The following is a 487,587-nucleotide window of genomic DNA, read 5'->3' as shown; positions in this document are numbered from 1 at the left end:
AAGTCACTCATTATTTTCTTACGTAGCCTGTGACTAGCATAGCAGGAAGAATTGATGTGGTCTCCTATGTAATGTCAGCGACCCATCATATGAAGGCTTATGAGCTCGAATGTACAGGCATGCAGAGTGTCCCAGGCTCATTTGAAACAAACAACTTCATATGGACACACGTCCCATTCCTAATGGTTCCCGAGATGAAATACATTTAGTATACATTTATTTTTTGGCTAGTGGCGAGCACCCTACCGTAATCACTGGATCGGTCGTGGTAGCACAGTTGTATGGACACCAAGATCGCCAGACCTTACTCCATTACTTCTATGTTTATGAGGTCGGATGAAGTCTGAGGTGTACAAATGTTTTGTGAAATACTTGGCTGCATCATGCACGCTGCTGCCATGATTAGGGAACATGGAGAGGCACTCAAATAAGCAATATGACATGAACTTCCAAGAGTGCAAATGCATTGAAGTTTACGCTGCGATATTCGAACATTTATTTGCGAACTGCTAATGCAGAGAGGTGAATGCGTTAGAAATACGTATTTTTCATTTGATACGTTGTAAAACGCATGTTGTGATGATTACTGACTGCTGTGTAAACCTGACAACGTATCGAGTAATGTTTACTAACTGCTGTGAAAACCTGACAAAGTATCGAATAATACAGAAAATAAATAGTAGTATACACAAATATTTTCTGTTCCGGTAGCCATTAGGAATAGGGCATATGCCCATGTGAAGTTTTTTTCCTTCAAATGATCGTTCTGTCACATTCCTAAATATCGACCATTCCTCCTTGGACGGCATCGTGAGTCTTAAATCCATTTCAGCATTCCTTAGATTGTGACGTCGTGACTCAATATAGTATTCTTGATTATCTACGTCTTTTCAGAAATAACTCTGTGGATTTAGAAGAGATGAACTGTTAGTCTAGCAAGAATGCTGCAATCACTGTCGCTTTTCTGAAACGGTTCTCACACCATAAAAAGTGATCACGTGACGCGTTGCACCGTTATTAGATAACAGTACGTACCTTCTTAGGGAAAATAAACGTCATGGTCGGATATACTTCATTTACACAGACCTACGAAAAACTGACGTTCGCATTTTAGTTTTTGTCGCGCGGGATTGGCCGAGCGGTCTCAGGCGCTGCAGTCGTGGACTGTGCGGCTGGTCCAGGCGGAGGTTAGAGTCCTCCCTAGGGCATAGATGTGTGTGTCTCATAGGATTTCACACACATTTGAACATTTGCATTTTAGTTGCTGGATGTCACTGGTCCTAGATTACGCCAAATATTACCTCTCAGCCAATAAAATTCACCAATAGCAATTATTTAGTTCATAATTGTTCGTCGGAGGCTATTTCGGGTATCTGGGACTTATCTATGTGCTTTTGTCGGTCCTTCGTAGCACGAAACGAGGGTCACTGCGGAGAGCAGTTTTCCCATTTCCCGTTCCCATATTGCAATATTTTCGTACAAATTGAAGACCATGGTCAACACTGTCGTGTAGGAGTATCTTGTCTGTTTCGAGCGTTGTGAAACCTCGCCCAAATATTTAGGGTTATTTAGGGATCAAAAATCAAATTGGGTGACAAACGTAAACAGAGCTGCTGAGAAAGCCGAAAATAGACTCAACGTACTGGAGAAATTAGTTGGTTGCGAAGGATATCGTGAAATAAATTACGTTAATATGTTCCCTAAACCTTTCGCAATTTAATAGTTTTCGATACGGTTCTAGAGCTTGCCATCGGATTTTATTATTGTATCTTCACAATATATCGCTGAAAAATTGTGTAGGTAGGTGTTGTTGCAATTCTTTTTAAAATTTCAAAAAATGCGCTCAAGAGTAAACATTGGTATCACACTGTTACGAAATAGTCTATAAACTCACCAAGTCACTGAGCTCCGCGCAAGCGTCGCCTACATCCCATTCGCGTATACCATATTTAAAGATATCAATAATACTCAAAAAGGTTAGCAAAACTACTCAATTTTAAAAAAGGAGGAGAAGATTGTTTTAAAAATTTGTTGACACGGTTTGTGTTCACTGATGTAAAAAAAGAAGTTCCTCTCCCCTCTGCCACCTTTTAGGGATCGATTTTTTCTTTTTTTCTTTCTAAAGTAGTCTATGTTTTTCCTCAGTGTTTAAGCTATCTCCATACCAAATTTCATCAAAATATTTTCAGCGATTTAGTAATGAAGACGTAGTGTTCCTTTCGCATTCAAGTTATTAACATGGTCTACCTTACTTACTAACCATCACTCATCATAACAAAAGTACTGACATCCGAGAACAGCTGCTGCTAACAGACGTTATTTCATAAGTGACTGGTCGTAGGAATCTGTAATTTCTATTCAATTAATATACGGTCACTGTGTCAACAATATCCATAACTGATAAGTTTAACGAAAACTTTAAATCATAAGTTGGCCTGGGAAGAATTAGTTCGTGTTCAATACGAAATTCTTGTATAATAGCTGGAAAACACGCTAAATAGGGCAGACGGAAAGCAAGGAAAAGACACGGAGAAACAAGGTAATGCGTCCAGTCCGGTTAGAGACACTTTCTTCAAACAACAAGGCCAGCAATCATAAGTGGGGACGTAAATGGTAGCTGGGAAACGGTCAGGAGTGCGTGCACGACGGTGGTCGAGTTAGCGGAGCAGGAAATGAGGGGTGCCGAGGCGGCAGATGCAGGCCAGACGGTAGGTCAGCGGGAGCCGTCTGACGGGTCCGGCTCGACGTGACCCTGGCCTCAGCTGCGCGCAGCCACGCTCGCTACAGTCGCCCGTCACACGCCGCAGCGTCCTAGTCGACGGCCTTCTCCTCAGCGGCTATCCAGGTCTCAGCTGTTTGGAAGTCTCTAAGGTTGCGCCGGTGTGCAGAGGGTGAGTTTGTGAAATACTATTTTGCTCTTATTTATGTATGTAATTATTTTTCCTTAGTTGGGCAGTCTATGGATCTTCTTTATTTCCTCTATCCATCCGTTGTGGTACCTATATCTCTAACGTCTATCAGTTATAGAATTTTGGAACACGTATTATGTTCGAGTATAATGACTTTTCTGGAGACTAGAAATATACTCTGTAGGAATCAGCATGGCTTTCGAAAAAGACGGTCGTGTGAAACCCAGCTCGCGCTATTCGTCCACGAGACTAAGAGGGCCATAGACACGGGCTCCCAGGTAGATGCCGTGTTTCTCGACTTCCGCAAGGCGTTCGATACAGTTCCCCCCAGTCGTTTAATGGACAAAGTAAGAGCATATGGACTATCAGACCAATTGTGTGATTGGATTGGAGAGTTCCTAGATAACAGAACGCAGCATGTCATAGTGAATGGAGAGAAGTCTTACGAAGTAAGAATGATTCCAGGTGTGCCGCAGGGGAGTGTCGTAGGACCGTTGCTATTCACAATATACATAAATGACCTTGTGGATGACATCGGAAGTTCACTGAGGCTTTTTGCAGACGATGCTGTGGTATATCAAGAGGTTGTAACAATGGAAAATTGTACTGAAATGCAGGAGGATCTGCAGCGAATTTACGCATGGTGCAGGGAATGGCAACTGAATCTCAATGTAGACAAGTGTAATGTGCTGCGAATACATAGAAAGAAAGATCCCTTATTATTTAGCTACAATATAGCAGGTCAGCAACTGGAAGCAGTTAATTCCATAAATTATCTGGGAGTAAGCATTAGGAGTGATTTAAAATGGAATGATCATATAAAGTTGATCGTCGGTAAAGCAGATGCCAGACTGAGATTCATTGGAAGAATCCTAAGGAAATGCAATCCGAAAACAAAGGAAGTGGGTTGCAGTACGCTTGTTCGCCCAATGCTTGAATACTGCTCAGCAGTGTGGGATCCGTACCAGATAGGGTTGATAGAAGAGATGGAGAAGATCCAACGGAGAGCAGCGCGCTCCGTTACAGGATCATTTAATAACCACGAAAGCGTTACGGAGATGATAGATAAACTCCAGTGGAAGACTCTACAGGAGAGACCCTCAGTAGCTTGGTACGGGCTTTTGTTGAAGTTTCGAGAACATACCTTCACCGAGGAGTCAAGCAGTATATTGCTCCCTCCTACGTATATCTCGCGAAGAGACCATGAGGATAAAATCAGAGAGATTAGAGCCCACACAGAGGCATACCGAAAATCCTTGTTTCCACGAACAATATGAGACTGGAATAGAAGCGAGAACCGATAGAGGTGCTCAAGGTACCCTCCACCACACACCGTCACGTGGCTTGCGGAGTATGGATATAGATGTAGATGTAGACGTGAAATATTCGAGTATTGGTCGAAGGAATTCGTCAGCTACCTCCATAGTGAGCAGATTAGACTTCATGAGGGTTCATCCAGTGAATCTCGGTCTGGCATCTGTCTTCCCTGCGATTGGTTTTATGTGATCGTTCCGCTATAAATCGCTTCGTAAGCATACTGCCAGGAATTTAATGGGTGTGACTGTTTCCAAGTTTCCAATGCTTTTTTGGTCATCGTGTAATGATAGAATTATGGGTCTTTCCGTTTATCTACATTTACATCAACATCCATACTCCGCAAGCCACCTGACGGTGTGTGGCGGAGGGTACCCTGAGTACCTCTACCGGTTCTCCCTTCTATTCCAGTCTTGTATTATTCGTGGAAAGAAGGATTGTCGGTATGCTTCAGTGTGGGCTCTAATCTCTCTGATTTTATCCTCATGGTCTCTTCGTGAGACATATGTAGAAGGGAGCAATATACTGCTTGACTCCTCGGTGAAGGTATGTTCTCGAAACTATAACAAAAGCCCATACCGAGCTACTGAGCGTCTCTCCTGTAGAGTCTTCCACTGGAGTTTGTCTATCATCTCCGTAACGCTTTCGCGATACTAAATGATCCTGTAACGAAGCGCGCTGCTCTCCGCTGGATCTTCTCTATCTCTTCTATCAACCCTATCTGGTACGGATCCCACACTGCTGAGCAGTATTCAAGCAGTGGGCGAACAAGCGTACTGTAACCTACTTCCTTTGTTTTCGGATTGCATTTCCTTAGGATTCTTCCAATGAATCTCAGTCTGGCATCTGCTTTACCGACGATCAACTTTATAAGATCATTCCATTTTAAGTCACTCCTAATGCGTACTCCCCGATAATTTATGGAATTAACTGCTTCCAGTTGCTGACCTGCTATTTTGTAGCTAAATAATAAGGGATCTTTCTTTCTATGTATTCGCAGCACATTACACTTGTCTACATTGAGATTCAGTTGCCATTCCCTGCACCATGCGTCAATTCGCTGCAGATCCTCCTGCATTTCAGTACAACTTTCCATTGTTACAACCTCTCGATACACTACAGCATCATCTGCAAAAAGCCTCAGTGAACTTCCGATGTCATCCACAAGGTCACTTATGTATATTGTGAATAGCAACGGTCCTATGACACTCCCCTGCGGCACACCTGAAATCACTCTTACTTCGGAAGACTTATCTCCATTGAGAATGACATGCTGCGTTCTGTTATCTAGGAACTCTTCAATCCAATCACACAATTGGTCTGATAGTCCATATGCTCTTACTTTGTTCATGAAACGACTATAGGAAACTGTATCGAACGCCTTGTGGAAGTCAAGAAACACGGCATCTACTTGTGAACCCGTGCCTATGGCCCTCTGAGTCTCGTGGACGAATAGCGCGAGCTGGGTTTCACACGACCGTCTTTTTCGAAACCCATGCTGATTCCTATAGAGTAGATTTCTAGTCTCCAGAAAAGTCATTATACTGGAACATAATGTGTGTTCCAAAATTCTATAACTGATCGACGTTAGAGATATAGGTCTTTAGTTCTGCACATCTGTTCGACGTCCCTTCCTGAAAACGGGGATGACCTGTGCCCTTTTCCAATCCTTTGGAACGCTACGCTCTTCTAGAGACCTACGGTACACCGCTGCTAGAAGGGGGCACGTTCCTTCGCGTACTCTGTGTAAAATCGAACTGGTATCCCGTCAGGTCCAGCGGCCTTTCCTCATTTGAGCGATTTTAATTGTTTCTCTATCCCTCTGTCGTCTATTTCGATATCTACCATTTTGTCATCTGTACGACAATCTAGAGAAAGAACTACAGTGCAGTCTCCCTCTGTGAAACAGCTTTGGAAAAAGACATTTAGTATTCCGGCCTTTAGTCTGTCATCCTCTGTTTCAGTACCATTTTGGTCACAGAGTGTCTGAACATTTTGTTTTTATCCACCTACCGCTTTGACATAAGACCAAAATTTCTTACGATTTTCTGCCAAGTCAGTACATAGAACTTTACTTTCGAATTCATTGAACGCCTCTCGCATAGCCCTCCTCACACTACATTTCGCTTCGCGTAATTTTTGTTTGTCTGCAAGGCTTTGGCTATGTTTATGTTTGCTGTGAAGTTCCCTTTGCTTCCGCAGCAGTTTTCTAGCTCGGTGGTTGTACCACGGTGGCTCTTTTCCATCTCTTACGATCTTGCTTGGCACATACTCATCTAATGCATACTCTACGATGGTTTTGAATTTTGTCCACTGATCCTCAACACTATCTGTACTTGGGACAAATCTTTTGTGTTGAGCCGTCAGGTACTCTGTAATCTGCTTTTTGTCACTTTTGCTAAACAGAAAAATCTTCCTACTTTTTTAAATATTTCTGGTTACGGCTGAAATCATCGATGCCGTAACAGCTTTATGATCGCTGATTCCCTGTTCTGCGTTAACTGTTTCAAGTAGTTCATGTCTGTTTGTCACCAGAAGGTCTAAGATGTTATCGCCACGAGTCAGTTCTCTGTTTAACTGCTCAAGGTAGTTTTCAGATAAAGCACTTTAAAAAATTTCACTGGATTCTTTGTCCCTGCCACCCATTATGAACGTTTGAGTCTCCCAGTCTATATCCGGCAAATTAAAATCTCCACCCAGAACTATAACATGGTGGGGAAATCTACTTGAAATATTTTCCAAATTACCCTTCAGGTGCTCAGCCACAACAGCTGCTGAGCCAGGGGGCCTATAGGGACATCCAATTGCCATGTCTGAGCCTGCTTTAACCGTGACCTTCACCCAAATCATTTCACATTTCGGATCTCCGTCAATTTCCTTTGATACTATTGCACTTCGTATCGCTATAAACACGCCTCCCCCTTCACTGTCCAGCCTGTCTCTGCGGTATACATTCCAATCTGAGTTTAGGATTTCATTACTGTTTACGTCTGGCTTCAGCCAACTTTCTGTCCCTTGTACTATATGGGCGTTGCAACACATTGTATTTGCTTATGCTGAGTGACAACTGCCAGCCTCTGCACCAAGCTCGATCCTCTGCAGGTCTTCCTGCATTTCGTTACATTTTTCTACCGTTGCGACTTCTCTGTATGGAACAGCTCCATCTACGAGCACACACGAAGCTTGGTAGTCGTGACGAACAGCTTCCAGAAGTCAAGGAACACGGCACCAACCTGGGCGACGGTATCTCGTCTTCTGGGTCCAACGGATGAATAGAGTGAGCTGGGCTTACACGGCCATTGTATGTGAAATTAAAATTGATTCCTACAGAGGATAACTTGGCCTGGTATTGAAATTCTGTGAGCGCATTTTTGTAGAAGATTCGACCAATATGCTGATTCCTCCTTTGTATATCTCGCGAAAGGACGTTGAATTGGAGAGACTCGGACTCATACTGTGGCTCGCCAACAATCCACCGTCCTGAGCACCAACCCCGACTGGAACAGGAAACTGACGAAGTAACAGTGGTACACAAAGTATCCTCCGCTACACACCATAAGGTGATTTGCGGAATATAGAATGTAGAATAATAATGATTATAATAAACATATAGTGTAAATACCTACCTCAATTTATTTATTTATTTTTATTTATCGTTTGGCGTAGACACTTGGATACGTATGGCGCAATTGACATTTAAATTACTCCAGATGAGGAGCTAAGAAACAAATACAAGTTTTATGTACATTAGTTATAAAATAGACGTAAAATATGCTGTAAAATGAACAGCACAATGTGTGACGAAATGGACTGTAGAATGCCTAGCAAAAATGGCCAATAAAGGGAACAATAAATTGTACATTAATATAACCAGTTGAATGGATATTAAAGTCAGCAATAAAAAGAATATTAAAATGAACAGTACGATACGTAATGAAAAGAACAATGAAAGGAACTATAAGTCTTCACTAATGAAGCTGACTGGATTAAAAGACATAGGCGGCAGGCGTAGTCCTTATATATTAACGTCTAAGCTATCCAACCAAGAAACTGCAGCGTCCTTCTGTTCATATAGATCTGCTTTTGGTCCTGGGTACGCTACCACTTTCGGTATGGTCAACTGCCTGTCGCAGAGCACCTTAGTCACACTGAGGGCTTATGGATTGGCTCCATTTGTACAGAAAGTCGTGGCAGACCACTTATGGATTTTCATGGCTTTCAAATACTTATGCTGATCGGTATCTCATTTCATAAATTTTAAAAATGTGGAAGGAGAGGATGAGGTGTTGGCTATGCCCTAATAGTAGCAACCATTCCAGCACTCACCTTGGATAATTTAGGAAACCGCAAAACAATATGACTACATCAGATAAACTATTCTGGACTCTCTTTACAGGAACAGCTTTGGTTATTCCCAGTCAATGATAGAGACTAGCAATTGTAATCGCACAACCACATACACCTCATATATGAACTATACTCTCAACTATTATGTTCATTTTAGTGAATAACATGCCTGTAACACAATTAACCGGACTGAGATATTCCTGCAAATGATGTAAGTTTGAGAGGTCAAACACCTTACACTGTAGTGGAAGCTTGTTAAATACATATGCCACTTAGAACACCGCCAACTTTTTTCAGCTATAGCTAAGGATGTGCAAGTACCGCCAGTGGTTTTCAGCAATAGCTAAGGATGTGCTCACAACATAAAACTCGCTCCTCTACTTTGAGATAATTGGCTCAATGCATCTCTTCCGTTTAAAAGTTCAAGTTTTCAGCCACAAGTCTCGTAAACAAGAAAATGGACTACAATGTATGTCTGTGAATCAACACCCTGTGTTTTCTGGATGGCATGATTTTCAGATAAAGACATTCTTCCTGTCTCATCTGAGTCTTCAGAAAATCTTATCCCGTATGACATCAACAAATGAAAGTGGCAAAGTGTGCCCATAGGCTCTTGTGTAAACACTAATGGACTAGTGGAACACAAATACGTTTCCGATTAACTTTATGTCACAATTAGGCATTTCACTTGATATAACCTTGCTTTTGCTGTAAAATGAACTTGACCTTGCTGATGGTTCTTTTATTTTTTAGCTCACCCAGCAGCAATGTTAAACGCATTGCTTAGCAAAATCAAAGTTGTCTAGTTAAATGCCTAATTGTGACATACACTTCTTTGCAAACATGTACTGTGTACAGCCAGCGCTTATACAGGATCCAATGGGCACACGAAAGGAATAGGAAGCAAAAAAACCACTGGTCATGCCTAATACAAGTAGGTGAAATATGTATCATTGATAATACGAAGAAATATTGTTTGCAAAATACGGATAATATATATTCTTAAGTAGACGATAAACATGAAAGTATATTTGACAGCATATTTATCAACGAAATTGTGCCTTCTTTATTCTCTAATAGCCTGCATTATGAAAGACAAATAAACTTTTGCTCTCACAAGATTAGTTTTTGTTCAGTCTTCGATGGGGAAGTTGCCTTAACGTTGTTTCTTCTACAACCGTTATAGTGTACATCTATGTGTCTAAAGCTACTGCACGGCTCTGAAGTTCTCGCGCTGACTAAACAAAAGCACGAATGCCCTTTAGTGAATTTCAGTACTGGAGACATAACAAATTTCATTTCATAAATGATGTAAGCATTCATACAATGTACATGTGGAAGTACCATTCCTCCGAAATTGTTCCACACAAGTACCAAGTTCGATGATGCAGTGGTTTCGACGCTGGACTTGCATCCGGAAGCAGCGAGGTCCTAGTTACTGTACACTACTGGCCATTAACATTGCTACACCAAGAAGAAATGCAGATGATACACGTGTATGCATTGGACAAATATATTATACTACAATAGACATGTGATTACATTTTCACGCAATTTGGGTGCATATATCCTGAGAAATCAGTACCCAGAACAACCAGCTCTGGCCGTAATAACGGCCTTGATACGCCTGGGCATTGAGTCAAACAGAGCTTGGATGGCGTGTACAGGTACAGCTGCCTATACAGCTTCAACATGATACCACAGTTAACCAAGACTAGTGACTGGCGTATTGTGACGAGCGAGTTGCTCGGCCACCATTGACCAGACGTTTTTAATTGGTGAGAGATCTGGAGAATGTGCTGACCAGGGCAGCAGTCGAACATTTTCTGTATCCAGAAAGGCCCGTACAGGACCTGCAACTCGCGGTCGTGCATTATCCTGCTGAAATGTAGGGTATCGCAGGGATCGAATGAAGGGTAGAGCCACGGGTTGTAACACATCTGAAATGTAACGTCCACTGTTCAAAGTGCCGTCAATGCGAACAAGAGGTGGCCGAGACGTGTAACCAATGGCACCCCATACCATCACGCAGGGTGATACGCCAGTATGGCGATGACGAACACATGCTTCCAATGTGCGTTCACCGCGATGTCGCCAAACATGGATGCGACCATCATGATGCTGTAAACAGAACCTGGATTAATCCGATAAAATGACGTTTTGCCATTCGTGCACCCAGGTTCGTCGTTGAGTACACCATCGCAGGCGCTCCTGTCTGTGATTCAGCGTCAAGGGTAACCGCAGCCATGGTCTCCGAGCTGATAGTCCATTCTGGTGCAAACATCGTCGATCTGTTCGTGCAGATGGCTATTGTCTTGCAAACGTCCCCATCTGTTGACTCAGGGATCGAGACGTGGCTGCACGATCCGTTACAGCCATGCGGATAAGATACCTGTCATCTCGACTGCTAGTAATAAGAGGCCGTTGGGATCCAGCACGGCGTTCCGTATTACCCTCCTGACCCCACCGATTCCATATTCTGCTAACAGTCACTGGATCTCGACCAACGCGAGCGGCAATGTCGCGATACAATAAACCGCAATCGCGATAGGCTACAATCCGACCTTTATCGGAAACGTGATGGTACGCATTTCTCCTCCTTACACGAGGCATCGCAACAACGTTTCACCAGGCAACGCCGGTCAACTGCTGTTTGTGTATGAGAAATCGGTTGGAAACTTTCCTCGTGTCAGCACACTGTAGGTGTCGCCACCGGCGCCAACCTTGTGTGAATGCTCTGAAAAGCTAATCATTTGCATATCACAGCATCTTCTTCCTGTCGGTTAAATTTCGCGTCTGTAGCACGTCATCTTCATGGTGTAGCAATTTTAATTGTCAGTGGTGTAATTCAGGTTTTCCGTTGCTTCTCGACATAAGACACTGCTGATATTTTTCACTGTTCTTGTCCACCCACGATAGTGTTCTCGTTCCAGCAACTTCGATGTCGATCGAACATTAAACTCTAGAATTCATTTCTTCTGCAAATTTTGTTCGTGATCATTTTATTGAATTAGAGAGGACCAGAACATGTGTCTTGGTCAAGTGAGTCATGGGAATGGTCTTTTACTGTCATATTCGACGGATCACATAAGATTATGACTCCTGGTTGTCAAGAAGGCATACTGCACAAGACGTTTTCTACAAACACGTGGTGTATCTTGTTCTGGTCACTCCCCATTTAAGGGACAATTGCTTAACTATAATTCAGTTTCTTAACTATAATTAAGTTCCTTTCTTTTACATCATTAATTTGTTCCTGGCTAGAAGCATCGCCGATGAGTGGTTCAATTACACCTATCGAGTAGAGCATTTAGGTCGGTCGGGGCCCTTGGTGCAACAAAAACTAAAGGACCTCCACAAAGCGCATGGAAAATAAGAGGACATGTTAACCGTATTTTGAAATAAAAAAAGTTGCGTTATATTAATGTGCTATCTCCAATAAAGTCTAAACATGGTACCATAATTCCTTTTCCTTTTAAACGCCTGTCGCACTTTCGAGCAGTACCCTCTTGTTTACACCAATAGCTCCGACATTACCCGAACTTAAGTGTCTTGAGCAAAGGACATGTTATTCTGTAGTGTATAAAACCAGCCTTCCATTAGTGAATATAAATAATGATAGCATAGTAATAATTACAGGGTTTAAAGCGATTGCTGAACATAAAAGCACAGGGTTGTACAATCAGTTAAATTCACTTTTTTCTTAAACTTGAATTCTGAACGTACATGTTTATTTTATGTGCAACAAAGAACTATTCCTATGCACACTTTATCCCCACGCCGATATAATACAAAGTCAGATGAGGTTTCCAAAACTCGCCTAATCCTAAATCACTGTTTCCAAAACGATAATTATAGAATATTGTGTTATTGCAGCTGTAACATTTGTCAAACAATACTTTTGAAAATAATGTTCACACAATGTTTTTGACGTTCGGAGTTTGCTGTATATTTTTGGCGTTTTTGAAACTATAGTAACAGTCTAGCGGTAGCGAGCTGCCTCGGGCATGGATGTTTGTGATGTCCTTAGGTTAGTTAGGTTTAACTAGTTCTAAGTTCTAGGGGACTGGTGACCTCAGCAGTTGAGTCCCATAGTGCTCAGAGCCATTTGAACCATTTTTGGTAGCGAGCAGACACTAGCAACATCTGTACGAAGTTTCTGTTCAGCGTTTAGTTTATTCATTTTCTAACGTTCTCCTGTGAATAATAGCCGTCTGTCTGTAATGAGAAATATTTATTAATTTTGCCAAGGTGCTCGCGTGTTTTTCGAGCGGTAGTGTCGCATGAGCTGACTTCGTAGCGTAATACTCTAGTCCTTGGCGTGAGCAGCAGCAGCAGTAGCAGCAGTAATTAGTCTGCACAGAGAGCCTGGGCTAATCGTTTTATTGTATGTTTCTGCTTTGAATCTTTTTATTTATTGTTGTGTTGTGCTGTTAAAGTCTAATCGTTGCGAATTATCTGTCTTTGCAATGCTATGTCAAGCTGCCAAAACGCCCCACTACCGACTCAATTTGAACTAGCTGCAAAAAGTCAGCAGTCCTCCAGTTGTTGACACGTGATTGATAACCAGCACCAGTAGTCAAATTGTATCGTGCGATTGTTTCGGTTAGGTGATTATCTTTCGTTGTACCGTTGAACGCAGATAAAGATGGATAGGGACAGTTTCTGTTGTGTCTCGATTAAGGGGGGAACTGGCCACTCCCTGGAAACAGCTGGAACCTGCGTTGACCACGGTGGACAGGTCTGGGGCTGCTCCCCTGGACTGCGGAGGCATTGAAGCGACCGAGACGAAACCCGTGGATCCTCTGATCCCCGCACAGCCACTTGGGATCACCGATTTCGCGAATCTCTGATGGAAAGCGAAAGTACTTACTGGCCGCACGGTTATCCCCTCACGTCTTAAAACAGATTTAAGGTCTGCCTATTGCTGATAGTAGATTTGAGCCAGCACAGGACGCCTTGTCTGTTGTGATTGCGGCCAGTCTTCTGGCAAGGTCTGCACAAGAGAATAAGTTGGGTGTGTCATCGAGACTTCCAAAGCTGGGAAAGTAAGGCAATTGAGTCTATCGGGAAAACACCATCGTTACGTCTGCCTGGAGCTCTCATTAGAGACATAGAGGGCGCTTTTCCAGTAACTATTAAGTGCGCTGCTTGCAGCCAACTGCAAATCTTGGCTCATGTCGGCACGAATGGTGCCTGCCATCTGGATTCAGAGGCCATAATCGTTTTCTAAAGACGGCTGACTGAACTTGTGAAGATACCTACCTCCGAAGGTGGGTTAGAAACTAATCTTGCGTTTCCCAGCTTTGTTTTGGAGCCGAGTGGAGCGATTAATCCAGTGGCTTGAACGTTTCTGTGACGATCTTGGATGAAGATGTCTGGACTTTCGCTGTCAGCTAAAGAATTTAGGACCCTCCGACCCCTTTAAAAAGTCTGGCTTGCACTACACACAGGAAGCGTTTAGTAGGTCAGCAAATAAAGTGTAAACTGACGTTGGTATTCTAGGTTACGGAAACCTCAGTAATGGCTCGATAAAAATTACGTATTAATTTCGGAGGGCGTAGAATATCAGCCCCATTAGTAACTGAAGGTAGCATTCGTTATTGCAGATCAGACAAAGAAATTGTTAATGTAGAAGTAGTTTCAAAAACAAAAACATCATCTCGACACAATTGGTGACCAACAAGAGAGCGAGCGAGGTAGCTGCGCTGGAGAGACCTCTACCGGCAATCAGGTGCGATACTAGAAGTCGGTCAAGGGGCGGAGGGGGGCTAACGGGGGTGGGGGGGGGGGGGGAGGGGTTTGGGGGAATGGAATATGGCTTAACAAAAGGAGAGTTGGGGTTCTCTACCGACAAATCGGTAAAATTTGGTGTTGCTTAAAGTAGCTTTTGTTTTGGAGTTCAAGGTAAAAAATGTGAATTAATAAATAATAAGACGCCTATTTTAAGTTAGATGATATTTATTGGTTTAGGTAGTAAGCTATTTTTCGCTCTTATTCTTTTGTTAAAATGTGTTTGGAATACATTGCAACCTATATGCTACATAATAATTAAAAATATGATTGAATCTGTTGGAGTAATATATTCGCTGATTTTTGAAGTCATTCTATCCAGTGTAATATGATACTCGATGGTGGAGGGGGGGGGGGGGGAATATAGCCCCCATAGCCTCACCCCTTGCTACCGCCCCTGCCGGCAATCACATGAACCACCAACTTATAACAGGCGCTAACCTAAGCTTTTTGTTTTGATGCAATATTTATCCCAAAGTTCACGTACAATATACAGAATTATGAAACCGGATGAACCTTTTTCAAACGTCGTAGTATTAGTTGATTGCAGAAGCGCCCGTGAAATGGTCTCAGAACTAGCACGACATTTAAACGTAATAAAGCTCACATAAGTCTAGAAGTAGAAAGTTAGGCGATACCAGAAAAGAATCCTAATGGAAGTTTAAATTGTGATAGGGATGCATATTGCAGAGGTGACAGTCGGTGATGGAGGCGTTTTCGTAGTCGTTAATATTGCAATAATACCTAGTGAGGTTAGTGCAGATTTCAGATGCAAAATAATTAGGTTTAGATAAGTGTTAAACGTGAATGATAATCGCGTATTTTTATAGCCCCCCTCCCCCTGCGTCATGAGCCACAGTGGCGGACGTCTCAGGGAAAACTTGGAGAAGGGCGCGACCTTCCTGCTAATGTTATTGTATTAAGGGAAACTTTCATATTACCAGCTGCAGACTGAGGACTCAAAAGTATTAAGGTGGTTTATAGGGACAGAGATTTGTGTGATATGCGTTATCCGAAAATTACCTTCAGTAGTTAAACTAAGTACTAACTCGTGAGGGTTCCGTCGTAGATCTCCTTGTTATAATCAGGCCAGAATTTTTCGATTCAAGTGTCGCCGAACAAGGGATCAGTGATTATGAGATTGTCATAGCATTGATGAACAACAGTTGTCAATAGAAACGTAGGAAGATATTTCTGATTAGTAAGTGAGATAAGAAACATACCGGGTGATCAAAAAGTCAGTATAAATTTGAAAACTGAATAATGTAGAACTGAATAATGTAGATAGAGAGGTACAAATTGACACACATGCTTTGATTGACATGGGGTTTTATTAGAACCAAAAAATTCCAAAAGTTCAAAAAATGTCCGACAGATGGCGCTTCATCTGATCAGAATAGCAATAATTAGCATAAGAAGGTAAGACAAGGCAAAGATGATGTTCTTTACAGGAAATGCTCAATATGTCCTCCATCATTCCTCAACGATAGCTGTAGTCGAGGAATAATGTTGTGAACAGCGCTGTAAAGCATGTCCGGAGTTATGGTGAGGCATTGGCGTCGGATATTGTCTTTCAGCGTCCCTAGAGAGGTCGGTCGATCACGATACACTTGCGACTTCAGGTAACCCCAAAGCCAATAATCGCACGGACTGAGGTCTGGGGACCTGGGAGGCCAAGCATGACGAAAGTGGTGGCTGAGCACACGATCATCACCAAACGACGCGCGCAAGAGATCTTTCAGCAATATGGGGTGGAGCGCCATCCTGCATAGACATCGTACGAAAAATGGTTCAAATGGCTCTGAGCACTATGGGACTTAACATCTATGGTCATCAGTCCCCTAGAACTTAGAACTACTTAAACCTAACTAACCTAAGGACAGCACACAACACCCAACCATCACGAGGCAGAGAAAATCCCTGACCCCGCCGGGAATCGAACCCGGGAACCCGGGCGTGGGAAGCGAGAACGCTACCGCACGACCACGAGATGCGGGCAGACATCGTACGTTCCAGCAGGTGTTTATCAGCCAGGCTGGGGATGATGCGATTCTGTAACATATCGGCGTACCTCTCACCCGTCACGGTAGCAATTACGAAACCAGAATCACGCATTTCCTCGAAGAAAAAAGGCTCGATAACGATAGATGTGGTAAATGCAACCCATACCGTGATTTTCTCGTCATGCAATGGAGTTTCCACCACAGTTCTAGGATATTCGGTAGCCAAAATTCTGCAGTTGTTGGCGTTGACAGATCCTCGGAGCGTGAAATGAGCGTCGTCGGTCCACAACACGTTACTCAACCAATCGTCATCTTCCGCCATCTTTTGAAACGCCCACACCGCAAATGCCCTCCGCTTCACTAAATCGCCAGGTAACAGTTCATGATACCGATGGATTTTGTACGGATAGCATCGGAGGGTACGCCTCAGTGCCAACCAAACAGTAGTGTATGGAATGCCGATGCGACGTGCGACTGCACGAGCGCTGACTTCCCCGTGCATAGACGAACCCGCTACAGTCTCCATCTCTTCCTGAACCGTCTCAGCAGCATTACGCCTTCTGCTCGGTCGGCGACTACGGGGTCTATCGTCTAAACAACCCGTGGCTTCGAACTTCGAAATCATTCTCGCCACAGCTGCATTTGTCAACGGACCTTTAGCCATTCGAATCCCCTTCCTATGGCGATAGGATCGCAACGCTGAACTAGCACATTCCCCATTCTGATAATACAGCTTCACTAAAAGCGGCATTTCAAGTAACGTCAACATGCTACGACTGCTGGCGCATCTGACTCTCTCTCTCTCTCTTTTTTTTCTTTATTGTACTTCAATTCCCCATCAGGGCGGGCTGGCAGCAGCATATGCGCTGCTCTTCAGCCGAAAGACATAGAACAAACTATAGAAGACATTTAAAAATAACAAAGGAGAGAATATGGTGAACATAGATATAGAAAAAGGGGGAACATCATGGAAGGCAATAGACAAAAAACGGGGGTGACTGTAAAAATGGAGATAAAAAACTGTTTAAAAGTAGCACACACAAAAAACCACACACTGCGACAATTAAAAGAACGAAAGGCACAGTATGACTGGAGCATAAAAGGTATCGACGGATGGCGTAGCACATAACAAACACTGATGGCAAACCTCAAGGCAGTACACAATTAAAATCACACCTCTTGACGCACAGGAGAAACAGCACTAAACACAACACTGATGTGGCACACTGACGATGATCAAAACAGAGGATCTGCCAGGCGCAAGGAGATCAGGGAGACCGGAAGAAGGGAGGGAGGGGAAGAGATGGGGGAGAAGAGCGGGGGGCACGCTTAAGAGGGCCAGGTAGGGAGGGATGTGGGAAGGAAAGAGGCAAGTATGGGGTGCAGGGTCTCAGGAGAGGGGGGGGGGGGAAAGGAGGAAAATCCGCTCTGGGAGAAGGAGGGAAGAGGAAAATGGGGTGCCCTGGGGAGGGGGGGGGGGGAACAAGGCCAGGTTATAGTTGGAAGGAAGGGTAGATGTCACAGCGAAGTTCGTCATCCGGGAGGGGGAGGAGTTGGAAATTGCCCTGATGAAGGAGATGGAGGGTGTGGAGGTGGAGAGAGGGAGGGATACAGCGATAGAGGTGTGGCAATGGGCGGGGGGTGAAGAGGAAGGAGGAAACCAGAGGGTGGGGGGGGATCAAGCCTGCAGACAATGTAAAGGATGCGGAGATGTTGGAGGAACAGGAGGAGGTGGGGGAAGGGGATCAGTTCATACAGGAGCCGTGTGGGGGAAGGAAGGCGGATACGGAAGGCAAGGCAGAGCGCATGGCGTTCAAGGATTTGGAGGGCCTTGTAAAAGCGGGTGGGGGCGGAGATCCAGGCAACGCTGGCATAGCAGAGGATAGGACGGATGAGGGATTTGTAGGTGTGGAGGATGGTAGAAGGATGCAATCCCCATGTCCAGCCAGACAGGAGTTTCAGCAGGCAGAGGCGGGAATGGGCTTTCTGCTGGACGTTCTGGGGATGAGGGGTCCAGGTGAGGTGTCAGTCGAGGGTGAGGCCAAGGTATTTCAGGGTGGGGGTGAGCTGGATGGGACGACCATAGAGGATGAGGTAGAAATCATGGAGGCGAAAGGAGCGAGTGGTGCGGCCTATGATGATTGCCTGGGTTTTGGAGGGGTTGAGACGGAGGAACCACTGATTACACCAAGTGGTGAACTGGTTAAGGTGGGTTTGGAGGGTACGTTGAGACCGTTGAAGGGTAGGATAGAGAGCCAGGAAGGCGGTGTCATCAGCATACTGGAGAAGGTGGACTGGTGGGGGTGGCTTGGGCATATCAGCTGTATACAAGAGATAAAGGAGAGAGGAGAGGACAGAACCCTGGGGAACACCAGCCGTGGGATAAAAGATATGGGAGTTGGTGTTGTGAAGGGTGACACAGGAAGGACGGTGCGAGAGGGAGGAAGCGACCAGACGGACAAAATTGATAGGCAGGGCGTAGGTTTGGAGTTTAAAGAGGAGACCGGGATGCCATACACGGTCAGATTCTCTCTCTCATTACAGCTCCTTTTATACACGATTGTCATGGGCAGTCACTGACGTTTTGCTGTCCAGCGCCATCTGTCGGACATTTTGTGAACTTTTTTTTTTGTTCTAATAAAACCCCATGTCATTCCAAGCATGTGTGTCAATTTTTACCTCTCTTTCTACATTATTCCGTGGTTTATTAAGTTTTCAAATTTATACTGACTTTTTGATCACCTGGGGAATTACCTCAACAGTCGACATCAAACATTTTTCTCTGAGATTGAAACTATGGCCTACAAATTGATAGAAGTTAAGATCTGTCTATTGTACAGTATGCCATAGACACGTATTTGCCGAGCTAAGTATTGGTCGGGAAGACTTCCTGTGGTTGGACAGCCGTGTTAGAAAATTACTTCGTAAGCAAAGAGATATTCACTACATACTGAACTGTAGCCAAAACGTAGCTGACAAAAAAACTGAAGTATGTAAAACGAGAGCAAGCAGAGCCATGCGTGAAGCGTTCAACAGGTTTGAAAATAAATCGGCTTCTACTGATATGACGAGAAATGCTAAGAAGTTTTCATCTTACATTAAGTCGGTAAATGGGTCAAAACTAGCTGCAAAGTTGCTCAGTTACCATACTGGCAACGAAATGGAGGATGACAGAGAAAAGGTCGAAATACTAAACTCCGTTTTCGAAAATGGTTTCACTGACGAACATGGTACTGAGTTTCCTCTTTGCAGTGGTAACACGAACACTAAAAAGACAGATTTTGACATGCATACCTATACGGTTCTCCATAGAGTATGCGAACGAAATTATTCCTCTTCTAGTGGTAGTCTGCCGTAGGTCTCTGGAATAACAAAGCATTCCAAGTGATTAGAAAAACGCGCAGGCCATTTCCGCTATAGAGAAGGATTGTCGAACAAATGCATACAACTATAATCCTATATCACTTACGTCAATTTATTGATGAATTTTGAAACAAATTTAATACTCACTCATTTTATCTTTGTGAAGACCGAAAACGCGCTCAAGAGGAATAAACATGGATTCTCTAAGCAACTTCTTCTGAAGCCTACATTCCTCTGTTCGTTCACGAAACAAGAAGGCAGCAGATACCGGCATCCAGGTTGACGCCGTGTTTCTTGACTTCCGGAAGGCATTGTATATAGTTCCGTACTGTGCCTAACGAACAAAATAAGAACGTACGAAAATCAGACCAGCTTCGCGATTGGATTGAAAAGTTCCTAGCAACTACAGCACAGTATGTTTGTCTTAATGGAGAGAAATTTTCAGACATACAAGTGGCTTCGGGCGTACCCCAAAGGAGTGTTATAAAATCATCACTCTTCACAGTACACAGGGTAATCAGCTACGTTTTCACCTCAGATATTTTCGGCATAGTTTAAATTGTCGTAAATTGTCGTAATTCTGTTTTCATCAAGGTGAAATGTAGGACAGTTCTCCCACAGGACGTTTTTTCATATAGATCTGTAGTAACTTCTGCATTCGTAGCTATAAACGAGACCAATTCAACAGCATTTCACTCATCAAAATCCGATTACTAGTTTCGGACTGATTAAATTATTTAGAACTTAGGATTTATCTGTACTCAACATGAAACTCATTGTTGTCTCATGCAGAAGTACGTAACTGCGTATCCAAAATAAGAAAAATGTCATATCGTATAAGGAGGAAACATAGTGTTGGACCTCTGCGATGTTACTAATAAATTGCACGATAGACTTGTATCTTTCGTTTTGTCTGTGTCGTTCACGTATGTCGATTGCTGATTATTTTGAAAACTGAATACCTTCATAAACCTTTCTCATCTGAAAAAGTGTGGTTGATAGCGACATCTCTGTAATTAATATAGCTGTGAAAAAAGACTACACGTCATTTAGTGACAACTTTTACACAACTCATTTGTATGAAAACCGAATTACGTTATCTTAAACAGTTCCGAAAATAACTGAAGTGAGCGTCAGAGCTGAATCAGCTTGAATATAAATGAACTAATGAAACTAGTGAATAACACCAGAAGCTCCATACGGCTATTGGTGAATGATGCTACGAGAAACAGTCACTTCTACTGAACAGCGGGAGTGTGTGTACAGAGCGACTTAAAGTGGAAAGACCACATAAAATTAATAGTGCGAAAGACATGACAGACTGAGATCCACTGGAAAAATCATCAGGAAGTTAAGTCAACGTGCGAAGAAGGTAGCTTATAATACCTTCGTTGGACCCGTATGTGAGTATTACTCCTCATCCTGGGACCTTACCAGGTGGTACTGACAGAGAATATCCTGTGAGCAGCAGCGGGTTTCGTCACGATTTGGTTTAGTTAGCGCAGATGTGCCACGAAGATGTTCATCTAACTGCAGTGGTAGACGCTACAAGAGACGCATTGTACTCCGCTGTAGGATTTACTGTGAAAGTTCTGACAGCATATGGTTCTAGAAGGGTCAAACTATACATCAGTTCCTGCTACATACATCTCGCGTAAGCTCCATGGAAGTAATATTTGAGAGATTCGAGCTTGTACTCAACGTTACCGAACAGTTGAAACTTGCTGACAGATTAAAACTGTGTACCGAACCGAAACTCGAACTCGGGACCTTTCCCTTTCGCGGCCAAATGCATTTCTGTGAAGTTTGAAAGGTAGGAGATGATTCACTGGAGGAAGCAGAGCTGTCAATACTGGTCGTGAGTCGTGCATGGGGAACTCAGTCTGCACTTTCCCGCGAAAGGCAAAGGTCCAGAGTTCGAGTCTCAGTCCGGCACACATTGTATCTAACCTTACCTCAGGCCGTAGCAGTCTGCGTCATCCAGGATCAATTGTTTATGTTATTTACAGTGAGTGCCAAAATGAAACAATAGCGCCGGCCAGTGTGGCCGAGCGGTTGTAGGCGCTTCAGTCTGGAACCGCGCGACCGCTACGGTCGCAGGTTGGAATCCTGCCTCGGGCATGGATGTGTTTACTGTCCTTAGGTTAGTTAGGTTTAAGTAGTTCTAAGTTCTAGGGGACTGATGACCTCAGATGTTAAGTCCCATAGTGCTCAGAGCCATTTGAACTATTTTTTTGAAACAATAGCGTTTCCCAGTACTTTACTATACTAAAACTCCTTTCAAAGTGAAGTAATTTATATTCAGCATATATACTGGCTTTATAAAGAATCTTTGTGTGTATTTAGATAAGGACAAATATTCATTTTAATTTGATATCTTAAATGGATGTTTTATTGTAATTACATTTAAAGGGAGTCAGGAGATGGAGCGTGTGCATTCAGATGATACCTAGACAAGCCATCTAGATGCCACGCTTCAATATTGTAACTAAAAAATTTAGAAAGAATGTCTCTGCGAGATAGTCATTTTTAAAACCTAAATGCTTAATGAAGCTGCTTGGAACACCAGGAGTCGTCCTTGTTCTATGTTGGTGTTTGTTGAGAGTGAAGTTAGTGCAATGTCTTAGCATCATAGGTAACAGTAAAATGAAATATGGTAAACCACTGATAATACAGAAGTTTATCAGTCACGGAATGAGGTAGAAAATGTTACTGGAACGTCCCAAAGTGTAATGTCACACGTGTAATTTCACGATTGTGGGCTATTTTTCGAACAACGTGAAGTATCTGAGCATCAACGAGGCCACTGACAACCAGCTGCAGCTCTTTGCAAGCAGCAGCACACTCCAATAAAACTGCTGAAAGCCCTGCAAACAGCAATTTGTCTCAGAATACCAATCTAAACAATTTATAATTCCCTTATTAAGGTGACCTCTTGTTCTTTAAGCTCATTGTTTCACAGGAAGCAGCATTAGCAGACATGCTTGTCATTCAAAAGTATTTTATAATGTCTGGATGGTGCAAAATAATATTTACACCAGACCGTTTATTATAAGGATCTAGTAAACAAAAAAGTAAACGAACATGTACACACACATACGCATACACACAGGAGAGGGCAGGGAGAGAGAGAGGAGAAAACCTGACCTGAAGCTACAGAATAAAAGAAACAGTAGTGGTCACTTTGTTGCGTGATCACACGACTGTCCACACGCTGCGTTTATATGGAAAGGCTGAATAACTGATTATTAATAATCTCGTCACAATGGTCCAGAAGATTACGAAAGATAAATTTCATATATTTTTTTAACCTGACTCTAAGTAAAAAAAGTATTCATGTTTCACTTCTTGTTTTGGTTGTTAATGTGAGCAACATCGTGGAAAAGTGAAACTGGTACCTCAGTCAACAGTTTTAATAAATAGAGGATAATTATGTTTCGTGAATGCTGAATAACCAGGTGCATGAGTAAAATATGTGGAGCGTAAGGGAGTCTTGCCTCGAATCCCGCCTAACGCCCAGCACTGATGGAAGAAAGACAGTGGAGAGGGAAGACATGGAATCCCTAAAGTAACGCACGATTAGCGCATTGAGGAGATGTTGATAATCCTCCATTCTGAATAACTTTCTGTGGAAGACTGGTGATAGCATGTCATTAAATTCCTTCCATTGTGTTTCATAAGTACAGTATAGGGGTACACGTTCTGAAAGTTGCTAAGAGATGCTGAGTACAATAAAGTGGCATTGTGCAACTATTAAGAAGAAAGCCTTTGTTTGCCATTCCATTCTGATCGCATATCTCAACTAACGAGTCCAGGGACGGAGTTAGAGTGCTCTGGAATGACGTTTCACGCCGCTCGTAGTACATGTTGACAAACTGAGCCTGTTGTCTCTGCCGCCTCTGGAGGGGCCTATACGTTAGTCGGAAGTCATTATGAGCTGTCGTTCTGTGGCACTGGTCAGTAACAAGTCCGGTCCTCTGTAGCTGCGCCACGCAGTTGCCTCGTTGCACCGCGACCACCAGCTCTCTCGTTTGCGGTTGTCTAACAGTACTACATCCTGCAGACGAAAACGCTTTAACGTGAACAGCTTCGTAATCATTTCGCAGAATACCAGGTGTAGAAGTATGAAACCGGAATTTCGTTGCAACAATTACACGTCTTTTGTTTGAAACTGATAAACAGTATTTTATTCAATATAATTTCCATTGCTAGTTATATATTTCAACCACCTCTCCGGCAGGCTATGAATGCCACGCCAAAAAAACAGTTCTTCTTTTGAAGCGAACCAGTCAGCGAGCCATTTTCGTACATTTCCATACGAATTAAAGCGTTGTTCATCGAGAGCGTGTCCCAGTGATGGAAATAGATACCAGTCGGATGGAGCCAGGTCTCGAGAATAAGCCGCATGCCCTAGTATTTTACAACTGAACGCCACGATCGTTTCCCTGACGCGTTTTGCTGTGTGTGATGGGGCGTTATCACGGAGCAATGTGACTTTGTGTTGTCTTTTTCCATATTCGGGTCGTTTTTCACGTAATGCTCGATTTAAATCCATCATTTGCTGTTGGTAGCGATCAGTGTTAACGGTTTCACCAGGTTTTAGCAGCTCATAATAGGTGATTTGGTCTTGCAGTGGATATCGATGGTTTGCCTGGATTCACCCAAGATTTACGACGCTTAGGATTCTCAAAATATATCCATTTTTCATCACCTGTCACTATTCGATGGAGAAACGACTTTCTTTTGTATCTGGCGAGTAGCATTTAAGAGGGGGTCTTTCGATTTACTTACTATCTTTCATTCAGTTCATGCGGAACCCATTTTCCTACTTACTGCACCTTTCCCATAACCTTCAACCGAAGAGAAACGGCTTTCTGCGACACATTCAATTGTTCCGCGAGTTACTGTTGAGTTTCAGTATCAACTTCATCCAATACGGCCTGCAATTTGTTGTCTTCGAACTTTTTCAGTGGTCTCTCGCCCTCGTTTCTCACGTCAAAATCAGCAATTTTGAATTTTTTGAACCACTCGAAACACTCTGTTTTTCCAGGAGCATGTTCGCCGAAAACTTCTACAAGCATTCGATACGATTCTGCAGCAGTTTTCTTCAAATAATAATAGAAAACCAATGCTGTCCGCAAATTGTAGTTCGTATGGAACTTGGGTTACTGTGTGTTAACATTCTTCGTCAGCCGTTACAGGAAGCAGATGGCGCTGCAGACGCTGTCTCACGGGCCCTACCTCAAACTGAGGGGTAAGGCAAGGAAAAATAGTAGCGTGAGACTCTTGATTTCAAGACTTTGCGTCCTGTGACCTGGGTTAAATCTCAAACCTATCCGCACTGTAGCCGGCCGAAGTGGCCGTGCGGTTCTAGGCGCTGCAGTCTGGAACCGCGAGACCGCTACGGTCGCAGGTTCGAATCCTGCCTCGGGCATGGATGTGTGTGCTGCCCTTAGGTTAGTTAGGTTTAACTAGTTCTATGTTCTAGGGGACTAATGACCTCAAGAAGTTGAGTCCCATGGTGCTCAGAGCCATTTGAACCATTTTTTTTATCCGCACTGCGTATAGTATGAAATTCATGAACACGACATTATACACTACTATGTATTCATCGTAGTCACTTAAACGCTTACACATGGTACATAACACTCCGCAGGGATGGAATAATGTGCACAGAATAAGAAAAAACTTTCTAGAACAGCTCCTCGGATCTCGCAGCCAACTAAAATACACATATTTACTTAACATTAAATGCAACTCTGGCACCTAAGCTCATCTGTCTGCGAATCGTGTTAAATGAGTCATTTGTGCTTCCATTGTGTGTCTGATTAAGAGCAGAGAACCAGCCAAATGATGATTATAAGTAAGTACCTGGAAACCACACACGGACACCTAAGCAAGCTATGTGTTGATTTAAATGACAGTGTGACTGTATAATTTTCGGCATGAACCTCTGATCTTTGTGAAGAATGGTATTGTTATAGAAGGATAGTGTTAGTGTGATCCTAACGATTATATAAGTTAGTGGGAGGAATCAGAAATCAGGCTACCCTTTAATGATTTAACTTATCGCTGGGTCTTCCATTATATACAGACGCGCTAAAGCTTCCCTAATAGCGTGTTGGTTAATCTTTGGAACTTTATTTGACAGGGATTGTGCGCGATATTCGACAGTTTCTTCGTAGGTTTCCATAGGTATGTGGCACCAGATGTCTGCACAAAGATCACGCAAATCACATAAATTACGAGCCGGTGGTTTGCGTGTGCAGAGCTGGCACCTTATAGCGTACCAGATGTGTTCAATCGGGTCCAGATCAGGCGAATCTGGTGGTCAAGACCCCAAAGTGTGTTCACTATCATGCTCCACAAATCACTGTAAATCGATTCTGGCCTTGTGGCACGGACAGTTAGTCTGCTGTAAGATGCCATCGAAAAGACACAAATGGTCCGCAGTAATGTACACATGGTTCACAGCCGTCATGGTGCATTTTATTAATACCACAGGTCCCACGAAAGCCCTAATGAATGTCCCCTATCCAATCTCCATGACACCGCGCCCACTGCTGTCGTAACTGAAGACGTTTTTGGGTTCATATGGGAACGCATAAGGCTCGTCTACTGCAGAGCCTCATGTTCAACAATGTGAGTTGAACAGTGTGCTCCGTGGCACATGTGCCTGCTTCATCATTGTACGAGTAGTTTGCTGTCAGATCTGCCACAGATCACTGCCTTTCCTGCTTTATAGAGTGGGCATGCCTCCGAACTTCACGTTCTGTTTTGAGGTGTGGACGTCCAACGCCTTGTCATGTACTCGTTGTTTCACTATGCATCAATCACTTTCCGTATTTACTCACGACGGTAGCACACGAACAGCCGGCCGGCTTCATCTATTCATATGTGTTCGTTCCCATACGCCTGACGATAGAATACAATGCTTGTGCAGGCACAAGTATTTTGGAGCATTAGGACCACAATGTTGAGTCCATGCTGTTGAACATGAGACTCTGCAACAGACAACCCCTACGCGCTTTCGTGCTAACCCAACGCGGCTGCACATTGCAGTGGGAACACGATCATCAAGACTGGACCATAGATCAATGGAAACGTATCGCCTGTTTGGGTACTTTGTTGATTGAGAGGGGGGCGGGGGGGGGGGGGGTGGATCAAACAGCGAGGACATCAATCCCACAATGCAAGGTGGCAGAAACTAAGAGAAGAACACCACCAACAGCACAGTCCAGTAGATGGGAAAGGAAAAAAGGCAAACGTAGTGGCAGAAAACACATCGGGGCGGCGGGCAGAGTAAAGAACAGGAGGGGGCTGGGGCGAGAGCAGGGGGCCACGCCAGAGACGCTATGCGAGACTGGGCGACCGCCGTTGGCCCATCCCGATCCCCACACCATACTGTACCACACAATGATCGTGACACAGTGAGGACAACACCATGGGAAGAAATCGAGTGAGGTGGCGCAGTGGCTAGCACACTGGACTCGCATTCAAGAGTTCAAACCTGTGTCTGGCCATCCATCCAGATTTAGGTTTTCTGTGATTTCACTAAATCGCTCCAGGCAAATGCCAAGATGGTTCCTTTGAAAGGGTATAGCCGATTTTCTTCCCCATCCTTGGCACAATCCGCGTTTGTGCTCCCTCTCTAATGATCTCGATGCCGATGGCACGTTCAACCCAATCTTCCTTCCTTCTTTTCTTACCATCAAACAAAACACAAGAAAATGGAAAAAAGGCACAAAAGACCAGACACAACGACGGGAAAAGGATGGGGAAACGTGAGCGATGTGGAGAAAAGGCCGAAGGCCTCTCAAACAGATGCAAACGCTAAATGAGGAACTCCAGTTCCAGAAGGAAATTCATGTACTTGAATCTGGGAGGATAAACCTCTTTCACGAAGAAAAAAAAAGGACAGACATAACCATTTGGTCGTCTGCTAACAACCAAGGCAAGGAGAGCGGGAGAGTGCAAAGGGCCAAAAAGTGGGGGCTGTCCAATGAAATATGAATCGTTTGGGCGAGGAGTGCAACTACAAAAGGGGGGAGGGGGGGGGCTCATTACAGAGTATAAAGCCATGGATCAACTTGGTATGGCGAATGCAAAAATGGCGGCGAATGGAGGATTCTCTTCTGAAGAGGTGGAGAGAATAACGCCAAGTGTTAGGAGCCCCCTTAACAGTACAAAGTCTGTTAGGCACGGCTAGCTTACAAAAGAGAGGAAAGAAATTTGGTGTGAAGCCATAAATCCATCCCCGGAAGGGTCATGGAGAATGGGGAGTAGGTGGTTATCGTTCCCAGCCAGACGATCAGCAAGCTCATAGCCCAGGATGGCTTGGAACCGAAAGGAAATCAACCAAGAAGCAGCATAGTCAAGCTTGGCGAGAAGGTTTTGGATGCCAGAGACCAAGGAGTGTCGGGAAAAACATCAGGCAACAGCCTGAAGGCCATTCATCAAGTTCGTATGTAACAAAACTCGGGTAATGGAGGACCATTTAATATGGCAGAGGGCACAATAAGTGGCCATCAGTTCTGTGGTAGATCTCCCATACATGGCACTCAAAAGATTGTGTTCCGTACCAGCAGAAGACGTGACTGGGGGATTTACAGATATTGTTGTAAAAAAAAAAAAAAAAAAAAAAAAAAAGAAAGAAAACTATCAGAGCGATGGAGGCTTTCACACCCCAGAAGACATCCATATGCATACAGTGTCAAGGAACTAACCAAGGAGAGTATTCAGGAGAGAATGTAAGTAACAGGACAAAGAGATAAGATGGAAATCACGATGGAGAGAAGTGAGACAGAGCCGAACCGGAAACTCCGACGGCATGCAGTAGGCGGGCGATGTCCCGTAGCTGCGAAAAGAGTAGGTTAGAATAGGAGGTGTGGGGCGGCGGGCAAATTAAATAATAATCTTCGCCATTTACAAGAGCCTGAGAACTATTTTTGTGGTCAGCCAGAATGCGATGGAGAACATATGGCTCTGAGCACTATGGGACTTAACATCTGTGGTCATCAGTCCCCTAGAACTTAGAACTACTTAAACTTAACTAACCTAAGGACATCACACACATCCATGCCCGAGGCAGGATTCGAACCTGCAACCGTAGCAGTCACGCGGTTCCAGACTGAAGCGCCTAGAACCGCACGGCCACACCGGCCGGCTGGAGAACATACTGACCATAATTTCCTGTCTGCAAGTCCACATCACTCTTTGTATTCACTGAAAGAATATGTTCCTACTTGCTGTTTACTCTGCAGGATCAGGAAACTATCACTATAAATAAAAGTTTAGAGTTTTAACTGATTGATATACTCAGTAAAAGTTCACACACACAAAAGATATTAATATTCCCAATAATAGGCGGATGAGAAATTTTTAACTCCCAACGGCTGAGAGAGCGGAGGAACCAAAAATCTATAACTGCAAGCGTCTGTACCCAGATTGGGCGGCTTGTGGGCAGCGTCTGTTCCTCATGTTAGAGGCGGCTGTTTCAAGAAAACCTTCTAACGCTAACAACGTTAGTCGTATTCCTGGTAGGTTACGCAAGTAATCTCCCCAACTTTGAAGAATTTCAACAGTTACAATCTTAACGCATGATGGAAATGTCTTTCAATAACGAAACTACCCCAGGTGGCCAATCCACCGTCGGCAACGACGCAAGCAGACCCATGGATTCTGGGGAGTCTGCAACACCATGCAAATCCAACAAGATTAATCCCAGAAAAATCTTCAACATAGCAACTCTCAACATAAACTCCCTTCTCAAAGTGGGAAAACTTAAGCACCTTACAGACCAGTTACATACGGAAGACATACAAATTGTGGCGCTACAAGAAACTCGCTTCACTGATGAAAACACATTTGAATCAAACAAATTCAGAATATTTAAAGGAAAACCTGGAAAAATTGTAATGAAGAAATGCCCTCAGCTTGGCACAGCTTTTGCTGTAAATACAAAAATTCTGAACTCTGTCGAACATTTTTGGTCAACATCTTTCCTCACTTTTCGATGTGCAAATAAAAAATACACATTAATCAATGTTCACGCTCCCACAAATGACAAAAATAATGCTAAAAATAGGGAAGAAACAGATGAATTCTGGGAAAACCTTAAGGATCATATATCAGAAATCCCAGAAAACAATGCAAAAATACTTCTAGGAGATTTTAACGCTCAGATTGGAAAAGAAAAGAAATTCCGCGATATTGTCGGCAACTTTCCCGCACACAAACGAACCAACAAAAATGGAGAAAGGTTAATTATGCTCTGTAAGTAGTTTAAACTCAAGCTAATGTCAACACGTTTTAAACATCTTCCCAGAAAACAAAAAACCTGGGTATCTCCGATAAAGAGTATCGGAGAATTTCAAATAGATCACGTTGCCATCTCCTCCAAATGTGAAAAAGAAATATTGAACACACGTGTCCGAAAATCTCTAAACCTCGACTCCGATCACTATCTCACGAAAATAAAAACTCAACTGATCCCACAAAACAACAGAAATAAAATAAATTTTGATCTTACAACCCTGAGAAATTACAACCTTAAGTCCAACTCTAACCTCAAGGATTTTCAGAAAAAACTAAAGAGATTCTCCCCTTCACAAAACCTCCAAGAATTTCAGAACAACTTGATTGAGGCAACAGAAACAACCTTTCCAAAAAAGAGCAAACCGAGACACCCGTGGTGGGACAGCAACTGTAATGAAGTTCTGCATGAAAGACTTAAAGCCTGGAAAAAGTGGAACTCACGTAAAACTGAAAACAACTTTGATGAATTTAAGCAAGCCAGAAAGAATGCCTCGAAAACTATTCGCAACACCAAGAGACAATATGAAAAACAACAACTGGACTCAATCGAAGAGAATTTCAAGAAATGCAACACGGCAGCTTAGTACAAAACATTCAACCAGAAACTCCGAGGATACCAGTCCCCTTGCCTAAACCTTATGAGAAATAATAAGACTCTCGTCACCAACAATACTGAAAACTGTGAAATCCTGGCTGAATATTTTGAGACACTCCTAAACTGCCAAACAGCCATCCAGACTCTCAGTTTTACGCAACCAGAAACATTACCAACACATTCAACACCTCCGACACGAGAGGAAATCACAAACATAATCAAAAATCTCAAAAACAGGAAAGCATGTGGAGAAGACACAATTACAGCAGAAATGCTCAAGCTTGGGGGAGAAACATCAGTAGAAGCACTACACAAAGAACTTGAACAAGTATGGGAAACCAAGAAAATTCCAAGTCACTGGAAAACTGCCCTAATTCACCCTTTGTTTAAAAAAGGTGACAAAAGGGATGTTAACAACTATCGTGGAATATCGCTTCTCCCAGTCCCATACAAAATTCTATCAAAAGCCCTGCTCAATCGTGTATCACCAATTACGGAGGGAAAACTTGGAGAATATCAAGCTGGCTTCAGACCAGGAAGATCCTGCGCCGAACAAATTTTTAACCTCAAAACAACAATGAACTATTTATCTACAAGGAGCAAGAAATATTTCATAACATTCATTGATTTCAAAAAAGCTTATGACTCAATCGATAGGGACACACTCATCAAAACACTTCGAGAATATGAAATAGATGAAACAACAATCACCATAATCAAAGAAACATTAACAAATACAACATCAAAAGTAAAATTCCAAGGAGAAATTTCACGGCATTTCGAGGTCATAACCAGCGTCAGACAAGGAGATGCGCTGTCCCCGGTACTCTTCAACTGTGTTCTGCATAAAGTCATAGCAGAATGGAGAAAACTCACGCAAAAACATGGAGTTGAGAAAGTCCAAATTGGAGGGAAGTGCTACAAAGCCATTGAAACCAACTGTTTTGCCTTCGCTGACGATCTCGCCTGTTTAGCTTACACACAAAAAGACACAATAAAACAAATAGAATTACTTAAAGAAACTGCTGAAAAAGCAGGCTTGCAAATTTCATTTGAAAAGACAGAAATCATTACAAATATCAAAAATCCACCAAAGAAAATAACTACGAAATACGGGAAAATACAGGTATCTAAACATTTTAAATATCTTGGTGAACTAATTCAGCCTGTGGCAAAAGGTCATCCAGCCTGCAGGGCTAGAATACAAAAACTAGAGACAGCAACTCACTACTGCAGACAAATGTATTCAAAAAATGTATATCCAAAAACATTAAACTCAGACACTACCAGACTGTCATTAGACCGCAGATACTATATGCATCGGAAACACTGGCAAATTTTACATACGCAGAACAGATAGAAAATCGTGAAAGAAGAATTGTGAGGACAATTCTTGGACACAGGAAAATAACAGATGATCAAGGCAAGCCTGTATACAGACTAAAAAGCAACAAAGAAGTGTATACGAAGTGCAGCAAAATGACAGACGAAATTAGAAAAAGAAGATACTCCTTTTATGCTCACATCATGAGGATGAACCCGAATAGGCTTACAAAACAAATATTTTCGTACATCGCAAATCTAAAAAATAAAAATTTATGGTTTATCAACATAGAAAGAGATCTAAAAGAAATGGACATAGATCAGGAAACAATATTTAACAGAAACCTTTTTAGAAAAAAACTGAATTCATTCACGGGTTTCGGTGTGAAAATTAAGAAGACTTGTGGAACTAAATGGTCTGAAGAGAGAAAAGCCGCCTTCAGCGCAAGAATGAAAGAAGTGTGGACTGAGAGAAAGAAGACTTCCCAGAAGCGCAAGAAATAACTGTTTTCACGGTCTTTAACGGCCAAATTTGTATAATAATAATAATAAATAATGTCCCTATCGGGAACAGCACTATTAACAGATCAGAGGTGACCTCTATGGGAAGTTCCAAGTGAAAATGGTATATCACCCCGATTTTTGATCATTAAAGTTAGTTGCTCACCTTAAAAATGGAAAATAACCTTGCCACTTGCCACACGGTATTGTCAACATTACGGGTAGCACACATTCAGTTAGTTCCATAAAAGCTAAGCGTTTCAGACGGTGTACAGTTCTCGCAAATCCACTTCGTACTTTTACCGAAAACGCGTTTGGTAGCTTCCTGTCCGTGACATCATCCGAGACACAGTGTACACAGGCGTTTTACTGACGCGAACAGGTTGATATCTGATAAAGGTAATGCCACGGTTATTCTCTCACGTGAGGATTACATCGCCAAAATGGATGTTTTGTTAGAGGAATCAGCCTATCGGAAAATCAAAAATTATCCCACGAATTGTATAAAACGGAAGACTCTCTCACTTGTAAAGAAGAGCTCCTTACCTAGTGATGTCATCAAGAAACTTCATCCTGGTGCGGTGGTTCCTCCGAGATTGTATGGTTTACCCAAGATTCATAAGAGTGGTATTCCTCTGCGTCCCATTGTCAGCAAATTTGGCGCCCCTACCTATATTTAGCCAAATATTTAGCTTCAGTTCTCAGGCCATATGTGGGAAAATGTGAACATCACATATCAAATTCGTCCGACTTTATTCGACGATTAAAATCGTTGTACTGTGGTCCTTCTGACTTGCTCGTCAGCTTTGATGTAATTTCTCTCTTTACTCGGGTTTCTCTTGAAGAGTCCCTGTTACTAATAAGTGAGAAATTAGATGAAGAAACCACCAAGTTATGTCGTCATGTGTTGACTTCAACGTATTTTCTTTTTAATAATGAATATATTGAGCAAACTGACGAAGTAGCTATGGGGAGTCCATTCTCCCCCATAGTCCCCAACCTTTTTATGGAAGACTTTGAGGACATGGCACTCAAAACTTCGTTTCTTAAACCAAAGTGTTTTTTGAGATACGTTGATGACATTTTTATGGTTTGGCCACATGGAATTGATGCTTTGAATCGCTTTTTAGATCATTTTAATTGTCTACATCCGAGTATTCAATTTACTATGGAAATTGAAAGTGATGGTAAACTTCCATTTCTTAATGTTTCAATTCAAGGAAAGGACGATGGGACTTGCGCGGTTCCAGACTGAAGCGCCTAGAACCGCTCCGTCACACCGACCGGCACACTGGTGCATTGCCTTACCTAGCAATACTGTGAATACTATAAAAAAAGTAAAAGAAATTGCAGCACTTTACTTCATTTTATACTGAATAAACACTTCACATTAGACTTAGGTATCAAAAGCCATAGGATACCTGCTAATATCGTGTCGGACCCAGTTTTCCTGGCGTCGTGCAGCAACTCGATGTGGCATGGACTCGACAAGTCGTTCGAAGTTCCCTGAAGAAATATTGATCCATATTGCCGCTATATGCGTCCATAATTGCGAAAGTGTTGTTTCTGTAGGATTTTGTGCTCGAACTGACCTCTCGATTATGTCCCATAAATGTTCGATGGCATTCGTATCGAGCGATCTGGGTGGCCAAATCAATCGCTCTAATTGTCCAGAATGTTATTCATACCAGTCACGAACAACTGTGGCCCGATGACATGACATCGTTGTTTCGGAACATGAAGTCCATGAATGACTGCAGATGATCTCCAGCTAGCCGAACATAACCATTTCCAGTCAGCGATCGGTTCTGTTGGACCAGAGGACCCAGTCCATTCTATGTAAACACAGACCACGCCATTATATAGCCATCATTAGCCTGCACAGTGCCTTTTTAACAACTTGGGTCGATGACTTCGTGGGATCTGCCCTACACTACACATCAGCTCTTAATAACTGAAATCGGAACTCATCCGAGCAAGCCGCGGTGTTCCAGTCGTCTAGGGTCCAAACGATACTGTTACAAGCCCAGGAGAGGCGCTGCAGGCGACGTTATGCTGTTAGCAAAGACACTCGCGTAGGTCGTCTGTTGCCATTGCCCATTAACGACGAATTTGGCCGCAGTGCCCTAACTGATACATTCACCGTACATACAACACTGATTTCTACGGTTATCTCACGCAGTGTTGCTCGTCTGTTAGCGCTGACAACTCTGCACAACGCTGTTGCTCTCGGTTGTTAAGTGAAGGTTGTCCGTCGTGAGAAGTAATCCCTGAAATTTGGTGTTCTCACAAGGGAACCTCCCCATCGTAGCCCCCTCAGATTTAGTTATAAGTTGGCACAGTCGATAGGCCTTGAAAACTGAACACAGATCAATCGAGAAAACAGGAAGAAGTTGTGTGGAACTATGAAAAAAACAAGCAAAATATACAAACTGAGCAGTCCATGCGAAAGATAGGCAACATCAAGGATAGCCTCAGCTCAGGAGCGCCGTGGTCCCGTGGTTAGCGTGAGCAGCTGTGGAACGAGAGGTCATTGGTTCAAGTCTTCCCTCGAGTGAAAAGTTTACTTTCTTTATTTTCGTAAAGTTATGATCTGTCCGTTCGTTCATTGACGTCTCTGTTCGCTGTAATTAGTTTAGTGTCTGTGTTTTGCGACCGCACTGCAAAACCGCGCGATTAGTAGACGAAAGGACATGCCTCTCCAATGGGAACCGAAAACATTTGATCACAAGGTCATAGGTCAATCGACTCCTCCACAGGAAAACACGTCTGATATATTATATACGACACTGGTGACGGCATGTGCGTCACATGACAGGAATATCTTGTCGACCCACCTAAAATGTACGCTTGGCGAATGGGTAAAAAGATTCTTTTACCTTGGCAGATTTATGTTTTCTTGTGGATGTGATAATCGCTCCCAAAAAAGTGATGAAAACATAAGAGTTTGTCACATAAACTGCAACAGATGAATGCAACTGCCAGCCAGGGAGCCTCGTTAGCAGGAATACTCTCTCTTCCGTGCGTTGTAGTCGACTGACGTCGTGTGTTTCCATGTTTGTTTAGGTGTAGCGTTCCCATACTACGGCTCAGTTACCTCACATCGGACGGACGGACAGATAATAATTGTCTGAAAATAAAAAAATTAACTTTTCACTCGAGGGAAGACTTGAACCAAGGACTACTCGTTCCGCAGCTGCTCACGCTAACCACGGGACTATTTTTTTTATTTTTTTTTTTTTTTTGTTCGATATAGCTCGTTGCGTTTGGTCTGGGCGGACGTCACAAGATATCCCTTCAAGTTGATCGTTGATTCCTTGACTCAGGTTTTTTATTACAGAGAGCACGCAGCCCTCTGACCGAACACGCTGAGCTACCGTGCCTGCGTCTACGGCGCTCCTGCGTTCACACTAGCCTTGATGTTGCCTATCTTGCACATGGACTACTCCGTTTGTATATTTTGCTTTTTTTAATAGTTCCACACAACTTCTTCCTATTTTCTCGATTGATCTGTGTTCAGTTTTCAAGGCCTACCCACTGTGCCAACTTATAACTAAATCTGAGGCGGGTGCGATGGGGAGGTTCCCTTATCAGCACACTCTTTACACTGTGGATCTCGAAATAATGAATTCCCGTCTGGCTCCAACTACCATTCCGCGTTCAAAGTCTGTTGATTTCCCTCGTGAAGCCATAATGACAATGGACACCTTTTCACATGAATCTCCTGAGTAGAATTCAACTGTTGTGAACTATTGTGCTCAACAGTTTTTAGGAAACAATGAGATGATGACACCTTATCTTTTAAATATCACCACAGAAAGAAATCCGGCGACGTCAAATCCAGCGATCTAGCTGGCCAATTGCTGACAATCCACCGACCAGTGTAAACGCGGTCTAATACGTCCCGTGCTTCAGTTGCGTAATGCGCTGGGGAACCGTCGTGCTGAAACCACATACGTTGCCGAACGCCCAGCCAACGTCCTGCAGTAGTTCCGGTGGTTCCTGTTTCAAAAACGTTCGATACTTGCGTCCATTCAATGTGTAGTGACTTGGCAAGACAGCCAAGCCACTCGGAGGTAGCAGAAAAGCACGCGTTTAAGCTCACGCAGGCTGGCGTGAGGTCTGGAACAGGTCAGAGAAATAAGACTAGCAAAACGGGAGGTAACTGGTAGAATACTTAACTTTAATCCACAATTGGTGTACATCGCTCTTGACGGTACATGTTATAACCTCAATATAAACTGGTAATGGCGCCTTGCTAGGTCGTAGCAAATGACGTAGCTGAAGGCTATGCTAACTATCGTCTCGGCAAATGAGAGCGTATTTGTCAGTGAACCTTTCCTAGCAAAGTCGGCTGTACAACTGGGGCGAGTGATAGGAAGTCTCTCTAGACCCGCCGTGTGGTGGCGCTCGGTCTGCAATCACTGACAGTGGCGACACGCGGGTCGATAAAATGCGCATCAATCAATTTGTTCTTCATGATGCCACACCATATGTTGACCGACCAAGGACGCTGACAGTCAACTTGCCATAACCAGTGGGGAACATTTACACTCCACTAATGCATGTCATGCCGGTTAACGCTATCATGATTTGTGAATGTAGACTCCTCATAAAAAGTACCGCATATATTTTCTCATGGTGGTGGTGGAATAAACAAGGCTACAACCACTTTGTATGCATGTTTTTCGTCTGAAGTGTTGTCCATAGCATCGAAATTTTATTAGACATCACTCTTCGTCTAATGCAGCATATTAGTATAGTATACACTGCATTACCTAATTTTCGTTTTACGCACTTCACAGTTTGAAACACCCCCGATCAAAATTCCTTATTATTGGATTTTGTGTAAATTATCGAAGACGCCAAACAGTTAGTGATTATGATAATATGACCGCGTGCTTAATGGAAGAAAGGCTATCGGTGTTTCTGACGTGGTTTCGGGAGTATTTCAACCGAGTGCGGCTGTTCTGAGACTGAATAGTGGAATGATTGAAGGTTTGTCTATTATTAAGGACCATAAAGGTTGCGATGTACATACTGATATATATTTCCTGCTAACACACAAATTCTGAGGCAGTTGCTACCTTCGCCTTACACGTTTAATTACGGCTATATCTTTTTATTGATTGCTGATTTGAATTACTTCGTCACAGGTAATGATGATGGTTGACATTCACAACAATCCTTACTGCAATCCATGGTTGTTGCTGGCCGACGCGGTTGACGCGAAACACGTAATTCGGCACTTGTCACTTTCTGTTTGATATCACTCGCGAATCGGTATTAGTGAGGGTCAACCCCACGACGATCAGGGGGACGTGCTCACTCGTCATTCTCCGGTGAATTTTACCGCTTACAACTCACTCGACCACCATTATTGCCTGTCTCTCCAACACTACTTGTCACTCGACACTCTCCCGTACTACTCTCACTCGACGCTAGTCTCACTGCCTCCTGCAGCGCTTGACAATCGACTCCTGTCTACTATCGACCTGGGCGTCGGATGCTAGCATCTATGTTCGTGGAATCACGGATCCCTTACAAGTTACACAGAACACAACATTGTTAGTCACCATCTGATCCCAAAAATCGGTCATTTCAACCTGTCGATGCTACTGTGCATCTGCAAGATTGTTCACTCAGCTTCCGTACAAAGTCACGACTCTCCTTCCACTCCTGTTCCCTTCAGCAAGAGAGAACGAGTCGATAAGCAGCAAGCGACCGCAGCGCCTCCGTCCTCAGACTTAATAGACTTGAAAGTGGCATGGATGGAAGCGGGTATAGCATCGATGTGACACTGGCGCCTTGATTTGCAACCCTCAACATTCGACTCGTACTCACTCCATTTGTGATCTCTGATACGTACATGATTAAAGTTGCAATTCTCTATGACAGATAGAAGGGACGCCAAGCTGAATTAGCGTTGTTAATGTTTAGTCTTGTTATCACAGCTGGGGGAAGGGGGAGGGTATACAATGGGCACCAACAGAATCATATGTTGAATGATCAATGTGAAGGACATGGAGATGATGAGTAATCAGGTGAGATAGTATCAGCACCTTACAGAGTTTGAAACGGGTCTCATTGTTGGTCTCCATTTGGTCAGTTGGTAGAATTGTGCAATATCGAGATTTGCAAAGCATTTGGATGTACAGTGGTCAGTTGTTGGACTGCATATGTGCGCGAGGACAGGGATATTCATCGCGAAGATTCCAGTCGACCACGTCAGACCACCACAAAAGGAAATCGCCATATTGTGCGCAAACCACATCATAACCCCTTCACATCTGCGCCTACCACACAAGAAGAACAAGTAACGGACTCCCTGCAACGTTCTGTGGCGTCTTGCACCACTCATTGGAGACCAGTAGCACCCAGACTAGGGAATTACCGTCCCATGTACGGGAGACCATTTACATCATACTAACGGCTCTAAATGTAGTGGTGTCGTCACCAGGAAGCGTGGGATGCATTGTTTCTAGTTCTGTATTACCCCGGATGGCCATTGGAGTCGAACAAAAATGGTTCAAATGGCTCTGAGCACTATGAGACTTAACAGCTATGGTCATCAGTCCCCTAGAACTTAGAACTACTTAAACCTAACTAACCTAAGGACATCACACACATCCATGCCCGAGGCAGGATTCGAACCTGCGACCGTAGCAGTCGCGCGGTTCCGGACTGAGCGCCTAGAACCGCGAGACCACCGCGGCCGGCGGAGTCGAACACTGTGACGAGCTGAGGAGAGGGCTCACTCTTCCACTGCTTTGGAGAGGCTCGGCGGAGTTACTCCTAGGTTCATGGCATGGAAATCCATCAGGTGTGACTAAGGATTGTGGCTGGTAGTGACCGGGGTATTCTGAAAGCACAATGGTACGTCACATGTATGCTGTGTCGTTGTGTATTACCTCTCAAGTGACAGTGTCATGCTGCCACTATTCAACAGGATAATGCTCGTCTGCACGTGGCACATTTGTCTGTGAACTCCATGCATAATCTTGAGGTAATGGTAGCCCTAGATCTGTCGCCAGTAGAACATTTGTGTGACCATCGTGAACATCATCTCAGTCCAGTATATCAAGGACCAGTCACAATAGTTATGGGCCAGCTTACCCTCAACATTTGGGTGCTTGTTTTTTTTTTTTTTTTTTTTTTTTGTGAGGCTGTGCATTTCCAGCAAGATCAAGTCTCCAGTATACGTGTCAGCGATGGTGCAGCAATGGCTAGCATAACTAAACGAGGTTTCTCTTCTCGATTGCCGTCCTTATGCTCTAGATATAAATTCCTTCGAAAGTTTTATGCAGAAACGGAACGGAGGATGCGAAAAAACCGGTCTGATTTCGCGATAACAACCCGAGATAACATTTGGAACTCAACTCCAGCTGCTTGGGAGGAGCTAGTAGAAAATGAGAGTTATTGGCACACTTCATACAGTCCCTTTTGCGTGTGATCGAAATCGAAGGTCTTTGAAGGAGTTAGTTAACGCTGAGGAAACCATATACTCTTCCCTTTTCAAGGCCAGCAAATCTCAATAAGAACTATAGCCTCTTCTCTGGTTTATTTCACATTATCTACAGATACAGCACAACAACGCAAAAACAGAAACACCGAAGCGGAACTCGATTCACGCATACAACACGCGGCCGCTTTCCATTCTCTTCGCGAATACACTTTACGTCAGGTTTTTTTCATTTTTAAGGCTTCCGTCTTCCTGTTATAGTCTTTCTTGCAGTCTCCATCTTCGTCTTCTTCGATCCGGTTTTTCTTACCGTGAGGTCACTTTTTTCCTTGTTTTGATGCTGTTTCTAAAAATTACAACAAAACAAATAGCATAGGAAACTTTTCCAATCCGCATAATTTTTTGTCTTCTGATAATTTGCCTCGTGTTACTTGGAATTATAATAAGAATGATGCAAAAAAATAGGAAAGAGACGAATCAATTGCGCAAACAACGTGCTGAACCAGGGTAAAAATTGCGACCATTGTCTTTTACGAGTAAAGTTCTTACCGATTGATTGCGGTAACTTCACGGGAAGCTCAAATTTAGACTGCGGCCAGATTGTGTACTGCAAAGTGAAAAAAGATGCTGAAAGCTATATTTATGGAAAATGAGATAATGCTCCACAAATATGACAAAGAGCATTGTATATGGAATCAGGTATGTCCAGTGGGGTATTAAAGTGTTATTAGGACGACTATCAAATATCTATGAAGCCACGTCCCGTAGCTTTCTCGTCGGAACATAAAACTCTAATCTTCCTTCCTTCCGTAGCTCTGACATGAGAAAGGTGTAATGAATCTTTCACATGTTTGTTAGTTTTCTAGCGTGAAAAGGCTATTAAAGGAATTGGTCTATTCCTGGGTCCACTCTGTGTCGTGTTCTTAAAAATTGTCAGTGGCTTCAGCTTTTTTCCTTGTGAAGGTGGTTTCGCCTTGACTTTTGTTTATCATTGGCTTTTGACTTTCAGGCCACACGGCCATTGACAGACTTAAGGAAAGCAGTCACGAAAGCGTTTGTAGCGAACAGCATATGTAAAATAGTGTCAGAGACTGAAGTTGCTCAGACACTTAAAGTCATTCATGTGAAATCCCAAAGTATCTTCCATATTCAACCTGACGAAATCGTATGTACACCATTTTCGAACATTTAAAAATCTATATGCATCAGTTTTGGATCACCAGATTTACTTAGTGCGATAGTAAGATGCCCATCACAAAATCTTCAAAATAAGAAAAAAAACTAGGGGATAAAATATAAAAAATATTAATTATCAATATGCTTCTGAGTTTAGCAACATGTTAAGTTACCTGTGTAACCAGTCAGTTATCAATATAACAGTTCCAGAACGGTTGAAATCTGCTGAAGTTAAGCCTTACTTCAAGGAAGGAGATACAGAAATCCCGTCGAATTTCCGTTGGATTTCTCTTTGGCCAGCATTCTCGAAAGTTTTAGAAAGATTAATAGACTATTGCTTCTTAATCATCTGACACCAAATAATATATTGTCAAAGTCATAGTTCGGATTTCCAGAGGGATTTGATGTTGAGAAGGCTATCACCACATACAGTGAGAATGTACTTATTTCATTAGACAATACATTACAGGCTCCTCGTTCATTTAGTGATGTGTCAAAGGCATTTGGCTGTGTATATCACAATATTCTTTTAAGCAAATAAAAACATTACGGTGTAACAGGAAATTCTGCAGAATGCTTCAAACGCTAATCCCTGGCAGGAGACAAAGGTCGTCATTAGGAAAGAGACATGTATTAAACTAGCAGCCATCATTCAAGTGGGAACTGATTGCATGTGGTATCCCACAAGGTTCCAACTTAGGGCCCTTACTTTTTCTTGTGTATATCAATGACCAAATGCCATGTTTGTTTTGTTTGCGGATGATGCAAAAAGTGAAATACATAACAGATCAAGCTTAGTCTTAGAAAGATTGGTTTTTGAAAATTTCATAGACATTAAATGAATGGTTCGTAGCCAATTCTTTGTTACTATTTACTAAACTTTGAAAAACACACTGTATGGCGTTTAGAATTTATAAGAGGTTTCCCACCAGTATAGCCTAAAACATGACGACAAATAGATCTCTATTTGCAATGCGAATGTTGCCAGACCTAATTGAGATAAAAATGAAAAACCTAGCATATTGTGGTTGCTTTCATTACATAGTGATCATACGTTATTATTTTTTGATGTAGCTCATCAAGCCAAGCTAACGTTTTCCGGATACAAAAACGTGTATTAAGAATTACTTGTGGTGTGAAATCAAGAACATCCTACAGAAGCTTGTATAGGGAATTAGTGATAATAACTACTGCTTCTCAACATATTTATTCCTGCATGAAATTTGTCATTAAAACTATATATTTTCAAACCAGCAGTTCAGTTCATGAAATCAGTACTAGAAACGAGGATAATCTTCGCAAAGATTTAACGTCACTTACATCGCTACATTTAACCTAGTTTCTTGCGTAGACGCCATTTTGATGGTACAGTAGACTATTACTCTGTTATCTGTCGTAACTCTTCGAAACTACGCACGCATGCAGGAGACACATCAGATCTGAAGCACCTAAAAGGACGTTATCCTATACGGAGTGAGTGAAGAGGACTGTCACGTGACAGTATTAGCGATTATGAACAGAAAACTTCATTTGGACATACGTCCTATTTCGAATGGTTTCCGAGATAAAATACATTTAATGTACATTGTTTCTTATTTTCTGTATTACTTAAACTTCATCATTGTTTACAGCATACCACAATTCCGTAGAGGAAGTGAGACAAATAACATGATACGGGACACTTGTGGTCTATGAAGTCGGGAAACTACCTCAAATGGGCTTACAAAAACAACTTAAGATAAAATACATGAGCGCCGCGCGAGATTTTTAATATTCTCACAGAGAAAAAAATAGCACTTCGTCTGTAGGAAATTTAATGTAGTTTAATTTTGTATAGCGACACATTTTCGCTGCAGGGTGCGGTTTTCGAGTTATTCAAGAAAAAGTACGAAAGTTTTATTAAATGTATCCTACCTCGAAACTATTCGGAATAGGTCATAATGTCCATACGAAGTTTTTTTGTTCAGATTCACTAATATTACTACCCCTCAAAGCGTGTACGTTTTCTCCTGACTCACCCGGTATATAATAACGGCTCTAAACAGAAAACAGTGGCGTCATTTATTGCACGACCCTCGTATCATGTGTATATACACTTAGGTGCAGAGATGCATGCTATTGACGTGAAACAGAGACCTTGAAAAGGTGAGCATACCATGAGTAAAGTTCCAAAGAAATAGTACGTGCAAAGAGAATGGGACGGTAATGACATTTGCCGTCACCTTTACAAACTGGTCCCAAGCATTCATGGAAGAATGAAACTGCATTATATTAATCGAAGTAGAGGCATGATCCATTTCAAAACGGGACATGCCCGTCCATGACCATATCCCCTCTATCTGTATCAAACCTGAATAAGACAAATCGGTGATAACGGCGCTAAGGGCAAAAGTGCTGTACCTGTGGACCTGCGTTTTTAATCACCGAGAATAAATAACATTGCCATTCGAATAGCCAGACTTCAGGATTGCAATAAAACTTTATTCGTTATGTGGTCCCTAATGATTTGCCTCACCTTCTCAACGTCTCCTTTCCACGCCAATAGCATGTAACTCTGTACCTGACATTATTAGTGTGATATTCATTCACAGGATCATTAACAATGCTTTCATCAAATCTGCTAAGGTTCAGTAACCGATGGGACGCTAATAACTCAAGCTTCAAGCACTTCTCAGGTTACATTAGTTATATCTTCCTCAGCGTTCAAATTTCTTACGTCGCTTCGTTAGTATCAAATAGCATTATTATTACCAAATATAATTGAACTCCTTTATTTAACAATTGTTTCAATTATCCTTTTATTTCTTGCAAAGCTTTTAGTAAACGGAATTGAGATTATAGTTAGTGTGTCTATAGCAAGACTGTCAGTGGGGAATAAGTTTTGTGTAGACTATAGTTCATTCACTCTGGGTACTGAAAAACTTGCAACCCGTATGGGACATAACGTCTCGAGTTCTACTGAGTCACCACAAAACCAGTGGGCTTCATTCAAAAAGTAGAATAAACCAAAAAGTAGTGGGAAATCCAGAGGGTGCGTTGTGACTATAGTTCTCTAGAGGCTAGCGCGGTACTGCTACGTTTCACTGAAATGTGTGTCTAAGGCACAGCAACGTAAAAAGATGTAGAATTCACCAGAGAGCAGGGGAACGTCATTTTAAATATAAAAACAACACAAAAGCACCTGGCTGGCAAATAAGTACAGCTCAGGACAAGTCAATTACACCAATGATGACATGGTGTAATAGTTGAGAGCGGTGGCTGATTTGTATTAGCACACACACAATGTAGAAAAGAAACAATAAAAGACAAAACCCACTGACGGTGCCGCACCTGTGATGAAATAGGTTTGGGTATCAAAGAAAACTAAAACTGTGTTCTAACAAAACGGCAAAACCTCTTTTATTTGTTATCCTCTTGAGTTATTGAGAGTCATCACGGAAGAATTGAAAGCAGATGAAAAGACTGAGATTTGGGCCATATTTTAGTGTAAAACTTACTGTAAAAAGGGAGTGTAATGACGTGTCACTGTCGTTAACAGGTGCAACCCTACAGCGATATTATTGCACTTGACCTCTCATGGCCGTTATCGGAAACACGCACTGACCTTACAGTAAACAAGTACAGTGGTGACTAAGGGAAATGCATCACATTGTGAATGATTTCAAGACAGATGTGCATATTCCATCAAGTGTTTCATCGTGTTCTCGTAAAATGCCGCGATAAAAACTCACGGTAAGTCGAGCGAAGAAGCGCCCTCACTCCCAGGTGCAATAATACTGTGCTAAACTAATGTCTTTGTAAGTGCGAAGATATAGCAAGTGTCCCAAACAAACGTGGGTGACCCGCCTTCTCTCAGGAGCGCGTGCGCTACTTCCGGTCCGGTCTGTGTGGCAGACCACATTTCCGCTTAGGTGGGGCGAGGAAGCAGACCGGAGCAGCTATTGCGCCACTGTCTGGTAGCATAATTTGGCGCCTAACGGTAAATTCTACGTCCGGCTGCGGGACTGGAGAACGCGACCAGGGCACGGATTTCCAGTGTCACGGTCACGAGAAAGCTCCCGGCCTTAGCTGACCAAAATAAATAAGAAGAGAATGTCTCAATGCGTTACAGATCCGTGGAAGAATCCACTTCAAGACCGCGGTCAGTCAGGGTGTGAGAGATACACTAAGGAGTGTTGACCATTCAACACATAGTTCGTAATGCAGCGCCAACTGCTATGTGGAAAAGTTTAATAGTAATTTGTCCTCCATCAGTAGCCTCATGCACTTCGCTTCAGAAAGTCATGGCAATATGTGTAGGGGTTGGACAAAAATATGGAAACACCACGAGATATGCATGCTTGAAAATAAATGCTGATCGTGTCCAAGCTTGCAGTTGTGCTGTTGTATTTGATCATGAACGACATCTCTGCAGTGCCCTCAATACGTTGCGGATGTCAGCCGTAGCCAGCAGTGTTTTTGTAGATGTGAGTGCATTATGTAAGAGCTCAGTGAATTCAAATATGGGTAAATGGTTGTTACTCGTGAAACGTCCGCTTCGAAAAATTATACATGACTGTGTTTAAACTGACACACAATATTTTTGGCGCAACGCAATCTGACTTTCAAAAACCCCTACAAAAGAATGGCCCTGACTAACATTAACCTATACGTTTCACAAATCACTTACCTCACAAAAATCTTCGTTACTCGAACTACTGCAATACAGCGGCGCCACTACTGCCAGCTAAATAAAAGATTCAAACTACGGAAGGCACTACCTGCTGATAGGCATAGTTAGCAAATGAAAGATTTTAGTAGAGAACAAACAATGTATTTACCTTAATAGTCATAATACATATAGCAGTTCATGACATCCATTCTTACAAATGTACTGTTTCTGATGGACACACCTCCAGATTATCCATTCTCAAAAATCCGCCATCTCACTTCCCCACATCCACCACTGCTGGCGGCTCGCCTCCAACTGCGCAACGCTACGCGCTGTTAACATCCAGCTGCTCAACACTACAATGGCAGACAACAATGCAAACTAGCCACAGACTGCACACAGCACAGCCAGTGATTTTCATACAGAGCGCTACGTGGCGTTACCAATATAAGAACCTAAACAGCCTACTTACATAGCCCCCATGCTCCCCACAAAAAAATTTTACAAAATGTTTTGGGCAGTGGCCAATAATGATTTGATAAAATTTTTCATGATTCCAATAACAAAGATATCAAATACACGCACTTATTGATACAGTGTTGGTCAAAAGCTAAAATTTTCTCACAGTCCAGATCATTGATCACAGTAAAATTGAATTGTTTTTTCCTCAAAGTCTGAACAGTAAAAGAAAAAAGTAGTGGATTTCCATGCAGTCTTGAAGAAGTAGTGTTGTCCTTCCAACGGAAAGACAGTGCTGACTCTTGACATGCAGACAGGTAATGGGCCACAACAGAGCAAACCCACAGCAGAGTCAGTCGAAGTTTTGAAGAATACTGGTAGGTAGGTCATCACAGAGCAGACCCACTGTAGTCCTGGCAGAGATTATGGTATTGGTGGGCCACCAGAGGTGCAGACCCACTGGAGTCCTTGTAGAAATAATGGTATTGGTGGGCCATCAAAGATGCAGACCCACTGTAGTCCATGTAGAGACAGCCAGCAGCCATCTGTTGCGACTGTGCAGGTGCACAATCACCATCGAAGAGTCTTGCGGAGAATATACCAAGTCCATAAACCACCACTTGTGTACTCACAAAGTTTTTGGAATTGTCCTTAGAACCAGCAATGCTGTTAACCAGTCCCTTGCTGACTTAACACACGTGGGAGCACTAACAGTACTCTCTTTTTTTTTTACATATTGTGCATATACTATGACCAACAGAAATGTGTGCAGTGAAATGAATGCTTACAAGTTACTTAATTTGCTGAACTGGTATCAATTACAATATTATAACATGAGAATACAATAACAAAGGTACAAAATATATCATTAAAGAACATAACAATACAGATAACATTTCTGGTAATACGGGCTTTACAAAAGAATCGAACTAACATATACATCAGTATTACAGGAATAATGACATAAGTAAATACATAAAAGATCAGAATAACTTTTGAAACATCAACTTTACACATGAGCATTAAAACAAAACAGAATAAATAATGTCTAAGCATATTTACAAGGTAAATAACATATTATCAGAAAAATTCTACAACATAAATCTTATTAGCTAGACACATACAGACAGGAAAAACACAAATTCACATAGTGTAATAACATAAAAATACAGGACAGGGTTTGTTTTCAGTGTAACATTTGTTACTGCAGTCCAACCCAAAACTTCATTCCATAGATCTTTCGTCTTATTTCAACATTTGTTTCCACCAAAAAAAATCCTATCCAAGCATGCTTTCTGTATTTATATGTTCACATATTTCTTACCTCATTATTTATTTTCCCTTATCTTACCTCATCATTTATTTCCAAGAAAATCCTACCTAAACCTGTTGTCCCTAAACCCTACTTTTTTGTTCATATCCTCTTTCAAAATACTTTTTTGGCCAAACCATTTTCTTATAGCTTCTCAATGCATTTTTTCCAATTCATCACGTTATCTTATATAGCCTACCCCATCTTAAGCTAACTTAAATCTACTGAGCTTAGATGCTAAACTAAGGGACGAGGCAATGCAGCAACACATAACAAATTAACACAAACAGCAATGACAAAAAATGCAAATTGGCAAACCAAGTAGCATAAATTATCAAAGCAAATGCTACATTATCACTAATATGAGCCAATCTGCAGCAACAAGAAAAATAAATCAGTAGTAAAACTGGGTTAACAGAGTAATACAAAGTGAAAGTTAATAGCACTATGCCTGGCAAGCAGCAGCAGCAAATGCAGTAACTTATATCTAAACATGACAAAGCTCAAGCAGAAAAAATATTACAGTAAAGATAGCCATGTTTAATACCTGTCACATCTTAACACTAGAGTGATGCATCACGAGAACTTACTCTAGCAGACAAGTTAACAAATTGTAAAAAAATTATTTATGCCATTCCTTTGAAGGGAAATGTCTATTTATGTTCCCTCGTTTTCTTGGAAGTAGATCATAAAATTATTTTTTTTTACTGGATCTGTAGGCATAAAATAACTATATTAGTACATCTATTAAATTTTATTTTAACCAATGCTGCAGTGCAGCTAGAAACTAGATACTAAACAAAATAGGCAAAGCAAGGCGTGAAACGTCATTCGCTAGCCATAAGGCATTTCATAATGCAGTAAACAATCTTCCAACTAGCAAGACAATAGACGTGAAATGTTTCTCATCATTTCATTTGAGTAAATATCATAAATTAAGAACTCTACAGTGCAATCATGTTTTCAAGTTTGAGGGTGTCGTATTTACGATGCTTTCTACAAAGAACTGTCAATAGCGGGGATAATGGCCTCTTTTTTTTTCTCCACCTAATGGCTTTCTGTTGTCAGACTATCTCTCAGCTGGGCACCCAAAACGCATTACGGCAAGGTCACTTACCTTTCTTACTGAAATATTTACGACAGCAGTTTCCACTACAGTGACAGTCTCATACAAAAATTTCACAGGTCGAGAATTTGCGTTACAAATGTGTAGAAACAAATTCCTATAAATACGACAGTGTCCAAAAAATTTTCAGTGGCATTGTGATACATTCACACATGTACACACATTTCATAATTCCAAAGTACGATTCTTGGTTTCCAACATCCTTCTCCACAAATCAGAGTCCCTAACCACTGCTCATTATTCCTTACCTTATTATACATATACATATTCGTCGACACTTCTTCAATATTTCATCATAAGAAATACGTAGCATAATCAAATTCCACATATACGGTAGCATCATCTTATTGATCATAAACATACCTCAACAGCATAATACATATTGTCGTCGTAATAATACTATAACATCTCAGTCAATTCTTAAAATCGTCGTAGCTTCCTCCAATAATTTCAAAACCTAAAAAAAATTCTCTGCTCATTTCAATAGTGTCATCTACCTCAAACATACTTTAAAAATCATGATTCCATACCAAATACATCATTCAAAGCTCTCATAGTATCACAATGGTTCCGAAAAAATATGAACAGTTCACAAACTACAGACAAAATACAATTTCATAAGTGTGAAGTTATCCAACTGTGTAATTGCGTAAACATGTGTCACTGACGTAGGAAAAAGAATGTTTGTTTCTCTGTCATATAATCAGATATCTGTGTAATTCTGTGTTACAGAAATATGGTAGCGATGTGTAAAGTTGTATAAACAAATACCATATTAGTTAGGGCTCCTTGTGTTTGCCAAACACATGGTACACAAAGTAAGCGTGTACTCCCCTGAGGATTAATGTAATTATACCCTCAGGTTTTACAGATTACAGCAATGGAATGAGATGTATCACGGAAAACTTTCTTTGTAATTCAAAAATCTTTAAAAAATAAATGTTTTAAGTACAAAATTAATCACTCAAATACGTGTACTGTAGCGCTAAACTGTGCGTCTTGTTGTAAGATAATCTCTGTGGAAGTGTCGTAGTTATCGTCCTCTGTAAGCAAACTTCTGCTGAAATCAACGTACTTACCTCATCATAAACGAAAGTGGAATGCTTTGTGTATAGATATCGTAGTTATTACGTACTTTACCGTGATCAAGAAAGTACTATAATGTAACGTATTGTTGTGCTACGAAAAAGTCTGTCTCATTGTAGCTATACCACAAAAGTTACTACTAGAACATATTTACTTTCCAGAATAATACAGAAAAACTGTGCAGATATAAAACAGATACAGCGCAAAAACAATAATATAAATTGTGTCACTCATTAGTAGCGTCGTGATATAATCGTGTAGCTGTCAAATAAACTAACCACTGTGTCATCTGGTATCTCACAGAAAGTACTTTAAATCCAGAATGTATTTTCAAGTAAACCAAAATGTTGCATTAAAATCTCATTAGCAGTGCCAGTATATGTTCTAAGTATGTAAGCCTGATAGTCGTTGCGTAATCGTGCAACTAACAAACAAGAATGTACAAATAACAATACTGTGTCGTCTGTTCACTATAAAAAAACAATGCAGTCGTAATTTCTGTTCCCTAGGTTCTAGGCTGGATAGTTAACTTCAAAACATTGTTGCATGTTAACAGTTTCTCAGTGTGACAAATTGTACTAGTAGTGTAAAGTGAAAAGTTTTATGGAAAAGACTAAGTTAAAAAACAGATATCTTTCAATAAACGGTTTTACATGAGAAATGTGGTGTAAACCTTTACTCTTCCTAGTACACAGAGTTTCAACTTCAACGCAATTATCATGTGGTATACGTCGGATTCTGTAAGGTCCATTGTAAACTAGAAAGAATTTGTGACTCAAGTGTTTCTTCTTATGTAACAATGAATGAGCTTTAATGAGAACTTTCTGACCAATATATAATTTCTTTGCATTTGCTTTACTGTGTAGTTTTCTCCTTTTGTCTGCTGCAGATTTTATATTTTTAATAGCCAAATCAATTGTGTCTTTGTGTCGAAGTTTATGTGTATTCGGAAAAGGTACACGCTCTCTGATTCTGTTCGGTGGTTCTTCATTCTTCAGTACAAGAATAGTTGGTAAAGCAGTGGAGTCATGAGGCATTTCATTCAGCACGTTTTGAAATAAGTGTAAATATCTGTCCCAATGCTGATGCTTTCTGTGACAATAAAGTCTGCAAAGCTTATTGATTTCTTTCATAATCCGTTCAGACGGGTTACAATTTGGTGAGTACAATGAAATAAAAACAGGTTTGATTTTATGGTTCCGAAGCATGCGTGACCAAACAGCAGATCTGAATTGCGGTCCGTTATCTGAAATGACTTTACTAACGTGTCCAACTTCACGTAAGAAATTTTTAACAAAGGCGTTGGATACAGACCATCCAGTGGCTTTACGTAATGGAGTGAAAGAAACAAATTTTGAAGTAAGTTCAACAGCGACTAGAACGTACGAAAATCCATTAGATCTTCTGACAAGGGGCCCCAAGAGATCAACAGCAGCAAATTCTTTTAATTTAGAAGGAGTGATGGGAAACAACGGAGCATGATGTGAGACAGTAGATGGTTTAGCCTTTTGACAAAGTTTACAAATAGACAAGACTCTTCGAATTCTCTTTTCCATATTTTTAAAATAACAAGTCGTCCGAAGAATATGATACCATTTTCGTGGACCAAAATGTGCATAGCTGAAATGAATGTACCAAATGAGCTTATTAACAAAATCGTCAGGAATGCTAAGTACCCATAGCTTGTCATCAACAGTGAAGCGTTTGAACAGTATGTTGTTTCTAACCAGATAATAATGCCGAATCTGTGTGTGTGTCTTTTCATGCCATTTACTTTTGATGTCTTTCCAAATCGGATCTTTATCTTGTTCATGAGCAATGTCCTTTAAAGATGTGGTGATGAAGTTTTCAAAGGCGACTTTCTGAATGTAAAGAATACTGAAATTTTTTTCGAGGTTGCCTTCTGTGTTACCTTTCTCAAGCCAGCCGGTGCGCGTGCGCCCGCAACAATGTTCTCCTTGCCGGGAATGTAGACTGTTGTGAAGTGGAATTCTTGCAGAAACAATGCCCAACGTTTTAACCTGTCATGATTTAATTTTGAAGACATAAGAAATTGTAATGCACGATGATCACTGTATACTTTTACGTGCTTACCAGAAAGAAAGAAACGGAATTTGTTAAATGCCCAAACGATAGCTAAAGCTTCTAATTCAGTAACGGAATAATTTTTTTCAGATTTTGTTAGCACTCGGCTAGCAAAAGCAAGGGTTTTCTGTACAGTAATGTCATTTTTATGGCTTCTTGAAATAAATGGGCACCAAGACCGACTTTAGAAGAATCCGTGCTAAGGCAGAAATCTTGTGACAGATCTGGATGAGCTAGTATTGGCGCGTTAAGTAACGCTTCTTTCAAAGAATTGAATTCCAACTGCGCTTGTTCGTCCCAGTTCCAAATAGTATTTTTTCCAGTGAGAGAACAAAGTTTTGGTGTAACTAGAATTTGCATATTCAGAAAACAACAGTAAAAATTTAAGAGACCTAGAAAACTGCGGACTTGTTTTTTTGTGGATGGAACTGAAATGGCTCTGATTGCTTCTAACTTTTCAGGATCTGGCTGAATGCCTTCAGAAGAAATAATATGTCCCAAAAACTTCACCTTTGTCCTACCGAATTCAGACTTTTCCAAGTTAACTGTAATTCCAGATTCTGCAAAAATATGTAACACGCTGTTGAGGATGCGATTGTGTTGTTCCCATGAGGCTTCTGCTATCAGAATATCGTCCACATATAAGATGATGTGTCGTTTTAAGAACTCAGGTAATATGGAATTTAGCCCGCAAATGAATGCTGCTGAAGAAATATTCAAACCAAAAGGAAGTTTCCGAAACTGATAACAAACGCCGAAACAAAGGAAAGCTGTGTATTTTCTGCATTCTGGATGAAGTTTGATCTGACAAAATCTGGATCTGAGATCAATAGAAGACAACACTTTTACACCATTAAAATTTTGAAGAAGTTCTTCCAACGTTTGCGGCCTGTCTGTTTCAGGAATGATGATAGTATTGATTTGTCTCGAATCTAAGACAAGCCTGATCAATCCATTTTTCTTCTCAACAACATGTAATGGATTGTTGTATGAGCTTACTGCAGGCTCAATAATGCCCTCGTCAAGCATAGATTGTATTTCTGTTCTAACACGGTCCCTATAATGTGCCGGAATTACGTATGGTCTAACACAAAATTTAGTATGCTCACGAACACGAAATTGGTATTGAAATACCTTGATTGTTCCTGTTTTGTGAGTAAAAACTGTGGAGTGTGCTTGTAAAATCTCAAAAAGGTCTTGCCTATCAGTATCATTACAATTCTCAATTGTTTGAATTTTATTCTGAATTAACTCATTAGTATCAAATGCGCCGTCGATATCATCCCTGTCAGTACTTGCAGAGTGATTGTTAGTGTCAAGTTCCATCGAAAATTCCGAACTATTGTCTAACAAGAGGTAAAGCCGATTAATTTCTTTGTCATCTTCAATTTTCAAAGCTATTGACTTACCTTCTTTCTCTAAACTTATTTCAGCATCGCGAAAGTCTAAGATTGCTTTGTATTCATTCAAAAAGTCTACTCCCAATATAATTTCCGTCGACAATAATGGAACAACAAGAAAGTTCATAGAGAAGCTGTGGCTTTGACAAAAGAATTCTAAGTTGGTTTGTTGGCGTACATCTACACTTTTTCCAAAGATTGCACCTTGTAATTTAATGTTACGTAACGGAAGTGTGGGGCAATCGTTCGATTTGTTGCATTTTCTAAAGGCTATTTCACTAATTACTGAAATGGGACTGCCAGAGTCAAGTACTGCCGTAAATTTTATGTCATTTACTGTAATGTGAATCACAGGATATGCAATGTTGTTATGTTTTATGTCGTGTTCCTGGAGTAAGATGTCCCTAATGTCTTCCATTTTTACGTAATTACTAGCTACGGCAGCTGCGTCGTCAGTTTCATAAGTACGTTTTGTGGCTGCCAGCGGTATGAGTCATTGCCTATTGTCTCTTTGTTGGCGCACGTCGTTATTGGGATTTGGAGACCTAACTTCTACAAATTCACCTTGTCGAGAGGGCCCTGCCCTGTTTGAATCCCGCCAGTTCTGATGCAATTCAGGTCTGTCGTTACGATCATATCGTCTGTCGTCATGTCGGTAGATTCCATAATTTCTTTCTTGTCGGTCACGTGGTGGAGAATTTCTCCCGGAATCGTAACTGCGCGCTGGACCGTTGCGTCTGAAGTTATTCTGTCTCCCTTGATAATAATTATTTTGGTTCCCATATTGTCTGTTTCTCTGATTGTCTCTGTGATAGTCATTACTGCGGAAAGGTAATCTTTCCCTGTAATTATTACTACTCTGCCAATGGTTGTCATATGGGTGGTGTCTGTTTTGGTCAAGATTTACGTTGTAAGAATAGCCTTGTCATGTCCATTTATTATTTCTGTCATCACGGAATTGTGACGGATGTGACCTGTAATTGTTGTGTTCCTGTTTTCGCGTTCTGCGATTGTCAGTGTCAATTTCTAATTCTTGTAAGAGTCCCTGAAAAGCTTCAATGTCGTCTTTGCAAGGTCCTGCCAAAATAATATGTCGTAAATGTTCAGGTATTTTGATTAAGCAAATGCGGATGAGTTCTGAGGGGCTGTATGGGTTTCTCTTGTGCAACATGTCTTCAAAATATTTCACAAGACTGGAACATTCAGATTATTCGAAATGTTTCATCATTATGATGCTATGTTTTACTCGGTCTTGTGTAGCTTGAGACCAATATGCTGAGAGGAAGGCATGATAAAATTCTCCTTCACTGTGACAATCGTGAATGACCGATCGCATTCTTTCAGCTGGTTCATTCTCTAAGTAGCCACACATAAATTCTAATCTGTGCTCTAATGACCAGTTGGGAGGAAAACAATGAGAGAATTGATGGAGCCACGCTTGTGGATGAATGGCGTTGCCAGAATTCTTAAATGTTTTGAATTTACGTGTAGTAATGAACAGCTTATAGTCAAAATCATCGTGTCGGCGAGTAGCATATCGGTCATTGTTACGTCGTGTCGGCGGTTCCATCTCAAAATTCAGTGCACCTTGCCAATTTCTTTCATAATTTCCGAAATGCCCTGTGTTGTTATTTTGTGGCTTTTCCGTGTTTCTAAGTCCCTCTTCCCGTGTTGGAGTGCGAGTCTTCTCTGAAATATGTAATTTTTGTATTACTTGGGCCAATTGATCTTGTACTTCCCGGATTTCTCTGTTGTGTTGCGTATTAATTTGATTCTGATTTTGTTTGAATTTCTTAATTTGTTCATACTCTTCTGTGTCAGTGATGGCTACAGGTCTTGTGTCATTCAGATCATCATCTACCTTTGCATGTAAGTTAGTGAACTGATCCGAAAGTTCGGCTACTTTCTCCGATAGTGTACTTATGTCCTCAGTGTGTTTTTCTGAACCAAATTTCAGAGTGTCCATTTGTGTTGAAATCGTATCTACTGTGTCCTTTAAGTTTTCCTGAGTTTTTGCAAGTTGCGTAACCGAATCGGTAGATGCAACTGAGTCAATTTTAGCTTGCAAGGTCTCATGATTTTCATGAACAATAGTTTGCAGTTCTTTTATGGCTAATTCGTGATTCTGTAATGTATTTTCATGCCGAGAAAAAATAGGTTGGAAATGCTCACAAATTTGTGTTTTTACGTCATTACAGACTTTTTGACATTTCGATTCGATTTTATGTAACACAGTAGTTAAATCTTCACGTGTTTGTTCAAGCGTATGTTCCACTGAGTCTAACTTTTGAAGCTTTTGTTCCATTGTGTCTAACTTTTGAAGCTTTCGCTGTGTTTGTCTCTGATTTTGTTCCATTTGTTGCATTAATTGCAATAATAATGTATTAGTGTCTGGAATCTTTTCCTCTATGCTTTTCGGCAGTGCATTTGTCTTGACTTATTTGAGAAAACGGTGAGGACGCAAAACCTGAATCTACAGTATTTGCAAGATTGTGTCCTGTCATTTCGGATTCCTGAGGCGAGCTGTTGCCGACCGATCGATCGATAATGCTTCCCTGTTCACTAATTGTTTCACTGCCTACACCATTATTTGCAGCCCGCTCCATTTCCCTATGCACAATTACCAAATTACTACTTTGAACATTAGTCAATTCATTACTCGGCGGCGCTGATAAGCTACGCTCGTCATCACTATTATTTCTCAGTTGACTTCGGAGCCCAGTGTTACGTTTTTCACACGCCATTATTGTCACAATATTTCACACGACAATACAGAAAAGCACAATTTGAAGAGCAAAATAAGAAAACACATTAACATAGCATTGAAAATAATATCTAGTTAATTGCAAGCGCGGCTGCGAAATACTTGGTGCAAATCTACATGCATGCCGCAACTGTTTTACTGTACAAGAATGAAAAACTACAAATACAAAGGAAATTCTCTCTACAATTGCGCGCTAGCAATAAACAAAGGCTGCACTAATTACACAAACTACAAGAAAAAAATCAGAAGATTCCAGTGAGGTATCCTCGGCTAAGGGTCGACATATGAAACGTCCCCTTAGAAAAATTATACATGACTGTGACTAACATTAACCTATACCTTTCACAAATCACTTACCTCACAAAAATCTTCGTACTCGAACTACTGCAATACAGCGAGCGCCACTACTGCCAGCTAATAAAAGATTCAAACTACGGAAGGCACTAACTACTGATAGGCATAGTTAGCAAATGAAAGATTTTAATAGAGAACAAACAATGTATTTACCTTAATAGTCATAATGTATATAGCAGTTCATGACATCCATTCTTACAAATGTACTGTTTCTGATGGACACACCTCCAGATTATCCATTCTCAAAAATCCGCCATCTCACTTCCCCACATCCACCACTGCTGGCGGCTCGCCTCCAACTGCGCAACGCTACGCGCTGTTATCATCCAGCTGCCCAACACTACAATGGCAGACAACAATGCAAACTAGCCACAGACTGCACACAGCACAGCCAGTGATTTTCATACAGAGCGCTACGTGGCGTTACCAATATAAGAACGTAAACAGCCTACTTACACTCGTATAATAGGTGCTTTCGTAACCAAGGGAGGCAAAGTATTTGGTGTTCCAAGGGGCGCCGTATCTAAGATTCATGCTGAATACAGGGAAAGAAACTTTCGAAATGTGGTGCTACAGAAGAATGCTGAAGATTAGATGGGTAGATCATATAACTAATGAGGAGGTATAGGATTGGGGAGAAGTTTGTGGCACAACTTGACTAGAAGAAGGGATCGGTTGGTAGGACATGTTCTGAGGCATTAAGGGATCACCAATTTAGTATTGGAAGGCAGCGTGGAAGGTAAAAATCGTAGAGGGAGACCAAGAGATGAATACACTAAACAGATTCAGAAGGATGTAGGTTGGAGTAGGTACTGGGAGATGAAGAAGCTTGCACAGGATAGAGTAGCATGGAGAGCTGCATCAAACAAGTCTCAAGACTGAAGACCACAACAACAACAACAGGGAAAGCGGAAAACCGTCATCCGCTAGGTCAGAACACGGACAAAAGTGTGTGTTGAGTGATCGTGACGGGTGGTTATTGAAGAGGATTGTGACGAAATTTAAGAGGACGACAGCTGCAGAAGTTACTGCAGAACTGAATGTCGTTCTCACACACTCTGTCAGCACCAGGTACACGAAGGAGCTCCAGAAGCAGGAATTTCAGGGCGAGCTGAAATTCCAAAATCACTAATTAGTGATACAAATACCCGAAACAGTAAAACGTGGTGCTGAAGCTATAAAACCGGGGCTATGGAGCATCGTTAGAATGTCATCTGCCGGCCGCTGTGACCGAGCGGCTCTAGGCGCTTCAGTCCGGAACCGCGCTGCTGCTACGGTCGCAGTTTCGAATCCTGCCCTGGGCATGGTTGTGTGTGATGTCCTTAGGTTAGTTAGGTTTAAGTAGTTCTAAGTCTAGGGGACTGATGACATCGGATATTAAGTCCCATAGTGATTAGAGCCATTTGAACCATTTGATTTGAGAATGTCATTTGGTCGGATGAGTCTTACTGCTGATATTTGATTTTTGTGCATACGGCCGTGGTCAAGGCATAATTCTCTGCCTAACATTTCGTCTTCCAAACTGTAATAACTATCAGAGTCTTTAACGAATAATAAAGCAGTTACAGTCTCAAACATGCTCAGCAAACCGAACTGCATATAGTAATATACACGCAAGTGTCGATTCGTGACGTCATCAGACTGCTGCCTATGATCGCGAAGTCGTGCCGAAGTGTGGGAAGAGTTAGTGCCGTTTGTTTTGTTTAGTACTAAGTTGTCTAATTTCAAGCCTAATCCTTATCTGTTACAGTTGTTTTCGTGTTCTTGAATTTCTATGGCCTCTCTGTACATCCTAGGACAGTAATTATTACATCTTGCTAAAATCACAATGTCAAATAAACGGATTTGGTGGTTTCCTGGTCTCAGTGCTTGATCTGCTACTGCTGATTTATCTGTCTTGCCCGCGCGACAGTTGCCCTTGTGTTCTTTCTTTTTGTAGTCTCAATGTACACTTGACCGCAAGTGCAAGGGATATTGTACATACTTCTGCTGTGGCAAGCGTCCGTCATGGGTCCTTTGCATTGTTTAATTATTCGAGCTCATTTCTAGTTGGTTTAAACACTGTATCAATACTGTTTTTTCTGAATGCGCTGCTGATGGAAAATTACCCTTTTAGTTGTTTTTCTTTTCACTAAAAAGTTCGGGATGCTGAGCTTGTTTGAGACTGTTGCTGCTTTCTGGATCGTTAAAGCCTCTGATGGTTTCTGCAACATTGGAAGACGAAACGTTAGGCAGAAAATTATACCTTGCAACACAGCCTTATGCACGTAAAACAATTATCAGCAATAACGCAAATACCAGCCTTGAAAGCTTGCATTCGGATGAGTCTTTTTTCACACTTTTTCCAATTCCTGGCCGAGTTTACGTTTCAAGAGCAAAACATGGCGGCAGTTCGGTGATGATCTGGACCCATATCGTGTTTATCCATGGGCCCCATAGTTACTCTGCAAGGTCGCATTACTGCCAAGGGTTACATGACCATTTTGGCTAGTCAGGTCCATGCCGTAATGCAAAGTTTGTTCCCCAATGGTGATGCTGTGTCCCAAGACGACAGGGCCCAGGTTCACACAGCTCACATCGTCCAGGACTGGCACTGTGAGCACGAGGATGAATTGTCGCATCTCCGCTGGTCACCACGGTCACCACATCTCAATATTCTTGAGCCTTTATGGCCTACTTTGCTGAGAAGAATGCGGGATCGCTGTCCACCTCCATCATCATTACGTAAGCTTGCCACTATTATCCAGGAGGAATGGTATAAGATTCCCTTGAAAACCATATAGGACCTGTACTTTCCGTTCCGAGACGACTGGAAGCTGTTTTGAAATTCAACGGTTTTCCTACACCTTACTAGGCGTTATAACGTGTTCTGTTTTTGGCGTTTCCATAATTTTGTCCAGCCCCTGTACACTGAGGTGACAAAAAGCATGGGATACCTCCTTAATAGCGTGTCGGAATTCCTTTTGTCCGGTGTAGTGCAGCACCCCGACGTGGCATGGACTCAACAAGTCCCTGGAAGTCCCCTGCAGAAATAGTGAGCCATGCTGCCTCTATAGTCTACATAATTGCGAAAGTGTTGCCAGTGCAGGATTTTGTACACTAACTGACCTCTCTATTGTGTTCCAGAAATGTTCGATGAGATTGATGTCGGGCGATGTGAGTGGCCAGATCACTCGCTCGAATTGCCCAGAATGTTCTTCAAACCAACTGCGAACAGTTGTGGTCCGATGACACAGCACATTGCCATCCACAAGAATTCCATCGTTGTTTGGGAATACGAATTCCATCAATAGTCTCCAAGTAGCCGAACATAACCATTTCTAGTCAGTGATCCATGTTAACACAGCCCACACCATTATGGAGCCACCACCTGCTTGGACAGTGTCTTGCTGACAGCTTCGTCGGGTCTGCGACACATTAGAACCCTACCATCACCTTTTACCAACTGAAATTGGGCCTCATCTGTCCAGGGGACAATTTTCCAATTGACTGGGATCCAACCGATATGGCCGCAGAAGAGGCGCTGCAGGCGAAATCGTGCTGTTAGCAAAGGCTCTCGCGTTGGTCGTCTGCTGACATAGCCCATTAACGCCAGATTTCGCGGCACTGCCGTAACAGATACGTTATTCGTATGTTCTATATTGATTTCTGAGGTTATTTCACGCAGTGTTGCTTGTCTGTTAGCACCGACGACTATACGCAAGCGCCACTGCTCTTGGTCGTTAAGTAAAGGCTGTCGGACACTGCGTTGCCCGTGGTGAGAGGTAATGCCTGAAATGTGGTATTCTCGGCGCATTCAAAACACTGTGAATTTTGAGATACTGAATTTCCTAACGATTTCCGAAATGGAATATCCCATGCTTCTAGCTTCAACTACCAATCCGCGTTCCAACTCTGTCAATTCCCGTCGTGCGGTTATATTCACGTCGGAAGGCTTTCCACATAAATCACCTGAGTAAAAATGACAGATTCGTCAGTGCAGTGCCCTTTCATACCTTATATATGCGATACTACCACCATTTGTATGTGTGCATATCGCTATCCCATGACTTCGTCACCTCAGTGTATGTTGAAACAGGATGGAAAGATTGTGTCTCTTTTTGCAGGAAACAAAGATATGGAACGACATCCAGAGATAGGTTACCTCAGTCTCCTTCTAATTTAATTCTCAGGTATTTTACTATTTCGTCGTAAATATAAACATAAGCCTCTGACTGTGTGAAAATACAAGTGAATTCTTACTGAAAACACAAATGGTAATCAGCCAAACTGTAACTGGTTTCGAATCGACAGGTTAATGTTAAGTGCGACCAATGGCGTACTACTTTTAGTTGTGCAGGTGAACCAATATTCACGCACGCGGACACCACATCCCAATTCCTTGCGTACTAACAGTAAAAAAAAAAAAAAAAAAAAAAAAAAAAAAAAAAAAAAAAAAGTCTGTTACAGGATTTCGTCTCGTACATATTTTCGGTAGAAAATAGACGTCAACGAAAGGGAATTTGGTTACATAGTAATCACATGTGTAACAAGTATGTTTATTCAGTACTCTGCAACGGTGCTGGGAAGTTCGTTCAGTGTGCAGAACTCGGCATGGAAACACGCGAATTAAAATAAATGCAGCCGGCCGCTGTGACCGAGCGGTTCTAGGCTCTTCAGTCTGGAACCGCGCTGCTGCTACGGTCGCAGGTTCGAATCCTGCCTCGGGCATGGATGTTTGTGATGTCCTTAGGTTAGTTAGGTTTAAATACTTCTAAGTCAAGGGGACTGATGACCACAGATGTTAGGTCCCATAGTGCTCAGAGCCATTTGAACCATTTGAAAATAAATTCAATTATTTAATACTAGCACGAAAATGAGAGTACACTCCTATCTACTTTTAAAGACGTATTTTACCTTGACACGTTTACTTTGTTCTGTTCCACGCTCTACCGAGCGAGGTGGCGCAGTGGCTAGCACACTGGACTCGCATTCGGGAGGACGACGGTTCAATCACGCGTCCAGCCATCCTGATTTCCCGAAATCGCTCCAGGAAAATGAGGGGATGGTTCCTTTGAAAGGGCACGGCCGACTTCCTTCCCCGTCCTTCCCTAATCCGATGAGACCGATGACCTCGCTGTCTGGTCTCCTTCCCCAAATAACCCAACCCCCAACTCTTCCACGCTGTACACCACTCCATGCTTTCCGGTCCACTGTCAGAATTGTTTCCCTTTTCTTCAGTTATACCCCATCTCCAAAGGGGAAAAAAGAACGGGCAAGTGCAAGTAGAAATCGAGCTCTCAGGTTTGTGTGCATACTTATTTACGTGTTCAGATCACCTACAGATTTTAATGGGTGAGTCAGAGAGTATGAAAAAATGACATAAATGGCCGTATCTTTTGATTCCACTGACTTACAAACTTATATTTTTTACACCGTAGAGGGACCGTAGACGTTAGTATTTGACATAAACTTCAACTTTATACCTCTACCCTTTCCTGTAAAAAAGAGGTCTTAACAGACCGACAGACGGACAACAAAGTGATCCTATAAGAGTTTAGTTTCTACCGACTGAGGCACGGAAACTTTAAAAATCAACAACACCCCTCTACTTCTTGCTTGATCCCAGCTTCTTTTATGCTAGGCAGTTCTGTTGCAACCCAGTTTCCAGTATACACTTCTGACATTCGTTCTGTCAATTAGTACCAACTCTCATACTTGCCACTTTCATGTTCATTAAATTTCTTCAGATCGTAACCTCACCAGCAGGTCTAACAACCCACTTCAGAGGCATTAACCAAGTTTATTCTATTCTTCCGATAAATTTAGAAGAACATGTACTGCACTTAAATGCTTCTCTTGTAACTGTCACTGCAGCTATGCAGCGAAGAATGATGTATCGAATCACAAAATGTTTGAAGATGCAAGGGGATCTGAGCATCCACTCCAAAGACCGTGTATGTCTTGCGAAAGACGTGTTGTCATTGATAAACTGAACTCAACTCCGTCCACAGCCCTTCACGGGCCCATCGGTTCTGACCGACCGCCGTGTCGCACTGTGCAATTGGCATCATAGGATGCGGTACGGAGGGGCGTGGGATCAACAAACCGCTCTCAGGGCGGTTGTCAGTCTACGTGACCTGGAGTTGCTACTACTCGGTGAAGAAGCTCCTCAGCTGGAATCACTAGGCTGAGTGGCTCCCATTCTAGCTTTTCCTTCACGGGAAAAGCCCTGACAGTACCGGGAATCCAACCCAGGTCCTTTACATTGCAGTCAGACGTGATCACCACTCAGCTACGGAGGCATTTAAAATATTGCAACTGGCCGCTCTTATTGAATGTAGTATATAAATTTAACACCTCCACGCTAATAATGCTCTTATAAAAAGTGGTTCATTTTTAACTGATAAAAATGGTAAGTCGCATGACATTGGGAGACTCCGAAGGGTAGTTTCAGCCGCCCTGCTATAAAAGTTTTCTGTTCTTCGCTCAGAATGCTTTCCTTTGCAAAGTGTGAGAAGTGTGTGTTTAAGGAAGGAAGGAAGCAAGGAAGGAAAATTATGGTTTAACGTCCCGTCGACATATTTTTACTAGAGATGAAACATTAGTTCGGAGTAATTAAAGGATGGGGAAAGAAATCGATCCCTCCATTTCAAAGGAACCATCGTGGAATTTTCGTAGAGTGATTTAGGGAAATCACAGGAAACCTAAATCTGATTTGAAACGTCGCCCTCCTGAACGCAAGTGTACTGTGCTAAACCCTGTGCCACATTGTTTGGTTAAGTTGGTGTGTAAGTGTATCTGGTAGGTGCAGGTAACTATAACGGGTGTGTGTAGTGTGGTGATGAGAGAAGGGAGAGGGTGAAACCCGGTGCCTGCACATAGCCTACTCGTCTCGAATACCACGAAGAGGGCCGCTGTGTTAACGTCTCTATCCAAAGGTCGAATCACCATTAACAGAGTCTCCTGCCCTCACTTCATGAGACAGTACAGAGAGGTTTGGATTTTAATGCATGACACTGGCGCAGCGTCTGGTGGTCAGGAAATTTACGCTATCACCTCGTCTCCCCTTTGCCGTATAGCCAAAGAGATGGGAGCTAACAGCACGTGATGTACCCGGCCAATCACTCATCCAAGTACCCGACCCGACATTACCTAACTTTGGTGCTGCAGTGTGAACTGGTGTATTCAACGGAGCAAGGCCCTTGGCATTTTTACTTGGTTACCACTTTTCCTCAATATTTTTCGCACGAATGACCGATAACTTATGTTCAACGTCAAAATAAATGTAGTTGTAGGAAATGTATGGTTTAAGAAACAGGACAGATACAATTAGAAAAAAAATAATAACATGCTTCTAAACCAGTAATAGAATTCTCGGCGCGGAACTCTGGGCATTACCGTAAGTGTTCAGCACAGTACTGAATCAAGATATTTGTCCCACATATTATTGCAGCGTTGACAAATAGACTTCACCACACGAAATTGTGTTACAAACAGTTTTGTGCTGTAAATTCAAATTATGTTGTATAGTAATCATCAGGAAAGTTGTTTCAAAAGACAGTAGTTCGTTTTTAAATATTTGTAGACTGACAATAATATCCGTGCTAAGTGCCAAGTGTTGAGTAAATAGCAAAAAAGAAACCCTAAGAAAAACATTCTGGAATTGTTTGCAATTTTTTTTGCCTTGATTGGTGTCTGACATTATTCTACAGGGTGTTACAAAAAGGTACGGCCAAACTGTCAGGAAACATTCCTCACACACAAATAAAGAAAAGATGTTATGTGGACATGTGTCCGGAAACGCTTAATTTCCATGTTAGAGCTCATTTTAGTTTCGTCAGTATGTACTGTACTTCCTCGATTCACCGCCAGTTGGCCCAATTGAAGGAAGGTAATGTTGACTTCGGTGCTTGTGTTGACATGCGACTCATTGCTCTACAGTACTAGCATCAAGCACATCAGTACGTAGCATCAACAGGTTAGTGTTAATCACGAACGTGGTTTTGCAGTCAGTGCAATGTTCACAAATGCGGAGTTGGCAGATGCCCATTTGATGTATGGATTAGCACGGGGCAATAGCCATGGCGCGGTACGTTTGTATCGAGACAGATTTCCAGAACGCAGGTGTCCCGACAGGAAGACGTTCGAAGCAATTGATCGGCGTCTTAGGGAGCACGGAACAATCCAGCCTCTGACTCGCGACTGGGGAAGACCTAGAACGACGAGGACACCTGCAATGGACGAGGTAATTCTTCGTGCTGTTGACGATAACCCTAATGTCAAAGACAGAGAAGTTGCTGCTGTACAAGGTAACGTTGACCACGTCACTGTATGGAGAGTGCTACGGGAGAACCAGTTGTTTCCGTACCATGCACAGCGTGTGCAGGCACTATCAGCAGCTGATTGGCCTCCACGGCTACACTTCTGCGAATGGTTCGTCCAACAATGTGTCAATCCTCATTTCAGTGCAAATGTTCTCTTTACGGATGAGGCTTCATTCCAATGTGATCAAATTGTAAATTTTCACAGTCAACATGTGTGGGCTGACGAGAATCCGCACGAAATTGTGCAATCACGTCATCAACACAGATTTTCTGTGAATGTTTGGGCAGGCATTGTTGATGACGTCTTAATTGGGCCCCACGTTCTTCCACCTACGCTCAATGGAGCACGTTATCATGATTTCATACGGGATACTCTACCTGTGCTGCTAGAACATGTGCCTTTACAAGTACGACACAACATGTGGTTCATGCACGATGGAGCTCCTGCACATTTCAGTCGAAGTGTTCGTACGCTTCTCAACAACAGATTCGGTGACCGATAGATTGGTAGAGGCGGACCAATTCCACGGCCTCCACGCTCTCCTGACCTCAACCCTCTTGACTTTCATTTATGGGGGCATTTGAAAGCTCTTGTCTACGCAACCCCAGTACCAAATGTAGAGACTCTTCGTGCTCGTATTGTGGACGACTGTGATACAAGACGCCATTCTCCAGGGCTGCATCAGCGCATCAGGAATTCCATGCGACGGAGGGTGGGTGCATGTATCCTCGCTAACGGAGGACATTTTGAACATTTCCTGTAACAAAGTGTTTGAAGTCACGCGGCGCTGGTACGTTCTGTTGCTGTGTGTTTCCATTCCATGATTAATGTGATTTGAAGAGAAGTAATAAAATGAGCTTTAACATGGAAAGGAAGCGTTTCCGGACACGTGTCCACATAACATATTTTCTTTCTTTCCGTGTGAGGAATGTTTCCTGAAAGTTTGGCCGTACCTTTTTGTAACACCCTTTATAACGACTTATCAAAGTTTGACTGACCATTCAGTTTTTATCTTTATGAAAATAGTGTAATAATGGAGTATGTGCCATACCTCATACCATAAAATCAGGGTAGGTGCAAAATTCAAATAAATAATAAAAGGAGAAGTTTGTTTATACTGTTATAATAACCTAGAACGCATTTTTGTATGTTGTTCATTTAAAGAGCAGTCAGCAAAAACGGGCTGAGGTTTAGTTTAGGAAAGAAACGGGGAATAAAAAAACGAAAGTTAATGTCTTTTAGAAGCCAAAATGTCAAAAAGCAGAAAGTGTGCAGAATTTATCTTAAAAATAAAACACTGTAACTGAACCAACTCTACATAAAAAAGTTTGTTTTCTGCTTTCAAGTAAGAAATAAACTTTTTCAATTCTTCCTCTTTCTCATTTTTCAATCTACCTTCCACGTCCAACAGCGATAGTTGCAATCCTTTCAATGTTTCCCTTTCAATTCCTTTGCTTATAACTGTACGTCGTACATCAGCGGTGTATTTCCTTTCTATTGTTTTATTTCCCCTACGTTCAAAGCCACGCTTTTTCGATTTAACCATGGCTTTATGATAACATAGATTTCCAAAGAGATTTGCCTGATGATCACCTTTACCATCAGCAATCGTAAAAATACACTAGTCTGCTTTCGACTTTCTTCCGCATACTTATACGATTCATGTCGCCTACGTTTAACTTCACAAATACTTGTTTCTCATTAGATTACAATTTTTTTTATATATTATCTCCTAGTTAATAAAACTGATTAAAAACGTTCAATTTTCGTTCGAAGTCTATGCTTTTGCATTGATGTCGGCACTGGCAAGAAACCTACAAAAGAAAGAAACAAAAAAGTTCATACATGCGTTATCATTGCATCTGATAACCTGTTTGTTGCTACTTTACACTAAGAACAACAACTGATTAACAAATAACCGTGGCATTAAAAGCCGAGGGACTACTACTTTAAGCTAGTAATGAACGACAACCTGGGTCTATGAAGTAATGGAAACATTGAAACCTACTTCAATAGGCGGAGATTGTTTTCTAGGGACTATCAAGTTCTAGTTGTTGTTACTAATAAATAAAGTTACTGCTTGCTAGACTATGAAATCATAAACTCAGTTAAAGATCAACTTTATGTTAACACCGTCAGTGTAATTACACTGACTTCCAGATGAAGGCCTCCTCTAAACTGCTCCATGCGTTACAATCTTCAGCAGTTAGAGCCCACATTGCTCTTTCATATTTTCTAATTTCATGTGTACTGCTTCCATTATTTCGTTGCCTTGGTTGCTTCTAATGTTTTCGAATACATTAATGAATCTCCTTGGTCATCTAGCAAAAGTTCATCTGATTAGAAAAGTTGCCCTCCATTTTTCGATATTTATTACGGTTGTAATTATGTCTTCCATTCCATCCTCTTCTCTCGTCAATATGGTTGTTTTCTTGTCACTCTTAGTGAAATGGTTTTTTAATTCAACATCACTTAAACGTCACTCTCACAAAGAAAATCAAAACTGGTGATACACATTAATAGATGTTTCAGACTAATTGGAAGATCAGTAACATACACAAGCAAAAGTAAAGCCACAAACGTAATCTTGTCGAACCCCATATGAAACTACTTCTAAACATGATACATGAATAGTTTATAATGATATCCTTAGTTCCTTGTAACAGGGATCATATTTGAACCATATTAAAGAATTTCCTGTCATCATCGTCATCATCATTATCAGCAGCAGCAGCCAATTCAGTCACTTGCTGATGAGGCCTCTGAGTCGGCGTGCAGCATGGGATCCCATGAGGTTGTTTTACTTCTGCCGATCTCGAGCTTCCTATTGCTAACTGAATCCAGCTGTCTTTCGTACGTTTCAGCTCCATCGGTCCGGTGGTCTTCCCCCCAGGATCTTTTTGTAGAGTCGGCTCTGGTCTAGTATTTGTTTTGAGCATCTGTCATCCTTTCTTCGAGCGACATCAATATTATCCACCAATGTGTTAAAAAGCTTTATTTCCATATGTTCCTATGTAAAAATTGTATATATTGCCCACCAATTTAAAAAAAATCATTTATTGACGTCAGTATTTATTTATTTTAATAACCTTTCAAATACATGTAAATTTTGGGTGCAGAGCAGTTTTTTATCCGCAGCCAGTCTACTCCCTTCGTGGGGAATCGAAATAACAATGGAAAAAATCCTAAATGGAGACAGCCGAGGAACCTAAAGATGTAAGTGTAGAAAATTGACGTTTCCGACAGATTTGAGAACCATTTGCTACAATGATGTGCATTTCATATATTGGCAGTGAAGAGGGGAGAAATCAGTAATCAGTAAAGGTACTGAATACCAGTGATACAAGCTACCCTCTAGTATGCTGTGTATGAAGGTCTGTGAGGTATATACATACATTAGATTTTGAAACAGAAAGTTTTAGTGAAATACCTAAGACCACAGCTCAGAGCATTTTAAGAAGACAGCTAAGTCAGATATTGAAAAATCGCGAGCAAAGCAAAATCGTTTATATGGATGTGAACACATACAGTGAGTCAACTACATTGAGAAACGTTAGAATGGTTCAAATGGCTCTGAGCACTATGGGACTCAACTGCTGAGGTCATTAGTCCCCTAGAACTTAGAACTAGTTAAACCTAACTAACCTAAGGACATCACACACATCCATGCCCGAGGCAGGATTCGAACCTGCGACCGTAGCGGTCTCGCGGTTCCAGACTGCAGCGCCAGAACCGCGCGGCCACTTCGGCCGGCTGAGAAACGTTAGAAACCATCATCGCAAACACACGAGCAAACCAGAGAAAGGGTTGTGAAACCACATGCGGCGGAAATGTTGAGCAACAAAATACTTTGAGTAGCAGCTTGGAATAATATGAATGATAATTTCACATGTTTGGCGGTATTTCATCTCTCAAATACGCTACGTTTGCGTATTTCATTGTTGATATACCATCTCTGGAAGACTCGAGAATAGTAACGTACACAGTGTTGGTGCATTTAAAGTCTGCCTTTGGTTTTAACCAGTGCCTGCAGTGAAATGCTGGCTTTTCACACTTCGTTATCAGTTATACTTACAAAATCCGACACTTATCAATACATATCGCATTAGCCAACACGATGAAAGTGAATTCTTTAGCAGAAATGGACGAATGAATGTATCAGCATTTGAGGTCTGAACTTAAAAGGATGGTGCTGTTATTGCACTAATGTTGTGAACACGAACAGGACAGACTATTAGCTCACCTCAGCATCTCTCACAATAACTGACAAACAAGCTACAGGAATGTGAGCATAGAACTGGCAGAATCTCACTAATACCTGACACTTCTCAAAATCTCTATGATTTTGAAATTGAACGATTCGATTTACATGCAAGATGATTAAGAGTCTATCAGCTGTTACAGGGAAATGGTGTACTTCACATTCCCCAGGTGCATCTTCGTTTGGTGCCTCCTTCAATAAGGTGTTTTTGTGGGAAGAATTTTGCTGACCAAGGTTGTGAATGGTCATTATAGTGAGAGGATCTGCTGTTATGACTTACACTGTACTCCACTTGGTGCATTATTTCAGATTTACAGAGGTAACTAACATATGTTTATACAATTCCTGTAAATTGTAAGTGCAGAGCTAATGTTCAGTAACACCTTTGGTGCATTCATATCAGTCAGATTGGTGAATATAACAATGTAAGCACGCCTCAAAGTGTTGCAACACTTTATGAAACTTACCCTCACACAATTAATTAAAAGGATGCTTGCAAAGGCAGTGTTTTGCTGATCATAAGATCGAGTGTCATGAGATGTGTTGTAAAATGACCAAGATCGTGGGCAGTTTCATTTTATGAAGGCTATTCTGAAATATTTTTGAATAAGTTTAGACTTCGAGTATTGTATACGAAGCTGGAATATGGTGGGGAAACTGAACAATTCGCACACTGTACAGGAGAGGCTATAAACACTTCATCCCACACATCTATAAGTTAAAAGAAAATTGGAACAAATTGCCCCTAAAACTGTAAAAAAATTGCCCCAAAACTCTAACAAAACACCTCCTCACTGTAAAAAATTGCACCAAAACTAGAAAAGATTACGCCAAAAACTGTAACAACATGCCCAGAAACTGCAAACCGGATGGCTGACCTTAGCACAGTCTGCGTGGTGAGCAATCGAAGACGGCAATCCTGAGATTACTATTGCAGTCTATATGGTTCTAAGATAAGAATTAAAGATGGCGATCCATGACGTTATCCACGATGTTAGAATATAAGATGACAATCCAAGACGGTGAACCTTAGGATGCAAATTCCAGCCTTCATCACCAATGCACAGTAGTCAGCATGGGTGCATCAACCAGGCGCCTGAACCAGCTGCCTGCTTGGGAGGTCCATATGCAGCGACGTTTGCTTAATCGTCATTGAGGAGAGACTGTTGGTAGCTCCTTGATTCATATGGGTGGTCTGTTGCTCAACAGTTGCATGACTGTTCTCCTGTACACATCTCCGCAGCCATCATTCATCCCTGTCATCTGTGGGCTGAGGTGTACCACAGTTGGTACGGCACTGGTTTTGGATAGCGCTACTTCGCCATGCATGGTACACATTAACCATGGTGGCACGCAAACAGTTTACAAACTTAGCTGTTTTGGATATGCTTCCACCCTTGACCCAAAAGCCAATGAACATGTCCTTTCGGATGTCAAATAAATCGCTCCATTTCCGCATTGCAACAACGACTGCATTGTTTTCCATGTCTCCACAATGCACTGTATATACTCCCCACTGATAGTGCTGCCACTCGCCGTCTGTGAGTGATTATTGCACGTTGATGTCGAACATACCCTGTGGTCACATTAATATGACTGGTCATGTATGTGAGATGGAATAAAACACAATGCAACTCGTAAAAATACTGTTTATAGTTTGATACAACTTTTATACATTGTTAATATATATTTTTTTACTTTGTGAAATAATTCAGTATTGTTAAAACATTGACAATTTTTTCCTACGTGTACCTCAGTGATGACCCTGCAATATTCTCCAAATAACTGTTTTTTATATGCTTTAAATTAGCATGTATTGGATTCAAACCAATTGGAGCACTAGATCCATTTGCATGTTAATATCACAGCTGGACATCCACTGAGTGGCGACATATGGCCTTTTCAGATGAATCATTAGACAGATAGCCACTGGCATGTACAACGTGTAATAGCTCACAGCAAACATTCTACAACGATCTCTGAAGGATCCAGGCTGGAGGAGGTAATGTTATGTCTTGGGGATTGTTTTTGTTGCATCTCCTAGATGATCTCGTCATTCTGAAAAGCACAGTGGATCAACATAAGTATGCATCTATTCTTGTGGACCATGTCCAACCCTTCATGGTGTTTGTTTTCCTCAGTACAATGGTATCTACCAGCAGCACAATGCAACATATCACACAGTTCGTAGTGTTTGTGCTTGGTTTGAAGAGCACTGGAATGAGTTTGCCATATTCCCCTGGCCACCAGACGCCCCGTATTTAAACACAATCGAGAATCTGTGAGACCATGTTGTCGGTCTTATTCTTGCCACGGATCCTCAATCAAGAAACCTAGCATGTCTGACCAACGCACTGGAGTCAGCATGACTCCACATCCCTATTTGTACTTTGCAGTACCTCATCAACTCTCTTCTTGCACGTCTTGCAGCTGTCCGAGCTGGAAAAGTTGGTTATTCTTGCTTTCGGCAGAAGGTCACATTAATGTGACTGGACAGTGTATATCTCACAAGATTCAACAGTTCAGCTGTTGGAGAGAGAGTCTTCGTAGTTCATACATTTGCACTGTCAGAGATATTTTATAGTCGAGATGTATCTATGTCAAAGAAACTTAGCACATTTTGTTACACAAGATAAAAGTTAACAGTTCAGCTGTTGCGATGTCAGAGAGAGAGAGAGAGAGAGAGAGAGAGAGAGAGAGAGAGAGAGAGAGACTTAACAGTTTATACATTTCCAGTTCTTGTTGGACTTAGTTCAGTAGTAGGAGAGGTAAGATGATAAATGAAAATAATGCGCATAAGTAATTTATATGTGAAAACCATTAATAGATATTGAATTTATTACAACAAAATGTATAGCATATATACGAAGCTTGACAGCTGCAGGTCATCATTATTTCGTGTTATCTATATATGAGAAAGTAAAAATGGGTGGCACCACTGCTATGTGGCCCTGGAGCTAGATTTCTTAAGAATCGTTAAGCATAAAGCCATAATTAGGATAGGATAAGTCAACACACTTGCCTAAAGCCATGCAGATTGCTATGGTGAGACTTACCCTATGGTGAAGATACGTTAAGCCACTCTTCGAAGATATTGTCATATATCTGTTGGAACATGAAGTTCATGATGAGGATGAGGATTTAAATGTGTGTATAGGTGTGTGTATGTGTGCTATACCTAAGTATGGTAGTATTACTGCTATAACGGAAATTCCATGTAAGTAGAGTTTACAAAAAGCATTCCTAAGTCAATTAGTGCTTCAATTGGATTGCATGAAAAACATGCTGAATTTAAAGTCTACAAAAACAGTTATTTGGAAAGTATTACACAGTGATGAATGCCCTAAATCACAATTTTGTGTAACTCGAATTATATGTATCAAACAGGTGAGCCATACACAAGGTGTTTGTGGCAGGGAGGGAGAGTGAGACTGCCCCTCACGAGTGTCACCCTACCAAAGACCACACACTCCTGCAACTGCACTCAGGTACAGCACCGCAGTATACTGTCTGGCTAATGCACTGTACTACCAAATTTGAAACTACGTGTGGGTACAGTTCTCTAATGTCCATCTTAAGGATTTGCAGCACTGCTCGCGAAACTGCATCCACGTAGAGCATTACAGTATTCTGCTCAGCTAGTGTGTTGTACAACTGTCCAAAACTGTGGCTCGGTGCAGCACAACACTTTACCGTCCTGCTATTGTGCAGCACTACGTGTACATACGGATGACGCTCATGAGAGAGCAGACACTCCCTCCTTCCCTGCCACAAACAGCTTATGTGTGGTTCACTTGTTCGATACATATAATTCCACCTATACATGATTGTGATCCATCATATAACATGATATAAGGCATACATCAGATGGGAATATATGGGAGGTCTTGCCACCTTGGATTTTGAAGTATACAGGGGGGAGAAAAATTGTGTCACGAAATTCTAACCCTGGGTGGCTGATGCTAGTAGGAACCAAAATTACTAATGTTGTGTAGGTCGACACCGCACAATTTTTAAACTGCGGAAACTCGGCGCCACGCGCTCCGATTGGCCGCAGGAACCATAGCGCTGCCCGTCAACCGACGAACGGCAACAGGGCAATCCTACGGCCAATCGGAGCGCGTGGCGCCAAGTTTCCGTAGTTTAAAAATGGTGCGTTGTCGACCTACACAACATTAGTAGTTTTTGTTCCTACTGGCTTCAGCTATCCAGGGTTAAAATTTCGTGACACAATTTTTCTCCACCCTGTATGTAAGCCTTAAATCATGAATAAACATTTTGCTTTGTCATATAAGAAGAAGCTGAGAGTGCAGTTTGGAGAAAGGGAATGTGAGACTACATACACATTAATTATTTGGGATGTTATCTGTTCGGTGGGAACAGACAGTCCATGACCATAGTTCCTTCCATAGAGGTATCAAAGGCCGATCCAAAATTTTTCTAGCTGTACTAGATGAATGCCATAGAAGTTGTATATGGAGTTAATTTCATGAGGAATATTTTCCACAGGTTCTATATGTTAGAATAAAGACGCATTAAATACAGAAATGGATGCAAGTGATATTAAACTTCAGGAATCTCTAATGGAACTTTGAGCCCCAGTGGATCCTGCTTTAAACCAATATTTTGTTCAGGGCTCTCGTAGCATCGGTTTTTCTTGGCAAAGGCACTGGCATTTCAAAACAAAATGAATAGAACTATGGTTTGAGGCAGAAACCACTGGGGCTCAAAGAGTTAATCAGTCTGTCATACGCTTCTTCACTTTGTGCTTGATTCTTGTTTGGTACCTCCTCTTGGTTTCTTCATAGCCTTCACCCTCCTCTTCCTACTTGGATTCTCTTTCGGCTTGGCCTTCCTTTTCTCTTTTGTATTCTTTTGTTTTGGCTCGGGTTTTCCTTTCTTCTGGTATTTATTTTCTAGCTGCTGCTTCCGCTTCGGTCTCTGCTTGTTGTTAGCTTCTCCCCCTCTCTGAAGCCCTTCTTCGACAGTTGGTTCTTCTGCCGTTCACTCACCACGTTGAGTTTACTCTAGTGTTCTTGGCTGTAATCAATAGCTTAGAGTTCCGAACCTTCCTTTTTTTCTTTTGGTTTCTTTTGCTCTATTTCAGTTGGTTCTTGACCTTTGTGTTGTAGCGATGAACCCAGATTTTACTGCTGACTGTCGCGCATGCGACCTGTAGTCGTTCGAGAAGATCACTTCGAAATTTTCAAGCTTTCTGTAAGACGAATCTGCCATGTGTATGAAACACCCTTCATATACCGTAACTAACACATTAGTCTCCTGTCCATCTCAACAAAGTCTGGAGAAAGCACTTTTAAACTGAGTGAGACGCACAATGGTATGCAGAACTTTGCTCGACTTTAATGCTTGAAAGTGGCGAACAGTGATGTCATTGTCCATAACCGTACAGAAATAGTAATAGTAAACAGGTGTTAACTTCTTTTCACAACAATTTATTAATTTAGATGAGAATGTTTACGTTCAGTAACAGTTTGTTGTTAGTCGTTAACAGCAGTTTTCAAATTCGTAGATTCCTGTTGAACACAGCTTGCTAATTTGACCAGCCAGTCATTCTTCTGATTACACGTGCCCTCTGCGTTGGCAGTGTTTCTGTTCTAATCATTAATCCGACGGATTGTGTTAGCAACTGAACTCCGTGTCTGTCCCAAGTACCTTGAAATGTATGTCTTCAGTTAAGTGATTTCCGTTTTTACTTCATCATTCTTAGTATCCAATTCATATCTCAGTTCGTCCTGTTACGCGGCAAGCATACCGGTGAATTCGTCTCACTTGTTACGAATTACGGCCTCTAATTCGAGATGGATTCATGAATGCTTAGCCTGATTCCATCTATCTTTTAATGTTTCTTATTAACTTCTAATACAAACTGCTCGATTACTTCTATACTCTCATGTTTCTGCTTAATTACATCTACATTTTCAAGTATCTTATTTCCCGTAGAACTTGAAAAATCGCGTCATTACTATTCATGATACAACTATGCCTAAGAACTGACGCTGAAGTTTCCATTGTGGCACTCGGATGCGGTTTCCCAAGTTCATGAGTTTCTGAAAACTTGTTACTGCTTGAAAATCATGAATCAATATTCAATTCTGCAGTGATCAGACCATTAACGACTGCTTCTGCATCTGGTTCGGCAATCACACTTTAATATTCAGTCATTTTGGACAGTATTTTACAAACCATTTCTTAGTACCTAATAATTTCTGATCTGACACAGCACCACGAAAAAAAAGCCTATAACACAAATTCACAGTTCCCAATGCATTCCTGGAAGATGTTGGTTTTATTTCCGCTCGTAGCGCCGATGTGAAAAATACATTCTTGAAATAAAGAGTATCAGCCGTTACGCAAACTGCGCACAACTCTGCGCCCTTGAGTGCGTGCAGCCATGTGGCACTTCGCTTTTGTGTAGCTATCAATTCCATATTATGTTGTTGATTTTACTTCAGGGTTGAACGTTGCAGTGAAGGGTCTGTGACATAACGGGTCTCCTCTACAGAGTGATTCAGCTAAGCTCTTCATCTCAAATAGTTCCGGAACCGTTAATATACTGTAATTCCGTTTTTACTTAAATGGATTGTGAGAAAGTAGTCCTGAACGCCGCATCGTGTCTTTTCATAGCTACAGTGATATCAGAATCAAATTCGCTCTTTCAAACGTAGCTATTGTAATTTTTGCAACTAAAATCTTACTTAAGAAATCCGATTAATAGTTTCGGAGTGATTAAAATGTTTAAAACTTAGGATTCATCTGCTTTTTAAATAGTTACAACATGTAGCAATAGATGGCGCTATAAGCATAATAATTTAATAGTGGTCGACTACAAATGACAAATGAATCATACAATAATGCCTAAGGTGTACGTTTGACGTTAAACAAACTGTACCACTCAGTGTACATGGGTGTACAGGTGTGATACTCTTAGTTACGTAAGCCCATCCACCACGGAAAGGTAATATCACATCGGATAGGAAAAATCGCTTTTTAATTGTCCTGAGGTCAAAAACTGCATAAAAGCATCAATCACATCGGTTTTTAATTGTCCTGAGGCCAAAAACCGCATAAAAAGCATCAATCGCATCGGTTTTAATTGTTCAAATGGTTCAAATGGCTCTGAGCACTATGGGACTTCCCTGCTGAGGTCATCAGTCCCCTAGAACTTAGAACTACTTAAACCTAACTAACCTAAGGACATCACACACATTCATGCCCGAGGCAGGATTAGAACCTGCGAGCGTAGCAGTCACGCGGTTCTGGACTGAAGCGCCAAGAACCGCTCGGCCACCGCGGCCGGCTGGTTTTAATTGTCCTGAGGCCAAAAACCGCATAAAAAGCAATCAAAATCAAATCGAATTATTAATTTCCGAGTGACTGACGGAAAATATGTTCATTATGCTGTCCACCGTTTTCTGCAACAAGTTGAAATCGAGAAACGGCATGTTCCACAACTGATCGACATGTTTCCAGGGTCACGCTCAGAATGTGTTGCGCAATGCGTGCCTTCAATGTAGCTAAGTTTGCTATCTTTCAGATAGCCCCACAGCCAGAAGTCACACGGATTAAGATCAGGTGATCGGGACGGCCAGGCTGTAGGGAAATGGCGGCTGATAATTCTTGCATTTCCGAAATGGTGCTTCAGCAGCTGCTTAAATGGATTTGCAATGTCCAGAGGTGCGCCATCTTGCATAAAAATGATACCATACACACATCCACGCTGTTGGAGATCTGGAATTATGTGGGTGCACAAAAGACACTCACAGTGCTTACCAGTGACGGTACAGATAACAGGACCGGAGTCACCTGTCTCTTCGAAAAAACATGGCCCTATGATAAATGATGCCATAAACCCGCACCACACAGTGCCCTATTCAGGATAACGTGGTACTGGTTGATTTGCGTGTGGATTTTCCGTTGCCCATATTCGACAATTCTGTGTATTGACATATCCTGTCAGGTGGAAGTGGGCTTCTTCTGTCCACAAAATCTTCCACAGCCAATCATTGTCCACTTCCATGCGGGCAAGAAATTCTAAAGCAAAGGTCTCTCTTGCTGGCAGGTCAACAGGAAGCAACTCGTGCACATGGGTAATTTTGAATGGATAGCAAACAAGGATGTTTTATAGGATTTTGCGCGCCGTGCTCAAGGGTATGTCCAATGTTCGGACAATTCTCCATGCACCACCGCTCGTCTCCTCCAGCATTGATATGGTCACTGCTTCCAATGACGTCGAATCAATTCGTTTTCTCCCTCTACCATGTTGCACACCAAAAGAACCCATCTTTTCGAATTTCCGAATCATTTTCTCCACACCCACGGCAGTTATCGGACCAACGCCTGTTTTTGAAAACCTTCAGTGTCCGGAACTTCTGCAGAGTGATGTGTTAACAGTCACCATTCTTGTAATACAGGTCTACAGGCAGAGCGCGATCGTGCATTGAGACAGTCATGGGAAAGTCGCAGACGCGAAAGGAGGAAAAGCCGTGTACCTGGCGTGTTTATACCAACTTCAATGGGTTGTGCGCATGACAGGTGTTTTCATTTATGTATTCTGACACTACAGCGCTATCTATTGATCAATTTTCATACTAATTTTTTTTCTTCTTCCGTACGTTTTCCCCCTTCCCCGATAATATTCCGCTGCAATTTGACGTTATTCTGACCAGCGGTGTTATTTGTACAGCATTTTCAAAGTTTAACTTTAATTATAATCAACCTGTAGATTTCAGTCTGTCTGTGTCATTCACGCATGTCGAGTGCTGATTATTTCGACAAAGGTGTCTTTCACAAACGAAGATAACGTAATATTTTACTTCTTTATGGAGAATGCAGAAGGAACACGATGAGAATAGTTGAGTTGTATGCACAAAGCTATTACAACAGACAGTGTCCAACAAGAATGAAAACTCAGCGAATGTGCAAAAATTTGTTATTCGAAGGTCGCTGGAATACTACACAGAGGAAAGCAAGACTGCAATGAGCTGAGCGAACGAAACAGATATTGTAGTTGCTGTTGCTCATAATACAGTTGTTAGCTCCAGAGAAAATGCTTCTAGAAGCATTCAGTCCAGCATTTTCTTCTGCTTCTAGAAGCATTCAGCCCAGCGTTGTTCGCATTTTGGGCGCAAACAGCTTCCACCAGTATAATGTGTCACTTCACTAGCAAATTAACCACAGGGACTTGCAGAAGACACATGGAAAGCTATCGCTCAGTTCTGATGTGACGTCAGGCCAACAGATTGTTTCTTCAAAGAATTCTCTTTACCGATGAAACTACCTTTACAGGTAACGGAAAGCTATATGTAAGAAATACGCATTATTAGACCCTGAGAATCCGCACTCAAGAGGTAGGTTGAACATCAGGGGCGGTGGAGTGTCGACGTTTGGTTTTTGGGTTCTTGGAGACTACGTGATTGGTACTTACTTCTTTGACTACTCCACAGTTTCTTACCAATGTGCTACGGCTCTCCTAGAGGAATTACCAATTGAAATACATAGATGCATGTAGTGCCAACACAGCTCGTTACTTGCTTGTGGCCGTGAAAGCGCTCACGCAACTCGTTCCTTGTCACTGGATAGGACATGATGTTATCAGCTGGCCCTGGATGCTCGCACCGTTTTACGTCACTGGACTTTTTTCTCTGGGGTAATCTCAAAATGGTTCAAATGGCTCTGAGCGCTATGGGACTTAACTGCTGAGGTCATCAGTCCCCTAGAACTTAGAGCTACTTAAACCTAACTAACCTAAGGACATCACACACATCCATTCCCGAGACAAGATTCGAACCTGCGACCGTAGCGATCGCGCGGTTCCAGACTGTAGCGCTTAGAACCGCTCGGCCACCTCGGCCGGCGGTAATCTCAAAGATGAAGTATATACGCTAGTTGCGTATTTAAAAGATCGGACTGTTGCAGCATGTGCAATGATATCGAAGGAATATCTTCAGTCTGTCAAGAAGTCCTTGGACCAGCGACTGCAAACGTGTATTACAGTAGACGGTGAGCATTTCGAACACTTTGTGACATAAATGGAATTTTAAGTGTTTATTACCACATAATTTTTTATTTCCTTTTTGTTGTTGTTGCTGCTGCTGCTGCTGATGTAATTTTGCAGTTTAAGTTGTATCTTGACGTTCACCTCACTACTCGGAGTTATCATTTAACAATATTTGTGCCTCAAAAATTAAAAAGAAGTAATAACAAGTAAAGACAAAAGTAATGAGAAGTAGCAGAAATGAGAATGGCGAGAAACTTAACATCAAAACTGGTGGTTACGAAGAGGAAGTTAAGGAATTTTATAACCTTGGAAGCAAAATAACCGATTACGGATGAAGTAAAGAGAGCAAAAAAATCGGACTAGCACATTCAAAGAGGACACTTCTGGACAAGATTAGTGTACTGGTATGGAATATAGGCCTTAATTTCAGGAGGAAATGTCTTATAATGTACGTTTGGAGCACAGTATTATATGGTAGTGAATCATGGACAATGGGAAAATCGGAACAGAAGAAAATCGAAACGTTTGAGCGGTGGCGCTACAATAGAAAGTTGAAAATTAGGTGGACTGATAAGATAAGAAATAAGGAGGTTCTCCGCAGAGTCGCTGAAGATAGTACCATATGGAAAAAGCTGACAAAAAGAAGGGACAGGATGATAGGATATGTGTGAAAGCATTAGGGAATAACCTCTAAGGTACTAGAGGGAGCTGTAGGGAGTAAGACAGAGATTGGAGTCCACACAGCAAATAACAGAGGACGTAGGGTGCAAGTTCTACTGTGAGATGGAGAGGTTAGCGCAGGAGATGAATTCATGGCGGGCCGCATCAAACCAGGCATAAGACTAATGACTCAAAAAATAAACAAACAAATAAATAAATAAAAATAAATAAATAAATAAAAAACATGCACCATTTCCGTTTAACAAATCCTCTTGATTTATGATGTGCATCTTTCGTCCGAGGCTCTGGCACAAACAAGGACAGATCAGTTACTGCAGCTGAGTAGACTGGCATGCAAAACTTAAAGACGAAAGCTACTTTTGCATTATACGCGTCAATACCAAGTAACGTAGTTTGATGAAACTTCGACCATCTATAGAAAGAAATACTACAGTATAGTACATAAGGTAATCGCAGGTTCGAATCCTGTCTCGGGCATGGATGTGTGTGATGTCCTTAGGTTAGTTAGGTTTAAGTAGTTCTAAGTTCTAGGGGACTGATGACCACAGATGTTAAATCCCATAGTGCTCAGAGCCATTTGAACAATTTTTTTACATAAGGTAACTGAAGGAAACACTCAATGAGACGAACATAAATGGCACTTTTACTCAAAGACAATAATTACACATTTTACTATGGTTTCCTGGACATTATAAAAGGCAGGACATGGTTCTCAACAGGGTGTATGATCAACACAAACGGCAATGCATGGTCTTAACCGTGCTCCGATGCTGGCCACAAGGTTGGCAAGGAGTTCTTGTCCAGGGAACCATTGTGAACTGTGTAATTATTATTTTTGAATAAAAGTGTCATTTCTGTTTGTCTCATTGCATATTTCCTAACGGTACCTTCTGTGCTATACTGTATTATTTCCTGTAGATGGTCCAAGTTTAATCGTGCTACATTAGTTGGCAGTGACACATAATGTGTGACTTCCCTTCTTCCTTGCGTTTTGAACGCCAGTGTAGTGAAACATCCTTAGATGCCACGTCCTTTGCTTCCAGTTGGCATATCAGTCCAACTACAGGAAGCCAAGTGTGGTTGTCAGTTTTGAACTAAACTGTTCTCCACTATTGCACTTTTGTAAATATCTCATTTAGTTACATCAAGCTGACTTGCCCCACCAGCCTGACGTGATAGTTACGTATAAGACGCAATCAAAAATTTTCTGTTTAAGGGTGTTGCTGCAGCGTTTATGCAACGTGGCGCGACTGCGATGCGGGTATATAAGCACCGACATGTAGACAAGAGATTAGTGTGGCATTCGTGTCTTTCCGACGTGCGTGCGGTAAATGCGGAAACGTGAACTATGGCAACATTATAACCAAATGTCCAGACAGGATCAACATGCTTTCATATTTTTCTTGGCTACCGAAGGACAAACACCGGTAGACATCCATTGGAGAATGAAGAATGCGTATTGGGCAGCATGTCTGTCGAAAACCGCCATTGTGGAATGGTGCGCCAAGTTCTGTGCTCACCCTGTCCTTTGATTACCACAGCCTTTTGATTACTGAACCTGCTGTCTCCACCACCTGGGAACGGTGCTGTGTAATGCTGGAGAAATTACGGAATGCAATTAAGGCGAAACGTCGGGTGAAATGCGACAAGGGGTGCTGCTTCTTCATGATAACGACCGTCCCCATATCGCAAATGTCGTAAACTGTAGTTACCCCAGATCAATTGCGAGACTGTCTAGCACCCTCCCTCTAGTCCTGATCTCAGCCCATGCGATTATTACACCTTCGGTCCCTTAAAAAAGTCATCTTACAATTCCTGTCAGACGAGAATTTGTAGCAGGTAGGCGCGGACTTCTTCACGCAACACAGCACGGTGATTCACCAAGCGGATACCTTCAACATGATGCATTAGTGGGATGATCGCTTCAGTGTTCACGGCGATTTTGCCTGATTGGCATACCGATTCTGGACCGTACGACCTTCGAATGGAAACTTTTTTATCGCCCTTGTATAACAGGAATTTCTGCATATGGCAGCAGTAGGTTACATATTCACAACAGATAAATCCTAAGTAATACATATTGTGATTCCTCCTAACTGAGATTGGAAGAGTGAAACGCCGTTGAAATTGATACCAAAAATAGATACCAGAACAAGAAATTCTTATAGTCCCACTTAAAAAAATAACGATGTATATGTAATTAATATATTTATGAAAAGAAACTGTGTCATTTAGTTAGGTCTTATAATAATAAATGAAAAGCACCAGTTTGCTTTTGTTCTACAATTTTACTTTTATTGCTAACCGGTTTTCGGCTTACAAGGCCATCTTCAGACATTTACTGAGTATTATCACCAAAGAAGTTAAATGTTAGCTGACAACATTGGAAGAGATGTAACACATCTAGAGTGAAGTAGAAACATACAGTAAGTAACAACTTTGCAATGAAATAGTAAAAACTGAACAGTACATAAATAACAATGGAGTTGACAGGAAAACCTTTGTGCTAATGGTTTTCCTGTCAACTCCATTGTTATTTATGTACTGTTCAGTTTTTACTATTTCATTGCAAACATGTTACTTACTGTATGTTTCTACTTCACTCCAGATGTGTTACTTCTCTTCCACTGTTGCCTGCTAACTTTAACTTCTTTCGTGATAATACTCAGTAAATGTCTGAAGATGGCCTTGTAAGCTGAAAACCGGTTAGGAATAAAAGTAATATTGTACAACAAAAGCAAACTGGTGCTTTTCATTTATTATTATAATGTTGTTTAACCAAGAACCGACGGAAGATTCTGTTAATATAGTTAGTTCTTCTTCACAATCCATTGAGGTGAAAACTGAATTCTATATCTTAAATGGTTCAGTAAATATATAAGATGAACAGCTTAACTGAATCACCCTGTATATGACAATCTGATTTATGTAATCCACGATCAGAAAGTGTCATTTTAACAAATCAAGGATAAGAGGCTCTAAATGAGCGATAGGCAATGCAATTCCGAGACGGCTATTCGCAAGAAATACAGAGAGTGAGACGTGATTGGTGCGTCCGACAGTACCGAACACTGCCGAAGGAACTTTCATTGTAGGCACCAAAGACGTTCTTTAAGTTATCGTCCCAGCTCGCAGATTACGTTACGGCTCAGCTAGTGCAGCGTTAACAGGCTGTACGGTAGTTAACATAAATTATTTTTGCGTGATTAACGCGATCATGTTAGTATCTGACGCTCACATCCTATTGACTTCATTCAGTGCAATTCGTGTGCGAGTATGGTCACGCTGTTATGCACTATAAAATAAGGAATAACGTTTCGGCAGCTGTACGTGTAGACTTCGTCAGGCTCATTGCAAAGAAGTAGACCATATTCTTCGTGGAGTTTGACCTGAGTCGTCATAAGCACGCAAAGGCGGAAAAACTACTACGAGTGGAATGAATAGCAGTTGTGAGAGCAGGCGAGCGGTGTCCGTTTTACAGGAGCTCGCCTGACCCATTTCTGAGGGTGTGGCAAGCGGATGCAGCGAGCGAGAGGCCGGCTGCCCCTCCACTGCCTGCACTGACGTAGTTGGGAAGCATCTGGTCTGACAAGGAGAACCCGCCATAGGTCGTGTTGTGTTGGCAGAAGAGCCAACACCGTGTTACTAATGGAGGCTGAAATGCACGCGTTTTAGCTCACGCAGGCTGGCGTGAGGAGGGAAGAACTATACTGACGTGAGGTCTGGAACATGACAAGGAATTAGAATTCAGAAAGCGGACGTAATTAGTTTCATACTTAACTTTAATCCATTAATGACGAACGTCGCTCTTGACGGTACGTGATTCACAATATTATCTGTTCAGAATAGTAACTGAATATGGCGCCTTGCTAGGTCGTAGCAAATGACGTAGCTGAAGGCTATGCTAAACTGTCGTCTCGGCAAATGAGAGCGTATGTAGACAGTGAACCATCGCTAACAAAGTCGGCTGTACAACTGGGGAGAGTGCTAGGGAGTCTCTCTAGACTAGACCTGCCGTGTGGAGGCGCTCGGTCTGCAATCACTGATAGTGGCGACACGCGGGTTCGACGTATACTAACGGACCGCGGCCGATTTAAAGGCTACCACCTAGCAAGTGTGGTGTCTGGCGGTGACACCACAGGTCGCTCTTTGATGCAGTCGAAATATGGCATGGTGAAAAAAGGGTGAAAATAAAGGGACATCCATTTCAGCTTAGACGTCAACAGTTAATAGTTTTGGAGAAAATGACGGTCAAAGTTTCGACGCAACTTCATCTGTCCACTCGTGCATCACAAAACCAAGTGAGTTGGCAGTGCAGTGGCTAAAAGCACAGTTTCGAACTTTTGCGCCCCGTGTTCAACTCCAGTCTTGCGTTTTGTTGTTCTTTTGTTGCCCTGAAGTACTTCATCAGCATCTTTTGTGACATCGTAAAATACAATGGAATTATTGACAAAAGAAATAAGCATTAAAATTTTTATTAAAATAGATATTTTCATCACAAATAATTATATTATGTAACTAACAGTAACTGCAAATTAAAAACGTAAAAACCCTAGTATCTACATTTTTTCTTTGATTTTTACTTTTATGCTTCAAGAGAAGCAGTGCATCACCACGAGCAGCATGCGAAGGAACCTATACCAGACACATTTTTAGTGTAAATATCATTATGAAAACAACCTAGCGGTAAACGACACATACAGAAGCATTTTCTCGAAAGCTGAAGCCTGCAATTGCTTATGGATCAGGCTGTGTATTTTAATTGCATAGCTTTTATGTGTCATTTGTCTTTGCTGTGCTATGACAGTAGGGCACTTGTGTAATCGGCGAATGTAATTCTTAACCTATCAATAAAATTTACGCCTTAGGGTTTACATAACGGCGTACACTTTGGCGGAATTTTAATGAACATGTCGGCATTCCGATTTCACGGATGAACGTGCCATCGTAAAAGGAGGAATCGTTTTGCCCGCCCCACGAGTCAGTGTACAGAAACGGCTCCATTTTTACTTAATGTTGCAACACCTTGTCCAGAAACTGATGATAGGTTTCTTTTGTGAGCTTTCCAGATTTTGTGGCTGTTGCGTGCACATTGTGATGATGTACCATTAATTGGTTTGCGTCTTGGACTCGAGGACCAGATTTGTCACCAACTTCTTGGAGAAAAACGAAAACCTCTTAGCAGTTTTCTGGGAGGTGTTAATCCGTGTCAACTCAGATGATAAAATCTATTTTTAATAATATTTGAACTCTTTATTTCTTTTGCCATCATTTCCATTGTATTTCTCGAAGTCAAAAAACATCCATGTTACATACTTCGGCGACAACAAAAGAAAGAAACATCGAGTATGCCTCAAGCAACCTTAGTAGAACTGTTAATACTGTGAATATGCATTACATATTTATCGTACGGAGTAGGAGGCATTCTCACATTGTTCAAGGACGACACAGGATGACAAGAGAAACGACCCACTAGTATCAGATTACAAGCTTTATGATAACTCTTGTGGCTCGTACGTCGTTTACATAGAGCAGGGTAATACAAAGAAACTTTTTGAAAGGCAACAAACACTTGACAGGGAAAGTGCAATGATACAGGTTTCTTAGGAGGATCCCGGGAAAGTACAGCGCATCAGCTAAGGAAACCGCATACTATTCTACGATATTGCTCCACTGTTTGGTGTCTATACGAAGTAGACCTTACCGCGTACAGCGAATGAACTCACATACTTAGTCTACGATTGCAGCGGATCGCTATTGCCCCTAATAAAGAACAAAAGAACTTCTCTCTGAACTTAAACTGGAACCTTCGGAAGAAGGATGTTGTCGCGGATCTCTATCAGGTAATTTAAAGTGCCGTTATTAGAGGTAGAATGTGCAGCCAACCCTTTACTAACTCCATCGTATATCTTGGGTATGTACCACCAGAGTAAAGGCCGGTCGGAGTGGCCGTGCGGTTCTGGGCGCTACAGTCTGGAGCCGAGCGACCGCAACGGTCGCAGGTTCGAATCCTGCCTCGGGCATGGGTGTGTGTGATGTCCTTAGGTTAGTTAGGTTTAATTAGTTCTAAGTTCTAGGCGACTGATGACCTCAGAAGTTAAGTCGCATAGTGCTCAGAGCCATTTGAACCAACCAGAGTAAAATATGAGATGTTGCTGCGCGTACAGAGATATACAGGTATATTCATTATTCGCTCGCTTTTTATGCGAGGAGAGTAGGACTAAGTGTGGCTAATACTGCTACGAACTACCCTCCGCTCCGCGCTGTGCAGGGACTAGCCCTTTCTATTTGTTGATGCAGATCAGCATCAATTCCTGTCGCTCCTGATGAAGCATAGGATATTCACCGAAAAATTAGGGGCAGTGAATTGATGGTGGACGTGCGGGTGTGCGATACAGTTCCAGTTTGCGTTTTCCGGTATTTTGGTGATCGTAACCGTGCTACGGAAGTAAGATGCATCACACTGAATTTTCGTGGCGTCAAGTAGAACTTCACTCACAGCTGCGGCAAGAATCCTCACACTTTTAGCTATTTTCTGCGCGTAAGATAACTTACTCAGTGCTGCGCTCCATAAGGTGAATTGGAAACGCTTATTGGCGGAACCGGATTAATTCTCTGCACTACTGAACCTACGAAATCAGTTGAAATAAGAGTCGGCAGCCCCGCTTTAGCCAGCGACCCAAGGTTAAAACTCCTCACCACTCCGAAGCCAAAAATAAAAACACGTGCATCTATCAAACTACGCAAGAAGATTTCGAGATCCGACCACTGATTAGGAATATGTACACCGCTAACAGTTCACACACCGCCTCCAACTGGCTCCTAGCAATTTCCTCTGATAATCTCCACACAAAAATTAATACAGTTCAACATCACAGATCAAACACATGCAAAAACACCACACTCCAACCTGAATTTGTTTGCTTCAGTTGAGCCTCTCCAAGTCCACCTCGTTGAGTGAAACACTACCTCCAGCTATGTAATAGCACCACTCTCAGGTATAAGATGTCTCTTCCTGTAAGTCATTTTCACGCTCACTAAATGCTATGTGCCCACAAAATCGAAAAAAAAACTAAATATAATTATATGCCAGGGCATGGTAAAGCGCTTTCGATTGCTGCAGCCTTCCGGAATCTGAAAAGTAACTTCACTGATCACGAAAAATCATTGACTCCAAATTAAGTTAGCCCCTCAAAAATTCGGCCCTACGGGGCCCATAACGCGCACCTCAATCCCACGAGGGCTGTCGGCCAACCCCCGATTTCGCGAGCTCCAGAAAGGCTCCAAGAAATTATTTTAATATCCACGTCTTTCAGACAGTCACCCTCTACAGAACTTCCACTGGTCATTGCCAGTGGCTAACGGTAAAAGCACTACTGGAGAGTATTGCTTGCTAGCATGACACTCATAAGTCATCTACTATGCCAATACAACTGCCCTTTTAGGACGATCAAGGAAAGACCAGCCCATCATCCACAGGTTGAACAAAGACTCCCCTCCCATCTACAGGGTGATTCCATGCCGATGTCACATATTTTCATGGATGGAGAAGTCAAAATGTGTAAATTTGAGGTCAGGGGCTCTGGTTCGGAAACAACCGAGTCGAAAGTTATAATCGAAAATCGTGCCTGCACTGTTGTTTATAAGATTGCTGGGTAGGCAAGTTTTAGAGGTGGTAGTACGGACGAAAACAAGGAAAAACATCTAGTAAACAAGGGTTCTAGAATGCATACCTTAAGAGCTATGAGCACTTGTTCATCTTTCCTACAGTGGAACACGCCTCTTTACTGAAGAATTGGCCATAGCCCGTATGGTATGCATTTTAGAGCCCATGTTTACTAGACATGTTTTTCTTGTTTTGGTCCATGCTACCACCTCTCAAAGTTGCCTACCCTACAATCTTGGCGATAGCAGTACCGAGACATCTATACCACTGTCAGAGGTATCAGGACGATTTTCGCTTATAACTTTGGACCCGGTCGTTTCCGGACCAGGTTCTCTTACCTGCAGTTTTTAGATTTACAGTTGTCCATCACCTATGAAAGTTCGTAATATCGTCACTGGACCACACTGTATAGGGAACTATTCCTGGTGCCCACTACAGCGAACAGGACGAGTACACAGGCGCGACCAGGATGTGATACGTCGCAAATCGACGAGAATGGCGTGACTGCTTCTTACAAAATTTCATGAGACTGCATCCAGGTGTTCTGCAACTGACTTACAGCAGTCGGCTCCGATATACTTCGGTTGTCCCGTTGCTACGATTTTTTCTGATGTTATCTACGTCTGCATCTACACACATACGCCGCAAGGCACCGTATGGTGCGTGGCAGAGGATACCCTGTGCCACTGCTAGTCATTTCCTATTCTGTTCCACCCGCAAACAGAGCGACGGAAAAACGACTCTGTATATGCCTCCAAACGAGCCCCCATGTCTCTAGTCTTATCTCCATGGCCCTTACGCAAAATGTACGTTGGCGGCAGCAGAATCGTTCTGCAGTCAGCCTCAAATGCCGGTTCTCTAAATTTTCTCAATAGTGCTCCTCGGGAAGAACGTCCCCTTCCCTCCAGTGATTCTCGTTTGAGTTCCTTAAGCATATCCTTAATACCTGCGTTTTGTTCGAACCTCCCCTTAACAAATCTAGCAGCCCGCCTGTGAATTACTTCGATGTCTTCCTTTAATCCATCCTGGTGCCGATTCCAAACACATTATTAGTACCCAACAATGGGTCGCACTAGTGTCCTATATGCGGTCTCCTTTAGAGATGAACCACACTTTCCTAACTTTCTTCCAATAAAACGAAGTCTACCGTTCGCCTTCCCTGCTATCATCCTTACATGCTCATTCCATTTCATATTGCTTTGCACGTCACTCGTAGATATTTAATCTATGTGACAGAGTCAAGCAACACACTAATAACACTGTATTCTAACATTATTGGTTTGTTTTTCCTACTCACCTGCATTAACTTCCATTTTTCTACATTTAGAGCTAGTTGCTCTTCATTACACCTACCAGAAAGTTTGTCTAAGTCATCTTGTACCCTCCTACAGTCACTCAACGATGACACCTTCCCACATACTACAGCATCATCAGCAGCCAGCCGTATACTGCTGCTTACCTTGTCTGCCAGTTTACTTATATATAGGGTGTTACAAAAAGGTACGGCCAAACTTTAAGGAAACATTCCTCACACACAAATAAAGAAAAGATGTTATGTGGGCATGTGTCCGGAAACGCTTAATTTCCATGTTAGGGCTCATTTTAGTTTCGTCAGTATGTACTGTACTTCCTCAATTCACCGCCAGTTGGCCCAATTGAAGGAAGGTAATGTTGACTTCGGTGCTTGTGTTGACATGCAACTCATTGCTCTACAGTACTAGCATCAAGCACATCAGTACGTAGCATCAACAGGTTAGTGTTCATCACGAACGTGGTTTTGCAGTCAGTGCAATGCTTACAAACGCGGAGTTGGCAGATGCCCATTTGATGTATGGATTAGCACGAGGCAATAGCCGTGGCGCAGTACGTTTGTATCGAGACAGATTTCCAGAACGAAGGTGTCCCGATAGGAAGAAGTTCGAAGCAATTGATCGGCGTCTTCGGGAGCACGGAACATTCCAGCTTATGACTCGCGACTGGGGAAGACTTAGAACGACGAGGACACCTGCAATGGACGAGGCAATTCTTCGTGCTGTTGACGATAATCCTAATGTCAGCGTCAGAGAAGTTGCTGCTGTACAAGGTAACGTTGACCACGTCACTGTATGGAGAGTGCTACGGGAGAACAAGTTGTTTTCGTACCATGTACAGTGTGTGCAGGCTCTATCAGCAGCTGATTGGCCTCCACGGGTACACTTCTGCGAATGGTTCGTCCAACAATATGTCAATCCTCATTTCAGTGCAAATGTTCTCTTTACGGATGAGGCTTCATTCCAATGTGATCAAATTGTAAATTTTCACAATCAACATGTGTGGGCTGACGAGAATCCGCACGCAATTGTGCAATCACGTCATCAACACAGATTTTCTGTGAACGTTTGGGCAGGCATTGTTGGTGATGTCTTGATTGGGCCCCATGTTCTTCCACCTACGCTCAATGGTGCACGTTATCATGATTTCATACGAGATACTCTACCCGTGCTGCTAGAACATGTGCCTTTACAAGTACGACACAACATGTGGTTCATGCACGATGGAGCTCCTGCACATTTCAGTCGAAGTGTTCGTACGCTTCTCAACAACAGATTCGGTGACCGATAGATTGGTAGAGGCGGACCAATTCCATGGCCTCCACGCTCTCCTGACCTCAACCCTCCTGACTTTTATTTATGGGGGCATTTGAAAGCTCTTGTCTACGCAACCCCGGTACCAAATGTAAAGACTCTTCGTGCTCGAATTGTGGACGGCTGTGATACAATACGCCATTCTCCAGGGCTGCATCAGCGCATCAGGGATTCCACGCGACGGAGGACATTTTGAACATTTCCTGTAACAAAGTGTTTGAAGTCACTCTGATACGTTCTGTTGCTGTGTGTTTACATTCCATGATTAATGTGATTTGAGGAGAAGTAATAAAATGAGCTCTAACATGGAAAGTAAGCGTTTTCGGACACATGTCCACATAACATATTTTCTTTCTTTGTGTGTGAGGAATGTTTCCTGAAAGTTTGGCCGTACCTTTTTGTAACACCCTTTATAACGACTTATCAAAGTTTGACTGACCATTCAGTTTTTATCTTTATGAAAATAGTGTAATAATGGAGTATGTGCCATACCTCTTACCATAAAATCCGGGTAGGTGCAAAATTCAAATAAATAATAAAAGGAGAAATTTGTTTATACTGTTATAACAACCTAGAACGCATTTTTGTATGTTGTTCATTTAAAGAGCAGTCAGCAAAAACGGGTTGAGGTTTAGTTTAGGAAAGAAACGGGGAATAAAGAAACGAAAGTTAATGTCTTTTAGAAGGCAAAATGTCAAAAAGCAGAAAGTGTGCAGAATTTATCTTAAAAATAAAACTCTGTAACTGAACCAACTCTACATACCTTTTTGTAACACCCTGTATATAGCAAATAACAGCTGTCCTGTCATACTTTCCTGGGGCTCTCCTGTCGAGACCCATGATTCTGATGAAGACTCGTCGTCGAGGCCAACATAGTGGGTTCTGTTACTTAAGAAATCTTTGTGCCAGACACTAGACATAGAATTTTCGAGACAACTTCCTCCCAATCGCAGAGGAAACTGCCGAGTTGTCTGATTCACGAAAAATAGCTATATTTTCGTGTCGAGATTCACAGACATAAGCAGGATACTTCTTGCCTTCCATATCGAACGGACTTACGCGCAGTTGTAAACCTCGTGTGTATATGCAGTGTACGTGAAACGCGACATAAGTGTGCAATCTTCTCATAAATAAGTAACCGAAGATTGTACTTCAAATAAGCAGAGGGAACAGAGAACATAAACGCAAATTATCAGTGACTACCTCTGAAGCTGCAAATCCGTATGCGTGCAGGGTTGAAGGCTGCGTAGCAAGTGTAAAGTAAGAGGCATGGCTGATAAACCAAAACCATGTTATGCACTGCGGCATGTAGTACCGTAAGTGGATGTTGTGTTGCGCATTGTGTAAACATCGACTGCGAGGCGTTACTGAACATAAGCGAGATCAGGCAAAAAGCCTTACACCCGTAACAGTACCTGTCAATGTGGAACTGGACGGCGAGACAACTCCGGAGTCAGCCGGAGAGAATAGCAAGCGTCAGTTCCAGTCCGAGTTTCACTTCGACAGTTGTGCGTACTCGCGAGGTCACTGGGCGCCGTCAGCGTGCCACTGAACCGCCTGCACGGGTTCACGGCACTGTGCTGTAGCTCTCTACCCCCTGAAAAATAGTGCAATGATGAAACCTCAGGAAAGCACCAGATAAGAATCCTAGGTGCACTGCTGTTCTTGCAAACGTAAAGCCCTAAGAGCACCGCGTTTGCTACATAGATGAAACCAAACCAGATGTGCATCAGACTAAGTGGGCTGGAGGATTCTATCATTCTCCAGACAGCCATTGGACTTTTAACATTATTTGCACACCCAAAATGAGACATAATTGTGTTTCCTATGCCCAAGAAAATTCCGTAAGAAGGACTGAATGGAAACAGTTTTCAGATGATTTTAAAAAGAAATATGAAAAACTAACGCATGTGGGATTATAAGTATTGTGCCTTAGTTTAAACTTATAATTAGATTTGGGACCTAGCTAATGCTTTAACAATAAAAAATAAAAACTTAATTTTTCTATTCACCCACAAAGAAGGTTACACAGAAACAGCAATGTCAATCATTTTTTTCTATTTATTGGTCATTGGGGTGGATACGGACATGTCAAAATCTGATCTGGACCTAGGAGAATGAAAAAATTTACCTGGGTAAAAAAAAAAATAAAAAAAATATTTAATTCAAAAACATAAAATTTGCATGAATTGTGGTTTTTATTCTGTTTTCGAAATAAAAATTGTTATATTGTTATATCCGTAATTATTTTATTGTAACCTTGAAATGATGAACCTGATTTGTTTATTAATACATTAATTAAGTCACTGATGCCGCGCGGTCTGAGGCGTCTTGTCACGGTCCGGGCGGCTCCCCCCGTCGGAGGTTCGAGTCCTCCCTCGGGCATGGGTGTGTGTGTTGTCCTTAGCGTGAGTTAGTCTAAGTAGTGCGTAAGTTGAGGGACCTATGGCTTTGGTAGTTTGGTTCCATGAGACCTTACCACAAATTTCGTCACTGACACCTTCAAAATTGATGTCTTTGAATATACAACTCGTACCCCCAGAAGAGACGAAAAGCTTTCGAACATCATCTACTTGACTAAAAAATGACTCATCTGTATAAATAAACTTGTTTATTTGGCGTTTTTTTAAACAGAAAACCAACATAACCTTTGCCTTCTAAATAACAAATTTTACTTGCAACAAAATTTAGATTTTTTGGAGTACATCATATTCGCTATCGACTGCAGAAATTTGTTCTCCAATTGCAATTTCGGCCTTTGGACCATTATCAAGTGGTACTGCAAATGATTTCGCTTCAGCACACGTCAGACTTTAAATCCTCCGACATGTATGCATGTCACTGCAAAACTAAGCCTTTTCATTCTAGAAGTATAGTAACATCAGACGATCGAAAAGCTCTGTACATCGTGAAACGGTGTAAATTACGTGAACAGTTACGAATGTTAACATCCTTCACATAAATCGCTATAAATCAACGTTCCAACACACCGTCTACATTTCAGTCAATTTATGTTTCAGTCAACCATTGCCTAATGCTCCCTCCGAAAATTCTCGGCAACCGTTCGTTCTTTCAGCTCATCGAGGTCCCATCTTCTTAATTTCATAGCTTTTTACAATTTCTTCAGTCTTAATCTACGTTTCTTAACCAATAAACTGTGAAACATTAGAGTCAACAGTTTGAAATCTCTTGGGAACGCTGCTTTGTTCGTGTGTTTTAAGGACATTATGTAACTATTATTCCAAAAACGCTGCTAAGTCAGGTTGTTTTATCCGTCAAAATAGGCCATTTCGGCAAATAGCCATTGTCAGATTATCTGTAGGAAAATGGTACGTAATTCTGGTACATTATTTCTAACATTATAGGTAAATATTAATTAGAAAAATTACTAAATATTTGTTACATACGTCAATTTGGTTTGACATCCATACGTTATCGTGTTTCTATCGCTGTCTCTTTGTTTTAATTACACCCCATTAGCGTTCTTAGAGTAATAGCCGTTGGTTATACTACATATGACTTGTTATCTGCCACTGTTTTCATACTGTCTTCGTTTTATTTAGAGCAATAGTTATGTGAGAGCTTATTTGAAAGATATACCAACAATACTTTATGGCTACAGTCTGTTTATCAAGCTGTAATTTCTCTAATCTTTGCTGGTGGCATCGTTGGTGATCTTGTGAAATCTCTGGGTGTTTGGTAATTTTCGTGTCTCTATCCATTTTCTTGATTGACAATTTCAATGAATTTTTCGATGTATTTTTTAAGTTTTAGGATGATTTGTTCATTAAGTATTTTTAGTGGATACTTGTATGTAACCGGATTTCATCTCTTCCAAAATGTTCGTTAGTGATCTTTGCATGTTGCGTGTAGAATTTGGATATCTTGTTCTGAATTATCCGCTTAGTGTTGTTCGGTTTTTAAGTGGTGGATAAAAGTAGATGGACTGTTGTCGCTGTATCTGATGTGTTCGTGGAATCTAATACTGAAGTTTCTATCAGTATGACCTATGTAGAGTTTATCGCTGTCTTTGTGTTGAATTTAGTTTATGCCTGGTTTCAAGTAAATTGGTAATTTCGTTTTACATTTTACACGATTTAGTGTGTGATCGAAGATTGTATCCTGTTTGATACGCGAATCTTATATTTGTATATTTTTAGAAGCGAGCTAATTTTATTAGATATTATTCCTAGGTATGTAGTTGGTATGTATGTGAATTTGTTTGAGTGGTGTTTGTCTTGCAAGTGTCATTTCTTTTCATATAGTGGTTTTAATAGTTTTGTACGTTTTTCGTATAGTTGAGTGACTATTAGTGAATTATAATCATTTTGCGATGGCACGTACTGTAGGATTTTAATTTCTTTTGTATAGAGTCGTGTTCTACTGGTAGTTTATTATTATATATATCATGGCGTGAAATTAAGCGTATTTGAATATTTTTGGGTGAAATGAATATGCATTAACGATACTATTTGCTACAGTAGACTTTCGGTAGATTCCAGTTTTTGTGTTCGTAAAAAGACGTTATGGTAACCTTTGCTAGTGATATCGTTGGTGGTCTTGGGTAATATCTTGCTGATTCGTAATTTTTGTCTTTCTATCCGTTCTGTTGACTGAAAATAATACACACATATTTGGAATCTGCCGAAAGCCTACTACAGCAGACAATATTATTAATGCACATTCATGTCACCCGAAAATGCTCAAATACGCTTGATTTCACGGCATGATAAGCAGAATAATAAACCTGCCATTTGGGCACGACTCTATACAAAAAAGAATTAAAATTCTACAATACGTGCCACAGCAAAATGATTGTAATCCACAAATAATCCCTCAACTATGCAAAAAACATACAAAACCAGTAAAAACCACTATACGAAAAGAAATAACACTTGGAAGACACACTAGTCAAACAAATTCACATACATACCAACAAAATATTCAGGAAAGATAACTAATAAACTTAACTCGCTACTAAAAAATAAAAGTATAAGATTCGCTTACCAGACCTATAATATTAGAAGTATTGGATCAAAATTATGTACAGTTTACTTACAGATAACATGACAATGACAATTTGCCAGAATAGGTCTACTGCAACGATTAAAACAATCTGACTTAGCAACGTTTTTGAAATAGTAATTACATAATGTCCAATAAATTGTGATCTTAGTCCACATCTACCCCTCGAAATGTCTTACAATTTAAAATCTGTTTCCGAAATATGTCTTACTATTACATAAAATATCTGAAACCTTCCAGTGTCTACAGGTCTCTTCCACTTATACAACTTTCTTTAATGATACTTATATCAAGTGTCAGCTATGATTATATTCTGTGCAAAATTCTACCATGGGATTTCCTCTTTCCCCAGTCCATATTCATCTACTTACACAATTTACCATTTATCGTACAGTTCACTTATTAACATCTTTTTGTAAAATGGGCTAGTACTTCAGAATACTTCACAAAGTCTGTCCTGTATACGGGAAGACCATGGTTTTCAGCTGGAGACCACCACCCTGATTTACAGCTTCCCTCGCGTATTCGTACCTTCTTGTCTGACCACTCTTCTGTTTCCTGGCCTCAACCTCGATTTTGTGGAATGCTTGCTCCAGTATTTCTTTATGTTGCTCTCCTGTCCTTGGCGGAAAGTCGGCAACTTCTCTGATAAGATCTCTCAGCTGACAGTTCCTAAATGCTGTAACTGGTGCCAGCATTGTGGTACTAGAGGGCACCTCATTCATTAAATCCTGTGCTGCTTTGCACAATATAGTCTACATAGATTTCCCATGTCTTTCATTATTCGTTATGCTAGGTTAGAAGCAGGATGATGTGAGGGGATGCAAATAGGTTCTGCCCTATGGCCCTTCAATGTAGTCTTCCATCTTCCCAACCTAAATTGAGAACCATTATATGAAATTATCTTATCCACGTGCCCTACTTGTGGCAAGAAGTCTGTGGGTAAAGCCCATGACACAATCAAAGGTATTCTTCGGTGATGTGAGAGTGACGAATCTGGATGACAGCCCCACAACCACTGTTGACTCTTCTGTCTGTGCATGGAGAGCCCCATTAATTCAGTTGTGGCTAAGTTTTAGTATTTTTGACATTATAGGGTATAATGCTGGATGCATTGTTGTCAAATGTTTTGTCTTCTGGCATGACTTGCAAAACGACAAGTCTCCCGGAATTCATCTCCGAATGTTATTAAAATAACAAAGCTTCCTCAGTTTTAGGAAAGGTTTTCTTGGTTCGAGAGGTGCATAGGTAAGATGTGTGTGCAAGAGTACTTGTCGATCGGATTTTCAGATATACACAGGCACCATAACGAATCTCCCACATCACTGTGGTGGAATAAAATTCCTTTGTGCAATAGATAAAACTGCATAATGGCTGCTTTGCTTCAGTCCTTCCACTTACGTTTTAATGTTAGAAGCAAAGGATATCTGTCCTGCTCTCTCCCCAATGTTTTTCAAACGTGACTTTACACGTGTAAAATACGCTGAAATGATTCCCGTTGAGCTCATTTACGTCCTCTACCGATCCGACAGGCAAGCATGACAGTACGTCTGGTAGCCGGCCGGAGTGGTCAAGCGGTTCTAGTCGCTGCAGTCTGGAACCGCGCGACCGCTACGGTCGCAAGTTCGAATCCTGCCTCAGGCATGGATGTGTGTGATGTACTTAGGTTAGTTAGGTTTAGGTAGTTCTAAGGTCTAGGGGACTGATGACCTCAGAAGTTAAGTCCCATAGTGCTCAGAGCCAATACGTCTGGTATGCTGTTAGTTTTGCCTGGTACATACACCGCGGGAAAAAAGAGTTAGTACACCTGGAAAAACGACGTCGATTTTGATCCGATGACAGTATATGCCACCTGCGGGATAGTACATGTACTGATAATGGTTTCAGCGCTGTTCACCAACAGATAGCACAATGGCATAGCTACCGGAGAGCCGTCTGTGCCTACCCCTTAATAGGAAAGACTCACCGTCAGAAGGCTCAGGCTTTTGCAGATGTCTGAAGCAAATAGGCAACCATGCCAAGATATCCACTCGAGCTTCCTATGGTCAACTGCGCGAGTCTGAAAGGGGTCCTGGCGGAGGTTCGAGTCCTCCCTCGGGCATGGGTGTGTGTGTTTGTCCTTAGGATGATTTAGGTTAAGTAGTGTGTAAGCTTAGGGACTGATGACTTTAGTAGTTAAGTCCCATAAAATTTCACACACATTTGAACATCTGAAAGGGGTCAGATTGTGACCTTCCGAACGGCAGGGTAGTCCTTCCGGAGAACTGCCACAATATTTGGTCGTGCTGTGTCAGATGCGCAGTGATGCCAGTATCAGTGGTCACGTTAACATTCTCACAGCCATAGACGTCGACGCTGCACACACGGCCTGAATCGTTGTATTTTAAGGGCAGCAGTGGAAGTTCATACGGCTTCCACAGCACAAATAAGAAGGATTGTGAGTCCAGATGTATCAGCATAAACTTCTGCGAACCATTATTAACAGTGGAACTACGGGCATGCACACCTCCAACCCGTCTTCCACTCACACCACATTATCGACGTACACAGCTCGACTGGTGCCGTCGTAGGATCACTTGGAAGATGAAGTGGTGTGCTGTGGTCTTCAACAATGAAAGCAGCTTCTGGCTGAATGCAAGTGATGGTCTTTCACGTGTAAAATGGTAGATATCGAAATAGACGACAGAGGGATAGAGAAACATTTCAATAGCTCAAAAGTGGAAAGGCCGCTGGACCTGATGGGATACCAGTTCGATTTTACACAGAGTACGCGAAGGAACTTGCCCCCCTTCTTGCAGCGGTGTACCGTAGGTCTCTAGAAGAGCGTAGCGTTACAAAGGATTGGAAAAGGGCACAGGTCATCCCCGTTTTCAAAAAGGGACGTCGAACAGATGTACAGATGTACGACGTCGATTTTGATCCGATGACAGTATATGCCACCTGCGGGATAGTACATGTACTGATAATGGTTTCAGCGCTGTTCACCAACAGATAGCACAATGGCATAGCTAACGTCGATCAGCTGTAGAATTTTGAAACACGTATTATGTTCGAGTATAATGACTTTTCTGGAGACTAGAAATCTACTCTATAGGAATCAGCATGGGTTTCGAAAAAGACGATCGTGTGAAACCCAGCTCACGTTATTCGTCCACGAGACTCAGAGGGCCGTAGACACGGGTTCCCAGGTAGATGCCGTGTTTCTTGACTTCCGCAAGGCGTTCGATACAGTTCCCCCCAGTCGTTTAATGAACAAGTAAGAGCATATGGACTGCCCGCATCTCGTGGTCGTGCGGTAGCGTTCTCGCTTCCCACGCCCGGGTTCCCGGGTTCGATTCCCGGCGGGGTCAGGGATTTTCTCTGCCTCGTGATGGCTGGGTGTTGTGTGCTGTCCTTAGGTTAGTTAGGTTTAAGTAGTTCTAAGTTCTAGGGGACTTATGACCACAGCAGTTGAGTCCCATAGTGCTCAGAGCCATTTGAACCATTTGAGCATATGGACTATCAGACCAATTGTGTGATTGGATTGAAGAGTTCCTAGATAACAGAACGCAACATGTCATTCTCAATGGGGAGAAGTCGTCCGAAGCAAGAGTAATTTCAGGTGTGCCGCAGGGGAGTGTCGTAGGACCGTTGCTATTCACAGTATACATAAATGACCTTGTGGATAACATGGGAAGTTCACTGAGGCTTTTTGCGGATGATGCTGTGGTATATCGAGAGGTTTTAACAATGGAAAATTGTACTTAAATGCGGGAAGATCTGCAGCGAATTGACGCATGGTGCAGGGAATGGCAATTGAATCTCAGTGTAGACAAGTGTAATGTGTTGCGAATACACAGAAAGAAAGATCCCATATCATTTAGCTACGATATAGCAGGTCAGCAACTGGAAGCAGTTAATTCCATAAATTATCTGGGAGTACGCATTACGAGTGATTTAAAATGGAATGATCATATAAAGTTGATCGTCGGTAAAGCAGATGCCAGACTGAGATTCATTGGAAGAATCCTAAGGAAATGCAATCAGAAAACAAAGGAAGTAGGTTACAGTACGCTTGTTCGCCCACTGCTTGAATACTGCTCAGCAGTGTGGGATCCGTACCAGATAGGGTTGATAGAAGTGATAGAGAAGATCCAACGGAGTGCAGCGCGCTTCGTTACAGGATCATTTAGTAATCGCGAAAGTGTTACGGAGATGATAGATAAACTCCAGTGGAAGACTTTGCAGGAGAGACGCTCAGTAGCTCGGTACGGGCTTTTGTTAAAGTTTCGAGAACATACCTTCACCGAGGAGTCAAGCAGTATATTGCTCCCTCGTACGCATATCTGGCGAAGAGACCATGAGAATAAAATCAGAGAGGTTAGAGCCCACACAGAGGCATACCGACAATCTTTCTTTCTACGAACAATACGAGACTGGAATAAAAGATAGAACCGATAGAGGTACTCAAGATACCCTCCGCCACACACCATCAGGTGGCTTGCGGAGTATGGATGTAGATGTACAACATAGCCCTGGTGAGCGCTCTGTCATAGATTTCATTCATCTGAGACACACTGGCCCCACCTCAGGCTTTATGGACTGAGGTGCAATGAGCTACAACTCTCATTCACCTTTGGTGTTTCTAGAGGGGACGCTAACCAGCGCCTGGTGCCTGCAGAACATTGTTAGACCTGTTATTTTGCAGTTCTTGCAACAGGAAGGTGATGCATTGCTCCGACAGGATGATGCTTGGCCACACACTGTCCGTGAAACTCAACATGATCTGCAAGACGTGCAGCAACTTCCCTGGCCAGCACGATCTCTGGACTTGTCTGCTATCAAGATGTGTGGGACACGATGGGACAAGAAGTGACTCTGGCAACTTGTCAATCACCAACTCTTACCGAACACGTCGAGCAGACTTGCGATACAATCAATTGGTTGCTAGAGTCAGGGCCTGCATTGCCGCCTGTGGAAGTTACACCACACACTAGTATGGGTGTTTCAGCATTGGTCGGTGCCTGGTACCCCATAACCACTTGTGCTATTGATCTGTAAATGTAATCATTTAAAGTACTCTGTATGCTCTGTTGCAACAATAAATCTTGAGCGAATTGGAAACCTCTGAAAGGATTTTCTAATTTTTTTATGGCAGTGTATGTGATACTAAAGTCAAATTGCTGAAGATAATGTACCCACCTCACTAAACTCTTTTACGTCAATTTTGCTTTTATTAGGAGTTCCAGGGCTTTATGATGTGTGAAAATCCTAGTCCTCCTACCAAACAAACAAAAAGAAAATCCTACTGAAGTCCCCAGACTATAATAGCCAGAGCCTCCAGTTTGGTGACAATAGTTCCTACATTTCATTAAACAGCCACTACCAAAAGGAATTGTCGATTCTGTTCCGTTAAGAGCGACATGTTTAAGTCTTGAATCCAATCGAAAATCTGGTCCGATACTGGTTCGATACTTTTTCACTAAACTGCAGTGCGGGTCGGCGTCAAAATACCTCCTGAAGTCAAAGAACACGGCATCTACCTGAGCTGCCGTTGTCTACAGCGCTATGGATCTCACGCAGGAACAGAACGAGTTGAGTTTCGAAAGATCTGTCTGCGGAATCCGGGTTTTTTATAGAGCGGAATTTCGCTCTGCAAAAAACGTCAATTCTTGAGCATAAAACCTGTTCCATAATTCTACAACAGACTGACGTCAACTATATTGGTATATAATTGTTTTCCTCTTTCCTGTGGCCCTTCTTGAAGACGGGAATCACCTGCGCTTTTTTTTCCAAAACTAGCTACCCTTCGTCGCTCCAGCGATCTACGATAAACTGCTATTGAAGGGGAGTGTAAAATACCACCACTTTTAGAGGTGCGTGTATTTTGCCTGAAAACGTTTTGGAAAAAGATCTCTTGCATTTACCGAGGAGCCATAAGATGTACGAGAGGATTATATCGATTGTATGTGTTAACTGCGTACTCTCTTCTCGAAGAGACGTCTCATGGAGTATCTTTTCGCGCTCCAAAGGGATCCATCATGCAAGATGTATTGCGAAAGCCGTTTGTGTGTTCAAAAAGTTAATGCTACTTGAGAAAGTCTAATAACGACTGCAAGACGAGATTGCAATTTGTTCCATTTTTATTTTCCTTATCACTATCACTACGCAAGTCGACCCCCCCCCCCCCCCCCATGAACCATGGACCTTGCCGTTGGTGGGGAGGCTTGCGTGCCTCAACGATACAGATAGCCGTACCGTAGGTGCAACCACAACGGAGAGGTATCTGTTGAGAGGCCAGACAAACGTTTGGTTCCTGAAGAGGGGCAGCAGCCTTTTCAGTAGTTGCAGGGGCAACAGTCTGGATGATTGACTGATCTGGCCTTGTAACACTAACCAAAACGGCCTTGCTGTGCTGGTACTGCGAACGGCTGAAAGCAAGGGGAAACTACAGTCGTAATTTTTCCCGAGGGCATGCAGCTTTACTGTATGATTAAATGACGATGGCGTCCTCTTGGGTAAAATATTCCGGAGGTAAAATAGTCCCCCATTCGGATCTCCGGGCGTGGACAACTCAAGAGTACGCCATTATCAGGAGAAAGAAAACTGGCGTTCTACGGATCGGAGCGTGGAATGTCAGATCCCTTAATCGGGCAGGTAGGTTAGAAAATTTAAAAGGGGAAATGGATCGTTTAAAGTTAGATATAGTGGGAATTAGTGAAGTTCGGTGGCAGGAGGAACAAGACTTTTGCCGGCCGCGGTGGCCGTGCGGTTCTGGCGCTGCAGTCCGGAGCCGCAAGGCTGCTACGGTCGCAGGTTCGAATCCTGCCTCGGGCATGGGTGTGTGTGATGTCCTTAGGTTAGTTAGGTTTAAGTAGTTCTAAGTTCTAGGGGACTTATGACCTAAGATGTTGAGTCCCATAGTGCTCAGAGCCATTTGAACCATTTGAACAAGACTTTTGGTCAGGTGAATACAGGGTTATAAATACAAAATCAAATAGGAGTATGCAGGAGTAGGTTTAATAATGAATAAAAAAAATAGGAGTGCGGGTAAGCTACTACAAACAGCATAGTGAACGCATTATTGTGGCCAAGATAGACACGAAGCACACGCCTACTACAATAGTACAAGTTTATACGCCAACTAGCTCTGCAGATGATGAAGAAATTGATGAAATGTGTGATGAGATAAAAGAAATTATTCAGGTAGTGAAGGGAGATGAAAATTTAATAGTCATGGGTGACTGGAATTCGACAGTAGGAAAAGGAAGAGATGGAAACGTAGTAGGTGAATATGGACTGGGGCTAAGAAATGCAAGAGGAAGCCGCCTGGTAGAATTTTGCAAAGAGCATAACTTAATCATAGCTAACACCTGGTTCAAGAATCATGAAAAAAGGTTGTATACATGGAAGAACCCTGGAGATACTAGAAGGTTTCAGATAGGTTATATAATGGTAAGACAGAGATTTAGGAACCAGGTTCTAAATTGTAAGACATTTCCAGGGGCAGATGTGGACTCTGACCACAATCTATTGGTTATGAACTGTAGATTAAAACTGAAAAAACTACTAAAAGGTGGGAATTTAAGGAGATGGGACCTTGATAAACTGAAAGAACCAGAGGTTGTACAGAGTTTCAGGGAGAGCATAAGGGAACAATTGACAGGAATGGGGGAAAGAAATACAGTAGAAGAAGAATGGGTAGCTCTGAGAACTGAAATAGTGAAGGCAGCAAGGGATCAAGTTGGTAAAAAGACGAAGGCTAGTAGAAATCCTTGGGTAACAGAAGAGATACTGAATTTAATTGATGAAAGGAGAAAATACAAAAATGCAGTAAGTGAAGCAGGCAAAAAGGAATACAAACGTCTCAAAAATGAGATCGACAGGAAGTGCAAAATGGCTAAGCAGTGATGGCTAGAGGACAAATGTAAGGATGTAGAGGCTTATCTCACGAGGGGTAACATAGATACTGCCTACATGAAAATTAAAGAGACCTTTGGAGAAAAGAGAACCACTTGCATGAATGTCAAGAGCTCAGATGGAAACCCAGTTCTAAGCAAAGAAGGGAAAGCAGAAAGGTGGAAGGAGTATACAGGGCGTCTATACAGGGTCGATGTTCTTGAGGACAATATTATGGAAATGGAAGAGGAGATAGATGAAGATGAAATGGGAGATATGATGCTGCGTGAAGAGTTTGACAGAGCACTGAAAGACCTAAGTCGAAACAAGGCCCCGGGAGTAGACAACATTCCATTAGAACTACTGACAGCCGTGGGAGAGCCAGTCCTGACAAAACTCTACCATCTAGCGAACAAGATGTATGAGACAGGCGAAATACCCTCAGACTTCAAGAAGAATATAATAATTCCCATCCCAAAGAAAGCAGGTGTTGACAGATGTGAAGATTTCCGACCTATCAGTTTAATAAGTCACAGCTGCAAAATACTAACGCGAATTATTTACAGACGAATGGAAAAACTGGTAGAAGCCGACCTCAGGGAAGATCAGTTTGGATTCCGTAGAAATGTTGGAACACGTGAGGCAATACTGACCCTACGACTTATCTTACAAGAATGATTAAGGAAAGGCAAACCTACGTGTCTAGCATTTGTAGCCTTAGAGAAAACTTTTGACAATGTTGACTGGAATACTCTCTTTCAAATTCTGAAGGTGGCAGGGGTCAAATACAGGGAGCAAAAGGCTATATACAATTTGTACAGAAACCAGATGGCAGTTATAAGAGTCGAGGGACATGAAAGGGAAGCAGTGGTTGGGAAGGGAGTGAGACAGGGCTGTAGCCACTCCCCGATGTTATTCAATCTGTATATTGAGCAAGCAGTGAAGGAAACAAAAGAAAAATTCGGAGTAGGAATTAAAATCCATGGAGAAGAAATAAAAACTTTGAGGTTTGCCGATGACATTGTAATTCTGTCAGAGACAGCAAAGGACTTGGAAGAACAGTTGAACGGAATGGATAGTGTCTTGAAGGGAGGATATAAGATGAACATCAACAAAAGCAAAATGAAGATAATGGAATGTAGTCGAATTAAGTCAGGTGATGCTGAGGGAATTAGATTAGGAAATGAGACACTTAAAGTAGTAAAGGAGTTTTGCTATTTGGGGAGTAAAATAACTGATTGGCTCAAATGGTTCAAATAGCTCTGAGCACTATGCGACGTAACTTCTGAGGTCATCAGTCGCCTAGAACTCAGAACTAATTAAACCTAACTAACCTAAGGACATCACACACATCCATGCCCGAGGCAGGATTCGTACCTGCGACCGTAGCGGTCTCTCGGTTCCTGACTGTAGCGCCTAGAACCGAACGGCCACTCCGGCCGGCAAAATAACTGATGATGGTGGAAGTAGAGAGAATATAAAATGTAGACTGGCAATGGTGAGGAAAGCGTTTCTGAAGAAGAGAAATTTGTTAACATCGAGTACAGATTTAAGTGTCAGGAAGTCGTTTCTGAAAGTATTTGTATGGAGTGTAGCCATGTATGGAAGTGAAACGTGGACGATAAATAGTTTAGACAAGAAGAGAATAGAAGCTTTCGAAATCTGGTGCTACAGAAGAATGCTGAAGATTAGATGGGTAGATAAGAAGCTTGCACAGGATAGAGTAGCATGGAGAGCTGCATCAAACCAGTCTCAGGACTCAAGACCACAACAACAAACATGCAAATCGTAGCATGATCCTTTGAAACTTCAGAAGCCAAACCACAGTATTTGAATTTCGGAATTCTTTCCAAACTTTATGTATGTGTATCAGGTCGTCAATAGTGATACCCAATATATACCTATATAAAAACTGAAAAATCATATATCGTTCCTGTCTCCTGTTCTATCGCCTTAATATTCTGAATCAAAAATGAAAACAGTCACTAAATAATCATGAAGCAAAACCAACAGACAAATATATAAGCGTTCAAGAAGGAATCGGTTAAATCCCAAAAAATGTGACTAATGGGAGAACAAATCGTGTCTAAAAAGAATAAAAGTACCTTTCAACAGATTTGGTTAGAATGAAAAGTTACTTAAGAAAGAATCTTTACGGTGACATGAAAATAACAACACTCTTCATCTAGCTACAAAACAAAGATTTGGAAATTATCTGGCTGAGATAGGCGTCAAGCTCACAGAACACTGGAATAAATAATTATAAAACGAGGAACAAAAATTATATATAGTATATATACCTATTCCCATAAGGTTACAGACCAAAAAAAGGGACTTTTCTAATAGTACGAGAGTCCACGGCCAAAAACATGTCTCATCGTTTTACGGCCAAAACCATACAAAATCACTAGCAAAGACGATCGTGAACCCGACTAGGTGGGCACTGACGTCGAAGGTATAAGTAGTATGTGATCAATGTCGGAAATTACCTTAGCAGAGGTTAACAGATTACTTCAAACATATGAATTTAAGTGTCCAGAATCGTAATTAGAAAGAGAGAATGATGATGTTAATGATTATTTATTTTGGAACTTACTTGTAAGATGTCAGGCAACAAGGACACGAGGACAATTCGCTAGTGAGGATTGCCTGCATCAGGGGCAAGTATGCTCTCAGGGGAAAACCTACTGTTCCCTTTTGATTGACAGGTTATGACCCAGTGGGAATAATCCATCCTTTCGATTGACAGGTAATGACACGCTGGGGATAATCCTTCCTTTTGACTGACAGGTCCTTAACGTATTGTTCCCCCACCCCTCCCTGTCCCCCTTCTCCCTCCAACCCCCCAGGAAACATCCAACAATCCCCCTCCCACACGATGATAAAGGTACACTTTCAGGCCGAAGTTATTCGAACAGCCCTCTCCCTCTCTATCAATTTGATTGACTACTTAATTAAATTGATCAATTAATTAACCTAACCCACTTTGGTAAACTTCCCCCTCCACCTCCCCTGCCCTCCCCTCCCCAGCCCTACCTGGGAATTGGCGGCTCCGCAGTGAAGAGGAAGGATCTCATTACAGGAAGTTCAATTACACAGCAGAGGGTATATTGTTTATTTATAAAAAATTCTGTTTCCAGGGGTTGGGTCTCTCTTGCTCATCATTCTCTGCTGTTTGGGAAGATGCAGGTCATGTAAAGAAGCAATTAAATCGATCTGGGCCTCCACGTGCCGTTGGTGGCGGTCAGAGCGAACTGGAAAAGAAAACAGCATTTACCCGGTAAACACCTACAGAATACCGACGCATTCGAGAATTCCTCCCTTCCAAGGCAGATACCTGTCTGAGAACCGATCCCACCATGGACTCTAACCTGCCCCAGCCCTCCTGGCGCACTTTCTTGTGCTGCGTTTCACGACCTGCTTCAGGAGCTATTACATCTTGTGTTGCGGAATATCGTCACATACATAACTTGAAGATATCCCAGGAATTAAATGTACCACTGCACAAAGAGAGAGAGATAGAGATAGATAGAGAGAGAGAGAGAGAGAGAGAGAGAGAGAGAGAGTGCTTTGCTGATGATGCAAGAATATTTAAGCAATTCCGAGGAATACGTCCACCGCCACACTTGAACACATACTCTAAAAGAAAAGATAGCGAGGCACTTGTGGAACCATCCCTGAGACACTTCGCGCGCTTTTGCGGGAATGCCCTCGCCTTTGAGCACGAGCTGCTCCAGGGGCTGCTAAATCCAACTGAATACGACAGTAAACGCACTTTCAAGAAGACCACTGCACAGTACCATATGTCAATTTTGCGATGTATGCTGCCAGTGGGTATAAAAAAGATTACAGCACAATTGTGAAACCTCTCTGTCTTCCTCCAGTACTCCAAAACATTTGCATGCATAAACAAATTAGGTAAAGTGTTTACCGCCTCAATACATTTGCATATGTTGCTTTAAACAATATGCTTCAAATACACTTGCACACAATGCACTGCACTGTATTTCCACGGTCGCAGGTTCGAATACTGAGTCGGGTATGGATGTGTGTGATTTCCTAAGGTTAGTTAGGTTTAAGTAGTTCTAAGTTCTAGGGGACTGATGACCTCAGATGTTAAGTCCCATAGTGCTCAGAGCCATTTGAACCATTTTTGAACTGTCTTTCCAGGTGCACGTGGAACGTCCCCTTAGAAAAATTATAAATCACTGTGCTTAAACTGACACACAATATTTTTAGCTCAACGCAATCTGACTTTCAAAAATTCCTACAAAAGAATGGCCCTGACTAACAATAACCTATACCTTTCATGAATGACGTACGTCACAAAAATCTTCGTTTCTCAAACTACTGCAATACAGCGAGCGCCAATACTGCCAGCTAAATAAAAGATTCTAACTACCGAAGTCACTAACTACTGATAGGCATAGTTAGCAAATGAAAGATTTTGACAAAGAACAAACAATGTATTTACCTTAATAGTGTTCAAAAGTCGTAATATATATATCAGTTCATGACATCCAGTCTTACAAATTTGCTGTCTCTGATGGACACACGTCCAGATCATCCGCTCTCAAAACTCCGTCATCTCTCTCCCCACATCCACCACTGCTGGCGGCTCACCTCCAACTGCGCAACGCTACGCGCTGTTCACATTCAACTGCCCAACACTACAATAGCGAATATTACAACAATGCTAACCAGCCACAGACTGCACACAGCACAGCCAGTGATATTCATACAGAGCGCTACGTGGCGTTACCAATATAAAAACCTAAACAGCCTACTTACAAATGGAAATATATTCTGCTAAAATACACTCCAAAAAAATACGTCGCTAAAATAAATGAGCGCAAATAAACCACGTCCAGACTATTGCAGTAGCTTCCTGCACGAGACACAGACGTAACTGGAGAACTCGCAAAGCGGCGGCACGTCCTTCCGCCGCCGCAGCTCGCCACAGGGTGTAGTGCAGACCGGAAGCAAGGCTTTTCCACATGGATACACAGGCGTGCGAAAACTGTAGCTCGCCAGAGGTGGCATGATGTTGATCGGCATATTCCACACTCGGTTCCTGTCTCAGTCTCTCTCAAGAGCTCCTTACTTGACTGCGAGAAAATCTTCTCCAACCGCGAAGATGGAGATTTTCATCTCTCCTCAGAATACTGTATTCCTATTGGCTAATGCTGGAGACAAAGGGAAAGCTGATGCAATTCCAAATCGCACACAGTATTTCTACCAGAAAGCATTACACTATCAGTGAGTCTTGTGTGTGCCTGTAGAACCAAGACCGCTTTTTGTGCAGGGTGACGGTAGCATAGTCGCTGTGATCGTGTTTCTAATAGCGCGGTCCTTACGTGTAATGTATGTTGCCAGCGGTAGGATCCTTCTGTGGTCAGCTACAAATGTCGGTTCTCAATAGTGGTCCTCGAAGAGAACGTCGTCTTCCGTCCAGGGGTTCCCATTTGAAGTACCCGGTGAATGTAATACGACTACTGAAAAAGAAAAATTACTCGCCATGCAAAGTGACTCTCATGATCCATGTAATTAATTAGCATATCGATTTGATATCAGTGACATGCCACCCTATGGGAGTAGGCAATGGCTAAAGCACCTCGGACATGATTCTTGACTTGGCTTGTCTTTCGTTGCTGCGATATCTATTAACGATATTTCAGTCGTCCACCTACATAGGGAGAGATAAAGACCCCAATAAAATCAGATGTGATGCCGAATTTAGAAAGTGATTCATAGTATAAAACTTATATTTACAACTTCTCTTTGCTGCTGCCTTAAGAGACATCGTATGTGGCGAAACATTTGATTACCTTAAGAGAGAGTTCGAAAGTGAGGAGGCGTCCTGTGACAGCGGTAGATCTTAGCACTTCGTCTTGAGCCAAAAATGATTTTGATGTTCTTGTCCTGTGATGCATAACGTGACAGATAAGGAAAGATGTTGTTCTACCTGATGCAACAATACTTAGAGGGAATATAGCCTATGCCATAGTCCTGTAGAGGATTTTCACAACAAGTAACGGTACTTTAGTGACGCGAAAACTCGTGTATAGTCCAATTTCTTCTATCTTCGAAAATAATTCGTATAAACAAGAGGAATCTACATTTCGCATGAGGAATTCGAGATATATAGTCAACAACATCGTTGTCTCGGTTTGGGTGATGCAGATTTTTTGAATTTGTGTGTGTATGTCGGGGCGGAATTGTTTAAACTACTGTATACGCCCAAGCTGCAGCTGCTTGTTTCGGAGTGCACCGCGGCTGCATGCAAGGCGGTGAGGAAGAGTCGGCGACCGGAAGTAACAGAGTATCTCAGCTTTTAACGTGTACAAAGAATGCGCCTACCTGCCTGATCTTTCCGGTGGCAGTGAGGCCTAGCGAAGTGATCAGTGTGCTGGGTGAGCGCGACAGAAGCGGACGTGTGTGTGTTGCGTGAGAGAACATTCAAAATGATGAACGTTTGCACTGGATGTACTGATAACATCCGAATTCCTACCACTCCAATCATCCCCGGATGCCCTCCATGGCCGGTGGTGGTGCACTCTGGCATACACGTGCGTCCACGACTGCGGCTACGGCCGCGGCGGAAATTTTCAGTGACCTCTTTACATCGGCGCTGGCGGTGTATGATGGGGTACGGGCGCGTTGCGTGTGGACGTCTGGGAGGTGACTGCGCGAGTCGTGTGTTTTCAGCTGTCTCTTACATCTAGCCATGACAGCTTATTGCGACGGATTGGATAGTGGTTTAAGTGTGTCGTTTTTAGTGCTTGTCAACACATCGCAGTGGACTCTGTCTTGTAGTGGTATTTGCTGTTGTCTCCATTCTATCACGCAGTAAAACCTCCTTCCCTCCTACCGAATGTAGTGGAGAGAACCATTAGGAAGTCTATAGCACTTTTAAAAACCCAATCACGCTGTTAAATTCCCGACTGATCAATTTATTGTTTCCGATAGTTGTATTGTGTGTCCTCATGCTTTCGGTACGGGGAGACATGTCTGGCGCGCCACAGTGAACAAGAGCGGCGCCCGACAGCAAGTCGCACGTGCTTCATGATCACGAGTTTGTGTGATCGTTAGATTTCTTTTCACCAGATATTTTTAGAGGAAACGTTGTGCTGGAGGATGGCGCATACAAGACCTCGGATATATTTTGCACTACTATCTATTTGTGATGGAAATTTCATTACTTGATTTTCTAAATGTTTGCTTTACGTAAATCAAGTAATGAATTTTCCGTCAACGTTGAAAATATGTTTTATTGTGAAGAACGATCATCATAATGCGGAAGTGAGTGTTTTAAGCGATCTATTTGATACCTGTCGATTGTTAAATAATTAATTTGACAGGGTAGTGAAAATACATTATTTCACTCTATTTTTGTTATCAAAATTGCATGAGCTTTCCCTTTGTCTCCAGCATTAGCCAACAGGAATGCAGTATTCTGAGGAGAGATGAAAATCTCCACCTTCGCGGTTGGAGAAGATTTTCTCGCAGTCAAGTAGGGAGCTCTTGAGAGAGACTGAGACAGGATGCGAGTGTGGAATATGCCGATCAACATAATGCCGCCACCTGATACATCGTTTGGGGGCGCAAGATCAAAGAAGGCCGATATCTGGTCCGTGGCCAGTGGTAGTTAGTAACGTGATCTGTAACTAGGACATTGGGCTGTTCTGACCTTCGTGGCGGCGCCCGGACGCACACGTGAGACACCAAACGGTGGCTACTACACTCCTGGAAATTGAAATAAGAACACCGTGAATTCATTGTCCCAGGAAGGGGAAACTTTATTGACACATTCCTGGGGTCAGATACATCACATGATCACACTGACAGAACCACAGGCACATAGACACAGGCAACAGAGCATGCACAATGTCGGCACTAGTACAGTGTATATCCACCTTTCGCAGCAATGCAGGCTGCTATTCTCCCATGGAGACGATCGTAGAGATGCTGGATGTAGTCCTGTGGAACGGCTTGCCATGCCATTTCCACCTGGCGCCTCAGTTGGACCAGCGTTCGTGCTGGACGTGCAGACCGCGTGAGACGACGCTTCATCCAGTCCCAAACATGCTCAATGGGGGACAGATCCGGAGATCTTGCTGGCCAGGGTAGTTGACTTACACCTTCTAGAGCACGTTGGGTGGCACGGGATACATGCGGACGTGCATTGTCTTGTTGGAACAGCAAGGTCCCTTGCCGGTCTAGGAATGGTAGAACGATGGGTTCGATGACGGTTTGGATGTACCGTGCACTATTCAGTGCCCCCTCGACGATCACCAGTGGTGTACGGCCAGTGTAGGAGATCGCTCCCCACACCATGATGCCGGGTGTTGGCCCTGTGTGCCTCGGTCGTATGCAGTCCTGATTGTGGCGCTCACCTGCACGGCGCCAAACACGCATACGACCATCATTGGCACCAAGGCAGAAGCGACTCTCATCGCTGAAGACGACACGTCTCCATTCGTCCCTCCATTCACGCCTGTCGCGACACCACTGGAGGGGGGCTGCACGATGTTGGGGCGTGAGCGGAAGACGGCCTAACGGTGTGCGGGACCGTAGCCCAGCTTCATGGAGACGGTTGCGAATGGTCCTCGCCGATACCCCAGGAGCAACAGTGTCCCTAATTTGCTGGGAAGTGGCGGTGCGGTCCCCTACGGCACTGCGTAGGATCCTACGGTCTTGGCGTGCATCCGTGCGCCGCTGCGGTCCGGTCCCAGGTCGACGGGCACGTGCACCTTCCGCCGACCACTGGCGACAACATCGATGTACTGTGGAGACCTCACGCCCCACGTGTTGAGCAATTCGGCGGTACGTCCACCCGGCCTCCCGCATGCTCACTATATGCCCTCGCTCAAAGTCCGTCAACTGCACATACGGTTCACGTCCACGCTGTCGCGGCATGCTACCAGTGTTAAAGACTGCGATGGAGCTCCGTATGCCACGGCAAACTGGCTGACACTGACGGCGGCGGTGTACAAATGCTGCGCAGCTAGCGCCATTCGACGGCCAACACCGCGGTTCCTGGTGTGTCCGCTGTGCCGTGCGTGTGATCATTGCTTGTACAGCCCTCTCGCAGTGTCCGGAGCAAGTATGGTGGGTCTGACACACCGGTGTCAATGTGTTCTTTTTTCCATTTCCAGGAGTGTATATCGCACTTCATTCCATTCCCTTGTAATTACAGGTTCTACGTCACGGAGAGCAATGGTGTGTACCCAAGTGGGGGAACCCCGTCTCCCACAAACTGATTAAATAAAAAATATGAATGAATGAGCACTGGAGCGCCAAAGGAACTGGTATGGGCTTGCGTATTCAAATACAGAGGTATGAAAACAGGCAGAATACGGCGCTGCGATCGGTAACGTCTTATATAAGACATCAAGTGTCTGGTGCAGTTGTTAGATCAGTTACTGCTGCTAGAACGGCAGGTTACCAAGATTTAAGTAAGTGTGAACGTGGTGTTATAGTCAGCGCACGAGCGATGGGACACAGCATCTCCGAGGTAGCGATGAAGTTGGGATTTAGGCGTATGCTCATTTCACGAGTGTAACGTGAATATCAGGATTCCGCTAAAACATCAAATCTCCGACATTGCTGCGGCCAGAAAAAGATCCTGCAAAAACGAGACCAACGACCACTGAAGCGAATCGTTCAACATGCAACTGTTCTGCAAATTGCCGCAGATTTCAATGCTGGGCTATCAACAAGTGTAAGTGTGTGAACCATTCAACGAAACATCATCGAAATGGGATTTCGGAGCCGAAGGCCCATTCGTGTACCCTTGATAACTGCATGACACAAAGCTTTACACCTCACATGGGTCCGTCAACACCGACATTAGACTGTTGATGACTGGAAACATATTGCCTGGTCGGACGAGTCTCGTTTCAAATTGTATCCAGCATTCGGACGGTTAGGGTCTGGAAACAACCTCATGGATCCCGGGATCCTGCATGTCAGCAGGGGACTGTTCAAGCTGGTGGAGGCTCTGTAATGTTGTGGGATGTGTGCAGTTGGAGTGATATAGGACCCGTGATATGTCTAGATATGACTCCGACAGATGACACTTACCTAAGCATCCTGTCTGACAACCTGCATCCATTCATGTCCATTGTGTATTCCGAGGGGCTTGCGCAATTCCAGCGGGGCAATGCGACACCCCACACGTCCAGAATTGCTACCGAGTGGCTCCAGGAACAGGAACACTCTTCTGAGTTTAAACAATTCCGCTGGCCACCAAACTTCCCAGACATGAACATTATTGAGCATATCTGGGATGCATTGCAACGTGCTGTTCAGAAGAGGTCTCCACCCCCTTGTACTCTTACGGATTTATGAGCAACCCTGCATGATTCATGCTGTCAGTTCCCTACAGTACCACTTCAGAGATTAGTCGAGTCTATGCCACGTCGTGTTGCGGCACTTCTGCGTGTTCGCGGTGCCCTACACGATGTTAGGCAGGTGTATCAGTTTCTTTGGCTCTTCAGGGTATTATTGACTTTGATTTGAATTTCGTGTAGTAAGATGGTCTGAGCTCCCATGATAAGTTGGTGCTGGTCTACCCAGCTACGGTTTTCGCACACTCGTGGATCCATCTGGAAAAACCCTGCAACCGGTCTCCACAACACTCTGTGGTAGGCTGCGGCGGCGGACGTACGTCCCGCCGCTTTGTAAGTCCCCCAGTTACGACCATGTCTCGTGTACCAAACTACTGTGATAATGTATCTGACAATATTTTGGAGGATCACCTTTAGAGTTTCGACGCGCTGTATTTGCGTTCATTTATTTTAGCAATGTATTTCTTTTCGAGTATATTTTTCTGTTATGCATTTCCATTCCATGTGCACCTGGGAAGACAGTACAGTGTTTTGTGTGCGAGTGCATTTGAAGCAATTTGTTTAAATCAACTTATGCAAATGTATTGGAGTGTTAAACACTTTACCTAACTTGTTTACGCATGCAAATGTTTCGGAATAGTGAAAGAAGACAGAGAGGTTTCACAAGTGTGAAGCAATCTGTTTTTTAGAGTCATTTTCGGCATACATTGCAAAACTGACGCAAGCTACTGTGCAGCTATCGTTTTGAAAGTGCGTTTAGAGCCATATTCAATTGAATTTAATAGCTCCTGAAGCAGCTCGTGCTCAAAGACAAAGGCATTTCCCGCAAAGCACGCGAAGTGTCTCAGGGATGGTTTCACAAATGTATCGCGATGTTTTCTTTTAGAGTATATGTGTAAGGGCGGCACAGGAGGTAATCCTCGGGATTGTTTAAATACACTCGCATCATCTGTAAAGCTCTGTCTGTCTGTCTGTCTGTCTGTCTCTCTCTCTCTTTGTGGCAGTGGTAAATTTAATTCCCTTGATATCTTCAAGTTATGTATGTGACGATATTCCGAAACACCAGATGCAATAACTCCTGAAGCATTTCACAAGATGCAGCACAAGAAAGTGCGCCAGGAGGGTTGGGGCAGTTTAGAGTCCAAAGTGGAATCGAATCTCAGACAGGCATTTGCTTTAGAAGGAAGGAATTTTCGCATGCAACGGTATGCTGCAGGTGTTGCCTCGTAAATGCTGTTTCGATTGCGGTCCGGTCTGACCGCCACCAACGGCGCGTGGAGACCCAGTTCGATTTAATTACTTCTTTACAAGACCTGCATCTTTCCAAACAGCAGAGAATGATGAGCAAGAGAGTTCCAACCCCTGAAAACTGAATTTTTTACAAATGAACTCTATACCCTCTGCTGTGTAATTGAATTTCTACATCTACATTTATACTCCGCAAGCCACCCAACGGTGTGTGGCGGAGGGCACTTTACGTGCCACTGTCATTACCTCCCTTTCCTGTTCCAGTCGTGTATGGTTCGCGGGAAGAACGACTGTCTGAAAGCCTCCGTGCGCTCTCTAATCTCTCTAATTTTACATTCGTGATCTCCTCGGGAGGTAGAAGTAGGGGGAAGCAATATATTCGATACCTCATCCAGAAACGCATCCTCTCGAAACCTGGCGAGCAAGCTACACCGCGATGCAGAGCGCCTCTCCTGCAGAGTCTGCCACTTGAGTTTGTTAAACATCTCCGTAACGCTATCACGGTCACCAAATAACCCTGTGTCGAAACGCGCCGCTCTTCTTTGGATCTTCTCTATCTCCTCCGTCAACCCGATCTGGTACGTATCCCACACTGATGAGCAATACTCAAGTATAGGTCGAACGAGTGTTTTATAAGCCACCTCCTTTGTTGATGGACTACATTTTCTAAGGACTCCCCCAATGAATCTCAACCTGGTACCCGCCTTACGAACAATTAATTTTATATGATCATTCCACTTCAAATCGTTCCGCACGCATACTCCCAGATATTTTACAGAAGTAACTGCTACCAGTGTTTGTTCCGCTATCATATAATCATACAATAAAGGATCCTTCCTTCTATGTATTCGCAATACATTACATTTGTCTATGTTAAGGGTCAGTTGCCACTCCCTGCACCAAGTGCCTATCCGCTGCAGATCTTCCTGCATTTCGCTACAATTTTCTAATGCTGCAACTTCTCTGTATACTACAGCATCATCCGCGAAAAGCCGCATGGGACTTCCGACACTATCTACTAGGTCATTTATATATATATTGTGAAAAGCAATGGTCCCATAACACTCCCCTGTGGCACGCCAGAGGTTACTTTAACGTCTGTAGACGTCTCTCCATTGATAACAACACGCTGTGTTCTGTTTGCTAAAAACTCTTCAATCCAGCCACACAGCTGGTCTGATATTCCGTAGGCTCTTACTTTGTTTATCAGGCGACAGTGCGGAACTGTATCGAACGCCTTCTGGAAGTCAAGAAAAATAGCATCTACCTGGGAGCCTGTATCTAATATTTTCTGGGTCTCATGAACAAATAAAGCGAGTTGGGTCTCACACGATCGCTGTTTCCTGTCGCGACATCCCTGATCTCCACCACAGAGCCGCCAATTTCCAGGTAGGGCAAGGGAGTGGAGGGGAAGTTGGAGGGCAGAGGAGAGGAGGGCGTTTACCAGAGGGAGAGGGGTTAATTAATTGATCAATTTAATTAAGTAGTCAACCATATTGATATAGTGGGAGGGGGCTATTGGAATAACTGGGGCCTGAAAGTGTACCTTTATCAGTGAGGGGGAGGAGAGAGGGTTGATTCTTTCCTGAGGGATTGGGAGGAGGGGAGGGGTGGCGGAACAATAGGTTAAGGACCTGTCAATCAAAAGGTAGGATTATCTCTAGGGCGTCATTACCTGTCAGTCAAAGGGATGGATTATCCACAGAGCCTCATAATCTGTCAATCAAAAGAGAGCAATAGGGTTGCCCCTGAGAGCATACGCGCCCCTGATGTAAGCATGGTCCTCATGTCCTTGTTGCCCACTACTCTTCTATTCTAATAGTTATTTTTTCTCCTGACAGTATCTGCTATAAATGGCAATACAGTCAGAGAGAGTCCCTTTAGTCAGCTGTAGTGCCAGTAGTCCTAGCGTTTGTTTCGAATACGGTCCAGAGACAGGTAGTGCTTATTTTCATTGTTTTCAACAAGAAGTGTCTAGTACCCACAGTTTAGTCAGCTATCAGCCGCCTTTAGTGAATTAGAAGTCTAGCTTAAAGTTGATCAACTCTCTACGGTAAATTGATTTCTTAGGATGGATAGGATGTGTGACTGCTGTGTACGGACGCAGGAGGAGCTGGCCACTGTTTGTGAACAGCTGAACGTGTTGACAGCAGCGGTCAGCCGTCTTCAGGCTGCTGCCTCGGAGTGTAGCGGCAGTGGGGAGTCTGTTGCGTCGACTTGGTACACCCCAGGTGTTACATGCTTCGCCCACGGTCCCTGCTGTCGAGACATCTTCGCGGGTACCGGGCGCGGTTGGGCCACGCTCTTCCCAAGGGAGTGGCTGGTTCAGCGGAGTTCGCGGCGCACGAAGCGGTGGATCAATGTGGAGGCTGGCCGTGTGGCATCGCCCGCAATATTAATGTGCTTACAGTAAACTGCAGGAGCGCCTATAGGAAGGTCCCAGAACTGCTCTCATTAATAAATGGTCACAACGCCCACATAGTACTAGGGACAGAAAGTTGGCTGAAACCAGAAGTAAACAGTAATGAAATTCTAAATTCAGATTGGAATGTATACCGCAGAGACTGGCTGGACAGTGAAGGGGGAGGCGTGTTTATAGCGATAAAAAGTACAATAGTATCCAAGGAAATTGACGGAGATCCGAAATGTGAAATAATTTTGGTGAAGGTCACGGTTAAAGCAGGCTCAAACATGGCAATTGGATGTCTCTATAGGCCCCCTGGCTCAGCAGCTGTTGTGGCAGAGCACTTGAAGGAAAATTTGGAAAATATTTCGAGTAGATTTTTTGACCATGTTATAGTTCTGGGTGGAGATTTTAGTTGGCGGATATAGACTGGGAGACTCAAACGTTTATAACGGGTGGCAGGGACAAAGAATCCAGTGAAATATTTTTAAGTGCATTATCTGAAAACACGTCCTCTGCGGAGACCGAGGCGTAGATGGGAGGACAATGTTAAGGCTGATTTGAGGAGCCTAGGTATTGAAGGTGAATGGAAGGAAATAGCCCAAGACAGGGACAGATGGAGAAAATACGTTGCTGCGGTAATGGACTCTCGAGTCCAGTATGACCAGTGAGTAAATAAGTATTATCTGAAAACTACCTTGAGCATTTGAACAGAGAACCGACTCGTGGCGATAACATATTAGACCTTCTGGTGACAAACAGATCCGAACTATTTGAAATAGTTAACGCAGAACAGGGAATCAGCGATCATAAAGCGGTTACTGCATCGATGATTTCAGCCGTAAATAGAAATATTAAAAAAGGTAGGAAGATTTTTCTGTTTAGCAAAAGTGACAAAAAACAGATTTCAGAGTACTTGACGGATCTACACAAAAGTTTTGTCTCAAGGACAGATAGTGTTGACGATCAGTGGACAAAGTTCAAAACCATCGTACAGTATGCATTAGATGAGTATGTGCCAAGCAAGATCATAAGAGATGGAAAAGAGCCACCGTGGTACAATAACCGAGTTAGAAAATTGCTGCGGAAGCAAAGGGAACTTCACATCAAACATAAACATAGCAAAAGCCTCGCAGACAAACAAAAATTACGCGAAGCGAAATTTAATGTGAGGAGGGCTATGCGAGAGGAGTTCAATGAATTCGAAAGTAGTATTCTATGTACTGACTTGGCAGAAAATCCTAAGAAATTTTGGTCTTATGTCAAAGCGGTAGGTGGATCAAAACAAAATGTCCAGACACTCTGTGACCAAAATGGTACTGAAACAGAGGATGACAGACTAAAGGCCGAAATACTAAATGTCTTTTTCCAAAGCTGTTTCACAGAGGAAGACTGCACTGTAGTTTCCTCTCTAGATTGTCGCACAGATGACAAAATGGTAGATATCGAAATAGACGACAGAGGGATAGAGAAACAATTAAAATCGCTCAAAAGAGGAATGGCCGCTGGACCTGATGGGATACCAGTTCGATTTTACACAGAGTACGCGAAGGAACTTACCTCCCTCTTGCAGCGGTGTAACGTAGGTCTCTAGAAGAGCGTAGCGTTCCAAAGGATTGGAAAAGGGCACAGGTCATCCCCGTTTTCAAGAAGGGACATCGAACAGATGTGCAGAGCTACAGACCTATATCTCTAACGTTGATCAGTTGTAGAATTTTGGAACACGTATTATGTTCGAGTATAATGACTTTTCTGGAGACTAGAAATCTACTATATAGGAATCAGCATGGGTTTCGAAAAAGACGATCGTGTGAAACCCAGCTCGCGCTAATCGTCCAAGAGACTCAGAGGGCCACAGACACGGGTTCCCAGGTAGATGCTGTGTTTCTTGACTTCCGCAAGGCGTTCGATACATTTCCCCACAGTCGTTTAATGAGCAGAGTAAGAGCATATGGACTATCAGACCAATTGTGTGATTGGATTGAAGAGTTCCTAGATAACAGAACGCAGCATGTCATTGTCAATGGAGAGAAGTCTTCCGAAGTAAGAGTGATTTCAGGTGTGCCGCAGGGGAGTGTCATAGGACCGTTGCTATTCACAATATACATAAATGACCTTGTGGATAACATCGGAAGTTCACTGAGGCTTTTTGCGGATGATGCTGTAGTATATCGAGAGGTTGTAACAATGGAAATTTGTACTGAAATGCAGGAGGATCTGCAACGGATTGACGCATGGTGCAGGGAAAGCCAATTGAATCTCAATGAAGACAAGTGTAATGTGCTGCGAATACATAGAAAGAAAAGTCCTTTATCATTTAGATACAATGTAGCAGGTCAGCAACTGGAAGCAATTAATTCCACAAATTATCTGGGAATAGGCATTATGAGTCATTTAAAATGGAATGATCATATAAAGTTGATCGTCGGTAAAACAGATGCCAGACTGAGATTCATTGGAAGAATCCTAAGGAAATGCAATCAGAAAACAAAGGAAGTAGGTTACAGTACACTTGTTCGCACTGCTTGAATATTGGTCACCAGTGTGGGATCCTTACCAGATAGGATTGATAGAAGAGATAGAGAAGATCCAACGGAGAGCAGCGCGCTTCGTTAGAGAATCATTTAGTAATCGCGAAAGCGTTACGGAGATGATAGATAAACTCCACTGGAAGACTTTGCAGGAGAGACGCTCAGTAGCTCGGTACGGGCTTTTGTTGAAGTTTCGAGAACATACCTTCACCGAGGAGTCAAGCAGTATATTGCTCCCTCGTACGTATATCTCGCGAAGAGACCATGAGGATAAAATCAGAGAGATTAGAGTCCACACAGAAGCATACCGACAATCCTTCTTTCGACGAACAATACGAGACTGGAATGGAAGGGAGAACCGGTAGAAGTACTCAGGGTACCCTCCACCACACACCGTCGGGTGGCTTGCGGAGTATGGATGTAGATGTAGATGTAGCAACAGTGAACTATCTACTACTTTCCTCATACCGACAAAGTTTGTTAAAAGTATATCCAGTGACTGAAAACAAATTATTCTTTTATGTGTTGAATGAACCCTGATTTGCTATATGCATTAAGTTGTGGATAACACTAAATGACATTTAATGTGGCTCCCACTACGATCACTAACCACACTTTAAACTGAGAAAAACATTGTCCCTTCTTTCATCTAAAAATCTCGTGCTTGTTTGACCCAGTGATTTAAACTGAGATCCACTAAATATTATAGTTACCAAAAGATTGTGTCACATGAACAGATTACCTCGGCTCTAAAGTGTCCAGAATATTAACCCGAATTGCCCATTCGGTTTTCGAGGAATGTTACTTGCCTTAGCTATATCTCAACAAAGTATTCCACAACATAAATAACTGAATCCCTTTATACACATGAACTCTAATGGTAATAGAATCTGAATGGAGAGCAGATCGCTGAATTTAACTAGAAAATCTGCTTTTACATAATCTTCATTAACAAAAACAAATACAATAAATAAAAACAGAATGGACTTCAACTATGTGTGTCTGTATATGGAGTTGGTTTACCATAACTGCGCAATCTTGAAATGCCGATCTATCATGCAAGTGATATCTACATGCCTTCTGGATCGGTAATTGAACACAATAGGTCTAAAATAGATAGGAGATAGAGAAGATCCAAAGAAGCGCGGCGCGTTTCGTCACAGGGTTATTTGGTAACCGTGATAGCGTTACGGAGATGTTTAGCAAACTCAAGCGGCAGACTCTGCAAGAGAGGCGCCCTGCATCGCGGTGTAGCTTGCTCGCCAGGTTTCGAGAGGGCGCGTTTCTGGAGGAGGTATCGAATATATTGCTTCCCCCTACTTATACCTCCCGAGGAGATCACGAATGTAAAATTAGAGAGATTAGAGCGCGCACGGAGGCTTTCAGACAGTCGTTCTTCCCGCGAACCATACGCGACTGGAACAGGAAAGGGAGGTAATGACAGTGGCACGTAAAGTGCCCTCCGCCACACACCGTTGGGTGGCTTGCGGAGTATAAATGTAGATGTAGATGAAAATACACACACTCTCTATCTCTCAAAGCGTAGCACCAGAGCTGGATGATGATGGTTGGGACTTCTCACGTTAACAATTTGGCACGCAGCGGCGTCACCATGATCTGCTGCCTGCAAGATGCTGCTGCCGGTGCGCCGCTCAAATTGCTCCGTCTCCGCGATGGATTGATCCCAAGCCAAATGAAACGCGGCCGATAGCGATATACTCACTCGCACCACGGACGGCCGTGCCCGCTTTCAAATAATATCGTGTCACCGAAATCTATATTCCTACTTGGCGTATGCACAGTATGGCACACCACCATTGGCTTCCACACTCACTATTAATTACAAACACAATGAACAAATTGCAGTGTTCCACAGGAAACAAACCACTAGTGTCAAAATAACAGTAATAGCCCACTAAAGACACGCGCGACCTCGAGTACCGCACGTAAGCATTTGTATCGAACGCCTGCTTCTAGTACTCACTTTACCTTAAAGACTGCTTTACACTTTGTGGAATATTTGGAGTTCGCAGTTTTGTCGTGTTTTATACTGGAAGTTTCTGTTCATGGCAGTAGAAGTATATGCCAATTTTAGGATTATAAACCGATCGTGTTTTGGGCTATAGCTCTTGACAATTCCTGGCCCTCTTTTAGTTTTAGTCATTCAGTGTAAAAATTTTTTACTACCAAGCGTTCCCGCTTATGTACTTTCTAACTTGTGCCCCAGTGCATGGTTTCTGAAGTTTTTAATCAGGAAGATTTCTGTTTGGGGCCGGCCGCGGTGGTCTAGCGGTTCTAGGCGCTCAGTCCGGAACCGCGCGACTGCTACGGTCGCACGTTCGAATCCTGCCTCGGGCATGGATGTGTGTGATGTCCTTAGGTTAGTTAGGTTTAAGTAGTTCTAAGTTCTAGGGGACTAATGACCACATATGTTAAGTCCCATAGCGCTCAGAGCCATTTGAACCATTTTTTGAACCATTTCTGTTTGGGTGCTGTACAATTCTTTTTACATTATCTTCTTCTTGTTCGTCAGCTTCCAGACTGTTTATTGTATTACGCACCACTACCGCATTTCTTCTTCCTGTTTCTGAATTTTTATATTTAATTGTACTACATTCGCGTAGCTGAACATCATACCTGTGATAGTGGACTGGATTCTGTAGTAGTATTTACACAATTTATTTCCTATTTAGCATGTTTGTGGCTCGCCTATGAGACTTTCTGATTCTCTACTGTAATTTGATGGCTTTGTACTTGTACTTGGCGTCACCTGGTGCTGGTTATCTTTAGTTGTCTTTAGTTGTGCCATCAGTCGCTTCTGATTCTATCAGTAGTGTGTACACACTGTGTGAGCGTGGATCGGTTACAGTTTGTGAGCGTGAAAATACTCTACGTTACTTCAACTGATGGCCCACATCGCACCAGGCAAACCGACGGTTACACTTTTTAAGTATGCTTATGTAGGTTTATTCTTGGTGATTTTTATGTCGTCTCCTACGGTGTTCTAGCTTTCGTTTACCAGTTATTTTAGGCGTATTTCTCGAGTGCCGTTTGGCAGTAATTATATCATTTGGACGTGCTCTCCTATCCTTTACGTCCTACATTTTTATGTTTTTGGTTTTCACCTTTGGGTACAGTAGCTCAGGACAGGACCACGCCGGGTTACTTATTACGTCCATTTTTCGTTCTACTTCCAGTTAACCTGATGATGCCCTACCCGGGTGAAACGCGTCGTTTTTGTGATAAAGAAGAGCATTGTGCAACCTAGGAATGACCTTTAATATTAATGTTTATGGAAAAGTTGTGTGCTTAGTCAGGTGCTGCATTAAATTTGTCTCGTATCATTTTTTCTGCATCTGGAAAAATTATTTTATCATACCCAACAGTTTTATAAAGCAATTCTTTGTTACCGGTCGTAAATTTTTTTAACATTTTCGTAAGATTTTCAGATGATTTTTTGTGATTTTGTATTTGGGTTTCATCCTTCATTTTTTCAAATGTTTCCCAAGGTTTGCTTGCGCTGCGGGCGTGTGAAAAACGTGTTTTTGGTATCTTACATTTGGTATCTTTTGGTATCTAGATTCGAAAAATCAGACAGATCGTTATGATACAGTTCGGTAAAATTATAGACATTTTTGAAAATGCCTTCAGATCAGATATGACTCAAAAATTTCTGAAATCAGTATTTTTTGGTTTAGGGTAATTGGGTTTATCGATTTTATATGGTTTTGTCTGTATTGCTATAGGTAAAAAATGTTGGTTGTGGTCTCTATAGATTAAGAATAAGTATGATTAAAATACAATGTGATTTTCTCGTCATACTTGCCTCACATGCTTAGTAAATACTAGGTTTATAGGTTGTATTATTAAAGTTGATGCTACAAACAATACAGTATTATTAAGTTGAAAGTAAAAACGCATTTCGTTAACCAGCTACTTCTGAACAATATTTGAGTTAAAAAGTAAATACGATTTTACACCATTCTACGATTTTTCAAATGCAGAAGCACCGCTTCCGCTTTTCGTACTGAGCCTAAATCACCCGCGACTCATTTTTTTTCTGAAAGGAAACCAAACTAGGAGGTACCAGAAGGAAGGAACCAAACTTGAAACCTAAGATTGTCTCTAAGTGTCATATTTTAGTTTTCGAAGAAATGCGAAAATCTCAAGATTTATGTAAACTTCCTTAAAAATAATTAAAAAACTAAGAGTTATCTTAAAAACTAATCTTAAATCAAGAAGATGAAATTTAAAAATTCTACGATTAAAAAAAATGGCTGCTCGTTTTGCTTGGTCAAAAAAAAAATGCCTTGCTTTGTGAGAAGTATATGTTCCACAGTTAATCGAAACGACATAGAGATAAGCAAATTTCTTTTTGTTGCTTGAAAAATGTGTGTATTATATAAAAATTAATTTTTATGTCAGTTACATAATTATAAAAAAAGTTGAACTGGAGCGTGGAACGAGTGACTATACAAAAAAGAAGGAAACCGACCAAACGAGACCAAGGCGGGAGCGAGGAATGTAGGAACTGTGTGTGTGAAATCTTATGGGACTTAACTGCTATGGTCATCAGTCCCTAAGCTTACACACTACTTAACCTAAATTATCCTAAGGACAAACACACACACCCATGCCCGAAGGAAGACTCGAACCTCCGCCGGGATCAGCCGCACAGTCCACGACTGCAGCGCCTTAGACCGCTCGGTTAATGCTGCGCGGTTGTAGGAACTAGACCAACGAATGACACAGGCTGAACAAGGCAGACAGGAACGAGACTGGCCGAAGTGAATGGTGAACGACCGCTCCTGGGAACGAGACTGAGTACGATGGAATTGAAGACCATTCCCAGGAATGAGATCACCGAGACCGATGCGAACGGTGAATTATCCTTCCTTAGAAGTCGTTCCTCGGTCTTTCTTTTCACTTTAGTGGACCGTTTCTTTGAACTCGTTCGTTTGGGAACGACCCACAAGAATACACTCTCCGAGAGCAATCCACCTTCCTCCGCATCGAACCCCACGGTAATTTCAATACTTTCCATATCACGGGCGATGAAATAATTCTAAATATCTACGCACCTTATCAACTGTAGCGTACCCTACCCATTCTGTCCTAAATAAAGGCCTCCGTCCAATTTCTTTTTTTAGCTGCAACCCCTACTCACTTCCTGGTACCTATTAAAATCTGAGAACCACAGATGAGACTCTTATTATCTTCAGTCAGCAAATGAATTCCAAGAACGTACACATTTCACCTCATTTTTTATATGACAGTGTCTCTAATTCTTCATTAGTATTCTCAGCACTATCTCTCTCATATGACAGAAAAGAACCCACATAACCAACGTAATAGCGCACAACTGATAGTAATTGTTTCACGATAATCAAAATTATTTTATACAATTCTTAACCCCCTCCATGACCGGCACATGCAACTGTGTGTGAACCAACACCTGACGCCACATTGATTTCTGTGCTGGCATTGTACACGCTAACTGCTCACACTACTCTACAGCCGTTTTCACATGTGTAAACTACAAAATATAGTATAACCGTCGTCTTATAATCACACAAACCATTTTAATGCCAAAACAACTTCTTTTAGATGTAAAATGCTGTCCGAAAGCCAAGCATCGTTTGAACAAAAGGGTAGTTTCGTCAATGCTGACTTTTTGGAATGGAGTGGTAGCTGTTCTGAACTCTTATCTTACATACAAAACAACAAAGTTTATTCTGAATAGTCTTGAGTAGAAACACTGTTATACAAGACAGTCGTCGCCAATAGGACGTTCAACGCTGTCGTACTTAATTCCTTTGTTGAATACATGACCTCCTCCATGCCAACCAGCATGGATTCCGAAATCATCGAGCATGCGAAACACAATTCGCACTTCTCTCACTTGACGTGAAAGCCTTGAATGAAGAACAGCCAGATATGTACAGTATTCCTTGGTATGTATCAAGCGCAATATGTGACTTGAAACTTTCTAGGTAGGAAGGACGTAGCATGTTATTTTGGATAGTCATGTAAAGACTTAGAGGGTACTCCAGGCATGCGTCAGGGCAGTCTGTTATGACCTTCGTTGTTCATGTTGTATATTGATGACCTTTCATACAGAATTAATTGTAGCCTTAGACTTTTTGCAGGTGATGCAGCTGTCTATAAACAGATACTGCCTGAAAAACTGTATACATATTCATTCACACCTTGATAAAATTTCAAAATGATGCAAAGATTGGCAGCTTGCTTTAAATGTTCAGAGGTATAAAAAAACGCACTTCATAAGACGTAAAAAAATAGTATCCTGTGACTACAATATGAATGAGTCACAGCTTGAATCAGTAAACTCATACAAATAGCTGGGTATAAGAAATTACAGGGATATGGACTCGATCAGTCACGTAGACTTAGCTGTAGATAAAGCAGATTGCAGACTTCACGTCATTGGTAGAATAATGGCGAAATGCAATCAGTCTATAAAAGAGACTGCCTACAAAATACTCGTGTAACCCTCTCTAGAAAACTGCTGAAATATGTGGGATTCATACCAAATAGGACTAACAGGAATATTCAACGTATACTAAAATGATCAGTTCGAACTGTCATTGGCTTGTTTTACCCACGGAAGAGCGTCACGGAGACGCTGAAAAAAGTGAACTGTCTGATGTTTAAAGACAGACGCAAACGTCCTGTGAAAGCAAGCTTGCAGAGCTTCGAAAACCAGTGAGAAATTAAGGAATATCACTCCCCTTGGGACCACGAAGACGAAATTAGACTACTTACAGTGCGCACAGGGGCGATTAAGTAGTAATTTTCGCGCTCCGAGCGCTAATGGGACGGGAACAAGAAGCTATAGTAAGTTGTATAATGGGAAGTACTCTCTATAATGCACTTCACTGTGATTTTTCAGAGCGTGGTTGTAGTATCTTGAACAGCAATATACACTGCTTAATGAAAACAGTGAAACGCCGAGAAGGCAGGATCGGACGTCAATGTATAAGGGGTTCGATCAAAAAGTTTCCGTTTGTTGGCGTTGCTGCAGCTTTCATGCAACGCAACGCGACTCCGATGCCGGTGTATAAGCACCGACGGGTAGCCCAGGGATAAGTGTGACATTCGTGTCTTTCCGATGTGCGTACGGTAAATGCGGAAACGTGAATTATGGTGACGTTATTACCAAATGCGTCCAGACAAGACCAACATACTGCTATTCTTTCTTAGCTGCCGAAGGGCAGACACCAGTAGACGTTCATTGGAGAATGAATAATGTGTATGGGGAGCATTTCTGTCGAAAACTACTGTTGTGGAATGGCGTTAAGGTAAGAGATGCACATCCCGGTACCGCAAATGTCGTAACGCAACAATACGCTAACTCAAGTGGGAGACACTCGACCATCCACCCTACAGTCCTGCTTTCGTTACTTGCAATTATCACGCCTTCGGTCCCTTAACGGCCTTGAAGGTTTGACCATTCCTGTCGGGCAGGGATATCAGCAGGCAGTTACGGAACTCTCCAAGCAGCAGGACACGAAGTTTTACCAAACGGGTCTCTTCAACCTGGTGCGTTTGTGGTATGATTGCCTCAATGGTCGCGGCGATTTTGCCTGGTTGGCATACCGCTTCTGGACTGTATACGAAAATGTAGACTTTCACGGCCGGAAATATCATATCCATTATAATTAAATTACACTGAAATGAACACCCCTAGCTACTTACAGGCGTTGACATACGACAACGGGGACAGATGAAAATTTCTGCTCCGACCGGGACCCGAACCCGGGATCTTCTGCTTACATGGCAGACGCTCTATCCATCTTTTTTTTTTTTTTTTTTTTTTTTTTTTTTTTTTTTTTTTTTTTTTTTTTTTTTCTAGTAGGTCAGGGGGCAGAGTGGGCAGGGGTCGTACTTGGAGGCCTGGCCACGGTGTCCCCGTCTCCTGACAGGATAAGGGAGAGGCAGCAGGAAGGAAACATTGATATTGTAATTTTTTTCTTTTTAGTAACAATAATATTTTCTTTATTCATTTAATTTTAATGTCCCAAAAGAAAAATAATATATAAAAAAGAAGGGAAATAAATATAGGGCCGAAGTGACATCCTCGTCACTTCACTGGGAGTAAATCCTATCCCTCGATCCAACGTAAACCTGGGACTCCCCACCGCTTCGGGGGGCTATGAAACATGCTGCCTAGAAAGTTCGCAAAATGCGTTTTATATTTAGAGTGGCGTCTGATGATTTCGTGTTGTTCTAGTAGATAATGCCAATAGTCCATGCCCGATATCAAGGTCCGCGAGAGCACGTAGTGTGATGCGTGTCCTCCAATCCATCGGATTGCCGATGTTTTTTGTGAGGGGAAAAATACAGCGTCAGGGAAAAATAAAGCGTCCGTCGTGATCGTAGATGCGTCGGTGCGTCGGAGGAGGGCCATGATGCGTTGCGTCAGCCGCCAAACATCCTTTGCCTCACCGCACTGCAGAGAATGTTCGTCGGTGTCCTGCATGCCACATATAAGGCAGAGCGGGGAATCTACCATGCGAATGTCGTACAATCGTTGGCGGTTGACTGTCTTGCGGTTGATTAGTGTATACCATGACGATCGCGCTGCTGTGGTGAGGAGAGGTGTGTGGACAGCTCGCCAAATCTGTTGCCAGTTTCGTGTTAGGGATTTAAGTTCGACAACATTGCTGCCATGACGACGCCGCAAGTATCGATATATCTCACGGGTAGTGGGGACTCTGGTAGAAGGTATCTGTAACTGAACATAACTAAAATCAACAAAAAATCGCGCGACGTGAGAAAACGAGGGCGAGATGGTGTCTACTGCTACCGGTGGTTCAAAGGACGTGGGAAGAAGCACATCCAGGATGGCCGACGTGATGGCGTGTTGCCGCTGGTTCCAAGTTCGTAGCGTCGCTCGCAGGTATAGAGCTAGAGCCTTGTTCCGCACATCCGTGAGGTTAAGTCCTCCAGAGTGGTATGGGAGAGTTAAAGTCTCGTATTTGATCTTAAACAGCATTCCTTGGCTGACATAGTATCCAAAGGCCGCCATTAATCTGTCAGCGAGACCTTGTGGCATTGGCAGTACCTGTGCCAAGTGCGGCAGTCGCGAGGCCAGGTGAACATTAGTGTAGTCCACCCTTTGGAGCAGGTCGTGCGTTCGGAGTGAATTGTTGCGTATGTGCAGTCGGACGTTCTGGAGGAGACGTCGATAGCTCGCCGCCGCTGATTGCCGTAGCGATCGGGTGAACAAGACACCTAAGCATCGCAAGATGTCCACCGTCGTAAACGGACTTCGCAGAGCGTCCAGCCCTCGACCGATGTGCATGATCTTGGTTTTATTCATGTTGACCCTGCTTCCCGCAGCTACCCCGTACGTAGTAAGAAGGGTAACCACCTGACTTACTTCGTTCTCCGACCGGACGAGTATCATCAAGTCGTCGGCATATGCACGACACGTGAAGGAGCTCGCACGGAGTCGGACGCCTGTTAGAGTCCGTCTAAGAGTCTGCATCAATGGTTCGAGCGCAATTGTAAACAGTATCATCGACAAGGGACATCCTTGCCTAACTGAGCTGCGAACAGGAATCGTTCCTACCTCCCTCCCATTGACTCTCACCGTCGAAGAAGCGCCGCGAAGGAGGCGCATGAGGGCGGTAATAAAATCCTGTGGTATCGCCATGCGTCGCATGGTCGAGTCAAGGAAATCATGGTTGATCCTGTCAAAGGCACGATCAAAATCCACCGATACGAACGCCGCTCGCATGCGACAAGCTTCCGTCAGGGAAATTACGTCACGGTATTCGCCGAGGATAGAATGTATGTTGCTCCGAACCCCTAGACAAGCCTGGTCTGGTGGTATTGTTTTGGATATTACAATCTTGAGCCTTGCCGCCAACATTCGCGCAAAGATCTTATAGTCAGTATTGAGCATCGTGAGCGGTCTAAATTGATGGGCGCTGTCACTCGCTGTCGATTTTGGTATTGGTATAAGCAGTCCCGCCATGAACTGCGACGGAACATCCGTGTCAGGGCTCAATAACTCGTTATACATCAATACCAACTGGGACATCACTAAATCCGCAAATGCGCGGTAAAATTCGAGTGTCAACCCATCTGGCCCAGGGGATTTATGCACCGCACCCTTCGCGAGTGCGCCCTGGATGTCATCTTCCGTTAGGGGTGCCAATAGCACCTCTGCATCCGGACCATCCACCTCCGTTTGCATCTGTCGCAAAATTTCTTCTTCTGTCCGATTGTCCGTCGGCGTCCCAGCGAAAAGGAGGCGGTAATGCTCCAGAAACTCAGCAGCAATGGCCTGTTGTGATGTCAAGGGCCGACCATCGTCATCATGGAGGACTGTGATTAGGGATCGGCGATTACGCGCATGTCCCTTGGACACATGATGCATGCCAATACGTTCTCCATCGACGTTGTCCAAGCACCGAGCACGGATCGAAAGTCCCTCCAGTCGACGTCTCGTGATCGATAAAATGCAGGCCTGAATGCGATGGACTTCCGCTTGACGTTCGGGCGATGGGGCCCTGGAGGACAGGTCGCGGAGCACCATGTAGTAATAGTCAAGTGTATCTCGGAGCCATTTCGCTTTTTCCTTGCCATACGTTATGAGAGCTCTTCGTATCGCCGGTTTTGCGCACTGCAGCCACCACGAAAGAACCGTACGGTGCAGCGGCAGACGGCGAGTGCAAGTCTGCCATGTTTCTTCGATCCGCTGGCGACATTCGAGATCCACCAATAAGGAGGAATTAAGTTTCCAGGAACTACGACTCCGCCAGACCCGCTGCCGTGGGAGGGTTAACGTGCATAAATACGCAAGGTGATCCGTAAAAGCTGTGGGCCAACGTTCAGCAGCCAACACGTGATCTCTTAGTCCGTCAGAAACGTAAATCCGATCCAGCCTACTCGCCGAGTGGCTAGTAAAATACGTGTAGCCCTCTCGCTGCCCATGGATCTTTTCCCACGTGTCCATAAGGGCCATGTCCCGGCAGATCATGTTCAATGCGTGGCAGGAGCTGAAATTAGGAGTTTGATCCTTCGGTGTGAGTACACAGTTAAAATCCCCCCCTACCAAGATGTGGTCATACCTCCCATGGAATAGGGGGGCAATCTCCTCCGAGTAGAATCGTGCACGCGCCTGTCGATTGTCAGATCCGGAGGGTGCATAGATGTTGACGATACGAATGCCGTTCACGGTCATAGCCAAACCCCGAGCCGAAGGAAGGTAATCGAGGTCACACATCGGAATCCCTTCCCGGACTAGTATCGCTGTGCCACGTCCTCCATCTGGAGTCGGCGCTAGATAAGTGTTGTATCCATGCACGTCGGGAAAAGCAGCATTGAAGGTTTCCTGCATCAGCAAAATATCGACGTCTGTGGCGTAAATCATGTCCCGGAGAAGTTGCATCTTTGCTAGCGAACGTGCGGTGTTAATGTTCACTGTGCCCACCTTATATGCTTGGTTCGTTGTCGCTGTTGTCATGCTCGTGTCATGTCATTGAGAACTCCAAGGGCTGTAGTCCACTATTCGTGCTCAGAGGGGTGCCCGCCAACGGGCTGCCCTCCTTCGTTGTCGTTCCGTGGTGTGCATCCTGTAGGTGAGTGGTCATCATTTGGGGGTGGCAAGTCCTGTAGGTCTTCGACTGGTTCCGCCCAGTCGCAGTGGTCATCCATCCGAGAAACGTCCTCTGATGTATTTCGACGTGGCTGCCGGGACATTGGTGTCCCTGACTCCTTCGTCGGCAGCGCTGGGTCAGTCGGTGTCAATGAAGAGGGACCATCTAAAAGGCAGGACATCCGGTCACCATCGGACGGAATCCTGTCAGCGTCCTCTGATGACACGTGTTCTGTGTCAGACAGTTCTTCGGCTAGGATACCTTCCGTGTCCCCTAGGCTAGGGGGGGACGTGTCACCCGAACTATGGCGACGCTTTTTGCGACGCTTCGGCGATCGCTGTTTGCGTGCCCTGCCCTCTGTTGCCTCACTGTGTTCGTCGGTCGTTCGCTGGTCCGTTGCCGGCGCCACCGTCTGGACATCCACTTCCACGTCTCTTGCTACATGTGAGTTTTCGGAAGGTTCCTCCCTCAACTGTCGTGACATGGGTGCAGGGTCATTCTCCGAGTCACCTCCGTGCTCCCGTAACTCGGTCTGCTCTTGCATAAACACGTCCTTGTCACGCTCCGAACTTGGCAACACTTCCCGGCGGGCCACCGACACGTACGTCATCGGCAGTTGCGTGGGAACTTCTCGCTGTGACGCTTCTCCACGTGGCAGTTGCACGACGCGGCGTTGTATGCACTCCGAGCGGATATGTCCTTCTCCACCACAGCCAGAACAGGTGCGTGGCTGGCCATCGTAGATCACAATAGCTCGACATCCGCCAATGTATAAATAAGACGGGATATGTTTAGTAAGGACGATCCGCACCTGTCGCACGCCGTTTAGCACAGGATAGGTATTAAAACTAGCCCAGCGCTCAGGCGTATGACTAAGTACCGTTCCATACGGTCGCAGCGATTCAGTAACCATCGATTCTGGCACCTCAAACGGCAACTCAAAGATCCGAATGACCCTCACACCCAATCCTGAAGGAGCTACTGTTACATCACTGATATGGCCATCAGAGTGTCGAAATTTAAAGCCTCTTTGTGCAGCAGAGAGAGTTCTTTCACACGCAGCTTCATCGGTCATCTTTACGTACATTGTACTGCTTACAATGGACAGGTGTATTCCAATTATGTCTGCAGCAGGTAAACGAACTTCTTCCCTCAAAAAACGCTCTATTTCGAAAGCTTTGGGTCTGGCAAATTCGTTGTCGAACGTAAATTGGAGCGTAGTCTTTCGAAAATTGTGTGCCATGGCGATCGAGTCAGACAACAACACGCGCGAGTACCGGCGGTGTAAACACTTCCTCGTTCACGCGCGCCCGCGGCCGGGACAGCAAGTCCGTGCCGCGCCACTGCCTAAAGCAGACTGTACATCTGAGCCACCGAGGACACAGAAGATAGCGCGACTGCAGGGATTCATCTCTGGCACCGAAAGAACAGATACCATCTTAATAAATATATAGTTAAGGCTCACCGGCCACTTGACCATCTTCTTCTTCTGTGCGAATGCTCAAACAGTGCCCGAACTCTTACGGGAATCGGCAACGCGCCGCGAGTAATGAGTATAATGGGCGGGGGCACTACGAATGTAGTGCGGGACAATACGTTGAGAATGTGGGTTTCGCGGGAGGCGTGCCAGAGATGAATCCCTGCAGTCGCGCTGTCCTCTGTGTCCTCGGTGGCGCAGATGGTTAGAGCGTTTGCCATGTAAGCAGGAGATCCCGGGTTCGAGTCCCGGTCGGGGCACGCATTTTAATCTGTCCCCGTTGACGTATGTCAACGCATGTAAGCAGCTAAGGGTGTTCATTTCATTGTAATTTCATTCTAACTAGCTGCTTGGTCACCGATGGTATCTGTTCTCTCGGACATCTCCGAAAGAACAGATACCATCTTAGTAAATATATCCATTATAATTATGCGGGCCGTTATGCCGTGGTCGGTTGAATTCATCAACCGACCACGGCATAACAGCCCGGATAATTATCTGGACTGTATGGCATCCGAAATTAAGCTATATGATCGCTCCTTATAATTTCATACACATCCTCAGCATTGGCGGGTATCTGAAGGATTTAACTTGCAATTCTCGGTTAGAGGTAGAATGGCCACCAGAGTGCATTAATAGTTTTCGTGTTTAGTGTTGTTACTAGGTCTGGTAGGGTATATAAGGGGCGTGAACAGCGTCAGAAGTTGAGTGATAACTGTGAAGATTAGATTACATTAGACTGTACTTACAGTTCAAATAGATCCATAGTGAGGATATCAACCAGGATGTAGAACATGTCTTCAGAACAAGAAAATGGTTCAAATGGCTCTAAGCACTATGGGACTTAACATCTGAGGTCAGATGTCCCCTAGACTTAGAACTACTTAAAACTAACTAACCTAAGGACATCACGCACATTCATGCCCGAGGCAGGATTCGAACCTGCGACCGCAGCAGCAACGCGGTTCTGGACTGAAGCGTCTAGAACCGCTCGGCCACAGAGGCCGGCTCGTCAGGCCAAGAACATGCAATAATTATTTCCAAAGAAAATCAGATATGCTTTTGTACCTTGCACAGATCCCAAGTGAAATTGTCCTTGTGGATGTCGAATAAGTAAAAAACCGTATATATATTTTTATTTAAAAGGTAATAAATAACTTTTCACAAGGAATCTAAGCGAAGGCCATGAAGATGCTATGTACTCATATGAGACAGCGTCATCAGTTTGTGAGGGTCTGAAAGGGGCCTCATTGTGAGTCTCCATTTGGTTGGCTGGTCAATTCGTGCAATGCAGAAGTTTGTGGGGCGTTCTGGGTGACACTGGCGCATTGTTCCACTGCCTGGGAATGTGAGGGCAGGTATGCTCGTCGTCAAGGTTCCGGTCGACAACGTCTGACCACCTTGATGGAGAATCACCGTACAGTGCACCAAGCAAATCATAATTCCTTCACATCTGCGCCTGCCATCCGAGAGCAGGTAACAGACACTTGCAACATTCTGTGTCGTCACGCCTCATTTTACGATGGCTAGCAGCATCCGGACTAAGGAAGTTACGTCCGATGTATAGGCTGCCGTTAACACAACAGCACAGACAGCTACGTTTGAAGTGGTGCCGCAACCGGAATGATGGACTGCTGATGAATAGTCGCACCTGTTCTGCGATGAATCACGGTTCTGCACATTCCCGGATTACTGTCGTCGGCGAGTATGGCGGCGACCATTAGCTGCTGATGGGTCTTCTCGGCTGTATGGTCGTGGTGCATGAAACTTTTTTTATTTCCTCAAGCATCGCCCAGAACAGTGCTAGATATCTTCAGCGTTGCCCCTAGTTCGGCAGAGTCTTGCCGACTGACAAGTTAGACGTCAGACAGCGACATAAATACTGTGGATGTAGTGCGTGTTCGAAGATTAACGTGACTGGGAGAGAAAATCCTTGTCAGAGTTAAAACTTAACTAACGGTTCTGTTGAGCTACCATCCATTTTTCACTAAGTTTCATGGATGGATTCCTCTTTTTTCTTAAAATTACCACCCCCCCCCCCCCCCCCCCCCCCGCGTATACTTACTTCAATGACTTCTTTCTGCAGATAATAGTTCATATTTGTAGATAAATTTTGGTTTTGGTAAACTTCAGCTCATGATTTCCTGACTGAAGAACATGTTCTGCTGCGCTGATTTTCCGGAAACATATCAGAACCGATCTTTAGACCAACTAAGAAAACATGTCACGCACTCCGATTTGTAAGTGTTAAATACTCTCCTCCGTTGGAATGTGGGGTATTTAGAATTTCACCTAAGTGTAGTAAAGTCTGTATTGCAACAACCTCTCTCGGTTAATTACAAGGATGAGAGATCATAAGTCTTTGCTGAATAACGAAAATAGAAAAATCAACTATGTCTGCTTCAGAACAATCTGCATTGTTGACAAATTTCCGATGACGTCATGCATTGTTGCCAGATTCTTACCCCAATCCTCCCCCACCAGGGATCAGAAACAGAGCGAATAGATGTCTAATGTTGAGGACTGCACACATTGGAAATCAAGGCGCCGCTGTTACATCAGTACTATACTAGCTTTCTTCATTTCTTCCTTGCTGGAGTTCTGCGAATATGATGAGCAAGGAAGGAAAAATGGTTCAAAAGGCTCTAAGCACCATGGGACTTAACTTCTGAGGTCATCAGTTCCCTTAAAACTTAGACCTACTTAAACCTAACTAACCTAAGGACATCGCACACATCCATGCCCGAGGCAGGATTCGAATCTGCTACCGTAGCAATCGCGCGGTTCCAGACTGTAGCGCCTAGAACCGCTCGGCCACCCCGGCCGGCGAAGGAGGGAAGATCGTGTTTTAACATCCCATCGACAATATCATTAGAAACGTTAGAGGCGGCGCACAGGCTCAGAATATTTCAAGGATTGGGAAGGAAATCGTCCTTTGAAAAAGGAACCATTCGGCATTTTCCTAAATATATTAGGGAAATCATGTTAAACCTAAATAAGATGGTCGGACGGAGATCTGAACCGTCATCCCAAAGGCGAGTATAGTGTGTTAAAACACTGCACACCTCGGTTGGTGACTGTCTGGAGAATCTGAGGACATTGGCTCTGCGGTCCAATTCATCAACTTACGCTCTCTTACAGAAGTGTGCACGAGTCTAAGGTTAATCGTTACTTACAAGGGAGTGGTCCAATCTGACATGTCGAAACCCACCCTGAAATTTTCCTTATACGAAGAACACACCGAAAGAAATCTACTGCAAACATTTTTGCGCACTGCAAGAATTTTTTTAAGAAATATTTGTTACTCATTTTGGCCAGACGAAGTACCGCTTCTAACCCCTCTTGCCTAGTCAGCGAATAAGCAGACGAAGCCGTGACAAGTGAACGTAGAGCGGCATTTCGTGAAGTGCAAGGTGGACACACACGGATGCTAAGCACTTAATCCGTACCAAAAATGTATCTAGTCATTTATTTTTTGAGTAACTTGCAGTGCATATCGACATCTAAGCTGCTGCTTAGTAATTGTTACACAAGTGACTAGAAAATCATGGCAGTGTTTGCTGTTATATTACAGACGGCTTGCATCTATTGGGACCTTAATTTCTTGATATTAAATATTTTATAACGACTCCTACAGAGCGGATCTTACAATAGTATTTGAATAATATATAATTTGGTAAAAATGGAACAATCCCTACTTTGTTGCCGGCAGTCGTCACAAAAATGCGAAGTGTTTATTGGATGACAAAAACAAACATTTTCTTTACACCAGACACACTTGATAAAAGAAGAATTCCATTACAGAAGTTGTGCCAGAAGGAAAATTACTACATTCAAGCACCTCATTGTATTTATTAGTTTTATTTAGACAGAATTGTAATGAAGTAATAAATTGTCGTGGCTGTTCCGCATATAGTGCTGCGTACCAGGCATACTTGATCAAATTCGTAGAACGTGTTGCTGGCGAATTGACACTGCATAAATGACTGACGTTCAACGAAACCATCGGGAATTATATTTGTCTGGCAATTTTCTAAAAACTGTATTACACTGTGGAATCATTTCTTTATCGAGAAGTCGAATCACACTATTAGATTCGATTGGAATCTGTATTATATCAAGTCTTTTCGTCGTCCTCGCAAAGACAAAGGTGTCCTGTCCAGGTCAAGACACCAATAAAGGCAATTAATTAATTCTATAACTGGTAAAAAGACTTTTTCGCTTTAATATTGTAAATTAGATGTTCCCATTTTCCAGATTCTGCTTCATCGATTACTATAATTTTGCAATTAAACAGTCTTTTTCATAAATTTTTGGTCCTAATTTGCCTTGAGGTTGATGAAGACAGGTATAAAGCTGCGGAAACATTAATCCTCTGATACTTGATGTACATGGGTGTGATGTACCAACATGATGTACAATGGGTGTGGTTGCCCAGACTATCAAGTTTCTTGCACAGAAATACAGCATAAGATTGTAACTAGTAGAGTTGTAGTCAACAAATTTCACTTTTCACATCTTTTAACTGTTGGACCTCCAGAAGGGATCACAGCTTGGCACAAAGACCATGCACCATCTACTAAATCATTTCAAAGAGTTTCTCCATGGTTGGCACCTGAATCAAGTGTAAGGATATCCAACCGTGTACCTAGAATACAATAGCACTCAAAACGCTTTTCTTCGTAAAATTCGCATTTTAAAAATTTACCATTTCCACTCTTCAGCCGCGTTCACACCGTCATTTACTTTTCGTCTTGTACCGTCGACATTCTCCCAAAACAGTTTTATTGGAGGTCACCTGATTCCCCCCAATCGCTCATTCTAACAAGGGGAATGGTCCACTCCAACATGTCGGAATTCGCCCTGAAATTTTTATACGGAAAGAATGCACCGAAAGTAACTCAATGGCAAAATTTTAGCTGCCAAGACAAACTGCAAGTGTTTTTAAAAACTGCTGAAAATTATCGAATTCTTAGCTCGCCAGGCGGCTGGAGAAAGTTGTACACTCCTACCGTAGTTGTAGCAGACGGCGTATGGGCAACACAGCAGGCTCATATCCTTGTCGGCTCATCAGTAAACGGATAACACTGCACGACGCGATCGTTAACTGGCAAAGCGAACCGAGGTTTTCGTTGGTAGTTTCTCTGACACAGCTGTTCACAGTTACTATTCGCCAGAATTCGCTACTTATTTAATATCCATAATAACTAGCAGTTCCTCTTGTGGCATCGCTAAGTGTCAACGAAGGAGATGGAACTTAATTAATTTTCTTTGTGATTTCTTGGTACATATCTTTGCTAATAGCATCTGTCTCTGTACAGATTCCAGAGGTTCACAGCAATGGGAAATTCAATAACGTTTTAAACCTTGTAAAGATGAAATATTAAGAACGTGGTATGCAACTGAAATCACCTACGCCTCCTGAAGACATACATAAGCTATGTGTCATTTATTAGTTAATTTCTTGGGAATTCAGTCGAATGATGTCATTCTGTTAGATAGTGTGTAAATATTACAAGAAACAGGAAATAACTGACAATTCTGTGAATTTTGGTTCAAACGATGATTGTTGTGCTAATTCAAGTCCAAACACACAAATACAATACCTTCCAAGCTCAAAGAAAACATGTGCAGTAATAGCTGTCAGTGACAAAGTAAAGGCTGTAAATTTGTTGGCTAAACAAAGGAGAAAGAAAGCCCTTAAAATTAAGTAGTTTGCAAAGCTGGTATTGGCTAATAAAATCTGAACATTAATTGTATAAATGGAAGAAAGATTTACGTGAACAATGAACATGCACCAAAATGAAACTCGCGAAAGTGTGAAAGAGGAACTATTCGAAAAATTTAGAACTGCTCGTGATAGTCATTGCACCATTACCAAGTGAGATCTACGAGACTTTGCCCTCTTGTTGCACAGGTTCAGGAAATTATACAGAAAAGGAGTCACAAAATTAGGAAGTTTACTTAAAGTAAGTGTGTAGAGACGTGACTAATGGTAATACTATAGGTAGGTTCGTATCTGACGTTCGTATCTGACGTGAAGATGAAGCTTCTTGTTATCCCTGAAAATGCTGTGAATAAAGGCAACCAGTTAGGTCTTGTGTGAGTTCTATTGCTTCGGCTGTAAAATCCTTTCATTCTTAGGCACTACCAGTTTCACGGCACTTACAGCTGCATCCTCAGGTGTGAATTTGTATGTAACTGGAAAAACAATCATGAAGAAACTTAAATAATCCCATACCCAATATGAAACCGTAATGAAAAATGTACTCACCGGAGTCGAGTCGTGAAACAAATAACATATTGTGGAAAGACCCAGCGTTCATTGTCAGTCTCAGGCATCCACTTACATGTAGATTTGCACCCAAAGATGAAAGTGTAAGTGCTGTGGAACCGGTACTGTCTAAGAATAAAAGAGTTTTACAGCCAAAGTGTTTTTATTTCTAAACATTATGTGGTTCTGAACTTGTATTATGACGAATAAAATGTAGTGCCTCATTAATGGTACTTTGACCAAAAACTTTCTTCTTGCTAATTTGTCGAAAACTGAAATTTTGGAGACCGTGACTGTGTACAAAATACAAGTCGAGTCTTGCAAAAAAGAAAACAGCATCCAGCTACTGTTAATGCTATTTACTTACACAAATAACTCCGTTACCGGTTTCGAACTGACGTGTTCGTCTTCAAACTGCTGCTCACGTTTATGTTATATTTGTCGTTGTTTACATTAGTTGTTGAAAAAACAGCTGACAAGTACTGTAAACAACAAGTGTAATGTAAACGGAAACTGTCTGAAGATGGCCATGTCTGTTCGTAATTGATAACGGCGCCATTTGTGTAAATAAATAGCATCATTACCACTGGGTGGTTGCTGTTTCTTTCCCTGAAAGGAAATTTCTTTTTGGCACCTAGAACCAGTCAGTTTCTACGTATGGCGTTTAGAGCATTCTTACTAAAGTATTTATTTTCTAATTTATTTCATTGTTTTTTGCAGTGATGCGGTGAGCAGCATAATTCTGTCACATCAGACGACCTTCTCATTTTTTTAGATACAAATCAGCTGTGTACAAAGAGAGAGAGATTATTTTTTTATTCTCCTGACAAATATGATATTTGGCACACAGAATCTTTCCTGAAACTTCCTGGCGGATTAAAACTGTGTGCCGGACCGAGACTCGAACTCGGGACCTTTGCCTTTCGCGGGCAAGTGCTCTACCAACTGAGCTACCCAAGCACGACTCACGCCCCGTCCTCACAGCTGTACTTCTGCCAGTACCTCGTATCCTACCTTCCAAACTTAATAGAAGCTCTCCTGCTAACCGTGCAGAACTAATACTCCTGAAAGAAAAGATATTGTGGAGACATGGCTTAGCCACAACCTTGGGGATGTTTCCAGAATGAGATTTTCACTCTGCAGCGGAGTGTGCGCTGATATGAAACTTTCTGGCAGATTAAAACTGTGTGCCGGACCGAGACTCGAACTCGGGACCTTTGCCTTTCGTGGACAAGTGCTCTGCCAACTGAGCTACTCAAGCACAACTCAGCTTTACTTCTGCCAGTACCTCCTCACCTACCTTCCAAACTTTACAGAAGCTCTCCTGCGAACCTTGCAGAACTAGCATACCTATGTACATAGGTGTGTGTGTGTATGTGTGTGTGTGTGTGTGTGTGTGTGTGTGTCACATCTGTATAAATGTGTGTATAAACAGAACAATACTCACTGCTAACCGATCAGCCGTTGTATTGATATATAATAATAGTTATGCCCAATGGTCGTATCTGTATGGCAGTCCCATCCTTTTTTAAGCTACACTCCTGGAAATTGAAATAAGAACACAGTGAATTCATTGTCCCAGGAAGGGGAAACTTTATTGACACATTCCTGGGGTCAGATACATCACATGATCACACTGACAGACCCACAGGCACATAGACACAGGCAACAGAGCATGCACAATGTCGGCACTAGTACAGTGTATATCCACCTTTCGCAGCAATGCAGGCTGCTATTCTCCCATGGAGACGATCGTAGAGATGCTGGATGTAGTCCTGTGGAACGGCTTGCCATGCCATTTCCACCTGGCGCCTCAGTTGGACCAGCGTTCGTGCTGGACGTGCAGACCGCGTGAGACGACGCTTCATCCAGTCCCAAACATGCTAAATGGGGGACAGGTCCGGAGATCTTGCTGGCCAGGGTAGTTGACTTACACCTTCTAGAGCACGTTGGGTGGCACGGGATACATGCGGACGTGCATTGTCCTGTTGGAACAGCAAGTTCCCTTGCCGGTCTAGGAATGGTAGAACGATGGGTTCGATGACGGTTTGGATGTACCATGCACTATTCAGTGTCCCCTCGACGATCACCAGTGGTGTACGGCCAGTGTAGGAGATCGCTCCCCACACCATGATGCCGGGTGTTGGCCCTGTGTGCCTCGGTCGTATGCAGTCCTGATTGTGGCGCTCACCTGCACGGCGCCAAACACGCATACGACCATCATTGGCACCAAGGCAGAAGCGACTCTCATCGCTGAAGACGACACGTCTCCATTCGTCCCTCCATTCACGCCTGTCGCGACACCACTGGAGGCGGGCTGCACGATGTGCGGCACGATGTGCGGCCTAACGGTGTGCGGGACCGTAGCCCAGCTTCATGGAGACGGTTGCGAATGGTCCTCGCCGATACCCCAGGAGCAACAGTGTCCCTAATTTGCTGGGAAGTGGCGGTGCGGTCCCCTACCGCACTGCGTAGGATCCTACGGTCTTGGCGTGCATCCGTGCGTCGCTGCGGTCCGGTCCAAGGTCGACGGGCACGTGCACCTTCCGCCGACCACTGGCGACAACATCGATGTACTGTGGAGACCTCACGCCCCACGTGTTGAGCAATTCGGCGGTACGTCCACCCTGCCTCCCGCATGCCCACTATACGCCCTCGCTCAAAGTCCGTCAACTGCACATACGGTTCACGTCCACGCTGTCGCGGCATGCTACCAGTGTTAAAGACTGCGATGGAGCTCCGTATGCCACGGCAAACTGGCTGACACTGACGGCGGCGGTGCACAAATGCTGCGCAGCTAGCGCCATTCGACGGCCAACACCGCGGTTCCTGGTGTGTCCGCTGTGCCGTGCGTGTGATCATTGCTTGTACAGCCCTCTCGCAGTGTCCGGAGCAAGTATGGTGGGTCTGACACACCGGTGTCAATGTGTTCTTTTTTCCATTTCCAGGAGTGTAGTATAGTCTACTTGTACTTGACTATACTGAAGTGACTCTGTGCATACTGAAACAGCCAATTTAGAGATGACATCATTGGACCTGATGGTGAGTTATAAAGGTTGCATGGAGCTAAACACCATCATCAGTAAATCCCAGCTACTGAAATTTAAAGCTACTTGTTCTCATGAGGCTGAAATAAAGAGTATTTGTGGTATTACATCTGCAGAAACGTATTACATTTGCAGAAACAGATAATATTAAATTTCTTGGTGTTCACCTGCATTAAAATCTGTTATGTAAACCACGTTACTTCTGTGTGTGAGAAAAAATAGCTTCTACCTGATAAGTCAGCTGGCAAAAATAATCCCAAGTCAAATGCTAAGATTTGTTTACTACGGAACAGTTTATCCATTTCTTAACTATGGTATTGAACAGTGGTGTTGTGCTGCAGACCTGCACTTGAATGGAATGTTAGTTTTGCAAGAAACTCCAGAGAATCCTGTCATGAAACCTTTGTCCAACATATATGTCTAAAAGTATAATCCTTGTATTTGATAAACTTATTATTTTTCCTGAATGGTAAAAACAAAGTAAATAAGTACAGTGATACACATAATTATGATGCTAGAAGTAAGGATAACTACTTCAAGCAGAGAACGTAATTAAAAATAACTGGCAATAGTCTTATATTAGTAGACGGATATGTTTCAACAAGCTGCTACAAGCATTGAAAACTTGTGAACCAAAGCTGTTCCACAGGGACTTGAAAGCCTTCTTAGTGAATAAAGTTTATATTCACTCAGTGAACTCTGAACTACTTGCCCTCTGTTGTAACATGTAATATAATTAGAATTTTAAGATGAATGTATGCACCACTACTGTATGTGTTATCTACTATAATCTACTCAACCTATGTATGACGTTTGCTAAAGACATCAGCTTGGTGGTCACACATGCAAAAATGTAAATAAACAAATAAAAATAAATAAAGCTAATTTCTGATCTTCACCCCCCACCCCTCTGGCATCACAGCAGACATGGGGCAATTGCCCGAAATATAAAATGACAGGGAATTCAAAAATCCAAGATTTCCGACATAGACCAAATGTCTTAAATATAAAATCGAAGATGGTGGACCTTAAGACAACCTCTATGATGTCACATGCTCCCTGTGCTAAGTTTAGAATTCAATGTGGCCACTTCTACTAGCTTTTCCGCAAGCCTATGGTGTCAGAAAGAAAGAGGGCGGATCTTACGATAGCTTCTATAGTGTTACAGACCTGTTGTCCTAAGTAAAATCAAAGATCAGAGACCTTAGGACAGCCTCTAAGACATCAGAATCCAAGATGGCTGACCTATAGATACTGGGACATCCTGCATGGTAGGCGATATTACTTGTGCTAAGGGTCCAGTTCTCCTAAGTATACAATGGCAGAAATTTCAATGCTATAGACAGTTACCCTTAGCTTGTGTTGTTTAACATTTTCCACCCTAAATTAACATTTCCCAGAGCCGAATTGCCCTAATTTTAATACCGTGTGCTGTTCAAACGCTTATAGTGTCTCTTTCAGACTGAAAATCCTGGTAGATGTAGTCAACCATGACAAATATAGTACAAAATGACTCTAAAATGCTTGTTGATGGCTTAAAAAATCTCGTAGCTGTTTTTGGAGACCCCTTTTATTTCCACATTCACAACATGTTTCGGGCCCTGCCCGACGTCTCGTAACCTGCCAGCAATTAAAATTTGCGATTACAAACTCTTCCCATAATACAAATGCAAGTACACAGTTTCAAGCTTCACAAACGTACAAAAATAATAAAGAATCGAAGAAGTAAAAACAGGCAAAAACGTTCATACCATATGCAATTATATAATCTGAAGAGGCAATTGTAAACGTCGTATATAAAGAAATACATTTGGTATATCAGGTACAATAACTTTACACTCGCACAGAAACGAAATGTACCAGAGCCAGAGCTGCAGATAACGCGTGCTATGGTCGATAGAGGGCTCCTAGGGCTAACACAATGCTAGAGGCTCTCTAACACAATGCTAGACGGCGGAGCCGCCAGTATTACAAGGAAATTTAATGTAATTTTACTAACAATGACAAAAGTATAGCTCAAAGCCACAAAAACGTGTAATTTATGACAGCAAATATTACGTATGTGAAAATAACAGCAATCAAAAATCAACTTAAAATTGCGGCGAACGTCATTGTACATTTGATGTTACGAACAGTGGCCGCAAAGGGCGCACGATTTTTACCTCCAATGGCAATTGAAGAAATTACCAAAAATATGATAAAAAAGCCAGACTCTTGTTTCACAGATTTGCTCATTAAGTAATTGGTCAGGGAAGTGCCGTCTATGTACAAAAATTCCTAGGTCCTCCAAGATGTTTATTTGGATATTTTGGAAGACCTAGAAACTTTCGTACATAGACGGCGCTTCCATGACCGGTTACTTAATGAGCAGATCAGTGAAACAAGAGACAGGTTTTTTCATATTTTTGATAATGTCTTCAATTGCCATTGGAGGTAAAAAATCGTGCGCCCTTTGTGGCCACCGTAACACCAAATGTACGGTGACGTTCGTCGCAATTTTGAGTTTGTTTTATTTCCTGCCGTATCTTAACGTTTCTATGCCTTTTAACTTTACTTTTGTCATTGTTAGTAATCTGAATATAGAACTTACATTAAATTTCCTTATGATACTGGCGGCTCCGCCACCTGGCATTGTGTTAGCCAAGGTACCCTCTATCGGCCACAGCGCACGTTAACTGCAGCTCTGGCTCTAGCACATTTGATCTGCGGCGGTGCGGTTCTAGGCGCAACATTATGGAGCCGAGCGACCGCTAAGGTCGCAGGTTCGAATCCTGCCTCGGGCATGGATGTGTGTGATGTCCTGAGGTTAGTTAGGTTTAATTAGTTCTAAGTTCTAGGCGACTGATGACCTCAGAAGTGAAGTCGCATAGTGCTCAGAGCCCAGAGCCATTTGAACCATTTTTGAATTTGATCTGCTTGTGCGAGCGTAAAGTTATTGCACCTGATATACCATATGCACTTCTTGATGTTCAGCATTTACAACTGGCTCTTGAGATTATTTTCTTACAGCGTGTTGCTGAAAACAATGGCATTTTTATTTAAACAGCTACCAATTCGACTGCCTGACACTAAATGCTGACCGTGATTTGCGACATCCCACACCACTACAGAGCAAACTTGCCCTAAGTTAAAAATTCCAGGAAACTGAAAAATCCGGAACAGTAGTTCCGACTTCTGCGACTAGTATGTTAGTTGTGATGGCACTGAAGTAACCCCAACGACTCCTCTGACACTACAACCGATGTGTACTAAGTTAAAATGTTAAGGAAATACGAAAATACAAGAAGGACACTTATGCTTTGGCCCAAGTTGAGAAACAGTGGGAAATTCCTAGGTTTAAAATGACGACAGTTGCGCGACATCCCACACGTATGTCCGCAGCAGTGTGCTATTGCACCTATATGGGTGGGAAATTCAAAAAATACAGACGTACACTCATCCTATGGCGAAAATTCGTGCTATGGCTCAGGAGCCAGAAGGTTCGAGTGGTTGTTGTTGTTGTTTTTGTTGTTGTGGTCTGTGGATTGGTCTGATGCAGCTCTCCATGCTACTCTATCCTGTGTAAGCCTTGTCATGTCCAAGTAACTACTGCAACCTACATCCCTCTGAATCTGCTTACTGTATTCATCCCTTGGTCTCCCTCTACGATTTTTACCCCTCATCTCTTCCCTCCAGTACTAAACTGGTGATCCCTTGATGCCCCAGAATGTGTCCTACCAACCGATCCCTTATTCTAGTCGAGTTGTGCCACAGATTCTGTTCAGTAACTTCTCATTAGTTGTGTGATCTACCTATCTAATCTTCAGCATTTTTCTGCAGCATCACATATCAAAAGCTTCTATTCTCTTCTTTTCTAAACTATTTATCGTCCACGTTTCACTTCCATACATGGCTACACTCCACACAAATACTTTCAGAAAGGACTTCCTGACACTTAAATCTATACTCAATGTTACCAAATTTCTCTTCTTCAGAAATGCTTTTCGTGTCATTGCCAGTCTACATTTTATATGCTCCCTACTTCGACCATCATCCTTTATTTTGCTTCTCAAATAGCAAAACTTATTTACGACTTCAAGTGTCTCAAATCCTAATCGAATTTCCTCAGTATCACCTGATTTAGTTAGACTACATTCCATTTTCCCCGTTTTGCTTTTGTTGGTGTTCATGTTATATCCTCCTTTCAAGACACTGTCCATTGCCGGCCGCTGTGACCGAGGCGAGGGCCCCCCGAGACACACTCCCAGGCGGCCGGCTGCTCAGCTCTAGTTGACGCAGCGCCGGCGCGGTAGCTCAGCGTGTTCGGTCAGAGGGTTTAGCTACCATATGTAATAAAACAAAATTGAGTGAACGGAACGAACAACGTAGAACAAAATAATATCAACAAAAAAGCGGTTTTAGGCACTTCGGTGCGGAACCGCGCTGCTGCTACAGTCGCAGGTTCGAATCCCGCCTTGGTCATGGATGTGTGTGACGTCCTTAGGTTAGTTAGGTTTAAGTAGTTCTAAGTCTAGAGGACTGATGACCTCAGATGTTAAGTCACATAGTGCTTAGAGCCATTTTGAACCACTGTTAATTCCGTTCAACCGCTCTTCAAAGTCCTTTACTCCCTCTGACAGAATTACAATGTCGTCGGCAAACCTCAAAGTTTTTATTTCTTCTCACTGGACCTTAATTCCTACCCCAAATTATCCTTTTGTTTCGTTTACTGCTTGCTCAATATACAGATTGAATAACATCGGGGATAGGCTACAACCCTGTCCCACTCCCTTCTCAACCACTGCTTCCCTTTCGTGCTCCTCGACCCTTATAACTGGCATCTGTTTTCTGTGCAAATTGTAAATAGCCTTTCGCTCCCTGTTTTTCACCCCTGCCATCTTTAGAATGTGAAAGAAATTTCAGGTTGTATGTTTCGAAAATTCGTCACAAGAAATTGTGTATGAGGGGGTGGCAGCCACTAAACAAGCACTAACCAGTCTTATTCACAGCCTGCCCTCAGAAACATTAAGCACATACAAGTTGTACATGCATAAGACATGTACGTTCTAAAGTTGAGAGCAAGACACATTTATCCTAAGTGATGAGGCGAATTGTGACCCTAAAGAACAATGCAAATGCAGTTGACGAAAATAATGACATGTTACGAGAGTATTGGTCCATAACTTACTTCTTTGCAGCCTTTAGACACAAAAAACTATTACCAGCTGGAGGCACAGGAACCCCCAAAGCCTTGTGTTGGCTGAGAAACTGAGCACTAAAACCAGGGGCACGTAGCATGTAGTCATTTCCTCCTTACTAAAATATTGTAATGTGATGGTTTGATACTCCAGCACACATTGTAGAGGATTTGTAGTGATATGATAACTTCTTAATACTTTTGCAATGAAGGTTCTAGGGAAAAAACGGAAAAATGACAAAACGTGTTGGTCCATACAACAGTTTTTACATATGCTGTCATTTAAGTACAACGCAAAGGACGGCATCTGAACTACAGAACCGTCTGATAGCATTACTGAACACATGTCCGAACTCATTAAAGTGAACGAGTGAATTCTTCCAGGTTTCCAAAGGTATGTGGCATCACATGTTTACACAATTCCCATAAATTGTGGGCAGAGAACTGACACGCAGAAGCATCGCAGATGTGTTCAATTCAGCCGAATTTTGTGGTTATGTCGATGTGCTTCCGTCAACAATGTCACTATCGATTTATACAACCGTCATGTGAGCTAGTGTTTTGTAACTAACAGTCTCGACGTAGGAGTGCGTTAAACTGCAATGCTCATTCATATAAGCAGAAAGCAGTGTATAGCGTTTAGGCTAGCATTATGGTTTAAGTTATTTCTAAGCAATTCTGCACATAAATTGTATATTTTTACACGTTGTGCATAGGATACCAGACATTTCCACAGAATTTGTAAATGGAGGTAGTTGGGAAATCTACAGATGTGATTGATTCGTGAAAGATTTTCATGGTCATAATCAATCGGTGTGAAGTTGGACTTATGTTTGCTAGCAAGATATGTTTTAGGCGATCTTACACGTTTCCACAGGCTTTCTAAATCATTTTTGACGAATGTCAATGTGTTTCCTTTAAGACGATCTCTACCTTTTTATACCCCCACCAGTACATCTAACCAAGCTCCTTGCAAGAATATCATATGCAACAGAGAAATGATGTTCATGTTTCACATTCACCTCTTCTTTCGGCAGATTATAACATCAAGGGAGAGTGCAATTTGATTTTTCAATTTTGAGTCGAAATCAGAAATTTTGTGCGAAATCACTGAATTTTGCGTCTAAATCAATTCGTTTCGTGCCGTATTCAACACATATTTTTCCACAGTCAAGCAAAGTCTTATTCAATGCTGATGAAAGCAGCTAATGAAGACATCTTCTGTTCTCAGAATAATGTGACCAGACAGGTAAAAGGGCACCACTCATTAGCACCTAACTGTCCTCATATGCTACTATTGTAGACGTGAAAGCCGTTTTCAGATGTTTGTAGAATGTGTGGAGCAACCTTATATAAGGATTTCATGGAAACCTCTTCTCGGTATTTTTCAATGTATGTCTTCAATCAGGGTGCTGATTGATGCAATGATGTGGGTGTCTGTGCTCTCTTGCAGCCCCAACTTCAAACATTGTTTTTCAGCTTTGTGTCGAAATCACTTCACAACTTTTTTCGTATACACACAACTGCTACATCCTACATCCAGTGGCACGCCGTTATTGTAGTGGCTATCGAGAGTAGTGTGATTCGATGTATTTGACTGCCATTAAAGCCAACCATGTACACCCTCATGCCAATGTAGCAGGATTTATGTCTTGTACAGTGGACAGCTATCCAGCTGGAAGACAACGAGCATGAAAGGGTGTGAACATTAGAATCGAAAAAAGACATGACCCATAGAGGTTACAGTAACTACTCAAAACAAAATTGTTGTGCACAGTGTGCTGCATAAATACAACGAATTTTATTGCTTTCCTTATGTAATTGCAGTAGTATTGTATGGCTTTACTTTGAGAACTCTCAAAACCAGTAATTATCGGTATACATCTTACTGGCTGACACAATAAAAGTGAGCTCATTGGCAGAAATGAACAGACGCAGGCAGCGACATTTGAGATCTGAACTTGACAGTAAGCTGCAAGTACTGTATTGATGTCATGAACAAAAACAGGACACTTGTTGATCGTGATCTCTCATAACAACTGTCAATCAACTGGCTAAAGAATTGTAAACATAGTGCTAATAGTCTCACCATTTCTGTCACAGATTCAAGATAATCGAAACTAGAAAGCTGAAGGTTCCACATACGAGATCTATTCAAAAAATTCCGGAGCCTATGTAATTTCGCGCCAGTGGTGAGTAGGAGCGAAATGCAACTGGCATCGCTGCACACGCTTGTGTTTAACGTGTAACTGCCGTAAGTTTCATTGTTGTGTGTCTGTTATTGTTCAGTGCTGTATGGAGTAGAACATTGTGTACCACAGTTTGCGAATTTCGAGACAGCAGAGTTGAGGAGCAACGCATCTGCATTAAATTTTGCGTGAAATCAAGAAAACGTTTACAGTGACATCGAAATGATGTGGGAAGCCTACGGTGATGAGTGCTGAAGCGGTAGGCTACTCCGCGTTACGAATGGTTCACACGGTTAAAAATGGCCGGACAGTAAGTTAAGGATGATCCTTGTTCAAGGTGCCCCTCGACGTCTACCGAACACGCTCATATAAGGAATGTCAGTGAAATTGTGCGTGCCAATCGAAGACTGACTGTCGGAGAGCTTGCAGAAGAATATAACATTTCAGTTGGATAATGTCATGAAATCCTGACACAGTATTTTGGAATGCATCGTGTTGCTGGCAAGTTCGTCCCGCAGCTCATGAGTCAAGACCAGAAGGACCTTCGCCTCACACTCTGTGTAGAGCTTTTGAATCGCACAAATGAGAACGAGATGTTCCTTACGAGAATCATAGCTGGTGATGAGATGTAGATCTACGGTTATGATGTTGAGGCTAGGGTTCAGTCTTCACAATGGGTAGTGAATGGTTCTCAGAGACCAAGAAAAGCTCTTTCGGTCAGGTCTAATGTCAAAGCCTTGCTGAGAGTTTTCTTTGACTTTGAAGGATTAGTTCATAATGGATTCGTGCCATAGGTACAAACTGCTAATCGATGGCACTGTCAGAACGTGTTGCGATGCCTGCGAGAAAATATGAGAAGGAAACGGCCTGAAATGTGGTGAGATAATTCATGGCTCTTGTACCAGGATAACGCACCCGCATATTCATCCCTGTTGGTGCGTGACTATTGCACAAAACACGAAATCACTGTGCTGTCTCATCTTCCATACTCTCCAGACCTAGCCCCCTGCGGACTTTTATTTCCGTAGATGAAAACCCCATTGAAAGGAAGAAGATATGTAACGGCAGACGAGATAAAACAAAATTTGCAGACGGCGCTTCACGCGATCGAACAAGAGGCGTACCAAGACCGCTTTTGGAAGTGGAAACAGTGTTGGGAGTGCTGTATCAAATTTTGAGGAGAGTATTTCGAAGGAGACAGTGCACAATAAATGAAAGATAAGCTTGGAAAGCTTTTGTGAACAAAGTTCTGAAATTTTTTTTAACAGACCTCGTATAACTGTACAGGGTTATTACAAATGATTAAAGCGATTTCACAGCTCTACAATAACTTTATTATTTGAGATATTTTCACAATGCTTTTCACACACATACAAAAACTCAAAAAGTTTTTTTAGGCATTCACAAATGTTCGATATGTGCCCCTTTAGTGATTCGGCAGACATCAAGCCGATAATCAAGTTCCTCCCACACTCGGCGCAGCATGTCCCCATGAATGAGTTCGAAAGCATCGTTGATGCGAGCTCACAGTTATGGCACGTTTCTTGGTAGAGGAGGTTTAAACACTGAATCTTTCACATAACCCCACAGAAAGAAATCACATGGGGTTAAGTCGGAAGAGCGTGGAGGCCATGACATGAATTGCTGATCGTGATCTCCACCACGACCGATTCATCGGTTTTCCAATCTCCTGTTTAAGAAATGCTTCTGCTTTAGCCTTTTCCGTAAGATTTTCCAAACCGTCGGCTGTGGTACGTTTAGCTCCCTGCTTGCTTTATTCCTCGACTTCCGCGGGCTACGCGTGAAACTTGCCCGCACGCGTTCATCCGTTTCTTCGCTCACTGCAGGCCGACCCGTTGATTTCCCCTTACAGAGGCATCCAGAAGCTTTAAACTGCGCATACCATCGCCGAATGGAGATAGCAGTTGGTGGATCTTTGTTGAACTTCGTCCTGAAGTGTTGTTGCACTGTTATGACTGACTGATGTGAGTGCATTTCAAGCGCGACATACGCTTTCTCGGCTCCTGTCGCCATTTTGTCTCACTGCGCTCTCGAGCGCTCTGGCGGCAGAAATCTGAAGTGCGGCTTTGGCCGAACAAAACTTTATGAGTTTTTCTACGTATCTGTAGTGTGTCGTGACCATATGTCAATGAATGGAGCTACACTGAATTTATGAAATCGCTTCAATCATTTGTAATAGCCCTGTATATGTTGGGTAAGTAAGAAATGATATGAACAATACTTCTTCTCTGGAATGTAATTTCTGATTGCCTCTTAGGCACAGACTTGGTCGTAGCTGTTGGTGCATCTGGTACCGTTATGATGGTGTTAATAATCGCCGGCCGAAGTGGCCGTGTGGTTAAAGGCGCTGCAGTCTGGAACCGCAAGACCGGTACGGTCGCAGGTTCGAATCCTGCCTCGGGCAATGATGTTTGTGATGTCCTTAGGTTAGTTAGGTTTAACTAGTTCTAAGTTCTAGGGGACTAATGACCTCAGCAGTTGAGTCCCATAGTGCTCAGAGCCATTTGAACCATTTTTTTTGTTAATAATCCATAAAATCAGGCATAACAGACTATGAGGGCAAACAAGAGACAACCATCGCAACTCTGAGAGCAGCGCGCTTCGTTACAGGATCATTTAGTAATCGCGAAAGCATTACGGAGATGATAGATGAACCCCAGAGGAAGACTCTGCAGGAGAGATGCTCAGTAGCTCGCTACAGGCTCTTGTTGAAGTTTCGAGAACATACCTTCACCGAGGAGTCAAGAAGTATATTGCTCCCTCCTACGTATATCTTGTGAAGAGACCGTGAGGATAAAATCAGAGAGATTAGAGCCCACACAGAGGCATACCGACAATCCTTCTTTCCACGAACAATAAGAGACTGGAATAGAAGGGAGAACCGATAGAGGTACTCGTGGTACCCTCCGCCACACACCGTCAGGTGACTTGCGGAGTATGGATATAGATGTAGATGTAGATGAACTCTACTAGAGGCATATAGAATACTGTATCCAGTGTATACATAGTTCATGAGGAAACTTTAGCTGCTAGATATAATATTAGGAGAACAACTAAATTTAGTCAGAGAAGATTGACCTCTATAAATGCCATGAAGGTGATGGCTAGGCTTAATATGCAGTTACAGAACTGTATCAATGAAAACAGTGGAAGAGAAACTGCTGTAAGCGTACAGCAATGTGCAAAGCATTTTGTTATAATTCAGCTGTAACATGACGATGTCTGAGTTAATTTGTTACAATTTTGCTATAAAGTGGTGATTTACAGCGAAACTTGTGAAGTTTATGGTGTCTGAGTGACATCCTGATAGGCAGGATCTATGTCTAGAGCCCGCTCAGCTCAAGTAAGCCTCAGGTTACATACAGGGAGTGGAGAAAAGGACAGAAGCAACACATGAAATGCATGCCTGAACATAGATGCAGATGCAAGTCGAGCCTGCAGTTTGTGCTGTTGTACACCACTGGCCATTAAAATTGCTACACCAAGAAGAAATGCAGATGATAAACGGGTATTCATTGGACAAATATATTATACTAGAACTGACATGTGATTACATTTTCATGCAATTTGGGTGCACAGATCCTGAGAAATCAGTACCCAGAATAACCACCTCTGGTCGTAATAATGGCCTTGATACGCCTGGGCATTGAGTCAAACAGAGTTAGGATGGCGTTTACAGGTACAGCTGCCCATGCAGCTTCAACACGATACCACAGTTCATCACGAGTAGTGACTAGCATCTTGTGACGAGCCAGTTGCTCGGCCACCATTGACCAGACGTTTTCAATTGGTGAGAGATCTGGTGAATGTGCTGGCCAGGGCAGCAGTCGAACATTTTCTGTATCCAGAAAGGCCCGTACAGGACCTGCAACATGCGGTTGTGCATTATCCTGCTGAAATGTAGGGTTTCGCAGAAATCGAATGAAGGGTAGAGCCACGGGTAGTAACACATCTGAAATGTAACGACCACTGTTCAAAGTTCTGTCAATGTGAACAAGAGGTGACCGAGACGTGTAACCAATGGCACCCCATACCATCACGCCGAGTGATACGCCAGTATGGCGATGACGAATACACGCTTCCAATGAGCGTTCTCTGCGATGTCGCCAAACACGGATGCGACCATCATGATGCTGTAAACAGAACCTGGATTCATCCGAAAAAGTGACGTTTTGACATTCGTGCACCCAGGTTCGTCGTTGAGTACGCCATCGCAGGCGCTCCTGTCTGTGATGCAGCGTCAAGGGTAACCGCAGCCATGGTCTCCGAGCTGATAGTCCATGCTGCTGCAAACGTCGTCGAACTGTTCGTGCAGATGTTTGTTGTCTTGCAAACGTCCCCATCTGTTGACTCAGGGATCGAGACGTGCCTGCACGATCCGTTATAGCCATGCGGATAAGATGCCTGTCATCTCGACTGCTAGTGATACGAGGCCATTGGGATCCAGCACGGCGTTTCGTATTACCCTCCTGAACCTACCGATTCCATATTCTGCTAACAGCCATTGGATCTCGACCAACGCGAGCAGCAATGTCGCGATACGATAAACCGCAATCGCGATAGGCTACAATCCGACCTTTATCAAAGTCGGAAACGTGATGGTACGAATTTCTCCTCCTTACACGAGGCATCACAACAACGTTTCACCAGGCAATGCCGGTCAACTGCTGTTTGTGTATGAGAAATCGGTTGGAAATTTTCCTCATGTCAGCACGTTGTAGGTGTCGCCACCGGCGCCAGCCTTGTGTGAGTACTCTGAAAAGCTAATCATTTGCATATCACAGCATCTTCTTCCCGTCGGCTAAATTTCGCGTCTGTAGCACGTCATCCTCGTGGTGTAGCAATTTTAATGGCCAGTAGTGTATTTGACCATAAACAGCACCTGTGAAATGTCCTCAATACGTTTCAAGTGTCGATCATAGTCAGAACAGTATAATTGTGAGTTCATCATGTCTGAGTTAAGTGAAGTAGAACGTGGGCAAATGGAAGGTGGTCTTATGCAGGCCCGGATATGGGGGGGGGGGGGGGGGGGGGGAGGGTGAGGGGACCGGTGTATCTGCCCCGGGCGGCAATTTCAGGCAGCTCCAAATTCATATTCTTGATGAAATAAAAAAACCTTGTTTCACAAAGCGCCTATCTTCCAGCACACTTTGGTCTATCGATTATTCGTATGAATTTGAAACGCATCCCAGTTGGTCTTCGAACATTTAACACATTCTAAGTCGATTTCTGAATGAATCGGAAGTTATTTTTGAATGCGAGCATAGAGTACGTGATGTCTTTATCACGGGAATCCCTGTGCATCTAGAAATAAAAAACGTTCCCGCAAAAAAAAAAAAAAAAAAAAAAAAGGACGGGGCTATAAGAGCTGAGACGCATAAATCCGAACGGGTGTACACCAATCGCTGTTTGTTTATGTGGTTGATTGGGAATGCGAATGATCAGCGTTGTTATATGCCTAATTATTAGCGAAATCCATAGATACAGACTACCAGAGTGCAAATAAACGACTAACAAGATAACTAACTAAGGTGAGAAAGAACATATTATCTTCTCAGTGTGTTGTACAGTCTCTGCTTAGCAGCCGCGTAAGTTCTATTCACGGAACAGCGCTGAAAACGCGTTGTACGAACACGCAATGAAGCGTAACCGGAGTATAAGCGCGGGATAACGGAACCTGTGATTCTGGTAGGGTTAGTGAAGTTAACTGAAGAATAAGTTTTGACACTGGGAGGAATAGTTATAGAATTAGTGATGACAAGATTGTTTCGTTTTATCTAGCAGACAGAGGCAAAAGAGACGTAATCAAATCGAGAAACCACACCAGTCTTGGGCACTATTCGTATTAATATCTTTTTCAGTATTAGACAACGACATTTTGATTTTTCATACAGCAAAACGTTTGACGAACTTTGATGAGGTAATAGATTCTTTCGCAAAGAGGAAAGCACGCCGTGGAAAGTTGTAGCAAGATTAGGGAGAAAAAAATGCTGCGACCTAAGAACTGAAGAAATGTTTACTGTCTCTTGTCTTTACAGGTCTTATGTTTCCTATATTTAATTTTATGTCACACAAAACAGAAAGTTATTAGTTAATAGGCAATAAAGAGTGAAAATTTTCTGAAGAGTTGTTATGCTCCCAGTCACAAATAATCCCACCCAGTATTAATTGTGAGTTATTTTTTAAGGGGGTTAGGATGTCAAACTGTATGACTGGGGGCAAGAGAGGCACCACAGTGCATTTTAATTTCCACTGTCCTGAATATAGGTTTGATGGCTTCCATTACAAAATATATACGTTTGAATTCCACAGAGCGAAATACAGTGCCATGGATTTGAAGAATGCTGCGTGAAGAGGCGTGGCACTGCGCTTTGTCACATTTAAGACCGAATACCATCTCATACATTTCCTCAAACATATATATTTATATATCAAACTCTTCAGAAAGATGTGCGCTACAAAGTGAATATATTTTTGAAAACTCGACTTTTTACATTTTTGACATCCTACCTCAAACACTCGAGGGGGGTCACTATCAAGCTTTTGCCCTGGTGTGGAAATATCGTAGATCCGGGGCTGCTCATATGGTGGGTGCTTCCATAACCAAGGGAGCCTAAGTATTAAGTGTTGCAAGTGGCACCATATTGAAGATTTATACAAATTACACAGTCAATGGAAAAACATCATCCACTAAGTAATAACGTGGTCAGAAATGTGTGTAGAGTGAATGTGATAAGACAACCATTGAAGAAGATTGTGACGAAAAATAAGTAAACGACAACTGCAAAAGTCACTGCAGAACTGAATGTTGCACATGTGGACCCTGTCAACACAAAGTTATCTCCATAAGCTGGGAATTGCATGGCGAGCTAGAATCCAAAACCATTCATTGGTGATGCAAGTGCCCATAACAGGAAAAAGTGATGCAAGAGCTATCAACCCCAGACTATGCAGCAATGGAAGGGTCATTTGGTTGGATGAGTCCTCTTCCACACTGCTTCTAACTTCTGGCCAAGTTTACATTCCAAAAGTGAAACATGGTCGGGGTTCAGTGTTGATTTAGGCAGCCATATCACTGCCAAGGATTATGTGATCATTTTGGCTGATCAGGTCCATCCACAGTATTTGTTCCCCAATGGTGGTGCTGTGTTGCGAGACAACAGGGCCTTGTTTACACTGCTCACATTGTCCAGGATTATTTTTTGTGAGCATAAAAATGAACATTCACATCACCTGCGATCGCCACAGTTACCAGATCTCAATATTATTAAGCCTTTGTGGTCTACTTTGGAAAGAAGGGTTCGTTATTGCTATCCACCTCAGTCATTGTTATCTGAAATGGCCACTATTTTGCAGTAAGAATGGGATACAGTTCTCATGAAAGCCACACAGGATCTGTATTTATTTGTTCTGAGAAGACTGGAAGTAGTTTTGAGTTTTGAAAGCAAGTGGGATTCCTATACTGTATTAGGCATGGTAATGTGTTTTTTCAGTGTGTCTGTATTTTTGTCCATCCCCTGTATCCAGCCAGGAATGTGATGTTCTCATAACATAGGCCCACAAATGAACACTAAAACAGGGAAGGAAGATTGAGTTTAATGCCCCCTCGACAATGAGGTCATTAGAGACGAGTGCAAGCTCAGATTGTGTGAAGGATGGAGAAGGCAATCGGCCATGCCCTTTAAAAGGAACCATCCCAGCATTTGCCTGGAATGATTTAGGGAAGTCGTGGAAAACCTAGATGTGGATGGCCGGACGCAGGTTCGAAATGTCGTCCTCCCAAGTGTGAGTCCAGTGTGCTAACCAATGTGCCACCCGGCTCGGTGTGAAAATGTAAACTGGGTGGAATGCTGTTATGTATCTTTATTCCACAATCTGAGTGTTCAGTCAGCATCAGACATTTGAAACTTACACCATATTCACAAGCTAGCTAATTCTTACTCACACCCATTCATGATTATTTCAACTGTCAGGAATACTAAACCATCAAAATGCCGTCTTTTGGGAATGTGATGATGTCTCTATAACGGTTGTGGGCACTATTTAGTGCTCAGAAACATTCCACAGCTGGCACAGTCTGCATGGTTGTTAAATTTCCCATGGGTTCTCGCTGGTGTTGATAGAAATAGGTCTCTTGTGCTGAATTTAGAGTCCAAGCTGACCAATTGTGCTAACTATAGAATCCTACTGTGTTTTCTCCTGGTGTCCCAGGTCATTAGCACAGTCTGCATGGTTGTCAGATTTCCTACGTTTTCCCTGATTTGTGCGATGTAACAGTTGTGAGAGCTAATTGTAGCTACTTTCCGTATGCAACACTGTCACTGCATTTCCTCCCTGTCCCCCCGCCCCCTCTCTCTCCACTGACCTGACCTCTTGGTTCATTTGTGTGCAACTTTGACCCTACACCACCACAAAAAGCTGCCAGGGAAGGGAGTTGCTGTACATAAGACTTAGCAGTTACTTCATCCAGCTGTCTGATTTGAGAATGCTGCTGTTTATCACTACAGCTGTCTCATTTGAGAATGCTGCTGTTTAACACTACTTATCAGCTCTCTGTTAGTGGGTGGAAACTTAATCATTTTGATATAGTACCTGACATGTGCTTCAAAGTTACAGTAGAAGGCAAAAATATTGAAGCCGGTACGATGATACAGGTCACTGATATGGACTTGAATCATCTTTACAGCAAGTTGAAATACACCGCAGAATGTAGGACAACTACGACCATTCCCTGAAGACATGGATGTCTCCAGCAGCAGTGCATTCATCATCAATATATTTGGGATGTTACATCACAAGACAGCACAGTATGTATATTTAAAGCATACAAGTGTCATGAACCCACACTGTTTGTATGCTATACTGTGGATCACTGTGGACAGACTCAGTCTATGGCAAGTGCTCTTCATGATGTGGGGAATGCATTGGAACATATTCAAGAGGAGGGGGAGTTAGACAAGTGTACAAGTGTGCATATGTGTGTTATACCTAAATCTGCTAGTATTGCTCCTATAAAGAGAAATTCCATACAAGTGGAGTTTATGGACAGCATACCTTAATATGTTAGTGCCCCAATTCATTTGAATGCAGTACATGTAAATTTACAGCATATAAAAACCATTATTTATAAAATATTCCAGAGTGATGCTTGGGACTGATGTAGAGAAAAGAGGAATGATAATGTTTTAACTCTAGTGATTTAGTTTTTTTTTTCATGTTTTATGGACAGCATACCTTAATATGTTAGTGCCCCAATTCATTTGAATGCAGTACATGTAAATTTACAGCATATAAAACTCATTATATTTACATCATGACAAGCTTGTTTTGGCAATTTTTGCCATTTCCAGGTGATCCTGCAATGATATTACATTTTTTTGTAATATTTTGTTGTTTTTTTGTAATATTTTGTTGTTTCTTCTGCAGTGTCCCCCACAATATATTATGCTTCAAGAATACGTGGCTTGTGTGTGTGTTAATGGTTGTTTAGTTGATGTTTCAATATAGTAAACTATAGAAGTATATGTCTAACATATATGTTAGTAGTTGTATGCTTTATCTCACAAAGAAATGGAAGTGGAAGTTTGACTTTGATTTATTGGGCGAATTTTAGGAAACTATGGTTCATCTGAAAAGGATACTGCATATAGGACTCTAGTGACCTATTGTTGCGTGCTGTTCAAATGTTAGGGATCCACACCAGATTGGATTAAAGGAAGACATTGAAGCAGTTCGGAGGTGGACTGCTAGACTTGTTACCTGTGGGTTCTGGCATTTGAGGCTGACTGCAGAACAATTCTACTGCCACCAATGTAGGTTTCATGTAAGGACCACGAAGATAAGATTAGAGAGCTTAGGGCTTGTAAGGAGGCATATAGATAATTGTTTTTCCCTCACTCTATTTGCGAGTGGAACAAAAAAGGAAATGACTGTAGCGGCACAAGGTACCCTCAGTCATGTACCATGTACCATATGGTGGCTTGCAGAGTGTGTATGTAGGTGTACGTGTTACTATGTAGAAGAATGAGTGTCAGAGAGAGAAAGAGAGAGAGAGAGAGAGAGAGAGAGAGAGAGAGAGAGTTAGTTGCTATTTTAGAGGACACAGCTGGTCACGCATTTTCCTGTAGTTGTTGCATTTCAATGTTCATAATCAAAAGAGACAAAATGTATGTTGTCATTACAACCCAGCCAGTTGTGGAGGATGGCAATCTATTTCTTTTGTATGAATCTATTCGAATCAGTTATGCCTACCGTCAGTGTAACCTATTTTGTGCATAAGAATCTAACACCCTCCTGGTGATCTGTAACTCCAGTGCATTTTTGTGCCCCTATATCAGTGTGTTCTCTCTTCACAGGTGTGCAGTTATCTAAGAGGGAAACCACTATTGTACAGTTATCGGCTCAAGCTACGTTATTTGCTCATCGCCACTGAGGTAGGTACCCAGAAGCTCCCTGCACTTGCTGCAAGAATGTGACTACTCATAAATTAAAGTATGTGTGGATGAACCACACAAGAAGTTTGAGGGAGAAAAGCTGCCACCTGCAAATGCTTGGTTATGTGTTTGTCTAATACCTTAACATTATGCTCATTTAAAAAATTAGTGGTATCATTTGGATCTTGGTATTACTTTCCTTCCGTCTGTAGTATTATGTTACAACTCTACCTTACCGATTTCTGTTATCACTTATGTGAGCTTTTGCAGTCTTGAAGATATTATTTTGACATATCAGATTCATTTTTGTAAAAACAAGATTTATTTTCTTGCCTCAATATTTTTTTTGGTTGGATTTGTTAGCTTGTGTCTTGTTTATGTAGCCATTTTCACTTGACATTTTAATTCCTCCCCGTGCCTTGATAACAGATGTCGTAATCCATTTCTTACTATGATTATGTATAATATTGCACCTACACCTGGGAGAATAATGTTTATGTAGTAAGAAAGAACTCATCATCATCATCATCATCATTTAAGACTGATTATGCCTTTCAGCGTTCAGTCTGGAGCATAGTCCCCTTTATAAAATTCCTCCATGATCCCCTATTCCGTGCTAACATTGGTACCTCTTCTGAGGCTAAGCCTATTACTTCAAAATCATTCTTAACCGAATCCAGGTACCTTCTCCTTGGTCTGCCCCGACTCCTCCTACCCTCTACTGCTGAACCCATGAGTCTCTTGGGTAACCTTGCCTCTCCCATGCGTGTAACATGACCCCACCATCTGAGCCTGTTCGCCCTGACTGCTACATCTATAGAGTTCACTCCCAGTTTTTCTTTGATTTCCTCATTGTGGACACCCTCCTGCCATTGTTCCCATCTACTAGTACCTGCAATCATCCTAGCTACTTTCATATCCGTTACCTCAACCTTATTGATAAGGTAACCTGAATCCACCCAGCTTTCGCTCCCATACAACAAAGTTGGTCGAAAGATTGAACGGTGCACAGACAGCTTAGTCTTGATACTGACTTCCTTCGTGCAGAAGAGAGTAAATCGTAGCTGAGCACTCACTGCATTAGCTTTGCTACACCTCGCCTCCAGTTCTTTCACTGTGTTGCCATCCTGTGAGAATATGCATCCTAAGTACTTGAAACTGTCCACCTGTTCTAACTTTATTCCTCCTATCTGGCACTCAATCTGTTTATATCTCTTTCCCACTGACATTACTTTCGTTTTGGAGATGCTAATCTTCATACCATAGTCCTTACATTTCTGATCTAGATCTGAAATATTACTTTGCAAACTTTCAATCGAATCTGCCATCACAACTAAGTCATCCGCATATGCAAGACTGCTTATTTTGTGTTCACACATCTTAATCTCACCCAGCCAGTCTATTGTTTTCAACATATGATCCATATATAATATGAACAACAGTGGAGACAGGTTGCAGCCTTGTCTTACCCCTGAAACTACTCTGAACCATGAACTCCATTTACCGTCAACTCTAACTGCTGCCTGACTATCCATGTAAAGACCTTTAATTGCTTGCAAAAGTTTGCCTCCTATTCCATAATCACGTAGAACAGACAATAACTTCCTCCTAGGAACCCGGTCATATGCCTTTTCTAGATCTATAAAGCATAGATACAATTCCCTGTTCCATTCATAACACTTCTCCATTATTTGCCGTAAGCTAAAGATCTGGTCCTGACAACCTCTAAGAGGCCTAAACCCACACTGATTTTCATCGAATTGCTCCTCAACTAATACTCACACTTTCCTTTCAACAATACCTGAGAAGATTTTACCCACAACGCTGATTAAAGAGATACCTCTGTAGTTGTTACAATCTTTTCTGTTTCAATTTTTAAAGATTGGTGTGATTACTGCTTTTGTCCAGTCTGATGGAACCTGTCCCGACTCCCACGCCATTTCAATTATCCTGTGTAGCCATTTAAGACGTGACATTCCACTGTATTTGATGAGTTCCGACTTAATTTCATCAACCCCAGCTGCTTTATTGCAGCCGGCCGAAGTGGCCGTGCGGTTAAAGGCGCTGCAGTCTGGAACCGCAAGACCGCTACGGTCGCAGGTTCGAATCCTGCCTCGGGCATGGATGTGTGTGATGTCCTTAGGTTAGTTAGGTTTAATTAGTTCTAAGTTCTAGGCGACTGATGACCTCAGAAGTTAAGTCGCATAGTGCTCAGAGCCATTTGAACCATTTTTTTGCTTTATTGCACTGCAATCTATTGACCATTTTCTCCACTTCCTCAAATGTGATCCTATTTCCATCATCATTCCTATCCCATTCTACCTCGAAATCTGAAACATTACTGATCGTATTTTCACCTACATTGAGCAGCTCTTCAAAATATTCCCTCCATCTGCCCAAGGCATCCACAGGATTCACAAGCAGTTTTCCTGACCTGTCCAAAATACTTGTCATTTCCTTCTTACCTCCCTTTCGAAGACTGCTAATTACACTCCAGAATGGTTTTCCAGCAGCTTGACCCAAAGTCTCCAACCTGTTTCCAAAGTCTTCCCAAGATTTCTTCTTGAATGCTGCAATTATCTGTTTGGCTTTGTTTCTTTCTTCAACATAACTTTCTCTGTCTACCTGAGTTCTAGTATGTAGCCATTTTTGATACGCCTTCTTTTTCCTTTTACAGGCTGCCTTGACTGTGTCATTCCACTGTGCTGTTTGCTTCATCCTACCTTTACACACTACTGTTCCAAGACATTCTTTAGCCACTTGTAGTACTGTGTCCCTGTACCTCTCCTTTCCTTTTCCAATGACTGTAATTGACTACATTCAACTAACTGGTACCTTTCTGAGATCATTGTTATGTACTTGTGCCTGATTTCCTTATCCTGAAGTTCCTCCACTTTTATCCTCCTACATACGGACCTGACCTCCTGCACTTTCGGCCTCACAATACCAATTTCGCTGCAGATTAAATAATGATCAGTGTCATCAAAGAATCCCCTGAATACACGTGTGTCCCTCACAGCCTTCCTGAATTCCTCATCTGTTATTATATAGTCAATGATAGATCTGGTTCCCCTGCCTTCCCAAGTATACCGGTGAATGTTCTTATGTTTAAAAAAGGAGTTTGTGATTACTAAGCTCATACTGGCACAGAAATCCAAGAGTTGTTTCCTGTTCCTGTTGGCCTCCATATCCTCTCCAAATTTACCCATAACCTTTTCATACCCTTCTGTTCGATTTCCAATCCTGGCATTAAAATCACCCATGAGCAGAACACTGTCCTTGTCCTTTACTCTAACAACTACATCACTGAGTGCATCATAAAAACTATCCATCTTATCTTGATCTGTCCCTTCACAATGCGAATATACTGACACAATCCTAATTTTCTTGCTAGACACTGTCAAATCTATCCAAATCAGTCGTTTGTTTACATACCTTATTGCAACTAAGCTGGGTTCCATTTCTTTCCTGATGTAAAGCCCTACACCCCATTGTGCTGTTCCTGCTTTGACTCCTGACAGGTAGACCTTGTATTCTCCCACTTCCTCTTCTTTCTCACCCCTTACCCGAATGTCACTAACAGCTAAAACATCCAGCCCCATCTTACTTGCAGCCTCTGCCAGCTCTACCTTCTTCCCAGAGTAGCCCCCATTGATATTAATAGCTCCCCATCTCATTACCATTTGTTTGCCGAGTCGTATCTTAGGAGTCCCTGGTTTGTCAGTTAGAGGTGGGACTCCGTCACCTCCAAAGGTCCGAGGCATTTTGCTCTGATTGTTGCCAGGATCATTTTTAAAGTACCAGGGAAGCAGGTTGCTAGCCTTACTTGCCCCGAGCCCCAGTGAGTTTTACCCCTAACAGTTGAGGGACTAACCGGTGGATTTGGTAGTCTTTGCCGTATGAGCACAAAGGTGACCACAACTCAGAATATGTCCGAGATGCCCAGCCTTATTCCAAAGTAACTGGTATCCCTACTGTCGGGACCACTTACTTGGCCACTCATACGTTGCCCGTGGTTCATGAACTAGGACATGACTACAGGAACCCACACCATGAACCACTAAGAAAGAACTGAGCAGAAATATTCCAAATGCCCCACTAAATTTTCAAATACATACATACCTTAAGCTAGTAGTAAAATTTCTGTTCTCTTTGAATTGGCTTGTTTAGTGTCCCTTAATTCAACAAACATTTTCCCAAACCACTGTTCTTCCTTTCAAGATTTTGACAACAGTGTTCTATTATGGTTATATTGATCACTTGTACTTCAGCCACTGCTGATGAATATTGGTTGTTATGTGATCTATTAATATATTTGATGATTTGCTAAAACTCTTTGTGATATTTACTCATAACATATTTTGTGACTCAATCCTCTATGTAGCAGTTATTGGTCTTACATAGGTACATTGCAACGTGAAACAAAAGTCAATTAGTGCACAATGAAATAAAATGGTTGTCCTGAGTCACAAGAAGACTGAAAGAATTTGAACAACTAAATCATTGTAGATACAGGTTAAACTGAATACAGACAAATTGACAGACAGTACTTACAACACAGGTGTGGTGATATTGACAAATGGTGTTGGAAACTGTCACACCACTTTTAGTTCATTTGGCTGAACAAGTGTGTAATAGATCCTACCCTAGGACAGAATCAGTGTGATAGATAACACATCTCAATGTGAGATAGCACTCTCTTTACTACATGAATAACCGCAATACAAGATGACATCCATAACAGAGATGGCCATAGAATGAACTGAAGTACACTCATAGTTCCAAAGGTCACCTTTGCAAGAGCATAGTCAGTAGTCAATGTGGTTAATATGCCACAGTGTCCCCACAGAGACATCCCTTCCTGGTAGTGTGGAGTACTGAGGGGAGGTGACCACCGATGATGCTGAAACAGTATGACACATGTACTGCAGGAGAGGCACAGTGAGGTCCAAGTCTTTGCAGATGTCTGTCAAAGCAATGTTCATGCTGGCTGGAATATCCATACATGGGAGCAGTTCCCATGTTGTTGCATAGAGGTGATAGTCCTGAAGATGCAGTGGTTGGTATCGCCAAGTCGATTGACAGAACGACTCTTTGTAGGCATTGGTTATTAGAGTGGAGCCCGCAGGAACTGTTGGAGTCCTTGGAAGAGGTGTTGACTGGATGAAATGTTCTGAGAGCAGTAATAGTAAGTTAGCTGTCTGGCAATAGCCATGGCATAACAGCAGCTCAGTTTACATCATTTGGCATGTTTATAAATACATAGGCAGTGAAGCCATTGTCAGAAAATTGTCAACTAATTAGACACTCAGATCTTGAATAGGACGTTTTGGACCTCAAGACAGAACTTGAAATCACTGGGAGCATCAATGTGTGCTGTTGGGCCACCCAGCTGAGTGCCAAGATGGCTGGGTGGCATGAAGAAAGCAGTGTGTTTTTGATGGACAAGTCATTGTGTAGGGTCCACATGGGCTTGAGACAGTTTATTGTTACTATCATAGGCTTGCCATTCAGGAATACCTTGAAAGTGTGTATCACTGTTTAATCACATTGAGTGGGCCTGTGCACAGCAGCTTCAAAGCTGAAAATATCCTGTCATTGTGGGGTATAACAAAATCAGTTGGCCAGTGCCTTGTTATGAAAATTTTTGGCTCACTGTGTGGTCGTGGGGGAGAGGTGTAGAGGCATGCTGCATGGTGTTTGATACATGCTATGAGGGTGCTAGTCCACGGCTGTGAGAAGTGCTTGCTGAAAGACTAATACAGCTTGGGGGGGGGGGGGGGGAGGGGAGTGTTTCACCACGCAGGATCTCTGCCAGAGAAGATCCTATGTGATGTCTGTGTGCCAAGTGCACACCTAACAGCACTCAAGGCAGAACTTTGGTCTGTTGGCCTCTGTGGCACATGAGTGCCACTTTCAAAATATGGTGCCACTGTTTGAGGTAGTTGCTCTGTGGATGGTAGGCAGATGTCAAATATCAGTGGGTGCTACAAAGACTGTATAGTTCACTGAACAGGACTGATTCAAATTGTGGACATTGATCTGTTGTGTGTATCACTGTTTAATCACATTGAGTGGGCCTGTGCACAGCAGCTTCAAAGCTGAAAATATCCTGTCATTGTGGGGTATAACAAAATCAGTTGGCCAGTGCCTTGTTATGAAAATTTTTGGCTCACTGTGTGGTCGTGGGGGAGAGGTGTAGAGGCATGCTGCATGGTGTTTGATACATGCTATGAGGGTGCTAGTCCACGGCTGTGAGAAGTGCTTGCTGAAAGACTAATACAGCTTGGGGGGGGGGGGGGGGGAGTGTTTCACCACGCAGGATCTCTGCCAGAGAAGATCCTATGTGATGTCTGTGTGCCAAGTGCACACCTAACAGCACCCAAGGCAGAACTTTGGTCTGTTGGCCTCTGTGGCACATGAGTGCCACTTTCAAAATATGGTGCCACTGTTTGAGGTAGTTGCTCTGTGGATGGTAGGCAGATGTCAAATATCAGTGGGTGCTACAAAGACTGTATAGTTCACTGAACAGGACTGATTCAAATTGTGGACATTGATCTGTTGTGACACACTGAGCATCAAACCAAGAAATTCACCTATCATCAAAAGTCCTGGCTGTTGAAGCTGCTGTGATTTCTCCGAGAATGGCCTCTAACCACCATGTTACACAGCCGATCATAGAAAGAATATATCAACCAACATCGATCAGACTCAGGAAGAAGTCCTACCAGATCAAGATGCACAGGTCATAAATGTCCAGTACAAATTTTGAACCAGCCAATAGGTGGTTGTGCATGTGGCCCACTTTACTCTGTTGACATGACATGCATGTGTGTCCACTTTTCACACCATTTCTTAATGTTGAGGCATGCAAAGCAATCTGTGATGAGGTGTGTCATTGGGTGGACACTGTGCTGCAACAAGTTGTGAAAATGGAGGAAGATGATCTTCTGAAGTGGCTGTGGGACCAACAGGGTGAGTTTGGTTTTGTGACACATAACACAAGATCTGTCTAGTCATTCCCAATATTTGGTGATGTTTAAGTTTGTGAGTAGTCACGGGATCACGTAGAAGGTCTTGTAGTTGTTGGTCCTGCAGCTGGACCTCTGCAAACTTATCATAGTTGACTTGTATGGGGGATGGCAATGATCCGTAAGACGTAGACTATAACGATGTTGTCCACACCCTTCAGGTGGTGGACATCAGTTGTAAACTGTGAAATATAGCCCAGGTGGTGAATGGCCTTCAGAGTATTTATTTCGATGGATTTCGGATTGAGTCCACTAGCAGTTGGTGGTCAGTGTAAATGACTAGTGCTCAGCCTTCCACATCATATTTGATCTGGCAAACTGCTTCACAAACTTATAAAGGTTCACGGACATAGGCAGACCACTTACAATGTGAAGATGTCAATTTATATGAAGTCGAATTGGTTGTTGTACACCTGTCACTTGCTGTTGGAGAATCACCCCAATATCGAAATCACTCATGTCAGACATAATAGTGTGTCAAGTAGGAGAAAGTTGGTGTGCCAAAGTAATGGCATGTGCAAAGCAGTCTTTAAGCTTGTCAAAGGTGTGGGGGGGTGCATGCCAACTTACATTTACTGGTGGTATTCTCGCCTGTGAGAACTGCCATGAGTGGGTTCTGCAGAAGCTGACGGCAATAGAAGTTAATCATCCCTAGAAATTGACATAACACATGTAAGTCCTGTAGTGGGGTCAGCTGATGGGTGAATTCAATGTGCTATAGTGTAGAGCATATGCTGGCACAATTGACAATTGTCTGAGAAAGATGACCTCATTTTTCTTCATTAATTACAACACCACTATCAGCAAGCATGTTGAAAACTGTTTTAAAATGCATATGCTTGTGTCTATGAACGAAATACCATTAATAAACTGCTTCCACATTTGAGCTGCATTTTTGAGGCCGTGTGGCATAAACAGGAACTCGAATAAGCCTAAAGGCATGATAATCACTGTGATGTGAACATCTTCTAGACTCATTGGTATCTGCAGGTATACTTGGTTGCAGTCAAGGACACTGAAAATGGAAGCACCCGTGAAGTGCTATCCTGAATGATCGGTTTTGGGTAACTGACAATTATCATACAAGAATTAAGGTCCCTGTAATCTCCACATAAATGTACAGGCCTATATTTCTTGGACACTAACAAATAACAGGTGAACTGACAAATTGTCACACGGTCTCACAACTCCAGCTTTTAGGAGTTCATTGACCATTGCTGTAGTGGCTCAGAGTTTGTCTGGTTGTAACCTGAATGGTCTGTGGCAGACTGCAGCATCTTGCATGGTGGTAATCTTATGCACACTTTAATTTCTGATAGCACAGTACATAAACAACACTCATGGAGAGACTGGGAGTGCAGGAACAGACAGGGTTTCAGTGGGAAACACATTTACAGGAGGCATATTACTGACCTTGGTGATGAGTGAACATTGTGTTGTCAGAGGCACTTCCTTCAGACTGTAATTGCTGTGTTGAGAACAGGTTGCAATGATATGACAAAGTGATGATGGTATGGAAATGGAAATGTCGTGTGGCTAGGGCCTCCCGTCGGGTAGACTGTTCGCCTGGTGCAGATCTTTCGATTTGACGCCACTTCAGCGACCTGCGCGTTGATGGGGATGAAATGATGATGTTTAGGACAACACAACACCCAGTCCCTGAGTGGAGAAAATCTCCGACCCAGCCGGGAATCGAACCCGGGCCCTTTGGATTGACAGTCTGTCACGCTGACCACTCAGCTACTGGGGCGGACAGTGATCATGGTGAGTGGAGATGACTGTTGTGTCTGATAAATTTGTAGATACCACTGTGCAGCAGTTTGTTCCTCCAGTGTCTTGTGGATTGCTCTTTGTATGGCATCATATTTCTGCTGTATGTGTAGAGAATGCAGTTGTGCCTTGGAGTGAAATAGTTGGACTCGATAGATTTTGATGTGATGTGATGCAGTTTTGTAGTAACGATGATGATCATCTGTCGAAGTGTGGTACAGTGTGTCATCCGAGGGAGATGCAGTGATGGAGTGCTGTGTTGCTGGAAGGGCATAGCCAATGACATTGCCAGTGGAGTAGCTACTGTCTCAGTGAATCAGTGTACCACTAGCCAAATCTGGTAGTAATAAAAAATGATGAATGAAATTAGTGAAACTGCTGCAGAGTGAAAATCTCATTCTGGAATGAAATTAGTGCTGAGTACAGGTTCACTAACGTACGCCGTGAGGAAATTTCATGTGACCACATCTTTGAGACCCAGATCCAGTGTGTGAGATTTGGCACCATAGACAATGGTCACAGAGTTGTTGCCCACACAGAGCAGTATAGCGGAACTGCCATGTGACATAAGAGGAAGGGCTGGATATGTGATACACACACTGGAGCATGACTCAGTGAGATAACGTTGTTAGTGTGAGTGGTCGAGGATGTAAAGTTCACTGTCATTCTGTGATGGTGTCATGAGAGATGATTCATTGCCATGGTGTGAGATGAGATGACTTGAATAGCCTCCATAGTCTGGTGCACCTATCGCAGACCACTCGACTCTTTTAGGTAGTTGCAAGGCAGGTGACAGTTATGTGCAGTGTCACCGAACTGCAAGTGAAACCAGGAAAGTCTCTCCCAAGCAGGTGTGGCAGCATGAGGGTGAGGGGCATGGTTGCCATTTGCTGGGAGATTGTTGTGTTTGCATGAAGATCACTGTCCTGGGTAGGAGACATCATGTCTCAGTCAGCAGAGATCAATTGTGGTCACCCAGGCTCATCTGCAGCAAGGTGGCGGGCATACTGAAGTTGGTGTTACAATCCATGTGTGCTGGTAGTATTGTTGATGGTATTGATCCATTATCGGTGTTGGTGTATTGCAAAGATTCTGTGAGGTAATTTCAGCCTGTTATGCAATGATTCGTGTTCATGGGCTGTCATGGTGAGTTGCACTAGTGATGGAAGTTTGACTACCCATAAGGTCCAAAGTGTGTGCTATGACACCAGTTGATAATCAGTTAGCATGTGTAACCTATGCCAGAGCTATGATAGTCCTGTTCCTCAGCAGTTCATTACAAATAACTTGCTGTAGCTGTTCTTCTGGTGTCCATAAGAGGCACTAAAGAACAGCTAGTTTTGGTGCAATGTACTTGTTGTCTTTGGTGCAAGGATTATGTCACTTACCAGGTAAGTAGCTTAACAAATTTAGCACTGTCGCTAGTGATATCATATGTGGTGAGGATGTTTTCGACTATTGCAAACCATATGTGGGTTGGTCTGGGCGAAATTCAGACTCTTCAGTATGCACACTAAAGTGGGTGGAGGTGATGCTGGTGGCTAGGCATGCTATATGCCAGGGCAACATCTGTAGGGGTATGACAGACATATGTTCCATACCTGTTCAAAGCATGGTGGGGAGACTGATATGAATGTCTGAAGTTTGTGCAGCAAGCTGCACCAGTGCCAGGTTGAACGACCAGCACCAGGTTGGAAGATTTTGCATGCAATGTGTAAGACATGGCCAGAGTGAACAATTGTGAATCTACCTGGCCAGATTTTTGTGGCTTAGTATGTGCCAGATTTTCATGTGAAGCATAAGTGCCAATGAAGCCTAACTCTAAATCATTTGTAGTATGCCAGTTTTCAATATTACTGTCTACTGTTGGAGCACTGCACTGAAGAGTATCACTTTCACATTTGATGAATGTTGGTTGCTGAAGAGATGATTATAATGGTCTTTACATTCTGACACTGAAATTGTTGTCTTGTTTTTGGAAAATGTCATGCATAATGGTTGCACAGTGGCTGCATTGTTGATGGGTGGTACACTAATTAGCATGGAAACAAATTAGTACACAGTTGTTGTTTGCATATATTGTCACACACCACTCCTTTGTTCTGGTGTGCTGATATCAGTTATGTGTAATCCTCAAATTTGTAAGAACTTACTACATTTTCTTTTACCCCTTGTTCTGTTGTTGTTGTTGTTGTTGTTGTTGTGGTCTTCAGTCCTGAGACTGGTTTGATGCAGCTCTCCATGCTACTCTATCCGGTGCAAGCTTCTTCATCTCCCAGTACCTACTGCAGCCTACATCCTTCTGAATCTGCTTAGTGTATTCATCTCTTGGTCTTCCTCTACGATTTTTACCCTCCACGCTGCCCCCAATACTAAATTGGTGATCCCTTGATGCCTCAGAACATGTCCTACCAACTGATCCCTTCTTCTAGTCAAGTTGTGCCACAAATTTCTCTTCTCCCCAATCCTATTCAATACCTCCTCATTAGTTATGTGATCTACCCATCTAATCTTCAGCATTCTTCTGTAGCACCACATTTCAAAAGCTTCTATTCTCTTCTTGTCCAAACTATTTATTGTCCATGTTTCACTTCCATACATGGCTACACTCCATACAAATACTTTCAGAAACGACTTCCTGACACTTAAATCTGTACTCGATGTTAACAAATTTCACTTCTTCAGAAACGCTTTCCTTGCCATTGCCAGTCTACATTTTATATCCTCTCTACTTCGACCATCATCAGTTATTTTGCTCCACAAATAGCAAAACTCCTTTACTACTTTAAGTGTCTCATTTCCTAATCTAATTCCCTCAGCATCACCCGACTTAATTCGACTACATTCCATTATCTTCATTTTGCTTTTGTTGATGTTCATCTTATATCCTCCCTTCAAGACACTATCCATTCCTTTCAACTGTTCTTCCAAGTCCTTTGCTGTCTCTGACAGAATTACAATGTCATCGGCAAACCTCAAAGTTTTTATTTCTTCTCCATGGATTTTAATTCCTACTCTGAATTTTTCTTTTGTTTTCTTCACTGCTTGGTCAATATACAGATTGAATAAGATTGGGGAGAGGCTACAGCCCTGTCTCACTCCCTTCCCAACCACTGCTTCCCTTTCATGTCCCTCGACTCTTATAACTGCCATCTGGTTTCTGTACAAATTGTAAATAGTCTTTTGCTCCCTGTATTTGACCCCTGCCACCTTCAGAATTTGAAAGAGAGTTTTCTAGTCAACATTGTCAAAAGCTTTCTCTAAGTCTACAAATGCTAAAGATGTAGGTTTGCCTTTCCTTAATCTAGCTTCTAAGATAAGTCGTAGGGTCAGTATTGCCTCACGTGTTCCAGTATTTCTACGGAATCCAAATTGATCTTCCCCGAGGTTGGCTTCTACTAGTTTTTCCATTCATCTGTAAAGAATTCGCGTTAGTATTTTGCAGCTATGACTTATTAAACTGATAGTTCGGTAATTTTCACATCTGTCAACACCTGCTTTCTTTGGGATTGGAATTATTATATTCTTCTTGAAGTCTGAGGGTATTTCACCTGTCTCATATATCTTGCTCACCAGATGGTAGAGTTTTGTCAGGACTGGCTCTCCCAAGGCTGTCAGTAGTTCTAATGGAATGTTATCTACTCCCGGGGCCTTGTTTCGACTCAGGTCTTTCAGTGCTCTGTCAAACTCTTCATGCAGTATCATATTTCCCATTTCATCTTCATCTACATCCTCTTACATTTCCATAATATTGTCCTCAAGTACATCACCCTTGTATAGACCCTCTATGTACTCCTTCCACCTTTCTGCTTTCCCTTCTTTGCTTATAACTGGGTTTCCATCTGAACTCTTGATATTCATACAAGTGGTTCTCTTTTCTCCAAAGGTCTCTTTAATTTTCCTGTTGGCAGTATCTATCTTACCCCTGGTGAGACAAGCCTCTACATCCTTACATTTGTCCTCTAGCCATCCCTGCTTAGCCATTTTGCACTTCCTGTCGATCTCATTTTTGAGACGTTTGTATTCCTTTTTGCCTGCTTCATTTACTGCATTTTTATATTTTCTCCTTTCATCAATTAAGTTCAATATTTCTTCTGTTACCCAAGGATTTCAAGCAGCCCTTGTCTTTTTACCTACTTTATCCTCTGCTGCCTTCACTACTTCATCCCTCAAATCTACCCATTCTTCTTCTACTGTATTTCTTTCCCCTATTCCTGTCAATTGTTCCCTTATGCTCTCCTTGAAACTCTGTACAACCTCTGGTTCTTTCAGTTTATCCAGGTCCCATCTCCTTAAATTCCCACCTTTTTGCAGTTTCTTCAGTTTTAATCTACAGTTCATAACCAATAGATTGTGGTCAGAGTCCACATCTGCCCCTGGAAATGTCTTACAATTTAAAACCTGGTTCCTAAATCTCTGTCTTACCATTATATAATGTATCTGAAACCTGTCAGTATCTCCAGGCTCTCTGAATAATTTCTTTTATTTCATCATACATTTCTTCAATTTCTTCGTCATCTGCGGAGCTAGTTGGCATATAAACTTGTACTACTGTGGTAGGCGTGGGCTTCGTGTCTATCTTGGCCACAATAATGCATTCACTATGCTGTTTGTAGTAGCTTACCCACACTCCTATTTTTTTTATTCATAATTAAACCTACTCCTGCATTACCCCTATTTGATTTTGTATTTATAACCCTGTTTTCGCCTGACCAAAAGTCTTGTTCCTCCTGCCAGCGAACTTCACTAATTCCCACTATATCTAACTTTAACCTATCCATTTCCATTTTTAAATTTTCTAACCTACCTGCCCGATTACGGGATCTGACATCCCACACTCTTATCCGTAGCACGCCAATTTTCTTTCTCCTGATGATGACATCCTCCTGAGTAGTCCCCACCCGGAGATCCGAATGGGGGACTATTTTACCTCCGGAATATTTTACCCAAGAGGACGCCATCATCATTTAACCATACAGTAAAGCTGCATGCCCTCGGGAAAAATTACGGCCGTAGTTTCCCCTTGCTTTCAGCCGTTCGCAGTACCAGCACAGCAAGGCCGTTTTGGTTAGTGTTACAAGGCCAGATCAGTCAATCATCCAGACTGTTGCCCCTGCAACTACTGAAAAGGCTGCTGCCCCTCTTCAGGAACCACACGTTTGTCTGGCCTCTCAACAGATACCCCTCTGTTGTGGTTGCGCCTACGGTATGGCCATCTGTATCGCTGAGGCACGCAAGCCTCCCCACCAACGGCAAGGTCCATGGTTCGTGGGGGGAGGACCCCTTGTTCTATCATTACAAAAATATGAATTTCACTAGCCAATAGTATTTCTGATACATGTAAATTATTTAAAGTAGACTGAATATTTTGACTTGATCTGCTCCTATAGGTTAATGTTAAGTGAAATAACTCGTAAGACAGGGAAGTGAGCCATACCTGTATGTGGGCAGATTGACCCCTTTCTAGTACACCAGAGCTTGAGTGTGGTTTTTATGTGGTTTTCCATGTGTGATTAGACAAATATTTGCTACATGGGCATCTGCAGAAATTTTTCCAGTAGGGGGCATGATTCAAAGCTTGCCAGTTTTGATGTAACTAATTAGATTAGTTTGAAGAGTGTAGTTGCATGCAGAACTAAATTTCACAATAATCATGTCTCAAAAGATTGATAGTTGTCTACCTATGGTAAGCATATTTCAGTAGCAGATGCTAAGTACAACTTTTATGGTATTAATACAAATATCGATGCCACATGTTTGGTTCAGCGATCTGAAATTACATCCTCATATGACTAAATCTAGGGTATCCAACAAATCCGTACATGTGATTTGAGGCTTTCTTGGTGTATATGCTGTTTGAAGGGTTCTTAGGTTTCCAGCTAGATATGATTGTTGCATGTCCATGATATTTTGGTGGATAATTGCTCTGCCATCATCACCCTCGCAGGTTCAGGTGCAATTCCGTTTGCCAATGATACGCGGCGTCTGGTGGTGGGGGGAGTGGTATCTCTTTGGTGGCTGTGGCAGAATGATCTCATGTCCACTTTCACCATTGCTCTTTGATAGAGCTTAGTATTAGTTTCCAGGCCTTACTGAGCTAGTAACCGGTGTCCCTGTTGACAAGGTTGTCAGTTTCTGTGGCCTCTTTGAAGATGCAGTCCCAATAGTTATTTGAGAAGGCCAGTACTTTTGTCTCATCATAATTTGCTGTGTGTCCAGTGTTTATATAATGTTCTGCTAGGGCAGATTGGCTTGGTTTGCCTAGGTGAGTGTAGCATTGTTGTTTGTGGCACCAATTGGCTGGACACCTGAGAACCCTTCAAACTGTGCCTTCTTGCTAAGGTGCAGGGAAAAACACAACATACCTACTTCCACTAAAGTTGTGCATCACATACTCACACCTGTAGCATATTGTATCAAATGAAGAGCCAGCGTGGCCCTGGTCAGGGAAAGGATTTGCTACACCTGACAGAAAATCGACAAGAACACCAAGCAGCTGCTGCTCTTAGAATTGCAGCATCTGCTTGTTCTCTGCCACCAGAAAACAAAATTGTGTCCTCATGATGGCTTTGTTCTCTCGCATTTCTTTGTGATTCATTTTGACCTTCCCCCCGTGATGGTTTTCCATCTCATGGGGAGTCATGTTGCTTATATGGGATGACATTCATAGTCAACTCATTTCCATGACTACCCAGCTTCAGGCTGTTGCAATTCGCCTTTTCCTTCCTCGCTTGGACTTTTTCCTTTGTACTGTTTACATTCCTCTGTCACTTGATGTCACCAGGGCAGACTTCTTCCAGGTTATTGGGTAGCTATCTCACTCCTTTCTGCTGCTTGGTGACTTAATGCGCACCATATCCTTTGGATTTCTCTCAGAACCTGCCCGAGAGGTGCCCTCTTGGACTACCTTCTCAGTCAACTTAACCTCTTCTGCCTTAAGACAGGAGCACCCACATTTCTTTCAGACTCCTTGCACACCTATTCCCATTTGGACCTATCCTTCTCCACTGCCCAGCTTGCCCATCGCCTCAAGTGGTCCGTTCTCTCTGACACATGCTTGAGTGACCATTTTCTGTGTGCTATCCACTGCTGAAACCTATCCCACCTACATACACACCCAAATGGCAGTTTACTAAGGCTGACCGGAGGCTTTACACCTTCCTGGCGACTGTTGATGAGCAACATTTCCCCAGTTGTGATGATCATGTGGAATATCTTACAGACATTATCCTTACTGCCGCAGAACATTCCATTCCTCGCACTTCCTCCTTAACACGCCATGTCCCTGTCGCCAGGTGGACTGAGGCAATTCGCGCCTGGAGCCGTTCTCTCCGTATTTTATACCATCTTCCCATGATGGCAAACTGCATTCATTATAAACAGTTGTGTGCACAGTGCCATTGCGTTTTGCAGGATAGCAAAAAAGCAAACTGAATTTTATTCACTAGTACTTTTAACAGCTTAACTCCTTCTCCCATCATCTGAGCCAATCTCCAGTTATTCTCTGGGATCCAAGATCCATTTCTGGCCTGACAGTAGCAGACAATGTCACAGTGGACCCTATTGCTATTTCCAACACCCTGCGCTGCAATTTTGTGGAGATTTTGAGCTCCTCCCATTATCACCCTGCCTTCCTCCATTGGAAACAAGCGGACGAGGCTCAGGTGATACCCCTCTCTTCTCATAATCATGAGTACAACACTGCTGCCTTTACTATGAGGGAACTCAATCATGTTCTCAGTTCATCCCAATCCTCTGTCTCAGGGCCAGACAATGTTCACATTCAGACGTTGCAGCAGCTTTCTCTTGCGGGCAAGCACTTTCTGCTTCTTATGTTCAACTGCATTTGGGCAGAGGGCGTGTTTCCCACATTCTGGCGGGAAGCCACTGTGATGCCCATACCTAAGGCCAGTAAGGACAAACACCGTCCTTCTAGCTACCACCCCATTTCTTTCACCAACCATGTTGGCAAGGTGATGGAACGTGTGATTCATGCCTGGCTGGTATCAAGACTCCAGTCTCACAATTTACTAACCACAGCACAGTGCGGATTTCGAGTGCGCCATTCTACAGTTGACCATCTCGTCACTTTATTCATCCATGTCATGAATGGTTTTCTGCAGAAATCCCATACTGTGGCTGTGTTTTTTTTTATATGGAGAAAGCTACGACACCTGCTGGAGGACTGGTATCCTCTATACTCTCTACATGTGGGGCTTTCCTGGCCGCCTGCTCCCATTTCCTTCAGGAATTTTTAAAAGACTGAGTTTTCAAGGTATGTGTGGGTTCTGCCTTGTCAGACACCTTTTTCAAGGAAATGGTGCCTCAGGGTTCCATCCTGAGCGTTGCCCTGTTTGCGATTGCTATTAACCCTATAATGGCCTCTCTCCGAGTGTGCATCTCTGGCTCCCGTTTTGTTGACAATTTTGCCATCTGTTGCAGTTCTCCACAGACTTGTCTTATTGAGTGGCGTCTTCAGTGGTGTCTCAAATGTCTTTACTCATGGAGCATTGACAATATCTTTTGTTTTTCCACCGACAAAACAGTTCGTATGAATTTCTGGCAGTGCAATTGGTTTCTTTCACTGTCTTTACATCTTGGGCCTGTTGCTCTTCCATTCATTGAAACTATGAAATTCCTGGGCCTCATGCTCAATTGGAAACTTTCTTGGTCCTCCCACATGTCTTACCTGGCAGTCCGCTGAATGTAGCCTCTCAATGTCCTGTGTGTCCTCAGTCGTACTTCCTGGAGAGCAGACCAAACGACCCTCCTACATTTGCACTGGCCTCTTGTCTGTTCATAACTAGACTATGGGTGTTTTGTTTATGCATCTGCACGTCTGTTCCTCTTATGCCATCTCAGTACTGTCCACCATCGTGGCATCCATTTGCCCACCGGTGCCTTTTATACTAGCCCAGTTAAGATTCTGTATGCAGCAGCTGCTGAACTACCACTGTCCTGCCACTGTGCCTTTCTCCTCAGCAGATATGCATGCCATTTGTCTGCCATGTGTGGCCACCCATCCTATGCCTCCTTCTTCAATGACTCCTTTGATCACCAGTATGGGGTGCATCCCTCTTCTCTGTTACCTCCTGGTTTGTTCTTGCTCTGGCAGCTTAACGTCACACTACTTGCAACTTTCCCAGTGGGAGTAAACCCTTCACCACCTTCGCTTCGTGCGGCAGCCTGTGTTCACCTTGGCCTTAATTTGCTTCCTAAGAACACTACTCCAGCCTCAGTTTATTGCCTTCAGTTGCACGACCTTCGCATGAAACTTCATGGTTGTAACTTTGTGTACATTGATGGCTCTCGGGCTGACTGTGGTGTCGGGTGTGCTTTCACCATTGGCACGACGTTTTTTGGTATCAGCTTCCAGAACACTGCTCAATATTTACAGCAGAGCTCTTTGCCCTGTATCAGGCCATGTAGTACATCCAGCAACACAGGCTATTCAGTTATCCAGTGACACAGGCTTTTCAATTGCACCACCTGCTCAGACTCTGTCAGTGCCCTTCAAAACCTCCGTGTGCTGTACATTGTCCATCTCCTAGTGCAGCAAGTCCAGGAAAGCTGTCACTTGCTCACTCTTGATGCAGCCACTGTGATGTTTATTTGGGTTCCTTGTCACATCAGTCTGACAGGAAATGAAGCCGCTGACACTGCTGCCAAGGCTGCAGTCCTCGTACCTCAGCTCGCTAGTTCTTACATTCCCTCTGATGATCTCTGTGTTGCTGTCTGCCAGCAGGTGGTGTCACTTTGGCATCACCACTGGTCCTCCCTTCATGGGAACGAGCTGTAGGTTATTAAGCCTCTCCCAGCAGCTTTGGACGAACTTCTCTCGGCCCTCTCGGCACAAGGAGATCATTTTAACTAGGTTGTGTATTGAGCACTGTTGCTTTAGCAATCGCCATTTAAATGGTGCTCCCCCCTCAACTTCTGACAGTCCACCGTTTCCTGATGGAATGCCCTGTTTTTAATCACTTACATTCTCTTTTGTGTTTGCTGTCTGAGTTATCGGCCATTTTAGTGAATGATGTGCGGGCTGTTGACTGTGTTTTACTTTTTATGCATTGTAGCAATATGGCAAAGGCAATTTCATTTTTGGTTCAGGACCTCTGTTTCTCTATGGTGTAATCTATAGACCTTTCTCCATGTCCCTGGTTTTTGCTGTCTTCTCTTCTGTTGATTGGCATTGACATGTAGTCATTTTTAACTCATCTCTTTGTGTTCATATTCTACAGTTTTGACATGGGCATGTATGACTCTAGTTGCTTTTGCCTCCTAAAACAAACCAAAACAGTTATCACAGGCTGTGGTTTATTATTTATTTTCAATAAATCTCCTTTGAAGTTAATTAGTGATTTATATTTGTGTGAAATGAAATAGTAAGATTATGGTTCTGGCTGTGCTGAGCAGCAGTTACATTGAAACTTCCTGTCAGATTAAAATTATGTGGCAGGTCAGGACTCAAACCCAAAGCATTGCCTTTCATGGAAAAGTACTCTACCAACTGAACTACCTGAGCATGACTCACATCCCATCCTTGCACCTTTACTTTTGGTGGGACTAGCACTCCTGTAAGAAAGGAATAGCAGATAAATGGCTTAGCCACAGCCTGGAGGATGTTACCAGAATGATTGTTCACTCTGCAGGAGTGTTTGCTAATATGACATGCTTGTCTCACAAATTTTGCAGGAAAACTTCTGAGATGTTTGGGAGGTAGAAGGTGAGGTACTGGTAGAAGTAACATTGTAAGGATGGGTTGTGAGTCATGCATTGGTTACTCAGTTGGCAGAGCATTTGCTGTCAAAAGGCCATGGTCCCAGGTTAGAGTCCTGGTCTGGCACACCGTTTTAATTTTCCAGAAAGTTTCATATCAGTGCACACTCTGCCGCAGAGTGAAAATTCATTCTTGAAGCAAGTATGTTAAGTATGTTATTTCACTCCTACTGTGAACTGGATTTTCTTTACTGGTGAAATCTAATTGTTTCCTTTGTAAAACCATAATTGGTGCTTTTGTATTTCATTGTATCCAGTATTGCCACCTTGTTATTTTCTGAGGTGGAAAAAATCCTGTAATGACACAAGCATAGTAATGAACATTATTATCTTTTCTTTACAGAAACCTAAGTGAATTTAGTTCAGAGCCAAGCTGAAGGAATGTGTTGGAGGCCTTTTCTGATTTTGCTGTTAATCACAGTAGATGTTAAATCTGAGGAAAAAAGTGCAGAAGAAAATGAAGCAGGAGGGGAGTTTTTAAGGAATATGATACAACAAATAAGAAATGAGCAAGGAAATCTCAATTCTCAAAACAGTTACCCAATAAGTCGTATTGAAGAAGATACAAAAGAGCTGCAGTATTCTAAACCTAAACTCAAAGAGACTGGGCTGAAAATAATGGGACCAACTCCTCTACCAGATACGGATAACACAGTGAGTACAATTAAATGCTTTCAGAATAGTTTAACAATGTATGCTAGAGTTCCAAAAGGTCACCTCAGCAGTTTATGATTGCCTTTATGATGATTATGAATGTTGCTGTTGATTTTATAACAGGTATAAACACCTTTTCATTTCATTTAGATTTATTCTTCCATTTTCCAGTCATCTATTTGAACATATCCACCAGCTGCTCTTTCCTCCCTTTTTCTCCCTCCTCTCTATCTTATTCCAGTTAATTTTCTTATTTATTTGACTAGAGCATTTAATGTGTATGAGAGGTATCAGAATTTTATTCTAAAACTTACGCTAGTGTTCACATTATTCAATCTACAGTTTGTCCTATTTACGTGGAATACTATGTGAGAGGTGTTTGCATCAACTGTGGACAATGTTATTGTCAGCCAGAACTGTTTTGTGATCTTAATTTACAATGATGAACAAGAATTGTGCAAAAAACTATCATAAAATGTATAATGGCAGGACACCAAATACAACCAAACCATAAAACTAGTGCAGCTTCAAAACCAAAATTGCAACCCATGGGAGAAGACAAACAGATGTTAAAACATCTATGACTGAATAGTAAGAAAAAAGAAAATATTTTGTATTTTACAGGAGACAGTTTAAAAAAAAAAAAAAAAAAAAAAAAAGTATTTGGCATATATGAGAAATGACAACAGGAGCTTCCAACCTCAGGAAAGTTAATTTTGTTGTCAATAGTAGGACTAAGTGATTCTTTATTGCAGAAATACCTTTAATAGAAAAAGGTGCCACATGTTTCAAATATAGTCACTCATGGTTAAGTGAGTACTTTCAATTGTAAGACACATTGACAAAGAAACAGTGTATGATATATTTTTAGAAAATTGTTTTGTACATTGGTATCCCTATATACAAACTGAATGGAAATTGTAATTATCTGTAGACAGAAAATATATTTAACAATCGATATATTGCATTTTACTCACATCACATCAGTATGCAGGATAAAACAAGTAACAAGAATGTCCTGCTTGAGATGAAGTGTCTTCTAAGCACATTTGTCACAAGAAAGTTCCTTATCTTGTCTCTCCTATCCGGACACAGTACTTACGGGATCATGTACTACATTTCTCTTGCTGGATACAGTCGTAATATTTACTGCTTAATTGTTAAACAAGGGCCTGCCACAATATTGTCACAAGTTTGGATTCAAGTTTTTTCATTCAAGGTTCTCTTCCTGTTCGGAAGACTTAGGAGAAACAGTGTGCCCTTCCTGACCTTAATATTTTATATTCTTTAAAAAGTTGTAAACATTTCTGCCCTCTGTATCTTAATTCCATATCAGTGATTAGTCCATTAATCAGGTTTCTTGGAACATGACAATACCTCCTTGCTGCGTCTGACTCCTCTCTGTTTTCACCATGCATAGCAGTCTGCTGAAGGTGGCCATTGACTGTTCCCTGTGCTGTTGCAGAAATAAACTTTTCTTTTGGAATTGCCAGATGATTAACGGGGGAAATTCTCATCCCTCTGAAAACTTCTACAGCATTTGATATGTGTGAAACAACATTGACATCTGACCATGTCTTCTGGGTGTGTCCCTTCTTTTGTCACACAGTGTATACGTATAAACTGCATACTAAATTATCAATTCAGGCCTCTTAACAAATGAAATCCCATTTCATATAACCTAACAAAAACTTACATAATGGGCAGACTGGTTGCCTTAGCTTATTTATCTTGAAAGAATACAATTTCTTTTCAAAATAAACTCAGATTTAGCATCTCGTTACCATGGTGTTTTTTTACTGTCATAAATCACAGAACAGAATGGTACCCATAAGGCCAAATATGTGTTCCTGATGTCATTTCTGACAATCTAAACAGCAGTTTACTCACATTCCCCCATACCTCATTTAACCTTGAGAGACTATATTTATTAGGCTAAACATAAACGATTGTCTGGGCAGAGGAAAAGTTGGCAACTGTCTAGGAGCAGTGGTAGTGCCTCTTATGAAGCATTTACAAACTAGCATAGCTAATTTATTTCTCTCATAACATACAGATAATCAAAAGCATACAGAGGTAGAAGAGAACACTGATAATATTTACATTTCTTCTATATTACTTTTTGGAATGTAGGTTGTGCTGACTAGTCTGCCACATAGTCAGAGGTCTAGGTTAGGTTGAAGGGTGAATAGAGCATAGCATCTGCATGGCAAGGCCACATGAGTGGCCGTCCCTGGCCATCACTTTTTTCTTCACATGGATTAACTGCTCTTGGCTCGCAATTCTCTCAATCTCTTTAATGCTGGTGAACTCTCATTGACAACGACCCAATTGATGCATGGCCTTACAACACAGCCAAGGAAATATGGAGGTTAGGTAGGTCACAATGCAGTGTGAGGCATAGTGTTAAGTAAGTTGAGTGCATCTCGCCTGTGTACTTTATGACTTTGTAACCTATATGCGAGTGGTCTCAGTTGACTGAGTTTTACACTGTTATTCGTGCCAAGCTCACAGTTGTGATTAGGCAAGGTAGTGTTGATCTCCTATGTTGACTTCGGACAATCTATGTGAAGTTTATATGCCATCTCTCATGCACCACAGTTGTGTGATGGCCCTGTGGGTGGCTGACCAAGTGCCAGAAGTCTGCTGAAGGTTGTTATTTGATTGTGAGTTGTAAAAGCCAACAAACTTGATGTTGTGAAAAGAATTATATTTCCACTTACGGTGCATATTTGGTGAACTTTTCATGATTAATATGCTTTAGTTTTATATAATCATACTAAAACTTCATGACGATGAACATGGTATACAATTTTGTCATTGGTTCCATTATTTTGCATATTCAGACAGTTTGACCTGTTACCCACTGTGATAATGTATTTCAAATAATTTTCTTTAAAAAAATCATTTCTACCATATGGTCTGTGAATATTATGGTTTCAAGTTATACTGGGTGACCAAAAAATCTGTTAAGATTTGAAAGTTCAACACTTCATAGAATGATGTAGGTAGAGATGTAAAAACTGACACACATGCTTGAAATGACGTGTCACTTTACTGAAAAAAAATGCACAAAATAACCAACAGATGGTACTTCTTATGACACAAAAGCAATAACTAGCATAAAAATTGATTTTTAACACAGATGACTTTCTTTATAACACATGCTGAACATGTAGGCCACCATTCATCAACAATAGCATTAGTCAGGGGACAATGCTGTGAGCAGCTCTTACAGAATATCAGTAGGTATGGTGAGAAATTGCTGTTGGATGTTGTCTTTTAGCATCCCAATGAAGCTGGATGATCACAGTACACTTGTAACTTCAGGTAGCCCCAAAACCAATAATCACACAGATTGAGGCCTGAGGACCTGGGAGACCAGACACAACAGAATAGGTGGCTCAGCACGTGCTCCTCACCAAACAATATGCATGAGAGATCTTTCACACATGTAGCAGTATGGGATGGGGCACCACGCTGCATAGGTCATACCTTCCAGCAGATGTTTATCAGCCGAGCTATGGATGAAGTGATTCTGTAACAAAGTGGCATACCTCACACCCATCAGACTGACAGTCTGAAAAACAGCACCCCACATTTCCTTGAAGAAAGAGTGTCCAGTCAGGATTTATGTGGGAAATTCACACTACACTGTGACTTTCTTGTCATGCAATGGGTTTCCCATGACAGTTGTAGGATTTTTGGTACCCAAAACTGTGTGGGTGTAGACTCTCCAGACCCTTGGAATGTGAAACAGGCATTAAACAATCATCATCTCCCCCCATTTTCTGATGTGCCTACACTGCAGATGCTCTCTACCTCACAAAATTGGTGACTAACAGCTCATGATTTGACACTGGATTTTGTGCAGATAATATTGGATGGTACACCTTAGTAGTCTCCAAACAGAAGAGTGAGGATATTGGTGGGGCTTCACGAGTGCTGACTTCACTATGCAGCAATGAACCCTTGAAGTCTCCATTTCTTACTGAATTGCCAGAGTAGCAGTAGCACTTGTATTTGGCCAGACGCTATGGCACCAATAATCTAAACAGCCCATGGTTTTGAACTTTGTGATCATTTTTCTCCACAGTGATGCTCATTGCAGGACTATTACCTGTTCAAGTACCCTTCTTATGGTTACAGGATCATAAAGCTACAGTATCAGATTCAACATTCTGGTAGTAAAGCTTCACTAACAGTGCCTTATCCAGTGCATCTCCCTCCCTTGCAACAGCTCATTTGATACAAGATTCTCACGTGATGTTAAATATGCAAGGTGGACTATAGGAGTCACACACAGTGCTTTCAGTGGTTTAAGGATTTTGGAAATGGCAGTATGTCAGTCTGTGAGGATCCAAGGCCTAGACAATCTTCCACAGCAACAGATGATGATCACATCAAAAAAGTTCATGCTATGTTTTGTTGAAATAATTGTTTAATAGTCCGAGAAGCTGGTGTTGAAGTGAGCATCAGTGTAGGACCATGCTATCAAATTTTGAATGACAGACTTTTGACACATTGGGTCATTGCAAAATTCATTCCCTATTTGTTGACTGATGATCAGAAACAGATCTATGTTGAAATAAGCCAGGAACTGCTTGCCGCAGCAAATGGAAATGAAAACTTCCTTGAAAACATCATAACAGGAGGTGAGATTGAGTTAATAACAGTAATACTGAAATGAAGGTGCAGCTGTTGCAGTGGGTGGGCAAAGTGTGTCCATGTCCAAAGAAGGTAGGTGTGAGTCAGCCAGAGATCAAGGTTAATGCTAGCCATGGCATACCAAACCACACATGCCAGATGTGTGGCCAGTGGCTCAGCCTGTCTCATCTTTGCTCTGTTCTTCTCAGAAGTACCCAGTACAGCCCAACATTTCATTTATTATTGTGGTGTGGTTTTTGGTCAGCACAACTCTCTTCAGTTCAACAGAATTGTAGTGTTAGCACTGTTTACACTTCAATAGTTGTTCATGGTGTGAAGGATATTCACGGATCCAGTGCCTGTTTACGCAAAAAGAGGCAATATAATGAACTATTGTCACAGATCTTTAAAACTGGATGGGAATGACAAGTGAGCGGGACGACAATTCTCCATATCTATTATGCAGAAGTATAATCAATGATTACTGCAAATTTGCTATGAAATGACATTACAATCTCATGCACAAAGAATTTAAAGATTTAGTTGACAAAGAAAGACCAAAAAATTATGATGATTGACAGATGGGATTCATTGTTCTGTACATCAAGAGTGACTTTGTGCTAAATTTGTGGGTATGGAGCACATGAAGAAATTGGTGGTATGGATGTTAAAATTTCACAAGTAGCCCAAGTATTCCGATTTCAGTTGCAACAGTTTTTGATGGAACTGAATGGTATGTACGGACACTATACATAGTATTGCAAAGTACGATGGTTAAATCAAGGTCGTGCTTGGAATGAGTTTTTGATTTAAAACCCACTACTGTTGACTTTATGAAGGAAAAAAGGAGTGAAGGAACAAAAATTAGAACATCTGGAGTGGATTGCAGACCTCGCATTTTAAGTGGACTTGGCTGGACATGCCAACAGTAAGACGTTGAGAAGTGAGAAACGACTTATTTCTGACTTGATGGAGATGCTTTTTAGAAGAAATTTGATTTGTGGAAGGGACAAATTCTGATAAACACAGCCCAGTTCACTAAGCTAACTGGCATTAAAGAAAATATGAGGTTTGAAGAATTCATTCTGGCCTTCAAAGAATTACATGAATAATTTCGAGGACACTGCCTGTTGTGTTTAGGAAGGCTGCATACATGGTTCACTAGACAAACAAACAAATTATATTAATGATTTTTATTACAATTAATCAAATACAATACTTAACTTTAGCAATTACATAGATGTGTCACAAGCAAAGGGCGACATACGAAATAATCAGTCTTTGCAGTGACTGCTGATCTTTAACCGACAAAAGTCTTTCCTGAACTCCTACTGAAGTCGCTATCATTGATGTTGCTATAGAACTGGGGCTGCTGCTGTTGCGTTGTCATACTGGAGGGAAGTCTGGTCAGTGTGTGATCGGCTGATCTCTTCTCACAGCCTTCTCTTCCCTGTCATTCCCGAGTGGCGTGCCGGTGCCTGACTTTACACCGTAAAATTCCTCCCCCCCCCCCCCCCCTGACAAAGCGACAGACCATAGACCATCATCATATATGGAGTGTGACAACGTGAGGAGGTGGGGGGGGGGGGGGGGAGCAGAGGCAGAAGCATGAACCCTCTGATGAACCAGAGGCTGTGGCTGCAGGGGGTGTCAGACTTCCCGTCTTACCCCGCTATCAGGCCTTCGCTCTGGTGGAAACATCCCCCAGAAAATGCCAAGAAGGGTACGCATCCACCTTCTGAGGCCCATACCATGATGTAGAAGGTGCCAGCCACTGTGGCGTGGGCAGGTCCAGCTCCATCAGTAGGACGAGAGAAGGTGGAGGAGGCGAAGGCTCTGTCTCCATTGGGTTGTTCCATGGTGTCATGATGGCACATTCTGGTGGCTGCTGTAGCTGCGCTGTCCTCAGGACCCATGAATTGGTGGCTGCTATGCCCATGCTGTCCTCAGGATCCATGAATCTGTGGGAAGAGACACAGAAGGATCACCATGCACATGACAGTGACAAATTTGATTGTGATGTCGGCACTGCAATCTATCTGGGACTGAAATCAGATACATGCGTGTGCCAAGTCATGAAGTATTTTGTCTTACACCCATCGTCTGCTGCCGCTAAAAGTGCTGAAAAACACAGTATCATGCAGTCTTCCTTTGGTGCTGGATATTGAGGAGGCTGGAGCAGTGTCTGATGGCAGCAGCCGTGATGCAGTTCTGCCAGCGATGGCCCACCTTGTGGATGTGAAGGACAAGAGGTGAGAAACAGTTGCATTGTTTGATCCCTGGTGTGTGTGGTTTGAAGTCGGGAAGTTTGGTCATCTGCTGCTTGAAGGTTCTGACAAAATGTTCCACTTTGCCGTTTGACTGCCGCAGTAGTTAAAAGCTGTATGCCATTGTGTTCACAGAATGTTTCAGATTCATTTGACATGGACTGAAGGCCGTTGTCCAACACTATGACTTCAGGCAAACCTTCGAGGCAAAAAAATAGAGGACAACACCTGAATTGTGCTATGTGATGTTGTCGAGTTCATTGGCATAGCAAAAGAAAACTTGCTATAAGAGTCTACCACAATCAACCAATGAATGTTCCAAAAAGGACCAGCAAAGTCTATGGCCACACGTTGTGATAGTGATTGCAACTTAGGCCAAGCAGAGAATATTTTTGGCAGAGTGGACTGATTTTCTGCACATGACACTGTGACGTCATCTGTTCTATTTGAGTGTCCATACCCTGCCAAGTACAGTGTCAACTCGCTAACTGTTTTGTACGAGCAATCCCCCAGTGTCCTTGGTGAAATAACTGCAACACTCCTTTTTGCAAAGCTTTGGAAAGCAACACACATGACTGTCCACTGTCATTTCGAAAAAGAATCACACCTTGTTGTATAACAAGGCTATGCTGACGTGCAAAGTATTGGCACACTACAGAGTTCTCTATGTTATGCAGTGAGCGAGGCCAAGATGTACGAATGTATTTTAGCAAAATGTTCAAATCTGAATCAGCTTCCATGTCCTGTGCAGTTTTGCTATTGTTCAGAGGAAAGGATTGAAGCAATTCAGAATCGTGAGCATCAATGTGACAACAAGAAGTAGCAGAAGTGTCAAAGTCTGTATCAGGGTCAATCGGAAGACATGAAAGTGCGTCCACATTACCATGTTGAGCTGTCGGACAATACACAATCTCATACTGATATTGAGACAAGAATAAAGCCCATCTTTGCAATTTTTGGGCAGTTGGTACAGGAACCAGCTTCAGCAGATGAAACAAGGATTGCAATGGCTTGTGATCCATTAATAAGTAGAATTTTCTGCCACACAAATAGCGGTGGAACTTGGTGACACCATAAACAATAGCCAATGCCTCTTTCTCTATTTGGACAACACTTTTGATGCAAAAGCAATAGGCCTGTGCTTATCGCCAAATCTCTGTGAAAGCACTGCACCGATTCCGTAAGAGGAAGCGTCAACTTTCAACACAACTGGTTTGTCATGATCAAAGCGAACCAAGCATTGATCACTGAGTAATGCATCTGAAAGTTTTTTAAAAGCTTCTTGGCACTCATCTGTCCAAACAAAGGGGACATTCTTGCAATGCAAGCGATGCAATGGAGCTGTGATTTGTGCAGCATTCGGTATTAACTGAATACAATCGTTCATTTTTCCTAAGACTGATTGTAATGCTGTGACATTGCAATGAACTGGCAGGTCACTTATGGCTAACAAATGTGACTGAAGATGATGTACACCTTGACTGTTTATGACACGACCAACATACTGCAACTCATGTCTAAAAAAAATCTGCATATCCAGTCTTCACTTGAGTCCTGCATCAGATAACACACAAAACAAAGCATGCAAATTAGCAATGTGTTCTTCAGGTATATGACAATATCATCCAAATAGTTTGAACAGTGTGGTACTTGAGCAGTCAGTTGTTCCAAATACCGTTGGGAAATGGCAGTTGTGGAAGCACTACCAAAAGGCAAACACAAATATTTAAACAAGCCCAAATGAGTGTACAGTTTGAGATTCTTCATCTAGTGGTATTTGAAGATATGTGTCGCACAAATCAATTTTTGAAAAGTAGTGACTAGCACCTAATCTGTCCATGAGATCCTCTGTGTGTGGCAATGGATAAGTATCAGTCAAAGTTTGTGGGTTGATGGTAGACTTAAAGTTAACAGAGAGGCAAATGTGACCTGAGAGTTTGGGGAGCAAAACCAGTGGACTTGACCAATGACTAGCTTGTATGGGCACAGTAGCTCCACTATCATGCAATTCTTTAAGTTCAGCAGCTACTTTGCTACGTAATGCAATGGGAACAGTTCTGGCCCAGCAAAATTTCAGCTGAGCATTGTCTTTCATAGTAATATGTGCAATAAAATTGTTAGTCTTGTTTACACCTTCAGAAAAGAGTTCAGGGTATTCTTTCAGCAAGCTAACTACACTGTCTTTGGCATTAAATGCAGTCATTGACAACACATTGTCCTAAATTTGAAAGCCAAACAAATCAAATGAATCAAGACCAAATATGTTTCTCACAATCATGTGATTGTTGCACAGTGAAAGTCACAGTTCATGTGTGTGAGGGATTCATAGCAGGAAATGTACATTTGCTGAGAATGGGAATGTTATGTCCATTACAAGCCATCAGGTGTGTGCTAGTTTTAGACAGGCATGGGCAGCCTAACAGTTCATTTGTGTTATGATTCAGGAATGTAACAGAGGCACCCATGTCCATCTGAAATTTCACATGTTTTCCACTAAGATGTAAATGAACAAAAAGTTTGTGGTATAGCACTGAAGAAACAATTTGATTGCTAGTGTTGCTAATGCCTGCAGTAAGCTTTGAATACACTGCATTGATTACATGGGCCTCGTGACTAGATTTTTGTGAGTGGACAGAATTCTCATGTTTGTTCCATTGCAAACATATGGATTGTACGTGACCTTTCTTGCCAGAAGCGTAACACTGTGCTTGTCCGGATGGGCAGTCTTGGCATTTGTGCTGTGAATAGCACCGAGGGCATGACTTAATTCTGTTCACCTGTGTAGAGAACTATTTATGCAGTGTGGCACACACTTGCTGTTGCTGACTACGGGGCTGGTCATGAGCAATGTATGACCCAACCCGACAAACTAGTGGCTCCTCAAATTTATCAGCCACTACTGCACCTAAATCATACTGATCTAGAATTTGTACTACATGATGAAATGATGGATCTGACTGTTTGAAAATCTTTTCTCTAAGTTTGATGTCAGTTAAATTGCACTCCATCGCATCACGCAACATAACATCTGAATATGAAGCACCACAAGCACATTTGAATTTGCATTTCCTCATCATACCCTGCAAAACTGTTACCCACTCAGGATAAGTTTGTTCTGACCTTTTCTTGCAGTGAAAGAATTTGTACCTAGCTGCCACCACATTCACTTGTTGGTCATAATAGTTTTTCAGCAAACCTGTAACCTGATCATAGGAAAGTTCACTCGAAGTGGTGTTAGGGAACAATTTCTGAATGAGACGAAAGACTGCACTTCCTACCATTGACAAAAAATAATGTAGTTTCACAGTATCTGATACTTTGTGAGCAATGATGTGGGCTTTTGACATTTTACTTGGCTTTTGACATTCTTTGTCATTGACCATGCATTGGCTATCAACATTTTTGGCCTTGATGCCTTCACAGCATTTGGATTCTATCTTGGATGAAGTCAAGATGGTTTCCACTGTGGTCCCTTTCCAGGAACTGGACAACCTATGCATGGTGTTTTTGCCTCTCTGTCAGCTGGATTTGGGACTTTCAGGTGCACATCACCCTTCAATCAGATGCCACACCTCATTTTTATCAGTGGCCTTACAGGCTGCCATCAAGCAGGAACTTCATCACCTGCAGGTAGTGGGGTTTTTTGAACCTGTCAAATCTGCTGCATGGGCTGTTCCCCCCATCATCATCCAGAAGCTGAATCAGTATCTTTGCTTGTGTGAGGATTTCAAGATGACCACAAATGCTCAATCACAGGTGGAAAGAAACCTATCCTATTCCCTGGCAAGATGATCTCCTCACCAGACTGGCTGGGGAGGAATATTTTTCTAAGATCGACCTCAGTGATGCATACCTTCAGCTACTCTTAGATGAGCCATCTCGGAAAATGGTTGTCCTTAACATGTAGTTTGGGTTGTATAAATACAAACGACTCCCACTTGGCATTTCCCCAGCCCCTGCAATATTCCAGTGACTCCTGGAACAGTTGATACAGCATATTACGGCTTGCATAAATTACTTGGTTGACCTTATTGTCACAGGATCCTCCTGCTAGGAGCATTTGGAAAACGTCTGCACCCTCTTCAGGACCCAGGGGGATGTGGGTCTGCATTGTCGTTTGAAGAAGTCCAGATTTTTTCAGCCAGGAGTGGAGTACTTGGGGAATTGGCTCTCTAAAGAGGGAATCCAGCCTACTAATCAGAACATTGCCATCATCACTTCTTTACCTCGCTCAGTGAACTTACTTGAGTTACAAGCATTTTTGGGCAAGCTCAACTATATGCTAAATTCTTACCCCAGATGGCCCACAATGCACAACCTCTCAATGAGTTGCATAAGGGGGGTCCCTTGTGCCTTTTGTCAAACTGAAAACCATGCTGACATCTGCACCCTGCCTCATGCCCTTTCCTCCCAGTTGCCTGTTGGTTGTGGCAGCTGATGTGTCTGTTTACGGTATTGGAGTGATCTTGGCACACAGGAATAGGGATGGTTCGTAACAGCCTACAGCGTACGCATGCAAGACCCTGACCAAGCATAGTGCAACTGTTCCCAGATCAAAAAGGAGGCTTTGGCAATAGTTTCACAGTCAAGAAATTTCATGTCAACCTTTTTAACACAGTTCTCTCTAATGGTGGATCACAAGCCATTGGTGGTGTTATTCGGGCCATGCTCCAGCCTCCCAGAATGAACAGCACAATACCTCCAGTGGAAGGAATTGTTTCTCAGTGCCTATCCAGCACAAGCTGACAACCCAGCATTCTAATGGTGACACATTGCCCCATCTATCGGCTGGCCTGGACCCTGATTTCTACCAACAGGAGGTCTGCTGCTTAATGTCAAACAACAACATATGTTGGACAGTTTTTCCGTTGTGTACATGTGCGTTGCTGGTGCAATGTGCTGGGACCCCACCATGCAACAGGTCTATCACTAAGTAATTCATGGCTGGCCCCATTATCTCAGATGATGACTGAGCTCCACCTTGGAAACAGATGGTTCATAGTTGCGCAGCATGCACCTGTTACAAGTGTTGCCTCCTCCATGGTCGCCAGCTTTGGACCTTGCTTCATCTGCTGACACTGGTGCTGTCAGAACCTTTCTCATGTCCCTCCCGGTGGTACACTCCTTGCCCAGCAGCGTGGGCACGCCCTTATGGGAGTGCCGAGGCTTGGACACCAGCAACAGTAGTGTTTACACATGGGTGGAACAAATGCAGAAGGGCCTCGAGCGCCATCACCACAGCCAGCTTTGGCCTCGGACACAGCCATTTCCTCTGCAGTCTCCTCTTCCACCGCCATCTAGATCAGTGATTCCCCTTGTATGCCCATCTCCAGCACTGTTCTGGTTGACACTGCTGACTGCACTTCTCCCCCCCCCCCCTCCCCCCCCAGCCTACAGTTGATGAGGCTGCAGCTTCACCTGTACCTATGTTCCACCTTCCAGGGCACCATCTCTAATGTATGCACCAGTTTCAGGGGGGGATCTAGTATCACTAGTATCAGGCTATGTGGAAGTTGAATGCCTGCTGGAGCAAATGGACCTTGATGGATGATAGAGGACAGTGGGCAGTGTTGCCACAGTGCTGCACTTGCCTAGTGAGTGTGGACACCATATCATCACATGAATACACTGGCCAATAGTACCCATTGCAGCTGGCATAAATACTGCAACATTTTGATTGCTCTGTGTGTTATGTACTTTGTCTTTTTTTGTGTGTTATGTACTACTGACTACTCGCCGATGACTGGCATATTTTGCTTATTGTCACTCCATTATGTCATATGGTATCATATTTTGGGGTAACTCCACAAACAGAGAAAACATTTTTAGAGTACAGAAGCTTATAATAAGAGTAATGAGTAATGTAAGTCCAAGAACATCATGTCGAAACCTATTCAAAGAATTGGGCATATTAACTACAACTTCTCAGTATATTTATTCCTTAATGAAGTTTGTTGTAAATAATACATCTCTTTTTCCAACTAACTGCTTAGTACACAGTATCAACACAAGGAATAAGAACAATATACATAAAGATTTAAAATCACTTACTCTTGCCCAGAAAGGAATCCAGTATTTAGCAATGCATATTTTCAATAAGTTGCCAGCAACCATTAAGAGTTTAGTTTCAGACAAGGCACAGTTTAAACATAATCTAAAAGAATTTTTGGTGGCCAACTCCTTCTATTCCATCCATGAGTTTCTCAACAAGTGCAGTGGACCATTTTAATGAAAATTTATTATACTTTAATCTTTGACAATACTTGGTTGTAACAGCCAAGTAACTACTTACTATGTGAATGATAGAAAGCAGATGTAAGTCTTAAGTCTGTAAATAGTAGAAGTTTAATTTTAAATCTTGTACATAATCTGACTGTTCTTAACTGACGATCACTGAAATGAATAATTTACTTTAATTTTTGACAATACTTGGTTGTAATAGCCAAGAAACTAGCAAATGTCTGAATGATGGATTTAATGAAAGCAGATGTAAGTATTAAACCTGTAAATATTAGAAGTTTCAATTTAATTCATGTATATAATTTTACTGTTTATTGACTGTGGATCATTAAAATTAATGAAACTCAAGTTTTTCTAATTACATTTTTGTAATGTGTTTATCTGACATGTTCCACACCCAGGAGGATTCCCTCTTTTATGGGTCTATGGAATGAATAATTAACCTAATCTAATCTGATCTATTGGTTTTCTTCTTTGGTTTTGATTTGGATTGTGGCTCACACTTGTTGACAGCACTGTGTTGAAAGTTTGTTACACTTTGTTGTTGCATAGGTTGATATTGACTTGCTCGTCAGTCCACCATTCAGCCAGCCCTATTGCTCAACTCCGGCATGGGTTGAGTGTTGTCTGGAGGTGGTCTTCGCACCTTGAGTCATCGAGTTTCTCTCCTGTTTTTCTGATGTGTGCACCAGTATCTGGCTACTCATGGACATAGCACAGAAGTGTCAACCGGCAACACCAGAGAGCCTCAAAGTTATAGGCACCATTGCCATAAATGTATGTTTATACAGAGTGATTCCACAATGGTGTTACACATTTTCAAGGATGGTGGAAACAGATGAATGTATCAATTTGAGGTGAGGGTCCCTGGTTTAGAAACGAATGAGTCGAAAGTTACAAGCAAAAATCATTCTGATACCACTGACAGTGGAATACATGTACCGATACTTTGTTGCTAAGAATGTAGGGTATCCAACTTTCAGAGGTGGTAATATGGACAAAGACAAGAAAAAAATGTGTAGTAAACATGGGATTTAAAATGCATAGCTGAGGAGCTATGAGCACTTCTTCATCTTCACTAGGGTGAAACATATCTCCTCTGTTGAACAAGTGCTCATAGCTCTTGAGGTATACATTTTAGAAAGTGTTCAAATGTGTGTAAAATCTTATGGGACATAACTGCTAAGGTCATCAGTCCCTAAGCTTACACACTACTTAACCTAAATTATCCTACAGACAAACACACACACACACACCCATGCCCGAGGGAGGACTCGAACCTCTGCCGGGACCAGCCGCACAGTCCATGACTGCAGCGCCCTAGACCGCTTGGCTAATCCCACATGGCTACATTTTAAAACCCATGTTTACTAGACTTCTCAGCAACAACAGTACTGGTACATGTGTTCAATTGTCAGAGGTATCATAATGGTTTTCGGTAATAAGTTTTGAGTCTGTTTCCAGTACAAGGACCCATATCTTAAATTGCTACATTTATGCTTCTTCATGATCCTTGGTAGTTTTTATCCTCATCATGGACTCACCCTGTACATACATACATTCACAGGTGCTGGCACCTATAACTTTTGACTCTGTAACACTGTCAGATGATGTTTTCTGACATGGGTTAATATGTAAAAATTGATCTACTAAGTGCCCTCTACAACCTTTACAAGCGTGTAATACGTACTGTAAAACATCCTGCATGTGACATATCTTGTAACCTACTGAATAAAGTAATAGACTGTATTGGGTACTCCCTAAATTATTGTATAAACAAGTATCTAGGGGAGGGATATTTTCTTGGTGAGCTTAAACTGCCTTAGGAAGTTCCTTCATATAAAAGACAAGATAAAGACTCTCCTCCAAGTTTCAGGCCACTGTCTGTAGTCCCAACTTTTCTAAAGCACTGGTCTGTGTATTTTACCAAAAGGTATCTGTTTACTTCGAAAATCTAGGAACACTTAGTGGAGCACAACATGGCTTTAGGGAAAAACTGCCAAATGCTGATGCCATAAACTGTATAGTGAAAGACTCAAGTGTATGAGGACAAAAGATTTGTTCAAGACACCTTTTTTGATTTAAGCAAGGCCTGCATGGAACACACACTACTTCTTGAAGGAAAAAATGAGACTTCCATGGGATTAGACATAATAGCCTTAAATGATTAAAATCATATCTGCAGAACCACTAGCAAGTTGTCTGTGTTGGCAAGGAAATGTCCTGTACAGAACAAGTTATGGTGGGCATTCCACAGTCATCAGTGCTGGGCCCTTCCCTGTTTCTAATAATGATTAATGACCTGCCCTCATGTATTAGTTCCAGTTTGGCACTACATGCCAATGACACAAATTTTCTTCACAATAGTAATGATCGCAATAGCCTCAAAACTTGTGCTGAAATGACAACTACTCCAGCATCCTATTCGTCTAGAGCCAGTAGATTCTTGCTGAATGATAGCAAAAATCAATGGGTGGTTTTTGCACTAAGAAAGTTATCTAGAGTAACTTATTTGTTAAGATGACTTAATTGTATATCTGAAATACATGTGGGAACGTCTTATTTTTAATTTTTTCAAAGCATAGTATCATAAGGTATTATTTTATGAGGAAATTCTAGCTGTGTGCTGATGCATTAATACAGCAGAAAAAAGCTGATTACTGGTTCTTCATAGTCATAAAATGCAAACTGCAAGTTTTTGGTTTGTGAACAAAAAATCATGACTGTAATAAATTAGCAGTTATGAACTCATGGGGCACAAATTATTAAATAAGCATTCACAAACCGTAAAAGAGCTATCTGAACAAAAGTTCAAAATGTACACTGCATGACTGGTTAGCTGCTCAACATTTCTATAAGATAAAGGAAGTTGTTGATAGTAATATAATATTATTTTTGTTGTAACTCCAACCGTTCCGGTCGCGGGGTGGTCGGGAACAAAGCGAGGCAGGACCAAATGACGAACGGCCTGCTAACAAACAAATGAACCAAAAGGACGGACATGAACAATGATGGACAACCGAGCAAGATCTTATGACGACAACACACAAGAAGCATCAGAGTGACAGGAACAACCAAACGAATCCACAATGTCTACTGAGTAACTGAAACAAAGTACTGTAAATACGCTGTCTGCTGCCAAGAGGTCGATAGATTCCACGAAGTTCAGACTGCCTAGCTGAGCAGGAGGCAGGAGCTTATATACGGGATAAGGTATGCCACTATTGGCTGCTGGGACCATGTGCTCCACCATGGTGCCCTCATGTTATACACGAGCCAGGAACATGCAAAGCTGTAGAGATATCAAGTGGTGCTCAAGGTCCCTGCTGTCTGGCATGGATTCAAAACCCGTGGCGCTCGGTACCAGATCCCTGCCCCCTGAAACTTGCATGTAGGGGCAGAAATGGCCAAGACGGTGCCAAGGTGGGCGACAGATGGAAGAAGATTTGGGCTCGTCAACTGCCGTTGGTGGGGAGGAAGGGACGTCCGAGGTGTCCATAACAGCCAACCCAGAGCCCAGGGCAGTGGAGGGAGCTGTCGACCACCTGGGATGGGGTGGGCCGGCGGCAGGCCCACAGGGAGACAGCAACCAGGGGCAATGGTGGTGACTTGAGGACCACGGCCGTACCTGAAGGAGATAGCAGAGGAGGAGGAGGTGGCGGCAGTGGTAGGAGTCTCTTGGGGGCATGCAGGTGGAGCTGGTTATGATGGTGGTGCTCCAACCCTTTTGAAGTCTGCACCAAAGTCACACGCTGCTCAAGGGCTGCGACAACTGTGGCAGGCGTCCACCCCGGCTGGCACCTGTACAAAGCGGGACCACACTGCCACGCCAGGGGCATAATGCTGAAAGGGCTGGGAGTGGGGGTGGGAGGGGGACAGCATCAGCAAATGGAGCAGGGTCCATGGCTGTCACCCATGGAGGATCTCCACTGGATTATGTCCATCGATTGGCATGGTGTGATAGGTGCTCAAAAACAGGGTGAAGGCCGACGTGGTCGGAGATGTTTCGACCGCCTTTGTTAACTGTTGCTTAAATGTGCGGACCAGCCTCTCCGCCATGCCATTGGAGGAAGGGTGGAAAGGTGGGCTACGGATATGTTTGGTACTGTTGGCCCAACAGAATTCGTGGAAGGAGAATGCCGTGAATTGGGGGCCATTATCGGAGACCAATGCCTGAGGCAGGTCCTCTATGACGAGAACCTGGGCCAGAGCCATGAGTGCAGCCTCTGTGGTGGTGGACGCAATGCGGACAAGATATGGGTATTTGGAGTAGGCATAAATGATAATCAACCACATGGACCCCCAAAACGGGCCCGCAAAATCGAGATGGATGCGATCCCAGGCCCGGCGAGGCACAAGCCAGATTGCGAACCACTGAGGGGGGCTGGCCTGGTGACGTGCACACACAGCGCACCCCCGTCCAGATGGTCAATATTGCCATCAGTGCCAGGCCAATACACATGCCGGCGAGCCAAAACTTTCATGTGGGACATACCCCAGTGCCCGCAGTGCCCGCAGTGAGCACATGATGCCACAAATCCGGAGGGATGACCACCCGATGGGAAGCCGACTCTGAGGCTAACAGAAGGACATCATCAACCATTGAGAGCCTGTGGGACAGGTGGAGCCAGGGGTTGAAATCGGTCCTCATCCAATGAGTAAGATAGGAGGGCCACCCGTGGACCATATAGAGAGAACGTGCCGCAAGATAGGGTCTCAGCGGGTAGCTGTGGCAGTGTGAGCAGCCTTAAGAGGCAGACCATCCAGCACATCCCTGCAGGCGGAATCAATGTGAAAGCAGAGGACCTCCTGTTGGTCAAACGCAGGATCAGGGCCTGCTGGAAAAGCGAGACAAAGCATCTGTGTTAGCATGTCGGGTGGTGGGCTTATACCAGATGGTGTAAGCGTAATTTAGCAAAAATAATGCCCAACACTGGAGACTTTAACCATCCACTCTGGAAGGTGAGAGTGGGGTCCGAAAAGTGGGGTTTATGGTCTATCAGGAGGGTGAACTTTGCCTCAAAGAGATAGGTGTGCAATATTTGGACGGCAAACACGGTCGCTAGGGCCTCCTTTTCAATGTGGGAGTAGTCTCGTTGTGCGGGGGTCAACGTCTTAGATGGATAAGCGATGGGCAGTTCTGAGCCATCAGCATTCTGATGTGCAAGGATGGCCCCAATGCCATATGCTGATGCATCAGCCGCCACAACCAAGGGTCAGTCCGGAGAAAAGGGAGTGAGGCAAGGGGCGGACTTCAGCATTGCCTTTAAATTGAGAAAAACCTGATAACAGGCAGGAGTCCAATCAAAAGGTACCTCTTTGTGATGCAAGTGATTGAGGGTTGAGCAATGGAGGCAGCCTGGGGTAAGAACTTTAAGTAATAAGTAACCTTGTCCAAAAACACCTGGAGGTCAGATAAGTCCTTGGGACGAGGAAGGGCCTCAGTGGCCGCGACATTACGACCTGAAGGGCGAATGCCATCTTTGCTAAGCCAGTGGCCTAAGTATTCCACTTCCGGTTGAAAAAGCAACACTTGTCCAGCCGACAGCATAAACCTCCAGATTTCAGAGCGTGAAATAAGGTGCTGAAGTTTTGAAAATGTTCCTGGCTGGAACGCCTGGTAACCAAGGTGTCATCCGGATAATTCATGCAGGTGGGGATAGGCTGTGTAAGCTGCTCCCGGTACCACTGGAAAATGGCCAGCGCCGAAGAGACACCAAAGGTAAGGCATTTGTACTTGTACAATCTGAAAGGCATGTTGATAACCATGATGTTCTGGGATTCCGCATCCAAGGGTAACTAGTGGTATGCCTCAGCCAGGTCGATCTTTGAAAAATACTCTCCCCTGGCAAGCTTGGCGGGGAGGTCTTCCTGTTGGGGAATGGGGTAAGTGTCAATGAGGGACTGAGCATTGACAGTAGCGCCGAAGTCCCCACTCAGCCGAAGGGGCCCATTGGGTTTCCGTATCACCACCAATGGTGTCGCCCAGGCACTGTAAGTCACAGGCTCCAGAATGCCAGTGGCCTGGAGCTGATCAAGTTCCTGCTTGACTGCTGGCCATAAGGCAACTGGAAGGGACAGGCCCACAAAAACAAGGCTGCGCATCCAGCTGAAGGGTGATGTGTGCCTGAAAATTGGAAGCACAACCGAGATCCATTGCAAACAACAATGCAAAAGCGAAGCACAGATTGTCCAAGTCCTGAAAGGGAACAGCCGCGGAAACAACCTTAACTTAATTGGAAATTTAAAACCAAACAGTTGAAACCCATCCAGGCCAAAAATATTCGAAGCCAACAGATGGTGAACAACAAAGAGGCTAAGGAGCCGGGGAACACGTGTGTATGTTGCCTCAATGACGAACTGCCCACAAATGGGAATGGAACCATCTCCATAGGCAACCAAACGGCAAGAGGGAGGTGACAACTCAGGAGAGCCCAGCCGGTTATATGTCGCCATACTAATCAGGGAGACGACAGCCCCAGTGTCAACCTGAAAATGGACGTTCTCAGTGAAAAGGCGGAGTGTGAGGAAAAGCTTCCGCACTGACGGATCATCCTGTGGGACGACTGATTGCAGAGCATGGACGGTATCTTGAGGCCCAGGAGGTGTAGGACTGGAGTGAGTCGAGAGACTATGACAAACTGATCAGATGTGGCCCTCCTTGTTACAAAATGTGCACGTTTTCCAGCGGTGTGGACAGTCATCTCGAGAATGTGCGGTAAAGCAGTGTGGGCAAGATGGAAGTGGGCCACATGACCGGCGACGAGGGTCGACCAGAGGCGCGGATGATATAGAGGCTTCGGACAACGAGGAGTCCCGACGGTGCTGGCCTCCATCGGCCATTGCAAGGGTGGAATCCGCCAAGATGCCTCGATCGCCGCCACCTGCGGCCACGCCATAAGACACTTGTTAGCCATTGGATCAATTTCAAAGGTTTGGGCAATGCGAAGAATCTCTTCCAAGGAGGGGTTATCAAGTTTCAACATCGCAGTGTGGACCTCAGGATCAGGAGCCGGCTGAACCACCACATCTCGGATCAGGGAGTCTGCATACGAAGCCTTACACTGCTGATTGGTGCACGTAAAATCGCATCGACAGCTGAGACCCTGCAAGTCCGTGACCCAGGAACGATACGATTGACCAGGCTGTTTATAGTACTGGTGGAACTCCAGCCGAGAGGCGACCACATGGTATTGTTGGGAATAATAGTTTGTTAGCAAAAGGCATATCTCCTGGAAAGAGAGAGCCACAGGATTGGACAACGGTGTCAACTTGTGGAGAAGAAAAAACGTGTCTGGGGAGGCCCAAGACAAAAAAAACATCTACAAGGAGTCATCTGCAACTTGAAAAGCCGTGAAGTGTTGTTTCAGCCGATGTAAGTATGTTTCCTAGTCCTCTTTAACGTCATTAAAAGGTGGGAATGATGGTGGACATGGGAAAGCATCGGACACCCAAGGACTTGTAAGCAGTTGTGGTAACGCGTCCCGGGCATTGACTTTGTCTTTTAGGAAACGCAGCGACTGTTGTAAGATGTCAAACTGGAGCTGCTGCTGTTGCTCCAGAAGACAGACCAACTTTGCCTCCATGCTAACAACTACCACCGTTTAATTCATCGCCAAAAATGTTGTAACATGGTTGGTAGAGAAAGAAGCGTGCAGGACCAAATGGAGAACAGCCCGCAAACAAACAAATGAATGGAAAGGACAGACATGAACAACGACGGACGACTGAGTGAGAGTTGCCGAGAGGTCGATAGACTCCATCAAGTTCAGACTGCCTAGCTGAGTGAGAGACAGGCACTTATATCTGGAATAAGGTATGCCACTATTGGCTCCTGGAACCACGTGCTACAGCATGGTACCCTCATGTTACACGCCAGCCAGGAACGTGAGCAGCTGTGGCTTATGGTGCGACAGCTGTAGAGACCTCTAATCGCACTCGAGCTCCATGCCGTCTGGCATGGATTCAAAACCCGCTGCTTTTGGTACCAGAATTTTAATAACAAACCTTATTTTTTGAATTATTGGTTGCACTGTACTATATATATATGATAGTGTCTATTAATTTAATGGCTTACTATAAAATTGCTATAAAATTATTATTATTATTATTATTAATAGTATTACTATTTAGATGATCAGCTTATGTGTAAGGCACATACCTTGTTTCTGATGCCTCCTTACATATTTCTGAAATGTAGCTCAAAATGTCTTTTCAGAATGAAGTGTGTTTTAGCATCAAGCCACCTGATATGTGTCCTTGAGAGCCAACATTTTGCGCAAATGCAGAAATAATTACGATTAGCAAGTTCTAATTGTGTGATGCTAAAAAAAACCTCAATAAGTAAAACATTGGTTCTGCTATTTCCGGGTGTAGTAATTTCTGTCCTTACTACCTATAGCTTTAAGATATGTTCCATAGCTCTAAGGCATGTTCCACTGCTCCTCAAAGCCTTTCACAGTTTGTAGCCATTGACTTCGATGCTGAGGATGCTGGGATGAATTAATGTTATTCCAAATAAAGGAGTGATCAGTTACATTCTTTCATAAGAATAGGTTATATCTAAACAGTCCAGTAATTTGTTACTTCTGGGCTGCATCCATTTAATGATGTATTAACATATGTCTTAATTTTCTAGATAGAAGGTAATTTTCTTTGCATTAAAAATATATAGTATTTTGTAAATGATAGGCTAATTCAAAGAAACATTGTTTTCACTTAGGAAACGATTACCATGTCTCAGGAATTGGTGGATGAAATGGCAAATCTGCTGGAAGTGGTTAAAGATTACAAAGGGATTCATGGGTCTAGTAAAGAACCAAGCCATTCATAAATTCTTTGTATTACGACATCATATATTATAAAGACAGCATTTGTTTGTATATTTAAGCTGTACATGTCATATATGTGTCCTGCTTGCAATATGCTGCTTAGTTCTTGTGGGTGGTGGCTTCAGCCATGCTTTGCAAGTCTAGTGGAAATGATGGATGCATTGAATATAATGATACTGCCATTCTGCTTTGACCAATGAGACCACTGTCTATACTGCCTTCCTACTATGGGAGTTGAGATAGTAAACTGATCTGTAATGTATCCTGAGGTCAATGTTAATTTAGAAAATGATAGTGTGGTTGTGAATTGCCAAAGCCAGTGAATGTATCATGAGAAAAACTATTTTTTTAAAAAAAAAAAAAAAAAAAAAAAGGTTGTGGTGACAGACTTCTATGTAGTGTAGCCAAAGGTCTACATTAGTTTGAAGGTGGCAGTTTATGAGAAAGCTGACAAATGTGGCTTGATATTGTGTTTCATTTCAATTGAGCATACCTCAGTTGCATTTACATCTCTGACAAACACCCTTGTTGCCCCACCATGGTACAATATTCTCAAGTTTCTAATATGTTTGAAGGTGTTAATAACAAGAATATGATCACTTAAAACCCATTATTCCCATTGAAGCCATGTTAGTTCATTGGATTTGATTTAGTCATGTTTTCATACTGTTAGTGACATCATTCATTGTTTATTTCTCTAGATACCATCATATTGATGGTATCTTTGGTCTGCCAGAATAGTCTGTTAGTTTGTGCACTAATCCCTGAGTAGTGACTCCTTTCTGGTGCTGTAAACAGTACATCATGTGACAGAAGAGCTGCAAGAACAAGGAAATGACCCCTTTACAGGCAGGCCACAAATAAAGAAAGCAGAGAGTGAATCCAGTAATGTATTAAATATTATTAAAATGCTGTGAGAAGCAGGTGACATTCACCATGTGTTACAGCTGCATAGTATGCAGCATCTAAATTAAAGGCAACGATTTATTAAAATGAAAAAGTTGCACCTTGGTTCAAAGCCCATGTTAAACTGTAGGTCCTTTTGTAACCAGACTGCATAAATAAATTCAAAAGCAGAGGAAGGCAAGGCCTACCATCTCCATTTGGAATATGCCTAATATAGAATTGTGGTATTCAAAATTATCTTCAGGTTGTGAAGAGTTTTACTTTCACTTGTACTAAAGTAGTAATCATGTTGAAAATTTATTTTTATATAAAGTAACAGCAATTGGAAACTGTTTGTTATACTAACTGTTGACCTAATATTTGTCTGTTTTTGAAACATGTACTACATTATCTTAATTTTAAAGTACAAAATTTATGTCTGATCTCTCATTTAATTTTTAACTTTCAGGATGGACTGGCATATGGATTACATTCAAATACTAACAACCAGCATGGAATATTTAGCTCTGTTGGAATACCTGCACCACCTCTCTCAAAAGAGGAGCTTTCAGCACTCTATCAAGCAGCCATTAAGAAAGGTGCTACCCTTGACCTGTCTGGCTTGACAGATATTGTAGCCAAGAATCCTCAAGTTTCATCAGGCCTTCAGGACCTCAGTAAATTGCTACAAAACTATGGTCCTGCAAGTACAAGTGGGGTCATACCAGGATATTATTATTATTTTTATCCAATCAAAGGTCTTGTGAAACAAGAAGATTCAAACAAACAAAATGAGGTAATATTTATATTTCATTGTCATTATGCTCCAAGATTATTTTGTAAGAAATAGTTGTAATATATAAATTACCTTCCTAAAAATTTCAACTTATTACAGCACTATGCTCTGAGAGGACGGTTGGTCATGTGACAAAAGGTGGTTTAAATGATGATGGGCATGGACACAATACTGGTCCAGAAATAAGTAAATAAATAAGAATAATATCTAGTGGGCAGTTTACACCAGTGTCCAGAAAAGAGAATTTAGAGCTGAAAAGAAATTGTTAGATGGATGTGTTGCAGATGTGGACTATGGGTGCAGTTGCTACAGCTGAAATAAAAAGGATATAAATGAATAGAGGGAAACACCAATGAGAATTTATGTCTAGCTGTTACCTGATTCCTTTCCTTTAATATGTCACAAAAGAGTATTTTCATGTCCATACTCTTGCGTAGTTTTGGATGTTCCATATGGGGCAAAAGTTCACTAAATGCCATCCACACACCAGTCTCAGACCCTTCAGTGGTAATAGCTATTGAATTTTGTGGTGGGTAGTGGAGATGGCGAAATAGTGCTGACTCTCAGTAGCCAATGCTGTAACATTAACATGATGTGCTTCTGAGCATGAGGAAAAATAAATATAATTTCATAATAGAAAATAGTAGCACTAATAACATTTTTATATATAATTCTTGGATTTCCTGCCAGTGTAGTACAACAGACTGTACAAAAATGATTCATTTTGGAGAGATCTTTAATGCAATGTATCATTAAAATTGCATATTTTTGTAATATGCAAGTATAAATATGAGATCCATGAAATATGGAATATTAGCATTAAAAGCTCTCAGAGCACAAGACATGGGTTCCAGTCAGCCAGTTGGTACATATTTCGAAATATCATGCTGGTAATTATATGTGTTTTACTCTAAAGGTGTAAGGCATGAAAAATGTGTTTTATTCAGTTGTGATTCGATGGATCTAAAGTTATACTTATCAACACAGTATTACATGCAACTGACAAGGGAACCTCCCCATCGCACCCCCCTCAGATTTGGTTGTAAGTTGGCACAGTGGATAGGCCTTGAAAAACTGAACACAGATCAATCGAGAAAACAGGAAGAAGTTGTGTGGAACTATGAAAAAAATAAGCAAAATATACATACTGAGTAGTCCATGGCAAGATAGGCAACTTCAACGACAGTATGAGCTCAGGAGCCCCGTGGTCCTGTGGTTAGCGTGAGCAGCTGTGGAACCAGACGTCCTTGGTTCAAGTCTTCCCTCGAGAGAAAAGTTTAATTTTTTTATTTTCAGACAATTATTATCTGACAAACTCTTATGTTTTCATCACTTTTTGGGAGTGATTATCACATACACAAGAAAACCTAAATCAGGCAAGGTAGAAGAATCTTTTTACCCATTCGCCAAGTGTGCAAGCTAGGTGGGTGGACAACATATTCCTGTCACGTGATGCACATGCTGTCACCAGTGTCGTATAGAATATATCAGATGTGTTTTCCTGTGAAGGAATCGGTTGACCTATGACCTTGCGATCAAATGTTTTCGGTTCCCTTTGGAGAGGCACGTCCTTTCGTCTACTAATCGCATGGTTTTGCGGTGCGGCCGCAAAACACAGACACTAAACTTATTACAGTGAACAGAGATGTCAATGAACGAACGGACAGATCATAACTTCGCGAAAATAAAAAAATTAAAATTTTCACTCGAGGGAAGACTTGAACCAAGGACCCCTCGTTCCACAGCTGCTCACTCTAACCACAGGACCACAGCACTCCTGTGCATATGTGGTCCTCAATGTTGCCTATTGTGCCCATGGACTACTCAGTGTATATTTTGCATATTTTTTTCGTAGTTCCACACAACTTCTTCCTGTTTTCTCGATTGATCTGTGTTCAGTTTTTCAAGGCCTATCCACTGTGCCAACTTATAACTAAATCTGAGGGGGGTGCGATGGGGAAGTTCCCTTGTGAGGATGAGAGGATAACAAAACATAAAAAAGAGCTAAATATTTGTGGCAAGCAACAGAGCAGATATCATTGCTGCTCATTTCACATGCAGCATTTTAAGCAGTACTCTTAGCTTCATGCCGAACTACATCTGTGTAAATCGTGATATGTTTGAAAATAAGTAGCAAAATATTTGACACACACAAGAATATAAATGTCACTGTTGCTCATTTAACTTACAGCAATTTAAGATCTGCTGTTTCATTCTTGTCTAAACATACTCTTAGAAATATAAATATCACTTCTGCATGCTAACCTACAGATCAGTCCCTCACCACAACCGGGATTTTCCTTCCACATTCATTGGCTTCACCAACTCACAACCAGACTTTTACCTTCTAACCTAACGTAGCTCTCTGGCTAAGCTAAATATTAGTCTGTCAACAGAACCAGATTTTTTGATTCCACATTTGTTGGCTTCTTCAACTCACAACCAAACTGTTGTCTTCCAACCTAACTTACAAGGAATCCCGTGAGTGTGAGGTTGTTATTTCATTCTTTAATAAGGCTCATTTGAAAGCATTCTGTTAACAATTATGACAGGATCAATATTAGCTCCTAATGACTCACTATGTGCATCAGGAGGGTGACAGAGAATGAATGTCTGGGAGGTGCAGAGATCAACCTTCTATGGGATGTATGTATTACACTTCAAAAAATGGATATTGTTGACATTCAAAAAATGTTCCAAACAAATCATTAACTTCCACCATGAACACCAAATGAATAATTGAGTACCACAGTGATCACAAAGGTTCACACCATCAAGATCAGAGGAGAAGTCTTTGGGAGTTACAAACCATGCAGAACTTTCAGCTTGGTATCCATTTTTAAAGAATGTGTATAGAATAATATTGGCATAACGAGATGATAAGAACTGACTGAATGTGATGGCATGCATCTGAATGTAAAACAGTCTCTCATGGAGCTTACTGTGAAATTGGCTATCCTTTAAGGTATAGCTGCAGATGATCAGATAGTATGTTTTATAGGCATGCAAAAAACAAACATCCAGAGCCTGAATTTGTCCAGTAGTTCCATGTGGTATGAATTGCACTGTCACACACTTTTCAGGAGGGATGTTTGCTGTAAAGGAGTATGATTTTCATACACAGACCAGGAATGAAACAAAAGGAAATTATTATGATCAGCTACTGGCCAAAATCAGTGCTCATACCATAGATTTAGTTCACTTACTCCCATTTTCCCATTCTTGCTTGCTGTGATGTAAATATTCCCCACTGCCCTTACAAGATCATGCACATGAGAAAGAATCATAGGGGCCAGAGCAGCTCCAACTTCTTGCAGCACAATAAATAACTTTCCAGCCAATTTACCATCCAGGATTAACAGTCAGCATAATTGTATACAAATGCATTAAGGCATTGATACTAGTTAATCTTGACGCAACTCTCTTGGTACTTCTAATATCCAGGGTTCCTTTCATATGCATTTCCTCTTCAAATTCTGATTGGTCAAATTTGAAAACAAATTCCAAACTGAACGATGGGATAAGTTTGTTTACCTCATCTACAAAGCTTTGGGCTGATTCAGCAGTTCACTGTGCATCGTCAAGTTGATGCTTTGTTTGAAATTTCATTATCTCATGTCTTCCAGTTCTGTGTCACTGATTGAATTTATGTAGCCATCCACTGCTTCCCTTGAAATCACTGTAATCTATGTCATGCACAATTTCATGTGCATGACCTATTAGGTCACTATCACGGACATCGGGTAAATAGTATTAAGCATCCTTGAAACACATAAACATTAGTTTTTGTCCTCCCTTGAATATCCATAGCTTTTCTTATGCACTGCATGGTCATATTGCTGCAGACTTATTTAAAATCTGCTCATAATTGCTGTTTTACTATGTTGCAGATAATCTTCCATGTATGTAATTATCTTTAGTACCTGCTCATTGGACAACAGTTTTCCTTCACTGTGTTTCACTGGAGACAGGATTTATGGCTCCCTGTCCAACAATGATGATGAACTACATGACTTGGAATGTGTTTCAGTATCATTTTTATTTGCTAATCATGTACCATCATCATTGTACTCCTCATGTACATTGTTCACACAGTCGAGCATATATGACACCACTTGCAGAAATGCTAATATTTCATCTGAAACTTATTTCTCACTCTATGAAATCCCTTGGGTTCCTTTCAGATGAAATATCAACTTCAGCAAGTGTTATTGTAGATGTAATGCAATGTTTGCTTTGTTTATCATTTCCTTTGGTCTGCTTTGTATCAACACCACTAACATTGTAACACTGTTGTGAGTTATTCATTGATGAAGCAGTTCAACTACACTCCTTAGCTTCATGCTGTGCTCAGCATAGGGTACCTCCAGTCCCATCCCTGTTGCCATTAACAGCCAATATTGTGGTTTCATGGTAGACAATATGTGATATGTTGAATGTTGTAAATGTCATTGGCATTTCGTGACCTTGCACTCAAGGGATTTCTTGTTAGACCCCAGACTAAGCTTGATATCAGTCTGTCACCACAACCAGGTTTTTGTTTTGACAACTGAAGCTGCTCTATTGGGTCCCATCCTAACCATGCCCTCAGAAATCATGACATATTCAAAAGAAAACATCCAAATATTTGTGACAACGAAAAATAAATATCTCATTGCTTCACTCACATCAAGTTTCTCAGCCTAAGCACACTACCTGAAATAGAGATATGCATATTGTGATGTATTCAGAGGAAAAAACAACTGAGAATAGCAATGTTATTGTTTCACTGACAGCAATGTGGGCTTGCATACCCACATCCCTGACAAAAATAAGCAATCAAAGTTGTGTGACAATCAAAATTATACGTGAAGGCATAGCTTTGCTTGTTCCTATACTGTCTATATCTAATTCATGTGTTCACACAATGATAAAGACACATGATTTTCTGATTAGACCATGTGTCTTTTGTTCACAGTGATTGACTGACTTAGAGCATGGCTCCTGTGGTCACTGTGATTGGCTGACAGAAGCAAACTGACCAGCCACCATCTTGATTTCAGTGCTTAAGAAGCTAATGTGCCATATTTCGTTGTTGTTGTTGTTTTATTTATACTTGAGAATATGAAAATATGCAGTTCGATTGATACACAGCATTATAGATCTCTCCTAATATTATGTGGTAAAGTGGCAGGAAGTGTGATAATGGTATATAAAAACTTTACTCTAGCACTCAGAGTACAAAGAAACAATCAGTTGCAGAGCTACCTTCTTACTGGACGAAAACTGACCTTTGGGTTAACTCATGACCTTCCAGAATGAGATTTTCAATGTGCAGCAGAGTGAGCATTGATAGGGAACTTACTGGCAGATTAAAAGTGTGTGCCAGACTGAGACTTGAACTCGGGGACTTTTGCCTTTCGTGTGCAAGTGCTCTACCGATTCTAGGTTCGCAGGACAGCTTCTGTGAAGTTTGGAAGGTAGGAGACGAGGTACTGGCAGAATTGAAGCTGTGACGACGGGTCGTGAGTTGTGCTTGGGTAACTCAGTGGATAGAGCAATCACCCATGAAAGGCAAACGTCCTTGACCACATGACATCATACTCCCTCCTGTCTCCTCCAATCAGAATCCAGTATTTCACCAGCAATTAAAATGAAACAGCCAATCAGTATGTGGCACCAGAGCCGCCATCCTGAAAAGTATCTGAATGACCTGAATTGGGTTAACAAAACAATTGGTATTATGTAGCCCCAGAGCTGCCAACTTGGCCATGACCCCCCCCCCCCCCCCACACACACACACACAGAGAGAGAGAGAGAGAGAGAGAGAGAGGGGGGGGCAATGATAGTTGATGGATCCAAACAAACAAACAGGCATTCAGAATTCAAATTGTGTGTGTGTGTGTGTGTGTGTGTGTGTGTGAAACATAATCTGACAGTGGGAGAAACAACTGGAAGAATGCTATTGCAGTGTAACTTCCAGGTTAAGATACAGTTGACATCTATGACAATACAAAAGACAAGTGGCTAAAATAATACGCTAAACAGGCAAGGCAGTACTAGTTGACAGTTGCACTTAGAGCTGAATGAGACTATGTTACTGGTGGTACAAAAATGAAGTTTTTTTGCTTAACCAAACACCATTTTAGGGGCAGGGGGAAGGATAACACATCATGTTTTACACTACAAAAATATAACTGTGGCTAATATAGTCTTTTTTTTATTACTTTTGAACTTGGGCCTACCTGTGGTTATGTTTCACTGGTGTATGAAAACAATCTTTTCGGGAAGATTTCGACATTTAGTGTTCGGACCATATCTCCATAATCAACTACTAAACAATACTAATATCTGTAGCATATTTATCCACCAATCTCACATTTTCTGACACTTTAGCCCAACAAAGAATGCTAAAAATGATGCCTTTTGGTGAGATACACACATCAAAAACAAGTTTTGCATCACCCTAGTTCCCAGAAATCCTGGAGATAGATGTTGACTGTGGATATTGTATCACAGACACAGTCCCTTTGACTGTTCAGAGATGTCACTAAACCTGCCCGAAGACATAAACAACCATGCATGAGCAGCACCTATTAGATGGAGGGGGTCCGATAGCCGATCAGTTCCACTTATTCCACCAGTCAGGAGGTACACGGCTTGTGTTGTCTGTGGTTCAACCATGCCTAGGCGGTCAATACTGGAGTTTGATCATGTCTGCATTGTTACTTTGTGCTAGGAAGGACTCTCAACAATGGAAGTGTCCAGGTGAATCGGAGTGAACCAAAGTGATGTGGTTTGGACATGGAGGAGATACAGAGAGACAGGAACTGTTGATGACATGTCTCACTCAGGGTGCCCAAGGGCCACTACTGCAGTGCACAATTGCTACCTATGGATTATGGCTCGAAGGAACCCTGACAGTAACGCCACCATGTTGAATAATGCTTTTTATGCAGCCACAGGACGTCGTGTTATGACTAAAACTGTGCACAATAGGCTACATGATGTGCAACTTCACTCCCAACGGCGACGGTGTGGTCCATTTTTGCAACCACAACACCATGCAGCATGGTACAGATGGGCCCAACAACATGCCGAATGGCCTGCTCAGGATTGGCATCACATTCTCTTCATCAATGAGTGTTGCATATGCCTTCAACCAGACAATCGTTGGAGACATGTTTGGAGCGACCTATTCAGGCTAAATGCCTTAGACACACTGTCCACTGAGTGCAGCAAGGTGGGGGCTCACTGCTGTTTTTGGGCAGCATTATATGGGGCCGATGAACACCGATGGTGGTCATGGAATGCGCTGTGACGGCTGTACGATACTTAAATGCCATCCTCCGACCATTAGTGCAACCATATCGGCAGCAAATTGGCGAGGCATTCGTCTTCATGGATGACAATTTGTTCCCCCATCGAGCACATCTTGTAAATGACTTGTTTAAGGATAATGACTTTGCTCGACTAGAGTGGCCAGCACATTCTCCAAACATGGACCCTACTGAACATGCCTGGGATAGATTGAAAAGTGCTGTTTATGGGCGACGTGACCCACCAACTACTCTGAGGGATCTATGCTGAATTTTCATTGAGGAGTGGGGTGATCTGGACCAACAGTGCCTTGATGAACATATGGATAGTGTGCCATGACAAATACAGGCATGCATCAATGCAGGCAGACGTCCTACTGGGTATTAGGGGTACCGGTATGCACAGCAATCTGGACCACCAACTCTGAAGGTCTCGCTGTATGGTGGTCCAACATGTAATGCATGGTTTTCATGAGGAATAAAATGTGTGGAAATTATGTTTATGTTGGTCTCTGTTCCAATTTTCTGTACAAGTTCCAGAACTCTTGGAAGTGAGGTGATGCAAAACTTTTTTTGGTGTGTGTATTTAATGTATTGTACTGCTTAAACTGCATTTTTTTTAATGCACAAGTATAGCATTAGAATGCACTAACAGGATTGTTAACTTTGTAAACACTGCTTGGTTTGCTTTTGTGAAAGACTACGATGGACTATGTTCCACATAGGGGGCCATTCAATCTCTGATCATAAACAAAATTTCGATTTTGAATCAGAATAAAATAACACTTAAAATTGTCTGTTTTACATATCAAAATATGAAAAAATTTGAAGATCTCTTCTATACCAGAAAAAACACACATGGTTTACTTATTGGTACTACTGATCTATCTTAATGGTTAAGGTGCACGACACTGACTAACTGACCTATGCTGTCACACAGTGGGAACTGCATGAAACTTCAATAAAATAGCTTACTGAATAACAGTTTTGAAATGGCGATGTATAGGATAATTTATTACAGTTTTATTGTGGGCCAGTTATTATCGAGTAACAACCTGCCCTATATCATACACTTTTAATGTTTGCAGAACTTTGTTAAAAAATCATTGGGGCTAGTTGTCACAGTGTGAAAGCCTGTCCCATATCACATGGCTGGTAATGCATAGAGTAATTTGTTGCAGTTTTGTTGGGGGCTCATTGTTACAGTTTAACAACCTGTCCCATGTCACATGTAAGGTGATGTATGGGGAAACTTGTTACAGTTTCATTGGTACTAGTTGCTGTGGTATAAAGACCTGCACCATGTCAGTGAATGTGTATTAAACTCAGTTATCCAAACTACTGTTCAGTATGTTGTTTCACCAAAATATCATGAAGTCTCCTCCATGCATCAGTATAAGTTAGCATGATGGACACAAGATGAGAAACATTTTGTGCTGCAAAATAAAGTTTATACCCTGTCTCACTTTGAAAAGTAGACAAAAGTGGGTTGTTCAAAGCATAGCAACACTTATTTCTTACACATACATATGTGTATTAAATTCATGTGTGGCTATCATGTAGTTTCCACTCCGTGACAGCGTAAGGCAGTCACTCGTGTTAATGAGCTGAGGTCTGCACATGCACATTGATGCACTCTCCAAATGTCATATTTTGCCGTGTCAACATAGATGTATGTGTGCCTCCTCAGACAAGTAGAGGCTTGCACAAACTCCAGGCATGTCATATTTTGCTGAGTCAACATAAATGCATGTGTGCTTTCTCAAGTTGTGACTGGTCTTCTCAGTAATGCCAATAAGTGAGCCATATGTGTTCCCTACTATTATAGAGCAAATAACAAAGACAATTTTTCTTTAAAGGGTGGTACGAAGATCAAACTATTGTCATCAGCAAGTTCACTTCAACATGTAAGGTAGACCAGTAGTACCAATAAGTAACCCATGTGTGTTTTGTATTATTATGAACGAAATCTTTATGTATTTTTATAAGTAATACAGACAGTGTTTTAAATCCTATTTTGTTTTGGTGCAATGATTGGATTTTCTTTGTGATGAGAGATAAAATTTTCCTCTGTGTGGGGCTTTGTCCATCATTGTGTTGGCCATAAGCAAACTGAGCAGTATTTAAGAAGTTAATATATTGTATTTTGTGTATTTTCAAGTTATATTTGCATATTATGAAAATGTGTAGCTTAAATGATACACTGAATTAAAGATTTTGCCAAACACACCATTATCAGTATGCTTTTTGCTAGAATGTATTGGTATTTATGATGGTAAAGATCAATAACACTTGCACAAATTAGCATTGCATCACATACCCAGTTGACAAAGGGGCAACAACACAGAGATACTCTGTTATGTCTCAGAAGACTATTACAAAGTTGAAATAGTGTGCTACATTACCAACATAATAACACTATCTTATATGCGGACAATTTCAACTTATGAATAAGATACCTGCATTGCTCTGTAGCAAATGGTATAGCTAGTATATCAGCAGGTGTTTCCTTTGATGTCAAGTACTTAAAAACAATCTCACTTTTTTTATAAATTGTGTAGTAAAATCTCCTTTGGCACAAACATGTTTCAATATAGAATGTAGCACAGGTTTTTGTGATAGTCTAATGGAACTCAGCTGTCTTGAAAAACAATTAAAGGATTTTGATGCTTAATTTTTAACAATTGTCCTCAAATACACTGCCTCTTTGGCTGCAGAGTCTAAAGCTGCGTATTCATCTTCAGTAATTTAGGTGATAACATCTTTCTGTTTCTTATTTCTGAGGAAATTATAATTTTTGCCAACAGAAAAAACTTACCCATATTATGACAACCCCATAGTAAAATTATCAATAAAATTTGAGGTAACAAAAGCATTTATATGCTATCTTTAAAATTCCCTTTGTTACACACAGTGCCACAGTTCGTAGTCTCCTTGATATAATCAAGTTCTCTTTTTGCTGTCCCCTAATAAATAGTAGTTAAATTACAATTATATTAGAGTATCTTGCTGCACAAAATATGTCAGGTCTTGAACTGGTACTGACATACAGCAAACATCCCGTGAGTTCCTGATATGGCACTCTAAGCTTATCACTTTCCATATGCCAAAGCCTAAATCCAGCCTCCATTGGTGTTCCTGTAGGAGTGAAATTAAACATATTAAAGAGTTTCAGCACATATGCACTGATCAAGTTCTAAATTACCTTTCTACCAGTTTCTAGTTATACACATGCCTGTACAGGACTATGCATCTTCTAGATCTTTAACTTCAAAATACTCAGATAGTCCCTGATACAACTCCTCTTTCATTACATTGTTATTGCAAAAGACATCAAAATCATCTACACACAAAGCAACAATTGCACAATTTTTACCTGACATTTTAATGAACGCACAATATTTATCAGTATTTACAACATAACCTAGATCTACAAGTGCATGTTTTGACTGTTTTAAAATGTGAATCTCCTTGGACAGGTTAGTTGCTTCATGCGAATGGTTTCCTTCAAGTTCCCATGTAGAAAAGCAATTATAATATCAAAATGTTTAATGTTAACATCAAGATTTACAGCCAAACTGACAAGAGCTCTAAGAGCTCACAACTCACAACTGGTGGAAATGGTTTCACCACAATCTCGAACTAACTTTTGTGTAAATCCATTTGCAGCAAGCCTAGCATGATGGAGTGGTGTACTATCTGCATTCCTTTTCAACTTAAATGTGCATGCTACCTACACTATTTTTACTCTTTGGTGGGTACAATAGTTCACAAACACTGGAAACACTTTATTTGCTCTTTCATAGCCTTTATTAAGTAGTCTGTCACTCTTCAACATGTCATTCTCCAGTTTCACAGGACCTTCTTCCAGACTGGAAAACCTCTTACCAAATAATTCAGCCTAGTGGCTGATTTTAGAGTAAGATGAAAGAATGCACACTAGAGACATCCATAAGCAATTTTCAACATTTTTCAAAGTTTTTGTTGTTGTTGTTGTTAGACATGAGGTTGTGTTTTGTGCAGAATACTGTAATATTTCATATTCTACATATTTAAGTATTGTATAATATAATACAGCAGTTAGAAATAATTTGTTAATTTTTCAGGTATAGAATTTTGTGATTAGTAACCTGCTATATATTTTTGGAATTCTTTATGTAACATGTGGACAGTTGAAGAATAATTTGTCAGTGATGCACCATCTTGTACCTTGAAACAGACAACAGTCTTTTATGAGTGAACATGTGATACTTGCAGATGAACTGAGTTTCATTTATGCATTTACCTCTCTTGAAAATGGAAACTTCTGTTGGTTTCCAATAGCTTCTATTTCAAAATGTGCTTAACTTTTAACTGATTTCTTATGATACTTCTGCTTAATTTGGTCTTATTTGCTGAGTATTGGCGTTTAGTAGCGTAATAATTTTACACTATTGAGAATTTATGTAACTGATTTACTCATTAGATAATTGAAATTGCAGACAGGTGAATAATAATCTGTTCAGATGATATCATTTGCAGTCTAAGTAAGTGTGGTTGTAAGTATACTACTGTGTGTGTGTGTGTGTGTGTGTGTGTGTGTGTGTGTGTGTGTGTGTGTGTGCCAGCCACTGTGGCCAAGCAGTTCTAGGCGCTTAAGTCGGGAACCACACTGCTGCTACGGTCGCAGGTTCGAATCCTGCCTTGGGCATGGATGTGTGATGTCCTTAGGTTAGTTAGGTTTAAGTAGTTCTAAGTCCAGGGGACTGGTGACCTCGGATGTTAAGTCCCATACTGCTTAGAGCCATTTGTGTGTGTGTGTGTTATGTCTGCGCAAGCAGAAGAAACTAACGATCAAGTCTGAAAACAATTTAATGGACTGTTCAATTAACCAAAACAAATTCTCCAAGTATAACACCAACACAAAACAGTGATCCATCTTTGAATCACAACTAAATACAAGAATAATATAGAAAACAACTGAAATAATTTCCTACTAGTCTCTGCCAGAGACTTCTCCAATAACCAAGCCTAATCCAGAGATCAGCGAGAAGATCCAAGCCGGGCTGCTGGGGTGGCAGCTATCCATGTCTGCTGGCGGTCGATGAACTGCCGATGTGTGGCCGAGCGCTGGCCTTTATAGCTCTTTGGCGGATGAGTACCTCGGAACTATTTTCCATCACGTGGTTTGACATGTGAAAATAGTTCCGGGATCTGCAGCAACCTCTTCCTTATGTTTATGTGGGCCAGTAGTGGCCCTTGCTGGCCGCTGGTGTCTTTGCTGTGGTGTTGTTGTTGTGGTTGTTGTTGTTGCCGTTCATCAATATTGCCTGTCAGTTGTGTAGTGCTTCAGTGTGCCTGCCAGGTGGGCAACCGCAGCTGCAGGCTGTCAGTTTGGTTGCTGATACTCTAGGCGCCGTGATGTCTGGTGGAGAAGGCCACAGCAGACCTCCCTCCCCATCCCCACTGGCCGGAGTGGGCGGCCAGCCCATGTCGACATCCAGCCCCAGGTCGGCGGGAGAGAAGAACCCTGGCCTGGGCGAGGCATCCACGTCCATGGGTGTAGTGACCGCCTCAGGAGCAACCGCCCACGGTGATCCAGGAGACGGTGGAGATGACGGTGGGTGTGGAGCCGGAGCCAGAGGCAGCGGATGTGGTGGTGGCTGTGGGGGGAGGAGGAACAACTCCCCTGCACTCTGGCTGCAACTGCGGAGGCGGCTGAGCGGGCTGCATCCCACACCAAGGGCGGAGCTGATTGATGTGCTTCCTGCAGACAGACCCATCGTCGAGGATGACAGCCGCCATCGCCCGACCGAGGAGAGCCGATATCCAGATGGGCACCCACCGCGAATGGTTGCGGGTGAAGACCAGCGCCCAGACTGGATCCTGTGGACAAAAACGTGGCCGCAGCGAGTGCGGGGGTGCCGGGCAAGGTGAAGGGGGATACAGGAGAGACAAGGCGGTGTGATGAGGGCGGCCATGAAGCTTTTCGGCTGGGGAAGACCCCTCTTGGTTGGTGGAGTGGTAGAAAGACAGAAAGATATTAAGGGCATCGTCCAGGGAGTGGAGAGGGTGCAGCTTGGACATTTGGACCTTGAAGGTGAGAACTAACCGTTCAGCCAATCCGTTGGACGCTGTGCGGAAAGGAGTGGTGTGAGTCAAGCGGATGCCCAAGGTGGTGCAAAAAGCCTTGAATGCGGCCGAGGTAAACTGAGGGCCGTTGTCAGTCATCAGCGTCTCCGGTAGACCCTCAATTGCAAAAATGTGGGAAAGCGCTTGGATGGTCTGGGCGGACATCGTGGAGGTCATGCAGGAGACATAAGGGAACCCGCTACCAGTGTCAACCAGGATAAGCCAGGAAAATCCAAGGAAAGTACCCGCAAAATAGAGGTGTAACCGGGACCATGGAGAACGAGCATCCTGCCATGGGACAAGGCGGTGTGGTGGCGCCGCTTGCTGCTGCTGGCACGACGGACAGGAAGCCACCATGCGCATGATGTTGGTGTCCATCCCCCGCCAGTAGATATGTTGGCATGCCAGCTGCTTGGTCAAGACGACACACCATGATTGACCAGTGAAGTAGTCTAAGGCACGTTGGTGGAGAGAGGAAGGCAGGACCAACTATCAGCATCTCCTGAGATGGGGAGGACACCATCGCTGGCAGTGAGGTCCTGGCAGCAGTGCCAATAAGCGTGGACCTCCGGAGACTGCAGGTGATGGCTGTCCGTCGGCCACCCCTGTTGGACATAGTGCAGCAAAGTCTGGAGGGTCACACACACACAGTGTAATTACGCTCACACTTCGAGATTAAGACTGAAAGTGCTGTCATCTGTAGTCTTTACTGCTATCCGTATGGATAATAAACTAAACTGTGTTTGATCATCGAGGATCTAAAGCAGAATGTTACACATCTGTCTACAATTTAAATTATTTAATGTCGATATTGATTACATAAACTCCTGCTCATATAAAATACCACAAAACAGTTTAATAACCCTGCTTGCAGAATGCTACTGGTAAAAACTTTTAGGTTATATGTATTTTAAAAACACAAATCAGTGGCTGGTAATGGCTTGATAGAGCCATGATAGCAGCTGCTCAATGTCTCTGGTCACTCTGCAAGGATCTCATGACCCCTCGCTAGTGGAGAAAAAATTAATCTCATTACCTTCCATTACTGTTATTAATATTATTGCAGTTGCAATGCATATTGGATTCTGAGTGATGCATGATGCTTCTGTGCTAATGAACACCTGCAAAAAGCATGTTACCAAAATATGTATGGTATTCTTTGACGTCGGTGTCTAATGCATTGGTAGTTGACTACACATGCTGGTTGTCATGCAGACAGTGTCTCAAAGCATTGGTAAATTCCTCCTATTCTTTGAATAGTGGAAACAGTGCTCATGTGGTGGACCACTATATACTTGCACTGAAATATAATCCGGTATTTATAAACACTGGTGGAAGCTATGTCACATACTGGGGGCCTATGCTTAGCCGGTAGCAAGCACCTTCATGCCTAAAAACACGTGATTGGAGGTATGAATACTTCTCTCCCATTAGCTGAAATAAGCAAAGGAATGTGGTTTTTGGCCATAAATAGAAGTTGTTTTGTTGTGAGGAGTCATCCCAGTCTGTGGCTTGCTAGCAGCAACATCAACAGCACCATTAGAATCAGCAGGGATGAAACAATATAATGAAAATGATGGCTCATCAGGGGCTAATAAGCAATCCCAATTTGACTCCAGTGATCCTACAGGTATGTGTTCAAAATGATTTTTTTACTTGTTTGTGAGTGCTCATTAGTTCTGCATTTTGAAGATTTTCTTGCTCTTCTTCTTCTGCTGCTGCTGGTGGGATGGACATGTGTGGACTTCGAGATTGTCTGCAAGAGCAGCTACTCCACGACCTGACAAGATTATGTCTTTGTCACCCTGTCCCAGGTTGTCAATGATGTACTTCCCATGCCTACAATCACCACCACAGTCTGGTTCGTCATCATCACTGTGGCATGGACTGATGACACCTGTTTATTTGCTAATGCAAGTGTGCCATGGAGCATCTCGTAATCAACATGGACCTTTGTTTTTGAAGTCACTTGATGATAACATTGCGAAGGATTGACAGAATATGATATTAAAAGACATTGTTGCAAATAACAATGTGATGAGGAGCTTGTCGGGTTAGTTGGACACTGCTAATTTAGAAGGTGAGTAAACTACTATAGAAGCCTACTTAAGTACATTTTTTTTAAAAAACTACACATGATATTTAATATTTTCCTTCTGTCTATGCAGGTGATGTGGAGGAGATTATGGGTGGCAGGCTTGCAACAGCACTGGAACTGATTTATAACATATTTATGGTGTATATGCCACATCTGCCAACATCACCACTGCTGGGTCCATCATCATCATCATCATCATCATCATCATCATCAATGTGGTACAGATTGATGACACCAGCACGTGTGCCTTACAGCCATGCCCTGGACTGTCTTGCAACTGTTGTAGACCAATATGGCATGAGACATTGCTTCGACATTGCTCTGAGCCTAGCAGCTGTAGTACCCCTGCCCACTCTATTACGGATCACCAAGTCAGTCCTGCACTGCATTTGAGTACCCTGTGATTGCTGTTTTGGTCAGAGGAACTCACAAGTCAGCATTGCTAACTTGAATGTGGGCTACTGAGGTCCTGCCAATTTTTTCAGTGCCTGTGAAGGCATTTTGGAAAGGACTGTGACCCACGGTATCCTGCCATTAAGTATAACACACTGTGAGCCCATGCACACCCCCAAAAGACAGCAGTGATGCTGGGCAGGAGATGAGCACCTTCCCAGTTTTGGGGAACTGGCATGATATCCCAGGGCTTTTCAATCATAGCGTGGTTTGGAACTTTTGTCAAGGGTGTCATACTCAATCATTTTTCGAACTTGCAGGAAAAAGGATCTAGTAAGGTACTCAGAAACTTGCTGAAATGATTGATCAGGAGGATATACATATTGCCAGAGCTGCGTATCCCAATGATTATAATTTTCAGCTTGTGGTGAAGAAGGGGGTCTTTCCATATGGATACCTGGATTCTGTGGAGAGACTCCATAATATCACATTACCCAAGATAACCAGTCCCCCAGTAAACTAACTGGCACTGTCATAACAGATGCAGAGTATGAGCACATGGTGAATGTTTATCAGGAGTTCAGCATCCCTAATTTAGGAGGATATGCTAGATCACTCCACTTTGATATATACCCACATGTCTACAATCCACTTAATGGGGGTTCCAGTTTCATCCCTCTTCTGAAAGATATGACTGCTGAATTTCGTGTATTAATGACTGGAATCTAGATGAGAGGTTTGTATATTGCATTACATGGTCACTTCTGGCTACTGACAGAAATTACCCCAAAAGATGTACAGCATACAAGTAAATACGAAACAGCCAATGTCTGTGGGCATTATCATTTCCCCATAAAAGCCCAGGACTTTCCAAATCTGGGGGCAGAACCCTAATTATTTGATTCACATTTACACCCTGAGTGTTGATAAGCCAGTAGATGATGACCATGAGCACTCTGTGTAGAACAAAGATGTAAAGCATAAAGTAGTTGTACCCCTCCATTTTTCTAAGTTAGCCAGTCAGAACCCCAAAGATGTTGATTTGATGGCTGCTGGGTGAGCTCGAAAAGCTTGTTTGAGAAGTTGACAGTATTTATTGCAACAACATTCCCATGACTGACTCACTGGAGAATGATGCCTTGTATAAGCAGCCAGTTGAGTGTCATATTGATGGGCTGCCGTTCAATTAAGAAGCACAGACACCAGTAGAGATTATTGTCATCCAACAGTGAGGTTCCGTGACACAGCTCACAGTGCATGCAACTTGAAATACCAACTTCCATAGTATACACCCATCATCTTTCACAATTTGAGTAGGTATGAAACCCACTTTCTTGCTCTACATTTGGATAATTTTGGTTTGAAGGACAATAAGGTCAGTGTCATCCCTGACACTGGTGAAAAATAAATTTTTTTCTCAAGAACAATGCTCAGATTCTTGGATTCACTTCACTTCATGCATGTGTCTCTTCAGAAACTTGCTGAAATGATTGATCAGGAGGATATACATATTGCCAGAGCTGCATATCCCAATGATTATAATTTTCAGCTTGTGATGAAGAAGGGGGTCTTTCCATATGAATACCTGGATTCTGTGGAGAGACTCCATAATATCACATTACCCAAGATAACCAATTCCCCAGTAAACTAACTGGCACTGTCATAACAGATGCAGAGTGTGAGCACATGGTGAATGTTTATCAGGAGTTCAGCATCCCTAATTTAGGAGGATATGCTAAATCATACAGGAACATAGACGTGCACCAGCTTGTGGCTTATTAGATAAGTTCCGGAGTGTGTGTCTGGTCATGTACTCTCTGGATCCTGTATTCTAATTCACGAGTCTAGGGCTTTTGCGGGACACAATGTTAAGGAAGGCGTATGACAACATGAAACTTTTGACTGATGTGGACATGCTGATCTTCCTTGAATGTGGAATTTGCAGGGGACTTTGACAGGGCATGCACAGGAACACCACAGTGAATAATCTATGAATGTTCAAGAGGGAGTATAGCCCATCTGACTATTTAAGTTACAGCCTTTACCTGGATGTGAACAACCTGTATGGGCATGCCATGAAACAAAGTCTACCATTTGTAGGGATCCAATGGATGTCCAAAGGGAAATCCCCAGACTGAAGGAAAAGATCTATGATGTGGCTGAGGATCCTGGTCAGTGATATGTTCTGGAGATAGAACTTAAATATCCCACCCATTTGCATGACTTGCACAATGATCTACCACTGCATCCAGAGCACCTACTCCCATGAAATGGTTCCATCTTGAAACATTTGACAGTGTGTGGGAACAAACAGAGATACAACCTCCACAACAGAAACCTCTAGCAACGTCTCAGGTTGGGGATGGAACTTAGAACACCAGCAAAATCTCCTGCAAGCAGTGTTCCTGGTTGAAGGAGTACCCTAATGTTAACACCAAACAGAAGGTTGACATGATATGTCATTTTGAAAAAGATTTTTACAAGTTAATTAAAATTCAATTTTTGGAAAAACCGTGGAAGATGTTAGAGAATACTGTGAGAATCATTTAGTTTACCAGTGGTACAGATGTTAAGATGCAGGTAATTATATCACCAGACCAAATTTGAAACAGGTCACCATCTTCAATGAAGGGCTAGTCACTGCGGAGATGGCAAAGTTTTCAGTGCACTTAATGAAGCCTGTCGGTGTGTGTTTTGGACCTCTCCAAACTCCACATGTACCACTTTCATTATGAATTTGTGAAGCCAAACATCACCAATCTAAGTAACTAGTACTTTATACGGACACAGAATATTTCATCTACTGGGTAAAAGGCTGTGATCCATATGGAATAATTACATACAATAACAAAAAAGTTCGACATGTCTGGATATGTGGCTGATGATCCTATTGGAATAACACCACCAAGGTTGTTGGCCTGATGAAAGATGACGAGAATGGTTCACAGATTGAGGAGCTTTTAGGTTCAGGCTGAAAATGTTACATACGACATAGATGCAGGAGCCACCCAGAGATGGGCTAAGCATGTTCATCATGATGCCTCAATGGCTATCTCAATGAAGGTTTACAAGACATGTCTGGTCCAGGACATTAGCACTGCTCCACATGTGGTGCATCAGGTAATCTTTCAATTGAGAGGCCATGAAGTAGAAACTGCACTTCAGCTGAAAGTAAGCCTGTACCACCATGACAACAAGCAGTTCATCTGTGGGTACAGGATCAGCACCCTCTCATACTTACACTATTCATTGGAGTGATTATTTGTAAATAGTTGATGTGTGTATGCATGAGTGTGTGCAAAATAGTTGGATGAACCACATGTCATAGTGATGTGTATGAGTATGAATGGTCTGATTGCATGCTATGTGTGTGTATACAGTATAGTGTGCACTATGTACACAACTGCACATAATGTGTGTGTGTGTGTGTGTGGGTGTGTGTGTGTGTGTGTGTGTGTGTGTGTGTGTGTGTAGGGGAGGGGGAGAGGGAGGTCATTCTTAAACTGCTGCCGATAGTTCCTGTGTTTCCCAAATATATACTGTATATAGAGCAAAGAGAAGCACTGATTAAATGTGTATATTATATATATTGAAAGAAACGTGATGTTGCTTCAGCCACTATGACGTGATTAGTGACTTGTAAATGGGATAAAACGTGAAACTCTGTACTATTAACAGACAGTGCCTCTGTCAGTGTATCTTGTTTTTAGCGCATGTTATTCAAATTTGAAATTGTCAAAACATTGTGAAACACCAAAAAATTAGCCATGCAAATTCTTGTGTATAAAAAAAAAGATACATAAATAAAAGAAAAAATACTGATAAACAACAAAGAAACTGCTGTAAAAATTGTATTGCAAAAAAAGAAATTGTTAATAATAAACCATAAACTCAATTTGTTATATTGTTGTTATTTGCAAACTCTTTCACTACAGAATTATTATTCATACCAAACCTGAAAATCTTCCCGTGATGCTCAAACCTCAAGTGAAGAGGTGTAGACACTGGTCAGCTAGTTACAAAGGATGATGATGAGGAGTGGAGACCTAGATTCCTATTGGTGCACTGGATTTCCCGCCATTTTATTGTGCTCCCATTGGCTGAGAGAGGTAAGGAGGGCTTTCCCTCCATTTTTGTCACATGACCACTATCACAAAATTGCCTAACATGTGGAGGAGATTCTCGTGGGTGACCTTGATCAATTACCAGTGGTTCCTCACAGGGTATGGATTAGGAAGGGAAGGGTGGGGTGGGTGGGTGGTGGGGGTGGATGACCTTACTACCACTCTGCAGTGTCTTATGGAATGAGTGAGTGTGACCCTGTTGATGATGATCTGTCTGTTGGATGGGGACATTTAGCTCGGTGGTCCCCTTGGTGCTTTTTGGGAGGAGTAGACCGAGTGCTAGCATCTGGTTTCATCGTGTCCTTTCGCTTCATCCATAACAACAGAAACAGGACGCAAAACACCAGACAAGCACTCATCACAGTCATCCACATGACACAGATACACACTTGACACTTCATAACAGGGTGGAAGAAGGTAACAGCAAACCATCCCCACTAGGACCTTGCCATGAGCTGCAGTGCAGAATTCCTGCTTCTGCTATCCCTACACTCATTTCCTTTGTAGGAGAGTATTTATTAGCATTACACAAAAGAACTAACATTAGTACATCATTTAAAATGTTCAAAAACAAAGATGATGTGACTTACCATACGAAAGCACTGGCAGGTCGATAGAAACACAAACAAACACATACATACACACAAAATTCTAGCTTTCGCAACCAAATTTTGTGTGTATGTATGTGTTTGTTTGTGTTTCTATCGACCTTCTTTCGCAACCATTGGTTGCGAAAGCTAGAATTTTGTGTGTATGTATGTGTTTGTTTGTGTTTCTATCGACCTGCCAGCACTTTCGTATGGTAAGTCACATCATCTTTGTTTTTAAATATATTTTTCCCGCGTGGAACGTTTCCCTATTATATTTACAATGTTCATTAACACATTACCTCCTCAATTTTTGCTATTAATTTGGATGTGATTCAGATGTTGATTTTGCGATTTCTGTGTCCCCATTCCCTGGTATGTTCACAAAATTGAACAAGTTCACTCGTAAGAGAGAGCACTCTAATAAGTATACAACATCAAATATTACTGAACATAATTCTATTAAATTAATGAAGAAGTACCAGAAACTTGAATGAATATAGCAGGACTCGAACTTCCAACTTTGGACATTGTAGCTCCACAGAACTATCCACTACATTACAGTGAAATAAAACTTCTAAGAGTTTTGTTCCATTTTAAGATCTCCTGAAGGGTTTTACCATGATATGTCATTGTCAAACATTTAATTATAACAAATTGTACCAAGAGCGATGTGTCTGTGATATATCTTCAGTGCGCCATTGACTTGAAACGGCGTACTGTCACAGTAGACAAGTTGTAATACAAAAATGACAAAATACGAAAATTATTTAACCACCCAAGGCACATGAGAAGTACAGGTCCTACAACGAACTTGCAATGTCACACTAATTGGCTTGTCTGCCACACTTCGTGAACTCTCAACTCTGTGCAAGGTCCACGGGAAATCAATATGTAATTGAAAAGGTACCACACTAAATGTCTTAACTTTGTCGTGTACTGTCGACAGCTTGCATGCATTAAATGGGCTGCCAGGAGTTATTAAACTCATGTGAAATAGTTACTCACTCACCGCCGCAGATGGCTGTGGGCTCTCATAAGACTTGCCGTGTCACATGCTGTGACGTATGATCCACGGTCTGTCTTTCTCGTGGGCCCCATTAATCACCAATATGACATTTTTCATCATTTTACGATAGCAAACTGTACTAAATACTGGCGTGTTGCATTCTGAAACAGCGTGTATTCATAGGAGAAGCTAGTGTCACTTGAAGCTTGTTGACTGTTGTTGAGTACCGCAGTTGCATCTACTGTCGTGGAATCGTCTTGATGTCACTTTCCCATAAGCTTGAACTGACACGTTTGCAACGTATTGAACAACTGTCCCTTGAATGTCAACAGACTGGAGCACCAATTTTCTCAAAAAATTGATGCATTAATAACAATAGGCTACAAGATTATACAATCATGTTATTCAGTAGCATAGGGGGTTAAATTGACATACTTCTGTATCGATACAGCATGTAATCAGTAATTTGTTTCATTAATGTACTGCAGTCATCTGATGATTAACTTTTTGTATGAAACTGGCGATAGCCAGGAACAAAAATGATTTAAATGCTCTATGCCATAAAGTTAGTGTTGGGTAACCATTTCACAACTTAGTGACAAGAATGGAATCCCAAGCTCACGTGATCATAGAGGTAGCACATGGAGCGGTACCGAATAGGTCGCAATAAAACACATTGCGAGTACCAATGTTGTGACGTCATGGTTGAGTCGATGCGGTGTTGCTTTGCTGAGAGGAGTTGTGCTCTCTGTTGTGTGTGGCAGCTGGCTGGTTCACCACTGATGCACTACCATTTAGGCCATCCGCACATGGAGCACAACTGACTGCCAACTAAGTTGGCAGCACAGTTCTGCATACGGCGCAGCTGTAAAATGAGAAACTGCTGTTATATGTGCGAGTGTGGAGGGGAGAAGGGGACTATCATTTGTTGCATACAAGCATCTTTGGTTACACTCAACATGTCGAGTACAGATTCAAGCTCAGAGAAAAATGTGCTTCCCTGTTGTTGTTGTTGTTATTATTATTGTTATTATTATTATTATTATTACAAAGGAAAGATAATATGAAGAAAATTCATCATTCATCCAAAGAAATAAGCTAAATGCTATGTATAGCAGCCAAAAGCTGCACCAGACATATTCGAAATCCATAGCTTTTTGGAGAATGGCTAAACAGTGCCACAGTGATCTGGCACAACTGATTTCTTCCACCATAACACAGTGTTACTTTAATTTTGAAAACCAAAACATCTTGAGAAAGGTTGTGACGGTGATTTTTGTTCGTTATTATTTATATATGGACACTGTTGCATTAACTTGAATTGGAGACTTGTGGTTTATCTGTTGTTTTCCACCTTTTTCACTGTTCGTTTCCACTTGAAAATGTAATTTTACAGAATGACAAGAGGCTGCTTGTCACACAAAAGAATAGCATAGATATGACTGAAAGTTGAAGTAGAAGCGTGTGACCATTATAGTCACTGTGATGAAAATGGCTTTAAAATAGATGGTTGGTCCCAAAGTAATAGACAAAGGATGTATTGGACACATTTATTATTCATTACCCGTTTTGGGCTCACCCTATCTTCAGATGACTTGATAAGCAGTTAGAGTATTGTGGCTGTTGCTTCCTGCGATGAGCCTATTAAGTTTCCACCAGTGCCTATGGCAGATAGCTTCTCGCTCCCAGCTCACATATTTGAACACTGTTAAAATCAAATGGTGAAAAAAATGAACTAAGCTGATCATGAACAACATTTGCAGAATTACTCGCTAAAGACATAGGCATTGGCATTGGCAGGAACTGAATAGGCTCATCGCAGGAAGCAACAGCTGCAGTAAGCTACAATAACTGCTTACCATGTCATCGGAAGATGGGCAGATCCCAGAACAATGAATAATAAAAGGGTTCAGAAACATCCTGTGACTATTATTTTGCAACCAACCAAAATGTCTTAAAGCCATTTTCAACAGAGGAATGATTTACATTTTTTTGTACATTTGCTTTCAGTGACCTGCCGTGGATTTAATTTTAAACAATAGACCTCCAGTACACTACGTACTTGTCATTGCAATTTTTTTCCCACTTCACACTACGCTTTCCCTGTCAAATCCCTCCTGCAGCTTGCAGTAGAATAAAATGGAATGCTTTTCATTTCTCGTACAAAGCCAGTATCCACAACCTGTTTGTTCATTTTCACATTAAACCAATACAGAGCTGTGTTCAAGAACTTGACGCAACTCAGTCGCTTGGCAAAATAAAACATCTTTAAGTGTTTGAATGACTTACTTACCGTATTCATTTTTTTCCTTGTTGTTCATGTTAGTTCGTGAATACATCAATCCACATTCCTTATGTTCGAATTCTGTCCTTGTAATTTTCTAGAGCTTTGTTCCACAAAACAGGGCATTCTTCCATTTAAGAAATTAATTGCTCAGCGTGTATTTCCTAAGCCATGTATAGGCCCATGATAAGAAGTTGCGAAAACAAAAAGAAAAGCAAATAACAGTAGAACAGATTAACTGATGGACACACTGTTGTTGCCTTGGAGACTAGCGTGCTGTGCCTAAAGCCTAGATTACATAATGACACTAGGTTGCAGGCAACTGTGCTACTGGCCACTGCGCATGTGTGCTGCACATTTGTGCAACTCGTTGGTGAAACTAAACACTTTCGGCGTGTTCCACTTTGGCAACACTAGTTGCATGAGTTTTGAGGTTATGTGTGTTCGTAGAGTGTAGACAAACTGAAATATGGAGTGATGAATAGAGAATAATGTTCGGTCTTTGGATATATATGCTTGCATAGGTGTTTGTGGGATTTCAGTGATGTTGATTACAAAAATAAGCAACATATCGCTGCTGCTGAGACCATCATGTGCAATCATAACATAGATGGTTTGACAATGTCTGAGCTGCACTGCAAAATTTATTGAGTTAGGAGCACATATACAACTGAATTAAGAAAAACACAAGCAAGTCTAATTCTAGCTGTGTGAAATGCTCTCATGTACAAGACTAAAATCACATCATTGGAATTGGCCAACTCTTTGTTGAGTAATATTGTTGACAGGAGGGAAGGCTGTACAGATTCAAGAAGCTGCATTCTTTATTCAATATTAATCTATTTAAAACCTCGCTGCAGTGCTCCACATTCAAATATGTTAGAATTTTGAAATATTGACACTGTAAAGATCTCTCTTCAAGAGAGTAGTTTGCAAACCATTCTCTTCTTAATGCGGCCTGCTTCGAGTAATTATTGTTGCTAATGTTAATAATTATGACTGTTAATGATAATAATTATTGGTGTTAATGAAATAGCGTCATCACCAACTAAAACCATATCTTATAGCATGCCGAGTGTTCTTGATTGTAATGCACGCAATATGATATGTAATTTCAGTTCTGGCAACAGTGCTCATGCATTACAGTGCCTTTATTCCTTATCACATAATTAACTCTATTTAGAAGAAACGTGAACAGTTCTTGTGACATTATAAGATAATTAAAAGAACTTCTCGGATCTTCCGTTATAAATTATTTCAGCAAGTATGCTGAGCAACCGAGTTGACGTCTTTTCTTCATCCAGTCACGAATCGAAACATGTTTCTTATTTTTTCTCTTATGTAGCAATTCTACACATCAAGCTTTAAATCCATCACAACTTGAACAGCTTGCAGCCGTCAAAACTTTCATTTCAGACACAGCTCAGGGACCCACAAAACGACGAAACTGAAGTGTATACTGGTGTCGGCGTGTCTGCAGTCATATATGAAACCACTTGCATGCAACTCACTGCATGCAACAAGTGGTGCATGAAGATATAAAGATAAAAAACTGGAGTATTTTGCATAGTTTTACTCCATTGTATCATACAGTATCATTTTTTTGGGTAAATTCACAAACCGAGAGAAAGTACTTAGAGTGTGAAAGCAAGTAATCAGACTCACCTGTGATGTAAATTCAGAAATGAGTAGTACACTTAAGTGTTCTAAATGTGTTTGTTATATTTTCAGACAGGTTCCACCCCTATGAAAAGCCCCTCATTTTTGAGTGTATGGAAGAAAAATAAATCTAATCTGAACTAATCAATTTATTTTTTTCATGGTAGATAATACACAAATATAATCACAATAAAATTTAAAGAAATTGTATATACACTGACAGAAAAGAAATCGCAGCACTAAGAAGGAGTTGTGTGACAGAAACGAAAGTTGGTGGAGGTGTTTCTACATCTGAAAAATGATGTCTATTCAAATTTCGCACCCGTCGCATAAGAGTGGCGCTAGTAACGCCACTAACAGGATGCAAATCAAGTTTGCTTCAAATACATGCTGTAACAGTTGTGAACCTTACCGACTTTTGAGACTCAACGTGATGAGTTGACATTAGTCAACAATGCCTTTAAGGCAGCAGAAAAACCATTATCAGCATCTCACTGAGTTTGAAAGAGGCCGTGTAATGGGACTATGGGTAGCTGGATGTTCCTTCTGCAACACTGCAGAAAGATTTGGCAGGAATGTAGCCACTGCACATGACAACTGGCAGCAATCGTCACAAGAACATACGGCTGCAAGAAGGCCCGGCTCTGGATGGCCATGGGGCACTACCGAGAGGGAAGACCATCGTGTTCGGCATATGCCACTGGTGGTTTGTACTGCATCTGCAAAAGAAATTTCAGCAGCAGTTGGCACCATAGCGATGCAACGAATGAGCCAGATCACTTGTAGTGTGCGTTCCACTGACCTCAAACCAATACCATTTGCGACTTCAGTGGTGTCGAGCGAGAGCCACTGGAGAGTAGGGTGAAGGTCTGTTGTGTTTTCCGATGAAAGCTGTTTCTGACACTTTGCCAGGGATGACCATGTGTTATTTCGGAGGAGGCCAGTTGAGGACCTGCAAGCAACCTGTCTGCATGCATACTGGACCTACACCTGGAGTTACGGTATGTGGTGTGATATCGTATGACAGCAGAGCACTCTCGTGGTTATTCCATGCGCCCTGACTGCAAATTTGTACGTCAATTGGTGATTCGATATGTTGTGCTGCCATTCATGAACAGCATTCCAGGGCATATTTTCCAATGCTGTTGTAACTAAACATGGTCTGCTACACGGTGTCAACATGTTGCCTTGGTCTGCTCCATCACCAGATCAGTCTCCAATCAATCACATATGGGTCATCATTGGATGACAACTCCAGTGTCATCCACTAACAGAATTAACTGTCCCTGTACTGACTGACAGAGTGCAACAGGCATGGAGCTGCATCCAGAAGCTATCATCTGGCATCTGTCCAACACAACACATGCATGTTTTCATGCTTGAATTCAACATTTCGACTGTTACCTTATCTCACACTTAAATTAACCCGTGATCATGCAATGTTAATCACTTAACTATTTCACCGAGACAAATGTATTCCCTAAATTACATTACTCTACATTAATTTTTTTGTATGTTGCAATTTTTTCCCATCAGTGTATATATTATGTGTATCCTACAATTACTTGTTTACATCTACAGTTTGAAGTTGTGGAAAACATGCTTCGATCATTTATTTATACAGTCCACACCGGTATTATGTTTGACAGTATGAACAACTATTGCTAACTCACTCACAAACTTTTTAATGTCCATGCAGCCATTAACAAAATATCAACAGTACTTCACAGGATTAATATGTATGGCATTGTTCGCTGACGATATATATGGGAGGAACAGACGATCAACCTGCAAACCGGGAGGATGAAAGAATGCTGTTATACGACTGATCCCGGGGAATGCGGGAGCATAGGTCACACTACCACCATTCTTGCTTATAAAAGCTTGGGAAATTTGTGGTAAGGTCTTATGAGACCAAACTGCTGAGTTCATTGGTCCCTAAGCTTATGCACTATTTAATATAACTTAAACAGACTTACGCTAAGGACGACACACACCTATGCCCGAGGGAGGACTCGAACCTCCAACAGGGGGAACCGTGCGGCTCATGACAAGGCATCTCACACCGCATGGCTACCCCGTGCACCCTGTTGTTTGTATCCAGATCATGTAGGGGGGACGGTATCACTGACGAAACACACTATCCAATGCAAACTGGTGGACACTTCCGCTCACCACATTAGAATACGCGATGCTACAGGCTATCTGTTTTCAGTTTAAGGTTTGTAAATCAAGTGCACGTGCTAGACAAATAGTGTATTTTGTAATGCTTTATAAATTATGAATGCTTTATAAATTATGAAAATATAGATGCTCCATCCGAACAGGCCTCGGGAGACCCAATGATTCTGACCGACCGCTGTGTCATCTTCAGTTGATAGGCAGCACTTGAGCATGTGGTCAGCTCGTCATTTGCCTGGCCTTTTCCAGTTTTCATGACCAGAACCGCTACTTCTCAGTCAAGTAGTTCCTCAATTGGTCCCACAAGGGCTGAGTGCACCCCGCTTGCTAACGGCACTTGTCAGACTCTGTCACCCATCCAAGTGCTAGCTAGCCAAGCCCGACAGCGGTTAACTTCAGAGCTCTGACAGGAACCACTGTTACCACTGCGGCAAGGCCACTGACAAAAAATAATTAGTTTATTACAAAATTAAGATATTACATTACCACGCGTAAAAACAAATCCAACTTGTCAATCATACGCTTTCTTCAAAATCCATTGAGAAATGTTACAGAACTAAAATGTCAAAAAAATGGTTCAAATGGCACTAAGCACTATGGGACATAACATCTGGGGTCATCAGTCTCCTAGACTTCGAACTGCTTAAACCTAACTAACCTAAGGACATCACACACATCCATGCCCCTACGCAGAATTCGAACCTGCGACCGTAGCAGCAGTGCAGTTCCGGGCTGAAGTGTCTAGAACCGCTCAGCCACCGTGGCTAGCTGAACTAAAATGTCACCCAAAATGAAAAGTATGGGTAACAATATTCTTTTTGCCCTACCATAGGACACTTTAAATTAGTATAAAGGTGCTACGTACATGTATAAATGTATCAATAGTGTATAAAATTTGTTTTTTTAACTGTGTGGATGTCAATATGAAAAAAAGTTGTCTTTGTTATATCCGTGACTTAACCTCTATAACGTAGAAATATTCTGCGAAATATTTGTATATTATATTTATCTTATATTTGTCACTACAAATTGTAAACTTTCTATCTTTTCTTGCACTTAACACGTGACATTTCGTATATATGCATACATTGAAATGGGAGATTATAACTTAAATGAAATCACTCTTTTTTATAAACTATAAGTAAGTCATTGTATCTATAACCACAGATATCATTTCTAAATAATTTGTAAATGAAACATGTGTCATTAACGTACTTATAGTTTGCACTAGTTTCAGAGACGGCTGCCCCCATCTCAGAGTTGCGTCCTGTCTGTAACATGGAATCTTTATTTAAAAATTGCTGCTGTTTTTTGTTGATGGCAGGTTTTATTTCTGTACGTAAGACTTACAATAATATGGTCCATCTCCACCAGCCACACGTATTAACAATAAAGTTGATACATCATCCTCGTATCAAGCAGGCATAGTGAAGAACATTTAACACCAATCCGACAAACATTTAACACCAATCCAATAAAATGTGCACTCCTAAAGTACTATTTCCAAATCTTTCATTTGATCCCCAAACGAATGTTTCTACTTCCTTTTTATTTTTTTTTATTTTTTTTCTGCACGTGGCGGATGACGATAAAACTTTTCAGCCTTACAGTGCTAAAATATCTACAAACTGTTTTTCACCGTTCAAAGGTTAAAATAATGTGATTCAAATACAGCGAGAATTATTCCCTTAAATGATTGTTCTGTGTGTTTATTATTGGGAATAATCCTCCCACCCACACGAATCATGGACCTTGTCGTGGTGGGGTGGCAGATATCAAGGATTAGTATTACTGGAAGGAAGTGTGATGGTAACTATTATAGAGGGAGACCAAGAGATGCCTGCAGTAAGTAGGTTCAATATGATGTAGGTTGCAGTAGTTATTTGGAGATGAAGCAGCTTGCACAACAGGATAGAGCAGCATTCATCAGACCAGTCTTTGGACTGAAGCTAACAACAACAATGGGTAGAAAAGAATTCAGTCTTCATCAGATATCCGTTTCTGTTTCACTCATGAAACACTCCTATTAGAGAGGAGAACACAACAATAAAACTTTTACGTAAAGACAGAAAGAAAAAGGCGTGTGTCACAAACGGCGGTCATCGTGATTCTCCAGGCTTGTCAGTGACGTTGTGCAATGCTGTGGTGGGAGCGCTAGGTGGCCAGAAACTTGCAGGAGATGGCTGCAGATCATTTTGTAGATCTTGTTGGCCCTCTTTCAGTGGCAGTCTCTACTGTGAGGGGCTGGCTGCATGCCACTGCCATCTGGCGATGCACTTCTACACTACCCAAGCCCAGCCGAGAGTAGAATCCTCATTTTATAACTTCTGATATCTTCCTAGGCATGAGTGTGCACTTTCTGCCCTCATTAGTAAACCTTAAAACAAAATAAAAATACCAAACAACACATACATAATCTTCTTGACACATACGAATATTGCATGGAATCTGACTTCTGTACAAATTTTGTGCTATAATGCGGTCACTGCAAATAAGTGCTGTAAAAAATTATTTTATTTATTTTGTTATTTGATGATGTGCCTGCAATAACATAAGAATTATCATGTGGCGGATGACGATAAAACTTTTCAGCCTTACAGTGCTAAAATATCTACAAACTGTTTTTCACCGTTCAAAGGTTAAAATAATGTGATTCAAATACAGCGAGAATTATTCCCTTAAATGGTTGTTCTGTGTGTTTATTATTGGGAATAATCCTCCCACCCACACGAATCATGGACCTTGTCGTGGTGGGGTGGCAGATATCAAGGATTAGTATTACTGGAAGGAAGTGTGATGGTAACTATTATAGAGGGAGACCAAGAGATGACTGCAGTAAGTAGGTTCAATATGATGTAGGTTGCAGTAGTTATTTGGAGATGAAGCAGCTTGCACAACAGGATAGAGCAGCATTCATCAGACCAGTCTTTGGACTGAAGCTAACAACAACAATGGGTAGAAAAGAATTCAGTCTTCATCAGATATCCGTTTCTGTTTCACTCATGAAACACTCCTATTAGAGAGGAGAACACAACAATAAAACTTTTACGTAAAGACAGAAAGAAAAAGGCGTGTGTCACAAACGGCGGTCATCATGATTCTCCAGGCTTGTCAGTGACGTTGTGCAATGCTGTGGTGGGAGCGCTAGGTGGCCAGAAACTTGCAGGAGATGGCTGCAGATCATTTTGTAGATCTTGTTGGCCCTCTTTCAGTGGCAGTCTCTACTGTGAGGGGCTGGCTGCATGCCACTGCCATCTGGCGATGCACTTCTACACTACCCAAGCCCAGCCGAGAGTAGAATCCTCATTTTATAACTTCTGATATCTTCCTAGGCATGAGTGTGCACTTTCTGCCCTCATTAGTAAACCTTAAAACAAAATAAAAATACCAAACAACACATACATAATCTTCTTGACACATACGAATATTGCATGGAATCTGACTTCTGTACAAATTTTGTGCTATAATGCGGTCACTGCAAATAAGTGCTGTAAAAAATTATTTTATTTATTTTGTTATTTGATGATGTGCCTGCAATAACATAAGAATTATCATATTCACTCAAGTGTAGTGAACATTTAATAATTGGTGACAGCTTTTATATCCTTTTAAGTGTAGATATCCTTGAGATTTTTTTTGATAGATTCCACATTCACAAAGGCAATTTCATTTGGGATCTGTGGAAGGTATATTAGCATATCTGTTATTGTGCTGTAAATATTTATCGTGTATTCTTGTTTTCTAACATGTTCTACATCGCAGGGGATCTCCTGTCTATGGATCAGTTGGAACGAAAAGGTCATCAAATTTAATCTAAACAAAGAAAAGCTGCTAAAATACCCAGCACGTATTTAACCATGTATTTTATAGATAGTCTTTCTTACAAAATTGCCAATATCTCTACATGCTCAAACATTAGAATAAGGTTTTATACAAATGATGCAGTTTTTTTTACCAAGAGCGGTCCTATTGAAGATGGTATGCCCTTGCTTTCTTTTGAACTTTGAACTAATTTATTCAGCCGGTTATAGAGAACATACTTTAATGTATGGTAGACTCCAAGTCTTGTTGCAACTTGGTATTTTGCACATACACAAAAATGGTAATTAGGTAAAAGAAGTAAGAAGTGACAGAAAAAAATCTTAGGACCGACCAATACTTGAACAATGTTCCATTAAATTTGTAGTTTGACACCCACGTAGCCACCGAGTCACACAGAATAGACAACTACAAACCTTTCCACATGAAGTCTGGAATATATGGCCTAAAAAGTGAAGTCTGTCCAAAATTTTACATGGGCCAAACAAGCAGAATCACTAAAATGAGATTTAAAGAGCACCTTGAAGCACTTTGCTAGAACAGCGTAAGTAAGTCCATGTTTGCTGCTCAAATTGCTAAGGAGAGACAGTCTGGCAGTCCAAAGAAGCAGCATGTGTGACTGTACCCCATGCAAAATGAGCTGTGGCATTGTTGTGGAATAAAAACACCTCCTTGGATATCTTCTCACTATAATTCGTTTTGGCAACTTCCTGTGACTTTTTCAGGAGGTTTTGGTTGTTGGTTTCTGTGATGGCTTACCCCTTACAATAGTAATCTGTTAGCACCATACTGTGGCAGTCCCTAAAAATCTCATCATCAACTTGTACAGTGCTTTGCCTTTTCCACTAATAGCGAATCCCTGTGCTTCCATTGCTTGCTTTGCTCATTTGTGTCTGCATCATAGTGATACACCAAGCACTCGTCCTTGGTGATTAGGTTGCTAAACTAGATATTTGGGTTGATGTGACACAGATGCCCACCTTTGTAGCTGAATTTGCTAATGCACAACTGCTTGTCACACTCAGCTAGGAGGTCAGTAAATTCAAATCCTGGTGGTGGACGATACTTTCACTGTCAGTATTTGGCTGCCTCAAAGTCCCTAATTATCAGTCTTTACATCAATTTCCTGGATTAAATTCCAAACCTCTCCACAGTGTCTCACGAATTGAGTGCATGTGACACTATTGATGGTGATTCATCCATCAGATGGGATTGTTTAGTTTGGTGGCATCCTTAATGCTGTTTGCAACTAATAGGCTATCTGCCAGCATCAGGTTTCCCTCTCTCTCTTGCCGGCCGGAGTGGCCGAGCGGTTAAAGGCGCTACAGTCTGGAACCGCACGACCGCTGCGTCCGCAGGTTCGAATCCTGCCTCGGACATGGATGTGTGTGATGTCCTTAGGTTAGTTAGGTTTAAGTAGTTCTAAGTTCTAGGGGACTTATGACCACAGCAGTTGAGTCCCATAGTGCTCAGAGCCATTTGAACCATTTTGAACCCTCTCTCTCTTCTCTCATCAACATAACAGAACACAAACATAACAGAACACAAACATAACCTCATCTCCAAAAATACACTTTTGACCCAAGTCTCACTTATTCACAAGGAAAGGAGCCATTGTACATGGTGAAATAACACCCTTTCTGCTAGGGATCTGAACCCATCCTGCTGGATTTCCCAGCCAACAGCACCATATGACATTTACATTTTTACCTGACACAAATGTGACATTTCCACTGCTGCATTAGTTTGATGGGCTTGTTGATTTATGTGAGCAGCTGCAACACCCAGAAAAGCAAATATAACTTTACGATGCACACATAAGAAAAAGTTTTGTATCACCCCGGTACCCAGAACTCCTGAAGATAGACGTTGACTGTGGATATTCTATCACAGACACAGTCCCTTTGAATGTTCAGAGATGTCACTAAGCCTGCCCAAAGATGTAAGCAACCATGCATGAGCAGTGCCTATTAGATGGAGGAGGTCCGATAGCTAATCAGTTCCAGTCATTCCACCAGGAAGGAGGAGGTACATGGCTCATGTTTTCTGTAGTTCATCCATGCCTAGATGGTCAATACAGCAGTTTGATCACATCTGCATTGTCACTTTGTGTCAGGAAGGGCTCTCAGGTGTTTCAGACTGAACCAAAGCAATGGTTTTTGGACATGGAGGAGATACAGAGAGACAGGAAATGTCAATGACATGCCTCACTCAGGCCGCGCAAGGGCTACTACTGCAGTGGATGACCGCTACCTACAGATTATGGCACAGAGGAACCCTGACAGCAATGACACCATGTTTTATAATGCTTTTTATGCAGCCACTGGACATCTTGTTATGACTCAAAGTGTGCATAATAGGCTACATGATGCGCGACTTCACTCCCAATGTCCACGGTGAGGTCCATCTTTGCAATGACACCTTGCAGCACGTTACAGTTGGGCCACAACATTCTGAATGGACCACTCAAGATTGGCATCATGTTCCCTTCACTGATGAGTGTCGCATATGCCTTCAACCAGACAATCGTCGGAGACGTGTTTGGAGGCAACCCAGTCAGGCTGAATGCCTTAGACACACTGTCCAGCGAGTGTAGCAAGGCGGAGGCTCACTACTGTTTTGGGGCGGCATTATATGGGGCCGATGTACACCGCTGGTGGTCATGGAATGTGCCGTAACAGCTGTATGATACTTAAATGCCATCCCCCGACCATTAGTGCAACCATATCGGCAGCATATTGGCGAGGAATTCGTCTTCATGTATGAAAAATCATGCCCCCATCTTGCACATCTTGTGAACGACTTCCTTCAGGGTAACGACATCACTAGACGAGAGTGGCGAGCATGTTCTCCAGACATGAACCCTATCGAACATGCGTGGGATAGATTGAAAAGGGCTGTTTATGGACAACATGACCGACAAACCACTCTGAGGAATCTGCGCCGAATCGCCGCTGAGCAGTGGGACAATCTGGACCAACAGTGCCTTGATGAACTTGTGGATAATATGCCATGACAAATACAGGCATGCATCAATGCAAAAGGTCATGCTACTGGGTATTAGAGGTACTGGTGTGTACAGCAATCTGGACCACCACCTCTGAAGGTCTCACTGTGTGGTGGTACATGTAATGTGTGGTTTTCATGAGGAATAAAAAGGGCGGAAATGATGTTTATGTTTATGTCTATCCCAATTTTCTGTACAGGTTCCGCAACTCTCAGAACCGAGGTGATGCAAAACTTTTTTTGAAGTGTGTAACTTCTTCTGGACAACTCCTATTATCTACAAATTTCTATTTAAAAACTGGTAGCCAGTATATAAAAAACTTGAAAGCGACTTGTTGTTATGTATATTTGCATAAGTAGTGCTAGTGAAATAACGTATTCACTGATGTTAACACTAATCATGTATACATATCCTGTAACTGACTTGCACCACATCATTTTGAGAAAAGAATCATTCAAATTATCTATGGAACATATAACTAACTAACCAGTGGATGGCAACATTTATGATGTTGAAAAGGTTGAAAACTATTCTGTGACTGAATTTCACTTTTTCCAGTATCAACTTGGGTGTGATATGCTGTCTGGCTGCACTAGAGTCTACACTTCTCTTATGATTCCTGATTCTTTACAGACAGGTGGTCTGATATTTCATTTTTTGTCATTCAGATTAGTCTAACACTCTGACCACACTGGAAGCATCCAAACCACCTAACATCTCTGCCATACGATGCTCTGTTGATATTGTACACTTCCATAAATGTAGCATGGACTGCTGTAGCACTGATCCCCTTCAAATTCAGAAAATTAATTACTGCAGTATACTTGTCTCTATCAGCGGGCTACACCATATTGTTTTGGGCCTTCTAGCTGGGTGCTACAGTTCTGAGGCACAGGGACACCAGTGTGTACCAGGACTGAAAAAATGTATCTGTCAACACACACACAATTAATTGTGTAATTTTTTTTCAGTGTGATAATTAAAAGTTTATGACTACTCTTCTTAAGCTAAGGGCTGGTCACTGCTGCTACTTCGCTGTAATCATAAGCTCTGAGCATGCTTCAGTGGTCCCTATTATGTATGTTGGAGGAATGTGTGTGACAGAGAGCTTGGACCTTAGCTTAACAGCATGGAATGTGATGATAACATGATTTAAAAAAATAGAAGTAAACCCAATCTCGTAATGTGCAATGTGCCAGTGTGGTATATTTCTGTTGAGGCAAAACAGATATTAATGATTGAATTCTGGGCAATAGACATCAGTTGTATTATAATTGCTCAGATAATGCAGGGCTCAGTATGGATCAACTTGTATTTCCCATGAATATCAGTGATCTGGTAAAACATCAAATCTCTGACATTCCTGATGCCAGAAAAAGATCCTGCAAGAACAGGACCAATGCAATTGAAGAGAATCATTCAACATGATAGAAGTGCAGCCCTTCCCCAAATTGCTGCAAATTTCAATGTTGGCCCATCAGCAAGTGTCAGTGTGTGAACCATTCAATGAAACATCATCGATATGGGCTTTTGGAGTTGAAGGCCCACTGGTGTACCCTTGATGACTTCAAGTCACAAGCTTTACACCTTGCCTGGGGGCGTCAGTACTGGCACTAGACCATTGATAACTGGAAACATGTTGACTGGTTGGATGAGTCTTGTTTCAAATTGTATCGAGCAAATGGACGTGTACGGACAACCACAGGAATCCATGGACCCTGCATGTCAGCACGGGACTGCTCAAGCTGGTGGAGGCTTTGTAATGGTATGAGGCATGTGCAGTTGGAGTGATATGGGACCCCTGATATGTCTATATCCAACTCTGACAGTTGACACACACATAAGCATCCTGTCTGATCACCTGCATCCATCCTTGTCCATTGTGAACTTAGGAAATTCCAGTAGGACAATGCAACACCCCACAAGTGCAGAATTGGTACAGAGTGGCTCCAGGAACACTCTTCTGAGTTTAAACGCTTCCGCTGGCCACCAAACTCCCCAGACATGAACATTATTGACCATATCTGTGATGCCTTGCAACATGCTGTTTAGGATAGAGCTCCATCCCCTCACACTCTTATGGATTTATGGACAGTCCTTCAGAATTCATGGTACTACTCCAGACATTAGTTGAATCGATGCCACATTGTGTTGCAGAACTTCAGCATGCTCGCGGTGGCCCTATGCTATATTAGGCAGCTATACCAGTTTCTTTGGTTTTTCAGTGTAGTTTTATAAGATTAATAATAAAAAACTACCAGTACATACATTGTATATTAAGTAATTTTTAGTCACGCCAAAGGAATGTATTAGTTTTTACTGTTTAGGATCAGAAATATTATGTCTACAAACACGATTAACTTCAGTAGTCATTATGGACTATGTGAACAAATTGTAATTTTAGATGTAGATTTCCAATGTAAACATACAATATATTAGATAACTAGCATAATTTTAATATAGTGTATGCAGATGTTTCAAAGCAAATTGAATCCCTCTATTATTCAGTCATATCTCTCACTACATTGTCTGGATTGATCTTCTGAACAATACACTGTATGAAGTACAGCACTGCATACAATTTTGTAGGGACTGGAGCAGATGAAGCTCCATTGTACTCCATTGGCTATTAAAACTGCAGCACCAGGAATGATAGCAAATAACTAAATTTTTATTTATTGTGCATACATGTTACAGTAGGAAGAATACTTCATTAAATTTGCAGATGATTTGGGAGAACACAGGGTGCAAAATTTAGTAATCAGAGCTGTCTCCTCTGGCAGGAACAGTGACTCTAACCCATGTGGCCATCAACTTCACTAAGCTTAGATGTCATTCCATACTGGTTCTACTTATCGCTCATCAACCCATGACCAGATGTTTTCAGTGGGTGGGAAATCTGGTGAACTGAATTGCCATGGCAACAACTAAAAACACTCTGTATTGAGATAGGTTAGGATGCCACTGCAGCATGCAGTCTTGTGTTATCTCATTTAAAGGTAATGCCATGGTCACCACAAAAGGAGGGCACAGCCACTGGCCTCAGCACATGAAAAATGTAACAGTTGCTGTTTGTGTTATTAGTTATGTGAACTGGAGCTGATTGTGTTGTGGACATTAAGCATTGTGTAGCATTAAGCCAGGTGCTAGGCCCACCTGATGATGACAAATGGTCTGCTCAAAACTTCCACACATCATTATACTCCTGAGACCATCAATTTTATATTCACATGACAGTTGTGTACATAAAGTATGGGCATCACACACACATACATAAAAATCACCATGACCTTTAAATTTTAACATTCATTAATTTTTTTATTACAGGCCAGTGGGATGAAGAATGACATGTCAACATCACAGAGTATGACTGATATGGCTCACATGGATGCCTCAGAAATGTCAGATTCACAGAAGAATGTTGAACCTTTGTTCATGGCAATTGCTGGATTTATTGGGATGGCAGTGATGTACATAGTTTCAGTACTGTTTCTACCAAAATTTGGTTCTCTAAGATCACGTGAAATTGTTGCTCTGAAAAGTGCACCTGATGATCTTTCTGGCTTAACAAAAGTTGTTTTTGAAGCTTTAGACGGCAAGGACTGCAGTGAGAGGATAATATGTGAAATAGGCCAGACCATCCGAAGAATGCAACTGGACAGGAAATCGATAAGGTAATTATAGTTGAGGTTCCAGAAATGCTTAAGTCCAAAACATTTTTGTAATTCATAGATAAAACTTGGAATATGTTAATAGTTTCAGTGACATTGGTTTCAGTGACTTCCAGAAGTCGTCAATCCTCCTCCTTCCCTGTATGCACATACTAGAAATCTGTAAGTGTGTTAAAAACAATTTAAAAGACATACACGAACATTTTAATACTCATGAATATGATAAAATACTAAAGGAAAAGCTTCAGGTCAGTCAGTAAGGACTTCAGTCTACAAAAATTCCATAATTAACAATGGCATACAAATTTACAGTAGTCTTCCACATAGGTAAAAATCATATCATTCATTCATTCTCTTTTTGCAAAACCTTAAGGGCAGTCTGATTAGATCATTGCTTCTATTCAGTAGCAGAATATTTACAACATTTGTGATACAAGAAGAGACTTGAAACAAGACAGTGCAGCTACTGCAAGTATAGCAAACTCTTTCGTGGATGAAGCTAAATTCTTTGTATCTACTGAAATAATACTGTATTTTTATTGTGTTGTGTTGCGTTACTGTTTCGTTATGTGCTTGTTCTGTGTCCCACAATCTGGAAAGAAGTTTTGGATGAATGAATAAGTAAATAAAATAAAGTGTTTTGAGACACCACTGAAGAGCACACAGCATCCAAAGTGACTAAGATTTGGAATTTCTGAACTGAATTAAATAGATGGCACATTCAGAAATCAACAGATAAGAGATTTTTTGAGAGTTTTCAGCTTGGTATGAAACACAGAGAAACAGTTAATTAATTAATGTGGATGTCTTATTATGTTCCGGGGGGGGGGGGGGGGGGGGGGGCGGCGAGCTGACTACTTTTTGTTTAAGATTTCAGTAGTAGCTTCCACAATCTTCTCAGACTACCTGACTATTCAGTAAGCTAATATATTCCACCAGTAAGCTAATATATTCCACTTTGACAACATTGTGATGAACTTAAGTGAGAGGTAATGAAATAGATTTCTTCTGTAACTGATTGAAGTTATCTCCAGATGATATAGACTATAACATCATATAAAACAACCTTTTCCCCATTATACCCACTCCATTGCCTTCTTCATAAGTGCAATACAAGGTGTACCAGGAGGAATAATCAGTATTCAGGAATATGACAGGCATGCTCATTTGAAGCAAACAACTTCATATGGACATGTGCCCTATTCTGAATGGTTTCTGAGATAGAAGACATTTAATGTACATTTGTTTTTGGGGGTCATGGAGGCTGCTACCCTCATTAGGGAATGTACAGAGGCACTCAGACAAGCAGCACAACATGTTCTTCCAGGAGTGTACAAATGCATTAAAGTTGATGGTGGGATATTTGAACTTTCATCATTATTGTACAACAGCTGTAATGTGACATGCACAATAATGCATGGAAGTGAATGTGTTAAAAATACATATTTTTCAATCGATACTTTGTGAAATGTATATTGTAATGTTTAGAACTACTAATTGTTGTACATGTGTATATCTAAGAATTTACTGAATAATACATAAAGTAGAAAACAATGTACATTAAATGTGTTTTATCTCAAAAAAGAAAAGAAATCATTGGAATAGGGTGTATGTTCACACGAACATTTTTTCTTAAAATGAGTGATCCTGTCATATCCCTGTATATTGACTGTTTCTCCTGGCACACAATGTATAGGGTGTAGTACAGTATGCTTAATTTTTGAGCTTTACCTCACTTTTGAAAAAGTTAGTTTGTATTTGTCATTTCAGTGGCTGAGGGCCCCAGCGGGAATATTACTTTCCAGTATCTAATTTATTTCATTCATTGCTTGCAAAACTGATTACTAGCTATACCAGTTTCAACTATTTAGTCATTATAAATAGCCCACTGGTCAACCAATATTTAGCATAATGGCTAGGCAGTTGAAACAAGTGTAGCCACTACAGAATTTTGTGAGCCTCGACTGAAATAAACTATATAGTTAAAAAAAAATTACATCAGAAATAGACAACTATAAGACAAACTGGTTGAAAAGCAGTAGATTGGCGAAACTTTCATTATACTTACCAGAATAATTCAAAAACTTTTTGCAAAATTTTAGAGGCTTTATTGAATTTTTGATTACACTGGATCTCACAAACTAGACTATTTTCAGTTGTTAATATGTTACACTACATAGTTGCATTCATCTTTCTGCTTTCACTTTATTTTTTCTTACCTCAGTGAAATATGACGCCCGTTCATCACACCAATCCAATTCCCCCCCCCCCCCCCCCCCCCCCCCCCCTACTTTGCCTCTTTTTTTCTAATTTTATGTTAAATGTTGTTCCTTCTGTTTGTCTTTTTTCTGTGAATTCTTTGTACTGCTTTTTTCTTTCAGGTATTTATTATTACTTTTTTAATTTTCTTTTCTTTTCTGTTCCACATGAAAATTTTGGTTCCAGAAACATTTCATTGGTCACTCTGAGCTGAATTACTCTTTCTTCTCTTTGGTATGAAACTGGTTTGATTCATTTGTAACACTTTTAATTCATTTTTTGAGTCAGTTAATAACAGCAACAGTGTTTGTTGTCCCTTTGATTCATGTAGCATTTACTCCATGGTATTACAATGTTTAAGCACACAGAGATACATTGTTCCGTGCTGCAGTAACACTAATTCTAAGTTCAGGTTTGTCATATGATGTAATTCACCCTTTTTATTACACACACATTTCTTTTCATTAATGATGGGAATGCTTAACCTTTAACACTGCAGTGACTTGTGTATATTAGTAAATAGTAAAACAAACAGTACAATAATGAACACTGAATGTTCCTTCACCTGAAAAGCAAATAAATCAAATGTGAATCCGTTAACACCTACATCAGAGTTAATTTATCTTAAAGTGATGGACATCTTCCCAACACATATGCATGATTTTGGAGTAAACTGGAAACAGTTTGTTTGGTTGATGCAATTCTTCAGCTCTCCCCAGTGTATATGATTTATGAAAAATACTTATGTGTGTTGCAGGATTATTGTGAAAAACACGAAAAATATTTTGACAACAAACAGAGTTGTTATTATTAGGTGCACTAGTTGGCTGATGCCACTCTGGAGTGGTCTCACATATTCAGAGACAGAAAACACAATTGCCAAATTAGAGCAGCTGAAAATTATATTAATCAGCATTGGTTTCGCAAACCAGCAATTCCTTGTGCTCTCTAACCTGTACCAGTGGGTGGTAAGAGACCACCAAGGAGGATGCAGATAAGCCACTATCAGCTACACTTATATCGTATCACGCCAAAATGAGATCAGTACTGGGCAGCATGTGTTCTCAAGTTGAGAATGTCATCAATAGCATCTGTCATAAACCAGCCAAACAATCAGAGCATTGGAGACTGAATGTCACTGGCACACATATTTGAAACATCGTGACAGATTGATTATTCGAGAAAACTGCTTGACAGCTGTACACTCCATTGATTTAGATCAAACAAAGATGCTGGGTTGGACCTTTATCTACAGGGACTCAGTCATATAAGAAGCCACTGTAATAAAAATTGCTGAAAATCTTAGTAAGTGGCCTTTCATCAGGCCTGGAATCTTGCTCTGCCAAGCCATATTGTGCAGTCAAAAACTTGCCACCCTGTTCTGTATTGGTGTTGTGTTTTCACAGCTCTGGGGATATGGGGGACGTATGGTCAGCATTCAGTAATAAAATTATAAATGTCAGATAACTAAACAGAAACTAACTGAACAAAATGGATGTTCCACAGCTGTGGATGGTGGATACTGTGACAGTAAGCTTGAGCATAATGCTGAAGTATGAACCTAGAGCAGAATGCATAGGTCAGTGCTGTGGTGTGCAGAAGAAATGGAAAATATAAACAGATATAAACTGAAATCACTTTAGTGTCTTTGTATCAGTCTAGAGTCTTATGATAACTCAGTCTGTCATAGAAATATGTGCATGCCTGCAACAGTAACTCACCATTCACCTCAGAAATTTTGTACAGTGTACAGTATTTGGCTTACTTTTACTTTTGGTCTATAGCTCATCACGGTTTTGTCACTATGTACATTTGAAAGTATTGTGTAGCTTCCCTGAGTCCGTTACTTCTTTACATTGTTATAAGAGGTGACTGCAACTTATTATCAAATTGAATTGGCTGCATTCTCTCACTGATTTTATGTTAATGCCAAAGTAATGATACTGTTTGTGCAATTTTGTTATCTAACAATGATTTACATATCCTTGAAAGATTGGGGCAAAAACACTTCCAATGGATGGCTCTTTAAGACAGGCTGTTTCATCTGGAGTGCCTGACAGTTGGGCATTTGTGGGTAGAGATGGGAAGGAAAGGAAAAACAGCTGTTGCATGGTAGTCGGGATACCAGAACTATGCTGTATTGTGCTGTTTTGGCTGAGTTCCCCACATGTAGGCAGGGGTGGGCATATGGTTCATTTATGCTCAGAACAAGGTGTGAATGAGGTACAATAGTACTACTTCACAGGTGGCCTGCGGGTAAGCTGATTGGTGCTTATGGTTGTCAATGCCCTGTGGGATAGAGTTCAACATCCCGTTTTAAGGTGATGATGCCAGTGTCACGCCACCTATTTTTCTTTAAAATATATATATATATGAGCTTAGAAATACAGCTGAGTTTTAATTTCTTGAGTGTCCACCAGTGGCATGTGCAGGCCCCACTTTATCTGTTAGCTCTCTGCTGAGTCATTTAAATTTTCTCAGGTATCACAAGACTATGTGCACCAACGCAACCATTTCATGGAATGAGGCACTATATACATAGTTAATAGAATGCTGATATTTCTTTGAAAAAGAAGAGACAGATAAACAGACTCTCCCAAGTGTTATAATATGTTCACACAAATACCGAATTACAGCAAAAGACACTAAACTATTTGCAAGGAAGTCTTGTACAGAGTATGCTACAAGGAAGTCTTTCAAATTTTATTTGAAAATCTTACGTGTATTGCCTACATCCTCATTTGTGTTAGAAGTCAATTAGAAATGAATACCACTCTACATAAATTAAGGAAGTGTTATACAACTGAAAATCACTTTTCTGTCTAGTGTTGACTAAACAGATGTTGTAGTGTCTTTTGTATAAGCCCAGGTTATTAGAACTGACTGTTTTAAGAAACTGGGTCACATTTTGGTGGAGGCAGGGTTGAGATTCCTATCCAGTCATCGAGATTAAGTTTGCTAGAATTGTTCTTTTGAAAATGAAAAGATGTGATGAGTTTGTGTTCTGTCTCTAATAACCTGTTTGCCAATGGGACATTAAACCCTCATTTTTCTTTCCTCCTTTGATACATTATTATCTAAAAATTCCATGGCACAGTATTTGTGCTGTAATATTAGTACTTGAACAGTGACCTACATAAACTTTGTAAACTATCATCTCATCGACAAATATAATTCAGAAAAGAAACCCCCTGCTATATTTAGTGAAAGATAGGTAACATTTATCAAGAAAAACAGTGGAAGAAGATTAGAACTGTATGCCCCTCCATCTTACCCATTTCCCGTCAACTCTTTAAAGATATTAGCCATAATCAGAACAGTTCCCTTGTTAGGTGACAATTGAGGAATACTTTCTGCTACTTATTCCACTCAGATATTAAAGGAGAAATTGATTAATTTTTCACATAACTGTGCAATAATGTAACTTATGCCAAAATGGTTCAACAATAAAATGCTTCTCTTAAATCAAACAAGATACCTGCTGCCCTAAATGTTTTATTTGGTTCTGTGTGTACTGCATACGTCTACTGACAGGGATCTGCCAGACCTGCAACAGGCTTGTCAGTGGAGGAATGAATTAAAGCTTCTATTGAAAGCCCTTTTCTGCAGCCATATTATGAGGCTCACAGCAAATTGTGCACTCTGAGCTCCGTTACTGTTCTTTCATGGGTCACTTCTCTTCTTATCATACACCTGGTGAATCACGAATGAACATTGCTCCACAGAACTGAAGGACAAAATAAATAAAGTAACCTAATGTATTAACTACTTGGTAGAAATGAAAGAAAGAGTGGGAGCATGTTGCAGAGATCTCCCAGCCGAGCCCAAAAAGTTGGACGTCAAATCACATGTGGTCGCATGACTATAATGCCACAACTGAAGGAACGAGAAAAGACAGTATTTATCAATCTGTGAGCAGTTACAGTGCACTGTGGTTGTGTTCGTCAATACAACATGGCTGAGAGACTACATCTGGATGACTTCACATGGAAAAGAATCATTAGGAAACTGGAAGATGGATGAAGTGTGATGAGTGTACCCCAGGAGTCTGGCATTGCTCACAGCATTATTTCACTTGTATAGGGAGCATTACGGACCACAGGCACTGCTGCCCAAAGGAGATGAGGTGGTTGACCTTGGTCAAATACAGCAGCAGATGACCGTACATTGTGCAATAGACAAGAAGTGACTCACACCAAACAGCAGATGCAATTGCAACCACATTTAACAGGACTGCAAGGCACACTCCATAGCGGGATGACGTGGTGACTGCATGGGGTGGTGTCTTTGCCCAGTGACCAGTATGTTGTGTTCCACTGACACCCACATGTTTGTAGTGTTGTCAAGAGCTTAGGTACTGGACCAACGAGGAATGGGGTTGTGTGCTCTTATCAGATAAGAGCAATTCAGTATGGGAGTGAATCTTGGTGTACTGTCATATGGAGAGAGATGGGAATATGTAATGCACCCAAGAACATTGTTGAACATGATCATTTTGGTGGTCCAGATGTTATCAAGCAAGGAGCATAATGTTGCATGGATGTACTGACCTCCAAATCTTTGAACACAGTAAACTAACTGGTCGACATTATCATGACACTCTACGCCTTCCCCATGTGCATCTTTTCAGGGTTACATTTGGTCCTGACTTCATCTTTATGGATGACAATGCATGACCGCATTGAACAGTGGAGGTGGAAGACTCTTGGAATGAGGAGATATTTGATGAATGGACTGGTCTGCCAATTTCCCTACCTTAAATACCAGTGATCCCATGTGGGATACACTGATTAGACATACTGTAGCACATTCACATGCACCAGTGACTATCCAGCAGTTGTCAGTCCCACTACTGTAGGAATGGAATGCCACGCCACAAGAATTCTTTACCTACCTTGTGGCCAGCATGAGACGACATTGCAGAGCTTGCATTGCCACGTGTGGTGATCACACAACCTATTAACTACCATGTCCTGCGTTTTGTAATGTCCAGGGGACCATCATAAATTGCAGTGACTTCAGTGTAATTATTGTCTTTAAATGCAAATGTCATTTCTGATCATTTCATTGTGTATTCCCTCAGCTACCTTCTGTACTATACAGTAGCAGTTCTTTCAAGCTATGTTACTTGGCAATGGCACATCATGTGGAAGCTACTTTTGTCCTTAGGTTTTGCATTTCACTGTATTCATTTTCCAAATATCCTGTTTTGTCACCACCCTGTCCTGTCTTATCACTCACTCTGTCATGCCATATCCCTCCCTCTCATGTTCCCTGATTCCCATCCTATCATCTATCATTCCTCATCATGTGTCATTTCATCCCCTACCTTGTGGCATCTCATCTTCCATCCAGTCTTATATTATCTCCTGCCTCCATCATCCTGCCTCCCCCCTTCCTGCACTGGTCACGCCTTGATCCTCTTTACCTTCTCCTCCTCTGCACATGATATTAATGTGTCTCACAACAATGTTACATGTACTACATGAGCAGTTAATCCAGCTCCAGCCTTATCACAACAGAACATACACCCAATGATAATTTATGATTTTACTCTAAATATAATTTCCTGTACTCAGTTTCTACACTGTAGTATTGATGTTTCTCAGTTTTCAAGGTGAATTCTTATTACCGGAACAGTGAACTTTGCAGAGAAGCTGTTTTCAACATTCAGAATAGTCACAACTGGGATGAAAGAAACCTTCATACCAAACAATCTCATGGATTTCACACATATTTGGCACCAATATATTTTTATTTTATTCTAATTTATTTTTCTTATTATCAAGTTCTGTGGGATCATACAAGCGAAAGCTACTTATTCATGAACTGAGTCAATATTTAGTTTATAGATTGGTCATTACAAGATTTGTAAACAAGAGAATTAAAGAATTGACAAAACATGACAAAAAACCTGAGAGAATGTTAAAATAAGTAACACATTATTGAGAGAAGTTCTGAACTACAGTGAGGAGCTTCTGTACAGATTAAAAGCAATGTGCCACAAGAAAACTTATCAACTGGGATTTTTGTACTTTGGGATTATCACTCACTTTTCTCAGTTCTGCTGGAAGCCTACTGAAAATGAAAGCTACTGAATAGTTCATACCTTCATGTACAATGCTTAAGGAAGTGTTATCTAAGTTTGAAGTTTGTGAACTGACACCACAGTCTGAATATCATTTTTGAGGCTAAGAAAATTCTTGACAAGTGCATAGAGCTGCCTCAGAATAGAACACAGCACATGATTATGGGTGAAAATAAGTAAAGTAAACAAGCCTCTACATTTCAGTGACAGGGCATATTATTTTTGTGATGAAGGTAGTAGCATTGAGTTTCTGCACAAGATCTTGATCATGATAATGATACTCCCATGTGGTGATAAAATCTTGCTGTACAGCCTTATCCCACACTAAATGGATTGGAGGTACCTGATTTTTATGCAAGAACATCCACTGGATGAAGAAATGTGGCTTCATTCTGATGGCACAGCAGCATGTTTTGCAGTTCATCCAAACCTGTTTCAAAGGAGCATTAGAGGAGAGGTGGCTAGATTATGGTGGACTTCATTCTTCTTCACAAGGTCTCTAGAGTTTTCTCCTATAGACTTCTTATGGTGCATCTGCAAAGGGTTTCTTATTTACAAGATCATTGTGGAGTTGTAGGAAGGCCTGGTACCTCAAGTTATACATCTTCACTAGAACCTTGGTCATAACAACAATGTAAACCTCTTGAATTGTTCCCAGTGGTCACTGCTTGTGTATGAGACTGACATTGATTCTGATGTTACTCTGTGATCATTACACATACAAGTAATTTCAACTGTAAGAAAGAAAAACACTAGTGTTTATAGCGACAACTGAAGACTTAACACAACATTGCCACATGTTCATACATATACATGTACTCATTTTACAGCAGGTTCTTATGATTACAATTACTGTCTTGAAACTATTAGAGGAATGGTGTATTGTTTTACTCATAAGTAATACTGATTTCTTGCATTTCATGGAATACAGAGCTTCAGTACATAAAAACAGTTCAATACTAATAATTGTGAAATACAGGTCATGCTTTGCATTCTCAGTGTATGAATATTTCTTTGTACAGTGCTTGCAATGAACTTATTTTTATGCATTCATTTCAGTAACTCTTTGAGACGTCGTCTACCCATAAATAAATACTTTGCAGCAGAATATATTTAATAAATTTGTAGTTAAAAGAACTATACATTGTAGTTCAGAGGAAAATGTTGGTCTAAGCTGCAACTAAGCAGAAAGTTTAAAAACTTTCTGCAAACTAAGAGTGGCAGTAGATATTGTTGCAGAATGAAAAGTGAGACTGTATTATCCTCTTCAAGACAGGCATCATCAACTGATATTTATTATCATGAAGTCCACACCAGATCATCAATATAAAATGAGTAGTACGTTATGTAAGACTGATAAACTGGAAACGTAAAAACTCAAATCCATTTTTACATATTGAATAATATGTGGTCACTGGACTGAACAAAAAATAAATATGCAGTATATTGACTGTAGCTGATGTGAGGGTGTGTAGTAATTGTTTTAAAGTAACTGGATGACATGGTTCATATATTTCATATAGATCCTTCTCCAGTAAAATAATTTTGACACCAAATTGCGAAATTACAGCATAAATAATTATGTAATGAGTTACCAGTATTCTTAATAATAATCTAAATATGTTTTGTTTTCAGGGTTATGGAGCTACTTCTTCCTCCAGGCCCTGCTAAACAATTACAAAAAATCCGGCAGGCAGCATCTAAGAGAGAAAAGTGTGCATTCGTGCAATGCAGGTTGAAAGCCAGCAAGAAAACGCGATAACAACTTTTTTTGGTTATTTATAGGCATTAAAATTCTATTTATTTCATACACCATTCATCATATATTATACCAAACATTCTATGTATATATGTAAAAACTACTTTATTTATTTATAAAAAAAAAACAGTTTAAACTGAAACTTGTTTCATTTAAGGTATGAGATTACAATACAATGTGGAATTCAATTAGAAGATTATTTTATTCATTTTCTACTGTAACATTGTATTCTGCATCAAGAAAGGAAATGAAAAAGGCAATAACTAAAGAGGAATACATGAGGCATAAAAGTGGAGATTGGTTCTATTTTAAAATATCAGTGAAGTAAAACTGTCCTGCTAGCCATCCTACTACAAAACAAACACTATACATATTACTATGATTTTCATTACTTGTGAACACAAAGAATGCTCAGAGGGCCCTACACATGCACCTGTTTGTCAGCCAACTGATTGACTGACCAGCTGAGTAATTCCAGTAAGGTAGCACACATCTGGATTGATTTCATTCGATGGTTACATGGCACCCTGCTTGTATCACTGGTTTCAAAATGTTTAACTTACGTTCATTGAGGTTATGTTCAATGAGATTCCACTTGGTATTACACAGAAACAGAAAATGGGATTTGTCTAGGTTGTTTGATAGCTAACAAGCACAAGAAAAAGCCAAAAGAGAACTGTGGGCAAAGAAATGGATAATGCAAAGTTAAAAATTCACTCATGCTGTGTTACTGATACTTAAGGAGCTAGAAGCCCATGAGTTTTGGAATTATTTAGGAATGGATGAAGCATGCTTTTTGGAGCTGCTGAATGTCATCAAATTTTAATATGTGACAAGAAATAATACGAAATGAAACTTCCTGGCAGGTAAAACTGTGTGCCGGATTGAGACTCGAACTCGGGACCTTTGCTTTTCGCAGGCAAGTGCTCTACCAACTGAACCACCCAAGTATGACTCACGCCCCGTCCTCACAGCTTTACTTCTGCCAGTACCTCGTCTCCTACCTTCCAAACTTTGCAGAAGCACTCCTGTGAAGTTTGGAAGGTAGGAGACAAGGTACTGGCAGAAGTAATGCTGTGAGGACGGGGCATGAGTCGTGTTTGGGTGGCTCAGTTGGTAGAGCACTTGCCCGCAAAAGGCAAAGGTCTCGAGTTCAAATCTCGGTCCGGCACACAGTTTTAAATTGCCAGGAAGTTTCATATCAGCGCACACTCCACTGCAGAGTGAAATTTTCACTCAGGAAGAAATAATACATTTGTGAGGGAAGCTGTAAACAGTGAGGAGTGGCTGTTAGCTACATTATGGTCTCTTGTCTGCTGGCAGAAGTTACAAGGACCTGAAATGTAGTGCAGTTGTATCACCACAGTTATTATCTAAAATGATTCCTGAAATCTGGAACATGTTTTATAGTTCCCTGAGGAATTATGCCATGGTAAGGCAAAGCAAATAAAATATGATGTTCATATAAACTTTATTGATTTATTCATGTAGGTTGCACAACATACAACCCTTATAATTATAAGAAGCTCATTTCAGATTAGAAGAACAAAGACCACAAATGGTGGCGGCCACATCATCTAATACATGCACCAACATGTACATAAGAAATGAAGCATTTAGCTACTGTAATTACTGCATTGCTCTTCATAGCAGAAGGCGTAGCAGTAGGCTCGATTTAGGAAAAAAAAAACACTTCTAACAATGAACTTGATATATTTTTATCTAAATCAATAATAAAACTGTAAATCCATCATGTATGTCTGTTTGTTTGAACATATTAATTTCCAAAATTGTGAGACAAATTTTGATAGGGTTTTCACAGGTAACTTGAGCATACCGTAAAACAACATATAGGCTATTTAATTAAAATCAGCTCATGGAAAGGAAGATACAATATAACTCTTTGAAAAAGCTATTTACTCTTCTGACATTTGAACTGTATCATACTTGCGAAAACACTTTTATTGATTAATATCTTCTATATAATTAATATGTTAAATGTGATGAATACAGTCATCATACTAATATTATTAAACTTGAAAGTAACTCTGCCTGTTATGTTTTCACCACTAAACTACTGAATCAATTTTGATGACATTTGGTATGGAGATACCTTGAACCATAAGGAAAAACATAGGCTACTGTATAATAAAAAAAGAAATAGACACCTCAGAGTCTTAAGTACAGAATGGAACATTTTGTTTACATCAGTGAACATAAACTGCATCAGCTGTCAGGTGGTGATGCACAGTGAAAGAGAGAGAATACCATAGAGAGGCAACAACATGACCAGAGTGAAGGAAGTTGAACAGCCCCCCATCATGTTTCCAGGAATCAAAAGAAAGAGACATGAAATAAGATAGAGACTAATAATGCCTAAAATAACTATGAAATAAAGTCCAACTGTTAATTTTAAGTAGTTACTGGCAGAAGCAAAACACCACAGATAATGATGAATGAACACTTGACATACATCATCTTTCAACAATTACCGTAACACATCCATACAAATACTGCAGTCCTAGACTGCATGAAATTAACAATAAGAAGAAATAGTCTGGAGTATTTAGTTTAGTTTCAGTGTTTGTGTGGTATAATACACCCTTCAGTATACATAAGGCACATCCAATAAAGATAAATTCCAAATCAATTGGAGATATGTGTAATACACAGGTTCTGAACAACAAACTTAAGAGAAAAAAGTTCTGGGAAAAGTTTGATTTCTTATAAATTGTATTTAGAATATGGTTAAACTTGTATTTGAAATAAGTGGAATAACCTGTATGCTATGTGTATTAAATATGTAAACTCTGACTCAGGGATTGAGTACATTATGACCTAACCCACCCTACTAGTTGGGTATAGAATGAAGTTGTTGTATGATTATAAGTTTATCAGATTAATACTTATGATACTGGCTATGTGAACCAGCTTTCTCCTGAATTAGTTTACCACCCTCTTATTTTATAGATCCAGACTTTGCAAAATGACTACCCATGTATAAAGTCATACAAAGTTTGTTTCACAGAATAAATTGCACTTTCTCATTTACATACAAAGTGCTCCTATCATAATCTGAACCTATAACTTCAAACAAGTAACTATATGTTAACAGTAAATTACAGACTTTTCACATCTGTAGTGCATATTTTACAATGTGAAATCATACTTCATTAAAAATTTCCAGATAGCAAAAGAAAAATGATTATTGGGGTAATGTGTATTGCAACTGTCAGAAACTTAATAACTTATTTTATTAATCATAAAAAAGATTTACTTCATCATACCTTCCATCCAACAACTACTGTAAGTTTTCAGTCACAATAAAAACTTCTTATCTTGTGCTACTGACATTTCGGAGATGTTATGAAGTACAATGCAAGCCTTTGTCAGTCTTCTCCACTGCCACAAATTTCTTGGACTATTGTATGGCTTAAGGTATATTCCATGGAGAATTTAGATGAAACAAGCTCTGTTATAGAAGTAAACTAATACATCAACATATGCAAAACACTGAACAGTTACAGAACATGTAGATGTATACACACCAACCTTCAATCTTTTTCAAGATGTGTGCATGCATTTATACTTTGAACACACAGCAGACACAATTCCAAAGAGGAATTACGCAGTTGTGTAATCCATACATGAAGTCTCTAGCTTTCAAAACAATTGCAGAATTACTTGCAGAACCATGGCAGCTAGTAGTATGACATGGTACCAGAGGAGCATGAAATAATGTGACACAGCCTCTCCATGTATTCACTACATCTTTGTTCCCAACCAACCAACCAACCTCAAGAAAAACCAGTGAGTTGGTTGACCAAAGCATTCACATACACACAATTTGTCAATTGGTTGGTTGGTGCATATGTAGGACCTTAAGCAGTACCATATAGAGCATATTTCCATAGTTCCATCAGTGGTCTTCAAAGAATTCACAGAAGACGGTTTACATTAGTGGTGTGTATTTAGTGGACATGCTATTTAACCAGTAAAATCTAGAAACAAAGGCAAAACTAATTAAAACAAAGTTTAACAGCATTGCTTACATGGATTTACAAATGTGATGTTACACAATATTTTTGGATTATTAGTTGTGATTATATATGATTCTCAGCAAAATTTCTAAGTTTGTGCTCGCTATAAATTATGATTCAGGCAACTGGAAGTTGCAGCTGGAGTTCCTGCAAATGCAGCTATCTGTCACAGCCTGTCCACCAGGTCCCACTGTGAGGCAACTGCTGGCCTTGGTGTGAGAGCAAGTTATAATTTCTTTTCTGATGCTGTGGAAAATGTATCGGTACTTCTGATTAAGATAAATGACACATATGGTATAGAGTTTCATGTTATCTCAACACCTGAAGTAGACTTAACAGCTTATATAATAAATATAACGTACTGGTAAAGGTCAATTCACACTAGCCATCATGTTGACTCACATAATGTCCCTCAAAACATTCTGCAGTGTATTTCAAATAATAGCATCCACACTGACCATCATCTCACATCATGGCAATCCACAGCTTGTGGTCTAGTGATTAGTGCTTCTGCCTCTGGATCATGGGGTTCCAGGTTCCATTCCTGGCCAGGTTGGGGACTTTCTCCACCCAAGTACAGGGTGATTTTGTTGTCCTCATCGTTTCATCATCATTCAGGAATTGGCAAGACTGGAAAGTGGAATGACTGGGAATTTGTACAGGTGCTGATAATCAGGCCATTGAGTACCCCATAAACCAATTATCATCATCATCATCATCACATCACAGCAAAACAAAGGTTTCTTGAAAAGGAAGTTTTGATGGCTGATATCATCAAACATTGTTGACCACATGACCCTGAAGCTCATTTCCTCCTGATACAAAGCCATATTCTCATTTCCATACTTTTTTCCATTTTACTTTTCGTGGTTGATAATAATTGTTTTGATAAAATAATTCTTTTGATAAAATTCATAATTTTGTATTAAATGATGAAAGACTGACTGAAGTAGTGAGGCAAGAGTCTGAATTGTACAATGTGAGCATACTCAATTACTTGCCCTCTTGAACACATATAAAGTGGGTTTTTATACATATTGGCACTGTATTTAAAGTTTTACAATGAAAGGGATTGCAGTATGGCTGTAACTTGAAGTGAAAAAAGTACTGTGGGTAGAACTAGACTGATTAGTGCAGTGGAGTTTATTTGTATGTTGTCAGGCATATGTAATATTTGGTAAAGAAATGGACTGAAACCTATAGACATTGCAATAGTGTCAAAATCATTTTTTTAAAGTATATATCAAGCAACGAATTGGAGTTGTTTGTTTAAATATGTGTTTGTGGCAGGATTATTTACAGTTAAATAGCCCTTTGAATTTGGTGTCAAACAGTTTTGCAAGCATGAGTGGTCAATATTTATGTGGTTTCATTAGCTAACTCTAGTAAAAATAAGGAAATTGAACTATTAAAAGCCAAGTACAAGACGTAAAGAAAACATATAAATCTTGAAGGGAAAGTTGCTGAAGGAGATATGACTGTTTGCACTGGTCTGACAACTAAACTAAACCTTAAACAGACCAATTTTTCAGGGGTGTGATGACAACTAATAAAACTGTAATCATTTTAGTAATTCTAGGTGCAGTTTGATATAACAAATGAAAACATTGGTGCTTCGTCTTTCTAAAATATGTGTAAAACACAGATTCCTCTTTCTCGAGATCCTTGTGTAGTGTGTGAAATTATTCTTCTGTACCACATTATGACATTTCATGGACACACACCTTTTTTGCAATTGTTTCATTCTTCAGTCTTCCTCCTCTAACATTCAAGCTACCCTTGCAAGCTGAAAACCATTTTAGTTGCATAAACATTGTTTCTGTACAAATGTGGAGACTCTAGCATCCATATATATAAGGGGTGTGGCAGCGTCCATATTATGATATTAAAAACACACCATCAGGCAGTAACTGTAATTTATTTATTACCTCTTATGTCAATTAATAGTTAAAGATATGCCATTTACTAATGTGTAAGTCATTGTCCATTTTGTGGATTACTTTTTGAATATGACGCCTGTCAAATGATGCCCCCTCTGCACAACACATTCATCTAGGCAGTGTTAGAAGCTTTCCATAACTTGATGTAAGCTATTCCCTGGGATATTGCTGATGGCAGTCCTGATGCAATCCTTCAACACAGGTATGATGGCACAATGTGTTTGGAACACTTCTTGCTTCAGGTAGCCCCAAAGAAAAAAGTGTGCACATGAAAGGTCAGATGAGCAAGTTAGCCAGGAAATGTCACCAAACATGAAATTACTCTACCAGGAAATGTCTGTCATAAGAAATCCATGCAAATTCTGGCTGTATGCGAGGTCACTTTGACTTGTTGAAACCATAGTTGTTCCACATCCACATCAACTATACCTAAGTGTGGAAGAACAAAGTCTTGCAGCATCTTTACCTAACGTTGACTGGTGACAGTTACAGCCACACTGCTGTCATCCTCAAAGAAGTAAGGGCCAATAATCCCAAAGGAAGCAACTCCACACCACGCTGTGACACAAGAACTGTGCAAGGGCTTAATGTGCAATTCATGTGTGTTTACATCACTCCAATAATGCATATTCTGTTTATTCAGTGAACCACATAACTCGAAATAAGCTCCATCTGACAGTAGGATGGTGTGCAACATTTGTGGATTTCTGCGAAGGATATCACACATTGTTAAGCAGAATGTTTTGCATGAAACCCAATCGCGAGGCCTAACTTCCTGAACAACATGCAGCTTATATGGGTGAAAATGGAGATCTTCATGCAATATTCTCCTGAATAAACGATCAGACATATGCACAGTTTGTGCATGATGATGAGCAGATATTTTTGGGCTATGCAATAGTGTAGCATGAACATTTTCCACGGTTTCTGGTGTCTGCACAGTTCTTTCACTTCTTCCCGGTTTGCCATTGCAAACTGAACCTATTGTTCAAAATGCACGTACCCACCTCACAATGGTCCATCCATCTGGAACTTCCCAACGACATCCCAAGTTGAAATGTCGCCAAAATAGATGCTGGGTAGCAATAACAGAATCGTTATTCTTGAAATAACTTTCAACAGCAAAGGCACGATGCTGTGCACTCCACCACTCCATATTGCTGTCACACTCAAAATGGCAGCTCATTAGTACACGACTGCGGCACTAGCTGGCGTACTTTCCTGCAGTATGTCATTGTACTACACAAGTCAAATTACGCTATGAACGCTGCCGCACCCTGTATGTATGACCACCTACCTAATAGCTGGTCTGTCCACCTTTGGCACAGATAACATTGGCAGTCCATCATGGTATGGAAGCAATGAGGCCTTTTTAGGTCGCTGGAGGGAGCTGGCGCCACATCTGCACATACAAGTCACTTAATTCCCGTGAATTCTGAGGGGGGGGGGGGGAGGTGATAAGCTCTGGTGCCATGTTCAGTCACATCCCAGATGTGTTCAGTCAGGTTCAGATCTGGCTAGTTGGGGGGCCAGGACATCAACTGTAGATTACCACTGTGTTCCTCGAACCACTCCATCATATTCCTGGCCTTGTGACATGGCGCATTACCTTGTTGAAAAATGCCATTGCCATTGGGAAACATGATCATCGTGAAGGGGTGTATGTGGTCTGCAACCAGTGTAGGATACTCCTTGGTCATCATGGTGCCTTGCACAAGTTCCACTGGACCCATGGAATCCCACATGAATGCTCCTCTGAGCATAATGGAGCTGCCACCAGCTCATTTCCATCCCTCAGTACAGGTGTCAAGGAGCAGTTCCCCTGGAAGGTGATGGATTCATGCCCTCCCATCAGTATAATGAAGGAGGTATTGGGATACATCAGACAGTGCAATGCTCTGCCACTGTGCCAACACCCAGTACCAGTAGTCACATGCCCATTTCAGTCATAGTTGCCAATGTCGTGGTGTTAACATTGGAAAGAGCAGCGGTTGTTGGCTACAGAGTCTCGTCGTTAGAAGTATTCAGTGTACAGTGCATTCAGATACACTTTTGTTCTGTCCAGTATTAAAGTCTGATGTTGGTTCCACAACAGTTTGCTGCCTGTCCTGCTTTACCAGTCTGCCCAGAATGTGACATCTGACATCTGTAAAGAGGGGTGGCCACCCAACCCCATGATGTCCGGCCATAGTCTCATCTTGGTTTCACCATGTGTTGAAGACACTAACCACAGCACTCCTCAAACACCTGACAAGTCATGGAGTTTCCGAAATACTTGTGGTGAGCCTCTGGGCCATCGCAGTCTGCCCTCGGTCAAACTCAGATAGGTCGCATGCCTTCCCCATTCTACACATGGACAGAATGCTCACTGATATTATGTGCACGACGTGTGTGTCCAACTAGTGGTCATTCCTCACAAGGTGATCCTGCTATCACCTGGGTGGATTTTTATTGATAGTAGGTTGGTGGTCATATTATTCTGGTTGATCAGTGTATAAACAGTTGAGAATCATCTTGCGAAGACCACAGTCATATTGAAAAAGCAGTTGAGGACAGCCATGTGAGTTGAGATCATGTAACTTACGTGAAGTGATTTGATGTGATGATCAGTATCGATGCACCCTGATGTGATGGTACTGTGATGTGATGGTGCTGTGATGGCCAGTATAAATTGGCCTTAAGTATCCTGCTGTTGGTGGTAAGGTAAACAACAGATTTCACAGTGTATCGTACCTCTGAGGAGAAAAATCATGCAAAAACAAGCAGGCCACTCTCAGTGTGAATGTGGGACTCCATGGGACAACTTTTCTGCTGGCAATTTCCAAGAGGAGAACAACACATACTACTGAGTAAACCTACAACTGTGTCATGCATCATAACTGGAAATATGCAGCTTTAAAATAGAAAAAACATGGCTGTCATGATGACCTAAAATGCAATAGCTGAATAAACACAATTTTGTTGAACTTTTACATCCTCTCAGTAGATATAATGAAAAACTAAAACATCATTTAGAATATTCTTCTGGGTTGAGAAAAGTGTAAAATTTAATAATGGTATAGAATGAGTTGACTACTTCTGTTTCAAACATGTTCATGAACAAAATATGAAAGGAAATATCAGTACTGGTAAGTGAACTGAATTTTGTCTCCGTTTATCTTGATAAAGTAACTTATGTATGTAATTTCCCATAGGTATTGTCAGTACTTCATTTGACACAGCTGTTGCTCATGTTGTGGAAGATTTGTGAAGTTTATGAACACACTACAGAGTTATGATGGTGCTGCAATTACAGTTGGTCACTTTAATGGATTGCAATCAAGAGTGGTAAAAACGTTACCTACTGCAATGTTTGTTCACCATTTTGCTCATCAGCTGAATTCATTGCAGTCACAAGACACGTTAAAGTAGAGTTTCCCTCTCTTTGAATGGCCTTCATACTTTTTTCTAAGTCAGTGAAAAGAACCTGGGCTCTAGGTGAGGAATTAAAGAACCAACTACCTAAAGCATGTACTTTGCTGTCTTCTGCACCTCATTTTGTGGAAACATTATCTTGCGGCCACCTGGTTTCTTTTTTCAGGGAGAAAACAGATCCAGATAAGTGGGATGAAGAAGCCTCTACCACTGTTCATGGATTTGAAATCATGATGCAGGGTGTAGTTCAAGTGTGTCTAGCATGCACACAGGTTGGTTGCAGGCCCTCAACATGCCTCCTTCTAACTGAGACATGGTCATCTCTGGCACTGAAGCAGAACCAGCTTTCATCAGAAAACACAACAGACCTTCATACTGCCCACCAATGAGCTCTTGCTTGAAACCACTGAAGTAGCAAATGATGTGGTATTGGGTCAGTGGAATGCACGCTAAGGGTGTCTGGCTCAGAGCTCTCCTTGAAGTAACCACTTTGCAGAAGTTCGTTGTGTTGCTGTGGCGCCACCTGCTGCTTAAACAGCTGCTGCAGATGCAGTATGATGTGCCAGAATGGTCTTTCCTCATAGTGCCCCATGGCCATCCAGAGCCAGGTCTTCTTGCAACTATACATTCTGGTGACAATCACAGCTAGAAATCATTTACAGTGGTTACTTTCCTGCCAGGTATTTCAGCAATAGCACAGAAGGAGCTTCCAGCTTCTCATAGCCCTGTCAAACAACCTCGTTCGAACTCAGTGAGACGGTGACAATGGTGTCTTTGTCATGTTAAAGGCATTCTTGAGTAGCACCAACTTACCACATCTAATCTCAAAGTAGGTAAGGCTCATGACTGTTACAATGTGTATTTATAGCAAATCTGATTTTTTACCTCATAGTGGTGCTACTAGTGTTGCTCTTATGTGACTGATGTGAAATTTGAATAGATATCATTTTTCAGATGTAGAAATTTGCCTACCAACTTTCATTTATGTCACACAACTCCTTCTTGATGTTAAAATTTTTTTCCGTAAAGTAAAAATTTTAGATGAATTGATCAAGAGCTTTCCAAGATTTTTGCCTACAGCATTTCCTCATTATGTATTACTGTGACAAGGTGTCCATAATTGAAGTTAAAGTTTCAAAATGCTGTAGGAAGAGAACCACTGCTCAGAATGATATCAAATTTGAACAGCATATTGTTGATACGGGGGGAAAATCATTGAACCAATAAAATGTAATGAAAGTTAGACCCATAGATGGTCTTATCATAAATGGATTTGGCTATGAGTAACAGATGAATTGCAATACAATGGTTGTCATTTGAATTGCACATTACACCTTCCATACTGTTTATTGTGCGTGACTGTCTGAGTGTGGCAGTTACGGCACTATTAGTTAGGAAAGACCATCCGCCACAGCAAGGTTGTACCACACTGAATGTAAAAAAGCAGTTTTTAATTGCCATGAGTCCAAAAACCACATAAAAAGCAAATGACATTGGTTTTTAATTATTCTGGGACCAAAAATCATGTACAAAGAAAAATGACATTGGTTTCTGATTGACGTGAGTCTGGCACAAGACATGTTCAATATGCTGTCCACTGTTTTCTGCCACAAGTTGAAACTGAGAAACAGCATGTTCCACAACAGATGAGAGTGGTGTAGGATTCATGTTCAGAATGCATTGTACAATGTGTACCTTCAGTTCAGCTACATTCATAATCAGAGCACTGAACACAACATCTTCCAGATAACACCACAGCCAGAAGTCACACAGATTAAGAACAGATGATCTGGATGGTCAGGCTAAAGGGAGATGACAGCTAACAACTCTAGAATTTCCAGAATACCTCTGCAGCAGCCACTTCACTTGTTGTGAGGAGGAGTGCCATCTTGCAGAAAAGTGATCCTACCCATACCTTCATTGGAATGATAATGGTATGCAAAAGACTCCCATACCATTTATCAGTGATGGCACAGGTAAAAGGAACTGCAGTATGATAAATGATGTACAATCTTTCTCCATGGAGATTGAAATGGATGTTGTCTGATCCCAAAATGTTCTGTGGCCATTCACTGTACACTTCCATGTGAACAAGAAATTTTAAAGCAAACATTTGTCTTGCCAGCAGGTCAGCAGGAAGCAACTCCTGAGCATGGGTGATTTATTATGGACAGCAACACAGGATGTTTCATAGGATTTTATGCACTGTACTCACAGGCATGTCACTATGTACTGCATGTTTGCAAGCCACTGCTGGACCCCTCCTATAGTGTTGTGGCTACATCTTTGACAGATGTTGGATCAACTACTTCTCTTCCTCTACCACATTGCACTTCAAAAGAACCTGCCTTTTTGAATTTAGTAATCATTTTCTCCAGACCCTAGCAGACATCAGGCCAATGCCTTTTTTCATACCTTTGACTGTCTGGAACTTACGCAGGCATACTGGCACACAGTTATTATTCTTGTAAAAGAACTTTACCTGCTGTGCATGATCCTCCATGGAGTCATTCATGTTGAGTGTCTCAGATGCAAACTGTGGAACAGCCATGTGCTGTGCACCTGTTGGTGTGCATGTTCTGATGCTTACAGCACTGTCTGTTGGTCAAAATTTCGCTAACTTTTTTGTTTCATGATGTTTCCCCCTGTGACATTAGTGTGCTGCTCAAATTTGATGTCATTCTGAACACTGGTTCTCTTTCTACAGCATTTTGAAACTGGAACTTTAATTAGGGACACCTGTTTATATAGTATTTATATACCTTGTATATTGAAAAATGTGTACCCTATGTCCCTCTGAATGTTTATTAGAGTATCATTTGAAAATATGGAGCAAATTTGTCAAGAAATTTTCCAGATTTTTGCTAAAGATGTTGCCACTTTTTATACAAACAGAGACTTGTCTTTATATAGTAGTATATTGCCACCCATATAATTACAAATCTCGTAACAATGCAGATGAAATCTAAAAGTAACTTGTGAAAGGAATTCACATAGATCTTACTGTTACTTATTTACATTAAAACAGGAAGACATGAGCGTGTTGTGGCATATGATGGAGATTGTGCCTGACTGCTAGGTACATAACTGAAAAAACATCTTTGTAGGTGGATTTAATCTGATATAGTTCTACAATGTATTCTTTTCTCAAATGTGAAAACAAATCAGGCTGCCCCTTCTTTGCACCATCTATAGATGTAAACACCAGTCCATCATTATAAAATCTCCTACACGTGTTTGGTTATACATAGTGGTACTGTGTTGATGTTACAAATATTCAGGAATGATGGAGAAAGATAAATGTATCAGTTTGAGGTAAGGGACATGCTCCATAAAAGACTGAGTTGGAAATTGTGAGTGAAAATCATTCTGATACCTCTGACAGTAGAATGCATGCATTTGTACTGTTGTTGATAAGATTGTGGGGTATACAACTTTCAGACGGTGGCAGTATGGACCAAAACAAGAAAAAAAAACCTAATGAACATGGGATCTAAAGTGCATGCCTTAAAAGCTATTGTCACTTGTCCATCTCCAATACTGTGAAACATATCTCTTCTGTCATAAGCTCTTGGGTTTCAATATTTGGAGCTGGTAGAATGAACTAAAATAAGAAAAAAAGTCCAGTAAACATGGACTCTAACATGCATACCTTCAGTACGGTCACTTGTTAAGTAGAAGAGATGTGTTTCATGGAATCAAAGATTAGCTCTTAAGGTATGCATTTTAAAGCCTATATATACTGAACTTTTTTCTTGTTTTGCTCTATACCACTACCTCTGAAAGTGGCTTATCCTACAATCTTAACAGAATACCAGTACATGTATTACACTGTCAGAATTATCAGAATGGTTTTCCCTTATAGCTTTAGACTCAGTCATTTGTGGGCCAGGACCCCTTAACTCAAATTGATATGTATACCTTTCTCCATAATCCATGAAAGTTTGTAACATTAACAGGGAATCACTTTATATACATTCTCCACTTAAAATTGCATAATATATGGGCCTTTTAATTTGAAACTATAACATCATGAAAAATAAATGACCACAGCAGACTATTCACAAACAAAACAATGCTCTTGTACATAAACAGGTTTTTGAAGAACATGTTACTGCAGTAGAAAAATCTGTGCCCAGACATATTTGACCAACATATACAAAGGCTATCTTATAACACTTCCGAAGTTCAGGCAGTCAGAATAAATTAGTTACATAAACATAGAAGTAGAAGTTTATCTCAGACTCAAGGATACATGTTGCATGTGCAGCAACATTAAAATCTGGAGAAACATTAGTTGAAAAAACTTGTTATTGTGGTTGTGGTCTTCAGCCCAAAAACTGGTTTGATGCAGCTCTCCATGCTATTCTATCAAGTGTGAGCCTCTTCATCTCTGAATAACTACTGCAATTTACATCCTTCTGAATCTGCTTACTATATCCACCTCGTGGTCTCCTTCTACAATTTTTCCCCTACCCGTCCCTCCAATACTAAATTGGTGATCCCTTGATGTCTCAGATTGTGTCCCCTTCTTTATATCAGGCTGTGCCACAAATTTCTTGTCTCCTCAATTCCATTCAGTACCTCCTCATTAGTTATGTGATTTATCCATTTAATCTTCAACAGTCATTTTGGAAGCTTCTATTCACTTTTTGTCTAAACTGTTTATCATCCACGTTTTACTTCCATACATGGCTACACTCCACACAAATACCTTCAGAAAAGAATTCATAACACTTAAAGCTGTATTTGATGTTAGCAAATCTCTCTTCTTCAGAAATGCTTTTCTTGCTATTGCCAAACTACATTTTATATCATCTCTACTTTGGCCACCATCAATTATTTTGCTACCCAAATAGCAAAACTCATTGACTACTTTGTGTCTCATTTCATAATCTAATTCCCTTAGCATCATCTGATTTTATTCAACTACATTCCATTAACCTTGTCATGCTTTTGTTGATCTCAGTGACAGAATTACGTCATCAGCAACCCTCAAAGTTTTTATACCTCTTTCTTCAATTTTAATTCCTTCTCCAAAGTTTTCTTTGGTTTCTTTTGCTGCTTGTTCAGTGTACAGATTTAATTACATTCACAATAGGCTACAACCATGTCTCACTGATTTCTTTTCATGCCTCTTGACTCTTACAACTGCTGCCTTGTTTCTGTGCAAATTGTAAATAGACTTTTCTCCCTTTATTTTATCCCTGCTACCTTCAGAATTTCAAAGAGTGTATTCCAGTCAACATTATCAAAAGCTTTCTCTAAGTGTACAAATGCTATTATGTAGATTTGCCTTTCCTTAACCTATCTTCTAAGATAAGTTGTAGGATCAGCAGATTCGCATGTTCCTACATTTATCTGGAATCCAAACTGATCTTTTCCAAGTTCAGCTCGTACAAGTTTTTCCATGCTTCTGTAAGGAATTCATATTAGTATTTTGCAACCATGACATATTAAACTGACACCTCAGTGATTTTCACACCTGTAAGCAACTGCCTTCTTTGGAATTGGAATTATTACATTTTTCTTGAGGTCTGAGGGTATTTCGCCAGTCTCATATGTCTTGCACACCAGATGAAAGAGTTTTGTCATGACTGGCTCTCCAAAGGCTATTTGTAGTTCTGATGGAATATCGTCTACTCGCAGGCCTTGTTTTGACTTAAACCTTTCAGAGCTCTTCAAATTCTTTTCACAGTCTCATATCTCCCATCTCATCTTCATCTATGTCCAATACTCTTATTATAATACTGCCTGCAAGTTCATGTCCTTTGTATAGACCCTCTACATACGCCTTCCATCTTTCACCTTTCCCTTCTTTGCTTGGGACTGGTTTTCCATCTGTGCTCATGATATTGATGCAGCCACTTCTCTTCTCCTCAAAGGCCTCTTTAATTTTCCTGTAGGTGCTATCCATCTTTCCCCTAGTGAAATATGCTTCTAAATTCTTAAATTTGTTCTATAGCCATTCCTGCTTAGCCATTTTGCACTTCCCGTCAATCTCATTTCTTGGATGTTTGTATTCCCATTCACCTCCTTGTGGTATTTTTATATTTTTTTCCTTTTATCAATTACATTCAAAAGTCTTGTGTTATCTAAGGACTTCTATTATGCCTTGTCTTTTTAACTATTTGATCCTCTGCTGCCTTCACTATTTCATGTCTTAAAGCTACTCATTCATCTTATACTGTTTTCTTTTCCCCTGCTCTAGTCAACCACTGTCTAATACTCCCCGTGAAACTTTCAGCAACCTCAGGTTTTTTCAACTTATCCAGGTCCCATCTACTTAATTTCCTACCATTTTCCAATTTCTTCACTTTTAATCTACAATTCATAACCAATGAAAAGTTGTCAGAGTCCACATCTGCCCCTGAAAATGTTTTTCTAAGTCTTGCCATTATATAATCAATCTGAAACCTCACAGTGTCTCCAGGTCTCTTCCACATATACAACCTATTTTTAAGATGCTTATACCAAGTGTTAGCGATCATTAAATTATTTTCTGTGCAAAATTCTACCAGGTGCCTCCTGCCTTCATTCTTTTCTCCCAGTCTATGTTCACCTACTATTTTTCCTTCGCTACCTTTTCCTACTGTCGAATTCCAGTCCTCCATTATAGTTAAATTTTCATCCCATTTAACTATCTGAATAATTCTTTTATCTCAGCATACATTTCCTCAATCTCTTCATCATATGTGGAGCTAGTTGGCATATAAACTTGTACTATTGTGGTAGGTATGGGCTTCATGTCTATCTTGACTACAATAATGCATCCACAGAGCTGTTCATAGCAGGTTACTGCAATCCTGTTTTCTTATTCATTATTATTTTGTATTTAGAACCTTGTATTCACCTGACCAGAAGTAATGTTTCTACTGCTACTGAACTTCCCTAATTCCCACTATATCTATCTGAAACCTATCCATTTCCCTTTTTAAATTTTCTAACCTACCTGCTTGATTAAGGGATCTAACATTCCACACTATGATTCATAAAATACCAGTTTTGTTTCTCCTGATGATCACATCCTCCTAAGTAGTCCCTGACCAGGGATATGAATGGGGGACTATTTTACCTCCAGAGTATTTTATCCGAGAGGAAGCCATCTTCATTTAACCGTATAGTAGAACTGCAAGTCCTCAAGAAAAAAATACAGTTGTAGTTTTCTCTTGCTTTCAGCCATTTACAGTACCAGCATAGTGAGGCCACTTTGGTTGATGCTACGAGGTCAGATCAGTCAATGATCCAGACCGTTGTCCCTGCAACTACTGGAAAGACTGCTGCCCCTTTTCAGGAACCACATGTTTGTCTGACCTATCAACACATATCTCTTCGTCATGGCTGCACCTATGGTATGGCCATCTGCATCGCTGAGGGACGTAACCACCCCCCTGACGGCAAGGTCCATGAATGAAACTACTATGACAGCACTTTATTTGGGCTTCGAACATGTCACTAAACTGTCAGTCACATACTACTGACATAGTTACTAGATTATTTCTTTGAGCAAAAAACTGGTTTTTATCAAGATAAAAAATAGTTTGTGCAGAGGAAACTGAAAAGGTATTGCTATTATCTACAATATCTGTTTCTATACGGCTCATTAGGGTGCATTCAGAAGTAAATTGTGCAGCTGAGGTTATCTGTAACTCTTTTTGAAACAATGTTTTTAGGCAATTAATTTTAATTTATCACTCATTTGCCATTTAGTTTTAGCATGTGGGACATTTGATGTTTTTAATTCTCAGTTTTTCTTGATAATATGTTTATATAAACTAACAACCATTTTTTATTGCACAAACACAAGATGCAGTAAATGATATGATGGAACACAGAGATTTATCAACTGTATATTGTTAATCTACACACTTTAGAAAGCAGTTCATAGCAAAGAGTTATTCACAGCATAAGTACCAATAACCCACATGGAGTCTGTGAGAGAAAACCAGGTATGGTAGCAATATTCATATTCATCTTCATCTTTGGTGTGACGTCATAAGCGAGTGACTGTGTGTGAGATCACTCCCCAAGTTTTCATATATTTTTAGGTTTCAGATACATATTTTAACGGTTTTTGTGATAATATTTACTATATAAGTGACATATTAGTGGTTTCTTCATTCACCTCTGCCTTTCTTGTGTTGTGACCTGATATTTGTGAGTGTTTCGTATCGAGCAACTTAACCTCTTGCCTGTGTTTACATTCCACGCTGACCAGTTACAGCTGTAGCGGCGCATCGAAAGCTAAGTACTAATTAATTGTTTGTGTATAGTGGTTTATTTAGGAACTTTAGTAGTCTTCAACCGGTGTTATTGGTGTTTTCTGGTGAAATAATTTCAGAAGAACCTTTTGGGAACTGTTTTCAGCTTCGTTACTGTGTCATTAGACGTTTGATTCTCTTTCTGTATTAGTCTTTTGTTATATTCACATTTGTTGTTTATTAATACTGTTAATAATAGTAGTTACTTCCCTTGTAGAGTAAGTTTGTGATGATTGTAGTCAGGTTTTTAACATATTCTTATTGTAGTAGCGGAACTTAGAAAAAGTAAAATTTTACCATGAGTGAGAAGTGTGGGCTTTGCCGTAGGTTCGTGAGTAGTGGATTGTGGTGTGAGACTTGTTCGAAGTATTTTCACTGGGGGGAATGCAGTGGGGAAGCCAGTGGGTACTCTGGTGAGAACCTCTCCTGGAGCTGCAGGTTATGTAGAAATAGCAAGTTGATAGAGGAGCAGGAGCGTAAGATCTGTGCCCTTCAGGTGCAGTTGAAAAATGTGCAGGAGGAGCTAGATAGGATGAGGGGGGAGAAGGGGGTTGGGGAATGGGAGCTGGCTGTTGGCAAGAGATCTGCTAGGAGAAGAAGATTTTCAGATAGTTTTACTATTGGTGTTTACAATAGATATGACCAACTGTCAGAGTCTAGTGGAGAGGAATCTCTAGTAGCTGTAGATGTAGGAAGTATGCAGCAGACCTCAGTAGTTAATGTGCCTAGAACAGTTGCAAAGTCGAAGAGGAAGAAGAAGGTTCTGCTGTTAGGTAGTTCTCATGGCAGAGGTGTAGGCCAGCAGTTGCAGGAAGTGCTGGGGAGTGAGTACCAGGTCACCAGCATTGTGAAGCCTAATGCAGGGTTGGCTCAGGTGACTGTTAACATAGGGGGGTTATGTAGGGATTTTACTAAAGAGGATCAGGTAGTGATTGTGGGTGGGGCTGGTAATAGTATTGATAGGGATGGGGAGGATAACATAGATGGTGACCTGGAAAAGATAGCCACTCAGACTGGCAACACGAATGTGCATTTCGTGAAACTGTTTCAGCGTCACGATCGGCCTCATCTTAATACAGCCGTCAGGCGTAATAACATGAGACTTGGGGGTGCGCTGATGACAGAAAGCATGGGTCACATTTCAGTGGTGTCGGTGGAGTCTATCAGCAGGATGAGTTTCACTAGACATGGCCTGCACCTCAACAGGCATGGGAAGGGGAGGTTGGCAAAGCTTATAGGTGACAGCATAGGTGGGGTTGGTGGGATTACTCATGGGAAAATTCCTGCAGTAGTGGGTGTTAGAGCTGCACCTTTTTTAGACTGAAGTCAGCTGATAGGTATTCCTGCTTAAGGGAAGTCTCTCTAACAAAGGAACCACTTTTGACAAAGCTTAGGTATCCGAGTAATGAGGGAATTAGTATATTTCATCAAAATCTACAAGGTATTAGAGATAAAGTTAGTGAACTGCTTATAGATGTTGACTCTGAAATTATTGGTATATCTGAACACTTCTTAAATAAGGAGATAATTCAGAGGCTTCCTTTACCAGGATACAGGTTGGCTGGCAGCTTTTCGAGGAGCTCTTTGCGGTGTGGGGGAGTAGCCATGTATATGAAAAACGGTATCCCATTTGAGTCAATTGATGTTTCAAAGTACTGCACTGAAAAGGTGTTTGAATGTTGTGCAGGTGTGGTTAAATTTAACGGAGCTAAACTTCTAACTGTTGTTATTTATAGATCCCCAGACTCCGATTTCACAACATTTTTACTAAAGCTAGAGGAGGTTCTTGGTTCACTTTATAGGAAATACAAAAAGTTGGTTATATGTGGTGACTACAATATTAATTGTATAAGTGATTGTGCTAGGAAGAGGATGCTGGTAGACCTCTTTAATTCATATAATCTTATGCAAACCGTATTCTTTCCAACGAGAGTGCAAGGGAACAGTAGAACGACCATAGACAACTTTTTTGTTCATTCCTCATTACTAGAAGGGCATTCTGTTAGCAAAAAGGTGAATGGCCTTTCAGATCATGATGCACAAATTTTAACTCTAAAAGATTTTTGTGCTGCATCACGTGTTAAATATAGTCATTAGCTGTTTAGGAAAGCTGATCCAGTTGCTGTAGAGACCTTTGTAAACCTCATCAAGGAACAAGAGTGGCAAGATATTTATAGCACTGATACAGTAGACGATAAATATAATGCTTTTCTCAAGACTTTTCTCATGCTCTTTGAAAGTTGCTTTCCGTTAGAATGTTCAAAACAGGATACTAGCACAAACAGGCAGCCTGGGTGGCTGACTAGAGGGATAAAAATATCTTGTAGAACAAAGTGGCAGTTATTTCAAAACGTTAGAAACAGTCAAAATCTAAATGCAGCAGCCCATTACAAACAGTATTGTAAGGTGCTTTAAAATGTTATTAGGAAGGCAGAAAGTATGTGGTATGGAGATAGAATAGCTGAGTCTCAGGATAACATTAAGACCATATGGTCAGTCGTAAAGGAAGTTGCTGGTCTGCAGAGACAGGTCGAGGATATAGAATCAGTGCATAGTGGGAATGTCCGTGTTACTGATAAGTCGTATATATGTACAGTATTTAATAATCACTTTCTGAATATAGCAGGTGAACTAAATAGAAACCTAGGGAATCATATAGCGCTCTTAGAAAAAAGTGTTCCGAGACTGTTACCTGAAATGCTCCTCCATGATACTGACAAGAGGGAGATTGAGTTAATAATTAAATCACTAAAGACCAAGAACTCTCATGGATATGACGGGGTATCTAGCAGAATACTGAAGTATTGTTCTATGTATGTTAGCCCAGTACTCAGCCATATCTGTAACTTTTCCTTTAGGAGTGGTCGGTTTCTTGACCGATTAAAGTACTCGGTAGTGAAGCCACTTTATAAAAAGGGAGACATTCATAATGTTGACAATTTTAGACCTATTTCTATGCCATTGGTGTTTGCTAAAGTTATCGAGAAGGTTGTATATACAAGGTTACTGGAGCATTTAAATTCACATAATTTGCTGTCAAATGTTCAGTTTGGTTTTAGAAATGGTTTAACAACTGAAAATGCTATATTCTCTTTTCACTGTGAGGTTTTGGATGGATTAAATAAAAGGTTGCGAACGCTAGGTGTTTTCTTTGATTTAATGAAGGCTTTTGACTGTGTTGACCACAAAATATTACTGCAGAAGTTGGACCATTATGGAGTAAGGGGAGTAGCTTACAATTGGTTCGCCTCTTACTTTAAGAACAGAAAGCAGAGGGTAATTCTCCGCAATATTGAGAGTGGTAGTGATGTTCGGTCCCAATGGGGCACTGTTAAGTGAGGCATTCCCCAAGGGTCGGTGCTGGGGCCACTGCTGTTTCTTATTTATATAAATAATATGCCTTCTAGTATTACAGGTGATTCAAAAATATTTCTGCTTGCTGATGACACCAGCTTGATAGTGAAGGATCTTGTGTGTAATATTGAAACAGTAACAAATAATGTAGTTCATGAAATAAGTTCGTGGCTTGTGGAAAATAATTTGATGCTAAATCACAGTAAGACTCAGTTCTTACAGTTTCTAACTCACAATTCAACAAGAACCAATATTTTGATCAGACAGAATGGGCATATTATAAGCGAGATGGAACAGTTCAAGTTCCTAGGCGTTCGGACAGATAGTAAGCTGTTGTGGAAAGCCCATGTCCAGGATCTTGTTCAGAAACTAAATGCTGCTTTATTTACCATTAGAACAGTATCTGAAATAAGTGACACTTCAACTCGAAAAGTAGTCTACTTCGCATATTTTCATACGCTTATGTCATATGGTATTATTTTTTGGGGTAATTCTTCTGATTCAAAAAGGGTATTTTTGGCTCAAAAACAGGCTGTTCGAGCTATATGTGGTGTAAGTTCGAGAACCTCTTGTCGACCCCTATTCAATAATCTGGGAATTCTGACATTGCCCTCACAGTATATATTTTCTTTAATGTCGTTTGTTGTTAGCAATATTAGCCTATTCCCAAGAGTTAGCAGCTTTCACTCAGTTAACACTAGGCAGAAATCAAATCTGCATGTGGAATGCACTTCCTTGACTCTTGTGCAGAAAGGAGTGCAGTATTCTGCTGCATCCATTTTCAATAAGCTACCACAAGAACTCAAAAATCTTAGCAGTAGCCCAAACTCTTTTAAGTCTAAACTGAAGAGTTTGCTCATGGCTCACTCCTTCTATTCTGTCGAGGAGCGCCTGAAAGAGCTAAAAAATTAAGCGAATTCCAGTGTTACATTGTTGATTTTCTTTATTTAAACTCACGACTTGTCACCTGAATATGTTTTTTTATTTTTCATTTTATCTGTTTCTAATATCGTGTTATAATTTCATGTATTGACTCATTCCATGACCATGGAGACTTCTCCTTAATTTGGTCCCACAGTACAATAAATAAATAAATAAAATAAAATTGAGTCAGTCCACCTGGTCTTAATGGTGAACAGCTCAGGGGGTTACCATGAGAGTACAGATGCTGTTGTTGTGACCTGATATTATCCCAAGTACAAAGCCAAGTATCATGCCCTTCTGACAGATCATGGCCTGTGATGGCATCACCCTGTTCTTGTGAGGGCATAGTACCACCTGGTGATAAGCTATCACAGCTACACAGCTATATCTGCCAAGTCTTTATTGATGGTGCTGCTGGATGCACAAAGATGTACACACATCAAAAAAAGTTTTGCATCACCCCAGTTCCCAGAACTCCTGAAAACAGACATTGGCTGTGGATATTGTATCACAGACACGGTCCCTTTGACTGTTCAGAGATATCATTAAACCCACCTAAAGATGTAAACAACCATGCATGAGCAGCACCTATTAGATGGAGGGGGTCCACCAGCTGATCAGTTCCAGTTGTTCCACCAGAAAGGAAGTACACAGCTCATGTTGTCTGTCTGTAGTTCAACCATGCCTAGATGGCCAATACCACAGTTCAATCATGTCTGCATTGTTAGTTTGTGCCAGGAAGGACTCTCAACAGGGGAAGTGTCCAGGTATCTCAGAGTGAACCAAAGTGATGTTGTTCGGACATGGAGGAGATACAGAGAGACAGGAACTGTCAATGATGTGCCTCACTCAGGCTGCCCAAGGGCTACTACAGCAGTGAATGACCGCTACCTTCAGATTATGGTTCAGAGGAACCCTGACAGCAACGCCACCATGTTGAATAATGCTTTTCGTGCAGCCACAGGACGTTGTGTTATGACTGAAACTGTACACAACAGGCTGCGTGATGTGCAACTTCTCTCCCGACGTCCACCGTGAGGTCCATCTTTGCAACCACATCATCATGCAGCATGGTACAGATGGACCCAACAACATGCCAAATGGACTACGCAGAATTGGCATAACGTTTGCATATGCCTTCAACCAGACAATTGTCAGAGATGTGTTTGGAGGCAACCTGGTCAGGCTGAAAGCCTTGGACACACTATCCAGCAAGTGCAGCAATGTGGAGGCTCTCTGTTGTTTTGGGGTGGCATGATGTGAGGCCGACGTATGCCAAGGTGGTAATGGAAGATGCCGTAATGGCTGTACAATACGTGAATGCTATCCTCCAACTGATAGTGCAACCATATCGGCAGCATATTGGTGAGGCATTCGTCTTCATGGATGACAATTTGCACCCCCATCGTGCACATTTTTTGAATAGCTTCCTTCAAGATAATGACATCACTCAACTAGAGTGGCCAGTATGTTCTCCAGACATTAACACTATAGAACATACCTGGGATCGATTGAAAAGGGCTGTTTCGGGATGATGTGACCCACCAACTACTCTGAGGAATCTACGCCAAATTGCCTTTGAGGAGTGGGAGAATCTGGACCAACAGTGCCTTGGTGAACTTGTGGATAGTATGCCATAATGAATACAGGCATGCATCAATGTAAGAGGATATGCTACTGGGTGTATGGGGTACCGGTGTGTACAAAAATCTGAACCACCACGCCAGCCGGTGTGGCCGAGTGGTTCTAGGCGCTACAGTCTGTAACCATGCGACCGCTACGGTCGCAGGTATGAATCCTGCCTTGGGCATGGGTGTGTGTGATGTCCTTAGGTTAGTTAGGTTTAAGTAGTTCTAAGTTCTAGGGGACTGATGACCTGAGAAGTTAAGTCCCATAGTGATCAGAGCCATTTGAACCATTTGAACCACCACCTCTGAAGGTCTGTCTCACTGTATGGTGGTACAAAATGCAATGTGTGCACCGGCCACTGTGGCCGAGCTGTTCTAGGTGCTTCAGTCCGGAACAGCACGTCTGCTGCGGTCTCAGGTTCGAATACTGCCTTGGGCATGGATGTGTCTGATGTCCTTAGGTTAGTTATGTTTAAGTAGTTCTAAGTCTAGGAACTGATGACCTCAGATGTTAAGTCCCATAGTGCTTAGAGCCATTTGAACCATTTTTTGCAATGTGGGGTTTTCATGAGCAATAAAAAGTGCGGAAATAAAGTTTATGTTGATCTCTACTCCAACTTTCCTGTACAGGTTCCGGGACTGTTTGGACCGAGGTGATGCAAAACTTTTTTTGGTGTGTGTGTATATTGTGTTTAGTATCTGTTGACATTCAGGAATAGCACCACTTGTGACCAATCACATAATACTAGGCACATAAATTTGGATAAAATTCAAAATGGACAGATGTGTGATTTTTGGAGTGCATGTAATTATATATCAAAAGGACAGGCATATGGTAAATGGATGTGGTGTATTCATTGCAGTAGAGAAGTCAAATAAAAAAAAATAAAAATTGAAGCTGCACACAAAAATTTTTGGCCAAGACTTACTAGCAAGGGTGCTCATTAACTGCTAATTGAGTCCTTCTGTCAAATACAACACACACCCCTAGATGTAAGAACTTTAGAGACAACCACAGCTACATATGTTCCTCAGTTGTAATGTCATCAGTAAAGTAGACTTTTATCATCCAAAATTTATTGAGGAAATTACAGTTTTTAAGTGGTGGGTGTCACAAGATAACCTGCAAGACAGAACTAAATACCTCCCCTGAAAATTTTTTACAATATGGACTGGGAACCTCATTTACGACATAAATATATTAGATCTAATGATAACATCAGTTCTGGCCTCTTTGATGATGCCTAAATTGAAACTGCTCAAGAAACTGGTATAGGCATGTGTATTCGAATACAGAGATATGTAAACAGGCAGAATTCGGTGCTGTGGTTGGTAACACCTATGTAAAACAACAAGCATCTGGCACAGTTGTTAGATCAGATACTACTACTACAGTGGCAGGTTATCAAGATTCAAGGGAGTTTGAACATGGTGTTGCAGTCGGCACACAACATCTCCAAACTAGTGATGAAGTGGGGATTTTGCCGTACAGCTGTTTCACGAGTGTACCGTGACATTCCTGTTGCCAGAAAAAGATCCTGGAAGAATGGGACCAATGGCAACTGAAGAGAATCTTCAAAATAACAGAATTGTAACACTTCCATAAATTGGTGCAGATTTCATTGTTGGCCCATCAACAAGTGTCAGCGTGTGAACCATTCAACGAAACATCATCACTATGGGCTTTTCCTGGTGTGAAGGTGGCTCTTGCTGACCCAAAAAAGCATACAATATATCCCCCTATTCCATTTAACATACTGTAATGCCCAGGGGCCAGACAACACACTGGGTGGGACTGTGGGTCATTGAGTTCAGGATCTAGATTGACATGGGTGAGCAGTGACTTGGTGTGCAACAGCCTGATGGACACCTGAAGGTGATAATGAAACACCATTAACAAAGTAAACCTTTATTGCCCACAGATACACTCTTGGAAATGGAAAAAAGAACACATTGACACCGGTGTGTCAGACCCACCATACTTGCTCCGGACACTGCGAGAGGGCTGTACAAGCAATGATCACACGCACGGCACAGCGGACACACCAGGAACCGCGGTGTTGGGCGTCGAATGGCGCTAGCTGCGCAGCATTTGTGCACCGCCGCCGTCAGTGTCAGCCAGTTTGCCGTGGCATACGGAGCTCCATCGCAGTCTTTAACACTGGTAGCATGCCGCGACAGCGTGGACGTGAACCGTATGTGCAGTTGACGGACTTTGAGCGAGGGCGTATAGTGGGCATGCGGGAGACCGGGTGGACGTACCGCCGAATTGCTCAACACGTGGGGCGTGAGGTCTCCACAGTACATCGATGTTGTCGCCAGTGGTCGGCGGAAGGTGCACGTGCCCGTCGACCTGGGACCGGACCGCAGCGACGCACGGATGCACGCCAAGACCGTAGGATCCTACGCAGTGCCGTAGGGGACCGCACCGCCACTTCCCAGCAAATTAGGGACACTGTTGCTCCTGGGGTATCGGCGAGGACCATTCGCAACCGTCTCCATGAAGCTGGGCTACGGTCCCGCACACCGTTAGGCCGTCTTCCGCTCACGCCCCAACATCGTGCAGCCCGCCTCCAGTGGTGTCGCGACAGGCGTGAATGGAGGGACGAATGGAGACGTGTCGTCTTCGGCGATGAGAGTCGCTTCTGCCTTGGTGCCAATGATGGTCGTATGCGTGTTTGGCGCCGTGCAGGTGAGCGCCACAATCAGGAATGCATACGACCGAGGCACACAGGGCCAACACCCGGCATCATGGTGTGGGGAGCGATCTCCTACACTGGCCGTACACCACTGGTGATCGTCGACGGGACACTGAATAGTGCACGGTACATCCAAACCGTCATCGAACCCATCGTTCTACCATTCCTAGACCGGCAAGGGAACTTGCTGTTCCAACAGGACAATGCACGCCCGCATGTATCCCGTGCCACCCAACGTGCTCTAGAAGGTGTAAGTCAACTACCCTGGCCAGCAAGATCTCCGGATCTGTCCCCCATTGAGTATGTTTGGGACTGGATGAAGCGTCGTCTCACGCGGTCTGCACGTCCAGCACGAACGCTGGTCCAACTGAGGCGCCAGGTGGAAATGGCATGGCAAGCCGTTCCACAGGACTACATCCAGCATCTCTACGATCATCTCCATGAGAGAATAGCAGCCTGCATTGCTGCGAAAGGTGGATATACACTGTACTAGTGCCGACATTGTGCATGCTCTGTTGCCTGTGTCTATGTGCCTGTGGTTCTGTCAGTGTGATCATGTGATGTATCTGACCCCAGGAATGTGTCAATAAAGTTTCCTCTTCCTGGGACAATGAATTCACGGTGTTCTTATTTCAATTTCCAGGAGTGTATATAGCTGCCTTGATTGTTAGGACGCCTGCAGCAGCAGGGCAAGGGTGGCATCCACCATGCCAGGAATGCATAAATACCTTCACATGGTGTCCAGTGTCAAATCATGGTGGTGACAGAAGTGACTGTGTCAGTGCCCAGTGATGTCACTTAGATATTTTTCTTTTGAATTACATACATTGATAATCTAAGTTTTTGGGGAAACATAGTCTTATGTCTTTTCTCAAATCTCTATTAGTGTAGTTACACTGGTTACTACCACATTAATAAGAAAAATTCATCAATTTCCATTGCCCTGACATTCACTGATAGTTTTCTTTAACACTACTGCATATTCACCATGTGTTTTAGATAGTTAGATAAAAATAAATTTTTTCTATTTATTCTGAAACAGATCCTGAATAAAAGTTAGCAAAAACAGATAACTGGAAAAATGTGGCTACACTTTAAGAAGAGGAGGAAAATAGTTACTTGCACATTATGTTCATTTCAACTAATAACTATAATGTGAAACTAATTATATTTCCTCCTTTATTACACTGGCCTAGGACGTTTAATTATTACTCATATCCAATGATTTACTTGCTGAATATAACTATGTCATCACATGCCTATGAACCACTCTTCTCCCACATCCTCATCACAAATGTCGAAATTTAAAAATTATTGTATAATATTTAACTTTTTATAACTTTAATTAATATGTTAAAATTATATTATGGTACTCTAATGAGTATAACTGTAAAGGCTGTATAAGTGACTGTTCTGTTTGCTTGTGTAGACATGTTCGAAGAGATAAGGCACCAATATGATAGTTTGTACAGGGGGGGGGGGGGGGAGGGGGGGGAGGCCTACATTTGGAGATATGGAGTATTTTAATATTTGTAAGACAAATGGAGACTTGTAAGCAGCCATAAAATAGTTCCAGTTATGACCCAGTTAAAAACCTACATAATAGCTACTTGTAAATCAATTTCTTGAAAGAAAAAACGTGACTACACTGTATTTTTTCCTTTGCCTGAGAGCTTTAGGGGGGGGGGGCGGTGACAGGGGATGAGGTGTGGGTGGTGGACGGTGTCCTTGTTGCCTTCTGCCTGCCTACACTTCTGTTGATTCTTATTGTGTCCTCTTAGAGGTGAATCCAAAAAGGCTGTACATGCTTCTTCTTAATCTCAAAGTAAAAAAGAAAAAAAAAAGATTATTTGCAACGTAGTTTCCAGAGTTACAATTTTGAACATTTTTTCGCTATTTCAGCTAGTATTATGAGAAAAAGCCTTCATTAACTTTTAGAGAATTTGGAGACGGCACACCCCAACCCCCCCCCCCCCCCCTTCCCAGACCAAAATTCTGGATTCGACTCTGATAACCCCCCTCTTAATTATCTACATAGAATCCGATGACGACCACCGATTAATTGAAACAAGTAGCTGCATTTTTAAATGTTTTGTTGTTGTTGTGACAGGAAAACTAAAGAACATAGATGATTTTTTCACAACTTTTTTAATATAAAAACTTGCCCCTACATGCTCAAGGATAAAGTGCTGAAAATTCCATGCAGCACTGGTGTAGTAATGATGTTCCCTGGGAAAAAAAAAAAAAAAAAAAAAAAAAAAAAAAAAAAAAAAAAAAAAGGACGAGTTGTTTGCTCATCAGAAAGCACATAACGCAGTTTGTGATACAAAAAAATTACTTGTGACCCATGTTATAAAAAATCAACAACAAATATCTTTGTCGAAAATAGAATGTAGCTTATTTTAGTGATTTTCAACTGTTATAAACCGTTGAGTAATCCTGTTAACTGTACATAATAATAATAATAATGGCGTGTCACGAGGGCCTCCCGTCGGGTAGACCGCTCGCCTGGTGCAAGTCTTTCGAAGAAAATGGTTCTGAGCACTATGGGACTCAACTTCTGAGGTCATTAGTTCCCTAGAACTTAGAACTAGTGAAACCTAACTATCCTAAGGACATCACAAACATCCATGCCCGAGGCAGGATTCGAACCTGCGACCGTAGCGGTCTTGCGGTTCCAGACTGCAGCGCCTTTAACCGCACGGCCACTTCGGCCGGCGCAAGTCTTTCGATTTGACGCCACTTCGGCGACTTGGCGTCGATGGGGATGAAATGATGATGAGTAGGACAATACAACACCCAGTCCCTGAGCGGAGAAAAATCTCCGACCCAGCCAGGAATCAAACCCGGGCCGTTAGGATTGACAGTACGTCGCACTGACCATTCTGCTACCGGGGGCGGACGTTAACTGTACAGAAGATATATTTTATTGGTATATAAAGCATGACTATAAGCGGAGAAACGACACCATATTTTTTTTTCGTGATGTCAGTATGAAGTAAATCTCGCGTATTTAGCTATTTCATACGTTACAAGAACTGACGTATTTTTTTGCTAGCGTCTTCCAAGTATATTGAGCATTTTAGGTATTACATATGTTACAGGAATTGGCGAGTTTCAGTCTTCGTTTTTCGCAAACGATTTTTAATTCGTGCACAGACTGACGTGCAGGCTTAACTTGAGTCGCGCTAAGGGGGTTTCACATTTAACCGAATGCTTGACAAGCACTTGTGATCAAGCGTTTTGCACAAGCACCCTTGAGGGTGTGTAGATTAAATTTGCGCAATCATCAGGACTGTACAAGCTGCTTGAGGCTTGATCGAATTTCTGTTGTGTAAGGTTGCGCAATCATACAAACTGTGTATGCTTGCATGTATTTACTAACACAAGGGACACATGTACAAGCGCAAATCAGTTGTGAGGTAGTTTTCGATCATGTAGAGCAATCTGAAACACACTAACCACGAATTGCTGGAAGATTCTATTCGTGCGTATCGAAGTCAGTCTTTCCTGTGGAATATCAAATCCAAGACATATTACGATAATGCAAAAACCGGACAAGTGCGAGTAGGACTCGCGTTGTGAAGGTTCTGTGCAAACTTAATTATGTATAAAGATAGTTTATCTACAGGTTTTGATAAAAGAGTTTTCGAGTATCAAAATATGTGGCATAAATCGCCTTATGTTTTGAATGCATTAACTTAGAAGCTAAAATGTTTCAGTCACCAAGTGATAGTAGACCTTAGTATTTGACATAAATTTCAACTTGATACCTCTACCCGTTTCTGCGGAAAAGGGGTCTTTAACACAAGGACAGACAGACGAACAATAAAGTGATCTGTTTTTATTGATTGAGGTACGGAACCCTAAAAAGGGACGCTGCGCATATTCTCCTTCTTGTTAAATATAAAGCAATTTATCCTGCAGCAAAGAAAGATGTAGTAATACAAAAGATAAATTCACAGAGATGAAAGTACCACAGCGAAAACGAAAAAACTGATTTTAGTGTATCACTCCTCAATGTAAAAGCATCGTCTCGTATGAATATATATAGTAGCTTTCGTGAACTTTTACCGACCTTTGGTCTCTTTCAGATGTGGAATGACTTAAGAAAGTGTCTTAAAAATTACTGTTTCTGAAGACCAACTGCAATCATCCATTTGTGCCGAAATCAAACACCTATGATTTGCATCTGCATTAAGTACAACGATACTTTATGTTTGTAATTTTAAAAAAATGAGCCACCTGCAGCTAAACAAAATATCTCTGCATGTTTCCCACCAATGCAGCCAGCACAGTACGGAAAATTGAAGCTCTTTGCAAAATCGTTGGCGTAGTCACGTTTGGGAGCGGCTGGCAGGGGCGCGACGCTGGGCGTGGCCGCCCACCCTCAGAGGTCAAACAGGACGGCCTTTCTAGAACATTCGGCACGTGTCGGGTCAAAGCGTGGGCGTACGGTGGGCGGCGGCGGGGGTGTGCGCCCGGGCAGGGCAAGGCGGGGGTGACCCAGACGCCCCAGCGGCGCAGGCTCGATCGACTGGGGGCGAGGCGATAAATAGCCGAGCGCCGCCGCCGCACCCCAGTCATCGCAAACCTCCTTCCTCAGTTCGTACCCTCCAGCTGTTCCCGCGACAGCAGTCATTGCAAGCCTTCTTCCTCACATCGTACTTTCCTGCTGTTCCCACCGACAGCAGTCACCGCAAACCTCCTTCCTCACACCGTATCCTCCCACTGTTCCCGCCGACAGCAGGCATCGCTAACCTACTTCGTCACACTGTATCCTCCTGCTGTTCCCGCCGACAGCAGGCATTGCAAACCACTCTTCACATCGTACGCTGAGCTGTTCCCGCCGACAGCTCTCGCACGGCACTCACCAAATTCCTTCTCCCAAGTATCACAGAAAGCCACCACACACACCCATGTAGCGTAAGCCCTTGCCAGATTATTCGCACACCACCACCACCACAGCTGTTCGTGCAGGCGAGCTGACAATGTCGGCTCAGCTTTGACCGCGATGACTCCTCGGACCAGACAACGCCTCGTGTAAGTAGCTCACTTCTGTATGTCAAGCAGTATTTCACACTGTGTGAAATAATGAGTAACGAGATCCTGGCTTTCTGTCTAAATATCTGCGCTGATATTTCGAGACATTTCACTGAGTTTTACACTCGTTAATCTCTTACGAAATTAGAAGATTATAACATTTACTGAAATGTGAAATATCAGCGTTCTTACAAGATTAGAAACCCGAAAACTCTTTTTTAAGTGAATTATGAGTCCAAAGTCGCCTGAAGTCACTACAGAAGATTTACCAGACTTGCTGTACAACATGTTTTTTTCTTAGATGATTGTGGCCGAGCTTTTTTGAGAGAAATATGTTTTAATCCGCATTGCTTAGAAAATAGTGAGAATTTTAATAAACGAAGTCAGTTTCAGAATATCAACTGGGAGGATGGAAGTAAACTATGTAGCTGTAGTTGAATAGAGCTCTCAGAACTAATTCTGTTTTCTGGAATGGTGATATTTTTGGTAAGTTTCGCCGATTTGATAACGTAATTATAAAATATTCCCTTACTATCGAACTGAACAACTCTTAGGGAAATAAACTAAAACCTTGGAAAGGTACATATGTGTTTAAAATACTTTCTTAGGCGCGTTACTGATAAGCTTGTCCCCTACATTTAATTTTTTGGACATATGTTTGTTTGCCATTTTACTGGAAAAAATCAAATTAAAAGTAATCTCGAGCCTCGGAAATCTTACAGATAAAATATAGTTACCTTTGAGATTTCTGTTTAGCGATAATATGTATAATCTTGAAATTTCAAATGTTAAACGTTACATCGATTTTTCCAGTTTCTAGCGCATACCAGCAATGTTAGGTTCAACATTATGTTCCTGCTTAAATGTTGACTTAAAATGCATTACATACAAAAAAGGAGACAAAATCTTGCACGGCTTTCTTCGAAAGAAAGCTCTATTACGATAGGTTTGGACACCTTTAAGAAGAGCAGGATTTATGTTTCTGCACATCTCACGGTAAGATTAACTTATTTCTTGATATCTGATGTCTTTTCATGCCGTATTGTCTACTGTTGCTGCATACATTATTAATAACTGTTACTTATAAAATGTTTACTGTATTACAAGACTTTTTTTATCGGTATAAGATGATGACTCAAGTGCATCAACTAATTCGTCTGTTTTATCTTAGCAGAATAATTTGATGTGGTCTGCCAAGGTGTGACAGAAGCTAACAATATAATCACGTTAATCAGCATAGTATAATTGTATGTCTTACACAGATCTGCACTTTTACGATTTCCTCTTGTCTATGATTCCGTCTCTGCAGTCTTTTAAAGAAGGTAAATATTTGAAGGTCACTACAAAAGTGAATGAGGCAGTGTACGTATGCTGCACTACTGAAAATAGTCCTTGAACTGCACATATCTGTTACGCAAGGTTAAAAAAAAGTAGGTTATTTAAGACTTCCTTTCATGACATCTTGTTAATTGCCAATGGGCTGAAAAATCATGGATATTGTTTATTTTGTATGTATGTATTCTACAAAGTTATCTTCCATAACTCAGGAAAACAGGAAAGACACTAACACTGACAGCTGTGAGGTGTGATGAGCTACTGTTATCGATCGGTGTTGTTATTTTGACCCAAGAAGTTACGTAGGAGGGAGCGATTTTAAGGGCATGCATACATATCACTGTTAATATCTGTGACCTATAAGTTAATAAATCTCAAAAACACAGTAATGGCTACATTAGCCCCTTCCCCTGAGATACACGTGAGCACATTCACTACCACCTCCCTCCCTTCCTCCTCTCCCCCCCCCCCCCAAATCACGATCCGCCACAGACCCTTCCACTCCCTCCCTCCCTCCGCCTTCCGCCGTCAAACACAAACACACACACACACACACACACACACATAATGTAGAGCCAGGGAAAGAAAAAAGCAGTGAGCAGATTACATGACATTAGCTTTTAAACTTCGATTCTGACAGTACCTCCCACTCCCACAGGAAACTAGAAAAACGTTGTTGGTGTGCAGCATAACAGAACTGCAAATGTCATTTTACACTATTACTGATCCACACTGCGTCCGGAAAAAAAACTTTTCAAAATATTCAGTTCCGAGAATATCTTTTTGCTTGCTTAATTGTGATGCGTAAGTTGCATTTTTTGTGTGTTGCAGATCTAACGGACATAAGAGCTATAGCTGACACATCTCCAGCTTCTTACATCGTGCCCTGCTCGAAGCCCTCATAATGGAAATTAATGCCTCAATCGCCAACATCCGCCACGGTAACTGATTTATATGTCTAAATGAAGTGGAAATAATTCTTGTCTAGATATTTCCGTCAGATTATGGGCAAATATGGAATTTTACAGCTGCAGCCATGGACGATGTAAGCGGGGATCTGAGCGGCAACCTGCCCTTGATATATTACTATGTAGTATGTACAAGGATTGTCCCTCCGCCTATTGAAAATATCGATGGCAGGCAATGCAAACCTCGGGACTCCATTTTGCTAAATTTTACAGGGGAAGCAAAACCGGTATCTTAAAAAATACATAAAGTGATAGAGACAAAGTGTGTAACTGTGATGTAGAAGCCCAGTTACTGACAGATTATAGAAATCCATGTACTTTCAAATATATTTTTGATGGTGGAATTACTGGTTACTCGAATTACAATGTTTTCACAGACAGATGGAGTTACGAGGTTTTCACTGCCTACCATCGATATATTTCTTGGATGGCGTTTGAGGTTGCGGAACCAATATCTGACTCTGCAGAAATTCTCGTCTCACCTTCCCAAGTCTGGAGGGATCATAAGAATGTAAAAGTAGTCCCGCTTAGTGTTGAGCGTGCTGTTCACTGTGCAGCACACCTACGCAAAAAACATAAACAGTTCAAATCACACCACAGAAATTAATAAAGAGTCTGTTGATGGAAAGAAGAAAACCATATTCGACATGAGAGAGTTAAACAGTGAAGACATGTCATTTTTCATCTAATACATCAAAATTAAATCTACAAATGATGGCCTTGCTTTACTATCAAGCTCAACTGCACTGAAATAGTTTACCTCATCTAATTTTTAAGCGTATCAGTCATCGAACTAGGAAATAAATTCTATTAAAATTCAAGGAATTTTCGAAGTCAGTGTCTCTTATTATGCGGGCTGCGCCAAGGTGGGGGGGGGGGGGGGAAGGGGAAGGAGTGGTGTGTAGCCAATAAAGCGTTGTGTTCCGGGAGCAGTTGGAGTGGGGGAGGGGGGGGGGCGGAAGGCACCAATTAAATATCGTGGGTCGGGCGTCAGTTACGTTAGCTACACCACTGCTCTGGCCACCCAAGTCGTTACTAGCAAAGAAGTTAGTGACTGGTTCAGGGTTCTGACTCCCTCCTGCAAGCTAGAATGGAGCGGTTCAATCGTTAACGAAGTGACTCCACCTCGCGACCTCGGCAGTTGAGCTGTGGTCGACTTAGAACATAATTAATTACTTAAATTTAGTAACGTTAGCTATTAAACGTAGCAATACCAACGTATTTTCCGTAATGCCCATTACCAAGGAGGCTGGGAGGGGCTTAGTTCACGCCCACCAAAAAAATGTTGAAAAAAGTGTTCGTTATTGGCTGTTGACTTATACCAACAGCACACTTTTTTAAAGACGCACTGATGTGTAAGGGGAGACCATAAACTAAAAATATCTTTTAGAACGCTCTTAGCAACATCAACACACTTTCAGTAACGTGTACTACCAACAGGGAGGTACTTTGTGCCCACTGTAAAAATGCAAATGCAAATTTCGTATTTTGTTGTTGATTTTTACTCGGAACATACTATTTAAGGAGATACTGATGTGTAACTGAGATTCTAAAGCTGAAAATATTGAATGTGACATCCACTGGGGAAATGATATTTATTCCTAAGACATAAATTTTTGAGTTCGCTTTAAATGACGAATTTAAAAGAAAATATGGAGTCTAGTAAAAGAGTTAATTAAGAACCATAAATATATTTTTTCAAAGTCTTAAAATATAAAGTAACTCACGAAATTACAATATTTTCAAACGGTGAGCGTAAAGTACCAGCCGGCCGGAGTGGCCGAGCGGTTCTAGGCGCTACAGTCTGGAACCACATGACCGCTACGGTCGCAGGTTGGAATCCTGCCTCGGACATGGATGTGTGTGACGTCCTTAGGTTAGTTAGGTTTAAGTAGTTCTAAGTTCTAGGGGACTGATGACCTCAGAAGTTAAGTCCCATAGAGCTCAGAGCCATAAGTGCCATTCCCTCCCTCCCCCCCCTCCCCCCCCTCCACACACCCACCCACCCTGCAACCCGTTGGTGTTGCGAGGGTTAACATCTGTATGTCAAAAGATGTGAAAACACTAAAAAAAATACAAACTGTGGTCAACGGAAAAATAATTCAAACAGTAAACTCATATCTTAACATTAAAGTTTTTGACAAAGGAATGCATGTATGTGATGAGACTTTTTACCTTATTTTCAGTGCTTCTTTGACATTTATTGTGGGTCAGTCCATATAAAATCAACGAATGGTGTGGATCTTCACATTTTATATTTCGATAATTTTTTGTACACTGATAGCAGTAGTTCTCTGCAATGAAAATCGCAAATTAAGTTTTTTTGCTCCTTTCATTTCTGAGTCATTAATTTTTAAAATTTCTAAAATTGTGTGATTTTGTCAGGTTTTGAAACCTTAAAACGGTCATATTTCAGAAACTATTTGACTTCCAAATTTAAAATTTCTACCATTTTATCCAGCATCTTGTAAGATTTTTTAATGTGTGCTACTTGACTATTTTCATAAAAAAGCTGAAAATTTCAAGATCAATATGTTTGTTTGTTTTGAAAATAAAAGTCATGCCAGTCATACACATGTGCCAAATTTCATGATGGTATTCCAATGGGAGCATAGAAACTATTAAGTAAGCATCCAGTGTCTAGTCTGTGGGACTTCGGACTTACTCATAAGATGTGAAGCAAACTTGTTTGGCAAGGAAATGTGTGTATGTGATTTGCCTTTTCACGGCCTTTTCAGCGGCTCTTTGATGTTAATTAACTACCAGTTACTGAATTTGTAATCTAGTCGCATTAACTTTATAAACTGCCAAAAGAAAAAGCATCGTTCCCACTAATAATTATCAATGATAGGTTAGCATGTGTTGATAACCTGCTTCGTATAAAACTGTTTCTCAGTAGACTCTAGTTAAGTTACAGATTTGGGCGATGATAATTAACATTCTCACGGCCAAACCTCATCGCTGATTTATGAAGGGTGTATCAAGTAGGCTATGGGCGAAATTTGAGTCTAATTAAATGGGAACTAAATTGAAAAGTTTACATTTCAAATACATTTGTAGTAACTAGGACAATTTTCCTATTGAAGTCAAATGCTTGATGAGACCCATTATTTGATGTGTCACATGGCAGGATGCCATCATGCATTTTTAAGTAATTACTGATAATAATAATTTAGGGTAAAGTGCAACATGAAATCGCACTCGTTTCTGTAGCTTTAATCGTACTAAACATTGGTTTATTCTGCTGGAATCGTCTCGCGAGGTGCTAGTTTAATAGGCCTATATACGTTCACTCTGTATCTTACAAGTTTCAGACTTACGACTATACCACATAGTTATAATTTAGTCTTCGTTTAGAAGAGACGCAGGTTTTTGCCATGACGGCTGGATTTCACATCGCTGGGGAAAGCAGTGTCTTTTATAAATCAACGTTCGCCAACTGGGCTCATGTATACTGGTAGCCCCACTTGCCTCGTGACGTAGTGCAGCATCCGTTTGAGGCCCCAGCAATGGATAGCCGCGTTACGCCCACGATCTGCTGCGCCGAGCTGACACGCGTGCTCACATACGTCCGGCTGTCTCTGACACGTCGCATACAGCTTAAGAAAATTTTTGTTCAGGCCCAGTAACCTATCAGTTATGCCTATGTTATGATCTGAAGTGTCTATCCGAAAATTTCAGGAGGTAAAATATGCTGCAGGCATTCCACAACTACCAATTAAGTGTGGCGTGGCATTGCAACTGGTTGCTTACGTTTTTAGTATCTGCAAATTTTCTCATTCAGTTTGTTACACTGTTGAGTTGTACCTTGAGTTACAATCGTAGTCTTTTTAAAAAGATAGTGAGAAGTTAGTTGTTGACCTCTAGGTCACTTGTCTCTGATACATAACGACTTGTTATAACATTGCCACATTACATTACGAGTAGAGATCAGCTGTTTGTACACAGCGTTTATATAAGCCTTTCTCTTACCTGCTTCTGTGAATAGCATCTGAGTTTTTATTTATGTTGCGTAGTGTTTTGAGCTTTTCATAAGTGGTTGTGTGGTTTTCGATCATTAGTCGACCTTTTAGAGTCGTGAGAACAAGAAGTAGCGCGACAGCAAAAGCTAGATTGCGTGTAACAACTGCTTACATTAGTGTTACATTCCTTGTTGTATAGACAAATGTTGGGTGAAGATGGACAGGGATTGCGTATGATACGTACGGATGCAACAATCAGTGCCCGGAAGCATTAGGAAGCTGCGCTGGTCACGGTCGACAGGCTTCAGGAAGCTGCAATGGGCTGCAATGGCACTGAGGCACCCGGCACGAAAGCATCGGCTGGGATACCTGATACCGAAGCGCCTTCCGAAACGCTCGACCTGGCCGTCCACATTCGCCTGAGTGTGAATGGCGAAGAGTGGCGAGGTCGCGAATCGTTCGGAACGCATCGTCTGTTGGGAATGGAACCGCATCTTCTTGAAAAGTCTGAACAAATACAGCGGGTGGCTTTACTGGTCAGTGAGAGCTCCTCTCTGTTTTCTTGTTAGGGGCTCTCCTCCAAGATGCTGGTAGCTACTGAGTGCGCTGGATGCATCCGACTCCAAATCGTGGCTCATGATGACATGAATAACTCCTGCTGCCTGGATTCGGAGGCCGTGCTCAGTCCCTACAGGAAGCTGATTGCGCGGGGTGGAAGCTCTAGTAGCGTTTTGCAGGGTCGCTCCCAGAACCGATAGCAGTCGTTTGGATTGGAGCCGAATAGAAAGCTTAAACCAGAAGCTCAGACGATTCTGTGACTATCTTTGACGCAGATCCTCGACCTCCCTTATAAGGGGGAAAACTGTAGGACGCTTCTTAATATACCAGCGTGCAGAATTCACAGGCAGGCGCTATTAAGATGGCAGTGTCTCTTCATCTACTGTCTGCAAGCCACTATACGGTGTGTGGTGGAGGATACTTCTGGTACCACTATCTGCCGCTGTTAACAGTAACGTTCCTACCACACTTCATCGGGGTTCTCCTGAAATTACTTTTACGTCTGTTGATTCTGTCCCGTTAAGAACGATATGTTGAGTTGTATCTGGAAGGAAGTCTTGAACCCAGTCGCAAATATGGTCCGATACTCGGCAAACTGGTATTTTTTTTCACTAAACGGCAGTGCGGGACGGTGTCAAATGCCTACCTGAAGTCAAAGAATACGGCATTAATCTGAGCGCTGATGTCTACAATGTTCTGAATCTCGTGGCAGAACAGAGAGAGCTGAGGTTCACAAGATCTCTCTTTGCACAATCGTTGTTTGATTTTACAGAGGAGATTTTCGTCGTCCAAAAATGTCATAACGGGGGCATTGAAGATTTTGCATAACTGTACAACATACTAACGTCAACGATATAGGCCTATAATTATGTAGATCCGTCCTACGACCCGTCTTGAGAACGAGAATAACCTGTGGTTTATCCAATCACTAGGTCCGCTTTATTGCTCCAGCGCTCCATAGTAAACTGCAAGGACGGGAGCAAGTTCTTTCGCATAATCTCTGTAGAATTATATGGTGCAGATGGAGATGACTTTCCACTACGAAGCTAATGTAGTTGTATTTGTATTCCGCGACCCCCTATCTTAATATCTGCCTTTATGGCGTTTGTGCTATGATTACAATTTCTCGCAGTAACAGTTTCGGAAGCCAGTATGGTCACTGAGGGACTGAACAGATGATTTTGATCCACTTACTGAGATTATGTAAGCCAAAACTTCTTAGGGTTTTAACTCAGATCCGTTAACCAATTTTAATTTCAACTTCATTGAACGTTTCCCTTATTACTGTCCTTTCGCTCTTTTTCACTTTGCTCACCTTTTACTTGTCGGCTACGTTTGGACTTCGCTTGAACCTATAATGAAGCTACCTAGCTCCATTTTGCTTCGGCAGAAACTTTCTAACACTGCCATTGAACCACGGTGGGTCTTTCCCATCTCCTAAAATCTTGCTCGGATCATAGTTCTGTAATGCGTACTGGACGATGCTTCTGACTTTTATCCATTTGCGCTTTATATCTACGTCCTTAGAACTGAATATTTGATGCTGACTATTCAGGTACTCTGTAGTTTGTTTCCTGACACTCTTTCTGAGCAAAAAGACGCTGACGGGAGAAAATCGCAACACCAAGAAGGAGTTGTGCGACATATACAGAAGTTGGTAGGGCTGTTTCTACACCTGACAGATAATTTCCATTCAGATTTTGCGCCAATCGCATAAGAGTAGTGCTAATAGCGCCACTTCGAGGATGCAAATGAGGTTTGCTGTAAGTACTGGGTGTTGTGAGTTGACGTTTATCAAGAATTCCTTTAAGGCGACGAACACGCCATTGTCAACACCTCACTGAGGTGGTGTAATACAGATACAAGAAGCTGAATATTCTTTCTGCGATACTGCAGAAAGACGTGGCAGGAATGTAGCCACTGTACGTGATTGCTGATAGCGGTGTTCACGAGAATGTACGGTCGCAAGAAGACCGGGCTGCTGACAGCTACGTAGCGCTACCGAGAGGGAAGACCGTCGTGTTCGGCGTATAACTTTAGCTCACTATACTGCATCCTCAGTAGCAGTTGTCACCATAGTGACACAACGAACTGTTACAAATCGGTTATTTCAAGGACAGTCCCGAGGCAGATGCCCTGTAGCGTGCGTTCCACTGATCCCAAACCACTGCCATTTGCGACTCCAGCGATGTCAAGAGAGAGCTCATTGCAGGGCAGGCTGGAGATCTGTTGTGTTTCTCGATGAAAGCTGGTTCTGCCTCGGTGCCAGAAAAGGCTGCGTCTTGGTTAGAAGAAAGCCATTTGAGGGCCTGCAACAAACCTCTCTGTGTGATAGACGTATTGAACCTACGCCTGAAGTTATGGTCTGGGGTACGATTTCATATGACAGCAGGAACACTCTCGTGGTTATCCCCACGCACCGTGACTGCAAATTTGTAAGTCAGTCTGTTGATGTGGCCTATTGTGCTGCCATTCACGAACATCAGTCCGGGGGGCGTTTTCCAACAGGATAATACGCACCCACATACCGCTGTTGTAACCAAACATGCTCTACAGAGTGTCGACATGTTGCCTTGGCCTACTCGATCACCAGGTCTGTCTCCAATCTAGTACGTATTGGACATCATCAGACGCCTACTCCAGCGTCATCCACAAACCGACCGACTAGTGCAACAGTCATGGAACTGCATCCCACTAACTGACATCCGGCACCTTTACAACACAATGCATGCAACATTCTGGCAGTTACACTGGTTATTAATATACCAGCATTTTACATTCTCAATGGCTTATCTCGCGCTTACGTTAACCTGTGAGCTTGCAATGTTAATCTCTTAAATATGTCACGTGGGAAAATGTATTCCCGAAATATGTACTCTACATTAATTATTGTTCGGTGTTCCGATTTTTTTTGCGTTAGTGCATTTTCCTACCCTTCTTAACATTCTTTTAATCATTGATGCCACCACAGTCTTATGATCACTGAATCCCTGGTCGACGTTAACTACTTCGAAAGGTCAGATCTATTAGTTTGGTTCAAATGGCTCTGAGCACTATGGGACTTAACATCTATGGTCATCAGTCCCCTAGAACTTAGAACTACTTAAACCTAACTAACCTAAGGACATCACACAACACCCAGTCATCGGATCTATTAGTTTCTAGGTGGTCTGAGACATTGACCAGACGCGTTGGTTCTTTAACTACCTGCTCTAAATGATTATCGTACAAGACATTTAGATTAATGTCACAAGAATTCCAGTCTCTAACACCAGTTACGATCGTATGATTCCCCAACTCTAAATCTGGCAAGCTCCTTCTATTATAGTAATTTTATCGGGAAACTATTCTGCACAGCTCTTCCCAGGCGGCCCATAACAGCATCAGATTACCATGTTTGACCATATGTGGTACTTGAATCACCCAAATTGTTTCAAACTCGGAATACGTCATAATCTCGCTAGATATTATCTAATTTTCTAATGTAATAAATATATCGTCATTAAGGTGACAAACCTATCCTTCCCGTAAATATTTGAATCTGTATTTAGGATTTCGTTGCTATCCATTTCTGGTTTAAACCAACTTGCTGTTTCCAATACTGTCTGGGCACTATTACTTTTAATAGCGATACTAATTCTGGGACCTCAACAGGGATGCTCCTGCAGTTTACCAATTGCATATAAACCTTTTAAATTTCCGATGTGCGAGTACGAACATTCGTTGACAATAATGTGCCTGATCTTTCTTCAGTTTCGGCAGACAATTCGCCACTGATCCCAAGGGGGCTTCCTCTAGCTAAATAATTCTTATCTGCGAGCCACACGTACTCTGCTACCCTAGTTACCTCTTACTGTGTGGGGGTGGGGGGCTAGAATGCTCCACCCCACACATGTACAAATGACGTGTCTTTGTATGTTTCTTAGGATAGAGAAATCCGTCCAAAAGCCTGGTAAATTACATTTTAATTTCAGAGAGGGTAGACTATCAGCCCCATTATTTACAGAGAAAGAGAATTTAATACAGTATTAGTTAACTACAGGAGCGTCCCAAAAACTGGTCTCTCTTATAAACAGTAATAATTCCCACATAGTACAGGGACTAAAAAGCTGGCTGAAACCAGGTGTTAATAGCAGTGAAATTCTAAATTCCAACTGCAATACACACTGATGAGCTAAAACATTATGACCTCTGTCCACCGCGAAATTGAATGACTCTTGGTGGGGTTGTAGGCATGCGATGCGTCAAGAAAAGTATATAACTGGAGCGGAGACTAATGGGGAAACATTGTGAGATGACAACAAAAATACTAGAAGTTCATAAATGGCTACCATCAACTGATTTAGTAGGCAATGCCTTCAAGTAAAATACTGTACCCAGTGGACAAGCAGGTTGAACTTATTCAGAAGCTGATGTGCTGGGGAATCAATGTAGCGATGTCGCAGTGTGCAAATGGGGAAATCCACTGACATAAGCGACTTTGACGAGGGCTAGATTTTTATAGCGCCTCAGGTCAAGCATTTTGGAAACGGCAAAGATAGTCTGCTGTTCATATGCTTCTGTGATGATCATATATGGAAAGTGTTTGAAGGATGGTGAAACCATGAATAGGCGACAAAGGATTGAATGTCTACACTTCTTGACAGAATGCGGAATTATTGCGCCCCACCTTTGAAGCCAGAAAGAATACTAATAGATCCACCAATTCATTATGGTTGATATCTTCTGGTGATTTACTGGAGACTGTCTTCCAACTGTGACTATCATCATCATCATCTTCTTCTTCTCAATCGTAATCTCCACATTCCTCGTTGTAATCCTCCCCTTATTCTCATTCACCTTTTGCTTTTATAAATATATCACGTTTTATGTCTTTATCTGTCTCCTTTCGGAATAGCTGTACCAATTGCGGAAAAGCAGGTCTAACGGGAAATTGAAGTGCACCTAAAAGTGTACCAAATTACTCTCAAACTGTTATCAGTTTGCCCCAAAAGTGTGTCATCCTGCTCCAAAGTGTGTCAAATTACTCCCAAATGAATCAACTTACCCATCAAACTGTACCAGCGTAGCCGGCCGCGGTGGACGAGCGGATCTAGGCGCTTCAGTCCGGAACCGCGCGACTGCTACGGTCGCAGGTTCGAATCCTGCCTCGGGCATGGATGTGTGTGATGTCCTTAGGTTAGGTGTGTTTAAGTAGTTCTAAGTTCTAGGGGACTAATGACCTCAGATGTTAAGTCCCATAGTGCTCAGAATCATCATCAATCATTTGTACCAACGTAGCGGGTTGTGTACGTGCATTAGACACCTACAGCTAATGCTTAATGCCTTACACACAAAGCATAATGCCTCTAGACAACAATATTATAATATGTTACAGACTGCAGTTTCTTCCCCCCCCCCTCCCCCCCCCCCCCCCCCCCCCCCCCCAGTAAGTGCCATCCATCTAGTGTTAGAATACTATTAAAGAACCAGTGACACCTGACGCTTAAAGCCTAACTTCAAATATATGAAACTGTGTGCACATACATACCTCTCGTACAATATTAAAAAAAAAAAAGACTCGAGGGTCAAAAATATGCATTATTCCATTCCATCAGGAAGGTGTTATACTCAAAAACGTTCTTGATATGAAGCCCACCAATACATTCATTTCTTACAAGAGAGACTCTGCTGATGACTGAATGTCAGACCCTTTGCACTAAACAAATGAGTGGGAGGATGTTTCCTGGAGATGACTGCATATACAGGGTGAGTCACCTAACGTTACCGCTGGATATATTTCGTAAACCACATCAAATACTGACGAACCGATTCCACAGACCGAACGTGAGGAGAGGGGCTAGTGTAATTGTTTAATGCAAACCATACAAAAATGCACGGAAGTATGTTTTTTAACACAAACCTACGTTTTTTTAAAAAATGAAACCACGTTAGTTTTGTTAGCACATCTGAATATATAAACAAATACGTAATCAGTGCCGTTTGTTGCATTGTAAAATGTTAATTACATCCGGAGATATTGTAACCTAAAGTTGACGCTTGAAACCTCCGACGTTCAGTTGCGTGTTGTAACAAACACGGGCCACGGTCGGCGAGCAGCATCTGCAGCGACATGTTTACGATGACGACCGTGTTTACGAGTGTGGCTGTAGTGCACTGTTGTGGTTTGGTCTAGCTGTCACAGTGTCCGCATGGAGAGCTTGCTACTATTGTTATTCTGCATTCGTCTCCGCACGCAGACCAACTGTAGTACACCGTGTTACCAGACGTCTGTGATAGTGTAGTGTTGTCGGAACTGTGACCATGGTGTACTCGAACTCTGAAAAGGCGGAGATGATACTCATCTATGGCGAGTGTCGACGAAATGCAGCTGAAGCCTGCAGGGTGTATGCAGAACGGTACCCGGACAGAGAGCATCCAACGTGCCGCACATTGCAAAACATCTACCGCTAACTGTATGCAACAGGTATGGTCGTAGCACGCAAACGGGTCCGTAACAGACCCGTCACAGGAGAAGCGGGTGCAGTTGGTGTGTTAGCTGCTGTTGCCATGAACCCACACGAGTACACGGGACACTGCGAGAGTCGGCGGACTGAGTCAAAGTAGTGCCATGCGCATACTGCATCGTCACCGCTTTCACCCGTTTCATGTGTCGCTATATCAGCAATTACATGGTGATGACTTTAATCATCGAGTGCAATCCTGTCAATGGGCATTAACAGAGAATGCGTTGCAGTTCTACCTGTTTGCCGATTAAGCGGGTTTCACAAACCACGGGGCAGTGAATCTACGGAACATGCATTACTGGTCCGTGGACAATCCTCGCTGGCTCAGACAGGTAGAGCGTCAGCGACTGTGGACTGTAAATGTATGGTGCGGAATCATTGGCGACCACCTCATTGGTTCTCACTTTATTGCAGGGGCCCAAACAGCTGCAACATACATCGCGTTTCTACAGAATGATCTGCCAACGTTGCTCGAAAATGTCCCACTGGAAACGCGTCGACGTATGTGGTATCAGTATGATGGTGCACCTGTGCATTCCGCAATTAACACTAGGCTGACCCTTGACAGGATGTTCGACGGGCGTTTCACAGGACGTGGAGGACGCATAAATTGGCCAGCCCGTTCTCCTGATCTTACACCTCTGGACTTCTTTCTGTGGGGTACGTTAAAGGAGAATGTGTACCATGATGTGCCTACAACCCCAGAGGATATGAAACAACGTATTGTGGCAGCCTGCGGTGACATTACACCAGATGTACTGCGGCGTGTACGACATTCATTACGCCAGAGATTGCAATTGTGTGCAGCAAATGATGGCCACCACATTGAACATCTATTGGCCTGACATGTCGGGACATATTCTATTCCACACCGTAATTGAAAACGGAAACCACGTGTGTACGTGTATCTCACCCCTCATGGTAATGTACATGTGCGTCAGTGAAAGACCAATAAAAAGGTGTTAGCACGTGGACGTAATGTGCTGTTCCAGTCTCTTCTGTACCTAAGGTCCATCACCGTTCCCTTTGGATCCCTACGTAATTCGGTGCTCTCCGATACACACGATCGAACAGCGGAGGAGTGGTACTCAAGCGTCAACTTTAGGTTACAATATCTCCGGATGTAATTAACATTTTACAGTGCAACAAACGTCACTGATTACGTATTTGTTTATATGTTCAGATGTGCTAACAAAACTAGCGGGGTTCCATTTAAAAAAACGTAGGTTTGTGTTAAAAAACATACTTCCGTGCATTTTTTTATGGTTTGTATTAACCAATTACACTAGCCCCTCTCCTCACGTTCGGTCTGTGGGATCGACTCGTCAGTATTTGATGTGGTTTACGAAATATATCCAGCGGTAATATTAGGTGACTCACCCTGTATATGTGCTACAGTCTCCTAGTGTGGGCATACTAGATTGACTGTCCCATGCAATATGAAAGCTATTTTACTTGTATTTTCCTTTAATTTCCCATCGCTTTCAGACTGAGCCATGTGTGCTGTCATGTCATAGAGGAGGACTTATCTCAACCAGATCAAATGGTTCAAATGGCTTTGAGTACTATGGGACTTAACATCTGAGGTCACCAGTCCCCTAGAACGTAGAACTACTTAAACCTAACTAACCTAAGGACATCACACACATCCATGCCTGAGGCAGGATTCCAACCTGCAACCGTAGCGGTCGCGCGGTTCCAGACTGTAGCGCCTAGAACTGCTCGGCCACCCCGGAAGGCTCAACCAGATCCAAGTGGCCCAGTGGTGTGACAGAAGGGAAGGGAGAGGTAAAAAAGTATTGTGGTAAGGTAGAAGGTTCTATGAAATATCTGTCAAACATAAATTATCCTAATTATGATGAGGAGGGTGACAGCAAGGTAATAAGTATCAGTGATAAGGATGATAAATTATAGCAATGAGGAAAAGGATAGCCCTGACTGGCTAATAAATTATAGCAATAAAGATGGGGAACCCAGATGCCTCAGCCAATATGAGAAAATACCACCATTTATGCGTTACCCGATTGGCCTAGATGAATGGCCCAGAGGGGAGGGATGACACTGAAAGTAACAGGTGGGGGAGAGGGTAGTAAATCATTGAGCTCGAATTCTTTTTGCTCCAATACAGCTGTGGCCTCAGTGCTAAATAATGCAAATAGCTGTACGTCTTCTGCACTATAAGCCCCACGACACAGATCGGTGCGACTCCACGACCTTCAGAAGGTGTCTGATGACGTCACGACCTGACTATTGCGTAGATATGTATAAACAGTTCGACTTGCTGAACCTGTTTAGATTTGAAACTAGTATCTGAGTGTTTATAGCCTCTGATGATGTCTCCAGTGTTAGGAGAAGAACCACTGGGCACAGAAATGTGTCGATGCAGCGAAAATTATCAAGGATAGCTTTTAATTTTCTAAAATTACTTTCCAGTTTTTGAGACACGTAGCTTTCGTGATACTTTTTCTCTGAAAGTTGGCTGAGAAATTTGGAAATTGAAGTCTGTAAAAATATAAATGCATTTAGTAATGTGTTATTTGGTGGCTGTGGGGGTGGGGCTTCTATACAAATCCCCCTACTCATGACATTATTTCATAGTTATTCCACCGTCTCTAACAAAAAGTTTGTCGTATTTCAGCCACAGGGGGGAGGCTGGAGAGGTGACGCTGAGCTACAGGGCGTGTGGCGGCGGTGGTGGCAGCGACGTAGCAGCCGGCAGCCAGCAGCCACAGGAGCCGCCGCTGCACGCCGTCCTCATTCGTTGTTTTGTCCCAGCGCTGTACATACAATCTGACACTCACAACGGCAACAACTCTAGTGTTAAATAAATACCTCTTACCTGCCGTAAGTAAGCTTATTCGCGTAGACTAAACTTGCGTTCTTGCTGTCAACACTGCTGTGTGCTTTATTGGAATTTTTTATCAATGTTGTTGGTGGTGTTAATTGGTGTTTTTTCGATGTCCATGTGCATTTCGTGTAAATATTGTCTACTTAAATCAGTGTAATGAAGAAACAAATGACGGTAACGAATTTGCTCAACGAGCGGCTCTCCGACTCAGTGCGCCGTCAACGATTCCTCTACCGAAGACTCGAGGGGCGGCATTCAGCTCGTCGTGACATCCGGAGTCCCTGTTTCTGTGTGCCGGCAGAACTACACCCCTCTTCGGCCTCTCTCTTTCTCTTTTTAGTGAGCGCTAATTAGCAGTTAATGACAATGACTTTCTCCAATTTCTCACATAACAATTTCGCTAAATAGTTTAGTACCACTGATAACCTTACAGAGTCATAAATGCTACCCACACGTCCTCACTTTTCCTCTACTCTAAGCTATGGCTTTTTGTTGACTGCTTGATTTCGCCCTCTTTTTCTGCTGTCGCATTTCAGAGCTTCGCTTACGAGGTGTGCCGGCCACACCCCATTTCCGGCCAAAGCGAGACGTTGTGAACACCAACAGGATTACCTTGCTATAAAGTTCATTACATCCTTTCTGTCCATCAGTTGGGCTCATATGTATCAGTATTAAAGCGTCAGATATGTTGAAACACCTTTGATAACAACACAGGCTGTGTCAGTGCTATCGTTACCAAAGTTAGTTTTTAAGATTAGTGATAAGTCTATTCTCAGGCATTTTAATGTAATATTCGGTCATGTGATTGTCATCGGTTTATTTGTAGTTAGGTTATGGTGTTAGGAATAGTCCAAAAATTAAATATTTATCCTCCAAATGAGCAGCATTCACAATTAGAGGTGCCTACTCCTACGGAACTCTGTCGCGTCGTTTCACCCATCGTCACTCATTTCCTCTCCAATTCATCACCACGCTGTTTTTTTTTCCGTGGGTAGTCACGAGCGGCGCTGTTCGCCAGCTGGTGAACGTTGTGTGCGCTCTGCCTATTGTTCTGCCCGCAGTAGTCAAGTAGTCACCAGTGTCATTATCATTCAGCGAGTCAAATAAGTTATGTCCTTCTCCCTTCTCTTATCATATGTACATCTCGTTCCCGATCCTTCACGAAGTCTTCCATTTCGTAATAGCTGCGGCACGTGCTGCTCGTGACATGAAGACTGTTCTGTGACTGTATCTCTATAACCAACTGTACCACGCAACTGCAACATTTCATCCACCTCAGTCTTTAGACAGCCACGACAGCAGCAGTTGTTCCCAATTGTAAATAGTTTCCCGTTCCACATCCATAGTAGCTGACAATTCTGCCCTTCAGATCTCGCGTTGACCGAGTTGTCACTTATTGTGGGATTTCAGAGAATTTTATTTATATGAGGCGAAATTAGTTTGTGTGTCTTATTGATGTAAAAAACGATGTTAGTGGCACTCCAGAATGTCGCTTTTGCCTCAGTTTCTTACACGGTTTGCAATCTTTTCACGCTGAATAATGAGCTCTTTCAGTTCTTACACATTTTTAGGATATTATGTAGCTGAGGTTACTTGAGCAGCTTAGTGACGAAATCCATAATTTTATTTATGCATTCCTAGTGCTTGTGCAGTAAGTGTAAAGTAAAAGAAGTTTTCGGGTAAGAAATCCACCTTCAGTCATAAAACAGGCCCATAAGTATGACTGAAGGTGGCTATCTCACACCAAAACTTCTTTTTGTAAAAACCCATGTTCGTTTTCCCCAAAAATAGGTTGACTTTGATACTGCCATAATATTTTTAATGCTCCAAACGATTGATGATGTTTAATTATAGTGTTCATTTTTCCTTTTGTCGATTCCCTTGTTTGAGTACTAAAACTTAAATCCAACCATAAGAAACTGAATTATACGTTCCACTATCGCGACCTCTTCATAAACCGACTGCCAAATTATACGTTATGGCTTGTTTTCATATGTCTTCCACAACCACGAAGTTTTCAGACTTTCATGCTGATACTTAGGCGACTGTTGCTTTGTGTAATCTCTTACACTTACAGCGCCTGTGTTCATGCGTCGAGTGCTTACAGATCCAGGGCATTAAAGTACAAATCACTGGACTTCGTCTCTTGCGTTCATAGTAATCAACCGTAGTCTCAATTTCAGTTCAAAATTCCCTGTTGTTGGATCTTTGGCCGTAAGGCTTCATTTTACTTGGGTTGGGGAAGCACTGTCCGCTTCTTTCATCTACAGCAAAATTTTATTTCCTACATATACTCTGTTCGCATTTCATTAAATGTCTGTTTATGTTGTACATGTTTTATATAAAATAACTGATGTTTATTTTGACGGCAGTAAGTCATGCTTCACTTAATATAGTATTTGCCCTTAGTTAGGAATAGCTGTAAATCTAAATGCGACAGCTGGAAATTCACACAGAACTCAAATGCCGTTCTTATGTCCACTGATCACCCTGACATCGCACGCGGTGACTCCGGTATTGTGCTTATGCACAGTTTAATTTTACGCACACACCATCTGTTTGTGATACGCTATAAGTCATTTCTTCCTTCCCTTGCCCACTGTACAAAAGGTGTATTTCTAGTTCGTAACGAGACTTGCGATGAATGCATTGCGTTATTTTTTAACTGACAGGGTAATAAAACCTTAGCTGCAAGCTTCAAGCCTGTTAATCGCCAGTGACAATGAGTGACAATGTGTTTTTTTTTAATGTCTCCTTTCAAGTCTGCTTTGAAAACGGTGCTCGTTATATTTAAATGTTGTTTGTGTTTTTATTATCTAGAGGTATGAAATCTAAATTTCCGAAATATAAACGGCACACCTTTATGTATAACTGACTTTCATTTATTGTAATGTTGTTTTGAACATGAATAGTAAGAAAATTTCCAAAATTTGGTTCTTAAAACTAATTACTTTTTGACACTCAGTAGGAGATTGTTTCACAAACTGACAAGGGATTACGTTTTTCTTGATTAATAATTTGATTAATTTTTCATCTCATGCAAGAAGATGGGTGCAGATTTTAATTGCAAGTAGTTCAAGTGATAGTTCCTTATTACTGTGGCAGAGACGGTTAAGTATGAGGAAAAGCTGTCACTGTCTTGTGTGACACTTATTTTAACATTAATCAGATCTAATTAGTTGCATATATATCTTTTTACTGCTTACTACATAGTTGAATAGCTCTTTGAATTCTGATTCGCAGTTAGAGAACATTTTTTGTCGTTGTTGCTAGTAGAATGGTAGAATATCATTGCTTTACAGTAACACATGGTGAGACTGTTATGTTTAGCTCTCGAGTGCATTAGTATAAATTGACATAGCTGTATGTCTGGTCACAAATAAAGTTACTTACTTTGTCATTAATTTGTGTTTGATGTAGTAAATAATGTTTAAAGCACTAAACCTTGTTAAATCCAAAACAGTCTCCTGCCACTATCCTTTGTTAAGGAGAATACGTATATCTAAACAATTATCTGGAGGCCATTTATTATTTAGTGATGTAATATATGTGAAAAAACTATGAACCGAAAATTACGACGATTTTGTAAATAGCGTGAAAAATATTGATGAAAAATAGTGAGTAATGAACGATCGGTATTTAGTTTATAGGAACAGAAAACAGATAGCTACAGTCTTCTACTTGAAAATAGTTAAGGTGGTATTCTTGGGACAATTGCTAACGAAATTATTTTGTTAAAAATTTAAGGAGACAAAGCAGTAACTTTTCCGTGAGAGCAAAGTTGAAGTTTAAGGTGTTTTTCCTAGTATGGTAGTTATTCATCATTTTAAACTGAACCTGATTTAAACTAACATTTAGTTTCCTTAGTTTGAATAACGGAATCTTATGAGTATCATGTTTCACCATACTTGGAGTTCAGTTTGTTATACTAACATTAATCAATCAAAATTTTAGTTGGCTTAATACAATATGAGTTTATGCAACATCCCATTGGACCTAATAGAGATATCCTTGAAGTGAAAAACTTAGTTTGTAATTAACTTAGTGAGAAATCTATTTTATTTATATTCACATTTTCTATTTTAAAAATTATTTAAATTGAATCATTACATAACTGCATAAATTGCCATCTGTTCCTTTGTGAAAACATGATTTCACTGAGTAAGTCTACGTTGTTTAAATAGTTGTTAGATTTGTCTACTGTGATATTATGTACTTACTATCCTGTTTATCTGTGCATATGTGGTTACAGTTATTACAGATATGTTCTTTGTTATATGTGGCAAAATAACTGTACTTGTAATTGATAATCTTTCTCTTAATATTATTTCTGTACATTTATTTCATTGTTTATGCCAGAGTTTAGATATATTTTGAAAACAAATGTGGTTACAGTATATATATTTGCTCTCTGTAGTATGTACCAAAAATAACTGTGTAGTTATTAGGCAAGAAATGTTGGGAAAAACGTTATGGTTTGTGTTATTTTGTCATGTGTAACATGAACAAAAAACTATTTAGTTATTAGGCCATATATATTGGAAAAATATTGTGGTTACATTTATTTTGCCCTTTGTAGTAGGTATCAAAATAACAGTTCTTTTAACGGATAAGCTTTCCTTTCACATTCCACGTTCTTCCTGTATATTTGTTTGTGCCTGATTATATATATATATATATATATATATATATATATATATATATATATGTGTGTGTGTGTGTGTGTGAAATATGTAATTGTCTCTATCATTATTGTGTAGTTATTGGGCAAGAAATATTGGAAAAAGTAGGTGGTTACAGTCACTATATTTGTTCTCCATAAAAGATACCAAAATAACTGTGTCGCTATTGGACAAGAAACATTTGAAAAAGTATGTGGTTATAGTCAATATATTTCTTCTCGGTAGAATGTAGCATAATAATTATGTAGTTATTGCGCAACAAATGTTGGAAAAAACATCGTGGTTAAAGCTGTTTTGCTCTACTCTCTGTGGTATTTACCACAATAACTGTACTCTTAATAGGTAATCTGTCCTTTGGCTTTCATCCCATAACTTTGTTTAATTGATTGTACCTGAGTTCATGTGTGTGTGTGAGTGTGTGTGTGTGTGTGTGTGTGTGTGTGTGTGTGTATGTATTGTCGTTATTGTGTAGTCATTAGACAAGAAATATTGGAAGAAAGGATGTAGTTACAGTAGATATAATTTCTCTCTGTAAAATGTACCAAAACAACTCTGTAGTTATGGGGTAAGAAGCATTAAAAAAAGTAAATGGTTACAGTCATTCTATTGGTCCTCTGTCAAATGTGTCAAAATACCTGTGTAATTATTGGTCAAGAAATATTGGAAAAATATGTGGTTACGTTATTTCCTCTCTGTAAAATGCAACTAAGTAAGTGTGTAGTTATTAGACAAGAAACATTACTAAAACATTGTGGTTACAGTTATTTCTGTCTCTGCGGTCTGTACTAAAACATCTGTGCTTTTAAAGGATAATCTGTCTTTGGTATTCTTCAGATATATTTGTTTCATTGTTTAAATCTGATTTTATTTGTATTTTCGTATGTATGTGTGTGTGTGTGTGTGTGTGTGTGTGTGTGTGTGTGTGTGTGTATGTGTCCGTGTACATGTTTTAAAGAAGCAGACACGTGTTTAGTGTTTGCACAACGGTCTGACTGCCATGTTAACAAGTCATCATGACAAACTTGAGAAGGATAATTTACAAATATCTCTCGTTAGTTTGTGTAGATAGTGTGGACTAAATCTCAGTACTAATGTGACATTACTAACTACATAAAGAAGTGGTACCTTATAATATATGTTGCAGTTTCAAATTTATATCTAGGATGTGATGTGTGCAAAAATCTTTTGTATTGTAGTTTATGATTTCTTTTGCTATGGTTTTGTGATGTGGAAATAATTCATGTTGAGATTTTGTAAATTCTACAGTCTTCCTTTTAACTGACAGGCTATTTAATATGTAATTCTTGCAACTGGAGTTGTTGCACAGTCATATCCAGAATGTTTGTCTGAGTTCTATAAGTTGTGAAAGTAACCTTCATGTGCTTCTTCAGGTAAAGTTTAATAATTCAAATTTGAAACATACTGAGACATTTTGTTGTAATAACAAGTTGTATAACTTACGTTTTTACATAATTTTATTTGTTAAACTTCTTAACTCAGAAGAAACTTTACAAAACACATTATTTTCGTTTCGATCTTCTATAAGACAGTTATGCTACACATGTCTTTACTTTCTAGAACCATGTATCAACAAATCAGTTAAATATTATTGAAGGGGTTATGTTCTGATTTTTAGGTTGAATAGCTCGTGTATATCACTTTGAAATATTTACAGATTTATCCAAAATACAAAATTCTACGATATATTGTGTGAATGATGAAATTAAAGTATTATGAGTAATGCACATTTTTGTTGTAGAGTATAAATGTTAAAAACAGATATGTATCACTAATTTTATGTTGTACCACCCACTAGCATTACAAAATAAAGTGTTGAGTTTCAGTATTCCTTAGATACATAACTGTGATATTTGAAAGATATGCAACAAATATGGGACTACTGAATGAGCTTTTTCTTATAATTTTTTAAGTTCTGTTAAATTTTGAAATAAAAAGATACCTTAAATGAAAATTCTGTTTATTTAAACTGTCATTGCTTTTGTTCGCTGCATCACTGAAAGTAAGGTAGTCACATTATTATGAACGACCAACTTTGTATAACTGAAATCAGTTTTTGTCTTATCTCTCCATTCAAATTTGCATTTAATCATATAAAATTATTCCAGTAGCCTAACTAAACCTTAAATGTCTCAACTACCCTCTTATGAAATTAAATGTTACTCATCTCTTCATTACATATATTTACAATTAATAATCTTTGGCAGGTGAAGTAATTTTTACACAAGATGATGTTCTTACATGTACAGACAGAAGTGGCAAGGGAAAATTTGTGCCAAGGCTGGGAATCGAAGGTGGGTCTCCTGCTTACTAGGCAGGTGTTTTAGCCATGAAGCCACCTTGACACAGCAGTTCACATGGCTGCATGGATTATCCTGGCATGCCTCCCTCCTCAATCCAAATTCTCACTGCCATCCCAGTGTACTTTAAATTTCCCCAACACATGAACAGAATTGCTGAGGTAAACAGTGCAGTTGTGTGAACCACTGCGCCCATGTGGCTTAATGCCTGAGGCACCTACCTCTATATAGTGCAAATGATGGAGGGAAGCATGGAGAAATTCGGAAAAGAAATTAAAGTTCAGGGAATAGAAGTAAGTCTTTAAGTTCTTTCATTCACATTATACTTTTGCCAGAGATGGCAAAGGGTATGGAGGATCAGTTGTACGGAGTGAATAACACCTTGAAAGGAGATTATAAGTTGAACTTTAACAGAAGTACTACAGGAGTAATGGACTACAGTAAAATCAGACACTGCTGAGGGAATCAAATTAGGAAATAAGACACTGGAAGTAGTTAATGAGTTTGCTACTTGGGCATAATGTAACTAATAATGGTTGATGTAACCTGGATGTAAAATGCACTCTGGGAATAGCAAGAAAAACCTTTCAGGAAAGGAGGAAAATATTAATACTTAATAAAAATGTGTTAGAAAGCCTTCTCTGAAAGCATTTATTTGGAATGTACCACTACGTGGAAGTGAAATGTGCATGACAAATAATATGACAAAAAAGATTGGAGGTTTTTGAAATATGACGTTACAAAAGAATACTGAATACTGGATGGTCAGAAACGTTAACGAATGAATAGGTGTGGCGTCAGGGAGAAAATACCTGTGCCACACAGCTTCACTACAAGAAAGCATAGGTTTATTGGAAACTTCCTGAGACATCAAGGAATATTTTATTTGGTAATGGACGGAAGGGTATGGTGAGAAATTCTAGAGTTCGACTAGAGTGACCAGGATGAAATGTATGTAAGTCACAGTATGTATGGAGACAAGAAGAGTCCATTACAGAACATGAATCTGTATACACAAATGAAAATTTTCTGTCATATTGGAGTTTTGATCCTGGTATAGCACATTATTTTCTATTGTTACTGCAGACACATTATATCCCAGATACAGAACATCTGAACAGTTATCATTATTATCATTTAATGTCATTAAATGTTCATTCATTTAAACCCTTCAGCAACATTAGTTTCATTTTATAGGATTTAATTCATCACTCAGAAGAGAATATGGTGGAGAGGTGCACCAATCACTCATAGATCGGAGATCAGAAGAATAAAAACAACAAAAGAAGAATAAAATACAAAAAATTATTTATGGGACTTTAAAAATATAGTTATCACTGAAATATGCTCTATATCACTGACGTACTTAGATTCTCAAGTCAAATACCTGAACTATATTACGCTACTACTACTACTACTACTACTACTACTACTATTAGATAATTTTTTCGTGAATAGCATCTATCATAATGAACTGTTACGAGATATTGAGCACAATAATATAATCCTGTGCTAGACTGACCACACAAGTTGCTACTGCTCTTCAGTCACCTGCAAAATCCTGCGTAGGGTTGATCATATGAATAGCTCCTCTATCATTTATCTTGCTTGATATTATCTATGAGCTCTTATAAAATCTTGAGATTTATTAATGATTAATTTCAGTGATCATTACTTACAGTAAAGACCAGCCTTGGTATATATTATTGTCTGGTTGGCTCAGAAGCACATGCTTGAGATGCCTGTATGTCATTTGTTTATTCATACACAAATATATTAATGACAATCAAGAACTAATCAAAAAAAAAGTGTTGTGCATCAAATAAAGTCTTTTGGATGCAAATACCTTGTATGAAAAGCATATGAGTGGATTTCCAAGATAACGTGGTGGGTAGTGCAAAAAAACTAATTTAATAGTTGTGGAAAGGGCTATACTACTCTCATAATTAAGTGGGCTCAGTATCCTTATAATTAGAACAGCTTCAGGCATCTTATGAAGAGAATAGGAAAAGGCAGTGAGGTTGGTGGGAATGAATAATTGTAAAACCTTTCATATATATTTAACGTTTATTACAAATCTTGAATGATCTTTCTAACTTTCTTTACAGAACAGAAATTCCATAATTTACTCTCTACACCTTAATTGACTCTCTTCACCTTCAAGGGACCAGCGAATGATCATCTTGTCTAAGTAGGCCACAAACACGTGAGAGGGGGCGTGAGGGGTGTGCGCTGACATAGTATTTCGTTACACATATACACACTCCAGAAAAAAGCATGTGGTTCTTAAGATATAGCTAGATTATTACCGCAAACTATGCATTCATGGGTGTACCAGATTTTCATGACTTAACACGAGATAGTGTGTAGTATATAATTTTGTAATATATTTAATGGATGATTAATTTAATAAACAGAAGGACACAGTGGTTTATTTACTGTGACTCGAGTTACCAAAATTGCCTTATGTAAGTCATTCAGCTGATACTCTTGCATGGCCACAATGGCTAACATGGCAGAAGCACGCCAAGTACCTCTACCATTCAAAACCTTACAAAATGTAAATCTACTCAGTCGTGCATGATATCATCGGAAACATATGCGAAGAGATCCACATAATTGCCTTGGCTGAAATCAATCTGCATTAAATTCACAACCTCCCACCCATCATACACTGAAGCGCCAAATAAACTGATATAGGCTCGTGTACTCAAATACAGAGGTATGTAAACAAACAAAATACGGCGCTGCGATCGGCAACGACTGTATAAGACAATAAGTGTCTGCTACAGTTGTTAGATCGGTCACTGCTGCTACAATGGCTGGTTATCAAGTGAGTTTTAACATGGTGTTACAGACGGCGCATGAGCGATGGGACACAGCATCTCTGAGGTAGCAATGAAGTGAGGATTTTCCCGTATGACAATTTGACGAGTGTACAGTGAATATCAGGAATCCACTGAAACATCAAATCTCCGACATCGCTATGGCCGGAAAAAGATCCTCCAAGAACGGGACCAACGACGACTGGAGAGAATCTTTCAACGTGACAGAAGTGCAATCCTTCCGCAAATTTCTGCAGATTTTAGTGCTAGGTCATCAACAAGCATCAGCGTGCGAACCATTCAACGAAACATCATCGGTATGGCCATCCAGAGCCGAAAGCCCACTTCTGTACCCTTGACGACTGCACGACACAAAGCTTTACACCTCGCCTGGGCCCGTCAACACCGACATTGGACTGTTGATGACTGGAAACATGTTGCCTAGTCGGACGGGTCTTGTTTCAAATTGTATGAGTGGATGGACACGTACAGGTACTGAGACAACCTCATAAATCCAACTGAGGTGGGTGGCGCAGTGGTTAGCGCACTGGACTCGCATTCGGGAGGACGATGGTTCAAATCCGTCTCTGGCCATCCTGAGTTAGATTTTCTGTGATTTCCCTAAATGGTTTCAGGGAAATGCCAGGTTGGTTCCTTTGAAAGGGCACGGCCGATTTCCTTCCCAATCCTTCCCTGATCCCAGCCTGCTCTCCGTCTCTAATGACCTCATTGTCGATGGGATGTTAAACACTAATCTCCTCCTACTCGTCGTAAATCCATGGACCCTGCATGTCAGCAGGAGTTCAAGCTGGTGGAGGCTCTGTAAAGCCCGTATTACACGATGCGCCTAAACCGTACACCTATGCACCAGCGCCCCTAACGTGTATACCAGTTCACTTCCGACCTTATACACCATCGACGCTGGATATACCTAGCACGCGTGCGCAGCAGCAGACGATACGCGCGAAAAGAAAATAGAACTGTCTGATGTCTTGTTAAGTCGTCCTTTCCACCGCTCGCTTCTCTAGGGCGACTGTATGATATACTGTACGTCATACGTTCAAATTATTTCTGTGAGCTCAAGGTTCCTATTTAATAAGAAATTGTTTTTTACCATTATTTATTAAGTAATTGTTTTTCTCTTACGTAAGTTAGTAGTGTTCTGAATTACAGACTCAACAGTTTTACATTACGACACTTGGTTACACAGGTATATATGTATTTCGAAATTTACATTTATACAGCATATTGCATATTGAGGATCCACTTGTTTTTGGAGCTATTGCCCTGGCAGTGACAGTAAATCTTCGAATTAGGGCTGAACTGCGACGGAAACTAAGAGTCAGACGTTGTTGGGTTCGACAATGGCTGTAAAAAAGGGACGAAGGCAGGGGAATATATTCACTGTTAATAAACAGAGTCCCGAAGATCCGCAAGAATTTCGGAACTTCATGAGGATGGACATGGCCTGTTTCGAGAAGCTGCTGTCTATGATAGAAGATGGAATCAGTGTGACACAGTCATGAGGGAGGCTATCTCACCTTCTCGAAGGTACGAATTACATGTTTATATGTTTTGTGATCATACGAGCCAAGATCACTGATAAAATACCGGTAAACGACCTGTTATGTTGCAGGCTGGTTGTAACATTACGTTTCCTGGCGAATGGGGCATCTTTTAAGAGTCTGGCTTTCAGCCCACTATTTCAGAAGTTGTTGTCGATGTATGCACTGCAATTTGCAGCACTTGAAAGGACCAATACTTAAAGGTGTACTTGTGTTATTTTTCCAAGTTTTGAATATACGGTATATAAGTGCTCCTCAGGGTTTTTCAGTCGTCGTCTATCGCACTGTGGGAAACTGCACGGACTTTGTCGCCAATCACTGCCAGTTTCTCTTTTCTGGCATGCTGAAATAAACAAGAGATGTCAACATGAACTAAGCTAAGGAATTACTACACAAATCGAAAATCACCGTGTGGCGTTATATGTATATTACTCAGAAAGAAACGGTTGCCGACGTATCGTATTATGATACAGCGAGTCACATGTGCACCTTTCCTCGCCGTATGCCTGAATTAAGACGCTTAACGCCTCTTTGCTCCATTTCATTTCTAGAACACGAAGTAATCAATAGAAATAATGCTTTCACAAACAGCTAGCAAAAAAAAGTTTTTCTCTGCATTTATGAAAACCTACTTACTGAAAAAAACGCGGAAAACCCCCAATATGAAAATCTGAAATGAGCTACTAGCCACCAAGCAGTAGGCAAATAACAAGCAGAACACACTGCGGTAGCCCCCTCTGCGCATCGCGAGTTATCGCTGCCTAGTGCGCATGCGCGGATTGAAGGCAGTTTAGAACTGATCTCTATTCCGGCGAACGGATATTTGTGTCTGCTAATTTTCATAGTTTCACCCGTTCTACAGCTAGATGGCTGTCATGCTAGACCAGTACCGTTCGCGGAGCATCGTCGTGTAATACCGGCTTAGTGGTGTGGGGCACGTCCTATTGGAATAATATAGGACCCCTGGTATGTCTAGATAAGACTCTGACAGGTGACACATACATAAACATCCTGTCTGGTCACCTGCATCCATTCATGTCCATTGTGTATTCCAACAGCCTTGGGCAATTCCAGCAGGACAATATGACAACCCACACGTCCAGATATGCTACAGAGTGGCTCCAAGAACACTCCTCTGAGTTTAAACACTTCCGCTGGCCGCCAAACTCCCCAGACATGAACATTATTGAGCATCTCTGGGATGCCTTGCAACGTGCTGTCCAGAAGAGATCTCCTCACAGTCATACTCCTACAGATTTATGGACAGCCCTGCAGGATTCATGGTATCAGTTTACTCCAGCACTACTTCAGACATAGTCGAGTCCATGCCACGTTGTGTTACGGCACTTCTGTGTGGTTATGGGGACCCTACACAATATTAGGCAAGTGTACCAGTTTCTTTGGCTCTACAGTGTATTACAAATGAGCGATAATATCTCATAATTTACGAGGTCAAACCTTTCTCTCCGCATCATTGAGCTTAGTTCACAAGTAATTCCGTATCTTCTTCTGATGAAACGATGTATCACAGATTCCATGACCACATGGTGGTTGGGCCCTACGAGCATACTGCACGCAAAGAAATGACATCATAATCTCAGTAAATACAAGGATAATCTGATTGATACAATCTAGTGATAAAAAGGGTTAAGTTAAGGGCTATAATGCTTATCACAGGGATAGCTATGCAAGTACAAAACTGTAGTACCATGAACAAAACCAAGTTTAAAACTTGCACTCCCTCACGAAATTTACACTGAAATTGGTCAAATCAATTGTTTCATCCCATATGCAGTTCATTACCGAACAGTTATACGTAACTGCTTGAGAACAATTGGACTTGATTCCGAATTTCAAAATTTTCGTTCAAAAGCAGACAGTGGGAGTTGTGAAATGCTTTTGCTACTCATCACATCCTGTACAACAGCGTCGTCTCTGCTTTCTGTGCTCGTGAACTTCAAACTCTCTTGGGGAGAGGAGGAAAGGCAGTCTGCCACTACCTGTGCATTACAGAAAGGTAGGTGACCACTCTCTGCCTCAAAGCAACCTCTCTAAATTTCCCTTAGGACCAGAAGAAGTTAAGTTAGTACTAAAAGCCTACAGCTTTGGATCTATACTGTTCTTTGACTGAGATGGAGCACAGATTAAATGCTCGTGAACCTGGTTATTTAGTCCATTCTCATTTAGGAGGGAATGGAGGGAAGGAAGAAGAACTGCAATGGATAAAAAAGTTAAAATGTTCGTCAGTATTTCCCTTCACCATTGGCAGTTAATTGCTGGTATTAAATTATGGCACAAAATGCACACTAACTCCATGACAGTGGGACATAGTTCCTCCTTTCATTACCTTTGGCCTATGGAGAAGAAAACTACAGAGATCATCCTACTAATAATAAGGCTACCTCGAACTTCTCTTAAGTAATTAACACATCTTGCAACACATAAGTGGGATCTAATGCTCCCATCAAAATTGATCTTACTGTACATAGTAATAATGAAAGGCATACTTAAAGTAAGCAATAGTGAAAACTTCTCATGAATTATATGGTAATGCCATAACTTCATGTTAAAACAGCAATATCAAAGTAAAAAGAAAACAGACTGGCTCTTAATTTGCCAGAATATTTCACTATTTTAAAACCATATTAAATCGTACAAATGAAAACAACAATAAATAATGCTCTTAATTTGCCCAGTTATTTTGTCACTGAACATATTTCAAACAATATAATGACAAAAAATTGTTCTTGAAACTGTTTGCCTATATCACTAAACATAATGCATTTCACATTGCAAAACATAAAAATCACTAATGCAAAAAAGCCAAGTATTCATGTTACATGTTGAAAGTGATCATGACATGTATTAATGTCAATGTTACGTTAAGCCCTCCCAAGATGAGCTTATTGCTGAATTATATAATACCTAGATAGACATACAAAAAAATGAAAGAATAAATGACAGTCACCAAGGATATTGTACTGCTATACAGTACTCATTATTCTTGTTGGCAAACCTAATTCATATCTGCTTATTAAGAAAATAATTCAGGAGCATAATATGTGGCGAGAAAGCCAAGAATGAGGCAAAATCTCAGTCAAAACATAGATAATCACAAAAAATAAAGCATTAATGACATCAAAACACATGTAACAGTCGACAGATAATATCATACACATGATAAACACCACACATGTCTAAAAATAGCTACTGCATCCATCCACTACTAATATTATTAGTCGTTAAAGGTAGGTGCAAATATATCAAAACAAAAAAAGCCTAATCCGAACATTTTACGCGTACACAAATAGGAACATAAACGTGGGCATCTACATTCGCTCTTGTCCTCAGATTTTCACAAGTCAGTGCCCATATGTGAGACACCGTATATAGGAATTTTCTATCATTGTCCTTCGCAATGAGTAATGAATATTTCAACACACCCCTTGTGTTAGCAAGACTGATCATAGAACCTATTGCTGATAGGTCGTCTGAACTTGACGAGGTGGCTATTGGAGACATGTATGTCCATTGAATTTCTCTGTAGGTACCTGAAATACACTGACCTGCATCTTTCAGATGATGATGTACCCTCTGCAAAGAAGATGCGTTGGTTGTGGATTCACCAGTCTCAGGATCCGGATGAATGGCTGTAATGGTGTGAAATGATGTGAACTCTGACAGGGGTTAGTGGTCGAGTAACAGCGTCCACGTTCATTTTTAATTCCAGTAATTTCCTTTGTAGTGGTTTACAAAACACATCTACACAATCACCTATTATCCATCTGCGCTGTATGCAGGTTAAAATTGTCTTACACTCATGTTTCGTGCCAAAAACAATGACAGCTACATTTAACAGACTCTAAACAGTGCCACAATTTAACTGCTAAGGCATATGCTACCATGATCAGCAGAATCTATGCCCTACATTCAACTCACCTATGCTGTCCTTTCCTGACTATTGCTTGTTACCTTGGCGCAGGGTAAGAAAGTACTTCAGGTGGTTCAAATGGCTCTGAGCACTACGGGACTTAACTTCTGAGGTCATCACACCTAAGGACATCACACACACCCATGCCCGAGGCAGGATTTGAACCTGCGACGGTAGCGGTCACGCGGTTCCAGACTGCAGCACCTAGAAACGCTCGGCCACCCCGGCCGGCAAGAAAGCCTTGTGTTTAGGGCCATTCGGAGCCTTCCGTTTTGTTGCCTATATATGTATGTTGCCTTCAAGGGTCTATCAACGGCCGTCTTTTTACGTGGCTGATGTAGCGCCACGCCATCAGGGATGCTACGCATGCTGCTCTCTGTCCCCCAGTTTATTTATCCTCTCTCTTTCACAATCCAGTGGCAACATACTGCCCAGCATTGCGTAGTCTTAAGTACTACTCATAAGTTATAAGTGAAAGCGTCCATGCTATTCTACCTAGATATCAAAGAGCATGGTGTGTAATCAATAAGCCACATAAATTGACGACATGGTGGTGGAGATGTTGGCCAACTACTGCAGTATGAACAAGGGTCAGGTTACCAGATCACAAGTCTTTTTAAGTCTATTTCAAGTCTGGGTCAGGTGATAGAGGATGTAGGTTAACTTTGCATGAACTTCACAAAGGAAGACAACATGGTAATAGTTGGTGGGGCGGGCAACAGCATTGATAGGGATCCTAATTATTCATTTCAGGGTGACCTGGTACAGATAACTTCAGCAATGAGACCTACTGATGTTGAGCTTATATCCGATCTGCGGTGTCATGAGCAGCCTCATTTAAACTCTTCCATTAGGAGAGTTAATTTAGAGGTGGAACAGCTTGGATGAGGTATGGGGTTTAATATTGGTGTGGTTCTTGTTGGCTCTACCGCTAGTTGGGACTATACTAGGCATGGTCCTCACCTCAACAGGAAAAGGAAGGGAAAACTATCTGGGCTAGTAGCTAATAAGTTAGTGGAGGGCGCTATCACATGTGGTAAAGTACTGGTGGTTACAAGTGACAGAACAGCAGTTTTTTAGGGATGGGTAACAGCAACAAAAGACGTTCAGAGACAGATTGAATACGTCGTTCACATTGATAAAACAGGCAGCCAGAAAGCAAATTTTAATGTACACAATTCGTTCAAACAGCCCATGATAGAAACTGGAGATATTAAAAAACTGACAGGGAAGTTAGGTTCATCCAGCTGAAATTCAGTCAGTTCACAAAATCAGTTATCCTTATTGCATCAGAATATCTAAAGAGTGAGAGGTAAGCTTAATGAATTGGTTATTTGTGTTAAAGAATTAGAACTGAGCAACCAGTTGACATATTTTGCCTCTCTGAACATCATGTGACCACTGGTATAGATATGTTAAATATTACGGGATTCAAGTTAGCCTCTTATTTTTGTAGAGGAAATATAGAGAAAGAAAGAGTTAACATATATGTCTGAAACTGTTTTGATTTCAAGAATACTGATATTAATAAATTTTGTTCACAGCAACACTCAGAAGCTTGAGCAGCAGAAGTAGTACTTCATAGTAGGGCCTTTGTAATAGAAAGTATATATATATATATATATATATATATATATATATATATATATATATATATGGAGCACCTTAAGGAAACTTCAACCTCTACATAAAAAATTTGAAAGTTCCGTTCTCCATCTCACAGTAAAAAACAAGGAAACAGTATTTGCTGGTGATTTTAATGTGGATTTATTGCATGTCTCCGACAGTGAACAATTATTGCAAGCAGTAACACTTTCATGTAAATGCTCTTAGACTGCTATTGGTAACATCGTTGTAGACAAACCTAGGTAAAAAAAGTCATATCACATGTCTGATCACGATATGTATTTAATGTTGAAACTTGTCAGAACATAAAAATTTGTTAATCTAAGTTCAGGAGGCTAATTAATCAGCCAAAATTTGAAAATTTTAGGAGATTACTAAAAGACATGAACTGGTTAATGTTTACAATATTTCTGACTCAAATGAAAAATACAAAGCATTAGTTAATAAAGTTACTTCCTCATTTGAAAATTGTCTTCCCCTAAAGGTAACTCAAATCAGAAGTTGAAAAATAAACCATGTATTACACAAGGAATAAAAATATCATGTGGGAAAAAAGGAGACTGTAGATACTATCTAGCAACAGCTCTGATGTTAGCACTGTACTGCATTATGAGGAATACTGCAAAACGTTGAAGCCAGTAACCCTGAAATATAAGCAGCCTTATTATGAGGAAAAGATAATTGTATCAGACAACAAAGTAAGAACTATATGGGATATAGTGAGTACAGAGACATATGGGGCCAGAAAGAAAGAGGAGCATATAGCTCTAAAAATAAATGACACACTGGTAACAAGTGCATGTAGTGTTGCAAACCTCATAAGCAAGTACTTTGTTTCTGTTACTGACAGATTGGGATTATCGGGTTCAGTGGTGTTCCTCAGGGTTCCATCTTGGGTCCATTGCTTTTTTCTTGTGTATGTTAATGATCTCTTTCGTGTTACATTGCCAGTTGCTAAGTTTGCTTTGTTTGCAGATGATACAAACATTACAATAAGTTGTAAGTCAAGTAAAGATTTAGAAATGGCTGCTAATAAAATTTGCACTGGGCCCCATATCTAGAAAAAACTTTAGAAAAATCAAAATGACACTAACATCTCCCAAAGAAGTAGCATCCATTATAAAATCCTTAAAATCTAGTGGTTATGATAACATGTAAATGAAGTTAATCAAAGAGTGCTCATGTGAGTCGAGTTCTATTTTAAGTTATTTGTGTAATCAGTGGAATATATCCAGGCTGTCCAAAATATGCTGAAGTTACGTCTCTTTGCAAGAAGAAAGATAAAGAGATACTGTCAAACTATTGACCAATTTCATTTTTGCCAGTTTTTTCAAAAATATTTTAAATGGTTGTGTTCAAGCAATGTCTTAAGCATCTGATAGCAAATAACATATTTCCAAGTTGCAGTTTGGGTTCCTTAAGGGGTCTGATACAGAGAAGGCTATTTACACATACAGTGAGAATGTACCTAGTTCATTAGACAAGGTAGAGGCTACTAGTATTTTCTGTGACCTGTCAAAAGCCTTTCACTGTGTGAATCACTACATTCTCTTAAGTAAATTAGACTATTATGGCGTCACCAGCAGTTCTGTAAAATGGCTCAAGTCTTACCTGACTAACAGGAAACAAAGGGTATCATTGCGAAATACTTGTGGAGTGAGCAATTAGTCTTCATCTGACAGGGAATTAATTACATGTGGTGTTCCTCAGGGTTCCATCTTGGGTCCATTGCTTTTTTTCTTGTGTATGTTAATGATCTCTGTTGTGTTACATTGCCAGTTGCTAAGTTTGCTTTGTTGCAGATGATACAAACATTACAATAAGCGGTAAGTCAAGTACAGATTTAGAAATGGCTGCTAATAAAATTTCCACTGACATTAACAAATACTTTAAAGCTAATTCACTGTCATTAAACTTTGAAAAGACCCACCATATGCAATTTAGGATCACTAAGAGATTTGCTTCCACCATGTGTGTAACATATGAATACATGCAGATCAAAGAGGTTTACAGTGTTAAATTTCTGGGATTACAACTTGACAATACATTCAGTTGGGAATGGCATACCACAAAATTGCTGAAGCGCCTAAATAAGTCTATATTTGCAGTGTAAACAGTGTAAGATGTAGGAGATATAAATATAAACCTATTAGATCCGACGACGTACCGAAAACTAAGCGCAGATCCGACGCAACGTATCACACGGAATACGAATCGATTAATCAAGGCGTCTTCTCTGCCGGCGGACATACAAAGAAACCTGCGCAACACAGAAGCCCTACCACCTCGGCTGTATGGATTACCCAAGATCCATAAGAACAACGTTCCACTGAGACCGATCGTTAGCGCTCCTGGATCACCGACATATAAACTGGCAATACACTTGGCCTCTCTGCTCCAGCCACACGTGGGGAAGACCGACACATACATTAAGGACTCAGGACATTTCATTGAGAAGCTGAAGAAACTGAAACTTGCACCAAACGACATCCTGGTCAGCTTTGATGTTGTTCCGTTATTTACGAAAGTGCCACTCAGTGACGCTCTGGAGCACATCGGTTCCATTTTCCCGCTAGACATCAGAAAGCTCTTCCATGCATGTCTCACCACGAGCTATTTCACGTGGAATGGCGATTTCTACGAACAGCTGGAAGGCGTCGCCATGGGTAGTCCTCTCAGTCCAGTGGTGGCCAACTTCTTCATGGAACAATTCGAAGCACAGGCACTGGGCTTGGCGACTTGCAAACCTAAGGTGTGGTACAGGTACGTCGATGATACTTTCGTGGTGTGGAGCCATGGTGAAGAACAGCTCGGTGACTTCCTAAGACACTTGAACAGCCTCCATGCCAACACAACATTTACCATGGAAGTAGAAAAGGACAAGAAACTGCCGTTTCTAGATGTGCTGGTCACAAGGGACGGCGAAAACCTGGGACACAGCGTGTATCGAAAACCGACTCACACGGACCGATACCTGCACAAATTGTCAAACCACCACCCGAGCCAGAAAAGAGGCATGATTAGTACGCTCGTAACGAGAGCAGGACGAATATGTGAGCCGCAACACCTCAAACGAGAAATGCAACACCTGGAAACTGTCCTGAGGAGCAATGGGTACTCCACAAATTATATTAGAAGTGTAACTGAGCCAAACACTCGGCGAAGTAAGGAACCAGAAAAAGAAGTGTCGGATAGGCCTTTCTGCCATACATTCCCAGAGTGACGGGCAGAATCGGCCGTATATTGCGCAAACATGGCGTAAAGACGATTATCAAACCGACAAGGAAGATCAAAGAGTGTCTTAGATCGGCGAAGGAGAAAAGAGAGCCACTTGTAATGTCGGGAATATACCGCATACCATGCACATGCGGTAAAGTTTATGTCGGAATGACTGGACGATCCGTTAACACCAGGATCAAGGAGCATAAGCGACATTGCAGGTTGGGGCAGGTGGAGAAATCGGCCGTGGCAGAGCACGCACTGAATGAGACCGACCATGTAATAAAATTCGCCGACACGGAAGTTCTGGCTGTAGAGAACCACTATCTCACGCGCTTGTTCAGAGAAGCGGTAGAAATACAAAAACACGCGAACAGTTTGAACAAGAAAGAGGAAAGCCTTAAGGTAAACGGATGCTGGCTTCCCGTACTGCAGCGAACGACCGTCGCAGGTAGCAAGAGGGGAACCGCACCGGAAATGACCGCGGAGAAGCCCTCGGACGCTGGCGCGCCAGGTACATATAGTCTGCGCCCGCGAGCTCGGCTCCAGTTCACCACCGGCAATTGAGGGTGAAGCTTTGACGATGCCAGCCACTCGTGCTGGCGAAACGTCAGAAAAATCATTAGATGAACGTCGGCCGAAGAACCCGAGACAGAAGCCAATAGGCAGTTTGTCAACAAGTGGCCACGAAAGCCTCAACAATTTTTTATTTCAGAAAAAGCATAATAACACTAGAGGTACAGATAACAAATTCGTGTTACCCTATGTATGGTTTTAAGTTGGTAAGATGTTGTACTTCTTTTGAGCATTTGTATCATAGACTCTCCAGCTGTTTTGCATTTAGATGAAATATCCTCTATGCGTGATGTGGGTCACTGTAACATTGAAGGTATGTTCCACAAATTAGTTCTTTGCTTCGATATTTGGTGTATCTTTAGTAGCACCTTTTTTCCAACATACAGTCGCTTCTTTGATAGGTTTATTTTCTGATATTGTAGTCTCTTATCTCTCCTTCCTAATATTTAGAATTTCTAGCTGTAAAAGTGCGCTTTTCTTACTCTTTTCTCTATAGCTCTCTACAGTACCATTTTCTTGCGAAGGATCAATTGCCAAGTGATAGATTGCAGGGACAGGTCATTTTTTTAGTGATGCCGCCATCATCTCACCTTATACCTAGCATCAAATTTATTTTTCCGGTCAATGAAGACGCCGTAACTCAGATGCAGCGCCATGGTACTGTTCCCACGGCCACCTTGAAGTAGACTGCATCCCCACCTCCTTCTCGCTCTTGCCACGTTTGTTTAATGTGAGCACGCGTTCCCCATTTTCATATTTTTATCTTCAACTTGCCTGATCTGTCATGTAACATGAGTGACTCCACCTGTTTTTTGACGTAGCCCTTCTTCCAGCTGATGCAGCTGTGTCCTTTTGTTACTATTAGTATTACGGCCATGCACGAGGAAAGCACGTAAGCCCACGCCATATTATGGCAACAGTGGTTCAGTCTTCCATGCTCGCTGCAGATGCAGCACTGCTTTGCTATTATTCTTGACGAATTCCTGCTGATTCTGTTTGGACTTGTCAAGTGTCTGCACCTCCTCACTATCACCCACAGCTAGCAACTGAGTGCGATCTGAATCACTATCATTTTGTTTGTACAGTTGCTCTACAGTCGTCATTAGAACTTCTAAGACATCTGAAAAGTTGTAGAGGACATTGTCGGGTTTCACTACATGTTCAGACACCACCTCGAGTGTCTTCTCCACGACTGCAGAAATAACAGCAGTGTTAGCTGTTGCTCCCTCTGAATACTGATTATTTTCACCTTCTCCAACTGCAAATCGAACCTTCTGCCTGTTACTGCATTTCCTCCTGACATTTATTAATTTTTGCTACCACATTGGTGATTTCTTCCTTCCACTGGACTGTACTTGCACCTCGGTCCAAACGTCTTTGAATTCATTGCATAATGATTCGCATGTGGACTTACTTTCTTCAAGAGCATCCATTTACTCTGATCTTAAAATTTTTTATTCATACATTTATTGCGTTCATGAAATAGTTCCTTAAAATCTTCATTATGCTTTTTGCACTCTTCAAATTCTTTTAAAGTTTTTGTATTAGCTTATGTAATTCTTTACTTTGGTTTTCAAACTGCCTTCTCAACAACTCCTCTAATGCCTGTCAGCCTAGAGTCATGGTAATGTGATGTGGTGCAACAACTTTTGACATCGCCGAACCTTTTTCCTGCACAATGTACTGTTCTCGTTCTTGTGTTTGTACATTATTTAGTTCAATAACTGCATCTACTTCCTGAGTTCCTCCCATGCCCTTTGACGCACTATTTTCATCTACGTCAAACATATCACCCCCAATCGTTCAATTCATTGTGACTGAACACTTCATAACTATTTTCGTTCATTGTGACATCTTCTTTGGACTAGGATTCTGTAATTATACTTATATGTTCCAAAACTTCTCAAAGCACTCTACATAAAGTTATTCCCAAAAAACTTTACTATTTAATTCGCACCCTATGTTAACATACACACTTATTCTCCAATATTAAAATAATATACAATCCCTGCAAAATTTATTCAGACCATAATTTTTTTTAAAATCACAACATACATGATCGCACTGGCAATGCAGATCAGTGATGTCAGAAAGAGCAACACAGATATAAAAACCAATGACACATTTGAAAATGTGTGACTCCTAATAATTTAATTACAAGTTAATTAATAATACATCCTACAACATGACCGTTTCACAATAGTTTCCTTGGTACAAAAATATTTGGCACAAGGATGACCACATAAATAGCTCTCCCACACTTTTTGCTACACATATCCTGGCGGGTTATACATCTACATATACATCTACGTGATTACTCTGCTATTCACAATAAAGTGCCTGGCAGTGGGTTCAATGAACCAGCTTCATGCTGTCTCTTTACCGTTCCACTCTCGAATGGCGTGCGGGAAAAACGAGCACTTAAATTTTTCCGTGCGAACCCTAATTTCTCTTATTTTATCGTGATGATCATTTCTCCCTATGTAGATCGGTTCAACAGAATGTTTTCGCAATCGGAGGAGAAAACTGGTGATTGAAATTTCATGAGAAGATCTCGTCGCAACGAAAAACGCCTTTGTTTTAATGATTGCCACTCCAATTCACGTATCATGTCTGTGACACTATCTCCCCTATTTCGCGATAATACAAAACGAGCTGCCCTTCTTTGTACTTTTTCGATGTCATCCGTCAATCCCACCTGATGCGCATCCCACACCACACAGCAGTACTTGGCAGACCTGTTGCACCTTTTAAGTGTTCTGCCAATGAATCACAGTCTTTGGTTTGCTCTACCCACAATGTTATCTATGTGATAGTTCCAATTTAGGTTATTTGTAATTGTAATCCCTAAGTATTTAGTTGAATTTACAGCCCTCAGATTTGTGTGACTTACCGCGTAATCGAAATTTAGCTGATTTCTTTTAGTTCTCATGTGAATAAATTAGCACTTTTCTTTATTCAGGGTCAATTACCACTTTTCGCACCATATAGATACCTTATCTAAATCATTTTGCAAGCCGTTTTGGTCATCTGATGACTTTACTGGACGGTAAATGACAGCATCATATGCAAACAATCTAAGACGGCTACTCAGATTGTCTCCTATGTCTTTAATATAGATCAGGAACAATAGAGGTCCTATAACACTTCCTTGGCGAACGCCGGATATTACTTCTCTTTTACTCGATGACTTTCCGTCTGTTACTAAGAACTGTGACCTTTCTGACAGGAAATCATGAATCCAGTCGCACAACTGAGGCGGAGGAACGGTGTCGAAAGACTTCTGGAAATCTAAAAATATGGAATCAATTTGACATCCCCTGCCGATAGCACTTATTACTTCATGAGTATAAAGAGCTAGTTGCATTTCACAAGAACGATATTTTCTAAATCCGTGCTGACTATATGTCAATAAATCGTTTTCTTCGATGTACTTCATAATGTTCGAATACAGTATACGTTCTAAAACCCTACTTCAAATCGACGTTAGTGATATAGGCCTGTTTTTCAGCGGATTACTCCTACTTCCCTTTTTGGGTATTGGTGTGACTTGAGCAATTTTCCACTCTTTAGGTACGTATTTTTCTGTGAGCGAGTGGTTGTATATAATTGCTAAATATGGAGCTATTTTATCAGCATACTCTGAGAGGAACCTGACTGGTATAGAATCTGGAGCGGAGGCCTTGCCTTTATTAAGTGACTTAAGCTGCTTTGTTACACCGGGGATAACTACTTCTATGTTTCTCATCTTGGCAGTTGTTCTTGATTGGAATTCAGGAATATTTACTTCGTCTTCTTTGGTGAAGGAGTTTCGGAAAACCGTGTTTAATAACTCTGCTTTAGTGGCACTGTCATCAGTGACTTCACCGTTGGTATCGCGCAGTGAAGGTATTGATTGTGTCTTGCCACTGGTGTGCTTTATGTATGACCAGAATCTCTTTGGGTTTTCTGCCAGATCTCGAGACAGAATTTCGTTGTGGAAATTATTAAAAGCATCTAGCATTGAAGTACGCGCCATATTTCGAACTTCTGTAAAACTTTGCCAATCTTGGGGATTTTGCGTTCTTTTAAATTTGGCATGCTTTTTTCGTTGCTTCTGCAACAACGATCTGACCCGTGTTGTGTACCATGGGGGATCAGTACCATCACTTATTAATTTATATGGTATATATCTCTCAATTGCTGTTGATACTATCTCTTTGAAAACATTCCACAACTTTTCTAAACTTACATGATCAGATCGGAAGGAGTGAAGACTGTCTCTTAAAAGGCGTTAAGAGCATTTTTATCAGCTTTTTTAAATAGATATACTTTGCGTTTCTTTTTTATGGTTGTAGGTGTTACGGTATTCAGCCTGGTAGCAACTGCCTTGTGGTCGCTAATCCCTGTATTCGTCACAACACTCACTATTTGTCCAGGATTATTTGTTGCGAGAAGGTCAAGTATGCTTTCGCAACCATTTACGCTTCTAGTGGGCTCATGAACTAATTGTTCAAAATAATTTTCTGAGAAAGCATTCAGTACAATTTCGGATGATGTTGTGTGCCTGCCGCCAGCTTTAATCGTATAATTTTTCCAGCATATCGAGGGTAGATTGAAGTCACCACCGACTATAATTGTATGAGTGGGGTACTTATTTGAAATGAGACTCAAGTTGTCTTTGAACTGTTCAACAACTATATCTTCTGAGTCGGGGGGTTAATAGTTTAGTCCGATTGTCAAGTATAACCTCTACCCATACAATTTCACATGAACTATCTACTTCAATTTCGCTACAAGGAAAAATACCTCTGACAGCAATAAATACTCCACCACCAACTGTATTTGATCTATCCTTTCTGAATACTGTTAGATCGTTTGTAAAAATTCGGCTGAACTCATTCCCGGCTTTTGCCAGCTCTCTGTACCTACAACTATTTGAGCTTCAGTGCTTTCTGTTGGGGTTTGGAGCTCTGGTTCTTTCCCAGCACAGCTACGACAATTTACAACTACAATACCAATAGTTTCTACAATGACCTTACTGTGTTTTACCTGCCTACTTTCTGACGCACGCCCCTTCTGTGGTTCCCTGAGACCCTCTAACCTAAAAAACCGCCCAGTCCCTTCCACACAGCGTCCGCTACCCGTGTAGCCGCCTCCCGTGTGTAGTGGACTCCTGACCTATTAAGCGGACCCCGGAAACCCACCACCCGATGGTGCAAGTCAAGGAACCTGCAGCCTACACGGTCACAGAACCGCCGGAGCCTCTGATTCAGACCCTCCACTCGGCTCTGCACCAAAGGACCACAGGCGGTTCTATCGACGGTGCTGCAGACGGTGAGCTCCTCCTTAATCTCGGAAGCAAGACTGGCAGTCTTTACCATTTCCGCTAGCCTCCTGAAACCGGACAGAATCTGCTCCGACCCAAAGCGACACACGTCATTGGTACCTACATGAGCCACCACCTGCAGTTGGCTGCACCCTGTACTGCTCATGGCATCCGGAAGCACCCTTTCCACATCCGGATTGACTCCCCCCGGAATGCACACAGAGTGCACACTGGCTTCTTTCCCCTCCTTGGCAGCCATGTTCCTAAGGGGCCCCATTACGCGCCTAACGTTGAAGCTCCCAACTACCAGCAAACCCACCCTCTGTGAATGCCCAGACCTTGCGGGCCGAGGGGATTCCTCTGGAACGGGGTGGACGACTGCATCCGGCTCAGGGACATCGTCAGCCACAGATAACGCCCGAAGCCTGCTCGTCAAACGAACCGGGGGCCCTACGATCGGCCCCACAGAAAGTTTTTCGCTGCCTGCCAGACTTTGGAATGATCTGCCACTCGACCACGGGTGAGGGGTCAACCTCAGTGCAGGCAGTACCCGTGGCACGTGCTCTACGTCCCTCGCATCCCCGCGTCCGATCCCCCACAGTGACGACCCTTGGTAGCAGCCTCAAGCTGTGTGACGGAAGCCAACGCAGCCTGAAGATGTGAGCGAAGGGTCGCCAGCTCAGCTCGCATCTGTACACAACAATCACAGTTCCTGTCCATTACTGCACTCCTCCTGTTTGAAGCTCGTAAAAATATGTAAAAAGCGAACGGTGTTCTCGCCTTAGTAGTAGCAGGAACTAGCGGTGCGCTCTCGCTGACGGTTTAACTGACACTGAGCTGTTCAAACCAAACAAACAAAAGCCTGCACGATACGAGAGTCGATACAACGGTCGATAGCAACGGCGCTACTGTACACTACACTGTTATTGAAATAAAAGGTTGTGCCTAGTAAGCACTCGAACACGCAAGAAATTACAAAAATAAACTAGTAACTACACAGATAACTGAAAATAAGTCGCTCCTGTTTGAAGTTCGTAAAAATATGTAAAAAGCGAACGATGTACTCGCCTTAGTAGTAGCAGGAACTAGCGATGCGCTCTCTCTGACGGTCTAACTGACACATGAATTGCTACCAGATGTCGACCACAGTAATATAGTCCTGTGCTAAATCGACTACATAAACAGCTACCACACATTGACCATTTGGACTGCGCTGCTCCCCTTCTTTCCTGTACCGTTTACCTTGTTTGGCATTGTCTATGAACTCTAATAAAATCTTGGGATCTATTTGCGATTAATTTCAGTGATCATCACTTAACAGCTATGTCCAGCTCTGGTATACTTTATGGTCTGGTTGGCTCACATGCACATGCTTGGGATACCCATATGCTGTTCATTAATTCATACACAAACCTATCATTAATGATAGCTACCACACATTGACCACCTGCACTGTCCTTCCCCACTTCTTTCCTAAATCGTTTACCTTGTGTGGTATTGTCTACGAGAGCTCATAAAATCTTGCGATATACTTGCGATTAATTTCAGAGATCATCACTTAACAGCAATGTCCAGCTCTGCTATACTTAATGGTCTGCTTCGCTCACATGCACATCCTTGGAATACCCAGATGTTGTTCATTAATTCATACACAAACCTATCATTAATGATCTGAAAATTAATCAACAAAATAAACGTCATATCATGAATAACATCGCTTGGATCCAAGTATTTTCTATGAATGGCATGTGAATGGATCTCCAATTTAACATTGTGTGCACTGCAGAAATGCTAATTTAACAGTTGTGGGAGGGACTATAGTATTCTCGTATCTGTGTTCAGTATCCTCATAACTAGAACAGCTTAAGTTATCTTACAAATGGGAATGGGAGCATGCGGTGAAGTTCGTAGCCTTGAATTATTGTAAAATCTTTCACCTATATTTCTGTTTTATTATTCCTAGCTTTCATTGCAAGAAATGAATTCCTTATTAAAGGATTTCTGAATAAATTTACAGCAGTCTTCTACAACTTCAAGGGACAATCGAATGGTAATCTTATGTAAGCAGAACGCAATTTCATGGGGCGTGGGGGGTGGGGGTGGGGTGGGGGGTGGGGGTGAAAGGATGCAATATTCAGTTCGACAGGTACACTCCAGAAAGAATCACGCAACTGTTAACCTATTGTTGGTTTACTATCGCAAACTATGCCTTAAGGAGATCCACAGAGAATTAACCTGTGCTATGCACGGTGCGCACTTGTCTGGACCAAGTTTTCGTCAGTAACACAAGATAGAGGGTAGCATATACATTTGAAATAACTATAATGGTTGATTAATTTAATACACAAAAGGATATAGTTATTTATCTACTACGACCCCAGTTACCAACATCGCTTTGGTAAGCTTCGAACATTCTGCTAATACTGGCAGGTGGACACAATAGATCACATGGCAACAGCGTGCTAAAAATCTCTGTAACTCGAAAGCTTCCAAAATGTAATCCTACTCACTCCAGAGTGGTATCATTGGAATCTGTACAAAAAGATCCACATAATTAGCTTGGTTACGGTGAATATGCATTAAATGTACAAACACATACCTGTAAGATGCCACCCACTGATCATATTACAAATGAGAGATAATAGCTCATGATTTATGAGTTCAGACCGTTTATATGCATCAGTGAACCTAGTGCACAAATAAGTGCGTATATATTCTGCTAAAACGATGTAACACGGATACCAAGGCCACGTGGCGGCTGAACCCAACGACCATAGTTCACACAAAGAAATCACATCAAAATCTGAATTAAATACACAGCTAATATGATTGCTATAATCTCCTGATAAACATAGTGAAATTAACAGCTGGAATACTAATCACAGCGGCACCTAAGCAAGTACAAAACCCGGCACTCGAACTGCTGCACAGTGAAAAAAGTCAAGTTTAAAGCTTACATTCCTTCGCAGAAATTTATACCAAAATTGATCAGATCAGTTGTTTCAACACATCTGCACTTCATTGTGGAACAATTGCATCCAATTACATAAGAAAAATTGAACGAGATTCCGAATTACAAACTATTTGTTTAAAAAAAATACCAGAGGTTGCCAAATGCGTGCATTACACACCAAGTCCTGGACGTAAGTTTCGCTTCCACTTTGTGTCCTCGCGCGCCTCAGACTCATTTGGGGAGAGGAGGAAACAGCAGTCTCCTACTACCCGCGCTTAACAAACGGGTAGCTGGCCATCCTCTCTGAATCTCCCTTAAGACCAGAAGAATTGACATTAGTACCCCAACATGCTAGCAAACCTGGTTATTTAGTTCACTCTCATACAGGATAGCATGGAGAGAAGGGAGGTGGACTGCAATGGGTAAATAAATAAAGATACACGTGAGGATTTTCCTTCACCATTGGCAGAGCGATCAAGCTGCAACAGTAAGCAAATGAGAAACAGTCAACTACTGTCAACAAATCGTGACACAAATTACACGCTAACACTGTAAAAGCGGTACATACCACCCCCTTTCAATTCTTCCTCTTGTTCTAGTCATCCTGATTTTCTGCCATGTTCCAACTGAACAGCTGGAACTTTGGATATGCAGTATTAGTATAGGAATAGTCTTTATTAGAATATTTTGAGGAATTTTCAGTGTTACTGTCTCTGATCAGCAGATTCTTTTTGGTTACTCTCAGACTTCCACATTGCCCAAGTCTCATATCCACTGAAGCGCCGAAGAAGATGGTATAGGCATGCGTATTCAAATAGAGAGATACACTATGTGATCAAAAGTATCCGGACACCTGGCTGAAATTTACTTACCAGTTCGTGGCGCCCTTCATCGGTAATGCTGGAATTCAGTATGGTGTTGGCGCACCTTTAGCCTTCATGACAGCTTCCACTCTCGCAGGTACACGTTCTATCAGGTGCTGGAAGGTTTCTTGGAGAATGGCAGCCCATTCTTCACGGAGTGTTGCACTGAGGAGAGGTAGCGATATCGGTCGGTGAGGCCTGGCGCGAAGTCGGCGTTCCACAACATCCCAAAGGTGTTCTGCAGGATTCAGGTCAGGACACTGTGCGGGCCAGTCCATTACAGGGATATTATTGTCGTGTAATAATTCCGCCACAGGAGGAGTATTATGAACAGGCGTTCGATCGTTTTGAAAGATGCAATCGCCATCCCCGAATTGCTCATCAACAGTGGGAAGCAAGAAGGTGCTCAAAACATCCCTGTAGGCCTGTGCTGTGATAGTGTCACGCAGAACAACGGGTAGAAGCCCCCTCCATGAAAAACACGACCACACCATAACACCACCGCCTCCGAATTTTACTGTTGGAACTACACACGCTGGCAGATGACATTCACCGGGCATTCGCCATACCCACGCTCTGCCATCGGATCGCCACATTGTGTACCGTTATTCCTCACTCCACACAACATTTTTCCGCTGTTCATTCGTCCAATGTTTTTAGAGTAGAATAGAACAGAATCTTTATTTGCCTTTCAGTATGTTTTCCATACAATTGGCATTGTCAGTGTGTTCAATACATTTTTTTAATTACAATAATTGTTATTGTACATAATTGTGCCTGTCCACGGCAAGCAGATTCAAATGGAGAGCACTATGGGACTTAACATCTATGGTCATCAGTCCCCTAGAACTTAGAACTACTTAAACCCAACTAACCTATGGACATCACACAACACCCAGTCATCACAAGGCAGAGAAAATCCCTGACCCCGCTGGGAATCGAACCCGGGAATCCGGGCGTGGGAAGCGAGAACGCTACCGCACGACCACGAGCTGCGGACCGGCAAGCAGATATGCATGCTAAAGCAATATTGATAATACAACAATTATTCATTCACAGTAGTAATAATAATAATGCTACATCATAACAGTTAAATATACAATAGTATCAAGACATATCTATGATACATCTTACGTATTCATGTAAAAAGTCTTTGTTGGTACATTGCTGTCACAAACACATAGGTATAATTCATATGGCAGTTTTTTGTTTCATGTAGTATTTTTGTTTTGTGTCACTGTTTAGAAACTCATCAAGTGAGTAATATGGCGTACATTTGAGCTACATTGCTATTGTTCGCTTAAAGTTATTCAGCGGTAATTCGCTCACAGCCTTTGAGAGTTTGTTATAAAATTTCAAGCTAAGGCGTTTATGGCTCTTTTATGTTAATGTCAGCCTTGTGTATGGTAGGTCTATATTACTATTATATCGAGTATTATGAACATGCACTTCAGATCTTAAGTTAAAGTTCTTTAAGTTCTCTTTAGCATATATTAAACAATTATAAATAGGTATTCTAGGTAGTGCCATTATCTTAAGTTCTTTAAAATGATTTTTGCAACTTTGTCTTGGTGCTAGTCCTAAAATGCACATAACTGCTTTCTTCTGCCACTTGAAAATGGTACTTGAACCCACTGAGTTACCCCAAAGAAGTACTCCATATTGCAGTTGTGAATGGAAAAAAGCAAAGTATGTAGAGATTAGCAGATTTTTACTGATAAAATGTCTCAGATTGTGTAATAGAAAGAGAGTTCGAGCATGTTTGCCACATAGATAATTTGTATGTCTGTCCCATGTAAGTTTTTGATCTATATGTAAACCTAGTAATTTGACATTTTTTGCATTCTGTTCAACTGGTTTCAGGGTGAAGTAAATTTTTTCAGTTTTCAATTTGTTTATTGATAAAAGGTTGGCTCTGCACCAGTCATTGCTCATTTCAGTAACTACTTTGTTGTATTCTATGACATCTTGCAGATTTTCTCCATCTGTTATTAGTGTCACATCATCAGCATACAGTACATTGTTGCATGGCATATAATTTGAGAAGTCATTGATGTAAACAATGAACAGGAATGGGCCAAGCACTGAGCCTTGTGGAAATCCTCTCTTTACTTTCATGGGTGCTGACTTTTGATAGATTGTTTTTACTAATTGTACCCTACTGCTTAAGTAAAATTGAAAAAATTGTAATGGTTTATCTACAATACCATAATGTTCTTTTTTTATCATTATTTCATGTGAGACTGAGTCGAAGGCTTTTGTTAAATCTAACAGTGTAGCACAAGTAAGTGTCTTATTTTCATATCCTTCATATATATTACTAAGGAGGCATTCAACTGATTTGGTTGTCGATAGTTCAGATCGAAAGCCAGACTGGTTCTTACTCAATAATTTATTACTTTAAAAATAATTGTAAATTTGGATATATATGCAGTTTTCTATTACTTTTGATATAATGGGAACTACTGATATAGGTCTATGATTGTTTGGCATTTTTTTGTCACCTTTCTTATAGATTGGGAGTGTAACTGTCATTTTCAGATATTCAGGGAATACTCCTTCTTCAAGTATGCGATTCGTTATATATGTTAGTGGCATTAAGATTGCAGTGGCTGTGTGTTTAACAATACTGTTACTAAGCCTGTAATAGTCATCCTTTTTCGAGTTTTTAAGTTTCTTTATAGATTTGGTAATGTGGACGGAGGAGATTTTTGACCAAGAGAATTTCTTGGTTGCTGGTGCTTGTTATTTAAGAAGGGTTACAGCAGCTGAAATATTATCAGAATTATTTTTACCAAAAGAAGAAGAAGAAGAAGAATGAGGGGTGGCACAATTTATAAAATATTCGTTAAGGATGTTGCAATTTGTAGGCACCGTAGCTCCCTGTTTGCTCATATTGATTGCACTTTTTATTATATTCCAAGCTGCTTGACAGATAGTTTTAGAGCCTGCAATATATTTATCATTTACTTTACATTTAGCTGATTTTATTTCATGTTTCTACAATTCTTAAGGGTCACATAGTGTTTCCTGCCTTCCTCATTTTTATCACTATTATTTTTTAGTATAAGTAGTAGTGTCCTCATTTGCTTGAACTCTGGAGTGTACCACTTGTTAGAGTGCTGAGGTTTTTTTCTGTTGTTAGGGGTGTATCTTTTTGTGATAAGTGGACAGTGACTATCTACTGCATTTTTAATGATATACAAAAACACAGAGAAACATTCATCACGACTTTTTATATTGTGTAGTGTATTTGGCCAATCTATCACCTTCAGTTAATGTTTCAATTGTACAATATTGCTCTCTTTTAGTATTCTGAAAGTGATTAACTGTTTAGTTCTCTCTGGGTTCATACTGCCTATTCTGACCCATATCCCGTCATGACCAGATAACTGTAACTTAATCACATCACACTTTAGTTGATCCGGATTTCCATTACTAATTACATTGTCAAGGCATGCATCTGGTCCAGTAGGTTTTTCATTTATGCAGTAGCAGTTTAGTGCCTTTAGGCTGTTAACCATGTCATTTACATTTTTTCTACTTTCCCTTGAAGTCACCTGCAGTAAAATTTTTTTTGATTTTTGTGTTTACTGAATAATTTGATTAGTGAATTTAGTTTATCTATAAGAACTTCCTCATCAGAGGCTGGTATGCGGTACACAGAAGCAATGATAATTTTTTGGGTATTCAATACTATGGCTGCTACTTCAAATACACCTTCAATGCAATGTTTATGTAGGTCTAGCACTGAATGCTGCAGATTTAAGTTTTCTTTGATGTAGATTGCAACTCCACCATGTGCAATATTTGTTCTACAATATTTTGTGGCTAATATGTAGCTATAAGGTACAAAAAAATCTATTTCTGAGTCATGCAACCAGTACACCAAGCGAGGCGTCGTTTGGCATTTACCAGCGTGATGGGTGGCTTATGAACTGCCGCTCGACCATGAAATGCAAGTTTTCTCACCTACCGCCTAACTGTCGTAGTACTTGTAGGGGATCCTGAAGCAGTTTGGAATTCCTGTGTGATGGTCTGGATAGACGTCTGCCTATTACACATTACGACCCTCTTCAACTGTCGGCGGTCTCTGTGAGTCAACAGACAAGGTCGGCCTGTACGCTTTTGTGTTGTGCGTGTCCCTTCACGTTTCCACTTCACTATCACATCGGAAACAGTGGACCTAGGTGTGTTTAGGAGTGTGGAAATCCCGAGTGCAGACGTATGACGCAAGTGACACTCAATCACCTGACCACATTCGAAGTCCGTGAGTTGCGGAGAGCGCCCCATTCTGCTCTCTCACGATATCTAATGACTACTGAGGTCGCTGATATGGAGTGCATGACAGTAGGTGGCACCACAATGAACCTAATATGAAAAACGTATGTATTTGTGGGTGTCCGGATACTTTTGATCACATTGTGTATGTACACAGGCAGAATACGGCGCTGCGGTCGGCAACGCCTATATAAGATAACAAGTGTCTGGTGCAGTTGTTAGATCGCAATGGCGGTTTATTAAGTTTAAGTGAATTAGAACGTGATGCTATAGTCGGCACACGAGCGGTAGGACACAACACCTGGGACGTAACGATGAAGTAGAGATTTTCTTGTACGACCATTCCACGAGTGTACCGTGGATATCAGGAATCCGGTACAATATCAAATCTCCGACATCGCTGTGGCCGGAAAAAGATCCTGCAAGAACGAGACCAACGACGACTGAAGATAATCGTTCAACGTGACAGCCGGCCGGGGTGGTCTCGCGGTTCTAGGCGCCTAGTTCGGAGCGGCGCGACTGCTACGGTCGCAGGTTCGAATCCTGTCTCGGGCATGGATGTGTGTGATGTCCTTAGGTTAGTTAGGTTTAAGTAGTTCTAAGTTCTAGGGGACTGATGACCACAGATGTTAAGTCCCATAGTGCTCAGAGCCATTTGAACCATTTGAATCAACGTGACAGAAGTGCAGCCCTTCTACAAATTGCTGCAGATATCAATGCAGGGCCATCAACAAGTGTCAGCGTGCGAAACATTCAACGAAACATCATAGATATGGGTTTTCGGAGCCGAAGGCCAACTTATGTACCCTTGATGACTGCACGACACAACGTCTAGCCTGGGCCCGTCAACACCGACGTTGGACTGTTGAAGACTGGAAACATGTTGCCTGGTCGGACAAGTCTCGTTTCAAATTGTATCGAGTGGACGAACGTGTACAGTTATGGAGACAACCTCTTGAATCCATGGATCCTGCATGTCAGCAGGGGACTGTTCAAGCTGTTGGAGGTTCTGTAATGGTGTGGGGCGTGTGCAATTGGAGTGATATGGGACCCCTGATACATCTAGATACGACTCTGACAGGTGACACGTACGGAAACATCCTGTCTGATCACCTGCATCCATTCACGTCCATTGTGCATTCCGACGGACTTGGACAAATCGAGCAGGACAATGCGACACCTCACACGTAGAGCACTGCTACACTTTCTATCGCCACTAAAGTCCCCAGACATGAACGTTATTGAGCATAACTTGGATGCCTTGCAACGTGCTGTTCAGAAGAGATCTTGACCCCTTCGTACTCTTACGGATTTACGGACACCCTGAAGGATTCATGGTGTCAGTTTCCTCCAGTTCTTTCTTCAGACGTTAGTCGAATCCATGCCACGTCGTGTTGCGGCACTTCTTTGTGCGCGCGTGGGTCCTACACAGTGTTAGGCAGCTGTACCAGTTTCTTTGGCTCTTCAGAGAAGATACTGCAGAGAATGAAATCAATTAATCCTTAAAGCACCATGAACATCCATATTTTGTAAGGTTTTTCATGAGATTTTGGTAAACAACGATCTGTTTTCCCATTTCCATCTAAAAGAAATTTGTGGGAAATCTTGTGTGACAGCCAGAAAACTGTGGATGGTATTTTTCTACTTTCAAAGGATAGTTTCCGTTAATTGAATGATAAGAACTTATTACACGAAACGTGGGAGATACAGAAAACAAAACAAAATGAAAATTTGCCACAAGGAATACTACAGATCGTAAAGTAGAGAAGGTGTTAGTGGGAGACAGAGAAAAACTTGTGAATGTGTGAATAACTCCGATAATTTGATCGCAATTAGGCAACTTTCACTCCCTATTCATTGCTTTTGACTACTATTAGCAGTATTTGATTGTATCTAATGAACTGAAACTGTTTAGTAACGTTAGGAAATTGTCGTATCATGTAACTGTAATTAGTATTTTAATAACATTTACTTCTATAGTAATTGCACTTATTCATTATCTTCTGGAGTAGATTTAATAATATGCATAATATGTTCTTATAAAAAAAAAGCTAAAGGCTGCGTTTCTGTGGAGAGGTTTAATAACAGTAACACATACACTGGAAAGAATGCTGGAGATATGTGCGCGATAATTTCTTTGCCTGTGGTGTTGTATTTTTTAGCTGACAGGGAAGCGTAATACGCAGAGCTACACGATTATAAACGAGACCGATGGTTACACCTGATGATATTAAAAAACCTGACGTGGTGGTGTAATGCAATTGCTGTGGTCGTATATCATTTGTGGAGATAATGTTAAAGCCTACATGCAGACATTACTTAATAGTAATAAAGAGCTATGAAGTAAACCAGGAATTCAAAGATTACACTAGGAAATTGAGATTGGCAAAACGTGGTTGGAAGGTGGAAGAAGACTTATTATCAGTAGCTCTAATACCAACAAAATATGTTCATACCGTAACCTGGACACTCAATATGTAGTGGCTGACTGTGTCAAGTTGTTACATTAACCTCAAACTACTTCAGAAAACCAGAAGAACACCAAATCGAAATTGGGCAAGCCACGGTATATATTTGAATGGATGCACAATTTGCAATTACCGAGAGATGTGAAACATCAGTTAAGGCACTGTTCTCGCCCAGCCATCCTGATTCAGCTTTTGGGTTGTTTCCCTGAACTACTTGAGGCAAATGCTGCGATGATTGGATAAAAGCGACACAGCTGATGCCCCTCCCCGTCGTTGTCCGATCCAAGCTTGTGTTTTGTCTTCAGTGACGTCTACATCGATGGAGCGTTATAGCCCGTTTCTTCTCCCTTTTTACGTTTTAAAAATTGTAATTTTCAGATCAGCCAAGCTTGGGGCACGGAGGCTTTCTACACATTTATGAAATACGCCTTAAAGACATTCGAGTTTCTTGAATACTTTGATGTTGGCTGTCTCAAACAGTTTAATATTAAACAAAGCTAGTGTGAATATATTTCGAATGTCCTTATTATTATTTCATAAATTTTCCCCATGATCCCTTTCAGGTTTGATAAATGCAGTTTTACAAATAGCAGTGGATTTGATTTTAATTTATCGCAATCTGAGCATTTAATTGTCGTTTTCGTTTTTATTGTTTCATTGACCATTCGTTCTTTCTGGGGTGTTTTGTAATATGAATATTTCTGTATAGGTGTTGTGTAGCAACACAACGACAATAATAATAATAATAATAGTAATAATAATAATAATCGAGATGGAGAAATAGATGCCTTCAGAAAAAGAAACCGAGTAACATCATGAATGTTCCATAAAAACGTAGATATAAAATGTATTAATGGAATTACGAACTGAGAAAAAAACGAAAATAAAATGACCACAGGAACCAATGGAAAAACACTAAATGAAGAAAGGAAAGTTAGAGTTTAATATTTTTCCACAACGAGGTGACTACGTCAATGACTAGCTCAGCTGGAAAACGCGTAGCTTTCTCATGGGAAGCATTCCAGCATTTGTCTTAAATGACAGTGGGAAATGACAGGAGAAACATATCAGCAGTTTATTTGTGAGGGTCCGGTTTGAACATAAAAATTATACATTTCACAATTACTGGCTTCGGCCATTGTCATATTCAGATCATTAAAAATATTCTTATGTAAGTATCAAAGTCAATATCTATATATCTAGGTACATAGCAAAGAATGGCTCAAATGGCTCTGAGCACTATGGGACTTCCATTTGAGGTCATCAATCCCCTAGAACTTAGAACTAGTTAAACCTAACTAACCTAAGGAAATCACAGACATCCATGCCCGAGGCAGGATTCAAACCTGCGACCGTAGCGGTCACGCGATTCCAGACTGAAGCGCCTAGATCTGTTCGGCCACCACGGCCGGCTAGGTACATAGCACTTACTATGTACCTAGGTATATAGATTTTGACGTTCGTATCTACATCAGAGTATTTTCAATGATCTGAAGATGGCAATGGCCTAAACCGGTAACTGTAAAATGTACAATTTTTGTGATCAGGACGCATCTGTAAAAATAAAGTATCATAACATGATCGCGGACTCATTTACAGAGATTATGTCTCCAGTTGATATATATCAGCAGGCTTGGATGGGGCTTCAATCCCACTCTTCACAATTGGGAGTCTAAAGGTTCTCCCAATGCGCAAATTCACAGTGTGAAAAAGATTCCGAGAAAAATTCAAGACATCGTTCTTATTTTATTTTCGTAAGTAGCCAAGAACAATAAACTTTTGATGTGGATATTAAAGAGCTCACATTGCCAGAGGCAAGAATCGAAATGTCTAGTATGACAGCTCAGCATTTTCTTACACTCAGTTTCTCGATGTTCCACTAGTCTGTTACTGCTCGATAAGTATATACTTGATGACTCCCCTTTATAAGGGACTGAATAAAGACATTCAATGAATTTCAGATTCAGAGAAAGAGCAGCAGCCGGTTGTATGAAGGATCAGGTAAGTTGACAATGGGAAAAGCACGACAGGATGACATTCTCTTAGAATGATACATTTCTCACAATTTCTAGACAAAATGATGATAACAGAAAAAAATAGAACTTAACAGATAGTTTGTATCGGTGGTGATAATTTCAGAATAAGAGCTTCAGTACGTCATGAGATAAGATCATATTTCGGAGACGTGGAAAAATAATCTGCTCGCGCTCATTCGTCTTTTCCTGCAACACTCGACAGTAACAGACACAGACCTGAGGTAGGAATGTAACGTACTCATGCCCAGTCTTATAACTGTTTTGTCTGCTGAAAGTAGCGCTAAGTGTTGCTAACTAAGTAATGTCGAAGTGGAAGAACTCATTGGGATCTGTAAGAAATATATTAATGGGAAAATGTATACCAGATATTTGAAAATCAAACTAGTGTAAATAGCGCGTACCAACAGAAATATATAGTCGCTACTTCTAATTCTCTCGCATAAATAATAAAATAACGTGCTTGTAAAAGATAAATACTGGTGCTCTAGCTTTTTCAGTGCTCGAGCCTTTGGTTAATACATCCTCTGCTTAGCTCGAATATTAAGTCTATTATGTGCTTTGAGAAGGACTGGCGATGGTGTGATTGATCTACCAATGTTGCATCAGCTTTAACTGCTTTAACTGTTTCAGATGAGTTGTGGCAGAACATCTGATATGTAGGACTCAAGAATAACTGAAAACATAGCTTGTAGTTTTCACAAGAAATATTTCCTTCCTTTTCAATTACTTGTGAAAGAATTTGTGATCGTCAACGTAAATATCGTGCCACACGCAATCTTCAAAAAGTTCTACAATAATTCTGCTACTTGTTTGTTAACAGTGTGAATAGTTCTATCATACTCTGAATCACACTTCAAGTGCAACCACAGAGTTTTCGTACAAATGCCGAAACATCTCGAAGCTAGTAAGCCCAGGAAAAAAGCATAAATGTTCAATATTAACACATAAACAAAACAAACATAATCCAAATCTAGTTAGAGATTTCAAATATTTAACTAAGACTATAACATTCAAGTCATTAATATTTTAAAGAGTTCGTTGATCTTTTCACGCCTTCATAGACAAAGATGCTGATCGACGACAGTGTATAGGGACTCAATTCGGATTTGGTCGGTTCTATTCCCGATGACGGTAAAAAATTCTATCAATAGAATGTAGCTTCCAAAAGGGGCAGAGGGGGCAGCATAGAACGTACGTCAATGCTCTCGGTTTAATCTCATGCCTCTCAGAAGCGTCTTATGGAGTAGGGGCATCGAACGCTATCGATAGAGATGTTTCCGCTGCTTGAAGCCATTAAGTTCGGCAGCCGCAGTCACCACTATGAAACTTTACACTTGCCACATGACAGTTACACATCGCCAGAGATAAATGATCAATAGGTGCGAATAAAAATAAAAAACCTTTCAAATTACGCTGGCGAAGCACTTAGATGTCCCACACCTCGCTACTGTATGGTGTTTACCAGTGGATGAGACGTTAAGATCGACAGTACCGCCATGTGTTATGCGATGAAGATTTCTTTTTATCAACTGACCTAAAATTAAAGATCGACAATTATCATTTTCACTAGCGCAGCGACCCAAAGCCGTACAGCATGCTGGATACGTGTGTTGACAAACCAGAAATACACTTAACAAGAGTCAGAACCGATGTGAACTGTTGAGCCGTGGTGTCGACTCATTTATTGAGCACAGTGCACTGGATGTGCGGAACACAAGCAGAATACTTGAAACCAAATCCACTCATAATCGATTATCAGCTGTAGGTGAGAATCCAACCGGCACAGTAAATCTCTCAACGTCCAACTACATCACATTAATTTTCGTAGAAATAACAGGTGGATTACAGGGGTGATCATTAGAGCGAGGACAACACTCATGTGGAATTCTAGTCATTTTGCAACTTCAATTATTCTGAGCCAGAAGAAGATGACTGACGCCACTTGAACCCATATGGCGCAGGTAGGGGTACTCCTGGCTTGTAGCACCGCTCGCCCATGTACCGACACCCGCTTCGCTGGATACAGCATGAACCTTAACTGTTCGACTATATACACTCCTGGAAATGGAAAAAAGAACACATTGACACCGGTGTGTCAGACCCACCATACTTGCTCCGGACACTGCGAGAGGGCTGTACAAGCAATGATCACACGCACGGCACAGCGGACACACCAGGAACCGCGGTGTTGGCCGTCGAATGGCGCTAGCTGCGCAGCATTTGTGCACCGCCGCCGTCAGTGTCAGCCAGTTTGCCGTGGCATACGGAGCTCCATCGCAGTCTTTAACACTGGTAGCATGCCGCGACAGCGTGGACGTGAACCGTATGTGCAGTTGACGGACTTTGAGCGAGGGCGTATAGTGGGCATACGGGAGGCCGGGTGGACGTACCGCCGAATTGCTCAACACGTGGGGCGTGAGGTCTCCACAGTAAATCGATGTTGTCGCCAGTGGTCGGCGGAAGGTGCACGTGCCCGTCGACCTGGGACCGGGCCGCAGCGACGCACGGATGCACGCCAAGACCGTAGGATCCTACGCAGTGCCGTAGGGGACCGCACCGCCACTTCCCAGCAAATTAGGGACACTGTTGCTCCTGGGGTATCGGCGAGGACCATTCGCAACCGTCTCCATGAAGCTGGGCTACGGTCCCGCACGCCGTTAGGCCGTCTTCCGCTCACGCCCCAACATCGTGCAGCCCGCCTCCAGTGGTGTCGCGACAGGCGTGAATGGAGGGACGAATGGAGACGTGTCGTCTTCAGCGATGAGAGTCGCTTCTGCCTTGGTGCCAATGATGGTCGTATGCGTGTTTGGCGCCGTGCAGGTGAGCGCCACAATCAGGACTGCATACGACCGAGGCACACAGGGCCAACACCCGGCATCATGGTGTGGGGAGCGATCTCCTACACTGGCCGTACACCACTGGTGATCGTCGAGGGGACACTGAATAGTGCACGGTACATCCAAACCGTCATCGAACCCATCGTTCTACCATTCCTAGACCGGCAAGGGAACTTGCTGTTCCAACAGGACAATGCACGTCCGCATGTATCCCGTGCCACCCAACGTGCTCTAGAAGGTGTACGTCAACTACCCTGGCCAGCAAGGTCTCCGGATCTGTCCCCCATTGAGCATGTTTGGGACTGGATGAAGCGTCGTCTCACGCGGTCTGCACGTCCAGCACGAACGCTGGTCCAACTGAGGCGCCAGGTGGAAATGGCATGGCAAGCCGTTCCACAGGACTACATCCAGCATCTCTACGATCGTCTCCATGGGAGAATAGCAGCCTGCATCGCTGCGAAAGGTGGATATACACTGTACTAGTGCCGACATTGTGCATGCTCTGTTGCCTGTGTCTATGTGCCTGTGGCTCTGTCAGTGTGATCATGTGATGTATCTGACCCCAGGAATGTGTCAATAAAGTTTCCCCTTCCTGGGACAATGAATTCACGGTGTTCTTATTTCAATTTCCAGGAGTGTATTCCAAATGAATCTGTCGTCAGGGCATCCACGGCCGTGGTAGTACATTTTATAGCGAGAACTCCGCAAACAGCTTTATCTTGAACCAATTTTATTAAGGCAGCACTGGTTTCGTGGTTTACAGCCACGTCATTGTAATTCTGCCAGAGACAGCAAAGGACCTGGAAGAGCAGCTGAACGGAATGGACAGTGTCTTGAAGGGAGGATATAAGATGCACATCAACAAAAGCAAAACGAGGATTATGGAATGTAGTCGAATTAAATCGGGTGATGCTGAGGGGATTAGATTAGGAAATGAGACACTTGAAGTAGTAGATGAGTTTTGCTATTTGGGGAGCAAAATAACTGGTGATGGTCGAAGTAGAGAGGATATAAAATGTAGACTGGCAATGGCAAGGAATTCGTTTCTGAAGAAGAAAAATTTGTTATCATCGAGTATAGATTTAAGTGTCAGGAAGTCGCTTCTGAAAGTATTTGTATGGAGTGTAGCCATGTATGGAAGCGAAACGTGGACGATAAATAGTCTGGACAAAAAGAGAATAGAAGCTTTCGAAATGTGGTGCTACAGAAGAATGCTGAATATTAGATGGGTAGATCACATAACTAATGAGGAGGTATTGAATAGAATTGGGGAGAAGAGAAATTTGTAGCACAACTTGACTAGAAGAAGGGATCGGTTGGTATGACATATTCTGAGGCATCAAGGGATCACCAATTTAGTATTGGAGGGCAGCGTGGAGGGTAAAAATCGTAGAGGGAGGCCAAGAGATGAACACACTAAACAGATTCAGAAGGATGTAGATTGCAGTAGGTACAGGAAGATGAAGAAGCTTGCACAGAACTGAGTAGCATGGAGAGCTGCATCAAACCAGTCTCTGGACTGAAGACCACAACAACAACAAGAGCCACATCATCAGGCACATACCTAAAAGACAAGAAATAAACAGCGACAGTGACTGAACTTCTATACATAAAAGTCATACTGAGACAAAAGCACCTAATTATAAAAACAGAGAACGATACAATGTTCTTATAAAAATTAAAACATGGTAAACAACAAGGAGGAGAATTTAGAAGGCCTAACCTTCATAACTAAAATCATAATGTCTACAGGGCCGATAGTGAATGAACAAAAAGTTGGACGACGGAAAACTTCAGATGCCATGCAACAAAGAAGCGAATATAACGAAAAGTGCTGGACCAAAAGCAACATACCGTCGATGCAAGAAGTAGCAGGCCTACTACCAAGTCAGTTCAACACAGCGTTACCCACGTGAGTCGCAGCAACCACGAGCTGCACTGTCAGTGCGGAGCGAGGCGGTGAATCAAAATGTACAAGAGTAGTTCGAAGAGCACCAGAATGAGTTTGTTGTTCACCCCTGACCACCAAATTCCCCAGATTAAAACCCATCCGAGAATCCGTGGCACCATCTCCATCGGGCTGTTCGTGCCATGGATCCTAACTGTGACACAGAGCGCTGCTGGCCACAGCGCTGTAGTTGGCATGGCTCCACACTAGATTAGATTAGATTTACTTTCATTCGAATTGATCCGTAGTGAGGAGGTCCTCCAGGATGTGGAACATGTCAGAAAAACAACAATGCATGACAAATATTTACAACTAAAACAAATAAGCTAATGTACCATTCCACAGGTCCCAAGTGGAATGATCGTCATTTATTAATGAACACTAAGAGTCATTTTACAAATACTAATGCACTGAATTTAAAATAAAAAAGTTTTTTATTTATTTATAAGGTAATAAACATGTAATACAACTACTGTAATATTTATTTACAATGAACACATTACTGCACTGAAATGGTGCAGAAGTTAGATTATACTTACACACACACACACACATATACACAGACACACAAATTTTCAATGAACACATTACTGCACTGAAATTGTGCAGAAGTTATGTTGTACTTATATACAAATCAGTTGGTTTTACTAAGAAATTCATCAATGGAGTAGAAGGAGTTGGCCACCAATAATTCCTTTAGGCTTCTCTTAAACTGAATTTCATTGGTTGTTAAGCTTTTTTGGCTGCTGGCAATTTATTGAAAATGTGTGTTCCTGAATAATGCACACCTTTTTGTACAAGACTAAGTGACTTTAAATCCTTGTGAAGATTATTATTATTTCTAGTATTGATTCCATGAATTGAACTGTTGGTTTGAAAAAGTGATATATTTTTAATGACAAATTTCATTAAGGAATAAATATATTGGGAAGCAGTAGTTAGTATCCCTAGTTCCCTAAACAGGCTTCTGCAGGATGTTCTTGAGTTCACACCACATATAACTCTTACTGCACGTTTTTGTGCCCGGAAAACTTTAGCTTGGCATGATGAATTACCCCAAAAAATATTCCCATATGACATTATGGAATGAAAGTAAGCATAGTATGCCAGCTTTTTCATTTTTATATCCCCTATGTCTGACAAAATTCGCATTGCAAACAGAGATTTGTTAAGACACTTCAGCAGTTCTGTGGTGTGCTCCTCCCAGCTGAATTTATTATCAAGCTGTAATCCCAAGAATTTAACACTGTCCACTTCTTCTATCTTCTTGTCATCGTATGTTAGACATATACTCTTGGGACACCCCTTACAAGTTCTGAACTGCATGTAGTGTGTTTTTTCAAAGTTTAGTGACAAAGAATTGGCTAGGAACCAGTGATTAATGTCCACAAATATTTTATTGGCTGATCTTTCTAAGACTACACTTGATTTGCTATTTATTGCAATGTTTGTATCATCGGCAAACAAAACAAACTTGGCATCTGGTAATGTTACTGATGAAAGGTCATTGATATACACATCCCTTTTGGTAGGTTCCAGAACCTCAATGGCTCTGTTGCTGCACGTCTTACAGCGATCCACACTGCACAGGGTGGCTATCAGGCTTTTTACAGTCACGTTAATGTGACTGGACGGTGTATTTATCATCGAATAGCCACCATTCCATTAGGAGTGAGTGTGGTGTGATAGAGATAGAAACCAACATGTTGTTACAAATAATAACCTCACGTCATATTAATGACGTCACAGCAAATTCTACACTCATGATCAGAAAAAACAGAACACCCTGAATGACTGGATATAGGAAGTTCACACTCACAGGACATTACATTAGTATATTCTCCAGAAATGATTAGCGTTTCAGTCATCTCGGTGCGGCACTTGTAGTCTTGCCATGTAGGCACAGGGTCCGCCATGGGCCATGATAGCTTGTTCCATGCATGATAGTATCAAAGCGTATAAGGCGTGAATGGCATCTTGTTGTATAACCATCCATGTTGCATTCACCTGGTTCCAAAATTCATCTGTGGTGGTTGGCATTGGGTCGCAGCACAGCACCCGTCATCTCACCAAATCCCACACATTTTAGACTAGCGGCAAGTCTGGTGATCTGGCGGGCCAGGGCAAAAGGGTGACATCCTGTGACACCAAGAAAGTATGTGTTCGTGCACCTACATGTGGTCGTGCATTGCCTTGCTGAAAAATGGTGTTTGAGGTGGTGTGAAGAAAGGGTATGGCTGCTGGGCGCAGGATGTCATTCATGAAGGTCACACTGATCACAGTGCCCTGGACAGCACCAGCTGTGATTTGTGTTTGTACCCAATAGCAACCCGCACCATAAGACCTTGAGTTAGCACTTGTGAAAATGCAGTTACAGTGATGCCGCTCCCCCTGTGTGTGGCGAACCAAAATTCGGCATTTTCAAACAGACAAAATCTGAAATCGTCCGAAAACACTATCTGATCCTATTCGTGTCCCCAGTGATGGCGTTCTATACACCATTGCCATCTAGCATGTTTCCATACACTCGTCAAAGTTAGGCAGGCGGAGAAGTGGATGGCGCGCACTTAAGGTATGCTGTAATAAACGCCCCTGATAGTGTACGATGTGTTACACTGTTGCCCCAGAGTGGAGTAGGACGCAGATCTGTCTGTCAATGCCATTCGTATCAGGTGTCGATCTTCTCAGTGGGTGGTCTGGGTGATGCCACCTGACCCATCTCGTCGTGTTCTACGACCATCTCCGGCCGGTGTGGCCGTGCGGTTCTAGGCGCTTCAGTCTGGAACCGCGTGACCGCTACAGTCGCAGGTTCGAATCTTGCCTCGGGCATGGATGTGTGTGATGTCCTTAGGTTAGTTAGGTCTAAGTAGTTCTAAGTTCTAGGGGACTGATGACCACAGATGTTGTGGTGTCACAGCCAGTCACCACACTTGCTAGGTGGTAGCCTTTAAATCGGCCGCGGTCCGTTAGTATACGTCGGACCCGCGTGTCGCCACTATCAGTGATCGCAGACCGAGCGCCGCCACACGGCAGGTCTAGAGAGACTTCCTAGCACTCGCCCCAGTGGTACAACCGACTTTGCTAGCGATGGTTCACTGACAAAATACGCTCTCATTTGCCGAGACGATAGTTAGCATAGCCTTCAGCTACGTCATTTGCTACGACCGAGCAAGGCGCCATTACCAGTTACTATTGATATTGTAAACAATGTACAGTCAAGAGCGACGTTCACCAATTATGGATTAAAGTTAAGTATTCCAGCAGCTACGTACGTTTTTTGCTAAAGTCTAATTTCCTTGTCCTGTTCCAGACCTCACGCCAGCCGGCGTGAGCTAAAACGCGTGCATTTCGGCTTCCTCTAGTATACCGGGTTGGCTCTCTTGCCAACCCACAACAGATGTTAAGTCCCATAGTGCTCAGAGCCATTTCTACGACCATCCATGAACCATTCTACACACACGTGTTGCACTGCCGTAACATTTAGTCCCACACGAGCGGAAATTTCACAGATGGGTAAATAACATTTTCTCATGCCAATAAAGCGCCCTCTTTCAAACTCACAGATTTGACAGTACGGTTCGCGCATATGTCTGTGAGGCATTCTGCATGTCTGCTCAAGGTACACTGATTCATTACCTTCGGTTTATAATGACAACGGGAGCCACTGGCTTTTACCGGTAGGTAGTGTTACACCACGATATCGATGTTGTCCTTGAACCAGCAGGCCAACGTGTTTCAAATGCTAATAATTTCTGCAGAACATAGTATCGTACATGTTCTGTGAATGCGAACATCCTATATCTGGTCATTCAAGGTATTCTGTTTTTTCTGAACATGCGTGTATAAGCACTACAGTTTCCAAAAAAAGATAATGTATAAGAAATATCACACCACAATGGATAAAATCTCCACTAAGCCACTACCATAATATTCGTCTGTGTGACATCACACTAAACATTCTGAGGGTTGCTAATTTCTAACCAAAGGTCCGTATGTGTAAGAAATACTGCAGTACGGTAGATAGATCCCTGCTAAGTCTACATTACTAATGTAGCTGTCACTGCCAGATGTAGATGTAGGCGTGCAGTGGAGGAATATTGCACATGGATGGAAACTGTCAGGATGCGCCATATCAAAACTCGGCCGTGTGATGATCGAAGTAGAGTGGATATAAAATGTAGACTGGCAATGGCAAGGAAAGCGTTTCTGAAGAAGAGAAATTTGTTAACATCGAGTATAGATTTAAGTGTCAGGAAGTCATTTCTGAAAGTATTTGTATGGAGTGTAGCCATGTATGGAAGTGAAACATGGACGGTAAATGGTTTGGACAAGAAGAGAATAGAAGCTTTCGAAATGTGGTGCTACAGAAGAATGCTGAAGATTAGATGGGTAGATCACATAACTAATGAGGAGGTACTGAATAGGATTGGGGAGAAGAGGAGTTTGTGGCACAACTCGACCAGAAGAAGGGATCGGTTGGTAGGACATGTTCTGAGGCATCAAGGGATCACCAATTTAGTATTGGAGGGCAGCGTGGAGGGTAAAAATCGTAGGGGGAGACCAAGAGATGAATACACTAAGCAGATTCAGAAGGATGTAGGTTGCAGTAGGTACTGGGAGATGAAGAAGCTTGCACAGGATAGAGTAGCATGGAGAGCTGCATCAAACCAGTCTCAGGACTGAAGACCACAAAAACAACAACAGTGCTGCGTTCCTCACTGTCTACATCACAGGGTCCCGCGTGGCTGAGGACGCCACATCGCAGCCTGCAAAGCAGCTTGGCACGGAAGGGCTACCTCAGCGACCCGTGCAACGTATTCCAACATGCCGGCTGTGTACATCCACTGTGTTCTGACGATATCAGGATGCACCAGCAGCTGACTCAATGGCCTTCACCTCAGGACGCCTCTGGTATCTGTTGGGAGCCAACAACACTGCCTGATGTAGTGAGCCGTCAAGTGGCCCGCTGCTGGCTGGCTACGGACCCCGCGCTAGCCTCAGAGGGTCGAACCAGCGCCCCATCTGCTGCTGCATGTAGCCGGTGGTGTGACACGCCCCACCGTCCAGGAGAGCTGCCACACTTGAATCCCTCTCGTTAGAAAACCGGCCGCGAGTCAAGCGACCTCCGCTTGAGGGACATGCACATCTACCGGATGGACAGACGGGACCAACGGGGTGGTGGGACCGCAGTTCTGATCAAAAAATGCATTCGTCACCACCAAGAACGTTTACCCCAACTCCAGACTTTAGAGGCCACGTCAGTAACAATCCACACGACGCTCGGAAACATTACCTGTATTGCGGCTTACCTTAGCCCAAAGAAGCCTCTCCACCCTGAAGATCTTTACGCCGTTACAGAGGGTTACGACAAGATCCTCCTTGGAGGGGATCTTAATAGTAAACATGTTGCCTGGAATTCCCGTAAGACTAACCCAAAAGGACATATGTTGTTTGCACTGGCTGAGAATTTACATGTTTCCGTCCATGGACCACGGGAACCGACGAGGATACCTTACGTCCAGACACAAGACCCTGATGTTCTAGACATCGCCATAATCAAGAACATCAACCCGAATCGTCAACTGCGGACGCTGGATGATCTTTCGTCGGACCACAGACCGGTGTTAGGACTCATAGAGAGGGCTACTTTGCAACTCCCACTGCCGACGACAAGAACTTACGACTGGCAGCAGTTCCAAGCGTACCTCAACAACAATGTGCGACCAACCCAGGTTGTTACTACCAGAGAAGCGATTGATGTGCCAGTCGCAGTACTCACGAAGAAGATTAACAATGCGGGTCGGCCGCGGTGGTCTCTCGGTTCTAGGCGCGCAGTCCGGAACCGTGCGACTGCTACGGTCGCAGGTTCGACTCCTGCCTCGGGCATGGATGTGTGTGGTGTCCTTAGGTTAGTTAGGTTTAAGTAGTTCTAAGTTCTAGGGGACTGATAACCACAGCAGTTGAGTTCCATAGTGCTCAGAGTCATTTGAACCATTAACAATGCGAAACAACGAGCACTCATGGAGCACCTGCAACCAGAAGTCAATTATGACGAGTTTCCACCACCACTGCAGGAACTTAAGACAAGGCGCAATCGATTTCGGAAACGATGGGTCCGTTACCGCCATCCGGATGATAGACGGCAGACTCACAGACTAACCCGAGAACTCCGGCGGAAGGTTCAGGACTGGAAGCAACACACGTGGGAACTCAAAATGGACAACTTTCTATTACGCACCAAAGATGAATGGCGAATAGTTAAAAGTCTCAGACAGCAACAGCCCCCCCAAAAGGGCAATTCGAGGACCCCATGGCCTCTTGTACGACTCACTGGCGCAGGCGGAGCTGTATGCGGATACATACCAACAACAGATGACTACGGCCCCCACGGAGGATGGAGATGATGCACTCCACCGTGCAGAGGAGGACACAGCGGCGGAATGGGAAGCTATTCGGGACGCCCCGATCAACACTATGCCCCGGCTGACAACGCCGGAGGAAATTCGGAGGATTATCGAGTATACCAAACACACCTCACCTGGAGCAGATAGAATCAGCAATACGGAATTGAAACACCTCCCGAGAAAGCCTGTTGTGCTTCTCACCCGGATAGTGAACAGCTGCCTCAGGACTGGATACTTCCCAGAGGCATGGAAGATTGCCAGAATAGTGCCAATACCAAAACCGGGCAAGGATCTCTCACACCCTGACAGCTACAGACCCATAAGTTTACTGCCGACGCTGGGAAAGGTCCTGGAACGTGTCCTACTGAAACGCATGCTGGACATCCTTGTGGCACACAACATCATCCGACCGGAGCAGTTTGGCTTCCAGGCGAAGCTATCGGCTGAGTTACAACTACTGCGCATCACGGAATCTATCCAAGACAATTTCAACAAGAAACGACATACTATTGGAGTATTTCTCGATATAGAGAAGGCTTACGATAAAGTATGGCGACGCAACTTGATCGTCAAGCTCCGACGTACCACTCCCCTACCAGACTGCTACTTAAAACTTCTCGATAATTTTCTTCAGGATCGCAGATTATATACTCGCATTGACGACAAGAATTCAACAACACGGCCTGTCCTTGAAGGACTTCCACAAGGATCGGTCATATCTCCACTGCTGTTTAATTTATATATTAACGACCTCCCGACGCTGCCACATGTTACTGCCAGTTTCTATGCCGACGACACAGCGCTCCTGACTGCAGGCACTAGAATGGACCACCTCGTCACACGGATGCAGCGCCAACTAGATTTAGTGGACCACTGGACCCACATGAACAAAATTACGGTCAATGCAGAGAAAACCAAAGTTATTGTCTTCACACGTCGGAGACCCATCGTCAATGCACGCCTACGGATATCAGACCAGCCACTCCCCTGGGCAACAACTGTAAAATACCTGGGAGTGCATCTGGACGCCAAACTGTTGTATAGTCATCACATTATGGAGAAGAAGACGTCTGGCCTCAAAATGCTGGGAGCTCTCCTCCCATTTCTGAAGAGCTCATACCTCAGCCAACGCACGAAACTCCAGTTGTACCATGCCACAGTCGAACCATCTATTTTGTATGGATCGACCTCTTGTTGTACTACGTGTGCCACTAACTACAAGAAGCTACAGGTTGTACAAAGCAGATGCCTACGATGGATCACAGGAGCCCAATGGTGGATCCGAAATCATGACATTCATCGAGCCTTAAGCGAATCTTACCTCTCAGACAAGGTGAAGGAGAAGGCACGAACCTTATTTCGGAAGTTGGACATGATACGTGACAGTACACCACAACTCACCACAGTAGGTGTGGTAGAACCATTACGCAACCACAAATATAAAGTACCGAAGGCGATAGTATTTGAGCCTCCGTAAATGATATCCCTACGTAATTCTCCATAATTTAAGGACATATCATTCTTTAGCACTTCTACACACATGTTTTCAAACACACACCAAAAGCAGAGAGTTAAAGGACTCTTCTGTGTGCCCAAACTAAAGCTGAAAGAAGGATAAACAAATAAAGAGAAAATTTTTACCCCTTCCATTCCCTACAGAAGTAAAAATCAACGAAGTTGATCAGACTTCAGCACCACCAATATATATATATATATATATATATATATATATATATATATATATATATATATATATATATATATATATATATATATAAAGAAAAAAAACCCGGCACCTATTTATATGCGGTTATGTGCCTCTGTTTTGCTAACGCGTAACTCCGAGTCATGTACTCATAACACCTAGGTAGGCCAGTGGGCCCCTAACTTGCGCCATGTAAACTGCTGCGTTTACTCTTTTCAGTGGCTCTACAGCCCTGTGGCCTCCATTCTCCTTCACAACCGCTGGTAAGCGTAACTTGCTGTCAACAGGCCCGTTCCTGTCTGTAACTTGTGCGCTCAGAAATATTGCACCGAATCTAACTTTTTCCTATCTTAAACGGTAGTGTCGCTACATTATTTCCCCCTTCAGAAAGACCCGGTCCCTGGGTCGACCTCTAACTATTCTTAAACTTGTTTGGATCGACACACACTTATGAAATATTTCTACTGCTATTAGAAAATTTAGATGTGGTCTAGTCCTCTTAAACACATGACATGTGACAAAACATAAAAATTCCTTACTGGATGACCACTCCACTTAATGCTCGATCAACTCCTTACCTACCCGTCTTACACCCTCGGTATCCAGTCCATTGGGATTTGGACTACCGTTGGTTCCCTCTTGGAATTGGCTGTTTACCTGATCAGAAAGAAAACAACACACAACAAAGTTAAGGCTGCGATAACACTTGGCACAAAGGTGCTCAAAACGTCGCGTTACTTGTCGTTGCCTTTCCCTATATTGAGCGACATGCTGTACAAGCTGCTCGGCTGATATGCGCCTCTCTTGCTCCGATATGAACTGGTTTACGGATCTCAACAGACCTGACTCTAGAGTTTGATTTAACAAGGTCAGATTCTGCCTTGGCAAAACTCTAAAGTTGCCTCTTGGTCATTACAGCTGTGGCTCTGTCACATTCAATTGCGTGACTCTTGAAATTGATGCTTGCAGATGGAACGTTGGTGCTATTATGTTACATGCAGTTCCACTGATTAAAATTCCACTCCCCTCGAGCTCTATACGTTTCGCTTCTGCAAATACTCCCTGCTCAAAATAACTTGCTACTACTATCAAATTTTCGTAGGTGGAGAAGATCTAATGCATCCCGACCCGTTGCAAGCTCAATTTTGGCTCCACGATGTCCCTTGAACAGTCTATTTCTTTCCTCCTGGCTAAAAATAACTGCACCGTGCATGTGTCCAGATTGGTGCTTATCACCCTGGCTGGTCATACCGTTACCTTCCCTCTATGGCAGCTCCGTAATTCCTCCCTCGTCATCTCGGCATAATGGCTGTTAACTGCCGAGATCAGCACTAACTCCTCAGTTTTTTACTTCTACCAACTTGCTCAACACTCCTTTTTTCAGTGACCTGAGGACAGCGATCACCATCACCATTCCTCCCTCTTCAACAGGCTGCTGTCCCTAGCAGGCTCACAATATTCGAAAACACATACAACGTATGAAAATACAATACCTAATTAATCTACGCAAACCCAATGATACATAACAAGAAAACAAAAAACTACAAATACTCTACTCCCCTCTGGATCGTAGATCATACGGTACATCATGCTGTACTCTACCTTCTTGTTTTTCCCTGCGGTTAATGCCTCTCTCCACTCTCTCTTACTTCTTCTTCCCTTCCTGTGACATGCCTGGAATCGCATCCGGACAACACCTAAATGGCCGCAGCTGCCCAATGTGTGCTATCGTTGTTCTATTTGGCAGCTGAAGCTTAAAATTAACGGGGGATATCGTTTCAACTACTTAATATGGCCCTTGATACCTCGTGACGAACTTCTTCGTTGGTGTAAAGGGGCTGGATAGCATTACCCATTGTCCTACTCTATACTGCGGTAACCTGCCTTTCCACTTCACTGCGTCTTCCTGCCTTTCCAGAGCCTTCGTATTCGCCTTTAGTGCCTGTTTCCACACATCCCGAATTGTCCTCGGAAACTGACGTACAGATTCACCGGTCCTTCCTCTCTGTAGCTTCACTAAATCAAACGGTGACGGCATTTTTCGCCCATACACTACCTAAAATGGAGACAAACCGGTATTGGTACGGACATTTGCATAGTATGCACATACAATATGCTTCAAATACTCGTCCCACTGACGGTGATGAGAAACCACATAAAAACTCAGGATCTTCCGTTCGCCTGAGGATGCAATGTGTTTGTTCTCAACTTCTTTATGTTCAACAATTAACACAGTTCCTTCATTAAATCCGACATGAAGTTGGTCCCTTGGTCAGTAATTATTGCCGTCAGTACACCAAACTTCAAAATCCAGTTATTTACTAATGATTGCGCGACCATTGCTGCCTGTCGATTTGGCATAGCCACCATCTCCACACACCTCAAAAAATGCTCTATTATTGTCAGAACGAATCTGCTCCCCAATGGTGTTTGACTGAAAGATCCTAAGACATCAATTCCTAACATAGAAAATGGACATGTCGCTTTCGGAAATCATTGTAGCTGCTTCTGTTTCAAACACACGTCTGCTCTCTGCGCACATGGTATACAATTGTTGACATACTGATCCACACCTTCTTTCCTACCTCTCCACCAATACCTCTCCGCCACTCTTCTATTCGTCGCTCTACACCCGCCATGACCAGATAACACGTGATCATGTGCTTCCTTTAAAACCTCATCTCTCAGTTTCGTTGGCTCTACTACCCTTGGCCCTAACTTCGATTCCCTGCGCAGAGGACTGTCGTACATATTAAATTGAGGCGGTGTCCGATACAATTTACGATCGTTGTCAGCAACCTGTAAGTCTTGCCATACTGCTAGATCATAACCTATGACCTCTACTTTTGACACCTTTCTACTCAGTGCATCCAAATTACCTTGCTTCTTCCCAGGCTTGTGCACCACCTCGCAGTCGAATGCACTAAAGCTCACAGCCCATCCTGGCGAGTCTAGTGGACAGATCGTTCAACCCCAACAACCACTCCAACGCAGCATGATCTGTCACCACCTGAAATCTTCTCCCATATAAATAACAATTAAAATACGTGATTCTATAGATTACACTAAGCATCTCCCTCTCTGTTGTTAAGTAATTCCTCTCTACTGCATTCAACTGCCTAGACGCATTGGCTACAGGGTGTTCTTTCCCATCAATTTTCTGTCTAGAAACACACCCTGATGGTTGATTCGATGCATCGCATGCTAGAATAAATTCCTTTTCAAAATCTGGAAACACAAGAACCGGACTTGATGTTGACACTTCTTTCAGCGTGTCAAACGCTTTCTCACACTCTTCTGTCCACTCAAATTTCACACCCTACCGTAAAAATTTCGTGTGCTAAATCTGCAAAACCGTTCACGAACTTTCGATAGAAATTGCAAATTCCGACGAATGATTGCACTTTCTTACCTGTTTTCGGCTCCCGAAAATCCCTTACAGCCTGTACCAACCTCGGATCTGTTTGCACTCCGTCCTTACAGATGATATGACCTAAATATTTCACTTCTTCCAATGCAAAATGACATTTCTCCAGGCTCAACGTCAAACGAGTTGCTGGTAACGGCCCTCACGGAAAAAACAAATCCTCAAATTCCCACAACAATTCTTCCATATGCTCTTTTTCTCCTCCTTTCAAATGCTTAACATTGTTACGCAATGCAGTTCTATCGGCAGTTAGTGGATGATCACTATGCCTGCCACTCGAACACCAGTCTTCGTCATCTGGTACATCCAAATTCGCTACTAAAACTTCTTTTCCCAAGTTCGCGTCTACTGCGCTAAAATTATTCACGTTCATGGGGACTACTCACGTGCCGTTTTCCTCTTGTACCCGTACAATACTACATTTCACAAAGCAACCTAATGGATCCAAAACTTCATTATCCTACAATGGTTCAATAACACATACCTTACTCACAATTAGTTTTGACACTACACTTACCCAAAGCGACTTCCCGGTGCCACTAGACACACACTCATGCGAATTAAGCCTTAATGCTAATGTATGCGGCTCAATTGGTTTGTTCATTATGTTGAACACCCCTTGTGACTGCTCTGCATGGATAACAGTTTCCCCTGGCTGAAATAACATTCCACCAAGTTCCACAGTTCGTAGTCCAAGGTTAATTTTGGCATGATGTTGATGCAAGAAATCTACTCCTAGGACCATGTCGTAGCCCTCGCTTACCCATGGTACTACCTCCATGCATGCATCAAATCGGACTTTCCCTATGCGAAAGCCAACTGTCACTGACCCCAAAGGTGTGGCTTCCTTATCCCCCACCCCACGCAACCTATAACGTGGTGGGTCTAACTTCCTTCGTCCCATTAAACTCTTAGTAGCTACTGACACTTGCGCCCCTGTGTCCAACAAAATCATAAAATTTTTAGTTCCAATGGATCCTACCACTAAACATTCCAACTCTGCAAATGTATTTGTAGCATTGAAATTAAATGGGAGGTCCCTTAGATGGGTCGTGGGCCCCCTCTGCCGTTTAACGGTTGTCCACCTCTACTAACTCCACTTCCCCATCCTCCACGCTACTGATTTCCACCTCTTCCTCTATTCCTTGGTGACTGGGTACATTGCCTCTGCACATATCCCATACGACCACAGTCATAACATTTTATACCTGCTCGAAATACAATTTGTCTATCATGTACCCCCGTTGCCAAGTCTATTTCCTCACATTGGATTGCCACCTGAATGGCCAAATACAAATCTTTCGGAGTCCCTTCACGCACTTTCCGGGCCATATGCGCTGGTAACACCCTTAGAAATACATCAAGTGCCCTTTGCTTGGCCTCCTGCAACAGAACATTATTAGCTTCATCGCTCTGACCAAACACGTAAGTATACTCGTTAATTTCTCTTATTCTGTCCTCAAATTTCTCTACCACCTCCCCCTGTCTCTTCGTCATTGTACTCAACATCTCCCTAAAGTACCGAGCGCTATTCTGTTTCTTGTACCTCTGTAGAAGCCCCTCCTTCAACTGCTTAAACTGTCCTGCCTTCCTTAAGGCCTGAGAACACCTTACATATGTATTCGCTTCACCCATTAATCTAATCAACTAAATCCTCCACAAACGAACGCACATCCTCAGATGCCTTTCCAGAAAACGGAATAATCAAACTCGCGGCAGCTGGATCAGTCTCCTGCTGCAGCACCCTAGGCAACAACGACTGATCAGATGTGGTTTCCTGCTCACTCCTAGATGTTAATTCACTACTCAACTGCTTATTGTCCACTGTCAATTGGGCTGCCTTTCCCAACAAAATCTGTACCACTTCTGGTTCCGACACATCTTATGTCCCTGACTCTGCCATTGTGTTGCTTTCGTTCCCAGTGACTCCCATTTCTACCAATACAATCCCACAGAAACAAAACATTCGACTACAAAAATAAACTGACTTCCTACAGCACAGTATCTCATCTTACGTTTCAGGAGGAGATAAATACACTCCTGGAAATGGAAAAAAGAACACATTGACACCGGTGTGTCAGACCCACCATACTTGCTCCGGACACTGCGAGAGGGCTGTACAAGCAATGATCACACGCACGGCACAGCGGACACACCAGGAACCGCGGTGTTGGCCGTCGAATGGCGCTAGCTGCGCAGCATTTGTGCACCGCCGCCATCAGTGTCAGCCAGTTTGCCGTGGCATACGGAGCTCCATCGCAGTCTTTAACACTGGTAGCATGCCGCGACAGCGTGGACGTGAACCGTATGTGCAGTTGACGGACTTTGAGCGAGGGCGTATAGTGGGCATGCGGGAGGCCGGGTGGACGTACCGCCGAATTGCTCAACACGTGGGGCGTGAGGTCTCCACAGTACATCGATGTTGTCGCCAGTGGTCGGCGGAAGGTGCACGTGCCCGTCGACCTGGGACCGGACCGCAGCGACGCACGGATGCACGCCAAGACCGTAGGATCCTACGCAGTGCCGTAGGGGACCGCACCGCCACTTCCCAGCAAATTAGGGACACTGTTGCTCCTGGGGTATCGGCGAGGACCATTCGCAACCGTCTCCATGAAGCTGGGCTACGGTCCCGCACACCGTTAGGCCGTCTTCCGCTCACGCCCCAACATCGTGCAGCCCGCCTCCAGTGGTGTCGCGACAGGCGTGAATGGAGGGACGAATGGAGACGTGTCGTCTTCAGCGATGAGAGTCGCTTCTGCCTTGGTGCCAATGATGGTCGTATGCGTGTTTGGCGCCGTGCAGGTGAGCGCCACAATCAGGACTGCATACGACCGAGGCACACAGGGCCAGCACCCGGCATCATGGTGTGGGGAGCGATCTCCTACACTGGCCGTACACCACTGGTGATCGTCGAGGGGACACTGAATAATGCACGGTACATCCAAACCATCATCGAACCCATCGTTCTACCATTCCTAGACCGGCAAGGGAACTTGCTGTTCCAACAGGACAATGCACGTCCGCATGTATCCCGTGCCACCCAACGTGCTCTAGAAGGTGTAAGTCAACTACCCTGGCCAGCAAGATCTCCGGATCTGTCCCCCATTGAGCATGTTTGGGACTGGATGAAGCGTCGTCTCACGCGGTCTGCACGTCCAGCACGAACGCTGGTCCAACTGAGGCGCCAGGTGGAAATGGCATGGCAAGCCGTTCCACAGGACTACATCCAGCATCTCTACGATCGTCTCCATGGGAGAATAGCAGCCTGCATTGCTGCGAAAGGTGGATATACACTGTACTAGTGCCGACATTGTGCATGCTCTGTTGCCTGTGTCTATGTGCCTGTGGTTCTGTCAGTGTGATAATGTGATGTATCTGACCCCAGGAATGTGTCAATAAAGTTTCCCCTTCCTGGGACAATGAATTCACGGTGTTCTTATTTCAATTTCCAGGAGTGTAAAACATCATACTCAGTCCAATACAAAAGTAATTAAATGCCACGAAAGAAAAATCTTACTCCCCAAAACACACTACCACTTACTCTGACAATGGAAAGAAAGAAAACATCCAATATTCAAAAAGAAAAATTGGTCAACACTCACCGCATTTTGTGACTTTAATGCAAGCGGTGGGCCCAAACGTTGTACTGTACAGACGACGCCCACTATTCTGACAACGAATGTAGCCATCACTGCCAAATGTAGATGTAGGCGTGCAGTGGACGAATGTTGGACATGGATGGAAACTGTCAGGATGTGTCATATTAAAACTCGGCCGTGATCTTCAAGTATTTTATTATTCCCAGCTTCAGTGCCACATTCCTCTCTGTCTATGACACAGGGTCCCGTGATGCTGAGGACGCTGCTTCGCTGTCTGCAAAACAGCTTGGCGTGAAGAGCTACCTCAGCGCCCGTGCAACGTACTGCAGCATGCCGACCATGTACAGTCGCAGTGTTCTGACGATGTCAGGATGAGCTGGGAGCCGACTCAGCGGCTTTCACCTTGGGATGCCTCCAGCATGTGTTGGGAGCCAACAAGACTGCCCGCGGTAGTGAGTCGTCGAGTGGCCCACTGCTGGCTGCCTACGGACCCCGTGGTGGCTTCAGAGGGTCGAACCAGCGACCCACCGCGGACTGGAACACTTGTGCCCCATCTGCTGCTGCGTGTAGCCGGTGGTGTGACACGCCCAACCGTCCAGGAGAGCTGCCACACTTGCATCCCTTTCGTTAGAAAACCGGCACCTATTTATACATGGCTGTGCGCCTCTGTTTTTCTAACGCGCAGCTCCGAGTCATGCACTCATAACACCTAGGTAGGCCAGTGGGCCCCTAACTTGCGCCATGCAAACTACTGCGTTTACTCTTTTCAGCAGTGCTATGGCCCTGTGGCCTCCATTCTACTTCGCAACTGCTGGTAAGTGTAACTTACTGTCAACAGGCCCGCGACTGGCTGTAACTTGCGCGCTCAGAAGTATTGCACCGAATCTAACTTTCTCCTATCTTAAACGGTGGTGCCGCTACACTAGATTTTCTAAAGTTATAGAAAAATTCTGATGCTCCCAACTATAGATACTGTGTGTCTGTAAGAATTAGCTCACGGCACTACAAGATACACATCTAGCGAGCATGAAATTGTTTCTAAATTTGATTCTTGTCAGTTATCCGATGTCTTGCAAATATCAGTATATCCATACACCTAGATAAATTGTGTGTGTCCATCACGCGGATGAGATTAGCCCGGTGGGAACAGCTGGTAGAAATACTACAGCTCTACATATAAGCTCTTGCAAAGCTATCTCTGCAGTACTAAGGTATGTTACCACTAGCTTGTTATCAGAATGGCGGAAATAATGATCTCACAGCAAAATTATGATGCTTCCAACGAAAGATACTGTGTGTATAAGAATTAGCACTCTTCTATAAAAAATATGTATCTAGAGAGTTAAGCAGCATCTCAAACAACCCTCCAAGTAGCTAGCAAGTTAGCCCATCCTTCGACCTTCGACGAATGGTGTATAGCCGCAAATACGGAGCCAGGAATGGTCGAGAAGTTGCATAATTATAGGTGTAATCACATCCTACCAGGTAATGGCACAAAACCACTGAATCATCCCGACAAAATAAGCAGGTCGTAGCTCGCTGACACCTTTGCAGATAGTCATTGCTAACAGTTTAAGCGCCAAGCATTCCCCCTCCCCACCCCCTCTCTCTCTCTCTGGGCTAATAAGAAAGAAGATACCTGACCTCCACCAGCCATTATGATTTTAATAGTCGCGCTTATGCGAGAGCGACCATGTATTCAGCGAGGCAGCAATTCTAGGTGGATTGAAGACACATAATTATAATTACGATATCTAAACCAAATAAACCCTGTGTTATTTTTGGTATTTGCGACATTATTATAAGTCTCGTTTATTAACTGCAGGAAAATCCAAGTATGGCCACCACTGTTAACGGAATTTCTACTGATCCATAAAATTCCAGACACAAACTGCACAGGTAACATACTTCAATATATATATTTTTTAATTATTGATACGAAACCTTATCCCAGCGTTAAGAGGGACATGGAATATAAACTGTGGTGACAAAAGTCGTAGGATACCTCCTAATATCGTGTCGGACCTCATTTTGCTCGGTATAGTGCAGCACTCGACTTGGAATGGACTCAATAACTCGTTGGAAGTCCTCTGCAGAAATATTGAGCCAAGTTGCCTCTATAGCCGTCCATAACTGCGGAAGTGTTACCAGTGAAGGATGTCGTGCACGAACTTAACTCTGGATTACGTCCCATAAATGTTCGACGGGATTCATGTCGGGCGATATGGATAGCCAAATCATTCGCTCGAATTGTACAGAATGTTCTTCAAACCAGTCTCGAGCAACTGTGGCCCAGTGATGTGATATTATTGTTTGAGCACATGAAATCCATGAATGGGTGCAAACGGTCTCGAAGTAGCCGAACATAACCATTTCCAGTCAGTGATCTGTTAATTACCGTCGTGAGCCCATAATCTCTTCGGAAACCTTTTCACATGGGTCACCTGACTACAAATAACAGCTCCGCCAACGTACAGCCCTTTTTACATCTTGTGTACCCGATACTATCGAGTGTATTTGCATACCTCTATCCCTTGCCTTTTAACACCTCGGTGTACATATATGCTTAAGAGTGGAAAGCCAAGGCATTACTACTAACCTGCCACACCACGATATTTATAAATATAGTTCTGCAAGCACACTGACTTGGACGAGATCCACCTGGGCCCCCAGGCAGAATAAAAAAGCATGTAACTCTCACATTATTTGAGTGTGACGTCATTGTAAGACTCATAAATAGATGGGGAACCAATCCGAAGAGTATACGTACACACACAATGTTTTATACGAATCAGCAACTAAACTGTGTTTGACCTGTGGTGCCTAATGCAAAAATTATCTATCTGTGTGTAACTTTAATTATCTAACGTGGAACTCGATTATGCAAACTCGTGCTGCAGGTGAGTACTTGTATAAAAAGTAATGTATTCCGAGCCATTTACTACTAGTACAAAGAGTGCGTAGGCACTGGACTGAGGACCTAAGTCTAGATTATGCGTATTATATTACCAAAATACTCGTATTAGTTCTGTTTACAACGATATCAAAGCCGTCCATACATTATGGTGACCCTTGATGCCAGGGTAGCTTTATACATTTTTCCATACAATTGTCAGTTTTGGGAGCTGCATGTCGCATTTTTTTTTATAGACGTTGGGGCTGACACTTTAATCAATATATACCGCTAAGTAAGTGGTTTTTGGTGTGCAGAGTAGAGCACAATGCATGTTGTTTGTCGTTGCTGGAGACCATGTCTCCACCATGTCTCAAGACGCGACACCCCCAGTATAGTGTATTTGGATTGCAAGTTCACTCACATTTAGAAGATCATGTGACTGGGAGTGGTGTCATCACGGTCTTTACCCGATGGTTTTTTGCTACTAGAGTGAAAAATCATCATTAATGAAAAAAGTATTTGCTGTTGGTGGTCATATTGCCAGGCTGAGACGCATCCCAGTGTTTTTCTTACACTTGTACAAATACAATGCAGACAGACATTGGGTCTAAACCTTCATTTTTGGGAGAATTAAAGTAAATGCTGTTGATTTGTGTGACTGTGCACACATTCCAGGTAGCCAGGTCCGATAATTGGTTATATAGCTATGCTCTGCATTTGTACAGTTTTAATTATTTAACCTGGAAATCGACTACATGAGCTACCAAACAGCGATGCTGACTGTTCTGCTGCAGACTGTCTCTACGTTGGATGGCTGTCTGTACATTCTAAGCAAACCAACATGGGATAGAGTACCGTCCCAGAGGTTATTTTTGATAATGTTAAGAATATAAAAAATTCTAGTGACCGTAAGTATGAGAAGTCAAATAACAGCTATGCATCTCTAGAGAGTCTGACTGTTTTGCTGGCAGAAATATAGAACAAATTAGACCTTCCTGATACGCAAAGGAGTATGTTCATCGAGGAGACTTACGTTAAAGGTTTCGTATATGTAGTCCTAAGCTCGTTCTGCAGTTTGTCTACTGGGGAAGCAGTACGAGCTTAGATATTGTTGATCATGACATCTTTTGTAGTTATGAGTTCTAAAATTAGAAGACGTAAGTGTTTTTTTTTTTTTTTTTTTTTTGCTGGATGTGTATATGTTGTGAAAGACTGTACTTTTAAGGATTATTCAGTACTGGAAAGGAAAGATGCAATATCTTAGTTGTTGGATGTTAGACCTTGTAGCTACAAATAGGCCGGATCTTATCGACAATGTCTGTATAGAAACAGCGATTAGCTATCATGATGTCATTATAGCAACAGTGGTTACAAAAGTTAATAAATCAGTCAAGGTTAGGAGAGTAGTTTTGCTAGAAAGAGCAGTTAAGCAGTTGTTAGTATCTCACTTACGAGGTCCGTTAAAAAATTTCGGAGCATTCGTAATTTCGTGCCAATGGTGTGTTGGAGCGAAATGCGGTTGGCATTCCTGTACACGCTTATCTTTAACGTGTAGCTGCCTGTAATTTCATGGTTTTATGTCTGTTAGTTATTGTTCACTGCTGTATTGAGTAGAACGTTGTGTCGCACAGTTTGAGAATTTCGAGATGGCAGAGTTAGGGGAGCAACTCTTCTGCATTAACTTTTGCGTGAATCTCAAGAAAACCTTAACAGTGAGCACCAAATGATGCATGAAGCCTATGGTGATGAGTTCTTCAGCCATAATCGGTGTTACGAAAGGTTCACACGGTTTAAAAATGGCCGGACGGAAGTTAAAAATGATCGTCGTTCAGGACGCCCTTCGACGTCACCGACGACGTTCGTGTCAGAAACGTCAACGAAATTGTGCGTGCAAAGCGAAAACTGACTGCCTGAGGGACTGCAGAAGAATGTAACATTTCAGTTGGATCATGTAACAAAATCCTGACGCAATATCTTGGAACGCATCGTGTTGCCGCCAAGTCCGTTACACGATTCATAAGTCAAGACCAGAAAGAGCTTCGCCTCGCAATCTGTGAAGAGCTTTTGGGTTGCGCAAATAAGAATGAGGTGTTGCTTAAGAGAATCGTAACTGGTGACGAGACGTGGATCTACTACGGTTATGATTCTGAGAGCAAGGTTTAACCTTCACATTGGGTCGGAAAAGGTTCTCCAAGGCCAACAAAAGCTCACCAGATGACGTCAAATGTCAACGCCAAGCTGATAGATTTATTTGACTTTAAGGATTAGTTCATCACGAATTCATGTCACAGGGACAGAATGTTAATCGATGGTAGCACCGGGACGTCTTGCGACGCCTGCGAGAAAATGTGAGAGAGACAACACATGGCTTATGCATCATGCATCACGATAATGCACCCTCACATTCATCCCTCTCGGTGCGCCACTACTGCGAAAAAAAAAAAAAAAAACTGTGCTGCCTCATCCTCTCCGTAGTCTCCAGACCTGACCTCTGCGAACTTATTTTTATTTCCATAGTTAAAATACCGTTGAAAGAACGAAGATTTGCAACGATAGACGAGATAAAAGAAAATTCACAGGTGGCGCTCCGCGTGATCCAGCGGGTGTACCAAGACTGTTCCTGACGTGCAAGCGGCGTTGGGAGCGTGGTGTATCAATAATTGTGGAGGAGAGTATTTCGAAGGAGATCATGCACAATAAGTAAAAGGCAAGCGCAGAAATATTTTATGCATAAAGTTCCGGAATTTTTTTGAACAGACCTCGCAGACAGTTATTTCACGTTATTTTGTTCCAGAAAGATGGACGTAGAGGAATTATGGGCAAAGTTTAAGCAGATTGTAGATCGTCGTCTGGAGAATTATGTGCCTAGGAAGTGTATTAAGGAAGGAAAATACCCACAATGGTTTAATAACGAGATTCGGAAAATGCTGAGGAAGCAGAGGCTATGGCACTCTCGGTTGAATAGAGAACACACAAATGACAACAATCAGAGATTAGTAAAGATTTGTGTGTCTGTGAAAAGATCTATCCACGGAGCATACGACCACTACCCCCACCATGCCTTAGCAAAAGACCTGGCAGAGAATCCGAGTACATTTTGGTCTTACGTAAAATCGCTAAGTAGATCTAAGTCTTCCATCCAGTCTGATGCGGCAGTTTGAAGATAGCAAAACGAAAGCCGAAGGATTAAAATTCTTTTTTAAGAAATCGTTCAGGTAAGAAAATCGTACAAATATACCATCGTTTGTCCATCGGACAGACTCCAGTATGGACGACGTAGTGATAAGCATCCCTCACGTACATGAATAACTGGAAGAGTTGACAACAAGTAAGTCGTAAGGTCCGGATGGAATCCCAATTTGGTTTTTCAAAGAGTATCTACAATATTGGCCCTTTACTTAGCTTGCGTTTATCGCAAAACTCTCATCCAGCGCGAAGTCCCAAGCGGCTGGAAAAAAGCGCGTGTGACTCCTGTGTATAAGAAGAATGAAAGAACGGACCCGCAAAATTACAGACCAATATTCTTAACATCGGTTTGCTACAGAATCCTTGAACAAATTCTCAGTTCGGAAATAACAAATTTTCTTGAGACCGAGAATCTTATGTCCACGAATCAGCATGGTTTTAGAAAGCATCTCTCGTATGAAACTCACCTTGCTATTTTATCACATGGCGTACTGCGGACTATGGATGAAGTGCAATAGGCGGATTCCATATTTATAGATTGCCAGAAAGCGTTTGACGCGGTGCCCCTTTACAGGCTGTTAAAGACGGTACGAGCATATGGAATTGGTTCGCAGATATGTGATTGGCTTGAAGACTTATTAAGTTATAGAACCCAGTAGGTTGTCCTCGATGGCTAGTGTTCATCAGAGACAAGGGTACCGTCAGGAGTGCCCCAGGGAAGTATGATAGGACCGCTATTATTCTCTATATACATAAACTATTTGGTGGACAGGGTGGGTACCAACCTTCGGCTGTTTGCTGATGATGCTATTGTCTTCGGTAAACTGAGTTACTGCATGAGGATACAAGATGACTTAGACAAAATCTATAGTTGGTGTAATGAATGGCAGCTAGCTCTATATATAGAAAAGTGTAAGTTAATGCGGATGAGTAAGAGAAACAGACCCGTAATGTTCTGATATAGCATGGTCGATTTCGGTTTATTGGGAGAATTCTAGGAAAGTGTGGTTCTTCTGTAAAGGAGACCGCATGTAGGACGCTAGTGAGACCTATTCTTGAGTGCCGGTAGAGTGTTTGTGATCCGTACCAGTTCGGATTCAAGGAAGACATCGAAGCAATTCAGAGGAAGGTTGCTAGATTTGTTACTGGTAGGTTTGAACAGCATGCAAGTGTAACGGACATGCTTCAGGAACTCAAAAGGGAATCCCTGGAGGGAAGGCGACATTCTTTTCGGGGAACACTATTGAGGACATTTAGAAAACCGGGATTTGGAGCTCACTGCGAACGATTCTACTGCCTCTAACATATACTGCGCGTAAGGACCACGAAGATAAGATACGAGAAGTTAGGGCTCATACGGTGGCATATACACTCCTGGAAATGGAAAAAAGAACACATTGACACCGGTGTGTCAGACCCACCATACTTGCTCCGGACACTGCGAGAGGGCTGTACAAGCAATGATCACACGCACGGCACAGCGGACACACCAGGAACCGCGGTGTTGGCCGTCGAATGGCGCTAGCTGCGCAGCATTTGTGCACCGCCGCCGTCAGTGTCAGCCAGTTTGCCGTGGCATACGGAGCTCCATCGCAGTCTTTAACACTGGTAGCATGCCGCGACAGCGTGGACGTGAACCGTATGTGCAGTTGACGGACTTTGAGCGAGGGCGTATAGTGGGCATGCGGGAGGCCGGGTGGACGTACCGCCGAATTGCTCAACACGTGGGGCGTGAGGTCTCCACAGTACATCGATGTTGTCGCCAGTGGTCGGCGGAAGGTGCACGTGCCCGTCGACCTGGGACCGGACCGCAGCGACGCACGGATGCACGCCAAGACCGTAGGATCCTACGCAGTGCCGTAGGGGACCGCACCGCCACTTCCCAGCAAATTAGGGACACTGTTGCTCCTGGGGTATCGGCGAGGACCATTCGCAACCGTCTCCATGAAGCTGGGCTACGGTCCCGCACACCGTTAGGCCGTCTTCCGCTCACGCCCCAACATCGTGCAGCCCGCCTCCAGTGGTGTCGCGACAGGCGTGAATGGAGGGACGAATGGAGACGTGTCGTCTTCAGCGATGAGAGTCGCTTCTGCCTTGGTGCCAATGATGGTCGTATGCGTGTTTGGCGCCGTGCAGGTGAGCGCCACAATCAGGACTGCATACGACCGAGGCACACAGGGCCAACACCCGGCATCATGGTGTGGGGAGCGATCTCCTACACTGGCCGTACACCACTGGTGATCGTCGAGGGGACACTGAATAGTGCACGGTACATCCAAACCGTCATCGAACCCATCGTTCTACCATTCCTAGACCGGCAAGGGAACTTGCTGTTCCAACAGGACAATGCACGTCCGCATGTATCCCGTGCCACCCAACGTGCTCTAGAAGGTGTAAGTCAACTACCCTGGCCAGCAAGATCTCCGGATCTGTCCCCCATTGAGCATGTTTGGGACTGGATGAAGCGTCGTCTCACGCGGTCTGCACGTCCAGCACGAATGCTGGTCCAACTGAGGCGCCAGGTGGAAATGGCATGGCAAGCCATTCCACAGGACTACATCCAGCATCTCTACGATCGTCTCCATGGGAGAATAGCAGCCTGCATTGCTGCGAAAGGTGGATATACACTGTACTAGTGCCGACATTGTGCATGCTCTGTTGCCTGTGTCTATGTGCCTGTGGTTCTGTCAGTGTAATCATGTGATGTATCTGACCCCAGGAATGTGTCAATAAAGTTTCCCCTTCCTGTGACAATGAATTCACGGTGTTCTTATTTCAATTTCCAGGAGTGTAGATAGTCACTCTTCCCTAGCTCTGTTTGCTAGTGGAACAGAATAGGAAATGACTAGTAGTGGTTGGGGGTACCATTCGCCACGCGCCGACTGGTGGATTCCGCAATATCTATGTGAATGTAGGTGGACAGATCTACTCTACTTAAAAAAAAAAGAAGATAATCAGGACCTGTAATAGTTTGCAACGGGGAAATAGATTACACGATATCAGAGATACTGGTAACTGTTTTGTAGCCAATCTAATGGTGTGATTCAAAGTTACTCCACTAGATAACTGAAATAATTTCGTCTGCTGCATTACGTCATATGGAAACAAGTCTGGTAAAAATACTTTATTATGCAGTTGCATGTATGACTGGCAGAAACATAATTTTTCCAGATGTGTTACAGCTCCACCATACAGTGCTAATGTCAGTATGGTGTTGTAAATAAATACCTACAAGTAGGCTTCGAGTCTATTACTATTTATCACATACATAGCATATTCAGGATTGTCGTCGTGTGTTGCGACAAAACAAGCGATCTGATGAACAGTCTGAGACACTTGCCATGTTGGATTAATGGCAAACAAATATTAGACAAAAATTCATGGTGTTTATTAAATGGCTGCTCACACACACACACACACACACACACACACACACACACACACACACACACACACACATATATATATATATATATATATATATATATATATATATATATATATATATAAAACGGAAAAAAGTAATGATCGTATGGCGTTGTTGGTCGGAAGGCCCTGTACGCGGGTTGTAAGTCTTATATCTGGTGACGCCACACTGGGCGAGTTGTATGTCGGTGATGAGGAGAATAACACAACATCCCGTACACGGGTGGAGAAAATCTCCAACCCGGCCGAGAAAGCAAATTGTCAACTAGGCAAGTCCGTTACGACTCAGCTACGCAGGCGGTACTAGAGAGGAACACGTCTATCGATCCCTAATTTCTCTTGTTACACGAAATGTTCGCTGAATACAACTTGACTTCTCAGTAGTGTTTGCGAGAAAGTAGTTTTGTCGGATTTGAGATCACGTAATACTAGCGCGTTGATTAAACCTATTGGTACCACTTCCAGCATTATGTTACTGTTTTTTTCGGAAAATGTCTTCTACTTACTGAGGGATGTATTACAGGAATTAAAGTGTCACTGCTATTAAGTGCGGCGAGCAAGCTTATAAAACCAATCACATTACGAGATTTGCTCGTCTGTCTCAGATCCATGCCAGGCTGTATTAATAGATGTAGAACATAATTATCGAACACCCAGCAGCGTCCTGTAAGAGGAAAATATCACACGCAAGGATTATGGACATTTTTACAAACGAATGTCACATTTACCAACTTAGAAGAGAACGACAAAAAGATTTAGTAATATCCAATCTACAGGCTTCTCCTCACGGTAGCGTCAGGTTCTGAACTTGACTCTGATATCAGCCGAATTTTGTTTCCTCATCAATGACTATGTAATGGACGGGGCTTGTTAGAGCTGTAACGGTCTGTATGAACCAGTGAGGAGGTGTATTCGTGGTAAAATCTTAACGTCCAACACTTTACACGTGAGGATGTTAGTGTAACGAGTACAAGTAGGATGTGGTTTTGCTACTAAATAATGCAATTATTGGTTAATAAGGCTGTATGAGAAAAATCTAGCAGCTCACAGACGAGTAACAAAAATGATTTTAGTGCGTTTTTTTAAATTCATACAGCTCCCGCTGGCTGCTTCTTGCTTTCGCTAGGTGACATGCTGGTAACCATTCTTGCAATTAGAGATGCTCTCGCTAACGTGCGCGCGGTGCTCAGATCACGCTTCTTTAATGACTGCAGAGGTGAGCAGCCTATGGACAGGAGGAATTTCTTGGTCCTTAACGCTAGACACACACGGGGGTTAGTGATTGTTTGTGTTGGCCGTTATTCCCACAGCTGCCGTCAGACAATGTCCGCACTTGGAGGCTGTCGGCACTGGAACTAGGCGTTTAATTTAAGCTGAGAGTACCGTTGCTGAGACTCCTCTAAGGTCCCTGGAGCTACGTGGGGGTCGTAGGAATTTGGAAGAAGTAGTGGCGATTTTCCTGTTATTAGGTATGTCCAGCCCATTTCTTCCAGCAGATACTGTGTGTGTGTTGTTGGTCATCTGAAACTCATTGGTGGTAAATTAATTGTAATAACTGATGATTGAAGAATATGTTTATCAACAGACGATGTGAGAACTCTGCAGCTCTCTCAGCTCGCTGCTTATAGTATAGCATCATGACCGCTGTGAGTCACTGACTTTGTATGTCGAAACATTTTTTTTTGCACCACTGTGGCCACTGATCAGTATCACATGTGTGTGGCGAGTGTGAATATATTCTGGATTATTTCCATATTTTTTTACGAGTCTTAAAGTGATGTCGCAGACTATTATCGTCAGGGTTACATGTCATTTTATTCTGAATGGGAGCCCTGGTGGATGTCTTCCACAGTCAGTGTGCTTGCGGGATTGTATTTAAGAATCTTATACCATCCCCAACAACTAAGTATATCGCAGGGTTTATTTGTATAAATATCTAATAGTAATGCCTTGACTTTCCACTTTTACAGCATACCCTGACTGGCCAATACATTACGACCAGCTACCAAATCGCCAGTATGTCCACTGTCGGCACGGGTAACAGCGGCGACGCGTCGTGGCATGGAAGCCACGAGGCCTTGGTAGGACGTAGGAGGGAGTTGGCACCGTATCTGCGCACACACGTCACCTAATTCCCATAAATTCCGGGGAGGGGGCGATGAGTTCTGACACCATTTTCAATCACATCCCATATGTGTTCGATTGGGTTCAAATCTGGCGAGTTGGGTGACCAGCACATCAACTGGAATCGGCACTGTGTACCTCGAACCACTCCATCATACTGCTGGCCTTGTGATGTGGCGCATTATCTTGCTGAAAAATGCCACCGCCGCCGGGAAACATGATCGTCATGAAGGGGTGTGCGTGGTCTGAAACCAGTGTACGATACTCCTTGGCTGTCATGGTGCCTTGCATAAGCTCCATTGGACCCATGAATGCCCATGTGAATGTTTTCTAGAGCATAATGGAGCCGCAGCCGCTTGTTTCCGTCCCGCAGTACGGGAGTCAAGGAGCTGTTCCTCTGGAATTCGACGAATTCACGCCCACCCATAGACATGTTGAAGAAGGTATCGGGATTTATCAGACCACAAAATGCTGTGCCATTGCACCAACGTCCAGTGCCGATGGTCACGTGCCCGTTTCAGTCGTACCTGCTGATGTGGTGTTAACATTGGCATATGCATGGCTCGTCAGCTGTCGAGACCCATCGTTGGAAGTGTTCTGTGCGCTGTGTGTTCGGAGACACTTGTACTCTGCCCAGCATTAAAGTCTGATGTTAGTTGCCCCACACTTCGCCGCCTGTGCTGTTTTACCAGTCTACCGAGAATACGACATCCGACATCCGTAATAAGGGGTGGCCGCACAACCCCACGACGCCTGGACGTGGTTTCACCTTGGTTTCACCACGTGTTGAAGACACCACAGCATTCCTCTAACACCTGACAAGTCGTGTAGTTTCCTAAATGCTCGTGCCGAGCCTCAGGGACATAACAATCGGTCAGCCGGCGGTGGTGGCCGAGCGGTTCTAGGCGCTTAAGTCCGGAACCGCGCGACTGCTACGGTCGCAGGTTCGAATCCTGCCTCGGACATGGATGTGTGTGATGTCCTTAGGTTAGTTAGGTTTAAGTAGTTCTAAGTTCTAGGGGACTGATGACGTCAGATGTTAAGTCCCATAGTGCTCAGAGCCATTTGAACACTCGGTCAAATTTAAACAGATAGCGCGCCTTCCCCATTCTACACACGGACACCACGCTCACTGATACTACACGCTCCGAGCGTATGTCTGGCTAGCCGTTATTACTTGCCAGGTAGCGATTCTATAGCCTGGACGGATTAATATCGATAGTAGGTCTGTGGTCATAACGTTCTGGCTGATCAGTGTACATATACACGCGATGTCACTCATTAGTAACGCACAGATAAATTTTCGTAGCAGTAATTTCTTAAGAAATACTACAGTGTGTTAGCTGTGCAGCATACGTCTTTGGAATTCTTGGGTCAGTCGAAATTCCGTTAATAGTGACGGCCATAATCGGATATTCCTGTAGTTAATATACGATGATGATGATGATGTTTGGTTTGTGGGATGCTCAACTGAGCGGTTATCGGCACCCGCACAAATTCCAAATCTTTACTCAGTCCAATCTCGCCGCTTTCATAAATGATGATGAAATGATGATGACAACCCAAACACCCATTCCCCGGTCGGAGAAAATCCCCAACCCGACCGGGAATCGAACGCTAGCCACTAAACCAAAAGTTGCGGACGTTAATATACGAGACATATAGTAATGTCGCATATACTACTACTAATAGTAATAACACAAGCTTTATTTTGTTTGGATATTGTAATTATAATTACGTGTCTTCCTTTCACCTGGAATTCCTGCTTGGCTGAAAATGTGGCCTCCAACGTACAAGCGCGATTTTTAAAAGAGAGGAAGGGGGAGGGCAAGGGCAATGATTGGCGCTTAAATTGTTAGAAACGTTTATCTACAAAGGCATTAGTGAGTTACGAACGGCTTGTTGTGATGGGGTATTTGCGTCGCTTTTGTGCCAGTTACCAGCTCGGATATGATTACACTTATAATAATGCAACTTTCTCGTCCATTTCTGGCGCAGTATTCGTGGCTGTACTAAACATGTCGGAGTTCGAAGGGTGGGCTAGGCTACTAGGATGGATGCTTGAGATACTGCTCAACTCTCTAGGTGGACATTTTTGCTAGTGCTGTGCTAATTATTGTACACATATAGTTTTTGTTTAGATGCTTCAGAATTTTTCTGTGACGTCATTATTTCCACCATCACGATAACGAACTCGTTTTAACACCTTTTAGTACCGTGCGAATGACTTTACAAGAGTTTACACATCAAGTTGTGGTATTCCTGCCAGGTGCTAATACCAGGCTAATCGCACTGAGGTGATGGACACAAACAATTTATCTCGATTCGAGGAATACACTAAGATTTTGCATAACATTTAATAACTCGGAAGAATAAAATTTTGAAACAATGTCATGCCCTTTAGATGTGTATTTTGTAGCACTATGCTAATTCTTTGCACCCACAGTACCTACGGCTGGGGCATCAGAATTTTGCTATGATGTGCGCAATCTAGTAAGGTAGTGGTAACTTAGCAAGGATTTATCTATCGCAGTGTGGTACTCCATATGCATCCAGTACCTTTGGCTAGAAATCTATAACTCTCAGAAATTTTTCTATGACGTCACACAGTCTAGTGAAGTGGTACTGGATTAATTGGGGGGGGGGGCTTATCCGTTATGGTTTGATATTTCCTTTAAATTATCTGTGGGTGGAAATCGATAGTGCTTATAAAATTTGCTATGACGTCATTAATATGACACGACGTCATTATTTCTAATACTACGACGTCACAGTGGTAAGTAGTAGTGGTTTACCAGTGATGAATTACTTGGACCCACGCTGTAGTGTGATCAGCTCATGAGGTCATCGTGGCATGACACTGCAGCACGACGTCGAGGACGGTGGGTCGAAACTCTCTGAAGTGGATAAAATTTTCGAAAAATTTGGAATAATTCGTAAATTGTGGAAAATCTAGAAAAATTACGAAAATGGGAGAAAAATGCATAAAACTGGAGAAGAAAATGGGAGAAAAATACGTAAAATTGGAGAAGAATGAGAGTATTTACATATCTACCTAGGTTTAGTGTGCGCTGGTGCCTCAAATGATGTAACAAAAAACTGTTATTAACAAATACACCTCAAATGACGTGACTTAAAAAAATTGTTATTAACAAATAGACACAGCCAATAACCTCTTCCTACGATGCCAAGCTGCACAGTGCCCTAATTATAAAAAGGAAATTTATGCGAAAATATGCAAAATACGAAAAATGTGGAAAATATGGGAGATAAGTAAAAATGTGGAAGAACGAAGGTTGTGATATTTTTGAGTGCCTCGAATGATTAAATATTAAATAGGTGTTAACAAATATATTTCAAGTGACATGACTTATTATTATTTGTTATTAAGGAATTGACACAGCCTGCATCCTCCCCATATGCTGTCCAGCTCCAGAGTGACCCACATCCACTTAAGTATTCCAGGTATAAAAGATGGATCTGAGCTTAAATACCAGGTAGTTATAATTAAACTTTCGCTATTTAACATGTTATAACACGGAAATTAATTACTGTACGAGTAACAAACTTGGTAGCATTAATGTCCAGAGTATGGGATGCATGATTTCCATGTGTCACAGCGCCACAATACAGCTCCAACTATGGCCACCAGGTGCCGTGATCAATCATCGTGATTCATAGTCTCATACACCTGACCAGTCACAGTGCACTTGTTGATGTGTCAACATGAGCTTGGACAAAAGGAGCAGGGCATTATTGGTGAAGGTATATTATCAAAACAACAGTAATGTTGCAGCTGCACTTCGAGAATAACGCCAGCTGAAGGGATTAGAAAGGGTCCTCTTTCAACACCTTCTGTGCAGAGCATGACGAAGAAGTTGAAATCAGCTGGGCGTCACTCTGGGAAGAGGCCGATGACAGGTTGCACTGCAGGTGGTTGATGAAATCACTGTTGCTATGGCAGTCAATACCGAGCGCAATTCCTGATCATCAGGCAGTGCGCGTGCTGTGTCACAACAGTTAAACATCCCATAGTTCACTGTATGGAAGGTCTTCAAACCATTCTCAAATGGTCTCCATACAAGATCCATGTAGCACAGCAGCTTGCACCACAGGACGGACAACGACATGTTAACTTCGCTCTCCACTTTCTCGCTAGGACAGAAGTTGACGAGGGCTGGCCCTGGACCATCCTATCGACAAACGAAGCTCATCTTTCTCCGACGGATGAGGTGAACACATAGAAATGCTGAGTTTGGGGATCTTCACCTCCAGTCACTGTGCATGAAGTTCCTCTGTATGGTGAACGTGTCACTGTACGGTGTGTCTTCGTGGCTATGTTCATCATTGGCCCATACTTCTTTGAACAGGCTGACACTCAAGAACCAAAGACGTGCAGTGTGACTGGCCAGCATTACTGCAATATGCTTCATCAGCAACTCATAAGTAGTAGGGCAAGAGCGGCAGCGCCCAACTGTGCATTATTGTCAAATTTATTCAAGATGGCTGATCCAAGATGGTGGCGATAGATGTGGCAATGTTGCAATGGCGCCATTGTGAGAAGTTAAAAATTTATTGGGAAAATAGGTCAACTGGGCTACCTCCACTAACCTAACCCACTCCCACCCCCTTCCTCTCCCCTCTGTTCTCTAATAAAACGACAGGCAAAACATGCAGGGAAAAAAGGTCACTTGGGCTACATCCACTAACCTAAAAAAATGCCTGTACAATTTTGGCGGGAAAACAGATCAATTGGGCTTCCTCCACTAATCTAAGTCACCCAGCCACCACCTCTGCTTGGAATTGGTGGGAACATGGCTCAATCTGTGCTGGGCTTCTGGATAGGATGGATGTAAGTCTTTATTTTGCATACATTGTTTATTTAAGCAATTTGACTTGTCATACGCATTAGCTCTGTAGTATCGATAGTTATGATGCACAATGTAGACGCGCTCTTGTAGGTTGGCACTACAAAAGTGGACGCCTTCCAGATGTGATTTGCTCCATCCAGTACATTCACCATGAGGTTCAAAATCTAACTGACCTAGTACGCAGTACAGCCACCAGAGGGCGCTATCATCCCTTCCCATGACGTAATCCAAGATGGCGGTCTGGGGAAAAAATGCCAGGATAAGGACTCAGTCTGTGTCCAGCTGCTGGAGAGGAAGGAGTGTGCTTCATTTGTTTTCGTTGGGAAGTTGGAACAGTTTATTTAGGGATGGATATCATATAATTTATTTATTACACTGATACAAAACACTCTTCCTGAGGTGTTTGGGGTCACAATATATAGCCTAAAGACGTGCAAACTGCTTGTAAATTACCGAAATAATGCAGTACACTGATGTACACACACGTAAACAACTCGTAAATCCTCAAAATAATGCATGTCAAACGCTCTGCAAACACACTCACTAATTGTAAACTGTCGAAATAATGCACTGCACAGACTACAGACACGTTCACAAAATAATGCAGTACACTGATGTACAGACACGTTCACTGCGCGTAAAATTGGCAAAATAGTGCATGTATAACGCTCTGCAAACACGGTCACAACGGTTAAACAGTCGAATTAATGCAGTGCACAAACACTCATTGCGTGTAAAACCGCTTTCGGGCAATCGATAAGAAATTCGACCACATCGTATCAGTGATCAGTTTCCTACAGAGGTTCAAGACGGAATGCTGCCTGGACGTGTCGGATGCACTTGCCAGTCCAGCCAGTTCCACATGCAAGACGCCTCTGGCCGCATATGTGTTTACCTAGCCGACATGGCTGACACATCGCCTTCATACCTGGGGATCCAGCATGGCCCAAATTGCCAAGTGAGATGATTTGCCTCGCAACTCACCCTCACAGGAGCAGCTAAAAATTTGTCAGTATTATACTAACATCTTATGTCTATGTAAATAACAGCCAAGTCTCCCTCTGGATGTGCTACAGAAATCTTTTGCAGTGCTTCCATTAACTGTTTGCAAAAATATCCTGGAATAACACAGGATACATTCTTCCTAGCGATCCTAATGGGACAGCCCATCCATTACACATCAACCCTTCCCAGAAATCGTAAAGTGCCACAGAAATAGTTAATGGTCGCTTTTACTATAGGAGCTTTCGTGATGTCTTAGCTTTTCTACGTGGAATTTCTTCTCCTTACAGGATCTGTTTGTGAAAATATCCCAGAATAACACCGCATACATTCTTCCTGATGGTCCTAAGGAGGCACCGCATCCATCAAGCGTTACCCTTCTCAGAAATCGTAACGTCCTGCTTTCAACATACATCTCAGAAACGGTAAACGTTCACTCATGTTCTCACTGACAAAAGGCTTGATCATGTCTGTGTCTGCTTCCGAAAACACCGTTAAACATAAAAACATTCTTGTTATTTGCAAAGAGAACACTGTCTAAGCACAGACGAGAAAATCGGAACAATTATGCTAACAAAATTCGAAGCACTATCTTACAGAAGAGAAAGAAACCTGGAATTTTCGGTGTCTTACAGCTGCTGGTTTGGAGATGTTCTAACGCTATAATGACATCACGTTACTCTCAGACCTCTCCATGGATACCTTGCCCCCATCTTGTTCGATCCAGTCTGTATCGGTTCCAATGCCCCAGCACTAAGGATGTCTCCTGAATGAATGGAGTATTCTCATTCGCTCTTACTGAATTTACCCATCAAACTGCTGGTGGTTCCACAGAGAGTGCACTGTCCGCCATTTTAATCTGCAGATGAGTCTTTCACTGGGAAAACTATTTTGTACAGATCGCCATATTGCACTGACAGTTAAACCATGCAAAAGCGGTATACAGATCGTCAAATATGGAAAGACACTTCCTCAGTTACACTGCTCTGCTACTGTTGAGCAGAGCTTGAATTTTTCAGTGGTTAACAAAGTATTAGGTGGGGATCAACACACAATACTAACCAGAACTAATGGCTTCATCTCACTTCATAAATGTGAATTCGTGGTATGGCCCAAAAACTACGCTACTATCAAGCATCTATAATCTACTATTCCATAAAGAAAAATTTGGTTCCAAAGAACAGGGTACTAAGAGGCATATATTGGAGGTCTACGCCATAGCAGCGAATCCTTTACCCTCAGGATCGGGGTGGCACAGCATGACACGCTCGCCACTGCAGTCATGGACAGTGCCAATCTATTATTAATGGTGTGCGCCCAGAAATATGCAAGTATGCTGTCTCACTTTCGGCTGATTCGGAACGCAGAGCCTCCGAAACCGCGGTGGATTCCAGTGTGCAAGTGGACCCGTTTGCTGGTCTGCCAAACTAATTTGACTCCCTGACACGACTATTCATGACAGGATATGTCAAACGTTTAGATGGCCAACTCAAAACAAATAAGTACGCCGACGCATAACTCGATGTGTGCATGATGGAAGAAGCAGTACCTCTGACGGTTCAGATGGTGACTGGCACAGGCTCTAAGTGGCTTGCTAACAAAGGACTTTACCGTCTAGGTAAAGTTCTACCGTTCTTTACTAGCGAAGCGCCAGTATAAGAGTGATCTTCTCTTCCTTTACAGCTTTCCTCTGCAGCTTGGTAGCATAGCACATTTGCGTGCTCAGACTACACTCACTTTAGCACAAGCCAATCATGACCTGGAGCTCAGAATTCGAAGCTGGGAGACCGCCCCCATGCTCTACATCATATGTTTGACCAACCAGCGACTTTAAAAATTAATTGGTAGAAAAGGAAAAAAGATTCAGCTTCGCGCCCTCTTTCTCACGTGTTTTCGCCATGCCTTTGCTAAAAGCATGACTTGGATGGAACCACAGCTCTAAATAAAAAGATCGTTATATCCCCTGTTGCATCCATTTTGAACTTTCCAAAGAAAGGCCATAAACTCAATAAAAGCCTCGTGCCTTCACAAATATGTTTTGTAACAGAGTCTGGACGCCTGGGCGCTACTGTCCTGTCCCCCAGAATTGGCAGAAACTCGCAGCCATCACATCCACTTCCTACCTAACAAGGGCTCATACTCTGCTTTATTGTCTGCCACGAGGTCTTACAATGCACCGCTCATGGCTGCAGTGACTCCTCGCCACTTGTCAGCCTACCGGGACGTGGCTGCCTACCGACCGGCGCCACCCAGTGTGTCTTCACAATGAGACCAGATCTCGCCGCGACGAAAAACGTCTTTGCTTTAATGACTTCCATCACAACTCGCGTATCATATTTGCCACACTCTCTCCCCTATTACGTGATAATACAAAACGAGCTGCCCTTTTTTGCACCCTTTCGATATCCTCCGTCAATCCCACCTGGTAAGGGTCCCACACCGCGCAACAATATTCTAACAGAGGACGAACGAGTATAGTGTAAGCTGTCTCTTTAGTGGACTTGTTGCATCTTCTAAGTGTCCTGCCAATGAAACGCAACCTTTGGCTCGCCTTCCCCACAATATTATCTATGTGGTCTTTCCAACTGAAGTTGTTCGTAATTTTTACACCCAGGTACTTAGTTGAATTGACAGCCTTGAGAATCGTACTATTTATCGAGTAATCGAATTCCAACGGATTTCTTTTGGAACTCATGTGGATCACCTCACACTTTTCGTTATTTAGCGTCAACTGCCACCTGCCACACCATACAGCAATCTTTTCTAAATCGCTTTGCAACTGATACTGGTCTTCGGATGACCTTACTAGACGGTAAATTACAGCATCATCTGCGAACAACCTAAGACAACTGCTCAGATTGTCACCCAGGTCATTTATATAGATCAGGAACAGCAGAGGTCCCAGGACGCTTCCCTGGGGAACACCTGATATCACTTCAGTTTTACTCGATGATTTGCCGTCTATTACTACGAACTGCGACCTTCCTGACAGGAAATCACGAATCCAGCCGCACAACTGAGACGATACTCCATAGGCCCGCAGCTTGATTAGAAGTCGCTTGTGAGGAACGGTGTCAAAAGCTTTCCGGAAATCTAGAAATACGGAATCAACTTGAGCTCCCCTGTCGATAGCGGCCATTACTTCGTGCGAATAAAGAACTAGCTGCGTTGCACAAGAGCGATGTTTTATGAAACCATGCCGATTACGTATCAATAGATCGCTCCCTTCGAGGTGATTCATACTGTTTGAATACAATATATGCTCCAAAACCCTACTGCAAACCGACGTCAATGGTATAGGTCTGTAGTTCGATGGATTACTCCTACTACCCTTCTTAAACACTGGTGCGACCTGCGCAGTTTTCCAATCTGTAGGTACAGATCTATCGGTGAGCGAGCGGTTGTATATGATTGCTAAGTAGGGAGTTATTGTATCAGCGTAATCTGAAAGGAACCTAATCGGTATACAATCTGGACCTGAAGACTTGCCCGTATCAAGCGATTTGAGTTGCTAAGCAACCCCTAAGGTATCTACTTCTAAGAAACTCATGCTAGCAGCTGTTCGTGTTTCAAATTCTGGAATCTTCCATTCGTCTTCCCTGGGGAAGGAATTTCGGAAAACTGCGTTCAATAACTCGGCTTTAGCGGCACAGTCGTCGGTAACAGTACCATCGGCACTGCGCAGCGAAGGTATTGACTGCGTCTTGCCGCTTGTGTACTTTACATACGACCAGAATTTCTTCGGATTTTCTACCAAATTTCGAGACAATGTTTCGTTGTGGAACCTATTAAAGGCATCTCGCATTGAAGTCCGTGCCAAATTTCGCGCGTCTGTAAATTTTAGCCAATCTTCGGGATTTCACGTACTTCTGAACTTCGCATGCTTTTTCCGTTGCCCCTGCAACAGCGTTCGGACCTGTTTTGTGTACCATGGGGGATCAGTTCCATCTCTTACCAATTTATGAGGTATGAATCTCTCAATTGCTGTTGCTACTATAACTTTGAATTTGAGCCACATCTCGTCTACATTTGCACAGTCAGTTCGGAAGGAATGGAGATTCTCTCTTAGGAAGGCTTCCAGTGACACTTTATCCGCTTATTAAAAAAAATTATTTTGCGTTTGTTTCTGGTGGATTTGGAAAAACCGGTATTGAGCCTAGCTACAACAACCTTGTGATCGCTAATCCCTGAATCAGTCATGATGCTCTCTATTAGCTCTGGATTGTTTGTGGCTAAGAGGTCAAGTGTGTTTTCGCAACCATTTACAATTCGCGTGGGTTCGTGGACTAACTGCTCGAAATAATTTTCGGAGAAAGCATTTAGGACAATTTCAGAAGATGTTTTCTGCTTACCACCTGTTTTGAACAAGTATTTTTGCCAACATATCGAGGGAAGGTTGAAGTACCCACCAACTATAACCGTATGAGTGGGGTATTTATTTGTTACGAGACTCAAATTTTCTCTGAACTGTTCAGCAACTGTATCATCGGAGTCTGGGGGTCGGTAGAAGGAGCCAATTATTAACTTAGTTCGGCTGTTAAGTATAACCTCCACCCATACCAATTCGCACGGAGTATCTACTTCGACTTCACTACAAGATAAACCACTACTGACAGACACAAACACCCCACCACCAATTCTGCCTAATCTATCTTTCCTGAACACCGTCTGAGACTTCATAAAAATTTCTGCAGAACTTACTTCAGGCTTTAGCCAGTTTTCTGTACCTATAACGATTTCAGCTTCTGTGCTTTCTATTAGCGCTTGAAGCTCAGGGACTTTCCCAGCACAACTACAACATTTTACAACTACAATTCCGACTGTTCCTTGATCCAAGCACGTCCTGTATTTGCCATACACCCTTTGAGATTGCAGCCCACCCCGTACTTTCCCGAGGCCTTCTAACCTAAAAAACCGCCCAGTCCACGCCACAGAGCCTCCGCTACCCGTGTAGCCGCCAGCTGAGTGTAGTGAACTCCTGCCTATTCAGCGGAACCCCACCACCCTATGGCGCAAGTCAAGGAATCTGCAGCCAACACGGTCGCAAAACCGTCTGAGCCTCTGATTCAGACCCTCCACCCAGCTCTGCACCAAAGGTCCGCGGTTGGTTCTGTCAACGATGCTGCAGATGGTGAGCTCTGCCTTCAGCTCGTAAGCAAGACCGGCAGTCTTCACCAAGTCAGGTAGCCGCTGGAATCCAGAGAGAATTTCCTCAGACCCAAAGCGACACACGTCATTAGGGCCGACATGTGCCACGACCTGCAGCTGGCTGAACCCTGTGCTCTTCATGGCATCTGGAAGGACCCTTTCGACATCAGGAATGACTCCACACGGAATGCACACGGAGTGCACACTGGATTTCTTTCCCTCCTTAGCCGCCATATCCCTAAGGGGCCCCATTACGCGCCTAACATTGGAGCTCCCAACTACCAATAAGCCCACCCTCTGCGATTGCCCGGACCTTGAAGGCTGAGAACCATCCTCTGAAATAGGGCAGGCAGCTGCATCTGGGTCAGCCAGAGACAGTACCTGAAACCTGTTTGTCAGACGCACCGGGGAGGCTTTCTGATCAGCCTCTGGGGACGTCTTTCGCTGCCTGCCACGCCTTGGAACGACCTCCCAATCCACCACAGGCGAGGGCTCAGCCCCACTGCGGGCAGCAACTGGGGCAACCACAGCGGCAGACCGATCTGGGGACAGATGGGACGAGGTTGACATCCCTGTGATACCCAAGTCCGGCTGCCCACAGTGGTGCCCATTGGCAACAGCCTCAAGCTGTGCGACGGAAGTCAGCACTGCCTACAGCTGTGAGCGAAGGGATGCCAACTCAGCCCTCATCTGAACACAGCAATCGCAGTCCCTGTCCATTCTAATTGATGTTGAACAACAGTTACTGAAAGACGAGTCCATGCCTAGATAACGTAAGAGAAACACGCAAAGAATGTATGAACTAACCTGTACAAATGCCTAACGACTGCGCTCCAATCTGCCTGAATTTGCAATTGCAGTAACTAAAACTCGAAATTACACCTCCTATACGAAACTATGTAACAAATAAGTGAGCTAGGAGTATACGACTTGCTGCTGGCAGCTGCTTATCCAAAGGCGGCAGGGGGCACACTTTAGCGAGGTGCAGCGAGGTGGAATGTGCTGTAAGCCATGGAGAATGAGAAACTTATCTCTTCTACGAAGACCTTTATGTGAAAACTAGAAAAAAATAGAGGAAACTCATAATTCCACTCGCGAATACCAATGTCGCTGATATAACAGTTTCTAAGTAACTGTTATAATTTACAAAGTCAACTAATGTATTTCTCAGGTCTAGAAAACGAGCGAACGTGTCTTCCATCCGTCTTTCACCTGCTAGATGTACACAACACACACCACAGTCGATGTTCTCTCACCCAAATGAAGATGTGAAATGTGCAGAAGCATTTAACTGAACAATTTACATGGGGAGGGGGAAATAATTCTCCAGCCCAAACATACGTCCATATTGTATCTTCTCAAATTTCCATCGAGAACACACGCTGTCACGAAGGCTGTCCAACACATACTGAGTATTATTTCGCTTTACACCCGTCTAGGGAGCGGCACAGATAGGTCAGCTATATTCCTGTACCACAAGTGGCCTTTTCATTCAGATGGCTACTACCGTAAGCCGGAAACGTGAATCGTTTCCGCGACAGGCCACCGCCATGCACCCAAAGACAGAATCGTCCTGGGAAACCGGCCACATATATATTTGATTGCTGTACTTATAATTAAATATTATGATTGCAGCATCATTCAGACGACACTTGAAAATGTGCGAAGTATTGGATATACCCCCTCCTGACGACTGCGGCTCTGGAAATAGTGATATCTGTACCATTCGTATGACTTCGCATAATTTTCCAAATAAAAATATCTTTGATTTCCTTTGCGGATATCACAGGTTTGCACGTCAATTCCATACCTTCCCTTACCACAGGACATATCCATTTTTTTTTTTTTTTTTTTTTTTGAGGATAACATCCCAAGACAACCAAGATGGTGTGTAATAAAACTCAGGATCCAGAGACTATGTGGCCATACACTGACTCGAGAATATCTCAAAAACATCTGCAAACACGCACATGTCTGTGGCCATGTAAGGCTGTGCATACTCTCCTAAAGTGGAGATACTGAATTCTCGCCAGACATTCACAGCATGCTCATATTCTGCATCCATTATGGCATCATCTGTAAGGTTGCTGGAGAACACAGTTATGTCGGGTAGCCTGGTTTTGTTGATTTGTGCCAAACGTTCCAGATACTCTTGCTGGAAAATTCCCTTCCTAATCTCAAACTGCAACTTGCCGTCGCCGGAAAATGCAGCAAGAGTGATGTTCATATCCTTCTGAGGCAGAGTTTCAACAATTTTCTGAATGGTGCCTGCATAAAATGCAGCAAGTCATGGAAGCGGAGAGTATTTCTTGGCGTCATTCTTTTGGAGAATGTAATATATTTCTGAACACTCTGAGGCGGGATAATGACCCGATAATTCTTCATACCGAAATCAGCCAAGCGCTCAACAAAAAAGTGTCGAAAGTGATCCTTACACCCGCTTAAATTACGGAAGAAGACGGGTATGTGTCATGGTAATTGATACTTCAATTTTCATACATTGAGAGATGCACCGTGGAACTTCCCCATAAGATGACAATGGTTCCTACAAGGAGTTTCCACTTTCCTATCTAATGGCAGCCTACAAATATGGTAGTGAACTGCCTTCATGTACAAATCTTTATTCTCTTTCGATATGGTCATAGGAATCTTATCACTGTAAAGCTTATCAACCTCCCATGAAAATTTTTCAAACTCAGTGAGAAGCCAAACTGTATGATTACCCCAACATACGATTGGTAACGCTTAAGACTCGAATCATAGAGCAATACCACTTGGTGCGCTGCCATATATGGTACATGTTTTGCTTTGAAGGTAGTATGTGAGGCTGCAGGGTCATCCCCACACAGGATCACATGTGTGAGGAGGCATTTGATGTTGACATACGCCACAAACGGGCACTGCTCCTTGTGGTGAGCTTCTTAAACTGTGTGAATTTCTTTTCCTCATTAGGCATAATAATACGTAGCAGGTCATAGGAAGCACACTCTACTAGATGCTTTGCTAATAACTTATCTGAGGAAAAGGCATTCAGACACCTTCAGAAAATATGCTCTTTAGGCGTGTGTTTACTAATTTGGAAGAAAATGAGTCAGGTCATATCCCTGCGAGAGCAGTCATGTTAATTGTCTTTCTCCTTATTTTCGTCATCTGAAAATTCCAGTATGTTCACACACATGTTATGCTTACCAGTAAATTTTGAGAAATACCGATATTCCGATGTTCTGTGCCTCAATTTTAAGTATATCCTGAAGTTTGACGGGGAACTCGATACCATCTAAGTTACAACAACTCTATCGAGATGGATGATGTGGATGATCCTTGCGATTGTAATTTTTCTCGGAAGCCAGGATTGACCATGTAAAACGAGCAAGATCTGTTTTATTTTCGCCATTAATATATGCCTTCTTATCAGCTATACACTTAGAATGCTTGATATAGCATGACCCTCGATTTACTGGATCATAGACATGCATATGAAGTATAATATTAGGCTCAGTGCTTTGGCTGACCCTCTAACGTCCATCTCGAAAAACAAGTCCAGTATAGCACTCAAAGTGGACTCGAGAAACCACTCACTGATTGGTGTGCTCCGCGATATCACGCCATTTCCACCTCAAGATAGTGAAAGCTTGTCTCTTCAATGCCAGAGGCCTGAGTACGACAGTTCGATGCACAGCAAAGTGGGGCACTTAATGGAGGGATACCACAGATCATTAACAACAATGGGGAGTTCCAGTTCCAGAATAGGAAGGCATGCTTTCAGAAACCCTAAGTGGTCATGGTACCCTCCTGCTGGCTTCTTGATCTTAGTGAATGAGATTCACTTCTCAAAGGCGTCTACAATCACTAAATACTCTAATTGCAGTATGGTGTTACTAATCTGATGTCCTTCACTGAAAGGATGGGGGAAAGAACCGCCAATAGCCACAGGATTACTACTGTTACTACACTCCTGGAAATTGAAATAAGAACACCGTGAATTCATTGTCCCAGGAAGGGGAAACTTTATTGACACATTCCTGGGGTCAGATACATCACATGATCACACTGGCAGAACCACAGGCACATAGACACAGGCAACAGAGCATGCACAATGTCGGCACTAGTACAGTGTATATCCACCTTTCGCAGCAATGCAGGCTGCTATTCTCCCATGGAGACGATCGTAGAGATGCTGGATGTAGTCCTGTGGAACGGCTTGCCATGCCATTTCCACCTGGCGCCTCAGTTGGACCAGCGTTCGTGCTGGACGTGCAGACCGCGTGAGACGACGCTTCATCCAGTCCCAAACATGCTCAATGGGGGACAGATCCGGAGATCTTGCTGGCCAGGGTAGTTGACTTACACATTCTAGAGCACGTTGGGTGGCACGGGATACATGCGGACGTGCATTGTCCTGTTGGAACAGCAAGTTCCCTTGCCGGTCTAGGAATGGTAGAACGATGGGTTCGATGACGGTTTGGATGTACCGTGCACTATTCAGTGTCCCCTCGACGATCACCAGTGGTGTACGGCCAGTGTAGGAGATCGCTCCCCACACCATGATGCCGGGTGTTGGCCCTGTGTGCCTCGGTCGTATGCAGTCCTGATTGTGGCGCTCACCTGCACGGCGCCAAACACGCATACGACCATCATTGGCACCAAGGCAGAAGCGACTCTCATCGCTGAAGACGACACGTCTCCATTCGTCCCTCCATTCACGCCTGTCGCTACACCACTGGAGGCGGGCTGCACGATGTTGGGGTGTGAACGGAAGACGGCCTAACGGTGTGCAAGACCGTAGCCCAGCTTCATGGAGACGGTTGCGAATGGTCCTCGCCGATACCCCAGGAGCAACAGTGTCCCTAATTTGCTGGGAAGTGGCGGTGTGGTCCCCTACGGCACTGCGTAGGATCCTACGGTCTTGGCGTGCATCCGTGCGTCGCTGCGGTCCGGTCCCATGTCGACGGGCACGTGCACCTTCCGCCGACCACTGGCGACAACATCGATGTACTGTGGAGACCTCACGCCCCACGTGTTGAGCAATTCGGCGGTACGTCCACCCGGCCTCCCGCATGCCCACTATACGCCCTCGCTCAAAGTCCGTCAACTGCACATACGGTTCACGTCCACACTGTCGCGGCATGCTACCAGTGTTAAAGACTGCGATGGAGCTCCGTATGCCACGGCAAACTGGCTGACACTGACAGCGGCGGTGCACAAATGCTGCGCAGCTAGCGCCATTCGACGGCCAACACCGCGGTTCCTGGTGTGTCCGCTGTGCCGTGCGTGTGATCATTGCTTGTACAGCCCTCTCGCAGTGTCCGGAGCAAGTATGGTGGCTCTGACACACCGGTGTCAATGTGTTCTTTTTTCCATTTCCAGGAGTGTATAACTACAGCTAGTTGACGATGATACTGCTGCTCCTGGTTCCAACGATGATGACAGCTACATGGAGCAGCAGAGAGGTGCATGAACGTCGCAGTTTGATTGACAAAATGGTGGAGGAGGTTGTGCACTGCCACATGTGAGCAGCCTCGCTGTGGCTGCAAAGATGGATCTTGCCACAACGTGTGGCTTCCTGCATAGTGATGGGTGACGTCTTACAAGACTGTGCCTGCTGGACCGACCGCGTCTTGCTGGTGGTTTCTTAGCCACTCCCTGTACATACATCAATGATGAAAGTTGTGATGAGACAACTACTAGATGAAGGAGAATAGCGAAAAAAATTAAGTACAACGTCCTAGACATTGCTTGCTGCTGCTGCGAGGAAAGAACACGGGTTATATGCATGCAATTTGAGTACATATAAAAATTACCTACATTGTTTTGGCTTCCTGACATATGCGTCAGGTCATTGGCAGTCACATCCTGCATATACTCATGCCGACACAGATCCTGCTCCATTTCCTCCACCCATTCCTGCATGTCATAATTCTCAACCTGAACCACTATGGAGCCATCAATCGATGTCGCCAAAATCACATAAACAGAAACACATCGATTTAATAAAAAAGAGTTCACTCAGACTAGCAAAAAAAAATTCTTTTTGGAATATACACGTACGTTGCTGTGTTGGGGAAGGTATCACAACCTCTTCCCATCCCTGCTCCTCTTCCACAAAATCATCTATGGCAACAAATCTGAGATAACAGCATATTATGTTTACACACAGCACTACAATGAAATTTTAGGAAGAACATTTTTAATGACTAGAATGTGTGGTTCAAATGGTTCAAATGGCTCTGAGCACTATGGGACTTAACATCTGAGGTCATCAGTCCCCTAGAACGTAGAACTACTTAAACCTAACTAACCTAAGGACATCACACACGCCCATGCCCGAGGCCGGATTCGAACCTGCGACCGTAGAGGTCGCGCGGTTCCGGACTGAAGCTCCTAGAACCGCTCGGCCACCATGGCCGGCTGACTAGAATGTGTCTCAGCACCATTTTAAGTATACAAAAAGCACTATGAAGTAGAAAATAAGTGCTTACATAGTTGATGCTGCTGCTGTTGTTGTCGTCTCTCAGCTTCCAGCTGATCCAGAAATTTATGAACGTACGCTGAAACAATAAGAAGAAGACATGTACCTGTATTCAATACTACGAAATTCTTAGTGAAAGAATGGTGAGGAGAAAAGTTACAGTTACCGATTGGAATATGTGCTTACCCGGTAATTCTCCTTGCCTAAGGAGTTTGCCGCTGGCACTGTTGCCGTTTCTGGCTGAATGTTTCATCTTGTAAACGAGTAGTACACAAGCAAGAAAACAAAGGCTGGGAATGCCAATAAGCACACAAACAACCTGATGCAGCCACAAACGATCGTACAATGAGGACGAAAGTGGAGGGAGGAGGCTGTATACAGGTTCACTGATTCAGCGTTAGCCAATAGGCACACAGTATTCTGAGGAGGGATGGAAACCTCCGTCTGCAGGTTTGGATATTTTGGTTCATGGATGTGTTCACTCAAACAGTAAGTAACCACCTGAAGGAGAGAGAGAGACAGAGACAAAAAAATGGTTCAAATGGCTCTGAGCACTATGGGACTCAACTTCTGAGGTCATTAGTCCCCTAGAACTTAGAACTAGTTAAACCTAACTAACCTAAGGACATCACAAACATCCATGCCCGAGGCAGGACTCGAACCTGCGACCGTAGCAGTCTTGCGGTTCCAGACTGCAGCGCCTTTAACCGCACGGCCACTTCGGCCGGCAGACAGAGACAGGAAGTGAGTCTGGGAATTTCCCGATCAATTGGATGCTGACACTTGATGTTTTGTTCAGGGGCCATGAGAACGAATGGATGTCCCTCGTGTAGGTAGGCACACAAGATATGAAACTGGTATCGGCATATGTGGCTCCCATTGGTGGACTGTGTGGCCTCCGACAGCAGTTTATCTTCAGTTGGCTGTGCAGCCTCCAACAGCGATTTCTCTGTGCTGTGCAGAGGAGTGGCACCTCATGCATGTGCGGTCTTGTGGTACTTCCTGCCGACTGCCACATGGCTGCACTAGTGGTACACACTGGGTGCACTGTCTCACAACTCGCCATTAGGCTGCAGGCTTCCACAGTGAGCAGAGCTGTCAGCGCTTCTGAGGCATTTAGGGGCTCTTACAACCATTCTATGCACATGATTGGGAAAAAGAACTACTTTTGTGATTTGAAAGTACTATTTAGACCATCTTTCTACATGCGATCAGTATGTAACATCGTTTTTAATACTGTGAAGATGTGGGGACTAGTTTTGTGGTATTCAAGTATCTTGATCGGTAATTAGGACATTGGGCGGTTTTCGACTTCCACAGCATGTAGATGTGTGCACTTGGTGCTCCTTGACCCAACTGGCAGACTCAGACAACAGTGTGCCTAGTAACTGGCTGGCTGACATATGCGTAGATGACCCAAAACAATAGCTAATATATCACACTTTATTCCATTCCTTGGAGTTTACAGTTATTATGTCGTGGAAATTAGTGGTGGGGGTGCAGATGTGAGCTCTACCTAAGTGGGGGACAGAAGTGGAGGACCCCCAACTGTCACTAACTGATTAAATAAAATATATGCAAATTGAATTGAAAGATATATTATTATGTCATTCATTTGAATTTTGTGTCAAGATATCCTTCCTTTGCTGCAGCTCAATAGAGACTGGCTCTGATTCCCACCAATTACCAGATAACGAGGGAGGGGGTGGGGTGGGGCATGGGAAGGGTGGGCTGGGGGATTTACCAGGAGGGGGAAAGTGGCCCAGAACTGAACAGTTGAGGGGCAACAAAATAAGTGTCCTTCTGGACTGGAAGGGGGAGAGGTGGGGCATTTCTCAGAAGGGCAGGTTATCACCAATGGGATGATAAATCAATCCCCAGTGTGTCATAAACCACTTATGAGAACAATAAGTTTAGGGGGTAAGTAGGGGGAAGGGGTAGTTTAATTGTTTAATTGATCAATCATATAAACTTGACAGCAAAAGTGGTGTGGTGTAGAACTGACTTTATCTAATTACTGATGTCATTCTGCAGTTTGTCTACTGGGGAAGTAATATGAGCTGAAAATTCTGATTTCGTGATCATGACAGGTTTTTACTATTATGACTCATAAAATAAGTATACATACGTGCCATATTTTTAGCTGAATGTGTGTAATGGATTAGTCGGTAACAGCAGAATGCACTGCCATACCTCGATATTCTACTTGAAAAAGACACTCCAGAGTTATGATGAGTTATAAAACCATGCACTGATATGCCTATAATTATCGTGGACATCGATTACAGACACACAAACTGTGTGTTGCGGCCACATCTAGTAAGCGTTGCTTCACGCAGTGGAGAATGGCAAAACAGCGGCGACCGAGGCATTGCGAAGTAGAGGCGGCACAGATAGCCTTGCTGACAGTTGCAGTCTACCAACCGGCTGACGCAAGGACGCACGCAGACCGAGCGCCGAGCGAAGCCTGGAGAGTGCTGAGTAAGGGAAGTGAGGCCAGCACGCTAAGTTACGCTGCAATATACTGCGGGAGTAATAACAAGAAGCTGCCACCGAGGGTAAAAAACGTCCTCCTGCCGGGTATAAATAGTGGAGCGCAGGCAGCAACGGACAGAAGCCATTAAGAAGCAGTTCGGATCTGAGGACGGACGTGGTCCGTGTCCGAATGTTCAGTCTTCGTAGGTGACGTTTCCGGAAGTCTGTTCCAGCTCGCAGGAGTCATCCGTTCGCCGTCAGATGTCTGCTTCAGCTCCGGGGGTCGGCCCGAGTCCGGTCGGCACCACGGCTGACTAACTACAACGAGAACTTCCAGCAGGACCGGTCTTGGGCACAGGCGCCGCCAGGGACTGACGCCCGGACTTCACGGCAACCCGCCCACGCCGCGGGGGTCCGTCCATGACGGGACTTCGCGGACATCGCGGCTGACTGCTTCCCAGCCGCCGGTGCAGCAGGCGGCGGCAGCTGACCTCACGGCGACGCGGCTCCGTCGGGGTGCCATACTGAGTGCCAAGCGGCGACGAGTTCATCTCAATCACAAGGCATCCTAACTTCAGCGGAGCACTGGTGGCGCGCGTTGCGCGCATTGTCGGAGAATCTACACAGCAGCAGCCAGGCGGAAGGATCCGCAGGGCTGGGCAGCGACGACGAGGGAGATATTGTAAAGAAAGCTCAATAAAGAATTGTAAAACTCCACGCCGTCTCAGTCTTTGGCGCAGCCACTGAGTCTGCTGCTAACGAGTACTGCAGAAGTCGTAACAAGTAGCAAATGGCCATAACAAGTACTGCAGAAGTACTGGGTAACAAGTGGCAATCTGACATAACATGTGATACTAACAGTTATTTTGTAGAGAAGTCTTCTGTTTAGTAAGGAGTGTGTTACAGCATTTCCGCAAGGAACAAGAGATTCTCTGCTACCAACTGCAGCAGCAGAGTGCTTGAACGGGAAAATGTCACATTGAAGGATTGGGCATTTTTCTTTTTTGCAAATGGGTAGTTGCATTTAACACTTTCCAATAGAACGAAAAAGAAGATTTAGTGACAACATATCCATACACTTCTCCTCTCAGCGGCATCAGGCTTTGGACTTGGCTCCGATATCAGCTGCGATATCGTAGACGGTACGTTGTCGAAAGTATAAGAGATATATGACAACCAGGAGAGAGGTAGATTCGCGGTAAAATCTTAACGTACAACACTTTCAACTGACGATGTTATTTTATCGACTGTTTTTTGTTAATAAGACTGCATGGATAAATGCAGCAGCTTATAGATATATCCAGTGACATACATGAGTTGTGCAATAATAATTTTTAAAGTGTTTCCACTCATATGGCAGCCACTGGCTGCTTTGTCCTTTCCAGGTGACACATTGGAAGCCTTATCAGACAACTAGTCCATTGATCGTGACCGGGCCAAATATCTCACGAAATAAGCGTCAAACGAAAAAAACTACAAAGAACGAAACTCGTCTAGATAGAAGAGGGAAACCAGATGGCGCTATGGTTGGCCCGCTAGATGGCGCTGCCATAGTCAAACGGATATCAACTGCCTTTTTTTAAATAGGAACCCCCATTTTTTATTACATACTCGTGTAGTACGTAAAAAGAAATATGCATGTTTTAGTTGGGCCACTTTTTTCGCTTTGTGATAGATGGCGCTGTAATAGTCACAAACATTTGGCTCACAGTTTTAGACGAACAGTTGGTTACAGGTAGGTTTTTTTAAATTAAAATGCAGAACGTAGGTACGTTTGAACATCTTATTTCGGTTGTTCCAATGTGATACATGTACCTTTGTGAACTTATCATTTCTGAGAACGCATGCTGTTACAGCGTGATTACCTGTAAATACCACATTAATGCAATAAATGATCAAAATGATGTCCGTCAACGTCAATGCATTTGGCAATACGTGTAACGACATTCCTCTCAACAGCGAGTAGTTCGCCTTCCGTAATGTTCGTACATGCATTTACAATGCGCTGACGCATGTCAGGCGTTGTCGGTGGATCACGATAGCAAATATCCTTCAACTTTCCCCACAGAAAGAAATCCGGGGTCGTCAGATCCGGTGAACGTGCGGGCCACGGTATGGTGCTTCGACGACCAATCCACCTGTCATGAAATATGCTATTCAATACGCTTCATCCGCACGCGAGCTATGTGCCGGACATCCACCATGTTGGAAGTATATCGCCATTCTGTCATGCAATGAAACATCTTGTAGTAACATCGGTAGAGCATTACGTAGGAAATCAGCATACATTGCACCATTTAGATTGCCATCGATAAAATGTGGGCCAATTATCCTTCCTTCCATAATGCCGCACCATACATTAACCCGCCAAGGTCGCTGATATTCCACTTGTCGCAGCCATCGTGGATTTTCCGTTGCCTAATAGTGCATATTATGCCAGTTTACGTTACCGCTGTTGGTGAATGACGCTTCGTCGCTAAATAGAACGCGTGAAAAAAACTGTCATCCTCCCGTAATTTCTCTTGTGCCCAGTGGCAGAACTGTACACGACGTTCAAAGTCGTCGCCATGCAATTCCTGGTGCATAGAAATATGGTACGGGTGCAATCTATGTTTTTGAGATTCCCTATTGGTTCAAATGGCTCTGAGCAAAAAAATGGCTCTGAGCACTATGGGACTTAACATCTGAGGTCATCAGTCCCCTAGAACTTAAAACTACTTAAACCTAACTAACCTAAAGACATCATGCACATCCATGCCCGAGGCAGGATTCGAACCTGCGACCGTAGCGGTCGCGCGGTTCCAGACTGAAGTACCTAGAACCGCTCGGCCACGTCGGCCAGCTGAGATTCCCTATTCTCGCGCAATTTGTCTGCTACTGGTGTGCGGATTAGCCGAGACAGCAGCCAAAACACCTACTTGGGCATCATGATTTGTTGCAGGTCGTGGTTGACGTTTCACATGTGGCTGAACACTTCCTGTTTCCTTAAATAACGTAACTATCCGGCGAGCGGTCCGGACACTTGCATGATGTCTTCCACGATACCGAGCAGCATACATAGCACACGCCCGTTGGGCGTTTTGATCACAATAGCCATACATCAACACGGTATCGACGTTTTCCGCAATTGGTAAACGGTCCATTTTAACACGGGTAATGTATCACGAAGCAAATACCGTCCGCACTGGCGGAATGTTACGTGATACCACGTACTTATACGTTTGTGACTATTACAACGCCATCTATCACAAAGCGAAAAAAGTGGTCCAACTAAAACATTCATATTTCTTTACGTACTACACGAATATGTAATAAAAATGGGGGTTCCTACTTAAAAAATGCAGTTGATATCCGTTTGACCTATGGCAGCGCCACCTAGCGGGCCAATCACAGCGCCGTCTGGTTTCCCCCTTCAAGCTAGACGAGTTTCGTTCGTTGTAGTTTTTTCGTTTGATGCTTATTTCGTGAGATATTTGGCCCGGTCACTATCAATGGATCACCCTTATATGCGCTATCACTCATTATTAGTGCCCAGAAGAGTTTTCTAAGCAAAAATTCTTTTATTAAATAAAACAGTGCCATAGCTGCTCGCTGTGACCTTTTTGACTTATACAGATCAGTCTAAATTATGTTAATAATGATGGACACACTTGGATTTTCTGGCAATTGATATATAAGACTTACAGTAATGTCACATGTACTAATAATATTGCTGGGGTTATTTTGCGTAGATATCGTAATTACAATCGTGTGTCTGGTAGTGCTGTCTGGCTGAAAATGGGGTCGCCCACGAATAAAAGCAAGTTTTGAAACTACGACGGCTGGAGGGTGATCTTGTTTGCTACTGGTCCACAGAAAAGGGGGTGGGGAGGGAGGGTAGAGCTCGGTGCTTAAACTCATAGCAAAGTTTATCTGTAAAGACATCACTAAGCTACGACTGCGTTGCTGTGACTGGATGTCACCTCCCTGAATGACTGACTGCTTTTTGTGACAGCCACCAGGTCGGTCGCGCAGGAGACGATTACACATACATACCGTTTAAATAACGCAAATTTCTCTACCATTGCTGGGAGGCTGGTCTAACGTAGCGTTGGTCAGACATGTGGAGCTCTCTCGTTCGAGCACGGTGGCAGCCACTCAAGGAATTCCTTACCTTACTGTCATCTCACTTGGCACTATCAACCTGCATTATCTAGGAAACCCAGTGGGGAGTTCTTCGCAATCTGTGTGTGTATTTTTAGCAGTATATGGTATTTCCACAGATGTATTTGGATCTGTTTCGCCATTATTACGCTTGGTATAGCAGCAACAGTGATTTCTGTCCACCAGCAACCAAGTCAGAGATGATTACTCTTATAACGGTGCATCTTCTTCGGCCGTTGCTAGCTCGGTTCGATAGGTGGGCTACCCTGCAGGAGACACATTTTTCACTGGTTAGCTCTCTAGGTGCATGTTTTTATAGCACTGGCTAAACACAAAGTATCTTTGGTTGGAAGCACTAGAGTTTTACTAAGATGTCACACAATCTAGTAATGCGATGGTGGCTTGGTAGAGGTTTATCTATCACAGTGTGGTATTCCTTATAGATACAATACATTTGGCTGAAAATCGGTCAAACAGAAGTGCTTATATAATTTGCTATGACGTCATTAATACGACGTGATGTATAATTTCTACCAAAAAAGTAAGTTAACTGTTTATTATTTCGGTAGCAAACTTCGTACCTATTAATACATTTAACCACCAGTGAGACAATACGTCCAGTGCCTTTGTGGACAAACGTTTGCTGTTGCCAATGTAACCATGATTATACCCCGGCATGCATCTCTTCATCCGAAGCAAATCAGCAGCCGCAAATGTCTGTCATCAGGCACCAGAAAGGCATGGAAATTGCATGGGGGGAGGTTGGGACTGTATGGAGGAAGCGCAAGGGCTGACCAGCGAAACTTCTGCAGCGTCATCGAAACAACCATGGCAACATGTGGGCCTACCCAGGTGTTGCTAAGGTTGTTTCGACGACGCTGCAGAAGTTTCACTGGGAAGGCCTCCCACATCTTTTCGTGGAAATTGATTTGCTTCTGACGAAGAGGTGCGTGCCTGCGTACAATCATGGTTCCGTAGGCAACTGCAAACATTTTTCGTTTGACTGCCCCTTGTACAATGTAGGTTTTTTGCAATATATTGTTGATTCTTCAGTTACAAAATTTTGTGTTACGTAGAACACCATATTCTTAGAATTATTTGTAAAGCATGTGGACTATGAAGCTATATTTTGTCGGTCGTGTGCACCATCTTGTACCTTGAAACAGAAGCAACTATTTAAAATTACGTCTTTGTTTCTAACAGGGAATCATCTTCACCTCGAGCTCATATTTTAAGGGAAAAAACACACTCTTGCTAGATGTCAACCTCAGCAGACGATCCCGCGCAAAAAATTGGGCCATAATGCTGACAGTATGCACTTATGGCCTTCCGAATGTACAGCTTTTAAATCTATCGGTCACCGGTTGTTTGTCACTCGCTCCGCCAAACTGCAGCAGCCTAATGCTAAAGAACGAAGTAGAGTGAGTAAGAGGTTTCTGAAATGCTTTATGACATTTATGTAAAGTCACATGTATGTTTATTACGTTATAGTGCAAGGTGTCTGTAGCTTAAGTCATTCTTGAACATCCTTACGTTGCGATTCGCAAATTCAGTGTAAATGAATTAAACGAATGAGTGCAACATTAAAGAAATAGCGGAGTACTACAGTAATGAAAATCACTATAAAGGAAGGGCTCCTGCTAAAGTAATGTACAATGTCTGGACCATATATGTATCGAATTTATTATGAAAGAAGTAGATATGTATAACACACAAACAATCATGAAGGAATTACATAGTTTCTTTCATAACACGAGTAACAAAATAAGGCTTTTGCATTTTCAGGATGAAAATTGGTGTGAAGGAACTCACTGTCCTGTTGTGTTATTACATTTTAGTACCTTGGGTAACCTCCGTTCTTCCTAATTACCCCAAAAATTCTCTTCGACATTGATTTTGTTAAAGTTTGTACTTATTACTGTGAAATTGTCACCTACTCTTCTCGTATCGCTCTTTTCAACTCACCTACGGCCTCAAATTGCTTTCCATCGGGATAAACACCCCTTGCAAGTACGCCTCAAACATTTTCCACTGGGTTCAGACTCAGACTAATTGAAGTTCCTGAGAAGGCATCGATATCTTTATCTTCAAACCTCTTTCCTGTTGTAGCAGTAACGTGCACAGGTGCATTACCTTCTTGAAACATTAGTCCTTCGTCCACTAGACCCACATACATTCTAATCCAGAGAACACACTATACATACACGCATAAAAAAAAGTTTTGCCTCACCTCAGTTCCGAGAGTTCCGGAACCTGTACAGAAAATTGGAATAGACATCAACACAAACATCATTTCCGCCCTTTTTATTGCTCATGAAAACTACACATTGCATATTGTACCACTATACAGCGAGACCTTCAGAGATGATGGTCCAGATTGCTGTTACACACCGGTGCCTCTAATACTCAGTAGCACTTCCTCTTGCATTGACGCATGCCTGTATTCATTGTGGTACACTATGCACAAGTTAATCACAGAACTGTTGGTCCAGGTTGTCCCACTCCTAAACGGCGATTCGGCGTAGATTGCTCAGAGTGGTTGGTCGGTCACGTAGTCCATAAACAGATATTTTCAATCTATCCCAGGCATTTTCGATAGGGTTCATGTCTGGAGGACATGCTGGCCACTCTAGCCGAGCGATGTCGTTATCCTGAAGGAAGCCATTCACAAGATGTACACGATGGGGGCGCGAATTGTCGTCCATGAAGACGAATACCTCGCCAACATGCTGCCGATATGGTTGCACTATCGGTTGGAGAATAGCATTCACGTATCGTACAGCCGTTACGACACCTTCCATGACCATTAGCAGCGTACATCGGCCCCACATAACACCACCCCAAAACAGCAGGGAACCACCACCATGTTACACTCGCTGGACAGTGTGTCTAAGGCGTTCAGCCTGACCGGTGTACCTACAAACACGTCTCCGACGATTGTCTGGTTGAAGGCATATGCGACACTCATTGGTGAAGAGAACGTGATGCCAATCCTGAGCGGTATATTCGGCATGTTGTTGGACCCGTCTGTACCGAGCAGCATGGTGTCGTGGTAGCAAAGATGGACCCCGCCATGGTCGTCGGAAGTGAAGTTGCGCATCATGCAGCCTATTGCGCACAATTTTAGTCATAACACAACGTCCTGTGGCTGGACGAAAAGCATTATTCAACATGGTGGCGTTGCTGTCAGGGTTCCTCTGAACCTAATCGGTAGGTAGCAGTTATCCACTGCAGTAGTAACCCTTGAGCGGCCTTAGCGAGGCATTTCATCGACAGTTCCTATCTCGCTGTATCTCCTCCATGTCCAAACAACATCGCTTTGGTTCACGCCTGGACACTTCCCTTGTTGAGAGTCCTTCCTGGCACAAAGTAACAATGCGGACGCGATCGAACCGCGATATTGACTGTTTAGGCATGGTTGAACTACAGACAATACGATCCGTGTATCTTCTTCATGGTGGAATGTCTGGAACTGATCGCCTGTCAGACCCCGTCCGTCTAATAGGCGCCGGCCGGTGTGGTCGAGCGTTTCTAGGCGCTTCAGTCTGGAACAGCGCGACCGCTACGGATGAGGTTCGAATCCTGCCTCGGGCATGGATGTGTGTGATGTTCTTAGGTTAGTTAGATTTAAGTAGTTCTAAGTTCTAGGGGACTGATGACCTCAGATGTTAAGTCCCATAGTGCTCAGAGCCATTTGAACCATCTAATAGGCGCTGCTCGTGCATAGTTGTTTACATCTTTGGGTTCAAATGTTCAAATGGCTTTGAGCGCTATGGGACTTAACATCTGAGGTCATCAGTGCCCTAGAACTTAGAACTACTTAAACCTAACTAACCTAAGGACATCACCAACATCCATGCCCGAGGCAGGACTCGAACCTGCGGCCGTAGCGGTCACGCAGTTCCAGACTGAAGCGCCTAGAACCGCTCAGCCACACCGGCCGGCTTACATCTTTGGGTGGGTTTAGTGACATCTCTGAACAGTCAAAGTGACCGTGCCTGTGATACAACATCCAGAGTTAACGTCTATCTTCAGGAGTTCTTGGAACCGGGGTGATGCAAAACTTTTTTTAATGTGTGTATTAGAGTTAATCTAGTATTCACTCAAGTAGTGTGTGATTTACCTTTGCAGAAGGCTCTCTAAATCATAACACTTCGCCCATCAAAATTTCTGCCAATTCATATCTGATGCTCTGTTCTCAGATAATTCCAGTCATATTGCAATGCATCAGGACCATCGAAATTAAGTTTCTAGTCATCACTGAAGATCACTTTATCCCATTCTCAAGTCCATCTATTTGCCAACAATCTCCAAACTAGCCTATGTTTGGGTGTTAAAGCAGATTTCCTCTGTCTTTTCTTTAACACAAGATGTTTTCATTTGACTAAATTTGTCGTCTGACAGTTACAGGAAACTATAAATGAGAAGCAAGTTGAGAAGAACAACGGTTTGTGGGCCTTGCTTGGGCAATAACAACCGTTACGATGCTCAAATAACTTTCTACTTTCCCCATATTTTCCGTTCTGTCCGTGTTGTGCGCCCAACTAACGAAATTATAAATTATTGGTCTTCAACGGTGCAACTTGTTGGCGATTTGATGATTAGAGAGTCTGATTTCCTTCTACGCAACGATTTTTACATTTTCATCACATGATAACTGTTTTCCGCGTGGTAATGCCACGATCGTGATTTATGCACATTATATGCACTGTTACTGATGGTGTCTGCTCCTATCTGCAGAAAAGGCACATACCCACACACTACCCCCGCACTGCACTGCACTGCACTTTCAGAACGAGCAAGACCACAGCTCATGTGGAGCAGGTTAATTGTTGCCGCTGTTCCTTCAGGGCCTAGGAGGGATGAAGTAAGAGAACTCACTGTGAGGACTGGCATGGGGGACGGAATACGTCCAATGGAGGTTGGTATCGGAGAAAATTGGCCATATGTTCAGGTATGATGCAACTGATCGGAACTGGAGGCGTGTCAGGCGGTGATGACCACTGCTGACCCGAATGGGACTCCCCTGCCAACGCGCATCTGGCTGAGACCACAAAAATGTGTTCCCAGTCAGAGGCCGTGAAGACAGCGCGGCGATTGATGAGATTGAGGTCCTTCCGCGGCACTAATGAGCACAGGATCCGGTGGTGTCTGACGGGATCGTGTGGCTCATGTGGGGCAAGGGGTTTAGCCCGGTCGGTATGGGTAACTGGATATAGATTATCCACGCACTGAACCGACTGCCTTTAGACCCAGTTCCACTCTCTACCATCTGAATCGTTGATGTCTTGTTATTTAATGTACTACTGACGCTAAATGTAATACCATTCGACAGCATTTGTCAGTACACAGGATCTCGTAGTATCGCATGTACACTGTACACGACTGTTCCAACCGACAATATCAATTTTCCTACAAATATCCATGCCTTTATATTGATTTCCACTACACTATTTCATTATTACCGACATTATTGTGCGTTATTATCTTTGGATTTTAAAACTGACAATGTTACAATGTAGTAAATATGTAGTAGACGCGCTTTTCTTCAACGTGATTGGCATGGTTACACTGTAAATCGAAAATAATTAACTTCATTTCATAATAATTCTTCAGTTGCTCAGGTTGCTTTTGAGGCGTATATACAACTGCAGAATATCAAGAGTGAAAATTAACCGGATATTTCCTGGGAGGGTCTTCAAAATCAATAATTAAGGATTGGAAGTGAAGCAAGTCATGTGAGAGAACCACCAATGAAATAAAACGAATAATTGATTATGAATAAGTGAACATGGAAATTAAATTGAAAGTATACAAATGTTCCGTCACAAATCACATGATACAATTAACGTGTATAATGGCACACTCTCAGATCTGATCGGGAGGATGACGGTTCAATCCCGTCTCCGGCCATCCTGATTTAGGTTTTCCGTGATTTCCTTAAATCGTTTCAGGCAAATGCCAGGATGGTTCCTTTGAAAGGGCACGGTCGATTTCCTTCCCCATCCTTCCCTAACCCGAGCTTGCGCTCCGTCTCTAATGACCTCGTTGTCGACGGGACGTTAAACACCATTAACCTAACCTAACCCTCAGATCTGAAACAGGTGGAAATAAGTCTCAACAGCCTGTTCACAAATTAATAATGCTAAAAAAACGCAATCGCTATTCACTCGTTATCGCCTCTGCATTTCTCGTATATCTGAATCTATTGCTGGGCCTCAGCAATCAACGGAAACTCGTCACATTGAATCAACATCCTGACCATGCAGCTGGTTTTATTCATTAGTTAAGGGTCATCTAACCAAGGGCAAGTTGTAGGGAATTAAGGATTTCAAAATATAAGTCAACATTGTGAATGAAAGACTTTCATTTGATCTAGTCATGTGAATAAATGACAACAAAATAGCAAAGAGAAATGTTCGTAAAAACGGAGTAAATTAAGTAAAAATGTTGCTAAGCCCTTTGGGACTTGCATTTCACTGGAAGACTGCAGGAAAATTAAGAAATGACCTTCTTATCTGTGCAGCTAACAAATTTAAGATAAATGAGCCAAATGTTAAAATACAAAGAATAGAGCATACAAGATGAGTAAAAGAATCAGCTAACTTCGAGTTGTTCAGAAGATGCATTGTGTGACAGACTGAGCGACACACATTGTCCAAGTACAGAGAATGGACACGTGTCAGAAAAGAAGGAGAGCCAGAATACATAGCAAATCCAAATGCTCTCTCCCGAACTGTCTACAGTTTCAAACTCCACTTGGAGGGAACGCTGCTCCCAATTTGATGAACGAGAATGTTATTTACCAATTAATGGAAGAGAAACAGCCAACTCAAACCGTACAGGAATGCATATAGCGATCCATTTGGTTGATACTAGTACCAAACGGTCTCTCCATTAATTAGCAATTTTCACTGCCCGTCTGACTGCATAGGCGATGCTGTGAATTGGACAGCCCGTAGATCGGAGGGACAGCAACGAAATTTGTCTAACAGCCAAGGCAGCGCCTGTAGGCGGCTCTTCTTCATGTGCCAGCAGAAAGTTAAATTTCATGCTCAAGTATCCACAGGGAAACACATCGGCAGCCAGCAACACCGCACCTTCTGCAACGGATTAACGCCAGAAACTGAGCACCACAATATTTTGGGAAACCGGACCTTCCCTCGGAAACTGCGGGCCTCCAACGAGGCTGCAGTTGTCTACCTTCGGGACACAGTGAAAGCCTTCGCATGACCAAATGGTACGCTACCATGCCCTCCAGACTCAGTCCCTTCCTCTAAAAGATCAAATCACTTTCCATTCGCAGCTAAAGTACCAAGCTCACACAGTAAATTATCAAATAATCCTAACGAAACAGCAGTTATGAAGCAGTATGTGACAGTCATGTTACATCACCCCCTCGTCCGGCTTTCAAAAAAAATAAACTGGAAATGGGTGGCCACGCGGTTTGAGGTGCCATGTCACGGATTGCGCGGCCCCTCCCGCCAGAGGTTCGAGCCCTCCCTCGGGGATGGGTGTGTGTGTTGTTCTTGGCATAAGTTAGTTTAAGTAGTGTGTAAGTCTAGGGACCGATGACCTCAGCAGTTTAATCCCTTAGGAATTCACACACATCTGAACATCTTTTGAAATGCGTAACTCCTCTGACCGTGTTGACAGCGCAGGTCTGGTGACAAAGATATGATGTTAACTGATTTAAAATTAATCAAATTTGTATGAGTTATAATATAAAGATTTAGGTATAATATATAAGTGTTTTCGACCATTGCCCGCATTTGTCAAATTCATGGTAACATGATCATTATAAGATTTAATCTATTTGAATCAAAGTTATTATTAAAAATTGCAAGGAAAAGTAAAACTTGCAACTAGTATTTCTCATATTTGAGAGTGTACACGTAAACAAAACTTGTCTTTTTCCCATTTGTCGGGATGTTATGGCGTCATAACAAAAAAAAGTGTTTGTAAAAACTTACATCTAGACAGAATTGTATAGACTTTCTATATACTCATTCCACCTTTCAGCTGTCCCTTCTTTGTTTAAGACTGGTTTTCTATCTGAACTCTTGATATTCATACAGCTGCTTCTCTTTTCCCTAAAGGGCTCTTTAATTTTCCTGTAGGCGGCATCTATCTGTCCGCTACTGCTATATGCTTCTAAATCCTTACATTTGTCCTCCATCGATTCCTGCTTAACCATTTTGCTCGTCCTGTCAATCTCATTATTAAACGTTTGTATTCCCTTTCGCCTGCTTCATTTACTACCTTTTTATATTTTCTCTTTCGTCGATTAAATTCAGTATCTCTTTGTTATCCAAGGACTTCTACTAGGCCTCGTGTTTGTCCATATTTGATCCTCTGCTGCCTTCACTATTTCATCTCTGAGAGTTACCCATTCGTCTTATAGTTTACTCCTATGCCCTGTTCTTGTCAATCGTTCCCTAATGCTCCCTCTTAAACTCTCAACAACCCGTGGTTCTTTCAGTTTATCCACGTCCCATCTCTTTCATTTCTTACCTTTTTGCAATTTATTCCGTTTTAATTTCCTGTTCATAACCAATAAATTGTGGTCAGAGTTCACAAATGCCTCACAGTTTAAAACAGGATTCCGAAATCTCCGTATTACCATTATATAATCAGTCTGAAACCTTCCGGTGGCTCCAGGTCTCTTCCATATATGCTACCTCCTTTCATGATCCTTAAACCAAATGCTAGCGATAATTAAATTATCTTCTGTGCGAAATTCTATCAGTCGGATTTCTCCTTCATTCCTTTCCACCCAGCCCATATACGTCTACTATTTTTCCTTCTCTTCCTTTTCCTACTATAAAATGCCAAACCCCAATGACTATTAAATTTCCGTCTCTCTTGACTATCTGAATAATTTCTTTTATCTCATCATGCAATTCTTCAACCTCTTCATCACCTACGGAGCTAGTTGGCATATAAACTTGTACTACTGTGGTGGGTGTGGGCTTCGTGTCTATCTTGGCCACAATAATGCGTTCACAACGCTGTCACAGTAACTTACCCGCGTTCCTATTTTCTTATTCAATATTAAACCTACTCCAGCATTACTCCCATTTCATTTTTATTTATAACGCTCTATTCATCGGACTAGGAGTCCTGTGCCTTCTGCCACTGAACTTCCCAATATATCTAGCTTTAACCTATGCATTTCCCTTTTTAAATTTTCTAATCTATCTGTCCGATTAAGGTAGCTGATATTCCTCACTCCGATCCGTGAAACACCTTTTCTGTTTCTCTTGATAACACCATCTTCCTGAGTAGTCCCCACCTGGAAATCCAAATGGGGGCTATTTTACACTCGGAATATTCTACGTAAGAGGACGCCATCAACATTTAACCATACAGTAGAGCTGCATGCTCACGGGAAAAGTTATGGTTGTAGTTTCCCCTTGCTTTCAGCCGTTCGCAGTACCAGCACAGCAAGGTCGTTTCGGTTGATGTTACAAGGGTAGATCAATCATCCACACTGCCGCCCAAGCAACTTCTGAAAATGTTGCTGCCCCTCTTCAGAAACCACACGTTGGTCTGGCCTATCAACAGATATCCTTACGCTGTGGTTGCACCTACGGAACGGCTATCTATAATGCTCAGGCACGGAAGCCTGAGTAGTACAGAAATATCAAGATTAAAATGATGCACTTTAAAATCAATAAAAAAAGGCACAACCTTCAAAACTTAATATAGGGCTGCCACAAAGAAAAAATTAGCAAACTCAACAGAAGTCTTGTGCCGTGTGCTGTAAGTTTCAAGTTTCTCAATGAGATATGACACTACTGATTTTTTATCTAGTTTACTGACCATATATATCTTTCTGCTTGTTTTAGTTGTCCTTTTTGCTTTGGTAATCATCATTGTTGCCACAGCAGCGTCATGGTCACTGATACCAGTTTTGACGTGAACATCCTCAGAGAGTTCAGGTCTATTTGTTGCTATTAGATCGAGTATATTTCCATCGTGAGTGGGGTTCATAACTCTCAGTTCCATGTAGTTTTCAGAGAAGGCATGTAGTAAAGTTTCACAGGATGTCTTATCACGCCCACCACAAACAAAACTGTAATTTTCTCAGTTAATTGTTGGATGATTAGTCCCCACCGATGATTACAGTACGATTGGGGAACTTACACACAAGTGAACTGAGGTTTTCCCCAAAGTTTTCGGGGAAGGAGATGAGTCTAGTGGGCGATAGAACGATTCAGTTATCATTTTATACCCACCACTAATACTAAGTCTTGCCCAAACAATCTCACATGCAGCTCCAATTTCTACCTCAGTGGATTTGAGTTTCTTGTCTACTGCGACAAATATACCACCTCCATTTCCCATTTGCCAATGCTTTCGATATAAACTTAAATTTTTCCCCAAAATCTCACTGCTATCAACTTCGGGTTTCAACCCTATTTCTGTACCTGGCATTAAGTGAGCTTCACTGCTTTTCACGAGTGCTTCAAACTCTGACACTTTGTTGCGAATCTTCTGTGGTTTACCATCCGGATTTTAAAACTCTCACCTGTGGGAAGCATTTTTTTCAATCTTACACTGGTACTTCTGGGTTTCCTACAGCTATCGTTAACTGGATTGGGTGGGGAGTCGCCTAATCTAAAATTCCCCTGTGTGCACCACACACACAGTCAGCTACTTGGATAGGAGCCTCTGATGTGTAGTGCACACCTGAACCGTTTAGGGGGACCCTACAATTCTCATCCCTACGGCTCAAGTCCAGGAAGTCGCGGCCTCGCTCCTCACAGAACTTTCGAAGTCTCTGGTTCAGTCCTTCCACTCGACTCAGAACCAAAGGGCCACGATCAGGTCTGTGGCCAGTGCTGCAAATTGTAACCTTCGTTGAAACTCCCTGCGCAAGGCTGGTCTTGTCAACCTGCTCTGTCAGTCGCTAGCTACTCAAGAATGACCTCGAAGCTCAGCCGACAGTTATCGTATCTGTTATTCTATTAACGTCATGGGAAGCTTGTACAGGTAACTGACGAGGAAGAACAAAACATTGTGCAAGAGCTAACACGGGAATGTAGATTCAGCATAGCATGTTGTTCAGCAGCAAAAGCAAATCTGTAGGGTCGTACTCTACACCACAAAACCACTATCGCATCACAAGACACAAACCGTTCTCCAGGTCGTCATTACATGTCAAATTCTGTTCAGGTCACAAGTAACTTCAAAAGTCAGCAACACGAGAGCCATAGGAAGGAGCGCGTAAGCATAATGTAGCCGTCCTTAAGAAAAGAAAGAAAATTTTACAACATATTTGACATTCACTCTGGCATGCAGACTACAAACATACGAATTCAGAGGTTCTTCAAGTTAATGGCAGACTTAAAGGAAATTTGCGACGCTATATCTTCACGAGGAAACATAGTCGTATAAGGAGCCAAGCCCTGTGGGAGTCAGCTACAGCCCACACGTCCTGTATTTTAGTATCTCTAAACAGAATGGACTACTTTGGCGCGTGCACCCACGTGCTTGCACCATTATTTACGACATCAGTTTGAGAGCTGAGATATTTATACCGGCGTCGCTGTGAACGCTAGCTGGGTCACGTAGCATCTCCAGCACGTTATCTGCGTAATCTCAGGAACTGTTTGCTCCAAGTTTTAGCACAAGCCTCTTATAATCCGTGAGTAAGATGTTAAGGTATTCCGCTTGATGACCCAGCCACGCTCAAATAGTCACCTCGCTTCTAGCGCTCTTGCACAACATTTCTTTGACATCTGCTTTCCGAATGGAATCGTTGACAGAAACGGTTAGAGTTCATGACACATAGGTCTCTTGTAATTAATCCTTCGTCAGTGCTTCGATGAGGAAGTCAGTGTCCAAACTTCTAGCACTATGTTATAGCAAGTGTGTGGTAGCTTAAGTGATACGTCCTACTGATTTAACTGTCGCTTTGTAATAGAATTGTGACTTATATTTAAGTGTCCCAGAAACGTAGAGAAATCATTTGTCAACGAAGCCACGTAGCAGCCTTAAACTTTTTTGAACCTGTGGACGATGTTACACGTTAGCCACGCACATAATTCAGCCTGACATTCTTTCATATTACGTACTGACTTAGCTACTGTTTCCACCATGAATATCGCTTTCTCATTTCAGCAACGTAGATTTAAATCATTTTCAGTAGCCAGTAATACACGCGAACTGATATCAGGCATGCGAATAATTAGTTAAAATAAACGAGAAATGTTCTTTGGTTTCATCTAGGATAGAAGAGTCTAATGCGGTTTTATCGTCTGTTACCTGATGACAACCTCCACTATTACGGTGATACTTGGCGTAAAGTTGTGATAAGTGTTCTAGGGTGATGATCTCGTTATCTTACAGTGCGTCACTCTGAAGAACTTGCAAGACGACGTCTAAATTCGTTCCTCTGATGTGTCGCTCATGGACTTATTCGGTCGTGGAAATGAATTATTATTCACGAAAACAAATATTGTATAAAATATCTTTCAAAGAACGAAGCATAGTCCGTTTATGATTTATAGTAACACACTAACGGAAATGGAAAGTATTAAACGATGACGACCCAGCTCGATATTTATCAGACTCTGCGGAGATGTTCATCATATAAAAAATGTTAAATGATTAAACTGTTATTCTAATATCCACCTTCAACAGCAATGTTAGACGTGTTCCACACATGCAGGATACCACCGTTGTATTCACAGAGGTGTGGAAATGTACGGAGCGACTATCCCATTTGGGTCATGTGGAGCAATTCATTGATACTTTATTGAGAAATATCGAGTATCTGCCGTTGCCCAGGTATGTATTTACTCCAGTCTCCTATTAGTCCATATCCCCCTTTCCCCTCTCTCTGTCTATATCCTCCTACCAGCAGATAAACAAGGTTCTTTCCACATTTAAACAGGGATCTTTCTAGATTTAAAAGTACTTGGATGTCAAGATAATGGGATTTAGAGGGATTAACTTTAAAGGGAATTTGTTTAAAGGGATGCAGTTTAAAGGGACAGTAAGTTATCAGTACCTGTACCAGCTGAGATAACGATCTATCTCAAGATCACTGATAAGGACATCCGGTGTCAGGTTATATTCAAGGTCGCAGCCCATTCCTCTCCCCCCCAGAGAGCCAATGGCAGCTGATCGAGGTCGCCACCAGCCCTCCTCTTCCCCTCTCCCCACCCCCTTACCCCACTCGTCGCATATTAGTTGCACATACACTCCTGGAAATTGAAATAAGAACACCGTGAATTCATTGTCCCAGGAAGGGGAAACTTTATTGACACATTCCTGGGGTCAGATACATCACATGATCACGCTGACAGAACCACAGGCACATAGACACAGGCAACAGAGCATGCACAATGTCGGCACTAGTACAGTGTATATCCACCTTTCGCAGCAATGCAGGCTGCTATTCTCCCATGGAGACGATCTTAGAGATGCTGGATGTAGTCCTGTGGAACGGCTTGCCATGCCATTTCCACCTGGCGCCTCAGTTGGACCAGCGTTCGTGCTGGACGTGCAGACCGCGTGAGACGACGCTTCATCCAGTCCCAAACATGCTCAATGGGGGACAGATCCGGAGATCTTGCTGGCCAGGGTAGTTGACTTACACCTTCTAGAGCACGTTGGGTGGCACGGGATACATGCGGACGTGCATTGTCCTGTTGGAACAGCAAGTTCCCTTGCCGGTCTAGGAATGGTAGAACGATGGGTTCGATGACGGTTTGGATGTACCGTGCACTATTCAGTGTCCCCTCGACGATCACCAGTGGTGTACGGCCAGTGTAGGAGATCGCTCCCCACACCATGATGCCGGGTGTTGGCCCTGTGTCCCTCGGTCGTATGCAGTCCTGATTGTGGCGCTCACCTGCACGGCGCCAAACACGCATACGACCATCATTGGCACCAAGGCAGAAGCGACTCTCATCGCTGAAGACGACACGTCTCCATTCGTCCCTCCATTCACGCCTGTCGCGACACCACTGGAGGCGGGCTGCACGATGTTGGGGCGTGAGCGGAAGACGGCCTAACGGTGTGCGGGACCGTAGCCCAGCTTCATGGAGACGGTTGCGAATGGTCCTCGCCCATACCCCAGGAGCAACAGTGTCCCTAATTTGCTGGGAAGTGGCGGTGCGGTCCCCTACGGCACTGCGTAGGATCCTACTGTCTTGGCGTGCATCCGTGCGTCGCTGCGGTCCGGTCCCAGGTCGACGGGCACGTGCACCTTCCGCCGACCACTGGCGACAACATCGATGTACTGTGGAGACCTCACGCCCCACGTGTTGAGCAATTCGGCGGTACGTCCACCCGGCCTCCCGCATGCCCACTATACGCCCTCGCTCAAAGTCCGTCAACTGCACATACGGTTCACGTCCACACTGTCGCGGCATGCTACCAGTGTTAAAGACTGCGATGGAGCTCCGTATGCCACGGCAAACTGGCTGACACTGACGGCGGCGGTGCACAAATGCCGCGCAGCTAGCGCCATTCGACGGCCAACACCGCGGTTCCTGGTGTGTCCGCTGTGCCGTGCGTGTGATCATTGCTTGTACAACCCTCTCGCAGTGTCCGGAGCAAGTATGGTGGGTCTGACACACCGGTGTCAATGTGTTCTTTTTTCCATTTCCAGGAGTGTAGTAGTGCCACTATGGGGACGCACATCACGTTTGCTTTAAATATATGCTGTAACGGTCGTCAAGGTTAGCTACCTTTGAGACTGAATGCGGTGGTTTGTTGATGATCAAGAACGTCTTTAAGGCGACAAAAAGCGCCATTATCAACACGTCACTGAGTCTGAACGAGGTTGTGTAATATGGCTATGAGAAACTGGGTGTTCCTTCCACGGTATTGCAGGAACACTTGGGACGAACGTAGCCATTGTACATATGTACTGGCAGCAGTGATGGTGCAAGATAACAAGGCTCTGGACGGCCTCATGGTCCTACCGAGAGGGAAGACTGTCCTGTTCGGCATACGGCTGTGTCGCATCATAATGAATCATCAGCAGCAATTTGAGCAGCAGTTAGCACCACAGTAACACAAAGAACTGTTACAAATCGATTACTTCAAGGGCAGCTCTGAGCCAGACGCTCTGTAGCGTACATTTCACTCACCCCAAACCACAGCCATATTGCGGTTTCAGTGGTGTCAAGCGAGAGCTCATTGGAGGGTAGGGTGGTGATCTGTTGTGTCTTCTGATAAAAGCTGGGTCTGCCTCGGAGCCAGTGATGGCCAAGTGTTGGTTATAAGGAGGACATTGGAGGATCTGCACCCAACCTATATGCGCGCTAGACACACTGGACCTACACCTGGAGTTACGGTATTTCGTAAGATAGCAGGAGCACTCTCGTGGAATTCCACGCACCCTGACTGCAAAACTGTATACGTCAATCTGGTGATTCGACCTGTTGTGCTGCCATTCACGAACAGCATTCAATGGGATGCTTTCCAACAGGATAACGCTGGTGCATATATTGTTGTTGTAACCCAACATGCTCTATAGAGTGTTGAGGTGTTGTCTTTGCCTGCTCGATCGCGCAGATCTGTCTCCAATCGAGCACTTATGGGACGTTATTGTTTTACAACCCCAGTGTCATCCACAAACAGTACTAACTGCCCCTGTATTGACAGACAAAGTGCAAGATGTATGAAACTCCATTCCAGAAACTGACGTACAGCACCTGTCCAACACAATGCATGTATGTTTGTATGCTTGCATTCAACAGTCTGGTGGTTACAAAGATTATTAATGTACCAGTATTTCACCTTTACAATGGCTTATCCCGCATTTACATTAACCTATAATCTTGCAATGTTCATCATTTAAATTGGTTACCTAGATGAATGTATTACCGATATTTTATTACACTATATTAACTATATTTTGGTGTTGCGATATTTTACCCATCAGTGTAAGAGAAAAATTGGAGCTTGTACAAAGACATAGACATCGAGATCAGGTGACCAACTTATAAGCATAGAATGACCTATAGTTCAGACCACCACTCAATAACACAAGAATCTGCAACATGTGCGGTATTAGCGAGCACCTTTCTGTTTCACGGATCACTCTGGACACACGTGTGTGCGTGTGTTTTAATCCTGGACTGGCAGTAAAATAGGCTTCTATGGCAGAGCTACGATATAGATCTCAAGAAAATCAGCTGGATGATTTCTAGCCAATATATGTTTCTAACCTGGTAAAGTTTTCAGACTTTTGAACCAAATACTGTTTTATTTAAAGAACACACCAGTAGTATCCTAAATGTGTTACTCAAATTACAAATGATTATAGATTCTGTGGGCAATTCTAGGTATTTATTTACGAAGCCATACTAATATTAGCCCACCATAGTGGAGCCATAACAGATTTCACACATGCAGCAGTCTGTTGTAGTGTTAGAGCATTAGATTGGCAACGACTCTGGGAAGGTAATATTTCCGCCGGCCATGGTTATGAGTGCATAATAGTAAAAAATGTTTCTCGGTCTTGGTCTATAGGAAATAGTAGAGTGACTGACGAAATGATTGGACGAACAGTCATTCATCCGTCAGAGTAACATCGAATTCCACCAATAGAAAGTCTACAAAACAACTGTCACTATCACAGTTTGCGTAATTAATTTCTACGTTAAATAATTAGCATAGGCATACAGAGCATAGTTTTACAAACATCGTGGTCTTGGTGTCCTTTTTTAAAGTAGAGTGTGGAGGTGTGGTTCTGCAACTTGCCACTAATGAATATTCTGTTAAAGCTACAGTCTTCCACAGTATGTACACATCCAGTTAGGTATTTTTATTTTAGGAGTTATAACGGGAAAAGATGTGATGCAAATGCAAACTCGTATTACTTCCCAGCAGATAACATTGCAGAACGACATTAGGTCTACATGTACGAAAACTTTAATAGTTAATGGTCTAAGTCGACTCAACACATTGCCTCCTTTACACATTAGGAAGAAAAATTTGTTCTGTAACTTTGCCAGCAAGCTAGTCAGGCTTCTCCTATTCATTATCAGAATTACAGTTGCTAGATTTTTCATATTCTTAACGTTAGCTGAAAGCCTATGGGGAAGGTGGTGCGTTTGACAGCTATAGTAATCGCAAACAACAAACGTGGTTCCCAGTCTTGATCCTATGTCATATATTCATCCCAGTAACTTGGGAGACAAAACGATTAGCTGAATAGACAAACAGTCACTCACTTCTATCGTTAAAAATGCTCCATTAAAATAGCACTCTTGTAATGCATATGGATACGACACTGATATGCTTATGACGGATAGATGTTCGTCCAGCAGAACACATTATATTCCACCAAGAGATAGTCCATAATACTTCAGTCAGTATCTCCGTTCGGTATTTTGTGTAACCCATTGTCGTTCTTGCTTGCCTGGAATGTATGTACTTCCACACAATTTAGCCATATTCTCTGGAAGGGGCCAGCTCCATCCCACATAAGTCTGTCTCAGTATTTTTACATTAAAAATCATCCTTACATACTTTGATTCCCCACAATGCGACCTTTTAGATGTTTATTGTTGTTGTGGTCTTCAGTCCTGAGACTAGGTTTGATGCAGCTATCCATGTTACTCTATCCTGTGCAAGCTTCTTCATCTCCCAGTACCTACTGCAACCTACATCCTTCTGAATCTGCTTAGTGTAGTCATCTCTTGGTCTCCCTCTTCGATTTTTACCCTCTACGCTGCCCTCCAATACTAAATTGGTGATCCCTCGACGTCTCAGAACATGTCCTACCAACCGGTCCCTTCTTCTAGTCAAGTTGTGCCACAAGCTCCTCTTCTCCCCAATTCTATTCAATACCTCCTCATTAGTTATGTGATCAACCCATCTAATCTTCAGCATTCTTCTGTAGCACCACATTTCGAAAGCTTCTATTCTCTTCTTGACCAAACCATTTATCGTCCATGTTTCACTTCTATACATTGCTACACTCCATACAAATACTTTCAGAAACGACATCCTGACATTTAAATGTATACTCGATGTTAACAAATTTTTCTTCTTCAGAAACGATTTCCTTACCATTGCCAGTCTACATTTTATATCCTCTCTACTTCGACCATCATCAGTTATTTTGCTACCCAAATAGCAAAACTCCTTTACTACTTTAAGTGTCTCATTTCCTAATCTAATTCCCTCAGCATCATCCGACTTAATTCGACTACATTCCATTATCCTCGTTTTGCTTTTGTTGATGTTCATCTTATACCCTCCTTTCAAGACACTGTCCATTCCGTTCAACTGCTTTTCCAAGCCCTTTGCTGTCTCTGACAGAATTACAATGTCATCGGCGAACCTCAAAGTTTTTATTTCTTCTCCATGGATTTTAATACCTACTCCGATTTTTGTTTTGTTTCCTTCACTGCTTGCTCAATATACAGATTGAATAACATCGGGGATAGGCTACAACCCTGTCCCACTCCATTCCCAACCACTTCCTTTCATGCCCCTCAACTCTTATAACTGCCATCTGCTTTCTGTACAAACTGTAAATAGCCTTTCGCTCCCCTTATTTGACCCCTGCCACCTTCAGAATTTGAAAGAGAGTATTCCAATCAACATTGTCAAAAGCTTTCTCTATGTCTACAAATGCTAGAAACCTACTTTGCCTTTCCTTAATCTTTCCTCTAAGATAAGTCGTAGGGTCAATATTGCCTCAGAGTGTTCCAATATTTGCACGTAATCCAAACTGATCTTCCCCGAGGTCGGCTTCTATTAGTTCTTCCATTCGTCTGTAAAGAATTCGCGTTAGTATTTTGCAGCTGTGACTTATTAAACTGATAGTTCGGTAATTTTCACATCTGTCAACACCTGCTTTCTTTGGGATTTGAATTATTATATTATTCTTGAAGTCTGAGGGTATTTCGCCTGTCTCATACATCTTGCTCACCAGATGGTAGAGTTTTGTCAGGACTGGCTCTCCCAAGGCTGTCAGTAGTACTAATGGAATGTTGTCTACTCCGGGGGCCTTGTTTTGACTCAGGTCTTTCAGTGCTCTGTCAAACTCTTCACGCAGTATCATATCTCCCAATTCATCTTCATCTACATCCTCTTCCATTTCCATAATATTGTCCTCAAGTACATCGCCCTTGTGTAGACCCTCTATATACTCCTTCCACCTTTCTGCTTTCCCTTCTTTGCTTAGAACTGGTTTTCCATCAAAGCTCTTGATATTCATGCAAGTGGTTCTCCTTTCTCCAAAGGTTTCTTTAATTTTTTGTAGGCAGTATCTATCTTACCCCTAGTGAGATTAGCCTCTACATCCTTACATTTGTCCTCTAGCCATCCCTGCATAGCCATTTTGCACTTGCTGTCGATATCATTTTTGAGACGTTTGTATTCCTTTTTGCCTACTTCATTTACTGCATTTTATATTTTCTCCTTTCATCAATTAAATTCAATATATCTTCTGTTACCCAAGGGTTTCTACTAGCCCTCGTCTTTTTACCTATTTGATCCTCTGCTGCCTTCACTATTTCATCCCTCAAAGCTACCCATTCTTCTTCTACTGTATTTCTTTCCCCTATTCCTATCAATTGTTCCCTTATGCTCTCCCTGAAACTCTGTACAACCTCTGGTTTAGTCAGTTTGTCCAGGTCCAATCTCCTTAAATTCCCACCTTTTTGCAGTTTCTTCAGTTTTAATCTACAGTTCATAACCAATAGATTGTGGTCAGAGACCACATCTGCCCCTGGAAATGTCTTACAATTTAGAACCTGGTTCCTGAATCTCTGTCTTAGCATTATATAATAATATATTTGGAAGGAAGGAGGCGAGGTACTGGCAGAAGTAAAGCTGTGAGGACGGGGCGTGAGTCGTGCTTGGGTAGCTCAGTTGGTAGAGCACTTGCCCGCGAAAGGCAAAGGTCCCGAGTTCGAGTCTCTGTCCGCACACAGTTTTAATCTGCCAGGAAGTTTCATTATACAATCTATCTGATACTTGTTAGTATCTCCAGGGTTCTTGCATGTATACAACCTTTTAGATACCACATAGAATAATGGCAACACTCTACCCTCACAGCAATCCACGCATGTCCGTGTGTGTTAGCATTGGTTTGGGCTCCTAGTGTTATATGTGTTGACATTCAGAAGAATTATAATTTGTAGATGCTCTTGCTGGGTTGGGGACTTTATATCACAGTTCGATGACAGAATAGCAACCGACACCTGGTGATGTAAGCAGTAAAGGCACGTTTACACTTGTACATTTGCATAAAGAATATGGAAGAAAAATAAAAAATCGTAAAATATGAAAAAACGAAAAAGGGAAAATCGAGAAAAATCTAAAAAAATTGATAAAATTTGGATATAACAGGGTAATACAGCGTATTATGTACTATACATAGGAAGTAGTCGAAATGTTGTGACATAAGCACTAGATGAAAGTGTCCGGAGATATCCTGGTTACTTTCTTAGAAACCTACAAGTTTGTACAAACTGAGAGGACAGTTAAAATCCATCTGCTCCCAAGAATATGACTGAGAAATCTGCGCTAACCGTTGAAGGAGTTATCAAACACATTAAAAAAAGTAAATGAAGCTTGTAACTTACACAGATGGATGGAGTGACAGGATGTTACACATACACTGTTAGGAATAGGAAAGCGTTATACAGATAGAGTAATCGATAGAGAGGGGCTGTAGGTCCTTAATTGAATGGCGTTGAATGTTTTAACAGGGGAAAGACGGTGCAGTTTAGAGAGATATGGTGATAAGACGAAATCGTAATACGCCTAGTAGGTCTGTTTGCATGAGGAATGGTAATATTATTATTTATTTGCATTCTGAATGCTGTGGTATTTTCCTCCAATACACGTAAGTTGCAAGTCATATGTATTTGGAACTGTAAAAAATATTTGCATGAAATGTGAAGTGATATCTTTCCAGGGACGAAAAACAATACATATGGATCGCGTATTGACGCTACTAAAAAAAAAAGCACTATCCGAACAGGCCCAACAGTACCGACCAGCCGCAGTGTCATCGTCCGCCCTTAGGCGTCACCGGAGACGGATATGGGGGCGCATGTGGTCAGAACACCGCTCTGACGGCTGTTGTCAGGTTTAGTGACTGGTGCCGCTACCCCTGAATCAAGTAGCACCTCAACTGACCTCACGAGGGCTGAGAGCACAATGATTGCCAACAATCTGCATGACTTGGATTATCACCTGATATTATTGCTCGGTGTTTGTCTAAGTTTTTAAGCCCTTTGTCTTACATTGAACAACTTTTTTCAGTTTTTGTCTTTGTCATTGCCAGTTGTGGGAAACATGCACTTCTTTCGCCGCGTACACAATCAAGTGTTTTGGAGGAGAGTCAACACACACTGGAGCGAGAAGGTCGAAGGTATCTCTTCGCCACTGTTTAAAAGGTTATGCTGGAACTGCTGAATCGGCAAGTTCATTCTATAGCTCTATGTGTTAGCCTGTGAGCATCTGTCATCATCCTATGGGTTTTAATGTTTAACATTTTACCTTTATGCATCGTTAGTTTTTAAAAATAAGCAATTACACACTTGCTATAACAAATCTGGGCGCCTTTAAAGTGAATTTCTTCCGTTAGTAGGCGTTTTGGGGTGTTGAGTAACACCATGAATACAGGCAAAAATCACATTCACCTATCCCTGGCGCTGGGGTATCCATGTGGCAGCACAAACATAAAATAGTGTAATTACACCCACACTTAATGGGTATGACCGAAAGTGGTGCTATCTTGAGTCTTTACCCAGATATTTTTTGCCACGGTATGAATAATCGTCATCCAGCGTTTACCATTACTTTATTACCTTTATTACCAATTCTATGTCATTTACCAGTCACAGCTGGACAGACAGCGTCAAGATACAACATTATCAAAATACATGAATACAACTCTACTATGACAGAAATTTAATACCGCATGACATATTTAAGCTATAAATTAGATTACAATAATGACACAACAATAAAATAGACACAAGTATATAATGAAATTAAATATAACGGTTACTGTTGGAGTCATGGAACTGAGCTGCAGCTCAAGTAAACACTATGCTATTACTAGAGAAGAATTCTTAAATATTGTAGAAGGTTTGCTCTTTTTAGCTTACACAAAATAGTAGTTTTAAACTTCTCCCATGGTAAAGACAGAATGTTATCAGGTAGAGCATTAAACAATTTTAGTGCACCGTTGAGAAGCTGTTTTGTGTCTTTCGTAATCGACACCTTGGTAAGGCGATACTGTCTTTGTTGCGAGTGCTGTATTTGTGATCTTCATTTCTCTTTCTGTTGATATCATGGTTCCTCTTTATGTGGAAAAGGCAGTTCAATATATACTGGCTGTAAACAGTCAGAACTCCTAACCTGGTGAAAATTGGTTTACAGTGGTCTGTTTTTTTGCTTGAAGTAATGATCGTCATTGCTTTATTTTGCAGTAAAAGCACATTATTGCAGCCTGCAGAACGGCCCCAGAACAACCACCCATAACACCCATAACTGATGTGGGTGTGGAACATTGCATAGTACACAGTTAGCGGGTACTGTTCTGGTACTATACTTCTCAGTTTCCTCAAGAGGTACAGGACCCGTGACAGTTTGGAACATACATGTTTGGTGTGCTGTTGCCAGGTTAATTTGGTATAAATGAGAAAGCCCAGAAGTTTAACATCTGCTGCGGTCCCCAGTGCTTCAGTATTGCTAAGGCCACATATCATCCTCTGAGTTTTTTCTTCATTAATTTTCATTTTGTTCATGATAAACCAGGCCTTAGCTTCATTGAACAAGACTTTTGCTTGTTGGACTGCTTGTGCAACATTCTCTTCTTTTGAGAATACGGTTGTATCATACGCAAACTGCAAGGTGTGCCCATTGGAGCCTATGTCATTTACGAAGACAAGGAACATCAGGGGTCCTATTACTGATCCCTGTGGTACACCATGCTGTAGCTTCTTCTCACCTGAACCAGCTCCTTGTACAGAGACAATCTGTCGTCTGTTTCTCAGGTAGGATTCAAGAGTTTGCAGGACTGATCCCCCTATACCATATGTTTTTAGCTTTCTGAGCAGGGCCTTATATGGGATGCAATCAAATGCCTTACTAAGGTCACAGAGTACTAGTGCTATAGACTCTTTGTCTTCAAAACAATAACTTAAGTTTGTAACTAAGTCAAGTACTGCTGTTGTTGTTGACCTGCTCTTCCAAAAGAAGACATATAAGAGAAAAGATGGATACAAATACTTAGAGAGGCTGATGTGGGATCTAAAGCATAAGGATGACTTGTGAAGACGTATACATATTCCAGACAAGCAAGTCCAATAATGGGTTATAGACCTATCCTCTCTGTGCCTATAGTTTTAATTATTTAACATGGAACGACGACACACACACACACACACACACACACACACACACACACACACACACACACACACACACACAAAGAAAACATAGATACACAAATACTAAGACACACTGATGTGGGATCGAACCAATGTCTTCCGGAAAATTAATGTAGATATTGTTGACTTGTGTGGAAATACATCAACTTAATGCAATCACGCACGATAATGGGTTACACAAAATACCAAGCAAGGATACTGCCTGTCGTATTATGGACTATCTCTTGATGGAATACAATGTGTTCTGCTGGATGAATGTCTATCCGTCGTAACCAAATCAGTGTCGTATACATATGCATTACAAGAGTGCCATTTTAATGGAGCATTTGTTAATGATAGAAGTGTGTGGATGATTGTCTATTCACTTAATCGTTTCGTCACCCATGTTTCTGAGATCGAATACATGACATGGGATCAAGACTGGGAAACATGATTATTTTTTGCTATTACTAAGGCTGTCAAACGCATCACCTTCCTCATTGATTTTTTGCTAATGTTAAGAATATGAAAAATCTAGTGACAGTAATTCTGATAATGCAAAGGAGAAGCCTGAGTGACTTGCTGGCGTAGTTATAGAACAAATTATTCCTTCCTGATGTGTAAAGGAGGAAATGCATTGAGCAGATTTAGGCCATTAACTATTAACGTTTTCGTATATATAGATCTAATATGGTCCTGCAATGTTGTCTACTGGGAAATAATATTAGCTTATATGTGGAACACATAATCATGACGTCTTTTCCTGTTATGCCTCCTAATATTAGAATTCATAAGCATTATATTTTAGCTGGACGTGTACATGATGCAGAAGTTTTAATGGAATATTCAATAATGACAGGATGCAATACCACATTCCCTACGCTACTTGAAAAAAGAAAATAGGGACCGAAATGTTTGTAAAACTATTCACTGTATACCTGCACTTTAAATTATTTAACGTATAAATCGATTACACAAACAGTGATAGTGACAGTTGTTTTTTAGACTATCTGTTGGTGGAATTCAATATTACTCTGCTGGATGACTGACTATTCATCTAATCATTTCGTCAGCCACATTACTGGAATCGCCTATTCCCTACAGACCCAGAGCGAGAAACTTGTTTCCTACATCTACATCTACATCTACGTAGATAGGCCAAATCCTCAAACCATTGTACAGTGCGTGGTAGAGGGTAGTCTGTACCATTACTAGTCATTTCCTTTACTTTTCCACTCGCAAACAGAGAGAGGGAAAAACGGTTGTCCATATGCCTCCGTATGAGCCCTAATTTCTGGTATCTTATCTTCGTGGTACTTACGCGCTGTGTATGTTGGCGGCGGTAGAATCATTCAACAGTCAGCATCAGATTACGGTTATGTAAATTTTCTTAATAGTATTCCGCGAAAAGAAAGGCGCCTTCCCTCTAGGGACTAACCTCTGAGTTCCCGAAGCATCTCCGTAGCATGTACTGTGCGAACCTACAGCTAACAAATCTAGTAGCCCGCCTCTGAATTGCTTTGATGTCCTCCTTCAAAAGGAACTGGTTTGGATCCCAAACACTCGCGCAGTATTTAAGTGGAGGTCGCAGCACCGTCCTATATGCCGTCTCCTTTACAACTTCCTAAAATCCCCCTAATGAACCGAAGTCGACCATTCGCCTTCCCTACCCCAGTTCTCACATGCTCGTTCCTTTTCGTATGGCTTTGTAGACATTTAAACAAGCAACATTGTCAAGCAATACACTACTAATGCCGTATCTGAACATTAAAGGTTTGTTTCTCCTACTCATCCGCGTTAATTTACATTTTCCCACATTTAGAACTAGCTGCCATTTATCAAACCAAACAGAAATTTTGTCTAAGTCATCTTGTGTCTTCCTTCAGTCACTCAACTTCATGAGCAACCAGCCGCAGACTGTTGCCCTCCCTGGAGATAGCCTGTTATTAATGTTCATAGATAATCACTTCAGTTTATAGTGAATGACCTCAGACACTTCTTACTTTACGGGTGCAACACAATCATTCAATCTAAACCATAACCTACTAGATAATACACTGGATAGCTGATGCCAGTGGGAACCAAAATTACTAATCTTGTGGACGTCAACGACGCACAATTTTCAAACCACGGAAACTTGGCGCCAAGCGCTCTGATTGGCCGCGGGACTGCCCTGTTGCCGGATGGTCTAGACAACGCATGACTGCGAATGCTTTGCCTGCCGGAGATCGCGATGTATCCAAGGCAGCCCGCACGCTCGGTAGTAGCGCGCCAGCCTTCCACTCTGGGGGCGTGGGGGCGAATCCGCTGGGGTCCCGATACATCCATTGTCATTCCATGGTAAGACGTACCGGGAACAAACCCGTCAACAGCTGTTAGTTCGCGTGCAGAAAGTATTTTACAAATTGTGTCGGCTCTGAAAAGGGCCTTTTTTTTTGTAGCTAGGACATTGTTTGCTTAAAGCAGGTGCTCGAACTGGAGACCCTCTGACGCGATACAAGCTTGGTAACGTCGAACGGTATTTTGCCGAACTCTTTCAAAGATTCCTGGCTTTGACCTGATGTGATTGGCGGCATGTTGAATGCGATCCATTAATTCCTCTTCGTTTCTACGTGGTTCACGTCCGGGTGGGTGAACTAGTTCCATGAAGACTCCCCACAGGAAAAAGTCCGGTGGCGTGAGGTCTGGTGATCGCGGGGGCCATGTCCTTCGAGCACCTATGCGAATAACCCTGCTTTCGAAGAGTTTATTTAAATATCCCCACACAGCACGACAGTTATGTACGGGTGCCACATCATGCTGCAACTACATGCATAGACGTACGTCCAGGGGAACAACTTCTAGCAGGCCGGGCAGAGTTTCTTGCAAATGGTGAAGGTAATTTGCCCCGGTAAGTCGAGGAGGTAGACGGATCGGCCAAATCAGATGGTCATCCACAATGTCTGCCCAAATGTTGAGCGAAAATCGTTCCTGGTGTCCGTGGACGTACGTTACGTGGAGATTTCCCCTTGTCCAGTAATGAACGTCTTGAGTGTTGTAAAGGCCATCCCGATGGAAGGTGCACTCGTCGGTAAGCAACACAGTGGCGGGGAAGTAGGGATCTCGTGCAACAAGTCGCAGAAACCACCGGCAAAACGATACCCTGAGTTCATAGTCCGCCACGGGATTTAGGTCTTGGACAGGGTGGAAACTAAATGGATGCCGTCATCCCTCAAAACCTCCCAAACTAACTGATGAGTGACCCCCATGTCGTGTCCAACAGCTCGAGTACTTGTCGTAGGTGTTTTCTCGAAACGCCCGAGAACAGTATCTTCAAATGCAGCATCCCGTCGTGTTCGAGGTATTCCAGCATCACCATGATATCCCGTTAACGAACCTGTTTCGCCAAGTCGCCTGTGAATTGCTGTAAACGTTTGCGGGTGTGGGTGGCGTCTTGCTGGGTACCCTTCCTCATACAACCGTCGAGCTAAATGAGCATTACCGTCAGCTAGTCCACAAACAAAAACCATATCTCGTTGTTCTTCAAACGTACACTGTGCCGCCATGCTTACTGTATGACTAAATCGCAGGTGTTGTGTGTGTGCTCCGAAGCGAATCTTACGTGTGATTGCCTCTGACGTGAGGTGGAGACAAATAGCAAGACCTATTCGACACGCGTGCGTATCACGTTGGGGCGGAGACGGGACGAGGGACGTTTGTATGTGTGAACCAACAACCATAGCGCTAACCGTCAACCGACGAAGGGCAACAGGGCAATCCCACGGCCAATCGGAGGGAGTGGCGTCAAGTTTCCGTAGTTTAAAAATCGTGCGTTGTCAACCTACACAACATTAGTAATTTCGGTTCCTACTGGCATCAGCTGTCCAGAGTTAAAATTTCGTGACACATTTTTTTCTCCACCCTGTATATGAAGTTGCACAAAGTAGTGGTTCTACAGGAAAACATGTACAGTATGACATCAAACCATGGAATGTCGTGTGGCTAAGGCCCCCCGTCGGGTAGACCGTTCGCCTGGTGCAGGTCTTTCAATTTGACGCCACTTCGGCGACCTGCGCGTCGATGGTGACGAAATGATGATGATCAGGACAACACAACACCCAGTCCCTGAGCGGAGAAAATCTCCGACCCAGCCGGGAATCGAACCTGGGACCTTAGGCTTGACATTCTGTCACGCTGACCACTCAGCTACCGGGGCCGGACACATCAAACCATAAGAGCATAGTATTGTGTACTGAATAGGAACATAACAAATCGCAAAGCAGATGCAAAACTGTTAAAGATAACCGGGTAACAATTACAGAAACACATTTTCAAAACAGTTAAAATATGCTTAAAAATTATTCTTGTGACACATGTGTTACCGAATGGTCATGTAGAAGTACAGTTCCACAAATGTACAAAATCAAACACAGAACAAATTAAAATTCCATTAACGAATGTTAATGCTGGTATCTTCGAAGTACTCTCAATAATTCCTCATCAGCAACTACTTGTGTAGCTCTGTGTATAATGTGAGGTAAACGTTGGTAAATGAGTATTTACGATAAGGCTCAAAAACAGTGTTGAGAAAAAAATGATGCAAATGGTTACAAGTCTCCACAAATGAGGAATTTAAAAGTTAGAAATTGTGACGCTGCTACTGGCGTGTGATCAAAATATTACTTGAGTAGTGAATTACACATGAAAATAGAACATTTGCCTTACGTAATACATCGCATCAATGTTGGAGTGCTTTAAAATTCAGATAATAATATATTTTGGTGTTGAAGCTGGTTACTTCCAACGTTTATAAGACTAGACGGCTGGCCTTTGATACTAACTGCCCCTGAAGTGTACATGGCATAAAGACGTAAAATCACATCACAATTCCTTGGTACAACACCGGTCATCACACGGGTTAATTCTGTACAATGATCGACGCGTGAGAGACGAATAAGCTAATTACTGAGTATTCATAGTTACAGTCAAATCTTCTTGTGGACGCGCGACGCGAATCATAGGTCCTAAGTCTGTTCTTTGTGTAAATAAGAAGCCTACACTAGATTTAATGTCCTCACTATCTTAGAATTTATGTCCGTAGTCTGTTCTTCACAGTAATTAGTCTATCTTCATCTCACTCACAGTGTGTAGCAACATGGTCGTACCCAGCGAGGGGGAGCAGTTTTCACTAGTTTACTGTTTTATTTAATAAGATATGCTGCATGTTTTCTCGGACTGTACAAGTGCATTCTTGTATTTAAAATGTTTATTAAAAGCAGTTTTTCACTGGTTTACTGGGTTACTGTTTCCAAATGGCTCTAAGCACTATGCGACTTAACTTCTGTGGTCATCAGTCGCCTAGAACTTAGAACGAATTAAACCAAACTAACCTAAGGACATCACACACATCCATGCCCGAGGCAGGATTCGAACCTGCGACCGTAGCGGTCGCTCGGCTCCAAACTGTAGCGCCTAGAACCGCACGACCACTCCGACCGGCGGTTTACTGTTTTATTTAGTAAGAAGTGCTCTATGTTGTCTGGAGTACTTGTTTCCCGAGACACACGGAGAGATAGGAGTAAACACCATAGGATTGACAAAATGTGCACTGAGAGCAATACGGGTAATGTGTGACTTTAAAACTGTGTACTTGGCTTCAGACGGGAGCGGATTACCTTCATATCTGAACAGCATGACCGTGTGAGATTATGACGCATCGAATAAGGAAGGCGGCACCAGAAGGGGCTGGAGAATATGGTTTCAGCCCTCTCTTTGCACTTAATGGTCAAGTACAGACATCCCAATAGTGGAAGTAAGGCTCGTCCTATCAGTCATCCTGAAGACGTCTCTCTCCTGACCTAAATTCAGCAAAAAAACTAAGTCAAGCTGGTTGCTCTTCAAAAATCCTAAGTGAAGTGTGTCTATGTTAATGTTCTATAACTCGGCTGCCTACCCACCAGAACAGGAACTTATCATCCACTGAGGGCAGAGACTGTGAGTTCCGACGTAGGAAAAGTACGTAACTGTCAAGCAATTTTCTGCTCTTTCCTCTCTCATTATTCTTAAGTCAATCGATCAGAGACGGATAAATGGAGCCAGGAGACTTCTCCCACCCCATGTCAATATTCCGAAACTGACGAATGGCAAGCCCGCCAAGTAGGCCCCAGATCAAAAGATCATATAATGAAACTTTTGAATAAGACGTTAGCTGTCCACAGATCCAATGGTATTTCCTAAGGAGCACAAAGAGAAGCAACAGCTGTGTATAAGCTTTTTATCAGTCCGTAGAGGGCCTCTTTCCAGAATGCTGTGGCTTTCAGAGAAAACGACTCAGGTACCGCCTGTCGCGCTGGGGTTGGGTATGCCTGTGAATGCTGTTGTGGTTGCCTTCTGCAACCCACTCTAGGCCTGAACATGCTTACAGCTTTGTCGCAATCTCTTAAGAAAGGTCTTGACTTTCGCTATCCAGTCTCACTCTCAACTTTTGGAAGCCTCCATTATTAAGAGAAGGGAAGAAAAATATTTAGATATAAACAGCCACTGGTGGTGTGGTGATCCTGGTCTGCAGTTACTGAGTGGTGTAACTGAATGACTACTTGTTCAAGGGAATCTGCATATCATCCTCTGAAATATGTTAATGGAGAGTTTGAGAGAAAAATTGCCGCGTAATACTGTGAAGGAGAAGGACGCTCGCTAATTCTGCTTACATGTCCAGGATTCTCGTGGTATTTAATGTTGGTCTGAACTCTAGGTTGCTGTGTGCTTATTAGTTGGTCACCTGATCATGCCACCTATGCCTTCATACGAGCTCTGATATTTCTCTTTTTTACACAAAATGTGTGTTGGCTACTGATGTCAATTGACAATAGTGCCAATGCTCTTTTGAACACTGTCCAGTTTGAGTTCACGAAATGCAAGCGTGTTGATCGAACGTACTGGTAACAAGTCCGGTATTACATTATTGGTTTTGGTAAAAATCTTCTAGTAAGATAGTAAGGAGTATGTTACAGCAATTCTGCGAGCAACAAAAAATTCACTGCTACGAAATGTGGCCAGCAATCTTATAAACCACACGGGTTCACTATAAGTTTTAATTTCGAATTTCGTTTTCCTTTTTCGCAGGAAGAAGCACGCGGACCTGTCTTGTGACACATCGATCGTACTTTACCATTGCATATCTAACTAAAACGCATATTTAATGATCCCATCATGGTGGTCAACACGGCACAAGTTACTAGAAAACTGTCTTAGAACATCTTTCCGTATTAAAAGCAACTTCATAAAATCTTACTGCTAGAGAAAGCTCTGCTGCCGTTTGTAGTATATCATTACTAGTATTCTCTGTATTTAGATCAACACGTAATAAAAAGATATCTTAGATTGTCTGAATACTGAGTATACTGCTACTATCATGAACAATTCATGCCACAGTGTGAATTGCTATGTCAGTGCGTGGGCTATTCCGTCGTACAGATGCCTTTATATAGCAGTGATAGGTGTGTGTGTTCTGAGCTGGCGAAAGGAGTTTCTTGACCGCTCCGCTACCTATGGCGATACACCGGTCGGTGATTTCTCACCTTTAATCAGTTTTGTATAGATTGTTTTCCATGGTTACTGTCAACCAATATCTGTACCCTGAGGCCGTGGCAGTTTTTGCCCGGGGCTAGACGTTTCATGTATGTGAAAAGGTCACGGCCTGGGACGACTAGTATTTCAAGGGCTGGCTGGCGGTTCTCCGTGCTGGTGATGGCTGAGACCAACATCGAAGCATAAGAGGCGGTTGAGATGGTGGCATCGGAAGCGGGTGGCTTCGGCATTACCAGCTGTAGCTCCTGCTAAGACGTGAAGCAGCTCATCTGTAATTGTTCGGTTCTTTAATTTACATACATTTGTTTAGAATATTGTTGAGTGTGAATAAACAGATGGCTCATGGATGCTGCAACTCTCTATGGATGCATTTTATCGTATTACAGCAGAAATCTTGTGACCTCTGAGAGTCGAGGACTTCGTAAGTGGAAATGCTTTATTATTTTGTTGCATTGTGGCCAAAGATTAGTACCATTGTGGGGGCAGGGACATATTCTTCCTATTACTTCTGTATCTATTAACGAGTCTTACAGTCATGTTCCACACTAATACTGAAAGAGTTTCCTTCGTTGTGCATGTCTTTTTATTCTGCCTGGGAGCGCTGGTAGATCCATTCCACTGTCAGTGTGATTTCAGGGTTGTATTTGTTGCTGAATTTTTCCGGATACACCCAGTATGGTACATGTGTAAAGGAAAGATAACAGTTTCATCGCGCTGCAGCACTCCAGCGTACGTCTGAAGGAAACTCCAGACTAACCTAACCAATGTGGGGGACACAGAAGGGTTTATATCATGTTGTGGTAGGTTACATGGCCATTTTCCTGTGCCTGGGAGCTGTGGCTGACTGAGTCTGATGCCGCCCCTGCTGCGTAAGCACTTGTTCTGAAAGCAGGATGTTTGGGGCCAGCTTGATGGTAATTGGTAATTTGCGAGAGAAAGGAAGGAGGGAGTAATGCTCATCGGCAATGCAGCCCACATATTTCCACCGACATGTTGGGGTCTGTTTACCGTTATTACCATGGGCAAGAGACTCCTCACTGAATGCTTGATATAGTAGCAGTGTCTTTTCTGCTGCCAGCAACCAGGTCGGTCACTTCAGACATGATTATACCTAAAGTACTGCAGTTTTCTCCACCAGTGCTAATGCAGTACACTCTACACATCAATATTCGAGGTGTGCTCTGCCCTGCAGGTGACCTACTTTTTGCTTTGGGTGGTTGGAGGTATTGCTCAGGTCTCTAGGTCCATGTTTTGTAGTGCTGCACAAATTCTTATACACACAATCTCTTTGGTTGAAATTCGACAAACCTCAGAATTTTACTATGATATCATATATTTACCATGACATCATTATTATTTCCAACATTGTGCTCGTTATAGAACATAAATTTTGACACCACGCACTCTAGTAATGTAGTAGTGGCTTACCAAGCGTTTATCTATGGCAGTGTGATATTTCTTATACTTTCGGTATCTTTGGCTGGAAATAGTAAATCTGCAGTGGCTATAGAATTTACTATGGTCTCATTAATTTTGTGGAATATGTCATGATGTCATTATTTCATCCGATAGGGGAATGTGGTCAGAGAATATGCTGACATCTACACCAGCACATTCTTATTTTCAAGGCCGTTCCAGTGTAGGGAAGCAGCCTACTCACGCCATATAAAATTCACATCAGTCTTTCCATTGTGTGCCAGCCAGTCCGCTGTAACTAGCTCTGACGTCATAAATGTTGTGCAATACTTTAAAAATCAAGTAAATAACCTGAAACGTTTCTAGCATGTCAGGAGTAATACTAAATCAATATGTGTTGAATATCAGTTCAATAACTTTAACCATTTTCGAAATTTGGAGGTTTTTCTGTAAAAATCATTGGCGCAACAGAAAAGAGCTAGAAACTTAAAAATTTATATTTAGATTCCTTTTGCATAATAATTTAGTAGAAATAGTATTCTGGATCTCACAAATTAAAATTTTAGTTGAAATTCATGATTTTCTGGTTTTTCTCTTAAAAATTAAGGAAGCAAGATAGATTAAGTAGGCGAATAAATAAAGCTAGGATGTTTAAATTTAAGTAGAAGGGAGATCCGCTATAATCATAAAGATGTGAGAAGTTTCAACTGAATAACTATAAAACTATAGCTATAGCGTATCTCCAAAGGGCAAAGTTCAGAGCTCATCTACTGCGTGTAGTGTAATTAAATTAATTCTCTCGCCTAAAATATTTGACTTAGCCACGTCAGACCTTTATTATGATTACTTACCTGTGTGCTGATTGCCCATTTAAATTGAGAGCTTCATCGGCCGTCAGCAAAGGAAGCAATGATTTATTTGATAACTTAAAGTGGTGCATGACTAGCCCAGCGGCAAGTCGGGAGAGCGGATTTGATCAGGTGTTCCCTTAGCCGTCCGCACCGCGGCTTTATATGTAGGAACGCTGCGCGAAAAAAAAGGCCCCAGTTCTCTCCAGACGTTCATTAGCGCACCACCTGCGCCGGGAGTCGCGTGCGTCGGTATCATTGCTATAAACAGCCTCGGATGCCGTAATAAGTTACTTGGGATACGCGTAACCATGAAATCGTTTTCGAGTGAAGTGTTAATTCTGGGATGACTTTAATGATCTATCTTCTGTTTTTGTATGTCGTATTTTCACGTGCCGCCGCAGGACAGATATTCTACCATTATTTAGCATGGCATTTGATGAACATTATCATCAAATTATGGAAAGCATTCACTTAAACATTTAATTTGGAACAGTTATAGTTACATCAGCACATTAGACTCTGAACTGCTCTGGTAGTTGGATTGCGTGGATTATTTTGGTTCAAAATTGTTCAAATGGCTCTGAGCACTATGGGACTTAACATCTTTGGTCATCAGTCCCCTAGAACTTAGAACTACTTAAACCTAACTAGGCCGCATCTCGTGGTCGTGCGGTAGCGTTCTCGCTTCCCACGCCCGGGTTCCCGGGTTCGATTGCCGGCGGGGTCAGGGATTTTCTCTGCCTCGTGATGGCTGGGTGTTGTGTGCTGTCCTTAGGTTAGTTAGGTTTAAGTAGTTCTAAGTTCTAGGGGACTGATGACCATAGATGTTAAGTCCCATAGTGCTCAGAGCCATTTGAACCATTTGAAACCTAACTAACCTAAGGACATCACACACATCCATGCCCGAGGCAGGATTCGAACCTGGGACCGCAGCAGTCCCGCGGTTCCGGACTGCAGTGCCTAGAACAGCACAGCCACCGCAGCCGGCGATTCTTTTGGTCTGTGACTTTCAGAATATAGTGAACATTTTAGAGTAAATGGTTTTTGATTATGAATCCCAGACAATCTCCTATTTTTCAGAGCTATAAGCTGTAGCTATAAATGTTTTTCTCAGATGAAGTGGGCACTAGGAATTCTAATTACAGGCTTCACGTTTTGCTAATCACTTTCTGGTTGCCAATATTGTAGTTAGAGAGCCAGTGTTGAGTACGGCAAACAACATAAATAAACAAATAGTAGACACATTTAATACAATTATTCCACTCGCCACCCCACATATGTTGCTAATCGGCTGGGAAAAACAAAACATTATAATATAACAATTAATTCCACCCTCCGCCCCACATATGGTGTATCGCCCAGGAAAGAAACTGAGTAAAAGTGGAAGTGATTTTTAAATATTCGGTTTCGGGAGTGAAATGCGACATGCAACTGAGTAATAGAACAGTGATAGTGTTGCGTGTGTATGTGGACGACGCAATTGGATTAACAACGCATCTGGATTGACGGAGCTGGCACTGAGTCTAGCGGCGCTGCCGGCATCGCGAGAAGCCAGTTTCACCTCACCGCAGTTGTCTGCTGGAGCAACCGGAGCCGCGCCTGCAGTTGCGGGTCACGCAAACACACAGCAGCCGTCGAAGTGCCGTCATTAGTTCAACGCACCGCATCGCATCAGTAATCCTGGTACGTCGCGCCGGCAATGCCATACGTCGTGCAGAAGGAACTAAGTTAAGTGAAAAGCTGTTAAAATTTTACTAACCTGCACTAAAAGACTGTCGGCGATGGAACTGCCAGAAGAAACTGAGGTTAAACTTAAATCAGAACCTATGTCTGTTGAGGGAACTGTAAATCCAGACAACGGTTCAAGTGTAAATATGCATGAAAACAGTAATGTTAAAGTGAAATATGAAGTATTGTCTCCTGACAGTAGTGTGAAAAGGGGCAATGATTCAATAATAGAGACCCCTGTAGTAAAGCAGAAATCAGAAATTGTTAATTTATTGGGTGATAGTTTATATGATGAGTTAAAAACGAAACACTCATCAGAGGTGGTAGAGTTTATAAAGGATAAGTTAGATATGACTTATCGATCAGAAGTTTCATTTAGTTTTGATGATTCTGGTGTTGGACTAGTTTTTTGTCATCTGAGTGTGATATAAAGCCAGCTAGTGAGCAACCCAAAGATACTGGGGCTATTGATTTAAATGTAATATTACAAGCAATAGCTGCCAGTAATGCAAAAATGTCAGCCAGTAATGCTAAAATGACAGCTGAATTAAAGTATGAGATTGTGGCCAGCCAAACTAATTTTAATAAACGATTGGAGGTAATGGACAATACCTTCAAGGCTGGTTGCAATAAGTTGAAAGAGGATCTGGACAGTTTGAATTATAAAATTGATTACAATCATGAGGATATTAAGAAAAAGGTTGCTCAACAATTTTCTGAAATGTATAAAACAGTAAAATCCGAAGTTGCTGAAGCTCGTAAAGACTTCCAAATGGAAGATGCGAAGCTGGAGCACAAGTTAACAGAAAAGATCGAGGCGGAATGTGAACTGTGCTCAGATAGGTTTAAAGATCTTAATAAAAAAGTAAACATATGTTAAGCAGAAGTAGATGCAATCAAAACTGATACTACTCATATTGTGCAAAGAGTAGATAATGTTGAAATGAGAGTAGAAAATATTAGTACTAACATTGCTAACATTGAGAGTAAAGTAGCTTCAGTAACTTTTGGTAATGGTAGTATGCAAACGCCGCTTTTATCGGGTGTCGGCAGTTCTTGCGGTTCGATCCAGATAAAAATATCCACCCGCTAGATTTCTGGAACGATTTTGAAGATGTGATTCCACCATATTGGTCTGAACGAGAGAAAATCTCATTTATTAGAAGCCATTTAGCAGGTGACGCCATGCGTTGGTCAGCTGATGTTATGTTGAAGTGTAAAACATTAGCGGAATTTAAAACAGCTTTCATTAATGAGTATTGGTCTAGTAATAAGCAAAATGAAGTGTTGAGACAATTTTGCAGTGGAAAACGCTTCAATGCAGGCAAGGAATCTATTAAAGAGTTTGCTAGGTCATGGATCTCACGTTTGTCACATTTGGCCGAAAAGCTAAAACCTGAAATGATAATACTAGGTCTTGAAGCCAAAGTGCCATGGTATTGGCAAACTAGAATTATATCTGCCCCTAGAGCCAATCTGGATCGTTTCATTGAATATTTGGAACGTGTAGAGCGTGTGGCTGCCAATGAGGAGCAAGCACGTAATAACAGAAATGCTAATAACACTAGTAGTAATTTTAAGAACGAGCAGAATGGCAATGTAAACATCAGAACAGTAACTGTTCGCCATCCTAAGAGAGGTAGGAATTGGAGAAATAATTATCAGAACCAACAATGGTATCCAAATGATAGTAATTTTGTTCCGAACAAAATTATGCAGGTAAACAACAGTGCGGAAAGCAATGCTGTGCCAGTTAACTATAATAGAAATAAAGGAAACAGTAGTAGGACGAGGCAGGAAAACTAGTTCCCGTCTATGACGACACTGGCGCTCACCGGGCGGTTACTTTTACTAAGCCAGTAATTACAGTAATTGGTAAGACAGATCAGAATACTCAGACTGAACATGTGGATGAGGGGTCGGTAGCATCTAAGGATACAGCAGAAATATTATATCACTCACAGTATTTGATAGACACCGTGTTAGAGACGCTTTCTAAGTGGGAAGAGAAAGAGAAGGCGCAGCAATGCAACGGTAGGGAAGAGCTACAAAATACTGAATTGTCAGGTGAAGAAGCAGAAGAAATTCATGCTTATATTTACGATGAGGATGATGTGCTCTTATCTAAAGTGCCTGTGCAGGATGTTGATACTGTACTAATAGATTTAGGGAAGGAGGTAAGTGAGAATGTAGAGGATAGCCTGTTGGGGGTCGATGAACCCAGTAGCTGTGACCAGTTGTCACTTGAGAAGGAACCCGACGATAATAGTGAAAGTGGTTTAGCTGTAACTAGTGTTATGCCCGGTCTGGAGGCGCAGAATCGCTCAGACTACAGTAATTTGGGTCATGTTCAGCAAACTAAATGTAATGAAGTCGTGCGGTGTTTCGATTTGAAATTAATAGACCGACTGGAAAAGGCAGCTGAAAATGTAATTCAGGAAACCCCTACACACTTTGACCTAAATGTAATGAAAACAGATGTCGATCACTTTAGTTGGAGACAAATCCAAAAGGAACTATTGGATGAGTTTGAGGAACCACCTGTACAAACTAGAATAAGCCACCCTATAATAATAGTGAATATGTTGGGTATCAATGTACGTTGTCTCTTAGACAGTGGAAGTGAGGTGAGTGCGATATCTCAGTCCTTCTTTGATGCATTACCTGGTAAAGACAAGCTTACAGTAATGAGGGTATCAGGACTAAGAATAATTGGTGCTACTGGCAAGGTGTCAAAAATGGTAAAACAAGAAGCTTTGCTGCCCTTTAACATTAATGGTAATTTAATTGATCATCCATGCTTAATTGTAAACAATCTCAGTATTGAGGTTTTAATTGGCATAGATTTCTTGTCAAAATATCAGAGTGTTGTTGACTTTGAAAGAAGCCAATTAAAAATGGTCTTGCCGATAACCGGAGTAATTACGGTACCTTTTATTGATAAGCATGTAGTAACTAATGATGAAACTTGGGAGCTGCCTATACGATTTCTGAAAAATAGGAGATATTGGGACGAAGGTGTTAATCTTAGTAAATACCAAGGACCTTTCAGGTTCATAGGAAAACCACATGCCAATGCATATAGGCTAGAGTACCCTAAGAGTGAAAAGCTATTAGGTCTCAGGAACGTGATCGACCTAAAGACGTTCAGAGGTAGTGAATGCTTTCTGTAGGGAGGAGGTTGTTCTGTAACCTCTACACAGTGTGGCAGCTGTGCAGTCCGAGCTGGGTGAGATCTTCTTTCCTTTTCAGGTCTCACTCATCTTCATCTTTCCTATCCACCAAAGTTTCGACTCCTTCTTTGCAATACAAAAATTTTCCGTCACGGCTATCAAGCCATGAGTTCTGTAACCATTCTATCCACCGATTAGTGAAGAAAATACCTAATGTGACAAACCTAACAGTGACATAAACAATAGAGAAGTATGATGTAATTAAGATACAAAGGTATTTGAGTAACAAGTATGTATAGAACCTTGGTAATATTGTAAGTACAAAGTGTTGTTTTATTGGAAATGGTCCACCAACAGTAATTTAAAAAGATATACAAATTCGTGTACAAGCAGGTTCTGAAGTGGCAGTGAAACCTATTGTATGCTGTAGAGCTAACTAATTAATAGTAAAAGAGATTGCTTAGTGTTATGAAAAATATGCAGAGAAGTTGTAAAAATGAACTCACCTTGTGTAGCAAGGAATGGCAGTGTAATAGAATTGAGTAGTGTTTGTGGTGAAGGACACGTCCCTGAAGTATTTATAAGGTTGGAGCTGGCCGTTATTTGGTGTAGTGTTTGACAGGACACACCTACACGTATTGAGGTTATGAGTTGGAGGCGTGAATGCGACCATAGGTACCCTTATGTTAGATGAGACAGAGCAGCTCATGGTGTCCTATAGGTTTAAGGAATTTAGCATTGCGCTCGTCCATAATTACTTAATGCACTTCAGTGGTAGGTCGAGAGAGACTACCTGTCGTTTCAGCATCCAATCAAGTGGAAATGGATTGCCACGTGAGCAAACTGATCAGCTGTAATACACTATAGATATGAAATAAATGTGCTATCCTGTGCGTTAAATGTTGATAGAGTGAGTGTTAAATAAGTACATACACTAGCAACATAATTGAGTAACATAATGGCAGACGTGAAACATTATTTATAGCTCAGCATAAATACACTTCGATGAAGTAAGTACATAATTGCAGATGTGGAACTGACACAGCAGCAGAGGACCAATAAGTGGATTTAGTAGTCAACCAAACGTAGTGTGTTTTGAACACTCAGAACTGTACTATTACCACAAGTTACTCACATATACAAAGAAGCTGAGAAGACAACTACTAATCAAATATACTCATACTATCTCTAAGAATAAGGTAATCGAAGATGAGTCAGCTAAGGAAATAAAATACAAATGTATCCAGAATGTACCGAGCATTGGTTCAGTGTTCTGGCCAAGAAATAATAAAATGAGATTAAATAGGATTAATGATTGTATGCCTTGAGCATAAATTTTCTCTAGTACGTGACTAACGGCGTTTTGAGCCATTTGCTTACCGATTTTATGACAGTTAAGTAACCGTGAGAGTAAAATTGAAAAATTTCTGTTAACTTTGTTCCAGTAACATATTGAAAGATAAAATGTATGTATCCCCATTTCATTATGACCCACCCTTAGATATTAAGTGAACAGAGTCTGAGGCACTCATTTTGTTTGTTCTACAGGACAAACGAGATAATGGTAGCCTGGTAGCTGCGTGAAAGGGTGGAGTGACTAGGACACAACTCACAGTGACCCCTCCCCTTTCCCCATGTAATTTAGAGTGAACGTGAAGGACGCACACCATAGCAACTTCCCCTCCTCTACCCTTGTGAATGGAAGTGTAGAACGCCAGCCAAAGCGGCTACAACCACGTGTGTAAAAATGAAATTGTCATGATTTGTGAAATTTTCTTTCAGGTTTAGAAAAGACTGCTAAGATATAATTATCTGTTTATGTATCATGAATAACTGTGTTATTTTCTTTGAATTTGTGTATGTAAAAATATTTTCAGACAATTTAATGGATTTAAGATTTTCATAATTTTACGTATTTTTATGGGTTTGTTTGTCTAAGGCAATATGTATGCCAAAGTGTTTCATTGATTTTGCTTAAATTTTGAGTGATAATGTTGCTTAAGAGGTAGTGAACATGTCAGCAATTTATATAATTGAAGTAGGTAATAAGTTTTCTTTTAATATTTCTGTATGTTTATATTTCAATTTTAATTTTCATAGGGAGTTAAGCTGTACTCTTGCTTCCCTTTCTGTAATTAATTTTTTTTCATTTACATTCAAAAAATTAAGTAGAGGGTGATGTAGGGAAGCAGCATACTCACGCCTTATAAAATTCACATCAGTCTTTCCATTGTGTGCCAGCCTAGTCCGCTGTAACTAGCTCTGACGTCATAAATATTGCGCAATACTTTAAAATGAAGTAAATAACCTGAAACGATTCTAGCATGTCAGGAGTGAAACAAAATCAATATGTGTTGGATATCAGTTCAATAACTTTAACCATTTTCGAAATTTGGATGCTTTTCTGTAAAAATCATTGCGCAACAGAAAAGAGCTAGAAACTTAAAAATTTATATTTAGATTCCTTTTGCATAATAATTTAGTAGAAATAGTATTCTGGATCTCACAAATTAAAATTTTAGTTGAAATTCATGATTTTCTGGTTTTTCTCTTAAAAATTAAGGAAGCAAGATAGATTAAGTAGGCGAATAAATAAAGCTAGGATGTTTAAATTTAAGTAGAAGGGAGATCCGCTATAATCATAAAGATGTGAGAAGTTTCAACTGAATAACTATAAAACTATAGCTATAGCGTATCTCCAAAGGGCAAAGTTCAGAGCTCATCTACTGCGTGTAGTGTAATTAAATTAATTCTCTCGCCTAAGATATTTTACTTAGCCACGTCAGATTTTTATTATGGTTCCTTACCTGTGTGCTGATTGTGCATTTAAATTGAGAGCTTCATCGGCCATCAGCAAAGGATGCAATGATTTATTCGATAACTTAAAGTGGTGCATTACTAGCCCAGCGGCTAGTCGGGAGAGCGGATTTGATCAGGCGTTCCCTTAGCCGTCCGCACCGCGGCTTTATATGTAAGAAAGCTGCGCGAAAAAAAAAAGAAGGCCCCAGTTCTCTCCAGACGATGATCAGCGCACCACCTGTCCCAGGAGTCGCGTCGCGTCGGTATCATTGCTATAAACAGCCTCGGGTGCCGTAATAAGTTACTCGGGATACGCGTAACCATGAAATCGTTTTCGAGTGAAGTGTTAATTCTGGGATGACTTTAATGATCTATCTTCTGTTTTCGCATGTCGTATTTTCACGAGCCGCCGCAGGACAGACATTCTACCATTATTTAGCGTGGCGTTTGATGAACATTATCATCAAATTATGGCGAGCATTCACTTAAACATTTAATTTGGAACAGTTATAGTTACATCAGCGCATTAGACTCTGAACTGCTCTGGTAGCTGGATTGTGTGGATTCTTTTGGTCTGCGACTTTCAGAATATAGTGAACATTTTAGAGAGAATGGTTTTTGATTATGAATCCCAGGCAATCTCCTATTTTTCAGAGCTATAAGCTGTAGCTATAAATCTATTTCTCAGATGAAGTGGGCACTAGGAATTCTAATTACAGGTTTCACGTTTTGCTAATCACTTTCTGGTTGCCAATATTGTAGTTAGAGAGCCAGTGTTGAGAACGGCAAACAACATAAATAAACAAATAGTATGCACATTTAATACAATTGTTCCACCCGCCGCCCCACAGATGTTGCTAATCGGCCGGGAAAAACAAAACATTGTAATATAACAGATAATTCCACCCGCCGCCCCACACCAGGAATCCTAGCATGCTCATGCAGTTGCGCATCTTATATTTCGCTGACAGCAGCATCAGCACTACCTTATCTCCAAGGCCATACTGGCAATCGTGACATGAGTATCAGCACTTCCTTATCTCCAAGGCCATATTTGGAAATATGGCATCAGCATCATCACGTGCAGCCACATACCTAGGCCACGGAGGGGGAGGGACAAAAGAGGAGGGACCCCAAGCACCTGCACTCAACAGCCGATGGCATGCAATTTGCATGCAATTTGTCGGAATGAAGCATACCCCACGCCCCAAGTGCCACCACCCAGCAGCCAATGGAGTGCAAGCTTGGCCAAACAAATTCGTATGTGTGTTATGATTTGTTGTCCAACAAGAAGTGCCACAAGCAGTAGCAGCAGCAGTGATTGTCTGGGAAGAAGAAAGCTGTTGGTATGTATTATGTCAAACCATCCCTAATTATTGTTATTATTACTATTGTTTTATTGTGTATGCTTCATCACACTTTTTGGTATTATTGTTCCACACTATGATTTGATACTGGACGAGGGCATGTAGCCATTTCCTGCAGCAGCTACAGTCCACAGGATATCTTTCCAACTTGTTGGACCTCTTGTTCGACTTTGTAGCAGCAGCTTCAACCTGAGTCTTGTAGAATACTGCTATTCACCAACACATACAATTTAACTTAACTGCGAGTAGTTCAAACGGTTCAAATGGCTCTGAGCACTATGGGACTTAGCATCTGTGGTCATCAGTCCCCTAGAACTTAGAACTACTTAAACCTAACTAACCTAAGGACATCACACACATCCATGCCTGAGGCAGGATTCGAACCTGCAACCGTAGCAGTCGTGCGGTTCCCGACTGAAGCGCCTAGAACCGCTTGGCCACCACGGCCGGCACTGCGAGTGGGTCTAAACATGAGAATATAGGTTTTGCACAGAGGCAGCCAATCTTTTCTACCCACTGCAAGCTTTTGTATCTCTGTGGTAGTAAAATTTTCTAACTGCCCACCAGCTGCACAGTAATGGTGATTTATAAGGTAGGGAAGTAACATTAATTTATAAAATTATAGAAAAGTTAAAATTAAAGAAAAGTTACAGTAAATAGAAGTATATAATAATAATTACTTACCAGACATTTTAACTGAAAATTTTATGAAAATTTTTTATGAAAATATTTTTAAAATCCTTCCCACCTACCACCCACCATGAAAGGTGAGACACACACTAGTACGTGATAGGGACCAGGTTGACTACTACAGGTCTAGCACCGCACAGTGACTTTGATATGGTGACTGAAATACAGAATTTCACTGTCTTGGTACTACAGTGCAGTATTCATGGCATGAGTGGGACTATCTATGTAGTATAATGGAGTTCATAGTAGAAAGATGACAACAGAATACAGTCCATCACAAATTCCTATTAAAGTTAGCGAGTTAAAGGGTGGGGAAACAACTATCGATACGTGTCAGGAGCCAGTTCTTGTCTTAAAATGTGATGGTGCAAGCAAATACGTTAAACATTCTAATGTGGTAAATTTAAGTGAGGTGTACAATGCCTTACTGATTGCTGCAGACAGACTGAGCCACTGACATCCATATGTAAGAAGGGCATAATATGAATTAGTTGAGAATTCGAGCAACAACAGTGTACATATGCTCCAATTGTAGTAAATCATCAGTGCCTGTGTTCTCCCTGTACAAAAGTATAAGTGTTGAACCTGTAACAGGTCGGACGGTGTGGCAAACGGTTCTAGGCGCTTCAGTCTGGAACCGCGCGACCGCTACGGTCGCATGTTCGAATCCTGCCTCGGGCATGGATATGTGCGATGTCCTTAGGTCAGTTAGGTTTAGGTAGTTCTAAGTTCTAGGGGATTGATGACCTCAGATTTTAAGTCCCATAGTGCTTAGAGCCATTTGAACCATTTTTTGAACCTGTAACAACAAAATTATTGGAGGCTCAGTTTACCCAAGGAATGCCATGTGTGTGATTGATAGACTTGAATACAAGTAATGGAAAATTTAGACATACAAAAAACAGTTATTTGAACGGTACTGTGAAACTAAATAATTATGTGTAAAACAATGTTCTACACTGAAGGGTCAAAGAAACTGGTACACATGCCTAATAACGTGTAAGGTCCCTGCGTACACGCATTGGTGCTGCACCACAACGTGGCATAGACTCGACTAATGTCTGAAGTAGTGCTGGAGGGAACTGACACTGTGAATCCGTAAGAGTACAAGAGGTGGAGACCTCTTCTGAACAGCACTATGGAAGACATTCCAGATATCCTCAGTAATGTTCATACCCGGGGGTTTGGTGGCCAGCGGAAGTGTTTAAACTCAGAAAAGTGTTCCTGGAGCCAGTCTGTAGAAATTCTTGACGAGTGGGGTGTCGCATTGTCCTGCTGGAATTGCCCAAGTCCGTCGGAATGCACAATGGACATGAATGGTTGCAGGTGATCAGATAGGATACTTATGTACGGGTCCACTGTGAGAGTCGTATCTAGACGCATCAGGGGTCCCATATCACTCCAACTGCACACGCTCCACACCATTACAAAGCCTCCACCAGCTTGAACAGTCCCCTCCTGACATGCAGGGTCCATGGATTCATGAGGTTGTCTCCATATTCGTAAACGCCCATCCACTAGACAGAAACTGAAACGAGACTCGTCCGGCCAGGCAACATGTTTGCAGTAATCAACAGTCCAATGTCGGTGTTGGCGGGCTCAGGAGAGGCGTAGAACTTTGTGCCATGCAGTCATCAAGGGTCAGGAGTGGGCTTTCGGCTGCGAAAGCCCATACTGATGATGTTTTGTTGAATGGTTCGCACGCTGACACTTGTCGATGTCCCAGCGTTGAAATCTGCAACAATTTGCAGAAGGGTTGCACTTTTGTCACGTTGAACGATTCTCTTCCGTCATCATTGGTCCCGTTCTCGCAGGATCTTTTTCCGGCCGCAGCGATGATGGAGAGTTGATGTTTCAGGATTCCTGATATTCACGGTACACTAGTGAAGTGGTCGAACCGGAAAATTCCGACTTCATCGGCAACTCGGAGGTGCTGTTTCCCATCGCTCGTACGCAGACTATAACATCACGTTCGAACTCACTTAAATCTTGATAACCTGCCATTTTAGCAGCAATAACCGATCTAAAAAACTATGCCAGACGCTTGTTGTCTTATATAGGCTTTGCCGACCGCAACGCCGTATTCTGCCTGTTTATACATCTCTGTATTTGAATATGCATGCCTATATCAGTTGCAGGAAATGATACTGATGCATTTTCATCTGCCCTTTTTCGCCGTCTCCTATGGTGTTATCACAGAGCGGGGTAGCGGTGGGGGTAAAACATTGAGATGTGTGTGAATAAAACGGAAAAGGGTCGCTCTGGGACTCCCCAGTTCGGCATCACGCTGGGAACCACACATGCACCTTAGTTGATCATGTTAGAAATGTACCTGTCTGAAACTTCGACACGCGTTATGACTTGGAGCTGCTCTTACGTCTAATGGCAGGCAAACACCGTCATGGATACCGAAGGGGTTATCTAACCCTAAGGCACTAGAGCAGCTACGAGGCTTAATGTGTGTCAAAGTTTCAGACTGGTACATTTTCAACTAACGTGCTGGAGAGTCTTAGAGGGATCCTTTGCCGTTTTAATCACGCACTTCTTATTGCTGAACCCCCTCCTCCCACTCCGTGATCACGTCATAGGAAGTCGCGAAAAAGGAGAGATGAAAATGCTTAAGTGCCCTTTACTGCCACGGATCACGTTCAAATTAAGTCGAATGGTTTTCGACATTATCTAGTAGCCCCAACCTGCAAAAGGTCGCGCTGCCCTCCAAAGAAGTTAGATCATTTTTAATATGGATGCAGGCGCACACTGTCCTTAGAGAAGGGCTGTTACGTCCGAAGGTATCAGTAGTGTGAAAGGTTGTCCAGAAAGCCTTGCTGTTGCTCATCGAACTGCGAACTGCTGTTTCCGTCTGCTAAATGTGTGGGAATCAGCACCTCAGATTACGTTGGTTTCATGGACGCCCTTTACGCCACCCCTGAGGCTTTTTCGTACCGGTGCGTGTGGAATGTGTCCCTCGTCCACTCATGAAAAAACTGCCTAATTTCGACGCTGAACGTCGCTTTTCTAACCTCCATCGTAGAGACGTCAAAAGAAGAGGTGAAATGTTGGTAGGAGGGGCTGTGTCGAACTTCCCATCGCGTGACACGGTGGTGCTGGGCAGAATTGTATTGTATCACTAACCCACCTTATACATTATAGAAACTTGAGATTTGTGGTGTTTTCCCATGTGTTCGCTGTTTGAAGCGTCGCCGAGCCCGAGAGTGACATAGCAGAGCTCCACGTTTGTGCACCATTGGAAAGGAAGGTTGTACGCACCTGTGAGACCAACTTCAAACTTACGCGTCGAAATGGCCGACAGTTACGGGGTTTCAAAAAAGTGATCCTTTAAATTTGTTAAGCAGTGTCCCTGGAAGAAAATGGTTTATTAACAAACAGCCAACATGGATTCAGAAAATATTTTTCTAGAACACAAATAGCCCTTTATTCTCACCAAGGAATGAGTGCTATCGACAGAGGGTGTTAAATTCTACGTCTACATGGATATTCTGCAAATCACATTTAAGTGTCTGGCAGGGGGTTCATCGAACCACCATCACAACTCTCTATTATTCCAATCTCGTATAGTGAGCGGAAAGAACGAACACCTATACCTTTCCGTACGAGCTCAGATTTCCCTTATTTTATCGCGGTGATCGTTTCTCCCTATGCAGGTCGGTATCAACAAAATATTTTCGAATTTGGAGGAGAAAATTGGTGATTGGAATTTCGTGAGAAGATTCCGTCGCAATGAAAAACCCTTTCTATTAATGATGTCCAGCCCAAATCCTGTATCATTTCTGTGACACTCTCTCCCATATTTCGCGATAATACAAAACGTGCTGCCCTTCTTTGGATTTTTTCGATGAACTCCGTCATTCCTACCTGGTAAGGATCCCAAACCACGCAGCAGTATTCTAAAAGAGGACGGACAAGCGTAGTGTAGGCAGTCTCCCTAGCAGATCTGTCACATTTTCTAAGTGTCCTACCAATAAAACGCTGTTTTTGGTTAGCCTTCCCCACAACATTTACTATGTGTTCCTTCCGATTTAAGTTGTTCGTTATTGTAATGCCTAGTCACTTAGATGAATTTATGACTTTTAGATTTGACTGATTTATCGTGTAACCGAAGTTTAACGAATTCCTTTTAGCACTCATATGGATGACCTCACACTTTTCGTTATTTAGGGTCAACTGCCAATTTTCGCGCTATTCAGGTATCTTTTCTAAATAGTTTTGCAATTTGTTTTGATCTTCTGATGACTTTATTAACCGATAAACGACATCGTCATCTGCAAGCAACCGAAGACGGCTGCTCAAATTGTCTCCCAAATTGTTTATATAAATGAGGAACAGCAAAGGGCCTATAACACTACCTTGGGGAACGCCAGAAATCACTTCTGTTTACTCGATCACTTTCCGTCAGTTACTACGAACTGTGACCTCTCTGACAGGAAATCACAAATCCAGTCATATAACTGAGCCGATATTCCATAAGCGCGCAATTTCACTAGAAGCCGCTTGTGTGGTACGGTGTCAAAAGCCTTCCGGAAATCCAGAAATCCGGAACTGATCTGAAATTCCTTGTCAATAGCACTGAACACTTCATGTGAATAAAGAGGTAGTTATGTTTCACAGGAACGATGTTTTCTAAACCGATATTGACTGTGTGTCAACAGACCGTTTTCTTCGATGTAATCCATGAAGTTAGAACACAATATATATTCCAAACTCCTGCTGAATATCGACGTTAACGATATGGGCCTGTAATTTGGTGGATTACGTCTTCTTGAATATTGGTGTGACCTGTGCAACTTTCTAGTCTTCGGGTGCAGATCTTTCGTTGAGCGAACGGTTGTATGTGATTGTTAAGTATGTAGCTAATGCATCAGCGTACTTCGAAAGGAACCTAATTGGTATAGTGTCTGGACCAGAAGACTTGCTTTTATTAAGTGATTTAAGTTGCTTCACTACTCCGAGGATATTTACTTCTACGTTACTCATGTTGGCAGCTGTTCTTGATTCGAATTCTGGAATATTTACTTCGTCTTCTTTTGTGAAGGCATTTCGAAAGGCTGCGTTTAGTAACTCTGATTTGGCAGCACCGTCTTAGATAGTATCTCCACTGCTGTCGCGCAGAGAAGGCATTGATCGTTTCTTGGCGCTAAAATACTTCACATACGACCAGAATCTCTTTGGATTTTCTGCCAGGTTTCGATAGTTCCACAGTTTTAGATTTTGAGAAGACTCTTGACGCTGTTCCTCTCAAGCGACTTATAACCACACTGTGTGCCTATGGAGTATCGTCTCAGTTGTGCGACTGGATTCGTAATTTCCTTTCATAAAGGTCGCAGTGCATAGTAACTGAAGAAATGTCATCGAGTAAACAGAAGTTCCCCAAGAAAGTGTTATATGTCCTCTGTTGTTTCTGAACAACATAAACGATTTAGAAGACAATGTGAGCATCCCTCTTACGTTGCTTTCAGAAAATGCTACATTTAACGTTTCCTAAAGCCATCAGACGATCAAAACCAATCGCAAAATGTGTTAGACAAGATATATATATATATATATATATATATATATATATATATATGGTGCAAAAGTGTTGATGGAAAGTGTGAAGTCATCCACGGGAGTACTAAAAGGAATCCGCTAAATTTCTGTTACACAATAAATCACACAAATCTAAAGGCTGTAATTAGAATTACATACTTAGAAATTACAGTTACGAATTATTTAAATTGGAACGATCACATAGGTAGTGTTGTGGGGAAGGCAAACCAAAGACTGCGATTTATTGGTAGAACACCTACAAAATGCAACAGGTCTACTAAAGAGACATCTTACAGTACGCTTTTCTGTTCTCTTCTGGAGTAGAGCTATGAGGTGTGGGGCCCGCATCAAGTAGGATTGACAGAGGACACAGAGAAATTTGAAAGAAAGGCAGCTCGATGATCTTGTCTCGAAATAGGAGAGTGAGTATCGTGGGTATGGTACTCGAATTGGGGAAGCAATTAAAGCAAAGGCGTTTTTTGTTGTGGCAGGATCTTCTCATGAAGTTACGATCACCAACACTGCCCTCAGAGTGTGAAAATACACTCCTGGAAATGGAAAAAAGAACACATTGACACCGGTGTGTCAGACCCACCATACTTGCTCCGGACACTGCGAGAGGGCTGTACAAGCAATGATCACACGTACGGCACAGCGGACACACCAGGAACCGCGGTGTTGGCCGTCGAATGGCGCTAGCTGCGCAGCATTTGTGCACCGCCACCGTCAGTGTCAGCCAGTTTGCCGTGGCATACGGAGCTCCATCGCAGTCTTTAACACTGGTAGCATGCCGCGACAGCGTGGACGCGAACCGTATGTGCAGTTGACGGACTTTGAGCGAGGGCGTATAGTGGGCATGCGGGAGGCCGGGTGGACGTACCGCCGAATTGCTCAACACGTGGGGCGTGAGGTCTCCACAGTACATCGATGTTGTCGCCAGTGGTCGGCGGAAGGTGCACGTGTCCGTCGACCTGGGACCGGACCGCAGCGACGCACGGATGCACGCCAAGACCGTAGGATCCTACGCAGTGCCGTAGGGGACCGCACCGCCACTTCCCAGCAAATTAGGGACACTGTTGCTCCTGGGGTATCGGCGAGGACCATTCGCAACCGTCTCCATGAAGCTGGGCTACGGTCCCGCACACCGTTAGGCCGTCTTCCGCTCACGCCCCAACATCGTGCAGACCGCCTCCAGTGGTGTCGCGACAGGCGTGACTGGAGGGACGAATGGAGACGTGTCGTCTTCAGCGATGAGAGTCGCTTCTGCCTTGGTGCCAATGATGATCGTATGCGTGTTTGGCGCCGTGCAGATGAGCGCCACAATCAGGACTGCATACGACCGAGGCACACAGGGCCAACACCCGGCATCATGGTGTGGGGAGCGATCTCCTACACTGGCCGCACACCACTGGTGATCGTCGAGGGGACACTGAATAGTGCACGGTACATCCAAACCGTCATCGAACCCATCGTTCTACCATTCCTAGACCGGCAAGGGAACTTGCTGTTCCAACAGGACAATGCACGTCCGCATGTATCCCGTGCCACCCAACGTGCTCTAGAAGGTGTAAGTCAACTACCCTGGCCAGCAAAATCTCCGGATCTGTTCCCCATTGAGCATGTTTGGGACTGGATGAAGCGTCATCTCACGCGGTCTGCACGTCCAGCGCGAACGCTGGTCCAACTGAGGCGCCAGGTGGAAATGGCATGGCAAGCCGTTCCACAGGACTACATCCAGCATCTCTACGATCGTCTCCATGGGAGAATAGCAGCCTGCATTGCTGCGAAAGGTGGATATGCACTGTACTAGTGCCGACATTGTGCATGCTCTGTTGCCTGTGTCTATGTACCTGTGGTTCTGTCAGTGTGATCATGTGATGTATCTGACCCCAGGAATGTGTCAACAAAGTTTCCCCTTCCTGGGACAATGAATTCACGGTGTTCTTATTTCAATTTCCAGGAGTGTATTTTGGTGGCGCCCAGCTCCCTAGGGAGAAAGTTTCATCATAATAAAATGAGAAAAAAGCACACCTCGCACAGCATTATTTAAGTGTTCATTTTCCCTGCGCACTGTTTGAGAGTTGAAACACGTACCACAGAGTTTAATGCATTGTATGTTCTTCATTTACAATATGTATAAAGTTTATGGTAGTGACTGAGTAGGAAATAATACGGGGTGTCCATTTAAAAAACATAAGTTTGTGTTGAGACTAATAGTTGCTTAAGTTTTAGAGTGTCTCATAGTATTACCGGCCGCTGTGGCCAAGCGGTTCTCGGCGCTTCAGTCCGGAACGGCGATGCTGCTACGGTCGTAGGTTCGAATGCTGCCTGGGGCATGGATGTGTGTGATGTCCTTAGGTTAGTTAGGTTTAAGTAGTTCTAAGTTCTAGGGGACTGATGACCTCAGATGTTAAGTCCCATAGTGCTCAGAGCCATTTGAACCGCCTCAACGCGGGGTCGGCCTTATTATTACGGATTTGGCAGGGTTAGTTGCAGAGGGTGTCCAGATGCCCTTCCTGCCGCCACCCCGATCCCTCCGGGACGTAAGTAGTGTATCCCAAAAATGGTTCAAATGGCTCTGAGCACTATGGGACTCAACTGCTGAGGTCATTAGTCCCCTAGAACTTAGAACTAGTTAAACCTAACTAACCTAAGGACATCACAAACATTCATGCCCGAGGTAGGATTCGAACCTGCGACCGTAGCGGTCTTGCGGTTCCAGACTGCAGCGCCTTTAACCGCACGGCCACTTCGGCCAGCAGTGTATCCCTGCTGCCTGCGTCTAGTGTACACCAAGAAATTGTGCGAACGTCTGCAAATGTCTGTGAGTCGTGTAACGGAGGCGGAAAGTGGGGACCAGCCCGGTATTCACCTAGCGGGATGAGGATGACCGTCTAAAAACCACATCCTGACTGGCCGGCATACCGGCCCTCGTCGTGAATCCGCTGGGCGGATTCGATCCGAGGCCGGTGAGCCTACCCAAGTCGAGGAAGAAACGCATTGGCGCTCTCGGTTACCCTGGCGGGTCGTTTTTCAAATGTAAGTATTCTGTACCAAAAATTTCTTAAAAAGTTAAGGGGGTAGGACGTCAAACGGGCCGACTTAGAGAAGGAGAGACACAACAGGACATTTTAATTTGCACTGTCTATACTTTTACAAATAAATTCATAAAACTTTGTCAGCATGACCAGGAAGGATTCAGGATTCACACTCATAGCAGTAGAAGTTCAAAAACACGAAAAAATAATATTTTTTAAATGTGAAATTTCATGATTTTTTTCACTTACTGTTGGCTGCATTTGTTGCTATAGGTACACTTTTCTTCATAAGTAACAGAGATTCTTCGATGAATTTTACACTGCTTACATACCATACTTACAGGTGTATGAAACTCTAGAATTTATTTAATCTATGGAAAAATGAGTGGGCTGTTACGTTTTAAACTTCGTGTTTAGAGAAAACTCGAATTTTATAGTTAATTATCTCAATTTTTACCATAGTTTTTAACAGATTTGGGAAATTCTAGAGTTTCATACACCTGTAAGTATGGTTTGTATGTTGTGCAAAATTCATCGAAGAATCTCTCTTACTTATGAAGAAAAGTGTACCTACAGCAACAAATGCAGCTAATACCGAGTGAAAAAATGATGAAATTTCACATGTAAAAAAAAATGTTTTGTTATGTTTTTGAACTTGCTCTGCTATGAGTGTGAATCCTGAATCCTTCCTGGTCATGCTAACAAAGTTTTATGAATTTATTTGTAAAAGCATAGACAGTGTAAATTAAAATGTCCTGTGGTGCCTCTCCTGCTCCAAGTCGGTTCGTTTCACGTCCTACCCCCCTTAACATATAACAATAATTTTGCAAAAGGAAAGTAAATAAATAAACCCACTGAAGATAGCACTAAAAGTGCTGAAACATGTCGGGATGATAACAAAACCACAAAGGGCTCCTGGGCGTCTGTTATGGTAGTACCAATTTCAGTGCCATCAGCCAGTGGCCGCTTGAGGCAGACCGGCCTCCGCCCAAGTGATAGGGACGTATCGGCGGTAGAGCCTATTATCTCCATCGGTATCTCCTGCGCTCGAATTAGCAAGTATAATATTATGTAACGTTGTGTGTGATAGAATACTATGTTGCTGAATGCTCTGTGGGGATAAGGAAGAAGAAATAAGACCATAGTTAATTACGCATATAGCAACAAGTTATACAAAATCCCCACGGAGCATATTGAAACATTGTATTGTATCACACACAACGTTACATCATCTTATACTTACTAATTTGAGCTCAGAAAAGACCGCTGGATATCGTAGGCTCTAACTTCTGACAGCCAAAACTAACCCAACTCTGTTCCAGTCAATAGCGAAAGGACATGTTTAATGATGATTAGGAACCACGGCACAGTTCCGCGTTCTTTACTTGACGTTACTGGAGGTGAAGAGCTTGGGCGGACGCCGATCTTTGTCAAGCGGCCGCTGGCTGATGGCACTGAACTTGACCTTAATATGGCAGACACCGAGGAGCCCTTTCAAAAACATGTTTCCGCAAGATTTTTCTATTACTGGCTGGTTAGAAAATGATCTTCTGTCAGACTTATGCTCTTGGAAGACAGATGAAATGTGGCTTACAAAAGAAAGGGGAAAGGATAGGTTTGATATCACGGGTTTGCGTTCGCACTGCATGACGTTCACTACTGGACCTCGATTAGGTTATTCACAACAACAGCTCTACTGGAAGTCAATACTTTTCGTACCGTATGCTGTGTACACTATTATGACAAAAACATGATGCTAACACATGTGAAATTCGGTGATTGGTTGGACTGAGGCTAGTTTGTAATGGCTAAGGTGTGGGTTCGATTCCTGCTCCTGCCGGGAGTACCAGTTTTTAATAGCCACAAACATACGGTCTTCACCTTCAGTAACGTCAAGTAAAGAACGCGGAACTGTGCCGTGGTTCCTAATCAACATTAAACATGTCCATTCGCTATTGACTGGAACAGAGTTGGGTTAGTTTCGGCTGTCAGAAGCGGAATTCGCTGCTTGCAGAAGTTCTGTCTCTAGTAAGCTTTCTTATACTAGTAATGTTATTTTAGTTCACGAGCCAGTAGTCATGTAAGGTCTTAGGATCTCCATTTCGTATTTTAAGTGAGTAGAGATTTTGAAAATATTAGCACTGGACTGGGATTCGAACTCCGATTCCCATTTTTCCCTGGATTTGAACCCTTCAAGATTATACAGTCATGTCATTTCGTTGTTTCTTCACGATACCAAACTCCCCCAGGTCTCTAAAACGGCGCGATCCTAATTACCACTGAACGAGTATTTGATAGTTGATGCCACTTCGTGTCTGCTCAACAATGACGATATGCAACGGATTTGTGTCCCAGGCAGAAAGAACTATTCGTTGCGATACCGATAGCCGAACACGTGAACTTCTTGCTACTGGTGAAGAAACAATAAACATTTCATCTCCATTCATAGCTATAAGACGATAGTAAAAGGTACCGCGTTCGTAACCCTGCCAGGCTAAAATCATTTGTATCGTCCTTTCAGGTTCCGGCATCACACTATTGGTGAATATCTTTAATATCTGACATCTGATTGTGCTTAGTTAACAATTCATATAGATACTGGTTTCTACTCCCCGTCCATCGCCACAAGTTTACTGATCGCATTTCAGACTTGTGCGCAGCAATTTATTACAAACCTTTCGTGGTTAGTTCTCACGGCGATATAAGTTTCGTGGGGTTTCCGGTGCAGCGCCAAATGTATTGTCATTTATTTCTATGTTCAGACATTCTGCCATTAAACTAATACTGGTGAACATTTCAACATTTTACGTCTCTTTATGCCTAGTCGAGTCTCGACCAGACACGCAAGTTTTTGTTATTTAACGGGTGGTTCAAATTCCAATCATAAACAAAAACTCATGAAGTCATTTAATGAGTGTTATAAGACTTCTGAAGTGTCACTTATTGTAATGAAGTTTAATTTTAAAATGTTCAGGGCTGTCTCATCTCTAATAACATGTTTTCTAATGTTTGTCGTATGATTGTATTGGTTTACATCTGGTTAGTTCGTTGGTTGGTTGGTTTTGGGGAAGGAGACCAGACAGCGTGGTCATCGGTCTCATCGGATTAGGGAAGGATTGGGAAGGAAGTCGGCCGTGCCCTTTCAGAGGAACCATCCTGGCATTTGCCTGGAGTGATTTAGGGAAATCACGGAAAACCTAAATCAGGATGGCCGGACGCGGGATTGAACCGTCGTCCCCCCGAATGCGAGTCCAGTGTCTAACCACTGCGCCACCCCGCTCGGTGTTTACATCTGGACTGACTGCCATAAAGAGCAGTGTTCTCTGGTAGTCGCTTGTGGTACACATTGTCAATAGCCAAACGACTGTACTGCAGAGGGTTTAGTGGACCTGCGACACAGCTATGCTACGTTGGTTGGATAAATCAGATGAGGCATACACATTGGAATTCAGGGGTGGCCTACTTTTTGTGCTGTCGAGTGTAACTGCAAATAAACAAATTATCAATTATATAACTTTATTTTTTGAGGTGGTAATTAAAACTTTACAATTGACCTTTATGTTTATTTTATGTAACAAAAAGTAGTTTCTTAATTTCACACAATGGAGAACTAAAACACAGATGTCATGCTGAGTACAGAATTATTGTTACACCAGCAGAAAAAATGATCATACTTCTGCAACTAAATGGTATCAGTTTATTTTGTTGCCCATTTAATGAGTATACAGCCAATGAAATCCATCTGATGAACTGCAACACAAAAAATATGCACTCCATCTGAAAAACGACACCAGGATATCATAGGAAAATTACTGTTAACATTTCTGTTCATTACTATCATGATCTATCTTCATTTTATTGAGGTAGACAAAAATAAATCCGAAATATTGAAGATCAACACATTTTGCAAAAATCTGAAAGCAGGACAGATTGGAACAAGAGAATTTCTTTCCCCACAATTCCAACATATTGCACCTCAAAGTCTTATTTAGTAGTCTCCAGATGTGCCAACTAGGTAGTGCAGCGCTTAGTACACTAGATTCGCTTTCGGGGGGGGGGGGGGGGGGGGGGACGGTTCAAGTCCACGTTCGACCATCCTGATTTAGGTTTTCCGTTATTTCCATAAATCCTTGAAGTCAAATTCCAGGATCGATCCTTTGAAAGGGACTGCCGATTTCCTTCCCCATCCTTCCTAATGTGAGTTTGTGCTCTGACTCTAATGACCTAGTAGTCGAGTGGACAATGAATACTAATCTTCATTCTTTCTTGTCTATAGATCTTTGCTCGATTATTGTTAACTGCCCTGGTTTGTCACCCTGTCTCACTGATTATTGTTACCTTGAAAGATAATATTGTGATCCTCATAGATCTCTAATTGTGCATTGTTTTCATGTGTTTAGAACTGAGCCTAGCAACACAGAACGACACACGAATATGCTGACAATTCCGTGTATTCAGTTTTGGTCGGAAGTTATCAACTTAATACCCATTAATTATGAGACATGTTAACTTTCGTTTGATTTTAGATCTCAAAAGACATACCGAGGGACTGAAGAAGAAAAAAATATTTAAAAAAAAAATCAACCTAACAAAATTTTTACATTTTTAATTGGATACAACGATGTGCAAAATTACATATTTTTGTTGCATGATTACTTGCGCCTTGTACTACAACATTATTTTGCGCAGAATGTGTGACAAGGATTTACCAACTGACAGCGTCAAAATCCATCTCCTTTAACTTGTAACTGTCAAATGATTGTATTTCTTACGCGTTTTGAATTATCATAGTATACTGAAAGTGGAACAAGCCAAATACGCAAATCATGTTTACAAATCATTTAGTGAATTTGCCACGTTAATAAACACTGCGGGACGTCAACGCAGTTCCTCTGTCTCACACACTAGCAGCAGACACTGAAATACATTATTGTCAGCGAAACTGCAGCATTCAGAGAGATGTACTCGAAGAAATTCAAATTGGGGGTATATGTAGAACAGTCTACCAGCGGTAGGATACCAATTATGACTGGTGAAAGAAAACAGTTTTTGATGTTGCTGAGCAACAGTCATACAATTATTTTTAAATGAACACACAGCCATTTGACTGTGTTGCTGTTTATTTAATTATGACCTAGGTTTCGACCTTTTACGCCAGTTTAAAGTGATTGAGTTTATGTCATTAACGTATATTGCAAGACATCAAGCTCAAAATTGGTCATACATTTTTCTTAATTTATGGACTTGAAGGAAGTAGTTTCGCATCCTTGTATATGCAAATTTTTTTCATGTAGCGTTTGTAACGCCTTATATGCTGCTGGACACGTACGCACATACAAGTCAGTTTGATGGCACTTCCGAGTAATCCGAACATGGGAAGTGAATGGCTTCTCCCACATAACTCTGTTCTGAGAGTTGAGAACTTCAGCGTGATTGCTGTTCTGTTTCCCGCATCATAGTTAGGCAAAAAATTTCCATCGATCTGTACGCGATAAGGGTTATTTACCTACTTCTGGATGTGAATCTTTCGTCATTTAGAGTAACGGTGTCGGAAGCAGGGCACTATCAGGCCAGTGCGATATCGCAATAGTTCATTAGAAGATGCCTGCATAACCACTATAGCACCTTTTTTCACACAAGTTACGAAATTTACAATATATCTCGTTATTATTTGCTGCATGTGTTAACAGAAAATTTAGTGCTCCACAAACAATCCGTTTGCGTTGTAGACGTCTGTACTGTATGTATCATGCAGGAAATATATTATGCTGGAAACATACGAGTATTGTCTGTTACATTCAATACAAATATCTGTTATCAAGGAAGAGTTCATGTAGGACTCAGAAGTATATAAACAACGCTCTATATCTAATGTACTTTTCATAGAAATAAATTGTCGCATTTATAGTATGTGTTTCTATGACATTGAGAGGACAACATAAATGATAGTAGGCAATTCATCAATTAAGATACAACGTATATAAAAACGCATGTCACTTTAGAATGAGATGCAGGTGCTTTCGCATCTCTTAGGATCTGTTTATACTTAGTTCATTTGTAGTTTTGCTCATTAGCTGTAATACGTCCAAACAAACGATGTCAACTTTGTTTAAGGGGCGTTTGCATTGTTTGCAATTGATCCTACGAATTACATGTACTGAAAGGGTTGTCTAATATAGCACCTAATTTACAGATTTCTCCTCCAACTCGCAGTGGTACTTTTCACGGCGACAGAATCTACATCTGCATCGACATACATATTCATAAATCCTGCATATAGTGTATTGCGGAAGGTACCTAGTACCACTACTACTAGCCCGCCCGGATAGCCGCGCGGTCTACCTCGCTGCTTCCCGAGCTCGAAGGATGCCGGTCCCTGGCACGAATCCGTCCGTGTCGAGATCCTGTGGGCCGGTCAGCCTGTGGATGGTTTTTAAGGCGGTTTTCCATCTGCCTCGGCGAATGTGGGCCGGTTCCACTTATTCCGCCTCAGTTGCACTATGTCGGCGATTGCTGCGCAAACACTATCTCCACATACGCGTACACCATAAGTACTCTACCATGCAAACATTTGGGGTTACACTCATCTGGTATGAGACGTTACCGGGAGGGGGGAGGTGGTCCACACGGGGCCAAACCACATAATAACCCTGGGTTCGGTGTGGGGCGGCGGTGGTGTGGGTGGACTGTTATGGCCTGTTGTAGGGTTATGAACCACTGAGGGACGAAGCCCCTCTGTCGTTTCTAGGTCCCCGGTTTAATGCACAATACACACACACGCAAACACACACACACACACACCACTACTAGCTATTTCCTTCCCTGTTCAACTCCGTACGAGATTTAATATCTCATATCTTATCTTCGTGTTCCTTAAGCGAAATGTTCGTTAGCAGTATTAGAATATTCTGATGTCAGCTTCAAATGCCGGTTCGTGAAATTTCAAAATTGTGTTTCGCGACAAGAGCATCGTCGTCCCTCCAAGGATTCCCATTGGAGTTCACGAAGCGCTCACGTAATAGTTGCATGTTGATCGACCCTACTGATAACAAATCTAGCAGCAAGCCTCCAAATTACTGCGATGCGTTCGTTTAATCTAACCTGTTTGGGTCCAAAACCTCGCACTAGTGTATTTCTGTGTCAAGCCGAACGAATTGTGTTGTCATTCCGCAGTTTTTGTTAACAAGCAAGTTTACGAAATAATTTTCAAATGTGATTTACAACATGCATTTGGCTTATTTTTTGTTCAGTATAGAAATGTAGCTCAAAACGAGTAGGAATTATAATCAATTGACAGTTACAAGTTAAAGAAGATGGATTTTGGTGCTATCAGTTGGTAAATCCCTGTGTAACACTCTGCGCAAAATGGCGCTATACTACAAGACGCAAATAAATCTGCAACAAAAATACATAATTTTCCACATCATTATATACAATTAAAAACTTAACAACTGTTTTAATTTAAATAACAAAAATTTTTCTTCTTCATTCCCGTGTTATGTCTTTTGAGCTTCAAACTCAAACTGTCTCTCATAATCAGTGAGTATTAAGTTCATAATTTCCAACCAAAATTGAATACACGGAATTGTCAGGATATTTTTATTCAATGTGGTTCTATGTTTCAAGGCTCATTGCTTTCATATCTGTACTAAACACATGAAAACGGTGCTCGATTAGAGATCTTTGAGGATTAGAATGTTATCTTTCAAGGAAACAATAATCAGTGAGACAGGGGGACCTACCAGAGCAGTGAAACACTCGTCTTATGTGAAACTTACTCAGAGAAACAACAATTTAACTCTTCTCTAGAGACAAGAAGAAAGGAAGATTAGTGTTTAACGTCCGCTCGACAATGAGATCATAAAAAAACAGAGCACAAGCTCGCTTTAGTGAAGGATTGGAAAGGAAATCGGGTCGTGCACTTTCAAAGGATCGATCCTGGCTTTTGCATTCAGCGATTTAGGGGAATTACGGGGAACTTAAGTCAAGCTGGTCGTAGGCGGATTTGAACCGTCGTCCTATCGTATGCGAGTCTGTTTTGCTCACCGTGCGCTGCCTCGTTCGGTAAGACTGGTACAATATTTGTAGACTTTTAAATAAGAATTTGAGTTGCAGTCTGTTGGAACTGAGGGAAGGAGATTATTTTTTTCCGAACTTCTCTGCTTTCAAATTTCACACAGTGCATTGATCTTTAACGTTTGTATCTATTTTTTCTGCCTCGAAAAATTAACCATAGATGTTGATATAAACGAACAGAACTTTAACTGTATTTATCCCATGATATACTGGCTTCGTTTTTTCGGATGGAGTGTATATTTTTTGTGTTGCAGTTCACTGGATGGATATGATTGGCTGTACACCCAAGGCAAACAAATAGACTGGTAACTCTTATTTACAGAAGTATGGTAATTTTTTTCGGTATAATTCTACAATCATAATCAGTGGATATATGTGGCTCCGTCACTGCTGTAAACAGCATGGACCCAACCGACATTGGGCAAGGTGTTGCTGAGTATTCGGTCTGCCATGGTACGTTGCTAACAGATGGTGCTCGTAAGGAGCAAACCGTTACAGGGTTTTACCACCAAAACCTCCTGACGAGGTTACAGTGAGCCATGCTGCTTCTGTGCGCAACCTCCAACCCGTATTCTCCTGACTCGTCACGGCACAGCATCGCAGGCATTGTAATGTCCATGCGAGCAAAAGTAACGTCATTTGTGTGTACTTTTGGTCAAGTTTTTTTGTGCGGTAATAGCGAGTTGTGTTGCTTATCACTCATTTCTGTAAGTTTTTAGGAGACTGAAGTAAATTTATTTTAATAATTAATGCCATGTAGAAAATAAACGTCACCTTGTGTTCTTTTTCTTGTACAGTCGTCACAGTGAATGTAATGCGTCGAAAGTAATGCGAAAAAAGTGGGCATTGACTGAAGGGAGATCAAACATTAAAATAAGTTTATAGCAGTTCCTGAAAAAGTTGAGATACACACAGACACACGCACGCACACACACACACACACACACACACACACACACATACACACACACACACACACAATATGTCGTGCCGTATGATATAAAGCGTTAATTATTACCATAAAAATAAAATTATGAAGTTAATTATTTGTTTATTTGTAGAAATGTGTGTGTAGTTCTGGAACGTACTGAAATCTCACACAGTAATACTGCAGTTCGCTACTATAGGAGCGTAAATGGACTGTTACAGCCCATTGCTAAAGTGGAGTATCATGCGGTAATTAATTTTCTGCATTTGAAGGGGGGCAAGGCTGCAACGATGGATGTTGAGTTGGTGAAAGCGCACGGCAACAAAGGACCATCATATGACACAACGGTAATGTGGTGCAGACAGGTAATTCATTTTCTGCATTCGACGGAGAACAAGGTTGCAGCGAACAATGCTGAGTTGGTGAAAGCGTACGGCAAGAAAGAACCATCATATGACACGACAGTTAGGTGGTACAAACACTTGCAGTGTGGTCAGAGAATTTGAAATAACAAAGAACGTTGTGGCAGATCATCTATCTGTGACAAATGGGGAATCACCAGAGTTGTGGAAGCCTTGGTGTTTGGTGCTTGAAGACCGGCGTATGACAATAAAGGAGATAATTGGAAAGGTCAAAATTACTCATGGATCAGTTTTTCAACAGCTTGCTCGACATTTTGAACATGGAAAAGGTCGATATCTCCCTTCCTCCCTCCCTCCCGCTCTCTCTCTCTCTCTCTCTCTCTCTCTCTCTCTCTCTAACACACACACACACACACACACACACACACACACACACACACACCCACACACCCACACACCCACACGCACACACACACACACACACACACACACACACACACACACACACGCACACACACAGTTGTGGAAGATTGAAGATGAAAAAAGAACACCATGGTTTCGTCGACCCAGCAGAGGTAAATTTTATTGACACGTGCTTGAGGACATGTAGAACAAACGATCACACCAACAGAGCCATACACATCTGAGTACAGTCGTCAGGGCATGCGAATCGTCAGCGCTAGTATCTTGTATACCCTTCTTCTGTAGCAATGCGGGCTGCAGTTCGCCCATAGACAATCGTAGAGGTGACAAATGTAGTCTTGTGGAATTGCCTGCCCTACAGTTTTCCAACTGGTGGCTCAGTTGAGCCAGACTTCCTGTCGGTCTTGCAGCCTACACAACATGCTCAGAGGGGGTGGGTGGAGATCTCGAGATTCAACTGGCCACAGTAGTTGATATAACTTGGAGAGCAAGTTGGGTTTCACCGAATACATGTGGATGAGCATTGTCATGTCGGAACGTCATTGACTGGAATAGATTTTTCTTCAGTGATGAGTCCCGCTTCGAAATGGGCACCGATGATCAGCTTCTTAGATTATGTAAGGAAGCTCATTGGTGACAGAGATTATACTTCTACCTCTGAAATGGCCCAACCTAGACGCACTCTGCTCCGGTAGGTAGCGAAGGGACACGATGTTTAACGTGGGTTTGCAACCACAGTGCAAACCTACTTCGTTCAGTTGGCGTTACCAGAGATGAAGGGGGTCTGTTCATGGTTGTGAAGAAAAGTTACTCGAAGTGTGACTTGAACGCTGCCCTTAAGCATACGAAGGTTGAATCATCCACACAGTCCACACATCTAGATGGCATATCAGTTTGTCGTAATGAAGAATGCTCAACACTGGATTAGAATTCTAGTTCTCTGGAGGTGAATTAAAGCCTGTTCAAAACATTTATATTTTTTTCGTCCACATCATCTCCACCATCTGCTTGGCAAACTAATGCGTAATATCGACTTGATTTTGTAATTACTGAAATAAAATCACATAACGGCAATCTGTTTGAACTGGCTCCACGGTAGTATCCGAAAATCTCTACAAGACCTATTGATTTCCATTTTAGCTGCTATAGCGCTGAATGTATTAGAGGTCCAGTGGGAAACGCGGTGCAGTGTAAACGTTAAGCCGAAATAACCTTTACGCAGACCCTGACGCAGCATGCGACGTGAAGAATATTAAAGTATGTTATCTACCATTGCAGTCAAAATTTTCCTGAAAAAGTAGACTGGTGCATAAGTTTATGGAGATTTTGTTTGGTTCGTTGTCACGTAGTTATTTATCTATTGTCATCATTTAGTTGACGTTGAAACATGTTTCTGCGGCCACTCATTGGAAGTTGTTTACGCATTAGAAAACGCTGCGTGAGACGGAAAAATCTAGAATATTCAACATTTTATTCTCTTTGGATGTAATAGAGAGTTGTAGGCAGTAGGGGCAGCTGGAAACATTTGTGCCATGTATGGGGTAAGTGCATCGAAGAAAACACGGCGCAAAATGATGATCCCGTTTTAAGTAAGATCGTTTCGACATGGATTATTTTCCACATTCAAGAAGCCCAGTCGGCTTTGATGAGTGACGCTTTTACGATTTACCGTTATGATTCACCGAATTATTGGCAAATGTAACGAATTGCGACGATTTAACTTCCGTGAGACGCTTTTATTCACAGGGTAATGTTTGGGAAAGAAGAAACGGAGAATTGTGGTTACACTTCCCAACAACGACAAGGTAATTAGAGGCGAAGCATAAGCTAAAATTGGGAAGGATGGAAAAGAACGTTCACTCTACCATTTCAAAGGAGATATCTCAGAATTTGTCGTAACTGATTGAAGGAAATAACGGAAAATTTAAATTAGGACGGCCAGATGGAGATTTTAATCACAGTATGTTAACTTCATAAAAACTGAAATAAGTCTGTCATAATGTAAAATATCTGAAGCAAAGGCCATTGTGAGCAGAAAAATGTAATTTTATTTATCTGATGGCCCATAGGAAGGCATGCCATGGGTGTGTCCATCGGAGCTGGCATCTATTACCAACAACTTGGATGTCTTGTAGTGGCCACATAAACGATCAAGGAAACCGCATCAATTGTTGCTCAAGGGTGACAACGCCCATCTGCACTCTGCTGAGTGCACTGATGAACCTATCTGAGAGCTTGACTGGAAAGAAATCCCTAGCTCACTTATTCCTGCAGCATCAAACGTTTATATTTCTTGCTCCATTTCGAACCATCATAAAGAAAATTACTTTGTAGACAAAAATGCACTTTAATCTTAGATTGGAAGTATCTTTACCATTGAACTAGTAGCTTTCTAGAGGGATGGGAATCAAAAACTGCCAGAATATTTCTAGACTGTTTCAGTTAATGCGAGAGCATATGTTTTCTCTTATGCCTTACTGTTATATTCAGTAAACCAACAGTGAGAAGTACTATAAAAATATGCACTGTTCTGGTACAACCGAAATCAACTTATGATGATAAAGTTAGGACGAAATGTAATTTAATAAACCATACTGCGTCCGTAATACAAGCATTTCCTGAAGTCCTGTGTTCTACCCAAGAAGCATGTTGGACTACCAACAAAATATTGCAGTGAGAGTAGACCTAAAAAGACACCCAGTTAGGAAAGTATATAATACCATACATAAATCAATCAAATAGTGTATTCACCAAAAACGAACATTATGTCGGTGTAAGCAGAAAAATACCGGTTTATCAGCGATCCAATTCCGAAACTTCTAAAATTTTTAGTCTTTACATCAAGGAGGAACTAAACCAAGACTGTGTGAGACTTAAGGTGGAGAAACTAAGATTTCCTTACACATTTTGAAACGTCCCCTTAGAAAAATTAATGAATGTCTGTGCTGATAAACCTCTTACATAATTTGATTTTTAAACAGCTGCGCAAAACTGAACGTACTCAGACATTACTCTCTATACTTATTCTGATCAACACTAAACTGACACACAATGTTTTTAGCGCAACGCAATCTGACTTTCAATAATACCTACAAAAGAATGGCCCTGACTAACAATAACCTATACGTTTCATGAATCACTTACCTCACAAAAATCTTCGTTACTCGAACTACTGCAATACAGCGAGCGCCACTACTGCCAGCTAAATAAAAGATTCTAACTACTGAAGGCACTAACTACTGATAGGCATACTTAGCAAATGAAAGATTTTGATAGAGAACAAACAATGTATTTACCTTAATAGTGTTCAAAAGTCATAATATATATGCCAGTTCGTGAATCCAGTCTAACAAATTTAATGTCTCTGATGGACACACGTCCAGATCATCCGCTCTCAAAACTCTGCCATCTCTCTCCCCACATCCACCACTGCTGGCGGCTCACCTCCAACTGCGCAACGCTCTGCGCTGTTCACATCCAACTGCCGAGCACTACAATGGCGAATATTCCAACAATGACAACCAGCCACAGACTGCACACAGCACAGCCAGTGATTTTCATACAGAGCGCTACATGGCGTTACCAACATAAAAGCCTAAACAGCCTACTTACAATTTTTGATACGGAAGCTTGTAGCTTGGCAAAAGAAGAGGTGTAAAGCTGAAAGATTATCTAAGTCTTCAGTGAGGTTAGAAAATAAGCTAATGGACATTACCTTTCACTAACGGGCAATTTTACCTATCACATAACAAGCTGTTACTGCCAGCAGTATGCTCCAATTGCCATAATGACTCACAACGCAGATAATGTGAGATTAATGGTAGCTTAGACGTGGAACAGCTTTGCTGGAATCAAATAGAAAATTCGATAACCAAGTATTAAACGCAGAGTGACAACTGTCAGATTACTTATTTCTAACGGCAAACAAATATCAGGTGAATTTAGCAGGCTAATTGTGAACTACGCCAGGAAGTAAATCGACAGTCACATGGTTGCCAGTTCTCCATTAAACTAGCAACATGAACAACACGCTTGCCCAGCCGAAATGTTTCTTAAGCAGGCTAGTAGTTGGGAAACACGTGCTGCTGCCATGTTACTGGTAGCCGAAATACATAATGTCTGCCAATGAGTTTTATTTGCATTTCAGTCCGCCCCGATAGCTGAGTGGATGCCGGCACGGTAGCTCAGTGTGTGTTGTCTGAGGACTGGTTGCTATCTGCAATAAAAAAAATGAGTAAAGGAATTCAACTGACCTAAAGATGAAAATTTTAAGAAATTGTGACCATGCACCGTTATTTAAAACATAAATTTTATTGCCAAGACCATATACAGGCCAAAAATATGTAGTATTTCAGTAATACGTGAAATGAACTTGGTTCATTAAATTAGACTTTCGTCTTCAGGTTATTATGGTGAGCTGTAATTTGTGTTAGAACAGTTTGTATTTTTATAGCGTTTCTCATTGGTTTATTCAACATATAACAAAGTCAGTCACTTCAGATCGCTGACGGTTTTTATTTTATGCTACGGTAACCCATTTCAGTCATACATATACTGTCATCAAGCCAGTAATGTCTCCATTGGTGATGCGTGAAGATGATGTCTGGAGCCATAGTAAGTGCAAGAAATGTATATCGTCCAAAATGATTATTGAACGTAACAGAAAAACATAAAAGTGAAATTAACAATCATCAAGTACCCTCTCTCATCAACTGAAACATGTTGATAATGCTCAGACACTTTTATGATTTCACGCGTGTAGAAAGCCTCTAGCTCGGAGACAAAGATATTATCAATCCAAGTTTAAAGTTAATTTTCGTCGAAAAGTAATTTTCTCGATTATTTTTTGATATGGAGCAAGAAAGGTGATTGTTTGAGGGTGCAAGAAAAAGTGCGGGAGGGATTCATTTCCAACCAAGCTCCTGGATAAGTTCATTAGTGAAATCAGCAGGACAGAGATGGGCGTTATCGTCCTTTGGAAGCACTCAATAGTTTCCTTGTTCGGTTATATGGCGACTACAAGGCATCCCAGTTGTTGGTAACAGATGTCAGCTGCGATTTACACCCCGGTTGGATGCACTTCGTAATACCTCCTGTGTGCCACCAGATGAATAAAATTACATTTTGTGGACTCGCACTGGCCTTTGTTTCAGATGTTTTACGACAGAAAAAACACGAATAAGAAAACCCTGACTACGTAGTAGTCGACTGACTGCGATGTCACCGTCAGCCATTCACCATCGGATGCGGCATAGGGGTATAGGGTCTGCATACCGCAGTTTCGGGCGTTGTCGGCATTTAGACTTTGGAGCCATACCTCCCACTCAGGTAGCTCATCAGTCCGCATCACGAGATTGAATGCGGCCTGGTCCCGCTCTTCCACCAAGGAAAAACCTCTGGCAGTACCGGGAATCGAACTCGGGTCACCTGCAAGAGGGTCTGCCGTGATGAATACTTGGCTACACAGGCGGATGATTTATATTAGGACCTGAGAAGTTCCATGCCTTTTTTGTATGTCGCCTCTCATTTTCATCAATGTTATTAATGCTTTATATCATTTCACTGTGGGAACAGGCCGAATAAGGTTATTCTGATGATATTATTTGTACTGAGAACTCAAATTGCTTTTCATTTGATTGCTATGCATGCTGGGAACTGAATGTGGTCTGGCTTTTAGTTTTCTCTGATATTTCCCTGTGTGGCTTGTTGTGAGGCGGGCACCGGAGGACGCGACACACTTCGTTTTTGTGGAGGGTCTGCACTTCCGCGAACAAATGGTTCAAGTGGCTCTAAGCACTATGGGACTAAACATCTGAGGTCATCAGCCCCCTTGACTTAGAACTACTTAAACTTAACTAACATGAGGACATCACTCACATCTATGCCCAAGGCAGGATTCAAACCTGCAACCGTAGCAGCAGTGCGGTTCCGGACTGAAACGCCTAGAACCGCTCTTCCACAGCGGCCGGCTTTCGGGCGAAAACACAGAGACAGTCGTACACTATGGGCCTGAACGCTGTCGGGGTGACTGACCTCAGTCGAGTTTCACATATTGTATAAATGGTAAAACGACCTGCGAGCTGTCTGAGTGTCGCCACAGTTTATGTGATTACCGTTCCGGTGCGTCTGGAACGAAGAGTGCTGGCGCCTACTGTAGTGTCTGTATGATTCTGGGAATTCTTGTGCACGGTGCCCTGCTGTGTGCAACTGTCTAGCGCTGCATCGCCAGTGATCTAGGTAAGTTGTTTTCATAGCCGGTCAAACAGCAAGTTCAGTGCCCCCAGCTAAATAGCAGAGGCATGATTGGTCAACTTAAGCTGACGCCAGTTGACGTCATAAAGTGATGCACGAAATTGGAGGGAAAGTTCGCTATTGGCGCGAATGATGTTCTGAGATAGTGTGGGGGAATTTTGGAATCAGCACTGAATGCTGATTCGCGGCTTTTCGAGAGTAGTGGGGAGTTGAATAACGTTGGCTTCGCTCTTGCGATGAGCGGCCGCAGAGCATTCGCGATATGATCTTCGTCAGAATGGGACGGTCAAGCGACTTAGTCGCACTTTTTCGGAATCGTTGTGGAGCATGACTTCCGTCATACTCCAGTTTCATTCTGCGACTTAAGACCCAGATTCTTACTCTGTGTTTTCGCACCTGTACGAAAAGGGCGAGTTTAGACGGTTTTGCTGTGTCTCTTCCTGGAGATACATCCTGGTGCATCCAGAAGTTTCCCTGCTTTGACCACGCGAGCAGAACTTAGAATTCTCGAACAGCATTCGAGACCATGGGTTGCAACAGAGTTGCCGCACAGCAGGAGTCGGCGCCTACATCATCAGAACGCTGCGTACCTACGATGTACTGCAGGTTTCAGGACTGGTAAAGTATTTTGCGGCTCCGGCGTTGTAGGACCTGTCATTTTTATATTGAAGTCCTCAGCAGCACGCACCCTCGCTTTGTTACAAGCCCACCTTGTTTGTATCTCTATGCGTTGCCTTTTGAGCTCTCACTACTAATCGCGATACCGCTTTATAGTCGGGGAGTAATATTTGATTTATTAGGACCTTCACTCATTATCGTCAATCTATTGCAACACGGAGAGTAGCAGCCCCTTGTTCTCAAAATGGTTCAAATAGCTCTGAGCACTATGGGATTTAACATCTGAGGTCATCAATCCCCTAGAACTTAGTACTACTTAAACCTAACTAACCTAGGGACATCACACACATCGATGCCCGAGGCAGGATTCGAACCTGCGACCGTAGCGGTCACGCGGTTCCAGACTGAAGCGCCTAGAACCGCTGGGCCACCCCGGCCGGCCCCTTGTTCTTGAACCAACTCTTACTGTCATAATAACTCAGTATACCCTATCCCTTAACTTACTATTTTTATCGACAATCAAGTGCCTTTGTGTTCTGATTTATAATAAATCTCATTGCAATAATTAATCCACTTATCATTTCGTAAATAAATGCGGAATCCCATTTCCTGTCGTTTATTATAATAAAATTCTCTTATTTTTCACTGAGTAGATTACGATTTTTATTACATTATTGTGAATGTGCAGTTCTTATTTTACCAACTGGCAGGGGCCACCATCAATTCCTTTCGTTACCGCTGTGCACATAATTAATTAGGTGGTAGGTAAGTAGGGGGTCGAGTGCCTGTCTAGTTCTCATGCAAACTTCGACAGAATTAAAGAGGTAGAAATTCTTCTCCACCCCGGCACCTCGCAGACCAACCATAATTTTTACTTTATAAAGTTAACGCATGGTTGCTCAAATCTCCACCTGGCCATCCTGTTTTAAGTTTTCCTTATCTTCTTAATGTAATTAAGACAAATGCTGGGATATTTCCTCTGAAAGGGCAAAGTCGACTTTCTTCAGCATCCTCCCCTATTTTAGCTTCCGCTTCGTCTCTAATGAACTCGTCGTCTTAAGCCCAATTCTTCATTTATTTTTCCCCAACATTACCCCCTGGATGCAAGCGGCTCACGAAAGTTAAGTCGTTGCAGTTCAACACATTTGTTAAGCATCCGGCGAACCATGGTGGTAAACGGTATAAGCGTCACTAATCAAAACGCACCGGCCTTCTTCATTGTGAACCATGCTTAAACGGTCCTGCTTGAAACGAATTCACCATTTTCTGACATGATTTCGTTGATGCACTTATCCCATACCTGGCACAAATTATTCCAGCTGCCCCTGATGCCTGCAGCTCTCTGTTAAACCCAAAGGGAAGAAAATGTTGGAAATGATAGACTTTTTCCGTCTCATGCTCCGTTTTTTAAAGCTTAAACAACGTTCCTTATGACATTCAACCACGCCACATCTAATGCGTTACCACAAAAAAATGACAATCGGTAAAAGTAATTACAGCAACTACGTGACAACAAGCCAAAGAAAATTTCCATGAACTTATGCACCAGTCTACAGTTTTACGAAAATTTTGGCTGCAATGGTATGTTACGTAGTTTAATATACTTCACGTCACATGTTACATGAGCAATGGTCATAACACTGCTGCCTAAGCATTAATATCATCCGAAATGCAGTTATTTCAGCTTGGCGTTTACACTACACCACGTTTCTCATTGGGCCTCTAGTACATTCAGCCCCCAGGAGCTCAGATGGAAAGCAATAGTTCACGTAGAAATTTCCGCGTACTACCATGGTGCCATTTCGAACAGATTGTCATCATGTGATTGTGTTTCAGTAATTACAAAATCAAGTCAAAATTACTCATTTTGTTGCCAAGGCAGCTGGTGAATAACAATGCGAACGAACAAGAAAATGAATCTTTTGAACAGGCTTTAATTCACCTCCGAGGAGCTAGAATTCTCAACCAGTGTTGAGTACTCTTAGCTACAACAAAGGGAAAAGCCAGCCAGATGTGCGGACTGTGGGAATGATTCAAACTTCATCTACTTAAGGACAGCGCGGGAGTTATACTTCGGGCAACCATTTTTCACTAGCATGAACAGATCCTCTTCACATCTGGTAACGCCAACTGAACGATGTAGGTTTGCACCGTGGTCGCAAAGCCGTATTAACATCATGGCCCTTCGCTATCTACCGGAGGCTCTCGGTTTAGGTTGGGCCATAACAGAGATGGAAGTCACGTGAAGTAGAATCTCTGTCAGCGGCAAGATTCCTTACACCAGAAATTTTAATTTTATAATAAATCAATCGTCATATAAGTTTACAGGGCACGTCTTCCTTAATTGTGTTTGAACTTGGAATGTTGATGTACTAGTACTTTCCGGACGATACACTTCCATCGTTTAGTTCTCTCCGGAAGATTCAAAAGTCCTCGAGGTCTCCACGAAAGGCGAGTGTCTGGGTTCGAGTCCTGGTCCGGCACAAAAGTTTTCGTCGTGTAATTTCAGACTGCAGCATGTCCACACCAAACTGCAAGTGTCTCCTTGAGTTGTCAACAACAATTGGTCCTGTTTCGACAGACAGCCAGGCACAGAATTTTCCATCGTGTCATTTCAGGTTCAGAGATGTCATTCCTAGCTACTGGTGAAAAATAATTATACAGTAAACGTCTTTTCATGTGCAGACAAGAACGATGAATGTTCGTGTTCAACTCCCAGCCAGCACAGAACTATTTGTTATGTTATTTCCAATTCAAACATACGCACATATCGTAACCAGTGAAATATACTGATATTTAACGTCTCTTCATAGCTAGGATACAACGACAATAGGTGCTTGTTTCAAATCCCGGTAAGGGAAAATTTATTCATCTCGTCATTTCAGTTTCAATCATCTCGCCACAGGTGAAAAATTTCGCTATCGTACATTTGATTGTGCTTACTTAACTATGCGATTAGGTGCTGAGTTCGAATACAAAAATTCACGATACCTGACTTTAAGTTTGAACATGCACACACTTTGTTAATTTTAACTGAAACTGTATTTAAGATCTCTCGTGGTTAATTAACAGGGACAGTAGTTGCTGGACTTGTGTCTTGGGTCCCACTCCAGTAGGAAAATTGTCATGTAATTTATAGTAGGAACTTGCTTTTAGAAATATTATTTACTGTAATAATTTTGAGGTTACAAACGTTAAAGACTGTGTTATCTGTAATAAAGTGTTTCCTGATATTTTGATTATCGTGGTATTAATTTGCATCTGGACTGACTGTCATGCAAAGAAATATTCTCTAGTTGTATGTTGTTGTAACCATGGTGTACAGTCCAAAGACCGTGCCGAATAACAGATTAGAGGACCTGCAAAACAGTTACATTATGCGGGGTGAGTATATTTCAGGTGGTACACAATTCGGATCGTTCGGATGCTTTTCAGCATGATACCACATAAGAAAACCATTATTTATTGCATTCGTTTATCTAGAAAATGTGAACTGGAATATGTTAATGAAAATTGAGTCTAATATTGGTCTGTACTTCAGAGACGGATGGACGAAGTATGAATTGCATAGAAATCAAAGAGGTAAACTACACACAAATAGCAAAGTGCAAGAGGCTTTCTTATAGAGAAGAGTACTTCAGGGCTGTAATTTGTCATCAGTATCGTTCAATCTGTACATTGAGAACGGGATTAAGGTATGAAACGAGAATATGCAAGGGGTCAAAGATTGATGGAATGGAAATCAAAATGATAAGATTAACTGACGTTGAGAATAATGATGACAGGCTGCCAAAAACGTTAGTAAGAAAGAACAAGATCTCGAAAGAGAAGTGTAACATAAAAATTAACTCAAAGAAGACAGACATTATGATCTGCATCCGCTTAAATATCGCAGTAGAACATTACAGTCAACGGTATACCACTTAGATAATAAATTACCTTTAATTACCTACAAACTGAACTCAACTCTGATTACAAAATTTCAGCAGATACAAAGAACAAAATTTTACAGGCAATGTAAAAGTACTACAAAAAACGATGCTGGTTGTATCAGGTAAATTACGTGTACAAATAAAAAGAGATTTATTCTGAGTTTTCTCTGGAGCGTAATCTTGCCTGGTTGGGTAAGATAGACTCCAAGTGCATGTGACAAGAGACACTGAAAACTTGGTGCTGCAGGAGTATGGGACAGACCCCAAGCACAGCAAACCTCACATATTCTTAGACGAATTGTTGAAAAAGTCCTCTGGCACCAACAATACGGTGCAGAATAGATCAATTAATTGTTAACCTGTAACGACAGTCTCTTTATCGTTAATGTAATGTGCTAGAGGAGAAGACGAATACCTAGACTGCAATACTCCACACAGACTAGATATGGTGTAGGAGAGGGTCATATGAGTAAATGAAGAGACTGACAGGGAACAGGAAGGATTGGAGACGAGAGACTGCTGCCAACCGGTCTTAGGCTTGAGATTTAAGTGGATTCCCCATTTCTTGTTTGATTTGGTGACTTCTTATATTTTCTATTTAGTTAATCAAATTAAATATCTACTTTGTTATCCAAGACTTTCTACTGGGTGTTCTCTCTTTGCCAAAACATTCCTCAGACGCTGTCACTATTAAATCTCTCAAAGTTAGCCATTCGTCTTCTGCTAAGTCCATTTGAGCTGATTCAGTCAATAGCTGCTTAATGCTCCAGTTTGAAGCTCTCAAATGCTATGGTTCTTTCAACTTACCCTGGTCCATCTTCTTAATTTGCTATCTTCGTGTGGTTTTTTCACTTTTAACTTGCAGGTCATAATTAATAAATTATGATCAGAGTTCACATATGCCCTGTGTATGTTTTCCAGTTGAAAATCTAGTTTCTAAATCTCTTTCTTACTGCGGAAGCGATCCGAAACCTACCGGAGTCTCCAAAGTCTCCGGAGTCGCCATGATTCCTAAATCAAGTGATGCAATCATTAAACTGTGCTTTGTGTATTATTCTACCAGATGGCTTTCTCTTCCATTTATTTCTCACAGTTCATGATCTTCTATCATTTTTCCTTCTTTTCTATTTCTTATTCTCAAATTCTGGTCCCCAATCATAATTACATTTTTATTTGCATTAATGAATTGAATAATTTCTTCCACCACATTACACATTTATTCAGTCTTTTAGTCATGTCCCTGAAATAGTATGCATACTGTGGCCGAGCGGTTCTAGGCGCTTCAGTCCGGAATCGCGCTGCTGCTACGGTCGCAGGTTCGAACCCTGCCTCGGGATGGATGTGTGTGATGTCCTTAGGTTAGTTAGGTTTAAGTAGTTCTAAGTGTAGGGGACTGATGACCTCAGATGTTAACTCCCTTAGTGCTTAGAGCCATTTGAACCATTTTACTACGCATACATACTTGTACTATTGTGGTCAGTCTTGACTTTTGGCTACGACAATGCGTTCAATTCGTTTTTCATAGTGTATCAGCTGCAGTTCTAGTTTCTTCTTTATTGTTTGTCATATTTGTGAGTTACTCCTATTTGATTTTGTGTTGATCGGTCTATACACACATCAGCAGCAATATGTTTCTTCCTGCAATCATGCTTCACTATTTTCCACTATATGTTACCATTTACGGATTCTCTATCTTAACTACCCGATTAAGGTATCGAACATTCCACACTCTGACCCGAAGAACTCCAGATTTTTGTTGTTGTTATTGTTGTTGTTGTTAACAACATCCTCGTTTGTCGACCCTGGCCGAAGGTCTGAATGGGGAGCTGTTCTATTTCCGGGATATTTTACTCAAGTGGATGTTATCGTCATGAAATCATACAATAGAGATGCATGTCGTTGGCGAATATAACAGGTGTAGTTTACCCTTACTTCCAGCTATTCGCAGTCCCAACACATTACGACAATGTTCACTAATTTTAGTGCCAGAGTGGTCACTTATCCTAATTGTTGCCCTTATAACTAATAAAAAGGGTGGTATCAATTTTCAGGAGCCACATATTAATGTGGCTTCTCCACCAATACCCCATCGATACGGTTAGATTTACGGTACTGATGTATGTATTGTTGAGGCACATAACCCACACCATCGGTACAGAGACACATAGAGAACGTTGTACTCCTCCTGAAGGAACTAATCTATATAGATCCACTTCATCATTACTCGTATTTAATCATAATTATTTACATGGCAGCAATAGCAATAATATAAGAGGTTACAGGAAAATAGATGCCTACAGTGGCAAATCTCTTGCTGTGATAAATTATATTAAGTAGTTTAAAGGACGTGAATCACATTACAATAGAATAAGAGGCGCTCTTCTTTATCTAGAATCCCAACTCGGAAAGCTAAAAGATGGAAATAAATCGATAAAAATGTCTGATGCTCTTAAAGTAAAACAACTGTTCCACAGAAAAATCGTTGCCACTTTTAACGCCAGTTTTAAAACACCTTCCTCTCATATCTGTGTTACATACTTGCTACTAGCTGAGGAACTACAGCAGGGAAAAGAAGACAGTACATTGAAGAAACTAAAAAGAGACTTGGCACTGCTCATAAATCAAGCTAAGGGATTGAAAAGTAAAAGTCATCTAATAAAGTGGCATCAGCAGCGAGTAACGAACTGCAGAGCGAAACGGATACTAGCGCTTTTAGTAACATACGCACGGTACGTCTTGTCACAGGTGGTTGCATCGGAAGCAACGAAAATATTGCTGCTTTGACAATCTGTATTGGGTGGCTTTCGTAAATATCCCCAAATGTAACATAGGTGACAGTTGTTTTGCTTGTCAATGGACACTTTTTCATGCCAAGTTATAGGGTTTATGGAAATTTTTATGTAGACTTTGAGAAACTGGGAACACTTATCGACCAGGAAAAATAAAAATGTTGACTGAAAAAGTGAAGCTAAAATATCTCTAAAATGACCACCAACACTTCGCCTTAAAGAATCGCAAATGAAAAGCCTTGTGTTTAGAAGGAAGTCTAATTCCATCACTGTTAGTCGCTACCCATCGTGAAGGAAGGTAAATTTCAAAAAGACGTAAGTTCTACTACAATGGTACTTGATATCAAAGAAAATTCTTTGACATATTGGATTACTGTAATATTCTTGAGAAATACAGGGGAGGTAAGAGGGTCGAAACTGAACAGCTTAGATGGGTTTGAAAACTTATCCAGGTAAATCCAACTAGCTTGGAGGTACCTTCAAGTGATGAGAATTTTGAACACTTCCACTAAATCCCTACAGATGACTGAAACTGTTTCACTGACTGTGAAGCTCATTAAATTAAAATTCATTGCACACCGATATTACGCAAAATTTTCGCCTTATAAACTTCATTTTATTAATAAAGTGTTTGTTACTTGTTGACTGAAACCCAGAATTTATGATTATAGACTGCCTAGAAAAATAAGTGAAGTACCAAGAAGGAGAGGAGGAAACAAAAAGAAACTTTACAGGTTCAGAGAGAATATGATGTTATTTCAGTGATTACAAAATCAGGCCAAATTTGCGAAGAACTTGGCAGTCTCCAGTGGGCGCTGTACTTATAAATCGTAAATGCTGTTGGACTTTCCAATAGTTTACAGAAAAAATAATACTTTACGTGGACAGAATAAATATCTTCTTGGGTGCAGGCTACCAACTCTTCTCACAATATAGAACTAAAATTATTACTACTTCAGTAAATGAATAGTTGTTTGGCCGTTTACGCCACAATAGATGCATCTGGCATGGGATGTATTGTAAATGCTCTCTGAGGTTGCCAAAAATGTCAAGCAGCACCGTGGCGTTACAAATCGTAGCGTAATGAGTATAATACCATATTCATTAGTCAAAACACTTAATAAAATCGGTCAGTTAGCTATTGAATGACAAACAGTGTTGGAATCAGTGTAAGCCATTTACACATAGTTTACAGCTAAGTTAACCAATTTATCAAATGAATTGTCATTAAATGTTATTACAGAGGTTTTAAGACTCGACGAACTGTTTTACAGCTTCTACATGCACGAGGTGTTATCTTTATAGCCCCGGTCGGCACTTTGCAGAACACAGCCCATAATACTGCATTTTAGTATGAAAATTGCCCAGTACTTTCATGGAGCTATAAATCGTAGCTTAATATCATGTTCTTCAGTCAGGAAGATGCATATCACGGGATTTTATACGATCGGTTTCATGGCTACCTAGTTGTAAATGTCTGTGTCAGTGTGTGTTTGTCGAAATATGTGCAGTGTTAGCGCCGCTGCGTGAAGTGGCATTTTATTCTGCGATTACGGTATTGTTTTATTTATTTGGATGTTTTATTTTAATTACTCAAATGTCTAAAGTAGTTTTGGCAATCGCTAATACTGACATAACTCACAGGTTAAAGTGTACTCATCAAGGACAGGCTTAGCTGTCGTATAATGGAAACTATATATCGCTTTTGTGAAATAGCATGCTGACCAGTAGTAATACGAATTTGTGTAAGTCAGAAACAAGGTTTGTTATGCTTTCAACCACCTACTTTCAAAGTCATCCCAACTTTAGAGTGACTCTCTGCAAGGGAAATAACTTTATGTTGCAGCTCATCAAATTGTAATAAATTACCTCATATATTGCTGAATACTTTTGCAGTTTCCATCCCACTATTTTCGTTGACATCATCATTTAGATCCATTTTTAAGCCTAGGGGATACCTTCGTGGCATATATGAGTCACAGTCTTCTTTAACGTTGTACTATGTCAGTAACTAATTTTAGTTATTCCTCCATTATTACATTTGGCAGATGAAGCATCCCCATGAAACATGTATGTTGTCACTAAATTTGATGCAGTAACATTATGTATTTGCGGTGATTCTCTTTTATTTGCACACGTGGGAAGTCTGTTAGGTCCTACACTACAGATTATTAACACCATCATAATGGTAGCAAACATATAGACAGCTGCATGAGCAAGTCTGTGTCTAAGATGTGACCGGAAATTACACACCAGAGAAGAGGTCAACTACATGTAGTATCATCGTCGCCATTGTAGAGTCTTGTACCAAGGAAGGAAGAGAATATTGTTATGGGTGACTGGGATCCTCGTTCTACAACACAACTGCACACGTGATTAATACGGTTCTTTATTGACATGAAGCTGCTACTTAACTTGAAAAGAGTCCATGTTCGCGGTACAAACTCATCAGCAATAGTCCTGTTGCAGACAACATCGGTAATCTTGCTACTGCAGCTTTAGTCTCACCGCTGGTCCCGATCTGGTAGTCATGTCGCAAGCCGCGATGTGAACTGAGCAGCTCCGCGAATACTCTGACAGACGCCAAACTGGAGTGTGAGTCAGTCAGTGAGACCCTCCAGTCAGCCATTTACACATAAAAATAAATAAATAAATAAATAAAATAAATGAAGCTATGGGAAGCTGTATCAGATAATCCATGTCTTAGACCTCGCATGCGTAGATCATATATATATACATAATGATAATAGTCAGCTTTGAGAATCCTGTGTGTAATGCTGTACAGTACAACTGCAGTTAGAGAGGAAAAATTTGCTGTATGTATGGACTATATTGCATGTGATCATTTCATTTTGGGTATTTTGGGGTCACTTATGCTGGTGGTATCTTTCTTCCATCCTGATGCTCAAACCCCTTTACCCAAAGTAGTTTCATGAGAACTATATCGTCATTCTTCCACGAAATTCCATTGAAGCTCCCTGAGCACTTCTGTGTTACAGCCATTATCATATATTTTGCCTTTGGTTTTCTGCAATTCCTTACGTTCGTCCTACAATGATACCTCCTTTACACGACAGTATCTTCACTGAACAGTCGTGTAGTGTTGATGATCCTTTCTGCTAAATTGAAATGGGTGACATTCGCCATCCATTATAACGCACTATTTCCTATTAGTTAAACATTCCTCAACTAAAGACGTGAAATGTTTCAAACAGCACGGTTTTAGAATGCTCCAAACTCCTTCCATATGCTGCACGCAAAATGACAATTGCATTTGGGTGGTTCAGTCCACACTAAAATATTTTTCCAGCCTTCTGTAATATTTCCCCTCCATGAACCATGGACCTTGCCGTTGGTGGGGAGGCTTGCGTGCCTCAGCGATACAGATAGCCGTACCGTAGGTGCAACCACAACGGAGGGGTATCTGTTGCGAGGCCAGACAAACGTGTGGTTCCTGAAGAGGGGCAGCAGCCTTTTCAGTAGTTGCAAGGGCAACAGTCTGGATGATTGACTGACGTGGCCTTGTAATACTAACCAAAACGGCCTTGCTGTGCTGGTACTGCGAACGGCTGAAAGCAAGGGGAACTACGGCCGTAATTTTTCCCGAGGGCATGCAGCTTTACTGTATGGTTAAATGATGATGGCATCCTCTTGGGTAAAATATTCCGGAGATAAAATAGTCCCCCATTCGGATCTCCGGGCGGAGACTACTCAAGAGGATGTCGTTATCAGGAGAAAGAAAACTGGCGTTCTACGGATCGGAGCGTGGAATGTCAGATCCCTTAATCGGGCAGGTAGGTTAAAAAATTTAAAAAGGGAAATGGATAGGTTAGAGTTAGATATAGTGGGAATTAGTGAAGTTCGGTGGAAGGAGAAACAAGACCTCTAGTCAGGTGACTACAGGGTTATAAACACAAAATCAAATAGGGGTAATGCAGGAGTAGGTTTAATAATGAATAGGAAAATAGGAATGCGGGTAAGCTACTACAAACAGCATAGTGAACTCATTATTGTGGCCAACATAGATACGAAGCCCACGCCTACTACAGTAATACAAGTTTATATGCCAACTAGCTCTGCAGATGACGAAGATATTGAAGAAATGTATGATGAAATAAAAGAAATTATTCAGATTATGAAGGGAGTCGAACATTTAATAGTCATGGGTGACTGGAATTCGGCAGTAGGAAAAGGGAGAGAAGGAAACGTTGTAGGTGAATATAGATGGGGGCTAAGAAATGAAAGAGGAAGCCGCCTGGTAGAATTTTGCACAGAGCATAACTTAATCATAGTTAACACTGGGTTCAAGAATCATGAAAGAAGGTTGTATACATGGAAGAAGCATAGAGATACTGACAGGTTTCAGATAGATTATGTAACGATAAGACAGAGATTTAGGAACCAGGTTTTAAATTGTAAGACATTTCCAGGGGCAGATGTGGATTCTGACCACAATCTATTGGTTATGAACTGTCAGTGATCCAGACTGTTGCCTCTGCAACTACTGAAAAGGCTGCTGCCCCTCTTCAGGAACCACACGTTTGTCTGGCCTCTCAACAGATACCCCTCCATTGTGGTTGCACCTACGGTACGGCCATCTGTATCGCTGAGGCACGCAAGCCTCCCCACCAACGGCAAGGTCCATGGTTCATGGGGAAGGATATACGACTAGACAGCCATATATAGTACGCCCTCATATGCGTCTTCTTCACTAAAGTACTTGGTATTAAGCTTCGATTTGTAACCCCATGATAGTACTAGGCATTTTTCGTACTAAAGCAGTATTATGTGCTGCGTTCTACGAAATGCTGATTCGGACTATAAGAATATCACACTGTGCATCTAGAAGTTGTAAAACAATTTACTGAATTCTTAAACTTCTGGAATAACAATATTTAACGATACTTCGTCTGATAAAGTGGTTAACTTAGCTATAATCTATGTGTAAATCGATTACACAGACACCAACTCTGTTTACGATTCGATAGCTAACGAACCGATTTCATTAAGTGTTCTTACTGAAGAAAATGGTGTTAAGCTGCTATTTGTGCCTCCACTGTGCTGCTAGATATTTTTATTATTAGCAAAGAGTATTTACACGACATCCTACGCCACATGCTTCAATTGTGGCGTAAACTGTGGAACGGCCATTCGTTTACTAAAGTGGTAATATCTTTAGTTCTTTGGAAAATAGTATTAGGAGAAGTGTTGATAAAGTGCACCCAAGAAGTTAAGTGTTGTTTCCGCTTCTAGTTTTTTCATCTACATCAGTACTCCACAAGCCACATGACGGTGTGTGGCGGAGGGTACTTGTGGTGCTACTAACTGATTCCTCCTACCCCGGTCTATTCGCGAATATCGCATGGCAAGAATGGCTGTAGGTAAGCTCCTGCATAAGCTCTAATTCCTCGAATTTTCTCGTCGTAGTCATTTCGCGAAAAGTATGTGGGAGGAAGTAATATGTTGTCCGACTCGTCCCTAAAAGTAACCTCTCGAAATTTCAGTAGTAAACCTCTACATGATTCACAACTTTTCTTTTGTAGCGTCTGCCACTGGAGCTCGCTGGCCGTCTCCGTAACGCTCTCGCGCCGGCCATATGACCCCCACGACGAAACGCGCCGCTCTTCAAAATGGTTCAAATGGCTCTGAGCACTATGGGACTCAACATCTGTGGTCATAAGTCCCCGAGAACTTAGAACTACTTAAACCTAACTAACCTAAGGACATCACACACATCCATGCCCGAGGCAGGATTCGAACCTGCGACCGTAGCAGTCGCGCGGTTCCTTACTGAGCGCCTAGAACCGCTAGACCACCGCGGCCGGCGCTCCGCTCTTCGATGAATCGTCTCTATCTCTTATGTCAGTCCTATCTGGTAAGGGCCTCAAACTGGCGGACAGTTCTCAAGAATCCCTCGAACAAGCGCCTTGTAAGCTACTTCTTACGTAGCTGAGTTACATTTCCGTAAGATTCTCAGTCTGGCAACTGCCTTTCTTACTGTTTGGTTTATGTGGTTCCACTCTAGGTCGCTCTGTGTATTTACGCCTAGATATTTTACGGTAGATATCGTTTCCAGCAATTTATCATCAACAGCATAGTCATACAACAGTGGATCTCTTTTCGTATGTATGGAAAATGCTACAATTATTTTAGATCAATGTCAACTGCCAGAGCATACACGATTCATCAATCTTCAGTAGTCATAAATCGATACCGTCTTCCGGCGTTGCTACTTTCGTATAAACAACCGCATTATCTGCGAACTGTCTTAAAGAGCTTCCAGCGCTTTCTACTAAATCATTTGTATACATTGTAAACAGTAACTGTTCGGTCACACTTCCTTGGGGTACTCCGGAAATTACCTTTAAATCTGTGTATTTTTCCCCTTAAGAGCAAAGTGTTAAGTTCTATTTGCAAGGAAGTCTTGAATCCAGTCGCAAATTGGGTCTGACACACGGTAAGCTCTTTTTTTTTCTCTAAACGGCTTTGCGAGACTGTGTCAAATGCCTTCCTGAAGTCAAGGAACACGGAATCAAGCTAAGTGCCATTGTCTTCAGCACTATGAATCTCATGAATGAAAAGAGTGAACTGAGCTTCACAAGCTCCCTGATGCTAAAATCCATGTTGATTTTTATAGAGGAGATTTTCGTTCTCCAAAAACGTCATAATTGTAAAGCATAAAACATGTTCCATACTTCCACAACAGATTACCGTGAGAAATACATGCTTATAATTATGTGCATCTGTTCTAGGTCCCTTATTGAAAACGGGAATGACACGCACATTTTTCCAGTTGTTAGACATCCATCATTGCTCCAGAGAACTATAATAAACTGCTGCTAGAAGGGGTGCAAGTCATTTTCTTGCATAATCTTTATACAAACGTACAGGTATCTCATCTGGTCCTGATGCCAAGTTCAAAACCATCGTACATGAGTATGTGCCAAGCAAGATCGTAAGAGATGGAAAAGAGCCACCGTGGTACAACAACCGAGTTAGAAAACTGCTGCGTAAGCAAAGGGAACTTCACAGCAAACATAAACATAGCCAAAGCCTTGCAGACAAACAAAGATTACGCGAAGCGAAATGTAGTGTGAGGAGGGCTATGCGAGAGGCGTTCAATGAATTCGAAAGTAAAGTTCTACGTACTGACTTGGCAGAAATACCCTAAGAAATTTTGGTCTCATGTCAAAGCGGTAGGTGGATCAAAACAAAATGTCCAGACACTCTGTGACCAAAATGGTACAGAAACAGAGGATGACAGACTAAAGCCCAAAATACTGAATGTCTTTTTCCAAAGCTGTTTCACAGAGGAAGACAGTACTGTAGTTTCCTCTCTAGATTGTCGCACAGATGACAAAATGGTAGATATCGAAATAGACGACAGAGGCATAGAGAAACTATTAAAATCGGTCAAAAGAGGAAAGGCCACTGGACCTGATGGGATACCAGTTCGATTTTACACAGAGTACGCGAAGGAACTGGCCCACCTTCTTGCAGCAGTGTACCGTAGGTCTCTAGAAGAGCGTAGCGTTCCAAAGGATTGGAAAAAGACACAGGTCATCCCCGTTGTCAAGAAGGGACGTCGAACAGATGTGCAGAACTATAGACCTATATCTCTAACGTCGATCAGTTGTAGAATTTTGGAACACGTATTATGTTAGAGTATAATGACTTTTCTGGAGACTAGAAATCTACTCTGTAGGAATCAGCATGGGTTTCGAAAAAGACGATCGTGTGAAACCCAGCTCGCGCAATTCGTCCACGAGACTCAGAGGGCCATAGACACGGGTTCCCAGGTAGATGCCGTGTTTCTTGACTTCCGCAAGGCGTTCGATACAGTTCCCCACAGTCGTTTAATGAACAAAGTAAGAGCATATGAACTGTCAGACCAATTGTGTGATTGGATTGAAGAGTTCCTAGATAACAGAACGCAGCATGTCATTGCCAATCGAGAGAAGTCTTCCGAAGTAAGAGTGATTTCAGGTGTGCCGCAGGGGAGTGTCATAGGACCGTTGCTATTCACAATATACATAAATGACCTTGTGGATGACATCGAAAGTTCACTGAGGCTTTTTGCGGATGATGCAGTGGTATATCGAGAGGTTGTAACAATGGAAAATTTGACTGAAATGCAGGAGGATCTGCAGCGAATTGACGCATGGTGCAGAGAATGGCAATTGAATCTCAATGTAGACACGTGTAATGTGCTGCGAATACATAGAAAGAAAAACCCCTTATCATTTAGCTACAATATAGCAGGTCAGCAACTGGAAGCAGTTAATTCCATAAATTATCTGGGAGTACGCATTAGGAGTGATTTAAAATGGAATGATCACATAAAGTTGGTCGCCCTTAAAGCAGATGCCAGACTGAGATTCATTGGAAGAATACTAAGGAAATGCAATCCGAAAACAAAGGAAGTAGGTTACAGTACGCTTGTTCGCCCACTGTTTGAATACTGCTCAGCAGTGTGGGTTCCGTACCAGATAGGGTTGATAGAAGAGATAGAGAAGATCCAACGGAGGGCAGCGCGCTTCGTTACTGGATCATTTAGTAATCGCGAAAGCGTTACAGAGATGATAGATAAACTCCAGTGGAAGACTCTGCGGGAGAGACGCTCAGTAGCTCGGTACTGGCTTTTGTTGACGTTTCGAGAACATACCTTCACCGAGGAGTCAAGCAGTATTTTGCTCCCTCCTACGTATATCTCGCGAAGAGACCACAAGGATAAAATCAGAGAGATTAGAGCGCGCACAGAGGCATACCGACAAACCGTTCCACGAACAATACGAGACTGGAATAAAAGGGAGAACCGATAGAGGTACTCAAGGTACACTCCGCCACACACCGTCAGGTGGCTTGCAGAGTATGGATGTAGATGTAGATACTTGTCTGATGAATATGGAACGATGCTTTTGATTTTCCATTTCTGTTCCATTCTTCGTCCTCAGCACTGAATATTTGATACTTTGCAATTTGCATCCTGCCTCTCTTGTTAAGCGATAATATCTTCCTCCTTGTATTAATATTCTACTTCTACATCTAAAACTACATGGATACTCTGCAAATGGCGTTTAAGTGTCTGACAGAGGGTTCATCGAACCACCTTCACAATTCTCTAGTATTCCAATCTCGTATAGCGCATGGGGAGAACGAACACCTATATCTTTCCGTACGAGCTCTGATTTCCCTTATTTCATTATGGTGGTCGTTTCTCCCTATGTAGGTCGGCGTCAACAAATTATTTTCGCATTCGGAGGAGAAAGTTGGTGATTGGAATTTCGTGAGAAGGTTCCTCCGCAAAGAAAAACGCTTTTGTTTTAATGATGTCCATCCGAAGTCCTGTATCATTTCAGTATCACTCTCTCCTCTATTTCGCGATAATACAAAACGTGCTGCCCTTCTTTGAACTTTTTCGATGTACTCTGTCAATTCCATCTGTTAAGGATCCCACACGGCGCAGCAGTATTCTAAAAGAGGACGGACGAGATAGTCCCCTTAGTAGATCTGTTACAGTTTCTAAGTGTTCTTTGGTTAGCCTTCCCCACAACATTTTCTATATGTTCCTTGTAATACCCTTAGTCATAGTCACTGGGAAGTGAACATGCCGTGCGATTCGTCTGTTAGGTGGTGCAGAAGTCTGCAGACGACTGGCGGTGTCGCACTAGTGGAGGAGGCGTCTTAGTAGGCTGGCAGCCTACGGCGGTTATCCTTGAGAATCGGTCAGCCGTACTGCTGCTGCTGTAGGATGCATTCAGCCCGTAATCGTGACGGATTCGTGTCTGGCTATCGTCGGATATTGTGCTCTGATAACGTTCCCCACAGTTGTTTAAGTTATTAAAAATCAGTTATCCTACTGTTCCCGTGACGAAACAGCTTCGCCTTTGGCACCCGGCTCTGCGGCAGACAGCGCAGATTGTGTCGCGATCTCAGGTATGCGGCCTAGCACCTGGGTGGCTGAGGCCCTGACGGCATTTATTTGGTAACATTTGAAGTCTCATACTTAAGAAGATCTAAATGTGTCTTTGTAAGTCGGTCTTGAGATTGGGTATCTGGGTGACAGTGAAAATTAGTGGAAACTACACCCCCCTTTTTCACCCATGTTTGAAACCCAACTCACTGTGTACGTCAAAAAGCCCCACCAAAGGCAGTAGATGTTGATGTCTAGGTCGACACCTTTGCCGACGTTCATTCAGTCTGAATGATGGAAAAATATCGCAACTGTCAAACGATAGTCAAACGTGAATTTCGTGAACATCTGAAGCCACACATCTCCAGAAATCCATAACGGGTTTTTGTCATGCAGAATCGAAGTCGTATTGCATGTGAAAGACATATCAGCGCACTATTAAAGCGGATCTCCATTTGAGCTACCCATAAAGTCCAACTAAAACACTGCTTGGAAACATACTTTGGTAAATTTCTATCGCAACAAAAAATCGATTCTAGTTAAATATCACACATCAAAAAAGTATGTTGTTGATGCAGTCTCTATGCGACTACTTTGTTGGAATGTCATCATCTTAAAGTTTGCAACCACTGTGTGTCCAGTTCTATACCGGAGATCTTTGCTAATGGTAGTATGGCAGGGTGCTGGAATGTTAGTAGCGTCATTTTCCTGGAGATATCGCAGAATAATAAAAGGACCGAAGCCATCCAGTCCTCAAATGAGATCAGGGTTATTTGTGAAATCGTGTAGCCTTATAGTGTGTGACAACAGTAATGGTGCACACAGCTCACGTTGGCTAACAGCCAGGGAAGTTGGCTTGCATTCAAACTGCGTGACACGGTGCAGGTGAAAGCTAACAAGCTGGGACTTGGAGTTGTCATATACACAGGCACCACATGACATCATGCAGAGCTCCGGCAGCTGGTATACACTGAGCAGTCAGAAAAAAAAAATGGTTCTGAGCACTATGGGACTCTACTGCTGTGGTCATAAGTCCCCTAGAACTTAGAACTACTTAAACCTAACTAACCTAAGGACAGGACACAACACCCAGCCATCACGAGGCAGAGAAAATCCCTTACCCCGCCGGGAATCGAACCCGGGAACCCGGGCGTGGGAAGCGAGAACGCTACCGCACGACCCCGAGATGCGGGCGAGCAGTCAGAACATTATGACCACCAGCCTACTGTCGATATAAACCCATTCAGGCTATAGCAGTGTCACCTGGTGAGAAATGACTGCTAGTCAGACACACTCTTGGTGCATGCAGTTTTAGTGAGACTGCTATCAGTGTATAGAATGGGGAAGGCGCGCGATCTATCTGAGTTTGACCGAGCGCAGATTGTGATAGCCTGCAGGCTCAGCACAGCATTTCAGAAACTGCACGACTCGTCGGTTATTTGAGGAGTGTTGCGATGAATGTCTTTAACACGTGGTGAAACCAAGGTGAGACCACATCCAGACGTCGTGTGGATGGGCGGCTACCCCTCATTACAGAGGTCGGATATCGTAGGCTGGGCAAGCTGTGGCGGAACTAATATCAGACTTTAGTGCTGGCCAGAGTACAAATGTGTCTGAACACAAAGTGCACTGAACACTCCTAACGTTGGGCCTTAGCAGCAGACGACTCATGCATGTGCCAATAGGCATGTGACCGTTGGCAGTGGACGTTCGTGCCATGGCAGAGTGTTGCATGGTCTCGTGAATCCCGGCACCTTCTTCATCATGCCAATGAGAGGGTGTGAATCTGTCGTCTTCCAGGGAAACAGTTCCTTGACACCTTTACTGCAGGACGGAGACAAACTGACGGCGGCTCCATTTCACCCTGGGGAACATTCACATCGGCATCCATGGGTCCAGTGGAGGTTGCGCTAGGCACCAAGAGGGCCAAGGAGTATCGTACATCATTGGTTGCACTCCATTTACACCCTTTCAGGACGATCGTGATTCCCGACAGCAGTGGCATTTTTCGACAATATAATGTGCTATGTCACAAGGCCAGGAGTGTGACTGAGTGATCTGAGGAACACAGTAGTGAGTTCCAGTTAATGTGCTGCCCCGCCCCCCCCCCACCTCCCTCCGCCCAACTCGCAAGATCTGAAGCTGATCGAACACATCTGGATTGGTTTGGGTTGTTTGGGAGACCAAACAGCGAGGTCATCAGTGTCATCGGATTAGGGAAGGACAGGGAAGGAAGTCGGCCGATGGCCGGCCGAAGTGGCCGTGCGGTTAAAGGCGCTGCAGTCTGGAACCGCAAGACCGCTACGGTCGCAGGTTCGAATCCTGCCTCGGGCATGGATGTTTGTGATGTCCTTAGGTTAGTTAGGTTTAACTAGTTCTAAGTTCTAGGGGACTAATGACCGCAGCAGTTGAGTCCCATAGTGCTCAGAGCCATTTGAACCATTTTTTGAAGTCGGCCGTGCCCCATCAAGAGAACCATCCTCGAATTTGCCTGGAGCGATTTAGGGAAATCACGGAAAACCTAAATCAGGATAGCCGGACGCGGGATTGAACCGTCGTCCTCCCGAATGCGAGTCCAGTGTGCTAGCCACTGTGCCACCTCGCTCGGTCGTACACATCTGGGATGTGACTGAACGTGGTGTCGGGGCTCATCACTCCCCTCCCCAGACTTCACGAGAATTTGTTGACTTGTGTGTGCAGATGTGGTACCAACTCTCTCCAGCTACCAAGGCATCATTGGTTCCTCATCACGATGCATTGCACTGTTATCCATGCCAAAGCTGGACACACCAGCTATTAGCTAGGTGGTCATAATGTTGTGGCTCATAGTGTACACTTACAATCATTCCAGGCTAGGCTCCTGAGCCAGCAATATGTCGCTGGAGTCAGTCCTGACGGTGACCTACCCACAGTGGCGCGGTGCTCCCAAAGGTGTCTATCGCAGTTTGGTCAGCAGAGCATAGGGGTGGAAGCGATATTTGTTTAAACAAATAAACATTCCGGTCCTATCATATCATACAACACACACAAACACACAATGGAAGTTGTGCAAACATTAAAAGTCTTGTATTTATGACAATAATGCATCTTTGGGTGACTATCTTGAGAAGTAGTTGAAATTGAGCAGCTGGGTAACATTAAAAAGTAGTTTAAACTTGGTAGTTGAAGGCACGACATTCCCTGTTTCTTACCGATACAAGCACAGTGCTTATGAATGTAATCTTAGGACAAGTTGGCTCTTGGGCTCCAAACTTAGGGGGCATATGTTTAAACAGTCCGTCGGCCGGAGTGGCCGTGCGGTTCTAGGCGCTACAGTCTGGAACCGCGTGACCGCTACGATCGCGGGTTCGAATCCTGCCTCGGGCTTGGATGTGTGTGATGTCTTTAGGTTGGTTAGGTTTAAGTAGTTCTAAGTTCTAGGGGACTGATGACGTCAGAAGTTAAGTCCCATGGTGCTCAGAGCCATTTGAACCATTTTTAAACAGTCCAAGTCGGGTGACTGAAATTAATTAAATATACAGGATGCAGTGGCAGGGATGTGGGTGAAAATTGTGTAGATGTTGAATAAATATACATTTGTTCACATCCTATTCTACAGTAAATGTTTAAACGATACATAGTTTTAAATTTAGGGTGAATGGCGTGGGGAAAGTTGTTTCAACATGCATGCTTCACTGTTTTTAAAAAGTGGCCTGCAACATCAAGGGCAAACCGGTGACCATACTGAATACTATACTTAGACAAGTGACCTGGCTCCATACAGACTGTTCTTATATGACCAGATCCAGCTTATTGGATTCTATACTCAGAACAAGTGACTTGGCAACCATACAGACTTTTCTTGTATGCCCAGGTCGACATGATGCGTCAAGTGCAGAAAGGAGGGCTTAACACACTGTACGACGCAGAAAAGAAATTTGTGTGAACACTGCTTTCACAGCGGCTGAAATCCAGCTAGAATTTAGCTGCACCAACGTTTAGCTCAAACTGTGGAGAAACGAACCAGCCAATTAGTTAATTGTTCTTGAGAGTACAGAGAGGGCACTATAATATGCACCCTGCTCCAACCAGGTGCGTGTATATCGCCACCTACAAAGACTAGGGCGGAGTACATGTTTTCTCGCACAGCCAGAAACATAGGGAAAGTTTCTGCTGGAAAGTTCAGCAAAGGTTTGATTAGTTTTATAGGAATTTCAGAAGAAGAGAGCGGCCTAGCAGACGGCAGCTCGTCGCAGCTTAAGGTAAATACCGCGTGCAGAGACGTAAACTTTGTTCATTCATCAGCTTATATCCACTGTAAACGCGAGCGGCCTTGGGTAATCTTCTGCTCAATTTGTCACATAACTAACCATCCACTGTAGGCTTGATTTTCATCCTAAATAGTACCAAACTTAGAACCAGAATCGGACGATTTTTGTAGTACTGACCAACTTCATAACGTATGTGTAGGAACAATTACGTAAAGAAACTTCTAACTAAACTCTAATATTGTTGTGTTTAGGATTAATATTCTTTCTGAGAGTTAATATTTAATATTGTTGTGTATAGGATTATTTCACTTTTTGTTGTTGGCAAGATGCGTTATCCTGACAACCGTTATTATGTTGTCAAATTGAAAACTGTGTAAAATCATGTATTTTTGTGCTAAAAATTGCGACATTAAATATGTCGTTTCACCTTACACAGTTGTTCTCAATCATAGAATAAGTAACCACGTTACAAATGGCGACCCTGCCAGGATGAGAATTGGTCTGCCTGGATGGCAAATAGTCAAATTAGTAATAAAAACAAATTTTTGAATTTTGAAAAAAAAAATTTATGACGAGGTTACCCAATGTATGTAAATGTATAGTGGACAGAACACAGTGAATGTGTGATCCAAAGAGTAGAAAAGTTGTATTAACAAGTAGAATCAAATTTGTCATTGTGTTGAAGTAGATTGTGCATGACCATGCTGGCGTGCGCAAAGTTATTCAGGACGTGGTTGAGTTCGGTTGAAATTCCACAAACAGTGAACAGTGTTGCTGTTGTGTACGTAGTCTAAGAAACTTTCTATGATATTTTGGAAAAGTGTAAGATCATATAACTTGATGTTGATCTGAGTGCAGGTTCGCGCAGTTCGAGAAAAACAGAGGTTAGCTAAAAGATCAGAAATGGCTGAAGAACGGAGAGTGTCGCAGATAGGTCAAACTCAAGATCTTGACAGGACAGAGATTGATGTAGAACAAAAGGTATCGAGTACAGGTCACGAAACGGAACGTTGTGATAGTGCAGAGGGAATGATAGCAGTTTCAAGATTGGTATCACAGTGTGAGAATGCACAAAAACAAGCAAATGACGGATCTAGTGGGCCAGAAATAGTCAGAGGACGAGCAACTTCGGTACGTTGAACCGAATATAGTACTTCTGGACCAAACAGGACAGTTTCCAACCGAAAGTATGTGTGTAAATGAATCCGCATTGCGCACGGAAGTCGGGGAAACGCCTCGTGAAAGACGCGAACGGGAAAATGTTAATCAAATGGTGACAGGTGACGTTAGCGAAGAGTCCAATAATGTGTTCGCATTGCTGAAACAACTCACTATGGTCCTAAAGCAAAAGAGTGAAACAACGAATGCAGGGTTCGAAGACTTGAAATCTGAAACGGCGGATTTAAAGACCGAAACGGCAAAGATAAAGGCAGAGACAAATGCTGGCTTAAGTAGTCTCCAATTCGAAATTTACCCTTGGTTCGAAGAAGTCCGTGAAGATCAGCAAAAATTACGAACAGAAGTCAATGAACAATTTACTGAAATCCGGAGAGAGGCGAGAGACTCGCGCGAGCTGATACAATCGTTAATGGATGACCAGAAAAAGATGCGTTCTGACGTTGAACAGGTGCAAGATGCAGCGTCTAACGTTAATCAGAGAGTGGATAAGTTAGCACGTAAGTCGTAGAAAAGCTCAATGTCCACAAACGTGTCACGCGAGCCGCATTAAAAGGATTCGACACACGTCTGAAGACCTTCACACAGAATTGAAACAGTGTATCGAGAATCGTACAGAAAGTAGTAGTGAGGCAGCGGAATCGGTGGTATCATCCGACATAGTATTGGACAGAAATTCAGAGGTAAACAAGTCAGTTGTGCAATCTTCCGTAGCAGTAGCGGAAACGGAAAAACGGAAAAGCTAAAAAGGAAGTAAATAATTTGAAATGCACTAACGTATTACCCGTCATCACCATCAATCTCACTCTTGCTATCCATCGTGATGAAGATGAGGAAACCATGACCTTTATCTTACGGTAGAATTAAGTTAAATGAGAAAAAAGGAAGAAGCTAATGAAAGGAAAATGTATTTGATAAAATTAATGATACCTTCTGTAAAGTCATGTAAAGAATTGTTTAATATTTGTAAAGTTGATCTGAGGCAGTAAGGGTTGAAAATAATAGAAGATAAATAACTGAAAAAAACGGAAAATAGGTAAGGATGTAAGGTAAGTAAAATTATCACATAAGGGAGAAATTCTGTATTAGATTTGAAGTCAGCAACTTATACGAGAGCCACAGACAAGCGTAATAACAATGGGTTTGCGAAAGTGTTCGACAATTGGCCCTTCTATCGCAAACTATTCAAAGCAGCATATGAAGAGATAAAGAAGGTCCACCGAACCGGAACGGGGGGGACATATTACGGCGAGGACGAACGTAGGCTTAGATTCACCACAGGAAGAAGAAGAAAAACGTTTTTGTAACTCAGTGTGCAGAATAGCGGAAACTGTCATCAGACAATACGAAATTTAACAGCTGCGTATTAAGCCCTGAACACTCATGGGACGGAGCAAGAAAAAGATGGAAGGCTGTTCAACTTATCTAGATGAACAAACGACTACAATGAAGAGTACACAACAATTGCGAGGAAGACGCCAAAAGAACGGATAAGCGATAGATGTTAAACATGTCTTCAATCCTAATTCCCGGTCAAGAGAAGAACGAAGACACAAGTAAGAAGACAGCAAGAAGCACCAAGAACAGAAGATACAACGCCGAAGATTTGGAAGAAAGAAGAGCCTGGACCAGAAGAAATCCAGAAAGCTTTTAAAATCTCTTCCCATAAAAGACCATTATTGCATTTAACTACCAACGAGAATCCAATTTAACTGTTCTAATAGCATAAATATTAGATATTCCTTATGACAAACTGCAACACCTTCAGATGTCATACTGAAAATGGGAGATAACAACTCGTATGGAAATCTACCGACGAAATGACCAATGATGAACCGGCATAAGGATTCGACGAATGTTGAAGCGGAAAAGTTTATGGTGCCAAAAACGGATCTCCAATTCAACAGCAGCATGATAATACTGAGTCGACACCTAAGTCTACGGCCTCTTTGCCTTACGCAGGAAGTACTTCCAACAAAATCGGTCGTAATTTACGGAAATACGATGTGAAATGTGTTCTCCGACCTCCATCTAAAATTAGTGATTTTGGGTTCTGTTAAATATGATCTTGGCTTGTGTAAGGCGGTTGTATATAGCATTCCTTGTAGCTGTGGCATAGCATACATTGGTCAGACTATCAGGATCGTGGAGGACCGATGTACTGAGCATAAACGGCACACTCTATTACAGCAGCCAAATACACTCCTGGAAATGGAAAAAAGAACACATTGACACCGGTGTGTCAGACCCACCATACTTGCTCCGGACACTGCGAGAGGGCTGTACAAGCAATGATCACACGCACGGCACAGCGGACACACCAGGAACCGCGGTGTTGGCCGTCGAATGGCGCTAGCTGCGCAGCATTTGTGCACCGCCGCCGTCAGTGTCAGCCAGTTTGCCGTGGCATACGGAGCTCCATCGCAGTCTTTAACACTGGTAGCATGCCGCGACAGCGTGGACGTGAACCGTATGTGCAGTTGACGGACTTTGAGCGAGGGCGTATAGTGGGCATGCGGGCGGCCGGGTGGACGTACCGCCGAATTGCTCAACACGTGGGGCGTGAGGTCTCCACAGTACATCGATGTTGTCGCCAGTGGTCGGCGGAAGGTGCACGTGCCCGTCGACCTGGGACCGGACCGCAGCGACGCACGGATGCACGCCAAGACCGTAGGATCCTACGCAGTGCCGTAGGGGACCGCACCGCCACTTCCCAGCAAATTAGGGACACTGTTGCTCCTGGGGTATCGGCGAGGACCATTCGCAACCGTCTCCATGAAGCTGGGCTACGGTCCCGCACACCGTTAGGCCGTCTTCCGCTCACGCCCCAACATCGTGCAGCCCGCCTCCAGTGGTGTCGCGACAGGCGTGAATGGAGGGACGAATGGAGACGTGTCGTCTTCAGCGATGAGAGTCGCTTCTGCCTTGGTGCCAATGATGGCCGTATGCGTGTTTGGCGCCGTGCAGGTGAGCGCCACAATCAGGACTGCATACGACCGAGGCACACAGGGCCAACACCCGGCATCATGGTGTGGGGAGCGATCTCCTACACTGGCCGTACACCACTGGTGATCGTCGAGGGGACACTGAATAGTGCACGGTACATCCAAACCGTCATCGAACCCATCGTTCTACCATTCCTAGACCGGCAAGGGAACTTGCTGTTCCAACAGGACAATGCACGTCCGCATGTATCCCGTGCCACCCAACGTGCTCTAGAAGGTGTAAGTCAACTACCCTGGCCAGCAAGATCTCCGGATCTGTCCCCCATTGAGCATGTTTGGGACTGGATGAAGCGTCGTCTCACGCGGTCTGCACGTCCAGCACGAACGCTGGTCCAACTGAGGCGCCAGGTGGAAATGGCATGGCAAGCCGTTCCACAGGACTACATCCAGCATCTCTACGATCGTCTCCATGGGAGAATAGCAGCCTGCATTGCTGCGAAAGGTGGATATACACTGTACTAGTGCCGACATTGTGCATGCTCTGTTGCCTGTGTCTATGTGCCTGTGGTTCTGTCAGTGTGATCATGTGATGTATCTGACCCCAGGAATGTGTCAATAAAGTTTCCCCTTCCTGGGACAATGAATTCACGGTGTTCTTATTTCAATTTCCAGGAGTGTAGATCTACTAGTGCGGAATACATTGCTTGGATATTGGTCACCCTATGTTATATAAAAGTACAGAGATTCTGGCAT

At 42.2% G+C, this 487,587-nt stretch overlaps 1 protein-coding gene, 1 long non-coding RNA gene and 1 other non-coding gene across 6 annotated transcripts; all 3 read left to right on the top strand.

The window, feature by feature from the left end:
- The first annotated feature begins 2,793 nt into the window (after positions 1-2,793).
- On the top strand, positions 2,794-251,930 carry LOC124556749. Of its 4 annotated transcripts, none has more exons than XM_047130744.1 (6): positions 2,794-2,891; positions 159,508-159,585; positions 179,509-179,819; positions 203,159-203,485; positions 241,383-241,729; positions 251,709-251,930. In XM_047130744.1, the coding sequence occupies exons 3-6, from the start codon at positions 179,547-179,549 to the stop codon at positions 251,833-251,835; spliced, it is 1,074 nt and encodes a 357-aa protein (XP_046986700.1). In that variant the 5' UTR covers positions 2,794-2,891; positions 159,508-159,585; positions 179,509-179,546; the 3' UTR covers positions 251,836-251,930. The 4 variants fall into 4 exon arrangements, with proteins under 4 accessions (XP_046986700.1, XP_046986703.1, XP_046986702.1 ...); XM_047130747.1 differs by lacking the exon at positions 2,794-2,891 and adding an exon at positions 131,672-131,690; XM_047130746.1 differs by lacking the exon at positions 2,794-2,891 and adding an exon at positions 154,665-154,683.
- Positions 251,931-282,691: 30,761 nt separating this feature from the next.
- On the top strand, positions 282,692-302,716 carry LOC124556140. The gene is made up of 3 exons (XR_006968604.1): positions 282,692-283,135; positions 285,302-285,411; positions 299,103-302,716. It is a non-coding gene; the product is annotated as an uncharacterized LOC124556140 (long non-coding RNA).
- A 6,942-nt stretch (positions 302,717-309,658) lies between these two features.
- Trnaa-cgc lies at positions 309,659-309,731 on the top strand. Its single transcript has one exon. It is a non-coding gene; the product is annotated as a tRNA-Ala (tRNA).
- The last annotated feature ends 177,856 nt before the right edge of the window (positions 309,732-487,587 follow it).

Source organism: Schistocerca americana, chromosome X (genome assembly GCF_021461395.2).
Source record: "Schistocerca americana isolate TAMUIC-IGC-003095 chromosome X, iqSchAmer2.1, whole genome shotgun sequence".
In the NCBI taxonomy this organism is placed as follows: domain Eukaryota; kingdom Metazoa; phylum Arthropoda; class Insecta; order Orthoptera; family Acrididae; genus Schistocerca; species Schistocerca americana.
Note: the sequence above shows the minus strand (reverse complement) of the source record. Positions and strands in the feature narration are given on the sequence as shown.

Excerpts from the sequence above, each read along its gene's own strand:
- LOC124556749 (XM_047130744.1), top strand. The coding sequence starts at position 179,547 with ATGTGTTGGAGGCCTTTTCTGATTTTGCTGTTAATCACAGTAGATGTT. Across the intron at positions 179,820-203,158 it reads TACCAGATACGGATAACACA|GATGGACTGGCATATGGATT; the intron begins GTGAGTACAATT and ends TTTAACTTTCAG. Across the intron at positions 241,730-251,708 it reads CTGGACAGGAAATCGATAAG|GGTTATGGAGCTACTTCTTC; the intron begins GTAATTATAGTT and ends TTTTGTTTTCAG.